Source organism: Myotis nattereri (assembly GCF_964212035.1).
Source record: "Myotis nattereri genome assembly, chromosome: 4".
Classification (NCBI taxonomy): Eukaryota; Metazoa; Chordata; class Mammalia; order Chiroptera; family Vespertilionidae; genus Myotis; species Myotis nattereri.
The window spans coordinates 93,772,107-94,347,583 of NC_138079.1; the positions used below are offsets into that span (position 1 = coordinate 93,772,107).

Consider the following 575,477-nt stretch of genomic DNA (forward strand, 5'->3'; position numbering starts at 1 on the left):
GAGAGGAAGTGACAGGAAATTCTACAGGACAGACTGTTCCCAGTCTACCAAGAACTGCGAGGCGAGAGGACACACTGTTCAGGGCAGAGACCTGCGTGCCCCAGCCCCACCCGCCTAGGGGAAGTGTCACCAGCATCCAGGGTGGGGACCTCTGCCCCGGCCTGGGGATCTTGTGGCTCCTCTGATCTCTACGAGGAACTCACACTTGCTTTCCAAGAACACTTCCTGTAACGGTGGCAATGGCTCACAGCCAATGTCTGGGAGGCTGTGTGACCCTGGATGTGTCCATGCTGCTCACTTCTCTGGGCCTCACCTTTCTTGCCTACAAAACAGAGAACACAGCTCATTCGTGTGCAGGGCCATTGTGTGCGGATTGAGAGTGAAGTCTGAATATTTTGTTTTACCATCAATTACTATTTTTAAAAAATATATATTTTTATTGATTTCAGAGAGGAAGGGAGAGGGAGAGAGAGATGGAAACATCAATGATGAAAGAGAATCACTGATCGGCTGCCTCCTGCACGCCCCCTACTAGGAATGAAGCCCGCAACCCAGGCATGTGCCCTTGGCCAGAATTGAACCTGGGACCCTTTAGTCCACAGGCCGACTGAGCCAAACCAGCAAGGGCCCATCAATTACTTTTTGAAAAATTGCAGTAAGATACACATAACATAAAATTCACCATTTATATTGTACAGATTAGTGGCAGTTGATACATTCACATTGTTGTGCAACCATCATCCCTATCTAGTTCCAGAACATTTTCATCACCCCAAATAAAACTCCATACCCTTCAGCATCACTCCCAGCGCCCCTCCCCCGAGCCCCTGACAACCACCGGTCTATTTCTCTTCTCTGTGGATTTGCTTGTTTTGAACATGTCATATATGTAAATGGGATCATACATTGTGTGTCTGGCTTCTTTCACTGAACATCATGTATCTTGGCTCATCCATGTTGTAGCCTGTGTCAGTGTTTTGCTACAAGTCCTATCATCCATCAGTTACTTTAAAAAATGTTTTGTAAAAGTATTTCTTGGGGTAAAACATACAATCAGAAGTATGCATTCATACAGACTGTCCAACTTGATATATTCTGACATAGGTTTATGCTCATGGAACTCCCCCATGGGTCAAGATCTAGAACATTCCTAGCACCTGAGAAGGTTCCCTCAGGCCACCCTGCCCCTCCTCCCTACCATCCCCGAGTGTTATTCCTCCAGATACACTACAAATAATTCCTGTACAAAGAGAGGTATTGCAGCCCTGACTGTAATAGCAAAAGATTAGGAACAACCCAAATAGAGGGCTCAGTAGAGGGCTGGGTATATAAATCATGTTGTACCAACATGGAATACTATGTAGTCAAGAAAAAGAAAGTCATTTCTGCATATCGGTACAGAACTATTATGTAGACCATTGCTCAGTGACAGAAAAAAGCGAGGTGCAGAATGAGACGTGTGGCAGGCAGCCTGCAGGTGGCTCAACAGTTCTTACCTACTTCCTAGTCTTCACACTTTTGTGAGTCCCTTTCTCACATTAACTAGTAAACAATGTAATTAATAGGCGGAAATGTGTGTCTTCTGAGGGTTGGTCATAAAAGATGTGTGGCTTCTACCTTGCCCCCTTTTTGATCACTTGCCCTGGGAGAAGCCAGCTGCCACGTGTGAGGAACTTAGGCCTCCTGCCAACACTCACATGAGTGAGCTGCCTTGGAAGTGAGTCAGTCCTTCAGCCCCAGTTGAGCTTTCAGATGAGTAGAGCCCCAGCTGACAAATTGACTACAACCTCCTGCAACACTGAGCCAGAACCACCTGGATGAGTTGCTCCCTAATTCCTGAAACTGGGAGATAATGCAGGTGTATTGACACTTTAAGCTGCTCAGCTTTTTGTGTGTATTTAAAAAAATTTTTTTTGAATTAATTTCACAGAGAGGAAGGGAGAGAGAGAGAGAAAAACATCAGTGATGAGAGAGAATCATTGATCAGCTGCCTCCTGCACACACCCCTCCCCCTCAACTGGGGATCAAGCCGAAAACCCAGGCGTGTGCCCTGATTGGGAATTGAACTGTGACTTCCTGGGTCATGGGCCAATGCTCAATCCCTGAGCCACACCAGCCGGGAAAAGCTGCTAAGTTTAGGGATAATTTATTACATAGCAACAGATGACTAATACAGTATGTGTAGTGTCTTAATATTGAAGTCGATGTGTTAACGTTCTCTCAAAACAAGGCATAGATGGTGTCAGGGAGGGAGTCTGGCAGCTCAGGGACTGAGGAGAGGGGGACCTGAACTATCTTTCAAGAAGATCAACTGAATGTCAAATAAGTAAATAAAAACTTCAACAGCCCTCAGTGAAGAGCTACTGTGAGTTTTCATTCCACAAATATTTCTCGAACTGCCAGAAGTCCACTTTGGGTATGTGTGGCTGAATCTACACGGGTTTATGAAGAACAGGAAAGGCTGGGGATTGACAGTCATATAGGAGTCCCACCATGTGCTAGCTGTGTGCCTTGGGGTAAACTGCTTAACCTCTCTGAGCTTCAGTTTCCTTATCTGAAAAATGGGGATCATCAGTAGGATGACTGGGGCCAAGTGTTCAGCCAAAGGCCAGGCATGGGGTAAAGTGGATTTGGCTGTTATCCTATATAATAAAAGGCTAATATGCAAATTGACCAAATGGTGGAATGACCGGTCACTATGACATGCACTGACCACCAGGAGGTAGACACTCAACGCAGGAGCTGCCCCCTGGTGGTCAGTGCACTCCCACAGGGGGAGCGCGCTCAGCCAGAAGCTGGGCTCATGGCTAGCAAGGGCAGCGGCGATGGCAGGAGCCTCTCCCCGCTCTGTGGCAGCACTAAGGATGTTCGACTGACGGCTTAGGCTCCGGAGAGCTGGCCTAAGCCAGCAGCCAGACATCCCCCAAGGGCTCCTGGACTGCAAGAGGCTGCAGGGTTGGGCTGAGGGACCCCCATGAGTGCATGAATTTCATGCACTGAGCCTCTAATTATTAATAAGGTTCAAGGATCTTGCTCTGGGCCAGAAGGGAGAAACCTACTGAGCTCCTTGTCCCCACCCCTGGGGTAAGTAGCCCACAGGGGATAGCTGAGCCAGCCTCCCAGAGTAGAAACTGGGTGGGTGAGAGGGTTATGAAGGCTAGGGGAGACCAGAGGGGGAGAGAGGAGGAGACCACTGCAGAATCACAAGTCCCCCCAGGCCCCATCCTTCCCTGTGCAGGACCAGTAGGTGGGACAGCCCTGATTTTGAGGTTTTGACATAGCTGTATGCTTGTGGAACTATGCAAAATATCATGCCTGCTGCTGCCTGCTCCCACCATGGGCCTGGTGGGCAGTGCCGAGCAGCAGGTAGCTCCGGCTCCAGAAGGAGGCACTGTGCCTGGGGTATGTTACTTGGGTTCTGGCCTTGCCCCAGGACTGGCAGCTGGGAGGGGCAGGGCAGGGGCCCACCAACCAGGAGGCATCACTTAGAGGAGTGGGAGGATCTAGAGGTGCTGGGAGGGGATGAGGGGTTCCGAGGTTGGGGTGCCCTGGGCTCAGTCCATCCAGAGCTTGGCTCTCTCCCTCCTGCTCCAGGAAGGGTGTTGAATGACTGGCACCTGCACTCTGTGATGACTCTATGGGGTTTGGGGGGGAGAACTGGGGAATTCCCACGTGAGAAATCTGGGCACTGGCCCGGTAGAGCAGAAAGGTGTTGGGAAGCAGGGAAAGTCCTGAGGCTCGGCTCCCCCATCTGTCAAAGGCTCCTCCTCTGGGTCCTGGGGGGCTTACTGGCGGCCTGTCCTGACTCCGAGGACAGGAGGCCGTGTCCCTTTGGGGCAGCGCCTGGGAGGCGCCCCGGCCTGGCCGGGGAGAGAGGCTTGATGGGGTTGCTCCGCTCATGACTCATGCTTTCTGGGACCAGCCTTGCCCCTGGGAGGCACTTTCCAGGAAGGCCCCCATCTGGCGCCCTCCACCCCGGGCAGATAGAGCTCCAGGCCCAGCTGCACCCGGCCCAGGCCAGGAAAAAGCGGGTCAGCCCTGCAGGGAGGAAGCCTGGCTGGGATGGGGTCACCCTTTCTCTGGGTGGTGAACTGCCTGGAGCACTTTTGGCAACATGACCAATAGAGCAACCTGTCACCAGAAAGCTCCGCCCCCCTCGCCCCCCCTCAGAGCACCTCGTCTGGTGCTCGGCGGCCACCCTGCACAAGCCAGGCCTGGACTCAGCCTCTGCTTTCTTCTCCACTGATCAGCCACTGTCCTCACGTGGGTTCCCCAGAAGTGGACTAGGAGAAGGGTTCCCGTATTCCCGTATTCCCAGGAAGGGTGTGGGGAGGTGGGGCCAGGAGGAAGCTCAGCCAAGATTAGAGCTCCCAGGAGGGGGGGGGGCACATCCCCCCGCGGGGGGGGGAGGGGGGGCGGGCGCGGGCGTGAACTGTCAGCAGCAAATGGTGCTGTGACAAAGGGGGGCAGGTGCTGCTGTTGCAGAGACAGTTCCCAGGAGGAGACAGTAGAGGGATGAGGGGACCTGGGCCGATCACCCACAGCCCCGCTGCAGCTGCTGAGCACTCGAGACTTGACCTCTCATTATTTCTAGGACATGTTTGCTTCTCTCGTCTCCACCGCTGCCCTCATCTCACCGGGACACCCAGGCGCCTCCAACCTGGACAGTGGGGGAGGGAGTCCGGCAAGGTGGGGGGGGGGACTCCCCTATTATACAGCTAAGACTCAGAGAGGGGAAGGACCACCCAGCCAGGAGGAGAGGGGGTGGCACCCAACGCAGGTGAGGTTCTGTTCGCCTCAGCAGGGCCAGCCTCCCTGCCCTGGCCGTCAGCAAACCCTGCCCAGAGTGGGACCTGCCCCTGGGCGGGTCTTTCCTTATCCTTGTCTTGCAGACTTGACACTGGTTGTCGAAGGGTAATAAGCCCAGATATTCTTCTCTATCCCAGGGACAAGGCCAGTGCCATTTGGGGTTAAGGGAGGTGAAACTTGGACTTGATATGCATCTGCCACTGCCCTCTGACCCAGAGATTTTGTTAACTCGTGACACTCCCTCCTCTGCCCACCTCCCCTGGGCTGGCAGGAAGCAGCTGGTGTCCTGTGCCCCCTCCCCCCATTTTCCCAACCCTTGGCTTTTCCTCACAGGCTCTCAGACCCTGACCGCCCTCTCTCTGGCAGAGGTGGCCCCCTGCTTCTGCCCCTCCCCTGGGACCCACGGCCTTGGCAGCAGCATGGAGTTCATAGAACTGCTTTCCGTTCCTAAATCACATCTGCAGGTCGGTATCAGCTTGGCTGGGGGTCACCCAGCACCTCCTCCCCCAGGAGGAAACCCCGAGGAGCTACAAGGGCTGTTTGAGGACCAGAGAGTATTTGCAACCGGTGCTCAGGAAGCCATGGAGTTCAAACTCCGCTTTCTTAGGGCATGTCAGGTCGCTCAAACCTTCGATGGCTCCCACTGCCAGCCACACTGAACCCCAGCTCCGCCCTGGCCTGTCGCCACTGCCTCAGTCTTCTTAGTGGCTCCAGGAGAATCTGCGAGGACCCCTGCAGCAGCCTTCCACCTGGTCGGGTCTGGTTTCCCCGGAGCAGCAGAGGGAGCTTTCTAAAACACAAATCCGATCAAGCCACACCTCCAGTTAAGGCCCGGCATTCGGGCCCCACTGCCCGCAAGTCAGTCCAAGCTCGCTCTTGACCTGGCGTCCGAGGCTGTCTTGGATCTGATCCCTGCCAGGATCTCTGACCTCATCCTGCATCCTGAACCCCATACTCCAAACCCACATGAGTGGTTCTCCCTGTACTGTCCCTGAAGCCTGACCCTGACCTTGCTCAGCTGTTCCCTGCTCGCGAATGCACTTCCTGTCCTTCCGGTCAATACTGTCTCCTCCTTCAAGGCTGATTCCAGGGGTGTCCCCCAGAGGAGTTTTCAGGGTTCTTAGCGACAAACATGATAACCAACTGTGGATCATTTAAACAGAAAAACAACACACTGGACAGATATTTGGGTGCTCACTGAACCCCCAGGAAGGCAGAAGGCCCACGTGGAAGGGAAGGCAGAAGGAGGGAAGGGAAGGCTCCAGGTCTGACACAGAGCCAGCCTGGCGATGCCCACACAGCCTCGCGGATCCCTCAGGAACCTGGTGTGCCCAGGCTCCCTCCAGAAAGACGTTTCCAGCCCCTTTCTTTGTAGGACCAGCTTCCCATTCAAACTCCATCCAGAGTGGGTGCCTCTGATTGGCTGAGCTCAGGTCACATGGCTGGGGGCACCCTAGCAGCAAGGGAGGATAGAAAATGGGTGTGGCTATTTGGGCTCCTCCAGTGGGAGACTGCTCTACCTTGCTTCAAGGCCCACGGTGGACAGGGGGTGAGATTCCTAAATGTGGGAAGGGGTTTCAGAGGGTGAAGGGCTCAAAGATGACCCCCAGGATTCCCGATCATGGGGCGGGCACAGTGGGCACTCCTTGACACCCCTCTCCACCTCAACCCACGTCAAATGCATCATCACCCCACAGGCTGAATGTCCTAAGTGTACCTTTCACCCACCTGTATTTCCCCGTCTGCCCTGCCTTCTCTGTGCCAGCTTTTTGAGGAGGAACAATGACAGCTAAGTGTAGCACATGCAGTTATGGAGGGACACGCAGGGGGCAGGGGAGCCCCGAGGAGGTACCTGGTCTACTGGGGGCATCTGGGAAGGCTTCCTGGAGGTGACACTGCTGTCCTAAAGGATGAATAGGAGTTATAGGAACAAAGGTGTTGTCTCTCCCAGGAAGAGACAACAGCTTGAGCAAAGCCACAGAGATGTAAGAGGGAACGGGGAGGAATTCTGGCGTCATCCGGGTCCGGGTGTGTGTGAGGCAGGGGGGCCAAGAGACGAGGCTACATGGAGTGGGAGGGGCCGGATTGTGGGTCCTCTGTGTGCTCCAGCTTTGAGCCAGGGCTTGACAGCAGGGCAGTGGAGTGATGTACATGGTCAGACGGGAGCTTGAGAATGACCCTTCGGACAGCATGCCTGGGGCGGGGGGCCGGGGGAGGCCAGTCGGGTGTGTGAGAATCCCGGCCAGTCAGGTTGGGCCTGGTACTCAAGGCTGGTGAGGCCGCAGGGACCCGAAGGGGGATCTGGAGACCCAGTAGGCTGCTGGTAGCAAGCAGAAGTTTGCCACCGATGCCAAGGCGTGTTGGCGTGAGTGGGCGAGAGGCGGGACCTGGGCAAGCCCCTGGCACAGGCTGGTGTCCTCAGTTTCCTCATCTGTAGACAGGGATTGGGCGCGGTGATCTCTGGGACAGGGACGGAGAGCCAGCGAGGCCATCTCTGCTTCCTGCTCCCCACCCCATGAGCTGGGGAGACAGTGATGAGCTGTGGAAGCTGCCTCTCGGCTCGCACGGGAGGCCCGTCCAGGTGGGCTGGACAGGTGACTAATCCACCAGCAGGGCAGCAGCCCAGCAGACAGGCTCCCACATCGAGAGCTGCACCAGGAGGGAAAGGGATCTCAGCCGTCTACACCCTCCCCCACCCCCCCGCCCCCCCGCCGTGGGGCCCCACTGGGGCCAGGTTTCTCCGGACAATCAATGCCATCATTCCAGGAAGCCTGCCCTAGGAGAGGCCCTGATTTCCCCCCATTTGCATAGACAGTAACAGGAAACAGGACTCACATTGCCTCATCCACACGGCTGTGCCTGGCCAGGCCAGCTCAGGGCTCAGCTTGATGGCCCTGCCTGGGCTGCCCACCCAGCCCGTCCCTGGACAGCTGGCTGAAGCCCCAGCTGGCGCCCTGTTGTGTGGCCAGACAGGTGGCCGGATAGGCACTCCTGGATGTCAGACATGAGGACTCCAAGCCAGGCCTACTGTGTCCCCCCGGAAGGAAGCGGGGGCAGTTGGCAGTGACAGCTGGGCGCTCCACTGGGGTCAAAGTACGCCATGCTCTCACTGAGCCCTCCCGTTCCCAGAAATGATGGAGAGACTTTCCACCCGCAGGAAGTGCGCCTGTCTGCTACCTGGCTCCTCTCTGGCCCTTCCTCGTTTGCCCACTCCTTTCCCGTAAGGCCAACTGGGCTTTGAGCAGGAAGCTGATTTCTCAGATGCCCCCCACCCTCCACCCCCACCCCCCACCCCTGCAGCAGGTCCAGGCAGAGATCGACGACTCCATGTGCTGAGCTGGGCTCAGAAACCAGGAGTTTGGGGACAAGTGGAGGCTTAGCTGAATCAGAGCCAGGTGGCCTTGGAGGCTTGGACCTCCTGGGCCTCAGTCTCCCCATCTCTACAATGGGGATACACGTGCCGACCTCATTGTAAGAAGGAGACACAGCGAGTGAAGGCGCCATAAAAGTGTTAGTTACTGCAATTCCAGAGCTCACACCTGCCTTTAGGCCAAAGTGCTTCAGACCTCTTCATGCCAGCTGAAAGAGAAACCGGATTTTCTCAGTGTGTGAAGCGTGGCGGAGCCAGGTGAGCACCCTCGGGACACCCTGCAGACACAGCCGGGCCCTGGTCTGGATCCTGGCTCTGCCGCTTGCTAGCCGTGTGACCTGGGGCAAGCTCCTTGGCTTCTTTGCGGCCCAGGTCTGCGTCTGTAAAGTGAGGATAAATAGTGGTGCCCACGGGTTGGGGGATGCGGACTAAATGGGATAAGGCACGAAAAGGGCCTGGTGAGAGAAGTGCAATGGAAGGCGGCCAGGAGCCCACCCGGGGGGTCTTAAGCTCCACTCGGCAGCACCCCCTGTGGGAGGTGTTGGGGTTACAGAAATGAACCCCATGTGGCTGTGGTTGTGACCCTCAGGGAAGTCAGAGTCCAGGGGAAGGGGTTAGAGGCACTAAGTCCCACACAGGGAATCCAGTGAAGGGCCCAGGAGGCCTGTGCCTAGTGGGAGCATCCAGGAAGGCTTCCTGTAGCGGGTGGTGGTGGTGGTGGTGGGGGTGCCTGAACTGGTCTCCAGGGCTGACGGGTTTGACAATGAGGGTGGAAGGGGAGGCATTCCAGGCAGAATCAGCCCACCCACCCACTGTGCCTCCCCACCCCTCCCCACAGGCCCCGAGCCTCCCCTTACTCTGGTGTCTTCAGACTCCCTTCAGTGGGGACACCCCCTTTCCCAGGGCGTGGGAGCCTCTGCCTCATCCAAGGCAGGGCAGCCTGGGGGCACCGTGCCTGATGGGCTAGGCTCATCTCTCCCCGTGGGCCCCGCTCTGCCTCCCGCCTTCAGTGTCACTGCTGACAGGCCTATAACACACCACAGCCTGCCGGTCAATTTTGTACGCAAACAATTTCTAAATGAACACAAAATGGGGTTTCGTTTTCAAATGCCTGCAACTCGCTTTTCCCTTCAATGATATACCACAGGCATTTCCCCAGAGCAAGTAATATTCCAAATCACCGTTCCAATGGCCAGGGGAGGGTCCATGGCAGGGACAGACTATAATGAACTCAACCAAGTCTGTAATTTCAGCAAACATTTCTCGAGGCAGCCAAGGTGTGAGCCCCCAAAAGAACAAGGTTCCGCGTTCTGCTCCGGGCTCCACTGAGAGCTGTGTGACTCTGGACAAGCTCGTAAACCTCTCTGTGTGTTCTGGCCTCTGGGAAGACGGAGGGAGCCGCCCCTGCTCACCTGATGGCCAGACTTCCTGCAGGCCCTGTGTGTGCAGCCCTGAGTTAAGCACAGTGCCCCTTAGACAGACAGGAGACGCCCCATCGGGGGGTAAGGGGCGGTAGTTGTGTTGTTCCAACCAGCCTTGAATGCATGGTCTGGAAGTGGAGGGTTCTCACATGACCACAGTTTGAGGCAGAGGGAGAAATTAGGAGGAGTGGGGCGCGCTGCCTCCTTCCCTCCCTGCCCGCCCCCCTCCCGCCGCAGAGAAAGCATCAAGCCTGACTGTCTCCAACTCCCAGGACCATCTGGGCTGGTGAGCCCACAGGCTGAGTACCTGGTGCCCTGGCCCCAGAGTTGCAGCATTGGGCAAACAGTACTCTTGCCACCCTGAAGCAGCACCATCCCCCCCCCCCTCTGGGCTGGCATGCCTCTCCCTGTGTCCCCTTTTCATATGCAAATCAACGCCTCGGGGAGGCTCTGCAGACTGGCAGGCTGCCTGGTGAGGGCCAACAGCCCCCACTCCAGAAGGGGCCTAGCAGGAGAGCCAGGAGGCCCAGCCCAGGCCTCCAGCTGCTCACATCCCAGCATCAACTGCCCTCGTGGGAGTTGCCAGCAGCCCTGCTCCCCGGAGTCCTCACCACAGGCTCCTCTGTTCCCGGGGGTCTCCCAGGCCCACCCTCCTCTCCAGGCTGCCCAGCCCTGAGCCTCGGCTTTCTCCAGAATGGGGCGACTGAGGGGACTAGAGGGCACAACAGGGGAGACGGTCACCTCTGTGGGTCAAGTGCAGGTGGAATGAGGGTGATCATAGGGCTCCCTCAGATGGGCTGGGGACCACATGAGGAAACAGCCTTGGCACAGTGCCTGGCCCCCTAAATGCGCATTGTCAGTACTATTACTTATTGTGGGGGGTGGAGCTGATTGTGAGGTGATACCTGAACACCCCAAAGTTCAGCCCAGGGCAGGAGTGCACCTCAACCCCAACCCAGGGTCTCCAGGTGCCAGGAGCCCCTCCTGGTCCCGCCACAGTCCCGGGCTTGCCCGGACACCCCATGCTGAGCCTTTCAGTCTTACTTCCCCCCAAAAGCCCTGATTCATTGTCTGCCGGGCCTGGGAGGGGGCGGGGGGGCACTGTGAGTTGCAGGCCTGGAAGCAGGAAACATGACTCAAGGGATCCTGCTAGGCTCCTTGGCCCGTTCTCATTGGAGAGTGATTAAGTGGGTGCCACGGGTGTGCACCATGCGTGGTGGGGCGCCATTTTCTCACCCCTGACCTTGTTCTGACTCAGGGCTGTCCTCTCCTCCCCTCCCCAGGGGCCAGGTTCCCGCTCTGTGGCTCTGGGAGGCAGGTACTGAGTGTTTCATTCATTGATTCATTTCTCTCATTTGTCCATTCATTGCCTTAGATCGATCACGGTGGCTCATTTGGGTGACTCATGAACTGGTCCGGCCCTTCATTCATTAGTAATAAGCCCAGCCATCCTTCTGTGGCCTGTCTTCCAGCGGCTGCCCTGCCAAGTGTGGTTCCTTCTGAGATCCTCCCAGCCCCCAGGAGGAGGGCTATTACACCCATTGGACGGAGGGGGAAACTGAGGCACAGGAAAACTCAGCACCACTGTGCAGAGTTGGGGTTTGAATCAGGCCTATTTCTAGGTAAAATGTCACTGTCCCTTCTCCAGCTGTGCCTCCCTTGCTGGGTTGGGAACCCCTCCTGTGCTCCGTGACAGCCCGAGGGCACCCCAGTGCAGCTCCCACGCCATGTGCTGAGGTCATTGTGACTATGTCAGCCTCCTCCCCAGACTGTGAGGACAGGGACCTTGCTGTCCACTTGTGTCCCTCACTCAGCACAGGTGTCTTCACTCTCAGCTCCTGAAGATTTGCCTCATGAAGCCACCTGTCCCTGGCGGCTACACAAGGTCCCCAAACCTGCATTCCAACCCCTGCTGCAGGCCAGCACCTTCCCCCCAGTTCTCGAAGAATTTCCAGAGACCTCCAGGGTCCCCACTGTCCTGTCCCGGCACGTGGGGGTCTCTGTTCCTCACCTTGTGGACCCCAGTGAAAAACTCAGCCCTCCACGAATTCCTCAAAATAAGCCCACACTCCCACGAGAAATTTGAGATGGACAGGGCTACCAGGATTTGGGAGTGGAAGGCGGGAGGGGGTCCGGTAGGGGTGACTTCAGGCCGACATCCATGGCAGGTGGCAGAGCAGCAGAATTCCTGGTAGAGGCCACTCAGGTGTGGGTCCTCCCCAAAGGTGGGATTTCTTGGGTGGGTCCCCAGGCCGGTATGAGCTCATTGTTGGTGGGGAGATTTGGCGCGTGTGCCTGTGCCGGTCGGACGTCCCACCGGGAAGGGCCCACGGGGCCCCGTGCGTTTGCTTTGGCCGATGCTCCAAGGGGCTCACCAGCTGGAGACCAGTGTTCACACTGAAGCCTCAGCTGGAGGTGGCAGCAACCCGGGGGCGGGGGGCGGGGGGCGGGGGGTGTCCTCACAGACCCCTGACCCTGCCCAGCCCGCCTCCCAGTTCTTCAGTTCTTCCCGGACTTTCAGGTTCTCTCAAGAGACTCCTTCACCCTCCCTGGTCCCAGGATGCGTCCCTGGGTTGGGAGGCAGAGTGCGGCCCCTTTCATGGGGGGGATGGCCCTTCAGGGTCCGGCCTTCATGCTGGCTCTCTGATCCTTCAGGCCCAAGGCCAAGTTCCCGGCCCCACCTGAGGTCATGTCCCATCAGCCTGGGGTTCCCCCTTCATTGCCCGCCCCTGGAATTTACTTTTATTTTTTCGGGGGGGGGGAGTTATCAACATATATTTTAAAATTAGTTCTATTTATTATATTCTATTCCCCACCAAGGCTCCCCCGACCCTTAGGATAACAACTGGGCTCCTGGAAACAGCCCGGCCAGCCCTGCACGTGACTTAATTTGCACAGTCCTAGCAGGAATCAGTGTGTCCCCCATCAGATGAGACACAGGCGCAGACAGGAGCAGAAGGAGCCCTGCCTGGCGTGGGGGTGGAGGGGATGGGGTGCCTCCGGGGTGCCTGCCTGAGGCTGCCTGACCACTCCCTCCTCCCTCCCGAGGAAGCAGACCTGAGGCAGGGCCAGGTGCCTGGGAGGTAAACAGTGGGTGTGGCCCTTCCTTCTAGGAACAGGCTGACTGGAGGTTTCCTTCAAAGAAGTGGGCAAGGCCTTATCAGGCCACCCCGAGGTCGGGCCAAGAACTCTGTTGTGGACTCACTCCGCGTGCCAGGTCACAACGGCGGCCCACGTGTCTCCAGATGGAAAGTTCCAGAGGGCCCTGTGAGTTTGCTTTGGCCAATGCTCCAAGGGGCTCACTAGCTGGAGACCAGTCATGGTTAGAGGGTGAGAGCCTGGGGTGGAGGTTAGAGGGACTGGGTCCTGGTCCCCGCTCTGCCCTGAGCAGCCCTGTGACCTCAGGCAGGTTGCTCTCCCTTCCCAGTCCTCAGTTTGCCCATCTGTACAATGGGGTTGATAAAGCATGGCTGGAGGGAGGGACCCACTCCACTGGGCAGACATGTGCTTGCCAGCCTCTCTGGGCCTCAGCTTCCTCCTCTGTGAAATGGGTGAGTAGTGGGGCCTCCTCACAGGACGGGCAGATGAAAGGAGCTGATGCATACACAGTGCCCGGAGCGGGCGGGCGGCGGCAAGGGCTGTGTTGGTGATAAGGCTGTGATAACCAGCCAGATGTGCACACAAGTGGCAACTTCATCCTCATCCTGCTGGCGGCAGGCAGGAGAACCTTCCCTTGTCACTCAGGGTTGAATGTAGTTTCTCACACATCAACTCTTTTGATTCGGGACTCCTGCATTCCAATTCCTCCCACTCCATCCCTTTTCCCAGGGGTAACATCCTGTTGGGAGAGCGGCCTTCACCACTCTGGTGGCTCCTGGGCGCCTGAGTGTCTTGGGCGGCTTCTGCCCAGTGGTGGTGTTTATTCTGGGCAGTGGCTGCTCAGGTCTGGGTCCTCCTGGGTGTGGCCCCCAGATGTCCAGTTCTCCTCTCCTCCTGGGCCCACACCTTCTCACAGGTGGGTGTGCTCCAGGCCGTGTGAGCAGAGGGGATGGTTTACCTGTGAGCCCAGGCCCTCCAGGGCTGGTGGGATCCCCGCTCTTCTCCTCTGTCGTCTTGTACTGAGATGCGTGGTGCCTCCCTCCGCAGGGAACGACTGACTGTGGCAGGCAGAGCCCCCGCACCCAATGCTGGGGAGTGAGAGCTGACCGGGCTGTGCTCAGCCCCCCGTTACTGCAGCATAACCTGGACCACCCTCAACGAGGGGACACAGTCCCCAGGCCTCTGGCTGGATTCTGGAATTCTTGGGTCTGGGCCATGTGACACCGCTGGATTTTCTGCGGGCCCTTTGCAGGCTGGGGGCCCTGGGGTGGGCACAGTCTCAGGCTTCCCTTAGCCTGCACGTGGCTCACGCTGCTCACGGGAAGCCCGACTCCAGGATCTGCTGCTCTCAGCGGCGCCCGCTCCGTCCACCCTGTGCTTCCAGAGCCCCACACCCACCCTCTCTTCCTGGGCTGGGTCAGGGCTCCACGTTTCACCTGGTAATCACACATCTCATCTCTTCTTTTATGATTTTTTTTTTTTTAGGTTCTATATATAAGTGAGATCATACAGTATTTGTCTTTCCCTGTCTGGCTTATCTTACTCAGCACAATGCCCTCCAGGTTTATTCCCGTTGTTGCAAGTGGCAGGAAGGTCTTCTTTTTACAGCGGGACAACAGCCCATTGTGTGTACACACCAGGTCTTTCCCCATCACCTGCTGAAGGGCTTTTGGGTTGATTCCGTACATTATTGTGAACAATGCTGCAATGAACACAGGAGTGTCTTTTTGAATGAGCATCTTGGGTTTCTGGGGATGAATGTCCAGAAATGGAATTGCTGGATCACCTGGCAGTTCTGGTTTTAATTTTAGGAGGAACCTCCATACTGTTTCTGTAGTGGCTGCACCATTTACCTTCCCATCAACAGTGCACAAGGGTTCCATTCTCTCCACATCCTCACCAACACTCGCTGTTTGTTGTCTTTCTGATCATAACCATTCTAATAGGTGTGAGGTGACATTTCATTGTGACTAATACTTGGAAAAGCTAATTTTAATTGCAAAGGACATGTCACAATGTTTGCCACACGTGTTTCACCAAACACGAGCCTGGTTTGCCACAAATAGCAGGTAACAAACAAGTGCCAAAAAGATAAAATCAAGCCTTCAGTTCTGGCTCCAGAGGTTGCTTGTTGATGATGGGGGGGGCGGGGGGGCGGGGGAGGAGGGAGGGCGGGGGGGGGGGAGCTGGGGAGGAGGTGTTTTTTTCTTTTGCAAAAAGGAAAGATCAGCAAATGCTTAAAATGGCATTAAAGACCAACAAGCACCCATAGAAACTTCCTCTTTGCCTTCACCTGAAGGATCGGCAGGGAATGAAAAAACCGAATCACTTTCCTTCCTGTGATCTGAGGTTATCTGAGACCCCCATTCCCACCAGGGCATCTCACTTAGGGGGGGCCAGTGGGGCCATGGAGAGCCATGGGGGATCGTAAGGGAGGTTTGGGTGGAGGGGCCAAGCTCTGCACAGGACAACGCTGTCCCCATCCATGACAACACAGTCCGCCCCTGTAACCTGCCCTTCTTGGACGTGTATGAGAAACAGACCTGGGTTTGAATCCTGCCCCAGGACTGGAGCGGGTCTCTGCCTCTTCCTCTGCTCCCTCTGGGGAGCGGAAAGCACTCTGGGAGAGGCCGAGAGGCAGCGAGAGGCACAATGCACGCTGCTCTGGAGTGTCAGCGTGGACGCGGATGAGGCACAGTTATCCCAGCAGGGCTTCGCCTCTCAGCCGGGGCCCGGGCCTGCTGGGTGGGAATCAGTCTCAGCCTCATTTCCCAGACCTGTGGCCTGCAGCAAGTCTCATAACCCATCTGTGCCTCGGTTTCCTCATCTGGAAAAAGGGGAAGTCAGAGCACCCACCTCACAAGGTTATTGCGAGGATGAAGCGAGAGGGATGATGACTGTGATGTTAGCACAGGGCCTGATGCAGAGGTGGTGCGTGAAGGCTGGTGATGAGGGTGATAAAGATGATGAGGATGAAGATGATAAAGATGAGGAGGAGGACGCTGACAGACACAGAAGACAGCTGTGTGTGCCATAATGCAGGGCAGGGAAGCGTAGACTCAGTGCGTTTCCCACGTGCATTTCCCATGATTACCTTCTCACAACTCAGGGGCACCCAGGGAGGATGTACGAGTGGCCCCATCGCACATGGAGGGCTATTTAGGGGGCTGCCTCGTGGAGGCCAGGTGCTCCCGAAGGATGGCCATGGTCTCCGCAGCCCCTGCCCGGCCTGGGACCATCCTGCACAGAGGCTCCAGTGGCCACTCCCGGGAGTGAGAAGCCAGGTAACGGGTCCATTCACCTCAGGGTGCAAAGGTCATTGCGGGAGCCAGACACTGCTCCTGGGGGCAGAGAGTGAACGCTTGCCCACCGGCACTTTGGGAAGAAGGTGGGTGAACTTCCATTTACCAGGAGGGGAAACTGAGGCTCAGAGATGGGAAGGCGCCTGCTCTTGGTCACACAGAAAGTAGGTTGTGGAGTCAGGAGCTGAGCCTGTGTCTGTCTGGCCCTAAGGGCTCTGTGTGTGCCCGTGTGCACATATGTGCATTGTGGGGATATGTGTATGAATGCACACACACAGCGTGCATGTGTGCATACTTACACACACGCACGAGTGTGTTGGAGCCCTTGGGGCAAAGCTGCAGGGCTGGTTAGATTGGGAGCTGGACTTTTGGCAACAGCCTCCTAACCAGCCTCTGGCCCGCACTCTCACCCTCACCCAGAATATTCTCCGAGCAGCAGTCTGGGTGGTCCTGATAAACTGTAGGTTGTGACATGGTCTCCTCTCCTCAAAGTCCTCCCAGGGCTCCCACACCCTCACAGAGAAGGCCTCCCAGGCCCCCTGGCCTATGCCATCATCTCTCATCTCATCTCCGCTCGCCTTTCCCAGCTGCTGTCCAGCCACACCAGCCCTCAGTCCCTCCAACGTGCCCTGTTCCCTTTGCATGGGACACCGTTCCCCAGATATCCACGGAGCTCCCTCCCTCGCCTCCTTCAATCTTTGCTCGAATGCCCTTTCTAAGCACGGCTTTCCATCTCTCCCTTCTTAGAACGGCAGCCCCTTTCTTCTCTCCTTTCTGGGCTCTATGTATATTTTCTGTGCACACAGCACTTTCTAGTCACTAGAGAATTTCTGGATTTGTTTGTTGTCTGCCTCCCCTGCTGGGAGCTTGGCTCCAGGGGGCACAGAGCTTGGTCTGACTGCTCAGTGCCTGCTTCCCGGTAGGTGTTCAGTGTTGAATAATGTGCAGATGATGAGGGAAGTGAGCCTGCTCCCCTGCTTGGGGCCTCACGAGGACCTGCCAGAGGGTGGTGGGCTTTGTAGTCACTTCTTCTCTGAGGCAGATGTCACCACAGGCAGGCAGAGGGTGCAACTCACAAGGTATTTTGACAGTGACTGTCCTGCCCAGGGGGATTGGCAGGAAAGCTCAGTGTCAATAAAGTGCAGGAGATAAGCAGGTTCAAGAGAAGACATGGAGATAGGGCGAGCTCCAAGCAGTTCCTGCGAATTTGCTGGGCAGGGGAGGTGTGGGCGGGTGCCCTCCCGGGGAAGCTGGGGCTGGCGAGGAGCCTGCCTGCGTGAACGAGTAGACGAAATGTGGTCTGGCCTTACACAGGAATGAGATGCTGACACATGCCACCACGGGGACAAACCTTGAAAACTTTATGCGAAGTGAAGTGAGTCAGTCACAAAGCCACACACTGCATGAGTCCACCTATAGGCGACGTATAGGCAGATCCAAGACAGAAAGATGGGGGTGAGTGGGGACAGGCGGCTTAATGGGCCCGGGATTGCCTCTTGGGGAGACAAAGATACGCTGAAACTAGATAGATACAACATGATGAATGAACCTAAAGACACTTTAAAATAGTTAACTTTGTTATGTGAATTTTACCCCAATTGATAAAAATAATAAAAAGCTGACGGCAGAGCTGCCTCCTCTGTAGCAGGCTCCTCCCACTGGCGGTCCTGGGGTGACCCGATGGGGTGCGAGGAGAGGACACAGACTGGAATACTGAGTCCCAGAGTGAGCGGCTACTGCTCTCTACCCAGCCCCCGAACCCAGGCAGAGAGAAAGCCTGGGTGGGTGCTGCTAACACAGGCTGGTCTCTCTTTGAACAGGGCGAGAGCAGGCCTTGGCCCAGAGCCCATGCAGGTGATGGGATTTGCTTTTATTGTATTTACTTTCACGGTATCTTTAATTTCTAGCAAGTAGGGAGGGTTGAATCACTGGTGACCTCTCCTTGACAAAGACAGGTCCACATCCGGCCCTCAGTACCTGGGAGCAGGGTCTTTGCCGATGTGGTGAAGTGAAGGATCTCGAGATGAGGCCCTACTGGATCAGAGGCGTCCTAATGCAGTGGCTGGCGTCCTTGTAAGGGACAGGAAGTTTGGCACAGAGGGAAGAAGGCCGCGGAAGACAGTAGCAGAGATCGGAGTGATGCAGCCACAAGCCAAGGAAAGCCAGGAGAGGCAGGGAACAGTCTCGCTGGGAGCCCAGAGGGAACCAGGAAACAACCCACCAGACCCCTAGGTTTCAGACCTCTGGTGTATAACTTCCTGTGTCCGAGCCCCGCGCCTGTGCTGCTTTGTGATGGCGGCACCGCAAGCGCCACCAGCTTTCAGTTTCCAGAGGGAAAGTCTCCCTTTTAGATGCAATCGATCCTCGAACAACACGGGTTCCAACTGCGCACGCCCAATGACACAAGGATTTTAGGAAATAAACACTGTAAATGTACAGGGTGGGGCAAAGGTAGGCTTACAGTCACGAGTAAGTGAAACACAGAGCTTACCCTTGTATTATTATTAATTATTGTATTGTTTTCCATAGAACTGTAGACCTACTTTTGCCCTATCCTGTATTTTCTCTTAATAACATTTCCCCTCTAGTTTATTTACTGTAAGCCTACAGTATATAATATACACATACAAACGATGTGTTAATCAGCTGTCGGTCACATTTTTGGGGAGTTATACTCAGGTTTTCAACTCTCTGGGGATCAGGGCACCCAGACTCACTGCTCTTCCAGGGTCACCTGCACCCTGAATGTGTAAGGCAGTCAGGAGTCGAGGAACTGACCGTCCAGGGGTTGAGGGCCTGTGTGTGCAGGTGGCACATCCAACTGTCCGGAGGGAAATCAGGCTGAGCTGGGGCGTGTGGCCCAGGAGGAAGATGGTGGAGGGCCTGGGGGTGCGAAGGCCGCTCAGGCAGCAGAGCCTGTGGCAGGCAGGGAGGCCCCACACTGTCCCCGTCCAGACACTTGAGCACATTTGCAGGAAAGCCCGAGTGCTCCCGGCCAGTGATTCAGACCTGCCTTCCTTTGGGAAAAGCACTTTAGACAGGGAGGTTTTTCCCACAGCCCTGAAGTGCAGGGAGGAGAGGGAAGGGGGTTCCCAGCAGATGGCCAGTGGGAAAGCATCTGCCCCGTGCAGGACTCGGGGCCACTTGCAGGCGGGACGCTGCCCACCCTCACCTGCCTCCCCCCTCCGGGTGCCATCGGAGGAGGCTGGCACCTCCTCCAGGACAGAACCCCAAACTCTTGCCAGTCACTGGATGGGTCCCTGGGGAATCCCTGGGCTGCTTCCAGCCGGAGGGAGGACACTCACGCTCTGGACGCCCCTGAAGAAAAGCCAGCATTTCCTAAGAGCTGGAGGCAGAAGAGGAAAAGCCAGTGCTCCAGGCACCAGCTCAGGGTCTCACTGCCCAGGTCTGGGAGCGCATGGTTCTGACACCAATTCCACCTCACCTCCTTCTTCCTGCAAACAGCCCAGGCACACGCGGCCCAGCAGCCCCTCACCCCTGGGGCTGTCTCCTCACAGCTGCTGCCCCTGGCCCCGCTGCCCTGGGCCTGCCTTCCAACTCCTCCACAGTACCCTTCCAGGAAGATCTGTTTTCTACACTAAAGCCACTGGGATGCATGAGTGCCATGTCCCCGCCAGGCATGGCTGCTGCCGGGACGTGTAAGGCTGCAGCCAGACCGGCACAGCACTGGGTCCCGAGCAGGCCCCGGTGCAGAGCAGAATCCAACCTCAACCCGGGGACTCCAGCACCTTTGAGGCCCTGGGCTGGGAGGGGAAGGGAACCCTGCTGGGGGCAAGTGGGAGACTGAACACCCAGGGCACCCTGCCCTCCGCAGCAGCCTCTACCTTCCGGAGGCATCGCTCAACCTGTGCTATGAGGTGGGTAGGTGGGGGGTGCCCCTTTCACTTTGGACACAATTCAGGGTGTACCTCAAGGCCCAGAGGTCCGGCAAGGTTTAAGCTGGAGCATCAGGAATTGCCGTGAGAACCCATTTCCAGAAAGTTCCAGAGTTCACGCTGGTGCATGTCCTGGCGCTGGAAGGAGCCCGCCCCAGCATGAACTTCCTGATGCCTGGCCCTGCTGCTTCCCCCGCCCAGCAGCACGTGGAAGCCACACGCAGAGGTTCCCTGCACCTGCCCGGGGAGGCAGGGCTGTTAACGGCCTTTCCACGGATGCACCACCTGAAGCGCGATGGCCCGCAGGTGAGGGACGCAGAGCTTGGATCAGGCTCACTGCACCTGGCGGGGGGGGGGGGGGGATGCGGGGAGGAGGTACTTTCTGGATGGAACCTGATGCACCTGCGTTTCCCCAGCTCTGGGCAGGAACAGCCCTGCCTCCCTTTAGGAACGGGAACACTGACGGCTCTGACAGGCTGAGGGTCAGACAGCAGAGACCCTGCCCTTTGCGTGGCCGCCCTGCCACAGCACATGAAGCAGCCGCCACATTCTGGTAGCTCTTTCGCGTTTATTGCCAAGTAACAATTTACAAGGAAGTTCCAGTTTTCATTTCCACCCTGGTGCGCAGTGCTCACGAAGCATGAGTCACCCTGGTGAGCAGGTACTTCCCTGGAACGGTCCCTCAGCCCAGAAGCATGAGGTTTCCTAACCCTGCTCCTCCTCGGGACAAACTTATTTACATATTTTCAGTTCGGAGGAACATTGGGAACCCTTACAGTTTATGCCCAGTGTCAACATGACTACACGAGATACTTCTCACTTATTGCATCTAGAAAAGACGAGAATCAGTTCACCCCGTGCCTTTCTAAACAGTGCACCTCGAGACCTTGGAGATCTCCTGTGTCTGTGAGGGATGCGTTTCTTCGGTGCCTGGGTGGAAGCTGCCTCCTGCAGAACAGAGCAGGGCAGGCCTGGCGGAGGGGGAGGGGGAGGCCTAGGCCTGCTGGGGCGGGAGGACCCTCCTGCCCACCCCTCCCTGGGATGGGGCATCTGCCCCACCTTCTCACTGTGGCTTTGGGATGGACCTCTTTTCCTCCCTGGGGAGCTCCTTGAACTCGCCCCACCTGGCCTTTGGGGAGAGGCGCCCTCACTCCCTCAAGCCAGAAAGGACACTGCTTCTCCATGGCAACTTTCAAAGCTGAGGTCTGGGGGCTCATGTGGCCAACCCAAGAGCTCAGTGTGACTTGGGGAGGGTGAGGCCACCCCCAGCCCCTCCTGCAGGCATGTGGGGGCAGGGGCTGGCGGGCTGACATCAGAGATCTGAGTTTAAGGGCCCATGGGTCAGAGGGTCCCTCCTGCTCTGGGCTCTCCAAGAATTCCTTGCTTAACTGTCTCTGCCCCACCTGAGACCCAGGGCTCTGTGTGGACTGGCCAGCCTGGGAATGCCCCGCTGTGAAGTTTGTGGGGTTCTCCACTGCTGCTAAGACGGCCAAGACCTGGTGAGATGAGACCTTCATTAGAGCCAAGACCCTGCCTGCCTCCTCCAGACCCCAGACCTCCCAGCACAAGGACATATGTCCTCCTCCTCAGCATCAAGGTGTCGGGTGAAAGCAGTCCCTACCCACACACCTAAAGGTGAGCTACCGACTGGCTGGGGGGGATCTGCACCTTTCACTCAACAGTCCATGGAGGCTGCGTCCAGCTCCCCAAGCCTGGGCAGTGCTGCCACAGGCCCCTGGGCATGCTGTCCCCGTGCCGAGACCTTCTCTGTCAGTGCCGGAGGCCACGAAGCCACCAGGTACCACTGGATTCTGGACGGCAGGCAGTGGTCCCGGGGAGGGCCTGGCTCCACCTGGGAAGTCACTTGGCTTCAGTTCTGCTGCCTGAGTCACTGGAAAACCAAAAGTGCATGGCCCTGGCCTGGGCTGTTTTACGTGCAAGCAGATCACGCAGGACCCGTGCTGGCTGCTGGAGAAGGGGTACCACCGGCACTCCTCCCCACGGACTGTCCTCTCCCGTCCCACCTGGCTCTGCGGGTGGCCGTGGCTTGTTCCTCTTGCTGGGGCCCTGAACTTCAGCCTAAATAAGTCTTTTCTTTGTTGAAGATTGGTGGGCACAGCTGCCCGGAGGGCTTCTGACTGGCACCACTCCCGTCCCCCGCAGGAACTGTCTCCTCCAGGCCCTGCTGTGGCGGCTGGATTGAGGGAGGCGGAGAGGTGGGGGGTGAGCAGGCGGAGCGCCTGGAGGCCACCCGGGTGGACACTGGCAGGCAAGCTGCGGAAGGTCTCAGCACGGCAGAGGGGGAGGGTCGCTTGGCTGTGCCAAGCAGGAAGGAACCTTGGCTGCTTTACTGGATCCGGGGAGAACTGGCCCATGCACGCCGGGCCCACAGGGAGGGAGTTCATTTAACACACAAGCTGTGTCTTGGTGGTGGCAGGAGAGGAAGAGTGCACAGGGTCGAGCAGGCGATGTAGATGCTGCTGCCACGCCTTTGCTCTCATCACAGCCACTGGGGGCTTCGCGGTCCCCAATGGTTCTTTCTTAGGCCAACAGAGATGGGACAACTGAGGAGGGTGCTGGGTAACGGTCCTGCTTGCTTTTGGCCCAGAGGCCAGGAACAGGTGCTGGACCAGGAGCTGACTGCAGTGTCATGAAAAGACTGCAGGTAACGTGAGGCCCCTGGGCTGCTGGCAGGGAAACCCCTACCCTCTTTGCTCCCTGTGTACCTGAGAATACACGTATCTCCCTTATTTTGTTTAAAAAATATTCTAAACTTTCCAGGAAGGTACTTATCATCCCACAGGCCTGCAGAATTAGTGAGTAATAAAGAAATAAGAATCACTTAAGAAAACGGAGAACGCCAGACTGAGAACTCTAAACCAAAACACTGGGAAGTTCAGGGGAAAACGAAAATGAAAACTTAACAGTAATCTTACACTTTTTACATGACATTACACCTTAGCATTGAGGATTTTTTTGGACTTTTCAACAAAATAGGTGCTTCTAAAATAAATGCTTTCCACCTTCTGCCAAAAGTGGAAATAAATACCCAAAGGAGATGTTTATCGAAGTTCGCTTTCCTGCAAATTCCTGCCTATGGTGACCTCGTCCGCTTCTTCCGTGCACACTGGGATGCACGGAGGAGCTGTGAGCTGGGCAGGGCCGGCTGATGGAGTGGTGGTGGTGGGTCCTGCCACCCAGGCTTGGGGGCGCGCAGACCAGGAACCCAACCATTTCCCGAGGCGCCACCTCAGTCCTCTGGGTTTGCTAGGGTGTCTCCATGGGTCCCAGCTGCTCTTGAAGAAGTGGAAAGTGAAAGAGGAATTCAAATGGAGTGAAGGAGCACATGGGGGTGGTGAAGATGGTCACAGCGATGCTCTCAATGTCTTTGGAGTCAGTGGCCGGGTCCCTACCAGCGGAGCCACACCCACAGAGGGAGGCTGCGTGGCTTGGACTAGTGCTCAGTGGGGCCCACTGGCTCTGGATGTGCAATCTCCTTGCCTGGGGTCACCGTGCTCTCGGCGGCTGGTGGGGGTGGCGGGGGGATGCCTGCGAGGGTATGGAGGCTGTGAGGGTCCACAGGTGGGACAAGGGTCAGCGACTCCACGCTCAGTGCATCGGCCGTGTCCTCGCAGAGCAGGGAAATGGTGGGCTGCTGGGTCGGGGTGAGGCTGGGGGACAGGCTGACCGTCTCCATGTCCACGCTCTTTGCCAGGCTCTTGCAGGGCCTGGCATCTGCTTCCATTTCGTTGACGATCACCAACTGGTCGGGAAGGTTAGGCTGAGGCTGTTCCATAGTCACGGCGTCATCTGGGTGGGGGGAAACACAGGGACACTTAGCTCTGAGACTTCTGCTCTGCGGGCACCCTCTGCCCCGTCCTGAACAAAGGCCCAGGGGGATCTGGGTGGGAGATGGAGGTGTGGAGGGAACAGCTTGCTCCAGTGCTCCTTCTGGGGGCACAGAAGCTGGTGAAACCAGTCTGACCTAGGCCTGGGGGAATCTGTCAGGGCCCAGGGCTACCCAGACTTGCGATGCAAAGGAAAAGTGAGGGGCTTGTGCAAAAATCCTGGGGTGGATTATGAAAGCCCAGTTCCTGGGTGCCCAGGGAAGGGCCCAGGGGGCTGCATGGGTACACCAGGCCTGACCCACCTGCCTGATGATAAACACGCGTTGGAAGGAGGAAATGGGCTTGGGGGTGCTTATCACTTCGTGCTATTTCCAGAATCTAATCTGGTGACATTTACCAAAAAGGGAACTCACTGCAATATATATATATAGAAATAATAATAATAAAAAAGACAGAGGAGGGAATTCTACAGAACCTTTTAACTTGCAAAGCTGGGACTGCTGTCTCCTGTTCCTTCTTGAAGTGCTGAGTTAGCACTCACAAAGGGACTGTGATCGCCCCGGCCATTCTGGTCCCCACAGGGAGAAACCAAGTCAGAAGGAAGGGGAGGCTCCGCCCCATACAGTTATTCTCAGAGCGGCAATTTCTTTTTTGGGTGCTTTTCAAAACCCTTGATTAGGTTACAGACAGGTGGCCTCATTTGCTTTCCAATGACGGACCTGCCTGGACAGACACAACGGTTGTGACTGGAGGGCATTGTGGAAAACATCTTCTAGGATGTCACCTGCCCGTAATTTGAAAGCATTGATAAGAAGGCTGTGGGCATCTCACGTGGAAAGCAAATCGCTATCTGTATGGACCATGGGTTGAGGAGCCATCGGCTGGAGGTGCTGGCGACAGTGTGGGCCATGAGTCTGGGTCTTGGGAATGGTGGTAGACATTCTTTTGTCCAATGCGATTCTAGTTGTGCTTTTTTTTCTTATAAGTTAAGCCAAAACAAAATAGAATTTGCCAACAGTGAGCAACAGAATGGAAAAACCAAGAGCAAAAATAAAACCAAAGTGCACACAGCATGGATAAAGGAGAGAGAGGATGAGGATCCCCATTGTGGAGAGAAAGTGCAAGCAACAGATTGAGCCCCCGAAGCGCATGGCAGGGTTTCTTCCCAGGAGACTCTCAGGCGAGATGAGCACTACAAGGTCCCAGTTAATTTCTTTACAGCTGCCACCCACCCCCCTTTTTTTTTTTTAAGTGAAATAAGGTCAGAGAAAACCACTATGTGGGACTTTGGGCCTGTCCTCACCTCACTCCTGGAGGGTGGCACTGTGGGCATTAGTGGAAAAAGTGACTCAAGCAGGGTGACCTGAGACAGAACGGTGAACACCCCACACGCATTCTGGTTTCTCCGAATTCTGTGACTTGGCTTCATTCAGTTAAGAACGGCTGTGGTGAGGGGCTGACCCAGCAGGGCCCGCCTGTCGTTCACCAGGATGTGTGGCTGAGAGGGGCTCACCTGCCCCGCGGCCGCACTTCACTTCACACGAGTGGGTGCGTGTCCGTGAGCCTTGTGCATGTGGGTACACATGCAAGTCGAGCTGCTGACAGGACAGTTGAGAAATGACTAATTCTCCAAATGGCACTTTTGTGCCATCTGGAGACAGAGCTGCAAAGCATTTCCTTCACATTTTTCTCAAAAGGTCTATGTAAAGAGTTCCCTCTTTGCCCATCTACATTTGCAGGCAGATATTCAAAAAAAGCTGGCAAACCTCTCTCCCTGATCCCTGACGGGGTTTTTGGTGATGAGAAAAATCAAGGATGTGGGAAAGTTGCCATCAGATTTGTTGGAAAACAAACAAACCGACAAAGAACACCCTATGTACAACACTGTCACTTCTTTAGGAAAAGAACCAACACTTAAAAAGAGATGGGGTTTTTCCCATAAAAATAGACTTTTTTTTTTTTTTAAGATCTGAAACATGTCTTCATTCCATTATTAAATTATTCAGGGCTCACCTGAATAACCCAGAATAAACTCCTTCTCTCAGGATCCTTAACTTAACCACACCTTTTGCCCTATATGGTAATATTTACAGGTTCCAGGGATTAGAACATGGGTGTGTATTTTAGGGGCCACCATTCAATCTATATTGTGACCCTAACAAGAGATTTCAGTTCTTTGGAGCTACAGATCCTCATCAGTAAGATGAGGACAATGACCCTTCATTGTCATGGCTGTTGAAATATATTTTCCATGTAAAACATGCCTCTTACCCGTCACCCACAGCACTGTCTTATTTTATTTATTCTTTCCTTATTATTATTGTTAAACTAAGAACTGCTTAAATGTGACCTTCACACTTATCCACTGGGGAGGGGGCTTTGCAGGTTTCACCAGGGGAAACAGCCCAGCGAGGACACATTTTCTGGTCAAGTGCTGAGCTGCAAAGGTTACTGCAGTTGGGGTTTATGAGGTTTAAGGCCACAAGCTGGGGCCTGGCCCAGGAAGTGAGGGATTTGGAGGACACTCTGGCTTCCAGGCCAGGGGCAGGGGAGACGACGGGAGGCCGGAGTGGGAAATCCCGGATGTCCAGGCTTCCATGAGTGATGCTCGGCCTCCCCGTGGCTCTGCCCCAAGCTGACCATCACGTCCCTGGCCGGCACCCTCAGAAGCTGTCTTTGGCTTTGGGGCAGGGGCTTGGCTGACCCTTGCTGAGTGAGTTACAGTTTCCAGTAAAAACCTGGGTTTGATGTGCTCGTCTGGAATAGGTAGGCCTGAGTGAGGTGGGGGAGAAAAGAGCAGCACAGCAAGTCAGAGGGCAAAGCTCAGAGGAAACAGCTTTTAAACACAAAAGAAGGCAGGAGGCTCCTGACTGGCAAGCGCAGCTGCCAAGTGGGAGGGCGCATGTGGGAAACCCTGAGGCAGCACCGAGGGAGAAGGCAGTGCTGGCACCCTTGCCGCTATCCAGAGCGTAATTGTAAGAGGGGGACGATGGAGTGAGAGCCATTGGTGTGTCTGTAACTTTCGGCCTTTGGCTGGAATGTGATGGAATCTATCACTTAGCTTTGAGCAAGACCAGGATAAAAAGAAAAGAAAAGAAAAAGCTGACTTCTTGCTTGCTTATTGCAAAATCTACCACCCAACCCCGTGGCCTACACTGGGCTGTCCTGCGAAGGCGCGGGCCTGTGCTGAGCCTGGCCGGGCCTGCGCGGTGTTGCCCAGAAGGGCAGTGTTTCCAGGCTGCGGAGTCTGGCATGGAAGGGGAAAGAGCCAGGGGATTTGATCCTCAGGTGAGATGAGGCCACAAAGGGAGGGAGCTCCAGTCCAGGGAAGGTGAGGAAATGCCCACTCTGAGGGGGCTCTCAGGCCAAGACTTGGTGTCCTGGGAGCCCAGCCTGGCCCGCTGGCCGAGCAGAGCCCACTGACTGCAAATGCGGCGGGCGAGGGGCGTCGTGGGCCGCGGAGGCTAACGGAGGAGACCTGCCTGCATGGACTGTGCCAGAGTTGCCGTGACAGCTGCCGTTCGAAGCACTAAACCCAGTGGCCGCCGTGACTGTCGGCCTCCGACAGGCTGAACACTCGCCGGCGTCCTTTCCTGCCACTCCTGACTAGAGGGAAACACAGCAACAGATCATTGAAAGCCTTTAACAACAGGACAGAAAGGTGACATGGAGAGGGGCACAGAGCGGAGACGAACACTGAGCATCGATGAGTGTGCAAGGGGCCGGGCAGTGCCCAGGGAATGCTGTGACAGCAGGGGCGTGGGGCGCAGCCCCCCATGCAAGTAAGACATCTCCCACTCCGTCCCTCCAGGACGAGATGGTGTCGGGGCTCAATCGGGATAAGGACAGCAAAGGTTGGGTCCTGTTGGAATGGAGAGAGTGGGCCATCAGCATCATCTGGTCTTGGTGAGAGACCAGGGGCCCGTAGTTTCGATGCAAACCAGCAGGTTAAGAGGTGGACCCTGCATCCAAGGGAGGCTCTAAGGAGGGAAGGCCGTGTGGTTGGAGGATTGGAGCCAAACCAGCTGGTGCAACAAGCAGATTTCTGACCCAACGATGAGGCCGACGGCCTTCGGTGTCAGCACCCGAGAGCCGAGAGCGCAGCTCTGCGAGTTCTGGGAAGGCCTCGGGGCAAGGCGCTCTGAGACATCCTCCCCAGCCATGGGTGACACTTTCCAGGCGACGCTCTAGTGACGAACTGTTGAAAACTAAGACTGAACCATGGCAGGAAGATCTGAGACCTGGTGCCGGGAGGCCAGAGGGTTGGTTCTAACCGGCTGAAACAAAAATGTTAGGAGCATCTCACTGGGAAGGAAGGAACCGTCATCTGAGACAAACTCAGGATTACAGCAAAGCTTAAAATCAAGGCCACAGAACACAAGGCGAAGGTACCTAATGCCACTAACATATAAGCTTAAAAATGGTTAAAATAGTACATTTTAAGTTATTTATATTTTATCGCAATTTTTTAAAAATGCTGTGGAGAAAAGACAATACCTTTGACTCAGGTTTCTGTCCTTAAAAGTCCTGCCCAACTGTGGTAACTGAGTTCACTGACATGCAGGTCAGTCTTGGGCTGTCTGGCTCTAAGTTGGTCCAAATGGGACTATGTCCTGGGGTGAAGGTCATATGTTCAAATAATCACCCTAAGGGGAGGTGAGGACGGGGAGGGAGGCTCCGCAGAGCAGTACCCTGCCCCTGTCAAGCTCCAGACAGGAACCAAATTGTCCTTCTTCCTGTAGGGGTAGCGTCACAGTGGCCACAACTCATAATTCTGTGGACCTTAAGAATGGACATCAGAAAGAGCAGGCTGGCCCAGCCGGTGTGGCTCAGTGGTTGAGCATAGACCTAGGAACCAGGAGGTCATGGTTCAATTCCTGGTCAGGGCACATGCCTGGGTTGCCAGCTCGATCCCCAGTGGGGCGTGTGCAGGAGGCAGACAATCAATGATTCTCTCTCATCATTGATGTTTCTATCTCTCTCTCCATCTCTCTTCCTCTCTGATATAAATAAAAAAATACATATTTTAAAAAAAGAAAAGAGCAGGTTGGCCTTAACTCTAACTTAATTTTTTTAAACAAACGATTTTCCTTCCTCTTCAAAGCAGCTCACCCAGAACACATGTGAAAGATTATGTGTGCATTTGTGTGTATGTGTGTATATGTGTAGTGTAACTATCATCATGTGTATGTACAGGCGTAACTCAGCAAATATTTCTTTTTAAAATATATATATTTTTATTGATTTCAGAAAGGAAGGGAGAGGGAGAGAGAGATAGAAACATCATTGATGAGGGAGAATCATTGATTGGCTGCCTCCTGCACACCCCCCACTGGAGATCAAGCCAGCAACGCAGCCATGTGCCCCAACCAGGAATCAAACGGTGACTTCCTGGTTCATAGGTCGACACTCAACCACTGAGCCATGACACCAGGCTCAGCAAATATTTCTAAAGAATTCCTACTGGTCTTACATTTGGTTCCAAAATTGGGTCTATTTTCTTTTTCCCGCCATATGTTCTCTGCAATTTCAGCTTCTCGAAACCATAAATGTTTAAGGAAAAAATGTGCTGACTCCAACCCTGTAATTTTCTCACTGGGGAAGGAGTTGAGGCCTATCAGGCCAGCTCTTGGGGATGAGTGGGCGACAAGAGGCCGGGTTCCTGGACGCTCCCCTGTGCAGGGCGCCAGCTCTCCCCAGAAAGACGTGAAGATCTCAAAGCACTTTAAAAGACAGTGGAACAGGTCAACTCCTGTATCGGGTGGTAAAACCAGACAGAAAAGTCCCCTCTGCACACCTTTAACAGGCACATAACTGAAGGTGAAAATAAAATCCCTCGCCCCAACTCTTTCTGGTTGGTTACTTTGGTTACCAGGGAATTCAGCTTTGATTGTGCCTTGGGTCTGGAGTATGTCTTGGCCCTGATTTGAGGGTCAGTACTTGCTAAAGAGCCACTCACACCCATCCAGTGTCTGGTGTGCAATGGCGAATCAGAAGCTGGTGCTTCCAGAATAGTGGGCACCTCTGGGCAACTGGCAACCGGTGACCCCTCTGGGTGGGGTCCCTTCCCCTTGGGAGGAGCCCTCTGCCAGTGCTGGGCCACAGGCTTCAGCCCTGATGGGCATGGGGACTGTTTCTCAAAACCAGGCTGCCCCAGTCTGTGTTTAGGAGGGCAGAATTTACAGGGCAACCCCAGGGAGACGGGGAAGGAACTAACCTGTCTCCTGCCAGATTCTGGGCTCTTTTGGTGTGAGGCCCACGGCCACCTTCCTCATGGAGCCCTGGCCTGGTGAACCCCTCACCCTTTGGCTTTCAGCTCCAGGGCGGCCTCCTCCAGGAGCCTCCGGCCCTCCTGCAGCTGCTCAGCTGGCCGAGCTCCCTGTACGTTTCCTTTGTTGTAGTCTGTAACTGGACACTTATCTGTGTGGTCGTCTGATGGACCATGGGCTCCCCGGCTAGCCTGTGCATGCCACCCTTTATTATCCTGTATCCCTAGTGCCTGCATGTGGGAGGGACTCAACAAATCTGTTTGTTTAGAGAAAGTCAGGACAGTGGAGGTGAGGACCAAGGCTGAGGCAGAAAGATGCAGAGGGATAAGCCACTCTGAGGCTGAGGGGCAGGGGGGTGGCCTGTAGAGGGCCCGACCGGTGGTCAGGGTTGGCAGCCACAGAACTTGAGTGCTGGTACTGAAGGCCCCGGGGAAGCTGAGAAAATCTGCATTTGGGATAAACCTGTTCTCTTTCAAACTCAGACAGGAAATTTAAGGTCCTCTGGCCTGGACACAGGGCAGAGGCAGAAACACAACTGGGTATCAGAATGGTTTCATGCCCTCCTTTAAGGACAAAGCCATTTGGGCTGACAGAGATGTGGCTGTCTGGGCTCCACTTTGCTGCTGATTTTGGGGGATCACCAGGTTTTCCCCAACAGGGGTCGCATAGCCCAGCCTCTGCTGACTGAGGCACAGTTTTCTGGGTCTCTGTGGACGGGCTGTGGCTTTTCATTTGGGCTCTGTGCATACTGGAAGGAGAGCTGTGTGCACCTCATGGGCTGTCCCCAACCAGGACCCAAACCTGGGTCCCGAGTCTCTGCAACACTCTTGGAGGTACCCGAGACCAACCGAGGAACCCCTGATTCTGCGGGACTGTGTCAGAGGTAGAGCATGAGTTGGGAGTTGCCATGGCGAGGGCTCCCCCTCACTAGCAGCAGCATCTTGACCAAGCTGCATGGCCTTTCTGAGCCCCCGTGTTTTCAACTGTACAATGGGAGGCGGGATTCGATGCGGAGGTGTCTGTGAAGCACTTCTGAGCAGTGCCTGCCGCGTGGGGCTGCTGCGGACACCATGCAGCAGCGTACACAGAGAGGGCTGGGCGGCAGGTGCCGCGCCATGTCGGCGGCTCAGATGGTGTGAGGCTCACCCTTGGCTTTATGGGTCTCCTTGTACAACTCCAGGTTTCAAAACCACGGAGCAGAGACACGGAAAGCTGGGCCTGTCTCGTCCCCTGGTGGCCGGCATCTCTCGTGTGCTTCCCCAACCAAACACCTGACTGAGCAAGGCACGGCTCCAGGAGCAGAGGAGCCACTGGAGTTGCTGTTTCGGCTGCAGGGGACCTGGCTGCTGCTCTCCACAATGGGGACTTCCTGGACTCGGGGGCTCTGGAAACAGGGCTAGGAATGCTTCTGATTCAGCACTGTGCCCTCAAAAGCCACTTTGAGGACTAGTGGCCTCTTGGCTGGGCTGCGGGGAGGCCATGGCCCACCCCCGCCCGCTGGCCCTCCAAGGATGCGGCCTCTGCTAGACTGTGGCCAGGCCCTGTGGGCGGAGAGTCTGCTGAGCAGGCAACACAGGCCTGGCCTTTCCAAATCAGACGCCTGAACACTGGCCGCCATTCCAGGCTGACGTCAAGCCAGGAAACTGGCCAAAGGGCACCCGCCCCACTAGAACCTTCTCCCCTTTTCCGTCCTTGGCTCCCCACCCAGCACGGCTCAGTAAGACATGGCTCGGGAAGGTACCAGGCAGATGCAGGGACCCTCCGGGCAGACCTGGCCCTGTAGGGACATGGGAACGCAGGTGCTGTCTCCTGGATGGGCTGGCCTGGAAGTTGGCATTGCGAGGCAAGGGAATGATGGTCTTCCCGAGACCTCCACCCTGGGACAGGGCTGATGCCTGTGGCCGGGCAGCTGTGATGGGCAGTTGCTCGAGCGCTCTGATGCTCTCTCTTTCCAGGGATCAACAGGTGGGTTCTGGGTTGAGAGTGAAGCACAAGCTGCTCAATGGGCCGGCCCCTCACCAGGAGGGGAGCTATTTCAGTGTCTGCAGAGATGCAGACGGGCAGGCTGGTGTCAGGCTTTCACCGTCAGGCGGCATAACAAATGGGGACTCGCATGCTGGCCCCGCAGGCCTGCCGAGGATGCCTCCAACGGGTGCGGACACCCAGGAGGGTCTGGCCATCAGTTATCGACTGGAACTGCCTCGCTACCCGACAGCCAGGCTAACAGCCCCTGCATTTCTGAGACAAAAAGACATGTTGTTGGCACTGTGCAGGGGATGGTGGGGGTAGGGATGGAGGGGCTGAGGGAGACCAAGGAAAACGAACGTGTGCACCGTGGACCTGAGCCTCGGGGGGAAGGTGCTGAGCCGAAGCCCCAGGGCCTGTTCAGGGGAACATCTGCATACATGGCCCGATTTTGATAATGTGGCTCTTTGCTGGTTTCGGTTTTAGGCAGAGAAGTGTACGGCTCATTTGTTAGCTTAACTGTGGGCTGTGCCTCCTTAAAAATGGAAGAGAGGTGTAGCTACCGACACCAGGATGAGACCTTTCATGCCAAATGTAATGTTAGGTATCATGTGTTTGGGTGCACACACATGGACAGAAATGTGCACAGCAGGTAGCACATGGGTGCAACACAAGCACACAGACGCACAACCCTGCACTTCGGCCCCAGAGCCAGCACGAGACCAGGCTTCAGAGGGGCTGAGGGGGCTCTTGGCTTCTGGAGGAAGCTCTGTCTGAATTTCCCTGCTACGAGCCTGGGAATGGCAGCAGCAACTGCTCGGATGTGCAGCCAATCTTAAACGGGCTCAGAAAGGGCTGTCATCGCCCCAGCTGGGGCAGAGAGGGGCAGGTGCCGAGCGGAAGAGGGTCTGAGTGAGGTGGTTTGAGGGTGACCTTGCTGCCCTGGGCCTCATGAATGTTTTTTTTTAAAATATATTTTTTTTATTGAATTCAGAGAGGAAGGGAGAGGGAGAGAGAGATAGAAACATCAATGACGAAGGAGATTCATTGATCAGCTGCCTTTGTACACCCCACTATGGGGATCAAGCCTGCAACCTGCACATGTGTCCTGACTGGGAATCAAACTGTGACCTCCTGGTTCAAAGGTTGATGCCTAACCACTGGACCACACCGGCTGTACATAGGCCTCATGAATATTAACGAGATGGAGATAATGGGTACTCCTCGGAGGAGGGTAGGGGTACAGGTGTTCCTGAGTCACAGGCACAAAGGCCACACTGGCTTAACCCTTTGCTAGGGACTGCAAAAGCTAAACAGTCCAGAGAGAGGTGTGGGCACCCAAGGAGGCCTCTGCCCCTGGAGGGGAGGGAACAGTGGCTCATGCCCTGCACATGGCTTTGTCATGACCCATCAATCTACAGTTTAATAAGAGTTATGTGAGGGGCCCCTGAAGTAGGATGGTGAGGGCTCCAGAAGGGACCTTGCAGGAACAGGCAAAGACACCGAGAGTCCCCAAACGGGGTGTGGAGCGCACACACTCTCAAGGCCATCGCTGCCACCCCAGCTCGAGCCCTGTCCTCTGGCTGCATTTTGAGGCCATACTGTTTAGGAAACAAGCCTGGGTTCATACACAGTGCAGGGAGGCGCTCATGTGTGAGGGCTCAGGGCAGCTGAAAACATGGGCGGGGGGGACACCCACTCACATGTCCCTTCCTGGGCTCCCTGCTCATGAGGTCGGCCTGCGACACTTGTGTAAGTTACAGGAGGCGAGATACGACTAGCACATCCTGACTGACTCTCAAATGGGCAGCAGGTGCACCCATGGTCTCAGGCGACTGCACTACACCAAACATTTAAAGAGGAAACAGGTATGTTATAAAGGAAAAACCATTAGTAGGGACGTGGTTCTTTTGCCAGCCTTCAAACAATCGTGTCTGGGAGGCCCCTCCTGTGACACCTATGACTTTGGAGGTGATGAAGGTAGATTTAGGCTTGGCCTGCCTCTGGTCCTCCCCCTGCAGCTCTGTGGTCAGGGACGGCCTTTCAGTGGACCAGCCTGCAAAGGGAGTACTTCCTACCCTGCAGGGAGCGACATCAGCCAGCCTGGGGGCAGCGCTGTTAGAGAACATGGAACCCTAAGTGACAGTGTCCCATCAAGGTGGTGAGGAGCTGGGTATCAGTGGTCTTGGCGTCGAGGAATCACAGGCTCCCCAAACACCCCCCGCACTGTGTCACTGGGCCAATACCTGATGGGCTCTGGGCAACAGAGGAGGTGGACGAGGAGCTGGCACCTCCTGAGTCGCAGTGGCTGGTGCTTCCGCTGCCGCTGGGGCTCCCGCTGGCAGATGGCGAGGGCGACGACAGGGATGGTGAGCTGTGCTGGTTTATGCACTGGGCCACGGCAAAGCCTGTAAGACAAGTGGAGGGTGATGTGACCAAGCGGGAGGACACAATCCGGCCTGGTGGGAGGGGTCCCAACTGTGTGTGGGACCCTCTAGGGCAGTGGTTCTCAACCTTCTGGCTCTTTAAATACAGTTCCTCATGTTGTGACCCAACCATAAAATTATTTTCGTAGCTACTTCATAACTGTAATGTTGCTACTGTTATGAATCCTAATGTAAATATCTGATATGCAGGATGGTCTTGTTCAACCGCCAAAGGGGTCGCGACCCACAGGTTGAGAACCGCTGCTCTAGGGCAAGCCCCCACCTCAAAGGTGGGGCGAGGCCTTCATGTAAAGGCCACGTTAACCAACTCAAACCCAGCTCCTTGAAGGTCGAGGTCAGCTCCCCAGCTAGGGCAGGGTTGTGAGCTGTAACTTGGAGGGCTTGACCTGGCTCAGCAACATGTGTGCTGTGCCCTTGAAGGGACATGCAGCCAGAGAACTTCAGCGGCATCCTGGAGAAGGTCACACAGGGACGTGGGCCTTTGCTAATGCGCCATGCTATCAAAGGCAGGGTATAAGATCCAAACTCTGAAGCCACACTGGATGGGAGGGGAAAGCCCCCAACATGCCCATGCCATAGAAGTGGCTCTGCCCTGGTGGGTCTGGGGATTTGGTGTGGGAGATATGAAAGCCCTGGTGACACGCCACCAATTACAATCATGCACCGAAAAAGGACGTTTCAGTCAACGATGGTGGTCCCATAAGAGTAGAAGGAGCGCCCAGCCGGTGTGGCTCGGTGGTTGAGTGTCAGCCTATGAACCAGGAGATCATGGTTTGATTCCCGGTCAGGGCACATTCCTGGGTTGCGGGCTTCATTCCCAGGGTGGGGCGTGCAGGAGGCAGTGGATCAATGATTCTCTCTCATCATTGATGTTTCTATCTCCCTTTCCCTTCCTCCCTGAAATATATATATATGAAGAGTATAAGGAGCTGAGAAATTCCTGTCACCTACCGACATCATAGCCATCATAGTGCAATGCATTCATTATGCGCGATTTGTGACGACCCTGGTGTAAACAAGCCTACTGGGCTGCCAGCCGTGTAAACTACGTACAGTACATGACTCGTATTGATAACAGACAACTATGCTACTGGTTGATGGATTTACTATACTTTTTATCCTTAGAGAGTAGTCTTTCTACTTGTAAGAAGTCTGCAGTAGCTGTGTTGACCTTGCCTCTTGACTGCATCCTCTTCTCGTGCTCAATGGAATTTCCTGCTGTTTTGTGCAGTAACACGCTGTACGGGCTTGCAGCCTGGGCGCCACAGGCAGTACCCGACAGCCCAGGTGTGTAGCACGTGCACTCTAGGTCAGTGATGGCGAACCTATGACACGCGTGTCAGAGGTGACACGCGAACTCATTTTTTTTGTTGATTTTTCTTTGTTAAATGGCATTTAAATATATAAAATAAATATCAAAAATATAAGTCTTTGTTTTACTATGGTTGCAAATATCAAAAAATTTCTATATGTGACACAGCACCAGAGTTAAGTTAGGGTTTTTCAAACTGCTGACGCGCCGAGCTCAAAAGGTTCGCCATCACTGCTCTAGGTGCTCGTCCAGTGATGAAACTGCCTAGCGACACATTTCCCAGAACAGACCCGTTGTTAAGTGGCGTGTGACTGTCCAGTTCACACGGCCCTCAGCAACTCTGGGCTCGGCGATGGGATGACCCATTTCTAGGGCCTGGGGCCTTCCCAGAACAGGGGAGTAGACGAGCCCCATGTTTTGGAGTCTGGGCAAATCCTGCTTCACCACCCAGAAGCCCCAGAACATGTGCCCAGTGTTACTTCCCAACTGCTAGTTGGGGTGTCTCGCCAACTTCCCATCACCCCGCTGTGGGGGGTGCAATGAGAGAGCGTCATCAAACTCCTGCAGGGGCGTGGCGCATGGGGAGCACAGCGTGCTCTTTACGACGGAGGAGGCCCCTCTGCGTGAGCCCACCAGGAGCCCCTCCTCCAGGGGATACGTGCTTTCTGTCCTTCATATAGCCTGCTTTTCTAAAGGGCCATAGCTTCTGATTTTATCCACTGAATCCACGAACACTCGCATGGAGCAAAGGCCTCCTCAGTGGTCCCAGGCGCCTGGACAGCCCTGCTGGTTCCTGCTTAGCCCTGGGCTGGACAGGAACACCACACAGGTGACTGCGGGCCCCACGGCTTTCCTCAGGGACTCAGAAGCGGCACTGAGTCGGGGAGGGGAGGGCAAGCCCTCCTCCCAGCTGAGAGTGGGATCTGGTCCTCCTGGCCGGTCACACCAAACCTCTCCTCCGCTCCCTGGGTGCCCTCACCCGGGCCAGGCCTAGACCTCACTCACTCACCTGCACTGCCTGAGCCTCACATCATCTAGCTCCTGCGGACACTTCTCCCAGAAGGTTCTCCAGGCCCTGACCTCGTCTTTCTCAGAACTCAGGAAGGTAGCCGGGTACTGAGCAGGGGTCAACGAACTACGGCCGGGTAACCGGTAAGTAAAGTTTTATTGGCACAGACATAATCCTTTGCTTACATATTGTCTGTGGCTGCTTTTGAGCTATATCAGCGGTGCTAAATAGTTGCCATAGAAACTACATAGCCTGAAATATTTTACTCTCTGGCCCTCAACCGAGTCTGGTAGGGGACGGAGCAGGGTCTCTGGCACCAGGGAAGCTGGGGTTCTATTCTTGATCTATTCCTATTACAAGTGATGGGGCCTGGGCAAGTCTGCACCTCCCTTCACCCACCAATGGGTGGACACAGGGCCTGTGGGGGTGGTGTGTGCAAGGGGACCTGCTGCTCTATCCCCTATTAGGACTTAGTGGGACCCCATGGAGGGGCTATTTTGTACTAATGTTTGTGTGAAGTTATTTTTGACTAAGGATCAGGTCCTTAAAAGCCATACATCTGTTTATATCCCCAGTCCTCCTGGTTTGGGGCGATGTAATGGCAGGCAGATGTGAGCCTGGTGAGAGCGTGGCAGGTAAATCACCGCACCCTCTTCTGTAGAGGACGATACTCCCACCCCACCTATGGGCAGAGGCCTGCCTGCCTGAAGAGCGGGGTTACCATGCTGGAGTTCTCAGGAAAGGCACTGAGTGGTATTCTGAGTGTGTCGTGGTGGGGGCCTCAGGTGAACTATGACAAACCTAGAAACAGATCCAAACACCAGCCAGGAAGATCCCCTGGGGCAATCAGCCACAGCCCCGCAGAGCTGCTTACTTCTTAAACCCCCAAGTTCACAAACTGCTTCCTTGCCTCAGAAATGAATTGCCCCTCAACAAATCAAAATGTCAAGATGGCTTTTCCTGAGTTGCGAATTTGTCAGACCTGTGAGCAGAGGGGCCTGCGAGTGTGGGAACAGAGTTAGGACGAAGCCTTTCACCCTCTGACAACGCCTCCGCCCAAATGGATGAATGATGAGGCTGTCACCAAGGTGACCCTCACCCCTTCTCTCCCAAGCTCTTTAAAGCCCAGGTTTATTGCCATAACACATCTCAGACAGAGCCTGGGGGTGGGGGTAGGGGTGGGGGTGGGGAGCAGGCAAGATGCTGAAGCTGCAGTCAGATTACTAAAGTTCCTTCATTTTAAGAATGATTGGGGGTCAAGTCATACACTGGCAATAAACACTGCACATGTTATATGTGCTGAGAGTTAAAAAGAAAAAAAATCACTGACCTCTGATACTACCCATTTGCAGGGTCTAGCTGGGCAGAGGCGACTGAGCACATCTCCCCCTCATCTGCTACTGCTGAAAGCCCACCTTCCCTTCTTTCCTCACCTTTTTGCTCTCTTCCTCCCTCCCCCATGGCACTGGGAACCCAGAAAGGCTCGATAATGTGCTTTTGTTTCTGGATGCCCAGACTCCCCTGCTATTTCAAGGGCTCCTTCCCAAATCGAGGAATTAACTACTTTTTTGTTGTTACTCCTCACCAGAGGCTATTAAAATATATATATTGATTTCAGAGAGGGAGAGAGAGATAGAAACATCAATGATGAGAGAGAATCACTGATCGGCTGCCTCCTGTATGCCCCACACTGGGGATTAAGCCCACATCCTGGGCATGTGCCCTGACCAGGAATCAAACTGTGACCTCATGGTTCATAGGTCAACCCTCAACCACTGAGCCACGCCAGCTGGGCCTGAGAATATTTTTCCATTGATTTTTAGAGAGAGTGGAAGGGAGGGGAAGAGGGAGGGAGAGAGAGAGAAAAAGAGAGGGAGAGAAAGATGGATGTGAGAGAAACACATTAATTGGTTGCTTCCCGCACGTACCCTTCAGGGACTGGGATCGAACCTGAAACCCACCTATATTCCCTTGACTGGGAATGGAATCTGAGATCCTTTGGTATGTGGGCCGACGTTCTAATCACTGAGCCACACTGGCCAGGGCTGGGGTCCACCAGTTTGACATGCCAGAGGGTCAGAAGGGCCCTGGAGAAGGCCTGTGACCTCAGAGGCCTGCCCTGTACCTGCTTCATCCGGGCAAGGCAGCTCTTGCTGACCTGGCTTTGGCACAGGAGGCCAGGGGCTTTCTGGCTGTGAGTCAAAGACATCACCTGGTACTTGCACACACTCAGACAAGCCAGAGGTCATAGGACAAGGGCACAGGCAAACAGGCCTTCCTGAGATCTCCAGCAGATAAAATTCTTGGCTCTTCCAGAGTATGTCTCAAGAACAGCCTGCGAAATGTGTATCAAAGGCCGTGAGGATTTTCACACCATCTGACCGATTCCACATCTAGAAATCTGTGCTTGTGGAAGGGATCCACATAGAGAACTACGTAGATGTGCAAAGCACTGGGGTGTGTGGCGGAACTGGAGACAACTGGAGTATCCAACAGCCAGGGAAAGGCCAAGTACATGCTAACACATCTAGATGATGCATTTAGGAGGGGACATAGCTGCCTGGAAGCTGGACAGGCTCGAGCTCCCAGGTCCCTAACACACCCCTGGGATCTGTTCTGGCTTCCAGAGATCTCTCCCCAGCCTCACTAAAAACCTCCCCTAAGCCAGGTCAGGCACGATGCTCCAGAAGCAGGAGGACCTGTGCCAATGGAGCCCCCCCACTCCCACTTTCCAGGAGCCCGGGCTGCCCAGGGGTGGGCCAGGTCTTCCTGCTGCACTCTGGCCCTGTTCTGCCAGTTATTCTGGGAAAATGAACTCACAGTAAGTCTCTAACATTTGTCAAGTACAAAAACAAAACAAAAAGGTCAGCCTTCTATTTGAGGTCCACTGATAGAGGGAGCACTGGGCTGGGAGTCAGAACCCCAAGTTCAAGTCCTAACTCTGCCCAAATGGCTTTGTGACCTTGGACAAGCCCCCTCTCCTCTATTAGTGAGGATCTCTTAGCTTAGATGGTCAATAGTTTTCTTTTTACCTGTAAGTCTGAATCTGACTTGAACTGTATGAGGAGACACTGGAATATGCGCCTTGAACATAGCTTACACACCCTTTCTCTGTGGCTAGCACACCAGCACCGCTTTCCGCACGGAGAGCCAGGCTGCTATGCGAGTCTGGGGGCTTGCAGGTGTGTTATGCTTGGCTCACATCATGTTTGTGTCAGTTTATTTCAGGTACCACCATTATAAGCTGGAAGATTTTACACACAAATCTGAATTTCTGGCTTCATACGAAATAGAAAGATCTGGGCCCCATTCCCACGTGACAGCAACTAGAGGGAGGGAGGGAGCTGGCTCCTCCCCTCCCCACCTGTCTTGCCTGGCATTTCAGTTGTTAATCTCTGCTATTTCTCCTTAAATGCTTGGTCAAATCCACAGGACTCAAGAAGTTACAACTCCCAGAGACCTTTTGTGCCAGCTCTCTCCTCAAACCCTACCCACCCCGCAGAACCACTGGGTAAACACGTCGAGATGGGGCTGCCTGCCTTTTAACAGCCTAGGCGGGTCCTCACACTGCGTGACAAGAACCACGTTCTCTCTCCTCAGCTGGGCTGTTCCTTCAGTCCGGAATTCCCTATTGCCTCTTTTAAGTTCTCACAAATCCCTTCCTCATCCTTTTTTAAAATTCTCACCCCAGGATATGATTTTGTTGATTTTAAAGAGAGAGGAAAGGAGAGAGAGGGAGAGAGAGAGAGACACTGATGTGAGAAACAATGGCTGGTTGCCTTCTGTACACACCCCAACTGGGGATCGAACCCGCAACTTAATTATCTGCCCTGACTGGGAATTGAACCCACAACCTTTTGGTGTGCCAGACGATGTTCCAGACAATTGAGCCACCCGGCCAGCATTCCCTTCCTCATCCTCTAAGGTTCACTCAGCTCAGGGCCAGCTCAGCCCAGCCGCAGTGGTGGGTTTAACTGTTCTTGCCCCTGTGTTCCCGCAGCCTGCCCTGTCCACCTTGGGGCCTGACCAGCCAAAAGGAGTTGGCCTTCCCAAGTAGGGCACAAGGAACTTGACTTCCAAGATGCTTTGCGATTTTGTGCAATGATTATCATTACCTTCACAGCTAGCACCTGGAATCCTCTGGGGTCAAGAGGGTTTTGGACAGCGTTTCTGATATGTCTCCCACTATCAATTCTCACCTTCATCTAAGTTACAGAACTTGGCAGCTAGGCATGGCCACGTGACTAAATTGTAGTCAAAGAGACAGAAATGAAAGAGGCATGTTGGATTTCAGGATGGCTTCTTAAAGTGGAAGAGGTGTGCCTCTTCCATTCTGCTACCTAAAACATGGGTGTGATGGCTGGAACCCCAGCAGCTATCTTGGCCCATGAGAAGGAATGACATACTAGGGAGCATTGAGATGGAAGAGCATTGAGCAGGAATCCGGTGTGGGGTCCCTGATGCCTATTTGGAGCCCTTGACCACCTTCATCCAGGTTTCCTCTACTTAAGAAGGAAATATACTTCTTCTGGGTTTTTCTTTACTATGTAGTTGAACCTAATCTTAACTGACATTTGTGAAAAATCAATTGTTAATGCAGGGATGTGAGCTGAGCTCCATAGGGACTGGCTGGCCCCCAGAGTTTCCAGTGTAGGGAAAGCTGCCCTGCACTTCCTGAGGGAAATCTGAGAGTGAGGAGGAAGAGGGGAAGGGGCAACAGAGATGGGGGAGTGACTTTCTGCAACCCCCCATATCTTTAGGAAATGCTCCTTCAACTCTCTCCTTGTGTGGCACAAGTGGACTTTCTTGGTGGAAACCAGTGAAAGGAACTGAGTTTCAACTGGGTTCACATCAGGTCACATAGAGATTACACACGAAGGCCAAGACCTGGAAATGGGGGAGCACAAGAGACTAGAGGGCAGAAAGGCCCATTTGTGCATGGGCTAGAGAACTGGGTTTGAGCCCAAGGTTTTCTAAATTTCCAAGGAGTAGGGAGGCCCCAGCTAACGTCTGTGGTCTGCTCAGTGCTTGTGCTGTTTGGTAGACTGTAATTCCTCCAAGGACATTGGTTGTGTGACTGAAATGCAAGTACTTCAGGTTAAAAACTGGAGGATGTGAAAACTACCTAAGTTTTTAGAGAGCTGACGTGGAAGGAACCCAGTCGGCCTAGAATTCATCTCAAGGATTCTCACTCCACTGAATGGCAGGAGCCTCCCCCAAACCCAAATGCCATACATACTAAATACTGAAAGACACTAAAACACAAAGTAAATGACGAGAGTCCAAGAGTAAAAGGTGGTTAGAGAGCGAAGTTACACCAGGCCTTCCAGCTGTGGGGAGCTAGGTCAGCACTTGGCTCTGAGCTTCCTGGGAGCAAGATCTCAAGGACAGCCCAGGTGGCCTGGCTCTTGAGACACTCCAGTGTGGGTGCTAGGTTCCCATCCCATCACACCTTCCCAGACGATGTCCCCATCGGCAGCTTCCTGGAAGGGACAGCTGCCTGGCTGGAGATGGGGCCTAGTTCTGGGAAGATGCCCCCACATCACAACGCTCTGCAAACTTTCCCCCTCAATAGTGAAACTCCAAATTATACACAAGATAAAAATGGAACCACTCTGGCTACAGGAGCCTTACCAAGGGTGGACTTCCCCTGTTATTCCCAGATACCTCTGCAGATCCTACCTTTGGAAATAACAGACATGGCAAGTGGGTACCTTAAAGGCTTGAGCCCACGGGCCGCAAACTTGAGAACCAAACTCCCGATATGAGGTCTTCTGAGTCTGAAGTGAATGACCCTGAGCCATTTAAGTCTCAGACAGCTGTGCTTCCAAGAAGTCCAGTTTTCAAGAGACCTGTTTTAGGATAAAGCTCTAAGATTCGGAGACGACAGCTGTCTGCCCTAACAAAAACGGCACCTATTTATGCTTATCCACACTCAAAAGCATAAAATAAAACCCACCAAGAGTTGATTCAGGAGAAGCAGCTCATGCATTTTGGACAGTCTCCGACTTGAATGAGGACCGTGGGGTGGGCAAGGGTGCCCTGAGCTTGCCTTCCATTAGCAAATTCATTCCACTCGGCCTCAGCTCAGGTTTCTGCCATGTAGTGTTCACATTTTCTCACCAGCCCTGATGCTGGGAAACAGTAAAAAATCAATCGGCCCCTTGACCTCGCGCACGGAGCCGAAGACAGCAAGTGCAGCCATGGCCTTATTTCTCCCTCGCTGGCTCCTTCCTCAGCTCTGCCCTCTCACCCCACAGTGCAGTCATCCAGGCCCCTGGGGCGAGAGAGAAGGCTGGGGTGGGACTGAGCCTGGGACTTCAGCCGCTGGTGGCTCTGGACAGACTGCCTATAGGGTCTACAGGCAACACAGAGCTTCTCATCCACGCTTCTGACTCAAGAGGCTGGTTCCTCCCCACCGCTGGGAAGATGAGAATGACGCTGGAAGCAGTAGGGGGCAGGGGCCATTGCGTGGGGGCAACCCCAGGAAAGCCAAACTACCCGTATCTATTCAAAGATCATGTGTATGAGAAGGGGTGCTGAGGTAGCAGGGGTCAAATCTAACAATGGTGCCCGATGGGGCTAGGGAAGGCCTGAGTGCTTTCCCAGACTCCTCCTGAAATTCACACAAGACGAAGGCATCTACCAACACAGGGCAAGGGTTCCGAATGGCAGCAGCCCGGCCGGGCCAGCAGGACCCTCAGGTTCCCCACAATCCCCTCACTCACTGCTCGGACTCTGAGGCTTGCAGGAAGATAGAAGACTCAGCTACCTGCGTGGAGACAGTCCTTCCAATCTCCCTTCAGTGAGCCATACCTGTTAGTGCTTCAGGGCTGTGTGGACAAACTCTGGGCTTTAGGGGCAATCTATGGCTTCCCCACACCCCCAGTGGTCACCCTATGTGATTTCTGGTTTTCTTTGTGTGTAATTTCTGTCCAGCTCAGGGGCATATTTGCAAATCAGGTGTCTGGGAAGATGGCATTTCTACGGCCTCCTCCACCAATCCTGAGCAACCTCACCACAGGCGCCCCCCTAGATCACTGACTGCCTGCACTTCAAAATGCTTAAAGACTTTCATTTCTGGTTACTTTTTAAAGGGATAACATGCCCAATATTTAAAAATTGATGGGTACAGGAAACTCACACAACTTAACAAAAGATAAACAATCCAATCAAAAAATGGGCAAAGAACCTAAGTAGACACTTTTCAAAAGAGGACATACAGAAGACCGAGAGACATATGAAAACATGCTCAAAGTCACTAATCATCTGAGAGATGCAAATCAAAACAACAGGTACCATCTCACACCTGTCAGACTGGCTATCATCAACAAATCACCAAACGATAAGTGCTGGGGAGGATGAGGAGAAAAAGGAACCCCCCTTCACTGCTGGTGGGAATGCAGACTGATGCAGCCACTGTGGAAAACAGTATGGAGTTTTCTCAAAATGTTAAAAATGGAACTCCCATTTGACCCAGTAATTCCCACTTCTAGGACTATTCCCCAAGAAAACAGAAACACCAATCAGAAAGGATATATGCACCCCTATGTTCATAGCAGCACAATTTACAATAGCTAAGATTTGGAAACAGCCTAAGTGCCCATCAGCAGATGAGTGGATTAAAAAACTGTGGTAGACCTATACAATGGAATACTACTCTGCTATAAAAAAGAAGGAACTTTTACCATTTGCAACAGCATGTATGGAACTGGAGAGCATTATGCTAAGCGAAATATGCCAGTCGGAAAATGATAAATATCACATGATTTCAGTGATATGTGAGATATAATGATCAACATAATCTGATGAACAAAAATGGATTCAGAGACAAGGTGGCACTGAGCAGACCGTCCAACCTCGGGGAGAAGGCGGGTGGGGGGGGGGCGGTGGTTAGAGATCAACCAAAGGATTTGTATGCATGCATATTAGCATGACCAATGGGCACAGACAATGGGGTGGTGGGGGCTTGCCCTCGGGGGTGGGAGTGGCGGGGGGGGGGTTAATCGGGGAAAAAAGGAGACATGTAATACTTTAAATAATAAAAAAATAAACAGCTGGGAACTTGCAGAATCTTTGCCTATAGCTCTTTACCCATGGATAAATCTTCTGGGATTTTAAGGACTACACTTGAAAACCTGCAGAAAAGGAAAAATGGTCTTTCAGTATCTCATGTCATCTTTCAAAGTGTTTGTGGCCAGGGTGAAGCCTGCCTGAGTGGGCTTCACCCACGGGTGAGACCCAAGGTCTCAATGTCCTTGGCTGCTGAGAGTCACCTGGGTGGTGTGAACGCCAGCCGCTGGCTGTGCTCATCCGGGCTGGCATTCCTTCACAGCCTCAGACATGAGCATCCTCCAGGCTAGACAGTTGGCTGGTATGCGGACACGGGTGAGCTAGATCTGACAGTGGCAGAACCTTGCTCTGGCTTTTTATAACTGAAGGGTGCCAGGACGTGGGCTTTATTCCCATGGACCGGGTCCCCACCTTACCCAGCCCTGCTCTCTTCCAATGGCATTGCTGTCTGTACTGTAGTAAGCGAAGAGCTCACAACAGTCTCTTAGCAAAGGCCCTAGAAAGCCCGTCAGTGGCGGTCTCGGCTGCCTCTCTATTGAGGCAGAGAACAGGGCGGAAAGAGCAACGAGAGGGAGGTGGGTTAGACAGTTATTAGGGAGAGCTTCCAGATGCAGGGAGGGAGCCACGACCCGGGACTCCTCTGGCCCCAGGGATTCCGTGTCTGGAATCACTGGGCAGGGCTGGGGTGGGGCAGCTACAGCCCTGCTTGCAAAGGACAACTTCCTGAGGTTCTCATGGCCCAAAGGTGGCTTGATTCTTTCTGGCAAGTCTCTCATTTCATCAGACTGCTCTGTGCTCTCAGGCTGGAGGGGGGAGGCCACATGGTGCGCACCCCACACTTACATGAATGTCCAGCCTCGTGTGTTCTATAAGGCGGCGTTGTGCAAAGGAGCCAAGGAATTAGTTTGGATCTTCTGCAAAAGGCACACACACATAATACATCCCCAAAGCAGAACCAGGTCACCTGGGGTCCTGGTTCCATCCGTGTGGGTTGCCAGGACCTGGGTTCTGCAGAGTGGGAGGTTATCTTCTACAGCGGGGCCTCTCCCACTGTGTTTTAACAGACTGGGGTTAGGCCAGACCAACTGAGGGGACGTTCTCTTACACATTGTCAACAAAAAGCACTGGAAATTCTATCTGGGTCCCACCTGGGCGAGACAGAATCAGGGAGTGTGTGCAGGGCCACACGGAGACCGTGATGGATATGGGCCCAAAACAAGCTTCAAAAGCCATCACGGAGGTCTCAAGCAGTTAGGACTCTGTCCACTTCTGCCTTGGCAGACCTGAGGGACACAGACAAGCAGGCGGCTGTACCCATGGCGCTGATGTCTGCAAGGGAGGAGCCTTGAGAAGAACAAATAGTTGGGTCTGGGCCTGTAGTTCCCACTCTGTGCACAGGATACAGGGGTGAAGAGTGCCCCGGGGTGTGGCCACCATGTATCCCAGCTGTGGCTCTCATGGGTAAAGTGGGGTGACAAAAACACAGCTCAGGAGCCCATGAGGGCTGAGCGAATAATTGATATAGTCTAACCGTTCAGTTAGCATGAGCTGTTCTGACCAACTGGCGTTTATGGCCCCTGGAATTTGGGCCCAATGAGGTAAGACTTGGGATTTTCATTTTCATAAATGTCTTTGCACATGAGGGGATTGGCAGAAGGAGTGGCTCAGCTCTTTAGAGAAAACAATACAATAAAAGCAAAATTCTTCCTCATGGTGTCACGACTTAAGGCTTTAGGCGTTAACAAAGAGAGCTTTTCTAAACTAACTTTAAATATCGACATTTAAAGGCTTTCTATGAAAACAGTAGGTGAGAAAATGGGTTGTTATTTTCATCTCAACTCTTTTATGCCTGGGTTCAAGACACATGTGACTATGCTGTTTGCTAGTGTTTCTTTGCTAGAGCGTTGAATGTATTAGGTGGAACTCTATAAAACTGCCTATATTCAACCAACATGACCAGGAAAATGGCGATTTCATACAGTTCAACCCAATCGGAATTTGTTCCCCTTAAAGATCTCCCCTGGAAATAATTCATGGAGGGAGGAGTGGAGGACCAGCCAACTGTACATTCAAACAAGCAGCTTTCCCTAGTTCTCCCTTTTTGGTTTCCATCTCTCTCTCCTGGTGTGTGCGTCTGTACACACGTGTGATCCTCTCTCCAGCTTGGATTCATCTTTTCATTTCCAAAAGGCAGCAGCTTCACCAGAACACTTAAGGAGGTGTGTCTCCCTATGGAAAAGCCGGGAAAGGGGCTCACAGGGCTCAGGGGGGCTGATCGGCGGCCTCCAGCACGCTCTGTTTTCCCTCGGTGCCTCCTTGCAGATGGTAAGCTAATGCATTCGACATTAAAATCACCCTGGCCATTCTGCATTTGTAGTTTTGACTTATTTTTTTTGTATTATTAATATTTCATCATAAAAGTATTGATTTCCTTTAACGAAGAGACTTTAAAGTTTGCTGCATCCTTAAGCATGATTTTATTATGTCTTGGGGCCAATGTTTTCCCTCCCCCAAAAGGAATGCTTTTCCTTTCATATAATGTGTGTCAAGAAGAAAAAGTAATTGATTCGCAGAATTCTGCATTATAGGCAACTTTTAAGGAGCGTTATCTAGTAGGCATAGTGGATAGATGTTTTCTAAACGTGACCACAGTGTCTCATTGTTAAGCCCTTTCATCTGTTAGAGGTAAAAACCAAAGAACAGCCCTAACTGGTTTGGCTCAGTAGATAGAGCCTGTGGACTGAAGGGTCCCGGGTTCGATTCCGGTCAAGGGCATGTACCTTGGCTATGGGCACATCCCCAGTAGGGGGTGTGCAGGAGGCAGCTGATCGATGTTTCTCTCTCATTGATGTTTCTAACTCTCTATCCCTCTCCCTTACTCTCTGTAAAAAAAAAAAAAAAAAAAAAAAATCAATAAAATATATTTTAAAAAACCCAAAGCACAAGATTTGTATTAAAATACAAGATAGCTCCAAGAGAAAATAATATGGGAAAATTAAAACAACTCTAGACATGAAGCCAAAGCTCAGAAACTCCACACAAGCTCCAGGATTCATAAAACCCTGTTTGAACACGATCATATCTCTTCCCTCCTTGGAGAATACCAACAGAAAATGAGAAGAAATACTGCCAGTGTGAGGCTGCCTAGAAGACGCTCTCTTTCCCTCTGGGTCTAAAGTGCCTGCGTCAGATATCAGCGGCAGAGTTAGGGAAAGAATGCCGGGTTTTACAGAACCCATCCAGGAAGCGGGCGGAGGGCAGTAACTGGCAACCCGAACGAAACGCTCTGAAATGTTTAAATATTGAACATCCTTTCTCCTTCCTCCACATTCATTATTAACTTGGACCCACATCACCGTGTACATTGACCGTTTCTTCCCAAGAATCCAAGACACAATGGACACTGCTCGGGGCTGCCGGGTGGGGGTGGGCTGAGATTTGGGCTCCTTTCTTTCTTACCCTCCCTGGGAACCCTTTACGGTCAGCCCCACGTTTTCAGAGCCATGAATTCCTGGAAATGTCTCAGCCTTTCAGTGACCCCTGGTGCCCGAAAGCAGATGATTAGTGCCCCAAATATTGACAGACTTCCCTTCCCAAAAGGGAGCAGTGTTGAGGGAGGCCGCACGGAGGATGCTGTCACCACCCGAGGAGGGAGGCTGCGGCAATGCACTGGGACAGGAGCTCTATTGTGTGGGATGTACGCACACCCCCCGCTTCGCCCAGGTAGAAACAATGCCACGGTGCCATGTGATCATCGGAAGTGTCAGGTTAAAAAGAAATCTGTCTACACCCACCAGATGTCCTTTGCTTAGTATGAGACAACGGGGTGGGGGCTGGCAGTGGACCTGCTCTGACACATGAAGCCCATCAGATGTCAGCAGCCGGGCCGAGCAAACTCAGCCCGGGCCGGCATCACTCCCTGTGCAGATGAACACTTGGGACTGGAATTATAAACCTGAAATCTTTCCAGAAAATGTGGCAGCACCTTTTCTTGGGAAAAATAAAGGAGAGCAAGAAGGGACCACCCATCATTCCCACGCAGGAACCAGCTGCCCTCCCGCCCAGAGATCCTTGGAGCTGCCCGCAGGACAGGCTGGTGACAAGCATTTGTTTTTCCTGGGCTTTTATCTGTTCAAGTGAAACTGTCCCAAATGACCGGCCTGCAGCCCTCACTTTCCTTTAAAAGACAGCACTACATTTCAGATCGATGTTTTCCCCTGAAACGCCAGCTAAATTTATCCTTCCCTGCATCCTGCTCTCTGGCGCGCAGCGCTGGCTGGCCCTTGCCCTGCTGAGTGAAGCGTCTGTCTTCCCACGCCATGCGGGCCGGGCCGGGAGCACTCCAGCACCCGCCCTGCGCTCTGGCTCCTCATGTGCACAGCCCCCCCCCCCCCGCCCCCGTTCTCTTCAGGATGCCCTGCTGCCCCTGCTCTGAAGTCCCCGTAAATTAAGCTCCTGCTGCTAGACTTCCCCGTCTGGCCCCAGCTCTCCATTTCTAACCTGAAAAGCCTTCAAGCTGGCTCTCTCTGCGTGGCTCTTGAGAACATCCTCCCTACCCCGCAAAGTGGCTGATGCTTATTACATGATTGCCTTTCGAAGGAGTGGGAAGATGTAGGCTGCCGTGGGCTTTACAAACTGAACCAAAGTGGAGAACTTACTTCTCTCTCGCTTGGCAAGCTGCCCTGTGAGTGAAATTGCGCCGATTGATTTAATGTCTGATGCCCAGAGAGCCCAATATTTCTGAAATCTTTATTCGTATATGCGGTTGCAAGGGAAACATGCCCTAAACAGACATTTTGAGCTACGGTTTCTATTTTGCTGTTAACCCGTGGACGCTCCCTCTTTTTGGCAGGAATAAGAAATCAAATACAAGTGAGACTTGACAGGAAGAATGCAGGTGCCCGCGCTGGTAGGCACGTGCACACATGCTAAAGAGGACTGTACCTGAAGCACCCAGCACCCCACATCTCCAGAGAGCCCCATCGAATGAAAATTCAGGGCCTGGGTATGGCCAGTCGGGCATCCCCCACTCTGCTTTCTGGAAAGCACCCTGGCAAGGTGTTATCAAGAGCCTTAAACACAGGTATTCCCAGGGACCCTAAGGAATAGTTTCTGAAGAAATAACTGGAAGCATGGACAAAGATTTCTGTGTAAGGATGTTCATCGCAGGTGCAGTAGAAATAACTTCAGGAGCCAATATAAGTGGACTAGTTAAATAAATCTGGCTAATCCAGACTGTTACCCGATGAATTCTATCCCCCTGCCTCAATTCTTCTGTGGAAATTCTTATCCCGCAGCACCTCCGAATGACTATTTAAAAGTAAGGTCATCCTGCAGATGTAACTGGTTGAGATGAGGTCAGAAGGGTGGGCCCTAACCCAACAGGAACAGTGTTCTTATAAAAAAGGGGAAATGGGGACACAGAGGCGTGTGCAGGGACACCATGTGAGAACAGGCAGAGCTGGGGCGATGCTTGTACAAGCCAAGGAACAACACGATTGTCAGCCAACGAAGAGGAGCGAGAGAGGCATGCTTCCTTCTCATCACTTCAGAAGGCACCAGCCCTGCTGAGTCCTGAGCTCAGACTTCCTGCCTGCAGACCAGTTAAGTAATAAATATCCATTGTTTAAGCCACCCAAGAATGGCACTTTGTTATGGGAGCCATAAGAAACCAACAGACAACAGACTCTTAAGCAGCCATTAAAAAGGAAGCTGAAATCAAGCTCCTGCTGCTAGACTTCCCAGGAACTGGCTGGGTGGCTCAGTTGGTTGGAGTATCATCCTGCACAGCAAAATGGTTGTGAGTTCAACCCCTGGTCAGGTGTGTACAGAAGGCAGTCGATCAATGTTTCTCTCTCACATTGATGTTTCTCTCTCTCTCAAATTAATTTAAAAAAACATATCCAAAGGTGAGGATAAATGAATGAATAAATACATAAAGGAAGCTTAGGAAGAGGTACTTTGCAGCACAGGAAAATGCTCCTGACATAATAGTGAAGTTGTTAAAAAACAACAAACCATAGCCAGTACTTCTGATCTTGGGCTGCACCTGTGCACAGAGTGGTATGTCCAAGGATGCCCACTGCAATGCTGTCTGGGATAATGAAAACTCAGAAATAACCAAATTGCCCAGTTAAAGAAACACATGCACTCCACATTGGAACACACAGCCATTAAAAGAAATGAGTGAAATCTGCATTAGCACAGAAAGATTTTCAATTCACAGTGGTGTCTGAAAAATCAAGCTGCAGAAAGGTATACAGAATTATCATTCTGTTTAAGTTTTTTTAAAAAAGGCAGATCAACTTATAAGACAATTACAGATCTATAATTCCTTATTCTACAAACCCTTGAAGGTAGGTGTGTTCTGGAATTTAGAATCCCTAAGGGTTGGAAGGCCATGAGGCGCATACATATATATTAGGTCACACCCTCAGCTGGGTCTCAGGCAGCTGAAACCAAACATTAAAATTCTGCAGGAAGATAACATGCGTATTCACAATAAATGGCACATGCAACTCTTATAAATAGCCTATAGATAGTTCAGGGCAGGTTGTGCCAAACAGCGAGTTATGAAAAACTTTGTGGTTTTCAGTGTTATTTGGATTTAAGAATTGCAGAGAAGGGACTGTGGCCCAGTCCTGTCCCTTGGCTATGGGCACACATATGGAATGGATTGCAAAGAGAAGGGTCTGGAAGGAGATAAGCCAAATGGGGATGTCTGGGGGTGGGTGGGAATTGAGAGGAAGAGTCAAAGGGAATCTAAGTCCCATCTGTAACGTTTTAAATTTTTACAAAATGAAGAACCAACTCATGTATTTCTTGAATAACTAAAAAATAGGGGGGAAAAAGAAAGAAAAAAACAGAGAAGACACAGATGAGAAGTAAGCTGAAATATTAACGATGCTGTTTGTCTGGGGTGGTGGTGGAATGTGTTGATCTCTCCTTCCTGGTGCTTGAGTTTTCATTGGTAATTTTCTATATTCGTGGGTTAATGAACACACAGCGAATACAAGGGGTCTGCAGGAACAAAGAACAGCTCATAGGGTCCACCCACTTCTGCCATCAGCTCATCCCCAGGGCCTTAGGGACTTTGCAGGGCCAAGTCCCGTGCTCTCGGAATCGCTGCCGCCACCACCCCACATTTGCTCCTGCTCCGGCGGCTCAGCCCGGCAGCCGCCGCACCTCCATCGCCATGAAATACGGCCCCTTCCCGGGGCGCCGCTCACACTTGCAGCTTTGATTCATCATCTCTCTTACTATCTCCGTCCTTTATTTTTCTGCCCTCTTTGGCCTTTGATTGCTTTTCGGGAGTTTATCATATTGAACTTTTATCCCTTTCCAGGAAACCCTATTCTTTTTTTCTTCCCTTTCACAATTAATAAATAATCGCGAGAGCACTTCTTTGGAAGCAGCACATCCTGCCTTCTAAAAAGAACTGCTGGAGCGTCTCTGTTGGGGCCCTTCTGGGACTGTGAAGGGCAGGCAGTCACCTGTCACCAGAGGGAGAGCATTTTGGTCCATCACTGCACTTGGAGGAAGGGTGCCATCGGGTTCTCGCAATGCGAGCTGCCCTCTATCCCACAAGACTGCTGTGCTTTCACAGCCATCCTCTCGGGAGGGGGCTGGCAGGAGGGAGCACTGGCCTGGGGGTCTAAGTGCTGCTACCGGCAGGGAAACAAAGGTAGAGCATAAGAGGTCGGATGAGGGGTTGGGAGACAGAGACTGGTTCAAATCCTAACTCAAAGCTGACTGCCTGGGTAGCCTTGGGCCTGTTTCCCTGGGTACAATACGGAGGAAATAATCCCTACCTCATGCATTGTTGTGAGGAGTGAGAAGGATACACACAACCACATCTAGCATAGGGGCTGATATGCACTAACTATTCAATAAACAGTAGCTGACATTATTATTATTGTTATTTTTATTGATTTCAGAGAAGAAGGGAGAAAAGAAACATCAATGATGAGAGAGAATCATCGACCAGCTGCTGGCTGCTGACTGCATGCCCACACTGGGAATCGAGCCTGCAACCTGGGCATATGCCCTGACCTGGAATGGACCTGTGACCTCCTGGTTCACAGGTCGATGCTCAACCACTGAGCAACAGTGGCTGGGCAGTAGCTGGCATTATTAAGTCACAGCCCCAGGCACAGCTCTGAGCATTTCTCTCCAGACACGAGTGTCTCCCACACAAATGGAGGAGCACAATTAGCCCTGATCACCTCCAAAAAATAACACAAATCATCGGGGATCATACTCTTAAGAAGTTATTGCAGTGAGTTGGACAGAGTGGCTATGTATCATCTACCAGCACCAGGAGGTGACTTCCATGGCAACAAGCAGATATCGTTCACCTGTTTTCTCAATTCTACCACACAGCCTGCTTGCCACTTCAGAGGTTTTCAACAAATGCTCACAGCAGTGATTCTAATACCTACTTTCTTTCCCAGAAGTCATGATTCTGAGGTCAGACCACAAGCAAGAGAGATTTCTGGAAAGGTATGAAGTGCAAACTTATCTCATAATTTACAGGAAAGAAAAGGGAACAAGAGGCTATTTTACCAGTAAAAACATAGTCTTTTTCTTCAAAGTCAAAAAGAAATGGAAAAAGGAAAATTTTAGGGAAGAGGAAGAGTGCCAGGTGAGTCTGGATTGCATCAAGGTTTCCAAATTATTCCGGAATGCGTTGTGGGTTCCAATTTCTTCCCCCCCCCCCCCCCCCCGCCCCGCATTTGGACTGCTTTAAGGAAAATGTTGCATAAATTAGACTATTTTATGATCAAAATGGGACACAAGTAAGATAACCTGGTCTTTAGAAAAAGGTGACAACTTTGTGACAGTCTGAGTAGTTTAGAACTGTTTTTTAAAATTGTAACAGCTTTATGGGGATATAATTCACATACTGTATAATCTACCCACTTAAAAGGGACAATCCAATGATCCTTAGGCTATTCTGAGTTATGCAGCCATCATTATAATAATTCATTTTAGAACTAGTTGTGACTAGAACCTGTAGCAGGAGGTTCCAAACACATTTATCCCTGACTCTGCCGAATGAGCCTTTAAAGACCTCCCACTCCAGATTCTGCCATTTGTTCTCTTGTATGGGGCATAAAACATTTCATTCTTCACATCAGGACTGAGCTCAAGAACTTTCCATCCCAATAGAATTCACCAGAAAAATGCCCTGGGTCCAATTACTCCTCCCATGCTCACTGCTAACGAGGGGAGGAGCCCTGGGTTGATGCTGGGAGTGAGCTCTGCCAAACCAGTGGCAGGTGACACGTGGACAGCCACATGTTCATTCCTTGGGAGTGCAGGCAGCCTGTGGGCCAAGGCATCGAGGCTCTCCCGTCCGTGCAGGCTCCTGTGTGGGATGGATTCCTGCCAGCTTTGCTCCTCCATCTCCTCCCAGGTCAACACCCCTTCCTCACAGAAGCCTTCCAGATTCCTGCCCAGGTCAGATACCATTGTCGCACACTATCCCAGCTCTCAGTCCACTCCTCCAGGGCCCTGATCATGGTTGTCAGTTCTGGACTATCTATAGCAAACAGTGCCTGGGAGCTCCAAATGGACTGATGCTTTGGTTCATCTGAGTCTACAGTGAATAATGCCTAGGACATAAAGAGGATATTGAAGACTTGTTGGCTTGCTCCATCCATCCACCCATCCATCCAATACTTCCCAAGCACTACCTACCTATAAGCTTTCAGTGCAGCTCCAAGAGCTGGACATTTAGCAGTAAACAAAGCACAGTGTCTTCTATCTTGGAGCTTACAATTCAATAATGGGATGGGGTGGGATGGAGAGGTGGGGTGGGCAGACAGTGAAAAACCAGAAAATGTTGGGAGGAGAAGAGTGTTACAAAGATGATTAAGCAGGACATGGGAGGTCTAGAGTGCTGGGCGTGGGGCAGGGCTGTGATTTACACAGGATGGTCAGGGAAGACCTTGAAGGCAGTGAGGATAGAGCCACCAAGTACCTGGGATGAGAGTGCTCCAAACAGAGGCCACCCAATTCAAGGGCTGCAAGGTGGGCAAGCCTGGCACGGTCAAGCCTCTGACGGAGGCCCCTGTGGCTGCCTTGGAGGAGGTCAGAGGGACAGTGGGGAGAGGTGAGGTCAGTTTTAGAAGGAGCAGAGGGACCAGACTATGTGGGCCCTTGGCGACCACTGTCAGAAGTTTGGCTTGCATCAGGAGTGAAATGGGAGCCAGTGACAGATTTAAACAGAGGACATATGATCTGACTTACACCTGAAAAGGATCTTTCCAGCTACAGTGCTGAGAACAGACCAAAGAGGCCAAGATTTTGAAGGCCAATATCAGGAGTCAGCAAACACTATCCTGCAGGTCAAATCCCCAAATCTAGCCACGGGTCTGTTTTTGGAAGTAGAATGTTACTGGAATGCAGCCATGTCCACTCATTTATATATTGTCCATAGCTTCTTGGCTGCTATGGGAGAGACAGACTGTGACAGAGACCACATGGCCTGCAGAGCCTTAAATATTTGGCTCCTGAAGAAAAGTTTGCCAATTTCTGGCCTAGGAGATGGGAAGCAGGGTGGGAGGGGACTGGATTCTGACCATATTTCCCAGTAGCAACACCAACCTGAGTAAGCAAGCTCTGGCCCTGGAGTGGACAAATCAGTGATTTGGGTTCCAGCTGGGAGGGCATGTTTTCAGGCACCTCTTCCTTCCAGCTAAGTGTGGATCATGGGGTCCCAGCCTGGGACCAGCCCCTGGGAATGATGTTTTCTTTGTCTGTTTGGTGTTTTATATCTATTTATTAAATTGATTGGGGCAACATTGGTCAACATGAACATATAGGTGTCAGGTGTGGGTTTCCATGTTACAAGATCTGTATATTGTACCGTGTGCCCACCGCCCAAAGTCAAATCTTCTCCTCTCACCTTATATTCATTAGGACCCCCTTCTCCCCTACCCCCTTCCCTCTGGCAATCACCACACTGCTGTTTATGTCCACAAGTTTCTGTTTGATATCCCACATATGAGTGAAACCATATGGTTCTTAGCTTTTTCTGCCTGACTTGCTTCACTTAGGAATGACTGTTTTTCTGCTCCGAGGGCTGTGTGATCGGTCAGTTTAGAGGGCAGCCTTTAGTGTGCCCCTAGGCCCTCTGATAAAGTCACAGGAGGTCATCCCCACACAGTCTCATCTCCTGCTAACCCCGCCCCAGCCAGGCAAGGCTGCTTGCAGGACCCATGTGCACACTGTGTTTTCATAGCCTGGGATGCCCCACATTTAATAATACTCCTTCCAGCGCCCACCTTGCCCTACATTTTTGGGAGGGGCTGGTGCCCCTGTCCTGGGCTTCCACTCCATCACAGCACAGATCAGGCTATGCAGCAAGAGTGGGTTAGGTGTCACCCAGGACACTGTGAACTCCTTGAGGGAAGGGCCCATCCAAAACTTTCCACTCCGCAGTTCTGGGCAGAGCGTGAAGCAGAGCAGTGCCCATATGGGTTTCCTCTAAGCATGACATGCTTTGACGAACTGGTGCCTCCTGAAACTGGGCCCAGGGCACCAAGTATACCTGCTCAGTTGTGCTGGACCGCATGCCACACAAGTGCGTGGGAGGTACACAGTGAACATTTGTGGATTAAAGAAATGAGAATCAGGCCATGGCATTTGACCCCAATGGTTACCCAGAACCCTCTTGAAAAGCCACCTAAGAGAAATGCAGTGAGATCTTTCCATCTCTACCAGTGTTGTCAAGACTGGAAGACAGGGAACTTCAAAAACACCACTGACCCTCTCCTAACTGGGCTGCACTGGGCCTGGGCAGTGGGGTTTTTCAAATGCTCTTGGGTGTCTAGAAATACGAAGCCAATCTGAGGGCCGCAGGGTCAGGCTGGTTCCGCCTAGGGCCTCTAAGCTGAAGATTCTGCATGGCCTGGGACTCCATGCTTCCTCTGCCCCTGGCACTATGAGGGCAGGTCCTATGGGCCTCTCTGGCTGAGAGTAGGGGTTCTAATCGACTGGCTTCCTGATCGCCTAGTTGGCTGTCCCACAAAAGCCACGGAAGCCATGGGACCATGGAAGGACAAGTCTGCCTACTTGGAGAAGCCAGGAGCTGAGCTGAAGGCTGTGCTGAGCTGAGCAGGCCCCATCATGCCGGCAATGGGAGAATGAGATCCCTCTTCTCCGTGTGGATGGTACTGCTATGCCTCATTTGGGGGCAGTTCTGACCAAAATTGAGGGGTATGCTTACTCTAAGGTGGATGAAATGAAGCTGGGAGCCAATGGACCAAGTGGTTTGCTGAGAAAGTGCCGCATGCCAGGGACAGGAGACACTTGCAAGGCATGGTTTTGGGCTTCTAGCTGTTTGTGGATTTGAGGTCAATAACTTAGAAGCAGTTGTCCCCCCCATGCATGGGCTTGTTAGTTATGGGGTTCTGATACCTCTGGCAGGCCTCTGAGCCATATCAGTCATAACACAGGATAGGGAATAAGAGTACAAATGAGAATGTAGAGAGGAAGGCTGGCAAGAGCATGGGCCAGAGTAAGGCAGAGGTGGGATGGAACGCTGGTGTTGCTGACTCACTGTGCAAGTCCAGGTAAGTCACTTAACCACCTGAACCTCAGAAAATCTCAACTGTAAAATAAGCATAAACCTGCCTCTCCCCAGAGAGGTTCTAAAGGTGAGATAATGAATTCAAGTAACATGGTTGGTACAGCTTGAAGCACAGAGTGATGGGGAGCCAGGGAGCCTACCCGCCTACTGGTGGGAGCCAGGGGTCCTGTCCCTATCAGAGAGGAGGAGCTAGGGAGCCCTCGTCTGTGCCCCTGTGCCTCCCTGCCGAAGGGGCCTCACACATGTTGTCCCTTGCCTGAGACACTTTCTCACCTCTCCACCCAGTTTGCTCCAATGAATCCTTCCACTATCAGCCCACACCACCTACTCAGGGAAGCCTTCCCCGATCCCTACTAGAGAAGGCCAGGCCTCCCATTATTAACTAATTATTTCCTGGTATGATTACTTGAATAGTGCCTATCAGGCTTAAAAGACTATATGCTCCATGTGGCAGGGCCATGCATGTCTGGTTTGCACATGGCTGCCACCCCAAACCCAAGCACAGTACCTGGCACCTAGCAGATGCTCAATAAATGTTTGCTGAACAAAGGAATGAATGGAAAGGTGAACTCCACAGCTTTCCACCTTTGTAGATCTATGAAGGCAGTGAGCTAAAGAAATCCCCAAACTTGCATCATTGAAGGGCTTAACTATACTCTGGGCTAGCCCCAGCACCTTCCAGAAAGTTTCTGAATTCACCCGTAACTAGCAGTCCTCAATTCCCTACTGCAGAAGTTCCTGGGCTCCGCGAGCCCACCAGCATTTTCCATGGCATGTGAGTGCCTTATTATTTTTTTTAAAAAGAGTTCTGGCTGAGAGCCAGCCCAGACTGCAAAAAGTAGGAGAAAAAGCTGTTGATACATCACACCAATTGGGCAAATGTCACTTGGCTTGGGGAAGCCTAGACAACCACTTAGCGCCGCTGCCAAGCACGGGCACCTCGGCCTGATTTATCAGCGAGCCCTGACACACATGCTCAGAAGCCCTTGGCTAGGAGTGAGGAGAGGCGCTCAGGAGCCACTTGTAAAGGGCTGCAGTTGAGATCACGGTGTCCCAGCTTCCAGCTGAGGCTCCCCCAGGAAAAGGCCAAGAACTTCTTAAGGTCCCTAGGCCAGTGATGGCGAACCTTTTGAGCTCAGCGTGTCAGCATTTTGAAAAACCCTAACTTAACTCTGGTGCTGTGTCACATATAGAAATTTTTTGATATTTGCAACCATAGTAAAACAAAGACCTATATTTTTTATATTTATTTTATATATTTAAATGCCATTTAACAAAGAAAAATCAACCAAAAAAATGAGTTCACGTTGTCACCTCTGACACGTGTGTGATAGGTTCGCCATCACTGCCCTAGGCCCTGAGGACCCCTGGACACTGGACTAAGCAGACTGTGGGGTAAGACAGCCTACGAGTGGGTTTTAGCAACACCATTTACCAACAGTGTGATCTGGGGCAAGTTAATTAACCTCTCTGAGTCTCAGCCTTCTAACCTGTTATGTCAGAGGTGGGGAAGATCTGGCCGTGGACCGTATAAGGCCTGTGAAATCATTTGGTCTGGCCCTGCCAAGGCATTAGGGGTGATTTAAATGTTTGACCAAATATAGCAGGTTAATATTTTAATTGATAAGTTTGTATGGCCCACGAATGATGTTATAAATATCTAAATGGCCCTTGGCAGAAAAAAAGTTCCTCACCCCGGTGTTACATGGACAGTAACAGGGTCTTCCTCCCCAGGTTGCTGATCGTGGAGACATTTAGCCTGATGCTGGCAATGCACAGGCCCCAGAAAATACTCCTCCTCAGGGGTGCCATTTAGACATTTCAACCTCAGAATGGCTCAGCAGGGCAGAATGCAAAGCACACCACCACCTCCTGGAGGTGGGACCTGGGGGGTCACCTCATCACTTGAGCGGCAGTTTCCCCATGGCACTGTAGAGATCACAAATGGGAAATGCTTTGCCAACCCGAGGTGCTACATGACGTGCGGGTACAGCGCCATCCACAGGCGCAGACCTGTCATGACCAGGCAAGTTGTACCCAACCTGTCACTGACCACATTAGCCAACATGTAGCCCTGCCCAATTGCTCTTGGCTTCTGAGGGGACCCCAATGGCCCCTGCACTGCTGTCTCCAATCCACCCATCACCCAGTAGCCACAATGAGCTCAAACATGAATCAGGTCCAGCACTGCTCTGCTTAAAGCTCCCTACGGCTCCCCAGAGCTCTCAGGATAAAATTCACACCTCAACCCCCAGGCCTACCCCACTCCCACCTGGTGACCTTCTCCCCTACCCCCACCCCTCACTCCCTGCGTTACAGGTGTATGGATCCTCTAGGTGACAGCCCTGTTAGGGATTGCCCCCACAATAATCTCTGGCACAGTGGTCACCCCATTTCAATGTCTGCCTGCCCCACGTGGCTACTGGCTGCACGAGGGCCTGGCACGGGCCTGCAGAAGGGGCTCCACGCACACCTGCTGGAAGGATGCACGAGACCTGTGATGGTGCCTTCTCTAGTGGCTCTGGCAGGGCAGCAGTCCCTTGCTTGACAGGGCCTGAGAGTATCTGTGAGGGCTCTGTGGAGCGGCCTGCAGGAGCTGGGTCAGCTGCTCTGCAAGGGGCTTGAGCCCTGGACACAAGGCTGGCCACCCCGAGCTAGAGGTCCTGGGCAGGCAATCTAGCTCCCTGGCTCGCCCTTATCAATAGCAGTGACTATGCCAATGCTATGCCAGCAGGAGGCACCTGCAGACACTGGTCCAGGGCTAAGCGCCTGCCCCCGTGACAGAGCTCTTATCACCAGCCCCATTTTATAGGAGAGGAAACTGCGGCTCAGGGGCTTTAGAAAGCTTCCTGACATCACACAACTGCCAATGCGTAGGCGGGCCACCTCCAGGGCGTGCGCCTCTAACCCATGGCAATGGTTCCCTGGCAGGGATGTGGCACAGTTTAGGCAGAATGGTGGCACTTCCGACACACAGTGGGTACCCAAGTGCTCGTAGCTTTTAAGCTGCTCAAGGCCAGAGCTTCCTCTGGGTGTCTCAGCCAGCACAAAGGACCCCTCTGTGACCCGGTGGAGACGGCAGTTTGTGCGGGGTAGTTTCTGCATCTGCTCTCTGCTGAGGGTGGAGTGAAGAGGTCAGAGAGAGGGGACTATGAGAAGACTGTGGCCTCCACCGGGCCTGGGCACTGGCAGGAAGCAAGAACACTGCTCTGAGCTGGTGGACGTTTCCCTGGGGCGTCAGGCTGGAAATCTGGCCCAAAAGAGTGCGTTTTTCCAAAATGCCCAAAATTTTACAAATGTCAACTATTTCAGAACACTGTCCAGTTTACTAAGGGTGGTGGCAGGGTGTTTGGGGACACTCGCCCATCCACACTGACTCTTCCTGCCATCTCGCCACCCTGATGACTTAGAGGACCTGCTCAATCCAAGAGGCTAGAGCGTGGGTGGGACCCAGCATCTGAGGCCTGAGAAGTCAACACGCTCAGAAAGCCACAACAAAGAGCGGCTTTAACGCAGAAGCTCCACGGAGCCCATATATCAACTTAACAGGAAAGGAAAGAACACTGAATAGGAGATAACCTTTTTCTCAGGAAGCAGGTAGAAGAGGTATTCAAAAGAGCAGGTGTCTGAAAGCAGTTTCTCTTTCTGTGTGTGTGTGTGTGTGTGTGTGTGTGTGAGAGAGAGAGAGAGAGAGAGAGAGAGACCTCCAGGACCCTGGACAAGTGACTTTGCTTTCTGAGTCTTATTAGTCCCAGCTATAAAGTGAGATTAGTAATGACAGTTTTTACATATTTATCTCCTTATTTTACGTGAAGCAATTAGCTGGTGCCTAGCACATAGCTGGCATTCAATAAATGGGACTTTTATCCTAGGGTCTTGACAAAATTTGTGAGGCTAGAAGTATGCCATAGATACTATGCACCTGAATTTTTACTAACTCGCAAATATTTTGGAAGGAGCCATTGCAATCACAGTCCACATTTAGAATTTCACATGGTTGAAGCATCTACTCCCGAAATCATGTTGGACTGTAACTCTGCAGACACAGAAAAACAATTCGCCAGCCCCAATGTGATGGGCTTCAGAATGCTTCTGCGATTACTCTGTGCTGAAGGCAGCAGGCTGCTTAAGTGTGAAGAGATGTCACAAAATAGCCATTCCAGTCACACTGGGATAATATTGACTTTCTGTCCTTTGGGAATTTCAGATGTTAAAAAAACAGCACCGTGTTTTTGGAGAAAAGCACATTTATGCAAAATGCCATGGCTGGACCGCCACAAATAGAGGAAGCTATATTTTAGTTGTGGGATGCTGGCTGCAGAGAGAAACGAATCACAGAAAGTCATAACCTCAGCGGAGATCCCAGGCGGCAGGAGCAGAAGCCATTGGTGGCCCCACTGCACCAAGCTCTGACGTTCTGTCTGGGGTGACAACTCAAGCCGTGGGCAGGGCCTGGAGATCCCTGTGAGCCCCTGGAAGCTTTCCCATCATTGCACCTCCTGAAGGCCTCCTGGACAGAACAGGACCCACAAGGAATGAGGATGCTGCTGGGGCAGAACCTTCAGTCATCAAAATGCCCTTGTTAGCTATATTCACAGATAGCATTCAGAGAGAAACCAAGGCTCTTTGATATTGTGCCTTGAACTAGCCCTGTGGCGTCCCATTCCTTTCAACCACATACTTCATTGGTCACCAAATCCTGTTAGTTCCACAGCCTAAATATTTCTGGACTCACTTCATGGTTACTTACCTCAGGGAAATTCTTGCGCAAGGGTGCACGGAGGCGCCCGTTATTTGTTAAGGAAAAAGTTGGCCACAACCTACACATCCATCCATGGGGGATTGGCTAAGTAAACAGTGGGTTGCCCACGTGATGGACTGTCCTGCAGCAGTCAACAATGAGTGAGGGTGCTCTTATGAACATAAAAAAATCCAAGACATATTGCTCAGTGAAAACAGCATTCCTTTAGGTTAAAAAGGGCAATATAATAGTATAGTACAAATACACTACGTAAACGCGCAGAAAAAGCTGAGGAAGGGGGAACCTCTGTGGAAAGATTTTTCCTCATCCGTAACACGGGCATAGCACCACCTACTGAGCAGGTGGTGAGCGCCAAGGGAAAGCTGAGTGTGCCTTGGGTCTTTCTTCCCATCCCTTTCTCCCCTGCCCTTCCCGACTCCTGTCAACCCAAACCCTGACTCATCACTCCTCTGCCTTAGAAGCTTCAGTGATTTCCTCCCAGGGTAAAATTCTAATCCTTCAGCAGGCCGGAAGTCCTTCGCCATCTGACCCTACCCTAGTGTTTCAGCCTCTTGTCACTTCCCTAATCCATGGCCATGCCACCAAATATACCTGTCCCGCATGCCTTCGCACATGCTGTCCCCACCATGTCTGCCTCTGTGCTCTGCAGGACCTGTTTATAAGCCCATCGCCTCATCCAGTCCTCTCTGTATGCTTGGCACAGCATTTGACTCACAAGAGACCCCAGTAAATTCTTGCTAAATGCATCCTCACCTTCCTGACTCAAATTAGTGTATTTGTCATGTAACTACCCTGGAATTCTTACAGTTGTTTTTAAAACTGGCAGTTCTTCCCCCGGACGCCTTTTCTTCTCTTCCTGATGATCTCCTACCCTGGGTCCTAGAAGCTGCTTTAAAGAGGCCACGTGGGGCAGAAAGAAAAGGGACATCTGGAGGACTCAATGGCTTATGGCTCTCTGAACTGTCAGCACTATTATTGTGTCCCTCCTTTTCTGCTTTGGTTCTTCTCACTCTTAGCGGGTCTCATGATTAACAACTCTCTAGCCATCTGCACACTTAGCAATGCCATTTGCTTGTGTCTCCTTCTCTTGGATCCCAAGGTAGGCAGTATGACTGGTTCTTGTGAAGTGATAAAGTGATTCTCAAGTTTTGTTCTGGGGGGACCCTGGGGTTCTTTGAGGTAGAGTTATTTTAAGGCAAAATTAAACCAAGGCGGTCTTTTTCTAATTCACAGATAAAATTAAGGGCTAGCATTTTCTGTTTCTGGGTTTTATCCCACAAATGAGTCATCAATCCTTGGCATTTGTTAACACGTATTTGCTAATAAGAACTTACAGTTGATAAAACAAATGACTCAGCAACAAAAAATAAACATCAATGGAAAAAGTCTCAGGTTTCTTCAAATAACATTATGGACTTTTCCTTTAGACGCAGAGACTTGCATCCACAGAACAGAGCCACGTTCTCTGCTAGTTTCCGTGCTCCTGGTTCATACAACGAAGTGGATACAGCAATCATTTGCGGTGTTCTGCCACCAAATGCTCTGCAGGACTGAGGACACCGTGGCACGTGGAGCGGAAAGCCGAAGGTGTGGCCTGGTGCAAATCCCAGGCCGGCCACCTGTGTGGCACTGGGCCAGGGGCTCCCCCTTTCTGAGCTCAGGTTTCCTGGTCTGCAGACTAAGGAATGGTGCTGGCCTCTCAGGGCTATTGTAAGGTTCAGCGGGAAGCACGCAGCTCAGGCGGGTGTGGAGAAGGAAGTCAGTGTTGCGGGTGATGGGGAGTATGCTGGGCTGGGGACTGTAGGGGACAGATCTCTGTTCTTCTCTGGCCCTGGCTGTGCCTCTAGGAGCTGTGGACCGTCGGGCAAATCATACATCACAATTCTCGTGGCACATCTGCAGGAGGCAGATTCTGCCCTGTTTTATCAGCTCCTGGAGAAAGCGTTCCTGAAATGATCAAATCTGTACAACTCCAGGGTCTCTGTTAGTTACAGCAGACGGGGCTATTGGATTATTAACTCTGTGCAAACTTATTTAATGTGTAGAAAGGGAACCTATAATTTGGGGTTCCTGGGTCAGCCCCGACTAATAATGACAATAAAAAACACTGAGGGCTGCCAACCTTTATTGCCTGCTGCACATGTGTGAAGGCACTTATGTGAATTAACTCGAACAGCCGAATGAGTAGGTGACATATTCATCCTCACTCTTTTCAAACTGTGGTAAAATACACTAATATTTACCGTATTAATGATGTTTTAGCATACAATTCAGCAGTATTAAGTACACTGGCACTGCTATGCACTGTCCCACTTTTTATTTATTTCCCCACTAAATAAACAGGCCCAGAGGGGCAAACCATCTGGCCCAAGGCCATGGAACAAGTAAAGCTGGGGCCAGGACCTGAACTGGGCTGTGCGCTACAGGCTGTGCTAAGCCATCTCCCTCTGCCGGCTCTCAGCTGGGCAACCCTCTGCTGCTGAGAAAAGCAGCCCACAGAGGATGGACAGGAAGCGCAATGACAAAGGCACCGGAGTTTACTTTATGGCAACCGCAGGGTGTGAGAGCTAGTGCTTTCTCTCCTTGCTGCTTTTCTATCTTTCCCAATTGTCCTGCAATAAATGTGCCCGAGTGGGTCTATGAAATTCAGAGATGACAACTGACAGACACCGCTTCTCGGAGGCAGGGACAGGCGTGCACACTCGCTCTGGCACATGTCCGCCTGTGCAGTGCCCCGGAGAGGCTGCCCTGCAGGGGCCCGCCTGAGCCTACAGAGCATTCCAAAGCATAACCGGGGCCCAAAGGCTAGAGTGAAGCTGGGGTTTGGATCTCTTCCCACAACCTCCTGCACAGCTCTCCATGCTCCTCTCCATGAGGAATCCGGGAGTGTTCCCTGCTCTCTGACGCTCTGTAAAGGCCCTGGGCAGGCAGTCACTTCAATGGTTTAAAGTGGGTAATGACCCTGAGAAGTGAGGCAACATTCAATTCTTCGGAACTGTTCTCCTCCCTGACTCCACCCCCGGGGAAAAGTTGTTTGGGGCACGATGGTTGGCGCTGCCTGCTGTGTGCCATGTTTCGCAAGGGGATGGCTCCTCAGACAACAAGTGCTAGCGTCTCTATTGGGAAAGTGTCTTTGGGGACATGTTCCAAGTGAGAAAACCCCGTGGACCCTGGTTCAGGAGGAGGCTCCTGCCGGGCAGTGTGCTCAATGGCCTCAGGCTCTCTTCAAGGTTGCCCTGGGTGCTCTGGGAAGAGGGCTGGCAAGCAGGGACCCTTGAGCTCAGCTCAGGGCTGACTTCTGAGTGGGACTGGTCCCCACACTCCTGACCTAACCACCTGAAGGCTGATCTCTTGGAGAGAATTGCCAGAAAGCTTTGAAAGGAGCTCAAATCCTGCTGCTTCTGCGCAGGCAGGATTCTGAGTCTCATTTCTGCTTTTTGTTCATGATCAGCCAGGAACACGGGGATCGGCCTTGACGTGACTGTGACCTCCAGCCTGGCTGGGAAGTGGTGGCTGTGGGAAATGAGCGTCTTTCTGCAGCACTGCTTGCCAGGTTTGTCCCGGATCTATGGAGGTGGGCTTGGAGAACGAGGACTTGGGAATGTGTGAGTATAGCATACAGAGGACGGAAAAGGCCAACGCTCTGTGACAGGGCTGCCTGAGTGTCCCCTCTCTGCAGAGGCAGGTGGCAGAACCGTCCCGCAAAGCTGCTCAGCCATTACCAATGCCGGTCTCGAAACAAATGGGATTTAGAGGCAGGAAGGGGAGGCACGGATCTCAGCCCGCCTCGCTTTGGCCCTGTGGCCTTGGTCTGGGCCTCAGTTTATCTGTAGAGCAGAGCAGCTGATACCAGCTGTCAGCACTGTTCAGAGGATAGAACGAATGCATGCAAAGCACCTGGCACAGCTAATTTTTCTGGCCAACTACACCCCACACTCACAGAAGTACATGACTTTTCTAGCCAAAACATGTCTAGGGGTAGAGCCAACGACACGGTTTTGCCTCATACCAGTAAGGCCTCAGGTGTTAAGAATTCACTGCAGATGCATCAAAAGTGAGTCAGGAATTAAAGGGCATGTAAGGGATCAGGGTCTGAACAGACAGACCTGAGTTCAAAGCCTCACTCAGAAGAAAGATTTTACTATTTTCTGTTTTTGCATGTGAAGAAGGACCAGATATCAGATACCCTTCTCCCAGACCAATACATTTTACTAAAAAAAAAAGTTTCTGTAACTCACCTTCCCCCGACCCCATCCCCACCCCCACCCCCAGTGGCCAGAGTTTCTGACCAGGGAGCGGAGGCTGGGAGGGATTACCAGGGAGTGGGGAGACTGGAGGAAGGTGCAGGCAGGCTCTCCTTCCCATGTGACTAAAGAAAGGGTATACTTTTGCCTTGGGGAGCTGGAAAGAGAGAATTGGCTCCAATTTTATAACTGGAAACAAGAAAAAGAATAGGCCTAAAAAATTAGTTTCTGGGAAACGCTGCCATGAGATGGCATCAGCACCTAGTGCGTTATGCCCAGGGGTGAAGTCAGAACTGAGGTCTATGAATTAAACATTGATTTTCTTTGCTCTTTTTTAGATGTCAGTCCGAGGCTTTGTGGCCAGCTCGGCTGGCTCCAGGCATACTGTAATCTTTGCATTCTTCTTCAGTTACTCAACTGCCAAGGCTAGCGCTGGGACTGCCACTGCCTTTCCACAGAACTTCTAAGTGTTCTGGGTCAGTGACCTATAGGGTGGGTTGCTCACTGTTGAGAAAGTAACACCTGTGGAGGGCACGGCTCTTCTCCTGTGCTCGCGGATTTAAATGTTGGCCCAGAGACTCAGTAGGACAAGAAGCTGGGACAAGAAGTGGTTAAGCAGAGATTGGCCCTGACGGGATGAAGTTCGACTCTGCAGATGGCACCCCGAGCCACCACCAACTGGTACAGGTGCCAGACCCAGGCATGAACAAGACGGTGCCACCTCTGCTGCAGGGGTTTACAGTCTGAGACACAGAACAATTCATCCAGCCCAGCTTCCTTCTGCCAATCCTCGTCTCCGCCCGCCATGGCTAGTCCTCAGCACTGCTCTGGCACTGTCAGCAGTCAAGGGCAGGAGGGCCAGGGCCCCAACACCTTTCGTGCTAGTGCAGGACAGTGAGGCAGATGGGAAGACAAATGGGACAGCTTCACTCATGATAAGGGCTCTGAAGACCTTGAGAAAATAGTTCCTCAAAAACTATTGTATTACCATCTGACCCAGCAATTCCACTCCTAAGTAGATACCTCAAAGAACTGAAAACAGATGCTCAAACAAAACCGTGTACACACACTCATAGCAGCACTAGTAACACTTGCCAAAAGGTGGAAACAACCCAATGTGTCCATCAATGGGTGAAGAACTGGATGAACTTAAGTGGTACATCCATACAATGGAATAATATTTAGCCATGAAAAGGAATAAAGCTCTGATACCTGCTACAAGATAAACAAACCTTAAAAAGATGATGCTAAGTGAAAGAAATTGGACACAAAGAGCCTCATACTGTATGATTTCTATGAAATATCCAGAATAGGTAGATTCATAGACACGGAAAGCAGATTAGTGGTTGCCAGAGGCTAGGGAACAGAGGCAGTGAGAGTGACTATTGAATGGGTACGGGGTTTTGTTTGGGGCGATAAAAATGTTTCGAAACTAGTAGAGGTGATGGGGGCACAAGATTGTGAATGCACTAAATGGCACTGAATTTCATACTTTCAAACAGTTAGGTTATGTGAATTTCATCCCAATTTAAAAAATAAAACCCAGCTGCTACAGAGAGGGACCGCGGTGGGTTGGGGCCCCAGGGAAAGCCCTGAAGGGGTATCTGAGCAGAGCCCTGAATGCCCCCGAGAAGGAACCAGTCTCAGGGAAGCATGAGGACAGAGGTTCTAAATGGGATGTGCTTGGCCCCTGTGAGGTGCAGACAGAAAGCCGGTGCAGCTGAAATGCTGAGTGGCATTATGCAAAGAGAGCAGAGAGGAGGAGCGGAGAGAGGTGCCGACAGTGGAAAGAGGGCCAAGGGGCCATGGAGAGGGGCTGTGGATAGGAGGCGCTGGGGGATTTTAAGCACTGCCACTGCAGCTAAAAGGCTGGTGGGGCTTGGCTCATGAGAAACAAGGTCATGTCATTAAGTCCCCATCAGTGAGGACCAGTGGTGTCAACCTGCTTAACTGTCCCACTCAAACCCCACAATGCCCTCTGCGCTGTAGAGCCCTTCTATTCAGGTGAGAATTAGGAAGGGCCCAGGAAGGACCCGCACGAGAGACTGTGATGTTCTGCTTACCACTCTGCCACCAGGTGAACACCTGGGAGCAGCTCTTGGCCAGAAGGAGCCCAGGATGGGTTGAGGCTGCTCTGGGAGGCCAGGGCCCTGGCCCTCTCACGGGGCTTTTGCTCTGGGTTTACTGGTCCGCTTGGTGTTCATGGAGAGACTGCCCTGGTGGCTCATTTGGAAATTCACTGCCCGCCCCCCACTCCCAACTGCCCCAATGACAATTTCTGGCAATCAGCTGTCACGGTGGGTCAGTGGGACGGGTCCTTGAGGCACTAACCATGGGGCCTGCACCTCAAAGCCAGACTCCAGAACCAGTCCTGCCTGCCACCCCAATACATCACCACTGTGGGCCAGGCACACACACATGCCTCTGCCCTTGTGAAGACAACCATTCTGTGGGGCAAGAGCCAGCAACATAAAACCAGCTAATAAATAGAAACTGTGATTTCTTCTCAAGCCAAATGGAAGAAGAAAAATATATCAAAGTGGCTAGTTGTCTATTAGCCCTGATTTATATTCTACTTTAATATCTCTTCTAAGGAAATGAGAGGCATAGTTTCATCAAATATAATCACTTATAGCTTCTAAAGGGGAGACAAAGTGCTCTATGACAATTACTTGGGCCTGCAGATAGAACTGGAAGATGTGTCATGACAGTGATGGCTGGTCCAGCAGTCACCGCGAGGCAGGTGGCCAGAGTGAGGACACCACATAGCCTGGGAGTCTGCAACAGCGCGGCCTACGGCAAGGGACCCAGCAAAAGGCTGGGCTCGCGGGCCACAGCTTCGGAGGCCAATCTGGGCTGTGCTTCTGATGACTCCCTCCAGCCCGCTCTTTGGCTTCTGCAAACCTCTGACAAAGGTGAGGGCAGTGAAATTCAGTTGATGTGCATCTGACCCAAATCTACCATCCAGTGTATCGGCCCTCCTGGAATGCACAACTCACTCCCTTTGTGTGATGGAAATTAAGCAGAGGAATCCTCTTACAATCTTATGAAATCTTGGTTTCCTTGTCTAAGTGCCACAGAGTAAACCACCCAATGTCTAGGGTCCCAGAACGAATTTCCTCATCTTCCGGGTGTTCACACAGGGAGAAGGCATTAGGTGGGAACTGTGCCAAGGTTGTGCTCATTCTTCATTCAACAACTAGTGAACGCAGGCACAGAGCTAGGCGCTGAGATACAGTGGGGGTAGGACAGATCCAGTCCCAATGGCAGTGACATTTTTCATGGGGGAGAAAGACCATAGACAGTTACACAGATATGTCAGCCAGGTAAGGAACTCAGGGTCACAGAGAAAATAATGTGATGGAAAAACCTTTCTGGGGGAGGGTATGATCAGGAACGGCCTCTCTGAGGAGACTGAGGCCTGAGTAATTCGTAGGAGGCAACCACACAGATCTGGAGAAGGATATCCAATGCAAAGGCCCTGAGGCAGGAGAGTAGTGGTTCTCAAAGTGTGGTCTGGGGAACGTTAGGGGCCTCCCAGGGTCAGAAATACTTTCATAAAAATAACAAGACAGCATTTTCCTTTTATTTCCATACTCCCAGGAGTACACAGAGGAGTTTTCCAGAGGCCCCATAAATACATGCATAGGAAGCAGGAGCAGACACGAGAATCCAACTGTCATCTATAAAGCCAGATAAATACTTAAAGCATTTATCGGTTTTAATTTCTAATCTTAAAATACCAATAGATATAATCCATATAAACCAAAGCTCTTGGGATTCCTCAATATCTTTTAAGATTATAAGGGGGTACTGAGGCCGAAATTTTGGCCAGTGCTGACTTAGAGGAGCAGTGGGGATGGTATTTGGGATGGAGGAGCTGCGTCTGAGGGGCCAGCTGGAGCCAACCACATAGTGACCGTAGGATCAGAGTGAGAGATCTGGATTTTGTTCTAAGTGCAACTGGAAGCCATTGGAGGGTTGCAGGCAGGGGCTTGGATCTGATTTCTGTTCTAGAAAAATCCCTCTGGCTGAATAGGAAGAAGGGTGAGACCGAAAGCCAGAGATACTGAGGATGCTATTGCCATGATCTAGGGAGAGATGCTGGTGGTTGGGAGGGGGTGAGAAAGCGTGGTATATTCTGTGAGCAGAGGAGGCCAGTGGGTGTGGGAGAGGGAAGAGCAGGATTCAGATGATTCCGAGATGCTGAGCTGACTACTGAGACAGCAGATGGTGAGGAGGGTGGGAGCCAGGGAGAGCGCCCCTCCCTCTCTGAGTCTCAATGGTTTCGACTTGCTCTTGAGGTCACATCTCTAGCCCAGGCCAAGGCAGGAGGGGTGCAAGGCCTCTCTAACCAAAGTCCCAGAGTAGTCGACCTGGAAAGCACATCTGTGAGCATATCCCTACCCCAGTCCTGAGTGGCAATTCCAGGGGAGAGGCACAGCCAAGGGGTGGATGGCTGCTTTCGAGCAACTACCTTTGATTTGCCAGTTCCCCTGGCCCAACCTCACATCCCAACCCTGGGACCAGCAACAGGACACTGGGCATTCCAGCTGTGCCAACCCCTCTGCCAGGCAGGCCACTGTAGACCTGGCCACACCCCAGCAGTGGATGACCCTACAGTAACCCTGGGCTCCAGCAGGGTGGGAGAAGTTAGCAGTAAGTCATTGTAAAGCCTGCTGCAAAAAGAGAGATGATTATGCAGATGCTGAAGAATGTGACATTTGCCTCTATTTATTTACTTACACTCCCGTTTCAGAAAGGATGGAGCAGAAATAAGCCCAGGGCATTTTTCCTTAACTCTTTAGAGCCTGAGCTGAAAGAAGCTTCAATGGCCCTAAAGAAATGACTTTTTAACTAATATAATGTTATATATCAACTATATCTCAATAAAAAGTTACAAAGTGGTGCTTATAAATTTATAATAACATGACAATTGTGTGTAAAAAGAAGAGAGCGAGAAAGGAAGGAAGAAATGATATTTTTAACCAGGCTAATCTATACTTAGTTAACCTAGACTCATGGTCATCACTTATATTTGCGTAGTGATTAGCTCTAAGGAACATGAAGCAACCTGGAGAATGTGTAACAAAGAATCCTTCAGGCCCCAGAGCAGGTGGAAGCATCTGCTGTTTCACAGCTGAACACAAGGCAGAGCTACCATCCGCCTGGTAGCCTAACACTGGTTTTAAGAATGAAAACAGCCCTGGCTTGGGTGCAAGCGTGAACTGGTGCACTTTTCCCAGAACACACGCTGCGACTACATATATCAGGATGAGCCTCCCCTTTGATGGCAGGTCCATTGCTGGGAATTTATCCCACAGACACGTGAGGTTTGCACAATTGCACAGATACCCCGAGCAGGTGCAGGGTGACACTCACTGCAAGAGCTCAACACTGGAGATGACCCAAATGCCATCAATACCAAATATTATAAAAGATTTTTTTGGTTCCTCTGCATCAAAAATACTAACAGTTAACAAGCACGAAGTTGACTTATATGTGCTAACATGTAACGCTGCCTTATTAAGTAAAACGGCCAGGCAGAATCTCATATATGATATAATCCCGGTGTAAAAACAGACAAGCAAAGACATACATATGACATATAAAGAAACATTTCTGAAAGGATATGTAAAGAAACTGTTAAAAGTTTCTAGGGCCAAGTAGACTTATTTTTCATTTTATCATGTCCTGTTTGGATTTTCAAATATCATATGCTTACAGTATATATGTTTCCAAAATGAATTAAGCAAATCAAAGAATGAAAACAGAATGATTCATGGGGTGGAAGGGAAACAAGGGCCCCGACTTTGGACGGGTTCTTATGGCTGAGTTTTTTCTTAAATCGATAACTGCTTCTGAAAACATTTTTCAACATTTGTGACTGAAGTTTGAAACCCTAAATGTGGGGAGGTTAAGTTGCAGGGGCCATAGGGCCTGTTTTCTGAGGTTTTACAATGAAGAGCAAAGCCGTCTTTTGAGGGATGGGGGTACAAAGGGAGTTACTTAAATCAGAAGTGTCAGAACAGAAAGGGGAGGGCCTGCCCTTCTGGAGAAGCAGTTCTTCCTTCTCCACCAAGGCAACCTTGAACTTTCTATTCATGCTTCCTTTTTGGGAGAGGGGAGGAGGGGTCAGAGATGAGCTTTGGTGAAAGTGGTTAGAGAGGCTCCCAGATAGGAGACACTGGCAGCTGCCCATGGCTGGCAGGGCCCTCTCCTCAAGCCTCACTTCTTTAGGGGGTTTGCAGCAGGAATCACACACTCTCTCTTTCTAGTCACCCTACAAGGAGAAGGAAATTACTCTCCCACAACCTCATTACTAATCACCTAATTATTTCCAAGAAATTTTCAAGAAACTTCTTTCTTAATTCTGAGAAGTCCTTCCACATCCCCAACAAATCTCTGGAAAACCAAAGCCAGGCGGAAGAGCACCAAAGCGAAAGCCAAGATTGCCTTCTGTGGCTTGTGTTTAATCTTGTGCTACACTTTGATCAATTCTAAGAAATTTAGCTGGTGCTTCCAACTGGCTGGATTTCCAAGAAGGGAGAAGCAGCTTCCTCAGGCTCAATAGAGGGAAAGCCCTGGACCCCCAGGAGGGGCACAAGTGGTGGCACGGGGTGGGGCCGGCTCACCTGGCACCTTGTCCACGGACGCGAACACGGAACGCTGCACTGTGGGGTCACTGCTGCCTCGGCGGCACTGGTCGTAGAATCGGAAAGGCAGGTGCTGGGAGGAAGAGGAGGAGCCGAGTCCAAATCCCAGAACTTCAGTGGTCGGCTGGATCGGAAGGTCCAGGAGGGCTACGTTCAAACAAACCCATGGTCAGGCTCAGTGCATGGGCCGGAAGCCTAGGTGAGGAGACTTTGGGTGGGGCAGTTGTAGCTGGAGTAGCCGGGCCCTGCCAGTCACATCCCTTGGGCGATGCAAGCAGGCAACGGACAGCCTCAAGCTGGGGAAATCAGTGTGACAACCACAGGTCCAGCCTGAACCTCAAAACACAGTTGGTGAGGGGTTCAGGGATGGATGCAGAGCCAGGTCCCACCTAAGTTGCCTGGTTTCCATCCATACAGGCCAAGGCGTAGCCAGAGGCAGTTTCAGATTCCAAGGTAAATAGGGCCAATGCTGCCCTAAAAGTTCACATATGGGTGCGCATGGGGAAGAATGTGTGAGAGAGAAGATACACGCATGTGTATGTGTGTATTTATGAGTGTGTGCTTCCTCCCTTCCATAAACAAATCTCATGATATAGCAATTTGGAGGGGCTTTTAAAAATCAATTGAAGAAATACCCAAGGCATTAGTTCTCACAGCCACTTTACGGCATAATTCTCAATTTTCAAATGAAATATTTAGCCTTCATGGCAGCTGTGAGAAACTGCTTTACATTAAAAAAACAAAAAACCCTCTGAAAATAAATCTTAAAAGAAAGGACTGAGTGATTTAAGTCACTTTGCACATTACAAATGCTTCTGTAATGATTTTGCAGGCCAAGTTTCAGCTAAGTGAGAAATAAGATGAGGACTATATGGGATGCAGACCTGCACAAATCAACGAGGCATGTGCAGGAAATAACAATCCACAACGGCCAGAAACCCCGTCCTCTGCATCTTTATTTTTAGGTAAAGAAAGCTCTCTTCCTCCCCCCGGGGGCTGGAAAGCCTCCCAGAGACCACACCAGAATGAACATCAGCGCTTGAACCAAAAGGCGTTGTGTCTTGAGAAAGACTTTATAATTTTAGTAACTGATAGCACACCCTTTCCCCAAGGAAAACACCATGCCTTCCACCTGACGACAGGAACGCCCTCATCTCAGTGCTTTTACAACTAAGCTGGGGCATTCCCAGCACCGGGCAGCAGGGGTTCTCCTCACAAATTCTCCACATCCCTGTGAAATGCAAAAGGACTTCTGATTTCAGAACTGGGTCCTGGCCTCTCACTAAGCAGGGTGAACTCTCATGAGAGCTGGGAAGGGATGGGCAATAGAGTAGGAAGTTCTGCGTTTGGGTTCTTCCTGTGTGATGTTGGGCAAGTCCCCGAGCCTCAGTTTACTCATCTATAAAATGGGCAGAAGACGCCCTTCTAATCTCAAGGGTTGTTTTAAGAATAAAATGTGGTACAGGAATGTTGAAGCGTTTTACTAACGTAAGCTAGAGAATATCCACGTGCAGGAGTGAGAACAGCTGACCCACTGACGCCTGCCTGTACATCGCCTCTGCCTTGGTCTGGAGAGCTCTCCTTCTCTCCCACAAGGCCCTAGAAACCCTCTAGAAATCAAGTACTTAGGAAACGGGAAATTCTGAGCAGATTCTCCATCCTCTCACCAAAACACAATTAATTCCTGAACTGTATGTGTCCTTTTCTGGAGGAGTTACGGGGATTCTCAAGGTCAATGTGAGAACCACACTGACAGCCCTGTGGCTGCTTCTGGCCCTGAGGGCTCAGAGGACACTGCACCAGGACCGAGCACTCACCAGCTATCCTCTGCATCTTCATGCGCCTCGCCTGTATGCGGCCCTTGGCCAGGCGCTGCTTGGCGATGATGCAGCGGATGTGGTCCGAGAAGACAAAGGTGGCCTGGAGGATGGGGAAGGGCTTTGAGTGGGGGCTGGAGGCAGGCTTGTGGATGGTGATGTTTAGGGCACGGCTGTCGTCTTCCACACCAGTCACCTGCATGTCCTGCAGGAGGAGGAGGTGAAAGAAAATGGTTCATTAGGTTCAGGAGGACGACTGCTCAGAAGCTGTGGGATTCCTGTCTCACCTACAAGCGGCCCCCACCCCCAATTTCAACTTTGCTTTTGCCCTGAAGGAGACCATCAGCCTCCCAAGTCTAAGGCATCAAGGAAGGACACAAACCGGTCAGGCCTGGCAAGAGCAGACAGCGTGGAAGCACAGAGTGTTCACCAGGAGCAGTGCTGGCTGTGGGGTGGTGCCGTCCATAAGAGGACTTGAGTCAGCCTCTTCAAGGGAACCCAACAGTCAACTCCAACATTCCTACTTCTAAGAAGCCAGTGATAACAACCCAAAATTTCTGTGCCATCTGGCACGATGTTAGATTTATTGACTCATCTACAAACCAATTTCTTCCTGATTTCTCTTAAAAAGGGGGCATCATTAGCACCCATTTGTTTGTCTCTGAAGAATTTCTGGTTCCTAAAGGAAAAACTAACTCCGAGAAAGAGTGAGGGTCATTTAGCAGGCATTTGAAGAACACCGTGTTTGAAAGCTAGAGAAGGAACTCACACATAGCAAGTGTAATTAAGGATAAATCCAATCTAAAACCTCAGGATGGATTCCGTGTAAAGAATCTGCTTCCCACAAAGGTTTGAGGTGATTTAAGATAAAAGCCTGAGACAGGAGCTAGACAGGAATGCCAGACATGCTATGGGAGGCGGGAAAGTGCTGGAAAAGGCTCATTAAGATGGTTGCTGTCCATAGCATTAAAGCTGGCACGGGCTCTTTGGAAATAATACCTGCATGGAAATGTTGCTGTGGGATTAGATGAGATATTACACATTTAAGACGGAGAGTTTGGCACGCAGTAACGGCCTGACAAATAGTGGCTATTGGAAGACGACCAAAAGAAAAGGTTTATGTGGCTTTCATTGTCTGATGGAGGACATGTATTAATCCTTCGAGGGAGAAAAACACTTTCCTAACACTAAATTCTAAAGGAAATTGATCACAAGCCTAGATAAATAAGAAGCACTAAGTCACCTAATGGACAACCACTTACATGGAAGTCTTTTTATAAATAAAAGATTCTTCATATAGTTCTTTCTCACATCACACTTGGCAAAAGACATTTTTTAAATAGAAAGATCTTGCAAAAGAGGAGTTTGGGGAAAAGGGTGCAACAGTATCTTTAAACACGTGGGTAGTTCTCTTGGAGAGCGGCACGGCACGGCACGCTGCCAGCAGGTCACATTTGTGGAGAGGCGGATGTGGGTCAGCCTGGGCAAGGCCTTGCCAGCAGCCAGGCCTGTCCAGCAAGGAAATGACCTGCCTCAGAGCAGGGCAAGCCCCAGGCCTGTCAGAGTGCACTGGACATTCAGGGGCTGGGGTCTGACGGAGATGTGAGCCAGAAGGCTGTTGTCGACTCTTCCGGCTCTACGTTTCATTCAGTGAACCAGCTGGCATTAGTAACCTATCATAGAGACAAACATGGAGGAAACCCAAGCCCCCACTCGGCTTTTGGCAATATGGAGCCTAGCTCTGCTGGACAGGGGTGGGGAGAAAGGAACTGTTACACACTGCCAGTGTAAACAATCATTTCAGACAAAAATGTGGTGATGTCTATGAACTTCTTGGAGTCTGCCTAGGGAAGCCCCTGCCCAAGGAAGGAAGATCAATTCTGTTCATGACAACCCTGTACAGATAAAAAGCTAGGAACAGCCTCAGGGCACTGGTAACCAGGCCTTGGTATCGCCAGGCAGCAATGAAAAGAATGCCAGTAAGTCTGAATTTACTAGCGTGGTTCGTTCTCCAAGATGTATGTTGAATGAAAAAAAGCAAAGTTTAGACTCCAATCAACGTGACACTATAAAAAAATACACATACATGCCCCCTCTCAAGTATATGTACACAATTTTAAAAAACATGGAGTTATATTTATATGTGCATTTGGCAGAGACCAGATCTGGAAGGATCACTGGTACTGGGAGGAGGGGAGTGTAAGAAGTGGGTTTGGGGCTTGACCTGTATCTGTGAGATATTTTAATTTTTTTCAATGATAGCCTGTTCATGTGGTCCTTGTGCCATTAGAAATTAACTGTAAAGATGATACGCGCGTGCGTTTGTACAGTCAATGGAGAAGAGCGTCTGCAGTTCCCAGCTGTTACCTGCAGGAGGCCTGCGAACTTGACCACTCCCCAGCCAAGCCTGGACACGTCGGGCTCCACCAAACTCATCTGGTAAATATCGACAGCCAGGAATCGCTGGACCGTGCCGCCATCCTTGGTGGTCACCGTGCACGCAATCAGGTCGCTGTTGTCTGCGGGGAGGGAGACAGAGCAGAATGAGGCGCTGTCTGGCTTCCCAGCATGATGGACTCAAGCTGACTCATGCTCTGCTGGGCAGCAGAGTTCAGTGGTCAGAGTCCAGGCTTGAAATCACACCCTCCTGGATCTGAGTCCCTCCTATGAGTCACACTGGGCAGCTTTCTTTACCTGTCTGGGTTTCAGATTCCTTGTTTGAAAATGGGGATAATGTCCATCCCTCTCGGGGCACTATCTGTGAGGCCTGCTATAAAGTACACACAGCAATAGTGCAATGTTTACTACACTTTAGGCGTGCAGACTGCAGCTGAAGAAATAAACCAAAAATCTCGGGAACATTTCAGCGCTTCCTTGCGGACGGACCACTGTGATGGTGTTTGCCTAAATTAAGTGAGGAAGCAAAGGAAGAGTCCCCTGCTCGGTTACAGAACCACCAAGCCCTCAAGTTGGTGTCTGGCCACGAAGAGCGGAGCTCTGCACTAGATGGTGTGTGATCCTGGGCAAGGCTCCTGGCCCCTCTGATGGAAATCATGTCCCCTCTTACGAGATGTTTGGTGCATTAAATGAGAAAAAGCAGGTAAAAAATTTAGAACGGAGTCCTCAGTGTATGCGGGGTCCCTTCTCTTATTTGAAAGTTATCTCCAAATTCGATGTCTAATTTAGTGCCTATTCTGATGACAATGAAATCACCAGGACCATTCAATCTCTGGCCAGCTCGAGTTCCCCCCATGAATGAATCCTCTGCTACATGTCTAAAAAGAAACAGCCAAACCAGGAAACAACCTAAATGTCCCCAAACAAGGGAACATTTTGAGTATGACTTTTCCCCATCACATGGAAAATTATACACCCATTTAAAAATTATGTTTAACCAAACTGTGAGCAGTGGTTACCTATGGGGAGGGAAGTGAGAACTAGAGGTAGGAGTGTGTGTGTGATTGGTGGGGGAGGGGAAATATCAATGAAAGGGCTTTAATTTTTGCTCTATACATAACTGTTTTGCTTGAAATTATCTTAAAGTAAGAAAGTATTCAAGATACACATTTGAAATACATATTAAAAATCCAAGTAAAATATCCTCTTTACAAATACTTGCAGTGACACTGGAAAAGACATTAAAATTTTAAATGAAAAAGAAGGTGAAAATATTCTTACTATGATTTTGATATATTAAAAAAAAGATATCCCTACAATTAAATACAAGTGCAGAGAAATATACTAAAATGTTAAAAGAAGTCTCTGATTAGAAGACTGGTAGGTGGTTTTTCTACACACACCTTTGAGGTAAAATTTTAATCATAAAATTTACCCATTTTAAGCATTCAGTTTGCATTTTAGTAAATTTACAGTTGTGTGTAACTACATCCCAGCTGTAGACCCCTACCCAGATAATTTCTATCAGGAGCACTGTAACATTCAGCTTAAATTTAGTGGTGGTAGGGGAGTGGAGGTAACACAGATGGTATAAATTCTGGCCCCAAACACATGGGATAACAAACTTGGGCTCAGGTACTCACCAAGGTTCCCTCCTCCCATTTTACTTTTCATTTAGGTCTAAGGGATGGCAGATAAATGTCTCCTCTCTCTCAGGCACCTCCCCCACCCCATGCACACTTCAGTTTAATCCTCTGAGAGCATAATCTATCTGGGATTGTGGCTTCATGGGGATGAATGTCTTCCAACCCACCTTCTCGGCTTTTCCAGGCCTTGAGTTTCTGTCTATCCTTCCTAGCATATGCCAGAGGCTCCCTGGCAAATACCAGCACCAGACAGGCTTAGCTCTCTGGGCTGCACTTTCTTACTATCTAGGGCAAGAATTTTCCTCCCTTTCCAAACAGTCCAGCCAAGTATTTAAAAAGATTTCTAAAAATTATTTTATCCAAAATTTCTGGTTCCACACTGGAAGACATCTATATTATCAGAAGTGTAAGTCATCATTTTCATTCTTATAAACATACTAGAGGCCTGGTGCACAAAATTCATGCACTGGGGGTGGGGGGTAGGGGCTCTCAGCCCAGCCTGTGCCCTCTCACAGTCCGGGACCCCTCACTCCTTACCACCTGCCTGCTTGCTGCTCCTTAGCGCTGCTGCGGAGGCAGGAGAGGCTCCCGCCACCGCCACCGCCGCTGCACTCGCCAGCCACGAGCCCAGCTTCTGACTGAGTGGTGCTCCCCCTGTGGGAGCGCACTGACCACTAGGGGGCAGTTCCTGCGTTGTGCGTCTGCCCCCTGGTGGTCAGTGCGCACTATAGCGACTGGTCGTTCTCACCATTCCGCCGTAAGGGTCACTTAGGCTTAGTATATAGATTCTTTGTGGTAGGTAGAGTTTATTTTCTTTACTCAATACTTAAGGCATGTTCTTCAATGGGAATCTTTTACTTTTTAAAAATAGGAAACAAAACTAAATGAATAGAGCATGCTTTCCCTTTCCTTTTCCCCCTTTCTCTCCCCCCTTCTGTCCCCTCTAAACAGGAGAACGGCCTTCTTTTATCAGCGGGGTGCAATGACAGTGGGGTTTGTCAGCAGGCAACCCCCTCATAAAGCCCAGAAGCCTCAGGGGCTTCGGGGGAAAAAGACCTACCACCTCTGCCACAAAGAACAAAAAAAGGAAGAACTAAACCCCAAAGCGGAACAACTTTCAGCAATGCAACTGAGGCATCAAAGCCCTGTGAGAAATTTCATAAGAAAACTAAAGCAGCTGTCACCATGAGGCAGGGCTGCTCGGAGTGGGAGGAAGCCCTGGCTTTTCAGAACCTGGAGGGCAGTTAAAGAGAAACACAGCAGCTTCTGAGGACTAAAGAGAAGATCTTCAGAGGAAAGGGGATGCTGGTTGGGGACTCGTTTGTGGTCCTCTGGGGTGTCATTTTAGGGAAAACCTTCACCACCCTGGCCCTCGCTGCTCTGTCCTGGGGGACAGGGGCTGTCTGGTCACCTTTGGGTGGCCATGATGTCTTTGGCAAAGGAGGACCCAGGGGAGAGGTGCTAAATGGAACCCAATTCTGCCCAGAGTCTGTCCTTTGCTGGCAGCCTTCATGCAGGCACCTGTGACTGTCGCTCTGAGCCAAGGCTGAGGTACCAGGAGATAGGCAACTCTGTCAGGGTGCATGGTGGCCTCATGAGCCTGCCTCTCAGGAGTGGCCTGTGGCCACAGTGCAGGTGACAGGTCCTCCATACACCAGCACTGCCCACCTGAATCCCTGGGTCCTTCTCCCACCAACCCCACTTCAAAAGGGGACAGGTACGCTGGCTGATTTGGCTCAGCGGATAGAGCATTGGCCTACGGACTGAAGGGTCCCAGGTTCAATTCCAGTCAAGGGCATAGGCCTGGGTTGCGGTCTCGATCCCCAGTGGGGGGTGGGCAGGAGGCAGCCAGTCAATGATTCTCTCTCATCATTGGTGTTTCTATCTCTCCCTCCCTCTCCCTTCCTAAAATCAGTAATAAAATAAATAACAAATAAAAAAGGACAGGCCTAGGACTCTATTGAAAAGAAAATTACAGGGAATTGTCAGAAGACAACATAGGAGACTAGCCTTATGACCTCAGGGGAAGGAAATAATTTCTTTATAAAGAAATAAGAATCAATACATACAAATAAATATATATAAGATTGATAAACTAACTCCATCAAAATTAAAATCTAACTCATGTATAGCAAATGACTTTATGCATAACAGACCAGGGGAAATATATGCAAATTACCTCTAAGTGGCAAAAGATGAATAAAGCAGGTACTATGAGGGCTCCCATAGGCAATGCACAGATGAGAATGGGGCAGCCACTACTCACACACAAAGGTGCTCACCCTCATGAGAAGTCAGGAAACATTCAAACAAGATACCATCTTCTACCCATGAGATTGGCAAAAACAAAAATGTCTGATGACATCAAGTACTGGTGAGGACAAAGAAAAACTGAGATTCTCAAACGCTGCTAGTATGAGAATCAATTAACATAGCCACTTTGAAGGGCAAATTAACATTATTTATTAAAACTGAAAGTTTCACACAATATGACCTTCCAATTGGTACGTTCCCTAGAGAAACACACTTGTGGGCCAAGAGACACGAACAAGAATGCTGATGGCAGGATTTGGGTCTGTAATATCCAGTAATAGAGGAAAGCCTTTAAAAAAAGTGTACAGTCAGTCATTCAGTGCAAAGCCGTATGGCAACAGCAAGGAACGAGTTAGATCTCTAGGTATTTCAAGAACATACTGTTGAGTGGAAAAAGCAATTTGCAGCCTGACACATGCAGTGTAACACAACTCGTGTAAAATTAAACCACACAAAAAGAAACTGAATATTTTCTATGGGTTCAAGCATATAGATGTAAAAGGAAAATGTAAGAAAATGTCTGGCGGGTGCACAGTGATACCTATTGGAGTGGGGGAGATGGGATTCAGGGTGCAGGGTCAAGGTCATTTCAGTTAACACAATGCTCTGATGTTTTAAAGGGAAAAGAGGTATGTTATTTGTGTATTTAAGATTAAATAAAGAGAAAAGTTCATCTCTTTCCAGACTCAGATACAAAGGGCTCAGTTCCTCCTGGGGCCCAGCCAAGGGGGGGCAGCAGCAGCAGACCATGCTGTCGGCCAGCCGGCTCTGCCTGATCCCCACGGTGGAGACAATCATCTCTAAAGGGCACTGGCAAGCAGACAGCTCTCCCACAGCACCTCTTGGTACACAGGTGTGCACGTTTTCAATCTGGCCAGGCATGCAAGCTAAGAACTCTGGCACCCAGTTCAACAAACACGTGAGTGTCAGGTGCTGCACTAGAGAAGCAGGCTCCAAAGAATGAGGCATGACCCTGCCACAAGGGGCTCAGCAGCTGGCGGACACTGGAACTAGGGATCACAAAACACCAAGTCTCCATCCGGGCACTGTAGGGACAGAGCAGGTGGGATGACAATGTCTCCATCACAGTCCAGGGAGAGGTGACATGTCCCTCTTACTCCTAGGCTCTGCCTTTCTTTTATTTAAAAGGCGAGGTTTGACAGAGAAACCAAGATGGCGGCATAGGTAAACACCGGAAATTGCTGCCTTGCACAACTACTTCAAAAATACAACTAAAAGACAAAACTGACATCCAGAACCACAGGAAGGCTGGCTGAGTGGAAATTCTACAACTAGAAGGAAAGAGAAAAGCACACTGAGACTCAGAGGAGGTGCGGAAGTAAAGTACAGAGGTACGGAGGCGCACGTGAAAAGGGCTGGCAACTGAGGACTTGGTTGTCTTTTTCAATCGGGAGGGAGTCTCAAGCTCCCGACTGCTCTGAACTCCAGTTCTGGGCAAATCTCTGGGGACCCTGACTCATACGGGGGGAAACTGGGCTGTCTGGCATTGGTTGGAACTCAAGGGCGGCTTTCTCTCAGAGGTGCTTGCAGCGAATACCGGGACACTGAGACCGGGGCCTCTTAGGGTAGGACTGAGGATCAGCCATAGCTGTTTGCTCTGCCCTGTTGATTCCCTGAGACCCCGCCCCACCCAAGCTGTGCACAGAGGCTTTTGCATATGAAAGGCCTGGCCCCCTGCAATATGAAAACTACCTAACAAACTGCAGCTGGGTCAGAGAGACCCAGAACTTCCAAAAGAAGGCCCAAGGCCCCACAGCTGCTTGCTCTGCTTCACAGCTGGGCCTCAAATGGGCACCTCCAAACCCCAAACAAAGAAGAGGAATCTGCAGATCTCTCCATAGCTCCTGCTGGGTAGCCTCAGGCAGAGGCTAAATTAGCACCTCCTTAGAGATCCAAGAGCCAGTGTACCCAGTGGTCAGAGTGGGGCCATCCAGATTACAACTCCTCAGATCCATAAGGGACACACTCAGGGGGCAGACTCAGTGAGCACCAAAGCCCCACTGAAGCAAGTCTTGCCCCAGAAGGATGTCTCCAGCACAGAAGTTCTCCCACTGCAGACACAGCTGATTCTCACAGCCAGTTGGCCTGGAGGTCAATTCCTCCCAGTGATACCTACAACAATCAAGGCTTAACTACAACAAGGCTGTGCACAAAGCCCACAAAGGGGTGCACCAAGAGTGTCCACTTCAGGTAATTGGGGAGGCTGAGCCACTGGGCCCTATAGGACACCTAGCACAGAAAGCCACCCTATCAACACAGGGAAGCAGCCAAAATGTGGAGACAAAGAAACAGGTCACAAATGACAGAAATGGAGGAAAGCAAACTACAGGATATAGAGTTCAAAACCACACTTATAAGGTTTTTCAAGAATTTTCTAGAAACCGCTGATAAACTTAGTGAGACCCTCAAGAAATCTAGTGAGACCCTCGAGGATATGAAAAAGGACCAACTAGAAATTAAGCATACACTGACTGAAATAAAGAATATTACACAGAGTTCCAACAGCAGACTAGAGGATTGCAAGAATCAAGTCAAAGATTTGATATACGAAGAAGCAAAAAACACCCAACCGGAAAAACAAAAAGAAAAAAGAATCCAAAAATGTGAAAATAGTGTAAGGAGCCTCTGGGGCAACTTCAAGCATACCAACATCCGAATTATGGGGGTGCCAGATGAAGTGAGAGAGCAAGATATTGAAAACCTATTTGAAGAAATAATGACAGACAACTTCCCCTACCTGGTGAAAGAAATAGACTTACAAGTCCAGGAAGCGCAGAGAACCCCAAACAAAAGGAATCCAAAGAGGACCACACCAAGACACATCATAATTAAAATGCCAAGAGCAAAAGACAAAGAATCTTAAAAGCAGCAAGAGAAAGAAAGTCAGTTACCTACAAGGGAGTACCCATACGACTGTCAGCTGATTTCTCAACAGAAACTTTGCAGGCCACAAGGGAGTGGCAAGAAATATTCAAAGTGATGAATGCCAAGAACCTACAACCAAGATTACTTTATCCAGCAAAGCTATCATTCAGAATTGAAGGTCAGATAAAGAGCTTCACAGATAAGGAAAAGCTAAAGGAGTTCATCACCACCAAACCAGGATTATATGAAATGCTGAAAGGTATCCTTTAAGAAGAGGAAGAGGAAGAAAAAGGTAAAGATACAAATTATGAACAACAAATATGCATCTATCAACAAGTGAATCTAAGAATCAAGTGAATAAATAATCTGATGAACAGAATGAACTGGTAATTATAATAGAATCAGGGGCATAGAAAGGGAATGGACTGACTATTCTCGGGGGGGGGGGAAAGGGGTGAGGGGTGTACGGGAAGAGACTGGACAAAAATCGTACACATATGGATGAGGACAGTGGGGGGGGGTAAGGGCAGAGGGTGGGGTGGGAAGCGGGTGGAGGGGAGCTATGGGGGGAAAAAAGAGGAACAACTGTAATAATCTGAACAATAAAGATTTAATTAAAAAAAATAAAAGGCGAGGTTTGCCATTTATTTATTTTAAAATATACTTTTTATTGATTTCAGAGAGGATGGGAGAGAGAGAAACAACAATGATGAAAGAGAATCATTGATGGCCTACCTCCTGCATGCCCCACACTGGGAATTGGATCCAAAACCCGGGCATATGGTCCAGGCTGGAATTGAACTGTCACCTCCCGGTTCATAGGTCGACGCTCAACCACTGAGCCATGCCAGCAGGGCCACCATTTTATTTTATTTGAAAATATTAAGCTTACCAATCTCTTGGAATAGATAACACATTCATATGTTTCCATTTAAAAAGGAATGCATTTTTTTTTTTACAGTGGATGTCAAGTCTTCCATCCACTATGCATTTCAAGTGTACTTGTAGCTACATTCTCTCCACCTTGTCTTTCACAAATGGTGGAATGTCACTCCCTCTGCGTTATGCTTATGCCACTTGGCCACGAGTCTCGGTGACCCATCAGCACACAGAGGCCATCCTCACTCTTTTTCCGAGCCATACCCTCTCCCACTATCGGGATAACTAGGTGATTCAACAGCTCCCCAGCTGATGGAACATTCTTATTCATCTATGCATGTGAGAGTAATTCTATACCAGCAAAGATCTTGCACTTAGTTTTTCTCTTAAAAGAAAAGGAAACTTCATATCATTGCCATGAATGAAAAACCAGAAGTCCTTATAATAGGGTGACCATGAAAATAGAATGAAATACAACGTGATTAACTTACAGCCTAAAGAACACTCTTTGGATAAAAAGGGAGGGCCACTAGTTAGGGAAGTTCTAAGACAAACTAGTACCAATCTGAGACTTTCTCCTTAATGTAATAGAAAGAGTGGCACTGAAGTGGATTTTCTTATGGATTATACTTTCCAAAGATGGCCACCGCAGTCTCCCACCTTACCAGCTCTTCTTACAGTGGGACCTTGACCCCCTTCCCATCAAGTGGTGGGGGTCTATGTCTTTTCTCTGTGAACCTGAGTAGGTCTCTATGATTGCCTAGACCAGCGGTCAGCAAACTACAGCTCGTGAGCCACATGCGGCTCTTTGGTCCCTTGAGTGTGGCTCTTCCATAAAATACCGACTTCTGCGCAATAGCCATGAAGTTTCAATCGCACTGTACATGCACGCCCGCACGTGGTATTTTGTGGAAGAGCCACACTCAAGGGGCCAAAGAGCTGCATGTGGCTCGCGAGCTGCAGTTTGCCAACCACTGGCCTAGACCAACAGAGTACAGTGGAAGTGATCCTACATGATTTCTGGGGCAAGGTCATGAAAATGCTCTTAGAACCTTTCTGCCATGCTGTGGGAAGCTTACACAGCTAGGGAGCACCCCAAGAAAAGCTAAGGCCCCAGCCCGACAGCCAGCCCAACCTGCCAGCTCCCAGCGAGTGATCCTCTCGTGCCCAGCTGGGCCACTCCAGAGGATGCAGGTGGAGCAGAGAGGACCTAATCCCACTGAGCCCTGGGTAAATTACAGAACTGTGAGCAAAATGAATGACTGTAGTTTTTTTAAGTCACTCAATTTTAAGATGATTTGTTACTTAGAAATAGAGAACTTCAACAGTGATTTACTATAATTTAAAGTAGTTTACTGCTGTATCCAGGCATAAAATTCTGAAATTCTTTTAGCACCACCAGGGGCTGCACACCACAGCGTGGAAGATGGGCCTGGAGAAACGGCCGAGAGCTGGTGATTTCGGATGTGCAAAAGTGTTGAGCAGAATGAAGGAAAAGGAGTATAGCCATTTCCCAATCAAAGTTTAAGATGTTGGGAAAGAGGAAAAAAGCAAAAAGCACGAAAGGGCAATGTTACCATGCAGTGTAGAATCAGAACAACTTGGCCTGGCAAAAGTATCTTGGGCTTTGGGGCCATGGAGACCTGGGTTCAAAAACCAGCTGTGCCATTAAAAACGGTGTGACCCTGGACAAGCCACCTCCCTCTCTGAGTCTCAGGTTCCTCACATATAACACTAATACCTAACCCCCTGCAGGACCGTTGAGGGAATCTGAGAGAGGCCTGGGATTATGGCCAGAGGAATGCCGATGGGAATCACAAACAAACCCTGTGGCCTTCATCGGCAGTGGGGACTGCTCGGAATGCCCTGACTCTCGGGAGCCAGGACTCTAGTCAGACGGCTCTGCTGAGGTGAAGTCATGCTTTCTGAATGCAGGCTCCAGACTAAGCAAGGTTCCACAGGGGGAAAGTGAATCATGGCTTTGGGTTGTTCCTCAGAACTCCTGTGGGGTCAGGGACAGTGAGCTAAGCTATACTGTACCCCCTCCACTCCAACCCTTCATCTGTGGTTGCCCCACCCACACAGTCACTCCTCCACCTCATGCACCCATCTCAGCCCTACTGCACCCCAGTGCCAGCCAGTCCCTCCTTCCTGGTTGAGGCCTGCTCTCTGCCTAATGCAAGCCCCCAGAAGCCATTGCCCTGACCTTCTTCACTGCCGTGACCCCAGGAGGGGGCCTGGGCAGTGGCAGGTGTAGAAGTACTGTCACTGGATGAAGGAACGCTAATATCTTCTGGTCCTCTGGCTTTGAGGCAAAGGACTTCTCGACCAGCTGTCCTTACAGCCCCCCAGCTGCAGTCTTCCTCCACAGCTCCTTCTGACAGTGCAGCTCATTACTGAGCAATAACTGGGGCTGATTGACTCTTGCTGCATTTAAATGATCCCTTCGTAATAAAATATGGGTGCCAATAGCATAATTTAATTCTTGGCATTGGTGGCTCCACACACATTTAGAATTGAAGTCTTTATACCTACAGTGAGGTTTCAAGCCAGGAGAGTTCCAGTGCTTTGAAATCCAATACCGTGGGCCTTAGGGCCAAATTCTTGGAATACCACCACACAGTGGACCTTGTCCTTCAGGCACGCGCGCGCGCACGTTGTTAATCAGAGGTCAGGTGGGCCCAGGAACAGGATGCACTGATTTCCTGAGAAAGGCAGGCTCATTGTGGGTGGGGTTCCAAGATACCAGGCTCACAGGGAGACTTTACAGCTGATAGGAGACCAGGAAGCAGAAAGGCATGTGGCTCCATTTGCAAGGAACATGTGGTCCCCACCCCTCCTTGCATCCAAGAGCACGTTGAATTTCTACTCCAGCACCTGCACGTGTGCCAGGCACTGGTGAGACTGCAGTGGCCTGCGGGCCCTCCCAGGGTGACCTGAGGCAACGGGATCACTGACTTTCCTGGAGTTGGTGGCCCTGTGCTGTGGGGATTCAGAGCCATCCAGGCCTTTGGTTCTCTGAAGCCACCTACTGAAAGACTGTCAGGGCTGAGGTTTTGGAGAGGGGGCCCCCGCGCTGCCCCACCCGGTTTATGGCTGCTGCTGACACCACGACTGACCTTTACTGAATGCTCCTGTGTGCCAGGTGCTGAGCCCCCACTAGACAGGTTCTGGGATCCTATGAGGTGGATGCACTGATTCCAGAGGACACAAGCTGCAGCAAGCAACTTCCCCATGGACACACAACTGATAGCGAACAGGTGACCTTCACACCATCCTGAGCAAGCCCACTGTAACCTGGGTTCTAGTCCTCTGGATGGGGCCAGAGAGAGGGCTGACCCTCGTTTACCTCAGACAGGGACACCCTAGACCCCGGTTGGCTGGTTCTGGTAGGGGGATAGTCACATGACACAAGCTCTCAACAGGCAGGCCCGAGAGGTCTTGATCTCATGGTGGCTATTGGTGTGAAGCCACCTGAGTGCTCCTGGGCTGCCCTTGGCGAGGTTCCCCTTTCACCGGGCACTTGGTGGCCCCTCCAGCAGCACATACGGACGGGGCAGCCCACACAGAGCTTTCAGACCAGTGCACAGGTGGTGGCGCTTTGGAGCTGCCCAACTCCGGGAATTAGTGTGGGAGACAGAGAAGGTGCTCTGTGGCCTTGTGCTCAGTTCCAAGACTCCAGGTCTGGCATGGCTCCCTGATGACAGGACACAGCTGAGGGGAGAGGCCTTAACTGGCCAGTAATGCAAAGATGGGACGTGACTGATGAAGCGTCGGCACCCATCGGCTCTCTGGGTTGGAGGTGGGGGTGGGGTGTGGAGGGAGAGGCAGGCACATCAGTACAAGGCAGTCAATCAGAAGCCCAGTGGGAAAGTGCAATCCATCTCCCAAACGTCACTACTCTATCAATATCTACTACAAGAATGAAATGATAGCCCTTCAGGGTGTAAGAAAGTTACATACGTTTCCTTGGGAGCTACCCTGAGTGCTTGGAAGCCTTGTGCTGATTCAAATGCAACCCAGGGAGCTGGGCGACAGGCAACCGGGTAAATTCTACAGATCCAGCACAGGGGAATGGGCTTGTATGAGCGACACCCAGACCTCCATGAGCCTGACTAATGGGGGAGACTCCACGCGTGGCCCAGAACATTTGGAAGTCAAAACGAGGAAGAGATCCGGTTGTTCCCACTCAGGGTGTGAACCATGCACTCAATTAGGTTGGCTGCTTCTCCTGTCAAATCAATCCTTTGAAGAAAATTAAGTAACCATTTCTCCATCAACCCAGCAACAGCTTATGGGTTATTTGCTGCAAGTAGCAATCAATTACTTTGTCTTCTTTGAAGCTCCCCAAAGCCTTCCTTCCCAGCACAGCACCAGGGCAGGTGTAAAGTGAAATATTTCCTGGATGGAGAGTTTTGCCACACTCCTACTGCCAGGCATAGAGTCCAGTCCCTCCAAGAATAAAGATAAAAAATGTACCAGTGTTGTTCCTAGGATTTGCAAGGGGAGTAGCAAGTGGGGATACAGATATTAGGCTATGGGCTGAAATGCAGTCACCCAGGGAGACTGACCTAGTGCTCAGTTCCAAGATTTCAACCACGATCACCAGGGTACCTCAACAGCCGCCACTCCTCCCCTCAGCCTCCTCTCCATCCGCCTGCACCCAGAGCTCGATGCTCTCCTAACACATTCCAACTCCACTGCCCCACCTGTAATCGCAGCTCTAAATGCAGGGAGCCACGCAGGGAACAGTCGCCCACCAGGCCTGAGTGCTTTGCTGCCTGGGGATGAGCTGTAGCTCCTTGCTCTCTAGTTGTGTTGACTTCGATTAGGTTGTCTCATCTGCGGACCAGGGTAATAAAATGACAAATGACTTTATGGCTCTACTTCATGATATGCATGCTGATGTATTTAGGGATAAGGGTATTGATGTCTGCAATTTTCTTTGCAACACACACACACACAGAGAGAGAGAGAGAGAGAGAGAGAGAGAGAGAGAGAGAGAGAGAGAGAGAAGGTGGATAGGTGGGTGGTGGATGGCTGAATGGAGGAGCAGACATGTCAGGAAATGATTTTCAGGCCAGGAGCCCAAGGCTTGGGGACAGTGCTGGGCTTCGACTCAGCGCCACCTGCTTCCAGGAGGGGTTTTCCACGACTATTTCCTTCCTCTTGCTTGAGACACTATGATTGGTAAAATAGTGTGACCAATTTTCACAAAGCAGCCAAGAAAGCCCGTCACAGGTCTTCATTTTCCCTCTTGGAAAATTTCAAGAAATTCTCTTCTTGGGAGAACTAAGAATGAGAGTTTGACTTTTCTTATTTGCCACACGTCCAGACATGTGTGGGGCGCCTCCCTCTGACTGCTTAAATCTACATAAGGATGGGCAACTTGCAAAGGCTCTATTCCTTGTTTCTTCTTCGCACTAAACGAAGTTCACAGATAGACAACTCGGTGAAAACACAATTACCAGAAACAGAATCCAAATGAGCAGCAATTCCAAGTAGAGCCTTGCATATCCCCTTATCAAGTGACACACAGCCTGCCACCAGAGGCACAGCGATCTGATCTTTATAATGCATTGGTGACCACACTTATCTCTACACTCACTCTCCCCGGAATGCCACATTTGCATAGTACATTGCATAATTTCCTCTCTGAAAATGGCCCTGTTTAGCATGAGTAAATAAAGTTACCTAACTCTGTGGCAGCTGAATGGAATACTTGAGATTTCCAAGAAAAGATTTGAATACCTAAGCTCTTCACTATGCAAGATAGTCTAACACAGAATGACTTTCTGCACAGCTCCCTCCTTCCTGCAGCCCAGCAGCAGAAGATGGAGATATCCGGGTCTTAGGAGCCCATGTGTCCCCACTCCCGCCCTCCCCTACCCCCCCCCCCCAATAATTTCTCTGCTCTGGGCCCCTCAACAGGATGTGGTCAACCGACCTGGGCTTGGATCAAGGTCCTGTCTTTCCCTTCCTTCTTTTTATTCTTCTAAGAGTCTTTCCACCTAGTATTCGCCTGCTGGCTAGGCGCCAGGTACTGGGCTATAGGGACGAAGAAGGTAGAGATATCCCTGCTCTGAGAGACCTTTCTGAGCCTGAGTCTCCTTATCTGAAAAATGGACACAACACTTCATAGGGATTCTGTGAGGAGGAAATGAGATGATTTTTCTCTGCAGGGGTCATGTGGACACATGTGATTTTTCTCCGCATGGGTCATGTGGGCACATGTGATTTTTCTCTGCATGGGTCATATGGGCACATGTCTCCTTTCTTCCTCTGGATAGAAGTTCTAGAAGACAAGGCCAAATCTTCCCTTGGATTTCCTCTTTAAGATACTTCATCAGAAAAGTGCACATGGGTATTTTAGAGAGCAGATCTTGGCCCAGGAAATTCTCCCTTCTTGGGTAGGGAAGGAGTGGAAGGGGGTTCCACCTGGGAGAGAACATCAGCTAGAGAGTTTTCCCCAAGTGTTAAAAACTCCAGGCTTTAATATTGCCAATGCCACTAGAGAAGGCATATGTGGGTGCCACACAGGCATCGGTGGGGGATCTGTGCATCCCCAGATGCTGGCTAAACTTCAGGGAGCTCTTCTGGCCAGTGGCTCTGAGCTTGGCCTTTAAGGCCCTTCTTGGATGGGAAATGTTCTCTCTGCTAATATCCAACCTGTACACTCCCCTTGGGATAGGCCAGTCAGTGGAAGAAAATGGCTTTGTAGATAGAACCCTTTAAGCCCACTGTCCTCCTTGCTGTCTCAGAGTTTTTATTCAACATTTCTGCGGCACTTTCCTCTACACTGGACCACGTGCTTGGCAAAGGAGACCACAGAGATGGGCAAGGTTCACGAGCAGCTCCTGTTTAGTGGGGGAGGCCAAACAAGTGACCATTACATTTGTAATTTGTGACAATGCCACTGCAGAAGAAGACAAGGGGGCTGTAGAAGGCTAGAAGAGGGGCTACCAACAGCCCTGGGGTCAGGGAAGGCTTCCTGCAGGAGGTGATGTTTTTTGTTTTTTTAAATACATTTTTATTGATTTCAGGGAGGAAGGGAGAGGGAGCGAGAGACAGAAACATCAATGATGAGAGAGAATCTTTGATTGGCTGCCTCCTGCGTGCCCCCTACTGGGGATGGAGCCCACAACCTGGGCATGTGCCCTTGACTGGAATCAAACCCAGGACCCTTCAGTCTGCAGGCCAAAGCTCTATCCACTGAGCCAAACTGGCTAGGGCGGAGGGAAATTTTAACTGAATCCTGAAAGATGCCCAGAAATTGGTCAAGCAGGGGAGGAAAGTGGCACTTCAGTCCAAATAAAGCTGTCCGTCTCCAGAGGGCTCAGGCTCCTCTCTGATATGCTCCTGCATCTGACCCTTCCTGGACCAGCACCAGCCTCCCATTTTTCCCCAACCCTTTGGGGTTTCTGGCTGTTTTCTTCATTTTAATTGGAAAGGCTGAAGGTATGTCCACATGCTCTCCCATGCCCATCGAGTGGGTCTTCCCTCCATGTCTGCCCCTTCTGAGTCATACCTCCTGAGGCAGCACTGTGCAGCGTGGGCCCTCGGCACACCACCGCTTACCCTGGCTCTTAGGTACCTCACCCAGCAAATGGGGGTGACTGTAACCGAACTTTCCCTCTAGGGCTGCTGTGAAGACCAAGCGATATTCGTAAAGGGCTAGAACCGTGCTGGGCACTCAGGAATAACAGACTCAGTGAATTCAGCTGAGCAAGAGCAAGCAGGGTTTGGTGAGGAGAGTGAGCTGAGAGCAAGAAGGGACCTGGGTTTGAATCCCAGCTGAGTGCTTATGAGGTGGCAAGGCCTTCGTCAAGGCAACTGACCTTTCTGGGTGGGTCTCAGTTTCCTTCTCTCTCAAATGAAGAGGCTGGGACTAAACCACATGCCTTTTTCTCTGATGAGAAAGTACGTCTAAATTTCATACCAGGGGACACATTTATGGCCGTTTGGCAGAAATTAGTTCACAGAGTGAATGCTTACCGGCATAGCAGTCTGATTTTTAATTAGCTTGTGGGAATTCAGTATACTTCAAACATTAGCAGTAAAATATGGGAGACCTCTGGTGGAGACAAGCCATACCTTTGGGCTTAAGCAAAAGCTGTATACTTCACACATCAAATCGCCTGCTTTATGTTTCTAATCTCTAGTGCTCGAGCTGAGTGTCAATAAACGCTTAGCACTAGAACAATACTTCCAAAGCATGTGATTTAAAGTGCGATGGTTAATAGAAACTAAATCTTACCAGCCTAACTCTGGACATCCTACACACCCAATCAGAAGGCCTTCTTTAAATTATTAAACTGTTTCAAACAAGATAAAAATCAAGAATCGCAACTAACTTTCCCTTGAAGTTTTTTCTTATTTTAAAAATGAATTTGAACATAAAGTCCTCCATTAAATTAATGAAGAACAAAATGAGAAAGAGAACTTTATTCACTCATTCATTTTACTTTAGACATTCAAGGTGGTGGGTCCTCACCCAGCGTTCTGAGCATGTGTTGCAGTCAGCAGGGGAATAGACACGGGAGGACATGTGAGTTGGGGAAACTTCTCTAGTTCCGTGGGGCGGAAGACTGTGGAACAAGGAAGCACAGGCAGGTAGGGGGTGAGGCTGCAGAGGCTGGAAACCTGTCAGTAAGGGCTATTTATTAAAGCCATGCTAAGGAGTGGAAACAGATGCCCAGGAACTGGGGACCAAGGGAAGGTTGTCATGGCAACTAAAGATTTTGCCTGTGTGTTTTTGTTTTTTTTACTAAAATTTAATTCAGGTCTTTAATTGGAAGTTTATAATTAACACTGGAAGTTATAATATACATTTTAAAAAGGGTTACTAAGGGTATGAAAAAATGAACATTTTTCAATCATTCCTTTTATTTATTAATTCAACAAATATTTACTATGTATCTGCTATGTGCTGAGCACAGCCCCGGGCACTGACGATGCAGGGGTGAAAAAGAAGGTTCCTACACTTATGAAACTTAAAGTCTGGAGGATGCAGAGAAATCATAAACAACTACCTTAAATCTATTTGTACAAATTTTGCTAACACAAGGGGAAGGCAATGCTAAATCTGCTTATAAAGAAACTCTTTTAAAACATTCATTTGCAAATCCTGAAAATAAAAAGACTGGTTTCGAAAGTCCCATTTACAAATCCTACAAATAGACTTTTCAAAAGTTCCACTTGCAAATGCATATCTATGCTCATTTCAAATAATAACAGTTACAGTTTATTGAGTATGTTAACAAGCACCTGGCTCTGTGCTAAGCACTCAAATCAATCCAGCGAAGAAGGTACTGTTCTTATCTGCAGGTTCCAGAGGAGAAAGCTGAGACCCTGACAGCATCAGTAACTTGCCTGAGGTTGTGCTGCTGTGACTTTTCAGTAAGGTCACTTCCCAGGACCCCAGGCAGGAAATACCCAAAGTAAGTCAAGTCCAAGTTCTTCCATACACTTGAAACCAAACCCCAATCCTGCAGATAGATTCTTGTGGGTCATGCTCTATAGTAAGTTAGGATCCAGACTGGCTGGGAAACGCTTGACTGCCTGTGTTAAGACACAGCTTCTTTTAGAGCAAGAGCTAGGTGACTTCATTTTGGTGGGGCTCACGAACATCACTGCTTTGTGGAATTCTTGGCAGAGGAAATCCACCAACAGGGAGGGAGGAGAAAGATTAGAGACTGAGATGTTGGCAGGACGGTAGGAGGAAATAACAGGTAGCAAGAAAGCCCAGGCTCCAGGAAGCTGGGTGCCCTGCACACCTATCTCCTGACTTTAGCGTGACTGACACCGAAAACCCTGTGCCTCCTTAGCACAAAGCATGTTTGCAAAGCTAGGATGCCACAGATTCGTATTTCTTAGGCAAAAAGAAAGGAAAGGAAAGAAAAGGCAACCACTGCTTTCTTTATGTGAGAGCTAGTCAGGTTTGTCCACTAGTAAACAGAGTAAGGCAGAGGCAGAGGATGGGAGAAGATGGCCAGGCTGCAGAGGCAGCTCGGGGCGGCCATGCGCTAACCCACAGGTACAACTCTGGCTGGACAAGAATCACAGGGCCCACTGTTTCTGCTTCCTGCCCCGTGCTGGGTGCATACCCACAATACAGGCTCTAGGCCTCTACTTTCCCATCTTTAAATAGGGGTAATAACAGCACTTAGCTCCCAGGCACTGAAGAATAAACAAGCAGAGAGTCAATGCCCAGGAAACACTAGTGTTCTTATCATCATTTCTTCAGCCACCACCAGGTCACAGGTGAGGCGTCTGAAGCTCAGCAGTGTTAAAAACACAGAGCCAGTGTCCTGGCGGGGTGGCTCGGTTGGCTGGAGTGTCATCCTGTACATAAAAAAACACCACCACCAAAAACCAAAAAACTAAAATAATAATAATAAAAAAAAGGCTGCAGGTTTGATTCCTGGTCAGGGCACATACTTTGGATTTAATCCCTGGTTGGGGTGCATGTGGGAGACAACCAATAGATGTTTCTCTCTCTCTTTCTCTCTCTCAATAAAAACATATCCTCAGGTGAGGATTAAAACCAAAACCAAAACCATGGAGGCAGTATTCTGAAAGACCGCAAAGTTGTGCTTTTCCTGGTTCCCGACTTCATCCCACCTGCCAGACAGTGCTGCCCAGCGGGACGTTCTATGTCTGCGCTGTCTAGTCCAGGAGCCACAGCCACATGTGGCTAATTAAATGAAAACGTCACCCTCTTTCATGTTAGCCGCATATGGCAACCGAGCATCTGAAACGAGGCCAGTGTGACTGAGGGACAGAATCTTTAGTTTAATTTAGGATTAATGTTATTTTCATTAATTGCGATTTAGATAGTCACATGTGGCTCGTGGCTAGAAGAAACCAGGAAAGAAGAGACGCTGACCGCTGTGGGAGACTGTGGGAACCGGCCCTGCTCCATCTCTGGCTAGGAGCTTGCAGGCGAATGACCTGTCTCAGGAAACCTTGGCGACACAAGGCAGCATGACCCAGGGCTGGGAGCTCCCTAACCTGGAAGGAATAGGGCACTCTGGCCACAGGTGCTCTACTCACTTGATGTGGGAGCCTTAGCACCCATGTGTAACCTTAGCTGCTGTCGGGGAGGGAGACTAATACAACAATAAAATGGGCACAAGACTAGATTAACAGGAGAAAAACCAATTTAATACGTGTGCATGGGAGAATCACAATGTGATCATGAAATAGGGCTCAAAGAAATGACTGGACCAGACACCTTTGAAAACTTTTTAGACAGCCCTAGCCGGTTTGGCTCCGTGGATAGAGCCTTGACCTGAGGACCGAAGGGTCCCGGGTTCAATTCTGGTCAAGGGCACGTACCTCGGTTGCAGGCTCCTCCCCGGCCCTGGCCCTGGTCAGGGTGCGTGCAGGAGGCAACCAATTGATGTGTTTCTCTCACATCGATATTTCTCTCTGTCTTCCACTCTCTCTGAAAATCAATGGAAATATATCCTTGGGTGAGGATTAAAAAAACAAAGAAGCAAAAACTTTTTAGATAAAAAAGCGCCAATATATTTGTGAGAAACTGACAGGAAAAAGAACGTTAGTGCTCATTAGAAAGGAATCTAGGCTAGGTTTGGGTATTAATTGATAAGAAATTTAAACAAAGTAGTAAATTAGAGAGAGGCAATACGACTTGATGATACAGATGTTTAACTCCATGCATGAAGGGTACCTCCTCCCAGTGCACAGGACACCTTTCACAGTGAGATTTATTTCCTGTATCCAAGGAGACAAGGGAGGGTCAAGGTGCCTTTCTGGCACTGGCTGCTTGTCAAGCAACTTTAATTCAAAGTAATCAATATGCCATTGTGGGGTATTTTGGGGCAGCCAGTCTCGGGTCCCGATGCTGCTGCGGCCCTACAGATCCCGCCGAGGGACACGTCCCACACAGCTCTCCGGAGCACGAGGGACAACAATAAGGCCGGCAAGTGCTGCACTGCTGTCTCACTTCTGGGGGGCGATTACTCACGGGCTGCCTGCTGCTCTCCAGCTTGACCCCCGAGGCAAAGCAGGGTGTGGTGTGTCCACTGCCCAGTTTTCCCTATGTCCTGGCCTCCACACGGGGTTGGGCACAGTGTCAGGGCAGGGCAGGAAAGGCTCATGGAACGAGTGAAATGGAAAGTTACTCCCTCGCACCTAGCACTTGGAAAGGGACATTCAGACAACTGCATGGATTGAGAGAGATCCAGGATTTCCCACAGAAGGGCCACTGACAGCCTGGGCACCTGGGCAGTGCAGATCTCAGGACTCTAGACTACGCAGGTGGGGTCTGGGAGAGTCTGTGAACATGTGCTCTGGAGACCTGTTGAAGCCTAAATAAAATTACAGCTCACGCTGAGGCCCAGTATTCACAACTCTTCATGAAGAAGCCACAGCCGGGCCGGGCTCCCCTTACTCAGGAGTGCATGATTCTCCCAGGCAGAGGGGACTCAGCAACACAGGCCAGGATGTAGAGATACCTGCTGGCAACTCAGAATAAGAGGCTGACCACCCCTTGGTCCTCCTTTCTCTTGTTGGGTCCCAGGCATGCACAGGCAACCTCCCCGGGGGGCATTCACCCAGCCCTTCCTAAGACAGGGGTGTGAGCAGGGTCTGACTTCTGATACTCCTCCCCATACCAACTCATTTTTTTGAGGGGTAGGCACTGAGCACCCTTCTGTTAGTCCTCACGCTAGAGTGTGCCTGAGAGATCTCCGTGAAACTTACAGCAGTGGCTCCCAAACTTTGTTGCAGGTAGAGTCACTCAGCTCCCACCCTGCACAGTCTGATTTCACTGATATGGGTTGTGACCTGGGCACTGGGAGTCTTAAGAGCTTGCCAGGTGACTCTACTCTGCAGCCAAGTGTGCAGACCACTGCCTTCAGCATCACCTGAGGAGGCAGATGCGGCCAAGGCCATCGCCTGCCCAACAGTGAACCCAGCCTTGGTGAAGAAGCTTGTGGTCCCCTATTAAAGTGCAAGGAACTCGCAGCCCACCATTAATTCAAACAAAACAAAACGAAACAAAACACAACACATCATCCTTCCCCTCGTCTTACTCTGAGACCTTAGGGCATGATGTTTTAGGCCATTCACAAGACAGATGTCTAACGGGGCCAGGAAGCTGGTAGGTTCTCATGTGCCGGGAGGGCTGGATGAGAAAACAGTAAACACACGGCGCTGAAGTGCCATCCCAGGTCTGATGGATTGCTTACGGCGTCCTAGGGAGTTCATTGGAACAGCCCTGAACTCAGTCCTCTAAGTCAGCACTCTTTGCCATTAATGATTCAGGTAAAGAAAGATGGAAAATAATAGGGCAGGGAATGAAATTAATTGAGGTAAGCCTTTTAAAAATATTTCTGATACATCAAATTCTAATTAAAGATTAACACACGAAATGGAAATATTAAAAGGCACTTACAAAGGCCCCCAGAACACAGGGAGAGCATGATATCTGTCAAGGGTGAGGGAATGGATTAAATCTTTCAGATAAAGGAGTGGTCATGATGCACTCAGAGCTGTGAATTTAAATCAGGAAAACAGCCCCTGGTTACCCACCCTGCTGCCCACACAGGTACCGCCTTCCTGGAGGGCAACTTGGCAATAGGTAAAGACCTTCCAACTGGGCTTGCCCTTGAACCAGCAAGTCCACTTCTATAATTCAGCCTCACAGAGATTCAACTACATGAAAGTTCAAACTCGTGTGTGTGTGTGTGTGTGTGTGTGTGTTATGGGAGGAAGGGACTTAAACAGGGAAAAACTCACAGATACAGAGAAACTAAATCTTGGCAGACCCACACAACGGGGTGCTATATAGCCAGTTTTTTAAAAATTTATCTTTATTGTTAAAAGTATTATAGATGTGCTCATTTGTTCCCGATTACCTCCCTCCACCCTGCACCCACTCAGTATATATAGCCAGCTTTTTATTTATTTATTTTTTAAAAATATATTTTATTGATTTCTTTACAAAGAGGAAGGGAGAGGGATAGAGAGTTAGAAACATCGATGAGAGAAAAACATCGATCAGCTGCCTCCTGCACACTCCCTGCTGGGGATGTGCCCACAACCAAGGTACATGCCCTTGACCGGAATCGAACCTGGGACCCTTGAGTCCGCAGGCTGACGCTCTATCCACTGAGCCAAACGGGTTAGGGCAGCCAGCTTTTTAAAATGCTCTTAAAATGGTGTTTCCTAAACCTCAGTAATTTCTTTACCAACCCTATGGATTTTTCCATAATTGTAGTCTCTGCACGATTTACTTGATATTTTCCTTAAATTGTGTCCCTGCCTTTTAAATTTATTTTAAAGGAAAACTCAGTTATCATTTACATAAGTACAAAATTAGCACCATCTGTCAACAGAGGACATAACCATTTACACGAACAAAATATTCACACGTGTACCACCAAACACTGTCTCAGGTACCAACCACCTCCTGAGAGGTCCGGCCGAGACAGCTGATGACCGGGCAACACGTACCCCTAGGCGGGTGTGAAAAATGAAGGCTACTAACAATGCACAGAATGACCTCGTTTCATATTAAAAAAACTTATCCTTGGGATTTTTAAAAATGCTTATCTCTAGTTTCTAAATTTTCTACAGTGAATCGATAAGTCTTTTATAATAAAAACATAAATTTATAAAAATGTTCATGGTCCTATATTTCTGTGGGTCCCCATTCTTAGAAACAGATCTGGAACACCACACACGTGACTGTAATGTGGCTATCTCCAGGAAGGTGGGGTGGAGGCGGGGAGGGGGTGAGGCAGGAATTACCTAGTTTTGTTATCTTACAAGGATAATGAATTTGTACAATCATAATTTAATGAAAAAACATTAAATTCCAAAGTGAAGGCTCATTTAGTGCCAATCTTTTAGCTCCCTTTTCCCCGATCATCCAGAGCCACGGCCAACTGCTGGGCTCTCTCTGCGCCTCCTGCCTGAGACGCAGCTCACTTGCTCCCCCCAGCACAGAGCTGGCTGTGGAGAGAATGGCAGGTCCCGTCAAGGTGAGGCAGGCAGAACCCAGGGGTAGAACATGATGCGGCCAGTCTGGGATTAGGGCCTGCCCAGCCTCAACCCCTCACAGGGGCTTTTTCTTATTCATTCTCCACTCTCGTCTGCTCATTGCCCTTCTTGTCTTTCTTCTCTCTGGTTTTTGCTCTTAAAGCCTGGCCTAGAAAAGCAGCCTTTCCACGTTCCATAACATTACCACCCACTTTTTCCTGCTATTTACATCAAAGATCCCAAGCTCACACATTTGAAACCAAATGTCATTTAAAAGATTACCGACTTAAAAAAAAAGATTAGCAACTGTTCAAAGAAGAAACAAGTCATGGAAAATCTGACTTTCATTCTGGTTCTGCTTGATCACACCTCCCAAGAAGAAAGCAGAGACTTCAAAGACATCCGGGTACCCAGGGAGTCCAGACCTGTGAAAGGTTACTTATTTCATTGGCTGATCCACTGGTGGACAAGTTTTTCCACCCCTAACAAGGGGTGGAGTGCTTAAAGGCTCACAACCCCTTTAAACTGGCCCCCACTTCTTCATAATAAGGATACTAACTTGGTTCCTTCTACAGACTTTATTGATTTAAATGTGATTCATGTAAAATTTATGGCAACCATGCAAAGCTAATTTTTCACATTTGAGTTATATTATGAACTACACAGCAGAGGCAATAGGGAAATGAGAGAAGGCATATTTGGGCAGCGGGGGGCCCAGGCAGGCAGGCAAGGCCCCAGAGGGAAAAAGAGAGGGATTCTTTCTAAAGAACCCAGATGCAAAAGAGATGCATGAGGCCAATTCTCAAGAAAGAAAATGCTTGGTGTATGTGGTTAGCTGTGGCAACCAAGACTTGGATTGGGTGGTTGGGGGGGAGGTGCTACAGATGGCTCAAACTTCAGAAGGGGAGGCCTCCTGTAAGATGCAGCTGTCCCTGTCTGAGCAGCTGGCGCCCTGAGGGCCCGTTAAGCCACAAGAGCACAGTCTGTCTCCTCCCACAAACCTTGCACCTGTAGGGGAAGCCTGGCCTCGGGGACTGAGTACCCTCACCCCGCCTCCGCCCACCCCCAGGCTGTTTACTGTAATCACACAAGATGGCTGTGGCTGGAAACTTCTCAGGCAAGGCCTGACTGGACTGTTGCAGAGGTTCGGGGTCAAGCCTCTGGAATCCCTGACTCATATCACCTTTCAGTTTCCCTTTGAGCCCCTGGAGCCTGCGTCTTCTGTCACCCAAAGGTGACACAGCAGTAGGAACTGTTACAACATAGTTTATTAGGACACAGGCTGGGAATGGCCCTGCAGAGCCAGCAAGTATCCTGAAGAAAAGGTTGAGAGAGGGGCATCACTTAGAAGAACAGGGTCAGTCCTGCTTCCTAAGGCTGCGGTTGCAAAAGAAGATAGAATTAGCCCAGCCGGCATGGCTCAGTGGTTGAGTGTCCACCTATGAAGCGTGGGTCACGGTTCGATTCCCAGTCAGGGCACATGCCTGGGTTGTGGGCTCGATCCCCAGTGTGGGGCATGCAGGAGGCAGCCGATCAATGATTCGCTTTCATCACTGATGTTTCTATTCTCTCTCTCTCCCTCTCCCTTCCTCTCTGAAACCAATAAAAAATAAATATATATAAAAACACAAGATAGAACTAAACTGCCATGGCAGCTGCACAGACTGAGAACTGCCTATTGTTCAAAGGTACTCACCTTCACCCACTTCCCCTCCAACAGGTCATGAAGCCAGTGGACCCTTCCTCCCAAGTGCCACCCTTCAGACCCCCTGGCTCACATCATCCTCCTCTTGCTCAAGGTCTAATGACAGGCACCTGTCAGCAGTCCCCTGCCTCCAGCCTGCTCCCTCACCATCACGCTGACCGTGGAAGTGACCTTCCTGGAGCGCACATCCTAGTGCAGCACACCTGTGCTCAAGGCACAGCCCAGAAAGCTCCAGGGGCTGGGGTGGAGAGGAAGAGTCCTGGGATGGGTCCCTAGAGATGGTCCAGGTGAAGACGGCTTCTCCCTGCTCCGTGGGGACCTCAACACCTGGGGTTGGGGCACCTACTTCCTGGCCTGTCTCCCACCAGACTGGGGATGGTCATGACAATGAGGGTAGTGACAGCTGACATGTACTGAGCATTATATTATGGGCCAGGCACTGGACCGGGCACTTTCTGGTATACTAAGAAATTTAATTCTCACAACAACCCTGTTTTAAAGATGACAAAACTGAAGCCCACAGAGTTTTAGCCCACAGTGAACAGACAACTGACTTGGTGATCAAACCCTAATGAATTCTCACTATAGAGCCCCTTCTGTTACCACTGTGCCCAGAACAAGAGAATGAAAGACAAACAAACTGAACCCAAAGTTTTGGGGATAGGAACTAAAATCTATTATGTTCAAATTTGTATTTGCAAATCAACTTTCAAGGAAATGTTGGAAATGTCTGCCAGCCAGGGAATGGAGTAAGTGTGTTTTAAGAGCTTATTTCCAATGGAGTATGAAGGACTCCTGCACACCGAGTCCAAGCAGACCCTCCAGCCGAGCTGGATGGCGGAGAAACTAACCAAGCCAACCCACAGCAGAATTGCCCCCGGGGGTCAGAGCGCCCCTGCTCGGGACCAGGTACGTGGGCATGCCTTCCCTGCCTCGAAAAGTGGATGCTTTAGCTTTAGAAGAGCTCAGGCCCCAGACAGCCAGGAGCTGTTACCAGAAGCCTAGCAGGTCACTTTACAGCCTCAGTCATAAAACTGGTTCACCCCTCCTAGAGGCCTGCTGTGTTTAGGCATGGTGCTCAGGGCCTTCCCGACAATGCTCCGTGTTTTCCAGACAAGGAAACCTCAGGCCAAAGCCACCCTGCTGGTGAGCAGCAGCGCTGGCTTGAGGGCCGCTGGTCTGGTGTGCACTGCTATCCTGCCCTCTACCCCTTCTTGCCGCTGTACCGGGACCCCTCCCCATGCTGTGCCTGCATTTCATGACAGGGTGCCTGGGGCTGCAGGCACTGCCTGGTCACACAGGGCTGCCAGCCCAAGTGGCTGAGCCAGAATCTCAGCCTCCGGAGCTATGCTCACGCCTCCTGGCCCTGCTCTCAGACCCTGGAGTAAATACCCCACAGAGGGGCCCTCTTTGTTGAGTGGCTGACACTGAAAAGGCCAGGGAGCTTTTACTGAAAGCCACACACAACTTCCCGTTCACCCTCTGGAATAAGTGATATCTTTCTCTACACCAGTTATCAATCTCCTGTTTCTTTTAATAGAAGCAGTCTCTGGTGTGAGTTGGGGTGGATATAATATAGGAGGGAAAACTGCTTACCTCAGGCCTTTACTGAGAAAGGGGGTGGGGAGCTTTAAAAGCAAAATCCAGGGGCGCCTCCTAAGACACAGGACTGCGATTCCATGGTGATGGGGCAGGGTGGCGGGAGTGGGGGGTGTTACTGGAAGGATGTAGTAATAAAATGGCCCACTGTGGAGACGCAGAGGCTCCACGGCGCTATTTCTGCTGCCCACCGACAACCACTCTGCTCCCTGAGGACATCTGTCATGTAAGATTTCCAGTTCGGGTCCCCCTGGTCCCTTTGCTGACCAGCCCCTAAGAGTCACCTGATGAAGCTTTAGCCTTATGAGGCAGGTCCCCTCCTGTGGATCTGAAGAACCGCACAGGGATGTACTATTTCACATGATGGGCGTTGGCAGAGAACCAAATACCTAAGCAAGCACATTTCTGGTACTATTTTAAAATAAGCAACTGCCAAGCAGAGGGTTGGGAACGCAAAGCTGATATCCTGAGTGTAAAGGATGGCGGAGGTTTGAGAGAACACAGCTGCGTGTCCTGTAAACACGCACGGGGCCAGGAATTCCAACGGCAGGAAGTCTTTTCTGGTGAGCAAAGACAGGGTTGGGAAGAACAGAGGCAGGACTCGGAGTTGGCTGGTCTGGATGGTGCCTGGGGGAGCTGAACCCAAGCTGCAAGCCAAGCCTGATGCTTCTTAGCAAGCTGCCCTGCTGTTCGCATCACACTGTTTCCTGAGCTGGGTCCCTGACCCCAGGCACCTGGGGCCTGGGAGGCCGAATTCCTGCAGCTTCCTTTGACTATTTACCAGGTTGACAACACTTAGAGTGTGTGCCTACATGCTGGCACTGATTCAAAAGGCCGACAGTGGTCAGCGTGGGTGAGGGGTGGGGAAATGGGAACTCCCCTACACTGCCAGCAGGAGGACCGATGGATCTAGCTAGCTGCTTTTGTGAAGGGCAATTTGACGACAGCTGTCCTGCATATCAAGACACCCAACTCTAACCCAGCGATTTCACAGCGAGGCCTCCCTCCCACCAGAGCTGCTCAGGAGGCCTGGCTCTCTGGGCTCTTTGGACGCTGGCCAGTGCCCACCGGATGGGGTGATGCCGGAGGATGCACTTGGAGCACTTCCACTGAATGCAGTGATGTGCAAGTAAGCTCCACCCACAAGTCCTCACAGGAAAACCCTGCTTTTAATTGGAAAAGCCAAGTTGTGGACCAAAACAGACATGGTCCCATTTGTGTAAAAACAACAGGAATAGTCATGCAGTCAATAAATATTTATCACATACCTACTAAGTGCCAGGCCCCGTGCCTGGAGTGACATGGTGAACAAGATAAAGTCCTTGCCTACGAGTACAAACTTAGAGGTGTCCACATGCCGAGAGCAGACTCTGGAGGGAGACACACCCGTCCAAGGTGGGCGTTCCTGCTGAAGAGGCTGGGGGGCATGGGGAGGGGTGGCAGGGTGGCTGGAAAGGGTACACTTTCACTTTTTACACACTGAATTGTCTGAGCTTTTAAAACGTGAATATGTTTCTATGTTATTTGGTGACCTTTAAATAGCACAAGATAAACATAAAAATACTGACTTTATGGCAGGACTTCAATCTGAATGGGCCAGGACAGGTGTGTGAGGGGCAGAGACAGAATTAAGTAGGGGCCCATTTTCCAACCAATGCCAGGGGTCTGGTTTTGCATCATTTTCAGGGCCTTAGGAAAGAAGAGGCTCACAGAGCACGAACTTCTGGAGCCCATCAGGCTACTTTAGTGAAGGTCTCAGCCCACGGCTGGGTTCGGGGCACCTTCTCGAGCCTGAGGCTGTGAATCAGAGGGCAGAAACGCCAAGCGCACTGAGCCTCCTCAGCTGCCCAGCAGGTGCACCCGTGGGCCTTCTCCAGCAGCTCTCTCTGGGTGTGAGAGAACAACCAGAGGTCCATCCTCTTCCTCATCAAGGCTCTACCTATCCCAACTGAAACTGGTACACGGAGAATGACCTATGAGCACCAGCAACAGCACCTGAAGAGGAAACATGTCACCCACTCCACCTGCGTGAGGCTGAGGGCAGAGGCCTGGCCATGGAGAGAAGAGCAAGGGGCCTTGGGGGCCAGGCGGCCAGGGCTCCGAGGCTGGTTTCCCACGTCCAAGCTATGTACTTTGGGCTGATCACATGACCTCCGGGAGCCTCAGTCCTCGAAGATGTAAAATGAAGATATTACTTGCTTCATAAGTGCAGGAAGATTCCTTTCACCTGACACATAAAATACTCCATGGAGTGCCTGGTGCAGAGTAGGGCCTATGTATGTTACCAGTACTGAGGGATGAAGGGGTCTTGGTGCAGGGACAGCTTTGGGGATGGAGAGCACCAGGTAACAGAAAGATCTAATAGGCTCTAAGGCAGTGGTTCTCAACCTTCTGGCCCTTTAAATACAGTTTCTCATGTTGTGACCCAACCATAAAATTATTTTCGTTGCTACTTCATAACTGTAATGTTGCTACTGTTATGAATCGTAATGTAAATATCTGATATGCAGGATGGCCGTAGGCGACCCCAGGGTCGTGAAAGGGTCGTTCAACCGCCGAAGGGATCGCGACCCACAGGTTGAGAACCGCTGCTCTAAGGCAACAACAGCCCTGAGGCCACTGGACTACGGGAGGGGAGGGGGGGAGAGGGTCTCGTGCTCATGCAATGTCTGATGTGACGGAAGCTTCCAGGACAGCTGTGCACATGCCGGAGCTCTGGCCAGCATGTTGGACCTTTCCTGCTTCAAACTTGCAGGGCCTTCCCTCCCAGACACCCATATGGCAGCACTACCTTCACCTGGCTGGTGATGTGGGCGCCCCCCCCTCCTACCCCCTAGCAGTGGGTCAAGAAATCAGCATTTTAAATACCTATGCCTAGTGATTATGACACATACTTGGTTTGTATGGGTTCCCTGCCTTCCTGGAAGAAGTGCTGATGAGACAGAAATAGAAGTTTCTTGCCTGGGCCCAAAAGAACCTGGGGTTGAGTCCTACCAGTACTATTCAAACCCAGCCTTTTAAAGCAATGTTCACTCAGGCAAATTCTGTGAACATTTAACATCTGTAGGTGGCCATAAAAAAACAAGTAGTAGTTTAGATTAATTTTGTAAATTAGAAATGACAATGCCAAATATTAAATGTGGTTTTACAAACTGCCTCAAAGCCCACCCCCTCGAGAGGGAGTGCTTCCTTCTGGGAGCCCTGGGAGCCGCTGCTCCAAGGGCAGGTAGGGGCCCAGAGGTGACCAACCAGGACACTTATGTGCAGACCTCAGGGGACGGGAGATAGTTTTAGATGGCACATGTGTGAATGGTTACTTTTATTTGAGTCATTCTATATTTATCTTCCCATGTTGAGGAAAACATATTCTTAGCTCATGGATCCCAAGACTCATGGGTATAGGTTAGAATTAGCTCAACCCACCCCTGCCCCTGGCCCTGAGCAGGGGAACTTGTGAAGAGATTCAAAGGAAAACATGAAGTAGATGGCAGTACACTTAGTTCTGTAACATGGCTAACACCCTCAAGGAGGTACCCAAGTGCGTCCTGACTGGGGAGTACTGGTATTGGGCACAGAGCTGCCTCTGCTGAGCAGAGGTGGAATGAAGAGAATGGAAGAGCTACTGTAGCACTGATTTTAAAAAATGACACTCCAGAAAGGCAAGAACCGGGCCGCGTCCAGGCACTCAGGCAGTCTTGCCTGTCCCTTTTGAGCAGTGGTATACAGTGACTCGGCTTCTGCCGCCATCTGCCCTGCTGCCATCACCTGAAATGACATCTTGGCTATATCTTTAACAGGGAATTCAGTTACTGGAGTTACTATTCAGGTACTTAGTACAGCAAAGCACAGTGAAAACAACATGGAATGTCTCACTGAATCCTCATAAGCCCCGGAGGGGGGATGAGTTATGATCCCGTTTACAGATGAGGTTTAGTAACCTGCTCAGGGCACAGAGATAGCAGTGGAGCTATCTAACCATTACACACCCCTGGCGATGTAAGTCCAGGGACCCCACCTGAGCCTTATCCTTGGCTTTGGTGCTTGTGTACACACCCCAGAAATCAAAAAATCTTCATAAAAAGCAAGCCCAATGACAACAATGGCAATAACAGTGCACTTTCAGCAGTGGCTCTGTGCTTTACACACATTATCTTATTTCATCCCCGTGACATCCCGTTGAATAGCCATTATTTATTATTCCCCCTACTTCACTGAGAAGGAGACAGGACCTGAGAGGTGAGGTCACTTCTCATGGCACACAGCCACCAAGTAGCAGAGTAGGGATTGGGACCCAGCCAGCCAGCCCCCAAAGCTCGTGCTCATACCCACTACACTCCCCAGCCTCCTCTGCCATGCAGGCTTGACCTGTGCTACCCATGGTACTAGCTCTCTCAGTCCAAACCAGCTCTGAAACCCTGAAGGACATCCAACCACAATGGCCAAGCTGTGCTACCGCCCGCCCAGTTGCCCTCTTTTCTGGCGGTGGTTGGGGTACTGGGGTAATTCTGGAGCTTCCTTTGGTGCCTGATGTTCAGTCAGCAATGGTGATGGTTTAAGAACACGACCATTTGCAAAGCATCCCCACCCCACCCCCAATAGGGCCGGCCTCATCTCAGCCCAGCCCACCCCAGAATTTGCCTTGAAATCAGTCAAGGCCTTAATTCACTGGATTCTTCCCTTTCCCCTTCAGTTTTAGTCTTTGTTCTTAGTTCCTCAGATTTTTTTCCTGGCTTAATGCAGGGAGGGCCTGGGTACACTTGATCTCCTAAATCCTAGCTACTGAACTAAGAGATTTCCAGGAGACAGACAGAGGCTGCATACTCACCAGCATGGCCGAGACAAAAGCCATGCCTTCCCCCATTCCCTCCCCTCGCCCCAACAGTTTGGTGAGGCCATAGGGACAGTGAGGGAAAAGTGTGTCCCTTCTGGGTAGAAGCATTTAAGAGCAGGGGCATGATCTTTCACTCATCCCTGCCCTTCAAGCTGAGGAGGTGGGTGTGTGCCAGGCAGCACAGCTGTGGGATGGTGGCGCCTCCGTCAGTCAGCCTAGTCTCTGAGTGACGTGGGGAACAGGGCACCCCGCTGACCATGAGGGACAAGGAGAGTGAACGGAAATAAATCTTCGCGGTGCTGAGTTGCGGAGGTTAACCTGTTCCTGCAGACGGCCTGGCCTGCCCTGAAGAATACAACATATGACACTTTGGACGAGGGTCCCACAGACAGTGATGAAGGCACTTACGACTAAAACACGAGGCTGTTCTTGGGTCTGGCCATCCAAGACCACGGCGGGGCAATAATGACTGTGAGTGCTTATAACACACAGGTACTGTGTAAGATCATTTTAAACGCGCTTTCTCACTCACTCCTCCTTACAGCCTTACATTATGTTAAGCCTCACTACCCTCATTTTTTCAGATGAGAAACAGAGACTTGTAAAGATGCAGAGAGCAACCGCAGACTCAGAGTGAGTGACAGAGCAGGATAGGGCCCAAGTCCGCCGCTGCCTCCAGCGTCTCCATCCCTGGGGACTCAATCTGAGGCCAGTTTCTCTCTCTTTCACGACAATCGTCGGGCCATTTGTTTTTTATAAGCCACAGATGTGCCCTCTGACCATCCAATTAAGGCTTGCAGTGTGAAAATGGGTCTGTCATGTGTGCTCTGACAGCCAGGCTGAAAGCCCCTTCCCATGATGCTACTGGGGACAAGGATGTGGGCACCACAGCCCCGTTCACAGGCCAGTTCAGAGCTTGGCCCCGGCTGAGAATGGGTGTTGCAGAGGTGCCTTTCAACCCCTCAGACCGAGACAGACCCTGGGGAAGAGGGGCTGTGGCGCTGGCTCCCTTCCCCCACCCGTGACAAAGGCACCTGCTGGCTCTCGGGGAAGACCTGCTGATTTATCTGCAGGGCCAGGGCTGTGAGTTATTCCAGCCAAAGCACAGCCATCTGGCTGTGGGCCCTTTCTGCCTCCAGAATTGATGGCACGGTATTAATTTTCCTCGAGGTAATCACCATCCGCGCCTGGGCTGCTGCTTCCTCGGCAGCATCTTTGGGGAGCGGCACAGGGGCAGGCGTTTCAAGGAACTGGAAGGAGCCCTGTAGGCGCAGTGTGATTTACTACATATTTTGACGTATTGATTGACCTTTCGAGTTTCAGACTGCCTCCCTCCACCATGGCGATGACTCACATAGCCGGGCGAGTTCAGAAAACTAACACTGGACCCTCGGAGCTAGTCTTGATCTCATTCCAACTTCCCAGTGAGAAGGGACCAGCCCAGAGTGAGGATGAATGTCAGAGTTTGTTAAGTGAGCGAGGTTTCCAAGTGAGCCCCTGGGCCCTGGAATCACGGTCTGATTTTTGAAAATAAGGACAATGTCCTCATTTATGGGCTCAGTTCCTAAGCCACTTTCTTGTTTCCATTCATTCACATCTGGCAAATCTTCACCGAGTACCTACTACGCTGTCAGCGCCAGGATTCAACTGTGAGCAAAAGAGTCAGGGTTTCTGCCCCCAAGCAGCTTGGTACCCACATGAATCAAATAACAGCACAAAAATAGAAAATAAAAAACAGTAGCCAATGCTGTGAAAAGAGAGAGACCTGGCAGTCAGAAAATGTTTTGCTGGGACGTGAGCCATCTGGAGAGACCTGAAGGATGCCAGGGGTTTAGCCAAGCAAAGAGGACCATGGTGGCAGGAGAGTGTCCCAGGGAGAGGGGCTGGCCCGTATGAGGGTCAGAAGTAGAGGGGAGCATGCAAGGCAGGCCAGAGAACTAAAAGGGGTGGTGTGGCCGGGACCCAGAATGGGCAATGTGGCTGGAGAGTTGGCTGAAGGTCAGACTGCACAGGCCCTTGTGGCCCCTTGGGGCTTGGACCTTGAACCTGCTGGTGAACAGAAGAACCAGCCAGGAAGAGCTGAACATGGACGTGATTGCTGCTCCTGCCTCCTTGACCAGGTGCCTTCCATCCCTGGCAGATTAAACCCATGAAACAGCAGGTCAGAGCCATTGCCTTCTCCCCCAGTCAACAAACTCCATGACAGGTTCCTGTAGACAGCCTGCCGGGCCCTCCCAGCTGACAGAGCAGTTCCACAGGCAGGAGGAGGTTGGGAGCAGAGGGCTCCCCCGGTCAGGAGATAGGGCTGGGGGGCTCAGTGTGTTTATCCTGGGTTCCTAGCACCACCTGCAATCAAGATCAGTACTGGGGAAACTGGAGATATTATTACATGTGCTGAGAAGAATTCGGCTTCAGGGTTGGAACGGCTGGGCCATGCTAGGATGGGATGAGACGTGGTGGGGCTCGGTGGATGCGAGCATGGCCGCTGGAGCTGAATGGACCTGGGGTCATGTAAATCCTCAGACAGCGCCTGACGAGAATTAGCTGCCAGTGAGGAGCAATTCCTACTACCCTGCCTGCTCAGTGGCTTAGGGTCTGCAGGATTTCTCGGAGCCTTTGACTAGGCTCTTCAGGGGTCACTGTTTTGCAGGGGTTGGAGCCAGAAGGGTAAACTCAGAAGGGTAAACTCAGAGACCAACTGGAGGAGAAACTGCAAGCTTGGACCCTGCTGGGGAAATCCCACTGGGCAGAGAAGATGTCGATGTGCAGCTAGTTCTCCACCTCCCACATTTTCTAGAGCTAAATATAATCTCACAGCCACACACCAAACAACAAAACCAGGATACAGATTCACCAAACATGGAAGTTTTAAAAATGTATACCCAAGGCGGGAGGAGCCTGTTACCCTGGTCGCAACTGTGAATGAGCGTCTTTCTTTTCAGGAGAAGGTTGACTAGAGAGCTACAAGAGGTGGGAGACCCCTTATCTTTATTCCCAGTGCCCCTACCCTGCTCCGGCACACAGTAGGGCCTCCGAAAATGGCTGCTGAACAAATGCAGAGCCCCTTTGGCTTCCTAGATACACTACTGGTTCCCAGTTCACCAGTAAACCCATCAGCCCTGTCAACTCTCACTTTTAACCCTCAAGTTTTCACCCAAATGAGTTCCTGTCTTCGGTGTCACTCTGTATCATTTAGGGAGGGGGAGTGCTGTCACTTGTTTTCAAGAGAAACACTTTCTTCGTAGCAGGAAGAGAAGTGAAAGACTGGACCTGGGTCTGGGGGAAGAGCGGCCCAGATGGGGAAGTGGGACCTCTCATGAGCCATGGTCCCAAGCCCAAAGGGATGACTGGAAATGAGTGAATTTGGATTTCCATAAAGCATATTACTATGCCTTCCCGTTACATACACACACATGCGCATGTGCATACACATAAACACACATGCCCGCACGCACACACAGTATCTAAGGTTACCATGGGTTTATTTTTTTTTTCAACAAGAGCCATCAAAATCCAGGAAGGCATTTGCAGAACTTTGCAGAACCTCAATTCTCATACATATACTTAAGGCCTGAATCAGAATGTTTTTCCATCATGGTCAACAATGTTCTCATTTCTTAAAAAGAAACAAAACAAAACACACACACACACACACACACACACACACACACACACGAAAACGAAAATATTTCTTTTATTTCATTTTTAAATCCAACCACTTTAGTCAAGGACTAACATTCTGCAACAGACCATTTAATGACTGGAACTCTAATCCTTTCCTGGAGAAATGTCCCTCTCACAACCAAATTGGGGCTTTTGATTAAAATTCCTCCCGATTAAAATCGGCTGGAGAGAACCCGCCTTCTAGTCCCACTGTCCTAGACTAATGATGTCCGAGAAGAAACAAGAAGGGCGTCTGTGGTTTGAGGACCCAAGGGAGTGGTGCCTCGTGTTTGTGTGTGTGGGAGGTGGTCAGAATGCCACGGAGGGTGACATCTGAGCCTTTTAGGGCAAAAAGGAGTTTTGGGGAGAAGTGAGCCCAAGCTGCTGGGGACGGCACCAATCACAGGAAGGGCCTACGGCAGGAACCCAGGGGAAGGATGGAGAAGACTGGCAAGAAAGGCAGGAAGTGGCTGGGTGTCCGGAACTGGGGGAGGCAAGCTGGGGAATGTCAGTGGGCAGACACCAGGGACACCCTGGGGACGGCGGCAGGAAGGGGGGAGGCACGGAGAAAAGAGTATTAAACTGTACCACCAAAGAGGAGGCCTGCTGGGCTGGCCTCAGCCCTGCAAGGGGCTGAAAGGTCAGAGGAGCTGCCAAGGATGTGGCTGGGGGTGGGTTCCAGTCACATAACCCAAGAGCATCTCAAGGGTTACTTCTAGCCTGTGCATCTGCCACTGGTTCTTGGGGACCCCATAACTACAGAAAGTCATGCCGGGCCTCGGCTCATCTTTCTACCCCCCTTTGCCAGATCCCACACTCCACCCGCGGTGGACAGAACAACGGCCCTCAAACATGTCCATGCTCTAACCCAGGGGCCCTCAGACGTTTTGAACAGGGGCCAGTTCACTGTCCCTCAGACCGTCGGAGGGCCGGACTATAGTTAAAAAAAACTAGTCGGCTGCTAAGCAACAGGCAGCGGCGGCAAAAACACCCGGCGGGCCGGATAAATGTTTTCGGCGGGCCGCAGTTTGAGGACCCCTGCTCTAACCCCTGGAACCTGTGAAAATGTTACTTTACAAGAGGATTTTCACAGGTGTGATTAAATGCCTTGCAATGGGGAGATGGTCCTGAATTATCTGGGTGGCTCCATCTAATCAGAAGGGGTCCTTGAAAGTGGAAGAGGGAAGCAGAAGAGGTCAGGGTGATGTGGTATGAGAATGGGTCAGCCCGCCACTGCTGGTTTTCAAGATGGAAGAGAGGCATGAGCCAAAGGATGCAGGCAGTCTCCGGAAGCAGAAAGGCCTGCATAAATCTAGCCTAGGGATTCTTCCTTAGAGTTTCCAGAAAGAACAGCAGGCCTGCTGACATCTTGATTTTAGCCCACTGAGACCCATGCTAGCTAGACTTCTGACCTATAGTACTGTAAGGTGGTAAAGGCTAGACTTCTGACCTATAGAACTGTAAGATGGTAAGTGTGTGTTGTTTTAAGTCACTAAATTGATAGACAATTGTTACAGCAGCCATGGGAAATGACATACCACCTGATACGGGGTACTGACCAGTCACCACACGCAACTTTGTGACTTCACTTAGGATGCTCCCTGCCTGGAACAATCTTGCCCAGCTTGTCTGCCTGCTAAATACCTACTTAAAACAACACTCCGCTCAATAGCTGGGGCTCCCAGTAGCAACTCCTATCCCTATTTATCCCCCATCATGAGCAAAGGCACGACGACTCTCTAGTCTCCTTGCTGCTCCCTACAGTTTCCATCAAAGCACTGACATCCACCTGCTGATGTAGCTCCTGCCAGGATGTCAGCAGCTGCCTGAAAGTGCAGGCTGTCTTATTCCTCTGTGTATTTCTGGCACCTTGCACAGTGCCCACCACTCAGTAAATAATGGATGGACAGGAGGACATGTTAGAGGGTAACTGAATGGACAGAGGTGTCCTAGCCCAGAGTCAAGTGTACAAGTTCTGCGTCTGAATCTTGCATTTGTGTCCTGGCTCCTGCACTTCTTGTCAGTGTGACCGTGGCAGGTTATTTTACCTCTGTACTTTGGCTTTCTCTTCTGTAAAGTGGGGATAATAATAGGACCTACTTGGCCAGGTTGTCAGGGTTAAATGAGTTAACCTGAGTAAAATGCTTGCAACACTGCCTGGCCCAAGGAAATGGATCAAAAGATCGTATCTCTTATCATGACTGTGTGATCCAGCAGAGGATATAGAATGGGAAGGGAAGCAGCTGAAGCCAGGGCCAAGGGAGTGGCAACAAGGCTGCATAAATCTAGCCTAGAACCTTCACTAGATACTACCTGGGACTCATATTTCCACCTCCAGGTTGCTCTGCTAGAATCTGGTTCTGGGATTCATGGGGTGGATGCAGTAGAGGAAAGGAGGCCCAGCATGGAACAAAAAAAAGCTGTAGATCTTCATCAATTTTGCTGCTGTAGAGAATGCAATCAACTCATCACTAGGAGAGAGGCAAGTTTTATGAGCAACCAGTTAAAGGCTAAAGGTTAACTGGAGTCATTTAAATGACATGCATATTTCCTGGCTTTGCACAGCGCTGGAAAACCCCAATTGCATTTAGAAAAACACAAAGCATATACAACTCAAAGGCCTGGGTATGGGTAATGAAAACAGATGAACGCAAAAGATAATTTGGATGTGCCAAGCTGAAAACCAGGAAGTTGCATGGAACTTTTTTTTGCATAAGGATTTGGCAGGGAGATGAGAGATCTATTGAACCTGGTATAAAAATGGTGACCCCACCAGACCAGGGAGGAAAGAGGGGAAGATGGGATGAGAACTTTTAGCTCCTAATTATAGGCAACTGACTTCCAAGCCTCCTCTTCTGCCTGTTTGCTCTTAGGCGTTTTTACAACTCTGCCTGAAGCAGAGCAGGCTGTTTTCAGGACAACCAGAGAGTCAGGGATAGGCTGGGGTTTCAGTGCTGCAGAGACTACCAGCTCTGCAAGGGTCCCTCTGGCCCAGCCCACGTCAGTCATAACCAAGGCCAAGCACATGGCTGCCTGAGCACATGTGTAGCTGGGGGAGAGGGAGGTGGGGCTGTAGGGCTGCGGGGGGAAGAGGTCGGGAGGCCCAGCCCCTTACCCAGGCCCTTCTTTTCTCCAACAAGGTGCCCCAGGCTTGACAGGTAAAGTGATTTGTCTTCAGCTAAGATGAAGGCTTGCTGCGGCAGAGTTAACTTAAACTCAACTGTGCACGTTTAGGAAGGGAGAGGGGAGAGGAACATAACAGCCTAAATACTACATAGGCCGCTCTGGCTACCACCCCACCAAAGGACTGAGCCTGAGGGGCAGGTGGAACTCTGTGCCTCCCTGTGGGCCCCTCCTGCCTCTCTCCTGAGCACCCGTCCAGTGCCCCGTGGGAGTCTCCCAGGTAGATACCTGCTCTCATACAATGCAGCCTCCCCCTGCTGGTGAACAAGGACACCAGCCCTGCAGTGAAGACCAGAAGTGTCAGATGCCTTGCGAGATGTCACTCTCCTACAGGTCACCTTTCTGAGGGATTTGTAAGGGTGACTGGAACGGCACAAGGTTTCCACCTGGGAAGCAGACATCAGAACCTAGAGAGAGACGGGACTACCATATCATGCCAGCAAATCTGGCCTCCCTGACAACATCTGGTTGACTAGGAGGTGGGCAAAGAGAGCTCCTAGAAGGACTGGAATGCATGGAGAGCAGCAAGTACAGACTAAGTGTTCAGTTCCAGAACATTCCCATTCTGTCTAACCCAGTGATTATCAACACTGGTTGTACAATGGAATCCCCTAAGGAGCATCTAAAAATAGAGATGCCAGGACCCCATCCCCGGAACAAGTGAATCAGAACCTTCCGGAGTGGCGCCTGGGAACGGACAGTTTCCAAGTGATGCGAAAGTGAATTCAAAGCACAACTCGGGTTGTATCTCCACTGTCTCCCTCTTCTGACACAGAGAGCCTCAGGCCAGAAATAGCCAGACCACCAGTCTTCCCACTACCCACCCGCTGCCTGGGCCCTGTCTTGTCCTACGGAGACAGAGGCAAGTTAGACACCCTGAGAGCAGTTCCTCTGCTGTGTGGCCGCACATAAGGGCAGCATGGCAAACCAATTTTCACTTTTTCAGGCAGGTCAAAGTGAAATGACAATTTAAGCTTTTAAATGTCCCAAGATCAGTAGCCTGTACATTTCTTAAAGGCACAGCAGAGCAAACAACATTTGACATTCATTTGAAAAATCAGTCCAGTCTACTGAGCCCCACAGCATGCTGGTCACAGGAGTCCTGAAGTCTTAAATCAGGACATTCTCTTAACTCAGAGATTCAATGGTCATTCCGTGTTATTCCAGGAGCTTCCTAGGCCTCCACTTTGACCCTTTCTTAGAATTCTAGGTGGAACACTAACCTGAATGAAACATATCTCTTCCCTAAGAGAGGGAGGGAGAAAGGTACTGGCCCCTTTCCCCATTCCTGTTTTTTCTAGTGGGGACTGGGCTGGGCTGCTGGTGAGGCTGAGCTGACAGCAGAGTGGGCTTGCTAGCAGGACAGGTGCTGGGGAAAGTGACACTGGCATCCTGGCCTGGGGGAGGGGACAGCACAGGTCAGATGGGCTGTTCCTGTCGTGGACCTTTGGTAAAGGTCACGCTGTCTGTTGCTGCTTCAGTCTCCCCAGAGACTTGTTTGGGGTGTTCTGTGGTTGATGAGATATCAGGGCCAGAAGCCAATCCTCACCTCCTGGGGCCAGAGCAGTCCTGTGTTGTCCCTATGGCTGGGCAGGGTGGTGGAGGTGGGCGGGAAACTGTCGGCTTTGGGGTGAGGAGCCCTGTGTAGGCAGAGCCCCAGACAGACTCATAGAGTGGGTTGGAGTGAGGGATGTCTTGAAACTCAACGTTAACCCTCAACCCCATTCCCCCCACGAATTCCTATTGCCTGTGGCAGCTCACTGCCCTCCCCCGCCAGCCATGAGGTTAAGGAGGCTGACTTCGGTAGTACAAGGGAGTGGGGGCTTGGGAGCCACTCTGAAGCCAGCAGCCCAGGTGGGATTTTCCATGTTCCTATGGCTGGAGTAGCTGGGTAGGGAGAGAGGGGAGGACATGTAGGAGGCACTCATTATACAGGCCCTGCAGATCACAGACAGGAGACTTGGAGCTGCCCTGAGATGAGCAACCAGGGTCTCTGGAGGGTTCTGCTGGACAGTTTAAAAGGTTACAATGGGCTGATGGTGGAGAAAGGGCAGTGGAGGAAGCCGGCATCCCAGTCAGAGGGTGGTTTCCAGAGTCAAAACCAGGGTGGAGGCGATGAAGGCGGGGAGCAGGGGCGGATCTGGGTCTATCTAATGCCTTAATTGGCAGCATTTGCATTCAGCTTTGTGGTAGGAATGAGAGAAAGACGATAGTACACCCCAAGGCTTTGGCTTGAGCAACTAGAAGGCCGGAATTCCTGTTTATTAGCGGGGGAAGACTCAAGTTTGAGGAGCTTCTCTGCTGGCCTTTGCTGGCTGGGCCCTCTGCTCAGCACACCAGGTAGCACCTCTACCTCCCGACAGCCCCCTGAGGTACAGACAGAGATGGGTGAGGTAGGGAGAATGCCAAGGCCACACAGCCTATGAGTGCCAGGGCGGGACTCCACCACCCACTGGAGCCCCGTCTGCTTCCCTGGCCACCCGTATCCAGACCCACCCACCTCCTGAGGGCTGTGATGTGCCTCAGAAGATATTGCTCCTTGAGCAAATCTAAGCCACCAGGTCCCTTGTTATGGGAGAAATCAAAACTTCGGCCCCATTTTCAAATGTGTGGAAAGGACTGGGATTTGGAAAAAAAAAAATACTTAAATTGTAGAGTACCTTCAGCAGAAACTATCATTTTAATAGGCTGAGAAGGAAAAAGCTCAAAACCCAGTCTCCACTACTCAAATGCCTCATTTCCCCAGGACTCAGAATGGAATCTAGAAATTCTGCTTTGTAGAGGAAAAAATAAAAATGACTTCTGTCTTTTTCAGAAGAACTGTCCTAGGACGGCTTCAATACATAACCAACAAGAGGGCACAGCCATTAGGTGACCTTGTGATTTCAGCAGAACATGGCTCTCTAATGCAGCTCAATTATGATTGTAAGTTTATAAAACAGGGAAAGATTACAGGAATATACATTAAACCACATCAATGAGCGCTACTGAGAAAAAAAATAGGTTCAACAGACAGGTACCAATCAAATAATCAATACGCAGGAAACAGCTACATTACCCTGCTTTAAAAGAACCAAATAATGTTGCAATTGGATTTACTTAAAAATTTTCCACTTGAACAAAACTGACAGCTGTATTATAATCACATTTCCAGTCACTTTATAAGATACAAATTTCATTTCTCCATATTTCTACTTCATTTCTGAAAAGGGGCCAGCAACATTATTCATCAAGCACACCGAGAAGGAGCCTAATCACAGAGAGGGGGGCGACGCTGTTAATTCCATGTTTTCCGTTCCCTTAGAGAATTGGTGGTTTCATTCAGACATGCTTTTTTTCTGATCAGTCTAGTTCAGGTCCTAGTCTCATAGAGATGCAGGGGGATGGGGGGGGGGGAGGGACGGGGGGGGGCAGTATTTTAGCCCTTAGGTAAAATGATTTGGGATAGTGCAATGTTGAAATGAGACAATCTATATTTTTAGAAAACACCAAGGTGGGTGTAAGAGTCTTGGTATATTTCATTGGTGGGGAAAAGTCTGCATTAGGAAATTGCTCATTCAAATGTATGAGAATGATGAGCAAACATCATTCTTTTAACGCAAATCCGACTGCCCCAAATTACTCAACATTTAGAAACATAATTTTTGTGTTAATGAAAATGCCTTAAGTGTTTGAGTAAAGTGACTGCTAAAGCTTTAGTCAGTTCAATCCAACAAGCCCTCTTCGAATGCGTACTATGTGCCAGGCCCTGTGCCTGGCACTAGGGCTAGAAAACAAAGTGGCCAGTACATGTGTGAGGTGCTTGGGGAGAGAAGAGGAGGAGGGGGGTTACCTAATTAATTCTGCAGTGAGGAGGGAGGAGGTTGGGAATGAGGTCTGAGAGGGCAAGCCAGGCAAAGGGGACAGCCTGGGCCAAGGGCTACAGGCGAGAAGTGGCAGGCAGGCTGGGTCCAAGAGCATGTAGGCAGCATCACGGCCAGGTGGGTTCAGATACAGTGAGATGGAAGGCAGGAGTGGAGGGACAAGGCTAAGTGTGGCAGTTCTGAAAGTTTACAGCAGGGGAGTGATGGTAGGATAACTGTGTCTTTTAGACACAGGCAGCAGGGTAGATGGACCAGTGGGGCAAGGCCATGGGCGGGAGCCCCACAAGGGAGACACTGGATATAGGGAGCCTGGGGTGGGGTGGGGGCAGAGCTGCAGAGGTGGAATGCCTGGTGACTTCCTGGATGTGGATTAAAGCGGGTTCAGGAGTGGTTCCAAGTTGGCCGGTCAGGTGACAGGCAGGTGGGGTGCCCACCATGGTGCTCTGCCACATGTCTGCATGTGAGGAGACCCAGTGTAGACCGCATTACTTTTGTTGTTAATCCTCACCCACGGATATTTTTTCCATTAATTTTAGGGAGTGGAAGGGAAGTTGGGAGGCAGGGGGAAGAGAGTGAGAAACATCAATGTGAGAGAGACACATCGATCGGTTACCTCCTGCACGAGCCCTTCAGTGAGCGGGCTGATGCTCTATCCACTGGGCTACACCAGCCAACGCAAGGACTGCATTACTTTTAAAGACAAAACACAGCGGGAAAGTGTAGGCCAAAGAGCCACAAAACCACACTTGCCTGGAGAGTGGGCTTCAAGGGTTTCACGTTAACATTGGCCCACTTCAGCGCCAGCACTACACAAACCACTTCTTAGGGGCTCCATGACTGAACACTTGAACTAAATTGCCCCCGAGGAACCATCTGGGCCTGAATCATGCCTTCCCTGAGGTTTCAGTTCTTCTCCAGTCAGCCAGCACCCACTTTCCTAAAAGTCATCTTTCCAAGAAACTGACCATCTAGTTAACAAGCCTGTGTGACCTCCTCCACGTTTCAATGCATCCCATGGACAGAAGAGGAGGCTTGGCTTTGTCAGACTCCTACCGAGAAAGGAGTCTGATAAGAAAAGAGTTTAATGCCGGATGTGTAGTCCCAGATGATGAATGCTGATGACTGTTTTTACTAGGAAAGCTCTGCACATGGAAGACGCTGCTGAGCTTTTTTTTTTTTTTAATTCTAAATTTTCGTTGCAACTTTCTTTTTGTTGTTGTTGTTCACACTATTACAGATGTTCCCCCATGCTACTGAGCATTTTTGATGGATTCTCTCCTTTAATCTACAGAATAACCCTGAAGCAAGCACAATCACCCCCACTTCACAGATGAGGAAAAAAACTCAGAGAGGTTAACTAGTTTGCTCAAGGTCACATAGCTGGGATTCAAACCCAGGTTTTTCTGAATCCAGGGCCCTAGTTCTTAAACATTACATTCCTCATTAATTCAATGTTGGATTTTCAAGAATGTTGATTTTCGAATGTTGATTTCCCTCTTGCTACTCCTTTGGCTTTTACTTTGAAAACTTTCAAACTTCCAGAAAAGTTTAAAGAATAGTGCAGTAAACACATATATGCCCTTCACCTAGATTCATAATGAATAGTTAGCTGCATTTGCATCCTCTCTCACTACTAGTATACCCATACACTCACACATTTTTATTTTGTGAATCATTCCAAAGCTGTAGGCAGCATGACATTTTACCCCTAAACACTTCAGTCCGCATTTCCTAGGAATAATGACATCTCTCACAGAACCACAACATCAGTATTACACCCAAGAAGTATAAGACCTACCTCAATTTTATTATCTAATCACAGCTATATATAAAATTTCTCCAATTTTACAAAAAAAATGTCCTTTAAAGACACAACCCTCAATCCAAGACCCAATCCAAGTGGACAGCTGTCGTGTCTCTCTTCATTTCAATCATCTAGGACAGCACCCCAGCCCTCTCTCCCCGTATTTTTGATCTTCCATGACATTCACACTTATAAAAAGTTCCAGTCAGTTGTCTTCTAGAATGTCCCACATTCTGGACATGTTTTTCACAGTCTGCATTATTTATATGCTATTTTCTGATTTTCGCCAGGATGAGGCACATGACAATGACTGGAACATCAGCAAAGGAAGGCAACAGAGAGAACTGACAGATAGCACCACAAGAGAAGAAAATCAATGAGCTCACATTTTCAGGGACTTACACTCAAACCACATAACTGGCTTGGGGAGCTTCATAACACTCTTGCTGGAAACAAATCTCTAGGCAGCCAGATGATACACAGCCAGGGACTTGCACTTGGTCTAAGAGCTCTGGCCTGCAAGGGCACCGGGACAAAGCATGAAGGGAGATAGGAACTGGGGAAATGGGGGAATACTGCAGAGTCATTCATGACATTCACATTCATATTTGTCAACAAATGAGAGAATAATAAAGAAAGGAACTTGGTCCAAAATTCAAACATGGAGGGAGAATTTGGAGTATGGCTGCCACACGGGGCTTCTATAAGACTAGTAAGAGTCCCCAGCCGCACTTGTTCTGCAGAAGAAGCAGTTTGCAGGTGGGCACAGGCAGAGCAAAGGCTCTGAGGTCGGAACATGCCTGGTGTGTCTGAAGAACAGCGAGGAAGCAGAGAAAAGCCAGGTGGTGCCAGATGGCGCTAAGCCTTGTAAGTCGCCATAAAGGTCTCTGCTTTTAGTCGGAATGACTGGAGGCTACTTTGAGTACAAGCAGGACATGATCTGACATATTTTAAGAGGATAACATTGAACACTGAATCGAGAATTAACTGTAGGGGACAAGGCAGAAGCCAGTGACTGGCTAACAGGCTATTCTAATAAACCAGGTAAATAATGTTGGTAGCAAAACCAGGTGTTCAGGGCTGGGGTTGGAAGAGATGGTCAGAACCTGGATATACTAGTATTTGGAAGGGAGAGCCAAATAGGTATCCTGACCAACTCGAAGTCCAGTTTGAGAGAAAGAAGGGAGTCAAGTATGAGCCTCAGGATGGAGTACCACCAACTGGGAGATGGAAAGGCTGTGGGGGGCAGGTTTGTGGGGAAGATCAAGTTCCATTTGGTTCATGGTAAACGTGAGGTGCTGAACAGGCAGCTGGGTCCTCAGGTCTGGGGTTAAGTGGAGGCTCATGGCTGGAGACAGAGTGAGACGGTGAGAAGGGCGCATGCCCAGGAAGAGAGGCAGCCAACTGCTGCCTGTGGGTGTGGAGGCTCCATGGACAGACTGTCCAATTTTCAAAGTGATAGATAGCTATGTTTGTACAATAAAATATCCTGATTTTAAAATGTTGGCAACTAATATAAAATTTAATGGAAAGTGCTCCATCAGCCTACAACTGTGGGCCTATCTGCCTGAGGGCCAGTAGTTTGCAACCGCTATACACAACTTATTGTTCTGCCTTACAATAATCCTGTAAAGATGGGCATTGCTGCTCTCATTTTGTCAATGAGGGAACCGAGGCTCAGAGAGGCTAATCAATTTGTCCAAGGTCACACAGCAAGGAAGAGGCAGAGCTACGATCAGATGCCAGATCTGTCCTCTCTTAAGTCTGTATTTTTCTGGGACCCAAGGTTCCACCATGCCTTCAGCTTCTTCTTAAAGAGGCAGGTCTGGGCTAGAAACAGCCAGAAGGAGAGCAGATGGAAGGTCCACAGCAGCCTGCCTTGCCAAGGGACAAGCACAACTAAAATAGTGTTACTGTTGTTAATAATTAGCTTCAAAGGCATGATGGCTTGGGTTTCAGGGAACAAGCTAGATCAAACAGGATGAACCTCCCTGAAATAGAGTCCCTGCGCGAGGCCATAGAGCAGAACACAGCAGCGCCCAAGAACAATTGGCTACGGGTATGTGAGAAACACATGGGCACCACCTTTGGACACCTCTATAAGATGGTTCTTGCATGCTTGGCGTCCCGAGGGAGCTCTCTGCTGTAACTATTTGCTCCCACCAGGTCCATAAATCTACTCTTCACACTGAGGCCCGAGGGGCTCTCTGAGGTGCAAATCTGATCGTGTCACCCGGTTAAAAACTCCTCTCACTGTATTTAGGATAAAATCGAATCTTTGATACATCTACAACAAGCATGTCAAACTCAAAGGCTAGCATGGGCCAAATAAACAAGGTTTAAGTTTATGTGGGCCACAAAAAAACAAAAGCTTCAATTTTCATAGAAACGTAGGTTTATTTGGATAGAGACATGCTGAATACAAAGGGCTGAAATAAATGAGTCATCATTAACATAAAATAATAGAACATTTTAATAAAAATTAATATTATTTCTTGAACATTAACTTACCAGACACTAACTGCACAAATTAATAAGCGTAGCACAAATAAACCCATTTTCCTTGTTCTCCAAAAGTTAAATATTTCCTGTTGTGCACACCAAACAAGTCGGTCTAAGACTAATGACTTGGCCATCGGCTGCTAGTATTAGTGGAGAGAAATGGTGCACCTGCGCATAAGGCGCGAGGGAAATGAATGCAACACGATTATAGTAATCAGTCATTAGCGAACGCTGTAGTTCGTTATTAGTAATTATGTATAACAGGATATTGTAAAAATTAAGTCACAAAATTTTTATTGAAACGCTTCTTACATACCATTATATTGGCTGGGCCACAAAAATATTCGTTGTGGGCAGCATGTGGCCCATGGGCTGTGAGTTTGACATGCTTGATCTACAAGGCCTGCACACTTTGCGATCTCCTCAGCCTTATTGCACCACTGTTTTATTTATCTCCTGCCTGCCCTTTGGCCACACTGCTATTTCTCATCTTCCTGACCTCCCCATTAGCCCCAGGGCCTTTGCTTTTGCGAAGTCCCCTCCTCGCACCCACATCCACACCCAGCCCTTAGATGGGTCTCTCTGACCTCTGGGCAGGTTATTCCCGTTACCGGATCCTACAGAACTTAGCACAGTGGCATCTGACTTTGGTCTGTGTGATGCTGTGGTCAGTGCTCGCCTCCCCCAGGAGAAACTGAATCAGAAAAAACAGACATTGGCTTTCGCTTTTGTCATTGATCTGCACTTGAGATTTTTTTTTAGACACCCATTAAAGCACAGTACATGGGCCTACAGTTAGTCCCACTGCTGCTTCTTGGAAAGACTGTCCCTCATTCTGAAATGATGTCCTTTCTTTTATGAAATGATAATGCATAAATGCTTTTTTTTCTGAATATGACTACTTGGTGAAATAAAAAGTTGGCAATCCCACCCCCAGAGGTTCGTTGGGTTTTAATTTTGTTTGGGCATTTCCCTGGGCTGTGAAGTCCCAAGGTCTCCGAACCACTTCCATGCTATGCTAGATATTCTCTAGGCCCACAGCCCTGGCAAATGTGTCGTCTGGTGAGGAATCAGATCTAGAGTACAAAGACCTGCTTATCTGTGCACATCAGTCTGGAGGGCTGGGCTTTCTCACAGACCGCTGGACCTAGGATTCTAACAAGCTGCTGCAAGGCCTTTGAGGAACAGCCCTCTTGGTTACAAAGCAGACGTGGAAGTGCCAACAGCTTTGGAATGGTTACATGAGCGGAATATTACACAAGTAACTAAACACGGTAAATCTGAAATCTATGAAATAACGTGGAAAACAGCTTCTGAGGCGAACAAGAAAAGGTTTCCAACTCATTCCCTAGACATCGTGGCCAAGCCGCCTTCTGGCACCTCTCACCTGGCCACCAACTCACCCCTCATCTTCTGTTTGGAACATTCTCTTTCCCCAGGGCTGGGCCTCAGATTATGGAATCACCATCCCCTCACCCTTTGCTGTCTAATTGCTCCCAAACTCAGAACCCAGAGTTGAGCTAACTCTCCAGCATCCCCATGGTGGATTAGTCACAAAATGCTGACCCCAAACTGTGTCCCCATTCCCCTTTCCCACTGTCATCAGCCCATGGGAACCTGCCACAGCCTCCTAAATGGCCTCCCTGCAATTGTGCCAGGCAGTGTTCTAGGCACTTCACCAATTTTAACTCATTTATTCCTCCCAGCAACTGCCATTTTACAGATGAGAAAACTGAAGCATCAAGAGATTAAGTTACTGGTCAAAGGTCACACACTGGCAAGTGGCAAGGGCAAAGCTGGGATTTCATCCTGGACACAGTCTGGCTCCCAAGTTCATGCTCATAACCCTATGCTCTGGGGCCTCTCTAGCCCTGGCATGGTTTACAGGCCCCTGCTGGGACTGCCTGACCTGGCAGTTACAGTTCTAGAAGTGCACTTGCAGGACACATGTCCCTCCAGGAACCCTCTGATGGCTTCCCTCTAATTTTTGTTTGTTTGTTGTTTTCCATTGAGTTTTAGAGAGAGTGGAGGGGACAGGGAGAGACAGAGAGAGAAACTTTGGTGTGAAAGAGAGACATCGATTGGTTGCCTCCCTCACGTGTCCCAACCAGGGCCGGGGATTTAAAAAAAAATATTTGTATTGATTTCAAAGAGAGGAAGGGAGAGGGAGAGAGAGACTGAAACATCAATGATGAGAGAGAATCACTGATTGGCTGCCTCCTGCATGCCCCCTACTGGGGATCAAGCCCACAACCTGGGCATGTGCCCTTGACAAGAATCGAACGCAGGACCCTTCAGTCTGAAGGCCGATGCTCTATCTATTGAGCCAAACCGGACAGGGCAGGGCTGGGGATTGAGCCTGCAACCGAAATACGTGCCCTTGATTGGAATTGAACCTGGGAACCTTCAGTCAGCAGGCCAACACTATCCATTGAACCAAACCGGCTACGGCTGTTGGCTTCCCTCTACACTGGAATTGAGATCAGGCTCATCTTAGGTCTTCCTCCCCTTGTTCCTTACCTGCCAGACACAACAGCCTCCTTTAGGATCTTTTTTTTTTTTTAAATATATTTTATTGATTTTCCACAGAGAGAAGGAAAGAGGGATAGAGAGTTAGAAACATCGATGAGAGAGAAACATCGATCAGTTGCCTCTTGCACGCCCCCTACTGGGGATGTGCCCGCAACCAAGGTATGTGCCCTTGATTGGAATCAAACCTGGGACCCTTGAGTCCGTAGGACGACGCTCTATCTGCTGAGCCAAACGGGTTAGGGCCTCCTTTAGGATCTTAGGACACACCAAGCTTTGTCCCATCTTCCAGCCTCACCTCGCCATCACCTCTAACTGGTGGGCCTCATTCTTGCATTTTCTCATAGAATCTTCTGGTCCCTCCTATACAGCACCTCTCTGGGGAGGTCCTCCTTAATCAGCCTACCAGGCCTTTCCTCCTAGCTACTCCCTAGCACAGGACCCTGTTCATGACCTCCACAGAGCCATCTGAAAGGTCGTGCATTTACTTCTTTCACACCTACTCCTCTCTTAGCTCCCCTCTCCCCAATCAAACTAGAAGTATCATATGAGCAGAGACCAAGTCTGGCTTTAGCTCACTATCACATCCCAGCTCCCAGCACTGTGCCTAGCATACAAGAGGCACTCAATGTAATTGAACAAATGGATGGATTTCACTGAATGGATTTCATAAATGGGTTTAAAAACTCAGAATACAATCAGGTGCATGCAGCACAAGGCATGGCTACAACATGTAAAAGTCAAGTGCCCATGTGGATAAGGCTGGGAAGGAAACCAGATGGTTCCCGAGGATGCCTGGTTGCCTGTATCTCCCTAGGATGTCTGGGTAATGGGGGAACTTCCCCTGCCATGATTGCCTGTTATCTGGGAACAGGCAAGACTCCTTCGAAAGGCTCCAATGCCAATCCAGGCAGGAACCTGGCTTCTCCTTTAAGCCTGCTTGTCCTCAGAGCACTACCAGGACTGCTGGTCAGTAGGCCTACTGGTGAATGTGCTTGGACAGGAGGTGCAGCTCTCTTCATCTCAGCCCAAGCAGCCAGAACTGCCTTTCTTGCCCCCAAAACACTGCCATCATACAGGTGACGTACTGGTTTGACTATTTCAGGATACGTTCCTAAAACATTGTTAAAGCGGAAAAGGCCCGCCCCTTGTGCCCCACAGTATGAGTTACATCTCGATACCTAGCAGCTACAGCAGGGACGACAGCCAGCTCTCGCTCACTGAGCACCTACTATGTGCCAAGCACAGTGCTGTGTGCTTTACGTGCATGTTCTCATTTCATCTTCAACAGCCTTTGCAAAGTCTTTTAGAACCATCTTAAAGGCAAGGCCACTGGGCCTCACAAGCATGAAGACCCCGAGCAAGATCACAAAGCTGATTACTTCCAACTATACCAGAGACTGCAAAATCAAGGGTCAATGGGGCCAGGGTGGCAGAACACAGGAGAGCACAGGCCCCAGGTCTGACTCCATCCAGATGAGCAGAGAGGCTAGAGAAGCTCACAATTTGCCATGGTGGCAACCGATTCAATTAAGATTAACCAAAGTCCCTATCTATTAGAAGTATTTATAGATGCAATAATATGATGTCTTCCATTAGCTTTTATACACTGTCAGGGGGCATATTACAATTTGAGAAATGGTGGGGCAGATACAATGAGACTGTACTGTGCAAAAGGGCAATAACTGTTAAAGCTGAAGACTGGGTTTATGGAGATTCACGTTGTTCTCTCTAAAGAAACCTAATCTACTTTATCTAGTCTATTTTCTCTTCCCTTTCCCCTTTCTTTCTTCTTTCCTTCCCAGCCTTATCCACATGGGCATTTGACTTTTACATAGTTGTAGCCATGCCTTGTGCTGCATGCACCTGATTGTATTCTGATTTCTTCCTTCTCTCTTTTTCTCCTTTCCTTCCCTTCTCCTCCCTCCCTCCCTCCCTCCCTCCCTCCCTCCCTCCCTCCCTCCCTCCCTCCCTCCCTCCTTTCCTTCCCTCCCTCCCTTCCTCCCTCCTTCCCTCCCTCCTTGGCAACCAGTTTGTGACCTCTGCGCCCACCACTCTCTACAGTGAAAACAAGACAGGCTTTAAGGACAGTTTGCTTCCTTCTGGAGGACTGATAACAGGTTGATGCACCTTTGCTGATCCTTGTCAGAGGTCACCCCACCGGAGCTCACCTGCCGTCCTTGGCCTAGAGGCCTGCTGCTGGTCAGCAGGCATGTGAGATGGCTCCTGAGTACTCTTGAACTGTGGTTTCTTATCAAAGTGTGACAAGCTTAGTAAATACACTCTTCTGTCACCTCTTCCTGCTGTGCAGAGCAAGCATTTCTTTAAGTGTGTCAGACCATATCACCTTAGATAAAAGTTGACCAACCCTAAACTTTTCTCCCCGAGTCAGCTTACTTTTTTGTTGTTGCTGTTCGGGAAACAAAACACTAAGCTCATAAGAAGTGTGTCCAGCTTCCAATCATTTACCAAATACAAATGCTTCCGCCTACATTATGATGCTTCCTTCATTTTGTACAAACAGAGGACATCTTGTGAAACACAAGGCATGCTAATTTCCCCCAGTGGAAGATGAGATGGGGCTCAAAAGGAACAGGCTCCACTTCCAGCTCCGGGCATATGACCCCAGCCTAGCCAATCAATGAGTTGAATTCCTCTGGTCATTCCAGCATTTAAAAAAAATCATACACACACACACACCCCAACACAGGTCAACAACACATGTAGAGCTTATTCTATGCCATGTACTTGCAAAATCCATAATTCCTAATATTTTCTGGATGGCATCCTCTTTAACAAAGACATAATTTGCAACCAGACTGGGTAAAGATAGACAGCCATTACTTTCTTAATGGCCAACTCCCCCAAAAGGCTCAGTTAAGTGATCTCAACTAGCAATATAATCAATTAAAATTGGTAAGTGAAATACTTTTAACCTTTATTTCAGCAGGCCATTCTTGGCGGGAGAGGGAGGAAATGTGAGTTCCCAGCATAAAATTTAATTCCATTTTCAAATAGAATACAGTAGCCCCCTTTAAAGCAAGCTGTTTCCCTTTCTTTCTTTGAATCAAATCAGAAAAAGAGTGGTTTGTAGTTCTCTAGAAAACTTGATCAATTTAAACCCTTACAGAACCCACTATGGCCATTTCTCAAAAATGAAAAGCCAAAGGAGATGGGCATAGAGCACAGAGGGAACATAGCTTCTTTGTTCTTCCAAGAAAAGAAAGAACATAAAGAGGCATAAAAAGAAGCTAGACAGCCAGGTAAACTCATAATAATCACTTACTCTGCTCTTCATATGCTTCACCTCATTTAATTCATGAGTGATACTGACAACAATTTCCTGAGAATAGTTATATGCTAGACACATTTGGTCAAGTCACATTTCTTTTTTTTTTTTTAATCCTCATCAGAGGATTATTTTTTTTCATTGCTTTTCAGAGAAAGTGGAAGTGAGGGGGAGAAAGAAACATCGATGTGAGAGAGCAATACAGGTATGTGCCCTTGACTGGGAATCGAACCCAAGACCCTTCAGTGTGAGGGTTGATGCTCTAACCACTGAGTCCACCAGCCAGGGCTCAAGTTACATTTCACTCAAGTGTCAAAACAGCCCCAAATATAAAGAAGGTCACCTTCATTTTCTAGGCGAGAAAACAGATACTGTGAGGGTTTCAGTCAGCTGCTCAAAGGCAGGAGTATCTGGCTTGAAAGCCAACCCCCAGTGGTCTATATCATGATCGCTGGTCACACAACTGAATCGCTTTGTCAAAACTAATTCAATTGTACACTAAACTTGGTGAATTTTATTGGCTGTAAATTATATTTCATAAAGCTGATTTAAAACAAGGACCCCTCTCCTCATACTACACAACAAAGAATGGCATTTGCTGTTCCTGCTTGCTCAGGTTCCATTTCTTCTTTACAAGTTTCCCATGAGGGCTCTTTCCTTCCTCTCTCAAGTGATGGGGCTCAAAAGGAACAGGCTCCACTTCCGACTCCAGGCATATGACCCAGCCTAGCCAATCACTGAGTTGAATTCCTCTGACCATTGACTGGTTTGGGGATGGTCATATGACCCATGCTGGGCCAATGAGAGCACTGCCCTGGACTTCTATAAAAGGGAAAGAGTAGCTCTGTTACTGTCAGGGCTGCTTAGTTGCTTCAACAGATCTTGGAGCTGCTGATGGCCACTGATCACCACTTGGTGAGAGCCCTCCTGAGGATGAAACCAGAACAGAGGAGAGCAGAACTGAGAGATGCAGAATCATAGCTTCCTGATGACACTGCTTGAGCACCAAGATACAGCCATGCCTGAAGTACTTTCTAGTGACACCAGCCAATTCCCCTTGCTTTTTCCTTAAGCAAGCCTATGTTGGGTTTTCTGTCCATTAGAACTAAAGAGTCCTAATATACTACAATGCCTTTAAGAATCAGAAAACCATCTTGTCTGCCTCCTAGCAAATCGAGGAAAGAGAGAGCTATGTAGACACATGAGGAGGTTTATGGTAAAATGACCAGGCTTTATACCTTTTGTCTCCTTTAAATCTCAGCCTCATGCTGCAGTGTATTAAATAAATAGCCCAAGGATTCAGGTTGAGCACAGTTCTCTGGCCTCCAAAGCTTTTATTCATGTCTACCTAAATACTGGTGATTTGCTTCCTTTTGTTTTTTTAATCTTCACCCAAGGATATGTTTGGAGGTGTGGGGGGTAGGAGAGAAAGAAACATGGATTGGTTGCCTCCCATATGCATGCCCCGACTGGGGATTGAACCTGCAAACCAGGTATGTGCCCTGACCAGAAACTGAACCGTAACCTTTTGGTGTACGGGATGTTGCTACAATCAACTGAGTCAACCGGTCAGGCTGTGATTTGCATTTTTGAAAGCCTTTTTTTTTTTAAGCAGCAGAACCCTTTAATCGTTGGATTCATACAAAAAACCCTTAATAGACAAAACCAATCAAACTGATGCTGCTATGATTGCATGGAGGACGGCGATCCTGGAGCCTGAGGATCCCCAAAGCCCTGGCACAGATCTTTTAGCAAAATACCTGCACAGCTCCGCCTGGTCTCCAGAGAGCAGAACCTGCAAGCCCAGAATCAAAGTGCCTAGAATCTGGGTCCCTTCTTCAAAAGTTTTATGGGACATGCACACTCTATTACCTCAAGGTCACAGATCAACCCCAGTGCAAAATGCAGGTCACACACCGACCCTTCCAGTGACGTGTGAGTCAGCACCACAGTGTCCCCCTGCTGTGACTCAGCGGCCAACTCACTGAGATCTAGGACGTCATCGGTTTTAATCAGATCTTCCTCCCGAGTCAGTGGCAACTGGGTCTCCGGCTCCCCTCGCAGTTGCAGTGACAGCGAACGGAGCATGAAGAACACCCGGATGGCCTGAATGGACAGTGCAGAGACAGAGAAAGGTGAGATTGCAGTCATTTTGGTGAAATGCTCCACATGGAGAACTCACACTGACATTTGATTAAAAACAAACAAAACAAAGTCTGCCTCTACCCCTCTCCCAGTATCATGGCTCTGGTGCTTTCAGGGCAAGACAAAAACCAAAAAACCACAAAGGGCACAGCCTCTTTCAGTTATCCATATCAAGGGGTTCAGGCGTGGGCCACTTTCCCTCAACTGAGCACCTGTCATTTGCCAGGACATTTAGCCTCGTGTCATGTGACCTTGATGACACCCAAGGAGGTGACATGATCTGCCTGGGCACACATTTAAGGAGGGCTAGAACCAGGCCTCTTTCAACTAAACCAGCACGGAATTTGGAAATCCAAATCATGAATGAAAGTATTTCAAGGTCCCACCGACTGGATGTAGGGGCAGGGGCGGCAGAAGAGGCAATGCTTGTGGGGCTCAGAGCCAGCGAGACCCCATTAAAACCCTGCCCCTAACTGGATGAGCCCCTTCACCTCGGAGCCTTGGTCTCTTGGCCTTCCATCAGGGTATGTTACTGACAGGGCAGCACACCTGGCACCTGGCACCTGGCAGGTGTTCAGTGATGTTGGTGCCCTGAGCCTCCCCTGCCAGCTCTCTGGGGGCAGAGGCAGCTCCATTAGCGCTGGGATTCTTGGCCCCTGGAAGAGGCGTCTGGAAGAATCCTGTGTGGTCATTAGGCATTTCCAGAGAGCAGGAAAAAAGCAGAAGCCCAGGTCCCGGAAGCCAGAGAAGTTTGTGCAGAAAGCAGCCTTCACCCCGGGCCTGCTTGCTCCCTTTGAGTCTTAAGTTGGGGCTGACTTGCCCACCAACTGGAGGCCAGGAAGCAGAAGGGCAGCCACGGGAGAGGCCTCCTCCAGACCACTGTCCCTGACTTTAGCTGATGGCCACAGGTAAACAGCTCTGGAGTCAGGCATATGAGATCTGTGTTGGACTACCAGCTGTGCCACACTGGGTAAGGCCTCTGAACTGCGTGAGTTTCAATGTCCTCATCTGTGAAATGGGGGTGGTAGTCCCCACCTTGCCGGGCTGCTAAAAGGTTCTGAGATAAAGCTGGGGGATGGGCAGGAAGCAGCCAGCATGTGTTCTGTAAAGGGGCAGCTATCCTTTACTCCAGTCACTCGCCTGCTGGGCACGGGGGCGGGCATGGGACAAACCACTGTCGCCACTGGTGAGCCACACGAAAATGAATTCCAGCCCACTTTTGGGTCTTCTTGTTTACAGTTCCAAGGACTACAGGCTTGGCCTACTGAGAGAAGAGGCTGCCCTTTATATGACAAGGTGTCTCCCCAAACCAGGACTCCTGATAATCCAGGCAGTAAAGATGCCCCACGGCAGGCCTAACACTAATCCTGCCTTGGCCTGGAACCAGCAGGAGACCTTGAGCCAATCACTTAATCTAATGTAGAAAACTAGAATAATCCTACTTCCTGGACCTGGGGCCCAGGCTTCCCTCCGGCCGCTGGCAGGCACCCAGTACCTGGGCTTCCCTCGCAGCCCCGCTTTGTCCGGAAGGTCGTCCGGAAGGACGTCCAGTCTAATTAGCATATTATGCTTTTATTATTATAGATGGTGATGGTGGTGGCAGTACTGATCTGAGTTTTTAAAGTACAATCTTCATAAAGACATCTGCAACAGTAAGAAGAGGTATACTTTCATTTAAAAAAAATCAGAACAGCTTTTATTCATAATGCTCCTATTGTGTGCCAGGCAATGTGGGTACTTGCCTGCAATGTAAAGATTTTATTCAGGAAGAAACATCGTGGAGGGGCAGAGAAATCTAAGTTTACGCAGCTGCTGAGTGGCTGAGGAGGGGCTGAACCCAGGAATGTGTGACACCTGTGCCACTTAACCAAGCACATGAGGAGAAGACGTTCCAACGCTCACGGCAGCCCAAGTGCAGAAAGCCCAAGATGTGGGTGGGCACCTAACCTATGTGGCAGTTTGAGAAAATAGGGAGTCAAAGCCTTGAGATGGGGGAAAAGGAAAGAAAAAGGCCCATGGCGGTCAGGTCTGAGTTATGTGGATGCTTCATTTCACTGCCAACAATCCATTTCTCTTGGGGCTCTGAAGGCAGAGAAATCAAGAGGACCCTGGACGGGGATGAGGAAAGACAAACGTGTGCAGCTTACACCCATCACTCTGAAAACCAGAGCCTTCCAGTGTACAAGGAGTTTGAAACTTGGCCCCTAATGTGGACCTTTTTGGTAAAACATCTGCTTTTGCTCTTTAAGCAACAGATGGAAGATAGTTCCAGGAATACAAAATAATAATAAAATAATAAAAATATGAAGCATATATAAAGTAGAACCCACAATAATATTTTTCCTGGTTCCTGCCTCAACTGCTAAGAGCAGGAAGAATGCATGAGAAGCCCATGCCCACGAACGTGAAAGGGGGCAGGTTCCCACAAGGCCCGGTGCTCCACTTGGGGGAAAGCTAGGTTCTCATTGGGGCTATTGGGCCTGGCAGGCACTTGACCAGCAACACAACTCCCGTGAATTCACAAAAGTTAAGACACCAAGAGAAGACATCAAATTCATCCCACCACCCCCTAAAACAATACCCATGCCCTCTGCTACCCACTGCCTGCCAGGTACAGGAGGGCACTATACTGCCATCTCATTCTAGCCTTTTAAGGACCTGCTTGTTTCTCATTGTACAGATAGGAAACTACAGCCCGGAGATGTTAGGCAGCCTACTCCAGGTGACTCAATTAACAATCAGACTCCCAAAGTCTACGTTCTTCCAACCACATGCCTTTGTCTTTAATAGATTTATGCTTGGGATCCAGCTTTAAGCTTTTACTGAGTATTCTACTTTGCTAAATACACATGCAAATTTAAAAATAATAGTAAAAAAGAATTATTCTTTGAGGTGCTGCCACAGAATGCCAGGAAGACTGACTATGGAAGAGCAGACTAAATTTGGGAAGGGTGACGGCTGACAACTCAGATATAAAGAACTCCTCCAGTTTGCTTTCAATGCACGGGGAGCAAACTCTGGCAAGGAGAGTCCTGGGATGAGGTCAGTGGGGCAGAAGGATGGGTTCAGTCAGACAAACCTCAACTCAACCTGGGGTCAGGCAAGTAGCATGAATTCCCCAACCCCAGGCTCAAGCTCTGGAAATGGGGACCCACCACCCCTGAGACCATGGGGCCACTACAAACATGCAATGACAAAGTGCAGGTGACACACTGAGCCCTGGGGCTGGTCCTGGATCAAAGGCTCTGCTGGAGCCCTTCCCCTGCTTCCCTTGCTGCATTTGCAAGCTGCTGAGTTTAGGCAACAGTCACTCAGGTTAGCAGCCCACCAAGACCGTGGACATGGCTGTGAAAGTCAGTCATTCTTAAGAGTGCTGAAGCCGTTTAAAGTGGGCACAGCCCATTGGGAAAGCAATCTGGCAATATGTAGAGAGTCACACACACAAAAATATTCATACCCTTTGAACCAGAAATTCCACTTCTGGGAACTTATCCTAAAGAAATAAGCCAAAAGAAAGAAAACACTGTGAAGCTGCTCATTACAGTTCAGTTGAAAATAATGTAATACTGAAAGCAACCAAAATGTCTACCAACAGGAAAATGCCTATGGCAGAAAGACTTTTATGCACCAGTAAGAAAGTAGACTTATTAAAGTTGTATTACCACATGACAAACTTCTTGCTCTACAAAGGAAAGAGAAAGGGGTGTGAAGATAAAAGCAAGGTCATGGTACACTCTCCCTGAAAGCATGTTAAGATGTGTTTGCAAAGAGAGGGAGGAGACAAAAAAATGTCTAAGTGTTGATTGTTTAGGGTGATGAAATCATGGGAAATTTTTCCCTCAACTTTTGAAACTTTATGAGGTGCTACTGTATTTTTTTTTTTTAATGCATAATACATATTCAAGGAGTAAAGCAAAATATCCTATTTCCTCAAGGCCAGTAGCGATAAACAAAAATTGTTTGTGGTTTTACAAGAGAACAGGGAAATAGAATGCAGGGACAAATAAAACTTTATGCAAATAATTTATTTCATAATGGTTTCCAAGATTACTAACATAAAGATGGCTAGTGGCTTACATTCAGAGTTTGATATCCACCAAAAAATTCTCTCCCAACCTCTTTTCCTTAGCATTAAACTTCGGTAGATTTAGATCAGTAAAGACTATTTCTTTCCCACCTATGATACTGGAATGCTCCACCAATGTTCAGCCAACATTTCTTAAAGACTTACTGCCGGCTACCTCACAGTCACTCTCTCATCTACTTTGAGCAAGAGCTGAAAGGCAGGACACACAAGGAAGTTCAAGCATAGAGAGGTTAAGTAACTTGCTCGAGGTCACACAGCTAGAGTTGAGATTGACTGATGAGCTTTCTCTCAAATATCCCTGCACAGGGGGAAGTCCAGCCCAAGTCTGAGGTTCTGCTTTCATGTTCTCATCAGACCCCAGTAGTTCTTGTGACCCTCATTTCAACATGAATTTCCCTTCTTAGCTGTCATGACCAAGTGACATTCTTGCTATTTTGATCTTTCTTATATTATTTGTTCACTGTCTAGTCTTACATCTTAGAGTGCCTAGCACCTAGAAAATGCTTAATAAAGATGTCAAATGAAAGAATAAATAGTGTAATTTGCAAAATGCATGAGGGAAAATATGACTTTATTGCCAGGTGTCTCTCCATGGCCTGCGAGTCCCAGCACCCCTCCTCTCGTGGCCTCTCCCCCGCTCCTGGCCGCTTCACTCACTCTGCTCCAGTTACCCTGCTCCTTGAGCACGCTGTGCTCTGCCCCAGAAGGAACTTTGCACTCACTATTGCCTTCATCTGGAAAGTGCCTCCTCTAAGTCTTTGCATGGCTGCCTCCTTCTCGCTCTTCAGTTTCAGCTCAGGTCTCAACCTTGGCGGAGGAGCCTTCCTCCTACAATACATCTCTATATATCTAAAGTAGTGCCAGCCCCCTTTCCTTCAGAGGGACAATACACTTGTCATTCGTTTACTTGCTAATAAACTTTACCTCTCCCGATTTCATGGGAGGTTCAGAAGGCAGGGACATTTTCCCTGGTCCCCAGCATTTGGCACAGGAATCTGGTGGTTCTTTGATGAATGTATGAAGGAATAGTTGACAAGTTAGCAATGATTTACTAGTCCGGTTGTTTGAACTTCTCTCACAAGTCCCTAAGGAAACTAAAGGGTGGGATTTCTGAAAGGCTCAGCCTCCTAGAGTTAGAAAAGTCTAGTTAGTAGGGAAAAAAAAAAGCCTTTGAATCCAAAAGATGAAATGGAATGTTCTTTGGATACAAGCAAAGAACTTGAAACAAACCACATAAGCCCTCAATTGCTTGCTAAACCATACACTTCCTTAAGTTCAAATTCAAAGCACACCGCTGTGCTCTCATGTCTGAAACGGGCTGAGAAGCTAAGCTTCTGGAGGATTCCAAATAGCTACCTTGCAACAGGAACTGGACTGAGGTGAGTGGTGGAAACTCCCCTTCAGAAACTGATTCTTCACTATATTGTCCACCTGAACCTAATATATTATTGTATGCCAACTATACTTAGACTAAAAACACAAAGAAATTGATTCTTGAAGTCAACAAGGGAAGCTTCTCTTAGGTGGATGGTTGTGCTAGCAGGTGGCCAACCCTATTTTAATATCAACCTTCTCCCTGGCTCTAAATCCATGGGCCCTGGATTTGCTTTTATAAACTTGTCAGATAGACAAAGGCTGACCAAAGGCCCCAGGGAAGCCCAGATGTTCCCAGAGGTTCTGTCCATGCTTCAGTTATCAGTTAGGACTATGCAACACATCTGGGGCAAGGGAGGTGGGCAGCACAGCCCCAGGAATGTGCAGCTAAGTGAGCTGTGAAGGGCAACGAGAAGAAGCAAACCCCTGTCATCAGGAACTGCCACTGGCTTCCAGTGTTTCTGCCTCTCACTGAGTCCTCACAACTTTGGCAAGGCGGGCACATGTTGCTTTTTAGATGGAGAGAGAGTGGCTTACAAGGTAGCAGGAACCCCAAAGCCCAGGCAACCCTTCCTCTGCCATATGCCTCACCCTTGAGTTTCTCCCATTCTCTCCTGTGGATCAGGACTGTCTGCGCTAAGCCAGCAGAGCATGGTGTCAGAAATCTGCTAACAGGGCCAAGGGCCTCGCTGGGCTCCAAGGCCCCCAAGATCTGGTTCCTCCAGCGCCTCGACTCATCACTTCCTATGTAGCCTCCCTCACTCTGGCTCCAGCCACAGTCCCTCCTTGGTACTGGAATGTTCCACATCCCTCTCGTGCCTGCTCCCCGCCCCTCCCCAGATAGGATTAGGGACCTGACACCATGCTCCTTTCCTAACAGCCCCAGCCACATGGGTTGATGCTGCCTATTCCCACCTCACCCTCTAGACTCTGAAGACTGGGGCTGTGTTTCTTATATCCCTGGTGTCCAGTGACGAGTAGCACTAATATATACAATGAAGGGAACAGTGAGGAGCAGCGAGTCAGAGTGGCTCTGAGGCCACTCCAACTGAGCTGAATCCTGGTTCTGCTACTTTTTAAAAATATATTTTTACTGGAGGCCCCGTGCATGAAGGTGGGGGAAGGGTCCCTCAGCCCGGCCTGCACCCCCTCTAATCCAGGATCCCTCTCGCAATCCACTCCTAACCGCTCTTCTGCCTGCCTGCCTGATGGCCCTAACTGCTCTCCCCTGCTGGCCTGATCGCCCTAACTGCCTAACTGCTTCCCCCTGCTGGCCTGATTGCCTTAACTGCCTATCTGCTCTCTGCTGCTGGCCAGATCCCCCTAACCGCCTACCTGCTCTCCCTTCCTGGCCTGATCCCCCTAACTGCCTATCTGCTCTCCCCTCCTGGCCTGATCCCCCTAACTGCCTATCTGCTCTCCCTTCCTCTACACACTCTTTGGACTCCTGGTGCAGGCGTGCTGAGAGCTCTCTGCCACGGCCCCACCCCCGTCCTGCTTGGTTGTTACGTGACAGCGTCCTGGCCAATTTGTATATTCCTCTATTATTAGTATAAATTGATTTCAGAGAGGAAGGGAGAGGGAGAGATAGAAACATTAATGATGAGAGAGAATCACTGATTGGCTGCCTCCTGCACACCCTCTACTGGGGGTCAAGTCCGCAACTGGGAAATGTGCCCTGACTAGGAATTGAACCATAACCTCCTGGTTCATAGGCCAATGCTCAACCACTGAGCCACATCAGCTGAGCCTGGCTCTGCTACTTAACAGCTGGGTGACCTTGAGCAAATCACTTGACCTCTTGGTGCCCCCATTTCTTCCTCAGTAGAGGTGGAAATAATAGTAATGACAACCTCTTAGGACAGTTGTAGAATTATGTGAGAAAATTCATTTAAAGAACTGCTATGAACAATCCACTTTATAATAAAGAGTGGGAGCTCGTGTAAGTGTTAACAAAGCCTGATGGACCATGTCCCAGAAGGGAGGCAGGACACAACCCAGAGTGGCAGCTCTCAGCATTCACAGCCTTCTGGACCTTCAGGTTCAAAAGACTAGGGAACTTCAGAGACATGCAGCCCATTCGGGGGGTGCAGCTTCACTGTAACCTTGCTGGGGAGCACCTGACCAACCCAAGGCTAAGGGCGAGCATGCCTGCACCATGAAGGAGTCATTGATATGACTCACACCTGTCAGAACCAGTCTCTTGTAAAAGCTGATGCCAAGAATGCCCAGTGCAAACACCACCACCCACAAACACAATTGTATGCCCACTGCAGGGCCTGCAGCACTGGCTGGGAGCACACGGAAGGAAGGCGTCACTGGCTCGGACAGGGCGTGTTCTGTGGTGAGGCCTGTGGGTTTGGTCAGACAGCAAGGAACGTGGATTGACTTAAGACACATGGGTCCCACTTCCTCTGCCCCGCCCCCCGGGCCCCTGTGGCAAAATTGCCAGCTGGGTGGAGGAAGGCCACAGAATCCTCTGGTCTGAGGCAGATCTAGCAGGTCCCTCCTGCTTCTCATAATCCAAAACTTAAACACCTCAGCTGCTCTGGTTACAAGCGGATTAACTCAGAGGAAGATACAGGCAGATAACGAGAGTGAGTGCAATGAATTCCACTAATTTATCCACTAGCATTCACGTCTCCAGGGAATGATTTTCTAGGAAAAGGTTATGGTGCTTTCTAAGAAAGAAAGTGTAATCTTACGAGGGAGATAAAATACCATGAACAGCCCCATGAGACTGCTTCAGAAAAAAACGCTGATAACGGAAACACACACTCCAGCTGGGTTCTGAGAACTAGTCCACCCTTCACACAGGTCTCTCCCGCAGGCCGGCAAGAACCACCATTTCAATTGTTGTGCCTCACCCCGAGATTACTCAGATACCTTAACATCACACCATCCTGGGGGGTCCTGAGCCTCGCTGGGCTGATTCCACGCCAGCCCCATCTGCACTGTGTTGGCTCTACTCACTCCCCCACGTCCTGTGCAGACCCGGCCCCTGGCTTCCTCTCCCAAGCTCAGGGAGGGCCTGCACCAGCGAAGGCAGCCTGCCTGCAACCCACCCGGTGCCAGAAGCAATGGGACTCCAATCCCTGCTTTAGCAGAGGCAGCTGCTTGGGAAGTTTCTCCTCTTGAGGGCTATGGCAGGTGTTGTCTGTCTCCCTACTATCTGCACTTGTGTGGGAAGGCGGACTCATGACCTGATCAGAGACCTTTCTTCCCTGCTCTGTGAGTGGTCCTGGCAGACAGCTGCCAGGAGAGGCCAGGTCCAGCTCCCACTCACCCGCCGGGTCCTCTCCACGTCACCACATGGCAGCCGCTTCACAAAGTCAATGCCCGTCAGTGGCGTGCCCGTGGGGGGCAGCAGAATGGAGACATCCATCATGAGATATTCCACGTTCATGGGCTTCATCTGGAAGAGAGACATCACAGAGACCTCACTGGAAGGAGAAGGGGGCAGGGCAGGTCACACAGGTAGTTCGGCACATGAACCCTGGATTAAGACTGAGGGGAAGCCTCGAGGCAGGCAGATGTGTGAGATGGGCCTTCTTTTGGTTTCTAAGGTACAGATTTTCCCTTCATTGGAAATGACAGCTCTGACACTCTTGAGAAATGGCCTCCCTGCTCATCCTCGAATTCCCCTCCACCCAGCAGGGAGGGGGTCCTTAGGAAGGAGGCTGGTCGTTACTGTGGTCCCTTCAGGGTGGTCAGCCCCATGTGGATGTGCCTGACTGCTGCCCACCTCCTCCTCTTGGTACTTCCAGCTGATGACACGGTTATAGTGACAGCAGCTTGCACTTAAGGAGAGCTGACTAGGGGGCAGGCGATAAGCTAAAGGCTTTGCATGTAGGATCCTGTTTAACCCTCCCCAACAGCTGCAGAGGGAATGTTCCCCAATCTGCAAATGAGAAAAAAGACTCAGAGAAGCTGAGGAATGGATCTGGGTCCCCTCAGTGGGCTGTTGGCAGAACCAAGACACAAACCCAGGCTTACCTGGCTCTAGCCCTCCTATGATTTGCACTACACGACAAACATCCCCGCTACCTTCCTTGCCCCCTTAGCATCTTACCTGGGATAATATAACAAAGCCACTTATTGAGCATCTACTAAGTGGCAGGCACCACAGGGCTCACCTCCTACTGGATGGTGGGTGCTGGTGCTGTCCCCTATCACAGAGGGGCATACTGAGCTCAGAGGAAGGGCAGATGTCCATAGCCACTGGGCCAGTCAGGCGCAGAGCTGTCTCCTCCTTCCACACCATCTCCACAGGCCTTCTCTGATTACTAAGACACTGTAACCTCCCCTCCCCTCCCCTCCTGAACTGTTGCATCAGTACTGACCATTTACTGTACACATGTTGGACACCAACACCTCATTTATACCTGGCATCATAAAGGAACGACATTTCACCGAGGTGAATTTTCTATAGAATTCATTGTACTCCTTAAAGCATCACAAGATTATTTCTGTGTCTTTTAGAATGTGGGCTTCAGTCACAGTTTTTGTCCCTCCTAACCAAAGCTAACTGAGCAGGGCAGGGTTGTGGGGAGGGCCCAGCTGTCTGGAAACCTGGTGCACGGGCCGGGGAGCCACTTAGTGCATGCTGCCTGCCTTTTTCTTTTGGACACTTTAAACACTTAGGCTTATTATAAACTTCCCGAATCACTTCACTCTTTGACGAGCAATTTCCATGAAAAAGATCATTTATCATCTATTTATTGAGTGTCAACTAAGGGGCAGGTGCTGGGGATGCAGAGACAAAGGAGCAACACAAAGAAAGCTGCAATCTGCTAAACCTATCTTTTCCCACAATTCTGCCTGCTAGATGCAAAAAGGGAAGACTTTAAACTGGCACTGCAACTCAAGGAACATTTCAGAACATTCTGGTGGCATGGCAAAGGAGGTGGCATAATAGTGAGAGAAGGACCGGGAGGCGAGCTGCTCTGCCTCTCTGGCTGGCACATGTGGGCACCTCACTGAGGCTGACTCTCCTTTCCTTATCAGTAAAAGGAGGCTAATGATAGGAGCTACTCCGCTGGGTTGGCATGGGGATGAGAGGTTTGACATGTATCACAGGCTTTCCACACCTGACATAGATTAAGTCCTTAATCGAATATTATTCATATCAAAGTGAATCCTTCTGACTTGTCTTAGGACACAGCCCAGCTCAGGGGGAGTGAATGTCATCTGAAATTTCCGAAGTGGTGGGGACCACCAATTCCAGTTCACCTCCCTACCAATCTCTGCAATCTGAGCAGAAAGCCCCAAGTCAGTGCTCTCTCCTCTCTCTCTCTCCCTCTCTCTCGGTTTGGCTGGGCAAGCTTTGCGGGAACACAGATGCTTCTGGCCCCTCACTTACTGTCATGCTCCTGTACTCATCTTCAAACATGTCCAAAAAAATTTCTTCTCCCTAGAAGGGAGGGAAGAGAAAATTATGCATATTTCCCCCCATAAACAACAAAGCATTATGAACTTTAGTTCACGGCTTCTGGGACCATCTGTTTCTCATTAGAGAGTTCTCGTAAATCACCAGGAAGTAAAATGCACACGTGAACATGAACACATGCTCCAACGAAAGCCCAGATATCAAATTGCACCTCTCAACAGTTCTCTCCCTTGCTTAAGCATATGTAGCTAGATTTATTCTGTCAAGGCAGTTAGTTAAAAATACAAACCAAAAGAACACCATAGATAATTAAAATATTAAAATGGTTAACATTTCAAGTGTTTATCATCCTCTATTTGTCGAGCATGGTTGAGGAATGGGGAACCCTGGTTAACTTGCCATGTTAAACTATGAGGCTCCACATCTCTGAAAGGAAGAGTATAATTAAACATGCTTAACACTAAAATTATAGGCCTGCTCCATTTGTTTTTGAGCCATGCCTTTGAGGTTCTGTAGCCTTGAGGACTGTCTAGGACAGTGGTTGGCAAACTGCGGCTCGCAAGCCATATGAGGCTCTTTGGCCCCTTGAGTGTGGCTCTTCCACAAAATACCGACTTCTGCGCATGGGCCACGAAGTTTCAATCGCACTGTACGTGCGGGCGTGCACGTGGTATTTTGTGGAAGAGCCACACTCAAGGGGTCAAAGAGCCGCATGTGGCTCGTGCGCCGCAGTTTGCCTACCACTGGTCTAGGAGGTCCCTCTCAGAACAGGCTGGTGTATGAACTTGGCTCCAACACATAACCCAGGGGCCAAGTCCTAGCTTCACTTCACCAAGACTCTCTTTGTTTCCCTGAGAGACTGGGATGGCAGCCCCTGTCTGTGTGGGTCTCTGTGAAGATGAAATGAATAAGCACACATAAAAAGCTGAGCACAGAGCCTGCCACTCAGTCAGGGCTAAGTGTTAGCGCCACACTCATTATGATCACTACTGGACAGGGCCACAGCTAGGGAGGGGCTGGGAGATTCAGCTGAATGTATCATGACTATTAGAACTGTCCTGTCTCCCTCATAAGTCCTGAATACCTCCCTCCCCCCCCCCCCCCGGCCCGCTCTCTCTGACAGGCACACACCCCACACACCGTCAATATGGGAAAGGCAATAGGTCCTTTATATATTTTTCCAGTTATCAGATCTACAGATAACTTTGAATATTCTTGTGTGGTGTAAATACCAGGTAATAACCACAGAAATAAAAGCCCCTGAAAACCCAAAAGCTTCTGAGATATTATACTTAGGATGAAAGAGAAAACTGGGGTGGGAGAAGGGAGCTACAATTCAAATACAGCAAGTCCTCAATGTTGTCGATAGGTTTTAGGAAACTGACTTTCAGTGAGATGACATAAAATGAAATCAATTTTACTAAAGGTCAATTGATATAAACAAGAGTTAAGTTCTTATAGCATATCTCTGGCCACTGAAACATCACAAATTTCTAAATAAAAACCCCAAACACTTCTAATATTAAACATTTAAGAAACATTAATAAATACCAGGCAGATCATTCTTTTCTAACCCACTTATTCTAGGTCAGGGTCACAGGTGGCTGGAGCCTGCCCTGGCAGTTCAGGTACAGAACGCCCTTCCCAGGCCACTCACACAGCCACACACAGTCAGACTGGGACAGTGCGGACACTAATTCTCCCCACATGCACATCTCTGAGATGTGGGAGAAAGTGGAGTCCCTAGAGAAAACCTCTGCAGACACGTGGAGAACATGCAAACTCCACAGGTGGCCCAGGCTGGGAATCCATTTCTCCCCCTCAACATTATAAAAAAGTGACATTGATGCCCTAACCGGTTTGGTTCAGTGGTTAGAGCGTCAGCCTGTGGACTCAAGGGTCCCAGGTTCGATTCCGGTCAAGGGCATGTACCTTGGTTGTGGCACATCCCCAGTAGGGGGTGTGCAGAAGGCAGCTGATTGACGTTTCTAACTCTCTATCCCTCTCCCTTTCTCTCTGTAAAAAATCAATAAAATATATTTTTTTAAAAAGTAACATTGAAGAAAATGTTATTAGAGAACCTGCTGTATACGCTCTCCTTTTGTTACAGGATTCCAGGGCAACAGGAATAGGGAAACAGACAGGAAAGTTAAAACAAGGCCAAATGGTGTTGACAATTTGCAGCCAGCTTCTAAGTAATAAGCCATTATCTTTCCCAGCCAAGGACACTTGGTTAAAAACCTCCCTAACAAGAGGTGGAGGAAGGAGGGGGAACGGGGAAAGGAAAAAAAGGGCCTCAGAGTTTTATTTCCTAAGAGAAAAGCTAGCAGTCTTGAAGCTTGGCAAGATCAAGTTGCCAGGTGCTTCTCAGGAATTCTGGGAAGGCCACAACAAAGTAAAAAGAGACCTTGAGAATTAATCTGTACCAAAATATTCAGCTAAGAAATTTTGAAGCCTATAGACAAGAGGGTGTGTAATGCCTTGGACCCCCACCCACCTCGCTCTTCAGATTAGCTGAGAGCCCATCTGCGCATGTTAGGCCGGAAGACAGATTTGCTTGCCATGCTTCTTTAATAAATTTGCTTGCTTTAATAAATTGGCTTTATCACAACATAGTCAAGGTCTCTTGTATAAATTCATTTATATCAGACGACAAGGATTGAGGTTGGAAACAGCCCTCCCCTCAGGGGGCTGTCTGGTAACACCTCTCTGTTGTCAGTGAGAGTGTCGGCCGGTGGACTGAGGGGTCCGGGGTTCGATTCTGGTCAAGGGCACATGCCTAGGTTGTGGGCTCCATCCCCAGTGGGGGGCATGCAGGAGGCAGCCAATCGCTGATTTTCTCTGTCTCTCTCTCCCTCTCCCTTCCTCTTTGAAATCAAAAGAAACACATCTTTTTAAAAGTTGATATGTAAATTAAAAAAAAAAAGAGTATCCTGCAAAGAAAAAGACTTCTTGCATATATGTATATAATCCACAGAAATTTAGAGATAATACAAAAAATGAAGCACAGAGGAACATGAAACAGCAATACTGACACCATCTCCTAAGAGGATCTCTTCATCGGTTAAAATTACTGGGGGAACCATCACTAACCGGATCTGGAGAGATCTGATATGGAGGCCAAAAATCAGAAATCTACTAGACAGTTTGACATATGGATTAATACACTTTTGCTGACAAATGATGAGCTTTTTCAAGTAATACACTATGCCTTAAGATAAGAGTTAATAAAAACCATCACAACGAGATATTTAAAAAGTAATCACCTAGAACCTAAACACAAATCTACAAATTTTTCAGATACTGTGAAGTCATGATGGTCCTTGACAAAAATCTCACTGAACTTAATGACAAATGTCTGGAAGCCTGCATGAGGTCTCTTAGCATAAATGTATATAAATAATATATATGCATATAATTCATAAGTTCATATGTAATTCACAAGTAATTTTATATGTATAAGCAAATATAATTCATGAACATATAAATTCATATATATAATTTAGTCATGTGTGCATGTATAGATATAATTCATAATTTACATATGAATCCATCCATAAACAAATCCATTGAGTTGATAAACAAATTGTCACATACTAGGGGTGAGTCTTGGAAAGTTATACTGATGAGAGGGCATGGGCAGAAAAGCTGAGAGACCACTGCTCTGGAGATTATGAAACTGAGCATTTTGACTCAGGAACCACAGGTAGCAAAACAACTGAAGACATGCAACCTCTGTGTGTACAGGGCAGACTCCACAATCCTGTTTACACACCGCAACCACCCTGCCGAGCCCCGTGCGCTGCCAGTTTACCTTATAAAAGTGCCGCAGTAGGTGAACGCTTTCTTCTCTCGCACCCTGTAAAGAGGGAAGATGCGGAGGCAGGTGTCATGGAGGCAAGCGAATTGGGAAAATTACTGACTCTAAAATCTGAGTGGATACAGACAGATATGGGGCTAATATCCTTAATCTATAAGTGGTTTTTAATGAGAAAAGGAGAAAGAGAAAGAGAGAGCTCAAAATAAGAAATGAGCAGAGGATAGGTGATTCATTGTGACATGCAAAGCTATTAATATACAGCTAAGTGGGGGGAAATGGGTTATAAAATATGGTCATGACTCTATTTTTTAAAATCTGTGTGAATGTAGGTGTGTATCTAGAAAGACACACACACCAAAATGTCAACTATAGTTATTTTAACAACTGTACTTTCTAAATTTCTAAAATAAACATGGAAAATAAAGGGAAAACCATATAAGCTATTTAAAACAAGAGAGATATTAGCTCAATAATCTATAAACAAATGTATGTAAATGTTCATATATGTATAAAACCTTTGTAATACAAAAAGAAGAATTTCTAAATCCTGGAGCCAAATAAGAGCCAAATAATTATAACAGAAACTACTAAAATTCACATCAAGCCAATCCCAGAGGAAGGGAAGTTCTGTGGGAGCAGGGCTGCAGTAGGGCATCAGTGCTACTGGGCCCAGCTGCTTGCTGGTGCTGTGGCCACCACGGACCAGAGCTCCCTCTCCCTCTCCAGGTGGCAGTGGCTCACGGGCACTGCGGGTAGGGAGGTCCCTTACCTCCAGACAGGCCAGGTGCACGTCCTTTATGATGCAGCCCGTGCTGGTCACAACTTGCTGCTTTAGGAGCAGGCAGCTCAGCTCCAGTGTCGTCAACCGGATCTTCCCATCTGCAGAGCACACCGGGGTCAGCGTCACACACCCAGGGCTACATGCCCTTAATCACAACTCTTGCCTTCCAGCTTTGAGGTTGACAGGTTAGCTGATCAGCTGACTGCTCACGGCCCCTGGCATCTAGTGGGGACGACCCTTGCCAACCCTTTTCCCAATCAATTATAATTAAATGTTCCCAGTAAAACTGCTTAGACCTAATATTCCCCTTTAGTCTCTTCATCGGGAGCGGGGATGCGGGAAAAAGAAGGCACTAATTAATCAGTACTGAAGGTCTAGGAAGTGGCCGCTGTGCTTACTTTGCTTGTCCAGCATTCCTTCCTTTTCTTCAGGAATGAGCACCCCCACTTTCCTTTGGAAAGCACCAGCCCCACTACTGCACATGTGATTTGGGTGGAGCTGGTCCCCCTTCTGCCATCTTAAGGGTGGGCACATCACCCAGGCTGGTCAGGGTGCTCTATCCTGGGTCAGAGTAACTGGGTAGGGAATGGGCAAGGGGCCCAGTCAGAGCTAGTAAGGCTCAATTCCATAACTTGCTGGAACCATTTGGGCTGCAGAGAGGACAGGAACAGTGGTGTGGCCCTGAGTGGCACAAGCATTTTAATCCACAGTGGCCACTTCCCCATTCTTACCAGTGTTTGCAAGTTTTGGTAAAGTGTTCTGCAAATTGAGTCCCAAGCCCCACTTTCCACCAGATTACCCAGTGCCTCTCCTAGAGCGTGTCTAAGGCCCCAGCAGCGAAAGAGGTGGCTGAAGCTGCTGGCAGTTATCTTGCCAACACAGAAGCTGCAGAGGCCAAAGGCTGCCTTCAAAACAGTGCTTGAGCCCCTGGATCCAGCTGTGCCTAAAGCCAGTGCCCAACACACTTGAAGTTACATAAGCCAACAATTTTGTTTGTTTCAGTTTGTATTGTTTCAGCCGGTCTGAGTTGGGTTTGTACCAACAGGGCCACTAGGAAAAATCAATGCAAATACACATGGCATACCTCCCTGCCCATCCTTTGATGCCTCATGTCAGATGGGAAACAGGTGAGAAGAGGGCATTGTCTGCACAAAAATGAACAGCCTATATGCAAGCAGAAACAGGCCTTCCTAAGCATGATACAAGCCCAGGGCTGTGTGGGAAAAGGCTGGTAGTCTCAGCTTAGTCATTCTCCCTGCCGCGGCCCCACCGGCCCAGAACTAGCCCCACTTCTGTGCTGCTTCCCTGCCCACATGGCACCCCCCATCTGTCTTCCTCAGATTTCAGTAGCTTCTCCGGAGCCCAGTGTCATTCCTGCCTGCCCCTCCACTGAGCCGCACAGTTGGCCAGGTCAGAAACACCCCTTCTGCTGCCTCCAGGGAAATGGAATGGGATTTTCCACCAAGACCCTTCTCCCTTTGCAAGCTCCTGCAACAATGAGCTGACTTCTTCCCACTGGGCTCGTCTCATGAGGGAAACTAAGGGAGTTTACTGATCCCCTGTTGACACTCATGGGGCCACGGACTTGGCTCTCCAAGACCTGCACTCCCTCCTGGGGCACTCCTCTGTGCTTCTGCCACTAGTTGGAGCCATTCCCTTTATTCCTGAAGTTTTTGTCTGTGATCACAACCCCCTCCCTGGCCGTTTTCCTGAGCCTGACCTGGGCCCACTCCCTGGATTTCTCCTCATGGCTTAGCTCAGCAGTTCTCTCATTTGGGCCACATCACAGTCAAACCCCTTCCCATGCATTCACTCCAACCTGCTAGCCTCTCTCTGCCTTTGCAGAAAATCTGCCTTGCAATCAGGGTTTCCCAGCCTTGGCACTGTTGGCATCTTGGGTCAGACAATCTTTTGTGTGGGGCTGTCCTGTGCATTGTAGCATGTTTAGCAGCACCCCTAACCTCTCCCACTCCATGCCAGTTGCACCACCTTCTCAAGCTGTGACAACCAAAATTGTCTCCGGGCTCTGCCAAATGTCCCTTGGGAGGCAAGGTGGTCCTGTTGAGAATCATTGTGCTAGATCATTCTGCCTGCTATTTGTAGCCCTTCTGTGGCAGGTCAGTGTTGACTAAAATTCAGAACCAGGCTGACAAGACCAGACACTGGGCACATCTTGTATTATCAAAAGCATTTGACCCAAATCTTTTTCCCACTCATTCACACTCTCAGCCTTAGTTCAAGCTCAAACATGGCCTTGGGCTATCCCAAGATGAGGGCTGCAGATGTTGGCAAAACTGGCCAAAGAAGGGTGCGAAAGGAGACAGAAAGACAGGGTCTGGCGCAAACACCATGGTGGGAGAGAAAGAGAGGAGACCCAGGGATGGATGGTACAGGTGGCCCAGGTCATGGATGTGCATGCCAGAGGGAGTGGTCGAGATCTGCCTGGATCACCAGAAGGGCCAGGTGGGAAGGCCTGATCCCTCTAACTCGGCCACCCCTGTGAAGAGCCAACATGCTCCAGGCACCTGGCTGGGCAGCGCTGTTCATGATCCTGATGAGTCTTTCGGCCAGTAGGTGGTTGTAGACGGTCTTCTCAGCAGCACTGGGCTCTGGGAGCTGGATTCGCTCTAGTTTTTCAGGTTCCATGCCTGGAATGGAGAAAGGAACAAGCTGTAAGGAAGTGGAGCCACATGATCGCAAGCCCTCTGCATCATAAAAGGCCTTTAGAGCAGAGCTTCCCCACCCTTGGCCATCCATGGTGCATCCTCGTGATTTCTGCCACGGCTGTGTGCTTTCCATACTATAACTTACATTCGAATTTTCTGTAAATGGAACTTAGGTAAATATTAAAACACTAGAGGCCCAGCGCACAAAATTCGTGCATGGGTACGGTCCCTAGGCCTGGCCTGGGATCAGGGCCATCTTCCCCACCTGCCGGCAGTTGGCCCCACCCCTCAACGCCACCCACCCCGGTTCCCTGTTCCCCATCAGGAGATCGGAGTCTGCCAGGCTAGGGGAAGAGACTAAGAGGTTGGCCGGCAGGCCCCTATCGTGGCCTGCAGGCAGTTCCTGTGTTGAGCATCTGCCCCCTGGTGGTCAGTGCGCGTCATAACAACCGGTCATTCTGCTGTTCGGTCAATTTGCATATTACCCTTTTATTATATAGGACTAGAGGCCCAGTGCATGAAATTTATGCACGGGTGGGTTCCCTAGGCCTGGCCTGTGATCAGGGCCGATCAGGGCCTTCTGGCTGCTGGCCGGGGCCTTCCTTTGTTCCACACTGCCCCCTGGTGGCCAGTGCACATCATAGCGAGTGATTGGTCTCCCGGTCGAACTTCCACAGGGACAATTTGCACATTAGACTTTTATATAGAGAGATATGTTTCCTACCCAGTCCCTCAGTGGTTGAGCGTTGACCTATGAGCCAGGAATTCAGTTCAATTCCTGGTCAGGGCACATGCCCGGGTTGCTGCCAGATCCCCAGTATGGGGTATGCAGGTGGCAGCCGATCAATGATTCTCTCTCATCATTGATGTTTCTCTCTCTCTCCCCATCTCCCTTCCTCTCTGAAATTAATAAAATGATATGTATATGTAAAAGCAAATTTACCTTCAAAAAAATAAAACATACATTTTCTATCATTATATGTCAATAGGAAATCAGATTGCTGCAATATTGACAGTAACTATAACAACAAAAAAATAAAAAATAAAACGTTTTTACATTTTAACCAAAGACCGCTGACTGGTTACTTGTGGCCTGAGGTCTACTCTGTCTGTTAAACAGGGAGCTTGGCGGGTGCTTAAAAGGTATTGAAGACACTAGTCCCAATTGGTAACACACTTCTGGATGAAATCAGAGGGAATGGAAATGGAATGGAAAAAGGAGTAACTTTCACACAGTGTGCTTCACTGCCATTTCGTGCCGGGTCTGGGTGCCACTCCTGTAGGAGACACAAGCCACAGTGGGGGACACAGACCTAGAAAAACAGAGACCAGACAGAAAGGCAAGGACAGTCATACTCAACAATCACACCTCAAGCTCTTAACACCGAACTCAAAAGAGCTGGGCCCACCACTAAACACGTGTACCCACCACAGGCTGCAGCAGCAGGCGCCATACTGGGCCAGGGGATGGCATTGCAGAAAGAGACTAGGCTAGACCTTGTGACAGAAAGGTACACATACCATGAAATCCATGGAGTGGCTCTGTCTTTAAGAGACAAAGGAATGATGTTTTCTCCAGTGCAAACTAACAGCTTTGAAAAGACAAAAGACAAGACCAGAGAGGTGGAGGAGGGAGGAGCACGCAGTCTAATTGTGAATAGAGTGACATTTTCCCTAAAGCAGACCAGAAAGCTGGGGCGACAGGAAGACCTGTTAGGGCTACTTCAACAGGCCAAATGTGGGACGAGAGGCATTCCAAGTCCTTTTCCTCTCACTAAGAAAGCTCTGGAAAACACACTTGCAGAAACAAACATTTCTCCTGATCCCAGCCTAGAGAGCTGAACAGACTGTTTGTGCTTCAAGCACGTCTCTTCCTGTTACTCTACCAAAGGGGGGAAGGTGGCACTTCTGGGAACTCTTGAAATACAGTCCCTTGAGTACTAGATGACGCTTCATTTAGAACCTTGACAAAATAGTAGAGGATAGCATTGAAGAGCTGATTGTCTGGATTCTAAGTAACTCCCCCCGCACACATTGACGTAAGAAACCATAACAATATATCTTGTTTTATTGAGTTCCTTCCAGCTTTGAACCAGAGGCTAAGTCATGCCTAGGAGATGACACGGGTGAGGGACGGCTGGAGGGCTTGAGTTGGGTAGCTCTCTCTCTCACGCCCCATCACCATGGCTTCTGTCAAAAAATCTGATTGCAATGAAAATTTAATTTGTGGATTCTATATCCCATTTTGATGTGAAATGTCTAACTCCGAAGCATTCTGGTTTATTAAATGGCACGAATGTCAACTAAATCTTTTTGGCATTTGTTTTTTTCCAGAGATGTCAACACAGTCTTAACATCTCTCTATCTTTTCATGTCTGGCCCTTTTGGGAATCGTCAGTCAGTGGTTCTGGGAAAAAATGGCTCTTCGGCCTGCCCCGAGCATCACCCAACTTTATGACCGAACCATCTGTCATCCCACTTCAACGAAGCCCTGCTGCTGGCTCCCTCGGGATTGTGGTGGTGGCCGGCAAAAGCAGGGAGAGACGACTCAGACCAGGGTTTGAATTTCTATGGTGAGCTCCGTTTTGTCTCTTTCCTATTATTGCCCCTGATTTCTTAGAACTTGTCAAAAATGATAAGAATCTGCGGCAAAATCTTCTCTCGACAGGAAGAGAAACACTCCAAGGTTATTCTGACTTTCCTCACCCGGCAGCTCTGTGACGGGGACAGGGGGCAGGGGACCCCAGGGGACTTGAAACCCTTTCAAGCTTCACAGGGCCAGGTTCCAGTGTAACCTCTTCCTCTAGTGAGGAAATTAAGGACAAGAGATGTTATGTCACACCCCCAAGGTCACAGAGCAAGTTAGAGGCAGGCTGAGATTACACAGTTAGAACCAGGGTGAGATTACAAAGGTGGACAGGATGCAGATGGGGAGTTCAGACTCCCAGCAGACCACTACTTGCACGGCGAGCCAACCACAGCAAACGGTGCGAAAGGATCCTTCCTTCTCTGCCATCACCTCAAAGACCTCACAGTATCCTGGGGCTCAGTCTCCCCAGAGTACCTTCCACACTGTGGTCAGGTAGAGGTGGAGAGCACTGTGTTCAGGTTGCAGAAGGAATTTTGTTTTGATACTTAACCTCTCCAACCCCCCTGTGCAATGGGGGTAATTACAGTAACCCCGTCCCAGGGCTGTTGTCAGCATCCAGACACAAATATGTAGTCGTGGTTCAATAACTACAGCCTGTCATTACCATGCACTGATGGGAATTTTCACTTTGAGCATGGCTGAATGTATTTCTGTATCGATTGTATTCCAAGAGGAAAGAAAGAATAAAAGAACAAAAGGACAAAAAGGAAAACCGGCTAACAAAAGCTAAAAATCAAGCTAGAAGAAGGCATGCTATGCTGTGTGAGGGTCGGCTCAGGGGATGAGCTGCTCAGGCTGGATTCATCTTGAGCTGCACATGGAAAGCCAGAACTTGCCAGGCCAAGAGGATTCTGCAGAGCTGTGGTAGAGCTTGGGGAGGGTGGGATGAAGCTTTGGGAGGAAGTGATGAGGCAGATGTTGGGGGGGGGGGGGGGAGGGTGACGACAGGCAAGGCTTCAATGCCAGAATTCCTGGAGGGCAGGAGGGCAGCTAGGGAGTGACATGATCTGACTGTGCTCTCGCTGACTTTGAAGGGTCTCCATTACCTCAACCATTCAAGCATTTTCCTCCAAACAGACCTGGTATTGTAACACATTCTATGTGAGGTGGATTTTATCACCAGCCACGGGGAAACAGGAGGATACACCATATGGCAAAATTCTGTTTAAAAAAACTGCTTTAAAGATCTCCATTCTCTCTCCTCCTGGGCCAGGTACCTCATTTCTTTCCCCGTCTCTCTCTCCACCACGGCCTCTAAAACCCCTCTGGCTACTCTGATTATCCCACCCTCGCTAGCAACTGGCTTCCAAGGCCTGCGCAGCAATTCAAAAGCTCCAGACATTTTTCTGGGTCCAAACAAATTGACAGCTGACAGTTGTGCATGAACAAGGCCAACGTCGCATACGGCAAGGATCTGCATATGAAAGGGAAAATGGTACTTGTGTGCATGGAGGACACACACTCACTGGTGTTCAGTCACTGAAAGGCAGGTTTTGTCGCCAACTTCATTGAGTTTCCTTGCTAGCCATTTCCCTCTGACTGAAATAAACACTGGAAAATATATTGTCCTTTTGGCTTCAGCCCTTAAGTGCTGAGTGACAGACAAATTCCAAAGAAACCCAGATGCACTTTCCATGGCCCGGGAAGACACAACAGCAAGTTCAGACTCCCAGCAGACCACGTGCTTCCTTGCTCCCTTCCCGCCTGGGTCAGATGCTGCTTTGCAGAATGAGTCAGAATACGTCTCTCCTTTCCATTGCTTCCACCCAAAAACCCTAGGGGAAGGGGAGGGGTGGGGGTGGAGCTCCCAACTAATTCAAACAATCCTAAAAGAAGGGAAGGGTGTAACTCTGAGGTGTCAGTAACCAGTTACTAAGCTTTCCCCACTAAGTTCTGATTTCTGGATTCTTCCTCCTTATCAGTAGTCTCCAGCAAAGGGTGGAGAAGACCCAGACCAAAGTTACAGAAAAAGAAGTAGACAATCAAACCTGGATAAAGAAACCACAGTAATGCTAGGTAAAATAATGGTCAAAATAATTTTTTTTCTTTTGACCACGCAAGGTCTCCTTGGCTATAGTCACTCAAGCACTGCCAGCTTTGGAAAACTATAGACCAACTATTTCGAAAGCTAACCAGATGTTGGGCTGATTTCCAATGTACTTCCAGTTCTGATTATGTGTCAGTCGAGATCCAAAATGTTGTTTTGCCAGCTCTCTGCATGGCGAAAGCCTCCCTTTATCCTATTACCTTTCAACCTTTCCCATACCTCTCATCTATGTTCCAGTAACTTCTCAGCAAAGCAAAACAAGCCTGATTCCTCTTGGTTAAACAATAATAAATGGAGGGGCAGGAGTAGAAGGGTGGAGGGTGAAGTGGGGGAACCTTTAAGAATACAAAAGCTGCAAATCTCACCCCCCTCCTTGGGCCAGGGCTCTGCAGACCTGACAAAAGAGAGAAGCCTGCATTTTCTATTACAGATATGAACCAGAATTCATTATGTGGCCCAATTGAATCACAAGGAGCGCCTTCCTCCAACCGGTCAACCCTTTCCACTGTGGGATATTCATTTCGGTACAACATCTAATCTATTATGATTTACTGGAAGGCCTGGGCTAACATTTGGTTTTTATTAACGTTGCTTTTATGTTAAAATTGTCTTATGATGAAAAATCTATCAGAAAGAGACCATTTCATTAGGGGGCCTGCTTGGAGGGTATGGATCTGGAAAAGACAGGTTGAAAGTTAAGTGCAGCTAACTGCCTGCTGCCTAACCAAAAACCAAACAACTAACCACCACCACCAACAATAACAAACCGCAACCTCCCCCTCCCCAAATGCAGACGCTGTGCCCACAGGCCAGGACTAGAGCACAAACCAGGTGGTAGCTCCTCTACTAGGCAATTTGCCCTGTGGGTCCCCCAGGCTCCTGGGCCTCTGTTTACCAAACTTGAACCCTCCAGCTTCCTCCCCAAACTGTTCCATGGCCCATGCTTGCTGGTTCTAGAAATGGCACCACCAGCCACACAGTGGCAATGAGTCAAGGATCTGGACATCAGCCAGACTTTTTTTTTTTTTTTTAACATTTTCCCTGCCTTTTTAACAAAGAGCCTGCATTAAAAAAATAAATAATGTTTTTATTGGTTTCAGACACAAGAAGGGAGAGGAAGAGAGAGAGAGAAACATCAATGATGAGAGAGAACCATCAATAGGCTGCCTCCGCTAGGCCCCCTACTGGGGATCTAGCCTGAGATCCAGGCATGAGCCCTGACCTGGAATCGAACCCTGTCATCCCGGTTCATGGGTTGACGCTCAACCACTGAGCCAGGCAGCCTTCTTTCCAAATCAAGCAGAACTCCCCCTCCCTCAGCCTGCTCCTCTCCTTGTCTTCCCATCTTAGCAAACAGTCCCACATAGTTGCTCAAGTGTCCTTTTCATTCAACCCCCACATCCAATCCATCAGCTCACTTGGCTCTAACTCCAAAATATATCATAAAACCTTCCACTTTTCCCCATCTCTACAGCCAACGTGCTAATTCAATCCACATTAGCCTGTGTCTGGACCACTGCAATAGCTTCCTAACAAGCCTCCCAGCCTTCCCTCTTGCAACTCACTTCCCCACCCCAATTAATCTACTTTCCATCCAACAGCTAGAGGGTTCTTTCAAAAATTTCCATTGTGCCACTCTTCTAATTAAAAATCCTTTAGGAGTTTCCCACTGAACTCAGAATAAAACTTAAATTCCTTTTCACAGCCTTCTATGCCCTTCACAGTCTTGTCCTGGCCCCCTGGTCAGCCTCACCTTGGCCTGCTTTCGGATCCTCAAACCAGTTCTTCCCCACTTCAGGGCCTTTGCACAGGCTGTTAGTACACTCTTGCCCCAGATTCTGCAAAGCTGACTCTTACTCACTCTTTGGGCCTCAGTTCAGATGTTCCTTCCTCACCGCAGCTTTCCCTGACCACCATAGCTAGTAACCCCTTGCACCACCACCATCGCTTTACTACACAATCACAATTTACCTTCTTGTTCACTTGAACAAGACTCATCAAACTTGTTCTAGTGCTCACAACAGTGCCTAGCATGTAGCAAGTCCTCAGCAGATGTCTGTCAAACAATGAGAAAGCCTTTCAGTTTCACCTCCTCAACGCTGCCCACATCTTCATCCCGCCCTCCTCTGGCTGAACTACCGTGAACCCATCCTGCTGGATGCCGAGGATCAGATCAGTTCCTGGCTGAACTACTAGGCACATCAGCCTCCACAGTGCCACAGTCTCCTTACAAATCCTTTGTACCAGACCGAAGCTTTTTTGGGCAAGGGTCTCAGGTGGCCTGGAGTTTGTAGCCCATGCTGAGTACACTGCCTAGCACGCAGCTGGGGCCCACATGCATTTGTTGAATCACTACATGAATAAAATCATCATGATCTACCTGATTACATGGTCTTTTGGAACCGAAGGAGATTTCAGAGGAAACAGATGGTCACTTGCAAGAGAAAGCAATAAGCAAACCCCTGTAAGCCATACAGATTACATAATGCTTTCCTTGAACAACCTTCAGAGCCTCCCGCATCAGAATACAATCTAAGCTTCTGATCTGTCATGATGTGTTTCCGCTTACCTGTCATGCTGCTGTCCCTCCCACCATTCTCACCATGCTCCATTAAAGCAGTCACACTCACTTTCATAAAATTATTTGTTTGTTTCGCCATTGTATTCTCAATACTAATCATAGTGCCTGGCATTTAATAAGGGCTTCACAATTAGCTTTTAGAAGGGCAAATGAATAAATAAATGAACAGCGTTAGTAGAAAACAAAAGAAGAAATTAAATGTCCTTAAATACACAGTCCCGTTCTTTTAAGAAGAAATCCCCAAGAAAAAAGGTAGGCTCCCCAGATAGGACCTTGGGGTATGATCTCTCTGGGTCACAGCACTGAAAAGAGAGTACTGCAGTGTGCGTGCAAACCATGACTTCTCCCCTCTCCACACAGGGCGGGGCTCCAGGAAGAAAGCCCATAGGGAAAGCCAGCTACCCACAAGGTGAGTTCACCCAGGTACCCCTTGGCCCTCTGGAGCCAACATCTTCACCCTCCAGATAGTACCTTCCCTGTGAGGCCCTGAGTACAGGCTGTGAGGAAGGCAGCAGCCCAGGGGAGCAGCTGCCTGGCTGAGAGACACTCAATCAGTAACTCTGGCTGAGTGCCGACCGACTGATGCAGGTGCTAAATTGGATGCTGCAAGGGGCCAGTGGGAGAGATGCAGTCTCTTTCTACCTTCAGAAGCCGGGCAATCCAGAAGGGGAGAGGAAACATGAAGAGGAAAATGCTATAGCCACTTTGGAAAATAGTTTTTTAAGAACAAATGAACATACACCTGTCATAACATTCACCCATCCCATTCCTGGGTATTTATTTACCCAAAACAAAGGGAAATATATGTCCACAAAAGACTTGTACGTAAATGCTCATAGCAGCTTTATTTGCAATAACCAAAAACTAGAAACAAACCAAATGTCCATTAACAGATGAATGGAAAAACAAATTGTGGTACATTCATACAATGGAATAGTATTCAACAAGAAGAAGAAATGACTATCAGTACACACAACAACATGGTTGAATCCCAAAATAATTATGTAGATTGAAAGAAGTTATATTGCATGATTTTATTTATATGAAATTCTAGAAAACACAAACTAATCTACAGTGACAGGGTGCTTGAGGAGAGGGTGAAAGAGGAGAAGGAGAGAAGGGTGACAAAGGGACAGGAGGAAACATTTGGAGTGATGGCTATGTACATTGTAGTGATGGTTTCATAGGTGTATACATATGCCAAAATTAATCAAACTGTGCACCTTAAATATGTGCAGTTTATTGTATATCAACTATACCTCAATACAACTTTTTTTAAAAAAATGCCATGACTTCCAGCAAAGATGGATTGGATTTACTCTCCTGATCCAAGCAACTAAAAAGCTAGGCAAATATATAAAACAATGGTTATGAGACACTGGACACAACAACAGGCAGCATAGAAGAGTGAGCTTCAGAGAGAGGAAATGAAGGCAGTGGGCCCAGTGCTTCAGCTCACTGTACGGAAAGATTTTTCAGGCCTCAGCAGAGATAGAGAAAACCCCAGAAAAGCCCTTGGTCTTTATGAGGTGAAACGGCAGAGTTTGGAGATGAAGGAGGTCAAGGCTGATAGACGTGAAGGGAGAAAGTACTGGAGAAGAGGGAGCTGAAGGGAGAGCTGTGGAGGTCTGCAGAGGGTTCCTTCTGAGGCGGCAGCTAGGTTCTGCTCTGTGCACACATGTAAGGAAAGGAGAAGACCTCCTGGCATGCAGCAGGTGAACGACTCCTGGAACTCACCCAGGCCTGAGAGGAGTTCATGTGCCCACCAGCCACCATGGATTAAGCACCTAACGGTGGCCCTCGGAGCAGAGTCCTCAGAAGGGGACTGCCTCAGGAGTGGGGCCAAGTGAGCCTGAGGTTAAAGGCTGTTTTGGACTCACAACAATAAAGCTTAAAAGCAAGCTTTGAAAAGGAGCAAACTGATTCCAAGAAACTTGGAATGTTGGATATGTCCTAGGACAAAGCCAAAAAATATCAAAAGGAAGAAAGGCTTCAGCATCCTACACTGTAATATTCACAACTGTCAAATATGTGTGTGTGTGTGTGTGTGTGTATCACAAAACCAAACCTGGAGAAACATCAATAATAGAAATAGCTAGAAATGACACAGAAGATAGCAAAGGTAAGAAAAAAAATCAGAAAGGAAATCACAACATATTTTAAAACACATAAAAATATATCAAATTTATTCCATGCAGCTAAAGCAGTACTTAAAGGTAAATTTAGGTCACTGAACTCACTTTATGAAATAAAAGTTTAAAAATCAATGACTGGTATGGGAGGGTATGACTGAAAAGGAATAACTTGAGGGAATTTTTGGTTGATGACACTGTAACACAGTAATTATAGTGGTGCTCACACAAATCCATACATGTACTAAAATTCATAAAACTACACACAGAAAGTTAATTTTACTATATGTTAATTTAAAAAAGTAAAATAAAATAAATTAGCTTAAAAATCAATGATTAACCTTCCATCTTAAGAAACAACAAAGAGTAAATAAAATCTGAAGTAAGGAGCTGAAGGTAAGAAACAAATATAAGAACAGAAATTAGTGCAATAAGAAACAGAAAAACAATACAGAAAAATCAGTAAAACTAAAAGAAAGTTCTTTAAAAATTTCAATAAAATTAATATAAAACTGATAAATCTCTAGCCAAATTCATCAGAAAAAAAATGAAGACCTAAATTATTAATACCATGAATCAGAAAGGGGCTATCATTACAGATCCTACAGAAATTAAAAGTAAATAAAAACTATCTAATAAAAGAGAAACATGGTAATTAGCGTACGACCGCTACCCTTCCCATTGGCTAATCAGTGAGATATGCAAATTAACTGCCAACCAAGATGGTGGCCGGCAGCCAGGCAGCTGACGCGAACAGGGAGGCTTGCTTGCTTCAGTGGCGGAGGAAGCCAAGTTTTCCCGCCTGCCTTGCCGGCCTCTCAGCTGCACTCTAAGCAACATTGTAACAAATATAGAAGCTAAACAAAACCCCAGAAACCTGCTTTAGTCCCGGGCTTCAGCAAATACAGAAGGTAAACAAAGGCCAGAAACCTGCTTTCAGCAGCGGAGGCCTAAGAGCCGGAGCCAAGCCTGAGAGCTAAAGCTGGCCCAGAATAAAAAAAAGAAAAAAGAAAAAAAAGGAGCAGTTGGGAGCTTCAGTCACCCACCAGCCTGAAAACAGCCCTCAGCCCCTCACCCAGACTGGCCAGGCACCCCAGTGGGGACCCCCACCCTGAAGGGTGTGTGACAAGCTGCAAATAGCCATCATCCCCTCACGCAGGCTGGCCAGGCACCCCAGTGGGGACCCCCACCCTGATCCAGGACACCCTTCAGGGCAAACCAGCCAGCCCCCACCTGAGCACCAGGCCTCTATCCTATATAGTAAAAGGGTAATATGCCTCCCAGCACCAGGATCAGTGGAGCAGAGAGGCCTCCCGGCACCGGGATCAGCGTGACAGGGGGCAGCGCCCAAACCCCCTGATCGCCCTGCGGCTCTGTGTGTGACAGGGGGCGGGGCCACAACCGCCCTATCGGCCCTGCTCTGTTCATGACAGGGGAAGGCGCCCCAACCCCCTGATTAGCCCTGCTCTGTGCCTGATAGGGGGGAGCTCCCCAACCCCCTGATTGCCCTGCGGCTCTGTGTGTGACAGGCTGCGGTGCCCCAACCCCCCCCCCACCCCCCACCCCCCCCCCCGCCCCACGGGCCCTGCTCTGTGTGTGACGGGATAGAGCCATAACCTCCCCATCGGCCCTGCCCTGAGTGTGACAGGGTGCGGTGCCCCAACCCCCTGATCCGCCCTGCTCTGTGTGTGACAGGGGGCAGTGCCCCAACTCCCCTATCGGCCCTGCTCTGTGAGTGACAGGGGGGAGCTCCCCAACCCCCTGATGGACCCTGCTCTGTTCGTGACAGGGTACGGAGCCCCAACCCCCCTGATGGGCCCTGCTCTGTGCGTGACAGGGGGTGGCGCCGCAACCTGCCCATCAACCCTGCCTTGAGTGTGACAGGGGGCAGTGCCCCAACCCCCCAATCGACCCTACCCTGAGCGTGACTGAGGGTGGCATTGCAACCTCCCGATCCGCCCTGCTCTGTGCATGACAGGGGCGACACCCCAACTCCCCAATCAGCCCTGCTCTGAGCCCGACCAGGGGCTGCACCTAGGGATTGGGCCTGTCCTCTGCCACCCGGGAGCAGGCCTAAGCCAGCAGGTCGTTATCTCCTGAGGGGTCCCAGACTGCGAGAGGGCACAGGCCGGGCTGAGGGACCCCCCTCCCCCCCGAGTGCACAAACTTTTGTGCACTAGGCCTCTAGTATATATATAATGGCCCTAGCTGGCTTGGCTCAGTGGATAGAGCGTCATCCTGCTGACTAAAGGGTCCCAGGTTCGATTCCAGTCAAGAGCACATGCCTGGGTTGTGGGCTCAATCTCCAGTAAGGGGTGTGTAGGAGGCAGCCGATCAATGATTCTCTCTCATCACTGATGTTTCTATCTCTCTCTCCTTCTCCATTCCTCTCTGAAATCAATAAAGATATATATATTTTTAAAAAGTTAAAAAAAAAATAATGAACAAGTGTATGTCAACAAACTCGACAGTGTAGATGAAACGAGAAATTGCTTAAAAGACATGAGCTATGAAAACTCACTCAAGAAGAAACAGATAAGCTTTAATAGCTCTATATCTACTAAAGAAACTGAGTAGTTAAAAACTTTTCCTCAAAGGAAACCCCAGGCCCAGAGGGCTTCACTGCTGAATTCTACCAAACAGTTAAGGAAGAAATAATACCACTTCTACAAAAACTCTTCCAAAAAATTCAGGAGGAGGGAATACTTCCAATTCATTCCATAAAATGAGCATATCTCTGAGAGTAAACAAGAGGATTACAAGAAGACCACAGACCAATATCACTCATGCACATAGATGCAAAAATCCTTAGCCAAATGTTAGCAAATTGAATCCAATAATGTGAAAAATGTGTCTGCCACATTAGCTGGTACTAACCCAGAGTGCGTATCACTTGAAGGGATCATAGAAAACCTCCTGGAGAAGGTGACTTCTGAGAGGACATTTGACAGGCAAGCAAAATGTTAATAGGTGGTGGTGATGGGATAGAGAAAAATGGTAGGAAAAAACACAAAGAAATACAAGAAGGTGGCCAACTAGCCAGAAACAGGTAGGGATACTAGCACTGACTGGGGTGGCTGCCAGGCTTTCAAAGAGCTCCTTTCTCTGGGAATAGTCCTAGACACAGGCTTATCCCATGGGGCTAAGTCTGTGCTGTGTTACCCTGCCCCCTGGCCATATCTGACTGTTCCGGAGTTAGATACTACCTAGCTGGAACAATCAAACTCTTGCCCAAGAATCTGGAACTTGAATGGAGGCAAACTCTCAGCCTGGGATTTGCTGGGGCCACATCAGGATCTACCTTGAGGGAAGTCCTCAGAGCAGGTCAGTTCCTGCCTTCCCTCAGCTTTTCAGCAACTTCTTGGACCCTATGAGCTGCCCGTGGGGCCTTCCCTTTTAGTTAGATTAATGAGAGATGGCTTCTGTTGCTTGTAACCAAAAGAACATTCAAGAGTTCAGTGAGCATAACAGCAAGTTTATCTGTATGAAAGAGTTATGTCACTACATAAAAATGTTAACCTCTGGGCCAGAGCCAAGGGTCTGTGAAGGGAATTCAGGGGAATCACGTGAAGTTGGAATGATGGGTGAGTGTGGATACTGTAAATGACAGGTACAGGAGGGTGAAGTTTAAGGGAAAGAAAAAGGCACTAAAGGTTTCTGACCAGGGGAAGGACATGGTCAACAGTCTTACAGAGGATTACCTCGCAGTGCCATGGAGGATGGATTATAAAAAACGTATGACCCCGTGGGAAGGCTGTGGTAACAGCCACTGGAATGATGTGCCCAGATGGCTCTTGCTCTTATGTCTTTGGCTCTCACCTCCAGCATCTAGCTTAGAGCCACACACTGAGTCACACTGAGTTAAACTCTGCTGGTCAAACAGACTGAAGAAAGCATTGACAAAACTTAAGGGAAGGAGCTAAAAAGGTCATGGCAGTCTCAACCTTGGTTGGCAATTTCAACTAAACTGGAATGGCAGGAGGTATGATGAGGTGAGGGTATTATTTATGAGGATGAGTATTGTATAGACAGATTATTTCAAGGTGTTGCTAAAACACCTAGGTAGAGTGTCCAGGATGCAAGTGGCAGGAGTTCAGTCTCTTGGAGGTCTGTTTACTCCCAGTAACTGAGGGCTTCTGTGTGCCAGGCACCAAGCCAGGAGCTAATGGGGATCGCAAAGCCATGGGAGTGAATAAGACTGTGGAGGGAGAGGAGCATCATTGGTCAGTCCTGTCTATAGAGGGAAAAGGCTGGAAATAGTTTCAGTGCCATTCAATTAGGGAATGGCAGAATAAATGGTGGCACAGACATGTGATTAAAAAAAACACAGGGCAATTCTATAGGGAGGTGAAATGATGTGCTGATGCACGTTATGTTGAGTGCTTTTTAAATGTCTCTAGCCATAGGCTTAGTAAAACCCGCCTCCACTTACTTCCCAATAAGCTCAAGAAAAACCTACTAAAACATCCCTTGATGCAAAGTCTCCTCTATGCCAAGCCCAGTCGTGGCAGGAGCCAGAGGAATATCCTTGATTTCTTCTTGGAAGTGGTTCCAATGTGGATGTTTCAGAACTTGCTCTGTCAAGCCAGATGGGGCACTCACCAGGCTGTTACCAGGGAGGAAGTGAATGAATGAACCCTAATCAAATCAGTCAGCTCTGCGGGAGTCTGATCCTGACCACTCAGCCTCAACAGGGGAAGAGGGAGAACCACACCTTTCTTCAGAAAGGAAACCTACACTTCCACACAATCCACCTAGAGTCTATTTTAGCTCAGAACCCAGAATGAGAACATCAACTATTATAAATAGCAAAACCAAGATTACACTTTGACTAATTTCAGTTCTGATGCTAGGAAAGAAGTCGGACACTAAGGCAGATGTAAAGCAAGGGGTCAAAAGAAAACCACGGTGTGAATACAGTGTCTGGGTCAGACAGTCACACCTGAATCATCCCCGCCGCACCCCCCACCCCCCTGCCCCGCCACCCATATTGCAAAAGTAACCAATGCCTGTGGCTTTAGTCTGTAGAAAACACCGGAGAAATTCTAACAAGGTTGAAGAGAAATTTTGAGGGAGTCCATCAAAACCACGAAGGGAATTAATTCCTCAAGAAAAGCAGCTTTTCTCCTTCCCTCCAGACAGCAGAGGCAGGGATGGCAGAAAGGCAGGGAGGTGAGTGGGCTTACCTTTGTTGTGAGACATGGCGTAGAGGAGGCAGAGCACGAAGAGCGCGTGGTAATCATCGTCTGGGCTATCCAGGGCATGGTACACCATGTCCAGGAAGGGCCTGGAAAAGAGGAGGGACACTCATGAGCTTCGTGGCACACACGGACGAACACTTCTCCTCTCCCACCTGCTAGTCTTTGCCTCTTATAGCTCTGCCACCAGCATGCAGGGAGCCCACCACGTGCCCAGGCCAGGACCAGGCACTGAGGACACAAGACAAATGAGAGACAGGCTCTGTCCTGAGGTAGAGGGGAAAGAGACTATCTCCAGGGGAAAGAGACTGAGGAACAGACCACTTAATTACTCTGCAATCGTTCACCAGCTGTCCCAGACACTGGCGATAAACGATACAAAGTCCTTGCTCTGAGCACTTCCATGCCAGGATGCAGAGACAGAGCAGACAGACCACATCATCACTTCAAAGAGTGACAGAATGAAGAAAACCGGGCAATGTGACAGACTAACAATACCAGACAAGGCACCAAGTCAGAACAATTTCAGAATGTGGGTCTTGGGCTCAAATTCTGATTCTGCCTCTTCTTAGCTGCACACCCTTGGGTAAGTTACCTAAAACGTCTCCATTTCCCCACCTGTAAGATAGGGATTAAACTCATACAAGGTTATTATGAGGAGTCAAGTGAAATGAGACTGAAAGGCATTTAACATAGGGCCAGGTACACAGTGGAAAGTGCTGGTACATGGGACTTGCAGTTTGATTTCTACTTTGAATACTTCAAGGGCATTTCTCCATGATCTCACTTCAGCAGGTCCTGGCCCAGCAATTTCTTGGACTGACTTTCCCTGACTGGTGAGAATCGATGAGGTCTCCCACCTCTGATGCTTTGTGGGTAAGATCTATGGAGTGGCTGCAAATATCACAAACCGCACACCCTGAATGCTGCCCTTCCAGGTGAGGGCCTGGCTGGGAAAGACTCAACACAAGAGTAATATAATATGCACAGTTCTGGCCCTGAGGCCAGAGGCTCTGATGCCGTGACCGTCTGCGGCTGCCCCTCTGGGTGCCAGGCTTAAGCCCGGAGAGCAAAGCGCCTCAATGAGTGACCAAAGGCACACTTGACCTCTGGAAGGACACACAGCTACTGTCAACACCAGTTGTCTCGGGGGGAGTGAAATTGTGGCAGAGAAGTACCACATAACCTGTTTTACTTTTCTGAATTTTGAATGCCATAAATGCACACTGAAAAATGCAAAAGGGAAAGTAGTGAAAATGTACCTGTCATACATTTCAAACCAACATGGGCACACAGAAATGAAAGGAAGAACCTTAAAGGGGATGTTTATGTTTGGGCTGTTTCCCGTGAGTCCCAGATTGAGCATCACCTTTCAGATGCGTGAATAGTTTTGCAACGTGTGCATTTGGGTTTCTGTAAGTCCAGCAATAGCACTTTCAAATTAAAAGTGGGATAAAGTAGAAAATGCTTTCTTATAAACAAGCTGCTTGGAGTTTGGATTGTATTTTCATTTGGGAATAATGTGAATAACCAAATGTCCAGGAGCAGAGAGAGGGCTGGGTAGATGTATCATCTCTTATGAAATGAAGTATTATAAAGCCATTAGTTTTTAATTTATTAAGAGTACAACAAGTGAAAAAGAGTCTGGGGTTTGATTAGACAGAAAAAAGGAAGAAGAAAATTACAAATATGGCATGGTATAAGTTATTGGGGGGAAGGAGGAAAGAATTCCCACAGAATCGGCATTGAAAAAAAACTGGCAGGAAATAACCAAAATGTTAATAACAGCTGCCTTTCAATGCTGGCATCACAGAAATCTTTTTTTTCCTTCTTTACACATTTCAAGACTTTTTATTTGTTTTTTTATTTTAAAGAAAATGTTTTGAATGGCTTTTAGTTTCTCGGCATATATCTAACCCTGAATGCAGATATAGCCCATATGCAGGAACAGTTACGCTTTGTATTATGCTGTTTCTTCAGATAAGTGGACCAATGTCAAGATCCAATTCATGTCAAGAACAAACTGTCCCCCTCCCTCACCCTCAGCGCCCCCCCCGCCCCCCCCCCCCCCCCCCCCCTTGCTCAGTGCCGGGAACTGGGAGGACAGAAGTCCTTGGCGGCGTTTCTGACAATCAACAACTCAATACCTTTTCAGAGAGAAGATAAGACAACTCCCACCTGGGCCACTCTCTCCTTGGCATTCAGTCTCAGGACAGAATTCCCGGGGCCACAGCCCATCTCGGCACCAGGATTAGCTTCCTTTATAAATCATGTGGTGGAAGATGCCAGTTAAAGTCACCAAATGTTAAGGAACAATCTCAATCAACCCTAAGAAAATCCCTTTCTTCACTAAAATTCAGGGGGGGAAAGAAGTGTTAACCCCAAAATTCAAACTTAACATTTTGGTCTGTTCACCTTTTTTTTTTAAGACAACACATAGATCTTTTTCTTCCTTTAGCAAAGCTATAGTTTTACCATACTATGTAAAATACTAGTATGTGCTCTGTTTCCATTTATTGAATCCTAAGAAACTGAAAACATAATGACAGTATTCACTTAAAAGCAAGAGCCAATAATCTATTAAGCAGATGCACCTTCATTTGCTTGAGCATCCCCCACTTCTAGTCATTTGTGGTTTTTCCAATTATTCATAGTCTATCTAATGCTGTGCCAAGCATCTGAAGGTTGCTTCCCCTTTCTTTCTGTGTTTAGAATGATTTCCTTAATTTTCAGAGTTTCAGGAGTTACATTTTTTGCTGCCAAGCAAAATCAAAAAGGTCTTTGTAAGTTACAACAACCAATAGCCCACACTGCACTCCAGTGTGTTCTATTTAACCAAAACTAAAAATGGCTCCCTTGTGCATCTGATAAAAATTAATCCTGTTAAGTAACTGAAACATCTGCCAAGCAAAGAGATAAGTAAGACATGGAGGGAAAAAAGTGTGCTTCAACTCTTCACGTCCAGTAGGATTAATACATAGGGTGGGGGTTTGTGTGAATTTCAACCACCCTACCCTCAGGGTTCAGGAATGATTTCCTTGTAGGCTGACAGAGGAACCATGCTGCTGTGCATTTATTAACACTAAAGCAGGATTAGGAGGTTATTACAGGGGTCTGTGCATATGGCGCCCTCCTAACAGTTCACTGAACACCCTGGGAGCATTCTACCCAAGTCTATTCCAAAAGGGGTGGTGCTATAGCAAGGTTCCAGGAAATGTGGCATCTCGAAAGTTTAAGAGCATGTAGCTGTGGCAGGCCATCACTGAAATAAACCATCAGGCACCAAGTCAAAGGTGGACAGCAGCATTTAATCATCCTGGCAGAGTCATGAGGGCAGGCCCTATGGATAGCATGTGTGTGGCAGAGAATGAATGAGACAGAGAGACCCAAACACTGCTCCCAGGGTCTTCCAGGAATGGCCATACAAGGTTACAGGCCCTCCCATACCCTTTAAAGCAGGGCCCAGCATTGTAGTGCTTGAGGGTGGGGAAGGTGGTGGCATCATGTCCTGCTCATTCTCTTTCCAAGGGGTGAGTGTGCTAGAGCAGCGGTTGCCAACCAGTGGTGGTTCGCGAGGTCCGAAAGGTTGGCGACCGCTGTGCTAGAGTGCCAGCTCCGTCCCCATGCCTCTCGAGAAGAGCTGACTCTCTTGGTGACCAAGGAGGGAAGTAGAGGGAAAGGCAGGAAGCAAGGTGGCTTGGTTGAGAAGCAGATGAGACCATTTGGGTGGTAGGAAGAGGCCCAGGGTTATCCTTAGGGGGCACCCCAGCCAAGGCACCCACCCTCACTGCTGAGCCCATCTCCTCATCCCAGAGACTGAGCAGTACCTCACCTGCCAGGCTGGCTTGTGGGCAGCCCTCCCCAGCATCAGCACGAGCGTACCCCACCTGCCAGGCTGGGCCTCCCACCTGTTCCACTGCACACTCTCCAAGCCCGTGGCGGCGCTCTTCTCCTCATCTGTGGTGTTCTGCTCCTGCATGGAGGTGCTGGCCGCCAACTCCGGGAGCTTGCTGCGCTCCATGATCACCATCTCTATCTCTGGAAGCAAGTACAGAGACTGGGATGAGCCCAGATAGCTTCCCAGACCTACTTTATAGACTTACTCATGGTTGAGACAAAGCCCCAGAAACTGTTCCTAACACATCAAGCAAATATTCAACAGTGATGAAAGGCGCACCAGCAACATGCTGGGGGAAATATAAGACAAAGGCCAGAACCTCTCTTTCCTTTCATCTGGGCATCACCAAGAAACAGGGCCCTGATTTTGACTGGAAAGAACTGCGATTTTATTTATCTCAAGGGTTTTTTTTTTTTAAATAGTAATTTATTTTATTTTTATTGATACCATACTTCCTTCCCCAAAGAGCTGAGGCAGCAAGGAAACATGTGGTTAACAAAACATAACCAAATTCCCTGAAAACACTCTGAAACTGTTTATACGTTAGAAAAACCTTTGATGTGACTGAAGCCTTTTGTTTTCCCTTTCTATTTACAACTTCTGGGCGCAGAGAGAGGTTAGGAACCATGTTTTATTTTTCCCAATTAAAGAAGAGCAATTTGTAGCAACTGACTTAAGCATGGGGCACATTTTATTTTTCAGAAAGAGGTATGAACCAATGAAGGAAAACATTTTGCATTAGAGATGGATGGTTGTTGCGCTGTGAGGTGTCCTGTTAAGAGTTCTTTGACACACAGGTATAGACCTTCAAATAGTTCTTGGAACCCAGACTTCAGTTCATTTCCCCCATCTTTGGGAGACAAAATGGGGGTGGGGAATATGATTAAAAGGTAAACCTGTGTTTCTGTTTCCAGAAAGATGGGAGCACACCGGGTTTTAACATGACCTCTGCCATCGTCATTCCCTGGACCCACAGGAGCCGCCTCTTGGCCACTCCTCTTTTCTTGCTTGCCTAGTTTACACAGACCCAAGTGATTTTAAGTGGAAATGAGCTCATGTCACCCTTCTGCTCAAAACTCCGCACTGCCTTCACTTCACATTCAGCATGAAATCCAAATGCCTCCATGGCGTCAAGGGCTTGCACGGCCTGGCACCCGTCCACCTCTGACCTCACCTCCTGGCCCTCTCCACCCAGCACCACTCCAGCTGTGCTAAGCTTTTCTTACTCTTCGTAGACTGGCCCAAGCGTGTTTCTGCCCCAGGATCTTTACCTGGCTGTTTACTCTGCCTAGGATGCTCTCACCCAGGTTTCCCTACCCAGGCACGACTCAATCCCACCACATCAGGCTCAGATGTCACCACCTCAGAGACCTCTCAGAGACCATCTGCAGCTGTTTTTCCTTTACCTCTTCAAATGATTAATTAAACTGCATCCCTCAGAATTCAGATTTCCCTAGTTTTCTCCTAATACCCTTTTCTGTTCCAGGATCCCATCTAGGATACCATGTTACATCATGTCTCCTTAGGCTCCTCTTGGCCGTGACAGTTTCTCAGACTTTCCTTGCTTCCGATGACCTTATGGTTTGAGGAGAGAACTGGGCAGGTACTTTGCAGAACATCTCTCAATCTGGGTTTGCCTGATGCTTTTCTGATAATTAGACTGGGGTTAGGAGTTTCTGGGAGGAAGACCGCCGAGGGGAAGTGCCCTTCTCATCACATCATATCAGAGGTACAGGGTATCAACATGACTCAGGACTGCTGATGTGATCTGCATCACTTGGCCAAGCGTGTGCTGCTCAGGTTTCTCCACTGGAAAGGTACTTTTCTCCCCCTTTCATTCCATAATCTTTGAAAGGAAGCATGAAGCACAGCCCACACGTAAGAAGTGGGGAGTTATATTCCTTCTCCTTGAGGGGGGGAGTAGCTACACAAATTATTTGAAATTCTTCTGGATAGATTTGTCCCCTCACCCCTTATCTTGATTTTACTTATAGCATTTATAACTCTTTGGATTTTTTTAAATTAAATCTTTATTGTTCAGATTACAGTTGTTCCTTTTTTTCCCCATAGCTCCCCTCCACCTGGTTCCCACCCTACCCTCTGCCCTTACCCCCCTCCCCCCGCACTGTCCTCTTCCATAGGAGTACGATTTCTGTCCAGCCTCTTCCTGCACCCCACACCCCTTTCCCCCCAAGAATTGTCAGTCCACTCCCTTTCTAAGCCCGATTCTATTATATTCACCAATTTATTCTGTTCATCAGATTTTTTTTCATTTGATTTTTAGATTCACTTGTTGATAGATATGTACTTGTCGTTCATAATTTTTATCTTTACCTTTTTCCTCTTCTTCCTCTTCTTAAAGAATACCTTTCAGCATTTCATATAATACTGGCTTGGTGGTGATGAACTCCTTTAGTTTTTTCTTATCTGTGAAGCTCTTTATCTGACCTTCAATTCTGAATGAGAGCTTTACTGGATAAAGTAATCTTGGTTGTAGGTTCTTGGTATTCATCACTTTGAATATTTCTTGCCACTCCCTTCTGGCCTGCATAGTTTCTGTTGAGAAATCAGCTGACAGTCGTATGGGTACTCCCTTGTAGGTAACTGACTGTTTTTCTCTTGCTGCTTTTAAGATTCTTTGTCTTTTGCTCTAGGCATATAAATTATGATGTGTCTTGGTGTGGTCCTCTTCAGATTCCTTTTGTTTGGGGTTCTCTGTGCTTCCTGGACTTGTAAGTAAGTCTATTTCTTTCACCAGGTAGGGGAAGTTTTGTCACTATTTCTTCAAATAGGTTTTCAATATCTTGCTCTCTCTTCTTCTGGCACCTCTATAATTCGGATGTTGGTTTGCTTGAAGTTGTCCCAGAGGCTCCTTACACTATCTTTATATTTTTGGATTCTTTTTGCTTTCTGCTTTTCCGATTGGGTGTTTTTTACTTCTTCGTATTTCAAATCATTGACTTGATTCTTGGCATCCTCTAGTCTGCTGTTGGATCTCTGTATAATATTCTTTATTTCAGTCAGTGTATGCTTAATTTCTAGTTGGTCCTTTTTCATATCCTCAAGGGTCTCACTAGATTTATTGAAGTTCTCACTAAATTTATCAGCAGTTTCTAGAAAATTCTTGAAAAACCTTATAAGTGTGGTTTTGAATTCTATATCCTGTAGTTTGCTTTCCTCCATTTCTGTCATTTGCGACCTGTTTCTTTGTCTCCACATTTTGGCTGCTTCCCTGTGTTGATAGGGTGGCTTTCTGTGCTAGGTGTCCTATAGGGCCCAGTGGCTCAGCCTCCCCAATTACCTGAGGTGGACACTCTTGGTGCATCCCTTTGCGGGCTTTGTGCACAGCCTTGTTGTAGTTAAGCCTTGATTGTAGTTGGTATCACTGGGAGGAATTGACCTCCAGGCCAATTGGCTGTGAGAATCAGCTGTGTCTGCAGTGGGAAAACTTCTGTGCTGGAGACGCCCTTCTGGGGCAAGACTTGCTTCAGTGGGGCTTTGGTGCTCATTGAGTCTTCCCCCTGAGAGTGTCCCTTATGGATCTGAGGAGTTGTAATCTGGATCGTCCCACACTGACCACTGGGTACACTGGCACTTGGATCTCTAAGGAGGTGCTAATTTAGCCTCTGCCTGAGGCTACCCAGCAGGAGCTATGGAGAGATCTGCAGATTCCTTTTCTTTGTTTGGGATTTGGAGGTGCCCAGATGAGGCCCAGCTGTGAAGCAATGCAAGCTGCTGTGGGGCCTTGGGTCTTCTTTTGGAAGTTCTGGGTCTCTCTGACCCAGCTTCAGTTTGTTAGGTAATTTTAGATTGCAAAGGGCCAGGTCATTCATATGCAAATGCCTCTGTGCACAGCTTGGGTGGGGCAGGGTCTCAGGGAATCAACAGGGCGGAGCAAGCAGCTATGGCTGATCCTCAGCCCTGCCCTAAAAGGCCCCGGGTCTCAGTGTCCCGCAGTAATTGCTGCAAGCACCTCTGAGAGAAAGCCACCCTCAAGTTCCACCCGCTGCCAGACAGTCCAGGTTCTCCCCATATGAGTCTGGGTCCCCAGAGACTCGCCTGGAACTGGAGTTCAGAGTAGTCAGGAGCTTCAGACTCCCTCCCCATTGAAAAAGACAACCTTGTCCTCAGTTGCCAGCCCTTTCTGCGTGCACCTCCGTATCTCTGCACTTTACTTTCGTACCTCCTCTGAGTCTCAGTGTGATTTTCTCTTTCCTTCTAGTTCTAGAATTTCCACTCAGCCAGCCTTCCTGTGGTTCTGGATGATGTCCATTTTGTCTTTTAGTTGTATTTTTGAAGTGGTTGTGCGAGGCAGCAATTTCAGGTGTTTACCTATGCCGCCATCTTGGTTTCTCCAACTCCCTGGATTTTATACTTTCTATTTATTGGTTTGTTATTACCTGCCTGCTTCCCTCTACTATAATGTGGGTTTCATCAGAGTGGCTGCCTTAGCTGCCTTGCTCCCCACTACTTCTCCAGTGTCTAGCCCAGGGCCTGGCACATGGCAGGTGCTCAATAGAGATCCCTGGAATGAACAAAGGAATGACTACTCTAGCCCCATGTGGGAGGTTCTGGCAGCTGCAACATATATTGGGGTGATCCACAGCCTCACCACCCTTTTGGGACTCTCAGGAATGACTGTTTGTGACTATTCTGTGGTGTGAAGGAGTGCACCCCTCACTGGTCCACATGGGCCCAGACCCTGGCAGGGGACGGGAGGCCTTGCTTTCACTAGCCCCTACTCCGACACTGTGGTCTGGAGTCAGATGCCACTGACTGGAGTCTCCCACAGGGCTGTCCCCCAGGACACAGGTGGGGGCTGACATGATTTTTAAGTGGTATATGGACAAATGTTTTCTTTGCATAGTTGTGCATTTATTTTAATGGGCATTAGAAGAAAATCCCAACTGCACAGAAAATGTGTTCTTTTGGGGGTGTTACTGCTTAGGATGAGGCTAAATTTAAGAAAAAAACAAGTGAGTGGATTCAGAGAACTACTGAGTAAACAGTAGTGCAAGTAGCACATGGATGCAGCAATGAGCAGGAGGTGGTGCCGACTGCTGACTGAGAACCATCAATCTTTCCTGTCCTTGCACCTTCACCTCCACCAACCTCCTTCAGATGCCCCCCAGCTACCACTGTCTTCTCCACAGTGGGGTACAAATACCTCGATGGGTATGCAAGATGATTCAATGGGTAGTACCTCTTCTAATTATTCTCATCTTTTAAAAAACCCATTTTGTTGCTTTTATAATGTACATAACATTAGCACAATAACATCAAATGTATAATTTGGGAGATGCATGAGTAAATTATGTATTTACAGTGGAACCTCGATTCTCGAATTTAATTTGTTCCAGAAGGCAGTTTGAGAAGCAATTTGTTCGAAAACCGATCATGTAAATTCAATAATGTAAATTGAATTAATCCATTCCAAACCCACAAATGATTCCCTGTTTTAACCTTTTTTATATACAGGACACATCTAATGTACTGCTTAATCTATAAACACTTCTTTTCTTAAATTTATTGAACCACCCCTTACTAGCCTTAAACGAATCACTTTCAGCACTTGTTCCAGGGATGTCTTTAAGGAGGTGGTATGCAACATCTTTGCTTTTTCGTGCATCTTTGCCTCTGAAATGCTATCACTGGTTAGCTGCTTTTCGTTTATCTAAATCAGTGATGGCGAACCTTTTGAGCTTGGCGTCCCAGCATTTTGAAAAACCCTAACTTAACTCTGGTGCTGTGTCACATATAGAATTTTTTTGATATTTGCAACCATAGTAAAACAAAGATTTATATTTTTGATATTTGTTTTATATATTTAAATGCCATTTAACAAAGAAAAATCAACCAAAAAAAATGAGTTCACGTGTCACCTCTGACACATGTGTCATAGGTTCGCCATCACTGATCTCAATCAACAACAATTTTTCTACCTCTTCAATAGTGATTGTTGTTTTGTGAGCACTTTCACACCCTTAGCAACATTAGCAATCTTGATGGCCTCATTATGTTTGAAAATTGTGCTAATTGTCAACTTCCCAGCAACAAAAACATTCTCTCCTTTGTTGCCTGAGAGACAAGTTTTGTGGTGATGAGGTATCAGCATCAAAGGGTTGTCAGGTGGAAAACTGAAGTTTCGTTCCACAACAGAGACATTTTTTCCATGAACAACTTGGTGGAGAACTGAAGTTTGACTCTGTTTGTTTGTTTGTGTTTACTAATAGGGTGTGCCAGCAAAGACATCTGAATACTACCAAGGTAGCCTATAGCACCAGCCTTCCACTCTGGTTTCTGTCCTGTCTCCTGCCCTACCGCAAGCTCCCCTTCCTCCCAGCCTGGCTGTCCTGGCAGGAACTCAGCTCCAAGGACCCTCCAAGCTATGGGGCCAAGCCCTAGCGCCTGGGCCTGAAGAATAAACCTGCTGTGATGTGGTTGGTCCTTTTCAGTTTCTAATCTCCTCCCGGGACACTATCAGAATTCTGGAGCAGAGGAGAGAGGGGTTAAAGATAAGCCAGTCCGGTGCTCATCGAACTTTGTTAAGCAGCTGGATACTGATTTCGGACACTTTCCTGTGGTACACCACCCCGTAAGCTGATGAGAGCACAGCTGCTCCAGGTAGTAGGTGGTGGGTCCCAAATGACTCTGAGCCACAGGTTCCTTCAAGTGGTGCACAGAGCCCCCTAAAGCTGCTGTGTGGAATTCTGAAAACCACTGGTTTGGTCCTGGATACTGTATTTGAGGAAATGGAAACCCAGAAGAGCAGTGACTCTTAATACAGCTAAAAGTAAGAGTGAAAGCCAGGACTGCTCCTCCTCCTCACCTCCTATGACACATCCTGGTACAGGACCAGGCCCACAAGGGCCTCTCCACATAGAACGAGGTGTCCAAACCTCGGCTGGGTCACCCTGGTTCTCACAGCTGCACCGCTATCCCTCCCATATACTCCTGACCCAGCCAGCATAGTTGTGGAGTGAGCTGTTAACTTAGATTAATTTTCTAGATGAATATAGAACACTTCTTCCAATGCCAAAAGAGTGTTTCCCCAGTGTCTTTTAAACAATTTTATCCAAACAACTTTTAAAATTAGTGTATGCAAAAGGCTACATGGGCATGCAAGGGTCTCCCCAGATTCTTACTGCTATAAAATAAATTCTATAGCCATCTTTAAAATAGGATTTGACTTTTCCTGGTGATTCAGGGTCAATGTGAACCCCTCTTAATGCCACACCAGGACATCTGGCATGGTTCTGCTTAGCCTCCTGTCCCCCCTCCCCCGCCCCTGCATTGACATCATGCCTCCCAGGGTGTGCATGCCATGCTACCAACCGTCACTGGGAAAAACAGATCAGTGGGCTCATGTGAACTCAGATTTCCACTAACAGTCACTAAAAACTCAGGCTCTGATGACAAATTCCCAGGGGGCTCCATCTGAGCCTCTGTTATGAAACCATGAGCCCTCACCCAAACCAGGTTTCTTTGTTGGAGTCTGAAGGAACTGCAACAATAACCTGGCCCTGTTCTGTTCACACTTCAGTCATCTGCCTGCCTTTGCAATTTTCCATGTCTCTGTTTTGCCTGTACTATTTGCTATTTATTTAATCACTTTGTTTGAACTCACTTTGTTTACTTATACACATTTAAGAAATTTTTATGAATAAAAAAAACTTTTTAAAGAAACTTTAAAAAAAAGGAAATTAAATAACTATTCTACCCTTCAACAATCCCACTTGTAGGAATTTATCTGGAAGATACACCTCCAGCAATAAGAAAATGCACACCCACAAGGGTATTCACGGCAGTATTATCTGTAATTGCAAAATATTGGAAACTACCTAAATGTCCAAGCATAAGGACTGGCTGAATAAATGATGGTGCACGCCCACAGTGCAGCTGTAGAAAGAAATGAGGAAGAACTCCGTGAGCTGATACGGAGTGAGTTCTGGAGATACTGCTCACTGAAGAGATCAAAGTGCCACTCTGTGTGTAAGAAAGAAGGGAAAACATACATATACACACTTCTTTTTACAAAAAGAAACACAGGAAAGATATTCCAGAAAACAATCAAGTTGCTTATATACAAGAGGTGGGGGAAATAAATGAAAGGAATATGGGAGGGAGGGACACATCTTTAAACATACCTTTTGACATAGTTTTGAGTTTGTTAATATTCCATATATCTAAAAAAAATTAAATCAATGTGAAGAGAAAACCCTAAACAGAAAAAAATTTGAAATGCCCACATTTATTTCAAATGAATATCACACCTCCCTGAAGGGGGAAAGAAAGGAATGAAGGATAGACTAATCCAAGTAGCTTATAAACATAATACTTAACTCTATAAACACAATACTTAATTCTGAAAAGTTTTTAGATGTGTTTAGAGGATTGAGAATAAGATCTATTGATCTTGTAAATGTTGTTGGGAGCCAGAATTCTCACTATGGAGGTAGAGATACAAATCTGAAATGGAGGAAGGCAGGAAACAGCCTGCTGGGAATTGATCAGAACTGGAGGTATTGGTATGAACTTATGATCTCTAAAATATGTATATGTGCACAAAATGAATAAATGTGTATTTTTTGCATATACATGCATATATTTTCTAGCTCTGTCCCTTAAAAGGGCCAAAAAGCCAGACAACCCTGCAGAAATGAGCACATCTAGTAACCAGATCTTGGCTTCTAATTACCATTGCCCATTGAGAGGAACCAGAGCTTTTCAGAGAAATGCCTAATTCCAGGGATGGGCAGAGCAGACACAAGATGAACCTGAATACCTTGTTATGCCAGAAAGTATAAGGAGTGTTTGAAAAAATGATGGGGGCTTATCACAAGGACAGAGCAGCCAGCTTGAAAGGATTCCTAATGGCTAAATCTGGGACAATTAAAGGATCAAATTAATTAAATATAGTAATGAAATATAAACCATTACAAAACTGAAATCCATGAAGCCATGCCAAGAATAGAGAAATAAATAAGTAAATGGAGAGAAAGGAGGAAGCCTGTTTACAGTGGAATTGTGAGGGCTGACTTTTAAACATGGAGAGTGCTGGTGTTGGAAAGACAACAGTTTGCTCGCATTCTGGTAAAGGCTGAATCAGGCAAGAATCATCAATGAATGCCAAGTCTAAGGGGGAATTTTAATGAGGCACAGGATATCTACATAATCAGAGGGTCTCCCCAAAGATTGCTGATTAGTTGCAAAGAAAAAATAAAGTAACTACATGGTGGAGAAACTGGGCAATACCTTAAGCAGGTGACCAAAATTAACATCACCCATGAGGAACAGAAGGACATCCAGATTTGACACCCCGAGAAAGACATGACGTCACCTATGCCATATTCCAATCAAGGATGCATAACCTCAATCTAATCACAGAGAAACATCAAAGACAGAATGAGGAACACTTTATTAAAACAAAGGAGGGGGAGGTTCTGTACTCTTCAAAATGGTCAATGTTGTAAAAGAGAAAAAAAGGTTGTGGAAATGTTCCAGAGTAGAGGAGGCTAAAGAGACACAATGATGGAAGACACGACCTGATTCTAGACTGAATTCTGTACTAGAGGAAGGAAATAGGCTACAAAGGACATTATTAATGAGCCAGTGGATAGACTGGAACATGGACAGCAGAAAACTAGTATGAAGCTGGCAACTGTACTGTGGCCATGAAAGAGCAAATCCTATTCTTAGCAAATGCACACCAAGGGATTTAGAAGGGAAGGGGCAGGATGAAAATGTTTGTGAGCGAGTGTGTGTGTGTGTAGAGAGAGACAGAAAACGCAAATAAGAAAGCAAATGGGTTATATTATATGTTGAAAGGTGAAACTGGGTAAAGGGTAAATGGGAGTTCTTTATCCTATTTTTAGCTTTTTATAAATCTGCAATACTATTGTAAGCATAAAACCAATAAAAACAGAATGCAACTGTGAAAGTAATATACACGAAGAATAAATAAAAAGGTACCCAGGCTGCCATGGCTGGTATTCCTCAGTGGTTACAGCAACGGCTCACACAACAAAAGGTCGAGGGTTCGATTCCCAGTCAAGGGCACATAACTGGTTTGCAAGTTTGATCCCTAGACCTGGCCAGGACGCATGCAGGAGGCAACCAATCAGTATGTCTCACCTCTCTCTCTCTTCCTCCTTTCCTCCCTTCCTCCCTTTCACTTTCTCTGAGGATCAATGGGGGGAAAGTATCCTCGACTGAGGATTAACAACAACAAAAAAAAGGTACCCAGGTACCCAGGTACCCAGGCTGGTTGTGCGCATGGGAAAGGAGAGATTCAGGAATGGGAGAGAGGTGTGAAAGACACGGCATTGAAAACCTCAGGATCCCCTGGAGCTAATCACGTAACAAGAATCCTCTCACCACAGTCTTTAAGGCCCACTCTGTCCCACCTAAAAAGATCTCCATACCCCACAGTTGGGACAATGCAAACCTAACATAATCTCTGCATTTTAATGAAGGGGAAACTGAGGCACAGAGGAATTTTTTCTTCTTCTTTTTTTAGGTGACGGGCCTCTACCCCCACTCCCAGCTGTTGTGTAAATGAGCACCTGTGTGGTATTTGTTTCTGGGCCAGGCACCATGGCGCATAATCTTGAAGGCTCTAGCAATCCATTACACTACTAGAGTCTTGAGCCTCTGGGAGTGGAGGAACATGCTGGAGGCTGTGATGCTGGGAGATGAAACCCAAATCTCCAGCTCCTCTGGCTTCAGCAGGCTCTGCCCAGGCCCTCCTCAGCCTCTAACATTTCTACAATATCATTCCCCCCAAAGCCTCCAGAGTAGAAGAGGATTTGCACACCCATGCCTGTAATAAGAAAAAATTGAAAACTCCTATCTCCGGTTTGCAAAGAAAACAACCCAATGTCCATCGGATGGATAAGCAAAATGTGGTCTATCCCAAAAAACAGACTATCGTTCAATCTTAAATAGGAAGGAAATCCTGCCACTTATTACAATCTGGATGAACCTCGAGGACATTATGCTGAGTGAAAGAAGACAGTCACAAAAGGAGAAATACTATATAATTCCCTTTATGAGGAACCTCGGGCAGTCAAATTCAGTCAGAGAGACAGAAAGTGAAACAGTGGCTGCCAAGGGCTGGGGGGAGGGAGAATGGGAGTTGTTTAATGAGGACAGAGTTTCAGTTGGGGAAGATGAGTAGAGTTTTGGGGCTGGAGGGTGGCGATGGCTGCACAACAGTGTGAATGTACAGAGGCCTAAGGACGCAAGGATGTCACCTTCTGCCTCTCATTATGACAACTGGCCAAATCTATGCGCTTCCCCAACACTCTGACATTCTGATTTTTTAAAATAACAGCAACGATTCATCAACTTGCCTGGGATGATGTACATTCTAATCTGATTAATATTTGGTAAATGAAGTACTTTTCAGGGAAATGGCAGGCATGACCTCCCAACAGTCTTTGACTTCACAAATTCCAGGATTTTCTCCATTGCCCTCTGCGTTCTCCATTCCAGCAATCACAGCAGGGACAGACAACAAACAGAGGGGGAGGGGAGAATAAGAAGGCCTCTGAGAGAAGGTTAAGGGAAGGAGGAGAAAGATGCTCTTGCTGGTTACCTAGGATATAAGGGAAGCAGGGCATGCTACTGGCTTGCTTTAGAGCAGAATTTTAAGAGGCAAAGAGGAACTGGCAACAACAGGGTGTGTATGTGCAGAGTATTTAGGGCTCCCTTTTCTTGTTTTGTTGTTTTTTAATATTTTACTGAGTAGCATGAGATTGAATTCAGAATGTTTTTCTGGGAAGTTGCTTTTCAGAGGATTTGTCTTCATAAACTGACCTCCAATCCTTCTCCTTATACTAATTAAGCCCATTGGAGAAGTGTGCACTCCCATCTGCACTCTACAACAGTGTCCAGCCTACCAATCCTTCTCCTCCCTCTAGACCAGTGGTTCTCAACCTTCTGGCCCTTTAAATATAGTTCCTCATGTTGTGACCCAACCATAAAATTATTTTCGTTGCTACTTCATAACTGTAATGTTGCTACTGTTATGAATCGTAACAATCGTACGTACAATCGTAATGTAAATATCTGATATGCAGGATGATCTTAGAACAACCCGACCGCCAAAGGGGTCGCGACCCACAGGTTGAGAACCGCTGCTCTAGAGACACACACACACACACACACACACACACAGACATCTTGCTATTCCTTATAGAAATTAACAGGGAAACGGGCCCTCCAGAAACTTGCCAGGTGCACACAAACGAAGTCCACCCTTACATCTCAAGTACCACTTCCAAGCTCCTCACTCTACTCTCCACATTGGCCAGGGTTCCTCCTATTCAGTGCTCATGTGTCCCGTGCTAAATGCTGAGGCACTGATGGTCTCATTTCTGATAGCCTGAGGACAGGGCATTATGAAGCCCCCTCTATTGACAGAGAAGCACAGAAAGGGTGATAACTTTCCTAGGTTCACACAGCTACTCAGGAACAGACCCGCAGGTCTGGATTCAGACCCTGAACTCCTGACAGCTAGCCCCTGGCTCATCCCAATCAGAAAACTGCTGGGTCTGGGGTTGACTCTGGCTTTACAAGAGGAGTCAGAAATGAGGCCAGGCTCCACTTCATGTCAGGAGAGACTTAAAAAAAAAAAAAGCAAGTTGGGGCTACAAGCTCCCAGGCACCCCTCAAGTCCCAGCTGATCTGGCAAGTTCAAAGTCAGTGCTGTCACCTGCACGCCAGGCCCTTGCTGGAATTCCAAGACAAGGGTGGGCTCCGAAGGTCAGGCTGTGAAATGGATGCCTACCTTTTCCATAGGCCAAGAAACAGAAACCAAATCCTATTTTTCAAACAAGAAGTTCAAATGATTCATTCTCTTGTCTCAGGCATGTTTAAAAGTTACTGCTCTAAGTGAATCCGGAAAGAGACGACTGCCCTTTCAGACTGCAGAGCAAGCTAAGACATGAGCACGCGTCCAAGCGAGCACTCCTTCAGCTGCAGGGACAAGGGCTCCCTCGTCTTCCTTTCAGTATTCAACTTCTGAAAATTTAGGGGCCCTGTGATTTTCTTGGTTTCAGAATGAGTCACCCATCACACTGAGGCAGAACAAATTTCTTTGCAAATCGGGGATAGGAGTGGAGGGTCCAGGGGAGCACATTCATTTCACACAACATCCTTGTCTGGACTTAAATGTGGGGGAGGTGTGAATTTTAGGTGATGCATTTATAGAAAAAAAAAAAGCACACATATTAATGCCATATTCAAATCAGGTCATGGCAAAATTGTGACTTGCAACCACATGCCTTTTTACTCCTGTGCTTTAAGCCACCCTTTAAAGTAAAGATTTCACCACTAACATGGGGATGGCAGGGTATGCAGGGGGAAACTGGTGTCAGCATCTCTTTATTGAAGAGTCACCTGTGCCCATCTGTTACAACCAGGCTGTCAATAAGCCCCTAGACCCAGAGACAATGCAAGACGTTTGCTAGAGAAGAGATCATTTGGAGGGGAAAGCCACCTATCCACCTCAAAACAGGAAGGGAGAAGACGGCCCTCGGGGGATGAGGACACTGAATACCGTGGCTTTCTAGGGGAGGGTCCGCTGTTTGTGCTCGCCCAGCATCTAACCCCCTTCTTCTGATGAACACTCCTCACTTTTACTGAGGGAGCCACTGTAGGAAGACACGTGACCCAGGCCTGGCCAATCAGCACAGAACATCCCTTTCCACTGGTGGGAAAGCCAGGCCCATCAGCACCAACAGGCATCAGCCCCCAGGATTCAGCTGCAGCCAGTGGGAAGAAGCAGCTCCCTCTCTACTTGGTGGTAAGTTGGCAGGATGTGAGCCTAGTGCTGCCAATGGGCATCTTTGCACTTGGGTCCAGCCCTGCCTGGTCTCCCAATTACATAAACATAATCACCCCTTTTGCTTAAGCCAACCAGAGTTGAATTTCTAAATCTTGCAAACTCAAGAATACCAACATATCCTCATTTAAAAAGTTGTCCCCCTGGCCGATGTTGCTCTCTGGTTAGAGCACTGGCCCGCGCACCAAAGGGTCACAGGTTCACTCCCTACCACTGGTTGGGGCGCGTGCAAGAGGCAACCAGTCAATGTGTCTCTTTCATATCAATGTTTCTCTCTCTCTCTCTCTCTCTCTCTCTCTCTCTCTCTCTGAAGAGCAATGGAGAAAATATCTTTTGGTGAGGATTAACAACAACAACACAAAAATTGTCACATGAATCATATTTTCTATACTCATAATTTCCAGAAAGAAAGAAAGGCCTCAAGCTTGAGAAGACCATCCAAGGCCCACAGCAAACCTGTAAGTCTGCAAGTGAGGTCTCCCATCTCCCAGGAACCTCCCCCATCTACTGTCCTCTGGCTTGAAACTGAATTAGGACATGTGCCTGATGCCCTTCCAAGTCACAGGAATTAACAGCTGTGTGGTTTCACAGGAATTAACAGCTGTGTGGTTTCATCCAAACACAAATACAGTCGAGGGAAGAGAACACCCACCAGCCGCACCTTCAAATATGAGAATAACTAAGAGATCAAGTATGTGGTTCAAATGCCCCAGAATACAAATCCTGCTGTCCAATAGGTGTCTGTTTGGTGGACGGGCCTATGGTGAGCTGGATGCACGGTCAAGAAAATAAAAAGGAAAAAAAAAAAGAAAATAAGAAGGTACCAAAATGCTGAGGGATCACTGAGAGCCAAACAAAACCTCTGGAGAAATTCCTGGGCCCTGTCTGGCACAACCTGGCCAAGTGACTGCCTGGGAAATAGGTTTTTGGAACCTGGTGAGCATTCTCCCCTTACCCACTGCACAGGGCAGGTGGGCTCAGGGTGCAGGAGTCCTTAACTCAGCACAACAGCAAGCTGGAACTGCAGCCTGCAGAGCCAGTGAAGCGCCTGTGCATGAGGATGGGGCCGCTAGGCTGACTCACTTGGTTGTGTGCTTGAGGCCAACACTGCCCTGTCCACACCACGTTTAGTCACAGCCCAGGCCTGGTTAGAGAGCAGCCCTTAAAAGGACTGGAATGAAAGAGGGTAGCATCTTTCCAAAACAAAATTGACGAGAACACGAAGTACAAAATGGGGTAAAGTCATCCCTTGCCCCTGATGTGGCTACAGGACAGCTAAATCTAGCGTTTAAGCTGACAATTTGCTCCCAAGTTGTTGTTTTTTTAAAAATCCGAATGATCCAAATAAACAAACAAGTATGGCTTCCCTTGTGTTTGCCCCTCCCCCATACCCCTTCTCTAAAGCGATATATGTTGGTAAAGATTTTCCGAGCCAAATGAGAATTTCTAAACCAAAATGCTTACTACACACTTTGAACAGAAATGAAAGCATACTGGAACTCTAAGCCTTAAAAAGAGGGCCAGGTGGCACCAGAGAGATGTTTTGGAGATACTTATCGAAATGTGATCATGGCATTCACTGAGAACTGCCAAGAAAATCAGAATGGGGCCAGTGGTGTGGGGGCGGGGGCGGGTTTTGGCTGCATAATTGCAGCAAACTTCCCCAAACAAATGAGTTCCCAGTCACTGATTTACTGAGCCACTCTGTTTCCCAGCTTCAGATGCCTGGGACTAGGGGCTCACATAGTCCAGGCAGATGGGCCGAAGAGAGCTGGCTTCGGAGCAGCCACTGCTAGCCCAGGACCTCACACCCCAGCAGACCACAGCCGAGAGCCAAAGAGAGCCGTGCCTGTCCCAGGGGGTGTGGTGGGAGTTCAGTTCTAGCAACCCGAGCCCCCAGCCCACCTCCACCCCATCACCTTTTTCACCCCGAATGTTCAGGGCTGTGGCCAGGGACCCCATCTGTGTGGCTGTGTGCCCGGCCCATGACACAAGGAACTAGACAGTTTAAAGTTGCTTAATCCCAGAGTAGACCATGCTCTCCATATTAAGAAGGTCTTAACATCTATAAGAGGGAGGTGAAAAATATAACAGAATCATTCCTGACAAAGGCAAAAAAGAGGACTGAACTATTCTGCTTATTTAGCCCATAGGGAGCAAACACAAGTGTACCTCACTCTAAACACATGGAACTTTAAAAAAACTTAAAGCAAGAATCCAAGGGATTATATTTCATTATTTGATTACAAGAAACAAATCTTATTAAAAGCATGTAAGTTCATTAAACACTCCCCACTTTTCTTCCTGCAGTGCAAGGAAGAATGACTTCTGTCAAAAATAATAATCCAGGTTATCATGAATAATAAGAACAGCAATAATGATAAAAATGATGATGATAACAACAGTAGTAATAATAGTAGTAGCAGCAAATATTTATGACACAGGCCAAGTACTGTTCTGTGCATGCTACATACATGTATTAACGCATTTAATTCTTGTAGAAAAAGTAAATGCTATTTGTTACCTTCTTTTTACGGATGGGGAAACTGAAATACAGATTAAGGGTATAGAACCCTGCCCAGCCAGTGTGGCTCAGTTGGTTGAGTGTCATTCCATGCACCAAGAAGTCCCTGGTCCAATTCCCGATCAGGGCATGTGCCTGGGTTGCAGGCTCAATCCCCAGTAGGGGGCATGCAAGAGGCAGCAGATCAATATTTCTCTTTCATTGATGTTTCTATCTCTCTCTCCCTAAAAATCAATAAAATGTAAAAAAAAAAAAAAAAAAAAAAGAACCCTGCTCCAGGTTACCCATCCAGTGAGGGCAGGCCTTATACCAGATCTACCTTCAACTGGCGGGATTGTTTAGAGCAGCAATTTTTAACTGGAGTGCTGCAAGAATTTCTAAAACATTGCCCTAACTGGTTTGGCTCAGTGGAGAGAGCTTCGGCCTGCGGACTGAAGGGTCTCAGATTCGACTCCGGTCAAGGGCATGTACCTTGGTTGTGGGCACATCCCCAATAGGGGTTGTGCAGGAGGCAGCTGATCGATGTTTCTCTCTCATCGATGTTTCTAACTCTCTATCCCTCTCCCTTCCTCACTGTAGAAAATCAATAAAATATATTTAAAATAAAATAAAACATGCAATACCTGACTAATCAGGGGCACTGACCTCTTTCCCCCGAGATTGTCAAGTAAAAAAATAACAACAGCCAACACAACAAATAGCTGTCTAGTGTTCAAATATTACACTTTTTTTCTGTCAGATGGGCAAAATATATATTTTGGTGTGGTGTAGAATTTTAGTAATTAGTTTATGTGTACCATGAGAAAACGGTTGAAAATCACTGGTTTAGAGTGAGGTACACTGGTGTCAGGAATGAAGAGAAGCACCCACTGACACAGGGGGGACCAGACACAAATGACAGCCTGGCTCGCAGTGGGCAGCAGGGCAGCGTTCACGGGCGCACTCACCTTCATTCTCCCCACTCGTCTTGATGCCTTTTGAACCACCCTCTGTACCTTTAGCCTTCTCGGCGTCATCTTGGGCATCCTCGGTGGGCCCTTTCTCCTCGTCTTCTTCCTCGCCGACGTTTTTGTAGTTGGGTCTCTTTTGCACCCGCCGCTTGCCCTTGTGCTTGTTCATTTCAAGGGACCGCTCGAGTGTTTCGGTGGGTTTAATAAAGCACCGAATGCTGGGCTTGGCCTAGAGAAGTAGAACCGAGATAACAGACGGATTTGAACCTGTGCATCTCACTGGAACCTATCAAGCTGTCTGAGAGTTTCTGCCCCAAGAAATTCATTTCCAAAACAACGAATGCTACCTCCTAGTTGTTATTATGACTCTTATTAACATCATCATTATTAAGTAATCAACACAATAACACCAGTTAGCATTTACTGCCCACGGTGCTAAGTCAGAAACTGCACTTCACCAACACCATCTCCAGTGTTCCCAAAGTCAGTCATTTGCATTAAAAACTGCAAACACTTGACGGTCTTTTGTGTGTGCCAGATGTGTTCTAAGGGCTCTGATGATATTTCCTCATTTAAACTTTACAACCCAGAGGTAGTACTAGTGTTATCCTCATTTTACAGATAAGGAATCTGAGGGCCAGAGATGTTAACTGACCACCCAAGGTTGCACAGCCAGGAGGAGGAAAAACTGGAATTCAAACCCACATGCCACCTGCACAATTTGTCTTAACTACAGCACATTGTTATTGTTATTAACTCTTATTTAAATAAATTTGTTTTTAAAAAAACTGTGTATCACTAAAGGAAATGGAACACCAGTGTACCTTGCTATTATAAAAATAACAGAAAAGAAAAGCAAGGTAACTGAATGAGCCAAACGTTGGCTTTCTTTAGAAAGGGAGGTGTCAGCAAGGCATAAAAGCTCATACCCAAAGGAAGTTTAGCCCAAAGAACTTTTCCCTAGAAAGTCAGAAGGCTTCTAAGAGAAATGAAGGCCTGTTGTGGCACCAGTGGTTCATGTCCCATATTCTGGAAAACATGGCTTATCTCAGTCCTTATAACAACCAGGAGATATAGGGATTATCGGTCCCACTTCATAGATGAGAAAATAGAGGCTCAGAAGTGTTTAGTGACTTGCCCAATGTCACACAGCTACTGAGCAGAAGAGTCAGAATTTCAATAGAAGCTTGCCCAATCCCAACCCCCAAGCTCTTCCTAAAATAACAGTGCTTCACCAGGAGCTCAAACTCCGTTCCATTTAGTTCTCTTTAAAAAGTATTTACCTGCAAATGGACCAGGACTAGAAAGGGGCAAAGTCAAAAGAAAACAGCCTGATTTGTTTGGGGCAGGATTCTCATGGAAGTCTTTTTCTCTTTCCAGGGTCTGGATGATGTTCAGACATCATTCTGTCATTTAAAAAGGGAAAAGTTTTCAAGTAAACTTTCCCATTATCTTGATATGGTTTATCCATCTTCTGAATTTACCCCAAACAACGACCAGCTGTATTCTGGGGGCCACTGTATCTTGCCAATAAGTAGAATGTGCTCAAGGAAAACAAATTAATTTCAATAACACTCAAAACAAAATGTAACTGAAAGCTAAATTAGCATCCAAATACAAACATTAATTTTTATTTACCCACTTAGGATTATTCATCCACAAAAATGACAAATCAATTGAGACATGATTCTAGTGTCCAGGAAACCCAGATAGCGAATTACAGACACCACCCACCAAGAGCCCAGGGCATTCAGAGTGAGTGTGCACCGCCTGACGGACAGCATCCATCAGAGCCCACGTGGGATGCCAAGTGATCAAATGTAGCCCCAGATGTCCCCCATCCTCTCATAAAGGACCTGAACCTAGTAAGTTAGGGCACTGAGATGAAGTGACAGCTTCCTCTGATCACCGCTTACTCCCTGTGAAAGCTAGAGCATGCCATACATAACCAAAGCTTTCAGAAACAGAAAACCAAGACCAACACGGAGCAAAACACCACCCAGTTAGAAGTTCTGAGCAGAAATTCACAAAGGTGGATGAAGAAAACTCGCCCTGAGCTCTGTGTGGATGCAGGTGCACAGAACAAAGGACAGAACTAAGGGAAGTAAGACAGCGCACAAAGCCCAGGGCTGGTCCAAGCTGTGTACACGGTAGCTGAACTCCACCTTGGCTATGGGGCCTCTCTCACCTTCAGGTTCCCGGTCTAAAACATCAGGAAAGTAATTCTTACTTAAAATTACTAAATGAAATCATGGACATAAAGTTCCTTTCAGAGCCTGTCAATACAGTAAGCATTCAACATAAGAATGATAAGTTACCTTCCTTTCCCTGCCCACATTAAAAAAAAAATCAACTATGAAAATGAATTCTAAAACTTTCCAAAGGGATCTGCTTTTCTCGGTGATCGGGGAGTGGAAGAAGGGAAGGCATGCTTGCTGGGGAAATTTCAAACCTTTAAAATGTAACCTACCTAGTAAGCTGCTGGAAATAACCTAAATGTCCATCAGTGGGGAGTGGTTAGGTAATTACGGTCTGCCCATGCGTGATGGACTGATACAGACACAGCACTGGGATGGAAAAGCAAGAACAAGGGACACAGTGGGGCTCCTTTCAGGTAAAGGCTCCAGTTGGAAACACAATTTTTCTTGGAAAGCTGCGTTAAGAATATGAAAATATTAAGATTTCATCTTTGAGGAAAGAAGGAGGCGGTACTGTGTGTGCCCAGTCACACCAATGCACTTACACTGTTCATTTCTGTACCTTTCCATTAGGTTTGAAATTTCTAATCATGCATGCATATTAACTTTTGAAAAAATTCAACAAGGATCATCTGGATATTGGAATTATTTTCCCTCTTTCTCTTCTATATTTTAAAAAGTCTGATTTTTTTTTTGCCCTAGCTAGTTTGGCTCAGTGGATAAAGTGTCATCCTATGGACTGAAGGGTCCGGGATGCAATTCTAGTCAAGGGCTCGATCCCCAGTAGGGGGAGTGCAGGAGGCAGCTGATCAATGATTCTCTCTCATCATTGATGTTTCTATCTTTCCCTCTCCCTTCCTCTCTGAAATCAATAAAAATGTTTTTTAAAAATAAAAAAATTTTAAAACCTGATTTTTTCCCCCCTTAGTATTAACAACATCAAAACCTGGCTGTGAAACAGGCAGAGATTCGAGATCATTCCTGCTGCTCTATTCAAGACTTTGTGGCTGCCAGCCTCCCAGGAATCTCTTTGTTACCCTGGATAATTCCCGATGTTACAGATGGAAAGCCCCCAGGGGAGGGGTCCTGGTCCAGCCCACTCCCACTGAGCTCTCAAGACTAAACTAGGTGCCTGGAACAGGTCAGGGCCTCGATGGGATGGGCTGTTGAGTGAATTCATGGCTGCCTGTACTATACTGTATCCAAAGTGCAGGAGAGAACAAAAAAAGACGGGAGGAAGGAAAGAAAAAAGTTGCCCAACACCCTCAGGAGCTGAATTTCCCACAGAGGAAAAGCAGGTGTGATGAAACTAACCAAAAGTGGCAAAGCCCACTTAACAGTAAAAAATCAGGCAGCTTGGGATTTTCTTCGCATAAAGAAAGCACACCACACGTTCCTCAGAGAAAAGTGTTCTGAAATAAGGTCTGTTTCCCAGAGGCCGCAGGTGGGGTTTCACTAAGGCTCACCTCCTAGGGACCAGGAGCCTGAGCTGTGGGAGGAGCGTTGAGATCCTGGGCCCTGCGTACTGACCACAGATTGGGCCAGTGCCCAACTGGGGGGTGCAGGAGGGGAAGCCTTGGGTTCTGGCTGGCATTAGGCTGGTTTCTGGGGTCAGGGCCAGCTGAAGGCCAACAATGTGATTTCAGGGGTGGCCTAAGGGCTAAACTGCTCCCGGAAGTGTCTGCCCTGCCTGCTGGTTAATGGTGCCTTCCACCAGCCTTCATCCACCCAACCTAAGCTTTGGTCCTTGCTTAAAAGTTGAATACTGAGGTGACTACCTAGAGGTCAGAGGGAACTAAGGCCTCTCAGGTGCTGCAGGACTTGAGAGCAGGTCCTGCAAGGGCAGCAAGAGGGGTCAGGAGGAAGGACGGAAGCACGCAAGGCCCGGGTGCCTGAGTGAATGAGGAGAGGCAGCACAGCTGATGCCCAGATGTCAAACAGAACGTCCGCCACTAGGTCTGGGTCTGCTCCCTATCAGGCATTTTTGCATTCAGGATCTCACTTCAGCCCCATGGCAGCATGTGATGGAGTTGCTCTGACTGCACGTGATAAAGCTAGTTACAATCAGTCAATCAAGGATTCTAAACAAAATTATAGATGTAAAACATGTACATATATCTCATGTTTTCCTGTGTGGATAGATATCTGCAAGACATTACACCAAGCAAAGTCTAGAAGGATATACAAACTGAAAATAGCGGTTCCTTCTGAGGATAATACTGATGTTGGGGGAACTTTCACTTTCTACTCTAGTTGCTTCTGTTTCATTCAGTTGTTTTACCCCAAGAAAGCATGACCAGTGCCATTTAAATGTAAAGAATATCTTGAAGGCATGCACCTAAATGCCACTGAACTGAATACTTAAAAATGGTTAATCCATCATAAGTGGTATTTGTTATATGTATTTCACCACAATTTTTAAAAATGCCTTTACAATAAAGGCACCTCTGAAAATTAGAATGGTGATTAGCTGGGGGAGGGGAGTGTTGTTACAGACCGAGAAGGAGCTGCATCGATGACAGAAGTATTTCCTAGCTTGACCTGAATTACACACAAATGTGATCGTATACAAGGCCATCAAGCAGTACACATGAGATGCTGCATTTTTATTTACATTATCCCTCAATTAAAACAACAACATTTACCTAAAGGATTTTCAATGAAGTCGGATTGTCGTAATGCCCTAATACAGTGGTTGGCAAAGTGCGGCTCGCGAGCCACATGCGGCTCTTCGGCCCCTTGAGTGTGGCCACGAAGTTTCAATCGCACTGTACGTGCGTGCCCGCACATGGTATTTTGTGGAAGAGCCACACTCATGGGGCCGCAGTTTGCCGATCACGGCCCAAATACAAGCTAGGAGCCAATCAGACAACTTGGGAAGCTGGGTTCACTGCAGGCACCAGGGGACGGACCCAGTCACTCACTGAGCCCTACCTAGACACCAAGTGCTGGGCTGAGAGCAAAGGAGCCAAGACCACGCCTTCAAGTGCTCACAGTCCAGCCAGGAGCAGGCAATGTACTGTTGTGCATCCCAGGTGGAAACTAGGCAAAAAAGGTCACTGGGGCACAAAGGAAGGAGTGGAAACTGTGCCAGGCAGGAGGGTGGGGGAGGGGACAGTTAAAAGGGCTTCTCGGAGAAGGAAATGACTGATGAAGTCTTGCATATTAACAATTCACCAGAACACTCGGGAACGGAAGAGAACACGAGGAAGGACAGCTCAGAGCTCCAGCCTGTATTTGTCTAGGCCAGGGTCACCTGGAACGGGTGTGCTTGGTGAGCGCTGCGGTATCCGGGGACACAATGTGCTTGGCCAGCTCCCCAGATGGCAGCATGCACATGGGAAGTCAGGAGGTGGCGCTGGGCCAGCCGGGCAGCCTCTCCAGCCAACTGTGCATGAAGGAGCTCATGCTGCACATGGCCTGGGAAGTGCTGCTGGGTGCTCCTGCCTCAGCACCTGGCAGACAGTGCTGGGTGGGTTTCTTTGTGCCTGCTCAGTGGTGCAGTGGGAAGGGGAGAAGGCAGTGGCTGGGGAGTGATGAGGAAAAGGATTGTGGGAACACCAGGCCGAATCTTGGTTGAGAAGGAGGGAAAAAGAGACCGGTGGCTAGAGGGGCACAAAGGGAAAGGACAGGTAACATGGCCCCGGAATCCGATCTGGATCTATAGGAGTGGCCACAATGATGACGGGAAGGAAGCTCACCTTCCAGGCTCTCCCAGGCTTAGCTCATGCACCTTCTGAGGAAGCAATGAAAATCTTTTTGTTCAAACAGCTCTGCTAAAGGGATTAGAACTAAGGGAAAGGTTTTCCCCTAAGAAAAGAGGCAGCCATATTGACTAACAAAAAAATGCCCAACATAAGGGCAGATCTGAGCTTAGACCTCAGACCTGCTTACTGGCCAAGTGACCCTGATCAAATCAGACTCACTTTCCTCATATGTAAAACAGGGACAAGAGCAACTCCATCGCGTGCTGCCATGGGGCTGAAATGAGATCCTGAATGCAAAAGTGCCTGGCATACTGCCTGCCGCAAAGGGGCACACTTGAAATAGCCATTTACCTTCCACCTTGGCAAACAGATCACGAGGATGGAAGACATGGAGGGGAGGGGCTAACCTTTAAAAAACAATCACACTCTCTGTTTTAAACTTGACTCCCTACCAACTTACTGTTCACCGGCTTTCTGGTTTGTTAGCAGCCTAGACTCCCCGAGTGCTCCCGGGCACTGGCCAACCTTCCCAATCTCCAGCCTTGGGGCTGGGACTGGTGGGGTGTCCAGCACACACGGCATGGGACCGTCAGGGACACGGAAGCTGGAGCCTGGGCTTGGTGCCCCACGCACCTGACTTGAGTCCTGGCTGCGCTGCTCACTACCTTCTCCTCTATGGGCCTCAGTTTCCACGTGCATCAAGTGGGCCTCAATTAGCATTCCCCCATCTAGAGCTGCTGTGTGGTGGCAACAGGTAGCACACTTTCTTGTTACTTTTTGTAATAACAACGATCAGCAATACCTAGCGGGCATCTGAAATGTGCCCAGCACTTACTGACTCACTTTATCCTCCAATTGATTGGGGCAAGGAGCTGCAGAGAGCGTGGGACTTGTCAGCCTGGGTCACCAGCTAGTGAGAGCATAGCCAGGATTAGAACCCAGGAAGTGTAGCTTTAGGCGCCCTGTGTTCAAACCTTCTGCTGCACTGCTGATTCATCCCCTGCAACAAGCACTTGCTGAGCTTCCCAAGGTGGGCCAGCCCCCAAAGGACTGGTGTACAAGGCATGACACTAGGTCACACTAATCAGAGGAGCAGGCAGCCAGAGCTCAGAGACAGTTTACGTACCACTCATTAGGCGGTCCTCTGACCTATCATATGGCCGACCACAATGTATAGCTGTTTCCCGTTTTTATCTCATATACACAGAGCTTCCAATGTCATGGGGGTCACCGTGGCCCAGGTTTACACCAAACATAACAATGGCACGGCAGCGTGGCTTTGCAACTGGCTCAGAAGAAAATGGGCTGATAATTGCAGCAGAGTGAGCCTCTTCTCATTCCAGAATGAGGTGATCAGCAAGCACACATCAGACAGAATAAACTCCAGCGTGATGTATGGGTGGGAGTGCTGCATGCCAAACCCTGAGTAATGTGGGGCTGCTGAACCAAAGCCCAAGCGCGTGTCCAGAATGCACAATCGCAACCACATCAGTGAGGCGTCTGGGCAACGCTGCCAAATTTAATGGGGAAAATAAAACACAGCGAGGGGGGAAACATGAAGAGGTAACAGGCCACTTCCATTAACAAGAGGAGCATGGCATTCTTTTCCATGAATTGGCCAATTATCAGGGAGCACTGTAGCAGCAGAGGCATAACCCAAAGAAATGTCCATTTATCTGGAATCAAAAGAACCTTAGAGCTCAGGAGACTCGCACTGCACACTCGCTCAGAACTCCCAGTGAGAAAGCAGGTAACACAGGACAGTGCTGTGACTTCCTAGAGAGCAACCTCTGAGGTGTTGCTGGGTCTGCAAGAGACCAGCCTCATCCCACTAGCCTATCCCACTCAAGGTCATCTTCTCTGTTCTCCTCAATGCCACATCGGGCAGTCAATCAAGAGCTAATTAACTGCAAGATATTTATGACTGAAGAGGCATGTTCAACGCTTGTGCAAAATAAAATGTACTCTTTCATTAAACAATGACATACCAAGCACGTATTTGGTATTTCCTTGTCTTGTTCTCTAAAAAGAGATAATGGACTGTGAAATATTGGTGACTCTCAAGTACCCAAAACATTCGGTCTACAACTCTACATCTCATGCTAAACTGGAAGTGACTATCATTGCAGATGGTGACATAGGACACAAAATGGAAAGGGCATGAAGATTTGGGGCTGGACACCTGTAATCCCTGCAACTGGGTGACAACAGAATGATCACTTAACCTCGGGGGGGTGTCAGCTTCCTCATGCAGAATGTGAGGTAACACCACCTCCCTCTCTGGGGTATTATGAGCCTCTGCTCTTCTTCCTCAAGATTACTGTGGCTATTTGGGATCTTCTGTGGTTCCAACCAAACCTGTTTCCAATTTCTTCCTAGATCCAATCTTAAGTCTGTGTTGACACATTTGTTTATTGCTTCCTCCAACTAGAATGTCAGAACAGGAACCTCATCTACCTTGTTCATCCTGTATTCCCTGAGGCAGGGAATGTGTGGGTGCTCCAAAAATCCTTGTGGGAGGGAGAAAAGGGGAGCAAGCCAACCAGCCTGGCGCACAGCAAGTGCTCAACAGATGAGCACTGCTCTTACTAAGGAATGGCCCATCCAGAGTTTACGTGTCACCGAGAATAATATTGAGTTAATTAACGTACTTTTTCCCCCCTTTGCTCATGAAGCTTTTGAGAATCTGTCCCCATGCCTGGCTGGAGGTTACCAGGAAGGTCCCCGAAGTAAGATTATGAGCACTAAGGTGAGTGGGCAATGGGCAGTCCCTCGGGGCAGCCAGGGCCTCAGAGCTCACTGGGGAAACCCCACTAACCATCTCCTGGGATGCGTTCCACCCACCTGTCATGTCTATCCCACCTGCCACGTCTTCTGTCAGTCAGGCAATGAGGGACTCACACCACTCCCCTCCCAGCCCACTGGCGTTAAATCGCAGGAGCACCCAGAGAGAAAAGTGAATGGAGTAATCCATGTGCAGCCCTTCAGCCTCCTATCAGGCAAAGCACCCCAAGCAAAACCAAGTTTCCTGGCGGAGGACTTTGGTACTGACCAAGACTGCATTTCCTTGGCTCAGCGACAAGGTGCTTGATTCCCTCAATGAGATTCGTTATTTCAAGACAATCGATATCTGCTACGGGAACCATGCTAAACACTGGGGGCACAAAAGTTATGTTCTCCCAGTAAAAACTTCCAAGTCCTCCAATGACTAACAAGGTGCCACATACCTTGGACCCTCATCCCCTTCCTACTACTCGCTCTGCCTCAACACTCTGCTCCTTTCTGTTGCTCTAACACACACGCCCTGGTCTTTGCACTGGCTGTTCTTCCTGGCTGAAATGCTCTTCCTCCAGATATCTACATGATGTGGTCCCTCACTTCCTTCAAGTCTTTGCTCAAATGTCACCTCCTCAGTGAGGCCTGGCCTGGCCCCCCAGGTAGAACTGCACCCACCCAGCATCCTGGCACTGCCCCTCCTCTCTCTGCTTCACTACTGCCGCTTTTCTAGAGCGCCTCCCGTACGCTAGCATGCTGTGACTAAAGTGTTACTGTTCCCCTCGATCTCTCCACTACAACAGATGCTCTGGGAGGTCAGGGGTCTTTGTTTTTGTTCCTGGTCTATCTCCTGTGCCTAGAACACAACCTGGTACGTGTTCAATAATTTGTTGACTAGATAAATGAATAATGCTGAGCCAGCTTCAAGGTACTCAAAGTCTAGTTAAAAAACTCAAATGCCCAAAAGAGCCAGGCTGCTGATGAAAACTGACAAAGCCCCAGGGCAGAGACACCAGAAGTGGTGGATGCTTCATTTTTCTGTCCTCATCCTGGATCTTCCCGATTTTAGCAGAAACCTGGAAGACGTCACCAATGGCTCAATGTAGACCACTCTCAGTGCAGACTCATTCAGCAGGGGGCATGGCACTACCTCACACCCTTCTCCAGCCCGTGGCCACCCTAGCCCATTCTGTGTCATGCTTCCAGGCAGACACAGAAAAGCCAGCTAGAGTCTGAGTCACAGAACCTTCTCCACCCCCATCCCACTCTTCCCACTACGTTTTTCCCTGTTGGCTTCTCCAGGATGTGACCATTCCATCCGAGAACCCCTGGCCCTTCTCTGACTCAATGAAACGGAAGCAGCATCCCTGGGCCCTCAGGTCCAGTCACCCGTAGCCCCGGATAAATAAAGGCTGTCCCTCCGTGAACCTCTATTCTATGGGACTTCTACTAGTTGTCCAGCCCCACTTCCTGCACAGGAGGAAGGGAGAGGCGACTGTTTGTAGGAGATCTCTTATCTACAACGATGCCCTACTTGATATGTGGAACATGCTGCACCTGGGATTCTCTTAGATTCTGTCAAATCCCTTTACATGTGAACCAGAGCTGCCACACTCAATACCTCTGCAGGCAACAATGGTGCCTGGGAGCTGCAATTCCATTGAGGGATTATGGATAGACCACAATGGCCCCTGCAAAAAGGAAGAATACACATGAATTCTAATTCTTTTGCGGCAATATTTGCAACTATGGCAAGTAAGGCCCTTGATTTATAGAAGCCTATTTTTCCCCCTTCGGTGTTCACAATCAACCATTTCCCTGAAGCCTATTCCACTCTCAGGAAGAAGAATGTCTGTTCCTTCAGAACCAGCACTGACTAATCAGGGCTCACGAGTAAGGTCAGGGTCACTGAAAGATTTGGGGGAACTCCAATCCGGGGGTCTATTCTGCCTTCTGCATTCAACACACGGGAGGCTCCGCTGCCGTCTGACTCAAACCTGGTGTGGAGAGAGCCCTGAAGGCGCAGCCCCGAGGCCCTGATGCTGCTTCTGCAAACACACAGGTCAGAGAAGCGAGGCTGCTATTACTTTCTCAGCTGCCGGCTCCACAGGCCATGTCCTGGCAACGTGTTCTGCCAGCAGAGGGCCCAGCTCCCAGGAAGGATGGGTGTCACGCAGAGAACGGGCAGCTAACATTCTAGGTATAAGCTCAACCCTTAGGGACCCCAGAGAATCATCTGGTGACCATCACAACTGGTTGAAATGATGTCTACAGACTGTCAGCATACTCATTTTGGGACCAACAAAGCCTATTTTGCCCGAATTCTTCCCCTTTCTGAATTCATAGCCAGCCAATGCACATGAATTGGTTAAGTATTTGCACTTTCCAGAGATCACGTATGAGGCTGGCTGAATCGGAGGGCCCTGAATGTACACTGAGGGCTCAGACCACTGCCACTAAATGGCCATTTTCTATTAGTGCTGTCATCATGGTGTCATTGTTGCTAACACTTGGCCCTCCATGCTTTTGTGTCTGGTCATAAGGCACCTCCCTAAGGGTGCACTGAGTGTGCCTCTGTTAATCATACCAAGAAGAAAGGCCCTAAGTAGGGGACACAGGGTTGTACTGCAGCCTCAGAAACTAAGATCATGATAATGATAACATCTAATATGTATGTCTTGATGTGTGCCAGGTTTTGGAATAAGCATTTTATGCTGCATTGAATCCTCTCTAAAAATCCATTTTTGTTACTCTAACTGCAGAGGTGAGGAAACTGAAGCTGGGAGACGTGGACTAACTTGCCCCAGGGATCACCTAGGCCAGTGATGGCGAACCTTTTGAGCTCAGCGTGCCAGCATTTTGAAAAACCCTACCTTAACTCTGGTGCCGTGTCACATATAGAAATTTTTTGATATTTGCAACCATAGTAAAACAAAGATTTATATTTTTGATATTTATTTTATATATTTAAATGCCATTTAACAAAGAAAAATCAACCAAAGGAGTTCACGTGTCACCTCTGACACGCGTGTCATAGGTTCGCCATCACTGACCTAGTGCAATGAGGTGCTGGCATCCGAGGAGCCCAGGGAGTCTGGCTCCAGAATCCACTCCACTAGACTGCCTCTTACGGTGGAATGTGGAACAGCACCAACAGCAACCCACTCTCACATTCCTTCCCCAAAGCCTTCCTGTGAGCAAAGAGAAGGTGGCATGTGAGGGTTAGGTCCCAAGGCTATTTCTGTTCTGAGAGTCATTAAGAGCATCACGAGGGCCCTTGTGGGCCCATCACCAGTTCACCCACTGAGTCATTCATTCCTGCAGTGAGTGCCCACTGAGCTTCTCTGGCAAACCCCATGATGGCATAAGCGATGCAGGCATCTCTAAGACATCCCATGAGGGATAGAAAGCCCAGTGAGGGCAGGGGTCGTGTTCTTCTTTTTGTTTTTTGTTTTTGTGCACCCTTGAATCTCTGATGAGGAATGAATGAATTAATGAATGCAAGAACTATATATTCCTGGTATAGACCCCCACAGAAACCCAGGATGAAAAAAGTCCCTACTTAAAGAAAAAAAAAGTACCTATAGGTCATGAGGCATATGCCATAATCTAATCTATACGTTCATGTTGCCAAGAATAATGAGATGTTAGCAGTTTCAGAATTAGTGTTCTCTTACTCTATTTCCCTGACAAGAAACACACTATCTGCTCTGCATTAGAAGTATAGCAAGAAATTATCCCTTAGCAGGAACCATATTATTTTAATGCACAGATGAATTTCAATTAGACATTTATCTAACCATGCTGATGTATTTTAAATTTAACCCTAAATTACAGACTTTTCAAATAACTCTGCTCTTCCCTCTGCTTCTCTCTCTTCAATTTTGGTTTGGTTTTGTGAAAGGTCTGCTGGTAAAAATGAAGCAATACCAGTAACTTATCTACAAATTACGGGAAGGAGAAAGTAGGTTAAAAAAGACCAAGAAACTTAAAACAAGTATGACCAAACCACATCCGAGTTAGGCAGGAAACAATAGGAGACTGTTCTTGCTCAGAGGGAAGGAAGGTAAATCTTACCAGGACTATTGTCAAACAAGTCATAAGTGAGATTTACCTCCACTTTTCCCAAATGTCATCAGAATACAACAAACTTTGATTTCACACCCAGGGAAAGGCAAAAACCAGAAGTAGAAAGTTAACACTTTCACTTGGGATGGCAATTCCTTCCACGCTCAGAAAAATCTCATTTTCAGTTCAGGAATCCCCCACAATGAACACTGTGCCTCTATCACATTGAAGGAACAACCTCCATCCCAAGCAGAGGCCATAGGGAAAAAGAACAAATCTCCTCAATTCTCCCTCTGATTAGATGGTTTGACTACAGTGGGTATCCCAAGCTGAGAAATCACCAGTAACTTTCTGCAATTAGCTTTTGCTCAAACAGTAAACCCCATGTCTCAATGTCAATATCCTGCTTGCGGTACTTAAAGTTTTGCAAGATGTTATCAATGGAGGAAAACTAGGGAAAGGGTATTATTATTTCTTACAAGGGCATGCCAATCAATTTCAATTTAAAAAGAAATCCTGCAGCCCTAGCCAGTGAGGCTCAGTAGGTTGGAGCATCGTCCAGTACACCAAAAGGTGGTGGGTTCTATTCCCGGTCAGGGCATATGCCCAGGTTGTAGATTCAATCCCCCAGACAACAGGGACCGTGTGTTGGAGGCAACCAATCGATTGCTTCTCTCTCTCTCTCCCATCCTCTCTCTAAAATCTATTTAAACACACACACACACACACACACACACACACACACATACCTGCAAACCCTAGCACCCCAACCATCTCTGAGGTCTATCTTGGAAAACCAAGTCTAACCTCAGCAGTGAGTGTCACATGGGAAGACATTCTGTGATGAAGCCTTAGCAGCTATCTTGGGTTCTGGAAATCACAAGACAAAAGGAAGTCCAAAGGGACCCAATACATTCTAACTTGTTATTCATGTAAATGTAGTATGAATTAGTGCAGCCTGGGTGGGGACTAGGGAAACTGAAAGGCAAACACATGCCTCATGTGATGGGGCAGCTTCTGAGATGCTTCCTGCAGAAACATGCACAATAGGACCAGATTTTCTGACTGTTCAAGACAATCCTGAAATCAATTTTCAGTGAAGCTTCTTAATTCATAAACGTTTCTTTTATCCACTGTGAAGACCAAACCAAACAACTCTGAGGACTGGGTTGCAACCTGCAGAATTGATGGCACTTTAAGTGTATTTTCCTCCTGTCCTCACCAACAGCCCTTTGGAGCAGGGCTTGCTCTCCCTGTTTCCTATCTAGGATGAAACAACTTGCCCAAGGTAACCTGCTGGCTGGCAGGGTCCTCAGCAGCCCTACTGATTCTGTCGCCATTACTTGCATTCGTTCTGCAAAAGTGAGCTTAGGAAAGCTACAAAGAAATATCTCTGGCTTCATAAACATCAAGTCAGCTCCACATTTTCTAGACCATGTGTTCTCATGACAAGGACCATTAGGACCCTTAGGGGAGTGTTTTCTGCTCCACACTGTCACCCCCACCATCTCTAGTTAAATTCTCTCACCAAGCACTACACTGTCTCTTTAGAGCACTTACATGACTCAAGATAGTACAGTTATTTGTATATTTGATCAACATTTGTCTCTCCTACTGTACTGTAAAGCTCCAATGTGACAGAGGCCACTTAGGATTTTGTATATCCCCAGAAGTAGCATGATGCCAGGTCCAAAGAAAAGACTTAAGAAACACTTGTTGAGTGAATCAAAGAGAGGACGGGCCACACAGGGGCCATGAAAAGGCCCCATTCAATACAGTTGAACTAATGCCACCACCAATAAGGACAGAAAGTTTCTGGGAGCCTTTTAAGAGGCTCAAATGCTCCCTTAAAGAAAAATGGCCTGGCTTAGCAGTCCTACACCAGAAAAAACAGAAGGACAGGGGACTCTTGTAATGAATGGTACACCATACAGCTCTGGCCTTTCATGCAACAGGATCCCCCTCCACCCACTCCTTCAGATATGGCAAAGAGCTGACTGCCCGAGGGCAAGGCCAGCCTTTTACCTGTGGGCCTACACGCTAGGCTCATATCAGACATGTCTGCTCAGTCCGCACTGCAGCAGATATAATGGCAAACAAGATGCCTGCCGTAAGCTGCTCAAAGCTGGTAAGATCTTTGCTAAGAGGGAACTAGCAGCAAGGGCCTTCCAGATTTTGGGTTTGGTAGGGACACAGGCACAACAGCAGAAACATGGGCACAATTGGGGGAAGAGCAACCTGGACCAGTTCTAAGGTAGCCTGGAGCTCAGTACATATGAGCAGGAGGGGAGGAGTGAAGGCAGGCAAGATACACAGGAGCTAAGCTGGGAAAGCCTCAGAAGTCATTATACTGGTCATCCGGTGTTTTCCTTTGACAGAGCACAAAATGCATAAACATGCACAAACCACATATGTCCTGTTTAGGCCAAAGTTGAGTGATAATTTAAATCCTGGGAGATTTTGTATCAAAATGCAGATTGCCAGCTTCTCTGGAAACATGAGAAAACCTAGCAATATTGCATCCATATTCCCGCAGAATGACTGCAGTCTGGGGTGGAATAGCAGCTGCTCACAAAGGATGCATACACTCTCCAATTAGCCACAGTCCCCAACACTCCCTACTGCCCTCAGATGGGGCCTATCTCTTCATAGATGTCCCATGACCAGCCTCTATAGCTATTTGTGTCTTAGGCAAGGTATTCTCTCATTTTGTCCCCATAACAGTGTCCCATAGATATACAACCTGAGGCCCAAAGCAGTATAATTCCATGTTCAATAACATACAATCATGCATGTAACATTATATTTAAAATTGTTTTCCTTGAAATACTAATCTTTATTGCATGTAACATTATTATATTTAAAATTGTTTTTCTAGAAATATTAATGTTTATTGCATGTAACATTATATTTAAAGTCATTTTTCTTGAAAAAAATTAAGTAAAATAAATAATAATAACATACAATCACTGAATCTATTCCTGGTATAGACCCCCATATTTTCCTGGGTACTCATCTCAAGACTCTGATTAGGTTCCCTGAATCCCAGAGTAGTTTAGACGTCACTGTTGCTGTAAGCAGAAAGTTGGTTTCCGGTTTTAGAGAAACACACAAGTTAACAAAATGAGCCATGGCTTCTTATCAAGGTCTAGAAACAGTCGTAACGCTAATGACTTACACAACTTCTCTGAACATCCTGTTCAGTCTTAGCGTACATCTCAGACAGATCACCATTCAGAATGACTTCAGCTAACGAGTTCACCAGGGGTGCATGATGTATAATTAGGAAGACCTGGTGAGAAAGAAGAAATGGGATTTGCATTCAAGTGTGCAGTCTTACAACATCTTCCTTTCTTGATCTGCAGTGACACTGGGCTACACAAGCCCTGTACTAAGCAGCAATCTCTGTGATATAAAATCCAAAGAATGGGTGACATTCAAGAGAAATGAGTTACACGTTTTCCTTCTAGGGTTGCCCCTCCCCTCCCCCTCTCTCCCCCCACTTCATTCAGACTGTTGCCTATTTGGCTGGCTGCTCTTCAGCGGAAGGAAATGCATTAAAAGCAAGACTGTCCCTCATGGCTGGGTGAGGCCAAATCCCGCTGAAGTAAAGCACAGTGGGAAAGGAGCAGCCAAACCAGCACACTCTTTCCTCTCCACAGGCATTTCTGTGTCAAATTCGATTATGAAAAGATTAGAAGGCACCGGCCCAATACTTTAGTTATACGGGAAGAAGGGCTGGTGAGTCTTGTTCCAATCAAGGACTTGGCAAAGGATCAGCTACACAGAGATCCACCACTGGAATGAGCGCTGGCCCCTGCGGTGGGCTTCGGCACACCAGAATTTCATGGCAGGTGAGGAAACTGTGGGGAAGAAAAGCCACACGAGCCAGAGATAGACTGAATTGTGCCAGGATGCAAAATCAGAAGGCACTGGGCCATCTGGGATGGCCCCACCACCCCACCCTGTTGCCCAATATTCAGAGGAACAGCTTTAGGAATCACAGTATTCAAAACTGCCTCACAAAGCTCGTTCAGACACACCTGCTACTTTGCTTTAAAATGGAAAGGCAAACCGGTGCAGCACAGCGTAGGGTTATCTACTATTTGTATATGAAAAGGGTGTGTGCGAGCACATTTGTATTTGTTTTTATATATATACATGGAACAAGGTTCCAAACCGCGGCACTATTGTCAGGCCATAATCCTATATTTGGGGGCTGTCCGGCGCACTGTAGGATATCTGGCGGCATTTCTGGTCTCTACCCACTAGGTGCCAGTAGCACTCCCCACCCTAGTTATGCCAACCGAAAACATCTCCAGACGTTGCCAAACATCCCGTGGGGAGAAAGGTTTTGCAATCACTCCCAATAGAGAACCCCTGGTAGAGAACATTTCTGGAAGGACAGAGGAAAACCCTGTAACTAACCTGAAACACCAGCTGCCTCTGGGCAGTGGAACTGGGTGCCTGGGGGGTCAGGGTTCAGAGGGAGACCCCTCCCTACATGTCACTTTGTATTGTTTGAATAGGGTGAATATATTGTTAAATAAAATAAATACAATTCAAATTAAAGGTACAGGCAAAATAGCCAAATGTAGTACCTACCTACTTACACACACACACACACACACACACACACACACACACAAAATATGTTTACTATCATAGAGAATACATAGTATGATCACATGAATTCACCCATGTCTGGGGCTCTAGAAGGCATTCAACTACTAGCAATTATAATAATGAGGTAGGTAAATTTTCTCACCTTCTCATGGCCAAATTATTGCCACACTTAACTACACAACAAATCCCAATCACTGAGTTCATTCATTCCATAAATACCTACTGTGCACCTTATGTGAATGTGACCTTAACGATCATTTAGTTATTGTTTTAATCAATCCACATTCAGTGAGTGCCTACTAAGGGCCCACTGGACAAAAGTCAACCGATTCCCACCTATGGACCCACTCAGGCTCATTTCTTCCTGAGCTCTGAATGAAGAAAAACAGGTAAGGGGAGAGCCAGTCACTGCATGGTGTGTGGAAGTGTTTGCAGGCCAGACTTGAAAAGCTGGGCCAGCCTACCTGCACCACACTCTCCTAACCAGTGGCAGTTTAGTTTCAGCAGGACAGAATCCTATCATACTAAATTAATGTTGTTAATGTGAATTTTCTTGGTTTTGTGGCTGTGCTTGTAAAATAATTGGCAAGGATGATCTGATGTAAGGCTTAAGAACATGGGTTTATACCTGCTTTGAGGTTTTCACACACTTAGGCAACATTATAATAAAGCTAAATGAAAACGCAGGGGAGGAAGGGCTCTGTTCCTGAAGCTGAGGTACACCAGATTACAAGCTGTGCTTTTTGTGTGTTACTGAAACAAGTAATCAGGTGTCTGAGCTGCTGGTCCTTCACTAACAAACAGGAGGAAAGGGTTCTCAGAGTAAAGCGGGGGTCTGACCCCTCACTCCTTGGAGGAGACCCTGCCCGGGCAAGGCTCCCACAGCTGAAGCGTCCTGAGGGTGTGTTCCGTGAGATTCCTGTGGCTGAGCATCTGGCCTGCGCGGGTCCTGCCAGACTCCCAGAATCCCAAGCGGAGATGCTGGCGGATTTGTAATGAGGTGGTGGAAAAAGCTTCCAGGAGAGGCTGGGGTTTGCACTGAGCTCTGTTTCACAGAGGGGCATTCAGAAGGAGTGAGCAGCAGTGCAGAGCTCCAAGCAAACAGAGCCCCCAGAACAAGACGCTAGGAGTGAACAGTGAGCAGGCCACTGCAGATCAGCTGAGTCGCTGGGAGGAGGCTGGGTCTGCGTCTCTTGCCTCAGGCCAATGGGAGACAGCCCCACCTCAAACTCAAAATGGCCCAGGGACCAAGTTAGAAGGACATTCTCTCAGCAAAGCAAATAAATGCCTGTGCCATTTGCAGAAGTGAGAACAGAGCTCTGGTCAAACGTTTGACTACTTGACAGTCTAATGAGATGGCCTGAAAGTCTGGACTGCTTGTAATAAAAATATTTTTAAAGTTATGTAACTGGGTCGCCATGGAGTTTTTCCCTTCTTGTAAATATTACATAATTACGAGAAGGAAACACACTTAAGGGGGGGGAGGCAGACAAATTGGCTTAAGACGCAAATCTGGGAACTGAGGCTGCTACAAGATACCTTCCAGAAGGTAATCTGGGAACTAGAACCATGACAAAAGCCTTTGAAAACAGTCTCATTAGTGGAGGTCTATTAAACCAGGTCGCTGTGTGTATGCACACAATAGTCCTGCAGTTTGGGGCTTATTTCAAAATGCCATGAATAAGACCCAGACAGTCCACATTTCCAGGGTATTTAGAACACTCCTTGGTTGTTTTGGAAACCTCAATCCTCATGGTAAAACTCAACTACCTAAGTGCCAGGTTAGATTTATTTTTCATTTCTTGTTAAATTTCCATCCACTACCATGCAGAAGATACTGGCACCTCTACTCAGTGTGTAGAAAACAGAACCCCCATTTACTTTCTTATCTTATTTCAAGATGGGGGACACCAGAGAGGAGAGAGGACAATGTGACGGAAATTTCTGAGGGGCAGCAGCATTCCAAGGTCCCCCTCATGTGGTGGGGAAATGGGCACATGATCAAACATACCTGCGACAGAAGATAGAGCGACACCGGCAGGCTGATTTTGGGCCGTTCTCCTCCCTTGAACGTTGAGGGGAAAGAAAGAGGGAGAAGCCCAGGTCACACAAGTGAATGGCACACAACACATGCAGCCAAAAGCTGTCTGTCTGGAGAAGAGGCACCCTGCCCTGACTTCCTCCAGGGCCCGGAGCTATTCTGGCCTGGCACTGGCTACTCAAACGCCCACTCTGCAAAAGAAATTCACCAACAAATCCCATTCAATGCCATTTGCAAGACTATGATTTTTCCACCTGAGAAATCTTTCATCATTAGTCACGGATTAGAGGTTGGACCCAAAAGAAGAATTGGCTCCTTAAATTACCAAGAATGTTAATTTTTCCCAGCTGGGACATGGAGAGCCCAAGTCCCGGCCTGCCAGGAAAGCCCCCCTCCTCCCCAGGGGCCTATTCTCAGGAAGAGCTTTTAAAATGGGGCAGGGAGACTGCGGTACTGTAGCCTCTGAAAAGCCTCTCCTTTGCACTGAGCCTCACCGAACTCCAGCTCACACCAACCCTGAGAGGATCTTCAGGACCCTGGTTTTGCTCAGGGAGGTTAACTGCCGTGTCCAAGGTCAAGAGTAAGGAAAGGGAAGAGATAGAATTTAAACCCAGGTCTGAAAAAGCCACTTGCCATGCTTTCTGCCTGCCCCCCAGAGCTGCCTCTGCTAGACTTGGTTAGGGTTGCAATTTTCTTCCATTTACTTATTTTTAGTAAGAATCTCCATCTTCTACCTCCAGAAAGAAAGCTGCACCCCTGTGAGACACAACTGGCTCTGTCCCACCTCCTGCTAAGGCCTCCGCCCCTTAACTCTGGGAGGGACTGGGCAGAAGGCCTCCACTCCCTGAAGCAGCATTTCTCATGGGGGGAAGCAGAGAACTACCAGCTCAGAATTTCCTGGGGGCGGGAGGGGTCAGGTTAAATATGGAGATTTCTGGTCCACCCCAGACCCAATGGACCAGCATCCCTGAAAAGGGGAGGACACCTGAGGATGTGCATTTTTAAGAAAAGCAGGCATTCTCCCCACGAGGGACTCTGAGCCTGTTAACTGGGGACAGTCATTGCCCTGGAAGCTTTTCAAGTGCATTCCATCCCTTCATGTCCATTTTGTGCAAGTTTTGTGGCTGGATGGATCTTTTCCAAATCAATTAACCCTGGCAACTACCAGAAAAAATTACCAAGGATGAGAACACCTCAAGAGAAAGATGCACAGAAGCCAAAAACCTAAATTCATAGAGGTTTCCTGTTTCATTCTGATGTCAGTATTCTTTTCTCATTCACTTTTACAGTTTTTACAATCTACCCCCTTCACACACACACTCCTCGCCCACTCCTTTCTCCTTCGCCCTCCCCCTCCCCCTCCCCCTACTTCCAGGAAATAAGAGGAAAGGAAAAGAAAACCAGTGTGCTTTGAAAGGAATCGCTCGCAGGCTCAAAGCTGTGGCCCCTTGCAAAGCTCAGCCCTATTCAAGGTGACTGTCCTTCCCTCCTTCTGAAGACCTTCAGCCCGCAAGAGCAATGGGGCCAGGCCCAGACCCACCTTGTCCTGGTTCTCCAGCGAGTACACGTAGAGGGGCAGGAAGAGTCTGTTGAGCAGGTGGTCCGTGAGCACGTCATTGAGGAACTCACAGTTGATGATCAGGATGTCATTAAGATAGTGCAGGTGGTCCAGGTGCTCAGCCACCAGGTCACTCAGTTTTCCTCGATTCCGGTGCCTGCCAATAAAAATGACAACCTCAGTCTGGAATCCAAAGCTCAGAGCCCTTGGACCTAGACCAGTGGCCTGAGACTTCGGTCACTGGGTGCACTCACTCATACAGCAAATATCTGAGTCAGTTTCAAGAAACATCTATCCTGCCCTACCAGTGGGGGACACAAAGGGAAAAGGACCTAGGCCTTTTGATGTATTGATTTTAGGGGACTCCTGGGGTACCCCAGTATAACTCACCCCCCCCCCCAACGACCACCACCACAACCACAAAAAAAGATGTATAAACAAAGCAAAAAACCAGCTAAGCTCTTGGCAAGACATTTCACAAGAGGAGCCACTAGCCAATGTGGCAAGATCCCCTTGCTCCCAAGATAAGCAGTATTAATGGAGCAATAAATCCTTGCTAATTAAAATGCTCTAGAGGAGTTCTGAGGAGAAAAGCAGGCCTCAGCAGCTACGTGCGACCCACTGGCCCTGACCTTATGTGGGACAGAGCGCAAGGACATGACACCCTACCTCAGGCCCCAGCAGGTCTCTATCTCCTTGCAGTGAACCAATAGCATGCTGGTTGGCCCCATGGGTGAGTCAGTGTCAACCTCACAAAGGATGGCAGAGCCCCTAAAAAGCTGGTGGGCTCATTTTCCCCACCCCCAAAGTGGTATCTGTTACAAAAAGTAATCTAGATAGGGTAAGACATTTTGTATTACGGGTATTACTCAAGTAATAGATAGCCATTTTAGAAGACAGAAAATAAAATAAAATAAAATAAAGCAGTCTCCTCTAGCTCCACCACTAAAAGATGATACTTTTGGACTTGTGTCCCTACATTCCGTTTTTCCACATTTCTATCTCCACACAGTCTCACCTAAGATGCAGGTGTTATATATCTATCCATCCAGTCATCTCTACTTTAAAATTGGGATCAGTTTTGCTTCTTTTATATATCTTTGAATAATCATCCTTTATTATACTTGAATACGATACATAGTAAGTATTTATGGCACATACATGTTGTAAAGCCTAATCGTGTAAGGCAGCAGTTCTCAACCTGTGGGTCGCGACCCCATTGGCGGTCGAACGACCCTTTCACAGGGGTCGCCTAAGACCATCCTGCATATCAGGCATTTACATTACGATTCATAACAGTAGCAACATTACAGTTATGAAGTAGCAACGAAAATAATTTTATGGTTGGGTCACAACATGAGGAACGGTATTTAAAGGGCCAGAAGGTTGAGAATCACTAGTGTAATGAGTACCTATAGACCACAGCCCACCTGAGACCTAGAGCAGTCATACGCCTTTCACAAGCTTCACCCCACTGGAGATACTGTGGAAATTCTTCTCCCACAGGATATCTAATGCGCTTTACTTTTTATCTAAACCTTTACTTTAAAAAACTCTTATCATAGCAATACATGCAGATGAGTTTAAAAATCAAATAGTACTGATAAGCTGATAAGAAGAAAAAAATAGCAGCTCCTGGCCCAACCTCCCCCACCCCTGCCCACTCGCCACAGGAGGTGGTTTTTAACTTTTAGTTGTTTCTGTGGATAGTTCCGTATTTCTATAAAATCGGAGAGAACCTCTATTTTGTGACTGAGCTGCATTATGTGATGCATTATGTTATGACAGAACCCTTTGTGCTCCTTCCACCCCTTTCCCCCAATAGTCATTAACAACTGATGCTGACATTATCATAGCCATTCACTGCAGAGACAGAGGACTAGGGGTTCATGTCCTTCCTTGTATCACCTGTTCTTCTCTCTGGAGTTAACTGCCTCCTTACGTTTCATATCTACACCTGCTCAAATCCATATGAAACTGCTCCATCAGATTTGCCATCCACTTTTCCTTGCTTTTAAAAAAAATTTTAATTTAAATTCTTTATTGTTTAAAGTATTACATATGTCACCTTTCCCCCCCATTGACCTCTCCCGGGCCGCTCCCACCCCTCCTTGCTTCTTTGTCAACATGAGATCTAATATGCTCTCTCTCTAGTCCCCTCCCCCTAGGGAACCTCCTTCCAGAGTCCCTTTATCATCCTGAGTCCTTCTGGGTGTGCCTCTCACAAGTCTGTGCAAAGCTGTCACTCTGGGACAGTGGTTCTCAACTGACGGCAATCTTAAAGGAGACATTTGGCAATGTCTGGAGACATGTTTCGTTGTCACAACTGCAAAAGGAGTGCTACTGGCATCTAGTGGGTAAAGGTCACAGATGCTGCTAAACAGTTTACAATGCACAGGACAGCCCCACAACAGAAAATCAGTTAGTTCAAGAGACCAAGAGTGCCGGCTGGAGAAATCTTTCTCTGGAATGTCTATTCATTACTCTAGGGCCCAAATTACCATCTTCATCTTTTTAAAAAAACAAAAACAACAAAAAAACCCCAGAGATATATTGAGATATAATTCACATACCGTAAAATTCACCCATTTAAATCACAAAATTTAATGGGTTTAGTGTATTTGTAGAGTTATCTAAACATCATCACAATCAATTTTAGAACTTTTTTATCCCCTCCCCTCAAAAAAGACCTATACTCAGAGCCAGTTACTTTCCATTTCCCCCATAAACCTCCCTCCTCCAGTCTACAAAACACTAATCTACTCTTTGACTCCATGGATTTGCCTATTCTGGACATTTCATATGAATGCAATCATGCAATACGTGGTCCTTTGTGTCTGGCTTCTTTCACCAGCACAATGCATTTCAGGTTCCTCCATGGTGCAGCATGCATGAGTGCTTCATTTCTTTTTACTGCCAAATACTATTCCATTGTATGCAAATACACTTTGTTTATTCATTCACCAGCTTACAAATCACTTTCATCTTTTTACCAGCCGCCTATCACCCCATCTACAGGTGTACTGATTTTACTAACCCTCATCCTCTCTGGAAGGTATCTGAGTTGTCTCCAGTTTCCCACTATTACAAAAAGTAGACAGTTGGGTGAAACCTTACAGAGTATGTAAGTCCATATCATGCCTACACATAAGCGAGTAAGTTTTGTTCTAATGTTTATTTTTCCTCGATTAAAAGGAAATTCTCCCCTAGTCACTCTGTCTACCTAACAAGTACCCCACGAGGTCACTTACTCCTCATCAGTCTGCACACAGTTATCAAGTTCGATCACGTGGCTCCCGATGAACCAGACCAAATTGGAGAAGTAAGGGACAGCAGTTTTATCTCTGATATAATGTAGCATGGCCTGGTTATCCACTGGGAAAATTCACAAAAGAAGAGAAAAAAAGAGTCAAGCTACCAAAAATAACTTGGGGGAGATTAAAAAAAAAAAAAAAGAAACCATAATAAAAAAGTCAGCTACTATTATCTGAATCTTTTCTGTTTTCCCTGAAAATACTTGAAAATGGTTATTTTATTCATAAAACTATACTTATCAGGCAGTTCTTATACTATTTTTATCATTAATAAAATTAATTGAGTTCAACTTTAATAGTGCATTAGAAAGCCTACTTATCAGTGGTGTGTTTAGCTAGACTACAATGAAAGCTACATTCTTAAGCAAGTTTCCTGTGTATACATGTAATGATAAGTTAAGAAAGCGAAAAATCAGAGGTTAATAACTTACATGACACTGGAATAAGGAACACGGGACTCGTCATTGAAGGAAAGGCAAAAAACAGACAACGGTTAACAGGGTTAGGAACTGGGATGGTGAGACAGCTGCTCAGAGGGAGAGAGCTAGGGCAGGAGGCATCTAAACTAAAAGACACAGGTTAGAAGAGAACAAGAGAAAACAGGTAACAGGAGGCAGCAGAATTGCAGCCTGGAGCAGGTCGCAAACTCAGAAGCCCGGCTGGCAGACGACTCAGTGAGTGAAGCCAGCAGGCCTGGCCAGTGAACTGGGGAGCATAACTGCAAAGGGGGCAACTGCTCCTCAGCACAGGTTCACCACCATCCTGCAGGACTGTGAGCCCAGAATAGCCAAATCTGCATTTTCAAGTCAAAAATCCAGATTATTACCCAAGATCTTCTAATTTTTAAATACTGGCAACTATAGTCCTGACTGGTGTGCTCGGTGGTTAGAGTGTCGGCCTACACACCGAAGGGTCACAGGTTCAATACGCACTGATGGGTCACAGGGCATGTATCTGGGTTGCAGGTTTGATCCCTGGCCCCAGTCAAGGCCCATGCAGGAGGCAACCAATCGATGTGTCTCTCTCACATTCAATGTTTCTCTCTCTCCCTCCCCTATCCTTCCACCCCTCCTTTTAACTGTGTCTGAAAATCAATGGAAAAAATATCCTCGGGTGAGGATTAAAAAAAAAATACGATATAATTTTTCAAAAAATATCTAAGCCAATTAAAAATTGTCTGAGGACTGGATTCATCTAACCAGGCCCTCAGATTTCGACCTCTGAATAGACCCCACTGAGCTCTTAGAAAGGCTCTTCAATATAACACAATCCCAGAGCTAGGCTGGAGTGAGTCCCTGAGGAGCTCTTGCCCTTCCCAATTAGGGGTCATCTCAAGTAACAACATGTGAATTTGTGAAAGCCAAAGCCCTTTGGTCCCTGAGAAGCAGTCCCAGCTTCAGTGTGGTGATTACAGGAAAACTAACCAGAAGGTATTACCCTAAGGGTCAATTCCAGGTGGGAGAGGGAGAGGGGACTTGTGTGCAGCCAGCCTTGGTGCTGGTGTGGGCAGGGAGCTGTGGTAGCCTTTCTCTTGGAGGCAATGATTTGGGTATTAAGTTCATCTTGAAAGAAAGGAGGGCTTTGCAGCAGGCTGAGAATACAATATTGCCCCCTGCTGTTCATGATGTGAAATGCTTTTATACATGATTTAAAGATAACATACCCCCTGGAAGATATTTTATAGGCCAAAACAGGAAAATTTAAATCTAACATTTAAAAGATAACTCTGCTTTATCTAATTATCACATGACCACTCCAAGTTCCACGTGTGCCTCTCTTAGAACACTACTACTTCTGTGTTAGCACTAAGATAACTTACATGACACCGGAATAAGGGACAAAACTGAGTATGCAGGGAAAAGGCAGTGGTACAAAATTCCTGTAAGGGACCAGCTAAATGTCCAATGCCTACAAGCCCTTTGTGAGACAAGCAACCACAGCTATAATAAATGAGCTCCTGAAAGGGAGCACTCGCTGCAAGGCAGAAATCATAAGGAAAACTTACCTTTGTAGACGTTCAACGTGATGGTTCTTACAGCAATTCTAACCATGCTTTCAGGGTGATTGAAAAATTTGATGGCTTCTGTGTACAGGGCAAAGTCATTAGTGTGCTAAAACAAAAGAAGTACCAAAAAGGAGTTACAAACCCATAAGACAGGCCTGCCCCCACCCCAGCTTTCTGAATCCTATCACAGACATCAAAGACCCCCAAAAAATATTACCAACATGGACATTAAGCCAGTGGTTCACTCCCAATGGGGAATGTCGGAAGGAATGGAGAAGGGAGATCATGGAATAGAAAACAGTCCAGACCCAGGCTAATGATCTGTCCTACCACTTCTTAGCTGTGTGATGTAATATTTCTAAGCCTCTATTTCTTCATCTAGAAAATGGGGATAATAATTCCCACTTCATAACTGCCAGGAATAAATGAGGTTACTTCCAACACAATGCTAACTCCAGCACCTGATACCTAATAAGTACTCGGTAGTAATGCTGGTTATTATTAGATGCTACTACTAAAAAAAAAAAAAGCAAATGTCAAGTTTTACTACATCCAGAATAAAAGTGTATACAATATCATGGTGGAGGAGGGTCTTAGGAATAGTCTGTCATTAAAAAGGGATCATCAGAACAGACAAAACAGTTCAGAACCACAGAACTCCCCTGAAGAGGGCCGAGAAGAGAAAGCTGGCGTACTCGGCTGCCGTCTTCTGGCCAGTTTCCCCACAGGCTCCAGAGCCAACTGAGGAGCACTCACGGCAGTAAGGGAGTGGGGACGAGGCCACCTCCGGCCACCACCACTGTCTAATAAGAAAAACACGACTTTGAGCACCAGAAGTCAAGTGTGCACTTAACAATTTGGTAGCAACTGTACTGGCCCACATGAAAGAGGAAACCAAGCCCACCTCAACAATGAGGCTCCCACCGCTCCTCTGGTGACCAGCAGGATCTTCTTCCAGAAGTATCACTCTGGCCCCAGAATCCCAGCGTCCTGCCCTCTTAGCTGGGTGCACAGAAGCCCAGGTGCACCTGAGTGGAGGGATAGTGTTTCTCTCTCTGATCTGAACTTTGCAGGTGGGTTTTCTTCCACCTGGAAGAGCCCCTCAGAAAATGCTAATATCATCAAGTGGTCTCTAAACATGTTTATTGAGCACCTACTATGTGGCAAGGCCACACAATGTTGATTTTTCAAATTGCCACAGTTTTTGTGATTGGCAGCTAGTATTCTTCCCTTTGAGGCCAGCTCTTCCCCACTACCAATCCAGACAAACAAAACCAAGGTTCAGGCCACTGTCCTGCATCCTATGGAAATAGCTAGATGGACTCTGCTCAAACTCAAAGGCTATGTCTGGGACTATGATCTGACTTTAGACCTGAGGCTTCACAGCATATGTAACCACCAATCAGGAGACACCTGCCATGCAAACAGCAAGTGGTTGTGTGATAGCTGGCCTCCAAGATGGCCCAATGATCCTCACCTCCTGTATTCACACACTTCTGTCATCCTCTCCTACACTGAATCAGGCTCTCTTTGTGGCCTAAAGAATACAGCAGAAGTGATGGTGTGTGGCCTGAGGCTGGGTCATAAAATGTATTCCAGCTTGCCTTGGTCTCTTGGATCACTCATTCTAGGGGAAGCCAGCACCAACTGGCCAGCCATATGAGCAAGCCACCTGGGAAACAGAAATTCCAACCCTAATCCAGCCTTCAGGTGATGCCGCGTCACGAGATATCAAGCCAGAAATGCTCTGCCAGGCCACTCCCAAATTCTAGGTATACTGTGTGATAAAGGCGACACAATTCTGACCAGAGAGACATGAGAGGAAGTCTGCTGGTAGGCTTCTGGGAAAGAAGGTTTTTGGAAGTTAAAGAAACCAAAAAGGAAAGTGATCTCATCGGGCTTTTCAGCAGTGGCATGTGAGCATGTGAGGTTGGAGCTGCTGCGGCCGTTCTGGGATCCCGAGAGCCACGCCTGACGAAAGCTGCCAACTGTATGGTCAGCAGAGCAGGAAGATGGAAAGCCTGGTCCTCGATGAAGGGGTTAGCCACAGGACGGACCAGCCCCAGGACGGCTGGCACCTGTAACTTTTGGTATAAGATAAACTGGCTTTGTTGTTCAAGCTACTTTTAATTGTGGGAACAATAGCAATTTATTTATTTAAATGTGTAGTAATTCTCCCAAGGATTGCTAGGGATGTTAACTTCTAAAGGACAGCAATAACACACAGCTGGTGTGGCTCAGTGGTTGAGCATCAACCTATGAACCAGGAGATGATGATTAGATTCCCAGTCAGGGTACATGACTGGGTTGCGGGCTCGATTCCCAAGTGGGGAGTGTACAGGAGGCAGCCGGTCGGTGGTTCTCTCTCATATTGATGTTTCTCTCTCGCTCTCTGAAATCAATAAAAAAAAATCTATATACCTTTAAAAGAATAGCTATGACTTTATGGAGCCAGGTACATATTAGGTGCTTTGTGGGCATCATCTCATTTAATTCAATCCCTGTAAAAACCCTACAAGGTATATATTACCATCCCCATCTCTTAGAGGGAGAAACTGAGGCTTAGAGGGCTGGGACTTCTCTAAGGTCACACAGCAGGGAAGTGGCCAAACTGGGTCTGACTGGACTTCCTGTTTTCCCCACAGGGTAACACGACCCCCAAATCAACTTCCACGCACTTCTCCCTGCCAAGTATACCGCTCTCAGTTTGCAATAATTGAATTTTACATAAGAAATGGAAAGGTAACTTATTAAATTAAAAAATGTAAGCATGCCAAGGCCAAGCAGTGTTGCTATGAAAATCAGAAAGAACAAGCACATAAGTGCTTTGTAAACAGACAGGAGGCCACCCGGACAGAAGGTGCCGCTCTGACTAGCTGGCTTTGCATCCAAATGCACCTCCCCGGCAGTCACTTACCTCATTGTAAAAAAAATGGACAGTGTGGTTGTTGAGTTTTAACGAAAGTGTTTTCAGGAACGATATATAATATGCCATAATCTCTTCATCAGAAAAGTCAAACTTATGGACAATGATAGAATTTACATAATTATTAGAGAGCAAATAATCTAGAGGGAGAAAAACAAAACAAAAGAAGAGGTTAATTCGTGCTGGAGGATAGACAAGTAGAGAAAGGTAACAAGCAGATGACCATATGAATATACACAAACCAGTCAACCTTCTGGGTGGGTGGGGTTAAACAAGCTAACAGGGAGCAGCTTAACCTTTAGCCACAAAGAAATCAGCCACTATGCGTAGTCACCAGAAAGTTCAAAAGCAATGCCAGAGAAAAGCCCGGGGTACCCCACCCTCCCACACCAAGCGGAAAAGAACCCTTGAACATTTTCTTCAATGCTGGCACAACTCAACACAGAGCCGGGAGTGGGACAAATGAGTTGGTGCGTGGGCACTTCACAAACAACCCACGGATGAGGGTAAAAAGCACTGTATTATATAAAAAGTTTCCCCATTTTGCCATCAAAAGTCACCCCATCATTCCTGAATGCCACAAAGGGCCTCACACACATGGTTTTTTCCCCCTATATAGTTTTTATAGCTTTTCATAACCTCCACTCCATGCCTAGCACCAGGCTGAATGCTTTACACTGTAACTGTCACAACGATACTGCAGAGTAGGCCTCACTCTTCCCATTTTGCAGATGAGTTAAAAAAAGGTCAGAGAGGTTGATTAATTTGCCCCAAGAAACAGAAAGTTGCAGAGATGGAACTGGAACCAAGGTCCCATGTCAAAGCCTGTGTTAATATCATCACTAATGGGGGTCAACAATGATGAGGGCCTGGAGGCACCGGGGCCAACTGAAGAACGGCTACTCCCTCGAAGCTCCCAGGCCCTGGCCCCTTCAGAAATGCAGGTTCAGCATGGTGAGAGCTTCCAATGATGCAAAGGAAGCTGGGTAACACAGATTTTAATGCTGCATCTCCTGAATTTGCAATGTTGGCCACTAGATTGGCTAGTTTTTAAAGCTGTGCTGGCCTGAAAACATAAGTCTGTAGACCAACTGTGGCCTATGGGCCCCTAGTTCGTAACCTTGGCATTGGGCCCTCCTCTAAGCCCTCACCAGCCACTCATCAAAGCAGGCTCTGCTGTATCCTGTCTGTCCTCTGGACTGCCAGCTTGTGAGCTCTGCACCACCCCAGCTGCTTCCCCACAAATGGTTAAAGGCAGAGCACCATCAACACCTGCACCTACAGGCAGACACACAAGACAGCAGAGTGGAGTGACTCAGAGTGTGGTCCTCGGAGGAGCAGCATGGCATCACCTGGAGCTAGTCAGACATGCTGGATCCTGGGCCCATTCCTGACCCCACTCACATCTCTGGGGGTAGGCCCGGGACTCTGCATTAAGAAACCCTACAGGGCTTCCCACCATCTCATGTGTGAGACACTGGGTTAAACATGGACTTGGGTCCGCACTGCCTCTGCCACATCCTAGCTGGGTGCCCTTGAGCAAACGCTTACCCTCACCACTCCCCAGTCTTCTTGTTTGAAAGCTAAAATAACAATGCCTTCTCACGGAGCTGTTCTGAGAATTAAAAATAATACACAAAAAGCACTAAGAACAGTGAGAGACACAAAGTAAGCACTCAATAATGTTAGCTGCCATTACTTATTACTTTCATTTGGAGATTCATAGTCTCCACCACCATATTCCCAGGACTGAACACAGTTGCTCTTGGGTGAATCGAAAATAAACCATTAAGTTATTTGGTGCCAAAGAGGTACCTAACTTAGGCCAAAGTATTACTGAAATGACTATTTGGAATCACCAAACACAATATAAAGGGCCAACCAAGAGCCCAGGGCCATGAGAGGCTATGGCAGAGGCTATGGCAGGGGCTATGGCAGGGGCTATGGCAGGGGCCACAGCTGGGTCCTCCTCAGAAGCCAGCTCTCCAGAAAAGCCACTGCACTCAACACACACTGGGTATTCTGGCTGCACAGACAGGCCATGAAGTCTGTAATCTTAGAATGGTTTTTAAAATTTCTTGATCAGAACAATAACTGAGGTAGATATTGGCGTCTGCTCCAAGAGAGGAGGCAGTGTGTCTGGGATGAGGGCCCAAGAATCTGTTTAAAAATGAGGTACACATTCCACAAGTCTTGACTGTACGGCTTGATATATGTGGAAATGCACATATATAGGAATGTTAAGTACATGTACCTGTGAATTGATATATATATACACTTCACAAATCTTAGGTGTCTGTCTAGCTTGATGAATTTTTGCAAATATAGACACCATAAGCACCACCCAGACCAGACATAGCATATGTCCAGCTCCCCAGAAGGCTCCCCATGACCTTGTCCAGTCATTACCCCCTCTCCAAAGACATCCCCTAGTCTGACTTCCATCATTAACTGGCTTTGCCTGTTCTTGAACTTCATAGATATGGAATCATACAGTATGCACGCTTCTTGTCTGGCGTCTTTCATCATATCTGAGAATTATCCATGTTGCTGCACCTAGTGGTAAGAGTTCATTCCTTTTTTTCCTTTTGCAAAGTATTCCATGCTTTGAACAGTTTGCAATCTACCTGCCTAGAATCTTGACAAGCAGTCCAGGTGATACTAATGGCTAGAGTGCTTCTTTTTCATTCTGTCATTCTGGCTATAGATGGGGACAAATGAGCTGGCAGGAGAAGGGACAGTTGAGATGTCATGGGGACTGGCTGTGACTGGTTAGTGGCTTCCGGGCCACCAGAGGTGCAGACGCCAATGCTGGTGGCTTCAGCCTTGCAACGTGAGCCTCCGGGCTGCATTCTCAAGGTGGAAAAGCCACATGCTCCAATCATTACAGCAGGGACTTTTCCAGGGCCTCCACAAAATGACTCTGTGGGTGGTGGGGACCACCCTGGGGGCAGCGGAAGGGCCTCTATTATTCGGCTGGAATTTTTCTCCTACCCCCTCACTGTGGGGCTGACTTTCTGTGGTATCCTTTTATAATAAACCCAGGAGTCTATAAGTAATCTCAGTCCCTCAGCCTTCTGTCACTTAGGTCACCAAAATCAGCAGCCAACAGGTGCCCTTGTGATATGGCTGCTTGTAATAGTGAAAATCCGGAAAACACCTAAATGCCCATGGTCAAGTTAAATAAGTTATGGCCCAGCAAATGCAGCTCTTGAACTAAACTATGTAAGGCTGCATGAACAGGCAATCAGAAGGTCTAAGATAACTGGCAGGTTAGGGAAAAGTAAAACAAATAGCAAAATGGTATCTGACTGAACTGTAGGGTGAGGTTCTAGAGAGCTATTGCTTTCTATATTTTGTAATGTTTGATTTTTTAAAATATATGTTTTTATTGATTTCAGAGAGAGGAAGGGAGAGGGAGAGAGATAGAAACATCAATGATGAGAGAGAATCATCGATTGGCTGGCTGCTTCCTGCATGCCCCACACTGGGGATCAAGCCTGCAACTCGGGCATGTGACTTGACCAGGAATTGAACCGTGACCCTCAACCACTGAGCCACACCGGCTAGGCTGTAATATTTGATTTTTTTTTTTTTTTGGTTGTTGCTTTATAATGAGGACATTTTCTTTCCATAATTAGAAAATAAAAATAAAAGCAAAAGTCATCTATCCTCTTACCCACATAAATCCAAGTTCTATACAAAGTAAGTGACTTCTCCATTTTGGCAGGCTTATAAGTACTCTGGTGAATTTCCCCTAAAGCTAGTGGCATCTGCCTGGATTTCTTACAGCAGGGCACCCTTTTTAGACACAGTACATGAAAAGTTATCTAATCCAGGAACCCCAGAATTTTAACTGTCCCAACTCCTATCTTTAATGAGTAGTCTGGGCTTAGGAAGGGTCACCACAGAACAGACATTTGGAGGGAATGCTAGATTTCATAATAAAACCAACTCTTCCGGACACTTCCATCTATCTGCCAGACCCAGTACAATGCTCTGCAAACACACTATCACACTTAATCCTCAAGCCACTCCATTTCCCAGGTACTAGGAACAGTGGTTCTCAACCTTCCTAATGCTGTGACCCTTTAATACAGTTCCTCATGTTGTGGTGACCCCCAACCATAAAATTATTTTTGTTGCTACTTCATAACTGTAATTTTGCTACTGTTATGAATCGTAATGTAAATATCTGATATGCAGGATGTATTTTCAGGGGTCGCCACCCACAGGTTCAGTAACTAGGATAATCTCCACGGCAGCTTGGAGAGTTCACTCCCGGAACACACTGGGGGAATTTATGGCAGAACCAGCCTGGGGCCTAGTTGGGTCTGAGTCCAGGGCCTGCACCACCGAGCTGGGTCTTGCCTTCTCAGAACTCTCAGAAACCACACAATTCATATCCAGTGTAACAAAAGCTGAGAACCTGTGGGTCGCGACCCCTATGGCGGTCGAACGACGCTTTCACAGGGGTCGCCTAAGACCATCCTGCATATCAGATATTTACATTACGATTCATAACAGTAGCAACATTACAGTTATGAAGTAGCAACGAAAATAATTTTATGGTTGGGTCACAACATGAGGAACTGTATTTAAAGGGCCAGAGGTTGAGAACCACTGACTTAGGGAGAGTCAACTCACATTCATCTTGAAGCAGTAGCACCATCTAGTGGTCGCTTCTGAGAGTCACCATTCAATTGTTCTATCGTACCTCTTCCTCCTTCCCCAAAGGAATGCCAATGACACCATCACTACCTCCTTCTACCCAACAAAAACTATTTTCAAACCTATCTTGGGGACCTAGAGCCTGCCTCTGATGTAGACATTCAGTCACTTGTCTTCTTTTCCTTAGTTACTACAGGTAGGGCCTAGGGCTTGGTGTGGTCACCTTGGAAAATACAGGTAGTGGTCAAGCATGGAGGACTCAGCACTAACAGGGTTTCTCACCCTCAGCACTGCTGACATTTTGGGCTATAAAGTTCTTTTGCTGTCGGCTGTCCTATGCATTGTAAGATGTTTAGTCGAACCCCTGGCCTCCACCGATGAGATTCCAGTAGGAGCACGCAGTCCCCCAACCTCCACCATCTTTACAACCAAGAGCGTCTCTGGACATTGACAAATGTCTGCTGGGAGCACAATCACCCCCAACTAAGAACCATGGAGCTAACTCACCTGCACTGAACCTCTTCTCAATTTTGGCCTTGCTAGAGCTGTCACCTGGGCCAGTGACTCAAACTCTCTGAGCATTAAATGAGGGCAGCGACAGCACCTGCCTCTCAGGGGAGGTTGTTTAGATGAAGAACCAGGGGCTTAGTGAGGGCAGGGCGTAAGCTCTGAGTCACACAGGTGTCAGTCGGGCAGGTGTCAAAGCCCACGCCCTGCATGCTCTGGCTGAGTTCTTCCTCCCCAGCTGCTTCCAATGCTTATTCTATTGGCTGATAGACTCCAACTCCTTAGTAATAAATTATAAACAAGAAATGCCAATGCCCCACAATCACTCAGCAGTAGACTCTCCCTTAGCCATTCAAAGCACCACCAAGCAGGGATAAACATTATGTTATGGGCTGAAATGTGTCCTCAAAATCCCTATGTTGAAGCCTTAACCCCCAATGTGACTGTTTTTGGAGATAGGGCCTTAAGGAGGTGATTAAGGCTAAATGACGTCATAGGATAGGGCCCTAATCCAATAAGACTGGTATCCTTATAAGAAAAGAGACAGCCCTGGCCAGTGTTGCACAGTGGTTAGACTGTCAGCCCAGACACTGAAGGATCGAAGGTTCGATTCCTGGTCAAGGGTCCGTACGTGGGTTGCAGGTTCAATTCCTGGCCCAAGTTGGGTGTGTGTGAAACATTGATGTCTCTGTCTCTCTCTCTCTCTCTCTCTTTCTCTCTCTCTCTCTCTCTCCATTTTCCTACCACTCTTTCTAAAAAAATCAATGGAAAAAATCCTCAGGTGAGGATTAACAAAAAAGGAAAGAAAAGGAAGAGACACCAAAACTTGCAGTGTGTGCACAAAGAAAGATCATGAGGACACAATGAGAAGGCAGCCATCTGCAAACCAGGAAGAGAGACCTCACCAGAAACCAACACTGAAGGCACATCTTGGATTTCCAGCCTCCAGAAAATAAATTTCCGTTGTCTAAGCCACCCAGTCTGGGGTACTCTGTCACAGCAGCCCAAGTACTAAGATACATGGCAAACAGACATTTGAAAAACAACACAAAAACCGTGCCAAATTACACGCGGCCAACTCGAAGCAGTGCAGAGGCAGGTGTCAAGGATTGTCCTTACAAAGTGAGGTCTCGTGACTGATGTTCTCAAAGAGGATGTTCAAGGTCTGCAACAGCTGAACGCACACATAGCGGCCTGATTTCTGCCGCAGGATGTTCAAGAAGAAAACAAACATATTCTTCTCCAGGAAGAAGCTGGGGAGAGAATGGGACAGCGTCAGTGGTTTGTTTCCACAGATGGAAATCCAAGTCATCCTCTGGTTCCATGCTTAGCACACGTGTACCTCCCAGCCTTGCAGAGCAGCCAGACCATGCCACCTGCACAGCCTCAGCTTCCATGCTATCCATCCAGCTCCCACGATGCTGGACAGGCAAATGCAACCGTCCCTGCTCTCTTCTCAGAAGGCAAGAACAGTGCTGATTCCAGAAGCAGTGAACTACTACATTTCCGACAGAATGAGGCAGATCTTCACCTACTAAATGATTACACAGTAATCTGTGTTTAAAACTTGGTAAGCAAAATATTTGGTAAGCAAATATTTTATATCCTTCCTTCTTCTTATTAAGCCTCTTTCCTTTGCTCTCCATGTCTTTGAGTCTTAAACAACAATGGGATATAAAGGGTTTTGGTTTCCAAATTGTCAAGTTTGTAGTTTCCATGTCTGGGGGAAAAGAACAGAAAGGAAACAGAAGACGCTACCATGGTGGTAGGACTCTAGCCAGTCCCCAAGTCCACATTTGCCTTTCTTGTTCTGGACAGGACTTGGTCTGCACACAGCCTGGGGCACTGACATTTAAGAGTACACATTGGTTTTTTTAGTCTTGAAAAGGAGACAGAACCCCCTAATGCTTTTCTTTAAAGAAAGAAAGTGATGTTTCTAGCTATGTGTTCTCTGAGTTCAAGCTAAGAGCAGATAACCTCTCATTTTGGGGTACTCCAAATAAATCGCTGCAGTAACATGTGTCTGCTAGTTGACTTAGTTTTAGTAATTCTTTCCCCTCCACTGTCAGTTCCACAGTAGCAGGACTGTGGGCCACATAACTTCTGTTTGAATCCATGAAGGGGTAAATGAATGAATAAATTACCTTTAAAAAAAGACCCCTAAAATCTTTTCCAACTCTGATTCTGGGAGCCATTCACATGGACCCACAGAATATTCCTAACATTTGACCTATTTTGTTTACCTGTCTACTGAGAATCACACAACAAGCTCACTGCAACATAATGATAACCAACTTGGGAACTTATTAAAATGCCTGTACCTAGATTTTGCCCAGAGATGTATCTCCTAGGTCCAGCATGAAGTCCAAGGGCCTGGATTTTTAAAAACACCCTGGAGGAGTACAGAGGGGGCTCCTTGAAAAATGACTAATTCTAGGGCTGGGGCAGAAAAAAATAAAAAATGAACCTGGAGCATCTTAAAGTACCAGAAAGTAAGGAAGTGCTCAAAAACAAAAGGATGGGGGGGTGTCAAAGGACACAGGAACCAACCTAAAGGAGCTTCCAAAGCTGGAGCCAATTCAGCAACAGAACAAATAACACTGTATTGGATTATAATCCAAAGTATAAAATAAATATGCATGCGTTCATATTGATATAAATAAATGATTGAATACATAAATGGGAAGAAACAAATCTTCCATGCAGAACTTCAAATAGTGTATGTGGATACTTCCCCCCTGCAGAAGGTGGAGCTTAATTCCCATGCACCCAGATGGGATAGGTACTCCTCAAAACTGTCAAGGTCATGAAAAACAAGGAAGACTAAGAAACTGTCACAGGCCAGCGGAGAGTGGGGAAATGTAACAGCTAAATGCACTGTGGGAGCCGGACTGGGAGTCTGGATTGGGTTTCTAGAGCAAAAAGAGGATATTAATGGAAAATCTGGCAAAATCCAAATCAAGTTTGGAGTTTATTTAGTAGTTAGGTACCAATGTCAACTGCTCAGATTTGACAAATGCACCTTGGTAATCTAAGGTGTTAACAATGGAGGAAACGGGGGGTAGGGGGTGGCATATGGAAACTTTCTGTACTATCTTTATAACTTTTCTGTAAATCTAAAATTGCTCCAAAATAAAAAAATGTATTAAAAACAAATTCTCTTGGGGACTCTGCTAGGCAGCCACTTAAGAATCCCTGGGCCTTTAAGAGCTCAGGAATTTTTCTAAGCTGACAAATGGACTAAGGAGGACAGTTTCTAAGCTTTAACCCAAGGGTCTCTCTCATTTCCAAAAACAGATACCAACCAACCAATTCTCCATGGAACCTTAAAGAAAGCTATCCCGTTTATAAGCAACACCTCACTTTATTACTCCTATTATCCTTTGGGGATCATGGCCAGTGTCACAGGTTTACGTTTTTACAAGTAGCTTTATTTAAATAACCTTATCGATGAAAACATAGAGCTAACCAGAAAATCAGGATATCTAATAAGAAGCCATGTTAGAAATGGAATACCTTTTTTTAATGGTCTTAAAAATGGCCTCAATACTCATAATTGAGATTATTTTATATAAAAATAAAATCTATCTGGTGGTTGTCACAATCCAAACTCTTCTGCACTCAGACACTGAGACAGATCTATTGGGGAAGCAGTCTTTGCTTTTTTTTTTAATTTAAATTCTTTATTGTTGAAAGTGTTACATATGTCTTTCCTCCCGCCCCCCCACCCCCACCTCTCCCCCAGCACATGCCCTCACTCCTCCATTGTCTGTGTCCATTGGTTATGCTTATATGCATGCATACAAGTCCTTTGGTTGATCTCTAACCCACCGCCCCCGCCCCCACCCCCCACAACCTTCCCCTGCCTTCCCTCTGAGGTTTGCAGGGCTATTCGATGCTTCTATGTCTCTGTATCTATTTTTGTTCATCAGTTTATGTTGTTCATTATATTCTACAAATGAGTGTTTGCTTTTTAACCATCTAATAGGGACACCTTTATTTTATTTTATTATGAACTGCTAACATTTCTTACTGCCTACTATACCAGGCACTAGACAGGGAACTCCCTCTCCTTTAAAGACGAGGAAACTGAGGCTGGCCTAAGGTTGCTCATCTAGAAAGTATGAGAGCACCATGGGCTCTGGTACGAGGCACTGCTTCAATGCTTACCAGCTGTGTGACCATACACATAAACAGGACAAGGCCATTACCCTGGAGTCACCGGGAGACGTAGGGGGATTATCTCATCAAGAGCTCAGCACTGTGCCTGGCCCATCAGTAAACATAATAAATGTTCGCCCTTAGTGTCTACCCCCGTTCATTCAGGGTCTAACTACCCGGGACACTGCCTCCTTCCTTGGGGGTGATAATCAGACACTCCTGGAAAAATTACCCATATTTTCACATTTCTAGAGACTCATTTTCATACTTCCCATTTTCAGCTGTGGTGTTTCAGGACATTTTATATAGATGGAGGAATAGATATCCGTGCAAGACCAAACTGGCTTCAAATTCTGACGTCATCAGAATGACTCATGATGTGCATTTAGAAACATATTCAAAGGAAGACAAAAAAAATTAAAAACATTAGAAACCCTTACTCAAACACAGAGCTGTCATTCTGATCTCCCCAAATCAGGATCTCGGTGATGGAACGGATGGTCTCCACTAACAGGTTCCGGTTCTGTTCTGTGACTGTGGTGTTTTTGGTCAAAACGTGGTACAGATACCTGAGAGAAAAGAAAGAATGTAAAGATTACCAACTGAAATGAAAGCCAGGCTCAATGACCATGAGTAACATTTGGGGGACAATATGGCTGTGCCTTTTCACATCCAGTCAGCACAACTGCCATTCAGATGAGACAGAACTTACCATTCAGGAAAAATGGCAGACACTCCTTCGAAGCATTATGTAACCAGGAACACACCATCCCCAACTGAGGTAAGAGAATGGTCAAGTCCTTGAAGACAGCCATCCTCAAACGTGAGTGTGTAAGATAATCCCCTGGAGAACTGGATAGAATGGGGGTATGGAAGCCCACCCGGAGCTTCAGATTCAGGGGGACCGAGGGAAGACCAGGCATTGGCCTTTTTCACACACTCCCCAGGTCACTGTGATGCTAGTGGAGCAAGTGGAGACACATGGCTCAGGTCTGAATGCTTAACATAAGCCCTGCATGAGGTGGTGTCATGGCTTAGGGAGGGTGGTCCCAAAGCCAGCGCCTGAGTAAAAATCATGTGCAATCACAAGATTACCCTTGGATTGCTCACAATTCCCTTAAAGTTCAGATCGTCCATCAGAACTGATGGCTCACATAAAGTGGGTTGCTCGCAGGACACTGATCTTATGTGCTGAGTGCAGATTGCTGGAATTCACAAAGTCAAGTGGGCTTGAGACTATGGCACTATATTTCACCCACCCAAATGGTCCTAAATGGTCCTGGAAGGCCCACACTGCTCCAGACCTATGCCAGCTGCTAGGGCAAAGACAGGAAGGCTGAGGCCCATCCTGGAAGCCCTCTGCTGGTGGTGAGGGCAACTGAATCACTGAGGCCAGTGCTGAGCAGTGTTGGACCCAGAAGCCTGGTCAGATGCCCTAGGACTGCCACCTGACACAACTTTTAAGAGATGGCATCGTTGCCCTAGCCGACCTGGCTCAGTGGATAGAGCGTCAGCCTGCGGACCGATGGGTCCCAGGTTCGATTCCAGCCAAGGGCACATGCCTGGGTTGCGGGCTCGATCCCCAGTGGGGGGTGTGCAGGAAGCAGTCGATCAATGATTCTCTCTCACCATTGGTGTTTCTATCTTTCTCTCCTTCTCCCTTCCTCTCTGAAATCAATAAAGAAATATATTTTAAAAAAGAAAAAAAAAAGAGATGGCATCGTTAGGGCCCACAGACTGAGGTAACTTGAGCTGTTATGGGAGCCTCAGGCTTGGGAAGGCGAAGGGAATACCAAGAGTCACCTCTTGGTTTCTTCTATGGCCCCCTTCAGTTGGGGGTGGGGGCTAGTGAGGGCAAGACAGGAAAAGATTAAATAGGATCGTCCCATCAAAAAACAAATCTCTAAAAATGTGTAAGATATAAAAGATAGAATGTTTCAGAGGGAATAAGGAGCAATCTACTACTTAAGGGGGCTGGTTTTAATTTAAAATCACATGCAACTTCTATGCCAGTGGTTCTCAACTTTGACTGCACATTAGAATCACCTGGGAATCTTTTTAAAATCCTGATTTCTGGGCCTCATCCTCCGGAAATTCTGTTTCTTTGTTATGGGGTGGGGCCACAACATCAGTAACAAAGAAACAGAATTTCCGGAGGATGAGGCCCAGAAATCAGGATTTTAAAAAGATTCCCAGGTGATTCTAATGTGCAGTCAAGGTTGAGAACCACTGTTACACAGTAACCAGAATAGCCCCCGGAAAACAGAAATCTCCAACACCTGTGTCCAAGTCTATACGCAGGGCTACAGACGGGAGCAGAAGCTAGTTTTCCTCGGGGATAAGGTAACTCCACGGCGCTGTTTCAGCCTGGGATGAATCCCCAGGGCACTCGTGAATCTCTATCTTCATGCCGCCTTGACTCATCTTCTCCAAGTCAAAGGGCAGAGTTTCACACTGTGGTTCACAGGCCTCCTGCATCAGAATCACCTAAGCTGCAGGTTCTAGCTCCCCATCCCAGAGCCACAGAACTGACTCCTGGGTGTGTTACATGACGCTGAGTCAGCTCTGAGTCCTGGTGACCCTATGAATAAGTGATGTTCGCAATGTCCTGTCCTCAACAGCCCTGCTCGGAACTACAGACTCATGCCCACGGCTTCTCTGATGGAGTCAGTCTGTCTCTTTAGTCTTTCTCATTTCCTGCTGCTATTTTTCCCAGCATTAATGTCTTTTCCAAAGAACCCTGCTTTCTCATGATGTCCCTGCAGTAGAAGAGCTTCAGTGTTGTCATTTTTTGCCTCCAGCAATGTTTCAGGCTTAATGTGCTCTAGGGTCCACTTGTTCATTTTTCTGGAGGTCCAGGGTATCTGTAGAGCTCTCACCACCATATTTCCAACCAGTCATTTTCCTATCAGCCTTCTTCACTGTCCAACTTTCACATCGGTACACAGTAATTGAGAATATGAGGGTGTGGATGTTAACCTTGGTCTCTAATGACATATCTTTGTGGTGATCCTTCCTAATTCTTCCATTGCTGCCCTTCTGAGTCTCGACCTTCTTGAGTTCTTGGCTACAGTCCCCATTTTAATTGATATTTGAACAAAGTAAGCAAAATCTTTAACAATTTCAATAACTTCACTATGTTAAAGTTGTGTATTACTTCTGTTGTCATGAGTTTTGTCTTCTTGATGTTCAAATGCAAGTCCTGCTTTGGCACTTTCTTCTCACTTTCATCAGAAGTCATTCAAACCATTACTACTTTCTGCCGTAAGATGGTGTCATCTGCATATCTTAAGTTATTGTAATTCTTCCACCACTTTTCATTCCTCATTCCTCTGAGTCTAGCCCAGTTTTTAGTATGTTATGTTCTATGTACAGATTAAACAGGGAGATAAAATTCACCCAATCTGTCACTTTTGCCCATAGGAAATCATTCTATCTCTCTCTACTCTGTCCCAACAATGGCTTCCTGTCCACAATACCGGTTACACATCAGGACAATCAAATGCTAAGGCACACCCGTTTCTTTCAGAGCAACCCACAGACTCCTAAGAGCAGGGTCCCAAATCTGCATTTTGAATGAGTTTACACTAAAGTTTCAGGGTCACTGCATCACTCACATGATGGCCATCAATGACACTTTCCACTCAGCCCACAGCATACCCACTCCCTCCCTGCCATGATAGGCACTATTGGTGCCAGGGGAGAGGCAGATTCTCCCACTCTGGTGTTTCCTTGTGTGTAGAGGATGACATCCATTAAGGATCAGAGAGTAAAATCTTTAGGACCAGCCCTGACTTCTATTCACTGTGCCTGGAATGCCCTTGTTGCCCTAACCAATCACTAACTCTTACTACTATTTAAAAACCTACCTCAGGCACCTCTTGGTAAAGCCTTCTTTAAAGAACCTCCCCACGCTCCTGCCCTGGGGGATTTGATTAGTTCCTCCTCTCTAGCGCCTCTGTACCCATAGGTATTTGCTGCTGCACAGACCACCCTCATTTGCAATGATCTGCCTCTCTTTCTAGACATGAGTTCCTCAAGATCAGAAATATCATCTTATTGATCTTGGTGACTCCAAAATGCCTGGTTCACAGCAGGTACTCAATAAATTCTGAAGGGCGGGAAGGTAGGGGACCGTCTTCATGAACATGTTACATCAGAGCATATAAAGACTGAACATAGTCAAAGGTCCAAAGCCAAACACAGCAAGTGGCAGCACAGAGAGGCAGTGAAGAGCTCAGGCTTTGGGAGTGTAACAGACAGACTTGGGCTTGACCCCTGACTCTGACACTTCCTAACTATGGAGGTCAGAGTCAGCCTCCATAAGGCACCAGTAACAGTCAAGGTCTCCTCGCTGAGCTGTTCCAGGGATTGAACTTGATAACACATAGAAAGAGCCAAGATTGGCATCTGGCACACAGTAAGCACTCAACAGATGCAGAATTAGCTGCTACTATTATTATTATGTTGCGGTCGTTATGATTGGGGCCCTAATCAACATTATTACTAAATTATACATGGAATATTCCAGAACTTAGGAAGGAGAGTTCACGCTGGATCCATTCATGAAAAGAGGACTTCATGGGACGAGTTATGGAACCATCCAGAGAAGCCAGAGCAGGAAGTGGAAAGTCTGGTCTTAGCTGGGTAATCTTGAGCAAGTTAGTTAATCTCTGTTCACCTCAGTTTTATCAACCATAAAAAGGGAGCAGCAATTGAACCATAATGTTTTAGTACCTACCTATTATGGAGTTATTAGGAGGAATAAACAAGTAAAAAGACACATACATAAAATGGCAGTTTCTACATGATACTATTATTGTTTCCATCATATCCTTCATTAACTAATCTATGAAAAAAATTCTAGTAACTACGAGGAGGCCATTACAGACAAAACCAGGGGAAAGAGCAGGGTAGTAAGTCCTGCAAAGAAGATTCTAGAAGCTCCCACATGTGGTGCATGGCCTACAAACCTGATTCTATGTGAAGGGCTTCATATGACCCTCATACTCATAGTAACCTGGGGACATGAAAATTGTAACCACCATTGCACAGGCTGGTCAGCAACTGAAGGACATTTAGGAGCTGGTCCGCAGCCAAATGGCCAGGAGGCACAGTGTGAGAGTTCCACCTGTTCCATGACCCAACACCTGCTGTTCTTAGCCTTTTTCAGTGGAGCTATTCTGCTGGGTATACAGTGATGTTGTACTGGGGTTTTATCCTATACTAGAGGCCCGGTGCACAAAAATTTGTGCACTTGGGGGGGAGAGGGGGTCCCTCAGCCCGGCCTGTGCCCTCTCACAGTCTGGGACCCCTCAGGAGATAACGACCTGCTGGCTTAGGCCTGCTCCCGGGTGGCAGAGGGCAGGCCCAATCCCTAGGTGCAGCCCCCGGTCGGGCTCAGAGCAGGGCCGATTGGGGAGTTGGGGCGCCGCCCCCTGTCATGCACAGAGCAGGGCGGATTGGGAGGTTGCGATGCCACCCTCAGTCACGCTCAGGGTAGGGCCGATTGGGGGGTTGGGGCACCACCCCTGTCACACTCAAGGCAGGGTCGATAGGGAAGTTGCGGCGCGACCCCCTGTCACACACAGAGCAGGGCAGATCAGGGGGTTGGGGCGCTGTCCCCTGTCATGCACAGAGCAGGGCCCTTCAGGGGGGTTGGGGCTCCGTACCCTGTCACACACAGAGCAGGGCCAATCAGGGGGTTGAGGAGCTCCCCCCCCCCCCCGTCACGCACAGAGTAGGGCCAATAGGGGAGTTGGGGCACCGCCCCCTGTCACACACAGAGCAGGGCCGATCAGGGGATTTGGGTGCTGCCCCCTGTCACGCTGATCCCGGTGCCGGGAGGCCTCGCGGCTCCGCTGATCCCGGTGCCGGGAGGCATATTACCCTTTTACTATATAGAATAGAGGCCTGGTGCATGGGTGGGGCTGGCTGGTTTGCCCTGAAGGGTGTCCTGGATCAGGGTGGGAGTCCCCACTGGGGTGCCTGGCCAGTCTGGCTGATGGGCTGAGGGCCATTTTCAGGCTGACGGGTGACTGAAGCTCCCAACCGCTCCTTTTTTTCTTTTTTATTCTGGGCCAGCTTTAGCTCGGAAGCCTCGGCTGCTGAAAACAGGTTTCTGGCCTTTGTTTACCATCTGTATTGGATACAATGTTGCAGTCCGGCTGGCTGAAGCCTGGCTGAGTAAAGCAGGTTTCTGGGGTTTTGTTTAGCTTCTACATTTGCAACATAGTTGCTTAGAGTTGCAGCTGAGAGGCCGGCAAGTCAGGCAGGGAACGTTGGAGTCCTCCGTCACTGAAGCAAGCAAGCCTCCCTGTTCGCATCAGCTGCCTGGCTGCTGGCTGCCATCTTGTCTGAGAGTTAATTTGCATATCTCGCTGATTAGCCAATGGGAAGGGTAGCGGTCATACGCCAATTACCATGTTTCTCTTTTATTAGTGTAGATAATAAAAGGCTAATATGCAAGTAGACCGGATGGCAGAACAACCAGAACAACTGATTGCTATGATATGTGCTGACCACGAGGGGGCATGTGTGGAACGTGGAGGGCGTTGGCCAAGGCAGGACGGTGGAGCAGGTGAGCGGGGCACCAAACCAAGGCAGGGCGCCAGTCGCTGTCATCGGGCGAGCCTCTGGTAGTTACTGAAAACTCTTTGCTCCTACACGCCACGGTCCCACCTGGCGCTTGCACCCGCTGCTGGCTCTGCTCGCGCCGGCTGCTGGCGCCAGAGCTGCCGCTCGCACCCGCTGCCAGTGCCCAGTGCTGGTCCTGATCACTAGGCGCCATCAGCGGGTGCGAGTGGCGGCTTCTGGCCTTGATCACCCCTGAGGGCTTCTCCACCTCTCCCTGCTGCTGAGGGGCGATCGGGGCAGCAGCTGCCGCTCACACCCGCTGCTGGCGCCAGCCCCAATCGCTCCACACCGTCAATGGGTGTGAGTGGGGCCAGCGCCATCAGTGCATGGGAGCAGTGGTGGCGGCGGGAGGGGCTGGGCGGGGCATGGAGGATGGGCCGAGACCCTCCCCTGTGCCTACAGCAGCCTCACGGCCCACAGTTCCTTTCAAGGTACAGGAATTCGTGTACTGGGCCGCTCGTTGTATAATAATTGAAGTTGAATATCTTTTCACATATTCAAGGCTATTTGAGTATCTTTTGCAAAGTACCTATGCAAGTCTTCCTCTTGTCCATTTTTAAAGTTACGTAGAGTACCTTTTTCTTATTTATTTGATGGAATTCTTTATATATTCTGAGCACAAATCCTATATTGGATATATACACATGCCAAATATTTTCTCTAAATGTAGCTTGCCTCTTCACTCTCTTTACAGTTGTCTTTTGATGAGCAAATAATTTTAATGTGAAAGGCATTCCCTTGGATAATGTTTTTTGTGTCAAGCTTAAGAAATCCTTACCTACCCCAAAGGTCATGAAGAAATGCTGTGTTCTTCCCCAAAAAAACTACTTTTCCCTTTCACATTTCGACTTACATTATATCTGAAACTGATCTTCGTGTATGGCATGAGACATTGGCCAAAATTCACTATCCATTTGGACATCTAGTTGACTCATCATCATTTACCAAAAAGGTCCTCATTTCTCCAATACACTGCAATGTCACCTTTGTCATTAATCAGGTGACTGCAGATGTGGGACTCTTTCTGGATGCTGTAGTTCCACTGATCTATTTGTTTACTTTTGTGCCAATACCATGCTGTCCAATTACTGCAGCTTTATAACAAATCTTGTTATGTGATAACGTAAGTCCTCCAAACTTCTTTTCTTCTGTTTTTTTCATTATGGCATTGGCTATTCTTGGCCCTTTGTATTTCCACATAAATTTAAAAATCCATCTTCTCAATTTCCACAGAAATACTTGCTAACTTTTTCTTTAAGACTGACCTAAATCTATAAATAGAGAGAGAACTGACATCTTTACCACAGTGTAACATTATGATATTTACATTTCTCTCAATGTTTGGATAGGGGTCTTACACATCTTTTGTTAGATTTATTCCTAGGCAGTTGATGTTTTTAATGCTATTGTACACAATAGCCTTTGAAACATTCATTTTTTAAATGTTGGCAAATAGAAACTCCCACTAAAGCCCTAGCTGGTTTGGCTCAGTGGATGGAGCATCGGCCCACAGACTGAAGGGTCAAGGGTTAGATGTTGGATTCTGATCAAGGGAATGTACCTTGGTTGCAGGCTCGATCCCCGGCCCCAGTCAGGGTGTATGCTAGAGGCAATCAATTGATGTGTCTCTCTCACATCAATGTTTCTCTCTCTCTCTGTCTCTCTCCCTCCCTTCCACTCTCTCTAAAAATCAATGGAAAAATATCCTCGGGTAAGGATTAACAAAGCAAAACAAAAATACCCACTAGATTTAAGCTCTTGAGCTCTATGATGTTATAGCTGCACCTTGCTCTTCTTTTCTCCCCACGATGCCCTAGCACAGTGGTCGGCAAACTCATTAGTCAACAGAGCCAAATATCAACAGTACAACGATTGAAATTTCTTTTGAGATCCAAAGTTTTTCAACTTAAACTATATAGGCAGGTACACTGTTATTAACTTAATTAGGGTACTCCTAAGGCTTAGGAAGAGTCACACTCAAGAGGCCAAAGAGCCACATGTGGCTCGCGAGCTGCAGTTTGCCGACCACGGCCCTAGCACACACTGTTTTAGATACTGTTGTAGAAGAGACCTCACTATATGTCTGCTTAAATGTACTAGAAAAGAAAAGAAAGCTGAATGGGTTAAGATTTAATATTTTAACGCGGTATCTAATCCCAGAGCTTTGGAAGATCAACTAATTCAACCTCCTCAGAGATATTAACAGTTTAATAACGTCTGAGTGTTAGAAATAGAACACTCATTTTAGAAAAGTTAGAAACTTCAACAATAAAAGAGAAATGGCGATTGTCAAGCATGCTGCTGCCCAGAGATGACCACTGCTGAAGCTGCAATGTATTTCTTTGGGTCTTTTCCTTTGCTTATGGATATTTACGTAGTTGAGTTCATGGTGCATGTCCATTTCCATGCCCATCTTTTTTTCCACCTCTGGCTAAAATAAAAGCATTTCTGCCACTGACAAGTGTGGCAGACACCCCTAATGGCTACACAGTAAGCCACTGAAAGCACAAGCACAGCAGTTGCTCTTCTGTTGGGCACTAGGATTCCTAAGTGTTTACATGATCAAACCGTTAGGGAGGCCAACTCTGTGTGCAAAGCTGTGTCCTTCAGAGAAGTGTCCAAGGACAGAATGATTATCTTGGACATCTAACTATATAGCAAATTAAGATTTTTCTCTTACAATGATAACAACTGTTATGTAACATTTTCTCTCAAACTCTGTGTGTGAATATTTTTATCATCATGATAAAAACTGTTACAGCCTCCTAGTGCCAGGCCCTGTTCTGAGTGCCTCAGATGTATTCACTCGTTCAACCCTCAAAACAACCCTGTGGGTTGGCACTCTGGAGAGCTGAGGCTCCGGGAGGCTAGAACCTGCCCAGAGTCCCCACAGAGAACCCAGGCAGTCTGGCTCCAAGCCGTATGCTTATAAGCATTATAGTACAGAAAATACAAACAATGGAGTAAACAACACTTTTATTAGCCAAGTATTTACATGAAGTTATGAATGCCCAGCATTATAAGAAAATCAAATAGATAAACAACAAACGAAAAAAGCAAGAAAATGCGTATTAGAGCTCAAGGCAAGTCCTTATAACTGACCTTACTCCGTTTCTTTGGAAAAGAGCCAGCATTACCATATCTCTAACAGAAGATCTGCAGAATGTAGAATCCCAATCTCAGACTTTTGCACATTAACAGACTCTACCTTGTGAGATGAGTTTAAGAGTCCAAAATGCCTGGAGACTAGAAAACTGCAGCCTATTGCCAACGTGCAACCAACACACTAGCAGTTCATCACTGAGAACTAGAGACTGCAAACAATCCCACTTCCACAGACCCTTCTTTCTCAAGAGAGTCACTTATTTCACAAGTTAAGCCACTACAGTTAATAATGACTATGTTCACTTCAGAGATAGACATACTAGGTCCAAGTTTCATACAAGTTTTATGATATGCATCATAATATGCCTTTTAGGATGCTCCTATTGAAAGATCCTGAAACTTATCTGTAAGCTAAGTCTAAGAAAGGGTGAGTGGAGCTAGGGGGACTAGAAATTCATTCCCCCAAAGCACCCCCCCAATTCACTCCCCAAAACACACACACCCAAAATTACCACTGTTGGAGTGGGAGAGAGGGGGGCACACAGAGCCTGTGTCTGTTTGGCCTACTCAGCACCAAGGCAGAGACTCCCCAGACATTCTCCAGAGCATCCCCCTCTGTGCTTTGAAAACTTCCATTTGGACAGCATCCAGTCTTCTGACTGGCAGGACAAGGAGAAGGTCCATACAGCGTGAAATCAGACTAGAGGATTAGAGAAAGGTTATCACAGGCGGTGCTTCTGATGAATTTCCCCAAAAGATGTTAAACTGGGCCAGCCAGTGAGACTGCATCTGGGATGCCAGAGAGTCAGCAATCATGGCAGGTGTGTAGGAAGGGCTTTCAGCCCTAGAGCAAGTCACAGCTCCAGCACAGATGCTGTGACCAAAGTGGCAAGAGCAAGCTGTTGTTAAGAAAAGCCTGGCCAGAACTTGCCTCTTTTGTTCATCCTGTGACAAATACCTGTTGATCACTTAGTACGTGTCAGGCCCTGTCCTAGCATCTGACATTGCCCAGGTGAACAAGCCACACAGGTCCCTGTCCTCATGAAGCTTATGTTCAAATTGGGAGACAGACAAACAAATAAATAACCAAGAAAGAACATTTATGATGGCAAACAGACATGCCTGAGGAACCCTGGCCAGCTTCCTGGGGATCTAACCCCAAGGCTGGGATAAAGCTGGAAGAGCTCAGAGCACCTGACAGCTGGTCTAATTCTTTGGCGATGAGAAGACTGTCTACGATAACGTGTTAACTGAGTGGGACGGCAAGAACATGAACAAGTAAAGCTGGAGAACATGGTAAAACTTCTTGGCTGAAGCCACAAGGGCAATTTTTATGGAAGAACTAGAGGCCCGGTGCACGATATTCATACACTCGTGGGGGGGGGCGGGTATCCCTCAGACCAGCCTGCGACATCCGTAGCACTGCCACCACCACTGCTGCGCTCGCCAGCTGCTCAGGGCTTCTGGCTGAGCAGTACTCCCCCTGTGGGAGCACACTGACCACCAGGGGGCAGCTCCTGCATTGAGCGTCTGCCTCCTGGTGGTCAGTGCGCATCTTAACGACAGGTCGTTCCGCTGTTTGGTCGATCTGCATATTACCCTTTTATTTTATAGGATTATTATATAGGATTAGCATTTGGGTGAGCAAGAAGAAGAGGGGAGCTCAAGTGGTGGAAACAAAGGCAGAGAGGTGGGTATCTGAGGTATGTGTAACAGTGAATGAGAAAGGACCACCGTCAGTGTGAAATGGCAAAAGAAATATCCTTGGATTACATTCGGCAGGCTGCTATCCTAACTTACCAGAAGACAGCAACAGTCTTGAGTAGAAGCCCACCTCCTCCAGTTTAGCCCTCCCCCAGTCCATTCTCCAAACTTCGGAGGGACTACAGCAGCCCTTTGTTTACAAACTTTCAATGACTCCCTACTGTTCTCAGCCTAATGTCCAAATTTCTTAACATGACTTACAAGGCCCAGCAGGAACCTGGCTTCTATGACTTCTCCAGCCTCACTGCTCTGCTTTAGGGTCCTCCACCTCCCTCCACCACATATACATACACATCCCCTTACTGAAGGACCCCAGACTCTCTCCTCCCAGCCTCTTAAATGCTGTTTCCTCTCCCTGAGCATCCTCCCTTTAACTCTGCCCTGCCCCACCCCCCACCTGGTAACAACCACTCATCCTTTAAGGCAGCGGTTCTCAACCTGTGGGTCGCGACCCCTTTGGGGGTCGAACGACCCTTTCACAGGGGTCGCCTAAGACCATCGGAAAACACATATATAATTACATATTGTTTTTGTGATTAATCACTATGCTTTAATTATGTTCAATTTGTAACAATGAAATTGGGGGTCACCACAACATGAGGAACTGTATTAAAGGGTCACGGCATCAGGAAGGTTGAGAACCACTGCTTTAAGGTCTCCATTTAAATGGGTATCTGCCCACCAAGGATGCTCCTGACTCCCTGGCCTGGGTTATAGGGCTCTCCTCTGTGCTCTCAAACTAGATGGGCAGGAACAGAGTCTAGAGTGCTATGAAGGCCTGAAAGAACTTAAACTTGACATAGCAGGGACCTTGGACTCACCATGTGTGATATGGTAAGTAGTATACTCTAAGAAAATAAATCTAGCAATATTGTGCCTCTAGTTCTAAAAGTATCAGTGCTATCTTAGACAAAAGTGGAATATACCAAGAGTAGATGAGTGTCTACCTGCTGGGTATCCATTCGCTGTCTGTTTCGGGTAATACCCCTGATTTTCCCTTTCTCTCAGTCTCCATCCAGTAGCTTGTGTGGAGCTGATGACATCCCAGCTCCAAATTAGCGCATTCCACACCCTCTGCCACAGTCACTAGGTCAGGGATGGGCATGAGACCCCAGTTGGTCTAACACTATTCAATTCTGGACTTCTGCTGGCAATACTAAGAAAAGAAGTTCTTTTTCCCTGGGACTGCTAAGCTAACGCAATGTAAGCCCAGAGCCTGCTGAGGATGACACCAAAACAGTAGAAAGCAGAGACAAGAACTGTAAAGAGGCAGATATGGATAGCTCCATCTCAACACCTGGACTCAGCCATGGCTTAGCCAGGTATGACTACTCAGTGACAGGAGCCAATCAGTTCCATTTGGGGCTCAAGGCAATTCCATCCAGATTTCTGTCATCTGCAACCAAGAATCTTGAGCCACACAAAAAGGTGATCAGAATTAAGACAACCACACAACACAAAGACCAAAAAGTTCCATCAGTTGTAGACTCATAGTTCCCAGTGCGGGTGATGCTTCAGTAGCAATCACACGACTCCATCAGGAAAGGTTCTTCTTAGTGGTGGGCATCTGTCTGTCAGTGTCACAGACTCGCCACTGGTCTGGGCAATAACCACCCGGGATGTGCAGCAAATAAACTCTTACTATTTCAATCTGCCTCATAAATCATGAACTTGATTGAGTAGACAAAAACCACAGGTACACACTTTTCCAAGAGTAAAATCCCTTTCCACTTTGAAAGCTGGGAATGTTATGAAGAATAATGTCGTTCAAGAAGGGTTTCCAGCCCTCTGGACTGTCCTGTCAATTTTTCTGTAAATCTCAAACTGTTCTTTAAAAGTCCATTAAAAAGGAAGGATTAGGAGGGTTCCAAGATGCTTTGTCTGCCCCCCCTAAATTACCAATTCTAAATTATTTTAAGTATCTTAATCTCTCCTTTCCATCCACAGTGTCCTCTGTCAGGGTAAGAGTGTATTAGGAACTGTCACTTGTCACTGGGAGGGTGACCAATTTATCCCAGTTGCCCAGGACTTTCCCAGTTTCAGCACTGGAAGTTCCATGTCCTGAGAAACCCTTCAGTCCCAGGCACACCCGGATGGTTGGTCTCCCTGTGTCAGATGAAACCCAAGCCTCATTCTACCTCCAGACTTGTTTCCCACAACTACCAGCCCCACACTGATGCTCCACAAACTCCAGGGTCCCCCTCCCACATCCTGCTCCCCCATACAGTGACTCCTACTCATCCTTGAAGACTGCACTCTGGTGTTGCCTCCTCCAGAAAGCTCGCAAGGTTTCCACTGAACCCTGGGCCTACAGTGATCCTAGTGCTTGTCACCCTGTACAGTCACTGGCTCTATGGTGGTCTCTTTTTCCCTCAGGTTATAAGCTGTTCCCTATCCCAAACCCAAGATGTTTACTATCAGAGCCAAATGAAGATCATCACCGGCACTGGGGCGGGTACTAGCTGTTTATGGCACTCTTATCCAAGTCACTTTAGGATCTTCTAAGCCCCGTGCCAGTAAGCAAATCACCAGGTTACTCAGGCAGGCTGTAATATGGATTAGGCTGATCTGCCTGAACCAGGGCAGGCAGCTCAGGTTTCCAAAAAGCACCCAAAGGCCACGCAACCTAAACAATGTACCTGGGCAGTTCCCAGGATACTCCAAAGGAACCTGAGAACCTTTACCGTTCCCTGGCTGGCGGGAGAGTGAAGATGACCCACTGGCAGTGAGACCCAACCAGGCTGAAAGACTTCCCAACCTGACTTATTAGGGAGTTTTATTCAAAAAGACAGTGTCATGAGTACAAGCACTAAAGTCATATCCTGGCTTTGACACTTTTCAGCTGTCACTTTTCATCTTGGGCAAGTGACTTAACCTCTTTGAACCTTAGTTTCCATTTCTATAAAATGGACTAAAGGAAGTAACACACAGGAAGGCCTTAGCAAGTACCTGACACAGAAAACGCATTTAATAAATATTACAGCAATTTAGAAGGCCTAGAGTCAGGCAGTTAGGTGACAGCCTGCAGGTAACTGGGTGCTGGCAGGAGACCCAACCATTCCGCCCTTCTCAGCCACATCCACCCACTTTCTACATTCCTAAAATCCTTGAGCCTCTCCCTTTCCCTGCAGCTGCCCTCCCACTTAAGATTCCTGCTTTCCTATCTCTCTTCTTGTCCTGGGCCTCTCTCCCTGCCATGTTTTCTCTTACCACCATTCCTCACCACATAGTGAGCCCTCATGCTCCCCCCCGCACCCCCCTGAGACCCACAAACATTTATTAAATGCATGCTCCATGCTAGAAAGGACACAGCTGAGGATCACTGCACCCTGACCCCTGGCCAAATGAGAAGCCCCCAACTAATGTCCCTCCCCACCAATCCTTTCCATGGACCCGTCTTCTTCCTACTGTTTCCCCCTCCTCCCTCCATCCTTCTTCCTTCCCATCAGTAATCTTGGAAGGTTCCTCTGTAAACCAGCCTACGTCTTTCCACCGAAGTTTGCCTACTCCAACTCCCTCCCCCCAATATTTTCCTCCCTAAAGTTATTCCCTCCACAAAGATCTCTATTTTCCATTATCACCCTCCCCACCCCCCACCCCCCAAAAAAAATCCTAGACTCTTGTCTGCATGCTCTGCACCTCCCCCCAGTTCATCCTTTTTTTTCCCCCATTCATTAAGCATCCACTGAGCTCCTACTGTGTGTCAGGCACAGCACTAGATTCTGGGATATAATTGTGAGCAAAACAAGCAGTCTCCGTCCACCTAGAAGTGCCAGTTTCGTAGCAGACAAAAAGGTAGTAAAAACAAGCAGGATAACTGCAGCTAGTGGAGATGCATTGAATGAAATCAAGATAAAGATGGACAGGAATCGTGGTGGGGGAAGCCCTTGAGGTAGTGTGGTCTGGCAAGGCCTGGTCTGGCTAATGATCACAGCTACCACTGCTGGCCACCTACTGTGTGACACACTCGGGGTCAGTCTCTTTCCATGCATGACATTACTAAATCCTTGCACAGTCTTCACAATACTCATTCGCAGATGGGGAACCAGAGGCTCAAAGAGGTGAAGTAATTTGTCCAAGGTCACACTGCCATTAAGTGGTGAAATCGGGATTTGAAAGCAGGTCTGTCTGCTGCACTGCTGCTTCCCAGGATCCCGTGTGCAACTTGTCCACCCCCAGAGCTCTACGTCTGATAGTCCCTCTTTAGACTCCCCCTAGAAAATAGTCTGCTTGTAATTACCGCCCTTGAATGAGCACCTGTATGTGCTCCCAGCTTTAAGTGCATTCTCTTACCCAATCCTCAAGACAATCTTGGGAAGCAGGTGCTGTCACAATATCCGTTTTTACAACTAAGGAAACGAAGGCCTAACTCCACATACTTAGACTGCAACCCAGATCTGTCCGACTCCGGGATCCAGACCTCTGACCTCTGTCCAGCCTAAGAAGTACCACCCCGGGAAGCTGGGTGCGCAAGATCTGCTCCCGCAAGAACGACGTCGGTGTCCGTACACGGAAATCTCATGCCCTTACTTTAAAAAGACCGGGACACTGAGGCTCTGAGAAGCGAAGCGACTTGCCCAAGGTCACACAGCAAGGAGAGACGGGGTCAGGGTTCGAACCAAGGCGCCCCGACTCCAGAGCTCTCGCTCTTAACCACCATACAGCCTTCCCTGAGCACCTCTCTCCACCCTCCACTCAGCTCTGACACCTCCCAGCGACCTGTGCCCAGGGCTATGCGCTCCCATCCCAGTTTCCAGCCCCCGGGCCTCCCCCCTCCGCCCCCAATATACTCACTTGAGGTGGTCCAAGGAGTGGATATTGCGGGAAGACTTGCCATGGCCCCCGCCCACCCAGCTCCGCGAGCGGCCAAACATGTCGGCTGCCCCGGCCCGTCGCTCGCCTCACGGTCTCATGCCCCAGCGGCCCAGCGGCTGGGAGCCCGCGGCGGCAGCACAAACCGCGGAGGTGGTGAAGAGACCGCCAACCACCTTCCTCCCCGGTCCACAACCCGGCACTGACATTCAGCCGGAACCGGCCGTTCGACCGTCGCGCTTTACGGCCGCCATCACGAAGAATGCTGGGAAATGCAGTTCACCCGCGAGGCCCCAACAGACAGGACTCTGCGAACCAACTACAAGGCCCGGCATGCATCACGCAACTGCGGGCCTGCGGCCTGCGAGAAGAGGCGGAGCGAGAGGAGGAGCATGCGCCGTACCGTCCCAGTGGGCGGGAATGAGAAACCTGTGCGCAGAACCATAGAAGGAAGTTGGGGAAGTAGGGTAATTGTAAGTAATGGCAGTATTAACAATTATTAGCTTTATGATAAGAAAAAGAGTAGCTATTGCATATACCATGTGCCTAGGCTCTTACATATAATTATCCTAACAACCCCATGAGGTGGGTTCTATTATTATTCCCATTTACTGTCAGGGAAATTGAATCACAGTGAGGTTGACTTGCCCAAGGTCATGCAGCTAGTAAGTGACAGAATTAGGATTCAAACCCAGGTACCCTTATTTTTATATCTCCCAGTAAAAAACAAACAAAACTAAAGTGCGTCAGATCAGTAATGGCCTTGTTTGTCCTCACAGCCTTTTTTCTTTTTCTACTTCAATTTATATTTAGAAAGACAAGCAGCAATGTACCAAAACTGAACATCCTGTACTTTGAGAGGATTTCTCTGGTCTTCACCCAAAACCCATCCCATTTCCCAAACTAACATTTTTTTTTAAAGGGAAACACCAACTTCCTATATGAGCCAAGATGTCTCTATAAGAAGTGAGAAGCTCCAAGGAGGTAAAATGACCCTGTTCACCATTCATTCATTTATTCTATACCTCATACTTATCCAACACCTATTGTGTACAATCTACTTTGCTCAGGACAGAATTGGACCAGGAGCTAATGTTCTCCCCAATGCCCAGCACAAAGCTTGGTGCTAGTAGGTGTTCAGCAAATATTGACAGAGTGAATGAATACATGAAAGTTTGTTTCACCTTCTGCAGTTGGAGAAATGGAGACCAATGGAGGATTAATGGTTTTGCTGTGTAATTCATCTAAAGGAGAATTACATCTAAAGAAACAGTCATGGAGGAAAAAATAAAAATAAAAAAAAGGCAGGTTCTGGCCTCTAGACACAGGCAGGCGGATCAGCTTCCGGGGCCACACCATTTCTCTGTGCCTTGGTTTCCTCATCTGTAAAAAAGTCTAACTTACTACACTGCCCTGTCTGGCTCCATGTAAGCAACGCATGTAAAGCACCCAGCTCAGTGGCCTGAGATTTAGTAGCTTATGGAACTGCTTTGGAAGGCCCTGTGGCAAGATCAGCCTCCTGAAGGATGTGCAAGGGTTCCCCATGAGAAGGGGATTCGCTTTTCTGTGTACTTCTTGGGTTGCTTCTTATTTCTTTGTTGCCAGTAGGGTTGCTTCTTATTTCTTTGTAAGCCACGTTTAAAAACAATAATGCAACCCTACTGGCTGAAGGTCCGACCTGCCTGGGGATCTCTTTACTCAGGTGTCCCTGAACACTACAATGCAGAACTCTCCGCAGTAGGCAGACCTTCCTGCAGCCAGAATTTGGAAACCAAGGGTACATTGGTTGATTATCCCCACCATAAAAAAAAAAACACACCAAAAAACAAAAAACTGGCCCTTTGAGAAAGTCCAAGATGTTCACTATTAAAGTCCACCACCCCTCCCCTACCCCGCCTTCTTTTTCATCTGGTAAACTGAGTCCCCAAAAGGCGTGGCGCCATATTCAAGTCCAGCAGGGTGCAGAGAGAGCTCGCGGTTTCCTTCAGCTTTTGTCGCCTCTAAGTTTGAATTGTGTCGGGTTTCTTTCCAGTCCCCCTACTCCGAGAGGGACTCAAAGAAGCGAATTGGATTTGGGATCAGGGCGGAGTCCAGAACCAGGAAAGCAACTCAGGGGCCCGCGCCCCCAGGCACAGGGCTGAGAAGTACCCGCCCCCAGACAGCTCGGGCCAATGAGCGCGGACAGGGGGCGGCCGGCCAATGAGCGCGGGGCCTCTCTGGAGGCGGAGCTCGGAACGCGACCTGCAGGGCGACGCGGCGGCTGCAGCCATGGGCGCTGAGCCGGAGGAGGCACAGATGGGGCTCGAGGAACTGCCGGGCCGACCTGGAGAGACTGCCTTCGGGACTGGCCCTCGACGCTGAGCCGCGGTGGGCTCCCCGCCGGCCCTGCGAGGGTCCGTGATTGCGAGCGGGGCGCATCGGAACAGCCGGATAGCCGCCGGGCACTTCGGGGGTGGCCCGCCTGGCCGCCGAGCGGATCGAGAGGGCTGTGTGGGCACATCTGGGGGTACGGGGACCCCTCCACGCACGTTTCGGAGGCCGGGCGCGTCTCCAGGTTTGGCCGCCGGAAACCAGCGCCGCCTCGGTCGAGCCGCAGGGCGTCCCTGGATGGCTGAGCTGCCCCCTCGCCGGCCGCCCGGGCGCCACAGCGGCTGAGCTCGCTGGCACCTCCGGGCCGCCGCCGCCCTCGTCGTCCCCTGCATGCCCAGTGCCCGGGTCGCGGCCCACCTGGACGTGCTGGGCCCCCTGGGCCCCTACGTGCCCCCGCCGCTGCTGCCCTCTATGTTCTACGTGGGCCTCTTCTTCGTCAATGTGCTGATCCTATACTACGCCTTCCTCATGGAGTACATCGTCCTCAACGTGGGCCTCGTCTTCCTGCCCGAGGACATGGACCAGGCGCTCGTGGACCTCGGCGTGCTCTCCGACCCGGGCTTGGGCCTCTACGATGCCGACTCGGAGCTCGACGTGTTCGATGGTTACTTGGAGTAGGCCTCGCTCCCCCGCGACCCCCCCACAGCCCGCCACCTTCCACCCGGACCGGCCGCCCAGAACATGCCGCCGCTGCTGGTTGAGGGCACCGTTTGGCCGGGGATGGGACCTCCAGGACGAGGTCCTCTCCGGCCCCCGAGGCCTGTAAGTGCCCTCCCTCTGTGCGGGATGAGGACGGATTGGGGCACGGGGGAGGAAGAGGGAGGCGTCCCGAAGCCGGACACACACCCCTCCCCCAGGCTCCTGATTCATGCCCCCATCCACCTCCTCCAGGTCTGTTTGGGTGTCAGGAATGGCTGGACTGCTTAGGCCCGTAGTTGGGGGTTGGAAGGCTTCCCCTAAGGAAGGTGACGGTGTTGAAGAGGGGGAGGGAGGCAGGGCCTAGCAGTGTTTGGGTGAGCCATGCTGCCAACTGCCACAGCTTGTGGGAAGAACCTTTGCACCCAAGTCCATGGGAGGCAGAACTGTCAGCTCCTCCCCCAATCCTCAGTCTAGCTTGAAGATGACCTTGGTGGGGGGGGGGGGGGGGTGTTCTCACTAGTCCTGGAAGGATAAAGACTTGGAGTGTCACAAAAGGTAGGAAGCCAGGCACAGGTCACTTTTGTCTTGTGGCCTCTTGGAGACTGAGAGCAAGGGCTTCTGGCTGGGGTTTTAAGAGGAGAAACCTCCTTTAGCTAAGAACCGTGTACTTTTGGCCTTGGGTTTGCTGCTGACTTGGAGTCAGGTTTCAGGGTGAAACTGCAAGGGCTGCCAGTTTCACAGGCTGGCTTCATGGAGGGGGTTGGGGGAGGAGCCGGGACTCTGCCTGTGTGCTTAGCAAGGCCTCCAGGGGCTCGTGGGCATGCAGAAGAAACTCTGGGATCATTGCGCTAAGGTGTTCAATTCCTGCCTCTGGGCGGCAACCAGGTAGCTGTGGCCAGCCCCACATGTTTGCTGGTGGGAGAGAAATGAAAATCCAGAAAGTCTTGACCAAAGTAACACATCAAGGAAGAGAGGTAGATTAATGAAGAGAAACAAACAAAACAACACACACACACACACACACACAGGGAAGATCGGCAGCTGGACTAGATGGGAGAGACAGGCAGACTGTTGGGTCGGTGAGGGTTCACGGGGCATGTAGGGACTCCTTGGCTGGAACCCCTCAGCTGGCCAATGCTGGAGGGTCACTAGGCACTGAGTCTGACTTGCAAAAAAAGGGGGATACTGAGGCATTGGGTGAGGGCTTCTTTGGGGAAACAGACACTAATGCCACTCACCCCAAGCAGGCTGAATTAACACCTATCCTCTGTGGCCTTCCTGAGCCAAGATGACCATACTCAGGTGATTTAGGGTGGGGCAGAATCTACTGCCCGGTAATGGTGGGGGCAGGAGCTCCCTGAGGGGTTAACAGTGAGATTTTTTTGAAGAAAGCTTTGAACTATTCTCTATAACTACCCACTCTGCCTGCCTTCCATTCATCCATCCATCAGTTCTTTTATTGAACAAATGTGTACTGAGTATCTATCTACTCTGCCTGGTGGATGAACATGGTGCACAAGACAGACTTAGCCCCAGCCCTCTTGGCACTTGGTGAGAAGGACAAGCAGGTTCCCAAACAAGATAATCAGACTTTTTTGAGAGCTATGAAGGCAGGTAAGGACATGGGCAGCCGTATTGTGTTCACTGCTGTTTCCTCAGTACTTAGAATAGCACCTAGCATCTAGTAGGTGCTCAATAAATGTCTGTCGAGTAAGTGGCACAGAATAGAGATGGGCTGCTTCAGAGGGAGGTGTCATAGGAGGCCCTTCTGAGGAGATGACACATTTGAGCTGAGCTCTAAATTGATAGGAGCCAGACTCATGAAGACCTGGAGAAGAGCCATCCAAGTCTTCTCATGAAGACCTGGAGAAGGGCACTGCCATTGCCAAGGCTGTCGGGTGGAGAGACTTGGTTCTTCCAACAACTAAAAGGAGGCTGTTGTGGCAGGAGAGCAGCCCCAGGAGAGGTCAGCGGGGTGGGCGGTAGCCAGACTGTGTGGGACTTGGAGGCTACAGCCATGAGCAGTGGGAAGCCACCTGCAGGGATGACACAATTCCACCTCACATTCTGCAAAGATGGCTTAGGCCAGTGGTTGGCAAACTCATTAGTCAACAGAGCCAAATATCAACAGTACAACGATTGAAATTTCTTTTGAGAGCCAAATTTTTTAAACTTAAACTATATAGGTAGGTACGTTGTTATTAACTTAATTAGGGTACTCCTAAGGCTCACTCAAGGGGCCAAAGAGCCGCATGTGGCTCGCGAGCCGCAGTTTGCCGACCATGGGCTTAGGCTCTTGTGGGCAAAATGGGTTATAGGGGCAAGTGTGGAAACAGGATAGCCAGTTAGGAGCTGTTCAGTTGCTCGGGCCAGAGGTGACCGAGGCTAGGGTGAGGCAAGGTTAGTAAAGATGGAGAAACACAAGTAGACCAAGAATACCTTTTGAAGGTAGAACTATGGAATCCATTCAAAACCTGTACTGCGTATTGATCATCTATACTGGTTCCACGCCCTTTGTGTGTTCACTGACTCAGTCATTCAGCAAATGTTAACCCTGCCTCCTCTTCTGCGAGGCTCCAGGATCCCAAGATGAATCCCCGCCTCCAAGCCAAGTGCTTGACTTTCAGACAGTGTAATTTGGAGGAGACTGTCTTATTTTATCTCCTCAGCACATCAACAGAAACACTTCCCCTTGCAAATGAAAACATTGGCATACTCTGAACCAAAAACCGAAGCCCAAATGCTTTGACATACTTTTTAGCAAACACTGTTTGAAGTGTGTCTCGGGGACACCCTTGCAAAGCTTTCAAAGTGACAGAGCTGGACCTTGGGAAACAGGGAGGCCTGGGGCGGTGGGATATACTCGTGCCTGGAGAAATGGTGGAAGTCATGCACATTATTCCTTCTTCTCCACTCCCAAACCAAGGTAGTCTTGGCCCCAAGGTCTGGAGAAGCCCAGACTTGGGTGGGTGAGGGGTGGCTAGAAGCAGGAGAAGCCTTTGGGGAAGATTAAAGATGATCTGATGGCACCCCATCTCCAGGCTCCTTTCCATAAGCCGAGGAACAGCAGTGGTCAAATCTTACTCTTCTCACTCATTCTCACGTGGACACAGTCTCATGAAACACTGACTAAGGGCGAGGGGCATGCCAAGCAGTGGGGGAGAGGGTGGATCTCCAGATGAAAAGATTCACTCACTTTTGCTCCCTCTTTTTCTTTTTTCTCTTTATGTGTGTACCTGCATAATTCGGGTCCTCAAACATTTGTGGAGAACTTATTAAGGAGGCTGTATTAGGGTTAAACACCCCAGATTCAGATGCCCTGGGTTCAAATCCCAACCCTAATTGTGACTTTGGGCATGCTACATATCTCCCTGTATGTCACATTCCTCTTCTCTGAAGCAGAGATAATGAAAATTGACTTCCTTGTGAAGATTAAATGAGATCTATGTAAAGCTCTTCAACCTTCCTGTGATATATTAAAATTAAACACTATTATCATTAACAGATATAATGGAAAGTGTGTATACTCAGGCCCTTGAATATATAAACCTGCACATATACCCACTGGTAGTTTAGATTCCCTGATGAGCTACGGAGGACTGGCTGGCTGAGCGATGGGCAGGTCCAGGCCTAGGCTACTGGGATAGACTTCTCACTCTGCCTTCTAGGTCTGGGACCCTCAGGAGTCCTTGCCCATGGTACTGTGCCCTCCAAAGGCCACCAGATCTGGAGCCCCGAAGAGCCACAGCTCTGTGGTTTCCCTGGAGTGTTAATCACTGCCCAGGAGCAGGGGGAGTAGGGAGTCAGGAGCCCTCCCTTCCCAGGAGAAAGGGCCACTGGCCTGGGAGCTGAGGAGAGTCCCAGCGTCCTAGCAGTTCTGGTGTGAAGGCAGCTCAGCTGGATTGATTTCTCCTGATTCTTGATGAAAGCCCACAGTGCTGCCAGCCCTCTCTTGGCTCACAGGGAGGGCTGAGGGAGACGAGCCTCACTGCGCTGGGAATGGAGAGACTGGAGGATGCAGCTGCCAGTCACGTGCCTGGTGGAACTCAGATTTGGAGCTAAGGGTAACCAGACCCAGTGGTCAACTTATTACAGGCTTCAGTGTCCCGACTGGGTGCTGTAACTACTCTTTCCTGATCTACCTGCCCTGCTCCCTCATGCCAATCTGTGGCCTGTGCTATCAGCAGAAGACACAGGAAGCTGGCATACCACTGCTCTGCTCAGAAACCCAAACCTTTTTGGGGGCATGGGCACGATGGAGTCAGGTCCCGGGAGATCCCCCAGCCAGGGGTCTGGTCTGACAGGAAACCAGTGGGAAGTTATGATTGTTACCCAGACAAGAGACAGGTGATGATGATGAGGGGAGGCGCATGCTGGTGATGTGAACCTTGATCACTTGGCTAAGGGGGTGTCTGCCAGGTCTTTCCACCGTAAAGTTACTATTTCTCCCTTTATAATTTATAGTTTGTGATTAAGTCTACTAGTTTTAGTGCTTCGTTTAAAAAAAATATATTTTCATGTGAATTTTTTAAAAAGAACGTTTATATCACTGAAAAGAGAAAACCAGCATCAGTTGGCATGGATAAAGAACAGGAAGTGCCAAAGTCATTAAATTCCGGCCAAATACGAAGGCCAGCTAAAGGCGCAGGGCCTCTGGCCTGCTCTTAGTTAAAAAGGCAGATTAGCAACAGTCAGGTGATAAGATACTCCAGCTCCAGAGTGGAACTTTCTCCTCCAAGTAATCAAGGGTCGATCTAGAACCAAAAAGAATCGCTTGCTCACCTCATGTGACTCGGTGTTACTTAAGGCCATCTCCACGTGCCCCCTAAAATTGTGGCGTAGAGACTTTGCAGTCAGATTGGGGTTTAAATCCCAGCTCCACCAACACCTTGGATAGGTGACTTCACCTCCTCAGGCCTCAGTTTCCCTCTCTGAACTGGGGATGATGGCATCTGCTGCAGGGCTTTGCACAGATGAGATGGGGAAGGAATGACTCATAGTCGGTTCTTAATAGATGATGCTGTCAGTGTTGATGGTGTGGCACACCCTGAGGGGGCTTGGCCCGGGAAGCCTTCCCCTTTCCTTGGCTCTCTTACTCTTGGGGGCCAGTTACCAAGGAGGGTATGTCTGTGTGGGCAACCTTTGAAGCAGCCCAAGGCTGATAACTGATACCCTCGAAGCCCTCATCCCTTGACCCAGTCCTGGGGGTGGCTGGGAGCTGATTCCAGCCCCTTACCTCCAGAAGGGACAGGAATCCTGGGATTCCTTCCTGGCAGGGCACTTGGTGGTGGGGTGGTTAAAAATAACCGCCCCTCCCACATCCATAGCTTCCCGGATCATCACCCGTGAAGCAGGCAGGGCAGGGCTCATTAACTTCGTTATGCAGGAAGGACACAGGCTTAGGAAGGTTCAGTGACTCACCCCAGGTGCCAAGCTATCAGGTGGCTACGGTGGGCCTCCCAGCCACACTTCTGGTGCTGCCCCAGTGAGGTCGCCTGTCAGCCGTCCCTGGAGGCAGCAGGTACACGGAAGCAGAGTGCCATCTGCCTCTCAGCGCTCTGCCACTCTGTGGCACCTACTACTTGTCCCTTTGGACCAGAGAAACCAGGCCCAGGCTCGTCTTTGCAGGCCAGGGGTATCTAGCTAGACGTCATAGTTTCATTTCCATGATGTTTACTTTTAGCATTGCCTCATGTTTATGACAAATGGTACCCATTTTTATTGATGATAATGGCATAAAGGTTCCTTTTAAAATTTTGTAGTTAAGAAAAGAGGTTTGTGGCGCTAGCTTCTTTGGCTCAGCGGATGGAGCATCAGCCCGGGTTCGACTCCTGTCAAGGGCACGTACCTTGGTTGCAGGTTCCCCAGCCCTGGTCAGGGTGTTTGCAGGAGGCAACCAATCAAGGTGTCGCACATCGATGCTTCTCTCTGACTTTCCCTCTCCCTCCCACTCTTTCTAAAAATCCAATGTCCTCAGGTGAGGATTAACGATAAAAGAAAAAGAGGTGTGTTGGTTGAAAATACTCAATAAGAGTAGTCCAGGTGGTTGTTGGGTGTGGCAGGACTCGTGAAGGTGTTGGGCAGACGCTGCCCTACAGAAGGCCTCACGGAATCTTGGACACGGACCAAGTGGGAACACGTTGTGGACAAAGAATCTTCACAACCCCACGCTGATGAGCATCAATAGCTGACATATGAACCAGAATCCACACTTGAGAAGCTGACTTCCATCAGAGACATGAGCCAGGCAGCTTCTCCTTTCCCGTCCCCTCCTGGCCACACACTTGTCAACTGGACAAGGCGGAGGCCCTCCTGCCGCACAGCCTGTCCCAGAGACCACAGTGGAGACACTGGGCAAATCGTACTTGGATGACCTCTTTGGTGACGTCATCACCTTGGTTGGTTGTTTGTTTGATACATGGACAAAGAGCAACGAGTAATGCGTTTCCAACAGGCAAGGTCTTTGGAGGAGGAGAGCTGCTTTCAGAAGGCCCCAGCGTTGAGGAGGCCCCTGCCTGGTGTTTCTAGCTGGGAACAGGTGGGGATAAGGGGGAGCGGAACCAGCACGTGCCCTGCGTCCTGTGTGCTGGGTAGGCCAGGCATTCCACCCACGGGATTTCATGTAAGCCTCACAACAAACAGCCCAAAGAGGGAGGCATTGTTGTCTTCCTTGCAGATGAGGAAAGAGGCCCAGAGAAATTAGGTGATTTGCCCGAGGTCACCCAGCTAAGGAGGGAGAGCCCGAATGACCCGGTAGGGCAGAACTACAAAAAAAAAAAAAATCCCCTTTCAGTATGTCCAGAGCACCGTTCCACCAGCACCCTTAAGATACATAGGCCATTTTCTCACTTTAGCCCTATCCTCAAGCTGGGATATTGGTGCTTAAAATGGATTAAGTGCCCAACTATCATTCTAATGACAAGAGAGTCAGCCACTCACTCCCTCTGTCCACCTCTGGGGAGTGGCCTGGAATGAGATTACAGTTTCAGAAAGAAAGAAAAACAGCCAATGGCTAATGAATTGTCTCGTGTTCTAAAGATGTTAGCCATTGCTTATCAGCAGTTCTCAACCTGTGGGTCGCGACCCCTTTGGCGGTCGAACGACCTTTTCACAGGGGTCGCCTAAGACCATCCTGCATATCAGATCTTTACATGACGATTCATAACAGTAACACCATTACAGTTATGAAGTAGCAACAAAAATAATTTTATGGTTGGGTCACAACATGAGGAACTGTATTTAAAGGGCCAGAAGGTTGAGAACCACTGGCTTAGATTCTCAGCTGCAGCCCGGGATGGTTTTCAGCTGCGGCTTTTTTTTTTTTAATCCTAAACAGGATATTTTTTCCATTGCTTTTCAGAGAGAAAGGAAGGGAAGGAGGGAGAGAGAGAGACACATTGATTAGTTGCTTCTGCATGCATCTTGATGGGGGAGGGAGGGCAGGGAGCAAACCTGAAACTCAGGTACATTTCTTTGACCGGGAATCAAACCCACGACCCTGCAGTGTGTGGGCCGACACTGACCACTGGGCAACACGAGCTAGGGCTCAGCTAGGGCTTTTGATGCCTTGGAGGAAAGTGATGGACCACAGATGCTGCGAGGAATTAAGACTTGGGGGTCATACCAAGGAGGTTCAAATCCTGGCTTGGCTGTGTGGCCTTGCACAATTTACTTAACCTCTCTGACCCCATTTGAAATTCAGGAAGGATGGTCCTCCTTGGCCCGACCTCCTAGGGTTGTTTTGAGGAATAAGTTAAGACATGAGTTAAAGCAGAGAGGACAAGGTGAGTGTAAAGTGCTTGATCAAGGTCAGCTGTTCTCATTCTGGCTTTTGCTGTGAGACCAGACTTGCAAGTCAGAGGAGCAGGGGATTGGTGGCCCAGATGAGAGGTCCCAGGACATCTTCCAGCCATGGATACAGAGGCCTGGGACGATGTCTCTGTGCTTGACTTGCTGTGTGACTTAGGGCAGGTCACCACCCTCTCTGGGCCCCTTCATTCTCTGTGGAGTGGAACTAACTTGGATCAGTATCTTCCCAAACCTCACAAGACCCCTTCAGCACTTTTTGTTCTGTTGCCTGAACTATTATTTATGTAGTTGTTTTCTTTAAACTGGCTCTCTAAATTTTTAAAGTGAAATTAATGTTCTGGGAAAAGAGGAACTTTATGTTACTATCAGAAATGGAAAATTGGCATCACTTGCCATAAATAGAAAGTGACCCTATAGATAAACACCATGGAAACAGGAGAGCTGGTGAATTCCTGCCGAGCCAGCTCCTACGAGGCCCTGTATTAGCACAGGAGAGAGGTGCTCCATCCTGCCTGACAGGCTCTGGGACTTGACGCTGTTTGTTATGTCCACAGGACTGGGAAAGGAGTGGGTCTGTTCCATGGGGTGGTTCTGTGTTCTCCAACACCCCATCCCCCCAAGTCTGAAATGGGATCATGCATGATCCCCTGCCTTGGAGGTGGCTGCAGTGAGCCCAGTGAGGGTGAATCTGAAGGAAGAATCCTGCTCCTGATGATGGACACCAGGTTCTCAGGAGCACCCCCATAGGAACCCCAGGGGTTACTTGGAGGAGGGAGGTCAACAGGAGGTGGACTCTGGGGAGGCTGGAGAGGGGGGGCCTGTGAACACCTCTCTAAGGGCCAAGAGCTCCGATGCTGATGCTCTGGCTGTGGCCCCCGTTCCCCTTCCCACCTGTCAGGTCTAGTGGGGAGGTGGGCTGGGGCCCAAGGACTCAAAGACTTACCATTGTCATTAGTGGAAGCCGGGGAAGGTCTGAGCCGTGGAAGGATGTGTCCCCAGCCAGCCTCTATGAATCTGGCAGAGAACACAAGAAACTTGAACAAGTTGGCCGCTGCTACCCTCTCCAGCCTTGTCTCCCCACTGGCCTGCCTTCTACCCCTCCCCCACCCCATGCCAAACTACAAGAGGTTCCAAGGCCTGGCCTCTATCTGGCATGCCTTTTGTGCACAGCCTTTCCCAGACTCTGAGCTCCGTGCATCCCCTGTGCCTCCTCCTCTTGTCGGGTATATTACCTTGGGCTGACATTGTTCACTATATTGTGTCAAAGGCAGGAGCTGCACTCCTCACGGGGTCCCGGCACCCAGCTCAGGACCTGGCACACGGGTGGTACAAGGTTTGGTAGTCTTTAAGATCTGTGGGACAAAGCCCTGGATAGGTGGCATCCTTACACCCTCTCTTAGTGTCTCTCCCTGTAAAATGGAATCGTAATAGTATATAACTCTGGGGTTGTTAGGAGGGTGGAATGAAATCACCTGCGTAAGGCTCCATCTCAGGTGTGCTCTCCTGTGAGCAGACCTGGGATGAAGATTCAAGTTCAAGTTGTTTGTTTGGGAGGTGATCCTAGCGCTTGCTGGCAGCCTCCACCTGCAGGAGATGCGTGGTTCTCAGTGGAAGCAGTTCTGCCCCCTTGGGTGGTCTTAGGAAATGGAGCAAGGGGGCATTTTTGTTGTTACTGTACCTGGGGGTGCTTCTGACAGTTAGTGGTCAGAGGCCAGAGATGCTACTAACATCCTTCATTGCCCAGAACAGCCCTCCAACATCGGAGAATCATCTGCCCCAAATGTCAATAGCACCCGGATGAACAAGACGTGTTGGGTGTTTAACAGCAGTTTCATATGATGCCGGATGACGTTTGCAGAAGGAATAGTCTGAACTGGCAAAGATGAGACTCAGAACTGGGGCGGAGGATGGGCATGGGAGTATGAGACACTGCAGACACACTGGCACCAGCTGGACAGGGAGAAGGGCAAGGGGAGTGGGGACCTTCGAGGGGCCTGACGGGGGGTGGTGCTGTGTCCTGGGAGAAAGAGCTAAGTGGGGCTGCTAAGTACCTTGGCTGTGGCCACAGCCTTCCTATAGGCTGTGAAGCATTTATGGGCAAGGTGGGAGGTGCTGCCAAGCCCTGCCCACTACTCAGAGCTTGCTCAGCTGCCCTAGAGCTCATGTCAGCTGGCAGACCCTTGGGTGACCACTGCATGGGCTGCCCTCTCCCAGGTACCAGGATTCCCTCCCTCCTTCCCAATAACCACTGGGAGGACAGTCTTCCTCTCCCACGTAAAATTGCACTGTTTCTTCAGCCCAGGGTCCTTAGAAATCAGGCAAATTCATTAAAAGAAGTTTTAAATAAGTTATTGGAAAACACTCCCAGCCTGAATCTGGGGCTTCTGGCGGTTCTTTGAGAGCGAGGAAGAGAAGGAAGACTTCCCTGGCCCGCCAGGAGCCTCCTAAGGCCTGGTGGAGGGTCCAGAGCCCCATCCAGGACAGGTGGCAGTTGGTGCTTCCATGTTGGTAACACCCTTTTTCTCTCTCTTGTTAGGCCTGCTCCCTTCAAAAGTTCTGTGCCAACAGAGAGGCTCCCGTCCAGGTCCAGGACAGGGGGATGGAGAGGTTGAGACTGGGTGCCGAGGTTGGGAAGGCATTTGTCCCCCTCCCCAAGGGGAGAAGGCGGGCCTGTCCGAAGACCTCTCCCGCCTGCAGCATTGCACAGATGGCCTTGCCTTGGCTTCTGGCCTTCCGCACCGCGATGGATGTTTACAGGAACCCAGCCAGAGTATGCCTCACTGCTCTTCCTCCCCGACTGCACCTGCTCCCCACACTTAACTTTCAAGAGGACACTTCACACCGCGGACACACACACAGAAACGACAGGCAACTCGGGCTGCTGCCCGTGGAGCCCTCAGCCCGACTGGGTTTGGCCCAGGCTGATCTTGGAGGCAGCGACTGTTTCAGGGAATGACTCCGAAGGAGAAGAGGCGGGGAAGGTGTCCGGGCTGAGGGCGCGGCTTCGACGTACTCATTTCAAGTTGCTTCTTCATCAAGTTGCCAAGACTGATCCACCGCGCCTGGGGAGGCCATGTTGCTCCTCTGGCCAGAATTATTTTTAGAAAATGCGAGTGGTTTGAATACTGGACTTTGATAAACCTGTAAAAGCAATACTTAGGAGGCTGACTTCTTTCAATTAAAAAAATGTATGCAACTTCAATCCCTGTGGACCTGCCTTTTTTTTTTCTTTGAGATTTGGGGAAAGGAATTCATAAGCAGAAAACCTCATATTTGACAAAGGGCAAAGGAGTCAGGGCTTCCCAGGTAGGAGACCCAGCCAGGCGTGGAGTCTGCCCAAACTGGGCTGGCGTGGGAGGCCCAGCCCAGTCCCCTCCCTGCTTCCACAAGCCTGGCATACCAGGGCTGACCTTTGGGGTGTGGTGGCACAGGCCTGGTGGCCACACTGGAAATTGGGCCCAAATCCCCCAGAATCAGAGGTGTGGTATTCGCTGGGCACACAGTAGAATCCAGTGAAGATAAGGGAGGGAGGGAGAAACGAATGAGTGAAATGGGGCCCACTTGCCTCCAGTTTCATGAAAACAAATAGCAATTCTCTCCAGTTGGCAGAGCACCTGCTGCTTTTCAAAGCACCTTCACCTGTGCCCCCATGTTAAAGCAGCCACAGATGATCAGCTCCATCTTACAGGGGGGCAGACTGAGGTGGGGACGAAAGGTCCGGCAGGACTCGAGGGAAAGGACAGTTGCATCGCCACTTGTCTTCATGTGACTCTAAGAAAAGGGGTGCTAAGGAACGTGCACAGATGTTGGGGAGGCCCAAGGTGAGTGTGAGACAGGAGACATGTGGAGAGGCCTGCAGGGGAAATGAGGGTTTAAACCAGTGGTTCTCAACCTTGGCTGCACGTTAGAATCAGCCAAGGCAAGGTGATTGTAGCTAATGTTGTGGCCCCACCCCATAACAAAGAAACAGAATTTCCGGAGGATGAGGCCCAGAAATCAGGATTTTAAAAAGATTCCCAGGTGATTCTAATGTGCAGCCAAGGTTGAGAACCACTGGTTTAAAAGTTGCAAGCACTTGAGGCCTGACCATTGTGGCTCAATGGCTGAGCATCACAGTTTGATTCCCGTTCAGGGCACATGCCCAGGTTGCCAACTTGATATCTCCAGCAGGGGGCATGTAGGAGGCAACTAACCAATGATTCTCATTCATGTTTCTATCTCTTCCTTCCTCTCTGAAACCAATAAAAATACTTTCTAAAAAAGATGCATGCACTTGAAATCCACTAAACATGAGATTGTGCCATCAACATATAGTATGATTCCAGACAGCATGTGCCCAGATTCCTGTGAGCATCACTTCCCCTTCCGACAGGTGGGGCTCGGGGAGCAACTCCAGTATACTGTGCCTGTGGCCACCGGGAGACCCTCCAAAGAAGTCAAAAGGCAGCCTTGCATCTTGACTGCCTCCTTTGTAGGGGTGTGACCGTAGGCAAGTATATCTTCTGTGAAAGGCCCACTTCCCAAGATGGTTTTTGCATTAACAAAGGTGCCCCTCTGGGCTGAGAGAGCTCCACGCCAGGACTCGCCGCTTGGCAAGCAGATTGGGCTACAACCTCTATTTGTCCCCATGTCCAGTGCCTTTGTGCAGTGCACAGACTGCCCAACCATACCTGGCAGCCTGCCCAGAGGTTTTTAAAGTTTTACTAAAATGCAAGACTTACCAGAGCATCTTATTCACCACTGTGTACTCGGTACCTATTTGTGGAACGAATAAAGCAAAGTTGTGGCGAGGCTTATTTGTTCATTCTATGAACGTTTATTGAGCACTTACTATGTGCTGGCACTTTGCTGGGAGCAGAGGGCACAGCAATGAACAAAGCAGACAAATTGCCCGCCCTCCTGGAGCTCACATCCTAGGATAAGAGCAGACAGCACAACAAATAAGTGTGGAAAAGATAAACGTGATGAGGTTGGGGGGGGGGGGGGGCGTGTGTGTGTGTGTGTGCGCTGTTTAATGGAGTGATCTGGCACACCTTCCTAGGGGGCTGTCCTTTAAACCTAGTCCTGAGGATGAGAAGAAGCCGGCCATGTGAGGGACTAGAAATCACATTCCAGGCAAAGGCTGGAGTGAAACACATTCATATGTAACAAGAACTGACATGGATCGAGCTGCATGCCAAGCTCTCGCTCTCAGTGTGCTAGCTCACCGACTCTTCCATGACCCCGTAAGGAAGACAGTACGGTGAGAATTTTACACGTGGGGAGACTGAGGCACAGAAGTCATTTGTACAGGTGGGGAGCTGGGCATTGAGTCCATGTGATCTACCTCTAGAGTCTGTGCTGCTGACCCCAGGCTACGGTCCCTCCTTGCCGGGAACCAATTCCAGCATGTCATAATTTTAAGAGTTTTATCAAAAGGTTGATGAGACTTGGGGACTCAACAGGGTTGAGTCACACATGTAGTCACCTGTTGGGAATGGCTAAAGGCATTTCCCCAAACCTGAATAGGAAACTGATTGTGGCTGCCAGACATTTAAAGGGCATCTTACTCTACATGTTATTGCCTCCTACTGGCCAAACACCTGAACAGCCGGAGGCTAATTCCCCCAAACTGACAATGCTTCTGTACCCTTTGAAGTGTATTATCTCCACCTTGCCTTAGGACAAATTGTGTTGATAAAAGCAAGGGTCCTAGGGAAGGAGGTAGTCTTCAGTTCCTTTAGCTGAAGGTCCTCTGACCCCCAATGCCTTTCAAAATTATATCTCGTCTCCAGACTCTTTATTAGTCTCTGGATTTCTATGTCATCTACATGCAGCCCCTTCTCCAGATTCCTGAACCCTTCTTGATGCTGGGGCGTGAGCACCAGCATAAATGGCGTCCCGAACTGGGGCTTTCTGAACCCTGGAAGCACCAGCACCTCCTGATGAGGAAGGTGCCTGACACAAAATGAGAATCAATTCTAATATTTATTGAGCACGTATTATGTCCCTCGCACTGTGGCGAGTGCTTTGCGTGTATCAACTCGTTTACTAAAGGGTAGCTGTCATTTAAAATCATTGCTATGCATAATTACAGCCTCTGAGCAGACCCAAAGCAGGGAGTACAGCAGTGCTCTCTCTGTCTGGCCAAGGGTGCGGTAGACGCCTCAAATGGAGGGGTATTGGCTTGGCGCTCACCCCTGTGAGCATAAATGGGAGTGTCTTGTGGACTCCACAAAGTCCATAAATGCAGGGAAACCCGAGGGGCAGTGCCCGAGCTATTTAAAGCCCAAACCTGGGTCAGGACACCTGATGCCCTCTGCAGCTTCGCCAAGGCGGAAGGCACCGTCTCTCTGCAAGGATTGCCAACCAGGCAGCTGCATCTCAACCCCTTCCCCCCGCCCCCACCCCGACTCCCAGTTGAAGGGAAGAGATGAGTTTGGGCCCAGGTGTCAGGGCTGTGCACTAGAGCTGAACAGACAGCTCCCACGGCTGCCAAAGCCAAGTCACCCCAAACCAGGCTTCTGACTGAGCAGGCCATGCCCCAGTGACAATGACGACAGGCGAGCTGGCAGCTCTCTGGGTAGAAAGCAAAGCTGCCAAGGCCCTTCCAAGCTTGCCTTGGCCGAGGCAGAATCCAGCTGGGCTGGGAACGGCTTCCAGGATGCAGGGGGTCAAAGGCAGAGGGAAGCACTCCCTCTGCGAGGCTCACAGTGCGTAGACCTTGCTGCTCCCCTAATAATGAATGTCCCACTGAATCTTAGGATGCCACATAGAAAATCCTTTCTGAAAGGACAGGACTTGGGCCAAGGCAGACTTGGGCGTGTGTGTGTGTGTGTGTGTGTGTGTGTGTGTGTGTGTGTGTGCGCGCGCAATGTGGGAGGGGGAGAGAGTGACAGCCCAAAGTATGTGACAGAAGAGGTGCGGTGTGACTTCTAAGGCTGGGTTATGAGAAGGATACAACTTCTCTCTGTTCTCTCTCCTCTCTTTCCCTCTCTCCCCCACCCTCTTCCTTTTCGGGTGACCCCCCTACAACCCAGCCACCACGCTATGAGGAGACCCAAACTAGCCCCATGGAGAGACCCCCCTCCCGCCGACCCTTCCTTAGAGGAACCAAGGTCCCCAGCCACCAGCCAGCATCGAGTGAGCGAGCCTTCCGATGACCCCAGCAGACACGGAGTGGGGCAGAGACGAGCCCTGCCCAACGACAGGTGTGCGAGCAGAATAAGAGTGTGTGTTGTTTGAAGCCACTACATTTCGGGGTGGACTGTGATGCAGTAGATCAGTGGGCACACCAACAGGGTAATCACACTATCAACTCAAACACTGGACCTGCCTGTGGGGTTGAATGAGTCATTTATAATGTAGTGAAGAGGCACAAACAAAGGCAAAAGGCAGGCATGGCTCCAGTTGCCCTCGCCCGCCCCTCCATTAGTGTACCATCAGTTGCTTCCAGCTAAGGTCCAGTGCGTCTGGCCTGGCCTGGCCTGGCTTGGGCCTCGGCCAACAAGTTTAGTGCAAACAGTGAGTCCCACAGACAGAGAGCAGCTGCCTCAGTCAGTTGCAGCTTGGATCTGGTTCCCCTCTGGGACCCTCAAAGCGCCGAGCGTGCCCTGTTAGGACAGCAGCCTGGAGAAGTGCTTTCTCCCCAGCCTGGCGGGGCCCTGCGGAGGCGGAGACATGCTGCCTCAGTTCCTCTCTCTGGCCTGGCCGCGACTTCTGGAGTGTCCCATAGAAAATGCGCCAGGGCTCCTAGGTGGATGGCAGCTGCCACCAGGCACCCACCTGTCTGCCAGGGCTGTAGCGGCTGCGTAGGGCTGGCATCAACCTGGGCCCCGAAGGAGCCTGGAGCCGGGCCTGGGTCTGTCCGGGTAGCAGGCCATGGGTCCTTTCCGTAGCCGGCAGGGCTGGGTGCTGGGACCCTGAGGCTCGTAGGATATGACCTGAGAAGAGCCGTGTCCACAGATAACCAGTTCAAGGTCCAGCGTGGTCCGTGTCCTCGGAGAAGGGTCGGTGGGGGGTCTGGAGAAGGGGTAGGTCAGGAAGCTTTAGGACACGTGGAGAGAGTGTTGTCGAGACTGGGGACAGAAGGGATGGTGGGAAGGGAGGACGAGACAGAGGGTTCGGAGGGGGACCTCACAGGTTGGAGGAGCAGGGAGGTGGGAGGACAGTCATCTGCCAGTGAGAGGCAGGGAACGCACAGAGCAAGTTCCGATCAGGACGATCGGAGACACGGGGCCACCAACAGGCTGACACAGCAGCACACAGGGTTTGGGAGTCCCCGAAGGAACATCTTCCCAATGCTAACGCTGTGGGATGCAGACGACCCCAGTCTCTAAGCCTGACCACAGGGAGGGCCCTCAGGGAGGGTTCTCCGGGCTGAAGCTGCAAAGCCTTTAGGACACCTCCGCCGAGCCCAGCGAAGAGACAGGGAGGCCCTATGGCAGTGATGGAGAACCTTTTGAGCTCGGCGTGTCAGCATTTTGGAAAACCCTAACTTAACTCTGGTGCCATGTCACATATAGAAATGTTTTGATATTTGCAACCATAGTAAAACAAAGACTTATATTTTTTGATATTTATTTTATATATTTAAACGCCATTGAACAAAGAAAAATCAACCAAAAAAGTGAGTTCGCGTGTCACCTCTGACACGCGTGTCATAGGTTCACCATCACTGCCCTAGGTGGTGTATGGTCCAGGGGTGGTCACCCACACCCCACCTGCTGTCCTGTCCACTTTTTGTGGATTCTGCCTTCCCAGGATGCTGACCCCAGGGGCCCTGGGGTGCTCCCCTCACAAACCTCCCTAGTTACCTTGTCCCAGGCCCAGCGGGGTCATCCCAGGCTGATCCGGGAGTCCAGCTGCTGCAGGTGTTCCAGGACACCGAAAGGGATGGTGGGTGTCCACAGCCTGCAGCGGGGCATGGGACACAGAGGCCAGGTTAGGGGAGCGAGCGTGACCTGAACCCCCCACACAGCTGCTCCCAAATCTCTCCTCTCATCAGCCGGGGACCTTGGGGACTTCCCAGCTGGCAAAACCAGACCAGTGTGGGGGTATGAGGACAGCAGAGGCCTAGGAACCCCAAAAGCCCTTCTTTAGACCTTTGGTTCTGATGCTGACTGGCTGTATGACCTCAAAAACATTGGCTAAACTCTGTGCCTTATTCTTCTCCGCTGTAAAATGGGTCTATATGATCCACCTTATCCCTCTTAGAAGATGTAAGTGTTTATGTACATGAACATGCTCTGAAAGTATATAAAGTACCAGTATTGGACATTAGACATCCTGGTGCTATAATAAAAAGTTTAAGCCATATGAAATTGCCGTTTTTGTAGGTCAACATGGTTTATACAGGCAATTTCGTATTGTTCGACCCAACATATTAAGCATTTTAATTTACCAAGTACTGTGCTAACTGCTTTTTAAGTCTTGTCTAATTTAAACCTCACAAAACTGCGTGGGGGCAAATATTATTACCACTGCCCTTTTACAGATGAAGAGGCTGAGGCCAGAGGGGTGACGTGTCCTGCTTGCCCAAGGCCACACGTTGGTGACAGGCAGAGCAGGATTTGAGCTCAGGACTCACGGAACCACCCAGCTGGGCCACTGAGACTTACGCCAGTGTCTCCACATCAGGGCACTTTCTCAGGCTGGCCGCGAGCTGCTGGGCCCCGGCGGCTGTGAACTTGTTGTACTGGACACTGTGGGGAGAGAAGCCCATCCTGGGGCCTGGCCCTCGGGACCATCCAGCCCCAGCCCAAGGCCACCACCACATGCTCGACAACCAGACCCCGGCCCATTCCTGCCGGTGATGCCGGAGGGAACCCCCGTCTCCGCAGGCCCTCGCGTGACCGCCCACTGCTCAGGTTCCCATACTCACTCCAGCACCCGCAGGGACGCCATGTCCGGAAGCACGTGTGCCAGGCTCTTGGCTCCCACGTCACAGATGCAGTTATTGTACAAGCTGCCGGAAACAGAAGACAGGCACGGGCTGGGTGCGGGGGGTCAGGGCCCAGGGGCATCCGCACCCCGCTGGGATGACTGCCCCACTTTACAGGGGGCAGACTGAGGCCCAGAGAGATGGGGCCACTTCTCCATGGTCATACAGTGAGTCCAGGGAAGCAGCAGGACTGAGAAGCGGTAGCTTCCGTGCTGAGACTTCAGTTCAAATCCCAGTTCTGCCATCGGCGGCCTATGTGACCTGGGGCAAATTACTTAACTCCTCTGTGGCTCAGTTTGCTCCTCCATAAAATGGGCACGATGGAGTCATTGTGAGGAGGAGTAAATGAGGTAATGCTGGTAAAACATAGAACAGGCCCAGCATGTGGAATGAGCTAAATGTTAGCTGCGGTTATTTCACCTCCCAGGATGGATTGTGAGGGTGAAATGAGTTACTGTAGAAGGTGTGACCGGCACTGAGGATAAAGGGGCGAGACAGGCCCAGTCACTGGGCTGGCTCAGGTTTCTGTGGTGTAGTCACGGTCACCATCTGCAGTGTTGAAAATAGCACGACGGATGTCACTGAGGCTGACTTACGCTGTACACTCATGACTAAGCATCCTTTTAACAAGCCAGCTACTGCCGTGGTTCTAATCTCAAGGCCATGACTTTGCCACGACAGCCTCGGGGCTACACTGCGGGGCTGCCTGTAAACGCGGCAGGTCTACACTGCAGCAAAGTGGTTCAGGCTAAACTCCAGCATCCCCTGATGTCATGAGTTGGCTGCTGCCAGGACAGGCACCAGGCAAGGGGCTTTACAATCTGTGTCTGGGGCAGTGCTTAGAACCCAGGAGGCCCATATTTCATTCATGCCAAGAAGCACATGTTCATAGATTTGAATATTACTGAGATCAGGATCTAACCATCAGTGGGGTGTCATAATCTGCAGTGTTTTGTCCTCTGAAAGATGTCTTACAACAAATAGCATCTTAGATTCCATGACATGAGGTTTCTTTAAGCATCAGTTGGATCAGGTGTCACCTCCATAAGCCCCACCTGCTTCTTCCTTCACAGTAGAAAAACTCCAAACCTCCTCTCACCTACGAGGGCTTCTATGCATGATCTGGCCTCCACTTGCCTCTCCCACCTTATCACCCAGCCTCTGTCCCTCATTCACTATGTCCAACCACAGGGGACCTCCTGGCGCTCAAAGACCCAACCTCCTTCCTACCTCGGGCCTTTGGATCTGCCGTTCCCTCTTTTTGGAATGCTTTTCTCCTAAAGTGGCCCATGGACGGGGAATGGTCACCTCCTCAGAGGCTTCCTGACCTCGCTGGTGAACTCAATATTCCCTGTTGTAACTCCTGGGCCTCTGTTAGTCTCCTTCCCAGCATGAATCACTATTTTATTTAAAAATATTTTACTTATGCATATGCTTACTTGCTTATGAAAGAAACTTGAAAGCAAGAACCACACCTGTTTTGCTCGTAGTTGTATCTCTAGCTCCTAGCACAGGCTGGCCCATGGTTGATGTGAGAGAATATTAGATGCCCTGCACAACTCTATAGGGTACTAGTCACATAGACTAGGAGTTGCACAGTACACAACCTATACAGCTGTACCCAGTGGTCCTGAATGGAAGGATAAAGAATGGATACTTCGGTAACTTGACGAACCAGATGCCAACTCCCCTGGAAATTTGACTCTGGCTGTCCTTGGTATGGTCTGAGGGCTGGGGAAGGAGAGGGAATTCCTCCCAGCCTAGTGAGGGAGGACAGCTGGCAATGACTGGGGCTCTGGTCCAAGCTCTCAGTCCCTCACCAGGGTTCAGGCTGGAAGAAATCAAAAGCAAGAGGTGCTATGCCAAGGGCCACCAGAAGGTGGCAGTATAGGCACTGGCTGGTGCATGAGTGAGAAGAGCCCGCCAAGGCTGAGGGTGGTTAGCCTTCTAGAAATCAACACCCCTCTTGCCCCTGTGGCTCAGTGGTTGAGTGTGGACCCATGAACCAGGAGGTCACGGTTCGATTCCTGATCAGGTCACGTGCCTGGGTTTTAGGCTTGATCCCCAGTAGGAGTCATGCAGGAGGCAGCTGATCAATGATTGTCTCTCATCATTGATGTTTGTATCTCTCTCTCCATCTCCCTTCCTCTCTCTGAAATAAAATAAAATAAAAAGGCTCTAGAGAAAGCTCAGTCCTCCATCCCCTGGGAGAAGAGAATCAATATTTATTGTGCCCCAGGGCCCAGCACTGCACCAAGGGCTTTCCATAGGGCATTGGGATGGTACCCATTTTCCAGATGAAGAAACAGGCATTGCCCAACTGGGGTTTGTGTTAATATTGGATTTTAGATGGGTACCACCACCACCACCACCCCCTTCCCCCCCCCCCCCGCCCCCCGCAAGTTGTGCAACTCTGACACAGCAGAACAGCCTGCAGTGACTGCCTCCAGGGTCCCAGTGTGGGACTTTGCAGCTGGTACAAAGGGGGCTCTCTGCCCGCCCCCGGCCCACCAGCTCAGCAGGGCCCCACTCACCTCAGCCTGAGAAGGGATGCAGCCAGTGAGGGCAGGGCTTTGGCGAGCTTGCAGGCGCCCACATCCGTGATGTTGTTCTGGGACAAGCTGCAGGGACACAGCAAGAGGGCCAACCTTGCACACCCTTCCCCACTACCTGCCTTCCCTGGGACAGAACTGAGAAACCCGCTTCTGCACAGGGTGGCCCAGAGCAGCTAAGACAGGACAATGACCTCAAGGAGAGCTGTGGGTCATCAACTGTGAAGGGCACGTGGGTAGACTGGTGGTAACTCCTAATAAATAAAAGGATACTGCTAGGGCCTGCGGCTGAGTGGGATGATGGGGGTGAGGATGCACAAGAGAGAGTGCTTTCCTGCCCACACCTGTTTTATGATTTTATAGCATCCCCTTTGAATGACTTTAAAAAAAAATCTTTATTGATTTCAGAAAGGGAGAGGTAGAGAAAGACAGAAACATCACTGATGAGAGAGAAACATTGATTGGCTGCCTCCCGCAGGCCCCCCCCCCCCCCCCACTGGGGATCAAGACCACAACCCAGGCCCTGGCTGGAATCAAACCTGGGACCCTTCAATCCGCAGGCCTACACTCTGTCCACTGAGCCAAAATGGTGAGGGCCCCTTGGGATGACTTTTCAGCTCTGTCACTAAGTAAGTGTTCATGTTATTTGTCTGATGGATGTGGGCTCCACAAGGCAAGGGGCCAGGTTTGTTTTTTGTTCGTTACTGTATTCCTGCTGTGCTTAGAGTAACGCCATGCACATAGTAGGTGCTCAGTAAAAAGTTAAGCAGGGCGGTGAAATGAAGGAAAGAGAGGGGAAGGGAAAAGAGGGGGGGATGGACGGGAAAAAGGGAGGAGAAAAGAAAGGAAGGAAAAGAAGGAAGGAAGGACTAAAAGAGAAATCTGGCTTACTCACAGTGTTACCTAGAACACTATAAATTACTTTGAGAAGTCTCAGTACCTTATAATCAAGGAAATGCCTAAGTGAATTCTGGTGAATTCTGTGGCCATCCTAATCATGGTTATGAAGTGGGGTGTGGATAAATTTTGATGATACCATCTATGTTCAGTAAAAAGAAAAATATCATATTGATCTTCTTGTATCATATCCATCTCCTATTTCCCAAAGCACAGAATAGCTTTTGTTGTTAATCACCCCAGGATATTTTTTCCACTGATTTTTAGGGAGAGTGGAAGAGAAAGGGAAAGACATAGAGAGAAACAATGATGTGAGAGACACATCAATTGGTTGCCTCGGGCAAGAGCCCTGACCAGGGGCCCGTCAGGGAGGAGCCTGCAACCAAGGTACATGCCCTTGACTGGAATTGAACCTAGAACCATTTGACTAGGGCCCAGAATAGTTTAAAAATATGCTATTTTGATAATGTTTTACTGATAAATCCTAATCTATTTCTCCTATTTCACCTCCAGGTAATTTTCTGTCACTAAACATTGTTTACTTTTATTACTATCCTATATAATAAAAGGGTAATATGCAAATTGACCCTAATGGCAGAACGACCAGGAATGACTGGTCACTATGACATGCACTGACCACCAGGGGGCAGATGCTCAATGCAGGAACTGCCCCTGCATGGTCAGTGCACTCCCACTGGGAGAGCTCCGCTCAGCCACAAGCTAGGCTGATGGCTGTGAACACAGTGGCGGTGGCAGGAGCCTCTCCTACCTCCTCGGCAGCGCTAAGGATGTTCGACTGCCAGCTTAGGCCCATTCTGCCAGGAAGCGGGCCTAAGCTGGCAAGTGGATATGCCCTGAGGGCTCCCAGAGGGATGTCTGACTGCCAGCTTAGGCCTGATCCCCAGGGGAGCAGGCCTAAGCCGGCAGGTGGACATCCTCCATAGGGTCCTGGACTGCGAGAGGGCTCAGACAGGGCTGAGGGACCCCCGCCCCCCCTCCCGCCAGTGCATGAATTTTCATGCACGGGGCCTCTAGTATACTTTATAATTATGGCTTTATTTGTTTGTTTGCTTGTTTATTGTGTCTTCTCAGTAGAAGACTTCTGAGGTCAGGGATGTTGCTTGTTTTGTTTAAAGCCGGATCTCTGGGGCCTAGAATGGAGTCTGCACACATTAGGTGCTCCTTAAATATTTGTTAATTAAATTAAGAAATGATTGGATGCATGAATGATTATATAAAGGAATGAATGAGTGAAAGGACGAATGAAGGAATGGATGGATGAATGATTACGTGGCTCAATGACTGGAGGATGGATAAGTGAATGAAAGAATAAAAAAGCCAGCCCACCTTGAGGGAAAATGGAGCAAGAAGGGCAGGCCCAGCCCACTTACTTAAGCGTCTCCAGGGCCTTCAGCCGAGGGAAGGTGGCTGAGAGCTGTGCGACACCCTCATCCCCGATCTTGTTCTCGCTCAGCGAGTCCAGGCTGCAGGTGAAATCAGATGGGGGGCCATCAGCCAGGGAAGTCACCTGACCTTTCCCCTCCCTCCAACCCATCTGGGGCTTCCTCCCATCCCCCACCCCTGGACACACCAGAGCAGATATCTATCTGCTCCTGAGCTTTTGAGAGGGAGTCTTCATCACCCAGGGGCACCAATCAGCCAGCCAGGTGACAAGGTTGTAGTTCTCAACGGACCCAAATCCCTATTTTGCTTCCTGGAAGCCCTCACAAGTTTGGGCAACTTTCTGGCAACCTCTTGTGCCTCGATTATACCGTGGGATCCTGCTCTCTGACCCTGCTTCTCTGTGGACGGCTGGGAGCAACATGTGAGGGGAAGAGCTTCAAAGGTCATAAAAGGATTCGACTTTAAAAAAAGGGGGGGGAGGGGGAATTGCCATCTGTTGTCACTTCCCTACAGTGGGGTCATCTGGTCATTCACACCAGCCCCATAAAGGAAGCAGCAGGACAAAGAGACACAAACTCACACAAACAGGGGCAGGGTTTGGGGACTCCAAAGCCTGAGCACAGGTGGCTCTGGGGTCTGTACTCACTCCAGATGCTGGAGGGAGGAGAAGGCCTCCAGGATCCTCACCAGTTTGGGGAAAGCCTGGGGGCCCGCGACAGGGCCCAGCCTAGGAAGCAAAGAGCAGAGGTAAGACCCTGAAACAGTCATGGTCCCTCAATTCAGCCTCAGGGTGGGGTACAGATAGGGCACAGAAGGCAGGCCCCTCTGAGGCCTCCTCCCCTACCCTGACTTCCCTTCCCCCAGTCCCATCAAGTGGGACCCCAAATCTGCTCTAAGATTTCAAAGCCCCTCAAGTGGCCACCTGGGGGCTCCCCAGCTTTCATCTGGGTGGGTTCTCACTCCTGCCTACATCTACATGCACACTTCTCCTGCCCTGGCCTGGTTCCCAAATGCTGACTTGAGGACCACTACCAGTCCCAAGAAAGATGGTTTGCTTATTTCCACTTTAATAACAAATAGAAGAGTTTCTTGAGCACTTATTATGTGCCAGGAACACAGCGTGTCCTTCACTCAGACTAGATCTCATTGGATTTCACAATGACTCTGAGCTGAGAGCAATTCTTGTCCCCATTTTACAGGTGGGGAACTGGAGGCACAGAGAAGTTAACTAACTCACGGGAGGCCACCTAGCCTGGATGGTCATTTAGACTAGACTTGGAGAGAATGAGAAAAATAAAGACAATGGAGGGCTGCTTTGTTTTTAAGATATGGTAAACATAGAACAGTCCTTTATTCTGAAATTATGTTCTTTGGACTTTTTTGCCATTAAAATGTTCGTTCTTTGATAAAATGATGGTGCCAGCAGGGGTTATTTGCTTGTTTGAATGAATTATACTTGATAAAAATTAAGATGGTAACTGCACATAGCCACTCAGATTCACTCTGAAATATTATGTCTTTGAAACCCCAAAGTTTGGGAACCACTAGCTCCGAGAAAGGCCACGAGATAGGAGTCCAGACTCTGATTTGAGCCGAGGACCTGCCGCTACCCTTCCCTGGGGCCTTTTGGGCAAATCCTTTCGCCTCTGCACCTCAGACTCCTAAAATTTAGCTCCAACCTTCTGAGGTTTTTAGGATTAAGGGATTCATTCATCAAATATTGATTATTGGCCTCCTGGGTGCCAGGCCCATAGAGCCCGCCAAGGAGACAGCCGTGAACAAATCAGGCAAAAATCCCTGCCCTTGTGGAGCTGACATTCAGTGGGTAAGACAGGTAATCAAAGATATTGGTTATAGCCGAAACCGGTTTGGCTCAGTGGATAGAGCGTCGGCCTGCGGACTGAAGGGTCCCAGGTTCGATTCCGGTCAAGGGCATGTACCTTGGTTGTGGGCGCATCCCCAGTGGGAGATGTGCAGGAGGCAGCTGATTGGTGTTTCTCTCTCATCGATGTTTCTGACTTTCTATCTCTCTCCCTTTCTCTCTGTAAAAAAATCAATAAAATATATTTAAAAAAAAAAAGATATTGGTTATGCCCCTCAGGAGTGGCTCAGTGGTTGAGTGTTGACCTATGGACCAGGAGTCAGGGTTGGAGTCCCCAGCAGGGGGCATGCAGGAGGCAGCCAATCAATGATTCATCATTAATGTTTCTATTTCTCTCTCCCTCTCCCTTCCTCTCTGAAATCAATGAAAAAATATCTCATTAAAAAATATTGGTATACTATCTGGTGTGGGGGACAATACATGATGTGGGGTGGAATCTTACTTTTAAAAATGGGGTCAGTAATCAATAAAGAAAAAAGTGGGGGCCAGAAAAGGCCTCGCTCAGTGAGAACTAGAAGACAGTGAGGGCGCCGGCCATATAGCTGTCTGGGGAAGAGTGTCCTGGGCAGAAGGCACAGCCAATGCCAAGACCCAGAGACTGGGCCATGCTTAGTAAGGTTGAAAACCAGCAAGGAGACCCATGTGGCTGGAGTGGAGTGAGCAAGGGAGGGAGGGTAGGAGGTCAGGCGAGGAGGTAAGTGAGCGCTGAATCAGAGAAGAGCCCTGTCTACAAGGCAGAGCCTGTGCAGGACTTTCAGCGGCCGAGCCGTCTGACCTCTGTGGGTAGGTGGGGCCTACAGTGTGCCTGGAACAGTGGCTGCCAGTCATGCACCCAGAATATTTTTTTCTTCCTTCCTTCCTTCTTTCCTCAGAACTGCCTCAGGGCTTCCGGCCTCCAGGTGGCCTGTGTCCTGGTTCTGGGCTGTTACACCCCATGGCTGCTGTTCCCCCCAAGCACAGTTCCGATCTTGAACTAGGGGCTTTTTAAGCTGAAAATAATTCAAAGCTAGAGGAGCCCTTGGTGATTGTTTTCATACATTTCCTCTTTTTAGCAATATTTTTATCTCTGCACAAATTTAGCAACTTGTCTCTGATTGAGACAAGAAACCCTCCCCCCCCCTTTTCTTTTTCTGGGAGCAGGGGGAGCAGTCACCAGGAGAAGCAGACAGCTTGTGGGTGGCCAGCTGGGAGGGAACCTTGGGCAAGTTACTCAACCTCACTGGGTCTCAGTTTCCTCATCTGTAAAATGGGAAAGGTAACGACTAGCTCCCAGAGTAGCTCTTGAAATTAGTGAAATAATATATAAGATGCGCTGAGTACACTGTAGGCGTTTAATAAGTCCTTCCTAATCGTTAGATAAGTTTAGATTCCCTTACAAGGACCAAACACGAATTTAGCTTTTTCCTTTGTTGGAGCAAGAGCAAGGCTGCACTGACTTTTGTGACTCTGCACAAGCAATTTACAAGCTCTAGGCCTGTGTCTGCATCTGTACAATGGGGAGATAATAACAATACCTCTGCCCTGTGTGGCCTCCCCACATGCTCATGCCCACTCCTTTCTCAAGGTTTATTGCTTTAATCACCTCCTCCAGGAAGTCCCCTGGCCTCCCCCACATCTGCACTCTCACAATCCTGGGGTTTCCTGCCACTTATTTCAGCAGGTGGCAACGGTCTCTTTACACTAGGCTGCAAGCTCATTGAGGACAGTGGCCTTGCTCACCTGAGCAGGTCTGTTGAATGAATGAATTCAAATAAGCATGTTTGCCAGGAAATGAGCCAATTATCTTCACTAGCCCAGAAGGGCCAAGCCCCAGCTGTCAGAAGCTAGTTTCCAGAGGGGTGGGGTGAGAGGGTAAGAATAATTCTGGGGACCCATCTCCATTCTGGTGGCACAAGCCCAGCTAATGCTGGAGAAGAAACCCCGTGGGGACCCGAGACAATCCACCCCTTTGCTTACGCAAACTCCAGTTTCTTTAAGTCCCGGATGGCGGGGAGTTCCCCGGCTATGTCTTCTGAGGAACTTCTTGTCCTGGAGAGAAGGGACGATGTTAGGCGGGAGCAGGCTCTCTGCCTGTTGCTGAGCCCCTAACTATGTGTCCCAAGATGCCTGCCCCAATGGCCAAAATTCCCCCCCCAAAGATTGCCTTTCTTGTGGCTACTGGTGCCTCCTATTAAAAGAAAAACCTTGAGACAGGATGTTATTAAGGCATTACGGTGTGTGCCATGGCAAAGCCCAGAGTGGGCACTTTCCAGACCCATCCCAGGCAGCACGGAATATGTGCTCAGACCATGCATGATGATGGCATGACTGAAAGACAGTTGTCCTGTGGCCAAGTTTCCTCTGCTCTCTGGACTTTAGAGCGCTGCTCTTTATAAAATGGGTCCGATACTGGTCCTGGCTGCCTTGAAAGGTGGCCGTAGGTGTCCCTTCTGTTACTGACTGCAGAAGGCAGCTCAGCTCATTAAAATCTCTTAGCAGCCGAAACCGGTTTGGCTCAGTGGATAGAGCGTCGCCCTGCGGACTGAGGGGTCCCAGGTTCGATTCCGGTCAAGGGCATGTACCTGGGTTGCGGGCACATCCCCAGTGGGACATGTGCAGGAGGCAGCTGATCGATGTTTCTCTCTCATCGATGTTTCTAACTCTCTATCCCTCTACCTTCCTCTCTGTAAAAAATCAATAAAATATATTTTAAAAAAAAAAATCTCTTAGCAAAGAAGAGTATGCACATCCCTGGCTTTAGCTGAGAAAGAATGAGGTACATGATGGCGAGTTTTGTACGGGACCAAGCAAAAGTTCTGGGGGCTCTGCATTGAGAGATTCTGGTAGCTGTGGCCCAGGGCGAGGGCCCGGGATGTCCCAAAGGAGAGGATGCCTTGGAAGTGCTAGTGGCAAACTTGATCTCAGGTCCTATAGGCCTTCCACTTGCATGGCCTGGACCACCTCCCTCCCCTTCCCCCTCACCTCTGGATCTGCACAAGGTTGCCCAGGTCTTCCACGTCCTTCACGGAATTGGCTTTGAAAGGCTCAATAGTGAACTTCTCTTCCACCGCCTGGAGTAGCTTGGCCTCCCCATGCTGTTGCAGGGACTCCCACAGCCCCACCGTGTCACTCAAGGCGGCCCTGTGGAAGGAGGGCCTCAGACCCATGCACAGTGACGGGGCTAGACCATAATGAAGGGGCAGCTTCATGAAGGGACCTCCTACGTATTCAGATACTTTCCTCTCTCAGCTTAACCCCTACCTCCTCCAGAAAGCCTCAGTGACTACTCCAGCCCTTACTGATTTTTTTTTTTTCCAAATCTCTGAGTAGTTTTGTTTCCCTTTTTGCTTTGACTACTAGGAAGCTCAGTGCTAAATTCTTGATTGAACCACTACAATGATGTAGGACCTTACAGCTTGGGTAAAGTCTCTTTATGGGTAAGGTGGGAGGGGGTCTCTAGAGATTAGGCTGAAGTGATTAAACAGATCACAGAGGATTTAAATGAGCCAAATTAAGGAATTTAAACTTCATTCTGAAGGTACTGGGATACTTCTAAAGAGTTGTAAGTATGACCAGATTCAAGTTCTGGGAAGATGGCTCTGATGGTTAAATATAGTGAAGTTGAAGAGGACAGAATGGATGGAAGTAGGGAAATTGAGGGAAGGCTGTGGTTTTAATCCAATCATGACAGAATGGTGGCTTGATAGGGGTGGAGAGAAAACAAATATGAACCTCATCAGTCTTAGATTCTAGACACGGCCCAGTGCCTGGCCTATGGGCACCTTCAAATATTGGTTGAAAGAATGAAGCTGTCCCTCACTGGGTGTATGGATGATCTTGGAAAACTGCTGGCCCTCTCTGAACTTCAGCTTCATCTTAAAAACTGAGGGAATCACTTCTGCCCGCCTCCCCACCCCGCCCCTGGCTGCTGTGCATACTACAGGAGACCCCACAGCGTGAACTCAGCATGGTAGCAAGACCACAGTGGGTGCTCCATGCAAAGAAGCTGCTTCCCTACCCCCTGACCCCACCTGAACTGGGTGACACAGCTGAGTCCCACGAGACTCCTGAGTCCAGAGGGGTCAATGCCAGTCCTGCGGAGGTCCAGGGAAAAGTCACGGTCCGCTGTCTCCAGGGTCCTGCCCAGGATGTGGGTGTCCGGAGGTGTGAGCCGGGTACCCAGGAAGGAGAGGTTGGTGGGGAGCCCCTGCACCACATGCCGCCAAAGGCCAGCGTCCATCGCCTCGTGGGTACAATGCAGCAGCTCCAGCAGCCGCCGGGCCTGCAGCAGCCCTGGCTGCAGTCGCTTCAGGTACTTGGTGAGCGCCTTCTGCTTCCTATCCACCACACTGGCCACCCCCGGCCCGGCCAGGGCTCCCAGGCAGCGGGCACGAGGCTGGAAGACCAGCCCGGCCAGAAAGCGCGGCATGCCCTCCAGCCAGTTGTCATAGGGCCTCTTCTTCCTGGGGGTCAGTGCCAAGTACTGTGGCAGCTCCTTGTCCTTCATCTCACTGCTCAGGGCCAGCCACAGGGCCGCCAGGAAGCACTGCAGGAGGAAGCTGGGGAAGGCCAGCTCGGTCTCTGCAGCCCCAGGGCAAGGCTGCACCAAGCCTTTGGCCACAGCCCAGGCCCTCACCTTCTCTGGGAGCTGGTCCTCCCGCAGGGTGCTGTGGTGCCTGCGGCCCAGCTCCCAGGCCAGCCTGGCCATGGTCTCCAGAGCCCCAGGGGGGCTGTCACGGACCGCTGGGCCTAGGAGGCCAACATAGAGTCCCGTCAGTGTGGAAGGCAGCTCGACCTCCTCTCCCAGCTCCAGGAGGGCCTCCGAGAGCTGGCACACGGCCCGGCATACAGTAGGGCTGTGGCTGTGGCTGAGAAGAAGGGGCTGGCCCCGGAGGAGCGCCACGGCTCTTTCCTGCTGGTGAGTGGCCCCCAAATGTTCAAAGTAGCGCTCCACATAGGTCTCAGCCTGCTGGGCCGAGAAGCCGGCCATCTGGAACAGGGTGTCCGCCTTGCTCAGGCTCTGAGCCAGGCGGCCCCGGGACCGGGCTGTGACCAGCAGGGTGCAGCCTCGCAGCAGCTTGCGCTGGAGGAGACCGGCCAGCAGCCCTCGGAGGGAGCTGGGCTCCGCCGCCGACATGGGTCCACATGTACTGGGCAGGAGGCCGTCTTGGGCTTCGAGCTCCTCAAAGGCATCCAGGATGAGCAGGAGGCGGTCAGGCCTCCTCAGGATGTGACCAAAGACCTCACTGTTCCCCGGCAGCGGCTGCGGACCCAGGGAGAAGAGCAGATCCTGCAGGTGGTAGGTGTCCCCTGGTCGGTCCACACAGTGGCAGGGCAGGTAGAAGACGAAGTCGTACTGTGGCAGCTGGCCACAGGCCCAGGCCCGGCTCACTGCCCGGGCCCAGTGGCTCTTCCCCTGTCCTGCCTTGCCCAGCACAGCAATCACCTGTGTCTCACGCGGCCGCCGGCAGTCGCTAGCAGCAAGCAGCACCCCAGCCAGACCCCCGCGGGCTGGCTGCTGCTCTGCCCAGTCCAGGATGACCAGTTCCCTCTCCAGGCTCTTGCTGCTGCTCCTCTCCAGCCGGGCCCGCATCAGGTCCACCTCCACCAGGATGTCTTCCAGGCCTGCGGGCTTGGCCTGGTACTTGTCCCGTAGTGAACGGCGAAACTGCTCCACACTCTCTGCAAAGCCAAGGGATGTGTGGGGTGAGGGGAGGATGCTAGTGGCAGAACTGGCCACCATGAGGGCAGCCAAGAGGCCAGCCCGGCCACCATCACTAGCTTCTTCATTCGTACTCCACACAATCTTTACCAACTACCTTCTTTATTAGCTGCCTCGTTGTTACCCAAATACTCATTCATTCCCTCATCTTCTCACTCATTTACCTTTCCACTCCTTCATTTGCTCACTAACCTCCTTCTTTACTCACTCACAATAGGGAGGACATTGGTGGGTGTTAAGAGTTAAGATTGTGAAATCCAGGTGTCTGATTCAAATCCCAGCTCCACCACTTATTAGTGTATCTTGAGCATGTTATATACCTGCTATGCCTCAGTTTCCTCATCTGTAAAATGGGGGTAATATGAGGGTTGTTTGTGATGTTAATGATTTAATATAGAAGATTACTTGGAACAGAGTAAGCACTTAATTAACTTGGCTATTCATTATTTGCTCTTCCATTCTCACCTTCTATGCTATACTCATCATCAACTTCTTCCATCCCCTCACTCAGTCACACACTCTTCTTCCATTCGTTCTCTCAACCTTGCAAACAAGATGCAGCACTAGTGTGGGCTTGTTGAGGGGTAGGTCCTCAATAAGTACTACTTAAGTTTGAGTGCCAGAATGAATGCTAATATGATGGTAGAATCGAATGAGTGAATGAGTGAATGAATGAATGAGTATGCCAACATAAGCAGTTGAATAAATGTTGAGTGAATGAGTGAAGTAAAGCCAGATTTGGGCTCCCGCCTCCAACACCCAGGGCAGAGGGACCCGACTACCACTCACCAGGATATTTTGGAAGCTTGCTGGAGACCTTGCGAGCTGCCCGGCATTTGGTGGGGGACATCTCATCCTCTGGAGATGAAGAAGACAGTGTCAGAATTAGGGTGAGGAGTACCCTAGGGTCTTCTTCCCTCTGAGCATTCAGTCCTCTGAGTATGCAGAAGTATGCAGAGGGTAGAGCCCACAAGGACTGGGGAGCAAGGGGGTGTCACAAGGTGGGAACTTGAGGTTGTATCCTGCTCAAAGATGTCTTTCTTTGGCCAGCTTTACTTTTAAAACATTGTTTTCATCAATGTTTTTAAAAATCACAATATGTAAAAAATCAAGATTTCCAGATCCTGCTGACAATTCAGAAGATCTGGCCACACTGGGCTTTCCTGCCAGGTGAGAAGCTGGTAAAGGCTGGTAGCCTGGTTTAGGTGGGACATGGATTCTCCAGCTGTCCCCCTCGGCCACCCTCCCAGGCCCTCCACTCCCTGGACACCCTCCAGGCCCTGTTTACATAAACTCAGCCTGCTTGTCCCCGCAGGCAGCTGGGTGTGGGCCTGATCATCTGCAGCAATTCTTCTCCCCCGGCCTGAATCCTGCTTCCAGTGCCTCTCACAGGCGCTGAGCCCCTTACCTGTTATGTTTTCACGGGAGGTCAAGGCTGGCTCTGGCATGCTGGGAAGGTCAGCTGCAGCCGGGGCGAAGGGGCTGGTGGAGCCAGGCCGGTCTGGGGACTTCGGGAGGCTGGGGATAGCTGGGCTGCTGGAAGGGGGTGCTTGGGTCATCTCGCCTACATTAGGTGGGAAGGGAATATAAGAACAACCGGATGCCCATCCAGGAACCCAACTGAGTCACCCAACCTCAGATTAGCCTGTGGGGCTTGGGAGTCTGGGGAGAGGAAAAGAGAACTTTCAAAGGACAACATTTCAGGATGGAGTTGAAGAAAAAGCTCTGGAGTTACATCTAGCTCAGGGGTGGGCAAACTTTTTGACTCGAGGGCCACAATGGGTTCTTAAACTGGACCAGAGGGCTGGAACAAAAGCATGGATGGAGTGTTTGTGTGAACTAATATAAATTCAAAGTAAACATCATTACATAAAAGGGTACGGTCTTTTTTTTTTTTTTTTTTAATAGTTTTATTCATTTCAAACGGGCCGGATCCGGCCCGCGGGCTGTAGTTTGCCCACGGCTGATCTAGCTCCTGAAACCTTGGTTTCCCCATCTGTGAAATGGACACAATTAGCTCAGAGAGAGTTTAGGTCAGCGTTCATTTTCCTAGATGGCCCAAATGTCCCCCTGCTTCTGGGGCACCTGTGCCTTACACATAAATTGGCAATGAGACCTTCAAAGGATGCTCTTCAATTGAGTGGAAGTGTACCCCTGGCCTCATTCTCTCTCCCATCTCCGAGAGCCAAACATGCCTTCTCCTGGGCAATTCACAGCCCATCATTGTGGCCGACAGAATGGATCATTTTACTAATCACGAAACAAGGTAATTCAGAGAAAGCTGTGCAAGGCTGCACACCAAACTGCTCACCAGGCTTTACTAAAAGAGTGAAGGAGAGACTCAGTGATCCTTATAAGCATCTCCTATTGTTGGACTTTTTAATGCACATGTACTGATGTAGTTTAAAAATATAACCATGTTTAATAGTGTGGGGGAAAGAAGGAAAAGCCAAGGCTTAGTGGGGAAAAGGGCCCTCGAAGGCCACTCAGCCATTCAGTGGGTCCCTCACCCAGGCCCCCTTGGGAGCTCCGCTCCTCTGCTTTGGTTCTTGGGAAATGGAGACAGAGAGGAGGGAGGATCATGAAAGGGTCCTAGGCTGCCCCTGCCGCATGCCGGGGGGAGGGGGAGGAGTCAGGCTGCCCCTGCCACGTGCCGGGGAGGGGGGAGGAGTCAGGCTGCCCCTGCCGCATGCCGGGGAGGGGGAGGAGTCAGGCTGCCCCTGCCGCATGCCGGGGAGGGGGAGGAGTCAGGCTGCCCCTGCCGCATGCCGGGGAGGGGGGAGGAGTCAGGCTGCCCCTGCCGCATGCCGGGGAGGGGGAGGAGTCAGGCTGCCCCTGCCACGTGCCGGGGAGGGGGGAGGAGTCAGGCTGCCCCTGCCGCATGCCGGGGAGGGGGAGGAGTCAGGCTGCCCCTGCCGCATGCCGGGGAGGGGGAGGAGTCAGGCAGCCCCTGCCGCATGCCGGGGAGGGGGGAGGAGTCAGGCTGCCCCTGCCGCATGCCGGGGAGGGGGAGGAGTCAGGCTGCCCCTGCCGCAGGCCGGGGAGGGGGAGGAGTCAGGCAGCCCCTGCCGCATGCCGGGGAGGGGGGAGGAGTCAGGCAGCCCCTGCCGCATGCCGGGGAGGGGGAGGAGTCAGGCTGCCCCTGCCACGTGCCGGGGAGGGGGGAGGAGTCAGGCTGCCCCTGCCACGTGCCGGGGAGGGGGGAGGAGTCAGGCTGCCCCTGCCGCATGCCGGGGAGGGGGGAGGAGTCAGGCTGCCCCTGCCGCATGCCGGGGAGGGGGAGGAGTCAGGCTGCCCCTGCCGCAGGCCGGGGAGGGGGAGGAGTCAGGCAGCCCCTGCCGCATGCCGGGGAGGGGGGAGGAGTCAGGCTGCCCCTGCCGCAGGCCGGGGAGGGGGAGGAGTCAGGCAGCCCCTGCCGCGTGCCGGGGAGGGGGAGGAGTCAGGCAGCCCCTGCCGCAGGCCGGGGAGGGGGAGGAGTCAGGCAGCCCCTGCCGCAGGCCGGGGAGGGGGAGGAGTCAGGCAGCCCCTGCCGCATGCCGGGGAGGGGGAGGAGTCAGGCTGCCCCTGCCGCATGCCGGGGAGGGGGAGGAGTCAGGCAGCAGGGCGGGGTGGGGCCAGGCCTCCCTCACTCACCTTGGTAGATGAGTATACTGGACACCTCTGTCCCGGCTCCTGAGATTTGCCAGAGCCCCTGGGGCAGAGCAGGGAGGGTGGGGATGATGTGGATGGACCCAGCAGGGAGACCCAGGCAGCTCAGCAAGGAACTGGAGGGGGGCGCTGCAAGAGACCAAGGCAGTGAGGTGAGAACCTCTGCAGCACCTGTGTTTGTAATCCTGTTTGGTGCTTATCTGGTTAGTATCTGACGCTCTTCTTCCTAACGGGCTCCAATCTCCCGAACAGCAGCAGCGGTGTCTGCCTTGCCCACGGCAGTGTCCCTGGCACCTGGCAGAGTGGCTGGCACAGAGAGGTGCTCCCTCCACAGTGGATGGATGGATGCACTGGCTGGCGGGTGAATTCTCTAACTGGTAGGGATTCCCTGCTGTGCCTCCCAGGGGGTGTGTGTGTGGGGGGGGGGGACATGTTTTCTGGCACAGACTGAGCTGATGGGAACCCAGGATGGGACTGGCTGGGACGGGAGTGGGTGACACTAGCTGGGTTCTGGATTCTGTCCCTGGTGGGCCCTGCCTTCGTCACTCCTCTGGCACAGGGAGGGGGAAGCCCTCCTTCTTCCTGCCCCTCACCTACCAGGCGTCAGGACGGTTTCCTCCAGCCGGGTCTGGGCGGATGTTGGCTCCTTGTTGAACAGAGCAGGGGGCGATGGGCAGGGCAGAGCCGAGGAGTCACTCACTGGCCCCACCAGGAAAGTGCCAGTCACCATGGGCGCAGTCAGGGGCTCGGCTGTGTGGAAGGCCATGTTAGAGGCTGCGTGGGATCTAAGTGGGCGCCTGGAGGGGCCTTCCTGGGGTGGGAGCGCTCTGGGAGCAGAGCAGATCGCTCTCCTGGCAGTTGGAGGAAACTCCTGTCTGCTTCTCAGCCCTGAGCAAAGCTGGTTTGATCAGCAACTACTCTGTGCCCAGCAGCCAGGCCCCTGTCCCCAGCCCTCTCCTGTGCCTGGGCCCTTAGAGCTTCCTGAGATGGAGACTCGTGATGGCCCCATTGAGCCACTGAGGCAGGACAGACCTGTACGCAGGCTGCTGGCCCAGAGCTCCCAAGGAGCCCCAAGCACTTCCCAAAGAGGAGTGGTTGTACCCCCATCAGACTGGGGCAGGGGTGTAATGGGGAGATCGAAGAGAGTAAACCAGATGCTTATAAGCATCTCTTATTGTTTGACTTTTTAGCGAGATGCTGGTTCCACCAGCCTTTACCAGCTTCTGACACCCCACCTTGTGACACCCCCTTGCTTCCCCCATTCGATTGGGAGCTCCCTGAAGACGGGGACTGCTTCCCCATTATCCTGGGATCTTCATGGGCAGGACCCCTACCCCCCTGCGTTCAGGGACTAGGCTTCCTCCATCAGACCATGAGCCTTTCATTCCTCAGTCTGTTCCCGAGGGACTGGTCTTTCCACCTTTGCAATAACAACTGGGTGGGAGGAGGGAGGGGGCGGGGGAGGGGGCGGGGGGGGGCGGGGGGAGGAAGCATCTGGTGGGGAAGATGGTGAGCTAGGAGGAAGAGGCTCACTGAAGCTTGGGGGCGGGAGGGCACGGGTGACCGACTGCACTCTGAAAGCAGCAGTGGAGCAAGGTCTCAGCTCTGACTCAGCATAAAGAAGAGGGATGTTAGGGAGGAGGCTTTGTAGAAGCCGAGTTTCCCAGCAGCCCTCGAACTATACAAGCTTCGGAATCAAAAACCTGTTTTTAATCCCTGCTCCACCTCTCACTAGCTGTGTGATCTTGGACATGTGGCTTTGCCTCTCTGATCCTTGACTCTCAAATGCCAGTTTCTATGTGCACTTGAGTCCTGGCTTTCCTGCCTTGCAGTCCAACCCCCGCTCCCCACCGCCCTGGGCCCACCCGCCCTGCTCACCGAGCTTCCTGTGCTTCAGGTCTGCAGGCAGCTCCTCTGGGAAGGCTGCAGAGAGAACACCAGGTCAGCAGGCCCAGGGGAGGGGCGTTCCCAGCCAGGAGGGGCTCCTGGGCCCCAACAGGCTAAATAGCTTTGCCTGGGAGGTGGCCTTGGGGGTCCCACTCCCTTCCCCTGACCATTCCTGCTCCCCTTGTCCATTTGCTTAAAACCAAACCCCACCTTGAAGCTCACAGGACAGTGAGGTACTGGAAGTGGCACAAGCATAGAGGGGACACACAAGACGAGTTTGAGTTTAAAAAAATATGAGACGCCTGCTTTTGATCCTTTCCCAGCTGTGTGTCTGTGCAACACAGCCTCTCTGAGCCTGTGAGCTCTCGTCTGTGAAATGGGCGTATGGGAGGGTGATTCCACCTCGCAGTACACTGAAAATCAGTGAGTGAGGATCAGATACTTAGCACACCAATGGAGAAAACCCCCAGGTGTCCCTGAGCAAGGGGTAAACAAACCATGGTTCATCCACAACAAAATACTGTGCAGACCTGAAATGAACAAGGAAGGACGCTGAAAGGGGGATGTATGGGGAAGTATGCTAGCATCTGCAATTCACTTAAAATGTTCCAAATGTAAGATGAATGAATGGGTGGATGGATAGGGGGATGGACAAATGGATAGAGATGGGTTAAGGCAAATACAGCCAAACTTCATTGTAGAATGTAAAGTGGTAGCTATGTGGTTGTTTGAAGTACAATTCTTCCACCTTTATTGTATGTGGCAAATCTTCATAACAAAATGTTGGAACAATATTCATAACATGAAAACGAGAGAGAGAGAGAGAGAGAGAGAGAGAGAGAGAGAGAGAGGAAGGAAGGAAGAAAGGAAGGGTTTCCTGGAGGCAAGACAATTCTCCATCAGTGATACACAAGTGACCCCACCCCCCTGACTGTTAAACGAAGAAAGCCAGGTGCAGATAGTATAGGTAAAAATGTGGCCATTTGTGTAGAAAGTTAAAAAAAACACACAACAATAACATTGAGTTCGGTTCTAGATAAATAACATGTCTGACAAGGCAAAAAGGAAAATGACAACATAGGTTGTCTTCAGAGAGGGGAACCGAGAGAAAGAAACTGAGAAAAGCTGTTTGAACATAAAGAAATTGGTACAGGGCTTACACGTGGTCTGGCATATAGCATGCACTTCATTAACTGTTATGCCCATTTGACAGATATTTTCATTCAACGGATACTTATTGAGGTACTGCTCCATGCCAGGCACTGTGGTAGATGCTGGGGATGTAGTGACAAGTAAGAAAGACAAGGTCCCTGTCCTCACAGAGGGGGAACTAGGCAAAAGGCAATAAATAAAATTAGTTCAGACTATGACAAGTACTAAGGTTCTAGGAGAGACACAGCAAGGTGAAAGTAAACGAGGTAATCACGTGAAAATTGTGGGGTCAAGGAAAGCCTACAGGAGGAGGTGACATGTTAGCCAAGACCTAAAAGATCTGAAGGAGCTGGCCATGGAAAGAAGTAGGGAAGGACATTACAGATAAAGAGAACAGCAAGTGCAAAGGCCCTGGGGCTAGGAAGGGCCCATGGGTTGCAGGAATGGAAAGAAGCCAGTGTGGCTGGAGCAGGGTGGTTTGGGGACCCTGGAGAGTTGGAAAGGGCCCAATCATGCCTTGTGGCGTGTATTTTGTAGCCATTGGAAGGTTAACAGGGAAGCTGAACGATCTGATTTGTATTTTAAAAGCTCATGTTGGCTGCCAGATTGAGGAGGCAGGGAGGCTGAGTAGGAAGCTCAAAAAGGTGCAGGTACTTGCCACGGGCTCAGGGAGCATACGTAGCAGATCCAGGATTAAAACCCAGTTCTTGCTGATTCCAAAACCTGTGCTTGAAGAGACCTCCCCCAAATACAAGGGTATCAACTAAGGTCAAAAGGGAAGCCAGAGCCTAAAGGTCCTTTGGACGTGGCAGTCAACACAGCCAGTGACAGAGACCCACCAGCAGAGTAGCCATTTGCGCCTGGGCCGTCTGCTTCCTCCCTGGGTCACCAGGGGGCAGTGGTGAGGGGAGAGGCAGGCGGGACACCCACACCCAGGAGGATTAGGCAGGACTTAATGAGGGAAGCAGCTGAGAGCCTCAACAGGCTGTGAAGCGAAGGCAGGGCCAGGAGGCAAGCAAGACTGGGTAGGACCAGGGAGGGGCTCACTCACGTCTTTTCTGACTCTTTTGTGCTGCTTCCTCCAGCATCTCCACACTCTCGCTGATCATTTCTTCTAATCCTATGTGCTCGACTATGGGAGAAAACCAGACACCAACATGCACAGTCAATGGACACCCCAGCTGAACCCGAGCTGTCCCTCTGTTGGGAAGGGATCTGACCACCCCTTAAAGAATGGCCTTCTGGCATTACAGTGCTCCCCAAGGAACAAGGAAGGAACTGTGGACTGAGCCAACAGCCCCCAACTTACTGAAAATGTCTTTGCTCAGGCCCTCGAACTGGGAGTCCTGGAACACATACTGGTCCAGTTCCGCTGCCCAGACAAGGAAAAGTGCAGTCAGTGAGTTCTCAGTCATGTTTGCTGAATGGATGATCAAATTAATGAAGGAACACTGAGCCTTCATGGGCCCTTAATCTAACTGAAGGGCTGGGGTATGTATCCACAGAAACTTATCTATTGCTCTAAAGGAGTGCAGGGCAGTGTGGATGAGTTGTCAGGGGGGCTTGAGTTTCAATTCCAGCTCTCTCCCCGACTATGCCACCTTGGGCCAGTTACTTAACCTCTCTGGGCCCCCATTTCATCATCTGTGTCATGAGAATAAATAATGCCTACAACCACGGACCGATGGTGAGAATTAGAAGCTCTGCATTTAAAGCATTCAACACAGTAGTCAGTACACAGTAGGCACTCAATAAATGAAGTGGCTAATTATATGAAGGAGAATGTGGTTTGGAACCAATAGGAAGACAACGATCATGGCAGGAGGTCAGGGAAGAGAGTGGGATGGGGCAGTCAGGAAGGGCTTCCCAGAGGAAGGGATCCTGGAGCCAGGCCTTGAAAGATGGGGCAGAGCCTGAGAGGTCGAGAGTGGGGGCTTTCTGGATATTTGGGATACATATGGGAAACTCTGAGAGACAGGTATCTGCAGGAGAAGTTTCATGTTGGAGAAAGTTAGGACTTAATTTTATAGATAATAGGGAGTCATTAAAGGCTTCTGAGCTGAGGAATGGAGTAAGGGCAAAAATAATGATGATGATGATGATGATGATGATAAGGATGATGATGACTATAGGGGTGGCATGGTACCTAATACTTATTGAATGCGTACTCTTTGCAAATTCCTTTTCTAACTGCTTTACACATATACATGTATTCAATCCTCTCCAGCCGTTCCCTGAAGAAAGTGTGATTATTATTCCCATTTCTTACACATATAAAAGCCAATGTAATATTTCAGGATGTCTCAAATGATTGCGTGCCCAGGAGCAAACCCACAGACTTGAGGAGCTCAGGCAGTTCCACTTCCTGTGTAGATGCCCCTAAGGGAGAAACCCCCAAATCCTTTACTACAGCCTCCCGCTGTGAGGAAGTGTGAGTGCCCTCAGCCCCAAACACTTCTGCTTCCTGCAAGTAAATTCCCAGGAAGAAAGGAAGCAGGCAGGCTCTCGGTTCTGTAATTTGAGACACCTCTCCATCCTCTGCCCTGGCCCGACACTGGACTGTGCCCTGGGAAAGACCAGCCACATTTGCGCTGACCACAGGCCTCCTGAGTGACGTGCTCCTGGGGTTGCCAGGAAAAGGGCAACTAAGAACAGCTGTGCAGGTTGTTCAGGGTACAAGGTGCCCAGCTAAGAGGGCAAATGGGGGGCAGGAAATTCAGCCGGCACTTTAAATATTTTAAAATTGATTTTAGCCCTAACTGGTTTGGCTCAGTGGATAGAGCATCGGCCTGCGGACTGAAGGGTCCCAGGTTCGATTCCGGTCAAGGGCATATACCTTGGTTGTGGGCACATCCCCAGTAGGGGGTGTGCAGGAGGCAGCTGATTGAGGTTTCTCTCTCTTTGATGTTTCTAATTCTCTATCCCTCTTCCTTCCACTCTGTAAAAAAGTCAATAAAATATATTTAAAAAATAAATAAATAAAATAAAATTGATTTTAGGGAGAGGAGAGAGAGAAACATCGATGGGAGAACTATTGATTGATTGCCTCCTTCGCACACCCCAAACCAGGGATCCAACCTGCAACCTGGGTAAGTGCCCTGACCAGGAATCAACCCCCCCCCCCCACCACCACCACCACCTTTTGGTGTACAAGACAACCTACAACCAGCTGAGCTACAACCAGCTGAGCACGCGGCCAGGGCTCAGCCTGCACTTTAATAGCCAAGCGGTTACTTTCTGGTGGAGGCTGTGTCTTCCAGAACAAGGGCTGCCTTTTTCCACCTCAACAACGTCTCCATGTGGGATAGTGGTGGCTCCGGTGAGGAGGGATCCTTACCCCACCCAGCCCCAAACAACAATAATGCAAACACCTCTCTCCCAAGATTTCCACCCTTCCAAAAGCCTCGCTCTTTGTAAAGCTGCAATCCAGCCTCTCAGCTTATGCCTTAGCAAACCTTCCCACCCCAGACACTTCCCTTTTTGTGGTTAAGTGTAAGACCCTGAAATGAGAAAGACGTCGCTTAGAATTTCAGGCCTGCCCATGGCTATCTCTAATGCAGGTTTGGGTAGACTGCTTCACCTCTGAACTTCATTTCATTATCTGTAAAATGGAGATGCCAATAATGCCCACTTCTTCTGTTGTAAAGGATGCAACACATCTGGTGATTAGAGTAGTTTGGCTTACGAGCTGGGGAGAATGGGAGGGAAGGATGTATAGCATGGGGTTTGTTCAAAGGGAGGAAAGAACAAGAAATAGAAAAAGGTAGAGAAATGGAGGCAAAGGATGTCAAAGTGAGGTTTTGTTTGCCTGTGGGTCATTAGTGGAGGGGTCCCTTTCCCTCACTTTTCTCCATCTTCTTGGAGTCCGCCCTGGAGTCTGTTCTTTGAGCCCTCGCCCCACATCCCCCTTGCCCTGATTTGTGAGAGAGGGGCTATGGCTCATGGCGAATGGGGGAGATTAACAAAAGAGGAAAAACACCTTTCCCCTTAACTGTCCTTTTTCTGGGCTCGGAGTACTTTCTCACCGATATTGGCATAAGCTTCCTTGGTCTCTTCATCACTTTCTATGTCGCACAACAGCCTGCTGAACTGCTCGCAGTTGATGGTGTCTGTGTCAGGTTCTGTGGGGAAAAGCCCCTTGAATGAGACAGGAGAGATCTGGGAAGAGGGCTGGCGAGGAAAGGCAGAAGAGAGCAGCGGGGCTGGGCTGGGAGACGTTCCCAGTGAGAGAGCCAGCCTCCTGCCAGGGACAGGAGCTGTCCGCGGTGCTGACCGGAGCTCCGTGGCCCGCGCTTACACTGGTTGCTGCCAGTCTCCACTGCAGGCTGAGGATGGGGAGGGTCTTGGGAGGGACGAGAAGGAGGAGAGCGCACCTGAGCAGAGATCGATCTCTTCCTCTCCAGCCAGGTCCATCTGGTCATAGAGGTGGTAGAGCTGCAAAGGGTCGGCATTGCTGTTGAGCAGCTCCAGGTACCCACCTTCTAGAGGCCCCAGCTCCATGGTGGGACACTGTCCACTGCCTGGAAGGGAGACACACGTGGTCATCTTATCAGAGGTTGAAAAGATGCAGAGAATTGACACAGTTACCAGCTGGGTTACTTGGTAAAGGCCGGGGTTAGGGTAGCCAACGAAAGTGCGCAAAAGAGCTCAGTCAGCTCCTCTTATATGCTCAGGACATGGGAAGAGGACGCCATAGTTCCTTCCCGCAAAAAACTTACACTAGGAAGATGCTCATAACACAGGAGAGGAAACTGGAGAAGTGCAGAGTCAAGACATCTCACACATGGTAAGCCAGGAGACCCGAGTTCCACATCCTGCACGGCCACAAATGATGACAGCTAGGACAGAGAGCACCTATGTGCCAGCCCCATAGGCTAGTGCCCTTACTCCTCACATCAATAACTATCTGAGGCGGGTATTATCACGATCCTTATTTTATACTATGGCTCTAGGGGAGAATCCTTCCTTGCCTCTTCCAGTAAACTAAGTCTCTGAGAGATGAAGTGAGTTACAGAAGGTAACGCAAATCCAAGTGGAACCAGGATTTGGTCTGGGCAGACTGACTCAGGGACCTACATTTAGCTGTAATGCTCTACTGCTGTGGGTGACCTTGAGCAATTTTCTGCTCCTCTCTGTACCTGTTTCCTAATCTGTAAATTGAAGCAGTTGGGGCAGATTTTCTGTAAGATCTTTCATTATCCTTTGTTAAAGGCCATAGAAAGTACCTTAGATGCTACTTCATTTAATCTTTAAGATAACCTTGGACATGTCCACACAAAAACTTATGTATAATTCGTAACAGCCAAAATAACAGAAGCAACTTAAATGTCCATCAGTGCAGGAATGGGTAAACAGGATGTGGTAAATCCATACAGTGGAATGCTATTCAGCCATAAAAAGAAATAAGTATTGACATATGCTACAACATGGATGAAACCTGAAAACAATCATGCTAAGTGAAAGAAGTCAGACAGAAAGGCCTGCATGTCATATGATTCCATTTATATGAAATATGCAGAATAGGCAAATCTTTAGAGGCAGATAGATTAGTAGCTAGGATTGGGGTGGAGTTGTGGGGGGAAATGGGGAGCAACTGTTAAAGGTACAGGGTTTCTTTTGGGGAGGATGATGAAAATGTTCTAAAATTGATTGTGCAGAGGATTGCACAACTGTGGGAATATGCTAAAAAGACCATTGGATTTAAATGGGTGCATTGTATGATGTATGAATCATATCCCAATAAAGTTTTTTATTTTTTCCCCACTGATTTTATTTTTTTTAAGAGATGGGGGAAGGGGGAGAGAGAGAAAGAAACATCTATGTGAGAGAGAGACACTGATTGGTTGCCTCCAATCCAGGTATGTGCCCATGACCAGGAATCTAACCTGCGACCGTTTGGTGTGAGGGCTGACGCTCTAACCACTGAGAAACACCAGCAGGGCAAGTTTTTAAAACAAAACAAAACACTAACCCTGGAAGGTAGGCTAGCACCTGCCGGCTAAAGCCAATTTGAAGCCTCACCTGTGTGGCTCCAATACAGGTAGTTCAGGTAGTCTACTGCTGCAACAAACCACCACAAAATGAGCACCTTAAAACAATAAAGCCTTATTCTCTCCGTTCTTCAAGCCAGAACTCCAAAATCAAGGTGCTGACAGGGCCCTGGTCCCTGGAGGCTCTGGAGGAGAATCCTTCCTTGTCTCTTCTAGCTTCTGGGAACTGATGGCATTCCTTAGCATGTGTCCTTGTTGGCCAAGACACTCTAATCTCTGCCTCTGTGGTCACATCACCTCTTTGTGTCTCAAAGTTTCTGCCTTTTTCTTATAAGGACACTTGCCATTGGATGTAGGGCCCACCCGGATAATCCAGCTCTCATTTCAAGATTCTTAACCTAATTACTGCAAAGGCCCATATCCAAAATAAGGTCACATTCTCAGGCTCTAGGGATTTGATGTGTTTATATCCTTTTGGGTGCCACCATTCAACGCACATGGGACACAGATACATGTTGGAAGGAATCAGAGGAAGCTTCTTGGAGGAGGTGAGAGAAGAGCTGGCCTTGAAGGCCAGGGATGTGAGAGAGCCTTCTGAGAACCCCCACCTGACCCAGAAGAAAGCAGAGTTAAAATGGGGAAGGACAGTAGGAGGGTGAGATTGTGAGAAAATACACACAACTCACTACCTTCCAGGTGCTCTTTTCCTTTCACTCAACAACTCTCACTACTGATGGGAGGGGTGGGGGGTGGGAGTGGGATCTCAGCACAGACCCAGAAGACAGAGAATGGACTTTCCAATCCAACAGAGGGCCCTGGCTGGAGTTGCCTATTATAATGCATTAGGCGGTGGTTACAGGAACCCAAACAACAGGTTTGCATCAGGGCCCAGCCAGCCATGACTGGAGGAAGCATAACTGAAAGGCCAAGCTACCGCCCTTTTCCTGGGCCAAGGCAGGGAGGCGGGGAGACCAGGAAGAGAGAAGGGCTGCATCTCTCCCAACACGTGGCCTGAGAGCCCCAAGAAATCTACCATTTTCTCAAGGATGGGGAGGAAAGATATCCCTGCCCCAAATCTTGCCTGCTGCCTGCCTCCCACTTTCAGTCCATGCTACTTGTTGGGAGTCTATTTTGTAGCCATCTGCCTCTTTTTCCAGGCAGTTAGACTTAGTGCTAACAACCCAGGACTGACCCCAGCAATTCCAGGAATGCGTTATATAACTTTGGTCAAGTTATCCAATCTCTGTTTTCTCACAGGGCAAAGTTTGAAGCTGAGCCTCACCAATAGACAGGCTCAGCTTCAAACTTTGGGCAATATCACTAAATGTGGCCAAACGTAGGAAACTACACTGACAAAGAGAAAGAAGGCAATTCATGGAAGTTTTGGAGTCAAATTGCCTGACTCTGAAAACACTGCTACCGACAAACCCACCCCAACCTGGAAAGTTCATTTTTTTTTTTATTAGTTAAGGTATTATAAATGTGTCCTCATCCCCCCCATTTACCCCCAACCTCCCAGGAAAGTTCATTTTTTAAACCTCTCAGAGCATCAGTTTCCCCACCTATAAAACAGAGATTAAAATAACTGGTAACTCCTAGGGGTTAGGTAAATTAATTCATGTAGTGCCCTTGGGAGGTGACTGGTGCTTAGTAAGCACTTAATGAATGGAAGCTTAGAACAGCATCCACATATACATGATGAGTACAATATGGGCAATGGCCATTATTATTATTATTACTAGTGGCCTGGTGCACAAAATTCGTGCACATTAAAAGAGAATTAGAGGAAATATTTTAATATTGCTATTTTCTCTTTATAATAGAAGTGTCAGAGATAAAATAAAATTAGTAAAATGTATATGAAAATCTTCCTCCTGTCAGAGTCTGGGGTGCGCCGTGGGACTCAGAGTCAAGTCCTCACCCACCCACGCACACCTCAAAATCACGCGGGACCCAGACCCAGCTGCCCCCACCCCCATTGGGTGAGATCCAGACCTGGCCGGCCCCACCCCTGTCAAGCCCTGCCGGGTGGGGGGTGCGCCTTCAAGTCCCCCGTCAAACCCTGCTGGGCATGGGCATGGCTTGAGGTCCCCCGGCCTGGCGCTGGGGTGGGGGGCGCAACCTGAGGTGCCCCCGCCAGAGTTGGGGGTGCACCTTGAGGTCCCCCATCAAGTCCCACTGAGCAGGGGGGCATGTCCTGAGGTACCCCATCAAGCCCCAATGGGCAGAGTGCACGGCCTGAGGTCCCCCAGCCTGGCGCCAGGGTGGGGGGCATGGCCTGAGGTCCCTGTCAAGCCCTGTCAGGCAGGGGGTGCAGCCTGAGGTTCCCCGCCCCAGCCCGGCACCATGCAGCCTCACGTCCCTGCTGATGGCTCATTATGAGAACCCCACCTCCGCTGTGGGCGGAGCCATCTTGTGATGGTGTGAGGGGTAATTTGCATATTACCTCTTTATAATAAAGGATTATTATTATTATTATTATCTTATTATAATTCACCTCTTACCTCTGAGGTTGACTAAGGGACCCTTTCTCTTCCACTCCTGCCTGAATCTCCACATTGTCAAGCCAAGATTTCTGTTGTTTTGCTTAAGGAAGCCTCACAGTCCCCATAGGAACAGTGTAATCACTGCCCACTGCCACCACTCATCACCACCACCAAGAAGGTGTCTAAGAGAAGCCACCCCAGGGTCTGCTCAACCTGGGCAAGAAGAAGTCTACTCGATACCCCCAACATGCACCATGACACCTCCCTTCCCCAAAATGAACCCTGCACTTTGCAAACATCCTCTTAAGTAGACAGGGATTTGCAGCTCACAATAGATTTCTGCCTCCACCTCCATGCCCTCCGACTGAGCTCCCAAAGAGCCTCAGGGAGAAGGCAGGATGGGGTGGTATGCCTTCTAGTCAGAGGAGGATTCTCAAACACTTGTCCAAGGCCGCCTGGCTGCAGAGCCTGAGTTTGAATTCTGGCTGGAGGCCTTAGGCAAGTGACTTAACTGAGTATCCATTTTCCCACCACTGGATCAGAATAATGAAACCTACCGTGAGGGACCCTCAAAAGGCCAAGGGGGGCTCTGTGTGGTGCACCAAGCCCTCAGGAGGCCCACAGTCAGAGGAAGCCCGTTAAGTCTGAGCTGGGACTCAGACCCAAGAGTCTAGGCTCCTACTCTAGATCTCCAGCAAGGCCACAGCGCCTCCCATTCATGCCAAGATCTACTTGTCTCTCAGTCTAGCTCTTCTCCCCTCAAGTGGTCCCACGACCATGTTTCCTGTGTCTCTAGATCAGCGGTTCTCAACCTGTGGGTCGCGACCCCTTTGGGGGTCAAATGACCCTTTCACAGAGGTTGCCTAAGACCACTGGAAAATACATATATAATTACATATTGTTTTTGTGATTAATCACTATGCTTTAATTATGTTCAATTTGTAACAATGAAAATACATCCTGCATATCAGATATTTACATGACGATTCATAACAGTAGCAAAATTACAGTTATGAAGTAGCAATGAAAATAATTTTATGGTTGGGGGTCACCACAACATGAGGGACTAAAGGGTCACGGCATTAGGAAGGTTGAGAACCACTGCTCTAGATGCTTAGGATATTATTCAAAGGCCCTTCAACTAGACCCTTTCTCCCACCTGCAATTCCAGGGGGCGGGGGGGGGGGGCAGGGGAGGCTGATGGCAGAGATGGCCCTGGTCACCACACTGCAGAGGAGAGAGGCCCCTTCAGCTGCCCAGCACAGGGCAGACCATAGAGGCGGAGCCCTGGGAGGGCAGGCCCCTGTCTGTCTCACTCACCTAAACCTGGGTTCCAGCACATGGTGGGCTCCCTCCATGAACAGGAATGATGTGTAACTAGAATTCACAGGTGCCTTCTGAGTGCCAAGCACCAAATGACATGATGTATAAACATGACCCCATTTAGTCTAACTCACACATTAGCTATTTGTATTCCCTTTCCTCCGAGGAAGAATCAGGCTCAGAGAGAAGAGTGGGGAGCTGGGTTCTGAACCGCCTGCCTGGCTCCCAAGTCTTAGCTTCTGCTAGTCACTCTTGGCCCCCAGTGCCCCTGGGGAGGTGCCTTCACCCAGCGAGAGAGGATGTGGGTGGCAAGATTATTTCTCCTTTTGAGGAGCTTCTGGGGCGCAGCAGAGCAGTCTGTGTGTTTTTGATAAATGGGCAGTATTTTTAGAAGGTCCTCTTTGAACCCACCCTTCCCCTGGGGCTACCACCTTCCACATCCAACTGAAAAAATGTTCCTAGTCCTTTTGCCACCAAAAGTCCCTTCTGGGGATCAGTTCTATTTTCATTTCAGACTATACTGTAGGTTTTGAAAGAGTGTATGCACCAAAATGGTTTCTGAAATAAAAATTCATTTTTCCTTCCCCCCCACCCCCGCCCGCCCTGGGGAAATCAAGTGTGACCAGAATGTCCTTAGTCAGACCCGAGCAGCTTGGCGTTCCGTTTATGAAGCTCTTCTTGTGTCAACATAACATCCTCCCAGGAAGAGGGCATATATCTTTGAGGGTCTGAGGAGGAATTGAGAGGGAGAAAGGGGCTCCTCTGTTGCCCCCCCAAAACCTTCAGCACTGCTCTGCACTGCAAGAGGATGAGAAGTGATACCTTCCTACTTGTTGACTATGAACTTCTCCTCTGGAAGGAATGGAAAAATCTCAGAACTGTGTGTCTAGAGACATGGGTTTGAGTTCCAGCTCTACCTTTGATCTTAAAAAAAAATTATACACACACACACACACACACACACACACATAATTTCAGAGAGGAAGAAAAAGGGAGAGATAGGAACATCAATGATGAGAGAGAATCATTTAATGGCTGCCTCCTGAATGCCCCTCAATGGGGACCGAGCCTGCAACCCAAGCATTCACCCCGACCAGGAATCAAACCGAGACTTCCTGGTTCATAGGTTGATGCTCAACCACTGAACCATGCCAGCCGGGCTATCTTTGATCTTGAGTTCATTTCTTTACCCCTCGGAACCCGAGTTTCACCAACTGGCTGTGCGAGTCCATACAGTCACGACCTTTTGGGATTCTAGATTTCTCGTGCCTTTCTCCTTTCTATTCCACCAAGGCCCCCTCAGCACCCTCATAAGAAGCTGCTTCCGGAGGTCAGACAGTGGTAGGAAGCAGAGACCCAGAGATACTTATCTACCACAATCAGCACCCAATCAGCATCTCTGTGGGTCTCAGGTCAAATAAGTTCCTCTTTTCTCTTGCACCCTGCAGTCCTCCAGATAAACACAAAGAAACCTCATTTTTTTCTCTCTGTAACACAATGATTTACTGAGCATCTCCTACAAGAAAAGCACCAGCTCGGGTCTCCAGGGCCCCTAAAGAGGTTTCAAAATAAAGTCCCTGCCTAGAAAGGTGTGGTGCAGACCTGGGTAATATTTTAGAAGAGGGAAAAAATAGGATCATAATAGTACCGGGGTTAAGAAGGTGAGCTCTGGGTTCAAACCCCAGTTCCACAGTAACTGTGTGAGTTCACACGGGTGACCTAGCCTCGCTGGGTTGTGAGGTCTACTGTGCTGGTTTGGCATTGCGTGTCTACCTCATCTGTTTGCTGTGACTCGCCTACAGTGACACATCAGGACGTGTTTCTAAGCTGTAAGCTCCACAGTGAAAACAGCAAGTTGTCACTTGACACTGTACAACCGGAAAAAATTGGAAAGCTGGGCAATGCTCTCAAACGGGCTGGAGGGAGAGGGCTGATGTGACCGCCCCAGAGAAGAACCTGGACCACGTAGCATAGCTAAGGATGCAGAGACCCTACAACCCAGCAACTCTGTTCTTGGGTCTGTGCAGCTCCAATAACTATTCCCATAGCTCCACAAGGACACACATCTGAGGATACTCACTGCTGTGCTCTGAGTGGTGACAGGGAGTTGGAGGCCACCTGTCGTCCCTTGCTGGGGGAGGGACAGGAAAAAGTAGCCCCTACAACCCATGGAGGGATGGTGCAGTGATTAGAAGCAGCAGACCAAATGCACACAGAGCAACACGGGTGGACTGTCATAGAACAGTACAGAGTTAAAAAGTAAAAAAACAGGATGAACTCTGGTAGCCCAGTTCTAGACGTGCAGAGTGACAACATGCACATACAAAAAGCAACGCATATTTTACAAGAACACATACAAACAGGAGGAAGAAGATAAAGGGGGTCAACTATACGGTGATGGAAGGGGACTAGACTTTTGGTAGTGAGTTTACCATGCAGCATACAGGTGATGTATTATAGAGTTACTGGTATGCACTGGAAAATTCTATCATGTTATTAACCAATGTCACCCCAATAAATTCAATTTAAAAGAAAGGACACATATATACAAAAGGACACACACTTAATGCATTGGAATGGGCGACAGAAAGGGAAGAGGGAAACTGAAGAGCTGCCTTATGTGGACCAAAGACCACAGAGTGCTATGAAGTGAGGTGTGTAGTTAGCAAGGTTGAAAGGCTCCTGAAGTTTACAAGAAACAAAGCAGCCCTAACCGGTTTGGCTCAGTGGATAGAGCGTTGGCCTGCAGACCGAAAGGTCCCAGGTTTGATTCTGGTCAAGGGCATGTACCTGGGTTGTGTGCACATCCCCAGTAGGGGGTGTGCAGGAGGCAGCTGGTCGATGTTTCTCTCTCATTGATGTTTCTAACTCTCTATCCCTCTCCCTTCCTCTCTGTAAAAAACCAATAAAATATATTTAAAATAAAAAAAGAAACAAAGCAAAGTCAAACACGATGGACGCTTCATGGGGTGGAGTATCTCTGTGGCTCCCCAACAGAGCCTGGCACCTATTGATACTGGGAAAGGAACACCTGCACTCTTGAGACCCTGTAGGCTACCCCAGAAGGGGCAATCTGGGCCCAAGAGCCTGCAGTTCTGGGGGGAGGAGATGAGAATGGCCAGAGCTTGGAGGAGGACAGGGGAAGGCAGGGCCGCCGTCAGAGGAGAAATCCCCAGCACTCTGGCCCGCTGTCTGCCAGCCCAACGCGGGCACCGCAGGAAAATAAGAAACTGCTGGTCCCACTCAAGACTTTCACTTCCTAGAGGGACTTGAGGAAGTCACAAGAGACAGAAGGGAAACTGAGGTATGTGGCAATGCTGAGGGGTTTATGGGGCTGGAAGTGGCTGGAGGTTCTAGTCCAGGGGTGGGCAAACTTTTTGACTCGAGGGCCACAATGGGTTCTTAAACTGGACCGGAAGGCCGGAACAAAAGCATGGATGGAGTGTTTGTGTGAACTAATATAAATTCAAAGTAAACATCATTACATAAAAGGGTACAGTCTTTTATTTCAATAGTTTTATTCATTTCAAACGGGCCGGATCCGGCCCGCGGTCCGTAGTTTGCCCACGGCTGTTCTAGTCTCTTCTCTTCCAGGCAGGGAGATCAGAAGACCTGTGTGCATGCAAGTGTGTGCATGAGTGTGAGCATGTACAAGAGGGCAGCAGGCCAGACAAGCTCCATGTCAGGAGAGGTCTGGAAATACTGCTATTGGTTAGCTCTGGCACTCGACTCTAACTGCAGGCTCTTATGCCTCAGGGGGCTTGACTTGGAATATGACTCAAAAATGAGGGTTGAGTCAGACCCATAGGCCTAGGTATTTTATCTCCCAAGGCAATCTGAGTTTGTATATGGGTGTCTTAATTACTCTTGCAACGTCTCCATATAGAGTACACGATTGTTGCCAAAGTTCCCACTATCCCCTATTGCCTTCTGCCTGACCCCATTTTGCACTATTATGGTCCTTCAGGCGTTTGGGTTTGTAACCCTTGTCTCAGAGACCCTCTAAGGTCCCTTCTGTCTCTGACCTGCTAGAAAGAGGATGGCTTGGAATGGGTGGGTGATTGGGGCAGAAAGACGCAGGATTAAACTGTTCTGCCCCACAATGGCACAGGAGGGTCTATTGCGACAGAAGGTCTTGGAGGGGACTGGCCCTGCACACCCACACGGTCAACTCCACAAAGGGGAGAAGCAGGAAGCATGGGAATTGTGGCATCTGGGATGGTAGGTGTGTCTTTCCAGCTCTGATGCCAGTTTGGACTGAAAGGCGGTTAAGAGATAAGCTGTCTGGGAACTGTGAGGCATGGAGTTCCATTGGATGCCAGTGGACCTACCCCCCCCCCCCCCCAGTTCCAGCACCCTCAAGTATCTTGGCATTTCCATCACAGCTCCCCAGCCCCTCTGTGCTGAACAAAGGGGCCTCAGAGCAGGAAAGCCAAAAATGGAAGCATGATTGGCTCAGGCCCTGATCACAGGGCTTCTCAGCAATAGGAGGGAGGGGGGAGGGAGTGGACGGGCATGGCCATAGAGATGGCCGAGTTTCAACAGACCAAGGATGAGATCAACATAGGGACTCATGAGACCTGGGATTTGGGCCCTGCTCTGCATCTGATGGGCTGTGACAGGGGAGCCCTTTTCCGTCTCTGGTCTCCAGTGCCCTCATCTGTGAAGTACGAATGTCACTCTAGAGCAGTGGCTTTCAAATGAAATTGAAAAGAGCCCGAATCTCAGAACAGGCGATGAGGGAGCTGTTTGGTTCAAGGGGGCGGGGGGCCCTGAACCTCCCCTCCCCAAAAGGGGCTGCCCAGCGTACAGTTAAAAACACAACTTCAGCTGACCGTTTAGGCCTTGGCCTCCAGATACTCTCTGACTTGACAATTTACACGTGTGTGGTGGATACTGTGGTGTGTCGCTCAGACCAACACAATTAGCAACAGCTGCTGACGGCAACTGGCTCAAGCTCACAGCTCAAGCTCTCTCAAAATAATCCAAAGTCACACTCTCTCTAGGGGTAGCCCACGTGTGATGATTGGTGGCAGTGACTGCAAAGGTCTGATCTCCGTGTCTCAATGTGAGATAACCCTGTAGTCTGGCCCAGCTTCAGCGTTCCCCCTGGGATTGGCTGAGACCTTTGATATGACTATATTGTAACCCAACTCCTCCCTCTGCCCAGTTCTGCTTCCTGCCTTTCCCCTCGGGTCTCCCCGACAAACCATGTCCTCTCTCCAATAAACCCTCTATGTGCAAATCTCCATCTCCTAGTTTGCTTCCCAGGGAGCCTCACCCAAGACAACTCGGCTCTGGTTTTTCCCAAGTGGGGTCTGGAAATCATAAAGAACCCCACAATTGGCTCAGTTGACATAGTTCAGTGGTTGAATGTCAACCTATGAATCCGGAGGTCCTGGTTCGATTCCTAGTTGGGGTGCATGCCCTGGTTTCGGGCTCGATCCCCAGTGTGGGACATGCAGGAGGCAGCCAATCAATGATTCTCTCATCATTGATGTTTCTGTCTCTCTTCCTCTCTCCCTTCCTCTCTGAAATCAATAAAAAAAAATTTTTTTATATAAAGAACCTCACAGATGCTCCCACAGAGACCAGTTCTGAGAGCTCAGGTAAGCCACCTATCTCTCTGGACCCCCATTGAAGGAATCCACCTCATCACAACTTGGGGAATCTTAGAACTCAAACAAGACCACCTTGGTTTGTGCATGTGTCAGTAAGTGGTACAGTTATTGGGGGTGGGGGGCTGGTGGCCCTGGGACAAAAAGGGAGGAGACACACTATAAGGGCTGCAGCCAAGGGCTGAGGGGTGCCTGCAGTGCTAGTGCAGAAGGTAATCCTCCTTCCGGCTCCCTGGCCTCCCCACCCTCCAGTGGCCTTCCCTTTGCATGTCCCAACATTTCTAGCTGCAGTCAATGACCTGGAAAAGGAGTTAACACATTTTGGAGGGAAGAGAGCCTGAGCCAGATTGCTGCGGCGGGGAGGGGAATGAGGCTGCTGTGCTCAACCCTCGCTCTACCTAATATGGCACCTAAACCAGCACTTAGCCTTCTGCTGGGTGCTGGAAACTCCGAGATGAATCCCAGGCTGGCCCTGTCTGCCAGGATCTGTATACAGAGCTCAACAGTCGACAGACTTGGCTATGAATTAAAACTGCCCCAGAAAGAAGAGAGAGAGAGAGAGAGAGAGAGAGAGAGAGAGAGAGAGAGAGAGAGAGAGAGAGAGAACCTGTCTGGAAAAAGTTGCTAACCACATAGCAGCCTGGGCCTCACCCCCACTAAGTTCTGATTCAGTAGGTCTAAGCAGGGCCTGGGAATCTGAATTTTTGAATGAGCATCCTCTCGTGTCTCCTTTTTGACACATTCTGAGCACTAAGAGAGGTTTTATTTCCAAGGAAACTGAGTTTCCACTCGCCAAGAAGATACTGACTCACCTGGCAGGGCATTCTTGACCACCAGGAAGGCTACGATTCTCCTTCCCTCAAGGGAACTTTATAGACCTCCGCTTCTGCCACCGCTGGACACTTCCTCTATTCTTAAATTTTTCATTTCAAAAGTCCCTCAGCCGCTCTGCCCTTGATCTAGGAGCCCTCAGTCCCACAGCTTAGATTGTTACAATAGCTACAAGGTCTTTACACGAATGCAGAGTCTCCCAAACTTCAGCCAATCATCTGCTTCCTTTAGAATTTTTCATCATATCTTCATACCACCTATTCTATAATTTACCTTAGCATTTTCCTTAAATTAATTTTTAAAGAAACAAATATATTCATTTTAAAAGAAAACTTTCTAGCTTAGCTGGCATAGCTCAGTGGCTGAGCGTCAACCTATGAACCAGGAGGTCTGTGTTGATTCCCGGTTGGGGCACAAGCCCGGGTTGCAGGCTCCATACCCAGTGTGGGGCATGCAGGAGGTGGCCAATCAATGATTCTCTCTCATCATTGATATTTCTATTTCTCTCTCCCTCTCCCTTCCGCTCTGATATAAATAAAACATATATATTAAAAAAAAAGAAAACTTTCTAGAGTTGAAGGCAAGGACTCAGACATATACATGAATAGCCATAAAAGCGCTATTCACAATAGACAAAAGGTGGAAACAACTCAAGTACCCATGGACAGATAAACAGATAAGCAAAACGTGGTCTATCCATACATTGGACTATCACTCAGCCATAAAAAGGAATGAAGTTCTGACCCAGGCTACAACATGGAGGCACTTTGAAGGTATTATGCTAAGTGAAAGAAGTCAGACACAAAAGGACAACCACATGATTTCACTTATCTGAGGCACCTAGAATAGTCAAGTTCTTAGAAACAGAAAGTTGAATGGTGGTTGCCAGGGACTGGGGTGGGGAGAGGAGAATAAGGAGTTATTGTTTAATGGAGACAGACTAAGATGGAGAAGATGAAAAAGTTCTGGAGATGGATGGTGGTTACGGCTGCACAACATCGTGAATGCACTTACTGCCTCTAAATTGCACATTTAAAATGGTTACATTGGTCAAGTTTGTTATTATTTTAGAAAAAGAAAACTTTCTATGACTACTTCATATGAAAAAAAAAAACAAAACAACACACCCAAACCACAGTATCACTTGCCATTAAAAACAAAACACGGTTATCAAAATAATGTTAGCTGCCTTACCAGTTTGTTAAAAAGGAACCTTAGTGAGTACCACATAGCCTTTAGAGTGCTGTTAAAGACTCCTACACACAAAACAGGAGGAGGATGAAAAAGAACCAGAAAAGCACCAGTTTCCTCCCTATGAGAACCAGTGTCAATCAATGCCTCTTGGAGAACGGTCTTTGGACCACTCACCACATATGTGTCCAAGTCTTTGGAAAACCTCCCTTCTGCTCTGAAGACCTCAATTCAAATTCTGACTCTACCAACTACTCAGCTGTTTCTATCACACGGAGAGAGTACAAGGGTTGGGGCACATCTGTGCCCCTCAATGTGTGTATGACCATCGGACCCCTGACATAAGAATCGCTTGGGATAACTGGTTTAACCTGCCATTTGGAGGCCCACCCCAGGCCTAGCCAATGGGGTTTAGGGGCAGGGCCTTGGAACCTGCACACTATACAGCCTCCAGGGGATTCCATGTGTGGGAAGTTGGGACCCCCTGGCTCAGTTATCTCTGAGGACCCTTCCAGTCCACATCCTGGCATCTTGGAGACCAGGTCCTTGTCTAAGGCAGCCTGGGGTTTGGGAGATGAGTTGCTGGGGTCTCCTCCCCTCCCCCTTCATCTCCACCAGGCCAGGCACAGGGATGGGGGATGTCTGGCCAGCGACATCATTTGGTCTGGCCCTGCCAAGGCACTAGGGGTGAGTTAATTAAATGTTTGACCAAATATAGCAGGCTAATTTTTAAGTTGATAATTTTTAAGTTGATAATCTATATATATAAAAAGCCAGCGACCAGAAGGCCTTAATGATCAGACCAACCAGTCACTATGACACCCACTGAGGCCAGCCAACCGGCTGATCAGGGGGTGGGGTTGGATGGCCAACCCCTCCCCCCCTTTCCCCCAGGCCAGCCCAGCCCAGCCCCGGATTGCCCACCCCATCCCATCAGCCCGCAGCCCCTCCCCCCAGCCAGCCCCCTCTCCCGATTGCCCCCCACACAAAAACTGGGGGTGGGGCTGGCCAGCCAATCTCCCATGGCCCCTGCTCCAGCCACTGGCCCCCAATTGCCCCCCCTCACTCCAATGGGAGGCGGGTCGCCAGCTAATCCCCAGCCCACCAGCCCTGATTGCCCCTATGGGGCAGGCCTGCAGGCCAACCTCCCCCATCTCCTCCTCCCCACAGATGCTCAAATTGGTGCACTGGGCCTCTAGTGACATTAAAAATATCCAAATGGCCTTTGGCAGAAAAATGCATCTTCATCACTGCTAGAACAAGAAGCGCCAATTTTCTTAACCTTCTGGTTGACCTGAAGTAGTTCTTTGGGCGGGGAAGGTTGGGTGGGGAAGGGAAGTGCACAGATGGAAGACTTCTTGCCCAAGTAAGGAACCCCTGGCTGCCATTGGAAGCGGGGCGCTGTGGTCTTCTGGGCTGTATCCCCTCCCCGTCTCAGGTGGACAGAGGGCCTGTGGGACTCAGAGAACTGCCGTGTTAAGGGCCCCAGACAGAGCTAGACATGGTGGCTCCAACTCCAGCATTCTGGGGCCCTAGAGAGCGCACACCCCCATTCCAGGGGCTCAGGACCCCAAAGCGAGGTAGAGATACCAACTTTCAAAGACATTCCGGGAAAGACCCCGCCTCCCAATATCCTCAGAGAGGCGCAGATTTCTCCAGCGGCTAAAGTTTCCCAAGTTTGGACTTCCCGGAGCCCTCCCTGCAGGGGATCCCCCCAGGGGGGCCGTTCCCAGACTCCAGAGTCTGAGCAGAGATATGATCCAACGGGGACACTGAGCCCCACGCCCCCCCTTTCAAGGGCCCCCACGGAGGAAGGGCTTGCGTCCCCTGCACTCACCTGCGCGCCTCTACAGACTCTAGGAGGCGCCCTCAGTCAGCCCCGGGCTGACCCAACACCTGTTTCTGCTCCGCGCTCTCCCTCCGAGTCCCAGTCCCTCTGCGGACACTCCCTCCCTCCGGGCTCTCCCTGCCGCCTCCCTCGGCCCCAGCGTTTGGGGCGCTGCAGCCCAGCGCCGGTTCCCAGCTCAGGGTCCTTCAAGGGATGCTGGAAACCACGAGTTTCCCAGGTCTACATTCTGCACACCCTCTTCCCCTGCTCCCAGCCTTGCTGTGTGACCTCCGTCCGGCAAGTAGCTTCTGAGTCTCAATTCCCAGCCGAACTTCAGGGGCGGCAGAGGGGACCTTGCGCACCTACCGCTGTTCCCTGGACTCGCGCGCAGCGCCACGCTGCTGGCGGCCTCTCCCTCCGACAGCTCCGGGGCTATGGTGAGCCTGGATGGCCAGTGACTTGGCCACGCTGCCTCCACCCCCTGCAGCTGCCCTTTTTCTCTTTCATTTTCATTCTCCTCCGCGAGGCTTGGACCAGACCGGGGAGTAAACAGGCATCCAAGCCTCCCCCTGCTGCGTCTACCACGTGGCTTCTCAGAAGCACCTCCGTGGCACCCCTACACCCCTGGGCGCCTCCAGGGCGTCCCCTGCTGCGGGGGCACCAGCCTGCCCACGGGCATGTGATCTGCACGCCCTGGCTTGCAGGGAGTTCATCCCCTCGGTTTCTGTCTAGCTCACCACCATGAAGGCAGCAAACCACGCTGCAGGGCATGTGAACCAGAGCCTGCTTCCTGAGCTTTACTTCCAGGAAGCTGGGTGCTCTTGGGGGGCGGAGCGGGGGTGGGGGTTTCAGGGGGAGAGAAACAACGCCTCAGGGACCTGCACTGGAGGTTCAGCCCAGCAACCTGGCATTTCCAATACCACACCCCCTGCCGCGTGACTCTTGCCTTCCTCCTCCAGTATCCTGGACCTCTGCCCCGCCCACCCTGAGACCTTTTGGGCGGGCGGGCGGGCGGGGGGGAGGGGGGGGTGGGTGGGAGTGGGGGGAGGGGGTGGGGGTGGGGGGGGGGAAGGATTGCGGGTGTTGGGGGGGGAGGGGGGATTGCGGGTGTTGAGGGGGGGTACTTCCCTTCCCAGGCTTGGATTTCCTTACCTGGAACTGAGGGGGTGGGTCAAAGTGGGCCCTCTAAAACTCCCCCAACATCCCTGGCCCATAGCTCAGTTGGTTAGAGCATCCACCTGATACCCAGGGTTTCGGGTTCAGTCCCTGGCCAGGGAACTTACAAGAACCAACCAATGAATGTGCAACTATGTGGAACCCCAAATCAATGCCCCCCACCCCTCTCAAATCAATAAATAAAAAAATTTAAAAAAGCAAACAAATTTCCCCAACAAGTTCTGGCTGCATCCAACAGAGCTGGCAAACTTGCCATAACCTGGGGTTCAGAGGAAGCCACACATTTCAGTGGTGTCTGAGCCAAGGAGTCCCGCCACTTCCCACCACACAACAATGGCCACACCAATAATATTGGGCTCCTATGATGACAGTCAGTTCCTACAATGTGCCAGGCACTGGGCTAGACCCTTTAATCTCTCACCATTGTCCTGTCAGAAGACACTTCCCCTTCTCCCATTTTACAGCCCAGGAAAACAGCCTCAGAGAGGACTGGCGACAGGTTCAGTGTCACACCGCAGCCAGCCCACCGTGCAGCCAGGATTCAAACCTGTGCTCTGACTTCAGAGCTGGTGCAAGCTGTCTGTACTACGCTGTCTCTAGCCATCTGTCCCCTGCCCCCCACTCCTCCCCCAAAACACCACTTGGAAACTGGGGAGAGGGCAGTGTCTGTCCAGGGGCCAGCTGGCTGAGGCTCAACAACCATACCAAGGGGCTGACTCTGGCTTTGGTTTCCCTGCTTCTCAGAGGATGGGGTGCGGTCTGGCAGGAGTCCCGTCCTTCAAGGGCACCTCTCAGTGTTTACCTGGCAGCTGGAGGGCCTTGTGATTGGCCAAGCCAGGCCACTGATGGTGAGAGCTAACAACACACCCTCTGAGTGGGCCCTCAGAACTCTCCAAGGGCTGATAAAACCCTCTCACATCCCAGGCGTCTGGACTGGCTGCCCCTCAAGTGGAAGGAAACGGCCAACCACCTCACTTCTTCCAACAGCTACAGCTGGACTCGGGCCCTCTCTCTTACCCCCCACACCCCCTCCAGAGTGTGTCTGTTTATTTGGGATGGCAAGACCAGCTTGGACCACCCTAAATTAAGAAGCATCCTCAACTTCCTCCACCCACTTTCTTACCTTGGGGCTCCTGCAGGTAGGACCCCGCAGGGCGTGGAGCCAGGCAACGCATGGTGTGGGAGATGCAGCGAGTCCGGCAGTCCCTCCTGGTAGCCTCAGCCTGCCCAGTGGTGCTTTCGGGTGCTCAGCTCAGGAACAGGCAGCCTCATCCCTAGCCTGTTTCCTTACAGCAGTCTGGTCAGGACAGGAGCCCGCCAAGACCAAGCCAGCATGCAAAGAAAGCCAGCAAGGGACCAGCAGAAAACTCTTCCCCTACAAGGTGGCTTCAAGCTCTCAGATCTCTCTATTCTAGACACCACCTAATTTGTCCACACTCCCTTAAAGCCCAACACCCCAGCCTCTGTTAATTTCAGTTCCTGTTTGTGGACAAAAATGGGGTGACTGAAGGAGGTTGTAAAGTTGCTTGTTGGGCTGCCCTTCAACACACTAACATTCTGAAATGATGGAGACCACAGTGGTGCCAGATGCCAACATGTGCCGTACTCTGCAGGATGGGGCCAGGACTAGAGATGCCCAAATATCCTAGATTCCACTCCCCTCCACCACTCCCCTTACCCCAAGTCGCCCTGAATTTCCCTGCGCAGCATGAGTGGTTTGCCCATCATTTTATTCCAAGACATTGAACTGAAACATAAATTATAAAAAGGTGCTACCCAAAACATGGGATATGTGCCTGGTGTTCGGAGTGACACGCAGATGTGGTGGCAAATAGCTTTGACTCGCCCAGGGAGAAAGTTAGTGCCCTTGCAAGTCCCTGCCCATGCTCCTGAGGACATCACGGAGACGGTCTCAGTTTGGGGCTATGTCTTCAGCACCTAATGTCTGAGGTCCCCATTTCACAGAGAGCAGCCCCCAGCCTCAAGCCTTTGGGAGACAACAGTATTTGTCTAGAATCAAACAACATTGCTCTCTTTTCCTATCTCCTGTGTGGCATTCTTCTTCATTTATGACAGACACACACTCTCCTTAGGAAATAAAGTTGAATAAAAAATGTACGTGGTTTGAAAGAAACTGTCAAGTAAATAACAGTGGAGGAGATAGGCCGACATCATGAGGGTGGGGCTGAAATGAAAGAAGTTTGGGAAACAAGCACTTAAGAGCCTCATGCCTTTTTACTGAAAGTGCACTGGGTTGGGCCCGGCCAGTGTAGCTCAGTGGTTGAGCATCAACCAAGGAACCCAGAGGCCACGGGTTCCATTCCTGGTCAGGGCACATGCCTGGGTTGCGGGCTCAGTCCCTTGTGCTGGAGGCAGTCAACTGATGTTTCTCTCTCATCAAGGTTTCTATCTCTTTATCCCTCTCCCTTCCTCTCTCTCTAAAAAATCAATAAAAATAATAAAAATAATAAAAGCACTGGGTTAGGAGTATGAAGAGCTGTCACTAGCAGGTATGTGACCTTGTGTAATAGGCAGGTAGATGGACATCAGCAGAGCAAGGACAATGGGCCAAGTACAGAAGGTCACCAGGGCAGAAAGCCCAGTGTCTGGCAATCGGCTAAACTGGAAAAATACAGACCTTGGCCCTAAGGTAACCTTTCCTCCCCTAGCATTGCTGGTCATGCGATCTAGACACTCGGACTTTTTATCCCTAAAGGTCACATCTAGGCCTCAGCTGTGTTTTAGCTCCAGGCCCAGAAAAGCAGCAAAAGCAGACAAGTGCCTCTGTGGCTGCCTCAGGGCCACCAGCAGAGACGAATGACCCCCTGCCCCGGCCCTGACCAATCAGTGGAGACCACGACCCTGAAAGAGCGAACCTGGAAAGCTGATGGATAGTCTACTAAGACCTTCCCCTGAGACCTCCCCTACGATTCCCCCCTGCAAGACAGAGACAAATACCCTCAGGATGAAGACTCAGTGGGTGCCCTCTCCCTCTGGGGACCACACTGTGCCATTCCCTGCCCCCTCCCTTTCCCCCACAGGTGTGCATCTCCTAAGGTCTAAGGGACCCAGGACATTTACAACCAGGGGAGCAATGGGCAGCTCCTCCGCGCTAACTCCTTGCACCTGTCTCCAAGGCCCTTTTCTCTGACTTCTCAGTGAGCCAAAGCAGCCCAGCCGAGGCCCTCCTGGGGCTTCTTCCATGCCCTCCCTCGTTTCCCTGTCCAGGTGTGGTTTTGCTGTGGCCAATAAATTCTTGCTTGCTTTGCTGCACTTCGTCTCTTGACTGAAACCTTTCCTTTAAGCAGATAAGAACCGAGGTTTCCTTATCTCACCGGCAACACTTGGACCCCTCACTTCCCTTGTGTGGGCCTCAGTTTCCCCACATGACATGAGGATAACGATGCCTATTTTCGTATGGTGGTTATTTTGAAACAGTCGCTGCATTCAGAAGTCCCAGGAGAGGAAGTAGGCAGACAAATAAGAAATGCGAATAGTCAATTTAGAAATGCTAAAGTCAATCTGAAACAGTCCTGCTTTGGTAGGCTAACAAAACAGAAGGGACGGATATTAGAACTCCCAAGAAGTCTCACAGTCCCATGACCTGGTGCCGAGAGAGGCATCCCTGGCCATTCAGCTGTCTTGAGGCTGCGTATGGGAGTCCCTCCCTTTCTCAGACGCAGCCAGTTCCAACGGCCAAGGCCAAAGCAGTTCTGAGTCGGCTTCATGGCAGGACAGAGCTCGCAGTGAGAGTTGGCCAGGCCTGGAGGTGGGCCTGCCTGGATGCCATCATCTCTCACATGGGCGATAGCAGCAGCCAGCCACCTGGTCTCTCCAAACCACCCCTGGCCCTTCCAGACTCACACTCCACAAGACCAGAATCTGATCATGCCTGTGTCAACACAGAAGGTCTCTGAGCTGATCAGTGACATGTGCTAGTCTGTGTGATTGGCTGGTGGCAGAGCTTGTTGATCAGTACAAGGAGGGCCTGGGTGGAGAGAGGCACAGTGCTGCCTTGCCAGGAGCTGATGCGGGTCTGAATTCCAGCAGCCTGATGGTGGAGAGATGAGGAGAGGGTCAGACAGGTGCCGAGTAGAAGACAAGCCTCCTGAACTGACTGAATAGGGCAAGGAGTGAGTGGGCAGGTTACCGGTTAAGCCCAGCCCAGATTTTCTCCCTACGAAAGCATCCTGTATTCCTGCTGATGTTCCTCTTCAAAACTCCCCCAGAGGTGGTGACCATTCTCTTGAGCCCAGGGCTCCATACCCTCCTGCTGAAGGGCCTTCTCACTGCTACTGAAGCCAGCCTTGCCCTGGGCATCTGAATGTCTCTGTCTTAAGTCAGGATCTAGCATGACAAAGAGACCTCTCCTTCCCCACAGGCATGCATCCCTGAAACTCTAAGGGACCCAGGAGACTTGCAACCAGGGGAGCACGGGCAGTGGCAGCTCATCCCAGGCTAACCCCCTGAACCTGTCTCCAAGGCCCCCTTTTTTCTGACTTCTCAAAGCAGCCCAGCCGAGGCTCTCCTATAGCTTCTTCTCTGCCCTTCCTTGTTTCACTGTCCTGAGTGTTTTTGCTGCAGCCAATAAATTCGTGTTTGCTTTGCTGCACTTTGTCTCTTGACTGAAATCTTTCCTTCAAGACAAGAACCAAGGGCTCATCATCTCGCTGGTCGTAGTGCTAAATAAATGATTAAGGAGGAGGAAAGGAAGAAGGTAAGAAAGAGATCAGTGAATAGAGAGCTAGGTACTAGAGGAAGCATGTCAAACTCATGGCCCGCGGGCCCTATGCTGCCCACAGTGAATATTTTTGTGGCCCAGCCAATATAACGGTATGTAAGAAACGTTTTAATAAAAATTTTGTAACTTAATTTTTACAATATCCTGTTATACATAATCATTAATAATTGAACTACAACATTCGCTAATGACTGATTACTATAATCGTGTTGCATTCATTTCCCTTACATGCCTTACTCGAAGGCTCACCATTTCTCTCCACTAATACTAGCAGCAAATATTTTAGCAGCCAATTGCCATGTTATTAGTCTTGGACTGACTTGTTTGGTGTGTGCAACTGGAAATATTTTGCTCTCGGAGAACAAGAAAAATAGGTTTATTTGCATTACGCATATTAATTTGTGCGGTTATTTAGTGTCTGGTAAGTTAATGTTCAAGAAAAAATATTAATTTTTATTAAAATTTTCTATTATTTTATGTTAACAATTAATCATTTATTTCAGCCCTTTGAATTCAGTACGTTTCTATTGAAATAAACCTACGTTTCTATGAAAATTGAAGTTTTTTTTTTTGCAGCCCACATAAACTTAAACCTCGTTTATTTGGCCCGTGTTAGCCTTTGAGTTTGACATGCTTGTTCTAGAGATAATAAAACTGTATGCAAATTAGGCAGGTAAGGAGGTATATGAGAACATAAGCCTATTAGTAGGTATTATACAAATGGATTAGTTGATACATAAGTATATAGGCAACTAGATAAGTAGAAAGACAGATAAGTTGATACATAGATATAAGTAGATAGTAGGTGGGTAGGTAAACCAAGTAAGTTAGAGGGCAAGCAAGTAGGTGGCTGGAGAGACCAATAAACAGTAAGTAAACACACAGGTGTGCTGTTCAAGGTAACAACAACAGAGAACAGAAACCGTCTGTGGTTGGCTCAGGCATCAGGCATGGAGCCAAGCCGAGGATGGAATAGGCAACTGGTCAGCCTGGGAAAAACCCACGGGGAAGTGCCAACTTCCTGGTGCAGGTGATTCTCCTTCTGTGGTTCCTGTGGGTGAGGGTGAAATGGGTCTGACTGGCTGAGAAGGCGTCCAAGGTGAAAGGACAATAGTCACAATAGTTCGTTCGCCAACTTGTCTCCTTCCAGGAGGCACGGGAGGCTCCCCATAGGAGCAGGACCAGGTTCAGGGAAAGGAGGGAGGCGGGCGGGAGGCCACAGCTCCTCTCCTCTGTGGCCCCGGCCCGGGGGCTCTCATCCGAGGGCCAAATGGGGAAGGAAGCTGGAGGAAGGGCTCGGCAGCCTGGCCTGACCCTCCCTTTCCAATAAATCAGGCAGCATCCTCGAGGGGGCTTTGTTCTACGGCTCCTAGAACAGAGTTCTCATGAAAACAGAGAGCAATGAAACACAAAGGAAAGACAAAGGAAACACTAATATATAAAATCAGCGGGGGAGAGGGGTGTCCTACAGCCTCTTGGAAAAGCGCCCTGCTGCCCCTCACGCTGTTCACAAACCTAGGGGCAGTGCCATTGGCCTTCACCCACCGTTACCTTTCTGTTCCACCTCCGGTCTGCGCTTGCCCCAAAGGCTGAGGAGTTAGAACCGACTTTCCTCTTGCCAGAAATGCATGTGCCTTACGTTAGATGAGGTCACTGAATCCTCAGATCCCGACTCTGGGTACCGTTATTACCTCTACTTTTTAGGTGGGGAAACTGAGGCCCAGAGGGGTCCCAGGAAGTGCTCTCCGTCATACCCCTTGGAATCAGGGAGTCATAACTGGAACTCAGGCCCTGAGGGCACAGCCCAATTCGCCAATGTGCCAATCTGAGGGCAGGGGCCACACTGCCGCATGGCTCAGAGGTCCACAGCACCCGAGCACTCAGCAATGTGTTTTTGCATGAAATGAGTGTCGAGATATTATCTGAGGCTCCCAATGAGACTGCAGACACAACTGTTTTCTCAACTCCTCAAACTGCTGGTTTATTACTCCCGTGTCCAGTTCTCCTTACGGTTAAGCGCCCCTAGAATTATTTGTCTAAAGCCAAGCACTACCGTGGAAAGTTTCCCGGCTGCCATTTCATTTAAGTCCCACCATAGCCCTGGGAGGGTTATATCTTCACCCCTGTTTTAGAGATGAAGAAGCTGAGGGTCATAGTGGTTTAATTCCGTGGCCAGATCACACAGTTGTAAGGAGCTGAACTGGGCCTCAGACCCAGAGCAGTCCAGCTTCCAGCCTGGTTCTTTCCCCGCCACTGCCTTCCTGAGTCTCTCTTTGCTGGCCTTGGATTGCCCTTCCAGGGGTTGTTGCCCACTGTCAACCAAAGAATGCCCGGGCGTTTGCTCTGATTCCCTAGTGAAGCTGCTGCATTCTGTCAGGCAGGGACCCTGGCCCCTGGGCCTCCCTGAGCCTGCCTGGGGCTGGATGCACACGTGCTGCTTTGCGTAGCAGAGGCAGACTCCCAAGGCCACAGTCCCAGAAGTGGGCTTTCTGCACAGCTGCCGTAGTATCAGAAGGTGCCTTCTGAATCATCAGGCTGGTTTCATTTTGAAGCTGGTTAACCGGTTTTTGGTACTTTTATGGTATTCCTTTGAGTTGTTCAAAAGAAGCAGCCAAGCAGAAAGTGCAGCAATAGATCTGGACTTGAGAGATCCAATAGCTTCCCTCTGCAGGCCATGACCTGAGGCAAATTGCTTAAGCTCTTTGTGCTTCAGTTTACTCATTTGTAAAGTGAGAATGATGGCAGTCAGTGAACTATCCACCTATCTACCCATCCATTCCCCATCTACCCACCCACCCACCCACCCATCACTCATCCACCCATCCACCCACCTATTTATCACCCATCCACCTACCCACCCACCCACTATCCCTTCACCCACCCACTCATCTACCCACCCATCCATCCATCTCTCCATCCACCCTACCCACCCACTCAGCCATCCATCCATCCATCCATCCATCCATCCACCCAAAATTCAACAAATACATACTGCACACCTATCCTATGCCAGGCTCCATGCTAGGCAGTTGGGATGTATCTATGATCAAAACATCGATCCCTGGCCACATGGAACTTATTTTCTAACTAGAGGCCCAGTGCACAAAAATTTGTGCACTTGGGGGGGGTCCCTCAGCCCGGCCTGTGTCCTCTCGCAGTCTGGGACCCCTCGGGGGATGATCACCTGCTGGCTTAGGCCTGCTCCTGTGGGATGGGGCCTAAGCTGGCATTCAGACATCCCGCTGGCAGCCCGGGAGCCCTCGGGGGATGTCCACTTGCCAGCGGGGAGCAGGCCTAAGCTGCAGTCGGACATCCTTAGTGCTGCTGAGGAGGTGGGAGAGGCTCCCACCACCACCACTGTACTGGCAACTGTCAGCCTGGCTTGTGGCTGAGCAGAGCTCCCCCTGTGGGAGTGCACTGACCACCAGAGGGCAGCTCCTGCACTGAGCATCTGCCCCTGGTGGTCAGTGTGTGACTAGTCAATCCCAGTCATTCTGCTGTTAAGGTCAATTTGCATATTACCCTTTTATTATATAGGAGTGCCTGGCCAGCCTGGGTGAGGGGCTGATGGCTGTTTGCAGGCTGGCCACAGCCCCTTCAGGGTTGGGGGTCCTGCTGGGATGCCTGGCCAGTCTGGGTGAGGAGCTGAGGGCCGTTTGCAGGCTGGCTACGGCCCCCAGCCACCCAAGCTCTCAGTGGAGGCTGGCTGGAAGCAGGTATCTGGGATTTATTTGTCTTCTATAATTGAAACTTTGTTGCCATGAGTGGAGGCCACAGCTGGCTCAGGGTGGGCAGGAAGCTTGGCTTCCTCCATCGCCCGAGCAACCAAGCCTCCTGCTTGCTCCAGCTCCATGGCTGCTGGCCGCCATCTTGGTTGGGTTAATTTGCATATAGTTTCTCTGATTGGCTGGTGGGCATGGCCTAGGGCATAGCGAAGGTATCGTCAATTTGCATGTTTGTCTTTTATTAGTTTAGATGGGAGAACTAGAGAGTAAACAACAAGCACACAAAAGTAAAATACATAGAAGGTGAAATGTCAGTCTAGGGAGGGGCTCAGAGTGTAGAGGGGCAGTTGCAATTCTAGATGAGATGATCAGGGCAGGCCTGGCTGAGAAGGTGACATCTGAGCAAAGAGCTGAAGGACGTGAGGTGGTTGGCCCAGTGGATATCTGGAGAAGAGTGTTCAGGTGGAGGGAACTGCAGGTGCCAGGACTGTCCCAGGAACAGCCGGTGGCCAGCATGGCTGGAGTATGAGCAAGCACAGGTAGATGATGAGTGCAGAGAGGTGATGGGAACCAGAAGGGTCTTGTAGGCCATTGTCCAAATTTAGCTTCTCCTCTGAGTGACATCGGGACCAGTGCTGGGTTTAGAGCAGTGGAGGGTGAAGATTGTTATGGGGTTGTGGAGAGAGTTACAAAACTTCACATGATGATTGCCTTTTCTGAACCCTCAGTGAAACTACAATGAGTGCAATTAATTTATAAATCACACTCTTTCCCGTCCTTCGCCCCCCTGAAGGCTGCTCCCTCTCCCGTGTACCACAGCCGCACACCTGCCTAGGCCTGGGTCAAGCCTCCAGACCTGAGGACAGCTGGCCTGGGGACAGTGTTGACGAAAAGGGGCCACATGCTAACCTGACCAGCTCAGGGAAGGCCTGCATGACGGCCTTGCAAACTCAGGCCTAAAGTAACCACAAAGGATGGTCTAAAATTAAAGTTTTTTAAAATTAAAAGGCAGTTTATAATGGGTAGGTATGTCCTAGTCCGGTATCTTCCCTGTAAAAGATCAACTTTGATCGTGACTGAGCCTATTGTGTTTTTACAATATCAGGGTAACTTGTAACTTCTCTTTTTCGGGACCCCTCAGGACACAACCAAAGCATGAGGGCAGAGTAACACTGTTACTGTTACCATATTAATTGTTGACTGTTAACTATCCTGTCTCCACCTCTGTAAAAGAAGCATGTGCCTATCATTTTACTTTTTATCCAATCCCAGAAGTTCCCTGCCCTCCCCACTTTGCATTCTCCAACCTCCCTAATCTATCACCAATGGATTTCATGCAACCCACTTATGTCTCCTCCTTTGATGGTAATTTATAAAAATAGGTGAAAAACCGCCCGTTCTCCCAGAGCATTATCTCACTACATTGAGATTTTGCTTCCTGACCATTGTCGACAGTTTGACTCACACTCATAAAAATTCTTTGCAGGTTTGAATGTTTCTTATGTTGACAACAGAAAGAACGGAAAAGAGAGTTGCCATTCTCTGTCTCCCAGCTTCCTGAAGACCATGGGACCCTGAGCTCAGTTCTCTTTCTAGAGTCATGTGGGGTCAGAAATAAATATATTACATCCCCAGGGAGGAAACACAGTTAATAACAGGAACCAGAGAGAGGAGGAGGGAGGAGCGGAGGTGTCTGAAAGAACATGCAGTTGGGGGGGGGGGTGGATGGGGGGCTTGTCTAGAAGAGAGGAAGGCTTCGACTTCCCCCAAGGTTGGCCTCTGCACTGCCCAGTGCCCTCCTCCCAGACCACCAAGTGGGTGAGGGCACTCAGGTAAGAAGTCAGGGAGAACATTCAGATGTGAAAGATGTGTCCAGGAGACCACCTGGGTGCGAATTTAACCACAGAGAGCCAAAACCAGGTAAACTTATGTCTCGGCAGAAGAGTTGGAGAAATTACTACACCACCCTGATGCCTAAAGGCAAGACCATCAAAAGGCTTATCTCCCTCAAGGCCAGGTTGAGGATAAAAGCTTATCTGTCTTCAAACCCTGCCTCTACCACTTCCCACCTGGGGACCCAGAGTTGTGTCACCTCTGAGCAGTGTCTGCTTTCTTCTTTAAGTGTAAAATAAGGCTGGAGACCAGCAAAGGGCTTAGGATGGATGTGAGAACCATCTAAAGAGGTGCTTGAATGGGCTAGGCCAGTGGTCGGCAAACTGCGGCTCGCGAGCCACATGCGGCTCTTTGGCCCCTTGAGTGTGGCTCTTCCTAAGCCTTAGGAGTACCCTAATTAAGTTAATAACAATGTACCTACCTATATAGTTTAAGTTGAAAAACTTCGGCTCTCAAAAGAAATTTCAATCGTACTGTTGATATTTGGCTCTGTTGACTAATGAGTTTGCCGACCACTGGTAGGCTGTACCTGGCGCACAGTAAATACTCTCACAAAGTGAATCACTGCGATTATCCCAGGTTTCCAAGTTACTCTGAAGCCATAAAGGGACCAAGAAGGACTAGGAATTTATGACGCCAATTCATAAAATTAGAAAGGCACAGGTTTGCATAGAGGAGAAAGGACAAACCCATGTCTTTGGGAAGAAGGTGGTTTGCAACAAAGAGAACCTCTTTGTAACTCTGGGGAAGGAAGACCTACCGTGTTTGAGGAGCCAAGGCTGTGAGCGACATGGTATGGTGTGGACTTGTTTTGTCTGATTTAAGATGCATCAGGTGTCACTGCTCTTTAAAAATCAGACACTCTCTCCCTCTGATCTACTTCCGATTGCCTGTCTCTCTCTCTCTCTTTCTCCCTCACCCTCTTTCTACTGCTCTTTCTCCCCCACCCACTCTCTCCCTTTTCCCCTTTCTCCCTTCCTTCCTCCCTCCCTCCTCTCCATCTCTGTCTGTCTCTGTCCCTTTATATTCTGTCTCTCCCTTCCTTTCTCTCTCCCTCTCTGTCCTTTGGTTTTTGTCTCTATCCGTGACACAGGTGCACATACATAGACATGCATTACATGCACATACATGCCCACACACATGCACACAAGCACACTCACGTGTGTGCATGTATACATATGCACACACAGCATCCTCTGCTCTCCAGCCCTTTGGTCCCTCCTGTCTGCAGTATCTCATTTCTCTATCACTGAACCACTCTGATTGTGCCTGCATCTGCCTTCCCCACTGGACTGTGAGCCCCTTGCATGCAAGCCCGGATCTGTCTATCTGTGGCTCCCAAGTGCCAGTACAGTGCCTGACACAGCAAGGCAGCTCAGAGAGTAAACCAAGTGGGCATTTGGCTGCATGCCTCCAGGAGGATTTTTTTTGTTATTAATCCTCCATTGATTTTTTTTAGAGAGAATGGAAGAGAGGGAGGGAGGGAGGAAAGGGGAAAGAGCGGGAAATATCCATGTGAGAGAGACACATGGATCGGATGCTTCCCACACGTGCCCCTTCAAGGCCAAGGATCAAACCTGCAACCCTTTGGTGCAAAGGCCGACACTCCAACCACCGAGCCACACCAGCCAGGGCAGGAGGATTTCCTCTTTAGCAGAGTGGGAAGCGTGCTGCATGCCTCCAGCACACCCATCATCACAGACTGAGTTCTCCAAGCCCTTGTGGCTCCTACCAGCTCCACCAGAAGGTCTGATTCCTGTCTAAGTCTGCCTTCCCATCTTGGAACAGGAATGATCACATTGACTTTCCTTTCAGAGAGGAAGGGGAATCCTTGAGGTGCCAAGGGCCAGTCGTTGCTCCTGGAGCAAAGGGGATGTCAACTTACCACCATGGTCCTTGTAGCCGGGGTCCCTCTCAACCACTGGACCCTGCAGCCCACTCCAGGCCCATCCCAAGAGGGCCAATTCTGGGTCTCCTTTCTGCAGCAGGGTCAACGAGATCTTCCTGGCCAGAGCCTCGCCATCAGGCTCCTGGAGCAAGGCGCAGTGGTACTCCCTGGAGAGAAGCTGCTCCTCCAGCAGGTTGTCCAGGAGGGCCTGCACCTGGCTTCGCTGATGGCTGGAGAGCAGCATCCGGACCTGAGTCAGGATGGTCTGGAAGTGGTTCATGGCAGCACTCGGAGGAGGGCAGCTGTCCGTAGCCAGAGCCTGGGATTTCTGCTCACCCAGCCTGCAGCATCCAAAACATGAAGTGAAAAACAGGATGAGGGAACCTCTGCAGTTTATTGCAATTTATTCCTGCTTAGGAAGAGTTCCTCATTTGCATTGTAGGCTGGGGTTCCTGGTGAATGGTTGGAAATGGGTTCGTGGGTGGATTCAGACCCACTGGCATTTGCAGGTACCACCAGTGTGCACGTGCAGAGAAGCCCACAGCTGTGAGTTCCGTTCGATCTGGTATTTACTGAAATTCCAGCTGGATATTTACTGAAAGAAAGGGAGCCCGACTCTTCCAGGACCTCTAAGGTGAAAGGCCTTTTCAGATGTTTTATCAGTACAGGAAGGCAATTGGGGCACAAAGGTTAAGCAATTGGGTTTGGAGCCTGAGTTCAAATCCTAGGTCCACTGTTTGCTAATCATGTGCCCTTGAGCAAGTGATTCAGCCTCCATTCTTCCATCTGAAAAGGTAAAGTGATAATAATAGTATTTACCTCATAGAGTTGGATGGAGTGATAATAATAGTACGTACATCTAGTGTTTAAAAAACACATCATATTATCTACAATATGATAAATTTGAGCCATTATTTTAATTTTCATTGTCATTATTATTATTATTGATTAGTCATTGCCAACAATTCTGTGTCATCTTGGGTTTAACCTCACTAAACTTCAGTTTCCTCCTCTGCAAAATCTCCTATGAAAAGTAATCCAATCTCATCTAGTTTTCCTGAGGATTACAAAAGATAATGAATGCATTTAAGAGGCTCAGCATTAGACCTAGTAAGTATGTAACGAACATTAACTATCTATATATATGAAAAGCCAGCGACCACAACGTCCTAACGACTAGAATGACTGGTCGCTATAACGCCCACTGCGGCCAGTGAACCACCTGGTCAGGGGGTGGGGTCTGCCGGCACATCTTCCACCATCTCCTCCTCCCAACAGACCCGGCCCCAATCCGCCCCGATTGGGGCCCTGGCCGGCCAGACACCACCCGTGCATGAATTCGTGCACTGGGCCTCTAGTATACTAATATTATCCCCAATTTAGTAATGCACAAAAGAAAGGCTTTGCACAGGAATAGGTCTCTTTCAGAATTTTACTCTAAAAATCCCCAACCTAACTTTTTTTCATAGCTGACTGCTCTCACTGCCCATTCTGAAACATAACCATGACCTGGTTTCCTCTCCTGGCCTCAGCTTTACCATCTCTTAGATGAGACCATTTGCATTTGCTCATTTTTATGAGACAAATAAGGATTGCCATTTCCAGTATGGTTGAGTGGCTCCTATCTGAACAATTCTACCACAGAGAACAATTATAAACTCTGGAGAAAAATATAAAAAACAACTACCTGGAGGTACTGGAGAGTGGCCAGAGATGGCAGATACTAGAAGGGAGTCACCTTGTGGAAGATAAGACTCTCGCTGGTGAATTCTCAGCTCACAAGTTTAGTCTGAGGGAAGGTCACAATCTGTTGTGCCAGACAAGTAAAACTATTGAAACATACAAAGTGTTACTGCCCTAAATGACCAGAGGACAGAATTTGGGAGAACAATCCCTGCTGGAAAATGGGGGTTGGAATTTGAGAAAGGAGAGAGGCACAGAGAAGTTGCTCCAAATTCTATGCATAAACTGCCCAAATATGTAGCTGACCCCCAAGTAGCTCAGCTAAGGCCAAAGGAACTGAAGTGAGAATTGAGTTGCAACCTACTATGGGGGTGTGGAGTGGATGGGAGACTTTGCATTTGATGCCAACCAAGTTATGAACCTGCTAAAATAACAAAGAAGTTAACACTGTGCCTATTATAACAGAATCCAGAGTGTCTACAATCTTTCATTCATGATGTGCAGCATCTATTCAAAATTACTTGACTATAAAGAAACAGGAACAAGAGACCTAGAGTGGAGAGAACACGTTTGGCTTCCGGGAGCCGGTGCTAGGCGAGGCGCACTGTGCCTGCTTGCGTATCTTGTAAGTAGCCGGCCATTTTCAGTTACTCTACCAGAACCTCTTTTCATAGACCTATTAGTGCATCTGTAACTGGATTGATTTCTTAATATATTGGAAGGTTTTTGTTTCCTTAAACTAGTAGGTCATCATACAGAGTTTTATTTTGAATTTTTCTTTTCATGCACTGTCCTCATGGCTATATTCTCCAGAGAACTCGTTCCTCTAGGAATCATATTTAATGAAGATATTTCCATGTTGAAGTGATGTAGATGGGGTATGAAAGGGAGGGGGTCGATGCATTTTATTCTGGACTGTATTTGAAGTGTTAGATGGCTAAGTATTAAAGGCATTCAAATTAAATCCTTAGCAATCAGAACACTTGCTTTGTTAGATTTTGCCAACAGCTAATCTGTTCCTCTTTCTGAAACTAGTAAGGAAAACAATTAACAATAAAACTTCCTATTATAAAGGCAAGTAATTAATAATAATAATAAAATAAAGTGCAGAAATTCTGTGAAGCTTAGTAAATTCCATGTAGGATAAATGCAATGAAACTACACCTAGGCACATCAGCGTCAAACTGCTGAAAACCAGATCAAGACAACTTGTTCCATACAGGAGAGCATTAGAAGCCGTCAATGCCGGAGACAGTGTAACTGTCCAGTATGTCCTTGGGTTACATCGGAGATCTGTTCCGATGGCGCAATGTCAATGCTATTTTCACCGTAAGTCGGAACCCACCTATATAAGCACCTATGTCGCTCACATGGAGCACATACACAGCAGTAATGAAGTGAGACAGTAAAAAAAAAATTAAAAGAAAGATAACAATTCCTGACCTTTACTCGTGGTAAATAAATAATAAAAAACACAAAGCACAAATGTACATATGTCAAAATGACAGAACTTTTTTTTTTTTTTTTTTTTACAAATAAATGGGAGATGGTGACGGAACCACGAAACGATGTACGTCAAGTCTGACGTAACCTGAGGACTGCCTGTATCTTGGAAGAACTGAGAGGAAAAGAAATTGTCAACCTAGATTTCTAAACCCAGTGAAAATATTCTTTAAAAATGCAGAAAAGATAGATATTTTCAGGCAAAAACACACACACACACACACAAAACTAAAAGAATGTGTTGCATCAGACCTGCACTTCAAGAATTGCTAAAGTAGCCCCAGTCGGTTCAGCCCATGGACTGAAGGGTAGAGAGTTCCATTCCCCAGTCAAGGGCATGTACCTTGGTTGCAGGTTTCCAATCAGTGTGTCTCTCTCACATGGATGTGTTTTTCTCTCTCTCTCCCTCTCTCCCCTCCCTTCCACTCTCTCTAAAAATCAGTGGAGAAAATATCCTCACTCCTGGGGTGAGGATTTAAATAAAGCTAAGGTAAGTTCTTTATGTGGAAGGTAAATAATACCAGTTAGAAACTCAGATCTACAGGGATGGTTGAAGAGCAATAGAAATAGTAATCTCTGGGTAAATATTTAAAAGTTGTTTTTTCTCTTATTTAAAAACATAAAAAAATAAAATAAAGCAAAAGTTATAGCATTGTCTTGTGACTTTTAAATATATGTATATACTAAAGGCCCAGCACATGAAATTCGTGCATGGGTATGGTCCCTAGGCCTGGCCTGTGATCAGGGTCATCTTCCCCAGCTGCCCACAGCCAGCCCCGCCCCCAGCACAGATCACTCTCTGCGTGTGGGGCAACCGGCGGGGTGGGGACCTTGGCTGGGCACCGCCCGTATGCCCCGCCACCCACCCCCCGTTCCCTGTTCACCATCAGGCAATCAGAGCCTGCCGGCTGGGGAAAGGGACCAAAAGGTGGTAAGCGCACCTCATAGTGACTGGTCCAGTGGTTGTTCTGGTCATTCTGCCTTTAGGGTCCATTTTCATATTACCTTTTTATTATATAGGAATAGAGGCCTGGAGCATGGATGGGGACCAGCTGGCCTGCCCTGAGGGGGACCTCCGGATCTGGGTGGGGGGGTCCCTACTGGGGGGTGGGGCTGGCCTGGGCAAGGGGTGAGAGCGGTTTGCAGGCTGGCCACAACCCCAATCGGGGTGGGGGTCCCTGTTGGGGGTCGGGCAGGCCTGGGCGAGGGGCCACAGTGTTCTGGTCTCTGGTTGTTCCGGTCATGATGGCGTACGGTCGCTGGCTTTTTATATATATAGATAATATATATGATGACTATAGCATAAAGGATGGTTGGACCTATACAGTTGCAAGGCTTCTATATTTTATATCAAGTAGGAGAAATGGAAGATGTATATTATAATCCCTTTTGCAACCACAAAACATATTGTAAAGGGGTATAGCTAAACAGCAACTAGAAATTAATACAGACTTTTAAATGAAATGGACTCTCAACTCTTGGTTTGAATGAGCAGTCAACAAGATCATGACATTATAAATTTGTGCATAAAGGCAGAAGGGGAAATTACCCAGCTCTTATTATCACCTAACAAAATATATATACTTTTAAGCAAACAGAGATATCAATGTAAATATTACTCCCAGGGCAACAAATTATCAATTAAGATAATTGAAATTGCATACTTTATAAGCATTAAAGAGCAAATCAATAATTTTTTGCAGGCTGGGCTCTTAAGATTCATTTGTACAAATAACACTTTCAAGAATTTGTGAACATGGAAGTCACTGGTGATATTGGCAAAAGCAATTTTAGGTGATGGATGGAAGCACAGAAAGACAAACTAGGGGAAGAATGACTTCAAGTAGAGAAAGTAAAAGGGGATAATTTTGACAGCTCCTCGTTGGAGGAGGTCATCAAGAGAACCTGCCCACTAGTTGACCCTCGAGCTGGACCTGGACAGTTTAATACTCTTCACCACCTCCCCTGCCCTTGGAATATACGTTCTGCCCACTGTTCCCAGAGCCAGAGCCATTTTCAAGGACACAGCCTCAAGAAAGCAATGCTTTGTTGACCATCTGGATGGTGTGAGTGACTGAGCCCAGTTAAGGCTTCTTTGTAACTTTTAAGATTCTGGCAGGAGGATGTGGAAATCTACTTGTTTTTCAGCCACTCTGTTTACTAAACATGCTACCTACCAAAAAAAAAAAAAAAAAAAAAAGAATCCTATATAATAAAAGGCTAGGAGCTCAACCGGGAGTTTGACCAGAGGGCAGGGCCAGCAGGCCAACCTCCCACATCCCCTCCCCGCTAGCCGGCCCGCCCAATTGCCCCGATCAGGGCGGGCAGGCCAGACCCCACCCGTTTACGAATTCATGCACTGGGCCTCTAGTCGTTTTATAATCACAGACAAAGCTTTGCATTTTGACACAGGTCTTCTCTCATGACAGGAGAACCAGATGGGTATGTGCACCAATGTTCTCAACTTTATCAGCACCACCTTTGCGATGCCAAACAGCGTCTGCTTTACTGCGGCTCCGGGAGAAGAGGAAACTTTCACCGCCGCCCCCTCTTTCTGAGAGTTCTATTTCCAGCAGTGAGGAGACCATGCAGTTTCTTGGACAAGGCAGTGATGCCCACAATTAGACCTGAGAGGAAAAGGAGCTTTGAGGAGCTTACAGTGTAGGAGTTAAGAAAGAAGGCGCCTACAGGGAATTTTCACAGACGGAATACCGGGCCTGGAACCCTCAGCCGGGCTGTGGAGGAGTTGGCAGGGGTTGCTGGGAGCGATAAAGAATCTGTGTTCTTCTTTTCGTTGTTTTTTTAAGTGAACAATACACAAAATAATGAATTTATATCTCAATACATACATTCTCCTGCCACACATATTTTTCATCAAATTGAGATCATATTGAAAATACAGTATTTGTGTTTTATTTCTAAAAATGATATACCATGTCAACAATGTACTTGAAAAATATTATTGTTGAGAGTATCCCATTGTTTGGAATAGCCCAGTCTATACTTGTTGGTTTTTTAGGTTGCATTCGATCTTTTGATCATTACAACTTCTGTTGCAGTAAAGAACCTTGTAATGATATCCTTTCACATTTACATAATCTGATTTTTCACATTAGCAATAGCTTTACTCTTTTTGTTTAGAAGTTGTTTCAACTAATATAAAACAGAGAACAGACAGACGGTTGCCGGAGGGGAGGAGAGTTGGGAGGCTGGGTGAAAAGGGGGAAGGGATTAAGAAGTACAAATTGACCCTAGCCGGTTTGGCTCAGTGGATAGAGCATCGGCCTGTGGACTGAAGGGTCCCGGGTTCAATGCCAGTCAAGGGCACATGCCCAGGTTGTGGGCTCAACCCCCAGTGGGGGGCATGCAGGAGGCAGCCAATCAGTGATTCTCTCTCATCATTGATATTTCTATCCCTCTCTCCCTCTCCCTTCCTCTCTGAAATTAATACAAATATTTTTTTCAAAAAGAAGTACACATTGGTAGTTACAAAATAGTCACAAGGATGTAAAATACAGCACAGGGTATATAGCGAATAATATTGCAATAACTATATCTGGTGCCAGGTGGGCACTGGAAATATGGGGGAATCACTTTGTAAAGCACATGATTGTCTAATCACTCTCTGTATACCTGAAACAAATACAAAATAATATTGAATGTAAACTGTAATTGAAAAATAATTTTTTTTTTAAAGGAACTTGTGCTCTTCAGTACCTCACCTCCGAGGCACTTGAGAGAGAGAAGCCATCCCCAAGCGTGCAAGGTGGGGGTGCTGACATGAAAGAGCAAGCACTGCGTGCACCGAGTCGGGGACACGAGTCGTTCTCCCAGCCACGTGACAGCTGCCTTCCTCTTTCCTATCAATCCAGCCACTACCCTGTTGTGAGCTTATTCAGGAAAACCTGAATGCCAGCCTCCACTCGCTGCTGACTCACTGTGCCACTGCAGGCAAGGCATTTCCTCTCTCTGGACCACAATGCCGTCACCCATGAAGCAAATGGGTTAGATAACAGGATCCCCGAGGTTTCCTTCTGTTCTGAGAAGCTGCCGTTTTCAGGGGCGCGTGTCACCCAGCTGCCGGAGCCATTGGTCTTGGAGCTCCACTCCAGGGCATTCCTGCGATTAGTCACGAGTTTGCATTTCCCTCGTGGACAGTCACTCAGACGCTCCCCCTCCCACCCTCTGCCCCGGCATGATTTCATTTCTCAGAGAACCTGTACTGTCATCTACCAGATACTTAGCTTTAATCTGGCGTATTTATTTAATTTACCAGAGAAGGAAAGGTCATAAACCCATCATATCACTTGCCCAAGACTAGTAGGCAACTAAGACAAACACAAAGTAAAATGTTAACATGAAACGTTTTTCCCTTTTCTCTTGGTGCTAGTCTAACTTCAGCATCTAACGTTGCTACATTGTGGTTAGCAAGTGTTAGATGTTAAAGATAGACTAGCACCAAGCTGAAGCTGTCTGCATCTGCAGACTGCTAAACATTATGTTAAGCAAAATAAGCCAGTCAGAGAAAGACAAGTACCACATGATCTCACGTATATGTGGAGTCAGTTTAATGTACTAAATAGATCCAGAGACATGGAAGCATGCAACAGACTGAGGAATCTCAGGGGGAAGGGCAGGAAGAGATTAGCCAAAGAACTTACATGCATATACTAGTATGCATAACCCATGGAAACAGACAGTAATGTGGTGAAGGCCTGGGGGAGGGGAACAGGCGGGAGCTGAGTGGAGGGGGTCAGTCGGGAACAGGAAGGGGACATCTGTAATGCTTTGAATAAAGATAACTTTAAAAAACAAATAAGAGCTACCAGTATGGATGTAGAAAAATGGGAACTCTCCTACCCTCCTGGAGACCAGATAAAATCATGCAATACTTAGTGTAACAATTTGGCAATACCCATGAAGATGGGAGAGGTATATTAGCATATCCAGCATTTCCACTCCTCAGCATGCACTCCAGAAAAATTCTTACACTTATGCACATAACACATGAAGCAGCATTATCTGTGGGCACCCAGATCTTTCAAGAAGTATATACTTGGAACCTATATGACCCTATTAACAATGTCACCCCATTAAATTTAATAAAAAATGTTTTTTAAAGCCTGTTGCTTAAGTGACTGGAAAGTCCTTCAAAACAACAACACAAGAATAGATACAAATTTTTTTTGGTAAATATTCTGGAGTGTGTGTGGCTTTAATGAATTAAATGGAATTGAATTGAATTGAAGGAATTTAATGGTTGTTAAAATGAAGTTAGTCAAGTCAATTACACATTGGAATATAACCCAAATTTTAAAGGTTCAATGGTTGTCTTTACATTTTTCTCTCCCTTCGTTTCATAATAGTATGGTGCTACCACCATAATATAAACATAAATCCATAAGCTGCTTAATCAATGAGAGTGTCGTATTTCTAGGAAGAGACCAGTAAAACAGGTTACTAAGGGCTCTGAATTCAGCTACCGGCGTTCTCCTCCTGAGCTCACCGGCTAGTACACTCTGCACACCTTCTGTGGCACTGGTCCATTCATGATCGCCCACCTGCAACTCCTCCCAGGATCATCATAAGTTATGTATCATTAGGGCTATCGGCCTGCACTTCCATGAAAAATGGAAGATTTGTAGGAAAAGTGCTGTGCATCTTTTGTGCATTGAAGGATCACGTCTTAAAGTGGTTTCTGCTGGACAATCCAACAGTAGCAAAGTGGCCAAGTTAAACCTGCCTCATGGATGGCAGCTATCTGGAGCAGAGCGCGATGTTGGCAGGTGTAAGTGCCATTCCCAATTCTGTTTACATCCTCTGTTTCTTAAAATTGTTCGATTTTTGTTATAAAGTTGGATGGTTTTTATGGTAAAAGCAAATGTTTCTATATTGCACATAGGCTTAAGAATGGCCATCTCTGAAGAGACAACCAAGCATAGGTAAACATCTAAATTTGCTGATGCGCACAACCACATTAAAACTACAACCAAAAGACAAAACGAATATCATCCAGAACCACGGGAAGGCTGGCTGAGTGGAAATTCTACAACTAGAAGGAAAGAGAAAAGCACTCTGAGTCCAGTAGGAGGTGCAGAGGTGTGAAAGTGTGGAGGTATTGGAGTCACGCACGAAAGGGGCTGGTAGCTGGGTATGCTGTTGTCTTTTTCAACCGGGAGGGAGATACAAGCTCCCGATTGCTCTGAACTCCAGTCCTGGGAGAGAATTTGGGGACCCAGACCCATATGGAAAGAAACTGGACTGTCTGGCATCGGGCCGGAACATGAAGGTGGCTTTCTCGCAGAGGTGCTTGCAGCGTTCATTGTTCCTGCTCGGGGCTGCAGGACACAAAGACCAGGGACCTATCCGGAGGAGGGCCGATAGGCAACCATTGCTGTTTGCACTGCCCTGTGAGTCCCTGAGACCACGCCCCGCCCAATTTACAACCCCACCCAAACTGTTCGCAGAGGCTTTTGCATACTAATGTCCTGGCCTTTCTCTGCCTAAAAACCTGTCAAACTGTAGCTGGGTCAGAGAACCCCAGAGCTTCCAAAAGAAGGCCTAAGGCTCATCAGCAGCCTCATTGCTTCACAGCTGCGCCTCATCTGGGCACCTCCAAACCCCAAACAAAGAGGAGGAATCTGTAAATATCTATCTCTGTAGCTCCCACCTCAGGCAGTGGCTGACTTTGCACCTCCTTGGAGATCCAAGAGCCAATCTACCCAGTGGTCAGAGTGAGACCATCCAGATTACAACTCATCACATCCATAAGAGACACACTCAGGGGGCAGATTCAGTGAGCTCCAAAGCTCCACTGAAGCAAGTCCTGCCCCATAAGGGCGTCTCCAGCACAGAAGTTCTCCCTTGTAGACACAACTGGTCCTCACAGCCAATTGGCCTAGAGGTCAATTCCTCCAGTGATACCAACAGCAATCAAGGCTTAACTACAACAAGACTGTGCACACAGCCCACAAAGGGGTGCACCAAGAGCATCCACCTCAGGTAATTAGGGAGGCTGAGCCACTGGGCCCTATAGGACACCTAGCACAGAAAGCCACTCCATCAACACAGGGAAGCAGCCAAAATGTAGAGACAAAGAAATAGGTCACAAATGAAAGAAATGGAGGAAAGCAAACTACTGGATATAGAGTTCAAAACCACGGTTATAAGGTTACTCAAGAATCTTCCAGAAACCGCCAATAAATATAGTGAGACCCTCAAGGATATGAAAAAGGACCAATTATAAATTAAGCATACACTAACTGAAATAAAGAATATTATACAGAGTTCCAAAAACAGACTAGAGGATTGCAAGAATCAAGTCAAAGATTTGAAATACGAAGAAGCAAAAAACACACAACTGGAAAAACAAAAAGAAAAATGAATCCAAAAATATGAAGCTATTGCAAGGAGCCTCTGGGACAACTTCAAGCGTACCAACATCTGAATTATGGGGGTGCCAGAAGAAGAGAGAGAGCAAGATATTAAAAACTTATTTGAAGAAATAATGACAGAAAACTTCCCCCACCTGGTGAAAGAAATAGACTTACAAGTCCAGGAAGTGCAGAGAACCCCAAACAAAAGGAATCCAAAGAGGACCACACCAAGACACATCATAATTAAAATGCCAAGAGCAAAAGACAAAGAGAGAATATTAAAAGCAGCAAGAGAAAAACAGTTAGTTACCTACAAGGGAGTACCCATACAACTGTCAGCTGATTTCTCAACAGAAACTATGCAGGCCAGAAGGGAGTGGCAAGAAACATTCCAAGTGATGAAGAGCAAGAACCTACAACCAAGATTACTCTACACAGCAAAGCTATCATTCAGAATTGAAGGTCAGATAAAGAGCTTCACAGGTAATAAAAAGCTAAAGGAGTTCATCACCACCAAACCAGTACAATATGAAATGCTGAAGGGTATTCTTTAAGAAGAGGAAGAAGAAATAAAAGGTAAAGATAAAAATCTTATGAACAACAAAGTGACAACAAATACATATCTATCAACAAGTGAACCTAAAAATCAAGTGAATAAAAAACCTGATGAACAGAACAGACTAGTGAATGTAATAGAATCAGGGGCATAGAAAGGGAGTGGACTGCCCTGACCGGTTTGGCTCAGTGGATGGAGCGTCGTCCTGGGGGCTGAAAGGTCCCGGGTTCGATTCTGGTTGAGGGCATGTACCTTGGTTGCGGGAATATCCACAGTAGGGGGTGTGCAGGAGGCAGCTGATCGATGTTTCTCTCTCATCGATGTTTCTCTCTATTCCCTCTCCCTTCTTCTCTGTAAAAAATCAATAAAATATATTTTTTAAAAAAGAAAGAGAGTGGACTGACAATTCTTGGGGGGAAAAGGGAATGAGGGGTGCGGGACGAGACTGGACAAAAATCATACACCTATGGACGAGGACAGTCGGGGGGGGGGGCGGGTAAGAGCAGGGAGTGGGGTGGGAGCCGGGTGGAGGGGAGCTATGGGGGGAAAAAAGGGGAACAATTGTAATAATCTGAATAAAGATTTTTTAAAAAAGAATGGCTGTCTCCAAGAGGAAGGCGTTATAATATTTATGAACAGTGACAAACTCACTGTGCGTATCTATAATTTCATTGTTCAATAACTGTGACTTGATTAGCTCCCTCGTAGAGGATGTGTAGAGTCAGGCCCTCGTGATGTTTTGTATGGCTGGTGACTGGCAGCATGAAAATGCCATGTAGAGCAAGGTTTAAGGAATCAGAGATTGAATTTTATTATTGAAAGTTGAAGCTAACATATATAAACAAAAACTAATAAAAGAATATAGGCATTTAATTGACTATTAAAAAGCCACCTCAAGACCCTGGAAACAATTTACATATCCTTCTAAAGTAGAAAGGGTAGCACGTTGCTATCTATTCCTACGACGGGATCCTACACAATGGTAGAACACATAAAGTAGAGCTACATATAATAACATGCCAAGCTCAAAAACGTAATGAGCGGAAAACCAAGTGTATTCTGCAAAGAATTATCTAGGGGTGGGATTCATCACAGGGGAGGATGTGTACGAAAATTACCAACTGTCCTTTCAGGAGACGGCAAAGGGGGTGTGGAGGTGGGAGGGATAAAGGGAAAGCATCAGGGAAAAATTCATAGGGGACTTCAATAAAACTTTAATGTTTTATTTCATTAGCAGAGCTGTGATTGCAGAGCTCTTCATATTCTTATTCCTTATGAATTCGTGAATATCTAAGATATCCTATTAGGCTGAATCGAATGAAATTGCTAATTGTCTGTTTTGATCTACAAAAATCGCCATTTCATATGGTGTGACCTAATATAGTGATAATGGTGATGATGGTAAAGATGTGGTCCATTGTTACTTAAAGCCTATAGGTGAGCCCTTCCTCTCCAGTTCTCTGGGTACCAGCAGGGTGATGCAGGAGCCACACTCTGACAACACTGATTTAGGGAATGTTGTCATGGCTCTGTCACAAATCAAGACCTGCGGTCTGGCCTTGGGGATGAGAAATTTGTGGTCTGAGACTAGAAGAAGGGGGAAGAAAGGGTGCTGAGGGGTCTGCAGAGAGGAGGCAGTACAACTGGGTCACATGTAAAATGCTCATGCTCAGGCCCTTAGATCAAGGTCAGGCCTCAGGTAGTTCTCGAGGTCACCTACCTGCTGAGAGAGAGGCAACTACCTTCTCTGTATCTTCCACTCCTTGGAGACCAATGATGATGTATTAAAATATTACAATACCATTTCTTTTTTTTCCCCCTTTTTTATTAATTTCAGAGAGGAAGGGAGAGGGAGAGAGAGATAGAAACAACAATGATGAGAGAATCATTCATCAGTTGCCTTCGGCACACCCCTACTGGGGGTCAAACCTGCAACCTGGGCATGTGCCCTTGACAAGAATTGAACCCGGGACCCTTCAGTCTGTAGGCTGACACTCTATCCACTGAGCCAAACCAGCTAAGGTGCAATACCATTTCTTGAGTGAGAGTAGTGGGGAACTAGACACTGTCTGTACATCAGTGGTTCTCAACCTTTCTAATGCCGCGACCCTTTAATACAGTTCCTCATGTTGTGGTGACCCCCAACCATAAAATTATTTTCGTTGCTACTTCATAACTGTAATTTTGCTACTGTTACGAATCATAATGTAAATATCTGATATGCAGGATGTATTTTCATTGTTACAAATTGAACATAATTAAAGCATAGTGATTAATCACAAAAACAATATGTAATTATATATGTTTTTTCCTATGGTCTTAGGCAACCCCTGTGAAAGGGTCATTTGACCCCCAAAGGGGTCGCGACCGACAGGTTGAGAACCGCTGCTGTACATGGTCTCCTCGTCATCAATGGCACCACAAGGTAGGCATTAATTATCTCAGAGAACAGACAAGGCCCAAAGATGTGATGCTGCAGAACCTGAGCAGGAACCTGGGGCAAATGTCGGGCTGTGGGTTTGCAAAAGGAGAAGAGGGTCTGGACGCTTCCTTCTGAGAGGCCAGGGAGACCAACTTCCTGGGCCCATGAGGCCTCATGAGCATGGGAGGGCTGGTCCCTGTGGCTGCCATGTGTCTGCCCACAGATCAACACAAATGGTCTTCTATGTCTCAACCTGAGTCACCTTGATCACCACAGGATGCCGACTGCTACCTTTGCTTCTTGGGTTTTCCCCCAAGGCATGTGGAGTCCATTCCTGGCTTGTGACTACAGAGGTAGTGGGGAGAGTTGATGGGGACTGGCATATAGTCCACAGGGTTAGGACACAACTCGCTGTGGCTTATGTGAGCCAGAAGAAGGAGTCAGGAGACATGGGCCAAGTAGGATACTGGAGTCAGCTTCACCATCCACCTCCACCAAAGGCATCATCACCACCACCATCTCCCCCTCCATCATTACTACGCCCATCTTCCCCACCACTACTTTCACCACTTCTCCCATCTCCACTATTATCACTACCACCTTCACAATCACTATCATCTCCACCAGCTCCACACATCCATCATGTTAAGCACTGTTCCCACCACAACATTATGACTACCCTGGCACTATGCATTATCTACTGCAATGAACAAATCTTTACACCAGCCTATAATGTGGATCTTCTTCTTATTATGAAGATACAATGAAGACTGAAGAAGATTCAAAACAAGGTCTATGTTATTCCTCTTGATATACTTAGTAAGGAGGTGTTAGGGTCACGTATTGGCATCCACTTTGACCCGATATGGAGATGCCGTCTGTTTCTCCCAGTGGGTCAGTTCTGGAGATGTAGAGAGGATCAAACAGTTCTCTACAAGAGAGGTAACACTTACCAAAGGGGTTCGTGTATCACAGGCCTATGAGGCTCAGGGGCATCAAGTGTCCTGCTCAAGGTCACACAGCCAGTAACTGCCAGGATTTAGTCAGAGAGTGTCTGCTGTCAAAGCTACAGGGCCACCAGCTTAATGTGGCCTTAGTCACAAAACTGGGGTGATACAACTCCTTTGCAAAGGCTGTGACAGCCGTGGAGATGTGCCACTCAACCGTCTTCAACAGAGAACCTGCCACAGGGTGTGCAGGCCACAGGGTGTGCAGTCAGCGGACAGCTTCTAGCTGTGGATACCTCCAGGCTCTGCCTCAGCTCATAAGCTCATGCCAGGTGCTTCCCAGGCAGTCCCTGGGCAGTGACTGAGCATGGCAGTGACACAAGGACTCACCATTTCCGGGCACTGTGTGACTCTTCCATGGATAAGCTATATGCCCAAGCTCCCTGCTGACCTGGCTGAACCTTCTCAGAGCTGAACCACAGTCTGAGGCTCTTCCTACAGAGCCCTCCTGTTTTCCTCCTTTTTTCCCAGTGCTAATATCTCTCTGCTGATTTCTGTTCTCTCTTCCCTCTATCTTTTGGAGGCATTATCCCCTATAAACATCTTGTACCCCAATGCTGCCTTGGTATCTGCTTTCTAGAGGACCTCAAATGACACAAATATATGTTTGTATCATCATAACACAGGGAGTTGTTTTCTTTCCTAGCCTTGAGGTTTGACTTTAGATGCACACACACACTCTTTAGCCCTATGGAATGAGTGTATACTAATATAACTGTTTCCTATAGCAACTAAATAACTGTTATAAATCAACTGCCGTGTCATAACACTGCACAGGGATTTGAATCCCTGCTCTACAGTGAACGAATTTGTGCACATCCTTCTACTTCTCTGTGCCTTAGTGCCTTAATCTCCTCATCTGAAACGGTGCTGATCATCCTAGCATTGCAGGGCTGTTTTGAGGTCTAAACTGTTTAAGTCATCATAAAACACGTACACCCAGCCTGACACATCGTAGGCATCCAACAAGTTCATATATCTATTGAGTTCCTCACCCAAGTGTAGCACTACATATTAGGCACGGGGACACAGCAGTGAACAATAAGGACAATTCCTCGTGGAACTTATGATCTTATTTGTGAAAGCTAAATCTAAAATATCTTGAAGATATCTTGACTGCTATAAAAACTAAATAAGACAAGCCTCTCCTTTGAGAAGAGAAAAATATGAGACTGGAACTATAAGTATTCCTTTAAGAGGGAAATCAACTTTAGTTAAAGGAAAACTAGGAAGCAGTCACTTGGAGCTTTTGACACCCAGCTCTGGGCAGTGATTAACTCTGCCCTGAGGATATCATGGGACACAGAGTGAATAAGGAATGCAGGTGAGTTGGACTTAGTAAGCTAAATGCAAAGGTCAGCGAATTTTGTTCCTTCTTATGAAGTCCCATTACCATAAGGTCCAAAGAGATAAATGTTCTTTGATTGTATATACTGTCTGTTTTTAATTCTCCTAGTTATCATTTTATTATTTATTTTTAACTTAATAGTATTGTGGTCAGAGAAAAAAGTCTGTATCGTATTTGTTAAGGCCAGTTTTACTATCCCGCTTATGGTCAATTTGTGCAAACATTCTATGTATACTTGATAAGAATGTGTGTTCATCCAACTTTAGAAAGTAATTTTCTATACATGCCCCTTAGATTGAGTCAGTTAATTGTGATGTTTATACCTTATTTATCTGCACTGGACTCTTTGCTTATTCTATCAATTAATAAAAAACAAATCTTAAAATTTCCCAAAATGATGGCGGAGTTGTCACTTTCTCCTTGAAGCTCTATCAAATTTACTTTATATTTTTTGAGGCTGTGTTATTAGGCGCATTGAAGTTTAAGATAGTTACATCTTCTTGTTGAATTGAACTTTTTATCATTGGAAAATGACTCTCTTGCCCTCTGATAACACTTTTACTTTAAAGTTTATTTTCATCACCTATAACAATAAAAGCATAATATGCTAATTAGACCGGACGTCCATCCTTCCAGACAAAGTCGCAGCAGGCAGGGGCCAAGGCAGAGGTGGCAGAGGCCCCTGGCCGCAGCGGCAGCAGTGGCGACAGTGGGCAGGGGCTGGGGCCCAGGTCCTTGCACGAATTTCATGAGTCAGGCCTCTAGTACTAATATAATGGTACTAGCTTCAATTCTGTTTACCTGGCATATCTTTTCCCCATCATTTGACTTTTAATTTCTCTAGTGTCCTTAAGTTTTAAATAGAACTCTTGTACAAAAAAATATCAAGTCTAAAAGTCATTGTCTTTTAAATGGAGTTTTAGATCCATTTACATTTATTGTAAGTATAGATCTATCTTTACATATTAATAAACCATGTGCTTTCTATTTGTCCCTCCGTTTTTGTTTCTTTTTCCTTTTTCTTTTTCCTCCCCCTACTTTTGCATTGAGTTTTTTTCTTTTTTCTATTTCTCATTCTACACTTTGGAATAATTTTGGAAGTGATACACACTATGCCCATTCTTTTAGAGGTCTCTCTAGCTATTTTAACCTGAATATTTAACAAAATCTAAATCTAATCAATGGTTTTCCTTTTTTTTCAAGCAATATAAGAACCTTAAAATACTTTTTAAATAATTGATTTATTTATGATCAAAAGGTATATGATACTATAATCAAGTTTTTAGTTCTCTCTTTTTTATTTTTTCTACTGTGCAACCTGCTTCAGTGCCTGCAGCCTATGGGCAGAGGCCGGGCAATGATTCAAGGCTGCAAAGTTTTTAGTTCTATTTCCAAATCAAACATTATAATTTTTCTATGGTAAATTTTTGTTTCAATAGAATAAACATAGTAATTTATGTTTACTTACGTATTTACCAGTATCTGTTCACCATTTCTGTTTGAATCTTAGGCCTTCTGGTTTGGATTTTCTTTCTTTCTCAAATATCTTCTAGAATCTTCTTTAATGAGGATCTTTTGTTGGTAAACTGTGTTTTTGCCTGAAACAATCTTCCTTTAGATATTTTTCTTAAAAAATAATTTATTGGTTACAAACTTCTGAATTGATGGTTATTTTCCCTCAGTACTGTCTTTTTCCTCCCCTTTTACCTGACCTCCATTTTGCTGCTGAGTAAAAAGTTGTCAGACTAATTGCTATTCTTGGAAAACCGGTTCTTTATTTCTGTCTTTTTTTTTTTTTTTTTTAAAGATTTTCTCTTATTCTTTCTTTCTCGGTAGTTTCCTTATTTATTTGTTTGTCTGTTTGTTTAATCAATTATGCTCAGGATTCAGTGGGATACCTATAAGCACGATCCGGTATCTTTCAGCAGTTTTGGAGATTTCTCAGTCATATATCTTTGAATATTATCCTCTTCCCATTTTCTCCATTATTTACTTCTGAAACTCCAATTTGTTTTATATTATACCTATCACAATACTCTCCATGTCTTTTCACATATCTGTCACAATCTTCTTCTTAAGAATAAGTGAATCAGAAAATAGGATGATTCAGTGTTTAACCTGTCTACTAAGTTTTAATTTTTAGTTATTATATTTTTAAGTATTTCTAGTTCTTTTTGTGCTTTGAAAAAGTTGTTCTTTTTTTGTTGCTTTTCCATTTGTTTGTTTGTTTTGTTTTAGAGAGAGTGGAAGGGAGAGGTAGAGAAACATCAATGTGAAAGAGACACATCAATTGATTGCCTCCTACACCCGCCCCCACCAGGGCCAGGGATCGAGCCTGCAGCAGAGTTATGTGCCCTTGACTGGAATCGAACCCTGGACCCTTCAGTCTGTGGGTCAACACTGTACCCCCTGGGCCAAACCAGCCAGGACCAGTTGTTCTTCATCGTGACCTGGGAGCTGGTCCCTGGCATTCAGAGCTCCTCATCACCTCCCTGTGTTTGGACTGTGGGCGCTGCTTGCCTTGCCTGCTCCCAGAACTGCTCCAAGGCCACAGCCTTGAGATGGAAATGTGGTGATGAGATGATCAGACCGGGTATGGAACTCCTGGGAATGTGACTGAACCCAGTTAGGGCCTCTAGATAAACGTTTAAGGTTAGTGAGTGAGTGCAGAAAACGATTCACCTGGCTGCCGTCCATGACAAGCTTCCTATGTACATTCCCTCGCTTATGAAACCTGCCACCTACCGATGTGGAGTGGTGGTCTGCCTTTTCCTTTGGTCTCTTCTTGTCTCCCACGCATGGGGGCCAGTTTCGGGTTATATCCAGGAAGCTCCTGAAGAGGCTGCAACCCAGCAGTTGGCAAGGACACCAAAAAACTAGGCCTTGGGAAAGAGGCCTCCCCGGGGGAAATCCCGAGTTGGCCATGACCTCTATGTAGGGAGGAGTGGCCTGTATTCCAGATGCTTGAGGACTGCTGTGTGAGCACAGGAACACCCTGGAAATGCTGGCTGCTTTAAAGCAACTGATGGAAGAACTGCATCCAGCACCTGGCGGCGGAGAAGGGAAACACATGGCTGCCCGGTGTGCTGGCCTCCGCTGTGGGCAGTTGGGCTGGTCAACAGCGCCCAGCCAGAGGCTAAAGCTCCACTTGGAAAGCTGGAAAATCAGCTGAGATTAGAGAAGGACCTGCGTGTCCACTGCTCTCCCAGCTTTAGGGCAGGCAGACAAGGTGGGAGCGCAGGATAGTAAGTAGAAAACCTTAGTGTGCCATTTTGCAAAGCTAAGAGGCCGTACGCTGCTGCAGAATAAGACGGAGTGCTTATGACAAAGCCTGATTGGGACGCTGAGAGATGGAATCCCAGGAGAGAGAGGAAAGCAAAGAGGAGAATGCAATGGTGATGGACAATGATATGGATAGAGTGCCCCTTGCCATCCAACCCCTAATACAAAAGAAAATGTTAAATAGCAATTACCCTAGATTCTGATTATAGAGACATATACCCCCAAAACTCCTAGGAGAAGACGTGCATTCTTTCTGTCTCTTAAAGTTATAAATTTTATCATGTCTTTGAAACACAAACATGTAGGAGCTGACCAAAACATTGCCCATGGAAACCGAAGGGAAAAGAAGAGGGCTTTTAAAGATAGCTCTCTCCTGGCCGGTGCGGCTCAGTGGTTGAATGTCAACCTATGGTTTGATTCCCGGTCAGGGTACATGCCCGGGTTGCGGGCTCAGTCCCCAATGGAGGGGCTTGCAGGAGGCAGCCAATAAATGGTACTCTCTCATCATTGATGTTTCTATCTCTTTCTCCCTCTTCCTTCCTCTCTGAAATCAATAAGATTATTTAAAAAAAAAATACAGTTCTCATGCCAAATTTGATTTGTAAGAAAGAGGTAAGTATTTTCACAAAACTACCAGAAAATAATATGGAGGAAAGATAATGTCTGTATATGGAAAGTAGGATGTATGTTTTTGGTAAAAGAATATGAAAAAGAGGGATGCATGTTTGTTGAGGGAAGAGAAAGTTTTTTATGGATAAGGAAATAGAAAGGATGGGGTTTGGGCGGGAGGTTTTCTGAAAAGGAATAAAAGTAATTTTGTACTAAGGTAAAATGAATGTTTCAAAATAAGAAAGGGCAAGAACAAAAGCTGAAAGGTATGTGAAAGTGGCAGAAGGCTGGTGGAAATTGCAGAGGGTTCCGAATGCAGGAATCTTGAGGAGGAATTGAATGTGTGGTCCGGCCCTCAGAGTGGAAGATGGATGACTAAGTCAAGCGTGTCATTTGGTGTGTCTTGAACTCTCACCTGATCTTAAACCGTGGCCATTTTTAAGTCTTTTGTCATTTGCAGACAGTTCTTGTTTTATTCTGATGCTTTCCCAAAAGCGTTCCTGCTAAGGTGCCTCATTTCATGGTGATTCACAAAAAGGTTCGGACAAGTACAGGTTTCTGATAACTGAGATCAATTTGCCATCATGTGGGACGGACAGCAACGATCCTTTCACGTGCTTCCCCAACGTGGGCTGCACAGCCCCACCGTACACCATGGGACAGCAGCCCGAGACCTGTCCCTGTTCTCCTTCCCCACGTCAGGATATGGGCCCGCTACACTGATGACGGAATGTTAACATGTGACCATCTGGCTGTGCCAGACACTCTGCAGGTTTTGCTGAAAGATCTCCCAGGGAGATGGTGGGCAGTGGACCCACAGAAAAGCCAAGGCCTGGGCACCACCAGAAGATGTGGGAGTCGTTTGGTTGGGGAAGACCCGTGTTGTCCCAGAAGCTGTGATTGATAAGATGCAAGCCTCTCCAACCCCTGGGAGTGTAAAGGAGAGGCGAGGCTTTGTAGGGACCTGTGGGCATGGGGACTTTTATTCCTCACCTGGCACAGTAACTCCGTCCCTTAGGCTGGCTGGTAGGGAAAGGGCACATGAGGGACCCGGACAGAGCAGCAGCACCTCTGGGAAGGCAAGAGCGCCAGTGAAGCCATGGCGAGCTCTGGGCATCTCCGGAGCAGGACAACCATCCGGGTTAGATGTGACTGTGACTGCGGAAGGCCTGGGTCTCACTGTGGTTGCGAGACGGGAGGGGAGAGTGCCCCTAGGGTTTTGGTCCCAGTCCTAGAAGCGGGCAGAAATCCAATATTCGCCCTAAAGCAACCACACGGCACTTCCGCAGGTGCGGCCTCTCAGGAAGGGACAGCTAGCCACAGCCGGGGGGCTGCACTCAGAGCGATCCGCTTGGTGGCTGCTAGGATGCACTCTCCTTGGCCTCTCCTTTCCGGACGTGCTTTCTGAAACATACTGTTATAAGTTTTTCCCCATAGCACAAAGCAAACGGCCTGCACCTGCCGCAGATAAGATACACTCCTCAACAGACTCGGGTGTTCGCCTCTGCCTGAGCTGTGCGCCCACCAGACGCCCTGCTTTCTTCCAAGGAGGCCCTGTTGTTCAGGCCGCGCTCCCAGCTGCTGGTGCCACCCTGACCCAGCCCCCTATAAGAGAGGATAAACACTCCCTCAGCGCCGATATCCACACACTGGGCCCAGCTCGCTGTAATGTGATACAATTCCTTAAACTCTTACAGTGTCTCTTGGCCTGGCTCCTGCTGGCACGGACCTAACAGTGACCACCCAGGAGTCCTGGCTGCTAGCCCTCTGCTGGGACAGCTGGGCTATTTGAAAGAGATTAAGTCTATGGCTTGGACAACGGGCTGCCGAGGGATGGATGATTGATGAGTGGGTCCTTGTGGGGTCAGGATGTGTGGAGGGACACCGGGGTTCACCTGCAGGAGCCTGAGGTGGTCCTCACTGCCTTCCACATCCCAGCCAATAGAGCATTGCCACCCCTGGCCATCAAGAAGCTGATGTCCTAGCCCTAGCCGGCTTGGCTCAGTGGGTAGAGCATCAGCCTGCGGACCGATGGGTCCCAGGTTCGATTCCAGCCAAGGGCACATGCCTGGGTTGCAGGCTCGATCCCCAGTGCGGGGTGTGAAGGAGGCAGCCGATCAATGATTCTCTCCCATCATTGATGTTTCTATCTCTCTCTCCTTCTCTCTTCCTCTCTGAAATTAATAAAGAAATATATTTTTTTAAAAAAGAAGAAGCTGATGCCCTAGTTTGGGCATGAGCCCTAGCAACTGACAGAGCAGACAGGACGCACAGACACAGTGGCTCCCGCGGTGCCCAGGGGGGATGGCACATTGCCACGGGTCCCGGGCTGCCCTTGAAATACAGCGACATGGCTAACGCAGCACCAGCATGCCATGTGTACTTTATCCAAGACAATAGCCAAAGGAGTCTGAGGCTCTCCATGGGCGTCCCAACACGTGAGGGGTGGCAAATTGATCATATTGGCCCTCCCTCTGCGAGTGAGGATTCTAAATAAGCCTCGGTTGGTGTGGACACCAGGCCTGGTTTAACCAAGCTTTCCTGTCACCATGCACACCAGACCGCCACTAGGGGATGAGAGACACTGCGCACCACATAGGGATACCCTCGCTGAAGAGGGAGCGATTAAGAGTCACAGGTCAAAGGTCATGATATGCAAGACCGAGCAAAAGAGCGTGACACTGAATGGAGTTTCCATCTCCCCCTACAACCTGCAAGTGGCAGGCTTGGCAAAAAGTTAAAAGAGAATATTAAAGCAGCAGATTAATTTACTAACAAGTAAAAGTGCGTTGGCCGGGTAGACGAATGTACTGTCCCAGGCTTTAATACATTTGAATGATCAACTAGTAAGCCGCTTGCCCCATATGTCAGACTGGGGACCCCTGCTGAGGCACCCAGTCCTGTAAAGGGATGGAAGTTTCAGGAAGCAGCCATTTCCGCAACCCTCACCATGGATCAACGTGCTGTGCTGCTGAGCACAGGGAGCCCATCTCCCCTGGGGCATTTACAATGGGACACCCATCAGGATGAGTGAGCTTCTTTGCCCCCCTGGGTGAGGAGAAACTACTCAGTTTGCACTGGGATCCCGCTGTCCTTCTGCAAGCTGGACCTGCTGCAATGCACTGTACCTGGAATGGAACAAGAGCCACTGAAAGAGGGGAGAAGATGGGGTTCAGGTCTGGCATATCCCACCCCCAGTCCATCTCCTCACACCCGACGGTGCTGCCTCAGCCGGCCACCAGGTATGGATGCACATCCAGGTCAAGTTCCCTTTCCCCCAGGCCAGGTGGGCACGTTGTTTCCCACTGGCACAGTCGTTTGGCTACCATCTTTGTTCCCTCCATCATCCTGGAGGGCGTTGTAGCATTCACAGAAACCCTAAATTCACCCAGCAAGCCTTGAATGGCCGCCAACAAAGCCTGTCCTTACTGATCACTGAAATGTCTCTAATGACAAAAGCTGCCCTCCAAAATAGGGTGGCCTTGGACATGATTACTTTCTTGCCAGGAGGCACCTGTGACATTATCTAAACAGAATGTTGTTTGTTCAGACCTGACACGTCTGATAGTGTGTCGTCTTTATTAAATCGCATGAGGACACAAGTGGACACCATGAGTGATCTGGTCCCAGCCTAAGGGACTTGGTAAATCAATGGTTTAAACCACAGGGCTTTTGGCAAAAAAAAGGTGCCACTGATTTTGGGAACCATTGTCTTTATCTGTATTGTTGATATGGTATCTGCCTCCAATACAGCCAGACCTCCACCAAATGCACCACCTCCGTGCTAGAGAAACCCCTTGCTGACTGTTCAGAGCACAACGTGGACGAGATAGCGTGTGTGTGAGATTGTAAGATGCTGGGGTCCAACCCCAGCAGGTCCAGGGGTCCCCAAAGGTGTGGACGGAGTCGGCGAAGAAGGAATGACATGGAGACAGCGTTCAGTTGATCAGCAGCCTAGCCAGGATCTCTAGCCAAGTTCTGGTCAGGATCTCCAGCGAAGTTCTGGTTAGGATCTCTAGCCAGGTTCTGTGTCCATGTTCTCTTGCTAGGTTCTCCAGCCAGGTTCTGTAGCCATGTTCCCTCGCTAGGTTCTCCAGCCAGGTTCTGTCTCTAGGTTCTTCAGCCAGGTTCTCTCGCTAGGTTCTGTCTCTAGGTTCTGTGGCCAGTTTCTGTCCAGGATCTTTTGCCATGTTCTGTCTCTAGCGAGGTTCTTCTGTCTCTAGGTTCTGTGTAGGTTCTGTGTCTAGGTTCTGTGTGCTGTTGTCTTGTTACATCTGTATTTATACCAGTTGATTCCAATCCTATCAATCTCTATTCCAAAGGTTAGGGCGTTTCTTATCTCCATTCCAGGGAGTAAAGATTATGTAGCTTAAGCATGATTGTTCGTAGTTAAAGTGATTAATTACCCACCTGGCACTTAGTTAAGGGGTTTTATTCCCTCCCTAACTTCAGGGAAAAATCCCTACCTGGGGAAACAACCTTTCTCAGAGAGGTGACCTTGGTTAAAACACATAGTGCCAAGAAGGTGAGCAAACATATTAAGAACAGTATGCCATATATGCCAGGTCCCTTGAAACAGCAAGGATGGACCAGCTTCCGGCAGTAAGGGTCGGTCCAAAGTGTGGAGTGTTGAGGGAGGTGACCGAGACCTTACCCAGGAGCAATAGGAGGCTCCTCCCTCATCTCCTGTGCTTTGGACTGTGGACTCTGCTTGCCTTCCCTGCTCTCAGAGCTGCTCCAAGGGTACAGCCTTGATATAGAAATGTGATGAGGAGACTATCTGGACTGGGTATGTGAGGCCCCGGGTACATGACTGAGCCCAGTTAGGACCTCCACAGCCAGCTCCCCATGACAAGCCTCATAAGTTCCCTTGCGTATTAAACCTGCTACTTAGATCAGGAGTGGTCTCTTTCTTTGGTCCCTTTCTGCCCTCTGTGTACTGGGCCAGTTTCAGATTTCACCTAGGAAGCTTCCAAAGAGATTATAAACCAACAACAACTCCCTGATTTTTTTTTCTTCAAGCTTCTCTTTTAATTTTTGAATATATTCAGTGGTCTTTCAGTCAAGGTTTAACAACTGACTTTCTCTACAAAAATAAATTTTAAATAAATAAACATATAAATAAATACCTTAATTTATAGTGTTTGCCAACGTCTCTGGTGTAAATACTCCTGCCACAGCCAGTCTCAAGCTACTGACATGATACTGCTGAACATGGAGTTGGGAAGAGATGCTCACCATCAGCTCTGGTGAGCTCGCATCAGTTGCCTTAAGCACATCACTAATTTTAAACATATTTGAAGTTATATTCTGGTGTCTGAAGTGTGTGGGTCTGTTTTTACTATCTATTGTTTCTACTTGTTTACACTCCTGGTGCTGTGCTTCCTTTTCTCTGTGTGCAATTTGTTTGTTTGTTTGTGAGCTATACATTTCTTCAGCACTTTGTTGTAGGTGACCTTTAAGTTCTGGTGTAAAGTTTGGTTCCACTAGTGCCTGATTAATTTCACGTCTGCTACTTCCTGGGGACCCTGCTTCAAATTTGTAACATCTTTAAATTCTTTGCTTGAGTTTTTTTTGTTGTTGTTTTGTTTTGTTTTTTACTACTTAGGTAGCATGAATTCAGGCTCAGACATGAGTGAGGACCCCCTGATGATGACAAATTCTCAGGTGAGATTTTTTTCTTCCCCTACCCTCAGCCCTAAGATTGAGATGGGCCAATTTCATAAGCTGTTTCTTCTGTCTGGGGTCCAGCTCTATGAGGGATCTATTGTTAAATTCTCACCTTGGGTGTGTCCTAGATTGTGTCCGGCTCTTACGTCTGCTGCAGCCTTTAAAGGGGAAGCTCAAATTCTCCAGAGTTTGGAAGAAACCCTCTGGAAAAAGCTGGCTTTGGTGAGTGCTCACCAACCAGCATCCCTGACTTCAGGTCTCTGGGGGCTCTGTTGATCCCTTACCTTTGTGCTAGATCAGCAAAGTGTTGAAAAGATGCATTTGAGTCTTTTATCCAGCCTTTTAGTTGCTCCAGTGGGCTGAGTATTAGGGTATCTAATCCTCCATAGCACTAGAATTAGAAGCCTCCTTATCACTTCTAATGTATAAATGATCTCAAGGCATTTGAAATTTACTAGAATTTTTTTCTTAGTCCTCCTCTCCTTTCTTGAACAAAGCCCATTGTTCCCCAGACAGTAAAAGCTTGGCATAATTTCTAGTATTTGAGATAACATGATAGGTGCTATAGTTCCTTCTAGAACTTTTTATGACAAACTTGCATTAAGTAAACAAACTTTCATAGATAGCTTTATCTTCACATTAGAGTGAAGATAAAGCTATCTATATCAATAAAATAAATAAATAAAGATAAAAGAAAAAAGAAAAAGCTGAGGCCTTATTCTTTGAGGAATGGCATCTCATTCCTCTACGCTTGCTCAAACACAAGCCCAATGCTCTGAACTAAAAACCTGCTCCTCCCTCTTTGTTCCCTGAGTCACCAAATGATATTCCGTCCAGCTAGCAGCCAGGTCAATGACCTGAAGCTCACCTTCCTCCTGCACCCCATCCTCCCGCTCCATGAAATCTGTTTCCAGGTCATTTAATTATATGACCAATACATTTCTGGAGTCTCTCATCCACCTTCCTCCTTCATTGCTGCCCAGCCTGAATTCTAACCCTTGATTCAAATCCTCCCAATGATCTCTCATCTAGCTTCCTATGTGGCACATTATTTGACAGTTAATCTTCCCAACAATCCTATGATGTAGGTACTATTATCATTCCCATTGTAACAATGAAAAAGCTGAGGCCTTGCCCTAACCGGTTTGGCTCAGTGGATAGAGCGTCGGCCTGTGGACTAAAGGGTTCCGGGTTTGATCCCGGTCAAGGGCATGTACCTTAGTTGTGGGCACATCCCCAGTAGGGGGTGTGCAGGAGGCAGCTGATCGATGTTTCTCTCTCATCGATGTTTCTAACTCTCTATTCCTCTCCCTTCCCCTAAAAAAAATATCAATAAAATAAATAAAAAAAGATAAAAGAAAAAAGAAAAAGCTGAGGCCTTATTCTTTTGGAGGTGAAAGCACCATTAAGAATTTGTGGAGATATTCATGGACAGTACACAGATTTACTACGATTATCTGACTATGGAGGTTTCCCACAAGAAGCCAACTATCTTTTCTTAGGAGAGAATGTGGATAGCGGAAAGTAGTCTTTGCAAACCATTTGTTTGCTATTGGCTTAAAACAGTCACATATCGAGAGAATTTCTTTCTCTTAAGAGGAAACCATGAGTGTGCTGGCATCGATCGCATGGATGGGTTCGATGATGAATGCAAACAAAGGTTCCATATCACACTGTGGACGACCTGCACAGACTGTCCCAACCGCCTGCCTACAGCTGCCATTGCAGCGAGGAGGTCTGTTGCCATGGAGGACCGCCAGCAAACCTGCAATCGAGGAAGCAGAGTTGGAGAGTTATGGGACCCACCGATGTCCCCCCTACAAGTCTGCTCTGTGATCTGCTGTGGTCTGACCCAGAGAAGGATGGCAAGGCTGGGGAGAAAATAACTGGTGTCCCTTCACGTTTGGAGCTGAATGGATATGATTTTTTTTCCCTAAATGACGATAGGTAACCCTATTTTCAGTCCCAGATTATTGTGGCAATTCTGATCATGCTGGTGGAATGATGAGTGTGGATGAAGGTAGGATGTGTTCATTCCAGGTGCTGACATCATCTGGAAGGAAAGCTAAGTACCAGCCTGGTGGGCTGGACTGAGGAGGTCCTGTCACTCCACTTCAAACAGTTAACTCACTGAAGAAGGCGAAGAAAGGAACCGTGTAACATAACCACCAGATTGGTTAAGAACATTCTTCATAACATACGTGTGCACTATCCAGCCAGCCAGCCATTTGCCACCCTTTATGATGTCACACCTTTAACTTAAGGGGACTGATAAAGAATCTTATAATTTTTTTTCTAATAGAAAGATGTGCTGCACTGTATCATAAGTATACTCTGTAATAATATGCAACAAAGTTAAATCCAAATTCAAAATTACCCAATAAGTTACATCTTCACTTATCACAGTTTTTAAAGTTGAGAAGCATCCCAATTAAACTAGATAAGACAGTTAAACCAGATGAAAGCATGATGGTTCATCTGCATGTGGTTTTAGTGATATGTGACTGTGTAATTACACTGAGCTTTGTTTTGTTTGTTTTTGATAGAATAATGGCAACTCTTTTAAACTTTTTTCCTAAACGTTAAAAAAAATTATTTATTGGTGTGTGTGCATGGGGCGGGTGGGGGGAGGAAGAGAGAGAGAGAGAGAGAGAGAGAGAGAGAGAGAGAGAAACATTGATTTGTTGTTCCACTTATTTATGCATTCATTGGTTGATTCTTGTATGTGCCCTGACTGATGATCGAACCCACAACCTTGCTGTATCAGCACAACATTCTAACCAGCTGAGCTACCCAGCCAGGGCTTTTGTAAACGTTTTAAAAGTAAAATGTGGGCCCTAGCCAGTTTGGCTCAGTGGATAGAGCCTTGGCCTGCGGACTGAAGGGTCCCAGGTTTGATTCTGGTCAAGGGCACATGCCCAGGTTGCTGGCTTGATCCCCAGTAGCGGGTGTGGAGGAGGCAGCTAATCAATGATTTTCTCTCATCATTGATGTTTCTATCTCTCTCTCCCTCTTCCTTCCTCTCTGAAATCAATAAAAATATTTTTTTAAAAAATAAATAGCCGAAACCGGTTTGGCTCAGTGGATAGAGCGTCAGCCTGTGGACTGAAAGGTCCCGGGTTCGATTCCGGTCAAGGGCATGTACCTGGGTTGCGGGCATATCCCCAGTGGGGGATGTGCAGGAGGCGGCTGGTCGATGTTTCTCTCTCATCGATGTTTCTAACTCTCTATCTCTCTCCCTTCCTCTCTGTAAAAAATCAATAAAATATATTTATAAAAATAAATAAATAAATAAATAAATAAAGTAAAATGTGGGATGAGCTCTGAAGATATTCACCAACTATTATTTTCTCGTTTACTTACACACCTTATTACCATACAAAGAAAAACTTACGCCTCATTACCATAGAAAGGAATTTTAGAGACTGATATTTTTTAAACTATGCAAATTGTCCAACCTGGTAACTTAATCAAACAGTTTTGGGCAAACTTTACAGCTGATAGTGAATATTTTGCTTCGTATAGACATTGCCACCGATTTGGATTTGTGCACCCTGGATTTTAACTGCCCTATGGTGCAGTAGCACTTCATTTAACTCATGTAGTATTACCCAACCAGCTGGTAATGTGATTATGTGGTACCTTGGCTTTAAGTTTTAATTCTCATCAAACACCTTTGGGCAGGCTTGACTTTCTGGTCACACCCTTAGCTGCATTAATTTTGTTTTTTGGGTTGTTTTTTTGTTTTGTTTGTGTTTAGGTCCACAAAACATGAGAATCCTTTTTTTGAGAAGCCTTAGAAAGTTCCCATTACCTCTTTTTTCCTCCCTCTGTGAAAGGATGTATTTGAATGAATGTTGGTCAGTGGGACGTTTTGTCAGCTACGGCTATGGGGTGCTTAATGTCTAATATTGCCATGTGGATATAATTGTAAGGTTAAGGTCACTGAAGAGTTTTATTTTTATTCTTCATGATCAAAGTTCATATGACATTGTATAGACATGTTTTGTAGCAATAATTACTGTACATGATCCAGGGTTTATTGCAGCATTTCTTTTCCTGTTCTCTTTTTTCCATGGGTTAGTATTAACAAATAGCAGGAGTACAGAAGTGAGCATAAAGATTTTGTAAGAGGACTTAGAGGACACAGGTTTGTAATTTTTGGATGTCATTATAAAAGCTTTTACGGAGCACTGTCAAATTTGTAAGCTTCGTAGGGATGGACATCATTTTTATAATGCCCTTCTATATGTGCTACCATGGATGTGAAATTCCTGGCCTTAATATCGTCTTTTAAAGTGTTAAATTGAGAATTCTGTTAACTTACATTGTATGAATTGGCGTATTGTATTACTGCAAGAGATTTGATTTTTCAGTACAGGGCAAAGTTCTTTCTAGTGCATATGTCTTTTTTCCTAGTTCCATTTTGTTTTAAATGTAGTTTTCTTGTTTAGTAAAAGTTGTCTATTTGATATGGGGAAAAAGCTGAGGCTTATAAAGGTTAAGTAAGGGTCCCAGGGCTAGTCAGTGGTAGAAGCTGACTCCACACTGTGGTCTAACCTAGAGGGTAGCTCTTAGCCACCACTCTGTACTAGTAAATGTGGTTTTCTACTTTCAGCCTCATCTTCTCTAATTCACTATCCTCCACAGCAGCGAGAGGGGTCTTTCTAAACCGCAACACTGATCATGTCCTGGCTCAGCTCAGATCTCTACGGTGGTTCCCTATGGCCTTGGGACAAAGCGTCGGCTCATGTCCATAACCTCTACAGCCTCATCTCCCGTCGCACAGAATCGCCCCTCACCCCATTCGCTCTGCTGCAGCCACATCGCAGCCCACTCCCAGCCACCACGGCATTTCCATCCTTCCGTGACTGCAACGCACACTGTTCTCCAACGGCATACAGAATATGTATCCTCTTTTTCACTTGGAGAACTCCTACACATCCTCCAATACTCAGCCCAAATGTTACCTAGTGGAAGACTTTCCTGACCTCCCCCAGGTAGAATTAGTCATTGTGTCCTTCACTCTCTATATAATACGTTGGCAGGCATTCTTGGCCTTTGAGGATTATGAGGGCCAGAAAAAGTCAAGTAAAAGCATATCCAGTTAGAATGGGACTAGAATTTTACAGTTAATATCAAGGAGGATAAAAAAGGATTTGATTGAAATGAATGAAACTTAAAGAATTCTGTACGAATTCTTAAACAGATGATGAACCAAGGACTGATATCCTATGTAATAAAACCCTAATATGCAAATTGACTAGATGGTGAAACGACTGGCGGAATAACTGGCAGAACGACTGGTCACTATGACGCGCACTGACCACCAGCAGTGGCGATCGGGGGCAGGGCTGGCCAGCGGGGGGCAGGGTCAGCCAGCAGGCAGCGCCAGGCCACCACCCCAGGTGGGTGCTAGCGGGGTTGGGGGAGGACGATTGCCCCACCCACTGGTCCCCCCAAGATGGCCCGGATTGCCAGCCAGGCCTAGGAACCCTACCCTATATATTGGGAACAGTCTCTTAGATTTAAAAATTAAAACCTGGCAAGGCTACTCTAACACTGAAAAAACAGGATGATGTAGTGATGACATGCATGGACTCTGGCTTGCACATTTTGTGGTCAACCCTGATTCTGACACTTAATAACTATGTGACAAAGCCAATTACTTAACTTCTCTCTACTTCAGTTTTTCCACCCATAAGATGGGGAAAATGGTACTACTGCCTCAGAAGGATCATGTTATATACTACTTTTTATAATCAGAGCAAAAAAAAATGTAGCTGCCCATACAACAGCAAGATGCCTTTCACCTGTATGAAAAGTATGGTCACTGGTGCATGAGCATCCCAGATTGCGAGAGGGATGTCCGACTGCTGGTTTAGGCCCGACATCCCCTGAGGGGTCCCAGATTGTGAGAGGACACAGGCCAGGCTGAGGGACTGCCCCCCCCCCCCCCGCGCCCCGCACACCACCCCATGCACGAATTTTGTGCACCAGGCTTCTAATATATATATCTTTCTCTTTGGCATAATTTCCTGACAAAATTTTTTTTGAAAGCATTATATGACATCCTTTTCTTACAAGTTCCATACCATGATCACACAGAGTCAACTTTGCAAAAATATAAGATACTTCCAGTTTGCCAGCAGGCCTTAGTATTTTCATAATGAAATCTCTTTTAAGTACCTGTCCTGTTTTCTTTGCAATAATATCCTCTTCTTTAGATGTTTCTTGGTCTAAGAATTACATCAGCCAGATGGTCATTTGTCAATATAGTTGGGGGTGAGTAGTTCTCCAACATCACTTACATCAACTAGGAAAATCTATAACTTTGCAAGAATTGCAATTTTATTTTGCAAAGGATTGCACACTCAGACAGACTGACCAACACCCAAGAAAGAGGATGTTAATGTAATGAACAGAGCAGACATTGGCGTTCAGCTGGTCCATGGTTGAGGTAATTCCATTGGGCCAATGTCAATTTGCCAGGTCTAATAATGCCCTGCAGTTATGTGAGATGTTGCCATTGGGGGAAGCTGGGTGAGGAACACAGCACACCACTTGATGCTAATTTTGCAACATCTTTTGGGCTTATAATTATTTCAAAATAAGAGTTTAAAGTATTATAAAAGTATCTCACAGACAAGAGGAGCCTAAGGAAACATGGAGACTAAATGCATGAGAATGAAGCATGATAATTAAACTTATAAATAACCAGATACTTCATTAAAATTTCCTTGTAATGATCACTTTTGCTTTCCTTGGCAATCTCATCACCATATGGGGAGAAGGGGTTTTAACTAAATACTTGGGTTTTCACTAATCCTTCCATGGAATTCTAATTATTTATTTAACCACAGTAAACCCTCGATTTTGCAGATCTCAATTTAACAGACTTCAGATTTAATGGACATACAGACAAAATTTCCAGTCCGTATGTCACATGTGCACATAAATACCCCTTTAACTTTTAAATGCTTTTAACCAAGATTTGCTTATCATTAAATTAACAAGTTGTGGTTTTTTGTTATTAATTCACTGTTATTTTCAATAAATTTTAGCAAATAGGCTATATGCTGGAAAGAACACTAGTAATTTCACCAACATAAATAAGTATTACATATCTACAAATATAGTCTAATCTATATATTTAAATCCAAGAGTCACAGTTTGTAAACAGTGTTTGGCAAATGATTAGCACATGATCACACCACATCCTGGTTCTGTTGTTGAGTCACATGACTTTCTGCAGCAGTTTTTATTTTTAATACTAGAGGCCCGGTGCACAAAATTCATGCACTCAGGCGGGGAGTGGGGGGGAATCCCTCAGGCCAGCCTGCTCCCTCTCACAGTAGTCTGGGTGCCCTTAGGGGATGTCCAACTGATGGCTTAGGCTTGCTCCCCACACTGCCGTGGCAGTCGGACATTCTTAGCCAGCCATGAGCCCAGCTTCTGGCTGAGCAGCACTCCCCCTGTGGTGCTCCTGCATTGAGTGTCTGCCCTCTGATGGTCAGTGCATGTCATAGGGATCGGTCGTTCTGCCTTTCAGTCTATTTGCATATTAGCCTTTTATTATATAGGATATTTTGATTGATTTCAGAGAGGTAGAGAGAGATAGAAGCATCAATGATGAGAGAGGATCATTGATCAACTGCCTCCTGCACACTCCTCACTGGGGATCAAGCCCGTAACCCAGCCGTGGGCAAACTACGGCCCGCGGGCTGGATCCGGCCCGTTTGAAATGAATAAAACTAAAAAAAAAAAAGACTGTACCCTTTTATGTAATGATGTTTACTTTGAATTTATATTAGTTCACACAAACACTCGATCCATGCTTTTGTTCCGGCCCTCCGGTCCAGTTTAAGAACCCATTGTGGCCCTCGAGTCAAAAAGTTTGCCCACCCCTGCCGTAACCTGAGCATATGCCCTTGACTGGAATCAAACCCTGGACCGTTCAGTCCGCAGACTGACACTCTATCCACTGAGCCAAAGCGGCCAGGGCTCTGCAGCAGTTTTGTTTGTTTTTTTCTCCTGTTTTGTTTTGTTTTGTTTGGTTTTGTTTTTTTTGTTAATCCTCACCCAAGGTATTTTCCCATTGATTTTTTTAAGAGGATGGAAGAGGGTGGGAAAGACAGAGAAAAACATTGATGTGAGAAAAGCACATCAATTAGTTGCCTCCTGCACACGCCCTGACCAGGGTCCTTGCTTGGGAGGAGCCTGCAACCAAGGTACATGCCCTTGACTGGAATTGAACTTTCAGTCCACAGGCTGACGCTCTAGTCACTGAGCCAAACCAGCTAGGGACACCTGTATTTTTAATTGTTTTTCTTTTTAGTTTTCTGATTGATTGTTTTCTTTTTAAAAAAAATTGTTTTATTGCTTAAAGTATTACAAAGAGTATTACATATGTCTCCTTTTTTCCCCCTGCCCTTGACAATCCCCTAGCCTCCCCTACCCCCCAGTGTCTTATGTCCATTGGTTATGCTTATATGCATGCATACAAGTCCTTCGGTTGATCTCTTACCCTCCCTTTTTGCCCCCCAACCCACCCCGGCCTTCCTGCTGTAGTTTGACAGTCTGTTCGAGGCAGCTCTGCCTCTGTATCTATTTTTGTTCATAAGTTTATAATGGTCTTTATTATCCATAAATGAGTGAGATCATGTGGTATTTTTCCTTCATTGACTGGCTTATTTCACTTAGCATAATGCTCTCCAGTTCCATCCATGACGTTGCAAATGGTAAGAGTTCCTTCCTTTTTAGAGCAGCATAGTATTCCATCGTGTAGATGTACCACAGTTTTCTAATCCATTCATCTACTGATGGGCACTTAGGCTGTTTCCAGATCTTAGCTATGGTGAATTGTGCTTCTATGAACATAGGGGTGTATATATGCTTTCTGATTGGTGTTTCTGTTTTCTTGGGATATATTCCTAGAAGTGGGATCACAGGGTCAAATGGGAGTTCCATTTTCAGTTTTTTAAGGAAACTCCATACTGTCTTCCATAGTGGCTGCACCACTCTGCATTCCCACCAGCAGTGCACGAGTGTTCCTTTTTCTCCACATCCTCTCCAGCACTTGTTGGTTGTTGATTTGTTGATGGTAGCCATTCTGACAGGTGTGAGATGGTACCTCATTGTTGTTTTGATTTGCATTTCTCGGATGATTAGTGACTTTGAGCATGTTTTCATATGTTTCTTGGTTTTCTGAATGTCCTCTTTTGAAAAGTGTCTATTTAGGTCCTTTGCCCATTTTTTTTTCTTTGCCCATTTTTTTATTGGATTGTTTATCTTCCTTTTGTTAAGTTGTATGTGTTCCCTATAAATGTTGGAGATTAAACCCTTATTGGTGATAACATTGGCAAATATGTTCTCCCATGCAGTGGGTTTTCTCGTTGTTTTGTTGATGGTTTCTTTTGCTGTGCAGAAGCTTTTTATTTTGATGTAGTCCCATTTGTTTATTTTCTCTTTAGTTTCCAATGCCCTAGGAGCTGTATCGGTGAAGAAATTGTTTCGGCATATGTCTGAGATTTTGTTGCCTTTGGATTCTTCTAGTATTTTTATGGTTTCCCATCATACATTTAAGTCCTTTATCCATTTTGAGTTTATTTTTGTGTATGGTGTAAGTTGGTGGTCTAGTTTCATTTTTTTTGCCTTATCTGTCCAATTTTCCCAACACCATTTATTGAAGAGACTATCTTGACTCCACTGTATATTCTTGCCTCCTTTGTCAAATATTAATTGAGCATATTGGTTCGGGCCGATTTCTGGGCTCTCTATTCTATTCTATTCTATTCTATTCTATTCTATTCTATTCTATTCTATTCTATTTTATTCTATTCTATTGATCTATACGTCTGTTCTTGTGCCAGTACCAGGCAGTTTTGAGAACAGTGGCTTTGTAATACAGCTTGATATCTGGTATTGAGATCCTGAGAAAGAACAAAGAACAATTTGCCTTTGTTCTTTCTCAGGATCACTGCAGCTATTCGGGGTCTTTTTTTTATTCCAGATGAATTTTTGGACTGTTCGTTCTAGGTCTGTGAAATATGCCTATTTTAATGGGAAGTGGTATTTTAATGGGAAGTGCATTGAATTTATAGATTGCTTTGGGTAGTATGGACATTTTAATGATGTTGATTCTACCAATCCAAGAACATGGTATCTTCTTCCATCTGCTTATGTCTTCCTCTATCTCTTTTTTCAACGTCCTGTAGTTTTCTGAGTAGAGGTCTTTTACCTCTTTAGTTAAGTTTATTCCTAGGTATCTTAATTTTTTTGGTGCGATGGTAAATGGGATTGTTTTTTTAGTCTCTCTTTCTGTAAGTACACTATTGGTGTATAGAAATGCCATAGATTTCTTGGCATTAATTTTGTATCCTGCTACATTGCCAAATTCATTTATTAAGTCTAATAATTTTTTGATGGAGTCTTTAGGGTTTTTATGTATAATATGTCATCTGCAAATAAGGACAGTTTTACTTCTTTTCCAATTTGGATGCCTTTTCTTTCTTCTTCTTGTCTAATTGCAATGGCTAATACTTCCAGTACTATGTCGAACAGGAGTGGTGAGAGTGGGCATCCCTGTCTTGTTCCTGTTCTTAGGGGAAATGGTGTTAGTTTTTGTCCATTGAGTATGATGTTGGCTGTGGTTTTGTCATATATGGCTTTTATTATGTTGAGGTATGATCCTTCTATTCCCATCTTGCTGAGAGTTTTTATCAAAAATGGGTGTTGGGTTTTTTCAAATGCTTTTTCTGCATCAATTGATATGACTATGTGGTTTTTTTCTTTCAATTTGTTCATGTGATGTATCATGTTTGTTGATTTTCTGCAGCAGTTTTAACTCTGTGCTGGCCAATGTGATGTTCCTGGGTGCACTAAGCCACGCCCCAGCCATGTGTGTTTTATTTACTTGCGGTGACTGGTGAGTGCACGCATCTACTAGACCTATTCGGTATAAATTTAAAATTACAGTAACACGTATAGAAAATTTTCTGTGAAATTAAACTTTTCATACATATTTAATTTTAATCACACAAATGTGTCGACATAAGGAAAAACAAGTAAAATAACCAATTGGTCAATTTTTTAACATATACACTTGGAAAACCTACTTAATTATGTAACGGACGCTCAGCTTTATTAGTCTGTTACTGTCGAGGTTTTACTGTACCCCCTTCTCCCGTTGGACTGGGAGCTCCTGCAAGCATGTACAACTCGCCGCCGGCGGGCCACATGCCTCGTTTAAATTAGGATCTGAGTCATCTTTCTGTTTCGAATGCCCATCATAGGGCCTGGCATAGACTAAGCCTCCAATAAACACTTAGTGAGTGAATAAGTGAGTGAAGATGTGAACAAAGGAAGTGAAAGACTGGGTTTCTAATTTGGCCCCGGCACGGCTAAGCCCTGGGAAGGCCTGTGCCGGTGATGCTTCCTGTAGAGGTGGTTTGGCTTGAGCTGCCCATGGAACAACACAGCGATGGGCGCCTGCCCCTGGGATAGGCTCAGCTTGCTCTTGGCAGGTGGTGCTCACCCACATGCCCCTCCTGGCTCCCCCGTCGTCGGGGAATTTCAGGAGCCGTATGCTTGGGAAAGCCCAGTTTGGGGTGAAGCCAACTCCGCTGCCCCTTGGAAGGTGCCGCGAAGCTACGGATCACCTCTTTCCCAAGCTGCCCAATCTCAGACGCAGTCCGGGGGTCCCCTGGGAACTAACAACTTTGTCTTCAAAGGGGTATCAATTCTTGTGCTCTCCTTGCCTCCTTTCTTCTCCCTAAAACTGATGAAAAATAAATTCTGCTGCCAACATGGAGTCCCTCCTCCTAGAGCAGTGGTTCTCAACCTTCCTAATGCCGCGACCCTTTAATACAGTTCCTCATGTTGTGGTGACCCCCAATTTCATTGTTACAAATTGAACATAATTAAAGCATAGTAATTAATCACAAAAACAATATGTAATTATATATGTGTTTTCCGGTGGTCTTAGGTGACCCCTGTGAAAGGGTCGTTCGACCCTCAAAGGGGCCGCGACCCACAGGTTGAGAACCACTGTCCTAGAGGCAACTTAGGGAAATTTTCAAACATCATACTGCACATACTGCTTAGCAACTTGATTTTCACATTTTTCTCTTAATGTATTTTGAACATCTTTCTATGTCCATTCATGCAAATCTCCTTCAATCTTTTTTAAAAATATATTTTTATTGATTTCAGAGCGGAAGGGAGAGAGAGAGAGAGAGAAGCATCAATGTTGAGAGAGAAGAGAATCATTGATCGGCTGCCTTCTGCAAGCCCCACACTGGGGATCGAGCCTGCAACCCTGGCATCTGCCCTGACTGGGAATTGAACCATGACCTCCTGGTTCATAGGTTGATGCTCAACCACTGAGCCACGCTGGCTGGGATCCTTCATTCTTTTTAATAGCTGTATTGTACGGAATGGATGTGTCATTGTTTACCTAACCAATTCCTCTTAATGATCACCACTGACATTGATTTGGCTTTGTTATAGACAATCCTGCACAGTTCAGACACCTTGAAATGCTTAGACATTGCTGCCTACTGTCAATTTGCCTTCCCAAAACACGGCTCCTGTTTTCACACTCCCAACTGCAGCATATGGCATGAAGCCGAGTCTTTTGAAAGAAAAAAAGCAACAACATATTACCCATGATGGTGATGCTAACCATATCTGAGAAGAATGAACCTTACTTGACAATGAGCTTTTTAAGCTATTTTTGTCCTACTGTCAATAATCCCATGGGAACAGTGGGCTTGGTAACTGGCATTGCTATTGCATTCATTATTTACTTTATAAGCATGTAGTGCCAAGGCCACTGAGATGCCAAGTGAGGGATGGGCCGGGGGCCTGATGATGGCCAGGAGGGGAAGGCTGCACATCCCCTTCCAGCCCAGCTCCACTTCTCAGCTCCCTTTCTTTCTTTTTTTATCCTTCCCAACTTCGTGATATATAATTAGTGTGTAACATGATGTAAATTTAAGGTGTACAACAGGTTGACTTGATGCATTTATATATTGTAATATAATTTCCACTGTAGTGCTAGCTAACACCTCCATCATGTCACATAATTACCATTTGCTTTTATGGTGAGAACATCTAAGATCTATACAGCACAGTGCTGTTATCGGTATTCACAAAGCTGTGCATCAGGTCCCCAGAGCTTATTCGTCTTATAACTGGAACTGTCTACCCTTTGACCAACATCTCCCTCTTTTCCCCCACCCCCAGTCTCTGGTAACCACCCATCTACTGTCTCTATAAGTTCAGCTTGTTCAGGTTCCACAAGTAAGTGAGGTCATGCGGTATTTGTCTTTCTCTGTTTGACTTATTTCACTTAGCATAATGTCCTCTAGATTCATCCACGCTCTTGCAAATGGCGGGATTTCATTCTTCCTTATGACTGAAGAATACTCCATTGTACTTATTTACCAACTTCTTTATCCATGTATCTGTTAGCAGACGTTTGGCTATTGTGAATAATGCTGCAATAAACACGGGGGTGAGGATATCTCTGAGATCCTGTTTTTATACCAGAAGTGAGATTGCTGGATCATGAGGTAGTTCTATTTTTAATTTTGTTTGAGGAACCTCCATTCTGTTTTCTATAGTGGCGGCAACATTTACATTCCTACCAACAGTACACAAGGCTCCCTTGTCTGCATATTCTCACCAATACTTGTTATCTCTTGTGTTTTATGATAGCCAAGCTAACAGGTGTGAGGTGACATCGGTCTCACTCCCCTTAAAGCCAGACCCTGGAAAGCATTATCTAAACTCCTCCATCTCAGATTCCTCTCCTCCTATTTTCTCTCACACATCCTTCCACCCACTGAAATTGCTCTTGTCAAGGTCACTGTTGCCTCTATTGCTCTTAAGAACAATGATCACATCTGACTTTAATACCAGCAGCATTTGGCACAGTCCATCATTCTTTCTCTGTTTCTCTCTTTTTTAAAATCCTCACCCAAGGATATGCTTTTATTGCTCTTTTGAGAGAGGAAGGGAGAGAGAGAGAGAGAAAGAAGCATGGATGTGAGAGAGAAACATAGACCAGTCGCCTCTATACATGCCCTGACCCGGGTTCGAATCCACAATCTTTTTGGGCATGGAATGATGCTCCAACCAACTGAGCCACCCAGCCGGGGCCCTCATTCTTTCTTTGAAACACCTTCCCCACTTGGGGTTGTTCTTCTCCCATATCTTCTCTTCATCACCTCCACCTATCAAAATTAGAGCACCAAGGCTCGGTGCTCAGACCTCTTATCTTCTCTAGCTGCGTTCACACCCTGGGCGATCACATCCATTCACATGGATTGACACACCATGCACATGCTCTGGATGCCTATATTATGTCGCCATCCCAGACCTCTGCCATGAACTCTAGACCTGCATGTCCCTTCTCCATCTGGATGTCCAGCAGACATCTCTAACGGAGCACACTCACCTGCGAACAAATGCTCAGGATGTTAGTCATCAGGGAAAAGCCAACCCAAACCACTTCACACTCACTAGAACAAGTATGTCAAACTTGCGGCCCACAAAGAATATTTTTGCAGCCCAGCCAATATAACGGTATATAAGACACATTTTAATAAAAATTTTGTAACTTAATTTTGACAATATCCTGCATACATAACTACTAATAATGAACTACAACATTCACTAATGACCGATTACTATAATCGTGTTGCATTCATTTCCCTTACGCCCCTTACGCGCAGGCGCACCATTTCTCTCCACTAATACTAGCAGTGAATATTTTAGCAGCCAATTGCTACATTATTAGTCTTGGACTGACTCATTTGGTGTGCACAACAGGAAATATTTTGCTTTCGGAGAACAAGAAAAATAGGTTTATTTGCATTATGCATATTAATTTTGCAGTTATTCAGTGTCTGGTAAATTAATGTTCAAGAAAAAATATTAATTTTTATTAAATGTGCTATTATTTTATGTTAATGATTATTATTTTATTTCAGCCCTTTGTATTCAGCATGTCTCTATAGAAATAAACCTACATTTCTATGAAAATTGAAGCTTTTGTTTTTTTTGTGGCCCACATAAACTTAAACCTTGTTTTTTGGCCCATGTTAGCCTTTGAGTCTGACATGCTTACACTAGAATGTCTAAAATCAAGAGGATGAAGAATAGAGGGTGTGGAGAAACCGGAACCCTTATACATTGGTGGTAGGAATGGAATGTGGCGCAGCCATTTTGGAAAACATTTTGGCAATTCCTCAAAAAGTTACATGGAGAGTTACCATGTGACCCAGTAATTCCACTCTCAGATATATACCCAAGAGAAGTGAAAACATGTACACACAAACTAGAGGCCCGGTGCATGAAATTCGTGCACGGGAGGTGTGTGTCCCTCAGCCCAACCTACACCCTCTCCAATCTGGGACCCCTCGAGGGATGTTCGACTGCCCGTTTAGGCCCGATCCCACTGGGATCGAGCCTAAAGCGGCAGTCGGACATCCCTCTCACTATCCAGGACTGCTGGCTCCCAACTGCTTGCCAGCCTCCTGCCTGATTTCCCCTAACCACTTTTGCCTGCCAGCCTGATCACCCCCTAACCAATCCCCTGCCAGCCTGATCGACGCCTAACTGCCCTCCCCTGCCGGCCTAGTCGCCCCCAACTGCCCTCCCTTGCAGGCCTGGTCCCTCCCAACTCCTTCCTCTGCTGGCTTGACCGCCCACAACTGCCCTCCCCTGCTGGCCATCTTGTGGTGGCCATCTTGTGTCCACATGGGGGTGGCCATCTTGTGTGATGGAGTGATGGTCAATTTGCATATTACTCTTTTATTAGGTAGGCTATTCAAGAAGTTTGACATCTTACAAACGTTTTTCACAGATCAAACAGCACACACTGGGGATGCTGGTAAACCTCTTCCAAGCTTTGTGACCTTGGGCAAGTTAATTGACTTCTCTGAGCTTTGTCTGTGAAACGGTAGTAGAAATAAGTCGCTATCTCTTAGGGTTGCCATGGGCTAAAATGAAACATGGCAAATGAAACACCTGAGCCCAGCACATAGTAAGAGTCCGATACAGATTATTATTTATTACTAGAGGCCTGGTGCACGAATTCGTGCAGCAGTGGGAGTCCCTCAGCCTGGCCTGCGGGATTGGGCTGAAACTGGCTCTCTGACATCCCCCAAGGGGTCCCGGATTGCAAGAGGGCGCAGGCCAGGCCGAGGGGCTCCACTGGTGCATGATCAGGGCCGGGGAGGGGCATGGGAGGTTAGCCACCTGGGGAGGGACCACAGGAGGGCTCCCAGGCATGTCCAGCCCATCTCTCTCAGTCCCGATCAGCCGGACCCCAGCAGCAAGCTAACCTACCAGTTGGAGCTCTGTCCCCTGGTGGTCATTGCACATCATAGTGACTGGTCGACTGGTCAACTGTCTGCCCCCTAGTGGTCAGTGTACATCATAGCGAGCAGTTGAGCGGCCTTAGCACATCATTAGCATATTACACTTTGATTGGTTGAACAGATGACCAGATGACCAGACACAGCATACTAGGCTTTTATTGTATAGAATTATTATTATTATCATCTCAAAGTAATGCTGCCACATAGATCATCTGACCTTCATTTTACAGAAGAGGCACTCGAGGAGCCAAGGGATGGAGCAACATGTGTAGTTCACAGCAGTGAGCTGGAACGCAAACCCAATTTCTGGCCTTTTGCTCTCCTTACCCACGTCTTTTAGGGATTCTGCCTGTTTCTCACATTGTACTTTACGCTCACTGGGTTTGTCCCATGTGTGAATTTTGAGTCATTCTCCGATTTCAGGTTTCACTCAGCACCGATGACAATGCTGGGCTTCCCAGGCTTTCATGGCTTTTGAAAGCATACCCATCTAGGATTTTCGCACTACAAGGCGGGTAAGGGGAGTCCTCATTTCACAGACAGAAAAAATGAGGCTCAGAGAGGCAGAGCCACTTGTTCATGATCTCACAGCAAAAAAGTAGAAAAGCCATCATTAGAACTATCCCAGATTCACCCTCCACAAACTCATGCCTTATCTCTTCCCCTCTCCCTCAGCGGGAAGAAGAATTATTGAAAGTTTCCACCTGAGAGTGGGTGACAATAAACGTGCACAAGGCCAAGGACCATCTACGGAGACACTGAGGAAAACCCCAGAACGGCAAGTGGGGGTGAGCTGTGCCGCAGACTCACTCAGCCTAGAAATTCTCCTGAGCCTAGCCAGGCTGGGCCCGGGCTCCTCCAGGCAACATCTGGACAGGGGAAGCTAGGAAATTCTAAGTATCCAACATTTTGGGGGAGAAAGTGTTTCAAAACATGTTGTGGTTGTTTGTTCTTTCCATGGAACTTCCTCCCAGGAGGGAGGAACCACGGGGGTAAGTTCTCCTTTCCAAATAATTTCATCAATCTGCTTCTCCAAATTTGTACTGAGCCTGGGACAAAAATTCACCCAAGTTCCAGCAAAGCCCAGCTCCTGTCATCGAGGAAGAAGCCTGGTTTATTGCTCACTGTTCTTTAATCAACAAGCACAGAGCCTTCAAACTTGCAGAGGGAGCATGTGCTCAGCATGCAAAGTGAAATGTTTTAACATGAAGGGCAATGTTCTCAGGGGGAGGGAGATGTTATGGACGGAAATGGGCCCACTTCCGAAATTCATATATTGAAGTGCTAGCCCCCAGTACCTCAGAGTATGACTGTATTTTTATATGGGGGTCTTTAAAGAGGTAATCCTATCTAATAAAGACAAGATATGCAAATTGACCATCACTTCGAAATAAAGATGGCGGTGCCCACAGCCAATAAGGAGGGGATATGCAAATTAACATGACAAAGATGGCGGTGGCTGCCCGGAGCAAAGGCGGGAGGTGGTGGCCAGAGCGAAGGCCTGGGTCCTGGGTGCCAGAGAGAAACGGGTGCTGACAGCCAGCAGAAGGAAGGCCTATTCTTGCACGAATCTTCATGCATCGGGCCTCTAGTTAAGTTAAAATGAGGTCATTGGTGTGGGCCCTAATCCAACGTGACAGGTGTACTTATAAGAAGAGGAGATTAGGACACAAAGGGAAACCTATGTGAAGACACAGGGAGAAGATGGCCATCCACAAGCCAAGGAAAACGGCCTCAGGAGCAATCGACCCTGCTGACACCTTGATCTTGGACTTGTGGCCCTAGAATTGTGGGGGGAAAAATCCATTTCTGCTGTTTAAGCCACATGGTCTATGGTACTTTGCTATAGCAACCCCAGCAAACTAACATAGAAAGAATGCCCTCCTTACTTGGGCACAATCACCACCACTCCCTATTGCCTTACACACGCCGGCTTTACTCGCTTACATTGCCTCTTTTCTCCTGATGGTGTGTGAGTTCCTACCTATGAAAAGGTACTTGTGGAAAGTTAAAAAGGTAGTTACTTTTTTTTCTCCCAGTTTTTCATTCATTGTGGTAAAATATGCCTAATATAAAATGAATCATCTTAACCATTTTTACTAAATACATTCATAATGTTGTGCTACCGTCACTACCATCCATCTCCAGAACTTTTTTCACCTTGTAAAACTGAAACTCTGTACCCATTAAGCAATAACATCCCACTCACTACTTCCCCGCGGCCCCTGGCAACCACTACCCCACTTTCTAGCTCTACAAATTTGACTATTCCAAGTACCTCATATAAGTGGAATCATACAGTGCTTGTCCCTTTGTGACTAGTCTATTTCACTGAGCATAATGTCCTTAAGGTCCATCCATGCTGTAGCATATGTCAGAATCCCCCCCGCTTTTTTTTAAAGTCTGAATAATATCCATTATACGAATACACTACATTTTGCTTATTTATTCACTCATGGATAGACATAGGTTGCTTCCATATTTTAGCTCTTGTGAATACTGCTGCCATGGCCTTGTGTCTCAGTTGGCTGAGCATTGTCCCATGTACTGACAGGTCACTGGTTCGATTCCTAGTCAGGGCATATGCCTGGGTTGTTGGTTCGATCCCAGGTCATGGTGCATTTTGGAGGCAGCCCATTGATGCTTCTCTCTCATCTACATTTCTCTTTCTCTCTCCCTTCCTCTCTTTCTCTCTCACTTCCTCTCTCTCTCTCTCAAATCAATTAAAAAAATAATGTTGCCATGAACATGGGTGTAGAAATATCTCTTTGAGATCCTGCTTTCAGTGCTTTTGGGCATATACCCAGAAGTGAAACTGCTGGATCATATGGCAATTCTGTTTTTCATTTCTTATGGAGCTGCCATACTGTTTTCCATAGCGGCTGCACCGTTTTTCATTCTCACCAACAGTGCACAGGGGTTTCAATTTCTCCACAACCTCAGCTTCACTTGTTTTCTTTTTTCATAGTAGCCACCCTAATGGTATGAGGCGATACCTCATTGTAACCTTGGTTGCATTTCCTTGCTGGTGAGTAATGTTGAGTGCCGTTCATGTGTTTATTGGTCATGTGTACATTCTCTCTGGAGAAAAGCTGTTTAAGTTCTTGGCTCTTTTGGATCAGGTCATTTTGTTGTTGTTGTTGTTGTTGAGTTTTCTATAGAGTTTGAATATTAATCCCTTATCAGACATATGATTTGAAAATATTTTCTCCCCTTCTGTGGGTTGCCTTCTAAAACTGCTGGTCGTGTCTTTGATGCACGATTTTTGTGTGTGAAGTACAATTTACCTATTTTTTCTTTTGTTGCCTGGGCCTTTGGTGTCATAGTCAGGAAATCGTTGCCAAATCCAGTGCGGTAAGGCTTTTGTCCTGTTTTCTTTTAAGAGTTTTATCGGTCCAGGTCTTGCATTTAGGTCTTTTATTATCCATTTTGAGTTAACTTTTGTGGGTGGCGTTAGGTAAGAATACAACTTCATTCTTTTGCATGTGGATATCCAGTTTTCCCAGCACTATTTGTTGAAAAAACTGTCCTTTGCCCATTGAATAGCAAGGGTTTTGACACCCCTGTCAGAAATCATTTGACCATATATATGAGGGTGTATTTTTGGGTGGTCTAATCTATTCCTTTGGTCTATATGTCTGGCTTTATACCAGTACCACACTTTTGATTACTGTAGCTTTGTAGTAAGTTTTAAAATCGGTAAGTGTGAATTGTTCCTTTTAAAGACTGAGTTGGCTCTTTGGAGTCCTTTGATATGCCACATGAATTTTAGGGTGGATTTTTCTATTTCTGCAAAACAAGGCATTGGGATTTTGATAGGGATTGTATTGAATCTGTAGATTGCTTTGGAGAATGCTGACATCTTAACAATATTAAGTCTTCTAGTCCATGAATATTTATTTCCTCTTCAATGTCTTTCAGCCATGTTTTGCAGCTTTCAGCACAAAAGTCTTCACCTCCTTGGTTAAGTTAATTCCCAAGTATTTTATTCCTACTGAAGCTATTACAAATGGAATCCTTTTCTTAATTTCCTTTTGGGATCATTCATTATTAATGTATAGAAACACAACTGATTTGTGTGTATTGACTTTATACCCTGCTACTTTGCTGAATTCATTTATTAAACAATTTTTATGTGGAATCTTTAGGGGTTTTTTTACATATAAGATAATATCATCTGCAAACAGAAGTAAGTTTACTTCTTCCTTTCCAGTTTGGATGCCTTTTATTTCTTTTTTTTTAAATTAAATCTTTATTGTTCAGATTATTACAATTGTTCTTCTTTTTTCCCCCATAGCTCTCCTTCACCTGGTTCCCACCCCACCCTTTGCCCTTACCACACCCCCCCCCACTGTCCTCATCCATAGGTGTACAATTTTTGTCCAGTCTCTTCCCGAATCTCCCACACCCCTTTCCCCCCTGAGAATAGTCAGTCCACTCCCTTTCTATGCCCCTGATTCCATTATATTCGCCAGTTTATTCTGTTCATCGATTATTCATTCACTTGATTTTTAGATTCACTTATTGATAGATGTGTATTTGTTGTTCATAATTTGTATGTTTACCTTTTTCTTCTTCTTCCTCTTCTTCTTAAAGGATACCTTTCAGCATTTCATATAATGCTAGTTTGGTGGTGATGAACTCCTTTAGCTTTTTCTTATCTGTGAAGCTCTTTATCTGACCTTCAATGCTGAATGATAGCTTTGCTGGATAAAGTAATCTTGGTTGTAGGTTCTTGCTATTCCTCACTTGGAATGTTTCTTGCCACTCCCTTCTGGCCTGCATAGTTTCTGTTGAGAAATCACCTGACTGTCGTATGGGTACTCCCTTGTAGGTAACTGATTTTCTTTCTCTTGCTGCTTTTAAGATTCTCTCTTTGTCTTTTGCTCTTGGCATTTTAATTATGATGTGCCTTGGTGTGGTCCTCTTTGGATTCCTTTTGTTTGGGGTTCTCTGTACTTCCCGGACTTGTAAGTCTATTTCTTTCATCAGGTAGGGGAAGTTTTCTGTCATTATGTCTTCAAATAGGTTTTCAATATCTTGCTCTCTCTCTTCTTCTGGAACCCCCATAATTTGGATGTTGGTACACTTGAAGTTGTCCCAGAGGCTCCTTACACTATCTTCATATTTTTGTATTCTTTTTTCTTTTTGTTTTTCTGGTTGGGTGTTTTTTGCTTCTTCGTATTTCAAATCTTTGACTTGATTCTTGGGATCCTCTAGTCTGCTGTTGGAACTCTGTATAATATTCTTTATTTCAGTCAGTGTATGCTTAATTTCTAATTGGTCCTTTTTCATATCCTTGAGGATCTCACTCTATTTATTGGCGGTTTTTAGAAGATTCTTGAGTAACCTTATAACCATGGTTTTGAACTCTATATCCAGTAGTTTTCTTTCCTTCATTTCTTTCATTTGTGACCTGTTTCTTTGTCTCTGCATTTTTTATGCTTCCCTGTGTTGATAGAGTGGCTTTCTGTGCTAGGTGTCCTATAGGGCCCAGTAGCTCAGCCTTCCCAAATACCTGAGGTGGACACTCTTGGTGCACCCTTTTTTGGGCGGTGTGCACAGTCTTGTAGTTAATCCTTGATTGTTGTTGATATCACTGGGAGGAACTGACCTCCAGGCCAATTGGCAGTGAGAATCAGCTGTGTCTGCAGTGGGAGAACTTCTGTGCTCGAGATACCCTTCTGGGGCAAGACTTGCTTCAGTGGGGCTTTGGTGCTCACTGAGTCTGCCCCTTGAGTGTGTCCTTTATGGATCTGAGGAGTTGTAATCTGGATGGTCCCCCTCTGACCACTGGGTACACTGGCTCTTGGATCTCTAAGGAGGTGCTAATTTAGCCTCTGCCTGAGCTATGGAGAGATCTGCAAATTCCTCTTCTTTGTTTGGGGTTTGGAGGTGCCCATATGAGGCCCAGCTGTGAAGCAAAGCAAGCAGCTGTGGGGCCTTGGGCCTTCTTTTGGAACTTCTGGGTCTCTCTGACCCAGCTGCAGTTTGTTAGGTAATTTTCAGATTGCAAAGGGCCAGGCCTTTCATATGCAAAAGCCTCTGTGCACAGCTTGGGTGGGGTGGGGTCTCAGGGATCAACAGGGTGGAGCAAGCAGCTATGGCTGCTCCCCAGTCCTACACTAGGAGGCCCTGAGTCTCAGTGTCCCGGTAATCGCTGCAAGCACCTCTGAGAGAAAGCTGTCCTCGAGTTCCACCTGCTGTCAGACAGTCTAGTTTCTCCCCATATGAGTCTGGGTCCCCAGAGACTCACCCAGAAATGGAGTTCATAGCAGTTGGGAGCTTGAGACTCCCTCCCGATTGAAAAGGACAACCACGTCCTCAGTTGCCAGCCCTTTCCACGTGCGCCTTCGTACCTCTGCACTTTACTTCCACACCTCCTCTGAGTCTCAATGTGCTTGTCTCTTTCCTTCTAATTGTAGAATTTCCACTCAGCCAGCCTTCCTGTGGTTCTGGATGATGTCCGTTTTGTCTTTTAGTTGTATTTTTGAAGTGGTTGTGCGAGGCAGCAATTTCAGGTGTTTACCTATGCCACCATCTTGGTTTCTCCTGGATGCCTTTTATTTCTTTTCCTGGCCTGACTGACCTGGCTAGAACTTCCAGCACTATGTTGAATAGAAGTGGCAGAAGAGGGCATTCTTGACTTGTTCTGATCTTAAAGGAAAATCCTGCAGTCTTTTATCATTGAGTATGATGTTTACTGTGGGTTTTTAATATATAATTGTTATTAATTTGAGGACATTTTCTTCTATTCCTAGTTTGTTGAGTGTCTCTATCATAAATGTTGTTGAACTTTGACAAATGCTTTTTCTGTATCCAATGAGATGACCATGTGATTTTCCCCCCTTCATTTTGCTAATATGGTGATTCCATTGATCAATTTTTATATGTTGAACCATCCCTATATTCCACCCCAGAGTGGCATATAATCCTTATAATGTGCTGCTGAATTTGGTGTATAATCCTTTTAATATGCTGCTGAATTTGGTTTGCTAGTGTTTTGTTGAGAATTTTTGCATCAATGTTCATAAGGGATATGAGTCTGTACTTTTCTTTGAGTTTCTTTGGCTTTTGTATCAGGGTAAAGCTGGCTTTAAGAAATGAGTTTGGGGGTATTTTCACCTCTTCCATTTTTTTAAGAAACATTGAGAAGGATGGGTGTTAGTTCTTTAAATGTTATATTAGTTATAGAGATTAATTATATAGATCCAGAACTTTTCTTTGTTGGGAAATTTTTGTTTACTGATTTAATATCTATATTATTTATATTTCTTTATTATTTAGTCTTGGTAATTTTGTGTTTCTAGGAATTTGTCCTTTTTATCTAGGTTGTCCAATTTGTTGGCATACAATTGTTCAGAGTACGTTCTTATAATACGTTTTACTTCTGTAGAGTTGGTAGTAATGCCACCATTTTAATTTCTAATTTAGTAATTTGAGTCTTCTTTTTTCTTAGTTCACCTAGTTAATGGTTTGTTGATTTTGCTGACTTAAAAAAAACACATTTGGTTTTATTGATTTTTTTCTATTGTATTTCTAGTCCCTATTTTGTCTATCTCTGCTCTTTTATCATTTATTAAAATACTAGAGCTCGGTGCATGAAATTCGTGCACAGGGGGTGTGTGTCCCTCAGCCCAGCCTGCACCCTCTCCAGTCTGGGACCCCTCTTACAATCCAGGACTGCTGGCTCCAATTGCCCCCCCTCCAGCTGGCCTGGTCACCCCTAACTGCCCCCCTGCCAGCATGGTCACCTCTTACTGCCCCCCTGCCAGCCTGGTCACCCCACACAGCCTTCTGTCCAGTCGTTTGGTCATCCCGCACAATTCCCCCGCTTGCCTGGTCACCCCACACAGCCTGCTGCTCAGTCTTTTGGTTGTCCCTCAATAACCCCCTGCCAGCCTGCTCGCCTCACGCAGCCTGCTGTTCAGTCATTTGGTCATCCCTCACTGCCCCCCATTAATTTTTTTAAGAGTGAAAGGGAGGGGGAGAGACAGAGACAGAAACATAGATGTGAAAGAGACACATTTATCAATTGGTTGCCTCCCACATGTACCCTGCCAGCCTTGTCGCCCCACTCAGTCTTTTGGGTCATCCGTTCGGTCGTCCGTTTGGTTGCAATGGCCCCTGGCTCTTTATATATATAGATATTTATTATGTTTACTATTAAAATATAATAATTTTAGTATTTCCTTCCTTCTTCTAGCTTTGGGTTTAATTTTCCTTGTTCCTTAAGTTGTAAAGTTAGGCTATTGATTTCAGATTTTTTTTAATATAAATGTTTATAACCATAAATCTCCCCTTAGCTCTGCTTTCCTATATCCTACAAGTTTTGGTAAGAATTACTTTTTTAAAAAATTTTCATCTGGGAAGAACCAAGATGGTGGCATAAGGTATAAACCTGTACGTGCCTCCTCCCACAACAACATTAAAATTACAACTATAAGACAAAGCAGCTATCATCCAGAACCACAGGAAAGCTGGCCGAGTGGAAGTTCTACAACTAGAAGGAAAGAAAAAAGTGCATCAAGACCGGGTAGGAGGTGCATAGGCGCCAAGAACAGAGGTACAGAGGCGCACGTGAACCGGGCTGCACCTGGGTGCGCTGATTTTTTCAATTGAAAGGGGATACACGCTCTTGAATGCACTGAACTCATTTACGGCGAGACTCTGGGGTCCCAGACTCCTATGGGGAGAAGCTGGACTGTCTTGCAGCAGGTCGGAAAGCGAGGGTGGCTTTCTCGCAGAGCTGCTCACAGGGATCATTGTTGCTGAGGGGGCACGGGACTCAGGGATGCAGAGGGACTGGGGCACGCAGAGGCGTGGAGTCGTGGAGACGCCAGGAGTCATGGAGACACTGACGACAGCCATTGCTGTTTGCTCCGCCCAGGTGATTCTCTGAGACCCTGCCCTACTCAATTTACATCCCCATCCAAGCTGTGCTCAGCGGTGCAAAGGAACCACCTGCGCATTTGCAGCCGAACCTAACAAACTGCAGCTGGGCCAGAGAGCACCAAAATTTCCCAACCCCAAACAAAGAGGAGAAATTTGCTGATATTGCTGTAGCTCCTGCTCGGTGGACTCACACAGTGGTTGACTTGGAGATCCAGGAGCCAGGGTACCCCTAGCCAGATGCCAGATTTCAACTCTTCACACCCATAAGGGACACACTCAAGAAGCAGAATCAGTGAGCACCAAAGCCCCACTGAAGCAAGTCCTACCCCATAAGGGTGTCTCCAGCACAGCAGTTCTTCCAGTGTAGACACAGAGGGTCCTCGCAGTCAGCCAAAAATGCGGAGACAAAGAAACATATCACAAATGAAAGAAATGGAGGAAAGCAAACTAATGGAGGACATAGAGTTCAAAACCACAGTTATAAGCCTGCTCAAGAACCTTCTACGAACCTTCGAGGAACTTAGTGAGACCTTCAAGGATCTTAATGAGAATGCCAAAAAAATGGAAAAGGACCAGTCAGAAATTAAACATACACTGACTGAAATTAAAAATATTATACAGAGATCCAACAACAGACTAGAGCAGGGGTGGGCAAACTTTTTGACTTGAGGGCCACAATGGGTTCTTAAACTGGACCGGAGGGCTGGAACAAAAGCATGGATGGAGTGTTTGTGTGAACTAATATAAATTCAAAGTAAACATCATTACATAAAAGGGTACGGTCTTTTTTTTTTTTTTTAGTTTTATTCATTTCAAACGGGCCGGATCCGGCCTGCGGGCCATAGTTTGACCATGGCTGGACTAGAGGATCCCAAGAATCAAGTCAAAGATTTGAAATACGAAGAAGCAAAAAACACCCATCCGGAAAAGCAAAAAGAAAAAGGAATCCAAATATATGAAGAGAGTGTAGGGAGCCTCTGGGACAACTTCAGATGTACCAACATCTGAATTATGGGGGTGCCAGAAGAAGAAAGAGAGCAAGATATTGAAAGCCTATTTGAAGACATAATGACAGAAAACTTCCCCTACCTGGTGAAAGAAATAGACTTACAAGTCCAGGAAGCAAAGAGAACCCCAAATAAGAGGAATCCAAAGAGGACCACACCAAGACACATCATAATTAAAATGCCAAGGGCTAAAGACAAAGAGAGAATCTTAAAAGCAGCAAGAGAAAAACAGTTACCTACAAGGGAGTACCCATACGACTGTCAGCTGATTTCTCAACAGAAACCATGCAGGCCAGAAGGGAGTGGCAAGAAATATTCCAAGTGATGAATAGCAAGAACCTACAACCAAGAGTACTCTACCCAGCAAAGCTATCATTCAGCATTGAAGGTCAGATAAAGAGCTTCACAGATAAGAAAAAGCTAAAGGAGTTCATCACCGCCAAACCAGGATTATATGAAATGCTGAAGGATATTCTTTAAGAAGAGGAGGAAGAAGAAAAAGGTAAAGATAAAAATTATGAACAATAAAGTGACAACAAATAAATATCTATCAACAAGTGAACCTAAAAATTAAGTCAGAATAAACTGGTGAATATAATAGAAGCAGGGGCATAGAAAGAGAGTGGACTGACAATTCTTGGGGGTAAGGAGGTGTGGGGGTGCGGGAAGAGACTGGACAAAAATCTTACACCTATGGATGAGAACAGTGGCAGGGGGTAAGGGCATGGGGTGGGGTGGGAACCAGGTGGAGGGGAGATATAGGGGAAAAAAGAGGAACATCTGTAATAATCTGAACAATAAAGATTTATTAATAAAAAAATTTTTCATCTGAGGATACGTTTTTATTGATTTTGAGAGGAAGAGAGAGAGAAACACCGATGTGAGAGAGAAACTTTGATTGGTTGCCTCCCATACACACCTGACTAGGGATCGTACCCGCAACGTGGGTATGTGCCCTGACTGGGAATCAAACCCGAAACCTTTTTTGGTGTATGGACGGACACTCCAAGTGACTGAGCTGCCTGGCCAGGGTGGTAAGAATTACTTTTGATCCCCCAATGCCAAACCCACCATCTCCAGGGTGCTTTCTCACCACATTTCCTGAAGCAAGCTATTTTAAGAACCATTGTTCATCTGCTGCCCTGCTTCCTTCAGTTCCAGGGAATTTTCCTGTGTTATCTCTTTGGTAATTTCCACCCGTCTGTTTTTTCAGTTCTTAATTTCTGAAACCCCTTTTAGTCAGATAGCAGGCATCCTGGATCATTCCTCTCATCATTTTACCCTTTCCCTCTGTTTTCTGCATCTTTGTTCATTTGTTTTGCTTCCTGGGAGGTGAGGTAACACCAACAGTGGCATCCCTCTGGTCCGTTCTCAGATGGCTCCTTCCCCTGCCCTGCTAGTCAATCACCATCTATGAGCTATTTACCTTCCAAAAATGTGCTGATTTTTCTTGCCTGCTTTTATCTTCTCTTCCATTCTCTTTTGCTCCCCTTCTCTCTGTGTTTTTTCTTTTCTCCCTCTCTCCCTCTTCCTTCCTTTTTTCCTTCCTTCCGTCCTTGCTTCCTTCATCCTTCCCTTCCTCCCTCCCTTCTTTCCTTCCTTCTTTCCTTCCTTCCTTTCTTTCCCTCTCTCTTTTTCTCTCTCCCTTTCTCTCTCTCTCTCTCTCTCTCTCTCTCTCTCTCTCTCCCTCCCTCCCTCCCTCCCTCCCTCCCTCCCTCCCTCCCTCCCCATCCATTCCTATGTAAGTTATGCTGATAAAATATGTTCACACAGTTCTCCCCAGAGGAAAAATGGATACAGGGGCCCACCTGTCTATGTACCTGCTCAGGTTCTGCCCCAGTCTCCCTCTTGCTCTATATGGAAAGCAGAACAATGGAAAATAGAGACACCCCAATGATATGTTCAAATCCTAACCCCCGGTACCTATGAATTTGACCTTATTTGGAAATAGGACTTTTGTAGATGTAATGAAGGATCTTGAGCTCGGCCTAGACTTGGAGTGGGCCCTAAATCCAAGGACTAGTACCCAATAAGAGAAAGGACAGGAAGGTCTGAAATAAAGAGACACAGAGAAGAAGGCCATATAAAGATGGAGGCAGAGATTAGAATTATGGCGCCTCAAGCCAAGGAATTCCACGGATTCTGGCAGACATCAGGAACTGGAAGAGGCAGGGAAACACTTTCTCCTAGAACCGTCACAGAAGGCATGGCCTTGCTGACACCTTGGGGACTTCTGACCTCCAGAGCTCTGAGAGAATACATTTCTGTTGTTATTGCGGAATTTGCAATGGCAGCACTGGAAGCTAAAGATAGAGCCAGAATCAAGTTTGTGGGATCGTGAGCAATTCATGCTACTTTTTGATACATTAGTTCCCACCTCCACGAGATGGAAAGAGAGACAAGAATATTCTCTCCCAGGGTTGCTGGACTCTCGTGTGCCATAGGATTCCTCCGAGAGCGTGTTGAAACCCAGATTGCTGGTCTCCAACCCCAAAGTTTCCGGATCAGTAGGTCTGGATGGGGCCTGAGAACCTGCATTTTAAACAAGTTTCTAGGTGATACTGATGCTGTGGGTCCCAGAACACACGTCGAGAACCACGGCTACCGAGGATCCAAGAGCTGGGCCCATTAGAAAAATGTCAACCCCAGAAAAATGAGCTAAGGGAAGAAACAGAGGGAACAAGCAGGAAAGCCAGTGGGTTGTGCGTTGGTAGGAGGTTTAGGAGAGAATTTAGAAGAGTGGTTTTCAATCAGCGATGACTTTGCTCTCCCAGGGGATGTTGACAATGTCTGGGGACATTTTTTGGTTAATAAAACTGGAGAATGTGGCTCTACTGGTATCTAGTCGGTGGAGGCCACGGATGCTAAACATCCTTCGGGGCATAGGACAGCCCATGACAAAGGATTATCTGTCTCTGAACGTCGGTGGTGGTGCCAAGACTAAGAAACAGACTTTGAGCAATGGTTCTCATCTGCATATGAGACTCACCTGGGGAGTTTTTAAAAGGTCTGATGCCCAGGATGCACCTCCACCCACTAATCAAACTCTCAGGAGTGGGGTGCAGGCACCTGGTGACTCTAATGAACAGCCAAGGTGAGACCCACTGCTTGAGAATTGAAAGGGGAACGTATCCACACAAACATCTTGCAGGAACCTTGCTGAAAGCAGGTTGCAATTCCGTGGGCCCGGGCTGAGAGTCTGCATGTCCCCCAGGTGACGCCTGGCATGAGTGCCTTGGAGGTCGTCCCTCAGAGCTGGGCTGTGGGCGGCACTGAGATCCAACTGAGGCTGGGGAAAGGTTTCTAACGCATTTCTCTGCCTTTTGAGATGCAAAGATCTCCACCCAAAGCTGTCTCCTCCAGGATTGAGTTGTCTATTTGAAATGCAAACATTCAAGGAGAGAATTGCACTCTTCCCATCCCTGCAGGAGAAGGGCCTAACCTTGGCACCGGCTTCAACGTGCACACCGCCTCCCGTCATTACGATAGCAGAAGTTGTTTCTCCTCCAGACAAGCGTCATTTAGCAAATCCAAGTGACCTAGTCACATGCACAAACCCCCTTCCATTCCCCCAGTGCCTTTCCCTCAGCAGAGCCCAGCCTTGCATCGCAGGGAAGTAGATTCCAGTTCACGCTGGGCCCTCTGGCTGACGGCAACGGCATCACTGAATAAAGCCTGTCCGCAGCACTTTATTGACTAGTCCCTCGTGGTGTGTGTTATTAATGGAGGGAGCCAGAGGAATAACTACCTCAAGCTCAGTCTCATCCACCTTCCCATCTCCTGTCTGAATCCCCATTGGCCAATGGAAGCCGAGGTCTTGGGAGCCTGTCTTTTGATTGGTCCATGCGGGCCAGCCCCCTGCGCTGAGAGCAGGTGGGGAGGGGTCTCCTCATTGCCATCTGCCAACATCCTGCCACCGCTTTGCTTTACCCCGGCACAGCCCTGGAAAGGCCTCACTTCTGCAGAATGTGCTCCCAGGGACGGACCCCCACTCCCACTCAGCCATGTCTCAGCCACACTGACATCCAGGCTCTCCGGGCGGCTTCTGATGTCAGGAGGAAGGTGCACCATCCATGCCTCCCTGGCCTGGCACGCTACGCCTTTGAAGTGTCCAGCCCAGGCCCAAATCCTGGCCAAGAGAGGCAGCGTCCAGTCCAGGCCCCAGCTTTCGGTTTCCGGCTGAGTGTGGGAGCTTGAGGCCAAGCTATGACCAAGGACTAGAAATGTTTCCTGATTCTGCAACCCAAGGAAATCCCCGAAAACTCCCAGCAGGAGGTTGGGTGCTCCAGACTTGGGGGTGTGGTTTCCCTCTTGGCACATCCCCAGCCTGAGGTCACCCAGCCTCCCTGGCTTTCCTACCTCCTTCCTGGGGCTTGGAAACAAGAAAAAGGGGTCCGTGGGGAAGGAAGTGGAAGCTATTTATGAGCTGCCACTCCCCATCAGGTGGAGAACATTTTAAATCCAAAAAGAAAAACAAAACGATGCCATTCGAAGGCAGAGCAGGGTGCCCCTGGAGGCAGGGGCCGGAGGAGGGACAGGAGGGCTGGGTCTTGACCTGGGGGCGGGTTACATGGAACCGCTCAGTGTGTGCAAATGCATGGAGTTGTAGTTTGCACTTTTCTGTATGCAATGTTATGCTCCCATTAATTTTTAAAAAAAACTTAGTAAGGCCCTAACCTGTTTGGCTCAGTGGATAGACCATCAGCCTGCAGACTGAAAGGTCCCAGGTTCGATTCCGGCCAAGGGCATGTACCTTGGTTGCGGGCACATCCCCAGTAGGGGGTGTGCAGGAGGCAGCTGATCAATGTTCCTCTCTCATCGATGTTTCTAACTCTCTGTCCCTCTCCCTTCCTCTCTGTGAAAAATCAATAAAATATATTTTTTAAAAAACTTAGTAAGGCCTTGGAGAACAGTCTGGCACTTCCTCAAAAGGTACAAAAAGTTGGACTAAATGGTGGTGGAAGGAGACTTCACTAGGGTGGTGAGCACACAGTACAATATACAGATGATGTCTTATAGAATTGTACACCTGAAACCTATATAATTTTATTAACCAGTGTCACCCCAATAAAGTCAATAAAAATAAATAAGCAAATTTGAAGAAAAAGACACATAGAGTTACCATCTGACCCAGCAATTACGTTGCTAAATATTTACTGAAGAAAAATGAAATGTACATGAATTTCCATAGCAGCATATTCGTAAGAGCCAAAAGTGGACACAACTCAAATGTCTGTCAATGGATGAACGGATAAATCAGTTGTGGTCTATCCATGCAATGGAGTATCATTTGGTGATAAAAAAAAAAGGACAAGTACTGACATGTACACCATGGGCGGACCTTGAACACATGCTGGTGAAAGAAGCCAGACACAAAGGCCCACGTACTGTGTAACTGCATGTATATGATATGTCCAGAGTGGCACATCATAGAGACAGAGTAGGTCAGTGGGTGCCTAAGGCAGGGGGAGGGGGAAGTGAGGAGGTTCAGGAATAACAAAGAAGGGGGCTGATGGGATGTCCTAAAACTGACTGTGGTGCTGGTAGGACAACGCTGTACACTAAAAGCCACTGAGTTGTCCACTTTAAATGGATGAATTGCCTGGTGTAGGAATTACATCTCAACAGAACTGTTATAACAAGGATACCCGAACTAACCGGTTTGGCTCAGTGGATAGAGCGTCGGCCTGCAGACTGAAAGGTCCCAGGTTTGATTCTGGTCAAGGGCATGTACCTTGGTTGTGGGCACATCCCCAGTAGAGGGTGTGCAAGAGGCAGCTGATCGATTTTCCCTCTCATGGATGTTTCTAACTCTCTATTCCTCTCCCTTCCTCTCTGTAAAAATCAATAATTTTTTTTTTTTTAATAAAGGAGACCCAACATCAGCATGAACACCAGCCGGACACTCCCTCAGAGCTACACCGGCGCTGACCAGGTGACCCAGCCATCGGGCAAGAACGGGTGGTCTGTTGGCTTCTCAGGCCCAGGAACCCTTGGGAGTGCAAATGGGGTTGAGAATCCTGAATGCCAGGAAAGCTCTTTAGAAAGGAAACCTGAGATGAGGATGTGAGTGGGAACTGTGTTTGGGCAGGGACTACAGGAAGAAAAGGAAGAAGGAAGCCAAAACAGGAGGTGAGTAACTGAGACTCAGTCCCAACTTAGGGCAAGGGTGCCGGCATATTTATCCGACACCCCAGCGTTGCTTGCGGAGCCTCACTGCCTTTCCCCCCACCCCCCAGCCCTCCACCCCGGTCCCCGCCCCCCCCCCCCCCGTCCCCGCCCCCGCATGGGCTGAGAGCCATGGGTGAGGAGTGGCTGGGATCTGCAGTGAGACCCTGGGTCTGCGCTAGACTTGTATGTGCTCAGGGGTGTGGGAGGGCAGCCCTCAGGCGTGTGGAGCCCTGGGTAAGCCCTGCCCTCAGGCCTCAGTTTCCCCTTCTAGAAAGTACACAGAGAAGGCGATGAGGGCAGCGCTCTCCACCTTGGGACACTGTGCCCCTAGGCCAGTGCTGGCGGACCTGTGACACGCGTGGCAGAGGTGACACGCAAACTCATTTTCTTTGGTTGATTTTTCTTTGTTCAATGGCATTTAAATATATAAAATAAATATCAAAAATATGTCTTTGTTTTACTATGGTTGCAAATATCAAAAAATTTCTATATGTGACATGGCAACAGAGTTAGGGTTTTTCAAAATGCTGACACGCCGAGCTCAAAAGGTTCGCCATCACTGCCCTGGGCAGTGGTCGGCAAACTGGGGCTCGGCAAACCATAGCTCGCGAGCCACATGAGGCTCTTTGGCCCCTTCAGTGCGGCTCTTCCACAACATACCGACTTCTGCGCATGGGCCACGAAGTTTCAATCGCACTGTACATGTGCGCCCGCACATGGTATTTTGTGGAAGAGCCACACTGAAGGGGCCAAAGAGCCGCATGTGGCTCGTGAGCCACGGTTTGCCGACCACGGCCCTAGGGGGACACTGGCAATCTTTTTTTTGTCACAACCGGGCGTGGGTGCTCCTGGCGTCTAGTGGGTAGAGGCCAGGGATGCTGGTGAACATTCCACACTCACAACAGAATCCGAAGGCAGTGCTACCCAGCCCCAGTGTCCTAGGGCCGGTGGGGAAACCGGGGGGGGGGGGGGGGGGGGGGGGGAGAAGGTGCTGAGAGTGAGTTCCAGCTTGAACGTGGGGAGCCCTGAGGGCACCCAGAGAGGCTGACTTCACGCTAGTCAGGAATGACTGTCCCCTCAGCCGTCCCAGGGCCCTGGGCTCCCAGCTCCAACCCTGCTGTAGACCTTTTCTGCCCCCTACCCCCACGACACCAGAGACCCCCCTACCCCCCAGTGAGCAATGAGGACAGAAGCTAGGACCATCGCTGAGGCCTGCAGCTAGTCCTAGAGGCCCCCACTCCTCAATCTGAGCCCCCGACTTTGAGGCAAGTGCAGGCTTCGGGTCGCACATGCCTGGACTCAAGCCCCAACTCTGCCACTTAGCAACGAGACCGGAGTTGTGTTGCTCAGACTCTGACCGTGGGAGAAGCAGCACAGCTATAACGCAGCACTTGGGGTCCGGAGAGTCTGCCCTTGGCGCTTCTAGTGGGGACTCGTGGAAACTGGTGTTTTGTTGTTGCTAGCATCTTAATCCTGAAGATCCCTCTCTCCATCTGGCAGCATGGCCGGGTTCTGCTCCCCTGGAGCCTGGGTGACTGCCTGTCTCTTTAAGGGGTGCCCCCAGACTTGGGTCATGGAGCCAACGTTTTTTTGTGTGCTTTTTTTTGTTTGTTTGTTTTTTGCGATCAGGGTGTTGCAAGTCCTGATCACGCAGAGACGTTAACCACGAATCATCACGAAGCTCCAATCATCATGTTCCAATCTGCCCTCCAAAAGGAGGAACAGGTAAGGATTATCCTACCTGAAGATAGGAGCCAACATTTTTAACTCAAACCATCCCAGCATAAGCTGGCAGTGGATGCATATCCCCCTGGCCACTTTACATGATGCAGTGCCTGAGAAAAGGCACAGGGACGGCTACTCAAACAAAGGCCAGCGTAGAAGTGTGTTTCTCTCTCACGTAACAGCCTGCACACAGGCCATTCAGAATAAAGAAAGTGGCTCCCTGGTGCAGAAACCCAGGCCCCCTCTCTGGCTTGGCCTTCCCATCTTCTCTTGTGGCTTCCACCTCACGATCCAAAACGGCTGCTCCAGCTCCTGCCGTCACAATCTCGTTCCACCAGAGGGAAAGGCATAACCCCAAAGCAGCACAACTGGGTCACATGACCACACTAACTGCAGGGGAGGCCAGGAAAGGTGGTTTTTAGTTGATGGGGGCATGCGCCACCTGAAAATTCTCTTCCAACGTAAGAAGACACTGGGATTAGCTAGTCGTTTTTGCCACAGCTCACAGAACAGAGACGATTTTACTTTTATTTGTGGGGCTGGATGAACACGCAGACCAAGTGCTAGAAGCCCCCAAACCCCAGCAGGGGAGTGGGCTGGAGTGAGGCGAAGTGCCTCTGGGGACCCTGCCAGTGTTTTTCTTGTGTCACAAACACGCATCTACGTTGTACATAACCAGGGCAGGTGCTGGGTGTGTGGAGCAGAAGTGGGAAAGGCCTGGTTGTTTCCAGCCCACACGACTCTCAACTACTTGCGTGCCTTTATTCATTCAACCTGCTTACTACTCTGTATACTATTACAATGCCAGGCTGGGTGAGGATTCTGAGAAGGAAACAAACCCAATCTGACCCCGAAAGACTCTCACAATGAATCTGCAGTGCCCACAAGCCACCTGGGAAAATCCTTCTGTTAAAGTCGTGCCTGCTGGGAGGTTGACAGGGGAAATGCCTTGCTTGATGCCTAGACCCGCCCCACATCCACACAGTCCGGCTGTGGCCCTGCCCCTTTTCTGACATCCCAGGCCTGGAGCAGGCACCCCCGGGTCTCTCCTAGGGGCAGTGGCGACCCCTCCCCTAAAAGTGGCAGGACTATGGGTGTGGCTGACAGAGTGGCATATCATGCAGGTGGCTTGGGGACACCCAGGGTGACGGACTCCTTCTGGTTTGCTGGGACAGCCCTGGTTTTAGGACCACAAGCCCTGAGTCCAGGGACCCACTCAGTCTGGTTAAACTGGATTGTGGGTCACCCTGGAACTCAGACCCTGTATGTTTCCTTACTCCCACCTCCCCCCAAACCAGGGCTTCTCAATCCTGGCTGCACGCTGGCATCACCTGGAAGAACATTTAAAATGCTGCTGGGGTCCCACCTTGGCCCACTTCACTCAGAGCCTCAGGGGCGGGACACGGGTTTTGTGAGAAAACCTCCAGGGGATGCTAACATGCAGCCAGGTTGAGAGCTCCTGGGCCGGAGAGAGCCGCCGTGCCAAGGTCAGCTGGGGATGGTTTTTTGTCTCCTGTTTGTTGTTGTTAATCCTTATCGAGGATATTTTTCCATTGATCTTTTAGTGTGGGAGAGAGAGGGAAAGACAGACACATCCATGTGAGAGAAACACATCGACTGGTTGCCTCCCGCATGCAACCTGACCAGGGCCGGGGCCGGGGAGGAGCCTGCAACCGAGGTACGTGCCCTTGACCAGAATCGAGCCTGGGACCCTTTAGTCCGCAGGCCAACACTCTATCCACTGAGCCAAACCGGCTCGGCCGATATTTTGTCTTCTAGGTGAGGTGGGAGCTGAGCAGGAGTGAACCAGGACCACTGGACTGGGTTCATTTGGGCTCACTGATCAGTTATGTATAGAGGGTCTATCATGGCACCGGCACTGTCCTGGGGCTGGAGATATGGGGTGGAGGGAAGAGGACAGTGAGGACCTGCTTTCATTCTGGGGGGGGATACTTTCAGGAGGAGATGCTCAATCGAGAGATGTGCAGAGCTGCTCAGATAGGGCATTTGTTTCGCTGAGCTGCCAAGACAACAGGAACTCATTCTCCAATAGTTCTGGAGGTCAGGGCTCCAAAACCAAGGGGTCAGACGGGCTGGTTCCTCGGGGGGCTCTGAGACAGAATCTGTCCCATGCCTGTCCTGACTTCTGGGGCCACCATCAGTCCTTGACATTCCTTGGCTTGCAGATGCATCATTCCAACCTCTGCCTCTGTCTGCACATGGCGTTCTCCCGTGTCCTGGCATGGCCTCCCTCCCTCCGTCTGTGTCCTCTCTTTACAAGGACACCAGTCGCTAGATCCTGAATTACACCTGCAAAAAAACGTTACTCCAAATGAGGTCCCATCCTCAGGTTCCAGGGGTAAGATGTGGACACAGCTTTTCTGGGGCTACAATCAACCCCCTACAGACAGGGTGGGCAGGGAAGGACTCTGAAGGCGTGACTCCATGTGAATCTTTCCAGAAGCCAGCTCCAAGGATGTGCAGAGACTGCAGAAGGTGATCGGGGCGGAAATAGAATACTGGGGCCAGCTATAATAACAGTAATCGTGCTCTGTTAACCATGATTGCTTTGTTCGGATTAAAGAAGGCACATTCTAACCTGGCTGGGAGTTGCACATGGGACCTGGGAGCTCACCTGGAAATGAGGCCCATCCTGGAGCTGCCTATTCTCATGTAACATTAGCAACCTTGTTGCAGAAACCAGAGCTGCCAGCCCTTTGAGGACCCCCACCCTTTGCATACCCACAGGCCTTTGCAAATCTCCAGCCTGCATTACCTGTAAACTACCCATTTGGCATACCCTTTTGCCTACTTCCCCATGTCATCTTTGTCCTTCTACCCAATATAGGCAGCTGGCTTTTGACAGGGGTGGGGTGGGGGCACAGAGCAGATTTTTGTGGGTGGCCTGCTGCTCTCCCATCCTGCCGGCATTATTGTAATAAACATTCATATATGATTCAACCCTGTCTCTGCTTAATTGGCTCCAGTAGTGACAGGCAGCCCCGACCCCTTGGTTGTCTAGTTACATAATTGCTGTTGGGAGACAGGGAACGGGGGGAGCAAATTTGGGGTGTGTTATTGAGCAGATGACCACTGTGGGCAACTGGGGCTCACTTCCACCGGGGACCTCAGGAAGTTTCCATAGAGCAGGAGCCTCGGAGCTACCTGGGGGACGAGGGTGCTAAGCAGTCAGACACCAACTCCTGAAAGTCATCGTGGGAGGAGCTCCTGGGGCTTCCCCTCCGCCTCCCCCCCCCCCCGCCCCCCAGCTGGGCTAGCAGATTCTGGAGGACAGAGCAAGCCCCCGGCAGAGAATGGAGGGTGTTTGTGGGCGTGGGAACCAGGTGTGCTGAGAGGTCCGGGTGGAACACAGCTGCGGCTGCCCCAGGAAGAACCGCTTGAGGTGTCATCTGAGGGATATGGATATAGAGGAGCCGGCTGCAGTGGGTGGGGTGGGCCATGGCAGGAGGATGGGGGGAGTCTCTGTGGGTGCAGAGCCGGGATTGGATGTGGGACAAGGGGCCTTTGGAGAGCTGCAAGCAGGAGTCGACAGGATCTGGTCACCGTTTGGTCCGGAGGAAGCCGGCAGGGAGGGAGGCCAGGCCAAGTGGAGAAACCGTGTGTGAAGGGCCTGGCTCCACCTCTCCCAGCTGCATGCCTTGCCCTTGCCTTTCCTGGCCTTCACTTCCCACTTGAAAAGTGAGGCCAACAAGCCTGGCCTGTTTCAGGAAGGTGCTGGTGACTGGTGAGGTCACGTGAGCAAGAATCCCCCCTTGCTCAGGTGCGGGCCCCGTGGCAGTGGCTGGAGCAGAGGGGGGCGTCTTGGAGCCCTGCAGCCCCCCAGGCAGAAGTGGCCTTGCCTGGACCAATGCAGTTCAGAGTGGGGCCTCCACTGTGTGGCTGATTTTTGCCCAAAGTGAACTCCGCTAAAATTATGTATGATGAATGCCACGTCCTGGAGGCAGGAAGACCAAGCTAGTCTGAGAAATGAGGACTGAGTCTTCAGGGTCCAAAGAGCCCTGGGTGGCTGGTCGTCTTGTTCAGGGCTCTGAGAGGCAGGAGTGGCAGCTGATATTCTCTGTAACTGGAAACACGGCGCTGACTCAGCACTCACATCTGAACGTGGAGACCTGTGAACTGAATTCTGAGAGAGCTGTGTACCTGTCAGTTTTCCCTGACAGAATCCAAGTGGTCATGTTGCAATTAATGCCCCAACTCTCAATATGCCCAGACCATCCGTTTGGCTACCAGGAGGTCCAGCCCTGTCCATGGTCCTCCCCAACTACATCCAAGACCCTCAAGGGTAGCTACAGGATACCCATTTACTAGTATCCAGGGTTTACCCTGTGTTGGGTACTGTGCAAAGCATTTTATATGGGAACTAGAGGCCTGGTGCACAAAATTCATGCATGGGGTGGGGGTTGTCTCCTCAGCCCAGCCCGCATCCTCTCCAATCCAGGATCCCTCTCACAATCCGGGACTGCTGGCTCCTAACTGCTCACCTGCCTGCTTGCCTGATTGCCCCCAACTGCATCCCCCACCAGCCTGGTTCCCCTAACTGCCTCCCACCCCTGCCAGCCTGGTCGCCCCATGCAGCCTGCTGTTCAGTCGTTTGGTCATCCCTCACTAACCCCTCTGCCAGCCTGGTCACTTCATGTAGCCTGTTCAGTCATTACTGTTACTGTGACAGTGTCCTGGACAATTTGCATATTCCTCTATTATTAGTATAGTTGGCTATCATTCTCATTTTAGAGTGGAGAAAATGGAACCTCAGAGACATTGATTGCGGAAATCAATGGATAATGCTGGTAGAAACCATTGTCTTCATCTTTTATAAAAATGGGATTATAGTCAAGCACACAACTAGACTACATTTCCCAGCCTCCCTTGCATTTGGGTGTGGTCACGTGCCCAAGTTCTCTCCAGTGGCACCTCTGCCTTTCCTGAGTCCTTTAAGAGAGTTGGTCCTACCTCCTCCGTATTCCTTTCCTCCACCGCTTTCTGGGTGTGGAAGACAACGGGGTCTGGGGGACAGTGGATGCCCTGATAGAAAGAGCCGGGGGTCTTCCCAGTGGAGAACTGCCCTGCCGGCTTGAACACTAACCGGGAGCTGTTAAGTGAGCAGGAGAGACATTGCTGTTCTGTTAAGGCCTGGAAAATATAAAGCCTGCATGTAGCAGCCGCCAACCCAGGCTTTGCAATGCTCAGTGTGGCAGAGCCGGGGCTTGAGCGGGCTGTAGGCTCCCAGAGTCATGTCAGCTCCTACTTGCTGGGGTGCCTGGTCATGGGGATGGTCCTGCTGCACTGGGGCGCCCAGCATTTCTAGCAGCTGTTCATTCTGTCAGTGCTGCTGGCCTCAGCCACGCGCCGCTGCTGGCGAGTTTGGAGTCAGGGGTTCCCAACTGCTGCCCCCGCCCCGGCTCTGCAGAGGGAGGAGCCAGGACCATTCCACCTACCCCTGCCTGGGGAGCTGGACAGGGCACCTGGCCGTGCTGCTTAGCAAGCTGGGACTTCCAGCTCAAAGCCTGGTGCTCTCGCAGGACGAGGCTGCCACCCGCCACCAGGCCGCCTCTTCTCTCTGGGGACAGGTCTGCGTGCTCTCCCAGACAGCAGCGCTGCCCACCTCTCCACGTTATGGGTCCTGCAACCAGCCGACCAGAGCCACCTCCTCCCCGACCCCAGGCCGCCAGCTGAGTCAGATTCCCCGCCAGAGGGTCCTATTTCCTCCCTGTTATCCTCAGTCCTGGTGCCCTTTCCCGCGCACACGAGTTGCGTTTGAACATCCCTGAGCATAGGGCGGGGTTTCGGAGCCAGGGCACCCATGTCTGCCAGGCTCCTCAGCCCCTCTGTACGTGAGGCCGACAGGTGTGAGGTCTCTGCACACCTCCACCTGCCCACAGTCCCGGAGTGCCAGCCGGATCAGGGTACATGTGGATTAGGGTGAGTGGTCCACCCCGGGCCCTGGCAGCTCCAGCCCCAGTCTGTGCACAGAGAAAGGAAGGCACCAAGAGGCCAGGGACTCAGTTAGGGTCAATCCTCACCAAGCAAGTGGGTGGCAGGTGTGGGGTGAAGGATCTGCCTTCAGTGCATCCAATGGAGGGTGGGTAGCAGGCACCCACATCCGCAGACCCCTTTCCCACCTTCATGCCCAAGATCCCTCTACCCCCTCAACAGCACCACCTGTGCCTCTATGATGAGGACAACCCTCATGCCTGGCCTGTGTGCCCAGAGCCAGAAGCACCTGGGAATTCCTGTCCCTGCCGGGGACAGCCCTTAACCAGGAGCCGATGGTGAGGACGTATGAATACCCCCACTCCCTCACCTGAGTAGAGACTCTGAGTGAGCCAGGGTGACCTTCTGCTTGGGGCTGAACTGTGTCCTCCCCAACCCCAATTCGCAGGTTGAAGTCCTAACCCCTCACATCTCAGAATGTAACTGTATTTGGAAATAAGTCGGGCCAATGTAATTAGTTATGATGAGGCAACACTGGAGTAGGGTGGGCATGACTGGTGCCCTCATGGGAGGGGAGGTGTGGGCACAGACGCACAAGGAGATGCCTTGGGAAGGTGGGAGTGATGCTGCCACCGGTCCAGGAACCACCAGAGGCTGGGGGAGAGGCGGAGCAGCTCCTTCCCCGATGCCCTCAGAGAAGGCACGGCCCTGTCAGCACCTTGACCTCGGACTCCAGACTCCAGGACTAGGAGACAAACAGTTTCTGATGTTTAACTCATTCAATTTGTGCTACTTTGTTTTGGCAGCACTAGGACGCTAACGCACCTTTGGTGAGGTTTTACCTAATATCACGTGGCTGAGCGGCCTTTCCCTGTCATAGCGTACTCCCGACACTCCCGGGGGACGCTGCCTCATGCCTCCCGCTCACCTGCGTCATTGTCACAGGGTGCCATCTGCTCCTGGGAAAGTCCATCTAAGACCGCGGGTCCTAAGGAGCGATGGCGACGTACCAGGGGCAGACAGAGGACGTAAACGAGCGGGCTGGGGACTGGGGAGGGTGGACGGGAGGGAACAGCCACTGCTAAGCTCCTGCCATGGGGGCTGCAGACTCAATGTTGCCTGAGCTTCCAGTTTCTTAAGAGAAACCAAAAATGTGAATTTTTTTTAAAAAATAGCGACATCTGATATTTAAATATTGGCAATTCACTCCATTTATTTGTTTGTTCTTTTAAGCTATTCCCCAGCTCCAACTCAAACATGTCTAGAGGTCAGACCTGCGGTGGAGAGCTTGGCAGGGAGTGCACACCCGCCTTTGTGTGGCAAGAAGAGCTCGGAGCCCGAGGCCCGAGGCCCGAGGCCCAAGACTGACTCAGGGTTCTCCCACCTGCTGGCCGAGTGTGCCTGCTTTAAGCACGCGCGCACACGCACACACACACACGCAGACACGCACACACGCACACGCACACACGCACACACATGCACACGCACGCACACACGCGCACACGCACACGCGCACACACGCACACGCACACACACACGCACGCACACACACACGCACACACCCTGAGCCGCAGTCACTTGTCTGTAAAATGGGTACCATCTGGTGGAGCTTGCTGACTCCTGGGGTGGTCATGAAGGCAGACTGACATAATTTCTTTAGCAAACACTACGTGCAAGCAATGCTCTGAGCCCGTGGGCAACTACTAAGTCTTAGACTCCCCGCCCCCCTCGTCCCCGCATCCTTAGAAGAAGCCACCATAATTATCTCCGCTTCACACACAGAACTGAGGCTGAGGGCTTACTGACTTGCCCAGACCTCCCAGCTCAGGCAGTGGAACCGGCATCAGATCCAGGCAAGCTCTCAGCCAGGGCACGTGGCTGCCTCTCGAGATGCATTAACATACTTTACCAAGGGAGTGTTCTCTCTCTCTCTCTCTCACTCACTCTCTCTCTCTCTCTCCCCTTTTATTTTAATAAATGGGGAGGAAGGAATGGATGGGTGGCCCTGTCTCTTGGCCGGCAGCTGCTGCTCCAGTAGGAACTGGTATTAGTTGATGTGGTTGCACAGGCTTCCTCACCCGTCTGGACAGGGGCCAGTGTGTGAGGCCAAACAACCAGCCACCCTTTCTTCTCAGTTGAGCATTTCCCGTAAGTGGTGGCTCTCCTGCCTGCTGGCTCGCTGCCTGCTGGCTGGCCCGCCTGGTCCGCAGCCAGGAGAGGCCTGGGCGCCGCCTCCTTGAGGCCAGGGTTTCCATGCCGCCTGGCCCCCCCTTCCTGCCCCCACCCCCACCCCTCCCCCACTTCCTGGACAGCTGAGTCAGATTCCCCGCCAGAGGGTCCTATTTCCTCCCTGTTATCCTCAGTCCTGGTGCCCTTTCCCGCGCACACGAGTTGCGTTTGAACATCCCTGAGCATAGGGCGGGGTTTCGGAGCCAGGGCACCCATGTCTGCCAGGCTCCTCAGCCCCTCTGTACGTGAGGCCGACAGGTGTGAGGTCTCTGCACACCTCCACCTGCCCACAGTCCCGGAGTGCCAGCCGGATCAGGGTACATGTGGATTAGGGTGAGTGGTCCACCCCGGGCCCTGGCAGCTCCAGCCCCAGTCTGTGCACAGAGAAAGGAAGGCACCAAGAGGCCAGGGACTCAGTTAGGGTCCAGACCCCCAATCTGGGTCTGTGCTGTGTGTGTGTCTTAGAAAAGCCTGGATCCAGACCAGAGCCCCAGGTGGGTGTCCAGGCCTCTGTTCCCTGACCTGAAAAGTCCTCACTGCACGATGGGCAGAGCTTCGCTGCCCAAGCATCTCCAGAGCTGGCCATCTCGTCATTCACTTGCTTACCAGGCACCTGTCCAAGGCCCCTGGTGTGCCCAGCACGGAGCTGGTGGGCGGAAGGGGCACCTGCTCTTATGAAGATAATACCCTAGTGAGGGAGTGGGGAGGAGCCAGATTGCTAAACTAGTAAGAAAACAAGAGAATTAGAGATCATGGAAAGTTTGAGAAAGAGAACAAAACACGTCTATCTATATCCCAGACCCCAGAGAGGGACTGAGTGATTGGTTGGGATGTGAGCTGGGGGTCAGGGAAGGGATACCTCAGATTTTCAGTCCTAAGAAAATCTACAGGGGAGGGGCATTCCTGGGAGGGAGCAGTGGTTCCACAGCCCTGGGCTAGGGAGGGGCTGGGAGTTTCTGGAACTCTGACAGTCTGGCCTGCTGAGTGGGAAGGTGTGGGTGGGACAGGGTGGCAGGTCCCCAGCAAGCAGGGCCCAGTGGGGGCACAGTGGTGGGGGCCACCTCCCCTGGTCGGGGGCTACCCATCGGGGTGAGACGGGCGCTCTGATCTCCCCGCACTAACCCGTGGGCAGGACCCGCCCAGCTCCTGCCACTCCGGGCGGGCGAGGCCAGAGCTGCAAGACAAACAGGAACCCCTGCTCATCCTTCCAGCTTCCAGAGAAGGCCCGGCTGTGGACATGGCTTTCCTGCCCCCTGTCCCTGGGCAACGGGGTGCTCCCTCTGGTCTGTTTGCCGACTCCTCTCTGGCCTGATCGGATGGCAGGTTGTTTGGGAGGCCAGGCGGGACACAGCAAGGCTTGGCTGCTATTTCCCCTCTCTGGGAAGGCCAGCTGGCCTAGCGGAGGCCTCCCACCTCGGGCAAGGGCAGTCTGGAAGGGGAGCAAGCTTCCAGCACAGAATGGCCACATCGTGGGGCTGCAGGAAAGGAGGCCCCGAAGGGTGGGAGCCGGGAGCGGCCGCACAGAGGGGGCAGGAGTGGCAGCTGCAGAAAGGCCAGAGCGCGGCTGTCAGTGCCAGCACCTGACAGACCAGCCCATCCATCCCCACGTAACCGCCCGGCAGGGCTCGTGTCATCAGAGCACCACCCGCAGGGAAACAGAGGCAGGGCTCCAAGCCACGCAGACATCCTGCTCTGTTCGGGACACACTTATACTAAAAATACATCAACTGTTTTTCTCCGATTCATATTATCTGCTGTCCTATCTCTCCTGTGGCAGCCCTAAGACTCCAGGCCAGGGTACACCCAGGCCCACGAAGCCTCCCCCCTGCTCCACCCTCTGAGGTGCGGGCAGCTGCCCCTGCCTCTCACCCTCCGCCTCCTGCAGAAACTGTGCCTATGCCATAGTGTTCCTTCCACCTGACCGGCCTCTGTCCCTCTCCTCACCGGCACCCAAGGCAGGGCCCCAGGCAGGCAGAGCAGATTGCCAAGAGAAGAAGGTGGGGTCCTCCCGTGGGCTGTCCTCGGGGGCCCCCGTTCACCTTGCTAGGGGCAGATGGTACACGGAGTGAGCTCTGGATTCTACCCCGATGGACCTCAGCTGTGCCTGGCCCTCCACTTGCTCATCTGTGAGGTGGGGAGAGAGCCGCTGCCCTGCCCACCGCGGCCGGGGTCCTCACCCGCTCACCCACCGATTCTGTGCTGGGTACACTGGTCCAGGCACAGGGGTGCAGCACTCAGTGAGGTTGTAGTTGGATAAAAACAACCAAGTGAAAGGAGAAGTCACGTGAGCTTTTAGAAAGGAGCACTAGATGCCTCGAAACAAAGCCGAGCTGTGCGATCGGAGCCAGGAGTCCCTCTGGGCCCTGGAAATGCGGCGAGCCGTGCGTGAAGCACACGGGGCTGAAGACCTCGTAGAAAAATATAACGTAAAATACGCTTTTCGTCATTTTTAAATTGCTTACACGTGAAAATGATCATGTTTTGGATGTACTGGGTTAAAGGAAAATATGATTATAATCAACTCCTGTTTCTTTTTAACTTTTCTAGCGGTGGTTCCTGGGCAATTTAAAATGGCACATGTGGTTCAAGTTACATTTCCATTACTGGAGAGCGCCTGGTGGGAATCGAAAGGAAAACAAAGTTGCTCTGAGCCTCAACTTTAAAAAAAAAAATTGTGCTCACATTTAAACAATAGTAAACAGTATAATAAACCCCCACATGCTCATCCCGACTCAAAGTTCTCAGCCTGTACTGCCTCTTCCTTGACATTAATACATCCCCTATTCCCCCTTCTGTACGATTTTGAAGCAAATTCTAACATCATGTCACCTGAATTTTTTTTGGTAAAAATGGATTCATAAAAAACAAAGCCATAAGCAATTCAACTCCCAGGGAGGTCCCAGCACAACACCTTGCACAGGAATGTTCACAGCAGCATTATTCATAGTAGCCAAAGTGCTCAAGTAACCCAGGTGCTCATCAGCGAACCAAGAGATAAATGAGATGTGCTATATCCGTACGATGGCTATCGCTCTGCAATAAGGAGTGAAGAACCAATGCATGCTGCAACACGGACGGACCCTCCAACACTGTGCCCAGGAAAAGTAGCCAGATGCAAAAGGACACACGTTATACGATTCCACTCACATAAAACGTCCAAAACAGGCAAATACAGAGACAGAAAGCAGACTAGCGGTTGCCAGGGCCTGTACTAATCGCTAATTAGTACAGAGTTTCTTTTTTTAGGGCAAAGAAGCATTTCTGGGATTAGATAGTGGTGATGATTGCCCAACTTTGTGAATGTACTAAAAGCCACTGTATGTGATGCTTTAAAAGGGTCAATTTTATATGCGAAATGACATTAAGTCAGTGGTTCTCAACCTTCTGGCCCTTTAAATACAGTTCCTCATGTTGTGACCCAACCATAAAATTATTTTCGTTGCTACTTCATAACTGTAATGTTGCTACTGTTATGAATCGTAATGTAAATATCTGATATGCAGGATGGTCTTAGGCGACCCCTGTGAAAGGGTCGTTCGACCGCCAAAGGGGTCGCGACCCACAGGTTGAGAACCGCTGCATTAAGTCCTCGCTTAACGCCTTTGATAGGTTCTCGACAACTGTGACCTTAAGCGAAATAACACATCATGAAAGCAATATTCCCCTAGGTTAATTGACAGAAAAAAGGGTTACGTTCCTATGGTGAATTTCTAGTCACAAAAACATCACCAAACGTCTAAATAAAGACCCAAAATGGCCCTGGCCAGTGGCTCAATGGTTAGAGCCTCAGCCTGTGGACTAAAGGGTCTTGGGTTCATTTTCCGTTCAAGGGCATGTATCTGGGTTGCAGATTTGATCCCGGGCCCGGGTTGGGACGCATTTGGGAGGCAACCAATCAATGTGTCTCTCTCACGTTGATGTTTCTCTCTCTCTCCTTCTCTTCCCTCCCTTTCACTCTCTAAAAATCAATGGAAAAAATATCCTGGGGTGAGGATTAACAAAAAAATAAAAAGACCTAAAACACTTCTAATATTAAACTTTGAAATCAGTGTGAGCTAAACATAAACTTACAAACAATTAATAAAAACAAGTAAGGTCATGATTTCCAACATGCTTATTCCACTTCAGAGTTGTGTATGGAGGTGGAGGGTGGAGGGTGGGGGTGGGGGGGGACAGAATCTACTGCAGCAGCTCAGGGACTGGGGAGGGACCCCCCCCCGGACAGGATGCCTGTCCACCGCAGGCCACTCACACACCCACAGGGGCGCAGACTGGGACAGCGTGGACAGGCCAGTTCGCCTCAGGTGCACATCCTCGGGAGGTGGGAGAAACCGGAGTCCCCCCGAGACAACCCACACGGGCATGGGGAGAACACGCAAACCCCACACAGACGGCGGCCTGGGCTGGGAATCCATTTCTTCTCCCTCATCAACGTTATAACAAAACGGCGCTGCACGCAACAATGCTTCTTGAGGACCCGCTGTATATATCAGTTTTGAAAAGCCACAATATCATTATCATGTCTTAGCAATGAGTAATAACCCTCAGTGTTATCCAACACCTCATCGGGGCTTAGTCCCTGATTCCCCCATATTTTTATTTTCCCATTTGTTCACATCACATCGTAACCAGGCCCACACATGGCGTGTGCTAAATCTCTTTAAACCAGAAGGCTCCTCTCCCCAACGGTTTTCTTGCAACATGTTTAGGGGAGGACCTGGGCCCTTTGCATCTCCCCACAGGCTGCTTTCTGTTGCAACCCTGGGGTGGGGGACCCCACATTCTCAGCCTGCAGGGAACCCCGCCTCACCCCCAGGGGCAGCTGGCGAGATGGCAGACGACTTACCAAAGAAATAGCATATCCAGGTTGGGGCCGGGAAAGAGCCCGGCGCGGGTGACGGGGAGGGCTGGGCCTTACCTGCAATCCGTTTGCGGAATGGATGGTGGTGGTTGTCAGAAAGACCAGGAGGTATCCATCAAACAGGACCCTTCCCAGGCCCCTACCTCGCAGGGCCACCCATCCTGCCAGAGCCCTTCTGGTGCAGTGCAGGAGGTGGGGCGGAAACCTGAGTCTTTGTCCTCAGTCAGGTGGCTTCGACCTTCCCCCGCCCGTCAGGTGGACACCAAACTCCCCTTGGCCCAGAAGGCCTTGCAGGGCAGGCTCGGCGATGCACTCTGCTATGGTAGGCAGGCCAGATGCGATGATTCTGAAAGGCTCCCAGGCCCTTCCCGCCTCAGAGCCTTTGCACCTGCTGCTTCCTCTGAATCAAAGCTCCTCCAGGTCACACACTGACTTTTCACGGGGCTGGAAAGGTAGAGGCTCAGAGCAGCTCCTCCTGACATCCTCCCTAATGTCCCTCCCTCCGCTGCCTCTCCACCAGTGGTTCTCAACCTTGGCTGCACATTAGAATCACCTGGGAATCTTTTTAAAATCCTGATTTCTGGGCTTCATCCTCCGGAAATTCTGTTTCTTTGTTATGGGGTGGGACCACAACATTAGTAACAAAGAAACAGAATGTCCGGAGGATGAGGCCCAGAAATCAGAATTTTAAAAAGATTCCCAGGTGATTCTAATGTGCAGCCAAGGTTGAGAACCACTGCTCTACACCTTTGCTCTCTCTGTTCTGAGTTCTTGAAAGACGGTTCACATCTTTCCTAACTCTCTCTCTTCTCTCTCTCTGCCAGGTTTGGTAATTCTTATTCTCTCTTAACTAGAATTTCAGCCCATTGCGGGTGGGACTCTGCTGCTACTCAAGCACACAGTAGGTGGGTGGGTGAGTGAGTGGGTGAGCGAAGGCCCCCAGAGTGGGCAGGGCAGTGATTCTCTCCCCATCTCACAGGTACAGCTGAGGTCCATCTGGGTAGAACCCAGGGCTCACGCCATGTACCACCTGCCCCCGGCAAGGTGACTGGGTGATACCAAACAAGTTTGGCTGCCTGCTGCTCAAAAGCCAATAATCAAGAGACAAGGGCTGGTGGAAGGAAAGTAAGTTTATTAAAGAGCCAGCAGTTTGAGAAGTGACTCAGGTCACAGACCATCTTAACATCTCAGCACAGGCAGGTAGGTGTTTTTATAAGGAGGGAGACAACGAAATAAAAACCAGAGGAATTGAAAGAGTTCTCCATGGAGGGAGTACAGGCAGGCCAACAGTCTGTTCTTCTGACAACTGGTTGAAGGCCAGGCAATCACCCTGAGCCGAAATGCCTGAAGGTCAGAGTCTGCTTCTTTTTTAAAAAACTATATTTTTGTTGATTTTTTTCCTTTTTTTTGAGAGAAAGAGAGAGAGAGAAACAGAAACATCAAGAACAGAGACACATTGATCAGCTGCCTCCTGCACAGCCCCTACTGGGGATCAAACCCACAACCCAGGCACGTGCCCTGACCAGGAATCAAACGGGGCGCATGGGATGATGCTCAGCCACTAGGCCACACTGGCCAGGGCAGTTCGCTTCTTGTGAAATTAGTTCCTAGCATTCTTAAGCAAACAGGCTACTTATCTGCAATCAGATATTAGTTGACAGGTCACATTTACAGAGATAATGTTAACAGATTGGTGGGGTGAGGTGCATAGGGATCCTGAGGGGAGCCCACAGGAGGGCCCCACCTTCTTCTCTCTGCAACCTGCTCTGCCTTCCCAGGTTCCAGCGAGGCGGAAGTCAGGACTGGTCAGGTGGAAGGACCATGGTGACATGAACTCAGCTTCTGCAGGAGGCGGAGAGTCAGAGAGGCAGGGGCAGCTGGCCTGGAGTCATAGGGCTGCCAGGTGAGAGACAGGACAACAGGTAAATTTGAATTTGAGATAAACAACTGATAATTTTTAAATATGTCCCAAATATTTCATGGGACATACTTATACTAAAAATTATCAGTTGTTTATCTGAAGTTCCATTTCTCTGGGCTCCCCTATTTTTACTTGCTCGATCAGGCAACCCTATCAGGGGGGAATGGCAGGGCCATTGCCAGGTGCCAGGTGCCAGGTGGGCAGATCTGAGGGACTAGCAGGATCTTAGGGAGTGTCACCCCCGGGGAGTGCGAGGCTGAGGATGAGGAGAGGCTGCTGGCCCGGGAATGACAGGCCTGGGGTGCCACTCCCAGCCTGCCCGATGGGAGAATGGGTGTAGCTCAGGGCCTTTTCTAGCCCCAGGTCTGATCACACACACATCCTGCTCTCACTATTGAACTCTGTGCCAAGTGCCTGTTTCCCACAGGATAAAGAGCAGAACATCCGTGTGGCCGGACCCAGGCATAGTCCAGCCATGCCCACACCTCCTGCCTCCCCAGCCATGGTCCGGGCTGCAGTACTCAGCCACGTCGGTTCACACCCAAGCTCCTGCCTCCTGGTCCAGGTGTCTGAGGTCCCACCTGGGGGGAAGGGCTGGGCACGGCCCCCTGCCCCAGATGTGTTTGTCCCGGATACAAGCCGTGTGGGGCCCACGGCAGGTGCTCAGGGAACAGCCAACTGAGCTGGATGTGCAGTGCCCATTCCTCTATGAAGACAGATGCCCTTCAGTGGGCGTGACTCGGGCATGAGGCTCACCCCCTGTGTTCTGCAAGGCCCATGGGGGTTCCTAGGACCCCAGGCCTCTCTGCTGACGACCACAAGTCCCTATCACCAAGGCCACTTTTCTCTGAGCCCCTATTCAGAGGAGGCAGTTTACACGTGTTTTCTCTGGTCGAGGCAAAGTCCCTGCTGGGTGGGGGTAGGTACGGCCCCATTTCACAGATGTGGAGACTGGGGGCAGAGAGGTGAAATCTCCTCAAAGCCACCCAACCAGGGAGAGGTGAAGCCACTTTCCCAGCCAGGCCTGCCCAGCTCCAGGTGTTGACCTTCAAGGGCCATCCAGAGGCCAGTGGCTGCCTAGGCCTGGAGCCCCTCCCCTGAGTGGTTCTGGCTCCAGGGCCAGGGCTCAGAGACGGAGCTGCTCCTCACAGCGCTGCTCCCCACCCCCTTCTGGGCCAAGACGAGCAGAGGGTGGCTTGTGGCGCATACTCAGTGGTACCAGCGTGAGGAGAGGTCAGTATTTCCCAAAAGCCTCTGATCCCAAGAACTCCCCGGGGCCCTCGTGAAAAGCAGATTCCCAGGCGTGGGCCTGGTGATTCCGAAGCCTGGGGTGGGGGCCTGGAATCTGCCTCTTAACCAGCAGCCTCAGGTGAATCCACTGCAACTGGTTTCAGAGTCAGTGATGAATTCCCTGGAGAACCTCAGGCTCTCTGCCCTCACCCCAAATTCTGCAATGACCCCAGGGCCATCCTGGTGTGTGGGCAGGGAGGGTGCTCTCTCCTGGGTGGGGAGACTGGGCCTCCCAGGTCTGGCCCCGCCATCTGCATCCTCAGCCTGTGCCCCCAGATGGACAGGTTGGGGGTTGGAGAGAACGGCATGACCCACTGCTTGTGGGGTGACCTCCACGTGCTGGGAGCTGTGGCTGTTTCTCGAGGCACCCCTTATCCGATGGCTGACAATGAATGACAGTTGGTCCCCAAAGGGGGCTTCCAAGGGGGTTTTCCTGCCTCTTCACCCCGTTGGGGACTCTCTGAGCCCCAACTCAACAGATACCAACAGCTGGTGATTCTCGGGGTAGGAGAAAAAGCCCCTAAATGTTCTGCAACGGTTTCTCACCTCCACCTGCCCCCACAGCTCCTCCCAGGCAGCTGGGGCCCAGCCTCTCAGTATGATACTCTTTTGTGCCTGGAGCCAGCTTTGGGTTAGAAGAGCCAATAGCCTTTCTAGGAAACCAGGCTTTGGTGGTTGAGTCATTACAGTGCGAAGGGTGGTCCAGAGGCCAGAGGCATCAGCGTCACCTGAGAGCTTGTTAGAGCTGCAGCACCTAGGCCCCACCCAGACCCCCTGCCCCCTAAAGACGGCATTCTAGCCCAGTGGCTCTCAACCTTGGCTGCACATTAGAATCACCTGGGAATCTTTTTAAAATCCTGATTTCTGGGCCTCACCCTCCGGAAATTCTGTTGCTTTGTTACTAATGTTGTGGCCCCACCCCATAACAAAGAAACAGAATTTCCGGAGGATGAAGCCCAGAAATCAGGATTTTAAAAAGATTCCCAGGTGATTCTAATGTGCAGACAAGGTTGAGAACCACTGATCTAGCCCCACGTACCCTCCCTCCACACATGCCCAAGGGCCTTTTGTGGGTCAGTTTATTTCATTTATTAGGGGATGAAAGGGAACCTACCCAGAGATCAGAACTTAGGCAGCTCTGCTTCCTCCTCTCCTCCTAGCACATCCCAGGCCGATCACTAGGGGGGCAGCAGAGGTTGAGTGTGTCAGATGCTTGTGCCCGCAGCCCTTCTCTGGGTCACCAGGGGTGGGGGACAGGCCCCTATTGCCTGTGGCAGGAGGGCAAAGGGCAGGACTAGGGTGTTGGCGTCTGGACTCTCAGCTGGGCCAGGAAAGACTTTCAGGTGGCAAGCCTTCCTTCCTGGGAGATACCGGGAAACACTATTACTGCCAATAGCAGTCACTTTGTGCTCAGTATGTGTCTGGCACCCGGATGCACGCAGCTGTCACTGTGGTCAGCAGTGATTCCCAAGCTGTGGCTGCAGCAGCGTCTGCTGAGAACGGCAGATTCCAGGACCCCACTGCAGGCTTCTCCATCTCCAGGGCCAGGCCCGGGAATCTGCTTTTACTAAGGAGCCTGGGAAATTCTTGGGATCAGAGGCTTTTGGGAAACACTGACTTCTCCAAACTCTGAGTGGGGCTGCCCAACACTGACATTCATTCATTCACTCATTCACTCATTCACTCGCTCATTGGAAACTTATGGAACATCCACCTCATTCACTGATCCAGCCCCTGTGTTCCTCCCAGGATCACTGTTCAAGGTGCCCAACTCCCGCTCTGAGTTCAAATCGCCCCCTCCCTTCCACCGCTCTGTCTGCACCCCATCTCTCCACTCCCCAGCGAGTACCCGGGCCAGGGGCCCTCCAGGCCCCGCCCCATCCCGCACGGGGGAGCCCACCTCCCAGCCCGCGACTGCGCTCTGGGCCCGCGCGCCCCGCCCCCACAGGAGACCTGCGCGGAGGCGGCAGCGCGGCCGCAGGCTGCGACCCCATCAGGTCTGCGGCCAGTGGCCTGAGGGGCATCCCGGCTTTTTTGCGGCGAGAGGCGGAGCCGGAGCCCGGGACTGGGTCCAGGTGGGCTCCAGGGAGGATGAAGCAGGTAGGGCCGCAGGGATGCTGGGCGTGGAAGGATGATGGTGAGGATGGGAGGAGCCTGCGGGAGCGCTGGGGAGACAAGGAGGAGGAGGAGGGATGCGCGAGGCGGGGGCCTGGGCCTGGCTGGACCCCAAATGGCCTTGAGTCGCAGCCGAAAGGGAGGGGCCCGGTCTGCAGGGAGGATGAGGGTGGGCTCTGCACCACGGGCGGGCGGGTCTGTCACTCGCCTTTGGTGTGTCCCCCACCCCCACTTCCACCCCCATCCCAGGCCCTGGTGGACGACACTGAGGATGTGTCCTTGGACTTTGGCAACGAAGAGGAGTTGGCCTTTCGGAAAGCCAAGATCAGGTATGTTTGGACTGGCTGTGGGCAGGAATCCCCCAAAGCTGCAAATTCATTCCACGTTCATTCATTCACTCACTCATTCATTCAGAATGTATTGAGCACCTAGTGTGTGCCAGGCATGGGCTAGAGACACACCCTGGACAGATCAAAGTTCCTGCCCTCCTGGCAGGAGGCTGGAGAGGCGGACAAGGGCTTGGAGCCTGCAGTCTGGAGGGGGGGGGGGACCTAACATTGAACAGGCAAACAAAGATATTTGGGGGGAAGTCAACAGTGTGATTGAAAAAAGGGAAAGTGACTGGGCAAGACCACTTGCCTTAGCACAGTCAGGGAGGGCATCTCTGGAGAGGTGACATTTGAGCTGAGACCTGAATGAGGAAATTTCCACCCGGAGGAACAGCAGGTACAAAGACCCTAAGGCCGTGTTGGAAGGTCAGAGAAAATCGTCTATGTCTGGAGGGTGATGGGAGAGGAGAAAGGGCTTGGCAGGAGGCTGGAGAGGTGGGCAGCTTGGATTTCTATTCTAACCCCTGCTTTAGTTCCAGCCAGCCAGCCAGCCAGCCAGCCAGGCAGTCCTGGGTCGAATCACTTCCTGCCCGAGGCGCTGCATCACAGAAAGTGGCAGGACTAAGGTGTGAAAAATGACCCATGAACATGATTGCTGATGACCCAGCAGCTGCCACATTAGAAACACCCAGAGCTCAGCCGCACTCACTCACCTGTGCTCCGTCTCTCCTCCCGCCCATCAGAGCCAGCAGGCGTGGGGGCCTGGCACCTACATGCCATTCCTTTTACGTTCTCTGATCCAAATCCAAGAAACCTCAGAATGAGATAGGACAGTATTAGCTTCCCAGGGCCACTGTAACAAATCACCATAAACTCGTTGGCTTAAAACAACAGAAATGTATTTTCTGACAGTTTTGGAGGCCAGAAGTTCAAGATCAGTTTCACGGGCTGAAACCAGTGTGTCCGCAGGGCCACACTCGCTCTGGAGGCCCAGGGGGGAAGATCTGTCCTTCGTCTTTTCCGGATCTGGTGGCTGCCGGCTTGGGGCCCCTTCTTCCATCCTCGAGGCCAGCAGTGTTGCATCTTCAAATACTCTCTGCCCCATTCTCACATTACCTTTTTCCTCTGTGTCAAATCCCTTTGCCTTCCTCTTATAGGGTTACTTGTAGTGCATTTAAGGGCCGGCTGTATGGTCTGGGATAACTTTCCCATCTCAACCAACTTAATCACATCTGCAAGGTCCCTTCTGCCACATGTGGTAACCCTCACAGGTTCTGGGGAGTAGGACCTCCATGTTTTGGGGGGCATTATTCAGCCTACCATAATGATCAGAGAAAGACATTGTGAAAGAACTGGGACCCTGGGGCAAGAATCTTATACAGCATCTAAGCTCAGTGTTTGTTGAGCACCTCCTGTATGCCGGCCTTTATGGAGTTGCCCAGTCGAGAGCAGAGATGGTCAGCCTCGACACTGCCAACATTCTGGGCCAGGCACTTGTTGCTATAGGGACCGTCCTGGGCATTGCAGGATGGTTAGCAGCATCTCTTGCTCCTACTCACCAGATGCCAGAAGCACCCACCAATAATGTCTCCAGACACTGCCAAATGTCCCCCCAGAGGCAAACTTGCCCTCATTGAAAACCAGTGGTGTGGGGTATAGGGTGTAGGTATGCCCGTGGCTGCTACGACAGTGTTTCATGCTTGGGCACTTGTCCTGGGCAAGGGAAGAAGTGACAGCTGAGCTGAGACCTGAGGAATGGGGGTGGGGGTAGTGGGTAATTAGCTAAAGCAGGGAAAAAGATGGGGTGTCACAAGCACAGGCTTAGAGTTAAGATAAGTTTAGGGAGCTGAGAGTGGTTTATTGGCAAGCAGTCTGGGCAGAGACTGGGGCCCACACCCTGAAGGGCTTATACTTACGGATGTGTGAATTCTGTTAGATGGGAATCTACTATATCTGTGCTGTCAAATTGGGTAGCCACCAGACACATGTGGCTGCTGACACTTGATGTGTGGCTGGTGTAACCAAGGGCCTTCCAGCCGGGTCTGTTAGCTTTAATACGCTGACTGCTGTTCGCTTTAGCCTCCGGCATTAAATAGCCCCAGCGGCTACCCTACTGCACAGTGCAGTTCTAGAGGTGGAGTTCGTACAGGGCAGTGACACGATCAGAATCCTAGCTGGAACGAAAGAAGGATACACGGCCGTGACACGGCATCTTCATCTCCTTGGGAGACCCAGCCCCCACCCCACACACATTCCTGGTGTCGGTGACCTACATGGGCCAGGTCGGGCCGCCAGAGGCCAAGGCCAGGGTGTTGTGGGTCACCCTGAAGCCTAGAAGCTTCAACATCTGCTTCCTGCAAACCTTTCTATGACTCTGTTCACCGAGACGGCTACCTGCCTGCCAGCTCAGCTCCTCCAACCCAGGGGCTGTTCCACGCAGGTCACTCCCAGGCAAGCCTGGTGTTTACCCTTTGTTTACAGTGACCTTGAACAAGTCAGGGCACCTTCCGGATCCCCATTTTCTCATTTGTAAAATGAGGAAGACGTTAGTCCCATCGTAGGTTTGTGTAAAGAGGACTAAATCAAGTGACAAACTTATGTAACAAGACCGTGAGAGCCCTGACACCTCATGTGGGCTCCATAAATGGTACCTGTTATCTGACCCCAAGTGGGACTTCTGTGTCCTTGGGGCAGAGGCACATCCTCAGCTGGAGCAGGACGTCGCGCTGGGGTTGTCCTTGGAGTGGGAGACTGTCCCTCCTGTGGAAAGTTTATGCTTTGAAGGCACTGGCTTCACAAATTCATTTAGACCAGTGGTTCTCAACCTTCCTAATGCCACGACCCTTTAATACAGTTCCTCATGTTGTGGTGACCCCCAACCATAAAATTATTTTTGTTGCTACTTCATAACTGTAATTTTGCTACTGTTATGAATCTTAATGTAAATATCTGATATGCAGGATGTATTTAGGCGACCTCTGTGAAAGGGTTGTTCGACCCCAAAAGGGTCTTGACCCACAGGTTGAGAACTGCTGATTTAGGTCATGGATTTCAATGGATTCCCACCCAAAGCAGGATGGTCTCCTCTGGTCTCAGACGGGTTCCTTGGACCTGATTTGGGTGGGAATTGTTAGGGTTGGTTTGGTCAGCGTTTCGTGCTTGGTCCTCACTCAGCCCAGGGGGCATCCAATGAGAAGAACGCCAAGGGGAGTCACATGTTAGTGGGGACCAGGTCCCCAGGCAAGACCCACATGAAATCAAAACTATCTTTGCAAATCTCTAACCAGTGTCTCCAGTAGAATGACATTTTGCCTTTCAAGTAGTCTTTCATGTCAATTTATCTTCCCATGTTGGATATAAAAGCTGTTCCTCAAAATGAGCTGCAGAGGAAATTGTTGGCTGTGTTTTAGGGGAAGTGATTTTGAATGAAAAACAGTAATAGCAAACACTTTCCTAGCACTTATATGCAGAAACTATTCTAGGTGTTTTGCTCATTATAATTCATTTAATCTGTATTACAAACCTATGATGTAGACGCTCTGATTTTTATTGGTTTCAGGATGAAAGAAATTGAGGGAAAGAGTTGAGTGACTTGCCAAATGTCACACAGCTGTTAAGTGGCAGGGTGGGGAGTTAGGCTCTCTAGAGCAAGCATGTCAAACTCAAAGGTGAAGACGGGCCAAATAAACAAGGTTTAAGTTTCTGTGGGCCACAAAAATAACAAAAGCTTCAATTTTCAAATTTCAAATAAACCAAAGAAACGTAAGTTTATTTCGATAGAGACATGCTGAATACAAAGGGTTGAAATAAGTGAGTAATGTTAACATAAAATAATAGAATATTTTTATAAAAATTAGTACTTTTTCTTGAACATTAATTTACCAGACCCTGAATAACTGCACAAATTAATGAGGGTAATGCAAATAAACCTGTTTTTCTTGTTCTCTGAAAGTGAAATATTTCCTGTTACGCACACCAAACAAGTCAGTCCAAGATTAATGATGTGGCAATCAGCTGCTAAAATATTTGCTCCTAGTATTAGTGGAGAGAAATGGAGCACCTGCGCGTAAGTCGTGTAAGAGAAATGAATGCAACACAATTATAGTAATCAGTCATTAGCGAGCGTTGTAGTTTGTTATTAGTAATTATGTATAACAGGATATTGTCAAAATTAAGTTATGAATTTTTATTAAAACGTTTCTTGCATACTGTTATATTGGTTGGGCCGTGAAAATATTCGTTGTGGGCCGCTTGTGGCCCGCAGGCCGCAAGTTTGACATGCTTGCTGTAGAGCAGGGGTGGGCAAACTTTTTCACTCAAGGGCCACAATGGGTTCTTAAACAAAAGCATGGATGGAATGTTTGTGTGAACTAATATAAATTCAAAGTAAACATCATTACATAAAAGGGTACGGTCTTTTTTTTTTTTTTTTAGTTTTATTCATTTCAAACGGGCCGACCCGCGGGCTGTAGTTTGCCCACGGCTTGCTGTAGAGCCTGACCTCATATTACATTGTGCTTAGGAGCAACACAGGGGTGAGCTCTGCAGTGGGAGCAGCATTTCCAGGGCTTTCGTCTTATGCCTCACTCCCCTCCCCTTTTAGAACTGGCTTTCTAAGCCTTGGCTCTGTTTATATTGGGGCTGAGTAAGTCTCTGTGTGGGGCCGTCCTGTGCCCTGCAGGGCTTCACAGGATCCCTGGTCTCCACCCACTAAGTCCCAGCAGCACTGCTCCCCTCTTTCCAGAGTTGTGAGGTGAGGTATATTCCCAGGGGCAAAGTGACTCTGGTTGAGAACCCTGACTTAGGTTATTATCTCTTTCTCTAGGGTGTGGATTTGGATAAGTTAAATTTGTATTTAAAGGAACTCCTTGCATTCCTGACACCTCTGTGTTTGACACTGACCGAGGGAAGCCGCTGGGGTGGGGGGCAAGGAAGGAGAGGGGACAGGTTATGGTACAGATGTTACATTAGTGGCTGCCCATCATTCTCAGAAATCAACATAGGCACACAGACACAGACACATGCAGACACACACACACAGGCACACACACAGGCACACATACACACACATACAGACATCATGCTCCAACACACTGAAGAGAAGATTTTGGTTGTTCTTTGTTGTGATTCCAGGAAGTCTGTTTGCCTCAATAAGTGAGGACCCCTTGCCCTCTGGGGTCCCTCTGTTCCCACTGACTTTGGGGAACAAGTCATCCTGCCCCTCTCCCATTCTAAAAATCTACTTTAAAAATATAGAAATATGACACATAAGCAGGTCTCACCAAGAGCTGATTATTTAGTTTTAAGGAAGGTCTATGGTTACCAAGGAAAAGAACCCATAAAATCAAGGAACTAGAAATTTCAGTTCTCTTTGATTAGGGCACGGAATTACACATTTTGAAATTAACTCCTTATATTTACAGCTGCTTAGCTTCCTCTTACTTATATTTCTTGTTAACATGAAATTGAATGCTGTCCCAACAATCAAATCACTGAAGAGAGATTTCTGGTGAACTGTGACTTACACAATTAGGGAAGTTGATGATCAGAAGGGGACATTGGTCAAGTTCTTTGATGTTTGATATGGGACAGCGTGACTGAAAGATTTAACTCATTCACTCATTTACTCCAGTGTTGATGCTACTGGTGTTTGGGACTGCGCATCCGTTGTTGCAAGGCCGCGCTGTGCCCTGTAAGATGTTTAGCAGCACCCCTGCCTCCACCCACTAGATGTTAGTGGCAGCCTCCTAGTTGTGACAAACAAAAGTGTTTCCAAACAATGCTGGGGAGGCCCCAAATCAGCTGCCTTTTGAGAACCACTGGTTTGTTCTTTTTCCCACCCATTTACTCACTGAATCAACAAAAATGTTCAAGGACCTTTGTGTGCCAAACACAGTTCTAGGGGACAGAGGCCCCTGCCCTCCTGAGCTGACATTTTGATTAGGGGTAAGACAGTGAACATTTCTATAATAATAAAAGGGTAATATGCTAATTAGACTGGACATCCTTCCGAATGTCCTTCTGGACAAAGCCTGGGCCGGAGGGAAGCCGCCCAGGTCCCAGGTGCTGGAGGGAAGCGGGTGCCGGCAGCTGGGGGGAAGGAAGGCCTACTCTTGCTCGAATTTTCATGCATCGGGCCTCTAGGTATATTGCAGGGATTGTGGGAATCAGGCCAGTGGGAGAGTGGGAGGAAGACACACAGTTGGAGGTGTGTTAGGAGAAGGGATGTGGAGGGCTTTGAGGATTCCCCTGGGGGGGTTGGAATTTTGCCTGCTTTTGACAGACAATCTTTGTAGATGAGCAGGGAATGGTCAGATCTGATTGACACTTGAGAAAGCTGCCTGTGACTGCCATGTGGCCTGTTGGGCAAGAAAGGAAGCAGGGAGGTCCACTAGGAGGCCCATGAAGCGTGAAAGATGCTGGTGGGTGGGACTGGTTGTGTCCCAGGGATGCCCAAGGGAACTCGATTCATGCTGACCTTTGTCCAGATTCTTCCAGGGGCCGGTCTGGGGCTGCTGAGGTTGGAGAGAGGTGGTGGAAGGCAGGGTCCCAGATGCAGGTCTCAGGTCTGCATTCCCAGAAAGTCTCACCTTCGTCAGCACCCCCAGGGAACTTGAGGTTCTCTGAGGGAACATGCTGACTCAGCGGGTGTTGAGTGTGAAAGGCTCCTGCTGTGCTATCCTGCTGTGCTCCCAGGGGCTTGGGACATTTTTCCAGGCTGTTATTTCTGGGTAAATAAGGAATGCTCACACTTAGTAAAGACCAGCTCAATGCACATGGGTTGGAATCCAAGGGGAAAAGCCCAGGGCTGGCCCTTTGCCCGCCCCAAGGAAATGTTCACAGGGGCTCAGCAGGGAGGGTTCTATGGCCAATGACTCACTCCTCACTCATCACAGGAGCAAGGAGGCTTCCAGAATGACTCAGAAATAGCCACAAATACATTAATAGAGCCTCATATTTTCTCTGCATCTCAATACAGGTTATCTGTCCCCTGAATTTTAAAATACTTTAGAATAGAAACTGCAAAAGGACAGTCAGCTGACTGACTCTAAGCCTCAGAGATACTCTTAGTCTAGGGAAGTATTTTAAATGAATGTGAATTTAAATCTAAAAATTGGAATGGGTCACATTTGAAATCTGACTCAGCACAGAGACAGAAGGCAGACTGGTGGTTTTCAGGGGCTGCAGAGGGAAGAATGGGGAGAAAGTGCAGCTGCGTGAGGGGTTTTACTCTGGACTGATGGAAATGTTTTAGAACAACATTGTGAAGTACTAAATGCCATTGAATTGTTCACTTTAAAATGGTTAATTTATGTGGTGTGAATATCACCTCAATAAATTTTTTTGTTGTATTATTTTTCTAAACGTTCTTTTTTAAGTAGTTTTGGGTTCACAGCAAAATTAAGGTGAAAGAACAGAGATTTCCCATATACCTTCCTGCCTCTTCCCACACATAGCCTCCCCCATTATCAACATCTGCACCAGATGAAACATTTGCTACAATTGATGAATCTACATTGACACATCATAATCAACCAAAGCCCATAGTTTACATTAGGGTTCACCCTTGGTGGTGTGCATTCTATGAGTTTTGACAAACATAATGATATGCACCTACCATTACAGTATCATATAAACTATTTCCATTGTGCCTCCCTCCCTCCACCCCGAATCCTCTGTGCTCCATCTATTCACTCCCCCACCCGCCCCCCTAACCCCCGGCAACTACGGATCCGCTGTCTCCTTCGTTTTGCCTTTTCCAGCATGCCATATATTTGGAATCATATAGTATATAGCCTTTGCAGACTGGCTTCTTCCACTTCATAGTATGCAATTAAATAATTTTTAAAAATCTGGATTGCTGACTTCTTCTGAGAAGCCATTAGAGTTGAGAGGATGGGCTGAGTTGAGTTGTGAGGCATGCCCCTTCTGGGTGAGCCCCAGCCCTCACCCACCCAGTTGACTTATTTACCAACTCAGGTTGGCCCTGTAAGCACCTGAGTTTACAGCCCCCCCCCCCCCACCACCACCACCACTTCTTGAGGACAGTGAGGAGCAAATATTATTCCATCGATAGCATCTCTACTTTCAAGGGGTGCGAGGGGCTTTGAGTTGGAATTCCTCTCTAATGCCGTGGTTTTCTCCCCAGACCTCCAGAAGCTGTGGCCAAGGGATGGAGGGGCCTGTCTGCGAGGGCCCAACCTTGGGGGTCAGGCTGTGCCTGGCCATACGAGGCTACTTACCCTGAGCCCCCATGTTCCTGCTCATCCCCCAGTCTTTGTATACCGTTTGCTCTCTGCTGCCTAAATTTGTCCCTTAGATCTTAAAATGTCTTTAAAACTTTGTTTTAAATTAACATATAATCCACACACCATAAAAGTCACCCCTTTGCCCTAACTGGTTTGGCTCAGTGGATAGAGTGTCAGCCTGTGGACTGAAGGGTCCCAGGTTCGACCCCGGTCAAGGGCATGTACCTTAGTTATGGGCACATTCCCAGTGGGGGGTGTGCGGGAGGCAGCTGATTGATGCTTCTAGCTCTCTATCCCTCTTCCTTCCTCTCTGTAAAAAATCAATTTTATATATATATATATATATATATATATATATATATATTAAAAAAAAGTCACTCCTTTGAAGTGTACAACTCAGTGGTTTTCAGTACATTCAAAAGGTTATGCAACCATCGTCACTGTCCAATTCCAGAACATTTTAATCACCCTCTCCCGAAGGAATCCCATATCCTTTGGATCTTAATCCTCATCAATGCTAAGAAGCACCCCCTATCCTGAGCCATGTGCCCCTTCTCTCAGCCCCTGCAGCCCCGTGTCTGACCCCAGGCCTGATGACTGACTTTTGTGTCCACATCTTGGGTTTTCTTAAAATGTCAGTAAATAACCAAGAACCATGTAGGTGCTCCGCCTGACTCCCATACTAAAGGGTTGGCGCCTGGAACAGTACCTGGAACAGTATGGACAGCTGGTGGGACGCTGCACCACCATTCCGACTGGACAGTGGCCATGCTGTGTGAGTTGTTGAAAATTCTGATGGTGACTCTTCTTACCCCATTAGTGACACTTTCACACTGAGTTGAAATTGCCCGTTTGCTTCTCTGCCCCTTCTTCCCCCACAGACTGGTGATGTCCGTGAGGGCAGGACTGGGTCCATTTGTTCACTGCACTTGGACCTAGCATGTGCCTGGTTAATTAGGGTTTTTTTTTTTTAAATGTAGTGCTGCTGCTTTAAGCTCCATTCATTAAAATTGCATACTTCTTAAACGATTTTGAAAATCAACTGAAGACATTTATGTGTTGATTACAAATTCAATCCTATATCCTTAGACACTTTCAACTAGTTTCAATTTCCGTGGTAGTCATTGTTTTGACTACCAGAGTCATCTGCAAACAATAAGTACGCATGCACGGCAATTATAAAATGTCCTGCTTTCAGGGCGATGGGAGTGTTGGTGGCTAATGGAACCCCAGACGAAAGAACTGTAAAATACAGCAACAAAATATGTAAAGTTGGAAAATAATATTTTGAATTAATGTCTTTGTAAAGTCTTAAAAAAAACACCTCTTTTCTTTGAAATAATTTCAGACTTACCAGAAAATAGCAAGAACAGTACAAAGAACTGACAAGTGTTAACACTTTGGTGTGTGTGTGTGTGTATTTGTTTTCTGAAGTGTTTAAGAGTAAGTTGCACACACCATGCTTCCCGCCCCCTAAACATTTCCCTGTGTGTTACAAGAACAAGGCATTCTCTTACCTAAGCAGAGTATGCTGGAAACTGGGGAACATATCTAATCCGTAATTCATAGTCCAGTGTCCTTTCCCCCAGTTCAAGAGCCAATCCAGGCTTGCCCATTGCCCATTAGTCAATCTGGAACAGTTACCAGCCTTTCTTTATCTTTCACGACATGAACAGTTTCTGAAGAGTGGTGGCCAGCTGTTTGGAGGAATGTACCTGAACTTGGGTCTGTCTGATGTTTCTCATGATTGGATCCCAGTCATGATTTTGGGCAGAAACACTGTAGAAATGACATTCTGTTCTAAAAGAACATTTGTTTCCCAGATCGGTCACTCAAAAGGTAGCCCAGAAATGGCACTCTTTCTTTGCCCTTCACTACTTCTTATCTGCATCTCAGCCCCCAGGTTTTGGTCTTTTATTTATTTATTTATGTTTATTTTTTAGAGAGAGAGAGAAAGAGGAAGGGAGAGGGAGACACCAACGTGAGAGCAAAACATTGTTCAGCTGCCTCTTGCACACCCCCTACTGGGGGTCAAGCCTGAAACCTGGGCATATGCCCTGACAAGGAATCAAACCAGCAACCTTTTGATGCATGGGATGTCACCTAACCAACTGAACTGGATTTTGGTCTTTGATTCTCTTTACCACCTGAAGAATCCACGACACCTGAGAGAGTCAGTTCCAAGTTTTGAGGCAGAAACCAGTCGGCTGGATTTGGAACATCCTTTTGTTACCAGAAAGCACAGCTGTTTTTTAAAATGTCACAGACTGTTATGAAAAATGAAGACACCAGTTTAATGGTGCCCCACAGCCCAGGCTGTGGTAGTGATCAGTATTTGCTGAATGAATTAATATGAGTTCACTCAGTTCTCCCATTAAATAATTTGTAAGTTGGGCTCTTTGTCCCTAAGGTGCTATTGTTTTTAAAGTGCACTGGTTCAGTTATAGCTTTGGGAGGTAGAAAATAAATACCTTATTAATATTTGCAACCATTAGTGCAGTGGTTCTTAACCTTCCTAATGCCACGACCCTTTAATACAGTTCCTCATGTTGTGGTGACCCCCAACCATAAAATTATTTTCGTTGCTACTTCATAACTGTAATTTTGCTACTGTTATAAATCGTAATGTAAATACCTGATATGCAGGATGTATTTTCATTGTTACAAATTGAACATCATTAAAGCATAGTGATTAATCACAAAACAATATGTAATTATATATGTGTTTTCTGATGGTCTTAGGCGACTCCTGTGAAAGGGTCGTTCGCCCCCCCAAAGGGGTCACGACCCACAGGTTGAGAACCGCTGCATTAGTGGATGTATCCTGATTCCCAAAATATTAAATGGTAAAAAAAAAAAAAAAAAAAAAAATGCAATTTAAGGAAGGATTCTCTCCATTTTGCAAATGAGGAAACGGAAGCTCCCAAGAGCCAAGTAACAGATCCAAGCTCACACGAGAGCTAATATTCGATGCCTTCAAATCCTGCCCACTTCTAGCAGACTCTAGCAGCTCTTCAGAAACAAAAGCACATAAATGGGTGAATTCTACTTTTTACTTTCAATGCAAACAAACAACCAGCACCCTACTCACAACAGGGGTGAAAACGAGCAGGAACCCAGGTCCCTTACCTCCTTCAGCCTCTCCAGAGTGTCACCTGCTCTGCGCACCTTCCTGCCGGCTGACTTCCTCTCCGGCCTTCTGAAAGTCAGTGCTTGGCTGCTCTGCTCTCTGTCTCTCCCTCAGTCAGTAACCCCAAGTCTCCTGTTTAGAAGAGGTGAGTGCAACTGCAGCTGGCCTCATGCTCTCCTCCCTCCCCCAGCTTTAAGGAAGCCTGGGAGTCTTCATTTTACCACCCTGATTCTTAGAGGAACCCAATCTCCTTGTCCTTCCCGCCCCTGGGAATCACCTGACTAAATAGAACGTGGGTTTTACACAGTTAAAAGTCCTCAGCATTAGAGCCTATAGTAGTTAGCTATTGCTGCATAACAAATTCCCCCCAAACTTAGTGGCTGCAGATAAAAAATGTTTCTTACCTCCACTGAGCCTCAAGGTCAGGGTCTGGGAGCAGCTGGGCTGGGTGGTTCTAGTGTGTTCTTCCATCAGAGAGCTCCTAATGCCTGGGTGTCCTCAGCGGCTACTCTTTAACATTGGGGCGTGCGTCATGGGGGCATTCTAATTCTATCATTCTGTCTTCATCTGTGAGCCGAAGAAATCTAGAAAGAGAAACCCTCCCTCTTCAAATATATAGTCATTACAAGGCATACTTCGTAGAAAAATAGCATAATAGATACTTGATTCTTATCCTTCATTTTTGTTCAAGTAATGAGATCATTCCCCAACATCCCCTACAGCTGTCCACTGAGGGTTTAGTTTAAGAATCACATGACTGCCAGGCCAGCCTGGCTCAGTGGTTGAACGTCGACGTATGAACCAGGAGGTCACAGTTCGATTCCTGGTCAGGGCACATGCCGGGGTTCCTGACTCAATCCCCAGTGTGGGGTGTGCAGGAGGTAGCCAATCAGTGATTCTCTCTCATCATTGATGTTTCTCTCTCCCTTCTTCTCTGAAATCAATATATTTAAAAAAGAATCACATGACTCATGGATAAGACATTCTTATTGCTGCTTAAATTGTCGCACCTCTGGCCAGTGGGAGTCCTTTCCTGTTGGCTCCTGAGTCTTTCTGACTCGACTCTGGTGTCTCTGACAGCTTCCTTGCTACCTGGGGTGTGTCGAGGGCCCAGCCTCCTCGTATGCATCTCTCCACCATCGCCTTTTCCCCAAGGACCCCTGGCTCCTTTGGAGAATGGCGTTTGGAAGCCCCAGCCAGCGCTCATCTGCGTCAGCCCTTAGGCTGCAGGGCTAGGAAGTGCATCAAGCAGGGCTGATGATCATCCCTTTGTATTTTTCGGAGTCACTGTTGTCACCAACTTGATCTGGGAAACTCTGGGCTGAGACTGAGTGAAGACTTCGGTTCTGGTGCTGATTCTGCCATTAAAGCCGCTGTGAGCTCACACTTTCCTGCGACCCAGAAAAGATGACTCTTCCGCAGGGAGTTGGTTCTCTCCAGAACCCACAGCTGGCTGACAGCGCATGCGCCTGATGCCAGCAGCACAGCCTCTGCGCCAACCCTGGGGCAGTTCACTGCCCCTCTCCCAGCACCCTGCCCTCTGCAGAGCAGCGCTCCGTCCCCCTCTTAGCTCACTTCTTTCCTTTGGGTGCCTTTGTCCCCAGGCAGGTGTTATGGGTTGACAGGTTCTGGTGCTGATTCGCTATCAAAGCAGCCACTAGTCCAGCTGTGGGCAAACTACGGCCCGCGGGCCGGATCCGGCCGTTTGAAATGAATAAAACTATTGAAAAAAAAGACTGTACCCTTTTATGTAATGACTAGGGGCCTGGTGCACGAAATTCGTGCACTGGGTGTGGGGGGGGGGGGGAGTGTCCCTCAGCCCAGGCTGCCCCCTCTCACATACTGGGAGCCCTCAGGCGTTGACCCCCATCACCCTCCGATCGCCTGATTGGCCCCTTGCCCAGGCCTGACGCCTCCGCCAGAGGTGTCAGTCTTGGACAGGGGACCCCCATCTCCCCCCGATCACTGGCTCTGGCCCCAGCCCAGGCCTGAGGCCTCTGGGCCAGGAATCATGCCTGGGCAGGGGACTCCCATCTCCCTCTGATCGCTTGCTCCACCCCCCGCCCAAGCCTGACGCCTCTGACCCAGGCTTCAGGCCTGGGCAAGGGGACCATCATATCCCCCCAATCCCCGGCTCCGCCCCCCACCCAGGCCTGATGCCTCAGCCAGAGGAGTTGACCCTCATCACCCTCCGATCACCAATCACCATATCGGCCCCTTGACCAGGCCTGAGGCCTCCGGCAGAGGTGTCAGGCCTGGGCAGGGGACCCCCAGCTCCCCGCGGTTGCAGGCTCCGCCCCTGCCCAGGCCTAACGCCTCTGGCCTAGGCGTCCGGCCCAGGCAGCGGGGACATGCAGTGGCAGCGGGGGGCGCCGCGATCGTGGGCTTTGCTTTAGGCCCAGGCAAGGGACCCCTAGCTCCTGGGACTGCCAGCTTCGACCGTGCCCAGCTCCCATCGCTGGCTCCACCCCTACTTCCTGCTATCACTGGCCAGGGCAGCAAAGGCGCCTGATTCTCCGATCATGGCTGGGGGCAGGGCAAAGGCGGCCTTTGCCCTGCCCCCCAGCTCTTAGCTCCCCCCTGGGTTTCCGATCACTGTCAGTGGCAGGGGGCTTCTTCCTGCTTTCCCTTTCGCCTCCCTGCATTGTGCCTACATATGCAAATTAGCCGCCATCTTGTTGGCAGTTAACTGCCAATCTTAGTTGGCAGTTAATTTGCATATAGCCCTGATTAGCCAATGAAAAAGGTATCGCCGTGCGCCAATTACCATTTTTCTCTTTTATTAGTGTAGATGTTTACTTTGAATTTATATTAGTTCACACAAACACTCCATCCATGCTTTTGTTCCGGCCCTCCGGTCCAGTTTAAGAACCCATTGTGGCCCTCGAGTCAAAAAGTTTGCCCACTCCTGCACTCGTCTGTACTTCCTGCGACTAGAAAAGATGTCCCTTCCTCAGAGTCATCTTCCCCCAAAGGCATGTTGAAGCCCTAGCCTCCAGTACCTTGAAATGTGACCTTACTTGGAACAGGGTCTTGGCAGATATAATTAGTTAGGATGAGGTCATACTGCAGTAGGGTGGGCCCCTAATCCAATATGGCTGGCGTCCTTATAAAAAGACAGCCACGAGAAGACAGGCGGGTGGAGAAGGCCATTGGACAATGGGGGCAGAGATCGGAATGATGCGGCTACAAGCTGTGGACTGCAAGGGTGCCAGCTGTCATCGGAAGTCAGGAGGGAGGCCTAGGCCAGAGGGTCCCTCACAGCCCTTAGAAGGAACCAACCCTACTGACACGTCATGTTGGACTGCTGGCCTCCAGACTGTGAGACAAGTTCTGTTGTTTTAAGTCACCTAGTTTGTGGTGCTTTGTTACTGCTGCCTGGGAAACACACAGCCTGCGACAGCTTCCCGCTCTCCCCTGGGGTTGGTCTCTGGACCAGCAGCACTGACATCTCCTGGGGACTCATTAAAACGCAGACTCTCAGCCCCCTCCCCGCCCCCAAAACTCCTGAATCAGAAGCTTCATTCAACAAGAGACTCAAGCATGTCAAACTCGCGGCCGGTTGGTTTGACATGCTTGGACCAGGTGATTCCCATGTGGAGCACTGCCTTACACAAAAGGAGGGTGGTGGGATGGTTACTCCCATGAATTAGCTGGCACTAACGGAACCCTTGGTGCCCACCAGGCAGTGTCCTAAGCCCTTCTACATGCACTCCCATTATCATGTAATCTTCCCAGCAAGCCCATGCCATTGGCACTGTCACCAGTGTTTATGGCTGCGCAGGCGTGCACTGCATGTGACCTTTTGTGTCTGGCTTCATTCACTTAGCAGAATGTTTTCAAGCTTCCTGTTGTAGCATGCACCCATTCCCTTTTCTTTTCCAAAGTTTTAAAATCGTTGTTGAATATGCCTAACATCAAATTTACCATTTTAACCATTTTCAAGTATACTGTTCAGTGACATTAAATATGTTCACACTGTGGTGTAACCATCGCCACCATCCATCTCCAGAACTTTTTTGATCACCCCAAACTGAAATCCTCTACAGTCAAACCTCGGTTCTCAAACATCTCCCATCTGGACCAATTTAGTTCTTGGCCAAGTTGTTCGGGAAGGGGGTGGGGGGAGGGAATGTCTCAGTTGTGCAACACGGGGGCAGTTGGGGACGAGCAGGCCAGTGGGGGCGGGGGGGGGGGTAGTTGGGTGCAAGCAGGCAGGCAGGGGTGGGAAGTTGGGGGCGAGCAGGCCAGCCTGGGGGGCGGGCAGTTGGGGGCAATTAGGCCAGCAGGGGGTGCCAGTTGGGGGCGAGCAAGCCGGGGGGGGGGGGGCAGTTGGGGGGGTAAGTCCGGAAGTGGGGGCAGTTGGGGGCGATCCAGCCAGCAGGCAGAGTGGTTAGGGGAGATCAGGCAGGCAGGCAGGTGAGCGGTTAGGAGCCAGCAGTCCTGGATTGCAAGAGGGATGTCCCAGATTGGAGAGGGTGCAGCCCAGGCTGAGGGACACCCTCCCCCCACCTCTGTGCATGAATTTCATGCACCGGGCCACTAATATAGCGTAATATCCCATGGTATGGTTGTGCTACATTTTGTTCATCCACTAACCTGTTGATGAGCATTTGGGCTGTTTCTACCTTTTAGTGACTGTAAATGGTGCTACTCTGAGCATGTACTCAAAAACTCTCGGTCTTTAGCTAAGGAATCTGGTCCCTGAGTCCAGCAGCAGCAGGAGGGTGTGGCCTGGGTGGGGATCACCAGGTGCTCTGGGCAGAGGAGATAGGGTTCCACACAGGGTCCAGCCTGGGCCACGTGACCAGGGGCCCACTGACTTGTCCCTGGGGTTCACTTTCATTTTGCAGCCTGAGCATATTCAGCCTCTAAGGTTGGGATGTCTCTTTAAAAAGAAATAAAGAACAGAAACAAGAGGGAATACAGTGGTCACCAGAGGGAAGTCTGTTCTTTTACTCACTTCCACACTCAAACCTCTGTCGTGCTGACCTTTGAATCAAAGCTGTGAGGACTTAGCAATCAGCATCTACTCAGACATCCCAACAGTCTGAAAACTCGGCAGTCTCCGGCTCAGATTTTGGAGGAGGAGGACGATGTGCTATTGTTTGAAACAGGAAGCCAGAGTCTGAAGGATGATGGTGCTAGCATTGCTTGGGGAGCATTCTAGAGAAGAAAAGTCCGATTCCACCCAGTGCTTCATCCTTGGAGCATGGGGTTTCTGAAGGCTTGCAGGGGTCTCTGCTTTTTCAGGCATGGGATCCTTCCATCCCTTTCTGCTTTGTTCCTGGAGCTGGTTTATCTTGAAAAGGGAACCGAGGAAGATTCATCAATTTTAATGAGCATAGGAATCACCTAGGGCCGTGGTCGGCAAACTGCGGCTCGCGAGCAACATGCGGCTCTTTGGCCCCTTGAGTGTGGCTCTTCCACAAAATACCACGTGTGGGCACACAAGTACAGTGCGATTGAAACTTCATGGCCCATGCGCAGAAGTCGGTTTTCGGCCTGGGCGAGTCTATTTTGAAGAAGTACTGTTGATATTTGGCTCTGTTGACTAATGAGTTTGCCGACCACTGACCTCGGGTCTTGTTAAGATGAAGATTTGGGCTCAGGAGGTCTGGGGTGGGGCCGCCGGTCCTGCATTCCTAACAAGCTCCAGGGCACGCGGGAAGCTGCCAGATGGAGAATGGCTGAAGGAGGCAGATGTCATCCTAGCTGTCTTCCTCTCACTCTGGAAGTCCCCTTCTGCCCACATCTTCACGGTGGATACTGCTGCTAGCAGTAGACCCACCTGACTCCAAGTGGGTGTCAGGGCTGAAGAAATAAACAGTAGCACCCTCCTCACTTTAAACAATGGGGAAAAGCATGTCTGACATCACTGATCAAGGCTTTTTTCACACTTTTGTCTGTTCTCAAAAATCTTGACTGTTAATGAGTCAAACGGGGAGATTACTGTTAGCCACAACCACCCTCTGGTCTGGCATCCTGGGAATTTTATCTCCTGGAAGCCTCAGACATCTGAGGAAAATGGTCTCCCATTTAACAGGTGAGCAAACTGAGGCTCTGAGTTTAGTAACTTGTCCAGGGTGCTACACAGCAAGGATGGGGCTCAAATGTGAATTTAGGCTCCTGGCCTTCACTGTACCCACTGTCCAGGTGGGGACTGGGGTGGGGGGCAAGTAGGCACTTGTACTCCATATAGCAGTGGCCCTTTCTTTGCAGAGGGACCGGTAAGTGCAGAAGAAAGGACCTGCTTTCTGGAATTTTCCTCATGCATCCAACTGTAATGGCTATATACTCAATTGGAGAATTTTAGGTCTGGAATTTTTTTATTCTAATTTTTTGACAACACATAGCCCCTAGAATATCAACCCGTGGGCTTGGTTTATTCCGAAAGGCGTTTGGCCTCAATGCAAAGTTGAGGCTGCCTTGATGATTTCTTTTTCTACTTTTTAATTCAAATTTACATAAAAGTACAGAGAACAATGACCGTGTTGTTCCGGCTGCCCAGGTTCAGTCATGATCAGCACATGGCCATCCTGTTTCATCTTCACCCACCCACTCCCCGCCCCGAATTACTCTGAAGCAGATGCTAGATGTCATCACAGATGCTCTGTTTGTGGTAGCAAAGTAAACCCCAGTCCCGATTGTGAGAGGCTTGCACTGCCACAGCAGTGCTCACCAGCCATGAGCCCTGCGTCTAGCGCCCTCCCAAGGGGAATGGCCTGAGGGATTGGGCTGAAACCAGCTCTCTGACATCCCCCGAGGGGTCCCAGATTGCGAGAGGGCACAGGCCAGGCTGAGGGACCCCACCAGACTCCAAGGCGTGTCTGGCCCATCTCACTCAGTCCCAATAGGCCAGACCCCAGCAGCAAGCTAACATACCGGTTGGAGCATATGGTCAGTGCACGTTATAGCGACTGGTCGACCAGCTGACTGTCTGCCCCCTGGTCATCAGTGCACATCATAGCGAGTGGTTGAGCAGCCTTAGCATATCATTAGCATATTACGCTTTAATTGGTTGTTCGGTTGTTCTGCTGTTTGGTCTATTTGCATATTACCCTTTTATTATATAGGATTGAGCAAAAATACAGTCCTCACAAGCCTCTCTCCACCCCAAATTATGAAAAAATCTTGCTCAATTTATTACAATTGATGAACCCATATATTATTATTAACTAATGTCCATAGTTTACATCAGGGTTTATGCTCTGCATGTACAAATGTATAATGACATGTGTCCACCATTCTAGTATCATACAGACAAGTTTCATTGCCCCCCATATCCTCTGTGTCCCACCTAGTCAATCTCCTTCCCTCAGCCCCTGGCAACCACTGACCTTTTTACTATCTCCACAGTTTAGTCTTTTCCAGAATGTCATATCGCTGGAGTCAAACAGTGCGTAGTCGTTCCAGACTGGCTTCCTTAGCTTAGTCATATGCACTTAAGGTTCCTCCATGACTTCTCCTGGCTTGATGGCTCATTTCTTTTTAGTGCTGAGTAATATTCCATTGTGTAGATGTGCCACAGTTTATCCATTCACCTATGAAAGGACATCTTAGCTGCTTCCTCTTTTGGACAATTATGAATAAAGGTGCTAATATCTGTGTGCAAACGTACATTTTCAACTTCTTTGGGTAAATCCTGAGGCGTGCATTTGCTGGACTGTATCACATGGAGAATTTTTAGTGTGACTTGCAAACATTTTTCCTTGGTCAGTGGCTTCAATCAGAAACATTTTTTTATTGAGGTGTAGTGTTCTACAGTTAAGCACATGAATCTTAAGCATATGGTTTGATGAATTTGTACACATATGATCAAGATGTGGACCATCTCAGCACCCAGAAGGCTCCTTGTGCACCTTCCCCGTCACCGCCCCTCAACTGTCCAGAAATGGCTACTGACTTCCAGCATAATCGCTGGTTCTGCTGGCCAGGCAGCTCCCACGCTGCCACTATTGAAAGCAGATTTTTTTAGGGGAAAAGCGGCCATTAGTAGCAGCTTGTTTCCTTTTTGGTTTGTTTTGAGTGGAGCCTGATTTCATCACCAAATTGTTCCTGCTGGTCTGGACCAGGGGTTGGCACACTTTCTGGGTAAATATTTTAGCTTTGCAGTTCAGCGAATGAGTGAGCATGGCTGCGTTCCAATGAAACTTTAGTTACGGAGATAGGAAGTGAGCCCAACGGGGCGCTGGGCCTGCATTTGCGAACCAGTGTAGAGCAGAGCTTTCAAAGCTCTGTGAGGTTCCGTCCAGGCCCGCTCAGCCTGCGCCCGCGTGTGTGGGACAGGAGCGTGCACATTTGAAGGCCCCTCAGGAGACTCTCATGCACTTTCCAGGTTGAGACATCTCAGTGTTTCCTTCTAAGGAGGAAGACAGTAGGTGTCCTGGGACCAAGAACTCCACAAATAGCTTTAAATGTAAACAAAAGCCCATTGAGCCTCTTCCCACCTTAACACTTTGATGAAGGTCTCATTTCCCCTTTCACCGTCTGTCATTCTTCCCACCTCCTCTACTGAGAGAACAGGCTTCTACCGGCCAGGTGGAGGGGGCGTTGGGGAACCAGTGGAAAACTCTCCGTATTAAAGTTGAGGAATGAAGGTGGTTCTTCAGCAAAAGCATCGGGGCAGGGGAATATGGAATCTGGAGTCTTGGGGGAATCCTGAAATGAAAAGTGCCCCCGGGGAATGAGAGGGGGAAAGTTGTGGTCAGAAGGGGAATTTTCCAGTGTGGCTCCTCGAGGTGGAACAGTTTCGAGTGACTCCGAGGGCTGAGATAACAACAGCTGCTTGCAGTTACCGAGCACGGCCTGTGTTTCTAGCACTTCATACTCACCAGCTCCACTTGATCTGTTCAGTATCCTAGGAAGTGGCTGCTGCTCGCACACCCATTGTACAGAAGCAGAGACTGAGGCTGAGGGGTTATGTAGCTTAGACTCTGAGGTTGGAGCCAGGACTGGAACCCTGGCAGTTGGGCACCTCTCAAGGGACAACCAGGTGGGTGCCTGGGAGGGTGGAATTGGAAGCCAGTGGCATTGAGAGGTGGAGATGGCGTCGGAGTGTGTGTTTGCTCTGCAACTGCGGAGGTGGCAGGAGAGAATGCTGGCAGGATGGAGGACCCCATGGCAGGGAAGAATGGACAGGCTTAAGCCATAGCCTTCAAAACTCTCAAAACTAGAAAACTGGTCTGCGGCCACATTAGCGCTGGCTGGGGGCAAAGGCTGGGCAAATTCCAGAGAGAGGCTGCATGAGGCTTTGGAGGGTTGTCCAGACAGCAGCCTGCATAAGACAGGACTAAAGCAATATTTGAAAGTGCAACAGGCATCATTTTCTACTTGCTTTGGGCGTTGTGCGAATAATAGTAATTTGATTGAATGACAATAATAATACCTCCCAACTAAGCAGAACTTTCCAACAATTGGAATTTTTTCTGTGTTTTATTTCAGGAAACCACAGCCTAAAAAGAAAGAAAAAGAAGTGGTGGGCAGGGGATTTATTCAAATACACCAACTTCCAGGTTTTACTGGACACTTGGGTCTCTCTTACATCTTTTAAGTCTATATTGTCCTACAAAGAGGACAGATGTCCCAGTGTGCCTTAAAGGACTCGATTACAAGTTTCAACACAACAAATATTTGCTGAGAATCTTAAAAGTCATGTACTGTTGGGGATATAAAAGTATCTAAAACATGGTTCTGCCTTCGAAGAACTTTCCAATGTGGTAAGATGATTCATTTATCTTCAGCGTGAAGGGGTAAAATTATATAGAGACAGTTTATTGAAAATCCTCAATAAGAGGAAGGCCAAAAGGGTATAAGAGATTCCTAAAAGTCTTGTCTTTTGGAACAGTCCAGATTTGGACGTTTTTGATCACATCTAATTCTTTTTTTTTTTTTTTCAATCCTCACCTGAGGATGTTTTTTTGATTTGAGAGAGAAGCATCGATGGGTTTCCTCCCATATGTGCCCCGTCCAGGGATCAAACCCGCAACCTAGGTATGTGCCCTGACTGGGAATCGAACCCATGACCTTTTGGTTTATGGGATGACGCTTCAACCAACTGAGCCACCCTGGCCAGGGCATCACGTCTAATTCTAAAGTGCCAGGTACTCTGTCCAGGCCGGCCTTTCACCCAGGCTGCCAGGAGAGCCCAGCGTCGGAAAGGCACAGATGATAAACGTTCTGGCGCATGGCTGGTGTTTGGGCACGGGCCCCTGCTCCCTCTGGAACTTCCTCTGGAACATCAGGAGTAGGTGCAGAAGTCATAAACTCTGATTCTGAATCTTCCTCCACGTTCCCTTGGGAGTGTGAAACCACCCCACTCTATAGGAGCCCCTCGTTGACTTACTCTGACCCTGCTGCTTTTTGGGAAGTCCCAGCAGGCTCATGCCCTTGCAGGTGTGCTGGCTGCCTCTTTGTCATCCCAGATGTTGCAAGCGGGCATCTGGCGGGCCAGGATGATATGTGGCCTGCATTATTTTATTAACAGAATTAGTAGCCATCGCTTAAAATCCTATTTGCCATCCAAGCCTGGATTTCTAGCTTCTTGTGAAATGTTGAATCTGGCAGTACAAGGGTAGATGTGCAGAGTACAGTCCCATGCCCTGGAGGGAGGCCTGCCCCCTGCCTCCCTAGCAATGGATGGCGCTTTCATTGCCATCATCATTGGCCCTGCACTGTTGCTTTCTTGATCTTGACTGAGTGTTTTTCTCTATCAAAAGTGGATTCCTAACAAAATAAATAGAAAGCCATGAGTGTCTTCTCTTCTGCCTGGCCCATGTCACCCAACGGCTGTCGCCTGCCTGGCCCCTACAGGCATTTGTTATCTATCTGCTCCGACAAATGGGTGTCCCTCGTTATTGGTTACCCTCAGGTCTCTCATCTTCCAGATACGCTTTTAAAGCATTTGATGTAGGATGAGCACATTCCCCTTGGTTCTGTGTCTTCTTTTGTGCCTCGGGGCTCAGTGAACAAAACCCGTCTCCCCCTAGGCTCCATTTCATCATTTAAGTCCCACTCGTCATGAGCAATCACGAGTTAGACCTGTCGTTGGCACATCACTCTCATTTCCCTCTGTCCAGGAACATGCATTCCCCGATGACTCGAGACAGCACCCATGAGCGGCACGTGGACCCACTGCTCCACGACTGGGTAATAGCCCAACCTTTGCTTTAGGGAACCAGTCACTGCTGCTGCTAGGTGGGAAGGCAGCGAGTGACCGCGGTCACACTTCACTTCAAAGGTGACCCAGTTTCAAAGAGGGCAAGTGATGTTTGTCATCAAATGAGGGGAAAGTACGGGATTCTTCAAGAGGGGAAGGAATCGAGAGCAGTGCTGACTGTCGCGGGCCTGCTAATTTAGTGCCGCCCGCCCCTGGAGCTGCAGCCCGGCTGAGTTTGGTGTGAAATGTGCCAGGGAGAGCGTGGGAAGTCAGACACCATGGAGTGAGGGGCCTCCTGGGCTCTTTCCTAGGCACCCCTTGGCCACCTTCTTCCACCTGTTCTTCCGAGTGAGCGCCATCGTCACTTACGTGGGCTGCGACTGGTTCAGCAGAAGCTTTGTGGGCTGCTTCGTCACCGTGCTCCTCCTTCTGTCCTTCGACTTCTGGTCTGTGAAGGTGAGGCCCCCCTGTGATGCCTTTGCGCCCGGGTGGTGGCTGTCCTGATGCAGGTGGTCGATTTGAGCGAAGAGATGCTCTGGCTGGAACTGCTGATACATTCTTAGGAATACGGAGCCGGAGTCACTTAAAATTAGAGGAGAAAATACATTGTTTAGTGTGGAGTGAATGGCTTCAGGATATCAACTGTTGCAAATATGTGCCATGTGAGGTGACAACTCCATATGGCTTTGATCTTTAGTAAAGTTTACATAGAATATACAGAGATTTAAATGTTCTACCTAATGTGGATATATATATATTCAGGGAGTCTGTCACTTTTTAAGGTAAGCTTAATTAAAAATTAGAAGCCTCGAAAACTGACTGAGAAACCACCACAGTCCAGTTCCCCACCTCTCGCCCCCAGTACAAGTTTAACTTCTGTTTTATTCACCAACAAACAGGTGACGACCTGCCCTTTGCCCAAAGTGCGCTGAGAGTCACTCTGTCCCTTTTCCTAGAACGTAACTGGGAGGCTCATGGTGGGCCTCCGCTGGTGGAACCAGGTCGATGAAGATGGGAAAAGCCACTGGATTTTTGAAGCCAGAAAGGTATTCTCCATGACGAGGCGAACCAGCACGAGGAGAGCGGCGGTGGGAAGTGTCCGTGGGTTCCTTTCGGGCCCTGCGCGCTCTGATCCTGCCCTACCCAAAGTCCACCGGGGCCGGCGCCCGGCGCAGAACATGTAGAATCGATGAACATGACGGCATGAATCACTTTCCCACACAGGTCTCTCCGAACAGCATCGCCGCCACCGAAGCAGAAGCCCGGATCTTCTGGCTCGGCCTCATTATCTGCCCCATCATTTGGATTGTGTTCTTCTTCAGCACCTTGTTTTCCTTGAAGCTAAAGTGGCTGGTAAGGCAACACCCGACTCTGACGTTGCTTTGGAATCTGCACACAACCAGGGGTCCCAGGAGTGGATTGTTGTTTATTGACAGATTTATGGAAATAGCTGAAATACGGCTTACCTATATAATGTGTATAATTCAACGGCTTCTAGGTGTTCCGTTGTGCAGCCGTCACCACAATCACTTTCAGGATTTTCACCGCCCGCAAAGACACCCTGTAGCCTTCAGCCATCACTACCTCCCAGTGCCCCTGTTCACCCAGCCTGACACCCACTCATCTTTGTTTCTATGGGTTTGTCTATTCTGAACATTCCCTATGAGTGGAATCATACAATATGTGGTCTTTTGTGACTGACTTCTTTCACGTAACGTAGCATTTTCAAGGTTTATCCATGCTATCGCATGTATCAAGACATCTTTCCTTTTCAGGCTGAATATTCCATTGTATGGATAGGCCACATTTTATTTATCCCTCCATCTATTGATGGCCGTTTTGGTTGTCTCCACCTTTGGTGCACGAATAATGCTGCTAAGAGGGGAGTTATAGAAAACGCCTATGGCATCCTACCTTGGACAGGGAACCCTTCCTAGGTAGGAATAAGCTAGCCTCAGAGTTCTGAAGTTTTATTTCAGAGCTACTGTATTTTGTTGCCATGACTTGTTTCGTTCGCTGAGAAAACAAAATATCCACAGACAGTATAAGCAGCAGCGTGATTAGAGGTGTGGACTCTGGAGTTTGGGTCCTGGTTTGGCCTTGCATCAGTTCCTGGACTTTGGGCCACTTTCGTGTCTCTGGGATGATAATGGCACCGACTTCTCAGGTTGGTGATTAAAAGGTGTCCAGGAGTCTTGTAGGTGCTCAGTCAAGGTTGGCTGCTACGTCAGGTGCAGGCCAGAGCCACCGCCACTGGGTGTGGGAGGGACATTTCCATCTAAGCCCAGGAGACTGACCTTTGCTTTGTCTGAGCGCAGGCCCTCGTGATAGCGGGGATCTCTCTCCAGGCCGCTAACCTGTATGGCTACATCCTGTGCAAGATGGGAGGCGAGAGTGACATCAGCAAAGCCGCAGCCAGCTTTCTGTCCCAGACGGTGTTCCAGACGGTGAGTGACTGAAGATCAGGGGGAGGGGCCTGTTGGCAGCTGCAGTGCTGAATGTTTCCTCGTCAGTCAGGCTGCCACAGTTAGTCTCTAAATTGCGGTGAAATATACACAACATAAAACTGACCATTTTAACTAGTTAGTTATTTTTAATCTTCACCTGAGGGTATTTTTTTTTCATTGCTTTCTCAGAGAGTGGGAGGGAGAAAAAGAGGGGGAGAGAGAGACAGACAGACAGACAGACATCGACTGGTTGCCTCCCTCACACTCCCGAACAGCAACCCAGGGGCATGCCCTTGACTGGGAATCGAATCTGTGACCCTTCAGTGAGCAGGCTGACGCTCTAACCATGAGAAACGCTGGCTAGGGCCATTTTAACTATTTTCAAGTGTACATTTCAGTGTCATCTAGTACATTAACATTGTTGTACAACCATCCATCCCCAACCACGTCTCCAATCTAGAACCTTCCATCTTCCCAAACTGAAACTGTACCCATTAAACAGAAACTCCCTGTTGCCTGACCCCCAGCCCCTGGAATTCACTATTCTACTTTCTATTGCTATGAATATGATGACTCCAGGGACCTCACACAAGTGGAATCATACAGTTTTTATCCTTCTGTGACTATCATCGTAGTCTTCGGTGATTTTAAAAACTGCAGAATTTAGAAGCAGAATTTTTTAACCACACATATAAATGAGGTGAAATAAATGTGACCAGGCTCATCCTGAAGTAATGTGGACTGTGTTAAATGTTCGTAGCGCTACTGTATGCTCTTGGTGCATGGTGGGTTTGCCCTGGCCTCGAGTCGGAATCAGGCCGGCACAGGTGGGACCGAAAGCCATGGCTGCCTTTCCTTGCAGGCCTGCCCACGTGATTTTGAGAAGCCTGGCCTCGAGGGGCTGGAGATCCACAAGTGTTAGGTGAGAGGTGGGATCAAGGCAGGGGTCTTGACCGGGGCTGGAGGCTTGTGAGAAGTGCATCTCCCCTGTGCTCGGCTGTGCCCATGGCCTGGGTAGCCTACCCCAGTGCCCTGAGTGGCCAGGGGCATAGCCAGGTGGGGAACCAGCCTGTGCACTGGGCATCCTGGGCTTTGTGACTGCATCACCCTTTACTGGGGTCCCACCCTCCTCACGTTGGACATGTACAAATTCGACCACATGCAGGCATGAGGGGGAGCAGGGAGGGAAATGAGAAGATGAGAGGAAAGAACAAGGGAATTTGCCCACCTACCACTTACACTCGGAGTAAGATGGAAAATAGGAATTTACGCTTCCCTCACCGTCTCCATCCCTGTGCATCTCAGAGGGAGCTCTCTTGGCAATGCCCATAATTCTAGAGTTCACCCCTGTCTTTCCTGTGAAATAATGTCTTGTGTGCCACCGGAAGTTACTGGGGGAGTGTCATGTGACTATCCTGGGCTGACACAGACCCCAGTTCGGTTTAGTGGGTGATCTCAGGGCTGCTCAGGGGTGTTCTGACCACGTGCAGCTGCATTGACGCTAACCCCAGAACAAGCCCTGGCTTGAGGCTCCATCGATGTTCCTTTCCCCGATCTGGAGAGAAACTGGACTACTACTAACAGCGTGACCGTGTGCTCTGCACCGAAGCCACACCTCATCCCTTTGCTTCCCTTTCAGGCATATCTTCAGAGGCAGCAGTAGCGAGGTGAGGGCTCTGCAGTCAAGCAAGCGCCAGCAGGCATTCCGACCAACAAGCCGCGGGTTTTCAGTGAAGCAGGGACGTTTGAGGAGACGCTTTTATTTTTTAAATGGCACATGTGTAAAGAACGCCCTTTACATGTGATCTAAAGAAAACTGTACAAATATCAGGTGATTAAAGTGTCTGCAAAAGTGACTTCACACACACCAGAGTCTGGTCCCTCTCTGCCTTGAGCCCGCTCTGTGCCCGAGCGGTCAGGACGCGCTGGCCGTGCTGCTCGCGTCCATGTCCCCCCGTGTTTCAGGAACTAACGAGGTCCTCTCTTCTTTGGGCTGATGGGGACTACAATACTCCTGGATTCCTGGAAAACAAGGCGGCAGGCAGAGAAACATGGGCAGCTCCTAGTGCCCCGGGCAGCCCTGCCTGTGCCAGCCTGGGCACTTCCAGGCTGGGGTGGAATCCCCAGATGTTGAACTCCCTAAAAAGCCCCATTTCTGTTGATGCCCCGAATCTTCAGTGACCTGAATACCACACACTGCCCATGTGGTGAGAACCAGGCTGGGGGCCCGTCCTCGGTTCATTCTTCAGGGCCCGGGAGTGATGTTACTTCCCCAACACCACTTCACGGGGCAGAAAGCCCCGCACAAGCCAGACTGTAGTTGGCCGCCGGCTGGGAACTGGAGCTGCACGTGAGTTTGGTGTGGCTCACTAGGCTTTGTGTCTTGTCTTCTTAATTTTCTTTGGACAGCTTTACCGAGATGCATTTTCTATGCCGTAAAATCCACCCTCACTGTGTCTTTTACACTATGACTTAGCCCACAATATTGACGTCCTGACAGGTTTCTCAGAGACTCCCGGTCCCTGGGTTGAGGGAGGTGCTCTCCAGGTCATCCCAGACCCCACCCCACTGGCCTGAATGCCCAGCCGAGGCTGCGAGGCAGTGACCACTTATGATCCTAAAGGGTCTCCTCACACCCAGCCCACTCTGCTCATTTATGTCACCTCCTGGCCCCACAGCCATCTGGACTCACAAGGCTCACATAAACACTTACTTTGAATGATGCTTCTGTAGGCTACCGTAGCTGGTGAATCCGGCGCGTCAACCAAAAAAGACCGTCCTTCATCACAACTCTTCCCTTAAAGAAACAAATGAAAAGGAATTAAATCCCTGAATCAAACAAAGTGGCAACATGGCCTTGGGGCTCTTTCTGTGCCCATGACATGAGGAAGCTCCTGAATTTATAAGGAACGATGCCAAGAAAGAATGGCGGGGCCTCAGAGGACCCCCTGCCTCCCTCCACCCACAGGGACCCTCCCTGGCCAAGGGTGTTGCGTGTGTGTGCCTACAATTCATCTGGGTGGTGTGGCAATGCAGGTTCCAGGGCCCCACACAGGACCGATTCAGCAGCTCCTGGGTGGGCCCAGGGACTGAGTTTTCAAAGATTAATTAGTTCTTTTGAGTAAAAAGATAATGAATGCACATGGAGGAAAAGTATGGGATACAAAACGTACCATAAAAGATGAGGCTATCAGTGTTTCAGATGTCTTTCTAGAAACTGTATGTACATATATAGGTGGCACATATATGCACGCGCACCCATATACTTTAAAAAAAATGAATGGCAGCGTGTGATACACATGTTCTGCCCACTGCTTTTTCCATGTATACTCGCATCCGGAAGGTCATTCCACATCAGCATCAACCTGTCTACGAATCTTTCATAAGACTGTCCACCCCGGTGTCCTCCTGTGGATACGCAGGTTGCCTCTAGGACCTCATGTCAACCCCGTGTCCCGGTGAGCAAATGCGGGGGGCCTGCCCCAGTGGGCGCAAGGCCTTCTCGCCTCCTCCATCTGTCTGCCCACCCCCATTCCTGCATAGACCCCTGCGGTCGGCGTTTCTGCCCCTGCCCCCAGATGCTGAGCGCCGCTGGAGAAGCAGGCTCAGTGATTCCCCACCCACAGCTGCTCCCCAATCTCAGTGGGCCCTGGTGAGGCCAACCTGGAACTGTCATTTCCTCGACTCCCCCGTGGAACAGGGAAACCCCAGCAGGGGGAGGAGCCCTGGTGAGGGGGCACAGAGGTGGAGCTCCCGTGGGAACACGTGGAAGCAGCTCGGGAAGCCCATCAGAGTTCACAGCAGCGGAATCAGGTCTGGGAAGCACAGGTCCCAGAACTGTCCCCTAAGGGACCCTTTGTTCATTTCCTAGTGCCCTCCCTGCACCGGCATTGCCCTGACCAATCTCTCCTCCACTCTTCCAGCCCCACCTCAACCAGCCCTGCTACCTGAGGTCTGCCTGCTCCCCTGGCCACCTGCCCGCCTGGTTCACTGCCTCTCTCCGCTGCAGGGGGAGCTCCTGGAGGTGGTCCAGGGGCCGGGCCCCGGTGTATGAAGGCCCCACTGAGCAACGGAACCGGGCATGGAGACTCACCCACCTATGTGCGGGTCCAGAGGCACTTTGCCAAGGAGCGGTATCTTCAGGTCCTGGCACATGGCCTCTGCACCCCCCGTTGTGGGCGGGAATATCTGAGACTCTTTCTGTGAGGCAAAGTAAATGGGGGGAGAATCATGACTTTGTTTCAGGATCACAAGACTGGACCACATTTTAAAGGAAGTTTTCAAAAACGTCCCTTCTGAACGTGAAACACTAACTACCAAAGACTTCATTCAGCCAGCAGTGCAGCATTGTCACTGTGATCCCACTTCTGGAAACAATGGGGAAAGCATCCGGTTTCACGGAGACCCGCAGAAGGGGCTGGTCAGCACTCACCTTGCACTTGGGGCAGACGAAGCCGCTCATGTTCTCCACCACCCCGATGATGGGCAGCTTCACCTTGTGACAGAAGCTGATTTCTTTCCGGACATCCTGCAGGGACACCTCCTATCATGGTTCAAAAGACCAGTTGTTTCAAAGTCAAAGGACAAGCCAGGGAATGTGGACGCCGCAGTGCAGTGGCTCGCCCTCAGAGAGCTTAGGGAGTGAGCCGTTTATCCAATGAGTACTTAGTGCCGACCACGTGCCAAGCCCCGTCCCAGGCACTATTCATTCCCCACAAAACCCAGGAAGGATGAACCCGCACAGCCACACATCAAATACATAATGAATCTACGGAAAAGTGACCTTTTAGCGTCTCTTTTTTTCCTTTTTATTGGATTTATTGAAGTGACACTAGTTAACAAAATTATACAGGTTCAGGCGTGCAATTCCGCAACACAACTTCTCTACACTGTACTGTGTTCACTACCCCAAGTCAGGTCTCCTTCCATCACCATGTAGCCCCTACGCCCTCCTCCTCCCCCAGCTAGCATGTCCCAATGTTTACTTTCTTTTCAACATACTATGCTGAGCCAAAGGGCGCACTATTTTTCATTCAGGGGTTGGGGAACTAGGCCTGTGGCGAATCCTGGCAGGCTGCCTGTTTTTCAGGTTCTTCCGAAACCCAGCCATGCCCGTTCCTTACATACCGTCTCCAGTAGCTCCCACCCTACAGTGGACCAGCTGAGTGGCTACGACAAGGAACACATGATCCCCAAAGGCTAAAATATGTACTCTCTGGGCCTTCACAGAAAAAGTTTGCTGACCTCTGATCTAGATTATTATGGAGACAAACAACTTTGTGGACAGGAAGAAAATAAGATCTTTGGATCACTTAAATTCACTTCTGAACTCTGCATGTATATTTCACGGTGTGAGTACTGAGTATGATCATTGCTTAGTAACCCCCAACCCCCCGACCCCTGTTCCCCGGTTAATGTTGTTGCAGACACATGTCCTCAAGTATGGCTACTCCTTAGCACCTAAGGTGTGACTGACAGCCACGGCTCCCGAAGGGTCACAGCTCGAGTCGCCTGCTCTCCAGAGGCACACATTGGCTCTAGGCCTCTGAGGCTGGGGTGCAGGCATGTAGCTGGAGCGTAAACCGGCTCTGACTAGGCATCTCGTTGCGCCTCTGGTTCTCTCCGTGGTGTCCTGTAAAGCCTGCGGTGCCCGATGTGAAGGGCTCTGAGAAAGTGGGTGTCCACAGCCCGAAGTGACCTTGTCCGGACAGGCTCTATACAAAGGGCGCCCGTGGCGCGTGCCTGCTCCCCATGGCTTCCCGGGGAAGGGCCAGGACCTGTTGGTCCGTCCCCTCTTCTTGATCCCTCAGGGACTCCATGTTTCCATTCACAACAAATGTGCAGGAGAAGCCGTCTTTGGGCCAACTAGACTTTTGCTAATAGACTTTCTTTTTAGAGCAGCTTTATGTTCACAGCAAACCTGAGCAGGAAGCACAGGGACTTCTCACAGGCCCTTTGCCTCCACACACAGTAAACCTTCCCCACCATCAACATCCCGGGTGGTGCATTCCAGCCAGACTGTTTCCTTCTAGTAATTACATTGGGAACAATCCATCTTCTCTCCACCTCCACCCGGGCCAGTGCCCAGGTGGCCTCTAGCCACCCAAGTGGTGTCTTGCTCCTCATGCCCCCGACATCTCTCTGCACAGGGAACCAGAGTGATCCGAAGACATGAATCCTGTCACACCACGGACAGCCTCCTGCGTGTGCCCGTATGTACAGCGCCCACATTCCTCAGTGACTGCATGGGCCATGAGGGGAACCGGTACGTTTCACTGCCCTGGTGCCCGGCCCAGGGCCTGCATGTAGTGACTGCTCAGTGAGGGTTGGTGAAGGATGGAGCCAGGCTGCCTGATTCAGAGGCAGACCAAGCCTCGTTATCCTGCTTCCTTAGGAGTGGGGAAGAATATTGTGAGAAGCATAACTGAAGAGAACCAGCTGTTGGTTTCCTGGGACCCTTAAGATCAGTGGCAATGATAAAGCACAGCCCAGGCCTGATGCATTCACTGCCTCCGGACTTACCCAGTGGGGGTTCCTCAGAGCCCAGTGGCACAGCCTCTGTGACTGGTACATGCGGATCTGACAAGACCCGCAGCAGCTTCCCCAGAAATCCCCGCCTACGCCCAGGCTGGTGCCGTGGAAAACTGGGGAGAGTTCCAAACTGTCCTGCAATGTGAGTGAGGGGCCCTGCAGACTGCGGGCTTGATGCATGAGCGTGGTAAGGGTGAGGTGACCATGGCGGACCATCTGAATTGTAACAGCACCATCGCTCTCGCTGGCTTTGTGAGAGGAAATTAAAAGGCAATTTTGAACCACTGCTGGACCAAAAAAACCCAACTATAAAATGCTTATTTGTCAAACGCAAATGCCTGGACCAAACATAAACGGGGTTTCTGCAGAGACAAAGCAGGGCTGCTCGTCCCGAAGGGCCCTTGGCAGACCAGGGTCGGGGCCTGCGAGGAAGAGAGCTTCTGGCGGCGCAGTCCCCACCCAGCTCCCTCCGCACTCGGTCACCTGAGGGGTGGTGATGATCACGGCGCCATCGATGTGCGCGGCCGCCAGGTACTGGACGACTGAGAGGTGCTCGTCCGACGTCCCGGGGGGGGTGTCCACGATGAGGTAGTCGACCTCTCCCCAGTCCACATCGCGGAGGAACTGCTTGATCATGCCTGAGAGGAGGGACCGCACTCAGGCCAGGCCTCCCTTTCCCCAGGCTGGGCTGGGGGCTCCACAGAAACAGTCTGTGACCCTCCCGCGCAGACTCTCAGCATGGCATCTGGCAACGGCTGGAGACATGGGTGGCTGCCACGCCGAGGGAGGGGGTGCTGCTGGCATCCAGCGCAGAGGCCAGGCTGCCCCTGACATCCCTGGTGTGGAGCACCGTCCACCCCTCCCCTCACTACTGTGGCCCCCCATGTCCCAGGGCCGAGTTTGAGGACTCTGCCTAAGCCTCAGTGCCCACTCAAGCTGGTATCGATTTCCGTTCAGACACTTCTCTCTCTGACACAAACAAGCCACTACTAAACCACAATAAATATGGATAATTTCAGGGTTATATAGGTTTTTAGGAGAAAAAAAAAAACCACAATAGATAATAAAGACTGTAAAACAAAAACTGGTATTTCTTCAACCAGTGACGACAGAGGCAACTGGACGCAGGGCGCAGGGGAGCCGAGCAGTCCTGCCTGGGGGAGCGACAGACAGACAGAGCGGGGCACAAACCGTTCTTCTTGGGTCCTCTCCAGATGACAGCGTCGTCGGGGCTGCTGAGTAAGAAACCCACTGACATCACCCCCAGGTTGTCTTCCAGGAACTGGAGAGGATGAGGCAAGAGACATTTTACTTAAAGCCACAGCACAAGGCACTTCCCTATGTCTCCTCTGGCTGAAAAAAACCCTTTGGGGGTAATATTACTGTGATCTATGAGTACATGCACTCTTTGAATCCTCAAATCATTCTGAGGGGGAAAAGGGTACCATATGGTGGGATGGAAAGAGGTGTCATTGGCCCTCAGCCACAATGACAGGCGACTTGGCTGAAATAAATGAGCATCATGCCCTCAACTGGCTGAGCCTGGGCTGGACTGTGGCCCCTGGGCCACACCGGGCCCACAGCTGCTTTTGTACATGAACTTTCACTGGAATACAGCCATGGTCATTCATTTACGTATTCCTGCTTGTGAGCTACAGTGATGGAGATGGTATGGCCCACAAACAGAAAATGGCCACTGTCTGACTCGACAGAAGCCGTCTGCCAAGCCCTGGTCTTCATGGAGGCTTGCGCTAGAAACGTGCCCGGGTACCTGCTTGCTGACTGATGCGCAGGCGGGCTGAGAACAGTGTCGCCAGCCACCGCATGCCCACTATGCATACATGGCCCAGCTCCATGGAAAATAAGGCAAACACGGGAGCACTCACCACTGGAGACCAGCCCGAGCCACTCTGGTGCACCTGTGTGAACACGGGCATCGAGTCACTTGTGAGTCCCGCGCCCTGGTCACCCTTCATACAGACACATTTTGCGCAGCAAGAAGACAATTTTACAAAATAGAATTAATCTAAAATGCCACTACGTAATGCTTAATAGGAAGTGAACAGCTGGGGGGGCGGGGGGGTGCTGGTTAATGAAAGTGATAATTCAATATCCTTTCCCCTGTCAAATTGGGCTGTTTTGAAACTGCTTAGATAACATCTAGTCAGGGAACCAGTTACCCAAGTCAAATATAATTTCAGGTCCGAGGTATTTTCAAAGAGTGACAGAAATTGCCTGTGGGTTACTGAGAAAGTGCAGTAACTGGAGCAGCGGGGGTGCCCCTCCAAGTCCGGAAGTGAAGGAAGTACTGTGAGTGAGCCAGGGGACACAGCACCGCCCTGCCCGTGGCCTGAGCTTCGCTGGGGCCTGCTGTCCCCAGGGAGCAAGCACTGGGAGGAAGGTGTCAGGGAGAGGCTCCCTGGGGGACGTCACGATGGACTCTCCGTCACGGGTGCTCATCAATAGCCAGGGCTCAACTTCGCACCACCTGTTCCGAAGCTAGAACTTAAGCAACTCCCAATGACATGTCAATCTTAGAAATCAGAGCAGCGCAGGAGCCAACACGGGAAGTCTGCTTTCCTTAGTGAAGTCTTGCTTTCTAAAACAGCTCTATGGAGACATCAGTCGCACAGCGTACAATGCACCTCCTGGAAGTGCAGAGTTCAATGGCTTTCAGGATAGCCACATGATCGTACATCCACCTCCACAATCAACCCCAGAGGACACCCTGCACCTCTCCCGTCACCCCCAATCCTGACACTTCCCTCCAGAACTAGGTGACCACAGATCGACTCTGTCTCTGCACGCTGCCTGTTTCAGTCATAGAAGGGCAATCATGTGACACGTGGTCCTTTGTGTCTAGCTTGGAAGTCTCATTAAAACAACAACAACACAACAAAACCATTTGTGCCCTGGCTGGTGTGGCTCAGGCGGTTGGAGTGTCATCCTGTGCACTGAAAAGTTGCTGGTTCAATGCCTGGTCAGGGCACATACTGGGGTTGCAGGCTTGCTCCCCGGCAGAGGGTGTGCAGGAGGCAGCCAACTGATGTTTCACTCTCACATCAATGTTTCTCTCTCTCTCTTTCCCTCTTCCATCCCCTCTCTCTAAAAATAATATATACATATAATAATATACATATAAAATAATAGACACATACAATAGTATATACATAAAAAAATAAACTCATTCCTACTTATCCAATAAAAAAATAAACCTTCCCAAAGAGCAGCTCCCGTGCCTGCCCTGCTCCATGCTGTCTGCTGCCTCACCCTGCTTTAGTTCTCTATTATCTATCGTCTGCCCCTCCCATGAGGGCCAGGGTCTGTATCTGCCTTGCTCACCACTGGGTCCCAGTACACAGAACAGTGCCAGCACTTAAATAGACTGAACCATTCTGGACACTCCCAGGCCAGCCCAGCCCTCCAGCCAGATTCCAGGCACTGCCCAGAGCGGGGGAAGCCTTCCGGGGATTGCTTCTCGCAGCAGCTCGGAAGGGAGAGGCCGGCACCTGCTCAGACCACTGTGGCCCCCCCCCATCCCCCTCCCCCCCACGTCACTCTCCCACTTCACAGTCTCAGTTCCCCAGAGGTAACCACAGGGCAGAAATATTCCCTTGCTTCCAGGGTACAAGCCCTCAGCCAGCTCTGGTCTGGCTTTCCCAGTCAGCTAAGCTTCCGCGTCTTACTTCTGCATTTTACTTGCTGTTTCCCTTCCCCTCTGAGAAGGCATCGAAACCAACACTTCTTTAATGGTTTAGATGAACTTTATAAATAATCCCCCCCACCCCCACCCCCGCCTCAATTCACAGTTATTGTTGAAGTAGACAGATGGATTAGCAAACATTCATCTGGTTTTATCATGTCTGTGTAAAAACGCATGGGCTGCTAATCCTGTTTAGGCTGAGGAGCTCAGCACAGTAGTTTGCTGTGAGAGGCCACGCCACTGCATTTTATAACACACCTCTTACCTGTTCTCCTTCCAATCCCATTATCTTGGGGATGGACGGCCCACATATATCGATGTCTAGAAGCGCAACCTGGGGAACAAGAAGAGACCAGAGCTGTGACATGACTGAAAGTACAACCCTGCAGACACACAGTTGGGAGGGGAATCGGGTTAGAGGGAAAAGAGGGAGGGGAGAAGAGGAAAGAAACTGGGTCAGACATGGACCAAGTAGAACCTCACGGGGAAGAGTTACAGCACTATCTTCCAGCCACGGACACAGTCAAGACTCCCAACGAGATCTTGGCAAAGTGCGTCAGCACGGACTCCCTCCCTCCCGCCCAGACTGACCTGGCTCGAGGTGCTCCCATGGACCTGGGTGTCAGGTCACGTGTAAATTCAGGCCTGGCACTGTTTACTTGGCCCTGACCATGTGCTTGGGGGTGGGTATCATTGTCGCTGCGTTAGAGACGAGGAGACTAAGGTTCGGGGCGCCGTGACCTGTTCAGTGAGCCAGGACAGAGCTGGGACATAAATCAAGGTCTCTGACCCCAAAGCCGGGGCTCTCTCCACTGCCCAGGCGGCCTGGCAAGGAGCTGAGCTCTGACCAAACCCCGCTGCCCTGTGATCCCGAAGGCTAGCTTCCAGAAGAGAAACTGAAAAGAAGAAGGAAAGCTAGGAAACCTCTTTGCTAGTGGTAAGCAGAGCTGGGGATGACTCCTTCCACGCCAAACGCCCTGCTTTCCCTGAGGTGGATGAGGTCTGAACCGGCCTTCGGGAACAATATTCATCTGGAAACCTCTAATGTGCTGCATGCAAAGTGCAGCATCTCTGGGTAACTTTTTAACTTGCCCCAAATTCGCTTCTTGCTTCCTTCTTCAAGGCTCTCAACAAACACCAACCTCCTACTTCCTCACCTGCTCAGACCCTGGGTAGGAAAGCTTTTCGTACAGATCAGCCGGTTACCCCAGGCGCCCTCTGCTGGACTAAGCAAGGAGTGCAACAGAATGACACAACTTGACAACCCGACCTGGCCGGACTTTCTAAGTCCTGACACTTGGGGACTGATGTGTGTTCATGATCCACAGACATTTTACATCACAACCTCACGCTTTAAGAAATCATACTGTCACCATCCCCTAATAGTGACTTGCATCAATTCTCTTCGGTTTCCAGCACAGTAGCCATGTTCTTCTGGGAACAATTTAATGTTTCCTTTTGAGGCACGAAACTCCCCACAGCCAAGGGAGTGAATCATGAGTGCAATTATGCAAGGACACAAGAACAGACTGCTTGCACTCACTCCCGTGGCAGGTCACGTCCATGCTGTCCAGATCTCCAGTGGTCCTGTGTCCTGTCCCTTCCAAACCTCCTGTCGATCCTGTCCCTATCCTCACTATCCATCCAATTCATTCACTTTCTGCTCAAGTTAAGCCACAGAACCCTCGCTGAGAGAAACGTGCCTGGTCATTCGCACCAGGGCCTCTGCGGAAGGTGCTGGAAGCCTGAGGGGAAGAGGAAGCCTTGCCACACCTCTCCCACCCACAAAGCAGTACAGTGGTCAGGATCCAAACTTCCCCCTAAGGGGTGGCCACTTGGGCCAGGGCTGTGCCCAGTGTGGGGGCTCCTTATGTCCACGCTCTGTGCCACTGAGTCACAGGAGACAAGCGCCTTAAAGCCCCATCTCAGCCCCCAGGTACAGAGGAGGCTAGGTCGTCACGGTCGGGAGTGTGGAGTCGCTGGGGTGTTGGCAGTGGTGTGTGCGTCTAGGTCAGCCGTGGGCAAACTACGGCCCACGGGCCGGATCTGGCCTGTTTGAAATGAATAAAACTAAAAAAAAAAAAAAAAAAAAAAAAAAAAGACCGTACCCTTTTATGTAATGATGTTTACTTTGAATTTATATTAGTTCACACAAACACTCCATCCATGCTTTTGTTCCGGCCCTCCGGTCCAGTTTAAGAACCCATTGTGGCCCTCGAGCCAAAAAGTTTGCCCACCCCTGGTCTAGGTGCTGCTTTACAAAGTGTACTGAAATGGCACTTCTGTTTCTCTGATGCTTCCTGGGAGCCACAGAACTTAGGGGCTTTAAGAAAAATAAAGGAAAATTAAACACACAAAAAAGAAGAGGTCGTGGGAAGTGGGGCCTAGTCCTAACTTGGCACTGGCTGTCACCTCATACACATCGCTGCTCCTCTCCCAGCCCCGTCCGTCTGAGCTGCTGAGCTGTGAAACAACTGTTTAGGGAGACTGTTAGGGCCCTTCTAGCTTTAGAGTCTACAAACCCCACAGATGGGCCTAAAAACTCAACAGGCCTAAAGCACCTAGCGTGGACCTTTTAATAGTCAAGTTCATCTTTTAGAGCACAAAGCGAGATGATGAAGTGGTGATTTAGGGAAGCTGGCGACTTGTGGTGGAAAGATGGCGTGAGAGCTTTTGTTGTCAGAGGCTGGGCTCCTCCGCCTCCCTTCACCACAACCTGCACATTTCCCAGTCTGTGATTGGTCAGGAGCTTCCCAATTCTGCTACCTCCTGATGCAAAGCCCTTCGCAAATGAGTTGTCAGATACCTGCCTGCCTTGAGTGCAGACACGAACAGCCTTGCTCAGGGTTAGAAAAGGGACAGGGTGCTTCCCCCATCCTGCTGAATTCAGGGCAGGGAGGAATGTGTGAGACTGCAGTGTGATCTGCGAGACATGCTGGGCACCTTTTGGAAAGTGACACACTTCCCCACGTACTGACTGTTTTAAAAAGCACCGCTGCATAAAGAAATTCGGCTCATCTAGCCCTATTTCCACACCGGATGGCGTGCTTTCCTTGAGTCTACTGCAAGGTCTAGACGTGTGTGCAGTGGGGCTTTCTGAACATAATTATATGGAAGCGTAATTCTATGTAAACAGCTGTTGATTCACAAGTGGTTACTTGCAACTGGCCTGGCGAGAGCCCACCTCCAGAGAGCTGAGAGGAATATGCCCAACAGCTTCAAGAAGCCACGATTTCTCTGGGTAACCTGGACCATGAGAAAACAGATTTCTCGGCTAGCCAACTGGACCTACAAATTTGACCCTCAAATGGTAGGAGATTGGTGATGGATAGAAGAAGGAACTGACAAACATGTTTTGAATCTGCTCAGCACTGTTTGGGTAGGCTATAAATCATTATCACTGAAGCAAAAATTTCATCACCCCCCTATGTCAGTTAGTGGAATAAAGTAACAATAATGATCGCTATCAAGGACACTTACTGAGCACTCACTATATGTCAGGTACCCTGTTAAGCATTTTACGTTTACATGTATCGTCTCACTCAGCCTGCGTCCATTTTACCTACCCGAGGTCACAGCAGTGGTGTGGGTGGGGCTGGGTCACTCTAGGGCAGGGGTCCTCAAACTTTTTAAACAGGGGGCCAGTTCACTGTCCCTCAGACCGTTGGAGGGCCGGACTATCGTTTAAAAAAAAAAACTATGAACAAATCCCTATGCACACTGCACATATCTTATTTTGAAGTAAAAAAACAAATGCTTTCAGCTGGCTGCATGTGGCCCGCGGGCTGTAGTTTGAGGACCCCTGCTCTAGCGCCTATGCTCTTGGCCACCACGCTAGACTGCACCCCAAATGCTCAATTAGAGTTCCAACTCCTCTCTCCTCCAAAAGGTGGGAGGTTCTGCTCTGTCTCCCCAACTCTGCCCTCATTTGTTCCCTGCCGTTGCTCTAATCTCTGCCCTAGTTTGGACCCTCGGGGCCTGTCCTGGAGACATGGCTTCACCCTCTCACGGTACTCAACCACACACTCGCTGGCTGTCACGTGGTGCTCCTAAAGCACAGGTCTGGCTCAGCCTCAGCCTTGGCCCCTTCCCAGGACCAGTCCCCCAGGCTGCCTGCCTCTCCATGTCTGCCCGGGCAGTCCCACCTCTGTGCCTTGGTTCCCCCTCCCCCGTCCATCAGTCGCCATCACAGTCCTGATGCCACCTTCTCCAAGCCCAGCTGTCTCTCCTTTTCCCCAAATCCCTAGAGAACATCTTGATGGCAGACACCAGATTCTAGAGAAGCCCATGTCACTCACGTACAGCCAATGACAGCAGCTCCATGGGTTATAAAATGATGGGAACAGAAATGAGGGATAAGGCAGAATTCAGAGCCCTAATGACTGACAGGAACAGGGAGCTTCACAGATCATGTAGTCCAGCCACTTCACTGCCCCAGGAAGGCTGTGCCCTGCCCAAGGTTCCAGTCCTGCAAAGTTCTTCCCCAGCCAGCACAGGTGCTTCTGGTGTTAAAAAACAAACCAGGGCCCAGCAAACTACACCCTGGGGCCAAATCCAGCCTGCCACCTGTTTTTGTACAGCCCACAAGCTAAAAGTGGTTGTTATATTTTTAGAGGTCTGGAAAAATAAAAATAAAAAGAATACTTTTGTCATGTTGGAACAATTATGTGAAATTCAACTTTCAGTAACAATACAGTTTTATTAGAACACAGACATGCTTGTGGTATATAGGTTGTTGATGGCTGCCTTCATGTTTAAGGGCAGACTGGATAGTTACTACAGAAACTGTATGGCTGGCAAAGCCTAAAATATTTGCCATCTGGCTGTTGACATGAAATGTTTGCCAACTCCTGAAGCAAACTCTAATTTTGTAATCCAATGACTTAAAAAAATATATTTCTGGAGTTCTTAGATACTGGTGAGGTGTCTTGGGGGCCACTGTGTGTGTACGTGTTTGTATGTTGAGGGCATATCAGAATGGTGGCTTGCTCCCCTTGCCCACTGTAGCTGGATTTATTGTTTTTAGTTTATTTTTGTGGAGGAAATAAAGACTTTATCATAGTAAGGTCTTAGGGTGCTATTGCTCACTGAGGTAGAATGGATTATCTCACACAAATAGAAAGTACTGAAATTTATCCAGCTTTTAGAGTTTTAAAATATAATAGGCAACATGTGGCAGTTTTGAAATTTCAATAATAAATATACCTCTACAGTCCCTCTAGAACACTGGCTCTCAACCTTGGCTGCACATTAGAATTACCTGGGAATCTTTTTAAAATCCTGATTTCTGGGCCTCGTCCTCCAGAAATTCTGTTTCTTTGTTACTAATGTTGTGGCCCCAACCCATAACAAAGAAACAGAATTTCCAGAGGATGAGGCCCAGAAATCAGGCTTTTAAAAAGATTCCCAGGTGATTCTAATGTGCAGCCAAGGTTGAGAACCACTGCTCTAGAACTATCTTACTTTCTAAAAAAGTCAAACAAAAGTAAAGGGCCATATGTGAACAAGTAAGAAAAGAAAGTTGAAGTGAAAGTGTTAGCCCTCATATATAAAAATAACTTTCAATATTCAAAATGTTAGAAAAGTAATGTTCACAAATAAAACAATGCATGAAAGAAGGCACACACAAAGACCATGGAAAGAACTGAAATGGCAGGGAATGGCTCTCAACACAAACAAAATAAGGTTGTTTCTACATTACACAGAGCTCTTCTGCAGGCCCCAGAAAGTGCTCTGATGGAGAAAACAGCATTTAGTTGGCAACTGAAATAGTGACTAGCAAGTTCTCTAACCCAGAGCGCACACAGTGCCAATTCACACGTTCTCACGAGGTCTCTCATTTCAGGGGTCAACACAGCGGAGGCGGGGTTTTGGAGACACCCACGCCACTCCACAGTTCTGAGATGTCCAGGCTTCTTTCATTGGAATTTTGGGCAAAATTTCATTTTGGAAGCAACAGGTCATTTTAGAATGCAACCTGTGTTAAAACAAAACAAAACTGAAAAACACAATTGTCATGGTTTTATTAGATATAAAATGATAAAGTGAATATTGGGATCATTTTCTAAGGTCAATGCAAAATTACCATGAATCCCAATGAATAATGTATTTTAAAAATCACAAGTACTGCAAATTTCCATTTGACCTTTTGGGAAAAAGTATTTTTTTCTTCCTTGCCCCACCATACCTTTTATTAAGGCTGAAATCCAGAGAGCAGCACTGGGTGCTTTGAGTGTTCCTGCTCATTTGTGTAGCTGGGCATATGTTTGTGGCCCAGTACAGGGGTCAGCAAGTTTTTTGGGTTTTTTTGAGGTTTGATGAATTTTTTATTGTTTTGTGAAATATATACAGCACACCAAGTGTTTTCTTCAAGGGCCAAACAGAAAGCATTTTAAGCTTTGTGGGCAAAATTACGGATATTATGTAGGCACATATGTAACAACTAGAGGCCCAGTACACGAATTCATGCACGAGTAGGGTTCCTTGGCCTGGCCGGCAATCAGGGCCACTGGGACAGCCGGCCAGGGGGAGGGACCACGGGAGGTTGCTGTGGGAGCACACTGACCACCAGGGGGCAGCTCCTGCATTGAGTGTCTGCCCCCTGGTGGTCAGTGCATGTCCTAGCGACCGGTCGACTGGTTGTTCAGTCAACCGGTCATAAAGGTCGCTTAAGCTTTTATATATAGAGATTTAAAAGCAACAATTTAAAAACAAACAGCTCTGGCCAGGTGGCTCAGTTGGTTGACTGGAGCATCATCTGGTACACCAATGTGGGTTCAGTTCCCAGTCAGGGCACATACCTAGGACATGGGTTCAATCTCTGATTGGGGTGTGCATAGGGAGGCAACTGTTGATGTTTCTCTCTCACATGATGTTTCTCTCTCATATTGATATTTTTCTCTCTCTCTAAAAATCAAGAAAAACAACAACAACATACCCTCAGGTGAGGATTAAAAAGTAATAATAAAAACAAGCAAATATAACCCCCCCAAAACAAAAATAATAACAATAGTAAGAAAATAAAAGCAACCATTTATAAATGTAAAAATCATTCTTAACTCACAGGCCATAAAAAGACAAGAGATGGGCTCGTTTTGGCCATGAGGTATAGTTTGTAGACCCCTGCCCTAGAAAAAGGCAGAAAGGGGCTAATCATGAGAAGGAAATCTGAACTTGATGTAATAAATAACCAGCATGCCAAGAGAAATGTACACCTGTTATCCATCTTCACAACTAGAGCATCCAATGAAAGCTTTCATTGCTTGTCTGCTACATGTTTCCTCATCTTCTCTGCAGGGATCAAAGAGGCCAGTTTGGCTTAGTCTAAGGAACCAGTTCTCCACAGCCAACATGAACCCTCAGACAGGAGCCTCTCCCCAGTTTTCTCCTACCTGCGTGTTTTCATCCTCCGCTAGGGCGTGAGCAAGGTGGGCGCTGAACGTGCTTTTCCCAACGCCGCCTTTCCCAGACAACACCAAGATTTTGTGTTTCACGGTCTTCATTTTCTCTTTGATTTCCTCTATGGCTGCAAAGAAAGCAATTCAGGGGATGACATCCTCCAACTAAATCCCAAATGTCACTCTTCCAATGGGCTAGAAAGGATTGTGTGTGAAATACCACCTAGTCCAGTGCTGGCGAAGCTATGACACGCGTGCCAGAGGTGACACGCGAACTCATTTTTTTGGTTGATTTTTCTTTGTTCAATGGCATTTAAATATATAAAATAAATATCAAAAATATAAGTCTTTGTTTTACTATGGTTGCAAATATCAAAAAATTTCTATATGTGACACGGCACCAGAGTTAAGTTAGGGTTTTTCAAAATACTGACACGCCGAGCTCAAAAGGTTCGCCATCACTGGCCTAGTCAATGGTAGTAATAAGTGCTACAAAGAAAATAGGGCTATTATCACACCTGACATTTTCTTATTGATTTATTTGTCATCCCTTAATAGAATTTAAGCTCCACAAGGGTGAGACTCTATCCTGAAGCGTTCACCACTTTATTCCTGGCTCCATTACAGAGCTATGAATATATAGTCATACACCACTTAACTACAGGGATACATTCTGAGAAACGTGTCATTAGGCAATTTTATCCTACAAAGCACTCACACAGCCAAAATGGCAGAGCCTATTATCCACCTAGGCTATACGATATGGCCCACTGCTCCCAGGTCACAAGACTATACAGCATGCTACTGTATGGAACAGCACGAGATCAAATCAGGCACAAGAGAAGATGATGTAATCAAAAGATAAACATGAGATGTATGAGGCAGCTGTCAGTGTAACACAGCATACTGTTTTACAGCAAACTCTTATTAAGTAGAAAGAGGACATTTAAAATAATGATAAGTATAATATACAATAGTAAATATATAAGCCAATTAACATAATAGCTTATTATCAAGTATTATGTGCTGTATATAATTATATGTGCTGTACTTTTATATGACATAGGTTTATTCACACCGACATCACCACAAACATCTGAGGAATGCTTTGCACTATAAAGTTAGGACAGACGCGTCACTAGCTGATAGGAATTTTTCAGCTCCCTTAAAATCTCATGGGACCACTGTCACCTATACAGTCTATCGTTGATCTAAATATTATTATTTGGTGCGTGAGTGTAGTAATGATTCTCAAACTGGGGGCAAAATCTGCTAGGGGACATCTGGCAATGTTTTAGTTGTCACAAGGAAGGGGTGCTCCTGGCATGTAGTAGGTAGAGGCCAGAGATGCTGCCAAATGTCCGACAATGCTGAGGACAGCCCTCAGCACACAGAACTGTCAGCTCCAAAAGTCAGTGATGCCCAGGATGAGAAACGACAAACAGCAGGCACTGGGTAAGTACCCGTCACTGATGACTGTCACTTATTAGACATTTTCTGTGCTTTTCAGGACTCCACCTTCTTTCAAGCCCTTCAAACAACACTGCGAGGTAACTAATTTTCTCCCCCATTACTGACAAGGAAATAGAGGCTCAGGAAAAAAGGTTAAGACTCTTGCTCAAGGTCAATACTGTTTTTGAGGGGACTAAAGATCAAACCCAAGTCTCTCTTTGACTCCTTCAAAATCCTTCTCCCAGCTTCCTGCCTTTTATGTCCCAGAGTCCGCCCCACTCTCCAATGTGACCCCCTTTGCTTATTGCTGTGACTTATTGCTTGCTTGCTTGTTTACTGTGGGTCTCCCCTACTAAACTAAAATCCCCTAGAGCAGCCACCTCTCTCTTTCACAGCTATATCCCCAGCACCAGCACTGTGCCTAGGAGGCGATTAACACGTATTTCTGTTGAATGAATGGAAGAATCGCTCCTCAAAAGGAAGAAATTCTGTCCAAAGAAAGTAGCTGAGGACGCCAGGATGTAAGCCCAAGCTCCCTGACTTCAAAGTTTATAGCCTATCCCAGTGGTCGGCAAATCACGGCTCGCAGCAACATGCGGCTCTTTGGCCCCTTGAGTGTGGCTCTTCCACAAAATACCACGTACAGTACAGTGAGATTGAAACTTCGTGGCCCACGCGCAGAAGTCGATTTTCGGCCTGAAGAAGTGGCGTGAGAAGAAGTGGGGGTACGTTCGCTGAGGTCAAGCCCTCAGATTGAGGACGTTTTTAGCAAAGTCCAGCTTAGGAGTACCCTAATTGAGTTAATAACAATGTACCTACCTATATAGTTTAAGTTTAAAAAATTTGGCTCTCAAAAGAAATTTCAGTCGTTGTACTGTTGATATTTGGCTCTGTTGACTAATGAGTTTACCGACCACTGGCCTATCCCATCGCTGGCGGCCTCCTCCAGACCAGTCACTGTCACTCAAACTTCTGGCCACACCCCTCAACCCAGCCAACTTCTACGGGGCCCCGCCCTTAAGACCCCTTTTGACTTCAGGCAAGTCACCCATCCTTAGGCTCCACTGCAGCCGGCCACGTTCCTCGTTCCTCGCCTTTTAAAGGCCCTGCCCCTCGGCTCCGCCTCTGTCATTCATTCCTCAAGTCCCGCCCCTCGTCGCCTCCCCTCCCCCCCATTGACTTCACCACCAAGCCCCGCCTCCCCCAGCCCCGTACTTGCAACACATCCTTTAAGTCACGCCCACCGTCCCCGCCCAGGTTCGCCATAAGCCCCGCCTCTTCCGGCTCACGCCTTTACGTCCCGTGCAGAGCTTGCCCCTTCCTTACCTGGGTCCGGAGCCTCGCCGGCGCCTGAAGCGCACAGCCGCTGGTTGGGGCACCCCTGACAGGCGGCCCCTCGGCCGGCCTGGGCGCTGCCGGTTCCGGGGCAGTCTGCGCGGAGACAGAATCACAGTTAGAGCGGCTCCTGTCTCCCAGCCCCGCCACCCACGCCCCTCCCGCGCGCTCACTGTGAGGCGTCTCCTCCATTTTGCCGCCTTAGTCGCCGGAACCTGCGCGGCACCGGAACCCCCTTTGCGTATTTCCGGCTCGTGGCACTCAATCTGACCCTCCCGCTGCGTCGGGAAGAGAGCGGTGCGCACGCGCGAACCTTGCGCGGGGAGCCTAGGGCTGTTTTATTATTACTCTCCGCATTGAAACTGCTGCAAATATCAAATACTTACGCATGTATCTCCTAGGAACAAAGGCGTTATCTTACATGACCTCCACACCATCTAGATAACCAAGAAACTTACCATTGGTGCAAAATTATTAGCCACTGTGTCTTTAGTCTCTTTTAATCCAGTACAGCCCTCCTCCCCTTCCCTGCCCTGGCTACGTGTTTTGTCTTTGCGAGGTTAATAAATTTGAATAGTTCAGGCCAATGGTTTTATAGAATAGCCCATAATCTTTGTTTGATGGCCCCACCCCTCGTGATCAGATTCAGGTTGAAAGTTTTTGGCAGAAGACGAATGTCATGCACTACCAGTATCACAGCAGGAGGGACATATGCCAATTGGTCCCCTTGTTGGCATAAAAAAACAAACGTCAGAAGAGTAAATTTTAAAAATCTTATTGGCTTTGTCAACCAATGGTCTTTGGCACCAACTCAACACCAACAGGAATCCCCAGTTTGGGGGTGTGGTGAAGAAGCAAACTTTATTCAGTGCAAAACAGCTCAATTGCAATACAAAGCAGGGCTTTGAAAGCAGCACACAGGTCCCCCTCTGGTAGAGAGCTCTGCTCTGCTCCTCAGGGGTCTGTTTTGCGCTGTGCAGTCAGCTCTGGCCTTCGCCAGTCTGCTATGCTGCAGTGAGAGACATCTTCAGTGTTTCAGCTCCACTGGGGAAATGCAATCCTCAGTCTCAGGTGAAAAAGAAAAGTGTGCTCCCAGAATCATTAGGGAAGCTGTCTTACATAGACAGAAGTCCCCACCCCTGCTCCCTGATTGCTCAGTCCTCTGCAAATGAGGGCTCCAAAGCTTCACAGTTTGATTGGTCAGAATAGAGCCACTCTGATTGGTTGGAGCTCTGAGCTCTGATGGGATGGGGAAAGCCTCAGTTCTATTGGTCCTTTATATGGGCTGCCTCAGAGGGCAGAAACACAATGCAGGCAGGCAAGCCAGTGCAGAGGCAGGTAGGCCAGTGCAGAGGCAGGTAGATCAGTGCAGGCTTCTCCCAGAAGTGCAGTTTGTGTTAGAGACCCCTGTGCAGAAATGGCTGGGTTTTTTGTTTGTTTGTTTGTTTGTTTGTTTTGGGGGGGGCTCTGTTTCTTAAAATTAGAGCCCAGTTAGCCACCAGGAGCCCTTCTTAGTAGGTGTCTTCTTTCTCTTGGTTCACAGCTTTATTCAATGATTTACTAATCAGATAGCATCCCAGCGAGCAGACAGAAAGGAGGTCTGAGGAGCTGTATAAAATGACTTACAGACTTACATGGTGGGGATGGGTGAGGTGGGTGAGGGTAGATTACACAGGAGTTTATGGAGCTCGTGCTTTGAAGTCAGATGACTCGTGTTTAAATTTTGACTCCAACCAACCCTTATAAGCTCAAAAAACACTAGGCAAGACCCTTCATGTCCCCAGCCTCTTTTTGCTGTAAAATGGGATGATGAAAACATTTGCCCTGTGAAGTTGCTGTGGAGATAAAATAATTTAACTCATGCAAAACACCAAGCACAGAACATCCAGAGAACAAAGCTCCAATACAGGCATAGCTCGGAGATACTGCAGGTTCAGTTCCAGAACACCATAATAAAGCGAGTATCGCAATAAAATGACTCGTAATCTTGTTTGCCTTCAATCTGTGAAAAACGTAACACCTGTGAAGCGCAATAAAGCGAAGAGCAATAAAACGAAGGTACAGTTTGTAGGGTTGTGGTGACAGTTGCAGAAATGACTTCCTGCACCCTTATTTACAGATGGGGGGACTGAGCCTACCCAGGGAAAGTTGCCCCAGATCACGTGGCAGGTTAGTGGAGGAAACAAGACCAGCACCTGGGGCAAACTAGTTAAAAATGTAGATGCTGATTAACACACAGTTGGTGAGAACTAAGTGCGCAGGAGGGCTCTGTGGCTTTGGCGTTTCACCACTAGATGGCGCCCTTCCCCTATCTATGAGGAAAGTAGTCAGGAAATGGGAAGGAAAAAATATTAGAGCCCTTGCTGGTTTGGCTCAGTGGATAGTGTTGGCCTGTGAGCTGAAGTCTCCTGGGTTTGATTCTGGTCAAGGGCACATGTCTGGGTTTCAGGCTTGATCCCCAGTGTGGGGCGTGCAGAAGGCAGCCAATCAATGATTCTCTCTCATCATTGATGTTTCTATCTCTCCCTCTCCCTCTCTGAAATCAACAAAAAAAATTAGACAATTTTCTACCTCTTCCCTTATCCAGCAAAAATATCTAACAAAGGGCTATATATCCGCAGGTACTTAGTATATAATTGAGGTGGAAAATGAGGTTCTATTTTATTATTATACTAGAGGCGTGGTGCACAAATTCGTGCACAAGTGGGGTCCCTCGAACTGGCCTGCGGGACCGGGCTGAAACCGGCTCACTAACATCCCCCGAGATCGCGAGAGGGCACAGGCCAGGCTGAGGGACCCCACTGGTGCACGATCGGGCCAGGGAGGGACCGCAGGAGGGCTCCAGGGCATGTCTGGCCCATCTCGCTCAGTCCCAATCTGCCGGACCCCAGCAGCAAGCTAACCTACCAGTCAGTGCATTTGCCCCCTGGTGGTCACTGCATGTCATAGCGACTGGTTGACTGTCTGCCCCCTGGTAGTCAGTGGGTGTCATAGTGAGTGGTTGAGCAGCCTTAGCATATCATTAACATATTATGCTTTGATTGGTTGGATGGTCAACTGCACAACTGGACACTTAGCATATTAGGCTTTTATTATACAGGACTAGAGGCCCGGTGCCATGGGTAGGGTCCTTAGGCCTGGCTGACAATCAGGGCTGATTGGGGTCCTGATCTTCCCCGGCTGCCAGCTGCTAACCAGGGCCTTCGTTCCGTGCCGCCCCCTGGTGGTCAGCACATTTCATAGCAAGTGATTGAGCTCACAGTCTCCTGGTCAAACTACCAAGGGGACACTTTCCATAGTAGCCTTTATATGGAGAAACCAACCTCTGTTGGTTAAGAACACAGATTCTTGAATGCCAACTGTCTGCGTTCAAGTCCCAGATCCCCATTCACCAGATTTTCATCTTTTCTTCATGCCTCAGTTTCCTCCTCTGTAAAATGGCAATAATAATATTAACTATTCAAAGGGTTATTGATGGGAGGATTAAATAAGTTAACATGAGGAACACAGTTTTTAAAAAGGGCGCATTTGAGCTTTCATGTGCTTGCAGTGATTAGTTCTTAAGAAGCTTGATTAAAACCATCACAATTGAGACAGTGAACACATGTGTCATCTACCAAAGTTTCCTGACCTTTTGCAAACCTTCTCCTGACCCCATTCTCAGGCAATCACTGATCTGTTTATTGTCTCTATAGCTTAGCCTGGGTTTTCTAGAATTTTATACAAATGGAATCTTGTATCCGCTCTTTCTGACCCGGCTTCTTTCACTCGGCATATTTATTTTAGATTCATCCGTGTTGTTGTGTGTGTGAAGTTCATTTCTCCTGGTTGCTATGTAGTATTTCATTGTCAGATTACACCATAACTTGTTTATACATTCACCTGTGGATGGATATTTGGATTGCTTCCAATTTGGGCAGGTTCCTAATAAAGCTGCTAGGAACACCGTTGTGAAAGTCTTGGTAATGACATATACTTTCTTTTCTCTGGAGTAAACACTTTAAGAGTGGAAAGGTGCAATGGTAGGAAACTGCCAAACTGTTTGCCAAAGGAGTTGTACAATCTCACCCGCAGTGGGTATGGCCAGTCTTTTGGTTTTTTTGACCCTTTAATAGGTGCGTAGTGATATCTTATTGTGGTTTTAATTTGCATTTCTCTAGTGAATAATTATGTTGAATGCTAGGTGTCTGCGTTCAAGCCCCAGATCCCCATTCACTAGCTTTCCATGTGTTCATTCACCATCAGCATGTCTTCTTTGCTGAAGGTCTCTTCAAATCTGAAGCCCATCAAAAAACTTTTTTAGTTGTTTTATTATTGAGTTTTGAAAATATTATTTATTTTCTGGATACAACTCCTCAATCGGTTATATATTTGGCAAATATGTTCTTCTAGTCTATGGCTTGTCTTTTCATTCTCTTAAAAATGTGTTTTGAAGAGCTATTCTTTGATGAGGTCCAGTTTATCCATTTCTAAAAATGTATTGTGTGTTTGACATCATATCTAAATCTTTGCTGAACACAAAGAAATCTTTGCCGAACAAAGATTTCCTCCTATGTTTCCTTCTAAAATGTTTATAATTTAGACTTACATTTAGGTCTTTGACCCATGTGGAGTTAATTTTTGTATTTAATTTTTTTTATACGATGCAAGGTATGGGTTGAAATTAATTTTTTACACATGGATATCCAATTGTCCCAGCACCTTTTGTTGAAAAGACATCCTTTCTCCATAGAATTAACTTTGTACCTTTGCTGAAAATCTATTGACCATGAACATATTTTATTTCTGGATTTTTATTCTGTTCCATTGATCATTGTTTATCTTTATGCCAATACTATGCTGTAGCTTTAGAATAAGTCTTGAAATCAGAAAGGCTAAATCCTACAACTTTATTTTCCTTTTCAACGTTGTTTTTGGCTATTCCAGGCCCTTTTGGATTTTAGAGTTGGTTTATTAATTTCTACAAAAAAAAAAAAGTGCCTGCTGGGATTTTGATTAAGTTTGCCCTGAATCTAAACTTTGATTAGAGAAGAAGTGACATCTTAAAAATATTGAGTTTTCCAGTTCACACACATGACATATCTCTCTATTTAGGTCCTTTTGAGGCAGGATAGAAAGAAGCCAGGAAAATTCCTTGGCAAGAGAAATGGGGAAACTGAGTCAGATTCACATTGGCCTCATCCAGTACCCCACCTCACCTGCCTCCTTCTACCTTGCACTGCTACTTCCTTAAGCCCTCAGGACAATGAGATTCCGATCAACATCAAATAATCTTAGGAAGAAAGCCTCAGGCCTGTTGACCACAGAGACAGTGTTTTGATCAAACTAGAGATAACTAGGCTTCAGCTGTATTTCAGCTCCAGGCTCAGAAAAGCAGCAAAACCAGATGATGAAGCAACACCACAGCTGGCACCAGGACCAGATGCAATGTACAACGACCCTCTATCCTAGGGCTGACCAATCAGTAGAGACCACAGCCCTGACTGTACACTCATTTTGATGCATCAGCATATTCAAGGACATACCTGGCAAGCTGATGAATATTCTGAGATCCTCCCCTGAGACCTCCCTTAAATTTCCACCTTTAGAAAACAGATAAAAACCCTTAAGACAAAGGACCCCTTGGGAGCTCTTTCTGAAGTGCACCTGTGCCTTCCCTCTTCTTTCTTCAGGCACACGGTTTTGCTTTTTTTCTCCTAAGTTCTAAAGTTTTCCAGATACTTGCAACCAGGGGAGCAGTAGGCAGCAGCAGCTAATAGGGGATAACCCCCTGAATCTGTCTCCAAGGGCCCTCTGTTTGCCTCTGTAACTTGTTTCCTGAGCCCACCCAGCCCAGCTGGCTCACTTCTTCTGCCTCTGTGACTTTCTTTCTAAGAGGCCAACACAACTTTCAAGAAGCCCGCTCAAATCTTCTCTTCAAGTGTACTTTATCTTTGAAAGCTAAATAAATTAACTTCCTCTTGGCTCTGAATTCTTTCTTTGCCAACATTGCCACTAACACCTTTAAATTTATTTCAGCAATCTATATATATAAGAGAGTAATATACAAATCAACCAAATGGTGGAACGACCAGAACAACCGTTCGACCAGTCGCTATGAGACTCACTGACCACCTCTTGGTCCCTCCTCCATGCCAGCAAGCTCTGATAGCCCAATGGCAAACAGAGAACAGGGGGTGGGTGGTATGGAGGGTGGAATCACAGGCCAGGCCTAGGGACTGTATCCACGCACGAATTTCATGCACTGGGCCTCTAGTATTTTATAATTATTTTTTTCAGTCTTTTTCCTTCTGCAATGTCTAACATGCCATGTTATAGACCGAACGTTTGTGTCCCCCCAATCCCCAAATTCCTATGTTGAAGCTCTAGCTCCCACTGTGGTGGTATGAGGAAGTGGGGCCTTTGGGAGGTATGAGGGTTAGATGCTTTCATGAGGATGCAGTTTCATGATGGGATTAGTGCTTTGTAAGAAGGGACACCAGAGAGCTAGCTGTCTCTCCACACCCAGAAAGGCCAGGTGAGGACACAAAGAGAAGGTGCTCACCTATAAGCCAGCAAGAGAGACCTCACCAGAACCCAAACATTCTGGACTCTTGATCTTGGGCTTCCAGTTTCCAAAACCATGAGAAACGAATTTCTGTTGTTTGTTAGACACCAGTACTTCGTTATGGCCGCCGAGGCTGACTAAAACATTCCTTTAATCCCATCTTGTGTAGTTTTCATCTTTGCAAGTCCACTTCAGGTATTGTGTATTTAAAAAAAAAAAAAATATCTTCCATGTCTCCATTTAATGTGTCCAATGTCTCCTCTAGCTTCTTGGACATGTGGAATGCAGTTATACAACTTTTTAGAGGTCTTTGTCTACTAATTCTATTGTCTCTGTCACTCCTGGTTTGGTTTCAATTCATTGGTTCCCCACTCCCTGCATGACAGGTCATATTTTTTTGCTCCTTTGCATGACGGATCATTTATTATTGGATGCCAGACATTGTGAATTTTACCAATGGCGTACAGAAAATTTTTGTATTTTTACAAATATACTTGATTTTTTTTTTCTGGGACAGAGCTAATTGACTAGAAATATTTTTATCTTTGGGGATCTTGCTTTTCAGCTTTGTTAGGCAGGACAAGATTGGTATTAGGTTTGGGGCTCATGTTGGCCTAATCCTGAGGCAAAACCTTTCCGGGTATTTGACTTGGTGCTGCACAAATTATGAGATTCTCTACTGTGGCTGGCAGGATGGGGAACTATTCCCAGCCTCCTGGGAGCTCTGGGGCTTGTTCCCTCTAACCCTTTTGGGTGTTTCTTCCTCCTGCCCAGGATTGTTTCCTCACATGCAGGCCCTGATCCTGCTCAGCTGAAAACCAAGGGACCCCTCTTCGAACCTCCAGCGCTCTCCCTGGGTAGCTCTCTCCTCTTCCCTGCTCTGTCCTTCACACGCTGGCTGCATTGGTATCCTGCCCTCCTGGCTCTGTCTCCTTAACTCAAGAAGTGACTGACCCCTTTCGACTCCTCCCTGTGCCAAAGCCTGGAAACTGCTCAGGTGCAGAGCTGGGGCAATTGCAGGGCTCACCGCACTTGTTTCCCATCTCTCAGGGATGCCCATCCTCCACAGCTTGATGCCATTGCTACCACCAATATGGCAATGAACACACATATGCATGCATGTTAGCATTTGTGCATGTGTGTGTCTGCAGGGACATTTCCAGAGACATTACTGGGTCACTAGATGCCAGCCAGGGCCAGTGCTCTAAGCACCAAAAAGATACCTTTGGGAATTCAAAGTGAAAAATAAATGCTTTATTGTAAAGAACAACTTTTGTTTTTGAATGATACAAACGGACGTGGATGCTGAATTCAAAGCAGCTTTTCTTTGTCTTTCCTGTGTGTGTCCTTATTTTGCTGGTTTTCTATGCACTGCTTGGGGCCACCTCTAGCCACAAATGTTGGCTGCTAGGTGGGCGCAGGGGGAAGATTCCTGCCTCCCCACAGGGGGCACCCGGGGAACGCTTGCTGACGCGATGAGCTGATGGCACGGCTGCAGGAAGCTCTATCCGCCAGCGCACCAGCCAGCGCCTTTCTTCTGCAGACAGATTGGTTTTGCATTAAATTCACAGACAGGGAGCCTTCCCTTCACAGACCACGGAAGTCAGGCTGCCAAATCAGCAGATTCCAGACAGAGATTGCAATAAAATAGAGTCAGTGCAGACCTGGGCCTGGAGTCGCCAAAAGTTGGGAGGCGGAGCTGTGGAGGAGGACTGGGAGCGCCACTGGGGGGCTGGGTGTCAGTCAGGTTCCCATCTCTCAGCTCCCCAGCCTCCCCTACTCCACCTCCCAGGGCGGTGTCAGAAAGAGAATGGGTTTTCTATGGGCGGGGTTTAAAAGAGATTGAAAGCAACCGTCCAGTGCAGCGGTTCTCAACCTGTGGGTCTCGACCCCTTTGGGGGTCAAGCGACCCTTTCACAGGGGTCACCTAAGACCATCGGAAAACACATATTGAATATATAATTACATATTGGTTTTGTGATTAATCACTATGCTTTAATTATGTTCAATTTGTAACAATGAAAATACATCCTGCATATCAGATATTTACATTACCATTCATAACAGTAGCAAAATTACAGTTATGAAGTAGCAACGAAAATAACTTTATGGTTGCGGGTCACCACAACATGAGGAACTGTATTAAAGAGCCACAACATTAGGAAGGTTGAGAACCACTGCTCTAGTGGGAACTCTAAGCAGTGATGTTGTACCTGATAACACACAGAGTCAATAATTTTATTAACCGCCCCCCCTCCCATACAACAATATTTCCAGAATAATTGTGCTCCTGGTTAGCTTTTTAGTTTTGATACACTTGGCAAATACAAAGATTGCATACTCAAAGGGCCTTGCTTTTAGTATTTTCACTTTCTAAATATTGAGAAGTTGATTTCCTTGAGTCTTCTGGACTGAGTTGTCAGGCTTTACTATTCTTTTTTGGTTGGGCTGTGGCCAACTACTTTCAATTTATTTTTCTCATTTAATGGCATTTGAAGTTCTATCGCTTTATTCATTCGTCCATTCACTTATTCATTCATTCATCCACCCACTTACCTACTCACTGATTCATACATCCATTCTCCATCCATTACTTCATTCGTTCAGCAAACCAAAATTATGCACCTACTATGTTCCAGGTACTCTACTCCGTGCTGTGGGTAAATGATGAACAAAATCAAACAAGGTCCCTTCTCTCATAGAGCTTATTTCAGGATCTCACTATTTCAGGTATGGCAAGTACCAGTCTCACTGGGAGCTGGTAAGAAATGCAACACCTCAGGTCAGTCCCAGCCCTCCTCAATCAGACTTTGCATTTTAGCATGCTCCCCCGGTGATCTGAGGGCACATTAACATATGAGAGGCACAGATCTGGAGGACTAGATGGGAACTTAAGTTTGGATGAGCCAGAGTATTATTTTTTAAGACTTAAAACAAATGCATCATAAATAAATGAGACCTTGGGAGCAGCAATGATTTAGGACAGTGGTTCTCAACCTTCTGGCCCTTTAAATACAGTTCCTCATGTTGTGGTGACCCCCAACCATAAAATTATTTTCGTTGCTACTTCATAACTGTAATGTTGCTACTGTTATGAATCGTAATGTGAATATCTGATATGCAGGATGGCCTTAGGTGACCCCCGTGAAAGGGTCCTTTGACCGCCAAAGGGGTCGCGACCCACAGGTTGAGAACCGCTGGTTTAGGAGATGCTTCAATTTGCCCCTCAACCCCCAGAGTCTCTTCACATTTCGGAAAGCACAGTACGTCTGCTGCCTATTTGTCACCCCGCATGCTTTCATATTGCTTATTGTGGAAATGATAAATGTCCCCCAAAGACATCCATGTCCTAATGCCCTAATGTGGGTATGCTGCCTCCTTACCAGGCAAAGGGGACTTCACAGATGTGAGTAAGTTAAAGATCTCCAGACAGGAAGAATATCCTGGAATATCTGGGTGGACCTGATGTGATCAGAAGGGTCTTGTAAGAGGGAGGCAGGTCAGAGGGGAGAGAAGTTGCTGTACTGCTGGGTTTGTAGATGGAGGGAGGGGCCTCGAGCCAAAGGATGCAGGCAGCCCCTGGAAGCTGGAAAGGCAAGGAAATGGACTCGTCCTTGGCGCCTCCAGAAGGAACCAGCCCAGACTACACCTTGATCTGAGCCCCATAAGGCTCTCTTTGGAATAAGTTTGTGTTGTTTTAAGCCACAAGCTCTGTGAGGATTTGTGACAGTAGCCATAGGAAACGAAAACAGCCACACTCATCCACAGCACAAGACTGCAAATTCAATAGAATGCTTTTTGATCACTGTTGCAATCAAATCCTTTCTCTAACAATTAGTCTGACTTTTAAAAACTTCGACATGGAGTCTGGCTTTCCCACTTCTTGGGCAGGTGACCTTCATTTGAGAAACGGGCCAGGGGGGTGGACTAAGTCAGGGGCTCCCACTGAGCTCCATGGAGCCCTGTGGACTCACGGGGAAGGCCCCCCACCTCCAATCCCTCCAGCCAGAGCACCTCAGGGCTCTCTGTCCACATGCCTTGCTTCTGTGGGAGTTTATTTGAAGACAACCTTTCACATCAGAGAACGTGTTTGAAAACCACTGACTTTTTAAAATTGCTTGTAACTTGGGGATATAGAGACCTGACCTCACTGAGATGTTCTCTGAGCTCCCTGCCAGCCCCACTGGAAGCACATCCAGGATTTTTATCTGGTTCAACTTTCCCCCTTGGGAAACAGAGAGGGTGTTACCCGAGCCATTTCCGGAGACGGGCTGTGCGCCCAATGGGCAAACAAAGTCACCTCTCTGAGCCTTCAGTTTGCCCACTGCAAAAGGAGGGACTGAATCATGCCCAACTCCCAGCATTTTCAAAGGATAAAAATAAAAGGACGTGACAACGTGTGGTGTCATGATAACAAAACCAAGAACACTTGTCTAACACCGACTATGTGCTAAGTACCTTGCTGTGCCCTCCTTGGTTCTCACTACTCCCGCCCACGGCACACAGTTGCCATCAATTTCCAGGCTGGGAAGGAGGTGGAGCTGGGATTCCACTGGAAGGAAAGGCCACCTCGACCTGAACAGCATTGACCAGATTTCCCTGTGTGCATCCTTCCTGGCCAGGGAGGCCCTCGACCCATGGCCACTGACTACTGCACTGATGTTTCTGTAAACAGGCAGAAGTGGAAGAGCAAGTACTTAACAAGTCTGAGAAAACAGATTTGTTTGTGTCAAACCTCTTGCCGACTTTCCACCCCTAACATGACATATTCTTCTCTCTTTACAGCAGGAAAAAATGCATGAGTCATATATATATATATATATATATATATATATATATATATATATATATATATATACACACACACACATATATACATATTCGTGTACAATATGTATGTTAAAAAATGTACAGATAGTATGGATGAAAAAGGGGCACAGTAATAAATCTAATTGAAAGTAACCTCATAGGGTGATCTGATCATAAATTTCTAACTGGGTAGGTCCTGGTAGGTAGTCACCTCCCAGACCTATAACTTTTTAGTAAAAGGTTTGTTTTTGCCCTCAGCAAGCCCTTTCCATATTTCTTATGCACTAGGTCCGTGGTCGGCAAACTGCAGCTCTCGAGCCACATGCGGCTCTTTGGCCCCTTGAGTGTGGCTCTTCCTAAGCCTTAGGAGTACCCTAATTAAGTTAATAACAATGTACCTGCCTATATAGTTTAAGTTTAAAAAATTTGGCTCTCAAAAGAAATTTCAATCATCGTACTGTTGATATTTGGCTCTGTTGACTAATGAGTTTGCCGACCCCTGCACTAGGTTAACACACCTTTGAGATGCCAGAGTAATCCTCTTTTGCAGACCCCTCTGAAGAACAACCACCCTCAAGAGAGCACAAAATCTTGTTAACTATTCTGTAATCCGATCCCTGCCTTACTTCCCTCCCCCCACCCCCCACCCCCGAACCCTCGTGCAATCTTCCTTCCTTCAGTCCAAATGTACAAACCAAACAGCAACACTGTTATTCTTCAGAACATTTGAGATCTTGCTTCCCAGCAATGTTCCTCCGTTTGGCACAAATAAAATCTTATGAAAGTTCTCTACAGGTTTGGACATTGCTTATGCCAACCACAGTCCACCGCCAGGACTCGGAGATCCGCTCTTTCCCTCAGGGAGTCCTGCCTTGCTTAGGAAAGTCAAGCGGAGCCCAAAGCGCTGGAAGGGAGACGGGCTGGCTTCTCTGGTGGCAGTTTCGCTCTGTGGGGGGCTGACTTTCAATGGGTTTGTCCTCCCACATTTCGCCCGATCAGTCAAGCAGGCCACCTGGAGCCCAGGGGAGCGAGACCGCAGGTCCTTCCCGCCTGCTTGGAGCTGTCCACACAGGAGGTCAGCAAGGGACTTCCTTCACGAGCCTCTGGAATTCTCTAAGACCCTGCTCCCCTGCCACAGCAGTCCTGTGACTGGTGCCAGGCGAGGGGTCTTGGTGTTCACGTCTGAGCCGCCCACACCTACGCCCCGGGCTCGTGGCCAAGGCAAACAGGCAGGGGCAGCCACCCCTGACTAATGCCCCTCAGCGTCTGAATTGGAAGCCGTTGCCAGGGTTCAAGGAAAACCCTGGCTGCTCCTCCCCCTCGCCCCACACCCCCCTCTCCACCACCCCCCAAGCCAACAGGACAGGAAAACCTTCAGGACGACATACATGCACATAAAAATATATCTAGTAATAAAGTATATTTCTAGGGAACCCCGGGAGAGGGGAAACCCTCACGTATATATATATATATATATCCAAGTAAAAAATATACATGTGCTTCCATCCAGTAACTTCTTCCAGAAGTTATGCTCAGACTTGCCCAGAAATGTATGCGGAAGGATACAGATTGCATTGAGCATCCTGCTATGGGGAGAGGCCGGGCCAAAGGCCTGCGTTCTGCATGATCCCGTTGATATGGCATTCTGTGGGGTCAGAGGCAACAGAGGACGCGCGTGGTTGCCGGGGCTAGGGGCACAGGGACAGCACAGACCCCTTCCTGGGCGATGGGAATGTGCTCATCCCGGTGGCGGGGCGCTTGTGTGCCTGTCAGACTCAGGAGACCAGCGTGCGGAGAGGGAGAGGTGCGCTGGGTGAAAACTGGACCCCCACTAACCTGCTTAAAGGCGCGCATGTGGAAGGCCATTTGTGGAAGCAATGTTTGTAACAGCAAGAGACAGGAAAGACGTTAAATGCCTGGGCATAGAGAAGGGTCAAATACATAACAGTAACTCACGGAATGGAGGACCGTGCAGCTACTAACAGGAAAAGATCAAAGTGCTGTCCAAGAGTTATGGTTGTATGGAAAATGGCATGCATATTTATCATTTATGTAAAAAGATATAGATTTATGTATGCTTGTATATGCATAGAGTATTTCTGGACAGCTACAAAAAAATCTGAGAATGGGAGTTATATCTGAGGAGACTAAAGTAGCCAGCGGTGATGAGAAAGTCTAGATTTTACTTTATACCCTTAGCTAGTGCTGGTATTATTGTTTTTACCTTGAATGATAAACCTCACATCCTGGATGCCCACCCATTCATTCAATGGTTCACTGGGACTTACTGGTGAAGCAATTAGACATGGTCTCTGCTGAGTCGTGGAGCTCAGAGCCCCTCCCCTTATTAAGATCAGGTTTACTGAAGTATAATTTATGTACCATAAAATTCACCTTTTCTACTGGTTTTCACAAATACATTTCGTTGTGTAACTCCCACCACCATCAATACGTAGAACGGTACTATCGCCATCCCCACATTTCCTTGTCACCACTGATCTGTCTTCTGTCCGCATGGACCTGCCTTCTCCAGGATGTGGCCTTTGGAGCCTCGCTGCTTCCCTCAGGGGAATGCATTTGAGATTTACTCAGAGATTTGCGACTGTTTTGTGTGCCCAGAGCCCGTTCCTTCTGGCTGCTGAGGACTAGTCCCTGCGGTGGACGTACTGCGTTGGTGCCATCTTAGGGACAAAGACAGAAGGAAAACGAGTAACCTTGACCCAGTTGGCCTGCCTGACTGCGTTCACTGGCACAGACGACAGCAAATGTCCTCCCACAGGCAGAGGCAGGTCTGGGAAGGCAGATTCGACTGTTAAGGAAAAATACACAAATGCCACTGCTTCTCCAACTGCGGACTGAGACACTCACATTCACGTTGTTGATTTTATGGGTTTTGATTGGGACAATATGCCCCCACCCCACCCCACCCCATACCCCACGCCTGAAAGGGAGCAAGGGCCCCAGGAAAGCCCTGTCCCCTGGGCTTTATGACAACAGTGCCGAGTCATAGAGGCCCTGCCCGTCCCTGGGCGATACTGGTTCTCCTGGCTGTGGCCCTGGCTCTCCTGGGCAGAGTTTTGCCCTTGTGGGCTGATGGGAAATGATGGAGTTTTTGGGAACCAGTCAGAACGCCAGTTACTGTGTCCCCAAGAAAATCTGTAGCTTCACGGATCCTCTGGATGTGCAGGCCCCAGTGATACAGGAATGTTACCAGCCCTATTACCTGCCCGGGTACCGCTACCTCAACACGTGGAGACCCAGTCTCTTCCACAAGATCTCCAGCACCCAGGTCTGCCCGGAGGAGGGAGCCACATGCCAGGGCACTCAGAAGCCACCCACCATCCTGCCCTCCCTGCGCTCGGGGCTCTTCTGTCGCTACAGCTCCCACGACTGGGACAGGTCCCAAGAGATGCAGATGCGCGGGGCGGAAGCTTCTCGGCTGTGGGCCGGCCGGCTGACCGGTGACTCCATGCGGCTCATGCAAGACAAGGACCAGCTGACGAACCAGATGCAGGAGGGGACCTGCCGGAACCTGGGCCAGAGGCTGTCGGACATCGGTTTCTGGAAGTCGGAGCTGACCTATGAGCTGGAGAGGCTTCTTAACGAGAACCGAGGCTTGGACGCAGTCCGGAAGCGGCTGGAGTGTGCAGCGGACGAGGTGAACTGTCCATTGCAGGTGAGTGTGGGGCGGGGAGAGGGGCGGTGGCCCTGGCGATGCAGCCCCATCACTTCCCTTGAGCGATCACGTGACAGGGACCTTGCAGGCTGGTTTGTGCTGCAACATCATCTGTAATCTGTTTATAACATAAAAAGTATAATCTTAGCCCAGCAGGGGTGGCTGAGTGGTTGAGTGTTGACCTGTGAACCAGGAGGCCACGGTTCAATTCCCAGTCAGGGCACGACCCCCAGTGTGGGGCATGCAAGAGGCAGCCAATTAGTGATTCTCTCCCATCATTGGTCGGTCTCTCTCTCTCTCTCTCTCTCTCTCTCTCTCTCTCCCTCTCCCTTCCTCTCTGAAATCAGTAAAAATATATTTTTAAAATATATAATCTTAGTCAATTTAGGACAATCTCAGTCAAATCAGGGTTCCTCATACTAAATAGAATGTCTTCTTCTCCTTGGGGTTATATCAAAATTAAAGAGTTTCATCAAGATATTACAAGCCTGTGGGGGCCTGCATGTGTGTGATGGACACACTTAAAATAACCACTTTGTTGTCCTCCAAAGCTCTTAACACCTTCTTACAAACTCTATAATATTCACTCTTATCCATTTACTGTGTCTCCCCTAGAATATAGGTGCCATGAGGGCAGGGAATTTTGTCTGCTTTGTCACCAGTGTGTTCAAGACATACTCAGCTGCGACGTGCCTGTGCGACTATGCTTGACTAGACCAGTGGCTGGAATGTCTTCCCAGCCTGGCTCCGTGTTTGGCACATAGTAGGCACTCAATAAGTATTTGTTGAATAAATATCTGCATGTGGGCACTCACGACGCTTCCCTGTCTCCCGTCATATCCTAGATCGGTAAGGATGGCTTTGGGCTGCATGTGAACAAATAGGTGGTCACAGTGACCCAACCAAAGAGGAGTTTCTTTGTCTGCCAGTGAGAATTCTAGAGAGAAACACATCAGGCATCCACTTGATGCCCGAAGGCAGCCAGGCTCTGATCTTTCTGCTCAGCCACCCTTAGCATGCGCTGCTGTCCTACCGCTTGCAAGGAGGTTTCCTGTCTCACCTTGCAAGCTCCCGCCTGCAAGGAGCACTGTGATGTTCTCATTCGAGGCAGGGAGGTGGGGGTAGGGCAGTGTGCCCACTGGGTCTGTCCCTTTTTATGGGGAAGATCAGTTTTGCCAAAGGCCCCTCATGTGATTCCATTTTTAGCCCATTTGCCGGAACTCACCTGGGCTCCCTGACTCATGAGGCTGGGTGAGTGAGTGTTTTTCTCTGGGTCCTGGAGTGGACTTTGGGTAAGGAACCGGAAGTATCTGCCTCATGCTGGGGAACTCATCTTGGCCACACAGATGATGTTCGGGGGCTCCCTGGAGTGTGTGGGGACTCAGAACCTCCTACCTGGAAACGTCAGGTGTGGGGACTTCTGCAGGAGACATCTTGTCTCCAGACCCCTCGGGAGACATGGCACAGGGTCCGTCCACTCTGGTGGGGTGGGGGCGGGGTCCTACTATCTCCCCACGCCCCTAAGTTCCTCCCCTGGGAAGAGAGTGGGCAGGGATGCTGCTCAGAGACCCAGGGCAGCGTCCCAAATCTGTGTTCTCCTCTCCCCCTGTCTCCTTACCCCCAGCCTGTGTGGAAAGCCCAGCTCTGCCCGTCACATGTGCCTCCTCAGACAGCCACGAGGTGGCACAGGCGCCAGAGTCATCTCAGTTCTGTCCACTTCTCTTCATCTCCATGGTTACCACCTCAGTCTGGGCGTCTCTCACTGGACAGTGGTGACTGCCTCCCCGCTGGCCTCCCCACTCCTGCTCCCCTCTAGCCCCTTTCCCAGACAGCAGCCAGAGGGGTGATTTTCAGTACTGAACTGGATTTCCCCACTCCCCCGCTAAAGCCACCTCAATGGCTTCCTAATGCTCCCTAATTACCAACGACATTACTAGTCACAGCCTCTAGCACTGCATGACCCAGCTTTTGCTCATCCTTCCAGCCTCCCTTTCTCCACTCCAGCCTCAGTGGCTTTCTCTCCATCCTCCTCCTCCTCCTCCTCCTCCTCCACTCCTCCTCCTCCTCCTCTGACCTAGGCCTTTGCACCTGCCACTCCCTCTTCCTGGCGCATTGGCCCCATTCATCGCTGCTGCTTCTCATGATCCAGGTCATGGTTTGTCACCTCCGAGAAGTCCTCCCTGACCACCCTGATACCCTAACTCCCCACCCACCCATCACCCTGTTTTCATCACAGCTCTTAGCACAGGCACCAATGATTGAATTTATGTGTTTTACGTGTGTGTGTGTTCTCTTCCTTCTGTGAGAACTCCATTAAGCAGGAGCCACCTGTTTGGCTTACTGAGGTATCCCTGGCACCATGACTGAGGGGGGACACAGAGGAGGGGCCCAGGAAATTCTTGTGGAATCAATGAATCCCTCGCCTTCCCGAGTTCCCAGATGCTTTGGCACCCCCACGCCAAGATGTCGAGCTCCCCGCTGCCTGCTCCCCTGCTGCTCTTTGTGACATCATAGGCTAGTGGCCCCTCCCTGTTCTTTCTCAGTGTCATTGCAGGGGCTCCCTGAGCTGCCACTTGTCCCGTCTTCCATTCCGCTCTGCTCACGTCCCCACGACAGTTGTAGGTCCATTGCTGTGTGTCAGGCTTGCCTGGGTCTTGGCCCTGGTCACTTTGCAAAGCTTCCCCCCTTTTAGCGATCTCCACATCCAGCTGGCCCCTGGGCAATGATGGAGTGAGGGGCACTGCTGCCCGTGCAGCCAAAAAGCCAAAAACTTTTCCTGAAAATGTGACTACTGATAGCGCGCTGTTGACTGGAGGCCTCACTGATAACATAAACAGTCAATTAACACATAGATTGTATGTTATATGTATAATATACTGTATTGTTACAATAAAGTAAGCTAGAGAAAAGAGATGTTACTAAGAAAATCATAAGGGCGAGAAAACACATTTACAGTATTTATTGGGGGGAAAAAATCCTCATATAAGTGGGCCTGTGTTGTTCAAGGGTCAGCTGTGTATTCACAGTCATATTCGCCTGCACAGCAAGCCTGTGAGATATGCACCAATATTGCACCTGCTGCAGTCATGATAGCTCAATACTGTGGTGAGGAGGCAGAAACCCACCCAGATGCACAATGATGAGGCTCCATGAAGCATCCAGATTTCCCCGGGGATAAATCAGATCATGGCCAGGATAGACCGGAGTTCCTCTGTGCAGGATCTCAATACGACAGGGAGAACACCTGATTTCCCGCTGCTTCCTACAGGTGGCCCTGGAGTGTCTGTACCATCGAGAGAAAAGGATTGGGATCGATTTGGTCCATGACAATGTGGAGAAAAACCTTATCCAGGTAAGGTGCCTCCTGGTGAGCCCAGCGCCCCCTAAGGGAGGAGGGAGGGCCAGCCAATCAGAGAGCTTTCTGAGCAGAAGCCACCTGTCAGCCCATGCAAAGTCAGGGCTCAGAGAGCCAGGGTGGGGGCCGAGGTTGCAGTGTAGGAACAGGGAGAAAGATCATTTGACCCTCGGTCTTTTCATCTCTAAAATGGGCATCATGATCATTACACCAATAAAAAAGAATTTAAAAAGCTAGCGTTTATTGAGCACCTACTATACGTAATTACACACTGTACCACTTCGTATGCCTTATGTAATTTCATGATCAAACAATCTATAGTTGAGTAGTTGGCACCGAGTAGGTGCTAGGTTTCCTTTTAACCTGGAAGTATATGAAAAGAGAAGAAAGTGGGTGAGGAGCATTGAAGCTCCACAATCAACCCTTATCTGTCAGTTCCGGGGATCACGTGGGGTGAGGCAGGACATGGGTCCCACCCTTGTGTTTCAGCTTGTGGGGTCGAGGGTGGGCAATGAGAGGAGAGGGGTGGTCACTGGCCTGGGAGCCAGGCTGCTGTGCGTTTCTAAGGGGCGCCGCTGTTTCTGACGTTTTCATTAAAGGAGGTCGATTTGCTGAAATGCTGCCAAGAACAGATGAGAAAACTAGCTCAACGAATTGAAATACAGCTGCGGTAAGGGCTGCTTTCTCTCCCTCTTGGAGCTGTTTGGGCCCCTCAGGTTGTGGGGGGCAAGCCAGATGGACCCTGGCTCTCCGTGGTTCTTTGGGTCAGTGGTGGACTGGTGTTTAACAACCAGCTCCCTAGGACAGAAAAAGAATCCTGATTTGGAGCATTCGTCAATGTCCGTGTATAAAGCTACCTCGATAGCTGATTCCATTCTACCAATAGGGTGTTACCGAGATGTGCACGTTGATGTCCATGAGTCAGCACATCGCTGGTGGTTCCTGTTTGCAATGGGGCCGCAGCACAAGAAACCACCCTCATGGTGGCCCCCTTACCTGTGGCTCCCCCTGTGAGCCCTGAACCTGGGGCGATGGCGACTGGGTGGCATTCGCATCAAGGCGAGGGGCCGGGACATCTCCAGAGGGGAGCTGGTGGACACCAGAGCCACATGTCTTCAAAAGGAATCAGCTTTTAGTTCTTGGAAGATTGTGTAACTGGTATCATGACAAGCCAGGAGGCTCCCCCATAATTAAAGGGAGGCGTGAGTTTTACGGGGCTTGGGGCCCACAGCTAAGCCCTTGGCACCCAGCTCCTCCAAAGTCAGCCGTTCTGCCTGGCCCTTGACCGGGGCACCTGCCTTTAACTCACGCAGGGCACGCTGCTCTGCTAGCTCTGCTAGCTTCTTCTCTCCATTTCCTCAGACCCGGGTGGCAAGGGGCAGGATGGTAACCTTTCCAGGGCACCCCTTCCGGCTGTAGGGGGCACATGGGCAGCCTGACGGGATGCTAAGGGGCCAGGCAGCGTGCAGATAGGCTCCGGGGGTTTGGTGCCCTGGCTTGCTATACCCCAGGAACAGTAGTAAACCCCCCCCCCCGCATCACCCCTACAGCAGCCCCTCAACTCCCCCGCAGTGAGAACTGGGTGACAGGGTTTGGAGAGAATCACCCAGGACAAAAAGCACCCAGGCAGTGTTGAAAAGCTACCCCCAGAACATGAGGGCATGGTCAGGGGCAGATTCAGGGAGCTGCCAGAGGAGGGGTGGTTGGAAATGAGGTGCAGGCACAGCAGTGGGTGAAGGGCCCGTTGAATGGCTGAGGCGGGGTTAAGTTCTGTCTCTTACATGGTCTGTCCTGATTTCTCACCATTCCACGTGGACCACTGGTTGCCTAATGTTGTCTATAAATTAATTCACTTTTTTAAAAACCTTAAATCCTTGGATTTAAAAAGGAAAGTTGGGGCAGGCAAACACCTCTATTATATTTGTATTGCTCTTATTTTGACAGTTATGTATTTCTGGCACAAGAGATGATTTTCCATTTGTTGTTGACATAAGGCTGTGACAGAACTCAGTGTTGGGGTGACGGGAGGGCTGAAGTTTGGGGAACAGGACAGTTTGAACCAGCAGAGTAAATAAATGCCCAGACTTGAAATTGGGAAGCTGGACCCCGAAAGAGAAATTCTGAGACTAGGGTGGGGGTGGAGGGGCTGCTTTGCAACCCCAGGCAATGAAGGGTGAGGTGGGAGAATTGGGGGAACCAGAGAGACCGAGGCAGACTAAGACAGTCCCATCCCCTGGGAGACACAGGGGGGCCTGACGTCAGAGGAGAAAGACAACAAGAATGACATGAAGCGAAGGACAGAGATGTGTATGTATTGGGGAGACAGTGGGACAGAGAGACACAGATGTGCCAGACAAGGAGAGAAATCAGGCGTTAGAGACAGAGAACAGATGGAGAGGGACGCAGAGAAAGAGGAAGAGAGCGAAGATGCTGGAGGGACACAGATGAAGCAGCTGAGGAGAGGAGGTGGGAGAGAAAGAGCAGGTATAGGGGACATTCCCTTGGCAGGACCAGAGTTCGGGCCACCTGGATAGAGGCTATTGGACCTCACGGAGCGGCTGTTCGTCAGAGGCTGCCTGGCATCTTGCAGGGAGGCAACCCGTGTTGCCGGGCAGCCTGATTCACCCAGAACTGGCCAGAGCTTCAATGCCGTGTGTGCTGGCCGCCTGTGGGAGGCTCTGCCGCTGACCCCCTCGGGTAGCCAACCTGGCACGGGCAGGCCTGGGCTGGCTGCTGACTTGTGGTTTTGTGGGTGAGGCCCGAGGCCCGCACCTGGGCAGGATCGTGTCCTCGGCTCACCAGCTCTCTAACAAAGCAGAAGGCTCTTCCTGATGGGCCAGAGCCAAGTTCCGGCTTTTCCTGGTGGACCAACAGCCGGGTGAGCCTCGACACGGGCTGGGCTCTTCGTCACGGGCCCACGAAGGGAGACAGGGGCTGTCCCATCCTTCCCTGCGCATCACCAGTGAGGGCCAGGAGTCTGGACCAGCTGGCCAGGGATACTGAGGCCCCAGGTGCCCCTCCAATACTCTGGCAGGTTCTTTTCTACATTCTGGTCTTTCTTTACTTGCCAGTTCATTAGACAAGATGGGGCTCTATTTCTCCACGGCGCTGCCCAATCCGAAGGCTCCAGGGTGGTTCCTTCTGCCCAGCATCTCCCCTGAGTATCCTGATAGGTGGGGGCCCACCATCAGGATTTCATTTTCTGGCTCCTGGCCTGTTTGAAACCCTCACCAGCTCCCAGTGTCGGTAGCAGAAAAAGAAAGTGGCAAAAAGATAGACAGGGACAGACTGGGGAGAGGGAGTGGGAGAGGGAGAGAGGCCTTAAGACATAGAGAAAGCAAGAAAGATGAGGGAAAGAGAAAAAGATGTCAGAAAGAGATAGAGAGTTAGAGAGATAGAGGAAGAGAGAGAAGAGGGGAGAGAATGAGAGGATGCAGAAGGGGAAAGAGAGAGACCAGTGTCAGATGTGCACCCATCACTTTAGCTGGTGTCTGGACCTCAACTTGCTTAGTCAGAGTTGGTCCCTTATTATCTTCCAGTTCTTCAAGGTGAAAGTCCCCGTCGACGCTTAGGTGTCTTTAACTGATGAATCTACTCTTTTCAATCAAACAGAAAAAGGTCCAGGCCTAGATTCTTCTAGAGACGGTGGATTCTGCTGGGATTCTGTTAGTGCTTGCGTAGTGTTTATGTTTGAGGTGACCTATCGAAAAATTTGTTGGTTTTCCTTTAAAGACTGTGATAGAGGTTTTCCTTTTACAATACAGTTATTTATATTCTAGAAGTTACTTCATAAAAAGACAAGTAGCAAGTAAGTAGTAGTATATACACTTTGGGAATATGGCAAGAATCATGAAAGTGGTTCTCCTATGTTCAGAGTCTGGCAAATAGTGGCCTTTATGTCTAAACTTCTTAGCCAAGATACCAGCCCTGGAGGCTCAAGTCCTGGGCCCTCCCTACTGTCCTCTCCTTACCTCTGCCCAGTCCCTGACCAGCCAGTCCCTGAGTGCCCAGTCCCTGACTCTGCCCAATCCCTGAGTGCCCAGTCCCTGACCATCCAATCCTTGGCTCCACCCAGTCCTGGACTCTGCCCAGCCCCTGATTCTGACAACCTTACTGAGCTGCTTCTAGGTCCCTAAACACCTGCAGGTCTCTAGCTCCTCTGCTTTTGCACACGAGGTGTCCTCGGCTTGGAATTCTCACCCCCCACCCAACTTTGTCTGGAATGTCTGCTCCTGTCATTATGAAATTCCAGCCCAGACACCTCCCCGGGAAGCCTTCCCTGGTTACCCCCGCACCCTGAGCTGATGGCGTCCTCCTGAGTGTCTCTGTGTGTCCTTTACAAACCTGCACTGTTGCCCTTATTAATCTGTAGTTTTACTGTATTTATTTACACAAACCTCTGAGCAGCGTGAAGGTAAGTGACTGGGTCTTATTCATGTCTTCTCCCTCTGTGCCGGGCATAGGATGAGACACGTGGTTTAAAGCGATACCGGGCTTTGTCCAAAGTATGAATTCGTATCTTCTCAATCGGGTTAGCAAAGTACAGCTGGAGGGACAAATCTGGCCCACCACTTGTCTTTGTAAATAAAGTTTTATTGGGATGCAGCCATACCCATAACGTACATATTATCTATGACTGCCTTCTGCATAGCTGAGTCATTGCTACAGAGACTGACAAATCCTAAATGTTTAGTATTTGACCCTTTACAGTAAATGTTTGCTCACCGCTGTTCTAATGACAACAGGCTTGCTTGGACTGGGGGGAGGTTGAGGGGTTGAGGGGAGGTCCTCAGTATGCGGTGGGGACATCGAAGTGGAAAGGGGGCTGAAAAGCTGCTGGGTGGACAGAGCACCCTCCTGGGAGTCCAAAGACTTGGTTTTCAGCAGTGGCTCAGCACCGACCTCCCATGAGACCTCGGGCGAGGGACTCTGGATAAGGGCACAGCCCAGAGATAAATCCTTGACCCCCCCCCCCCTCCACCCCAGGGATAACCGAGATGCTCAGCATGCTGTGGAGAGGGACCTTGAGGACAAAAGCTCAGCCCAGTTTATTGACGAAAAGTGTTTTAACATGAGGAACACATCCGACTGCATCAGCTTCTTCCATGGCATGGAGAAGGTCGATGGCACGTAAGTACTGGGCTCTGGGTCCCCATCTGGCCCTGTCCAATGGGAGGGGGGGCTCTGCGTCTGCTTCCGCCAAGCAGCCTTAAAGGGGCACTGATCCTGCGCCAGTCAAGTGAGAGGCAGAGTGGTTCAATGGGGACCCTCGGTGGCAACCCACAGCATCCAATTCTGGCTAAAAAACGTAAGACAAGATGAAATTTACTGGAGAGCCACAGATTCAAGGGGAAGGATGGAGGGGAAGGCTCTGGCAGCTTGAACGAGCCAGGAAGTGAGAGCTAATCAGAGCACCACCATCCTGCCATTCTTGCCCGCCCCCCTTGCCCAAGATTCAAATTCCAGCAAGACAGAGCAAGCGATCGGCTTAGCAAGGGTCACCGGCCACTGCTGCTGGGCCAGGACATGCCGGGGCACCTCGATTGGCAATGCCACCAAACAAACCCCACAACAACATGGCTGTAACCAGAGGGAGAGGAATTCAAGCTCGGCTGGGAACAATTGCTGTCCACCAGCGCTGGTAGGGGTTACAAGTGGACCCCTGCCGCCCGGCCTCAAATCCAGCCTCAACCCTGGCACGTGGGGTGAACTACTTCATCCTCTGGGCCTGTTTCCTCATCTGTAGCCCTGGAATGATAACAGGGCCCACTGCCCAGAGTTGCTATGAGTATAAAACGGTGGGCGTGTGAAGTGCTGAGCACAGAGCCTCGTGTATGACAACAGCCAACATTTATTAAGTGCTTGCTGTATGACCTCATTGTCTCAGCCCCGCAGCTATGAGGTAGGTGCCTTCTGTAGGCTGGGCACTGTTGTGGGCATGTCACAGCATCCCGGAACCTCATGGAGAGCTGAAGCTTGCGTTCCCACTCGGTAGCTTGAAGGCTGGAGAGAGAGACACACATACACAGAGAGAACAGGAGAGAGACTGGGTTCAGGCAGGGGTGGTGTCCAGCTTGAGCCCTTTAAAAAAATCTCTTGCCTGTAGATTTGTGCTTGTCCTATAGTAGGTGTGCAATGAATATTTGTTGAATGAAAGAATGAATGAAAGGGGGAAGAGAGGGAGAGAAGGAGAAAGGAAGGGAGAGAGAAGGAGAGAAGGAAGGGAAGGCATTGGTGGCAGTCTCCTGGACCACCTTCTGTTTTTTTGTTTTTTAAAAATATATATTTTATTGATATTTTTTACATAGAGGAAGGGAGAGGGGATAGAGAGTTAGAAACATTGATCAGCTGCCTCCTGCACACCCCCTACTGAGGATGTGCGCGCAACCAAGGTATATGCCCTTGACCGGAATCGAACCTGGGACCCTCCAGTTTGCAGGCTGACGCTCTATCCACTGAGCAAAACCTGTTAGGGCTCCTGAACCACTTTCTGGATCTTAAAATATACGTGTTGAGAGGACCCTTCGGCGTTTCCAGCGATGGCAGCCCCTGGGGGCCTTGCTTTTCCTGACAAGGTGGACCCCCCTATGGCACTGGCAAGGTGGGCAGGACTTAGGGGGCTTAGTGCCCTCATCTACAGCTGCCCATCAGGACAGGGAGGGGGCGGACTGCCTTCCCACACGATGCCTTCCTGAAACCCAGGCAGCCAGGGTGCTGGGCTGGTGGAGACTCCGACTTCCGTGCCCAGGAGGGCTGCTATTTAAAGTCCCTCAGCCAGCACCTCCACTGCTGTTTGTGGTGACTAATCGCTCCTCAGGTGTGCTAGCTCAGGGCTTTTATTTGGGTTTCTTTTTTTTTCTTTTTTTTAATCTTTGTTGCTGAGAGTATTACAGATGTCCCCATTCCCCCACCCCGTTACCCCCCTCCCCCTGGTTCCCGCCCCACCCCAGCCTTTCACCCCCTATTGTCTGTGTCCATGGGCAATGCCTATACGCAAAAAAGTTCTTTGGTTAAAAGCAGGGCCGTGTCTGGGCAGCTTAAAGGTTGTTTGGAGACTCTGAATTGCCGTTGTCTCTGTTCGCCTAAGTTCTCTTTGCCACGGAGTAACTGATAATGGAGGTGGTGGTGATGGTGATGATGGTGATAGTGGGTGTCTTTTCCCTGATGTTTACTATGTCCCAGGCCCCCTGCTGAGAGCTTTGCACACAGTGTCCCATGAATCATAAATATCGTATCGAGTGTTTACTATTGTCAGGTGCTGTGATGGGGGCTTCACATTTAGTCACTCAACAACCACGGGGTTAGGCACCATGATGATCCCCACTGACAATGAGGAAGCTGAGGCTCAGAGAGGTGACACTCCTGGCCAAAACTCACACAGTGAGGGGCCGAGCCGCGATCTGAGCCCGCATTGGGTGGACACTGAGCCTGTAGGTCAGGGGTCCTCAAACTTTTTAAACAGGGGGCCAGTTCACTGTCCCTCAGTCTGTTGGAGGGCCGGACTATAGTTTAAAAAAAACTATGAACAAATTCCTATGCACATTGCACATATCTTATTTTGAAGTAAAAAAACAAAACGGGAACAAATACAATATTTGTATTTGCATGTGGCCTGCGGGCGTAGTTTGAGGACCCCTGCTGTAGGTGTTATCCCAGCACCTTCCTGCCTCCCCAGCAAAGCCTGCCGTCTCTGTCTTTAGTCTTCAGAGGACACAGGCTACAGGAAGCACGTCCGCCTCCCACCGAGGCACTCCGCCTGCCAGGAGACGGGCTGCCCTGGCACATCTCCCCGGGGAGACTGTGATTAGCGGGTCATTTTCTCTGGAGCCCAGCCGCCTGCTCCAGAGGAGGGCGAGGGCGAGGGCTCCCAGGTGGCTGCTCCTGACATTGCCGGTGCCCCATGCAGCAGCGGGTGAACCTGCTGCTCTCTTCTGCTGTGCTTGGTGCCGCCTCCTCCCTCATCTGATGGCGAGGAGCTGTGTGGCCTCGGACAGGACACTTCACTTCTCTGAGCCTCAGGTCTTTGTTGGAGGACAGCCCTGCAGGCACGGTGCCTCTCCCACCTCCAGAAGCCCGAGACCCCTGTCTATTGCTGGACGTTAACGCCTGCGAACGCCAGGACAGAACCACCACCTATGATATATGCTTGAAATTTTCTACCCACCATGCAATCCAAGCGTGCTTTACAACGTCTGGAACGAGACTTCTATTTCAGAAAATTCACTCTCTTTTTCCTACTTCCCAAGAATAGAAATGGACTTTATTTAAGAACTGGATAGACCTCCTGTCTAGAAAAGGCCTTGAAAAGATATCCCGTCTGGTTTACGCAGGAACTGAAGCCAGCTCGAAGGCCCCCCAGAGGACAACACTCTCGCTCGTTGGTGGTTTGTTGTGGGGTTTCTGTATCTCCAGGAAGGGCTTTCTGTTGCCTAGACTGAATCCCTGATGAGTCGCCACCTCTGAAAAGCCTTCCCTGCTTGCCCTTTCCAAGGCAGCCTGTGTCTCCATTCAGCCCCTACCCACCTTCACTCCTTGGCTGTAGAGGCGGCTGCCCTCTGCAGACTGGCTCTTTGCCATCTGGTTTCCGGTTGAGTTTAGCCAATAGGAGGGACAGCAGCAGGAGGCGGAGGGAGGAAGGAGGAGAAGGATGTGGGGACTTACCCTCCCTTGCTCCCGCTCTCCCTCCCTCCCAGCGATCCTCCAAGCCTCCTCCTCTCCTGCCTGTCCCTCTCCTCTTGCCCTTCAGAGCCGAGTGGTAACAACTTTGTGCAATAGCTAATCCATGAGCACCTCGACACCCTCGGAGCATAAATTCCATTTCTTTCTTTCTATGACCCTCACACATGATGGCCCCGCTCCATTTGTCTCTCTTCATCACCCTGCTCCTGAATGCCTTCATAGCCCAAACACCCTGTGTACGCATCTTTATTTATTGTCTGTCTCCCTCCACTGGAAATGTACCGCTATGAAGCCAGGGATGTTGCTGTTCTTGTGTCTGGCTCTATCCTGACTGTCTAGATTCAAGGCTTGCCATGTAGTCATTGTTCAAAGAACACTCGTTGAGCAAGTAAGTCAGTGCAAGTCGCATGGCCGCATGCACCTCCCTGAACGGAAGGGACCCCGCAGCCAGCACGGTGCCCCGTCTCTGTGCTTTTGGTGGTAGAGGAGGAAGTGTTATGGAAATGAGCCTTTCTGGGACTCTCTCCTCTCCCATAACTCACCCGGGAAAGCAGCTGCTCTCTCTACACTGCAGTGGCCTCACCTGTAAAATGAGGGGGTTGGATGAGCCCAGGGGTTCTCAACTGGGGACCATTGTGCAATGTCTAGAGTCATTTTTTGTTTGTCACACTGGAGGGGCCTTGCTGGGCCTTGCTGGCATCTGTCGGCAGAGGCCAGGGCTGCAGATAAACATCCTACAGTACATGGGACAGTCTCCCACCACAGTGTCTGACCCTGACGGCAGGTCAAGAGAGCTGAGGCTCAGCCACCCTGGATTCGGAGGTCCCCCAGGCCTGCCACACCTGTGTTGAATTCCCTTGTGCCTCTTGCAGGATCTCCGTGCCTGAGACCTGGGCCAAGTTCAGCAATGACAACATCCGGCACTCGCAGAACATGCGGGCCAACTCCATCCGGCTGCAGGAGGAGGCCAAGAACCTCTTTGACACCCTGTCGGATCAGATGTGGAAACAGTTCACCAACACCAACCTGGCTTTCAGCGCCCGCATCGCCGAGGTGACCGACGTGAAGAATAAGCTGCAGATGCAGCTCGCTAAGGTCAGTAAGCCAGAGGCGCCTCAGGACCTGTGTCCACTCTGCCACACCCTCACCTTCCTCCCGTGGTCCCCGCAGCATCTGGCCAAGCTGTCTGACCACCTCTGCCACGGACCTGCTCCCACCTGTCACACAGCCTGTGAGCGTGCCCAGCCCAGAGGCGGGCAGGGGCTGGGAGCTTCCTAGGAGGACTCGAGCATCCAGGGGTAAATCTCCCTTGCTCCCTGCATGTTGGAGCTGGGCTGTCCCCACAGCACCCAAAAGCTGCTGATGGCCGATAGGGCCGAGGACGGGTGAGGATGTTAGAGCCCCAGGAACCAGGTCCGAGCAGACCTACCCCCCTCACATCAGCATCTTTGAAAACGTGACCTTTTGACCTTTAAGGGCTTCAACAGCATCAGGACCCCGTGTGGAGGGGTGAGGTGCTTTTGGAATTTGAGGAGTAGGCCGGACTGTCAAGTTCTGTCACTATCTCCTCGCCACTCCCATACTCACATGCCCCTTTCGCTACTCCCTTGTTCCAATGTGTCATGCTGTTGCACACCTCCGGGGAAGCCTTCTCTGTGTGGGATTTACCCTCCCTGCCCCATATAAATGTAGACAGCCTGTTGGAGCCAGAGCAGCTCCCCTGGTCCCCCCCTGCTTAGCATACTGTCTGGCACACAGCAGACACTCCTTAAATCTTTGTGCGACGAATGAAAGGAATTACAATGATAACTTTTGAACTGATGTTTTTAAGAGAATGATGCAAGAACAAGTGAATGCTTTTAATTTCAAGTATCTTCTTTCTGTCTTTCTCTTTTTTGTAGGGAAAATCGTTTTATATTGTGGTCAAATATACATAAATAATTGCTATTGGCGCCCTAGCCAGTGTGGCTGAGTGATTAGAGCATCGGCCTGCACACTGAAGGGTTGTGGGTTAGATTCCCAGTCAAGGCCATGTACCTGGGTTGCAGGTTCAATCCCCGGACCTGGTCAGGGTATGTGCAGGAAGTAACTGATGGGTATTCTCTCTCTCTCTCTCTCTCTCTCTCTCTCTCTCTCTCTCTCTCTCTCTCCCTCTTCTTCCCCCTCTTTCTTCCTCTTTTAAAAATCAATAAAAAACATATCCTCAGGTGAGGTTTAAAAAAACAGGAAGAGTTCCTACTTGGCATTATATTAATGAGTGGATCTCTGTGGAGCTTGTAGAACAGAACTTGGCACATGGTAAACACTCAATAAAAAGGTAACAAGTATAAATACTATTATCCATGGAAAGAAAAAGGATCTTCTGGGTGGAGGTGGGGAGCAAAACCTTTTCCCTTTCCAAATTTCTCCGGGGAAGTTTTGAATGATTACTAACAGCCTCATCACTGCTGATCAGAGTTTTTGCAACCACATGGATTTTTATTAATAGTCATTATATAACCACCAGCTGCTTTGCAAATAAGCCAGCACCCATTTGAGATCTACCAAACCCCAACAGGACACTACTGACAACACTGCCTGACCAAGAACTTGTCTTTGGCTTTGTTAAGATGGTAAAAGGAGTTGATGTAATGAAGATAAAGATATAGCAACCATTTCAACCTTTTCCCAGTTTGTTTCAGCCGGAGGGTTTGAAATGCTCCCTTTAAAACTTTAACTGTTAATTGTTGTGCTTGGTCTGATCCCCTTGGCAAGAGGCATTTCTGGAAATTCTAGGCCCTCATCCTCACCTGTGCTGGAAAGCAATTAAATCATTGCCCAAGTGGTCATGGGAACCCACTTGAAAGGCCAGGTCTACACAGCTTCCCATGTGGACATTGAACCATCCCCATCCTCCCCCCCCGCCCCCGGTGGTTTGGGGATGGGTACCCCAGCCTTAGCTGTTCACCATGATCCTGGGCTTCCAGCCCCCAGGCCACACCCCAAACCTTACAACTTGCCCTGGCCCCTCCTCCTTGTACTTTGTCCTTGCACTGGGGGTATGTGTTGGCCATGTTGCCCACGGCTAGGAAAGGGGCTGGTGGCTTCTCTGGGCTGAAGCAGTTGATGACCATCAAGCCCTTGAGAACTGATCTGTCCTGAGAACCAGGGTCCTGGGGGGTCTCCAGATAAACATAGGTCCCCACTTGCATCCACTTACCCTAAATGGTTGAATGTGCCTTTTAGGGGGAGGATTCTAGATGAGGGGAAAGATGCAAGGACTTACGGGGAGGAAATACGGAGCAGGGACACCGCCATAGAACAGCGCTCATTCTAAAGGTGTAGGAGCTCGACCTGATGGGAAATGATAGCAGGTGTGTGACATGGACATAGTGTTAATATCATTGAATCACACAGTGAGAAAGTTATTCCTTCTCCAATCCTTTTACATCCTTGTGATGATCTCAGTGTTACCGGACAAGAACAGGCCTGGAGCGGGGCTGCCTCAGGTCAGCCTGTAGTGTGTGGGTTCTTGACTTGGTGTTGGAAAGATTTCACGACCTGAGTGCAGATGGGTTTGAGAGTCATTTATTAATGCCTGGGACAGTGAAACAAAGGAAGAAATTAGGGTGGAAGAAACAGCAGGGGTGGGTGGGAGGTGCTCTGCGTTGACTCCCTAGAAATGTTGTAGGAAAGAAGTGAGCCAAGGCAAGTGAAGGTCACGGTGATAGAAGTGAGCAAGGCGGGGCTGCTTTAGCTCACTGGGAAGTCAGAGAAATGGGGGTCCTTGGAGACAGGATCAGGGGGTGAGCCTTGGTCAACTTGCTGCTGCTCACCACTCCCCTAGTTGCAAGTCTTGTGGGCACCCTTAGAGTTTAGGAAGAGATAAAAAGTTCATATCTGGGATGGGGCCTGGGCGTGCTAGACAAGCCTGTACTCTGAGTCTTGGTCCTGAGGGCTTTCTATCCCCTTTTTTTCCTGCAGGTGAGAATCTTAGGGGAGGGTTTCAGTGGAATATTCATCAGCTTTCCGGGTGCATTTTTAATAGGCTGACGCATCAAAATGAGCATGTAGGGGAATTTGGGATTATTCTTTGGTCTGTTTTATTGTTTTATTTTTTATCTTGGGTCTGTCTGGCTTTAATGTTGTTGTTTTTTTGTTATTTATTCCCCAACTTCATCTGTCCTTGGGCTTACCTGGCACACATGGCACTCAGTGGGTCTTTGTTCGCTATTTTCCCAGGCCAGGGTGATTAAGCTATGTATTCTCTGGTTAGGGCGGGGAGGTAGTAACCATTTGCTCTCAAGTGTCCTTGGTTGGGGAAGATAAGGTCTTGCAGTTCGCCAGCTGGCTGTAAAAGGTTCAAATTGCTTGGCCTTGTTTCATTTTCTTGCCGTAGTTTCCCCATTCTACTTGCCCAGAGATTTTCCTAGCTTCTCACTGTCTTGCCTCATCAAGAGGAAGGTCTCGGTTGGATGCTGCAGTGCCTCCCTCATCCCTTTAACACAGTCTGATTTCCCTTTTACGCAGAGTGAGGACCTCAGGCTAAGGAGGCTGGGCAGGCAACAGTAGCCAGCCAGAGCTGAAACAGCATTGTTTTACGTTCATCTTGTTTCATGCATTTTTATGGTGATTTCCACTTATGACAAATGATGCTGATTTTCTGCTGAGGATAGTGATATAAAATGTTATTTTTTTAAAATATATTTTTATTGATTTCAGAGAGGAAGGGAGAGGGAGAGAAAGAAACATCAGTGATGAGAGAGAATCATTGATTGGCTGCCTCCTGCATGCCCCCTACTAGGGATCGAGCCAGGGTACGTGCCCTGACCAGGAATCAAACCCATGACCTCCTGGTTCATAGGTCAACGCTCAACCACTGAGCCACCTTGGCCAGGCTAAAGTGTTATTTTTAAATAAACACATTTAAGGCTTTTTGAACATGAATTGACTGGAAGATTGTTAATCGTGTTGTGAGGGGATATGGCAAACATGGTAAAGATGGTTGGTGGATGCCTGGCATTTAGAAAACAGTAGTGTAGACCTCTGTATCTCAAACATTACTGCGTGCATAGTAATCACAGTGTCACCTGGGGACTGAGTCACAATGCAGGCTCTGATTGAGCGGGTCTGGGGTCGGGCCTGAGAACCTGCATTTGAACGGGGTGGTAGGAAATAGCGGGAGTGTGGGTTGTAGAGTGCTTTGTCTTTGACAAACATCTGGGTAAGCAGCTGTCTCCTTCCCTTCTCTCCCTCCCTCTCCCTCCTCCTCCCTCTTCCTTCTCCCTTCCAGGCTCAGAATACTCAGAGAACCAAATCCTTCTTAAAGGCAATCCTGGGTCATTTAATTCTCATCAGATTTTCTCTAATTGCATTTTGCTTCCGAGCTTCCGAGTCAAGTCCCATCACTCCTCCTGCAAGGGCCAGCCCAGCTTGCCCCTCACACAGACGGGGCCCAATGTGTGCAGATGCCAACGCCCTTCTGTGGTTCCTGCCACCCTCTGCAATGTGTGCCCTTGAGCCACATTGCATTTTCCCACCTTGGTTGTTAATGTGGTTGTTAATGTTAATAATCTCAAATTCCCCTATGCGCTCATTTTGATGCATCAGCCTATTAAAAATGCACCTGGAAAAATGAGGTTATTGGCTGGAGGATCAGGACAAGCCAGGAGCACCGCCTGGATTAGGCTGTCAGCATATCAGATAAACTGAATTTCTCTGCCTCCTCTCCACAGCTCATCCCCCGCCCCCCTTGCAGGCTCTCTCAGAGGCAGCCGACAGGAGGAGCCCGCTCTCACCCTCAGACTTTCACCCGCCCGCCTGCCCGCTCCACTTGGAGCCCTCTCATCTCAGTTGGTGGCTCCAACTTCCATATGCTTCTAGGCCCTTCCAGGGCTTTGACTTCCAGGTGCTCCATCCCAAACCTTGGAGTCCACTTAGATGCCTCTCTGGGTCCCACCCCACATCCACTCCATCAGCAAATGCGATTGGTTCTACGTTCAAGTGTCATCACTCCTCACTCCCTGCCCTGCTCCCCGCTGGCCTGGGTCTCCACCACCTCTTGCCTGGATTATTGCTGCGGTCTCCTAACTGCTCTGTTTGCTTTTGATGTTGCCAGTGATTAGCTGGCCGCTAGTTCCCAGGGCATTCGGTCCTCGAATAGGCCAACTAGATTCACAGAGGAAGAAAATGCAAATCTTTAGATTCTTCAAAAAACCTCGAGAGTTTAGCCGCAGAGTGAGGGCAGCAGGCTCTCTCTGGGCCATGCCTGCCCATGTCTGTGGGTCTCTGTCTTCACCGCGGCCAGGCCTGCTTGCACCTCTGCTGCCATGAGAACTTCAGCACCGCCCACCTTTGCAACCGCAGTGCCCCACGAAATGCATGGAGCACAGTGAATTCCAAGGAAATGTGGTGGAGCAGTTTTAATCAGAGGATCAACACCAGTAGTCCACATATTATTTGGCTCCTCACACCTTTCTCTTAACAGCTTTATTTTTCCTTGACCCATAATTAGATGCATGTATTTTAAGTGTACAGTTTGAGGAGTTTTGACATTTTTGTCATGCGGTCATCACCTCAATCAAGGTAATGGACAAATGAAAGATTTCCTTGTGCCCCTTTGTCATCTCTCCCTCTTGTCCTGCCCATTCCCCCCATTCCTACACAGCTTGCCATGTCTGCACTCTGCCACCTGCTGCTGGCGCCTGCCATGTTCCGCGTGTGCCCCCTGGTGGTCAGTGCACATCATAGCGACCGGTTGTTCAGTTTGGTTGTTCCACCATTCGGTCTATTTGCATATTAGCCTTATATAGGCTTTGGCATCTTTCACTCAGCATAATTGAGATTCCTAGTTTATTCCTTCTTATTACTGAGGAGTATTGTATGGATATTGTATTGTACGGACACACCCTAGTATGTATGGTGCCCATATGCCATCATTTGTTTATCCATTCACCTGCTGATGGACAGTAGACTTGTTGTGAGTTTGGGGCTGCTATGAACATTGGTGTACAGATTTCCAGAATCTCTACAAAAATTGTCAGCTAATTGGTGGAAAGCAGGTGGTAGCTCTAGCAAATTGTTTTAAAAATTGATTTTAGTGTATAGGATGATGCTCCAACCAAAGGAGCCACACCAGCCAGGGCTCCAGCAACTCCAAGCCTGCTGTTCTGTAGGCAGGAGTTGAGTGGCCACCGAGTCTCTTTGGCACGGTCTGCTCTGCGCATCAGAGGAAATGCAGGAAAGCAGGTGTATAACAGCGGCCATGAAAAGAGGCTAACAGAACACAGGGGGGCTGTGAGTTTTCACCTTGCCAGGCTTTGCTCTTAACGCTGAAGTTTCTTCAGGGTGTTGTCTTCTAATGGTCATTAACACCAGCAGAACCACCCCTTCCCTGGGAGGCAACGCCAGGGCAGGAAGGCGTGGCGTCTGAGGGGTGAGGGCCGGCGATCAGAGGGCCCCAGTGCCTGCGCCAGCCCCTCATTTTGTCCAGGGAGGTCTGGAACCCATTGTGGAGTGGGAAATGCTTTTGTGCTTTGCAAGCAGCCGGATCCCTTCCAGTGCCGGTGCTGCAGCCAAGCTACTGACTGGCTCGCTTCTAAAACTGGCTCAGCCCAGGGGAAGCGGGGCCCCTGTGCCCCGTGGGCAGTCTGGTGAGGAAGGGCAGGGGCCAGGCCTTAAACACCATTGCGTCTTGGTGAGAAAATTCTCTTCAGAAGTTTTCCTTCTGAGAATGTCCAGGAGCAAGAGGGATTGATCCAATTTGTCGGTTACCTGTCTCTTTCATGTGTGATCTCCCTTTCTAACAGCAAGGCATCCCGCCTCAGGCAGGCGCTGAAACTTTCAAAGACAACAGGACCTAGTTAGAAATTACTTGTTTTTCCATTTTCTCTATTGTTACGGGACTCTGTTAATGGCAAGGGATACTAGCTTTCCACTTGCATATAAACATTCCATTTCTAAGACACATGTCAAAGGCTGAAACAGGAGATGATTTGAAGAAGAATATTAACGAAGTGTATGGATTGTATGTGGGTTGGCAGTAACTCTCAAGAAGAGCCGCGGGGCCCGTGTGGTAGGTCTCTCAACCTGGTCTCACCTGAGTGCCAAGAGGAATCAAAAGCCCTGCAGTGTCACATGGGCTCAGGTCTCATCACTGTACCCGGGTGGCATGTGCGTGGGGGGACCCTCAGCATGAGGGGGTCCACGAGAGCCGAGGGGGGTGAACCACCAGTGTTTGCCCACATTGACACTGTGCCCAGTGGGAGGGGAGCTGCTGGACTCAGGGAAGAGAGCCAAGGTCCAGAGCTGGGAAGGCAGCCAACAAATGCAGGACGTTGCGGGGACCAGGCAGGATGGGGAGGAGCAAGGGTCAGCATGGCACAGGTGGGGTGGGGGGTGGGGGCGTACAGTGAGGCTGCATTGAGCGCATTTTGGGTACATACACCCCTGATACTCAAGGGAGCCATGCCTGCCCTCTTCCCACTGCGCTCTGCAGTTGCTATTCGCCCATCATATGCTTTGACTGGACGCCTTGGGCCGGGCAATCATTGGGATTGGTTATTGCCGAGACAAGAATATAAGTTGCAGCATGGACGAGGCAGAGGGTTACATGGGCATCTCCTGGGTATAGGTATGTCCCCGCCCTCTCCTAGCTTCTTGCAAGTTGTGACTTGTCCACCTTTGGGGCCGCAGCTGCTTGCCTGCTCGGGACCTGCAGCCCACCCTTGCCCACACTCCCGGCTTCCGCATGTGCTTGCCCCATGCTAGTCCACATTCCCCTTCCATCGCGACATTCTTCCTGCCCCGGGCATGAGCCCCACGGTGCAGTGCAGACAGCTGGGTTCAATTCTGGCTCTAGTACTTCCTGGCTCAGTGACCAAGGTCGGGTTGCCCCACCTCCGTGCCTCAGTTTCCCCCTCTTTCAAATGGGAGTAATAATGATAGGCAAGTATTTGTTGTCAGAATAAGGACAGCAGCCGTGGTCCCTTTGTAAGTGCTCAGTGAATATTAGCTCTAAAGAGAGGGGCGGGTGCGGGGGAAGCCAGGACTGATTTTTGACCTGCTGAAGGGGACAGACAAGCGAAGTGGCTGAAAGGATGTGGTGCCGGGAATCGAAGGACCAGGGCTGAATTGTGGTACAGCTAAGGGACCTTGGGAAAGATCGGAGTCTCAGTTTCTTAATTCCTAAGAACAGAATGCTCCTACGGGCTGTGAGGGTTGCATGAGGAAGTAAATCGGAGCAGTCTTCGCCACTAGAACATAAGGCAGAGGGCAGAGCTGGGCTGCACACTGGCGTACCCAGATGCCAGGTCCCATCTCTAGGGATTCTGATTTCATTGGTCGGGGTGTGGCCTGGGCATCCAGCCTTTGAACTCTCCCAAGCCAAGAGTGAGAGCCAGAGGTTCAGGGTTCAGACCAGTGGTTCTCAAGCTGTGTGGTCCTGGGACCAGCAGCTGCGGCCCAGTCATCGGGGAACTTGTTAGAAATGCAAATTCTTGGGCCCCGCCCCAGACCTGCTGAATCAGAAGCTCTGGGGCCCAGCCATCTGAGTTGTAAGCCGCCCTCCCGGTGTGTCTCCCAGCTGTGGGCATGCAGCAGACGCTGGCTAATTTCCCCCCTCCCTCCCTGAAGCAGATATTCACTTAGTACATCCTGTGTACCAGGCTCTGAGTTAGTTGCTGGAGATGCGTCACAGATAGGACCAGAGTCTCTGCCCTCAAGGGGCTTATGTTCTAGTGACGAAGACTGGTTTTAAAAAATAAGTAGACGCCCAATTAAACATTGTGATGTGTTACGGAGACCCTCCAAGGCCCAATAGTGAATTACAGGTGTTATCTCCTATCCAGAGCGGAGCCCCCACCTGTCTCCAACCCCCTCTAGGACTTTCAGGACCCCTGATCCCAGACGGCCTCTAAGCAGCTGAGATTTTTATTGACGGGCAGCTGGCCACCTCTGGGCAGAAACAGCTGCCAGCAGGGCTTACACATCTGTCCTCCAGAGTAGTTCTCCCCCAGGCTGCATTTACTCCTCAGTGGCATCTGCCAGTGTCTGAGACATTTTGGTTGTCACACCTCCGCAGTAGGCGGGGGGGCAGGGGGGGCATGTGCTTCAGGGAGTGGGCACAGGCCAAGGATGCAGCTGAACACAAGGCACAGGAACAGCCCTCAAAGAAGGTGTGGCCCCAAAAGTCAAGAGTGGGCCCAGCCGGCGTGGCTCAGTGGTTGAACACTGACCTATGAACCAGGAGGTCAAGGTTTGACTCCAGGTCAGGGCACATGCCCAGGTTGCGGGCTCCATCCCCAGTGGGGGGTGTGCAGGAGGCAGCCAATCAGTGATTCTCTCATCGTTGATATTTTTATCTCTCTCTCCCTCTCCCTTTTTTGAAATAAAAAAAGAAATTTTAAAAAAAGAAAGTGTGCCAAATTTGGGACACCCTGCCCCAGAGCCTCCCAGGTGAGGTCCCTCTGGAGCACCCCTCTCCTCCTCGCTCTCCTTGCCTCCGGGCTTGGTGGCACTCAAAAACCTCCCACCATTTGACCAGAAAAAGGATTCCAAGCTGCCTTCTCACTTCCTGAGCTGGGGAAGCTGCGCGGAGCCAGGCATCTCCTTGGAAACTCCTTGGCTTCGTGCGATTTGGAAAACAATAAATTTGCAAGGTTGCACAAAGTATCCAGAAACTGAAAAGCCGGCTGGAACTGCTAAGTCCATTTTTTCCCCTCCACATCCAAAATCATTTCCTGGCCTTGGGTTTTCATCGCTGTCACAAGATGAGACGCAGGCAGCTCGTTTTACATGGCAAACAACCCAGCCAAACACACCTCCCCTTTCAAAGGCGTTTTTGGGTGAATTTCCATTCCAGCCAGGGATATCCGTGCACTTTTCTGCTGAGCCGAGCTTGGTTTCATCATAGGCGGACCTGGCAATTGCCAGACGTGGCCAGAGACCATTTCCAGAGCAGACCTCAGCCTTTCCCGACACTGGGGACTGGGGTTTGCCCTCAGCTGGTCCCCAACAAGGGCTGAGGGAGGATGGTCACGGGCTAGTTTGCCAACCTTTACAAGTGGAAAGAGAAAAAAAGCAAAAAATTACCCATAACCACAGAATACATATTAACCTTCTTATGTGCAGCCAGAGTTCCAACTGCTTTTCTTCGGTTAGCTCATCTTTGCCTCCTGCAACCCTATGAGGAGGGGGCCATTATTAGCCCCATTTTACAGACGAGGAAACCAAGGACAAGGGATTTGCCTCACGCGTCCCCTCACCTGGGCCCAGCTAGTAAGTGGCAAAGCCAGGATTGGAATCTAGGTGTCTTGCTTCAGAGTTCATGCTGTCAGTTAATGTGAACATCTCCCCCACTCCCACCAGCACAATCTAGTGACAATATATAGGTAACATCCAGATGGGTGGTTCTGGAATGGGACAGTTTTGCACCCCAGGGGACATTTGACAATGTCTAAAGATGCTATTGCTGGGGTATTACTAGCATCTATTGCATAGACTCGGGGAGGCTGCTAAACATCCTACAGTACAGGACAGCCCCACCACAGAGAGTTATCAGTCCAAAATGTCAGTAGTCCCCAAACTGAGAAGCCCTGGTCTCCTGGCATTAAGGTTTGATTTAAACAAGGAAAGAAAGGAGAAAAGGCAAAAAATAGAAAGATAGATGGACATGAGGATAGGTGGGTGGATGGATGAATGGGAGCAAGTGCTGAGGCTGAGAAGCCCAGGTCTGTGCGTGCTGGCCATAGCACAAGTACCTGAATCACTCCTCACCGTCACCCTCTGAGGTAGAGACTGCGATTGCCCCCATTACACAGATGGGGAAACTGAGGTTCAAAGAGGTCTGGAGCTTCCCAGCCTTTCTTCTAGGAGGGCCCTCCTGATTCTGGGGCTGGGCCGGCTGAAGTCTGTGAAATCTGACTTCTCCTGACTGGGCACACTCCCTGGGTGACGTGCGTACCGCTTTGCCTGCTGTGTACACTGTGACCTTGCTGCTCTGCTTGGAGAGGGTCCATCCGCCTCTCAGCTTTCACTGGCCTCCTGCTCCCGACTGCCCCTCTGTTCAATCTCCACGTGACAGCCAGAGGGATCGGCCTCCAACTACAAATCCAATCATGTCCTCCTCTGCCTTAAAACTTTAATGTGCATATGATCCGCGTTTTAAATCTTTTAAAATGCAGATTTCCTTGGTAGATCCGATGGGGGTAGGGCCCGAGAGTCTGCCTTCCCAACAAGAGCTCAGAGTCCCATGAGGTTGGTCCCTGGGCCACACTTTACATAGCAAGGTGCAGCCTTGAGGGAGATGGGCTGCTTGAAGGGAATCCGACTTCCTCTGTGCTGGGCTACAGCTGGGGTCTCAAACTACTGGCCCCAGGGCTAAATGGCCCCCTACCTGTGTTTATAAATAAAGTTTATTGGGACACAGACCATCCCCTCACCCATATATTTCTGTACTGTCTGTGGCTGCGTTTGTACTATAACGGCCAGGTTGAGTAGTGTGAGACCCTATGGCTCACAAAGCCGAAAGCATCTACCACCCAGACCTTCACAGAAAATTGTGCACATTGTGTAGCACGTCTTCACGATGCTCTGCAGGGCTGTGTATTGGGATTGCAGCCACCTGAAGGGAGTTCACACACACACACACACACACACACACACACACACACCCCACAGTCATACCTGCAGCTGACGGGTCTCGGGCTGGTCTCTGAGGATGAGGCTCAGGGGCGCGTGGGAGGTTGATGATGGACTGGAGCAGGTATAGGGCATTTAATCACACCCAGGAGCACTTGCCACACCCGCCAGAGAGGAAGCACAGGCCCCGAGCCCCCGTTTTCTGGAGAAGGAGATAGGGGCTCGGCAGCCCAGGACTCGGAGTGGGCCTGCGAGTTCCTCAGCTGGTTTGTGTTAGCGCTTGGATGGGAACCCTGGTCTCCTGACTTCCTGCCCAGGCGTCTACCTCCAAGCACCCTGTGAGGAGGCCCCTTCGGCGGGAAATCTGCCTGGTTAACAAAAAGAACTTCGGTTGGGGCAGGGGGTGGCCCACCAAAAGGAGAATCTTCCTCCTCCATTGCACAGACGACCCCTACATCCAAGTAAGCTGGTGGATTTTAAGCCCCAAGCCCTGGACGGGAGGGCCGAGGGAGTTTCAGTTGCCTGTAGAGATAAATTCCGTCAAATGACCCTGCGTTTCCTATTGTCTTCCATAAATATAACCAAAAAAGAGACCGATGACCCCAAAGGAAAAATCAAACAGACGAAACATGACAGGGCGGGGCTGGGCTAGGATGCAGGACAGTCCCATGGCACATGCCAGGCACTAGACCAAGCACTTTACACATGTTACCTCATTTAATCCTCATAGCAGCCCTGTGGGTGAGCTGTTAATATGATGATGCGGGTTTTACAGACCAGAGAATAAGTGCCCCACTTATTCTCAGCAGAAGGGGCTGCTGCTCGAGGGGGCTCAGTAGATGCTGAGTTCATGATGGCATGAGGCACAGAGAAGCTAAGAGACCTGCTCGAGGCCACTCAGCAGAGAAGAGCAGGAGCTGGAATTTGAACCTAGAGCTGGGTGACTATAGAGGGGCTCAGTCAGCAGAAGTGACCTGCTCCTCCCCACTCCCCACTTAGAACCCACCCACCCCACTCCACCCCCACCCCCTCCAGTCTGGCATCCTGGACTGGCAGGCAGCCTGCAGCAGGCAGAGCAGGGAGCAGAGGCCTGGGGACCGAAGTGAGGTGGGAACTCCACTCCCAGCTGAGTTCCTGCTTGCTGAGGCTGCAGAGGCTCCTCCCATGGGGTGACCCCCTGGGCCAATCTCCCAGCGGCCCTGCCCAGCTGCCGGGTGAGCCAGGCTGGGCCCTGCCCCAAGCAGCCTTTCCCTCTCGCTTTTTGGCTTTGTGAGAACAGAAAGTAGACCAAGGAGAGGGGGGCCTCTGGGGCTCAGGACAGCCATTCAGAACTCAGGGACTGGGGGGGGGGATGGTTGGGGGGGCACAGGAGGAAAGAGGGACGAAGGATGGGAGGATTACTCTAACTGGTCAGGGGAAGGCAGGGGAGGGGTATATGACTTTCTTGTGGCACTTTCCAGGGTGTGTTTGTGCACACACAGCATATACACACTTGCTTTCTGGAGAGCAGACTCCGCACCGCTGCTCTGTGTGTGGCCACAGGAGTGCCCGCCTCCCTCTGGCTGTGTCCCGGCAGCGAAGGGGGTTATACACTCACTAAGGTGTCCTGGAGCGCCTTCTCTCAGGCCACGCGCTGATCGCCTAATTCCCACTCTATGGATGGGAATGATGACTATGATCCCTACTTATTGTTTTGCTGGAAAGGCTCAGAGAGCTTCGGACACTTGTCTAAGGTCACGCAGCTTGGAGGCGTTAGGACTGATAGTCTGATGCCAACATCTGTACTCTTGTTTTAACCAAACACCCAGGGAGCAAGTGGTCACTGAACCCCTACTGACTAGTCAATAAAAATGGCTGTCCCCAGTGCCCTGGTGAAGATGCCCTCCAGTGTGTACCCAGGAGTGGGTGTGCTGGGATATGGGGTCACCCTTTTAGAATAGGGGCTCGTCTCCCAGGGAACATCATGGAATTTGAGGCCCAGGCTGACCCTGGAACTCAGAGTGCGGTGGGCCCGGCTGGCATGTGGAGCCTGTGTTGGCACCAAGCAAATCCTTTGCTTCCTCCTGAGCATGAAGGTCAAGGCTGCTCTGTCTCAGCCCCTGCCCCTGGTCAGCCACCTCTGTCTCTGCCTCCTGGCCCTTGGGGGTTGCATTCCTCAAATTCTAGAGGTGAGTCACCACACCTGGGGCTTCTGGAGGTACACCCTGGCAGGACTGGGAGGTACACCCTGGCAGGACTGGGAGGTACACCCTGGCAGGACTGGGAGGTATATCCTGGCAGGACTGGGAGGTACACCCTGGCAGGACTGGGAGGTACACCCTGGCAGGACTGGGAGGTACACCCTGGCAGGACTGGGAGGTACACCCTGGCAGGACTGGGAGGTATATCCTGGCAGGACTGGGAGGTATATCCTGGCAGGACTGGGAGGTACACCCTGGCAGGACTGGGAGGTATATCCTGGCAGATCTGGAAGGTACACCCTGGCAGGACTGGGTCGGGTGGCAGGGGCTGCCCCTAGGACAGAGTGTATGTGGCCTTTTTCTCCCCTCTAACAAAGAGGACCCTAGCTGTGAGTGACAGAGGATGGACAAGAGGTTACAGGGACATTTCTGGCAGAGTAAACACCCACCAGGTCACTGATTGGTTCTAGAGCAGCCAATTCTGGAAAAGCAGAGGCAGACCTGCTCAAGGAATGCCAGCAGATGCCAGGGGATGGTGGCATGGAGAAACAAGCAACAGTCGGTTCTAGTCTCCCCTCCCCAACCCCCGTCCCCAAACACACACACACACACACACACACACACGCACACACACACACGCACACACATGCACACCACCAGATGCTGCCATAGAGGGACTTGATGGTGGTCCCCCCTCGATTCCCTCACCTGCTGCACCGAAGTACCTGAAGTACCTGGGAGACACTGTAATATGGGGTTTCCCAAAGTCAGTCATTCCTGGGCCACATTCCCAATTTTGCCATATCCATGTGCCACCTGGGCTGTTATTTACTTTATTTCTGTTTAAATTGAGTCACTTAAAAATGCATTCATTCAAAATGTGTTTATAAAGATACACTTAAAACATTGAAATTAAAATAAAAACATACACGAAAAAACACCAAAATGTGTTTATATTATTTCTATCGATGGAAAACCAGCAGCACTTGGCCTAAGTAGAAAGATACATACAAGGAAAGCAGAGTAAATGTGAGGGAATGCAGCTGGAACCTGCTGTCTGCAGAAGCCTCTTTAAAAAAAATTTTTTTTAAATTTCATTTCAGAGAGGGAGAGAGAGAGAAACATCCATCATGAGAGAGAATCATTGATTGGCTGCCTCCTGCATTCCCCCTACTGGGGGGATGTGCCTCAATTGGGAATCAGCTATCACCTCTTGGTTCATGGGTCGACACTTAACCACTGAGCAACACCGGCCAGGCAAGAAGCCTCTTGAATCCATAGCTCCCCTTTGTTAATCAAGAGACACAAGCATGTGTTGGAGAGGCCGTGCCCAATACTGGCACCATGCTGGAGTTCCATCTGGGAGTGTGCAGCAGGTTTACAATGAGAGATAAATTCAGATCTCCGGGAGCTCCCATTCATTGTGCTGCTGGGTCCCTGTTCCTCCGCTGTCCTCAAGTGGGAGCTCCTGGAGAACTGAAAGTGAACATGTGTTGGATGCCTTGTATGTGGCCACATCCCCCAACAGTGTCCTGCACACGAAAGGCGTCTGTCATGCTAAAGAAAGCACTGCCGACGTTGTGGTAAGGGCTTGACGGTGAATAATAGGCGTGTGTTGCATAAAGGTGCAGGTGAATGCATTTACCCTAGAACGTAAACTCCACGTGCTCAGGGTTTTCTGTCTGTTCTGTTCCCTGCTGTGTCCACTGCCTACAGTGCTTGGCACTTACTAGGTGCTCAGTAAGCATTTGTTGAGTCAATGAGAGAATCAATGAATCCATAAAGTAATGAATGAGTGGATGAAGACATGACTGAGCACATGAATGACTGTCAATCCCCCCGCCCCCCCCCCCCCCGCCACTCCAGAGACAGGCCTTTTGTAAAGTTGCAGACCCCAGTGAGGCTGGCTAAGCCTTGAGCTGGGAACCAGGGGGTGGAGGAGCAAACAAAAGAAGCCAAGATAAGGGCAGCCTCACTGGCTGTGGCATCCGAAGGTGCCCCTAGAAGCAGCCCTTACTGGCAGCTGCCTTCCATGGGCTGGGGCTGGGGCAGGGCTGACAGTATGACCAGCAGCTAAACTCCCAGTAATGCCCGCCTCCCACCACCTCAGCAACAGCCTTCTAGGGTCATCTAGATGGGAGAGTGAGGGACTGTTTTCCACACTGGCAATGTGGTACCAAGAAGCATTTTTCGTCTATAAAAGTGTTAACATAAAAAACAAACAAAAAACATTCAAACCTGTAAAGAATTGTGGTGAGTCTATTTGAGCCAAACTGTTGACAAGTGCCAGGAAGCAGGATCTCAACATATTGGGATAATGCTCCAGAGAAAGATGTGTTTTTTTTTTTACCTTATTTTATACATTACAATCAAAAGAGGAGATGTACCAAGGATCTTTTCATATTTGCTTTTTTTTTTTTTTTTTTTTTTTTTCTGAAAAATTGGTCCTTAAAAAAAAGAGGAGATGTAAATGGGTTACATGAACTCCATGGTGATAGTTCAGGGAGGCGGGAGTAAGCAAAGTGGGGAGACCTCTGGGATTGGATACAAAGTAAAATGATAGACACATGCTTCTTTTACTTAGGTGGGAGCAGGATAGTTAACAGTCAACAATGAACTCAATAACAAAGGGGATTTGTGGTCTCCGCAGAGCAGTGCCTGTGCTTTGAGAGGTCCGAAAAAAGGAAAATTACTTTGACATTCCAACCCTCTGTTATCGTAGATGCAAAAAGACAATAGGCTCAGTTAAGGTAAAGATGGACCTTTGTCAGGAGAGATACCGGCCTAGGATGTGACTATCCACCATAATTGCTTTTAGTTAAAGGTGTAATTTCAGACCATCCTTTGCGGTTACTTTTGGTCTTGGAGTTTCCAAGACCGCCACGCAGGCCTCCCCTGAGCTTGTCGGGTTAGCATGTGGCCCCTTTTTCGTCCACAGAAGGCTTGGTTTTCTTCTCCACCAGGCTGGTGCTTTCTGAGCTTTGCATACCTCCCACACACTCCCCCTCCTAAGGACGGGTTTCTGAAGAAATTCTCCAGGGCTTCTAGAGAGGTGTTCCCACTGGAGTGTTTACACGCCAGCTCATGTGCGGGACCAGAACACCTCTGTGGGGTAATGTTTAACCGGCGACTGGTAGCGTCGCGCTGGCCTGCAGCTCACTGAGGCCGGTGAGGGGCCAGCCTCCTCCTCTGTGGTCTCTGAAGGAGGCACAGCCGCCCCCTGCCTCCCACTGCTCTGCAGCCATGTCTCACCCAACAGGAAAGGGGCATCCTTTTGTCCTCCTAAGCCGCGAAATGCTCTCTTCCTAGGCTTTTATCCTAAGCTAATAGGAAAGCCTGGACTTGAATTCTTTGGAAAAAATTCTTTTAAGCAATTTCTTGGTGCCCATCGAATATGAGCCCAACCCAGCTAAAATAGCCATCCTAGTACCCACTGTGATTTGTGAATATTTCACCACTCACAAAAAAGGGAAAAGCAACATGATTGTAAAGTCCTTGAAGGCGGAGACTGGGTCTGACACTTGTAGGCCCCACCCCGCCAGGAGCTCTGGCGCTGTCATGTGGAAGCAGTTTCCCTGATGTCGAACTCTGAGATAGACAGGACCATGTAAACTTCAGGCCACACAGTTCCCAAACCTTAGCGTGCAGAGGGACCATTGGGAAGCTAGCTAAAAAATCAGGACTTCCAGATCCCACTGGGATTCACTCATTCATTCATTCACTCAGTACCATCAAGCTCCTACTAGGAATAGAGTTGCCAGATTTAGCACGTTAAAATGCAGGACACTCAGTTAAACTTGAATTTCAGATCATGCAGTAGTTGAGACATATACTAAGAAATGCTTCCTTGTCGATCTGAAATCTTTTACCTTGCAGCCCTCACTCTGCACCAAGCACTGTTCCTGGTGCTCAGGACACAGCATGGCTGACACAAAGCCCCTGCCTTCTTGGCGCTTACATGCCAGTGAGGGTGACAGGCAAGCAAACAGCTGAGGGAAGGACTTTGGGGGCGCCGTGGCAGGAACCACTTCTGGGTTTGCCAGGAACAGAGCACATGTCACCTCGCTATTGGGCCTGGCCAGGTCTTGGAGGCTGGTGTTGGCACCCCTAAAAGAGTTCTCCTAGCAGAGGGGCATGAGAATGAGAACTGCTCACAGACCCAGGGCTGCTGGTGATGGTGGGAGGAGAAGGGATGTTTCAGTCACAGCAAGGTGACATCTGTTTAGTACCCTCAGTTCTGGATGTGGTTCATGTCAGCTAAGTGCAAGATCAGGTTCCTCCGTGTAAGGGTTTGTGCTTCCTTCTTCATTCATCCTCTCAAGCTTTTATCTTTTATTATGGAAAATTTTAAACACACAGAATACAGAGACATATAAAAGATCCCCATATATCCAACATGAATATTAACATTTTGCCAATCTTTTCCTGTGATTGACCTTCTGATTTTAGTCTTATTTTCTATTGAGGTATAACAGTCTTATAATAAAGTGTAAAAAAAGCTTGATGAATTTCAATGCTGCTTCCCCCCTGCCCCCATGTTTACACCTGTGAAACCTCCACCTAGAGCAGTGGTTCTCAACCTTCCTAATGCCGCGGCCCTTTACTACAGTTCCTCATGTTGTGTGCCGGGAGCCGGTCCATCCTTGCTGTTTCAAGGGACCTGGCATATATGGCATACTGTTCTTAATATGTTTGCTCACCTTCTTGGCACTATGTGTTTTAACCATGGTCACCTCTCTGAGAAAGGTTGTTTCCCCAGGTAGGGATTTTTCCTTGAAGTTAGGGAGGGGATAAAACCCCTTAACTAAGTGCCAGGCAGGTAATTAATCACTTTAACTACGAACAATCATGCTTAAGCTACATAATCTTTACTCCCTGGAATGGAGATAAGAAACGCCCTAACCTTTGGAATAGAGATTGATAGGATTGGAATCAACAGGTATAAATACAGATGTAACAAGACAACAGGAGACAGAACCTACACTCAGAACCTAGACACAGAACCTACACAGAACCTAGAGATGGAAGAACTTCACTGAAGAGAACATGGCAAAAGATCCTGGACAGAAACTGGCCTCAGAACCTAGAGACAGAACCTAGTGAGAGAATCTGGCTGAAGACCTGGCTACAGAACCTGGATAGAACATGGCAAGAGAACCTGACTAGAACCTGGTGACTGAACCTGGCTGGAGAACCTGTACAGAACCTGGCTGGAGAACCTAGCAAGAGAACATGGACACGGAACCTGGCTAGAGATCCTGACCAGAACTTGGCTAGAGATCCTGGCTAGGCTGCTGATCAACTGAATGCTGTCTCTGTGTCATTCCTTCTTCGCCGACTCCGTCCACACCTTTGGGGACCCCTAGACCTGCTGGGGTTGGACCCCAACAGTTGTGGTGAACCCCAACCATAAAATTATTTTCGTTGCTACTTCATAACTGTAATTCTGCTACTGTTATGAATCGTAATGTAAATATCTGATAGGCAGGATGTATTTTCATTGTTACAAATTGAACATAATTAAAGCATAGCGATTAATCATAAAAACAATATGTAATTTTATATGTGTTTTCCAATGGTCTTAGGCGACCCCTGTGAAAGGGTTGTTCGACCCCCAAAGGGGTCGTGACCCACAGGTTGGCGACCCACAGGTTGAGAACCGCTGACCTAGAGCAAGATATAGACCATTTCTGTCTCCAGCTGGCGCCCTCCTGGGCCTGCCTGGCATCTGTACTTCAGTCAATTGTAGTGCACATCGGTTATTACATTGGGGGAAACATTTCTATAGATAAATAGAAAACTTCGAGTCTCTCTCTCTCTCCCTTCTCCCTTTCCCTTTCCCTTTTCCTTTCTTTTTCTTTTCTTTTCTTTTTTTTTTTCTAGTCTATTTACTGACCTAGTTATTAGGAAGTTACACTCTGGATTATAAAAAGATATAGAACAACCAAGATTAATTCAGATTAAAGTGGATTTAGAAAGTAGCTACTATTTGGGGGTTATACGTGTTGATCTTAAAAACCTCCCTCCCTTCAATTACTTTGACTCTCTCCCACTGACCATTAATGGGCTGGCTCCCGTGGATATATATTTCTTAAAATATATTTTTATTGACTTCAGAGAGGAAGGGAAAAGGAGAGAGAGAGAGAAACATCAATGATGAGAGAGAATCATTGATCGGCTGCCTCTTGCACACCCCACACTGGGGATCAAGCCTACAACCTAGGCATGTGCCCTGACCAGGAATTGAACTGTGACCTCCTGGTTCCTAGGTCGATGCTCAAACACTGAGCCACACTGGCCAGACAACTCCAGTGGATATTGAAGATAGAAAACAAACCTGCCCCTGGCCCCTGCCCCTCCCCAGCATTCACAGTGGCCTGGGTGGTGAGAGATGCTGAAGCTATTTCCCAAGACTCTGTTAGAGGGGCGAGGTCCCCGCCCCTGCGGTTGGGGAAGGGGCCATTGAAACACCTGAGTGGGTGCTGAGCTGGTTGGCCCCAGGCTCCCTCCGTGACATCACATGTTCCCCACAGACGCTGCAGGAGATCTTTCAGGCGGAGAGCACCATCGCGCTGCTGGAGAGGTCCATCATAGCCAAGGAGTGCCCCCTGAAGGTGGCACAGACGCGGCTGGAGTGCAGGACCCGGCGCCCCAACGTGGAGCTGTGCAGGGACATCCCACAGTTCAAGTGAGCGGGGGAGGCTGGAAGGGGTGGGGGGCTCCCAGGAAACCTGGGTCTGAGAAGGGTCCTCCACCAATCAGGACATCTAGTCTCACAAGTCAACAGGGCCCTGGGCGGGGGGTGGTGTCTGAAATTCTGGGGATCCCCTTGAAAACCGCCCACCCTGGGGAAGGCCAGACCCTCTGCGCTGCACTGAAGCTTCCCAACTGCCTAAGCCAGGGAGCCGGGTGGGGAATGTCCGGCCCGAGGGCCGTTTAAGGCCTGCGAAACCATGTGGCCTGGCCCTGCCAAGGCATCAGATGGGAGTTCATTAAATGTTTGACCAAATATAGCAGGCTAGTTTTTAAGTTGATAATCTTGTATGGCCCACGAAGGATGTTATAAATATTCAAATGGCCCTTAGCAGAAAAAAGGTCTCCCCCACTCTCCCCCACCCCGCCCCCACCCTCCGCCCCCAGGCCTAAACCAAGGATGGGAAAAACCAAGCCTGGCTTCATATCCCACTGTGCCCTGGGAAGCCCCCACTTCCCTGAAAGCTAAGGAGAGGTACCCTCCCGGCAGAGATGTGGCCTTTGGCCCGTGGTTTCTCCACCCAGGCTCCCATACAAGGGGCCCCAGCTCACACCTCCCTCCTTCTCCCTTGCTGTCTGTGTCCAGTTCTCACCTGTGAACCATTGAACAGCTTCCTGCTCAGGGATGGAAGGGCGGCTTCTGTTGAGAAAGGGCCTCCTCACAGCAGGGGGTGAAAAGCGCTTCTGGGGCTGAAAACCCAGAGGCAGGGTTTGTGAGCTGGAGGAGGAGCGTGGGAGGTGATGCTGGCCAGGCGAGGGAGGACCGTCACACACAGGCTTGTTTTCCCGTGACGTGCTGTGGAGCTGGCGCAGGCCCGCTGGCCGCCCCGTTCCCCCATGCCGGCACTGTCGCAGTCCCTGTGGCTGTGTAACAAATTCCCCCGCAGTTCGAGGCTGGTCCTCCTCCGGGGCTGGAGGTGGGGAAGAGAGCTGAACGAGAGAGAGGGAGGGAACCACTGAGAGAAGACGCTGGCGGTCCCATGCGGTGATGCTTGCACGGCCCCAGCCACTGCCTGAGACACTCGGGAAACAGAAGCTGGGCGTGTGTGTTGTGGGGGTGGGCGGTTTTGAATGTGACGGCCTGGCCAGCTGCTCCTCAGCCTGCTGCTGGCCTGGAAAGTTCCCACCCCTGGGAGTGGGTGCAGTGTGGCCTGGGTCCCACCCTGCTGGGCGGCAAGGGGCCCGGGTCCCGGGGGAGGGCTGGGGGAGACTCTCCTGATCCTTCCTCCACGCGGTTCAAGCCTCTTAATCCCTCAGGTTGGGCTCCTGCCCGTCCTGGGACTCTGATAACCCACGTGTCCACCCAGGGGCTTACCCAGAGCAGGCCGTTAGGGAGTGACCAGATGTCCCGGAGGACCGACTGCTCCTGGGCAACCTCCCTGCCCCTCACCCACCAGCTGGGCCACCGAGAGGCGTAGATAGGGAGCATGAATGGGAGCCCCAGGCAGTGTGTGTGTGTGTGTGTGTGTGCGTGTGTGTGTGTGTATCTGTGTGTCTGTGTGTATCTATATTTATGTGTGTAGTGTGTATATGTATGCATGTGCATGCGATGTGCATGTGTGTGTGTGTGTGTGTATGTGATGTGTGTATGAATGTTTGTGCACAGTGCTTTGGGAGCTGAGCAGATGATGGGACTTGAGCTGTCTGCCTTCTCCAGCAGCTGAAGTGCCCAATCTGTTCATTGTCTTCCTTACCCACATTCCCTCTCACCACCAATGGGCCTTCTTCCTCATCATCACTAATTTCCCTTCTGTCTCTATGGATTTGCCTATTCTGGACATTTCATATAGATGGAGTCATACAATATGTAACCTCTTCTGACTGGTTTCTTTCACTGAACACAGTGTCTTCAAGGTCCCTTCGTGTCATCACATGTATCCTGCTTTATTCCTTTGTTATGGCCGAATAAGATTGTATGGACAGACCACCTTGGTTTATCCACCCGGCTGTTGATGGATATCTGGGCTGTTTCTACCTTTTGACTCCCGTGATTGGTGCTGCTATGAGCATTCATGTACAAGTATTTGTTTGAGCATCTGTTTTCAGTTCTCATGGGGAGATACTCAGGAGCAGAATTGCTGGGTCGTGATAAGTCTACATTTAACTTCCTGAGCAGCAGCCAGATTGCTTTCCTAAACATCCTGACGGTTTCTCCCTCTCTGCTTATCACCCTGGGAGCTCTATCCTGCCTTTACTTCCCTGCCTCTTCCACCGCTGTCTTCCCTGACAGCTGAGCCTCCCCAGTCTGGCTTTCCACAGTCTCCCAGCGCCTGGCGCAGTTCCTGGCACATAGTAGGTGCACCCGTGTTGAGCAACTGAGTTGAACAGTGCCTCCTCTGCTCTCGCCGCAGGCTCGTGAACGAGGTGTTCACCATCGACGACACGCTGCAGACCCTCAAGCTGAGGCTGCGGGAGACGCAGGACACGCTGCAGATGCTGGTAATGACCAAGTGCCGGCTGGAGCACGAGCTGGCCATCAAGGCCAACACCCTCTGCATCGACAAGGAGAAGTGCATGTGCATGCGCAGGACCTTCCCCAGCACCCCGCGCCTGGTGGGCTACACGTGAGCTGGCGCCGCCCGTGGTGCCTGCTCCATGTCGGTTCCATATGCAACATAAACTTCAAAAAGGCAGACAAATGAAATAAAGGAAAGTGTTGTTTTCTCCCTTTCCTCCTATCATAGAAAAAATATATATATATACCCCCCAAATAAATGTGCCCAAACCAAGGATCCTGGCGCTCCTTCCTTGCTGTAGAACAGGCCTCAGGGCCGATCCAGAGAGGAGACGGGTTGTGACCCTCAGACAGAGCAGTGTGAGGCTGTCAGCCTCCCCAGGAACAGAGGAGGCCGTGTTTTATAAAACCGGATTGTCCACTTAGGAGCACCATGTAGACAGGCTGGCATGCCCAGAGATTGGACACGAGCGGAGAGTCCGCAGCCCACCTATCAGGAGCCATGGGCCTTGAACAAGCTTCCAACCTGAGCATCCTGGTCCATCCAGTGAGGTCAGTCCCTGGTGGAGGTGACTCAGCTGGGTGAGGCGGTGCCAAGAAGTGGAATTTGGGTCAGAAGTCCTAGGGCTAAAACTCAGCTTTGCCAGGTGGGGTGTTTTAGAGATTGAGATGGGAGAAGGAGGAGGCAGGTAAGGGTTCAAAGAAAGCTCTCTGAAGAAGTGACATCACTTCAAAAGGTTAAATGTAGAATTACCATACGACCCAAAAATTCTATTCCTGGGTATATAAGCAACAGCGTTGAAAACAAACGAAAATGAGCACATGAATGTTCATAGCAGCACTAGTCATAATAGTCAAAAGATGGAAACAACCCAGATGAATGGGTAAGTGGGAAAACAAGATGTGGTCTAGCCACACAATGGAGTACTATTCAGCCTCAATAAAGGAATGGATGACAGAAATATACACTTGAAACCCATATAATCTTATTAACCAATGTCACCCCCCCCACACACAAAAAAGAAAAAGAAAACCACACACACACACACACACACACACACACACGCCTACAAAGAAAAAAAGAATGTACAACACAGATGAGCCTTGAAGACATGGTGTTAAGTGGAAGAAGCAAAGGTCACATATTGTATGGTCCCAGTTACAGTGTCAGAAATGTCTGCAATAGGCAAATCCATACAAACAGCGGATCGGTGGTTGCCAGGGAGAGCGGCATGGGAAGGAACTGCCTAGTGGGTACAGGCTTTGTTTTGGTGAAAAGCAGGAGGAGAAAGCTGAAGGGAGATAGAGGTGGTGGCACAACATTGTGAACGCGCTGAATGCCATCGAATTGTTCACGTTAAGTTGTTTATTTTATAGTATGTGAAATTCGCCTCAATTAAACAAGAGAAGAAAAGTCCTGTTGCAGCTGAGTCTTGAGTGATGAGGAGGTGGAGGCACAAGAGGGTGGGATTTCTGGAGCGAGGAGTAGCCTGGATAGAGGCCGGCAGCTGGACGGAGGAGCTTTCGGAGCAGCCCGTGAACCATCTAGAAGGGTCACGAGGCCAGATCATGAGTGACAAATCGTTTTTACTTTTTCCTGAGGTCAGTGTTTGCCAGACTTTGTGATTCACATCAGTGCTTTCCAGTGTTAACATGCATGTGACAATCACCTGGAGACCTTGCTAACATGCAGATTCTGAGTCGTGTGGTCTGAGGTGGCGCCTGAGACGGAACTGAGCTCCAGATGATGCTGACAGCCCAGGGGCCAATAACACCTCCTCGATTTTTGCCATAACCGAGAACTGCCTTTACTATTACTCACTCAATCTTTTAGATTGGTGTGCTTTTAAAAGTCCATTTATTTTAAAGGCAACCTTATAGTGTGGCTGTGACAGGAAACCTGCCTTGCCCAACGTCGAACAAAACAAAATATTGTTAACGGTGTCTGGTTAGGAAATATTGTCTAAGGTAATGCTGTCTGAAATCTTTGCTTTTGTTCAGCCAGCAAGTCTTAAAGGAAAGTTAAAAGCCACTAAGCATTCGGTGGAGACTCTCCTTGAAGCAAGTTTGCTTGAAAGAGGAGAGAAAAGCCAGTTTTTCTACAAATGAGTAGAGATCCCTAAAGTGGGGATGTAAAATGGCCAGATTGGTGCTTGAGAAATAATCGCTTCACGAGGAGGAGAAGGAAGCTGGAGGGAGGTGGGGAGACCAAGCTGTTAGCATTTCAGGCACAAGCTGCAGGGGGCTGGATTAGGACAGGTGTGTAGGAATATCCGTGAGGTGGGAGCCAGAATCCTTTTGAGTGTGGTGGTCAGGGGCAAGTGGGAGACCAGATCGGGCAAAGAAGCCAGGCTTGGGCAGCGGTGCTTGGGGTGCTGCACCCCAGAGGAGGGGAGTGAGTGGGCGGCAGAAGCAGAGAGAAGTTGGTTAACTTCTCTTTCCCATGTGGAGTTTGAATCACTGCCCTGAGGAATGTGCTGGTGTAAGTGGCTGAAAGGCAAGTGGAAATGGGGTCTTGGAGCTCAGTGCCTGGGGACGTGGGAGAGATCTAAAGCCTCAGGAACGGAGGGGCTGATGCGGGGAAATCCTCGAGAGTGTGAGGTTCCCAGTGGAATGTGATGCTGGGGTGGGCGGGTCCAAGGAGGGAACAGCGAGAGCACAGGAGAGGCAAACAGCCCAAAGAAGCAATGGCAAGGGGATCGGAGGAAGAGTTGCAAAAATGGGGATGTTCAGATGGAGAATAATGAAAGCCTTTTGGGCCCTAGCTAGTTTGGCTCAGTGGAAAGAGTGTCATCCTGTGGACTGAAGGGTCCTGGATTAGATTCCGGTCAAGGACATGTACCTTGGTTGCAGGCTCGATCCCAGGCCCTGTGGGAAGGCAACCAATCAATGCGTGTCTCTCACATCGATGTTTCTCCATCTCTACCTCTCACATCCACTCTCGCTAAAAATCAATGGCAAAATAGCCTCCGGTGAGAAGAGAGAGAGAGGGAGAAGGAGAAGGAGAGGGAGAGGGAGAGGGAGAGAGAGAGAGAGAGAGAGAGAGAGAGAGAGAGAGAGAGAGAGAGAAAGCCTTTTGAAGCCTTTTGGAAGCGGGCATTCTAAATAGACCAATGACCCAGATACCGATGGGTGTATACTTCTTTGTAAAGCAAATTGGCAATATGCGTCAAGAGCCTTAAAAATCTCCACATTCTTCAGCTTGTGAATGTCATTAGAAAACTGTCCCAAATGCAGCCCCAGATGCACGCGTTGAAGATTTACCACAGGCAACCTTTGAAAGTTATTCAACAGCAGGGAGCAGCTAAGGAAAGTCTAGCACGACCGAGTCACGGAGTTTCAAGTAGCTGCAGAGGTGATGCACGCCACATGCTCGATGCTGAAGGAACGGGCCCGTCTGTGAGGCTGAAAGTGCGCAGGAAGAAAGATTGCACTGGAATGTTAACAGTGTCCATGTGAGCAGCCGCTGGGCTCTGGTTGTTGATACTGTGAGTTATCTACGGTAAACATGTGTCCCTTTATGAATCGGGAGGAAATGCTTTTTTAAATAGACATTCTATTTGGCATTAGCTTTTGATTTATGGCGAAGTTGCCAAGATGACACAGTTCCCACCTACCCTTCACCCACCTTCCATGTTTGCTGTGGTGCCTGTGTCCAAGCTAAGACATGACCGTGGGTGCCTTTCAAACACCAGGATTTGTTTTTCTGTTCCAAGATCTGATGGAGGGTACCACGTTGCACTGAGTTATTAGTCTCCTCTGTCGGTGACTGGTTCTCCACTTTTTCTTGTTTTTCATGACCTTGACAGTTTTGAAGAGTCCTTGTATTGGTAGGTATTTACCAGAGGCCCCTGAATTTGGGTTTGTCTGATGTTTTTCTCATGAGTAGTCTGTGTTTACAGGTTTTTTTTTTGGAAGACCACAGATGTGGTGTCCTTGTCACCCCTCATACCAGGGCATTCATAACATCCCCTTGGTGTCCTGGTGATGTTACCTGGATCACCGGGTTAAGGTGTCTGCCAGGTCCAGGTGTCTCCACTGTGAAGGTACTGCCCTTCCTTCCCCTTCTCTATCCTTTGGAAGAGAGTCGTTAAGCTCAGCCCACACTCAAGGGCAGAGGGGATTAAGCTTCCCCTCTGGAGGGGGAGTATTTATATACATTATTTGTCATTCTTCTCTAATAAAAGTATGTCCCTTAACCTTGACTTATTCTGTCATTTATGTGTATCTATATGCATGCATGGACATGTAGTTTACACTTTGAATTATAATCTACTAGTAAAACTGATTCAGAAAGGGTGGGGCAAAAGTAGGTTTACAGTTGTGAATGGGTGGAACACAGTTTATTCGTGTATTATTATTTATTAATTATTGTATTATTTTCCATACAAACAACGGTAAACCTACTTTTGCCCCACCCTGTATATACTATTTATTCCGTTGTTCAAATTGTTCTGGCGCTGGCCATCGGGAATCTTTCGGGCTGGTTCCTGTGTCCCTTGGACACCGCCCACCCCCCTCCCGCCATCCTTCTGTGTGTGTTGTTGAGCACTTCCTTACTTTCTGGTACTATAAGATGCTCCAGGCTCATCTGGAATTTTTTTTTTCTGCTCCAGCCTAGAGTCAGCCATTTCTCCAAAGGGCCCTGGTTTCTTTTATTGGAGCACAGTATTTAGAAATCAAAGTCTGGGTGCTAGGTGTGCTCATTGTTAAGAATTTTTTTTTTCTTTTCAGTTTTTCTTATAGTGGTAAAATCCACATCACATAAACTTTACCATCTTAACCATTTTTAAGTATGGAGTTCAGTGGTACTAAATGCATCCATAACGTGCAGCCATCACCACCATCCATCTTCATGACTCTTCATCTTGTGGAACTGAAAGTCTATACCCTTAAACCAATAACTTCCCAATCTCTCTTCCCTCCAGCCCCTGACAACTACCATCTACTTTGTCTTTAAGAGTTTGTCTACTCTAAGTACCTCACATTCACAGAATCACACAGTGTTTGCCTTTTTGTGACTGGCTTATTTCACTTAGCACAATGTCCTCAAGGTCCATCCATGTTGTAGCATATGTTAGAATCTTCTTCTTTTTAAAGGCGGAATAATATTTCACTATATGGATAGACCACATTTTGCTTATCCATTCATCTGTCGATGGACACTCTGGTTGCTGCCACGTCATTTTAGCTCTTGTGAACAATGCCGCTATGAACGTGGATGTACAAATATCTCTTTGAGACCCTGCTTTCAGTTCTTTGAAGGAATATGTCCAGAAGAGGATTGCTGGATCACATGGTAATTCTATTTTAATTTTTTTGAGGCGCCACCATGCTATTCCCACTAACAAGGGTTCCAGTTTCTTCACATCCTTGCCAACACTTGTTATTCTCTGTGTGTGTTTTTTATTTGTTTTGTTTTTGATAGTAGCCATTTTAATGGGTCTGAGGTGGTACCCCGCTGTAGTTTTGAGTTGCATTTCCCTATGATTGGTGATGTTAGGTGTGCTCATTGTTAAAGTTTTTTTTAATAAAAGAAGAAAGGTCACTGGGTTTGGTGCCCAGGAGGCTTTGTATGCGCTGTAAGAAGTGGTTTGGCTGAGTGATGGGGCAGAAGACGAAGTGGAGAAAGTGGGCATGTCCTGAGATTTTAGTCACTTCTGTACCCTCAGTCCTGGCACATAGTGGGTGTCCCATCAGTACTTTATTAAGCGCATAGTAAATGGCTAAACAAACATATCTGATGCATGTATATCTATCTTGGACCAGTGGGTTATGTCTGAGTTTTAGGAGAAAAGGGGTGTGGTTGCCTTGGGATGCGGAAAGGTAAACCTCTAACCCAGCTGCTGTTTACAAGTTAGGGACCAGTGATATGGGGTCCCATCATGGCTCCCAGGAGCTGGCACGCTGACCACAGCCTCCCACAGTGTCTCCCCCTCTGCAGCCCAGGCAGGAAATCCGAGAGACAACCTGGCTCCCTGCCAGGCCTTAGAACAAATCGGGAGAACTTGGAGGACCTCCCAGTTGACTTGCTTTCCCTGTTGGTTCAGGAAGGATGCTGTCCAGCTGGCCTCAGGGAACACAGCCCGCCCTAAGCAGGGTTTTGTGTGTGTGTGTGGACATACGTATGTACACACACATGTGCTCATGCGCTCATGCTTCCAGCCTTTTTACCTCCTTGGCCTAACCCAGCATTTTAGCAGTTTTCAGAAAACCAAATTTGGCTAGAAACCAGCAGGCTTTGGAAACGAAATGAGAAACCATAGAAAGGAGATGGAGTTAAAGATGCAGGGACTGACAAGGCTGATGGGCATAGACCTGAGTCTCAATTTGTATGAAGTCTTTAAAAATGTATTGAATTCATTGCCAACATTTATTATTAAATTCTGTGTCAAATATTTTTTTGGATTCTCTTAAACATGGGATTATCTGGTTACCCTGCACCCACAATCCCCTGTGTAGCTGATATACTGAGCTTGCAGCATTCATTGTGCTATAGTCCCCACCTCTCCTATTGCCACACACTCGCATATGTTACCTGCTGACCCTTACGGCAGCTGATTTTGTCCCTCTGCCTTGTTGAGGCTTCCTGTAAATCCCGTGGGTTTAGCCTAGAGAACTGAGGCCCAGGGAGTAGAAAAGGGAAGGGACTTCAAGCGGGGTCACAGAACTACACAGGAGGCAGATTTGGAGCCGGCAGCAGGCCACTGGGACCCTGTTCCGTTGATTTCCTGTGATTCCATGCTTCTGCCTATGTGAATTGCTCAGAATTTATTATGGTGCCAGGCACCAAAAGTGACTCTCTAACTGGGGTGCATTAAAAGAAGGGGCATGGGCCGGGTTGCGGGCTCGATCCCCAGTAGGGAGCGTGCAGGAGGCAGCCAATCAATGATTCTCATCATTGATGTTTCAATCTCTCTCTCTCTCTTCCTTTCTCTGAAATCAATAAAGATATAGATAGATAGATATAGATATAGATATAGATATAGATATAGATGTAGATGTAGATGTAGATATAGATATAGATATAGATATAGATATAGATATAGAAGAAGAAGGGGCATGGGAGCGAAGACATAAAGGCTGGAACTGTTAGAAGCCAGGATGCTTATTAATTTGAACACTATTGTATCCTCTTTCCCAATTCCATTTCACTAATCCAGCAAAACCCAGTCTAGGAAAACCGCAACAGCAATGCTCTAGGAATGCAAAAGTCCTGGCAATATTTCATTTTCTGGTTAACAAAGGTGAGGCCTTTTCTGGTTTTAATCTTTAGAATCACAGGATGTGTCTTAAGGGCATGGATGGTTGAATCGATGGAACTAGTGAGGGCCTCAGGAGGTGATACTCTCAACCCCTCACTTTTCAAAAGAGAAAGCCCCATCCAGAGAGGCACAGTGACTTGCTCACAGTCACACAGCAAGTTAGAGGTGGAGCCAGTACCCCGTCCTCTTCGGAACTCCCAGGCCTGCTGTGGTAAACCCTGCTGAAGGGTGTCTCCCGGGTAGGGGAGCTGAGGAGTCAGGGCGAGTCTGTCTTTGCTGAGGATGACCTTGAAGGCCTGGGAGTTGTATCATCTGGTCTGAGAATGAAGGTGGCTGTGAATTAGGACACACAGGAGGACTGTTTTTGGAAGCTGCCTCATTCAATATGAAGTTTTCATTCATTCATTCATTCATTCATTCATTCATTCATTCATTCACATCTTCATTCGAGATAATCACCAAGCACCTGCACATGCCGACACCTGTGCTGTGCACTGACTGCAGCCCCCCAGGGAATGCACGAGGTCAAGTTCTGCCTTCATGGAACTCCCAGCCAAGGTTGTCTGTGAGACATTCCAGGGGAAAACAATTGTTTCACTGTGGAGTCAAATGAGATTTTTTAAAAATGGGCTTCAAATGTATGTACTCATCTCTTGACAAAGGGAACTTGCAGGGCCTTCTATGACTCGTCACCTGGGTTAGAAGAGGCACCTGGGTCTGCAATTCCCTGAAGCTGACCGTAGCCTGTTCCAGGGGGACCCATCTCTCTTTTGTTCTTCCTAAGCAGCATCTCTGGGGCCTGCTGGCACTCAGGCCTCAGCCCCAGGTCTGCTCATTGAACCCACACCACGTCCCTCAGCACCGAAACCCCCAGAGACTTCCCACTGCAGTCTTCCAGCCTTGGAAAAGAGTTAGCGACATATTGCAAACCCCACATACTTAAAAGAACAGTATGTCCACCCAAGAAACTATAGCCACAGTCAAGATAGTGAATGAGTCCATCACCCCCAAAAGCGTCTTCACTCCCCTTTTGTCATTCCTCCCCCCCCCCCAGGCTATCACTGATTTGCTTTATGTCGCTATAGGCTTCTTTGTGGTTTCTAGAATTTTATATGCACGGAATCATCCACCGTCTTCTGTTTTTGTTGCACTTTTTGCAGTCGGCGTAATTGTTCTGAGATTCGTCACGTTGTTGCATGGGACAATAGTTGAGGTGTTTCTTTTTATTGTTAATTTGTCCACTGTCTTTTCCACTGTGATTTGAGTAAAACTCAGGCCTCTGACTGCGTTCCATAAGCCTCCGCCATCTGCTCCCTGCCACCCTTCACAACCTCAGCTCCTACTCATCTCCCCGCTCACTAGGTGCCAGCTACACTCGCTTTTCTTCCACTCCTCAACAATCCTAGCTTATGTCCAGGGCCTCTGCACTTGCTGTCCCCACTTTCTAGAATACTCTTCATGTATGTGGCTCTACCATGTCATTCAGATCTCAGCTCAAATATCACCTCCTCAGTAAAGCCTGCCCTGCCCACTCTACCTCACCTCCCACCTCCATGGCTCTCTCACTATCTTGTCTTACATACTTCACAGAACCCGGAATCCACAGAGGCAGGAGAAATGAATGAATGAGTGAAACCATAAACAACCCAGAGCAATTCAGTTCTGTCATGATGCTTAGGTGTAGACTAAAAACGCTGGTACAAATTCAATACGACAAAGAGAGAGTTATCCATCAACTACAGAGCTTGAAGAAACCTCCGGACATCTAATAAGATGGTCAGCCTTGAGCCAAGTGGTGCATTTTATTTATTTTTTAAAATACATTTTATTGATTTTTTACAGAGAGGAAGGGAGAGGGATAGGAAGTTAGAAACATCGATAAGAGAGAAACATCAATTCAGCTGCCTCCTGCGCACTCCCTACTGGGTATGTGCCCGCAATCAAGGTACATGCCCTTGACCGGAATCCAACCTGGGACCTTTGAGTCCTCAGGTCGACGCTCTATCCACTGAGCCAAACCGGTTAGGGCCAAGTGGTGCATTTTAAATTCTACTTTGAGAAGCAGTCACTAAAAACTAGAACCATCCGAGACTTGAACCCAGTTCCAGAGCTCTCTCTACTCCCCCTGGTTGCCGTCTTATATTCAAAAGGCCTGGCCATATTTCATGAAAAAGTTTCCAGAAATGAGACCCTTGAGCCCCCAGCAGTCCTGTCCCTGCACCCTTGCCCCCACCTCCACCTCTGCACTCTCCCCTCAGTTGTAGGGTTGATGGTGCCCACCGCATGGCCCACTCAGATCTCCATCAGCATGAAAAGACTCACTTCCTACGCTGGGAGCTGGAGCCAACCACTTGGGAACAGGGATCCCAGAATTGAGTTTATTCAGATGCTTCCCAGGCTCTAACAGCAGGTGTGGGGCGCGGTCTCCTCTCTCCTAGGAACCTCTTCTGCGGGTGTCTTACCCAATCCCCTCCTTTAATCCCATGCATCCTCTACTGACCCCAGATCTCTGTCTCCTAACCTCAGACTCCTGTATCCCCTGCCTAACAACATCGCCAGGTTCACCTGCCCAGAACCAGTGCCACCACCTGTCCTTCCCTAAGGAAACACCCCCACCCACTCGTTCCAACATCTCTGATCTCTCTCCTTTCACCCCCCACATTGAATCCATCAGCAAGTCCTGGTGGCTCTACCTGCATAATCTCTTCTGAACTTGACTGCTGCTCACCTTCTCCATTACCACCCTAGGCAAGTCCCATCATCTCTCACCTGGACGACAGGTACGGTTGGGAATGAAGATGACTGTAGCCCTGAGGGCATTTACCGGTGCCACAAAGAGAGATAGGACCTAAACACTGGATACAACTAACATTCAGTGAGGCAGATGGAGGTTGGCGATCTTTCAGAAAAGATCAGCTTTGAGGTCACACAGACCTGAATTGGGAGGTTTCTGCACTTCAGTGAGCCTCAGTCCCTGATCTGTACTAGGGTCTCCCTTCACGAGGGTCCCTAGGGAAGCTCAGCATTGCCAGGAGAGGGTCCTTGAGCCCATGTGAGCAACAAGACACAAGTAGAAAAATGCAGAATACAACCCAAACAATAAACTATTATTTAAATACTAGTGGCCCGGTGCATGAAATTCATGCATGGGGTGGGGGGTTGGGGGGGGGGGCGGTCCTTCAACCTGGCCTGCACCCTCTCCAATCTGGGACCCCTCAGGATCCTTCTCACAATCGGGACTGCTGGATCCTAACTGCTTGCCTGTCTGCCTGCCTGATTGCCCCTAACCACTCTGACTGCCAGCCTGCTCGCCGCCAACTGCCCCCCCCCACCGGTCTTCTTGCCCCCAACTGTCCCCCTCGCCAGCCTGCTCGCCCCCAACTGGCCCTCCCCTGCCGGCCTGCTCATTCCCAACTGCCCTCCCCTCCTGGCCTGATCGCACCTAACCACCTCTGCCTTGGCCCCACCACCATGGCTTTGTCCAGAAGGATGTCCAGAAGATCTCCCAGAAGGTCTCCTGGTCTAATTAGCATATTACCCTTTTATTAGTATAGATTCCTGGAGAGTGTTGCTCAGTGGTTGAGCATCAACCCATGAACTAAGAGGTCCCCAGTTGGATTCCTGGGTCTAGGCATATGCCCAGGTTTCGGGCTTGATCCCCAGTAGGGGATGTGCAGGAGGCAGCCAATCCATGTTTCTCTCTCATTGATGTTTCTCTCTCTCCCACTCCCTCTCTCTCTAAAATTTATAAAAACATATTTTTTAAAAATGTTTATAGATATGTTCAACCAATACATTACTGAACTGATACTGGCCTTCTTACAGGTTTTTCTTGACAAATTCTGAAAACAGGACTCTTTCGCGTGGAGAAGAGGGCCTCTTAATCGGTGTTTTAAGAGGGTGATGATATAAGATCATGGTTAAAAGCAGAGCTTTCAAATTCGACCTGGGTTCTACATTTCTACTCCTACCAGCTGTGTTGCTCTCAGGAGAGCCACCGACCCATTCTGAGCCTGTTTTCTCACCCACTTTTACAGGGCGATTGTTAAGACTAGCATGACCCTTCGCACAAAAGGTATCCAGCAGTATTTTTAAAATAACACCTCACATTTATTGAATAGTTGCTGTGTGCCAGGCAGTTTTCAAAAAGCACCATCTCCTTTAATGATCACGCAGCCCTGGTCCATGGGTTCTATTTATCATGCCATTTTATGGAGTGGCAGCGGAGGCCCAGAGAGGCTAAATAACTTGCCTGTTGTCACACAGTCAATACATGGCTGAGGCAGGACTGAAGCCAAGCTGTGTGACCTCGGGGCCTGAACGCTGGCCACAGCCTCCCAAATAAAGGACAAGCTATTGTTTAAGGTGGATCTAGAGTCCAAAGGGGAGTCTGGCGAGGCCACTGGCCAAGGCCAGCTCTGCAGGGTGGTCTAGAGAAACAGAGGAGCCCACATCCTGACTCTCAAGCAGCTGACCTGGGGAACAGGCTCTCCCTTCTCGGCTCACAAACAGCTTTAATAATCATGATAACTGGACTTAACATCTTGAGCGCTGTGAGGCGCCAAGTGCTTCAGCCTCTATCTGGGATCCTTTGGAGTAGCTGCTGCACCCGTCCCCACTTGACAGATGAGGAAACGACGGCACAGACAGGCGAGGCCTCTTGCCCACAGCGGCGCAGCTATGATGAGCTGGCACTGGCCCCCAGGTGGCTCCCCACTGGTGCTGCCACCCCCCCACACCCACACACACCAGCCAGCGTCAGACCGCAAGGCGCTTGGAGGGAGGCGGCTGCATTTTTTGCCTTGCCCAGAAATGTCAGTGCGTCACCATCACACAAAGTCCCGGCTGTTCGCTCCGATGGTTCCTGGGGTGCTCTTGACAAGTGTCCCCTCACGCAGGCTGAGGGGGAGGGGCAGGAATGGGAAGCAGGTTCAAAGCACACAATTAAAATTCCTAAAGAACTATGTGGAGTCCTTCTCTTCCTCCCCTAAAAACACACAGAACATTCTTGGTCTGTATACCAGGCTGGGGGCTGGGCCTCCAGCCTCTTGCTGCACCTTCTTTGGTCCCATGTGACCGCAGAAGGGCTCCCAGCTGGAATTCTCTGTGTCCCTGAAGCAGCCGGTCCTTCCCTCCTCCCCACCCAACTATGCTGCTTGGGATTCCTGGCGCTCCTCTGGGGGCAGCACGGGTGTGGGCACCCATGGGCAGTGGAGCCCAGGGTACCCTGAGTGGGGGCCTGCCAGGGGCTGCTGGCCTGGCCCCTCCCCTGCTACATGCCTGTGGGTTTGGGCCCAACAGTGTGTGTGTGTGTGTGTGTGTGTGTGTGTGTGTGTGTGTGTGTCCTGGGAGGAGGGATCCACAGCTGGCCACAGGGCAGCCCCAGGCGGTTGGTGGTCTCAGAAGATCAGGGAGACCCATGAGCTGAGAGTGTGAGTCAGAGAACTGGCTTTCCCAAGGGATGTGTGGCCTCCTGTCTTGATAAGGGGTCCTCCTGATGGGAAGCTGAGAAGCAGGCGTGTGGATCCTCACTTCCTAGCAGGGAAGGACTATAAGGAACTGCTCCTTCTCAGGTTCCCCTCACTTTTCAGGGTCTGGGGCAGTAAGGGATGGGGCGTGACTGCTTACCAGGCGCGAGGAAAAGGTTTTGGGACTGAGTAAAAGTGATGGTTACACAACATGATGAACGTACTAAACACCACTGACTTGTACCGTTTCAATGATTAATTTGAAAATGTCACATGTGCCCTGACCGGTTTGGCTCAGCAGATAGAGCTTCGGCCTGCGAACTGAAGGGTCCCGGATTCGATTCCGGTCAAGGGCATGTACCTGGGTTGCGAGCACATCCCCAGCAGGAGGCGTGCAGGAGGCAGCTGATTGATGTTTCTCTCTCATCGATGTTTCTAACTCTCTATCCCTCTCTCTTCCTCTCTGTAAAAAATCAATAAAATATATATATATATTTTTAAATATATTTTATTGATTTTTCACAGAGAGGAAGGGAGAGAGATAGAAAGTTAGAAACATCGATGAGAGAGAAACATCGATCAGCTGCCTCCTGCACATCTCCCACTGGGGATGTGCCCGCAACCCAGGTACATGCCCTTGACCAGAATCGAACCTGGGACCCTTCAGTCCGCAGGCCGACGCTCTATCCACTGAGCCAAACCGGTTTCGGCAAAATATATTTTTTTAAAAAAAGAAAATGTCACATGTGAACTCACTTCACTTTTTTAAAAAAGGAGAAAGAGAATCAGCTGTGGCTGGTGCCGCCCAACCCATTCCCTCCTCCCTCCAGCCTGTTCTCCTACCCAAGTAAACATCGTTGTGGCTCTGACACATTGCCACTAGATACTAGAGAACATCCTGACCACAACATTAGAAAATACCTTGAAAATTGATGTAATATATTGAAACACACACACACGCGTAAGGAGGCCCTTGGGCTTAGCGACCTGTGAGTACAGGCCACACAATCACAGGGGCCACACAGCAGGAGCCTGGGGGCCTCATTCCGTTTTGCTTCTCATGTGCCTTATCTAGTCCTAGTTCTGCTTCCAGTCACCTGCTGAGGTGCTCTGGGGCTTCTGTCTCCTGTCACCTTCCCCTTCAGGTGAGGGGGATGACTTGCGCCTTCTTTGTGGGTCAGCATGAGGGTTAAAAGCACCCACTGCGAGGGGTCCGAAGCTCCTTGTGCTCCCCGGAGTTTGGCCAGTTATGTGGGATCATGTCCATGAAGGACGGACTGCAGAGACTGGCGACAGCAGCCGTGTGATTGCCCAGTGTCTGTTATCGACCCCCACCAAGAAGTACAGCGCTCCAGCGGGGGGTGGGGGTGGGGGGTTTGACCCTCCAGAGGCCTTGGCAACTCAGGACTCGCTGATCCACACAGAATTAGCAAAAAGGCAGAGTGAACTTGGTGATGGAGGTCCTCACTGCTGCCCCCCGAACAAGAGGAGGGGAGAGAGTCTGAGGTCCCCAGGAGGGAACTGAAGGGAGCAAACCACCTTGAAACAGAAAGATGCAGAAAACGCTGGTGGGATACGGCCCTCTCCCCCACCCCCTCCTCATCCTCGTTCCTCATAAACCCAGTGGACTTGGCTTTTCCAGAAATGGTTTCAGGAGGAGTTTTCTTCAGTTCATGTCCCTGGACTCCAGGAACTGGGTGGAGCTTTACATTTATTCAAAGAAGAGCTAAAATGTTGGGGGTGGAGGGTAGGAAGGTGGGGGAGGCTGAAGGCACCCCTGGGTTATGGGGGGCGGTGGTCCTGGCTACTGTGAAGGTGGGGAGATCACAGATCAAGAATGATGCGGTGGCCCAGCCCCGCTTGCCCCGCCCATATGGTTGTATGCAAATGAGGTGCCATCTGTAGCTCCACCCCCACGAGCCACACCCTGCCCCCCTCCTCCCCACACGCCTCAGTGCTTCGGGGCACCTGGCTAGCTCGGTGCCAACCCACCTTCCCCCACTGACTCATCCTACCCACCAGCCTCTGCGGGACTGCGGAGGGGCTGAGGACCCACCTGCTCTCCATCTGTCAGCCAGACTGCTGTGCAGCCGGCTGGTGGTGGTGGGAGCCGGGGCTCAGTCAGTAGAGAGATGGGGAGAGTCCCCCAAGGGGCTGAATGTCTGCTTCTCTGCATTCCCCTTGTCTCTTAGCATCTTGGCAGGTGACTCCAGAGGGCAGAGGAGGTGGGTGTGTTTGTGTGTGTGTGTAGGGGGCGGGGTCCTGGCACTGCTGTCTGAAGGACAAGGGAAACCGGGGTGGGTTTTGGCAATGGGACTAGAAAACAAGATTCTCTCTGGAGCTGCCCACCTGCAGCTGAGCCTGAGGGGATGCAGAGGCGGGCACAGCCAGTGGGAGCAGACACCAAGTCCAGAGCCTCCTGTCTGCCGGGGTGGGCCTCCAGGCTACCCGGGCTCCTGCTCCTCTGCCAAGGCCTCACAGAAGGAGGCAGTTGGGAAAGAAGCCTGATTCTGCCACAATCTGGCCCCAGGCCTGGTAGGCTCAGTGTGTGTTTCTTCGAATGAAAAATCTTTTCAAAGCACCAATCATGTCAACCCCTCTCACATATAAACCCTTCCAGGGCTCCCCAGGGCTCTTAGGGTACCCCTAGCCCCAACTTTACCTCTGACCCACCTCTCCAGCTCTCCCTTCCTCCTGAGCTCCAGCCACACTGGGCTTCCACCTTCCCACCCCAGGGCCTTTGCATGTGCTGATCCCCCTCCAGGAACACGAGTCCCTCCCTCTTCACCCAGTTAACAGCCTTGTGCTTTAGCTCCCAGCTCTGTTTCCCAGGAGAGCCTTACGGATCTCTCTGGCCGGTCCTCTCAGCTTCCTTTCCTTCCCAGTAAGTAGCTCTTTTTCTACATTCCTGTTCCTTGGGGATATGTTTCCAAACTCTCTTTATAATAAGAAAGATGAGCTCTGGCCTGTGTGGCTCAGTTGGTTGGAACATCATCCTGTTATCAGAAAGGTCTCAGGTTCGATTCCCAGCCAGGGCACATACCCAGGGTGTGGGTTTGATCCCCAGTTGGGTGCTTGCAGGAGGCAACTGATCAATGTTTCTCTCTCACATCAATGTTTCTCTCTCTCTCTCTCTCTCTCTCTCTCTCTCTCTCTCTCTCTCTCTCTCTCTCTCCCTTCCTCTCTCTCTACCAACAACAACAACAACAAAGGAATTATGTGAAGCACTTTTTCAAATTGCAGATTCCTGAGCTCTTTTCCAGCCCTGGAATCAGAAACTCCCTGAGAGAGGGCTGGGCACTGTTTAAGGAGCCCCCTCAGGTGTCTCTCTCCATCACTGCAGTGGCGGCTGATAGATGATTGTATCAGCCCCCCAACTCCTCTGAGTGCCAGGAGGCAGGCCTATCTTTTTCTGTTCCCTTGCAACCCTACCACCAGCGTAGTGTTTGGCACATAATGGGGTTTAAGAAATATTTGTTGAACAAATCGATGACTATAGAATAAACAGGATTAGTTCCAGTGACTAACTTTAATTCTGCTCTGAGTGTATTTATCACCCTGACTACACAAGGCCAGCAGAATCCAAGATGATTGACGTGTCCCCGGAAACTACCTGAGAGAGTGAACAGGATATTAATAAACCCAAGCTGGGATCTGACAGAGAAGTGAGTTGGAGAGGGTGACCCTGCCTGTGCTGTGAGCCCAGAGCAGAGGACCGGAGAGTCCTGGAGACCATCCTGAGGTCGCTAAGGCACCTGCCCCCTTCCTCCTCCCCCCCCCCCGCCCCACCCCCGGGTGGAACAGAGGAACTGTTTACACCTGTGGGGAACCGAGAACCCAGCGAGAGTGCAAGGCAGCAACAACAGGAATAATAACAATAGTAATTAAGAAAGTCGCTTTTGGCATTCCGATAATGCTAGCCCTATTCTGAGATTGCACAAGTTAGCTCATGCAACCTACCAGCTCTTTGGGCAGAGACAGTACCTTGATTTCCTGCCCTGCGCCCCCTTCCTCTCCCTCCTCTCCCCCTCAGCTCCCGCCAAGTGTTGAGCAATGAATTGGCACAGCTCTAGCCCTCCTTCCACCCCGCTGTGTCCTGGATTTCAAACAGCCCCATCTTCCCGCCAGTCTTTCCAGAGGAGGCCTCTCTGTCTGATGCAAGAGTGTAGAGGTGAGGGGAGGAGGGAATGGGGCGCGGCCCCACCCCAGCTCTCCTCCCTGCTGGCTTCCCACCCTGCTGCCGGCACCCACAAGGCTGCAGCTTGCACTTCAGGATTTTGAACTTGGCCTGATGCCTCTTGGTTCATTTCTGAGGAGGCAGAGAATGGAAAGAGAGGGTAGGAGGAGCCAGAGGCTTTCCCCATGCCCTGCCCAAGCTGGGATGGACAGTATCTTTGAGATCAAAACCCAGCTGGCCCACACCCAGGCCTGTGGGGTGTCCCTCCCCTTTGATGAGGGAGGGGAGGGATGAAGATGCAAAATAGGGGTGGGTGGGCGGTAGCCGGAGTTGAGGGTGGGTTGCCCTGCATCATTGGCCCCAGGGGTTACTATCAGGCCCCGCCCCCCAGGAGACAGATGGGATGTGTTCCAGGGCCGGGTGGGCTGCGCTGACACTAACGGCTTGTTTGCCTGCTGCCCACTCTCACTAGGAACCGCCTGTGTGGCTGGGCACCGCAGGGCTGCCACTCACACCAGAGCCTCTGGCCTGGGCTCCCCGCTTCCCCCTTCCCGCCTGCATCCCAGTGTCCCCGGGGCAGCTCTGAGAGCGCCCCACAGGGCAAGGGCTTCCGGTGAGCAGGAGCCCCTGGCTTTGCCAGGCCAAAGAAGCACAGAGCTCTGAAGTCTCTCCACACTCTGGGAGGCCAACGGGGTGACGCAAGAGCGGGGAGTGCGTGGACAGGCTGGGACTCGCTCCGGCCTGGGGTGCCCTGGAGCAGGCTCCCCTGAAACCAGCAACTCTGAGCCTGCTCTTCGAGGCTCCCAGAAAGTCTTAGCTCTACCCTTCCCCCTTCCAAACCACGCCCCCAGCTCCAGCAGATCCAGAAAGGAAGCCCCCTGGAAATTCTGGATCCAGGATTTCAAAAGGAAGTAGGCAGCAAAGCATTTCTTTGGTGAGGAGTGCATCGGTGCTGGGGTTCCATGGGTCCAGAGAAGGGACGTGTGTTCACACCCGGGTCAGGGTGGTCTGACCCAGGTGGCGTAGAGCAGGCTGGGCGGGGGAGGGGAGCGTGGGCTGGCATCCTGGATTCCGAGTTTGCCCTTGTGGTCTTAGATCTTAAGCAGAGCTGGCTTTGTGGGCATGTGGCCTGGGCAGTCACAGCGGGACCCCAGCTCAGAAGGGCCTTGCATTTGATTTAATGGTCGGCCAGCTCCATCTTGAAATTCTTAATGCTGAACAAGGGGCCCTTGATAATTATGTAGATTATGTAGCTGGTCCTGGCCTTAAAACTCAAGGGAAAAGCGGTGGCTCTCAAGTTTCTATTTGGGGGATGCTTCCAAGTAAAAAGCTGGTTGGAAGTGAGAGCTGCACAACTTGCCCTGAAGCTACACTTGAATAATAATAATAATAATAAACAATAGTTAATAATAACAAAACAGCATACTCTTAGGGTATTTACTATGTGCTGGTCACTGTTCTTTATGTGAATTAGCTCACTTAAATCCTCACAACCCCTCCATATGTTCAGAACTATTATATCCCCATTTTTACAGCGAGAACGCTGAGTCTCAATGCGGTTACAGAAGTGACCAGATTGTTCCGGGCAGTTTGGCCCCACAGCCCTTCGAGACCTTTTGCTAGAGCTCCCCTTCATTCACATTTAAAACAGGCTTCTCACAGGCAACATGGTTAGGTCTGGCTTTTTTGTTGTTGTTGTTTATCCACTCTTGGTAGTCTCTGTTTTCTAATTGATGGATTAACACCATTCACAGTCAATATTATTATATAATTGAATTAATATCTACCCTGTTTGTAACTGTTTTGTAGTCAGTACACTTGTTCTTCCTTTTTAAAGATCGCCCCCTCTCTTTCTGCCTTTTCTGTTTTTAACCGTTTTATATGATTCTATTTTTTCATTCTCTCTTAGCCTATCAATGATACTTCTAAAAAAATTTTAGTGGTTGACCTATAGGTTTTGAAATGTACACTTACAGCTAATCAAATGGCTTTCAAATGGCTTCACAGAACCCGCCCTTACAATATGGCTGCAATTCACTTCTCTTGAACACCTTGTTGCTGTCCTCTGTCATTATTGCGTTATTCATTTCCTGAGTCCTCACAAAGACCTTACAAGGTGGGGCTGTCCTCACCTCATTTTACGGGGGTGTCTATAAAGGCACAACTGTTTAACAAGCTGCCTAGGTCGCAGCCAGCAAGCGGCAGAGCTGAGCTTTGAACCCAGGCAGCCTCACAGCATGGCAGGCAGCCTGCTTCTGTTTAGTTGATCTATTCCATGTCATCCAATGGAGCAAAGTTAAAAAAAAAAAAAGACTTTTATTCTTATTTTATAGGGTGTTTTCATTTACTGTTGTTCTGGTCAATGTATTATTATGGGGGGCTTTGGGAGGGCCAATGGAGATGGGAGCCGGCAAAAGAATTTGGGTTCTAGTCTCATCTGTGGACTCCTCCTCAAATCACGCCCTGGCCCCCCCACAGACTTAGAGTGAAAGGGAGCAGCTGGCAGGGCCTGCCCCGTGGCCTGAAGAACTCAGGGCTGGGCATCCTCTGTAATAAAACAGGCGTCTGCTCCCAAGGTCAACACCTGGCCTCTGTTGCAAAACCTCTCTGCAGAAGAACCTGAGCTCTGGCATCTCCGGCTGTTCCCTGGTGGCCCCAGGGTAGCCCCTTGGCCCTTGGAAGGAGGACAGGAGAGGCATTCTGGGGACTTTCCCTGCAAGAGCCCGACTTCCCGGGCCAGCGCGGCAGCACCGTTCTCTGGGGTGGACAGGAAGGAGCCACTTTCTGTTTGTAAACAGTGACCACGCCCCGCTGGCATCCTTCCTGCCTCCCGCCCTCCCTGAGCTCCGCCCTGCTGGCAGGGAGAGGAAACCTGGCCAAGGGTCCTGGGGCAGGAAGGGGCAGGACAGTTCTCCCCACGCTTGCTGGGCCGATTTTCCAGGCCAGAGGGGATCCTCCGGAAAGGGCATCTGGAGTCAGATCTGAATTCCTGGGGTAGACACAACCCTGGCAGGTCTTTGAGGGGGAAGCCAGGCTAAAACAGAGGAAACCTGAGGATCCCCCACCCCCAAAATGCCTGTGCAGCTGGGGCTGTGGGGCACCCAGTGACAGGCCGGGAGGTATGCACTAGGGTAGGCATCTTTTTGTCTGACCAGCATCTGTTCTTCCTTCTGTCTCCAGCATCTCAATTTCCCTTTGAGAAACCACCCTTCCCCACCTTTTCCTTTCTCAAGTGACCTCTCCCCGCTGGTAGATCAAGCCTGGCCAGTCCCCGTGGCCATGTTGGTTCACGCTGTCCACTAAGTCAGCGCTGGGGCTTTTGCTGGGACCGCTGAAGAGAAGACCTCCATCTGCTGAGCTTGTTGAGCTGGTCAGATGTAAACCAAGAGCTGCTGGGAGCTGACTTGCCTACCAACAGAAGGAAAACTGAGCCTAAAGATGATTTTTTAAATTGCATTTCAAATTAGTGGGGAAAGAATGAATTATTTATCAAGTGGGACAATCGGCTACACAAGTAGGGGAAAATTAAGTCAGATCCCCTCCTCCGATCACAAACAGAAATAGATTCCAGTTGGATGAAAGAAAAAGAAGATTTAAAAAGTGAATGTGGTGGAAGGAAATGCAGGATCATACTTTTTCATAAGTTTGGGAGTGGGCAAAATAAAATCTTCCTTGTCATGACACAAAATCCAGAAGCCACAAAGGAATCTATTCACAGATTGGCCGCACACAACAGGAACGTGGGTAGCCAAAGACACCGCAGGAAAAGTTGAAAGGCCGATTATTGCAACTGACAGATGTAAATACCCCTAATTACAAAGAGGTCCGACAATCAATAGGACAAAAGGGAAACCACTTAAACCCTAATTGGGCAAAGGACATGAACAAGCAAATGAGGGGAGAGTCAGCCGGACCATTGTGCACTCCCAGGAGCACCCATCAAAAGCAGCGCTTGCGGGGAGGATTAGAAATGAGGTCATGTATGAACTGTTGAAGGAATGGAGAATATTTAGCCCAGAAGGAAATAGATCAGAGCAGCAACTGTCCAATAAAATACAATGCCAGCCACACATGCAACTTTAACGTTTGTAATAGCCGCTTAGAGAAAAAGCAAAAAGAAACCGGTGAGATGAATTTTAATGACATCTTTTATCTAGCTAAAATAGTGTCGTTTCAACATGTAATTAACCTGAAAATTATTTCTTGGTTTGGGTCCTAGCTCTTGGAAATCTGGTGTGGAGCTTAGATGGAAGGCACATCTCAGTTTAGCGCAGCCACGTCTCAGGGGCTGGAGAGTCAGACAATTGTTCGTGGCTATTTTGAGCAGTCTGACTGTGAAAGGCTAAGAGAATGGATTCCAAGCTGGGACCAGGTCCAGGCTTTCCCATTTCTCAATCGCTAAAGGGCTTTCCCATTTGCTAGCTGTGTGACCTTTTTAATGCTCCATGTCTGCACTTGAAAACTGGCATCAAAGGGCTGTGTAGGTTTTCCATGGAATCCACACATGCATCCAGCTCACTGGCTGACACAGAATTAAGAGCATAACAGTTGTTTATTTGTAGTTATAATAAGTACCAAATAGCCGATCAGCCTGTAAGCCAGCGGTTCTCAACCTTCTGGCCCTTTAAATACAGTTCCTCATGTTGTGACCCCCAATCATAAAATTATTTTCGTTGCTACTTCATAACTGTAACGTTGCTACTGTTATGAATCATAATGTAAATATCTGATATGCAGGATGGTCGTAGGCGACCCCTGTGAAAGGGTCGTTCGACCCCCAAAGGGGTCACGACCCACAGGTTGAGAACCACTGCCAGCAGACAACAGAGACCAACATGTAAACACGGCAGGACATTAGATTTCACTCAGCATAAGAAACACAACTCCCCAGTTGAGAGCTACAACAGTGGCCGCCAGCGCCGTGAGGCCACGGAGCACCAGAGTAGCTGGTCTGATTGAGAAATGCCGCGGTGAGAAGGCAGACTCGCAAGACTTAGGGCAAAAAAACGAAACGTAAAACATCTCACCAAAATGTTTAATGCTGATGACATGCTGAAATGATCACATTTCAGACGGACTGGGTTAAAGAAAATATGAAAATCAATTTCGCTTGTTTCGTTTTAAAGAACACGGATTCATTAGCATTATAGTTCTGTTGGGTGGCACTGAGTGAGAACTCGGCAACAGTGGGATAGCATGCTTTGCTGAGTAGTGAGTCCCCCGTCCTGAGATGTTTCAAGCTGAGGATGGATGATCACAAAGCAGGGGTGGCACATGATGACTGGGTTGGGGACGCGTGGGTTTCTTCAGTCTGGGTTTTCTTGCCATGCAGAGGCCTCTGGCTTTGCAGTGAAGTGTGTGGCTGGAAGGCAGCTGACTCTCTGCCTGGAGGTAACCTAGAAAGCAGTGCTCACTCCCAGGCAGCAGGACTCAGTGCTTCTAAACAGGATTCCAGCATGATACACTATTGGCCAGCGAGGAGGGGGGATGGGGCGGGGAGGGGGCGGGGGGGTGACTGGCCAGAGGGCAGACCCGGCCCTGCATGCCTTCTGTGTCCTTGTCTCTTAGTGTCTATGGGCAGCTTCATGAGTTCTCCATTCTCTCCTGCTCCCAGACAGTGTCTAGAGCAGTGGTCAGCAAACTCATTAGTCAACAGAGCCACATATCAACAGTACAACGATTGAAATTTCTTTTGAGAGCCAAATTTTTTAAACTTAAACTATATAGGTAGGTACATTGTTATTAACTTAATTAGGGTCCTCCTAAGGCTTAGGAAGAGCCACACTCAAGGGGCCAAACAGCCCCATGTGGCTCGAGAGCCGCAGTTTGCCAACCACGGGAGAGAAAGGCGTCTCCCCCCACCCATTGCTCTCTGCTCAGCCCAGACCCTGGGCAAAGCTTCCACAAGGGAAGTTCTTGTCTGCCTGGATGTGCGGAGAATCCCTTAGAGCAAGTAGTTTAGCAGATGTGAAGCCGGAGCAGCTGTTTCTTCCACCCAGACGGCTTCCTCCCCACAGCCTGTGTCTCATTGAGGAAGCAATCCCCCGTCACCGCGTGTGGGCTGGCCTGATGCAAGCCAGGCAACCAGGACCCAGCGTGAATTTTGCTTAATAATTGAAACCCACAACTAGCAGGATGCCATGGCTGAGGCTCCAAGCCTGTGTTCCAGCCTGGTCTTCTCCGCTACCATGAGACCTCAGGCAAGGAATGTCTGTGGCATTCCTCTCTCTAAAATATATGACACATATACATATATTTTAGAGAGAGGAAGGGAGAGAGAGAGAGAGAGAGAGAGAGAGAGAGAGAGAGAGAGAGAGAGAAACACCAATGATGAGAGAGAATCATTGATTGGCTGCCTCCTGCATACCCCACATTGGGGATCGAGCTGGCAACCGGGGCATGTGCCCTGACTGGGAACGGAACCGTGACCTCCTAGTTCATGGGTCGGCACTCAACCACTGAGCCGCCGGCCGGACTCCTCTTACTTTTCATTGCTGAGTCTTACTTGTCCCAACTCGATGACCATGATGATGGTAATCATAATAAACCGCAGTAGCATTTGTTGGTTTCTGTTTTACTTGCATTAAACTTATTCATTCAATCCTCCCAACCACCTTAGGCAACAGGGGCCAGTATCATGTCCGTTTTACAAAGGCAGAAACCCGAGAACTGTGAGGCCCTTGTATCAGTCTGCTCAGGCTGCCATAATAAGGTGCCACAGACGGGTAACTTAACGGAAATGGATTTTCCCACAGGTCTGTAGGCTAGAAGTCCAAAAGCAAGGTGCCGGCAGTGTTGGCTCCTCTGAGGCCTCTCTCCTTGGCTGGCAGATGGCTGTCTTCTCCCTGTGTCTTCCTTCACATGGTTACCCCCTGCGTGTGACTGTCCTGAGCTCTCCTCTCCTTCCTAGAGCCCCAGTCATATTGGATTAGGATCCACCCTAATGATCTCGTTTTCACTTAATTATCTCCTTAAAGACCCTATCTCCAAATACAGTCACATTCTGAAGTACTGGGGGTTAGGACTTCAGCATAGAGATTTGGGGGGACACGATTCAGTTCATAACACTCCTCAAAGGCAGGGAGGGACTCCTCCCCTGTACCCCTCACAGGCCTGGCCCACAATAGAGGTCCTCAGATGATCTTTGTTGAAAATCAAGATTGGGAGCATGGGGAAGGGGGAAAAATAAGGGGATATGAGGGTGAGAAGTATTCCCTCAGGCTTCTCTAGGTCCACCCTAACAGTACCCTGTGTGTGTGTGTGGGGGGGGGGGCGGGGGGGGGAGTTGAGGGGGGCTCGGCCTTCTCTTTGCCCCCGTGTGTGGCTGACACCCTAGAGGAGGGAAATGGCCCAGGGAACAGAAATTGCCTTTTCATCACAGAAGCGTGCTGACCCCATTGGGGAGGGTCAGGAGGAGGCACCGGAAAGAGGATGAGTCCCAGGCAGGTAAGAGGGGAAGGAAGAGCTTTCTGAGCAGAGGGAACAGCAGTGCAAGCCGGGAGAGAGAGCATGTCCTGTGAAGGGGACTCCAGCAGCAACAAGGTCACAGCTGGGGACAAGGAGACAGGAGGGGCAGTCCAGAAAAGACTTGGTGCTGAGGAAGGTGGACCGAACCAGAGCTCCCGGGGTTCCTGAATGACGTCCGGAGGAAAGTGCAGGGACGATTTCCCCACATTCAAGCAGTGGCAAGTGGGCTCCTGGCCAGGCTGGCTCCTTCCCACACCCCTCTCTCTAGTTCCCCAGTCCCTGCCACGCCTCCAACTCACTCACAGCCCTTTCTTCCCCTTCCCCTGGGGAGCCAGGGACCCCTCTCATCTGTGGTCCAGCTAGGACCCTGAACCATTCTGCCTCCCAACATTAGTCTCAAACAATCACTTTGCAAACTCAGCTTCTGGGCCCAGTTTGGGAAAGTCGTCCTGGCCACGTGGAGAGCAGGATGCGATCTTCATCTTTACAAGGACTGCATGTGCCTCGCTGAGCTCCCACCCACTGGCTCAGGAGGCAGCGTCGCCGGCTGAGCCTCCAGAGGGAGGGGAGAACGCAGGGACCCAGAGTGGGCTAAATTGGGCACATCCTGTGACACAGAGCACCCCCCCCCCCCCCACAAGCTGCTTTGGTTAGTAACAATAATAACAATTATAAAAACAGAGCGAATATCTAGCAGGCCCTTACTCCATGCACACTTTACAGAATTAATTGTTAATCTTCACGGCTGCCCTATGAGGTAGAAATGATTTTTGTCTATTTTACAGATGAGGAAACTGAGGCACAAAGCGGCTAAGTCACTTGCCCAAGTTCATTGGTTCAACTGCTCAAGTAAAGAAAGGCAGCTTTTTGCTGAGTATAGACGAGGAAGGCTGCCTATGGCTTGGAGATAGTTACCCTGTCCGTTTTGGGCCAAATGCTTTACAAAAATTAGAGGACGCAAGCTGGCTTCTCCAGTTTTTCCACACAAAGCGGAAACATTTAGAAATGAGACGCCATATTTAAATGGAGAGATGTAGTATAGAAAAGTCTGGCTCCTGCTCCCTGTTGGAAAATTTGAGGTGTTGGCACCCTCGGCCCACATTCCCAGCGGTTGTCCGGGGCAGATCTGCTGGCAGGGCACATCTCTCCTCCTGGCCGCACTCCCTGGGTCCTGCACTCGTGGTGGCTGCCTGCCCTAGGGGGTGGAGGCACTGAGTTTGTCTCCTGCTGGATGATTGTAGCCATAGAAACTAGTGTTGGAAAGTCCTTTAGAAATTGACTGTGAGCCCGGCCGGCATGGCTCAGTGGTTTAGTGTCGACCTATGAACCAGGAGGTCAGGGTTCGATTCCTGGTCAGGGCACCTGCCTGGGTTTCGGGCTTAATCCCCAGTGTGGGGTGTGCAGGAGGCAGCCGATCAATGATTCTCTCTCATTGTTGATGTTTCTCTCTCTCTCTCTCTCTCTCTCTCTCTCTCCCCCTTCCTCTCTGAAATCAATAAAAATATATTTTAAAAAAACAAACAAAAAATTGACTTTGACACCTTTCCTTTACATACATGGAAACTGAATCCCAGAAAGGCAACTGCAGATTACACAAAATCTATGCATTTTCATAGGTGAAATGTCATTGTCTCTAAAAATCACTTGGGGGAAGTCGTTAAAGTACAGATTCCCTGGCCCTGGCCCCACATGTTCTGATTCAGTACGTCTTCCCTGAGGTCCAGAAACTATGTTGGAAGGGGCATGCTCCCTCCTGCCCCCAGGGAGTTCCCTCACTGGTGGTCCTTGGATTATACATAGAGAAACGTCGCTTTAGACCCTGGGCACTCGATCCCTGGGCGGCACACTAAAAATAGCCTTGGACCAGAGTCCGAAGGCCCAGGTATTATCCTTGATTCTGAATGGCCATGCTAAACCCATATTCAGCTTACTCAGGGTTAGTGCCTTCCAACACCAAGATCATACGTGAGGCTTTCCTTCCCAGAGCATCCAGTCGAGGCTCACACAGCTGCATGTAGGGGCCTTGAAGCTTGAAGGACTCGTCAGTCCCCGCCCATCCTCACCCTCTCTACCTGCCCCACCTCCCACCTAGAGCCGAAGGTGCCAGGTCTGGGTGGAACCTGTTTCCCTGCTCGTTGTACAGGTTTGGATGAAACAGACTTTGAGGTGGGATGGGTTTTAGAGGAAGGAACCTGGGTCCTGCCTACTCCAACCCCTTATCACACAGAGGGCTGGTTGATGAACTCTGTGGTCACATAAGTGGTCAGACTTACAGCCTGCTCCACTGGCAGCTGGAGTGTGACCGTGTAGACAAGCATGGGAAGGGAATGGTCCCATTCATACTGCGTTTACAACAAGGAATCACACTGCAAGCTTCCTGAGAGGTGGGGCAGGACTCTCGGGCCCGCTGTGCCCCTGAAGATCCCAGTCAGCCCTCGACATCAACATTCCCACACGTGGTCACCACTGTCACCAGCAGAACGGCTCTGTTGCTGAGGACTGCTGGCCTGGGGGCAGGACTTGGCCACAGCTGGGGAGTTACCATAGGGCCACCTCTCTCTAACCCTTCTCTTGTTCTGGCTGTTCTCTATGCTCAGGCAAATCCCACTACAAACAAGTTACATTTCATTCTGCTCTTCAGGGCTCCCCTACCCAAGTCACGACTAATCTAATCCTCACAAAAGCTCCTGAGAGCGGTACCACAAGCCCCATCTCATAGATGAGGAAATGGAGGCTCAGAGCTCAGGGCAGGCCTTGCAGAGGGCTCTCAGTGAGGTGTGTGTGTGTGTGTGTGTGTGTATGTGTGTGTGTGAGTGTGTGTGTGTGTGTGTGTATGTTTTAAGACTCATGCTCCTCCTCTGATTCCTAGCCTTAAACCATCTTCTATGTCCCAGCAGGTCTGGGATAGCCTTAAACCTTAGAAAGAAAGACTTACCTGTCCAAGGTGATAGCTGTGCTGCCCAATTGGGGGCCACAAGCCACAGGTGGCCACTGAGCACCCGAAATGTGGCTGGTGCCAACGGAGACTTGCTCTAAGTGTAAAATACACTCCCGGTTTTGAAGACTTAATACAAAAAAAAGAGATGTAAAATACCTTATTGATATTTGTATCTTGATTGCATGCTAAAATAATATTTGGGATATATTAGGTTAAATAAACTATATTATTAAAACTCAATTTCACCTGCTTCTCCATTTTTTATTTATTTATTTTAAAAATATTTTTATTGATTTCAGAGAGGAAGGGAGAGGGAGAGAGATAGAAACATCAGTGATGAGAGAGAATCATCAATTGATCAGCTGCCTCTTGCATGGCCCCCCAGCAGCCCTACACTGGGGAGCGAGCCCGCCACCTGGGCATGTGCACTGACCAGGAATCGAGCCATGACCTCCTGGTTCATAGGTCGACACTCAGTCACTGAGCCATGCCAGCCGGGCTGTTTCTCCATTTTATAAATGTAGCTACTAGAAAACATTAAATTCTAGGTGATTCCCATTTTATTTCTGTTGGACAGCATTTCAATCACTTCCTTCCCAGAAGGTCCTGAGCTCCTCATACAAAATTTCCCAACGTATCCCAGCCATCTTTCAATCACAGACATCACAGGGAGGAAGAGATGGAGAACTTCATTTGCCTACAGAGCCCAAGTTAGAAATAAATCATTAGCACTTTCTCCTTTCCTTGAGTTTCTCTTTGTGGTGCATGCCCAGATTAATTTTAAAACAATAGCATGTATGAGTCTCTTAGGGTTGCTGTAACAAGTTGCCACAATCTGGTGGCTTAAAACAACAGCAATTGATTCTCCACAGCTCTAGAGGCTAAGAGCCCACAATCAAGGTGTGGGCAGGGCTGGCTCCTTCTGGAAGCTCTGAGGGAGAGCGCGCTCCTCGTTTTTGGAGGTGGCCAGGGATTCCTGGTGTAACCTTGGCTTGCAGCTGCCTCACTTCTGTCTGCTTTTGTCATCACCTGGCCTTCCCCGCTGTGTGCGTGTCCAAATTTCCCTTACAAGTCCACCAGTCATTGGATTGGGAGTCACCTTAATCCAGTGAGACCTCAGCTTAATTACTAACTAATTACACCTGCAAAGACCCTGTTTCCAAATAAGGTTATACCCATCCCCCAGGGGTAAAACCGGGATGGCTGCCCCATGTGCCCAGGAGCCCCATTCTCTGAGCCTGGCATTGAAAGAAGACCTGTTTGCTACAGGGGCTCCTGCAGCTGGAAGCAGCCCCTGTCCCCATGGGGAGTTTGGTGTGACTAGTGGCACTAGAGTAATCGGGATCCCGAGTCCCAGCTAGTCAATGACTCAGCCAGCCCTGCATGTTCCCACATCCATGGTCAAGCCATGGGGGACCTGGGGGACCTCTTAGACGCCACTGCCTTGTCGTCCCAGCCTAATGTCTGCATTTAGTCTCCCACGTTTCCATTCATGGGGAGCTACCCCAACACAGCTGGGCACTCCAGGATTGGTCAGTGAGAGAACTGGCATGAGCCCATGTTCGGGGCTGTGCCCATGATGCTGCTTCTCCCTATTTGCCTATTTTATTCACCAAAATACAGCACCTCCCCACCCCACCCCACCCCCCCCCCTCCGCCAACACTCCACTTTACAGATGAGAAAACAGGCACAGAGAGGCTGAGTGACTTGTCCAAGGAAACACAGCGAGAAGTGGTGGGGGTTAGATTTAAATCCAGGCTGTCTAGCTATAGAGCTGAGACATATGGACAAGGAGGGTTTGGGAGGCAGGGGTGGGAGGGGGTAGAGGTCATGGCAGGTGGAGAGACCTATGATCAAAGGCCCAGAAGGAGGGTGGCTCCTGGGAGGAGGACCCATTGTTCCTCATAGCCTATACTGCAGAGGGCAGGGAGAGAGGGCTGGGAGCCCAGGCAGAGGTTCAAGGGCCCATGGAACTCGCTGCATGACACCTACCTGGTTACTCAGTTCCAGTGCCCAGTAAGCCATGTGCCTGGGTTGGGGTCCCCAATATAGCGGATCGTGAAGGGGGTTGGGGGCTCCATGGGTGGCCTGCTCCCATCGCTCAGCCCTGTGTCCCCTGGCAGACCCCAGCAGGCCTCTGGGAGCTGGAGGCTCTCTGGTCAGGTTGACATTGACGGGAAACAGGGACATTCCAAACCTGCAGGAATTGGAACAATGCGGCCACCACGGGCTGAGGGCTGGGAGGTGATGGCGGGCAGGTTTCCAGCCAGGCCCAGCTGCAGACCAGGCCTGGCCTCAGCAAATACTCCAGGTGCCTACTGTGTGCCAGACGTGGAGGGAGAGGCATTCCTGAGTTCCCTGCCCAGAAACTGTGGCAGCCAGCCCATGGGGTGCGGGGTCAGCACCCTCTGGAAGGAGTGGGAGAGTTTCGCTCTCACCTCTCTTCTGCATCTCAGGCTCCTTGAGAGCTCAGGGCGGGGCAGGGTGGGGCCATCTGAGCTGCCATCTCCGTGAACACTGGGCAGGGACAGTATCAGCAGGGCTGCCACCCAGAGAACCGTCCCCAGGCTGGGCCCGGAGCCGCGAGGTCCTGAGGCTCTGCTGTCATATCATTAGTACAAAAATTCCTCTTGCGCTGGAATCTGAGCCAGAAGATATGACAAACATCTTGAGAGAAGGAACTCCAAGCCAGAGGGGCGGGGGTGGTGACAAGCACAGAATAGGACAAAACTGCTCCCTCCCCTGAAGAAGGTTCCTCTGAACGGTGGGAGGGTCCAGGAGACGGATTCTGGGCTAGGGGAGTCCACCCCCACCCCCGCCCCACAGCCTGGCTCTTGCTGTTTTCTCCCTATTCCCACCCCTGGCTCTGGTCTGGCCTATCTGCTGGGACACCTCAGGGTCTTACCCCCTGCCTCTGACAGCCAGCCTCTGAGCGGGTATCTGGGGCCTGGTAGCAGCCAGTACCCACCCTCCCATCAGGTGTATCACTCAAGGTGCAGTCCACAAACTGTGTGCCAGCTGCCACCAGCCCAGGAGAGCCGAGCAGAGTGTGGGAGTCAGGGTTTGGAAAGCTCTGTAGCAGTTTGCCACTGCTGCGACGTGCAGGCACAGGGTGGCTTCTATTGCATGTTATGGAAATACGGGATCCTGGTGAACAGGCAAACAAACCGGACCTTTACGCAAATGGTTAGGTGAGCACCGAGCTCTGCGAATTGCAGAGCAGGAAAAAGTTGCCCCCGGATGCTGTCAGGGTCGCTGCCCTCCCTCTCCTTCCCTGCGCTCAGATCCCCGGGAGCTTCAGGGGACCCTCCAGAGCTTCCCAGGGCGGGGAGTGGGCATGGCCTCACTGAACTCTGGGGGATCCTGTTAGCTGAGCCCTGGGGCCTAGGATGCCATACAGAGAGGACGTCCAGGAAGGCACCCCCTCTTCATCAATAGTCCCTCCCCCTCCCTCCGGAGCCTCTGAGATGCTCTCCCTGTGACTCTGTCATTCATTCCCCTGGGTTTGCCCAGTTGCTGCTTTAGGCACCAGATTGACATGGCCCCTGACCTCACGGAGCTTATGTTCTGAAGGCTGGGGGAGCTGCTGGCCCTGCAGCTGAACAAATGAGTCAGGTGATCTCAGGTGGGAATAAAACAGGATGCTGTGATAAGGAGCAGATGGGTGTGCTTGGGAGTGCAGTATATTACTGGTAAATGGGACCATATGCACAGCCCATGTGCCTCATTTGGTTGAGCATTGTCCCGTGTACAGGAGGTCACCAGTTAGATTCCCCGTCAGGGCACATGCCTGGGCTGCTGGCTCAATCCCTGTAGGGGGCATGCAGGAAGCAGCCGATCAACTCTCATCTATGTTTCTCTCTCTCTCTCTCTCTCTCTCTCTCTCCTTCTCTTTGAAATCAATAAAAACATATTTAAAAATAAATAAATGGGGAAAATATACCACCCACGGGAAACGGTGGTGGCATATTGTCCGCATTTATTTATTAAGCTATTTCAGATAGCGTGACAAGGCACAGGGGGTCTTTCCAGAAACCCTCGGGGGAAGAAAGAAAGAAGACAATGAGGAGAGAACGGAGAAGAAACTGTGCGGGGGACTCAGCCCTGCCCAAGTTCAAGGTCGGCCAGGCCTCTGCTTGCTCACACCCTGGAGGGGTCCAGCCACCGCTGTGAGGAGACCAACGGGAAGGACGGAGATGTCCCCCTCTGACCAGATCCCACCTCCCAAAAGCAAGCAGAGGCAGGCCCCCTTCAGAGGCTTCCATGCTAGTAGCCCCGGAATCTCACCCAGGTGTGGGTTGGGGCTATGGAATGGTATTGGTCTGTGTCATGTCCCAAACCCTGCCCTTGCCATCCCCTTCTGCCTGCAGACCACGGCCTCCACGAACTTCTCTCCGTGCCCCTTGCCCATGTGAGTTCTGAGAAGCGCTGAGAGGGGATGCTGGCCATGCGCCCTGCTCCCCCGTCTGCAGCGTCCCCTGGGCTGGCCTGTCTGCCTGGCCTCTTTGGTCACAGGCCTCCAACCTCACCTGAACTCTGGGGGATCCTGTTAGCTGAGCCCTGGGGCCTAGGTTGCCATGCAGAGAGGACGTCCAGGAAGGCACCCCCTCTTCACCCGTAGTCCCTCCCCCTCCCTCCGGAGCCTCTGGCATCTCTCCCTGTGAGGTGTCCCTCCGTTCCCTGGGCTTTGGGAAAAGCCTGGTTCTGTGCTGAGGGTCAGGACTCCACAGCCCCTTCCTCAGCTGGAGCAAGTGTATTGGTTTTCTACGGCACAAAACTAACTCCCACAAACTTCACACAAAACAACATGCATCTATAGCTCCCGGACGCGGCGGGGCTGGGTTCTGTGCTCTGGGCCGAAATTGGGCTGTTGGCTTATAACTGGGGGCTCCGGGGAGAATCTACTCCCGGGCTCACCCGGTTTGGTGTGAGAACACACTTCCTTTTGGCTGGGGTTCGAGGTCCCCAGGCTGCGGCTGGCTGTCAGCGGGGCTGCTCTTTGTCCCTAGGCCGTTGCATTCCTTCTCAGGTGGCTCGTCCATGTTCAAAGCCAGCAAGGGCGCAGAATCCTCCCCCGCGTCGCCCGCCAGAGCAAACGCCTGCCTTTAGTGGCCTGTGTGATTAGACCAGGCCCCCTGGACAATGCCCTTTAGAGGGACTCAAGGACAACCGAGAAATGCCTCTTGCTGCGTAAGGTGACAGAACCCAGGAGTGACAGCTCATGCGCTCACAGGCTCCCCACACCTGAAGGGGGGACCAGAAAGGGTGAGGGTCGCCGTGGGCATTCTTTCCATTTTGCCCCCCTCACACACGACTGGTCTCAGACGGGGGCTTGCGTGTTTCCATCTGCGACCTCCCCATCAGGGCGCATAGTGCCGGCCTGGGAATCGGGAGTCTTGCTGTTAAGCTCTGCTTTTGCCACTAGCTGGCTGAGTGACCTTGGGCCAGTCACCTTTCTCTGGGCCGCAGTCTCCCTACCTGTACACCGGGAGACTGGACGATCGGAGCTTCTCCAGGTGCCTGCCTTTTGAAGTCACCTGGGGGAGCTTTTAAAAACGATAGTGCCTGCACCCCATCCTCAGTGACCCCTGGCTTTACTGGGTCCCAGGCTGGGGCCCAGAGGTGGATTTATTTAAAAACCTGCCCAGGAGATTCAGACAATGAGTCAGGGCTGAGAAACACAGAACTGGAAAATTCCTAAAGCCCAGGTCCTCAGCCTGGCCGACATCAGGATCCCCTGGGGAGATTTTTTAAAAGGCCAGTTCCTGGCCCCACCCCAGAGCCCCCACTGAACTGGGTGGAGGTGAGGTCCTGGCAGCAGCATCCCTTTAAAGCTCACCAGGGGTTGCCTGTCCAGTTAGGTGACTGCCATTCCTGACATCCTGTCCTTGCCCATGACACCGCGTGGGAGGGGGACAAAAAATGCTGGATTGAAGGAGGCAGCAGGGACAGGGTCGCCCCCACCGCTGCTTTTCTCAAGAGCCCCCCTCTCAGGACTGAGGGCTGGAAGCCATTTCGTGGCCTGTGTCATTAGACGAGGCCAGTTTAGCACAGGGCTCCAAAAATGGCGTTAAGCCCACATTCTTGGAAGCTTCCCGGGGCAAGGTGGAGGCTTTGCAAACTAACTCAAGCTTCCACAGCCCCGAGAAGGCCTCCTGGCTCCTCCGCCGCTGGGATCGGAGCCCTGGAAACGGGTCCCGGTCCTATTTTCAGTGTGGGCACTGCTTCCTCCTGCGCCATTTCCTTCCAAACAAGCGGCTTCCCCTGCGGGAGGTTATCAGCGCGCAGACCAGGGCAGGCAGGGCCGGATTTCTGCCCTGGGCACTCCCAGGCGGGGAGAAGGCCCAGAGGATGGGGCCCTGGCGGGGCTGACTGACCTCAGGCTGGTCTTGGACCAGAGTTCGAGGCGGGGGTGCTGCAGGGCTAGCTGTCAGCCTAGGGTATCCGGATGCAGGGAGTTCACCTCTTTCCCTCTTGGAAGAATGCAGCCTTGCAAACAAGGACCAGCCTGCTGGCCAGTGAGCCATGCTGTTCCACTGGGGTTGCCCAGGTGCCTGCCTACATACTCTGTAGGCACCTAAGTAATGGGCTCTCCATTCTCCCCATTTCTCAAGGACCTCACAACTGGCCTCTCCCCTGCCAACTTCCTCCCCTTCCATTTGTTTTCTTCAGAGCAGCGGGCGACTTTTGGAGAACATGAGCCAATTCCATCACTCCCCTGCTCAAACTGTTCACAGGTGTCCTGGTGCCCTGAAGATCAAACTCAAAATCCTACCCCAGCCTGCGAGGCGGCTTAATGTGGCCTCTGCCCACCTCTCTGATGTTTCCTCTCCCTCTTGCTCATCCCAGTCACCACAGCTCCTCCTTTTCATCAAACATACTGAGCTCCTTTCTACCCCAGGGCCTTTGCACTGGCTATTTATTCCCCTACATGAAATACTCTTCTCTTGGCTGATAATTCTTCGATTCTATATGTCACCCTTCAGAGAGACCTTTCTAGATCCCCCTGTTATTTCTTTTTAAAAGTGTCTTGTTTGTTGATTTGTTGTTTTTTTTCTTTCTGGTCTACCTCCACCCCTAGAAGTGAACTCCTGAAGGGCAGGGGCCTTGTCTGGCCTGTTCTCTGTGAGTTTCTGGGCCTGAAAAGTGCTCAATAAGTACTGGCTGAATAAATGAACAAAAGAAATGGACAAAGTGTTTCAAAGCACATAGAGTGTGCTAGGCGCTGTAGGGGGTTGGGAATGCATACATCACCACCTCAAATGGAATACCCGCCAGGGATTGTTCTAAGTGCTTTAAGTGGATGAACTCTGAGCTAGGTAGTGGTGGTATTGTTCACATTTTACAGATGAGAAAATGCAGGCACAGAGAAGTTTAAGTGACCTGGCCAAGGTCACACAGATGGTCCAACTCAGGCATAGTGGGCTCTCTATGCCAGCGGTCGCCAACCGGTGGTCCTTGAGGTCCGAAAGTTTGGCGACCACTGATCTATGCTATGTTGTCTATGGGGAAACATGAGGCGTGGTGCAAACTGCTTAGCTGATTGGTTGCACACGGCAGAGGAAATCCATTTCATTGCATTCCCCTATGGGTGTGATAAGGCTGCAGAAGGCAGGGCCAGGGAGGTGAGGTATTCCCTAACAAACCCTAAAAGAAGCAGTCGCATCCCACAGGGGTGTCAGTTAGGAGCCCCACTACTGCCTGCCACCCCAGACTCAGTTTCCCCAATTTCAAGGTGCAAAGGGGATGGGATGGTCTTGGGTATCTCTCCCTATCTTAAGATTCACTTAAGTGACAAATGAATGCCCCCACAAATGCCACACGAACTCCAAGGTCGGGGGTGGGGAGGTGGCAGTGAGCGGGGCTCAGTCGGTAGAAAGGCGAGCGTATCTAAGTCAGCACATGGGAGACAAGTGGAGTGGAGGGCGCAGACTCCTGAAGTTTCTGCTTGCAGAGTCCAGGCCCCGTCCTCGGCTGGCGGCAAGGAGACCACCCAAGGTTATCTCATGGGAACTGGGGGTGGGCGGAAGGGCTAGTCAACAAGGTGCTCAGCATCCCCCTGGCCCCAGGTGGGCACTGGGCCCAACCCATACCGATCCAATCCCCTCTTCAAACCGAGTCCCAGCTCCCGGAAGCAGGAGGGAAGGGGGCAGGCGATGCCATGCCCTGTGGCTCCCGCAGCCGCTGCACTCACATTCCTCAGTAACCCCTGCCTACCCTCTGACCTCATTCCCTCCCGCTTTCCCCTTCACTCACCAGCTCCTGAAACACGGTCCCCTTTTATTCCTCCCACCAGCCCAACTGCTTCTCACCCCAGGGCATTTGAACTTGCTGTTCCCGGGCTTGCAACCTCTAGCCCAGTCCTTGTTTCACAGGACTGGCCTCTTCTCATCATTCCAGGTGTCCTTCCTTCAAGGTGTCCTCAGAGAGGCCCTATCACGGAGCCAAACGCCAGGTCCATCCCTCTGTCAGGGTCCATCACACCCTCCGGCTGTGTTTTCCACGCGGCACACATCAACAGCTCGGGTTGTTTTACTGACTTACTTGTCAACCTGCTTCTGCCTGTCTCCCGTCGCTGGGCAGGAGCCCCCTGAGAGCCCTTCTCTGAGTGTCTTGCCTCCCACTGCCTCCCAGGCCTGGCAGAGTCCCAGCACTTGGCCGGTGCTCAAGAAATATTTGAATAAATGAATGAGCGAATGGCCTGATGGATTACGTCGAATGCCCAAGAATCCTCATAGGGAAGACTTCAAGTGAGGGGGTTCTTTGTTGTGTTTTCAAATGGGAAAGCTGAGGCCCAGTGAGAGAACAGGAGGCCACATCAGCGCTCACGCAGCCTGTCTTCCCTCCCCGTGGGCGCAGAACTTCTCCACCTCCCTCCACCTGCACACTTGGGCTTTGGGGCCACTTCCCACAAGTGTGAGCCAAGTCACCCCAGTGCCAGGGGATCCCCATCCCCAGGCCCCCCTTTCTCCTCTCCCCAGGCTTCCAGGAAGGAGAGCGTGTCTCTCTTTGCCGGAATACAAGGCACTCTCATGTGGGGATGGAGGAGCCTTTGAGCACCTGGACCTGGCAGGTGGGAGGGTGGGAGGCCAGGAGGCAGATGAGCCGGGTCCTGTTCTGTGCCTGTCCAAACGGATCCGGCTGGCATGTGGGTGGTGTGGTCCAACTGGTTGGGTGAGTATAGGGTGTTGGCTGGCCAGGGTGCCAGCCAGTGAGCTGTGGCACCCCCACCCTGGAGGCTGGGAGGCCCTCTAGGGAGACAGCTGGTCTCTCAACGTCTCTCCAGCCCGGTCAGCCCTGACTCGGGGTTTGGGACCCTCAGCTCAAGAGACCCAGAGAGTCCCTGGCCTCCTTCCAGCGCTTCCCAAGAGCATCTCACCTGTGGAGGGCAGCGAGGGAGCATTCCGGGGCTGGAATGGAGTGCCTGGGAGCACAGATAAGGGACAGAGAAAGAGGCCAGTGAGGAGAGGAGCCTCAATGGAGGCAGTAAGCGAGCTGAGTGTGGCTAGGCAAAGCTTTGAGCCACAAAGACCTTTGAGCCTTGGCTCTACCACATACTTATTAGTAATTAATCTGTCTGAGCCTCAGTTTCTTCATCTGTAAAGCGGGGGTCATAGTACCTACATTCTCGTGTTGTATTAAATGAGCTATGCTAGAGCATGTAAGGTGCTTAGCACTTTGTACGTGCTCAGTAAAATCAGCATAAGGAGGAGGAGCTTAGAGAGGAAATACTATGCACAGACTTGCTTTCTGTCCTAAGTTTCACTTTCCCAGCCTAGGAAATGCAAAAATGGGCCCACCTCTCTACACCCTCCCCCTTCTATAATCTATCCTGTTACTTTGTAAAGCTGGGTGATAATGGCTCTAGCCAAACGGTTAATGGTTGATTATAGCTGATGAGTAATCATGGTTTAGTGGGTTTCCCCATCTAAGAATATTTACATTTTTTTTAAAATCTATTTTATTGATTTTAGACAGGAAGGGAGAGGGAGATAGAAACATCAATGATGAGAGAAAAATCATTGATTGGTTGCCTCCTGCACGCCCCCTACTGGGGATAGAGCCTGCAACCTAGTCATGTGCCCTTGGCCGGAATCGAACCTGGGACCCTTCAGTCCACAGGCCGATGCTCTATCCATTGAGCCAAACCAGCTAGGGCTAAGAATATTTGCATTTTAATCAGTGACAACTGGAGAAGACAAAGGAACAGTCGCTGCAGAGCCCAGGGTGGGGGTGGAGGTCAGAGAGGGGTATTTTGGCTCAAGGGGGCTTCCTGGCTTCTCCTGTTTCCTGGGGGCATTTCTATCCGGTCCTGAGGGTATTAGATGGGTGGGCGCTGGACACAGCTGGACAGAGGAAAGACGGGAACTTTAAAGCTGCCTTACATGTTTCCTTGGGTTCCTGTGGCTTCCTCCGCGCGGGCTGCAAAGGGGCAAGATCAGCAGATGTGCCAGGAAAAGGCCTGGGGGCTACGCTTGGGAAGAGGCCCTAAGATTTACTCTCTCTTCCTCTGTCCCATTGTTCTTGATCACCTGGGTTTATTCTAGAACAAGACTTCCTGCGTTTGGTCATCTCAGTACCACCTTCAGCAGACCTCAGGACCGTCTTCTCAGACCCACCCATGTGGCAGGGCAAACCTCTGCTTGCATCACCCTGCAAGGACCCTTTGAAGCCCCCAATGAGCTTCACCTCATTGCCAGCGCAAGATGCCTTCCACACCTCCAACCCCCTTTCTATCTCTGAAGCTCTCCTGCATGTGGGGCCCCTGACCCTCTCATGTAGATGAGGTTCCCAAACATATGCATACTTTAAATTTGGCTATTTTTTCTTGCTAATCTGTCTCATATCTATTTGATCATTAGACCAGCCAGAACAACCTTGAGGGTACGAGAAACATTGTTTCTCCCACACAAAAGCCAAACAATGTTTTTTTAATTTGTACTTCCATGCTCTTGCCTCACCAAACTTCTGAGGTGAGGCCTGCACAATGCTCTTTCTTTACAATGGCTGTTATTTTTTCATTCGTTTGACACATCATTGAGAGCCTCCTGTGTGCCGTGATTAGAATGACCGTTGCCCCTGTGGAGCCTACTCGGTGCCACACACTGTTCTAAGCAGCTCATGTGTGCTAGCTTGCTACGCATTCTCTATAGCCCTGTGAGGGGGGTACCGTCACCCCCTTTTGCCAGATGGGCAAACTGAGGCACAAGGGGTTGGGACATTTGTGAACGTTTGGACAACTAGGGAGGCTGTTAGGGGCTAAAGTGTACTCCTCTCCCCAAATTCGTATGTTGAAGTCTTAACCCCCAGTGTCTCAGAATGTGACTGAATTTGGCGATGGGGTCTTCAGAGAGGTCATTACAGTTAAAATGAGACCATGAGGGTGGGCCCTAAACCAACATGACTGGCGTCCTTGTAAGAAGAGGAGATTAGGACACAGACATGCACAGAGGGAAGGTGATGTGAAGACACAGGGAGGAGACAGCCATCTCCAAGCCAAGGAGAGAGGACACAGAAGAAACCAACCCTGCCAACACCTTGACCTTGAACTTCTAGCCCCAAATTGTGAGAAAATATCTTTCTGTTGATTAAGGCTTCAGCCTTGTTCCTTTGTTATGGGTGCCCGGCCTGAGCAGACTAACACAGAGGCACAGAGCTCAGAGTCCCTGTCACAACCACCAAGTGGCATCTGCAGGTGATGAAGGCATCCTAGCAGCCAAGAGAGACTTTCTCCTTGTGATCGTCAGAGAACAGCATTCTTATTCTATAATTCAATATCATTAATTCCATCACCATGTGTCACCAAGAGTAATCTCCAGGACTGTGAGGGTGTATGCCCTTCACTTTGGGAAATAGAAACCTGACCCATTAGAACCAGCCTGGGTCCATGATAACCCATGGGTCCTTGATGCCCAGCAGTTGGCTCTACCAGACCTTTGCGTGACAGATGAGCGTCCTCAGATTCCCTGGGCCAGCTCTTGTCTCTACTGATTTCCTTGGTCTTCGCCACCTTAAGCCATCTTCTGGGATCCCAACAGATGGACCGGTTCCTAGGTGGCCTCCTGGTGTGGGGCGGGGCTTCGCAGTTTGGTGTGCATGCACACCTTCTGGGGATCCTGGTAAAATGCAGATTCTGATTCAGGAGGTCTGGGCGGGGCCTGAGATGCATTTTTAACGGTGGGTGATGCTGATGCTCCTGGCAGGGAGGAAGGGTGACTGAGGAGCTGGATCATGTGGAAACGTCAGTAGATGCTGCGGTCCCCACCATGCATCAGAATCCGGTGGTTGGGGAGGTGAGTAGTGCACGAGGGAGTGGGGACGTTTATAGGCCATTTCAAGAAAAAAAATAGTATGTCCTTATTTAGTCTTTAGCCAAAGGCTCATTTGCCATTTTTCTGGCTCCTAAGTCTGGGATCTGGGATGAAGGAGCCCCTGGAATAACTGTTTGTGAGTCATTGGACCAGTGCCTAATAGATTTTTATAATCCTGGAGCAAGGAAGGAACTCGGCACAGGTTCTCCAGTGCCATGCTGAATTGGGTGAGTTGAGGAGAACCCTATGGATGTGAACGAAGACTGCTGCATGGTCAGAGCCTCCTCCTTTACAGGGAACTTACAACCTGAGCTCTGATACTCCAGGTTCTAATTCATTGCACGATTCTGACAAGAGTTGGCCATTCGTTCTAGAATCTTCCAACTTCTTCTTTAAGGATCCCCAATCTTTCAAGGTTAAAAGGCATCTCTTCAGAGAGACCTTCCCCGTTTAATCTCTATAACCATTCGGTGTGACAACTTCCTCTCCAAGTCTGTCGTTTGCCTTATCACTTTTTAAAATTAAATTCATGATCACTGATATTTTTCACTTCCTTCATAGCAGTTGCCACACCTTGTAATTATATGTTTGTTTGTTTCTTTGCTTATTTATTTCATGCCTAATTGTACCCTCCACTGGGTGGGAGACCATGTCATTTTCATTCATTTGTATTTCATTCATCTCCCAACACCTTGGGGGCCCTTGATAAATAGTTGTTGGAAGAAGGACAGCAGCTCTTCTAAACTTTAACATGCATGCGATTCACCTGGAGATTTTGTTAAAATGCAGATTCTGATTCAGTAAATCTGGTCTGAGAGTCTGCATTTTTCATAGGTTCCCAGGGAATGCTGATGCTGCTTGTCCATGGACCACACCTTAAGTAGCAGTAACCTAGGTAACGTCTATCCCATTCAGCCATCCACTCCGCCACCCAATGCCCCCTTTCTCATTGCTTGATACCTAGGAGAGGTTTCAAGCTATTCAGAAGCGAGGAAGGGGCTATTAAAACCAAAGAAAGGATAAATAAAGAAGTAGGACAAATTGCAAGGAACACAGACCTAATAAAGCTCCAGAAGTTTAGCTTCGCAGAGCATGCTGGGCTTTTTATGACCTGGCTTCTCTAGACCTGGCGGGGGGCGGGGGGGAGGCCTGAACAAAGATGGTCCCATCCTGCCTGCCCAGGATCTCTCCCAGCAAGGAGATGGGCTCTTTCAGGAAGAGTTAACCCCTGCCTCACCAGCTTGTCTCCATGCATATCCCAGCAGTTTAACATCCCTGGACTGACTCGTCCAGTGATGGGTGCTCCACGTTGCCTCGGTGACAACATCTGTCCCTAACAAAGCCTTCTAGCAGCAGAGAGACACAGCACAAGGTCGTTCAGCTGAGCAGATGATGCCTCCAGGGGGCCCATCCTGTGGGAAGCAAGGGGGCCCTCCATCATCCAGCATGTCAAAGCACCACATCTGAGGGTGTCAGGAAATGCCATGTTAAATGTGATGCTCAATGCCAATGACCATGTTTAGTTAAAGGATCCCTGCAGTGTTTTTCAAAGGGCTGTCCACACACCACAGGCATCAGAATCACTTTTCAGTTGGGGGTGGGCAAAGAGCGTATTAAACATGCAAGGTCCCAGGCTCCAGCCCAGACCTACAGTTCCAGCACCTTTGGAAGTGGGGCCAAGACATGTACATGATTCTTGGGTTCCCCAGATGATTCATAGATGCTTTCACCTTTCAAAATCGCTGAGCTCATATATTTGCTTCCTTCTCAGTCTGCATAGTTTTTATTTCCTTTTGTGTCAGCTCTATTGTGGGCCTGTCTTTGATCATCAGCTGCCTGAAATCCCTTGGGAAGCCAGATAGTAGAGTAGAACCAGGAGGCTTCATACATGACCAGGTGCCCCAGGGAACCACCCCGGACCCTTTGATGCTCTTCTTGACAACAATGCCATCATCAAAGTGCAGCCCACAGAGAAGCTGCCCAATAATCCTTCCTTATGACCTGAAGTGAGCCAACGGGTCCCTGAGACGCTTCAGGAAACCTCTGTACCTTTGGACCCTCCAATGGACCATTTCATCTGAGTCCCAGACTCTTCAGACCTCTATGCAATGCTATTTTCCTCCTACATCTCCTTGAAGAGACTTCTGAGCCACCTTTGGGATATTCTCCTCCAAGACCCGGTGTCATTCTACAGTGTGAGTAGAATCTTGGATCCCAAGTTACTACCCCTCCTCACCTCCTCATTTCTCTGCCTGGGCCCAACTCTGGCCTCCTTAACCTTCCCACACAGCAGTCAGTCCGGCCATGTTGCTACTTTTTTATTTGTTTGCTTATGTAACTTTATTGAAGAAAAATAAGTCACTTACTAGCAGAGCTATTAATAGGATCCCTCATCCATTGGCAACGTGTATCAGTTATTCAGTGCTATGCTAAACAGTGTAGCTCCAAGCCTCCTAACAATTTAAATGAAAATTACAAAATGTTGGCCACCCCATCTTGGAATGCAAAGGGTGGTTGACTTCCAATTTCCATTCTCTCTGGAGCAAGCACTGGTCATCCCTTCGTTGACATGCATAAAATACATCACGTTTTCTGTTCTGCTGATGCTATCAATGCAATACCAATTCTACAGCCACATCCGGTTATGAGCATCAAATAGGTCATGTAACCTCAAACCTCTCACAATGCAAGGCTTAAACAAGAATGGATGCTGCTGACGAATGCTACTTCCTTTGATGAGACCACGGAGCACCCATTTCCCTTTCCCTCAGATGTTGTGTTCAGGATGTTAGAGCAGTGAGGAACGGTGCGTCCACAGTGCTCCATCGCCTGGAATGAAGCCCCCAGCCCTACCTTAGCCTGACTGCCTTTCCCAACCTCATCCTGGCTCTCCCCTTTCCAGCCACATTGGTTTCTTTCAGACCCTCCTACGCACCACATTCCCACCAGAGGTCCTTGAACCTAGTGCAGCTTCCTCCCCCCGGGGCCCTTTCCCTTCCCTCTTGCCAAGCTAGTTATCCTTCAGGTCTAAGGCCTAAGCTCCAGCACCACTTCCTCCGGGAAGCCCTCCCTGATGTTTCTGCCTGGGTCAAATCCCCTTTTACTGCAAGTTGCCAGAGCGCCGGCTTCCCCTTCCTCCATAGCGCAGCTGTTATGGTCACGTTCACATTGAATGAGCGATTACTTAATCCATTAATGCATTCTAATGAGGGTGATGTCATTGTGTATCTGTTTCTCTGGGACAGTTCCTAGTAAGTATTTCTGTCCTACTGCGATTATGAATAGTAGCCCTTTCACTCTCAAAAGTGTCCTACTTTGGATGATAAACTCTGGCCATCCCGATGATAGCCCACCCACCAGACACCAAACTCCATGAGAAACAGCAGTGTTTGTGTCTGCTTATCACTGTCTTCTGAGCACCTGGCTCCAAAGAACAAGGCAGATCCTGCTTGGATACTTACAGCCCAGCCTTGGAAGTCACATAGCCTCACTTCCAGCACATTCTCTTGGTCTACTAGACCCCTATCAATGAGCCTACACTCTCAAGTAATTCATCAGATAGCTCATGATCCGGTGCTCCTGTCTCTTGTCGCATAGTTAGTGGAGGGCCCACGAGTTCCTAGCTGAGAGCTAAGGGGGTGCTACTTACAGACTGTTCACCGAGTCACATGCCTGGCTTGGACTTGCATTTGCCTGGAGAAAGGGACAGGTTCTTCTTTTTCAAGAAGATGCCACCTTTATGCCGAGCCCTGTGCACTGAGAGGACACCTGTTTCTAAATGATCCGTTTGGAAGGAGCACCTTTTGCTAATTTTCATAAAGGCACTGTGAAGACCGGCGGGAACTCTGAAGGATCACCCACTATGTGTCAGACATCGGGGACAAAGCCACGGGCAGGAGGGAGGTGGCCTCTGCCCTCAGGGGGTCTGTCTTCTATTGGAGAACGAAGGCAATGAGTAAGAAAGCGCACAAAGGAAACATTTTAAAATGTAATCACAGATCGTAAACAGCGTTATGGGGGAGAAGCCCCTCAACCGAGCACCACCCTGTGCTGGTTGCTGGAGGCAGAGGCCAGAATCCGGAGGGCGAGGCTGCCGTATCCAGGGCCACCACCTCTCAGGAGATGTCCGACAGCAGAGGGATAAACAAGAGCAAACAGAAACCAGCTGTGTCCAAAAGGGCTTGACCCTCCATCAGGAGGGAGTGCCAGACTGTTCAGGTGGAAGGACTTTAAGATGAAGAGTCTTATTTGCCCAGGATGCTTCGAATGCCTTCCTGCCTGGGCGCAGAGGGATGGACAACAGGTTCGAAGTTTCCCCACCTCCTACTTGCCCGGTCATTCTTTGGAGTTTGGACTTGAGTGTGGTGTGCGTGCGTGTGTGTGTGTGTGAGTGTGTGTGTGTGTGTGTGTGTGTGTGTTCCAGTGGAAAGGGAACACATCCTTCCTTCCCCAGAGATCCATAAGGATTTGTGAGTCTGGTCTGAGGCTGGGTTTGTCTGGCGGGGCCAAGGGTCACTCGGTTTAGGGAATGTTTCCATACTCTTACAGCCTAAGAGACAACCCACATGCACCAAGACACCCAAGAATCTTGGAAAACCAAACCAAATCAAAACTGTAACCGTGTCAAGCAGAATAACAGTGTTGCTGGCAAGTTCCACAAGGTCAAGTGTTTTTGACAAGTTTGTCCACTGCCCCATCCCCAGTGCCTTAAGCAGTGTCTGGCACATGGGAGAGTCACACTACGTATCTGTTAAATGAATAATTGGAAATTTTTATTTCCCTGAGCAATTGTTTGACAGAAAGGAGGAAAAGATTTGGGGGAGGTAGGGGGGGTTAAAAATATGTAGAAAGGACGTTTTCATAGACGGATGGAATAGTAGTCATAATTGTACTTAAGATCCCAGGAAAATGAGAGGGACATTTATTACGAAAAGGGACTTCTCTGTCTTCTTTTCCTTTTCAGTGTTAAATTGTACTCCATTCTATTCAGAAGACGGGTCAAGAGGGCTGGCTTCCACTCACCTTGCCACACGGAGGAACACCTGGGGACTTTCTTTTGTGATTGGCCAAGTACACCCCATGGGCCCTTCTGGGCTCCAGACATCTGGGTGGTAATGATGCTGGTGGGAGCGTTCTGCTTCCCGCGACTCTTTCTAGCAGGGTTTTGGGAAATTCAAATCTGTGAGCGCTCTGAAGCCCTGGCCTATGATGCCAAGCCTCCTATGAAGGCTGGGCACTACAGTCAAACCGCTGGATGCCAAACATTCCCACAACAGGAGCAGCCCAGACACCACCCCGCTGGTTGGTTCTGCTCATAGCGAGCCTGCGTGCGTTACATGTGTTACCTTTAAAAGACACGAGAGCCCCATGCAGCAGCAGGATGGGCTGTGTCTCCAGAGGTTTGGATACGGTGGCCGTTGACTTCTGTGATTAGTGTTGTGAATGAATGCTTCTTGCACTTGCAGGAAGTCCTATGACAGGGCACGGAGGTGAGACCCAGAGCTCCCCGGTTTAAGTGGGAAGACAGCAGGGCTTCCTTCTCAGCTGGAAACCGTTGTCTCCATCCTGCCCCCAGTCGGTCTGTGAGGTGGGCGAGGAGGAGGAAATGGTCTCAAGAGAGCATATTTCTCAGACCCCACTCCAGGAATTCCGATTTCTTGACTCTTCAAACAGCAGGCACACGGGGTTTTCCCAGCTGTCATGGGCAGCCAGCAGAGCCACGCCTAGAAGTGCTGATGGCAAGGCCTTTGGTTTGGAGGATCCTGCTTGTCTGGAAGAGCAGCCAAGAGAAACTGTTGCTTGTGAGACCTTCGAATGTGCTTGCTATGTTCCTACATCCAGAAGCAGTTAGAGCTGGAAGTCGAATTCAAAGATAGAAATGAAGTGACTGGTCAAGATAAGATGGCCAGTGGGAGATTGTTTTTGCTGCTTGGCTTTATGACTTGCTTTGCCAATGAAATGTGAGCATGAAGAAGCTTTCTGTAGTCAATGTGTGGTTCATCCTCTTAACTTCCCATGTCCCTGAGACCAGCATGGTCCATATAGAGGATGCTCCACCAACCTGGGTCCTGAAGTAAGGATGACAAGGACACATGGTCAGAATCAACCCATCATGGACATGTAATATGAGCAAGATATGTCAACATTCATGTTGTAAGCCAGAGAGATTTTGGGATCTTTTGTTATTGTGGCATAACCTAGCCTATCATGACTGATACAAAGGCTACCACTAGAACCTGGCCTTCTTAATCTCAGTCAATGGTAATTAAATTACTATTTTTTGTTTGTGTATTAGTTATCTATTACCACATAACAAATTATTCCAAAATTTATCAGCTTAAAGCAACACACATTTGTTAACACAATTTTTGTGGGGCAGGAATCTGGGCATAGATTAACTGGGTCCTCTGCCTCGGGGCCTCTCAGGGATTCCAGGGAGGGTGTCAGCCAGGGCTGAGGTCTCATCTGAGGCTCAACTGAGGAAGGAACCACTTCTAAGCCCACGTGATTATTGGCTGCATTCTGGTTCGCAGAGGCTGCTGGACTGCAGGTCTCAGATCCTGGCTGCTTTGGGCCAGAGCTTCCCTTAGTTCTTTGCCACATGGGCCTCTGTAGCATGGCAGCTGACTTCACTAAAGCAAGCAAACCTAGAAGGCAACAGAGTCTGCGAATGAGGCAGAAGCCACGGTTTTTATAACCTAGTCATGGAAGTGATATCCCTCATTTTTCCCTTATTCTATTCATTAAAAGCAGATCATTATGTCCAGTCCACTCTCAAGGGGGGCACGCAATGGGGTGAAAACCAGGAGGCAGGATCACAGGGGGCCATCCTAGCAGCCTATCCACCAATTTGTTTTCAAAGGAAATGGTCCTTGAATGGAAGTGAGTAAAACCTCTGACATCTGTCAAGATTAAACTGACCCACCAACCAAATGCCAGTTTCAGTGACTGAAACATGTTCCTACTTGATCCATTTCCACTATGACTATGGGTTTAGATCCTGTTTTCTGTTAGATCCTGGCCCTTCTTGACAATAGTCCACATCGTCCCTTCCATTGTGTGTTCTGCTACAAATTCTGTTAGGCTCTCTTAAGGTTGGGATCAGATTTGCCCCAGGCATGGACACCCCTGGTTATTCCTTTTGAGGACAGAAAAGAGCCAACAGGAGCAGGTTATAAGAGACTGGCAGAATCTTAAAACATCTTAGCCAGGAAAGACACACAAGAGTTCACTGAGTTCTCAATTACTGCCTCTCCCCAACCCCAAAACAACTCCCCAGCCTTCTCCATGGCCTTCCATGCCTTCAGATGCCTTCTTTTAGTTTTCTCTCTCTTTCCCCATATAAGTTGGTCCTTTTATCAACCAGCTACTGCTGTGAAACAAACAACCATGATGCCTCAGTGACATGCAACCATAGACATCCTTTCTCAGCCATGTGTCTACAGCAGCCGTGGGCAAACTACGGCCCGTTTGAAATGAATAAAACTATTGAAATAAAAGACCGTACCCTTTTATGTAATGATGTTTACTTTGAATTTATATTAGTTCACACAAATACTCCATCCATGCTTTTGTTCCGGCCCTCCGGTCCCGTTTAAGAACCCATTGTGGCTCTCGAGTCAAAAAGTTTGCCCACCCCTGGTCTACAGCTTGGTCGGAGCAGCTCTGTGTCCCAGATGGAAGTCCTGCTGATCACCTAGGGTAGCCCTGCTCCTCATCTCTTTTATTTTCCTGAGGCCAGTGGGTTACCAGAAGTATATTCAGCTGATGGAAATGGCAAAAGCACACGAGGGCAAGCCCCTCCCCCCGAAGCACATTCCCAGCTTTCATGTGTGCTGCCTGCTAATATCTCATTGGCTAAAGCCAGTTAGTTACCTGGCCTAGCTCAAGGTCAAGGAGGGAAGGGGCTCCAGTTGCCAGGAGGCCAAATCTGGAGTGTAAATGTATTCATTACTATAGAGCAGTGGTTCTCAGCCTTCTGGTCCTTTAAATACAGTTCCTCATGTTGTGACCCCCAACCATAAAATTATTTTCGTTGCTACTTCATAACTGTAATGTTGCTACTGTTATGAATCATAATGTAAATATCTGATATGCAGGATGGCCTTAGGCGACCCCTATGAAAGGGTCGTTCGACCCCCAAAGGGGCCTCGACCCACAGGTTGAGAACCGCTGCTATAGAGGGATGAAGGTTGGGACCCAAAATTTAATGGAACACACTCTTACTTTTCCTTCACACCATGTTGAGGTTTCAAACTTAGTATTGAAACACTTGGAGTGGGAAATACAAGTGGTTAAGAGGCAGATTTCTGCTTCCAATCTTCTCGGAGAGACAGGTAGATATGCAAAGAGAGAGTAAACCAACACTCAGTTGTTTGAGCGTCGTCCCGTGCACCAAGAGGTCAAGGTTCAGTTCCCGGTCAGGGCACATGACCAGGTTGTGGGTTTAGTTCCTGGTGGGATGTATATGGTAGGTGACTGATTCATGTTTCTCTCTCCCTTCCTCTCTCTCTCTTAAATCAATAATTTTTTTAAAAAAACCCACAACATGTAAATATAAATAAACAGAGTAGTTTTAAATGAAAATGTTAAGAGACACACCTAGCAGGTGAATGGGGCAGGGAGGTGGGGTTCTGGAGAGGGTTTTGAAACCAGAGAGAGGAGCAATCCATCCATTCCTTTCTCTGGGTCCTGGAGAGGCAAGTTGGTGTCTGGCCAGGTTCTTCCCAGTGTGGGGCACACCCACCGGCAGGCGCAGGGGAGGTGCTTTTAGGTGACAGAGGGAGGAGGCGCCGTCTAGCTTCGAATCACCCACTGGGGACGCAGTTCCCTTTCCAATCATCTCCCCACCGTTCTGATTACGCAAAGGAGAAAGTCTCGTTCTGGAGCAGCAGGAGGCTCACGCCTCTTATACCTGCTGCTCTCCCTTTGTCACAGCTCCTAAACCTCAGGCTCGTGGGCTCCTTCCAGCAACAGTATCTGGCTAGAATGCACTAACACTGTTTTCGTTGGGTAGTATTTAGATTAGTAAGTTTGTCTTCTATTTCTGGCAGATGGCACCAGTTTCCTGTTTACCGTCATGACATAGACCTTCCTTTTAAAATAAATATAGTTAGCCCTGGCCGGTGCGGCTCAGTTGGATGAGCGTCGTCCCGTGCACCAAGAGGTCACGGTTCAGTTCCCGGTCAGGGCACATGACCAGGTTGTGGGTTTAGTCCCTGGTGGGGTGTATAAGGTAGGTGACTGATTCATGTTTCTCTCTCCCTTCCTCTCTCTCTCAAGTCAATAAAAAACAACAACAAAAACCCACACCATGTAAATATAAATAAACAGAGTAGTTTTAAATGAAAATGTTAAGTGAGTACTAGTTCAGCTGGCATGCGGAAATGGCAGAAATAAGGGCTTGACCATGGTTAGCATTTGGTAAAGAGCTATATAGGAAGAGGAGAGTGGGGTGTGCTGCAGTGGGTCTCAGTTCCAATCCCCACTCAATCCCTCACATAGGGCCTTTGGGCAAGTTTCTCAGGCAGCTTCTCAGAGCCTGTTTTTCATGGACTGCTGTGTGCACTGACGGTAATGTTTGTAAAGCCACTGGTGCAGAGTGAGTGCTCAGCAAATGGCAGGACTGCCCCAGCGCCACCCAGATTGTGCATTCTGGGAAAGCCTGGGGTTTTCTCTGGCCTCTAGGTCCCTGCTGGGGAGTGGGCCCCTCCTGACCCTCCTCTGCAGTAGCCAGACCTCATTCTTGTTCCCTTTTATACGGGACCTCAGTTCAAATGAGCACCTTCCTGCCTCCCCTGCAGCCCTAAGGAGAGTCTCTTACTTGGGAGATGAGTCTTGATTAGCCATAGAATTCCAGAAGTAAAAGACAGGTGACAGGTCAGACACTGGAGCGACTGAGAAACCTCAGGACCTGGGGCGGGGTGGAGGGGGCCCTGCGGAGGGGCCTCCAACCTTCCAGGGATCTCTCATTGAGACCCGGGAGGCTGTCCCCCTTGGAGAGCTCCCCAACAGGATTGAAAAGGGACATCAGAAAATTTAAGCACGGCCTCCCAGCTGGTCCAGCATCTGAGCGATAAGCGAGCCTTTCTGAAAAGGGCTTCTAAGCCTCATGTTAGTGGCAAATCTATTGCCTTGTATTTGGGGGGGGGGGGGGGTGTGCAAATAGCATTAACCTGTGCAACTGAAAGCTTAAAAATATTCTGTAATACGTTGTGGCCCTGTTTTACAATTTCTTCAATTTTTTAATACAGAAAATTTCCCCTGCTCCCCCCCCCCCCCGCCTCCCTACTCCCACCAGGTGGGGGGAAACTGAGGCTGGAAAGAAAGCCAGTTCCTTCTAATTGTCATTTCCAGGGACAATACATTCCAGGACTGTGGGTTCAGAGGCTATGGGTAGTGGTTTGTGTGAGTAGGGGGCCAGTGAATGGGGGACTCTGGAGGAACCCCAGGACTAGGTCGGGACTATGTCAGATAATAAAAATACCAGCAGCTCACATTTATTGAGCACTGACTCTGGGCCAGGCCTTACAACCACCCAAGGAAAGCGGTCCTGTGTGGAAAGGAGAGAGACCGAGGCAGGAAAGATTACAGGCAAGACCACCAAGCTAGGAAAAGTGTCAGAGAGGGACTCCTGAGGCACGGAGTCCAATTCCAGAACCCCGTTCTTAACCCTTCCCCGAAGGGAAGAGAAGGGGGGAAAGGGGAGGAAAGAGAAGAGAGGAGAGCGAGGGCGCTGGGGACCCGGGCGGGCGAGCTCAACGAGGGAGACCGGGCTCCAAGGAGCTTCCTTCCCAGCCTCCCGCTTCCCGCGGCTGCGCTACGGAATCCGCCCTGAACTTGGCAGCGCTGCGCAGGAAGCAGGCAGGGCTGGGGGTGCCCTCCCAGGGCTCCGGCCTTTCTCTGCGGGGTCCCCCACCCACCTCCTGCGGCCCCTCCCACTCCGCTCTCCCGGCTCCTGACATCACGCCCCGGGAGGCGGGATCGGAGAAAGAGGGGGCCGTGGGGAGGAGGTTCCGCGCCACCGAGAGGGAGGAGGGAGGGCGCGCAGTCCCAGCTCAGAGCTTCAAAACAGTCCGGCTCCTTCGCCTCGCGCCCCAGCCCGTCGGTCGGTCCCGCCGCCAGCGCCCGGTGAGTGGGGATGGCGCCCGGGGGCCGCGCGCCCCTCGTAGGGCTTCGGGGCGGTGTGCGCCCGGGAAGCGCGCGCGCGCGGGCCCGGCACGTACTGGACCCGGGGAGGGGGGGGGGGGGTCCCTGCAGTTGGTAGGGAGCAGGGTGGGGTCGAGGCCCCTCCCTGCCGAAAAGCCACCCTTCCTCCGCCACATTACGGGGACGCAGGCTTCCCGCCGGTGTCCCACTCGCTGGGGACCCGGAGTTCCACCTCCCCACCCCCGGACTGCGTCCCTCTCCGTGAGCGCCGGGGCGGGCGGGAAAAGTTTGGGGAGGAGTCCAAGGCTGCCCTCCTGTCGCGGGAGGGTCCACAGCGCCTGGCAGCACGGCCCCCCGCCTCCCAGCGCGCGCGGGACTGGCTGCGCCCAGGCCGGGTCGGTGGGTCGTGCGGGGCAGCGAAATCTTTTCGGCCCGGGCAGCGGCTCCGTTGCGCCGCCCTACGGCGTGGAGCTACTTTCTTCGGTCTGGGGCGGTGGAGGAGCCTCAAGGCCCTGCTTGGAGGACGCCTCTGCCCCTCCCCACCTTAGCCCTCCTGGAACTTTCGGGGCTTTTAGGGCCCGCCCATGGGTTCCAGGGAAAGAGGGACCGAGTGTTCAGGTGTGGGTTATACAGGGTGCTGAACACGCTCCCGTGAGGTCCTCATTTGGGGCCGTCATGGGGACGCCTAGATGGAGACTAGTCTTGGGCACCTGGACCTGAGGGAGGCCCCACAGAGGAAAGCCCTCCCTCCAGGCCCCAGAACCTACTCCTTACTTTGGAACAAGGCTAATAGCTTAGTGTCAGGTTTGGGGTTAGGGGCACTGCCCCCTCCCAAGCTCCAAAGATGTGCATGTGGGATTGGCGGCGGCGGTGGTGGTGTGATTTTGTAGCTTATCTGCGTGGGAAATGCAGAGACCGGCCTGAAAAGTGACAGGCAATGGCCTTGGAGAGGGCCTTAAGAAACGGGCAGCCCAAATACTGGGTGAGTCCACTCACACGAGGTGCCCTAGCCATAGGCAAGTTCCTAGGCGCAGAAGGTATAGTAGAGCCGGGAAGGGGGAGTGGGGATTATGGCTTAATGGGTGCAGAGTTTTTGTTGGGAAGGGTGAAAACATTTGGTGTCTAGATCGTGGTGATGGTTATACGACATTGTGAATGTATTTAATGCCATGGAATTGCACACTTGTAGGTGGTTAAAATATTAGGTATATTTTACCAAATGTTTTTAAAAAGTCTTCAGCCACTTCTACGCTGAATCGGTTAGAAATCCCAGAGGTGCTCACTGTTGCTGGCCACTTCCCCCTGGAACTTGGCCTTGGGTTGAGGAAGTGGACGGAGGATGAGGAAGGTGCCGGAGCCTGGTTTCCCCAGGAGTCCCCAAGGGACAGAGATGGAAACCAAAGCTGGCGGAGCCTTTGCAGCGCTGGGGCGCCCACACGCTCCTGTTCTCCCAGAGCCTCTCACTCCTAGATGCAGAGCCTAGCTGAGACTGCCAGTCAGTACTGCAGGTCCCCGAGCTAGTAATGCCCAGAGCCAGACTTGGAACCTCCACCTGCACCCCCTCCCCTGCGAGACCTCCCCTTTTTTCCACCTGGAGATGTCCAGGTGGGGTATGGAGAATGGGGGAGACCCTTCTGGAGAAATCGGGCCCAGATGCCAAGCCCACGGCCTCGGGAGGGGTGTGGGGGTGGCGGGAAGGTGCAGAACCTGTTTCCCTACTGAGGGTTTTGGATCTGCCACCTCTACCCCCGCCTGGACTTGGGGAGTGGGGGTGGGAGGCAGAGAGCAGGCCACACAGCCTGGAGCTGCCTCTGTCTGTCCCATGAGGAAATTTTGATTCTCCTGAAATCCTGGGACAGGTGTTTGTGCCTCAGAGGTGGCCAGCGGGGTGGGTGAGGCCAGGGCCAGGCAGGCAGCTTGGGAGCTGACACTGCACTGCCCCACCCAGAGGGGAGGGGCCGTGCCCTCTCTGGCTGGCAGGGCCCCAGATCAGGGCACAACTCTTGAGGGTCAAGCAGGACTCCCTGGCATCTAATTGTAAATACAGGGCACATCCATTCAGTCCTCCCTGCCACCCCCTTCACACGACACGCACAAGTAATTTGTAAGGCCCTTTCTTCCTGGGATTTAAGCGTGTTTCACCTACATATCCTTTCTCTGTCTCTCACACAATATCTTTTTCACAGGAGCTAAAGCCGCGTGCATGTGGCACACTCTCAATTTCCCAGCTACGGGTGATTGATTCAGAGGGAGGCTCAACTGGTCAGTGTTGCATCCCAGGCACATGCCGCCCTGCCCTCTGGGGCCTTCCTGGCTGACCGGGGCGGAGTGAAGGCCTCTCTTTGTCACAGTCAACCCCGCCAGACATGGCCAGGAAGGGAAGTCTGTCGAGACAAAAACATAGGAATGCCTTTCCCGGCCAGATGGGATGGCAGTGGACTGCTGGCTGGCTGGTTGGCGGGGTTTGTTTGGGAGGCAGGAGTCCAGCCACCTTCGGGGGCGGGGGCGGGGGGGAGGGGGGGGAATTGTGTGTGTTGCAACATGTGGTTGCTGCCCGGCTCTGTGGACAAGCGGGGCTTCTGACAGAGGCTCTGGGGCGAACGCAGGGTGGGGGTGGTGGCCGCATCACCCAAAGGTGCAGTGGGGTCCCCGGCATCGGGACTGGGGAGCAGAACCCTTCCAGAAGAGGCAGTTAAAGGTCAGGTCGGCGACCAGACTCCTGTGTGGGAGCCCCTCGGGGATGTCTTCCTGGGTTTGGAAAAGCGGGCGACTGGCAGCAGCAGCTGGACTGGGGAAAGAGGACAGCTGGCACCGTAGCCAGGACTAGAGGCCTGACTCTTGGTTGTTGGCTTCAGCTTGTCCAGGGAAGGAATGGGGGTCTGGGGGGGTGGCTGGAAGAGGAGGCCCCATGCTCCCCTGTGAGGGGTGGTCCACCCTGGTTTCCTGCAGGAGTTCCTTAAAGACTGCAGTTTCGGCAGGGCCAGCTTTGGCGGGAATCGGCAGATGCATCTGGCTCTTGTTAGGGACAGGCCGAAGGGGGAGGCTAAAAATATCAGAGGCAGAGCTGCCACCCAGCGTGAGCGCAGGGCTGGTAACCTGATCCCCACGGTGGGGGCGCTGGTGGTGACTGTGACGTCGTAGTTCTGTCCCAGTCACTTGGGCTCTCCCAGGCAGCAGAGCCTCAGGTGGACTCCTGGGAGGGGTAAGAGCTCTCAGCATTCGGGGCAGCCAGGGACTGAGATCGGAGAATTTCAGGGGCACGACAGCCTTAGACCATCCCACTGTGACAGCAGCAGGGCCACTCCGAGTGGTGGAGTGACTTGCCTACAGTCAGTTAGCACTTGGCTGCAGGTTCATCCCTGTACCAATGTAGTAAGATCTGTAAGACACGGTTGAATTTTTAAAAAAAGAGCAAGTAGCAAAGCAATATGTGGGAAAATAGGCTATTTGTATAGCAACAAACAAGTACTAGCTGCATGTCATCTGTATTCCTGTAATTCATACGTATTACGTGTATACAAAGGAAAACGTCTGGAAGGATTTATCAAAATAGATTGGAGTGGCTGCCTCTGGTGAGGGGTGTGGAAGCAGCGGGCACAGGGACTCCACTCTTACCTACAACAGAGAATATATTCATGGGTTACTTGTGTACCTGAAGCTCAATAATAATATAGGGCGTTTTGCAGGGGTGGGGGTGGGGAGCTTTAGAAGATGGGCTGCATGGTGGAGGCTCTGGACAGAAAGTCTGGGTAGGGCTGTGCAGTAGTCCAGGGACACGTAATGGGGGTTTAAATCCGGGGGTGCCATCCAGTCCCCATGGAACATTACCCTCATTGTGGACGCCTCATGGGTGTGATGGGTTTCCCATCTGGAGTCTGGGTGCTGCTAATAGAAAAGTGGCGGGCAGTGGGCGGGGGCCAACAGTGAGTACCCTTGGGGTGTGTTAAGAACGCCATCATGAGGTCCTTGGCAGGGTGTCCTGGAGACCATCGGGAGTCTGGGCTTGGACGAGAATTCAGAGACAGACCTGGGTCTCGTTGGTGTTTGAGAGCAGGGAAGAATGACTTAGATTTTGCCAGTGTTATCAGCAGCAATGAAAATAATCATCATGCTGTTATTACAGCATTTATAGGATGTAAAGCCGTTTACTGGCCACGTGCTTTACAACCTTTATCTCATTTAAAATGAGTAATAACCCCCTGAGGTAGGGACTCTTATCCCTGTTCTATAGATGAAAAAAAAAAAATGGAGTCCTAAAAATGTGGCTTAAACACGCACAGTGACTGTGTCGGGATTTGAATCCAAGTCCGTGGACCCCACAGACTCTGTTCCATCGGGCGTATTCCGGCCACGTCCCTCTCTTTAAAAGCAGACGTGTGCGCTCTCCTCTTGAAGCAATCACAGTCCTTTGGGCCAGGAAAGTTCCTTTGCGGCAGATGCTCTGGTGAGTGTCCCGGAGACGAGCATTTCTCACCCAGAGTCGGCCGTCTCAGCCCCGAAGGTCCCGCAGCAGCCTGATCACCGAGAACAGGCGCCCACACCCAGGAGGAATCCTGCTTCACACGGAACCCCCGGTCCAAATGGCATTCGGTTCCATTGTTTCTGATGGTCTCTGCATAAGGGAGGCCAGAGCTGCTGGCACCTGTCGAGTTCACAGGATGTTTCCAGCACCCAGCACAGAGCTAAGCATGCAGTAAGCGCATAGTAGGTCTCTGTTCACATGATTAACCGATAGAAGGAGTCACCCTGGGTCTTAGGCAGCTTCCTGCTTTCCAGCCAACCCCAGTGAGGAGCCAGCCGGAGGCTGCAGGGGATGGGGAGAGAAGGGTTTGGGGAAAGGCTGGGGACCGTGATCGAGAATTAGGATCGGCAGCTGCTCCCTCTCCCTCCTGCCTTTGGCTCTGCCTGGAGCTGAGACAGGCCCAAGTGATATGGTCAGTGTCCATTTATATCAACATGACATGGGGTCACATTCTTCTAAGACCAGAAGAGGCTTCATCCTCGACACACCCAGAGTATGGTCTGCACACAGGCATTTGGAGATGAATTCTATGCAGGCAGTGCTGAAAACTGCAGTCCGCTCATATTTATTTTAAAGTATATTACTGAAACGTCCATCACTTGGCAAGGGATACTGCTTTTCCATTTATGGCATAAGACACAGTTTAAAAAGAATCCAATTAAACTGATGTGCTTTAATGATAATTCTGGGCAATGAACAGTACAGTTGGTACACAGATGGGTAGAAATGATAATGGTGGCCGTGTTGACACTATGGGTGTCCCACCTGGTCCCCTTGGCTGGATGAGGGGCCACCCCCCACCCCCACCCCCATGTGATGCACTCAGCTTCCCCTTCTCCTGAGAATTCCGAGAAGCCCCCAACCCAGAGATGTCTGGGAGGTTATGCTCCCGCTCCCCCGGGAGTGAGAGGAGGACGCCGAGCCTTGCTCCCTGGAGGTTCTTCAGTCTTCACCTCCTCCCTGCTCTGGGGCTGCCTGGGTGCCAGGCACCGTGCTGGGCACCAGGGACACAGCAGTGACCAAACAGATGTAAATCCCTACCCGCGGGGCACTTCCAGTCTAGAGGGGCGAGACCAAAAAAGTGAATAGAGAGCAATAGGGAAATAGCAGATTTGAAGAAAATAAAACAGGAGTCGCTTCGATTGGCTGGTCTGGGAAGGCTTCTCTAAGGAGGGGACTTTGAAGTTGAGGCTGAACACAGAGAAGCAGCTAGACACCCCAAGATCTAAGACCTTCCCCGAAAGGGGGAATTGCTCGGCAAACATCCTGCTGCCCTGAGTGGGAAGCAAGCTGTGTCCGTTGGGGAGAAGGAAGGGGCACTAACTAAGGTTTGGGGTGCTAGCCCAGCCCCGATTTCTTTTGGGCATTCTGTGAGGGCCGGGACTGAGTGGTCCAAGTCCTCATGTCCTCGAGTAGTGCCTACTGTATACGCTCTGTACTCAGGACAGGTGGGCATCCTGGGAAGTGAGGGGCTGGCTCAGAACCAGGCCTTGGGTGTGGGTGGTCGGTTGAGGGTGTGGGGTGAGGATGTCTGGCCTCTGGGCCCTGCGGTTTCTACCTTCCCTTTCACACCAGGGGCTGCCAGGGGCTCGCAGGTGTCCTTGTGTGTCAGCCCCCAGGGCATGGAGGTGTTGAAATACCAGCCCCCAGGAAACTCAGAGCTCCCCCATTTTATTCTCTGAAATCTATTTTTTAAATGAGTTTTTTCAAGCGTACAATTCAGAGTGTTTTAGTGGCGCCGCAGGTAGGTGTGGCCATCACCAGAGTCCATTTGGGAACATTTTCATCGCTTCATAAAGAAACCCGACGCCCTTTAGATAGCCCCCCCTATTTTCCCATCCCCCTCAGCCCTGGTCAGTCACTGATCTTTCTGCCTGTATGGATTTGCCTCTTCTGAACATTTTATATAAATAGAATCATACACTGCGCGGCCTTTTGAGTCTAGCTTAGTTCACTTGGTGTAATATCTTCGAGGCTCATCTATGTTGTAGCATATCTGTTCGACTTTTTATGACCTAATCCTATTCTGTTGTGTGGATGTAACACATTTTGTTTATCCATTCATGCGTGGGTGGACGTATGGGTTGTTTCTACCTTTTGGCCGTGGTAAATAATGCTGCTATATGCACTGTGCAGGTTTTTGTTGGACATGTGTTTTCATTTCTCTTGGGTACATACCCAGGAGTAGCATTGCTGGGTCATGTGGTCGCTCTGTGTAATTGTTTGAGGAGCAGCCAGACTGCTTTCCATAGTGGCCGCACCATTTCACGGTCCTACCAGCAGTGTAAGAGCATTCTACTGTCTTCGTTTTAATTCAGTGCCCCATCCTGTCCTGGTTCCCTAAGAAGCTTCCATTGGTGGAGGTCTAGAGCAGCCACTGGGTTCCGGGCTCCTGGATTGAAGTGAGGCCCCGCAGAAGGTCTTGGGAAAGGCAGGGGGTGGAAGGAAGGGAAGGCATGTGCGCTGTGGTTCCCTGGGTGGGGACCACCCGAGACAGAACTGGAAATCAATGGGTTACTGCAGGGTGGGGGTCACGATGCTGGAGCGATTTTAGGTGGTGCTAGAACGTCATTAAACAATGTTAAATCACTCGGGGAGAAAGTGGTTTCCTTTTTATCTTTAAACGTTTTGTTTCCATCAGAGGGAAACCCTTCGTTGCTGCTAAACTCTTGATGCCTCTTTGACTCTTGCTGTTGGTTTTTTTCTATCACCAGACAGGGCAGGTCTTCAGCTCAGCTCTTCTGCAGACAGCAGCATTGAACCAGAACTTGTGAAGGGGTTAGCAGAGGGGCCATTTATTTTACGGTCAATCTCTATTTGTGGCAAGTGGTGCCGAGTTTCCATTTCCAGGGAGCCAGATTTCTTTTTTTAAAATATGTTTTTATTGATCTCAGAGAGAGGAAGGGAGGGATAGAAACATCCTATATAATAAAGAGCTAATATGTTAATTAGACCGAACAGCCCAACAACCTTCTGGACGAAGCCGGGACTGCGAGGGCTGGCCAGGGCTATGAGTGTTGAGCCCCTTGCATGAATTTTGTGCATCGGGCCTCTAGTCAATAGTAAGAGAGAATCATCAATCGGCTGCCTCCTGCATGCCCCCTACTGGGGATCAAGCTTGAAACCCTGACATGTGCCCTGACTGGGAATCAAACCATGACCTCCTGGTCCATGGGTCAATGCTCAACCACTGAGCCACACCGGCAGGGCCAGATTTCTTTTTAAAACACATGTATTTCTGTTAAAGAGTGGGTTTATTTTAAGACAAAGATGAAGTGAAATCCTACAGTGATACCTCGAGAGGGTGGCTGGCAAATGACTGAGGTTTGGAAAGCCGTGTTCTAAAGTTTAGGGCCCCCAAACCAGATGGGATGTTGGGAAGTGGCGAGGTCCCCAATCCGGGGGGCACATTCAGATGGAAACTGGAAGCTATAAAAATAACCCAGGCAGAGGCTATGAGTCAGGGCGGCTCTGCATGACCACACCGTGCCTTTCAGCTGAGCCTGCATGAGTTCACAGTTCTCATTGTGTGGGGTCAGGTTCCCAATGCCATGGCTGCACAGGGCCACAGCTGCAGACACAATGTCATCAGAGGTGCCCCAGTTGGAAAGGGGAGGTGTTGGGACTGCCTTTCTTTCTAGCAGGGTGACCTCGCAGGCCTCCAGACATGCCAACGGGGAAATGTTCCAGTGTGATTTCAGGTTCACGGGCATCGCTCCCCAGCTGGCTCAGTATCTGCCCTGCCCTTCCTGTCAGTCCCTCCAAGCTCCCAGGTAAAGGAGCAGGACCTACCTGCTCTCAGGTTACAGAGAGGTGCTGTGTTAGGCAGGGTTCTGTAAGAAACAGAACCAATTGATGTGTGTTATAAAGAGAGATTTACTGTAAGGAACTGGTTCACCCAAGTGTGGAGGCCGGCAAGTCCAAAATCTGGCAGGTAGGCCGGGGGGACCCAGGGAAGGTCGGCTTTCTCGTCATCTTCAGGCCTTCAGCTGATTGAATGAGGCCCCCGCAGGATGGAGGGCAGTCTGCTTTTCTCAGTGCTCTACAATTTAGATGCTAATCTCACCCAAGAAACACCCCACAGAAACACGGTGGCCCAGCCAAGTTGACCCATAAAATTAATGATCACAGGTACTTCGGGTGGGCCAGACACACAGCATTAAGTAAAATAGAATCTTTCAGATATTCCCTTTCAAATTTCCTTCCAACCCTCCAAGGAGAAACTGTCCGTTTTGTGCAAAAGTGTCTTTCAAACTTCTGAAACACGTGTGACGTTCCTGTTTCAGCAAAGAGAGAGAAAAGCTGGCTGGGACGCACAGCTCGCAGCAGCAGCAGCAGCAGAATCTAATAACACTGTTTTGTTTTCATTGTATTTCTCTTCCTCAGCACCACCTACTTAGAGCAGCAACGGCTGACTTTCCGTTTCCAGTCTTGATATAAGGTTTCCTTTCATAACGATGTGAGTCTTAAAAGTCAGTTACTAGTAACACAGGTGGGACACAGTTAGGCCTGACCTTCTGAAGGTGGTGCAGGGATGACTGATTTGGAAAACATTGACGTAAGCATACCGGGGACGGTGCCTGAAATATCCCCTAATTGTCCGCACATCTCGAGTGTCCTGTTGTCTGTTTGCACTTCTTTCCCTCCGGGAGACAGCTCTGGTGGTCATTTCCACTTGGTGGCTGCCACCTGAGAGTGGTGGCGGGGGGCAGGAAGGAGAATGCTGGCTCTTGGGGAGCAGAAGGGACCGGCGTGGCAATTCTGAGACACTTCGCTGAGTTTCTGGTCGCGACTGGTGCATGTACTTGTTATATATACAGATGCTGTTCTAAGCATGTCCACTGTTATCACCCAACAGCCCTAGGAGAGAGGTGTGCCATTGTCATCCCCATTTTACAGATGAGGAAACTGAGGCAGTGAGTGGCCAAGCTGCTGGGCCACCGTCCAGTCTGGCTCCATCTGCGCTCTCACCGAGTTTTGTACACATTACTTCCTGTTGGTCTTCTCCCCTTCGTCCCCTTCCTGTGTGAATTTACACGGCGGTGGTGGCCTGGCTTCCTGGTCTTGAGGCTGAGTTGTAGGCAGTGACTCCTGGTCCCTAACTTGCTGGCAAAATCCATCTATAAAAAGGACGGCTCTTGTCACTTAGGCTGTTAAAGGGAATGCCACTAATACAAGGCGCTCTGTGGCGGGAGGAATATTCCTAACCCAGTGGCTGTGAGGATGAGAGCCCCCTGAGTCTGACACCTGCCTCACCCCTAGCCACCTAATCCGAATCCACCTCACCCCACACTGACACGTGCGCCTGCAGATACAGTATCAGCCCGCCCTGGGCTGGGCTGTGTGTTTGCCGGCAGCATAATTACAGAGAGCTCCTGGGATGACAGCAGGCAGCGGGAGCTCTTTAATTGAGGGGGTCAGGTAGCAGTCATTGGCAGGATGGTGGTTATTAGCCCTTTTAAGAGCTGCCCAAACTAGCAGACATTCAACAAGTATGTGCTGAGTAACCTTGGGCACTGGGGGTATGAAGATGAGTAAGATGTGGTTTCCATCTTTGAGGAACTCTGAGTCTCATAAAGCAGTGTTTCCCCTGTATCAGTTCGCACTTGCTGTGTAACAAACCATCCTGGAATGCAATGGCTTAAAACAGAAAGCATTTATTTAGCTCCTGATTCTGCAGGTGGGCGGAGTGGGCTTGGGTCAGCTGGGAGCGGGCTGGGTTAGGGCACAGGGACAGGCACAGGAGACCCCTGCCCTTCCAGGGGCAGCCAGGACTCAGTGGGTGGGGAATGCATTTTACCTCTTGTCAGGAGGATTCGGTTTGTTAAAATGTTACTAAAACCCTTGGTGCTTATGAACAGGAGAGATGCTGATCTGCATTTTTCTTACAACGTCTTGTCTGCTTTTGAGATCAGGGTATTGCAGGCCTCAAAGAATGAGTTGGGAGGTATCCCCTTTTCCATTTTCTGGGAGAGTTTATGCGGAGCCGGTATTATTCTTCCTTCAGTGTGTGGCGGAATCACCGGTGAAGCCATCGGGGCTGCATTTTCTCTTTGGGAAGGGCCTCCAGGCACCTGATAAACATTTCTTCCTTCTTTTACTGTCAGACTTGGAAGAAAAGTCTAGGTCCTTTCTTGACTTCTTCTTAGCTCTGTAGCTCCTTGAAAGCTGGTTCCTTTAGTCCTTCATTCAACACACATTTGCTGTGCACCATCCATAAACCGGGCACTGTCCCTGACCCCAGCGGGAGAGGCAGTAATACCCAAGTTCACAGCCACAGGATACCTTCAGGTCGCAGGGAGGAAAACAAGAAGAGCCTTCGTTCACTTCACCGAAATTATTACCAAGTTTGCCTATGAGCTCACTTTCCATCATGATGTGTTTTTTCCTCGTCTCTCCTCTCTTGCCTTCTGGGTCCCCCCCCCCCGCCCCCCTGCCCACTCCTCTTCCCTCCCCCCACTGTGCCCGCATCGCTGTCTCCTTCGTGGGCCTTTCCTCCCCGCCTCTCCTCTCTGCCAGCACTTTCTCCCCGGGTAATATTTTATATCTCCCCGTGGTTTTGTCTCCCATCCATACCCATGACACTGGGTTTCTGTTCCCAGCTTCCGTTTTCTCCTGAGTGGCAGCCCCGCCCATATTTCCAACTGCCCAGCCCTTTTCCACCATTGTTAACCAGGCATTCGTCCTTCCAGTGCTCCTCCTGCCCCAGTCCAAGTGCCTCGGTGGAACCAGCGTCCACTCTGGCACAAGCAGACGACCCCCAGGGTCCTCTGCCCGTCCCTCCGCCCAGCGCAGGCCCTGGCGATTCCGCCTGCTGAGGAGCTCTCCGTCTCTCCCTTCTGCCCACATCCCTGTCCTGCCTTAGTCCAGACCCTCCTTATTTCTCACCAGGGCTTCTACAGCAGCTCCCCAGTTCACTTCCTTCTAAACTGGCTGCCGGACTGTGCAATGTTTTGCTTGTAGAGGCAGATCTTGTTACTTTCCTGCCTAAAAACCCTCCCGTCTCCCACTGCGTCCAGGGTAACACGCAGACTCCCAAGGCCCGTTAACTTCGGGCTCAGCCCGGGGCCCTGCCCAGCACACACTCTACTCACACTGGTCATGCTCCTGTGCCTCAGAGCGGAGCGTTTGGCTCCGTTTGCCCACAACACCCTGTCCCCACAGCCCTGCCTGTCCATCCTCTGACACCCAGCTCTGAGGTCACTTCCTCTGGGACACCCTGATGACGCTGCCCCCCTCCAGCACAGGGCTAGCCACACCTCCCCCTGTGTGCTCACACACACGTCATCACAGCGTGTTCATTTATTGGCACCTGCTTGTTCTTCTTGCGCCTGAGCGCTCCCCAGGGACACGGAACCTGCCTTGCTCATCCACGTATCACCAGGGCCCGGGCGTGGCCAGCATTCAGTGAATGCTCATTGGGTGAATACTTGCTCCATTTAAAGACAGTGAGTGACAGGCTGGTCATCAGAAGGCTGGGGTCTGAGCCCTGGTTCCCACCTGCTAACGGGATGATGTGGCTAAATCCCTTCGTTTTAATGCGTCACCTGCAAAATGCATCATAGTCTTTGCCCATCCTTAGGACAGGCCACCTCGCTGACAAGTGTTCCTCCTGCGCTCGGCGAAGGGAGGTGCTTTCAGGACTCACGGGTGACTCTGTTCTCTGCATCCCTGTCCCCAGCCTCCTCACGTGTGTCCCACTTCGCGGAGCCCGGAGCAGTGACACGTAGGGATGACCAGCATCCAAAGCCACAGGTGGCCCCAGGACTTTGCACTGATCTCCTCATCAAGCCTGAAAGTAACAGCACCCTACAAGGGAAGAGAAACTGAGATGTAGACAATATGGTGGTTTCTCTGGTGCCTGATTGCCTAGGTTCAAATCCCAGCTCTAGCCTTTCCTAGCTCTGTGGCCTTGGGGAAGTTGCTTAACTTCTCTGAACCTTATTTTCTTTACCTGTGAAATGAGGCTAATGATAGCCCTTGCCGGTTTGGCTCAGTAGCTAAAGCGCCAGCCTGTGGATTGAAGGATCCTGGGTTTGATTCCAGTCAAGGGCATGTACCTCGGTTGCAGGCTCCATCCCTGGCCCTAGTCGGAGCGTGTGCGGGGGGCAACCAACTGATGTGTCAATCTCACATTGATGTTTCTCTCTCTGTGTCTCTCCCCCTCCCTTCCACTGTCTTTAAAAATCAATGGGAAAAATATCCTCGGGTGAGAATTAACAATAAATAAATAAATAAATAATGAGGCTAATTATAACAGTTACATCCTAGTGTTTTCCTGAGGAACGAATGAGTTAATCCATGTGGAGACCTTAGAATAGTGCCTGGCACACACGAGGCAATAACTGTTGGCCACCACTGTTGTTGATGTTGTGTTATTATTATTTCAGTGGCTGAGAGGGCCAGGGCTGAGCAGGCAGAACCATTCTCTGTGGCTTCTGCCCTGAAGCACTGCCAAATCCCAGTGTCCTGCCTCTTGTCATTTCTGGACAGAGCCAAGAGTTGTCTTGGTGCCCAGAAACCCCAGCCACAGTGAGCACAAAGCCGGCCAACCCAGGGCAAAGGGGCTTCCGCCATCCCCAGGGCATCTCGGGCGTCTGGATATTTCGGGCTGGCTGCTGTCTAGATAGCAGGGCAGGAGGCTGAGCTGACCTCTGCCTTCCTGAAACAGAGGCCAAAGCCACTGTCCCCTCCGAGTGCTGTGGGCGGTGGGAGGGGCCGAGGTTCCAGCCAGCTAGGGGTTGAACTGCCAGCTCCAGAGTGGGCCTGGGAGTCTCCTTGGCTGTGTGGCCTGGGCAGCCACTGACCAGCCGACCTTCCCCAGGACGGGCCCAGAGCTTCCCTCGCCTTTTGAACTGGGGAACTGCGGACGGAGCACTTCTCCGTTTGGGGCAATGGCCCTGACCTCCAGATGCCCAACTTCTCAGGTCTGTTTGAAAGGCTCCAGGGTTGTCCTTTTGCCTACAGTTCCGGGAAAAGGCTCCACTCAGGCTGAGAATGGGCCGTAGTGTGAATTGTGGGAAGAACTCCCAAGGGTGGGAATAGAATCAGGGGGCCGAGTGGTTGCCTTAATAGCGTGTTCTCTCCCCTGGGGAAGGCAGCTGGCTCACTCTTGTTCCCTTGCACGAAAGAGAGCGGGTGCCAGAGCAGCTTCCTGTTAGCACCAGAAGGCAGGGCTGAGCCTCCTGCTGCGGAGATTTGTGTTTCTATGAAGGGACGAGAGGAGGGGACCCCTACACTGCCAGTGGCAGGCCCGTGGCCTTCTCTCTCCCTGTAAGACCATCAGCAGTAAATCAAGTCGGATGGAGGGCCATTGAGTCACCAGCAGAATTTTTTCCACACCCAAGGCTAGATGTGCAACACACACACACACACACACACACACACACTTCAAGCAAACATTGGACCACGGCATAGTAGGACAGCACCTCTACTTAGGAGGCAGCAAGGAAGTAGCAATTCTTGGTGTATCCTGTTTGCTATCTGAGATCTAGATGGACATTTCTGGGGAGTACTGTCAACCATCGCTTTAGAACTTGACATTCACGGAGCCACAAATACTCCGTTCTGTGTGCAGAATTTCCATGGCCCCACCTACATCTCCCAATGCCTCTCCTCCTCCTCCTCCTCCTCCTCCTCCTCCTCCTCCTCCTCCTCCTCACCCCTGCTCATCCCAGTCCCATGCCCAAAGGAAGTGGAAGCCCATTTGCTGCTCCTGTTCTGATTACTGTTCTCATTTTAAGAAAAAAATTAAATAATAATTTCTAATACCCTGTGTTCTGTACTATTTTCTGTACAGGTTATTTTATGGGTATTGTATACAATGGTAGGCATTCAATCTGAAGACCCTTTTCCATGGTTCCTACAATGTACCTAAACCAAGGTTGGGGAGTCCAGGTACAGTGCTCCGCCAGATCCACCTGAGTTTCTGGGTGGAGAGAAGGTGTGTTGTAATAAATTTAGAAAGCAGAATGTAGTCCATTCTCCCATGTCACAGTGAATCCTTTCGGTGATTAAAGGGCCAAAATTCAAACCAATCTCAGAGTAGATTAATAAAGACAACACATGCTTCAGTTTGGCCAGTGAACCAATAGATTTAAAAAGGCAGGAAGCTCTATTTTTAGTCCAAATGAAGACTAAAACATCCTTCTTCGTCAAGCCTTTTCTTAATTAGCCCAGTCATATCCCAATTTTAGCTAATGGGCCCTCCCAGATCTCTCCTGCCTGGTGCAAAGCTTGAGGTAAATCCAGCCAAAGGAACAGAAACAAAAATGAGGCTGCCTGTCTCTCACCTGATTTTAACTAGGCTACCATGTGACTTTCATTAGGCCCTAAGCATGTGGGCAGGGAAGAAGGTCATAGAAAAGTGTCCTGGCCCTAACCGGTTTGGCTCAGTGGATAGAGCCTGCAGACTGAAGGGTCTCAGGTTCGATTCTGATCAAGGGTATGTATGTTGGTTTCAGGCACATCTCCAGTAGGGGTTGTGCAGGAGGCAGCTGATTGATGTTTCTCTCTCATCGATGTTTCTAACTCTCTATCCCTCTCCCTTCCTCTCTGTAAAAAAATCAATAAAATATATATTTAAAAAGAAAGAAAAGTGTCCTGGTGTCCTGGATTTGGAGTTGGAAAACCATAGATTGACATCCCGGCTTTGCAAACGTTGGCAAGTCACCTGAAGCCTTTGTCAGCCTCAGTCTGTCATCTGTAAAATGGGGATAATGATACCTCACTCTGCCAGCTTCACAGAGTTGACGTGAAGATCCAGCACAAGACAGGCTGTGTAAACTGTAGCTCGACCTTTCATCAGAAGCAGCCTCGTTTCGTGTGGGATGAGTCCTCTTGGGCATCCCCTCCCCAGGGACCTGCTTTATCTCCTTTATCTCTTGGGGTTATGCCAGCATCCTGTGCCCTGGCCACACTTATGGGCGAATCTGCTAGTCTTCTCTGGAGAGTGCTTGTCCTACTTGTTCTGTGGCAGCAGCAGCTGCTGAGGTTGCACATGGCGGAGAGCAGAGGAGGACAGAGTTAGACAGGGCCTGGCGGGGTCAAGTGCCCTGGGAAAGATGAGTCTAACCACAGGCTTGCAAGTGAAACCGTGCATTTGCCCAGCATCTGGGGTTCTGCCATAGGAGACTTGGGATGATAAAAAATATGGAAGAAATGAGGGTAATAGATGGAGCCACAGAGAAAGAGAACAGGGAACTAGCTAGAGAAAAGACGAGTTTTTTAAGAAGAATGCAATCATGGTACACTATTTGGCTCTGCAGCGAACAGCCGACATGGTCATAATGCAAATGACACTTACTGATGTGAGGATGACAAGACTGTGCCGGGGTGTTTCTGAGCATCTAGAAGGGTTTAGGAATCGAGAAGGGGCTGCATGTGAATTAATAGAGACTAGACATATAAATTTGGAAGGCATTTTGGGGAGCCAGAGGAGACCTAGCTTCAGTAACCAAGTTCTCTGAATCTCTGGACCCCTCACTCTATTAACACAAATTGCCCAAAAGCAAAGCAGATATACATATCAGAGGTAAGGCCTGGTATACAGTAGGCATTGTCAGGTTGGGGGAACTGCCCTCAGCTGTCAGGCAGCAGACAATATTATATACACATCTTTAGGTTTGGGGAAATGCTTTCGGCTATTCCAGCAGCAGGTAATATGATCCAGCCCTGCTGAATAGAGAAGCCCATCAACCTTTTGAGGACTTCTTGCATCTTATTGTGCCCTGCTGGAATTAGCTTCCAGCAAGACTGTGTTGGGATGACGGGTGAGGAAACTCTCCTCGAGGCAGGAAGTCAGTGATGTTTACAGTAGATGAATCTAGAAATAGAAATGCATGAGTATTGTTTGGAAATATGGAACTGTGGAGGGAATGACAGCCAAAAAGTTTAAGCCAAAAAGGATCAGGGCTGGGGTAGGGCAGAGGGCTGTGGTTTTTCATCATATGCCTTTTGGTTCCATTATCCTTTTTAGTCTTAATCAGCTCATGGACTATGTAGATCAAAGCATATTTTTTTAAAAAGAGAAGTTCTGCCAATCGTAAGACTCTGATTTCTAGATGGGAACTGGAGAAGCTCATCTGGTGCGGCCTCCCACCTTTGGACAGGTAAACGCCCAAACCCAGGTGGCCTCTTACCACACCCTGCTCGGCACCAAAAGAAAACAGCCCTGGTTTGAACTGCCTGGCGGATGCTGTGCTGGAGAGTGACAGAGACTTTGGGGAAATGGTCATTGGCTGTGGAAGATCGTCATGTGCCCTCGAGGGGTCTCCCATCGAGGTTGAAAGGGAAACTGGAGAGGGGCCAGGAGACCCCAAGTCCTGGCCTTGCTCCCGTTTCACTGTGGGACTGGAGCCAGTCATGGCCTCCCAGTTCCTGTCTCTGCACAATCAGAGCACTGGGTTTTCCAAGGGCCTTTTCAATTTTCCATTTCCCCAGAGGGAAAATGACAGCTTCTGTGCCCGGGCACAGCAGGGGACAGAGGGAGAGAGAGGTAATAGACAAGTGAACAAATAAGATTCTTTGAGACTGAAAGTTTTCTGAAGAAAATAAACCAGGGGATGGTATCGGTGATGCTGGGGTGGGATAGATAATGATGGGGGATAGGCATTGCTGGAGGGCGTGGGTGATCAGGGACACTGCTCTGAGGAGGGGCTGCTTGAGTTGAGACCTAGACAATGTGAGGGAAGCCAGCGGGGGTGGCAGGGAGAGGGCGCTCAGAGCACTGTGTCCTGCAAGGAGGTGGAGAGGTGGTGACAAGGAGTCAGTATGACTCTTTTTTTTTTTAAGGGAAAATAAGTTTCTGTGCATGGGAAGCATAAATGTGATGCCACCCTGGGTTTGGTGGGCCAGCCTTCATCCAATACCCAGCCCAGGGAGCTGTCTGTCCTTCAGTATCTCCCGAGAGGGCCCACCGAGTCCCTGCCCAGGAGTGAAACATGGGTGTGTGTTGTGGGAAGGATTGAGCGCCGCTAGGAAGAGCCGTGGGGATGCAGAGGCTGGACTGTAGCGGCAGAATTATACTTCCAGGGGAAATAGGTGTGTTAATAAGTCAAAAGTAGGAAACCAAGGCTTGTCCACCCACCCAGGCCATGCATAGGAGTTGGTCCAATACGTTCTACCTCCTGAAGACCCTCTGAAGATCAAGGCTGACACAGCACTAACAGTTCCTAGTATGCTTTGCAGTAAATCAGATTTTAATGAATAAAAATTAAAATGCAATAAATTAAATGTCCATATTCTTTGACCCAGCATCTCTACGTTTAGGAATCTGTCCAAACAAAGAAGTAAGTTCAGAAATGTTCACTGGCGGTGTTGCCTGGAGTAGCAAAAGCCTGGAAATGAATGAAATGGGCCCGGATAGGGAGCTAGTGGAGTCCATTGTGGCATAGCCTACAACAGAACACCAGGCAGTCTATCCAAGAAGGAGGTGCACTCATGTGGAAAAGAATGATCTCTGGGGGATATGAGCAGGTGAGAAAGGCTGGGTTGACTTAGCTCAGACCGTGGCCAAATGAGCTTGCTGTAGCTCTCAGCTCCACACCCCTGTCCTCCACTGGCCCGGAGCCCCTCCAGCCAAGGGGCATTGGGACTCTGGAAGCTCAGACACGCCTCGTGGCGAGAGGAGGGAAGAGCATCGCCATACGCAGTGGCCCCTGATGGCTGAGCTCCACCAACCCCGAGAGTGAACACTGGATGTCTCCTCCAATCAGAAGCGAAGGAGTGCGTGAGGGGTGGGGCATGAGGCCAGAAGTGTTACTCTGGTGCAGCTCCCTCGCAGTGGTTCTCAACCTTCCTAATGCCATGGCCCTTTAATACAGTTCCTCATGTTGTGGTGACCCCCAACCATAAAATCATTTTCGTTGCTACTTCATAACTGTCATTTTGCTACGGTTATGAATCGTAATGTAAATATCTGATATGCAGGATGTATTTTCATTGTTACAAATTGAACATAATTAAAGCATAGTGATTAATCACAAAAACAATATGTAATTATATATGTGTTTTCCGATGGTCTTGGGTGACCCCTGTGAAAGGGTCGTTCGATCCCCAAATGGGTCTCGACCCACAGGTTGAGAACCGCTGCTCTACAGGGAAGCAAGAGGAGTGGAGAGTAAGTGTTCCCACCTAACAGATACTATCTCCAGAAGGGGTCATAGGAAACTGGGGTGAGTGGCTGCCAGTAGGAAAAGAATAGGGAGACTTATTTTGATTTAAAGATGTAGGAGTAGCCCTAACTGGTTTGGCTCAGTGGATAGAGCGTTGGCCTGCGGACTGAAGGGTCCCAGGTTTGATTCCGGTCAAGGGCATGTACCTTGGTTGCGGGCACATCCCCAGTAGGGAGTGTGCAGGAGCCAGCTGATCGATGTTTCTCTCTATCATCGATGTTTCTAACTCTCTATCCCTCTCCATTCTTCTCTGTAAAAAACCAATAAAATATATATATTTTTTTAAAATATTTTATTGATTTTTTTACAGAGAGGAAGGGAGAGAGATAGAGAGTTAGAAACATCGCTGAGAGAGAAAAACATTGATCAGCTGCCTCCTGCACACTCCCCACTGGGTATGTGCCCACAACCAAGGTACATGCCCTTGACCGGAATCAAACCTGGGACCCTTGAGTCCGCAGGCCGACGCTCTATACACTGAGTCAAACCAGTCAGGGCAAAATATATTTTTAAAAAAGAAAAAAGATGTAGGAGTAAAGAGTCATTTCTAGTCCCTTTTAAAGATTCAAGGGATCTCCTCTACTTATGAATAATTTCCTCCAAAGCTCTGGTGAGGTCACTAAATCTGAATTCCAGGTGTCATCATGGGAGAGTACTTCTCTATTTCTAATTTTCCCGGATGTCAAACAATTCAAACCAATCTCTAGCCACCCTTGTATTCCCCAAGGCCTTCGCCTTACACTGGACTCAAGACCTGACTTGACCCCTTGTATACACTTACCCTTTTCTGTGCAGGAGATTATTCCTAATGTCTGGGACTCCAACTGAAACCGCTCTCAGGTGTTAAAGCAACGTGTCCAGACACTTGGCTCTGAGAACCACCCCCGGGATTTTTGCTAACACTGAAGACCACCTGTCCTTTTATGTACATGATATATTTTTTAAATGACTCACTCTTTTAAAATTTCAATAAAGTTGTTTTAATGAGATTTTATATCTCTACTATATATGATATTTCTATAAAAAGAGAGAACCTTAGCCCTGACCCAGTAGCTCAGTTGGTTAAAGCATCGTCCAGATACACCAACTTTGTGGGTTTGATCCCCGGTCAGGGCACATACAAGCATCACACAATGAATGCATAAATAAGTGGAACAATACATCACTCTCAATCTCTCTTCCTCCCTTTCTCCTTCCCTCCCTCCTGTCCTCTTTCTTTGAAATCAATCAATACATGAAAAAAAATTAAAAAGAGAGAACCTTAAAATAAACATTATAATATCAAAGCAACATTGTTAATTCTAGCTACACACTATGGCTTGCCAAAAGTTCTGCTTATTGTTGTTTTAAAAAAAATGGCACATGTTAGAGACAGGCTAGCACCAAACTGGGTCTTTTCTCCTTGGTGGACTCAGACCATTTCGATGAGGACTTTCTCCCTACATGGTTCATTGTTATTTGATACCATATCAATGCACCATCCAAAATCATGCCTTGTAACATGAATTCCACACTTTGGGGAAGACTGAGTTAAAGCCTTTCTTTTCCTTTTCCAGAAAGTCTTAATTTGTGTCCTCTGAGCTGGACAATGTGTAAAGCCATTATCACCCTGAGGTTTGTGGCCCTGCCCGATGAGGCTGGCATTTTGCATTCCAGCTGGCATTGAAGTAATATCTGTGGTGCAGGAGCCTTTTTTTGTCTTTTCCTTTATTGCGAGGATCAGAAACGCATCTCTTTGCAGGCAGCATACGATGGCAGCTAAGAGTGACTAAGAGTGACGCAGGCCTAAACAAAGGGGGGGTTTGTCCTTTTTAAAAGAATTGGAAGAATCTCTGAGCTGGTTCACTAGGTTCTTCCAAATGATGATGCAGAGTCGCAGCTGGGGCCACCCAGGCTGAGCCCTGCAGCCACACAGCTCCTGGCTCATTGTTAAAGGTCCTGGGTCTCAGAGGGCGGCCTTGGTCAGGGACTAAGGGAGTGAGAGTGAGCACGCTCCACAGGGAGAGCTGACAGAGAAAGGGTGGAGGGTTTGGCACAGTGCAACTCTCTGGGTGGGAGAGTTGGTATCAGGAAAAGGCTCTTTTAACGATTCTATTTCAGTGTGTTGTGGCTGCACCATCCCAGCTATGTCATCAGGGGGAGGGAGCATGGAGAACTCACACCTGCTTCTGAATGCGGAAATGCTTCAGACCGGAAATGGCACCTGCCAGTGTTGCTTACAGCCCATTGGCCAGACTTAGTCACGAGGTCCATCCTAAATGCAAGGGAGTCTGGGAAATTCAGTCTTCCAGTGCCCCGAGGGAGAAAAAAGTGAATGGCAGCTATCTGCCACATGTTGTATGTGCATTTAGTGGTCGGATGTTGTTCAAATGAGAATAGGTATTAAGAGGAAGGGTGTTTGAGTGAGGCTTAATTTTATAAACGGTCAGATCACTAGGAAATATTTGTGTATCGTGACCACCTTTGCTTTGTTACACAGCAGGGACTGTGATAATGAATACTCAACTCAGAGGGTGAGCTTCCTCCGGTGCTGTGATGTCCCCAGAGCGTTGCCCGGTGGGAGGGAGATTCAGACAGCATTTAAGCCCCCACACAGCCCCTCCTGCCCCCCTCAGTGCCCCTGGCAGGCCACTGAAGAGGTGGGATGCTTTTCTGAAGTAGGGATTCTATTTGGTCCTCACCCCAAATCCTCCGCAAGGAACATTTAGTGTCTGGATGCAACGAAGAACAGCTTTGAAAAGAAAGCTCTAGACTTTCTCTGATAAAATATGCAGGCAAGGAAAGACAGGAAGAGCTGTTTTTTATTTTCTTAAACCCCGTTAAAAGTTGCTTGTTTTTCATTTTAATTTTGTCGTTGACAAATTCCCAATTTCTCACACCCTCTTTAGCACATCTCCTGCTCTCTCTGGGCTTTCAACGCACCCCCTCGCCCTACCGTGCCCTGTGAACATGTTGGTGCTCCTGGCTTTCATCATCATCTTCCACATCACCTCCGCGGCCTTGCTTTTCATCGCCACCATCGACAATGTAAGTTCCTTTTCCTTATGACCATCACAGAGCCCCTGGGTCCTGCCGTCAGCAGTAGGATTAAAGAACCCCCCAAGGTGATTACAATTGGGGTTGTCCTGCCCACCAAGGTATGCCCACCTCCTGAGCCTGGGGCCTGAGGGCTCTGGCCTAAGTGTTGGGGTCTGAAGCATCCACATTTAGGTGGGCCGTGACCTTGGCCCTCTCATCTCTGATTCCCCCACAAAGCTTTGGTTGTAGGAAGCCCTTTGGGCACTCGGCTTCAATTCAGCCCTCCTGAGGTCAATGACTCAACCTTGGCACTAGGTTGACCAGTCATTTTGGGCTGGATCATTCTTTGTTGCTGTAGGAGAGTTAGCCACGTCCCTGGTCTCTACCCACTAGATGCCAGCAGCACTCCCACCCCTACTTGTGACAGCCAGAAATGTCTTCGGACGTTGCCAAATATCTGAAGGGGGGCAAAATCATCCTCGGTGGAGGACCACTGCCCTAGCTCCCAGGTGACCCATCCCAGGGGATCTCTGTCCCTCTCGCTTCTGACATCTCCTGACTGACAGAAGCCCTTGTTGCTGGCCCCCCTGGCCTTGCCCGCCCCAGCAGAGCCCAGGGTTGGGACTCTCTGACTCTGCCCGTGCTCCCATGAAAAATTGAACTCTTGTCCTGTAGTGTCCAGCTCTCAGCCATATGGCAGGAATGCATTAGGTAAATAATCTATTGGCATAGATTAATATCCCTGCCAGCTGGAAATGAAGCTTTTTGCCAAAGGTCCCCTGTGGCCCCGACCTCGATCCAAAGGTCTGGTTTCAATCCTGATCATTTCAGACTGCAGAGACATTTCGAGTCAGAAACACTGCTCACACAGCTAAAAAAATGCGCCTTACAAGTGGCCATCAGCTCTGCCTGATGCCTAATCGTCATAACAGTAGTATCATAGACCGTCACACCTCCTGTCACTTAGCATGCGCTCACACTGGCCAGGTCCTGGGCTAGTCCCTTTTATGTGCATCATCTCAGTTGATCCTCACCTCAAGTTTACAAGATAGGCCCTCTCCTAGCCCTGTTTTATGGTGAGGGAACTGGGTCTCAGGGCAGTTAAGGTCCCTGCTGGAGTTTACACTGCAGTAAGTGGCAGAGCTAGAATTGGAACCATTACAGATCTGGCCTTGGATCCTGTAAGGGCAGATAAATGCAGTGATCGGGTTTGGCTTCTTGCAGGTTCCTGAAGAACAGCCGTGAGTGGATAGGGCAGGGATCACAGTGATGCCGGGAGTTAAAGTATTTCACTTGCCGTTAGCCTGAGGGCCCGCGCTTGGTGAAATAAATGGTAGTGAATGTTTTTTTAGAATCTCCTTTTTCTGTGTCTTGCACCTGGTCCTCTGGGGTTCTGAAATGGTCGCAGACTTAGTGAACGGAATAGACAGACATGAGGGGCAGAAAAGCCATCGGCCACAGCGCCGCTCAGTCCCATGGAACGCTCCTGCGTTTGCACACGACTGTGGCGCTCACGGGGCAGACACAGATGGGCATTCTTGCCAGTCAGTGAGTCACGGGTTGCTCATGGGTTAGGAATTGTGCTTGGCACTGTAGCAGGGCACGCAGTGGGTGCTCAGTGAATGTCTGTGACTGGGTGGACGGGTGGGGGAGGGTCCTGTCTTCTGGGGGGTGGAGACAGCAGAAGCAGGAGAGAAATGAAAGCATTGGGACTGAAGACAGGAGAGTCTCGCCTGATCATTTCATCCATAACAGGCTCCCCCTTCCCCGACCAGTTTCTTCATCATCTCACTCCCTTCTGCCTTCATCCCTGTGGCCCTGGTGGAATTTGCCACTGTTTGTTCCACCAACTGAGCCTGGTCTCCTCTCCTCCACCTCGGGAGGGCCTGGACCATCCTGTCCTTTACTCAGACCAGGTGGACATCACTTGGGCGCATCACCTGAGCCTGGATCTCAGGCCCCACTGCCAGCCTCTTGAATCAGAATCTGCATGTTAACCAGCTCCCCCGGTGGCCCGCACGCACACCGCACACTGAGAAGCACCGGTCCCAAACGCCCATTCACCCCGTGCCTCCCACCCACCAGGAGCCCGTGTTTTCATCATTACCCATCAGCCTTTCCCTGTGTTTCCCTTTTGTGTTACAGGCCTGGTGGGTAGGAGACGGATTTTTTGCAGATGTCTGGAAAGTCTGCTTCACAGTCAACAGCACCAATTGTACAGACATCGACGACAGCTTTGCCTGTGAGTTGCAGCGGATGGGGACGCATTGATGAGAAAGAGGCCGCCTCCCCGCCCTCTGACTCCTCACCCTCTCCGCCACCCAGCATGATGGGAGGTGTCCGGCTGGGGGGGGCAGGGACGATGACAGCTGGAGACAGGAGGGGGTGGAGAAGCCGGAGGCTGGAGGGTGCACCAGCCCCCCCCCCCCTACATTGGGCCCACCCATCCCTGTGTCTTGGCCAAGCAGAGCTTCCCTTCCTCGCACTTTCTCAGCTTCAGCCCTTATCTAGAATCTTTCCCCCTTCTCACTTATCCAAGCCTCCCCTCTCCGTAGGCTCAGAGACTGTATCTGACATCTGTGCCACTTCCCAGCATCTCAACAGCTGGCTCCTGTGTGAGCTGTCACCTTGCCTTGGGACAGGTCATCTGAGTGCTCAGAGCCGCAGTATCCTCAGCTGTAAATGGAGGCAGAAGCGCTGCACCTGCCCTGCCTGCCTCTGTGCATGAGCCGAAGTACCACAGGGCTTTGCAAATGCAGAGCATCCCACTTAAACACGTGCCGGCTGCTACTCTCCTCCACTCTGGAGAGGGTGGCTCTGTGTTCTGTTCTAGAACTGATGCAGGAGGGCATCCTGATAAAATACCGGATGCCCCGTTAAATGTGGCATCTCAGGGAACCATAAACAATTTAAGTGTGTCCCCAATAGTAACATGGGACATGCTTACACTAAAAAATTATGTGTTGTTTATCTGACATTCATATTTAATGGGCATCCTGTGTGTTTTTGTGTGTTTGTTTACCAAATCTGGCCATCCTATTTAGGGAGCAAGGGACCCTGCCCCCTGACTCCTAAAGTCTCACCATTCCGTCAGTGACAATATCAACATTCCTAACGCAGGCAGCAGAAGTCCCAATAGAAGGCATCATGTGCTGAAGGTTTACTGCGAGGCACAGGGCTAAGTCCTTTACCTAAGCAATTTCATAGCCCTGTCCGTCAGGGACCACTGGCCCCGTTTTAAGGTGGGGAAACTGAGGCACAGGGCGGAAACCCAAGGTTACACATCCAGGACTAAATGATGGAGCCAGGATTCCAGTCTTGAAGTGATGGCCGCTGAAGCCTATGCTCTACACCGCATCACGTGGTCCCTGCCCCACCCCTCCCCCTCGGTGCCTTTCTCTGCCACCCTAACCCCTGGCCCGGGAAACAGCCATTCTCCCCTGCGCTCTGCAGCCCCGGCTGTCCGTGAGCGTGGCCAGCTGGGCGAGCCGGCTGTGCTCCATGGCAATGTTTCCAAGGCTGTATTATTTGCGTTCCACATCCTCTACGTGGAATTATTTAATTCCCTGTTACTTTTCCTTAAAATAACAGGGGTTGGCAAGCTACCAGCCACATTCAGTCCAATGAGCTAAGAACGGTTTTTACATTTTTAAAGAGTTGTTAAGACCAAAAAAAAAAACAAAGACAAAAATGTAACAAGGCACTATATGGCCACCAAGCCCAGAGTATTCACAGAAAAGCCTGCCGACCCTACTTTAAACCTGCTCACGGTTTCCTACATCCATTTATTTTAAAGGGGACTTGATGTCCCTACATAAATGCTCACCTGGAATCACCTGCCATAAAGGAAGGAAATTTTGTTTAAAATGCTACATTGAAAATCAAATGTTATTAAACCCTCACCAGATGCATCTGCCTCTTGAAGGTCCCGAGACTGTTTCCGGTTCTTTCCTTGTTAAAAACAAAACCACCACTAAACCCAGATATTAGCGGTGCTACACGCGTGCTAACGGGCCAGGTGGAGAGCTCCCCGAGCTCCGTAGACACATTTAAACAAGAGCACAGTGAGCGCCCCTCTCATCGGGTGAGTGTCGTTGGTCGGTGCACTGTTTGGCCTCCACTTACACTGAGCTCATCGGCCACCAGCGCTACCTCCTGTACCCACCCCCCAACGCTGAGAAACCCTCTGTCCTCTCCTACAGCCACGGTCTGCCTACGTCCGGGCAGTGTGTGACCATAGGCCGGGTGCGTGGCTTGGACAACAGACATTTATATCTCCCAGGCGCGGGCAGATCAGGTGTCTGGTGAGAACAGACACTCGTGCTGGCTTGCAGACAGCCTGGTTCTCATGTCCCCACGTGGCAGAGAGCAGAAAGAGAGGGTCACGTTGAAGGTGGCGCCCCCTCCAGGCCGGGTCCCAACACCACCAGAGATTCTGATGGAGTTCTTCTCGGTGTAGCCTCCCGGATGTTTTTAGAACGGAGCGGAGCTATAATACGTGGACTCCTTAAGGTCTCAGTTCAAAGAGCTTTGACAATTATGTATGCACCCTTGTAACCTCCAGCCGAGGCAAGAAGGAGAACATTCCGTCCCCCAGAGGGCTCCCTCGGGCCCCTCTTAGCTCAGTTCCCACCACCCCCTGCTCCGAGGGCAACCACTTCTGCCACTGTCCTTCCCTCTGCCTGTTCTTGGACTCCCTAGGATGCGATCATGTGGGGTTGGGGGAAGGGAAGAGGGTTCGTTCCTCACTGTAAGCAGTGGGGGAGGGGCTCCATGCTGCCCGGCGGCTCTTCACGCGCAGCCAGACCACGCTCAGAGCCATTGCTTCACATGTCATTAAGAGCTTAACGTTGTGCCTCCCTCTAGTCATTTATTAGGCAAGATTGCAAGAAGAAAAACAAAAAAGGAAGGTTTTCCTTAGATTTTCCTCTGCAGCTCTGGGCACTGTCCCCTCAACCATCTCACCTGCGTCCTGGTGAAAACATCAGCCCTTACATAGCATTCCCTTTGAGGGGGCACCCCCTAAAATCCTTCCATGGATGAGCTCACCCCACTCCCCCAGCCTGCTGAGGCGGGAGCTATTATTATCCCCATTTCACAGGTGAGGAAACTGAGGTCCACGCAGGCGGCTCCAGTCCCTGCACTCGACCCCTCTGTACACCTTCGGTGCAGGGCTCCAGCTGTGTCCTTCCCCGTGCAGCGCCCTCACGCAGACTGGCTCCTGTCTCACTCAAGCTCCCCCGTACCCGATTGCTCACAGCCACACTCTCAGGCCGATCTGAGACAACTTCGCTTTCCTTTTCCTAAGAAGCGAGCGCAAGGTTCACTCTCTTAAATGTACTTTCAGAAGCTCACTCAGCCCTGAGGGCCCCACGTCCCCGAGAATGCCTGCAGAGGTCTCGCTAAAGTCCGGACACACAGACTGACCTGTCCCCTCTGAGCTCTTGCATCAGAGTCTGCCAGCTTGGAACCTGGCGACTCGTGCTTTAAAATACTCCCCCATGCGAGAGCCACGGATGTGGGAGCAGCGACCCAGGCCAGGAAGAATGCCCAGCAGGTGGTGGTTCTCCGTTTTCCAGACAAGGACACGGGACTCGGGTCAAGTGCACAAGTGGACACTAGAGGGGGGGGGGGGAAAGACTCCTTGACTGCCCTGAGCTCACACTATGCTCCCTGCACTTTGGTCTCATCCCCCCACTCGGGAGCTGGCACTGTCCCCGCCCGGGGCCCAGGCCGCCTGCGGTCCTCAGTCCCGCGCTCTTGTCCTTTCCCACAGATTACTCCACGATGCAGGCGGTCCAGGCCAGCATGATCCTCTCCACCATTCTCTGCTGCATCGCCTTCCTGATCTTCTTGCTCCAGCTCTTCCGCCTCAAGCAGGGAGAGAGGTTTGTTTTAACCTCCATCATCCAGCTCATGTCATGTAAGTAAAACAGCAGGCTTCCTGGAATCGGCACCCCCACCCCCCTACCCCCCCACTTCCCAGCCAGGAGGGTGGCAGGTGAGGACTTGGAAAGGAGAGGTTGGCAGCTGTGCCCCAGTGCCTCCGTGGGACATTTCATATTTTGGAGTTTGGATTTAGTTAGGGAGTCGGGGGGAGGAGGGGGGGGCATCCTTCCTGAGCTGGAATCTGTAGGGTGAGTAGGAGTTGCTGCAGAATGTGCTGTGTTGGTACAGAGGGGAAGGAACAGTGTGTCAGGCAGAGGGAACAGCAGACCAAAGCCCTGTGATAGAAGAGAGTTAGCTGGCAGCGGGGCTGGAGTGTAGAGACTGGGGGTGGGAGGCCTGGTGTGAGCTGAACCGGACTCATCGGTGTTGTAAGCCTAGGATTTGGGGGTCTTTTTCCCAAGCTGGTGGGAAGCCACCAACTGGCTTTTTGTCATTTTTTTTGGCTGGTTGGTGTTAGATGCGCCTGCTTTGGGCCCTTGGGGGCTGCTGGAGATACAGAGATGAACAAGACACGGCCTCAATCCTGAAGGGACTTAGAGAAAAAGGGTGTCTCAGAGCACTTTGCCCTACTTGTGAGTTCTAGAAGCTGGTGTAGAAGCCTCTGCCACCACATGATGGTGTGTTACTGGTCCTCAGTAGAGAGTTAAAGCTTTCTGATGGCAAAAACTGGAAGCCCCCCCTCCACACCTCCCACTGTACTTTCCAATCGGGAGACAACGGGTGGCTTGAGGAGGATGAGAACTCTGTACTTCAGAGACCGCCTGCTGCCTGGTGCTAACTCCCACCTCCTTCCAGCCACCTGTCTGTCTCCCAGACTTCATTCTCTGCAGCCCAGAGTGAAGTCCAGACCTGCCATGCCCTCAACATAGTCCCAAGGCACGTTACCACACACCAGGGTGATCTGTGTGCCTGCACCTGTTTCAGTTTTACTTTTTGTTTTTTTAATTCTCACCTGAAGACATGCTGAGGAAGAGAGAGAGAGAGAGAGAGAGAGAGAGAGAGAGAGAGAGAGAGAGAGAGGAACATCGATGTGAAAGAGAAACATTGATCGATTGCCTTCCATATGCTCTCTGACTGGGAATCAAACCCACAACCCAGGCATGTACCCTGATCAGGAATTGAACCGGCGACCTTTCAGTACACAGGACAATGCTCAACCAACTGAGCCACTCTGACTGGGCTGTCTCAGTTTTAAAACTGAGTCCTGCATCCCAGGAAACCCCTCAGTCCTGGGCATAGCAGGATGGCTGGTCACAGACAGCATCCTTCTCTCAGGGCACCTTACCTGACAAGCCAGGGTGCAGGCAGAGATGAGAGCATTTCGATCATAAAAGACCCTGGAGGGTCCCTTGGTCCCCGAGCCCCAAGTCCACCGGGATCCCTCTGGGGACCTGTCTAAACTGCAGACCCCAAAGGCCCATCTTGACCTGTTGGTTAGAACCTGGGGATGTGTGTTCTCAGCCATGAGCCCAGCACTTGGGAGCAGAGATGCAGACCCAGACCCAGTGAGGCCGAGAGAAGCAATACAACTTGCCTAAGGGCACCCGTGAGGGGCTGTCTGCTCTGCCTCTTCCTTTACTTTCTTTGTATCTCGCAGTGAGAGGCATGGACACCCCACTACTCGCACCATTAATGGCCATTGAATCTCGACACGTAACATGCAGAGAGGGAGTTGGGGAGTTTCCCATTCAAGTTTACTTTCTGTTATTGTCTCCATGTGTCTGTTTGTCTCTGAAGGCCGTTTAGTCAAAACTGGTTACCTTGATACAGAAGCCACACACATCCCTTTGCCGTCCACAACAACTCCTTTGACCATTTTTTGGCCGAGGACCTGCCCCTCCCTCTTCTGCCCCAAGCCTGCAAGGTTTGGACGCCATATCAGTCAGTGATGTTCAGGTGTGAGCAGCAGACGCTCTGATAACTTACGTAAGAGCCGGATGCCGGGGCAGCTCACACGATTCAAAGGAGAAGCTGGACACCAGGTCTCGGATAGAGGATCCAGGCAGCAGGAACTGATGGGCAGTCACTTCAGCGAGATGCTGGCAGAATCCGTGTGAATCAGAAGACAGTGTGGCTTTTCCCTCGATTCAAGCCTCCAGGAACAACAGTCTGATCAGCCGAGATTGTCATACACTCAACCCCCAGTTAGAGAAGGGCTGGCACCCTGAGGGACAGTCCTAGCTGGCCAGGGGAGGCGATAGGTCCCGCCAGGAAAACCAGGGTGCTTAACCTCATCCTAGCATTCATGTCTGTGATTCAGTCAAGTTGCCTTTGGCTGCAAGTAAGAGAAAATTCCAATTAACAATGACTCAGCCACAAAGACCTTTACTTTTTTAATATAACAAATAGGAGGTGGAAGGTGCCAGAGTTGGTCCGGCAGCTCAGCAGCAGTATCCCCAACCCCCACACCTCTCCTCCTTCTATGCCTCAGAGTGTCAGTGACAACCCTCTCATGGCCCCCAAAAGGCTGCCACAGCTCCAGCCATTCCCTCCTAACCTAACAGGCTAAAGTAGTATGCAAGGGGAAGTACTGAGTTGAGTAGTGGGGGACAGACATTGTACAGAGCCTGCAAAGCTTGAACTATTTACCGTCCAGCTCGACCCTGGCTTAGATACATGATGTCTTGTCTTCTGGGCTGGGCACACAGCTGCCCAAATAAAATTGTCTTCAGCCTGGCCAGCATGGCTCAGTGGTTGAGCGTCGACCCATGAACCAGGAGGTCACAATTTGATTCCCATTCAAGGCACAAGCCCAGGTTGTGTGCTCGATCCCCAGTGGGGGTCGTGCAGGAGGCAGCTGATCAATGCTTCTCTCTCATCATTGATGTTTCTATCTCTCTCTCTCCCTCTCCCTTCCTCTCTGAAATCAATAAACACATGTTTAAAAAAATAAAAATTGGGTTCAGCTAGCAAGAATGGGCAGCAAAATGGTGACAGGGGAGGCAGTGATAGTCAAGTAAAATATTCGTTATCATCGTTCCAATAGACTAAAACAAACACCTATAATAATAAAAGCTTAAGTTGGTCTCTAATAGTCCCCTCCGGGGCCTGGGACATGCTGCAGCCCATGACTTACTGGTGTCTTCACTTTTCTTCTCCCAGGCCTGTGTGTCATGATTGCAGCTTCCATTTACACAGACCGACGCCAAGACATTCACAACCACAACCCGGAGTTCTATACTCTGACCGCAGAAGGCACGTACGGCTACTCCTTCATCCTGGCCTGGGTGGCCTTCGCCTTCACCTTCATCAGCGGCCTCATGTACCTGATCCTGAGGAAGCGCAAATAGACCCCGGCGCTCAGTCGCTCTCACGCAGTACAGAGTCTACATCCAGATAACCGTTTTGTATATAATTCATTTTTTTGTTTTGTTTTTTTTGTGGTTTTTCTAGCAAACATATTGTTTCCTTTAAAAGCCAAAAAAAAGAGAAGAGTTTTTGCATTCTTGAGATCAGAGAACAGACTGTGAAGGCTGGAATTCAGAACTCCCGCCGTCGGAAAGTCCCAACAAGACAAAGCCAAAAATCCAGCCACGCTCAAATCCTGAAATGTCCAGCAGGATGTTTCCTTACCACGGGGATGTGATGTGAGGACAAGAGGCGGAGAAAGCCAGGTCTCGGGGGACATCTCCCCCTAGGTTTGGGCCATACCATGTCCTCCTCATCTCAGCTTCCCTTTCCCGAGTCTCTGGGTGTTTAGTGGTGGAAGGTGAGGTGAGGGGCGGCCAGGTGAGGGATGAAACCTCCTCAGGTATTCAGCCAAGTTCCATGTGAGAAACAGGTATGGACCCTGGTGTTCTGCCTGTACCAGACCACGGCCCTAACTGCCTATAACGGGCTAGGTCCCGAAGGTGCCACCTAAACTTGCAGACGATGTCACCTGCTTGCCTGGGGGAGGGGAATTCAAATGTGGGCTCACCCTGAGGCAAAAGACTTTCATCTTGTGATCCCTAGTACACCTGTAAAATGCACACTATCGGGTACCCACCCCCAGACCTACAAAATCTGTCTTCAGAAGTGGGGCCCGGAAGCCTGCATTGCTATCAAGCTCCTCCGTGATGCTCATGTGCCTTAAAGTTGAGGGCCACCTCCCAGAACCCGGGGAGCAGAACTGCCTCCTCACAAACGTTAAAGCTCTCATCATACCAAGCTGGGAGGTGGGTCTAGACCCCACTGCAGACCAAAGCCCTGGCCTCCGTCAGCTCTTGATTCTTCCCTGTCCCTGCCACAGCTGCTTTCATCTGGACCACCCAACCCCCAGGCCCAGGCCCCACACCCCACTAGCCAGCCACCCTGGGGGTGGGGGCCACAGCCTCCTTATAGCCCTAAGTCAGAAGGCTTCCCCCTTCTCTTCCTGACCTGCCTTCTAAGCCGGTTGGCCTCTACTACATTTCTGGAGCCTCAGAGGACCCATCCACCATCCATTCATTTACCCATTCATTCATTCATTCATCAGCATCAGGCTGGGTGATCATTTCTCCTTCTGGGGCTCATCGTCCAAGGAGAAGATGAATTAAAAACCAATTAGGAAAACGAATTAAAAACTGTGATGAAGGCTGCGAAGACCGCAACCAAGGATTGAAAAGCGAGGCTGGTGGGTGGGAGGGAACCTGCTTCATGCCTGCCTATCTTTAAATGCCCCTGGAGGCATGGAGATCACCCTCAACATCGCTCTCTCACCTGTCCAGCTGGCATTTTTTGGGCAGCATTGTCGATTCCATCAAGAGGACGTTTAGTTCTGTGGAGCACCCCAGGGCCCTGAGAGCCAATGAAGCAGTGACAGGAACCCTGTCTGCTGTGGTTCTCAGACTTGAGAGGGCGCAAGTGCCACTCGGGGGAATCTGCCTTGTCAGGGTCTGGGGGGGTGGGGGGGGGGGTTCCAGACAATTCCGAGACTATACTGAGAAATGCGGCTTTGGGGAGTCTGTCCTTAGGTGTAAACGCACCATGAGGTGTGAGGTGTGCGGCAGTGCGCCTGACCCCGGGCCGTGCCCCCGTTGAATGAGCTCTTGGCGCGCCTCCATCCTTTTCCTCTGGTGCTGAGCGTGCTTCTGGGGAGGCATGCCTGGGGCAGAGCAACCTGTTGGCCGCGTCTCGGCACTGGTGCTGCTTAAATGCTTCTGCACTTGACCTGCTGAGTGGCAGCGATCTGCCATCAGCCCAGTTCTGTGTTGAGTAGCTTTGGGGCCACCGTGGACTCCTTTTCAGTGCAGGATTGGGTTTTTCTGTCCATCTATTCATTCATTCATTGTTCATTTTCCACCGAGTACTCCGTGCCTGCTATGGTCCGGGCAGGGTGTGAGGCTTTAAAAACACAGGGGCGAGCAAATCCAGGCATCCTCCCCGAGGCAGGACACCGCCCCACAAAGAGGCTACCAGCACAGTGCAGGGTGACATCGGGCCATGGACAGGACAGGGTGCCACCTCCTGGAAAACTCAGGCGTGGGGTGGGTCGGAGCAGCCATATGCTTGGGGTTTGGAGGATGCTACAGGAGCCTGTGGAGGAAGGTGGGTCTACAGTGCCCCCAGCTTCCCAGCCAGGTGGCTTTTCTCTAGTTTCCTGGTGGCCATGTGGAGACAAACCAGCAGCCCTCAGAACCAGGAATCTGGTAAGCCTCATCCCCGGGCAATGCACGAATTTCCTTCTCCAAAACTTGAGGGGTGCGTGAGAGTCTGAAATGAACCCGTGAATTTTCCTGGCTGGTTGCCGCTACTGTACAGCATTAGCATCCACATCCATCGCGATGCCAAGGTTTTGTGACTCATGAGAGCTGCCTGCCCTGCATTGCGGAGGTGGGAATGAGTGATGGTGTCGGGGAGAAAACACCCACATTTCTTACCTGTAGGCAGAATCAGCCCTCACTCGGTGCTTATGATCAGTTACATCAACAACAAAGGAAACTAACAGACATCCAGGAAGCAAAAATTAGGACCAAATATATTACTGGTAACAACTGTATTTGAAGGAACTGTAGTTTGCGCATGTTAGGACATTTTTATACAGTACTGTAATTCTTTCAGGGGGGGGGGGCCTATGGATGGAGACAGACTAACTCGTTTTGTTATTCGCATTAAAATTACTTTGGGTCTCTGTCAAGTGAGTTTGGAAAATTGATGTGTAGCTCTGAGTGAATGTATATATTTATACCTGAACGCGGGAGAATTGGAGACCTCCCTCCAATCCCCCATCCTCTGCGGCAGGTTGGTGGCCTGTGTGCATCCCTAATTGACAGGCTGAGGTCCTGGGATGCTCTGTATTAACCGATGCCGAGGACACCTGGACCCCCCAGCCTGTATGTAAACACGCTAAACATAGTAGTTAGATAGAAGCTGTAGCATCATTTAAAATCTGCCTGGGTGGGGAATGACTAAACTTGCTAATCGTTGAAAGGCTACTTACAATACAGTGTATTGGGCAGTTTTGTATGTTGGGGGCGCGGTGGTGATGAGGAAATGCAGGGAAAGGCCTAGAGGTTAAGTCTGAACCTTGGTTTGTGGACAAATGTGATTTTAGGGTAGTTAGATACTTTCTCCTTAATGTGCCTTTGAAATAGTACATTTTCTATGTTTTGTATAATCTGAAACTGTACATGAAAAATAAAGTTTAAAACCAAATCGCCCAGAGCCACAGCCTCGAATGTGCCCATGCGTGCCAGCATCTAGGTTAGAATGCTGCCATGTCCATTGGCAGGGGATCATTTGATTTCTCATCAAGATGAAAGTGTGGTTTTTACAGCCAGCAGTTGGTGCCTGACAGTTCGTCATAGGACAGACTCCCACCACCTTTGCCTGGATGAACCAACCGCAACTGCCCAGGACCTGGGCTTCCAGAAGGATCCATACTGGGTTAACGATCTTAAACTTCGTAATGATATTTCAGCAAACAGCCCCACATTCTCATTTTGCAATGGTTTCCACAAAATATGTAGCCAGTCCTTTCTCTTCCTTGTTCTTTTTTTCAGTACGGCTTACCTTCAGTGTTATTTTGTACTAGTTTTGTTACTGGGTGGGGTCTGGGCCCAGAGGGGGTCTGTCTAGGCCTGACCAGTAGTGTGTGGGTTGTTGACTTTGTGCAGGAAGGATTGCGCAACACAAGTCCAGGTGATTTTTTAAAAATATATTTTACTGATTTTTTACAGAGAGGAAGGAAGAGGGATAGAGAGTTGGAAACATCGATGAGAGAGAAACATCAATCAGCTGCCTCCTGCACACCCCCTACTGGGGATGTGCCCGCAACCAAGGTACATGCCCTTGACTGGAATCGAACCTGGGACTCTTCAGTCCACAGGCCGCAGGCCGACGCTCTATCCACTGAGCCAAACCGGTTAGGGCAAGTCTGGGTGATTTTGAGAGCACGTTTATTCAAGCTGGGGACAGTGGAACAAAGGAAGGGCTTAGGGTAGAAGGAGCAAGGAGAGAGCTGAGGTGGGGCTGCTTTGGCTCCCTGAGGAATAGGTCACAGTAAATGAAGTGAGCTCACTGGGAAAGTCAGAGAAAATGGGGGCCTTGGAGACAGATTCAGGGAGTAAGCATGGGATGAGCGGCCGCTGCCTGCTGCTCCCCTGGTGGCAAGTCTTGTGAGGACCCATAGAGTTTAGGAAAAAGAAAGCAGAGCTACAAGGTGTGGGGGTGCTCTAGCAAGAGCATGCCATGGATCCTTTGTCTTGAGGCTTTATATCTTTCTCTGGCCAGTGGGAATCCTAGGCAAGGTTTCAGAGGAGGTCTTAGCAGAATATTCATTAGCTCTTCAGGTGTGACCTTCAATATGTTGACTCATCCAAAGGTGCGTAGATAGGTATCAGGAGTTATTTCCTAGTTAGTTTTATTTTCAAAGAACATCATTGAAGAGGGATGGGACAGAGGCTGTTCTGCCCCCTGATAAATCCCTCCCATTGAGGTGCCAACAGCAATCAAGGCTCAACTACAACAGGAGGGCCCACATGGGGTAGCGGCACACACGGAGTGCCCAGCTCAGGTGATCAGGGAAGCTATGTCACTGGACCCTACAGAACACCCACTATATAAGACCACTTTACCAAGCCCAGCAGACATAGCAGCTCTACCTAATACATAGAAACAAACACAGGAAGGCTGCCAAAATGAGGAGACAAAGAAATGTGTCCCAAATAAAACAACAGAACAAAACTCCAGAAAAAGAACTAAATGAAATGGAGACAAGGAATCTACCAGATGTAGAGTTCAAAACACTGGTCAGAAGGATGCTCAAGAAACTTCGGGGAAGAGTAGATGACCTTGTAAAAACTAAAACATAGAGGTAGAAACATAAAAACAGAACTAGAAAACATAAAAAGCACCAGTCAGAAATGAAGAATACACTAACTGAAAAGAAAAATACATTACAGTAGAGTAGATGAAACAGAGGATCAAATCAGAGATTTGGAAGACAAGGAAACAGAAAACATCCAATCAGAACAGCAAAAAAGAAATCCAAAAAAGTGAGGATAGTATAAGGACCTTCTGGGACAATTTCAAGCAGACCAACAATTGCATCATGGGAGTACCAAAAAGAGAAGAGAGAAAACAAGGAATTGAAAACCTATGTGAAAAAATGACAAAAACCTCCCCCAATCTGGTGAAGGAAATAGACCATACAAGTCCAAGAAGTGCAGAGCCCCAAACAAGATGAACCCAAAGAGGTCCACATCAAGACACACAATTAAAATGCCAAAGGTTAATGACAAAGAATCTTAAAAGCAGCAAAAGTGGTTAGTTACCTACAAGGGACCTCCCATAGGACTGTCAACTGATTTCTAACAGAAACTTTGCAGGCCTGAAGAGATTGGCAAGAAATATCCAAAGTTACGAAAAGCAAGACCTACATCCAAGATTACTCTATCCAACAAAGCTATCATTTAGAACTGAGGGACAGATAAAGAGCTTCCCAGACAAGAAAACACTAACTAATTTACAGAATTTAAGCAGTGATTTTACAATAGAAACGAATTTATTTATAAATGTTAATTATTTGGTTTAACACGAAAGAATAAATCAAGAAAATCATAATTATTACAGATTATTGTATGGTTGTCAGTGAACACAACGCAGAAGAGGATGTGTCCCACACATTACACTCCTAAGGTGTGTGTGTATGTGTGTGTGTGTGTGTGTGTGTGTGTGTGTGTGTGTGTGTGTCAAACCGTTTAGGGTACAGATGGAATACTTGTGAAAATGCAGATTCTAGACCTTCTAAATCTCTAAGGTCATGACCCAGAATCTAAATTTTATAAACCTTTCAGGTTATTTTGCTGACCACAAAAGTTTGCAAGCCATCATTTTAAGGGATCAGACCTATGTACATAATCACATGGATTTTCATTTTACCTTTAGCGGTAAACCTGGAACGAGAAGTATTTTATATATAGACGTGTATATGGATTTCTACTCCCCCCCGCCAAGAAATATGTATCCAAAAAGTTTCCTCCTTCCAATGTATTTGCTTTATGGACATCGAAGGCCAAGTGGCCAGAGTGAATGAGCAAGTAATGCTACTGCCTCCTAGTGATGGTGTGTGGCCACACAACAGAACAATAAAATACTGCAGCAAAGATTACATCCTTTCACATCCAATTTAGCCCAAATCCAACATAGCTGACAGAAGCTAACGTGAGTTATTCCTCATTACTTTACATTTAACTCTATTCTGACCAGAACACTGCTGGGTACCTATCTTCATTGAGCTCAATTTA

At 49.3% G+C, this 575,477-nt stretch overlaps 7 protein-coding genes across 15 annotated transcripts; 4 read left to right on the top strand and 3 right to left on the bottom strand.

Annotated features, from left to right (window-relative positions):
• Positions 1-20,447: 20,447 nt before the first annotated feature.
• On the bottom strand, positions 20,448-240,174 carry CLEC16A (C-type lectin domain containing 16A). Of its 4 annotated transcripts, none has more exons than XM_081089516.1 (24): positions 239,946-240,174; positions 224,087-224,215; positions 220,605-220,738; positions 214,299-214,447; positions 211,382-211,487; positions 209,314-209,437; positions 206,045-206,219; positions 204,475-204,528; positions 201,016-201,129; positions 185,087-185,318; positions 167,777-167,906; positions 163,857-163,957; positions 149,120-149,242; positions 146,583-146,692; positions 145,808-145,852; positions 141,967-142,017; positions 139,891-140,019; positions 134,601-134,636; positions 130,984-131,104; positions 77,265-77,416; positions 74,898-75,102; positions 73,060-73,227; positions 34,226-34,387; positions 20,448-23,707 (listed from the first exon to the last, which is right to left on the bottom strand). In XM_081089516.1, exons 1-24 carry the CDS (start codon positions 240,023-240,025, stop codon positions 23,352-23,354), a joined length of 3,186 nt encoding a protein of 1,061 aa, XP_080945642.1. In that variant the 5' UTR covers positions 240,026-240,174; the 3' UTR covers positions 20,448-23,351. The 4 variants fall into 4 exon arrangements, with proteins under 4 accessions (XP_080945642.1, XP_080945644.1, XP_080945643.1 ...); XM_081089519.1 differs by lacking the exon at positions 134,601-134,636 and adding an exon at positions 27,228-27,351 and having other exon boundaries at positions 20,451-23,707; XM_081089518.1 differs by lacking the exon at positions 134,601-134,636 and having other exon boundaries at positions 185,135-185,318.
• A 1,821-nt stretch (positions 240,175-241,995) lies between these two features.
• On the top strand, positions 241,996-253,983 carry DEXI (Dexi homolog). 2 transcript variants are annotated; one of them, XM_081090481.1, is made up of 2 exons: positions 241,996-243,095; positions 253,318-253,983. In XM_081090481.1, exon 1 carries the CDS (start codon positions 242,664-242,666, stop codon positions 242,949-242,951), a length of 288 nt encoding a protein of 95 aa, XP_080946607.1. In that variant the 5' UTR covers positions 241,996-242,663; the 3' UTR covers positions 242,952-243,095; positions 253,318-253,983. The 2 variants fall into 2 exon arrangements, with proteins under 2 accessions (XP_080946607.1, XP_080946608.1); XM_081090482.1 differs by having other exon boundaries at positions 242,225-243,224.
• A 4,105-nt stretch (positions 253,984-258,088) lies between these two features.
• CIITA (class II major histocompatibility complex transactivator) lies at positions 258,089-299,864 on the bottom strand (the record flags this gene model as incomplete). The annotated part of the gene is given in 21 exon segments (XM_081089944.1): positions 258,089-258,782; positions 259,577-259,673; positions 260,381-260,464; positions 260,644-260,727; positions 263,238-263,324; positions 265,544-265,636; positions 266,203-266,283; positions 269,395-269,466; positions 270,400-270,558; positions 271,449-273,099; positions 273,929-273,997; positions 274,548-274,703; positions 276,773-276,916; positions 277,385-277,537; positions 278,666-278,710; positions 280,878-280,958; positions 281,136-281,198; positions 283,852-283,947; positions 284,200-284,342; positions 299,456-299,537; positions 299,540-299,864. Coding segments are annotated over 20 exon segments (3,744 nt in total). The 3' UTR covers positions 258,089-258,782; positions 259,577-259,597.
• A 90,474-nt stretch (positions 299,865-390,338) lies between these two features.
• TVP23A (trans-golgi network vesicle protein 23 homolog A) lies at positions 390,339-417,698 on the top strand. Of its 3 annotated transcripts, none has more exons than XM_081088690.1 (8): positions 390,339-390,514; positions 390,779-390,858; positions 413,707-413,851; positions 414,352-414,441; positions 414,620-414,748; positions 415,714-415,842; positions 416,705-416,764; positions 417,482-417,698. In XM_081088690.1, the coding sequence occupies exons 1-7, from the start codon at positions 390,506-390,508 to the stop codon at positions 416,762-416,764; spliced, it is 642 nt and encodes a 213-aa protein (XP_080944816.1). In that variant the 5' UTR covers positions 390,339-390,505; the 3' UTR covers positions 417,482-417,698. The 3 variants fall into 3 exon arrangements, with proteins under 3 accessions (XP_080944816.1, XP_080944817.1, XP_080944818.1); XM_081088692.1 differs by lacking the exons at positions 390,339-390,514; positions 390,779-390,858 and adding exons at positions 411,682-411,956; positions 413,316-413,385; XM_081088691.1 differs by lacking the exon at positions 416,705-416,764.
• On the bottom strand, positions 402,144-436,487 carry NUBP1 (NUBP iron-sulfur cluster assembly factor 1, cytosolic). 3 transcript variants are annotated; one of them, XR_013995836.1, is made up of 13 exons: positions 436,434-436,487; positions 436,252-436,356; positions 433,468-433,601; positions 426,342-426,410; positions 424,260-424,292; positions 423,565-423,655; positions 422,857-423,011; positions 420,275-420,385; positions 419,940-420,042; positions 418,556-418,639; positions 413,765-413,977; positions 402,642-402,821; positions 402,144-402,369 (listed from the first exon to the last, which is right to left on the bottom strand). XR_013995836.1 is itself a non-coding variant. In XM_081088689.1 (11 exons), the coding sequence occupies exons 1-11, from the start codon at positions 436,450-436,452 to the stop codon at positions 417,758-417,760; spliced, it is 1,011 nt and encodes a 336-aa protein (XP_080944815.1). In that variant the 5' UTR covers positions 436,453-436,487; the 3' UTR covers positions 417,586-417,757. The 3 variants fall into 3 exon arrangements, 1 of the variants encoding a protein (XP_080944815.1); XR_013995837.1 differs by lacking the exons at positions 402,144-402,369; positions 402,642-402,821 and adding exons at positions 411,647-411,692; positions 417,711-417,864; XM_081088689.1 differs by lacking the exons at positions 402,144-402,369; positions 402,642-402,821; positions 413,765-413,977 and adding an exon at positions 417,586-417,864.
• A 14,232-nt stretch (positions 436,488-450,719) lies between these two features.
• On the top strand, positions 450,720-487,445 carry TEKT5 (tektin 5; the record flags this gene model as incomplete). The annotated part of the gene is made up of 7 exons (XM_081089520.1): positions 450,720-451,292; positions 454,561-454,644; positions 455,247-455,317; positions 459,634-459,777; positions 464,199-464,421; positions 484,658-484,812; positions 487,229-487,445. The coding sequence occupies 7 exons, from the start codon at positions 450,720-450,722 to the stop codon at positions 487,443-487,445; spliced, it is 1,467 nt and encodes a 488-aa protein (XP_080945646.1).
• Positions 487,446-537,950: 50,505 nt separating this feature from the next.
• Positions 537,951-572,376, top strand: EMP2 (epithelial membrane protein 2). Its single transcript, XM_081090367.1, has 5 exons — positions 537,951-538,089; positions 559,692-559,830; positions 561,967-562,063; positions 565,598-565,744; positions 568,873-572,376. The coding sequence occupies exons 2-5, from the start codon at positions 559,753-559,755 to the stop codon at positions 569,058-569,060; spliced, it is 510 nt and encodes a 169-aa protein (XP_080946493.1). The 5' UTR covers positions 537,951-538,089; positions 559,692-559,752; the 3' UTR covers positions 569,061-572,376.
• The last annotated feature ends 3,101 nt before the right edge of the window (positions 572,377-575,477 follow it).

Bases quoted from the DNA above. Each gene is read 5' to 3' on its own strand.
- CLEC16A (XM_081089516.1), bottom strand. From the start codon at position 240,025: ATGTTTGGCCGCTCGCGGAGCTGGGTGGGCGGGGGCCATGGCAAGTCT. The intron at 201,130-204,474 runs GTATGTTTGATC...CTTTCTCACCAG, and splicing joins CGCTCTATCTTCTGTCGCAG to GTCTTCCTAATTATACATCA. The intron at 140,020-141,966 runs GTAAGTGAGGGG...TCTCTCTTCCAG, and splicing joins ATGAGTACAGGAGCATGACA to ATGAAGCCCATGAACGTGGA.
- DEXI (XM_081090481.1), top strand. From the start codon at position 242,664: ATGCCCAGTGCCCGGGTCGCGGCCCACCTGGACGTGCTGGGCCCCCTG.
- TVP23A (XM_081088690.1), top strand. The intron at 390,859-413,706 runs GTATGTTTGGAC...GCTCTTTCCTAG, and splicing joins TTTCGGAAAGCCAAGATCAG to GCACCCCTTGGCCACCTTCT. The intron at 414,749-415,713 runs GTAAGGCAACAC...GTCTGAGCGCAG, and splicing joins CCTTGAAGCTAAAGTGGCTG to GCCCTCGTGATAGCGGGGAT.
- NUBP1 (XM_081088689.1), bottom strand. The intron at 420,386-422,856 runs GTGACCGAGTGC...GAACCATGATAG, and splicing joins TGATCATCACCACCCCTCAG to GAGGTGTCCCTGCAGGATGT. The intron at 418,640-419,939 runs GTGGGTGAGTCT...TGTTTCTTTAAG, and splicing joins GCCTCTGGACCCGCACATAG to GGAAGAGTTGTGATGAAGGA.
- EMP2 (XM_081090367.1), top strand. From the start codon at position 559,753: ATGTTGGTGCTCCTGGCTTTCATCATCATCTTCCACATCACCTCCGCG. The intron at 562,064-565,597 runs GTGAGTTGCAGC...CCTTTCCCACAG, and splicing joins CATCGACGACAGCTTTGCCT to ATTACTCCACGATGCAGGCG. The intron at 565,745-568,872 runs GTAAGTAAAACA...TTCTTCTCCCAG, and splicing joins CATCATCCAGCTCATGTCAT to GCCTGTGTGTCATGATTGCA.